Source organism: Ambystoma mexicanum, chromosome 3q, assembly GCF_040938575.1.
Source record: "Ambystoma mexicanum isolate Mex_15411 chromosome 3q, UKY_AmexF1_1, whole genome shotgun sequence".
NCBI classification, from domain to species: domain Eukaryota; kingdom Metazoa; phylum Chordata; class Amphibia; order Caudata; family Ambystomatidae; genus Ambystoma; species Ambystoma mexicanum.
This window is the reverse complement of record NC_090926.1, coordinates 240,621,693-241,198,408: the sequence shown is the minus strand read 5'-3', so window position 1 is coordinate 241,198,408 and position 576,716 is coordinate 240,621,693. Positions and strand designations below refer to the sequence as shown.

The window sequence follows — 576,716 nt, the reverse complement described above, 5'->3', positions numbered from 1 at the left end:
CTGGAAGTAGTAGCGGCCTGAATAACCAGACTTTCTGGCGTAGCGTGTCTATTCAGAGATTCTCGATCAGAAGTAGAAGTTCTGTACTTCTTTGGAAGATTGCTGTCTACTGCAGCAATGCTATCAGGTGTTTCCCAGTCCCTTTCAACTGTCCTTTGGAGCGCCCTATGGAAAGGGAGAACTGGGTCTTTCCGGGCTCCCCGGACTGGTCATATTGTCTTGTTCAAACGTAGGGGAGGCTCTTCCCCAACCCATATATTCAAACACCCTACTCATCAAATTCTTATACCCTGAGTCTACATGATCTGCAGGATCAGGGGCAGCAAAATCCAATTCAGGTGATGTGTCCACACCACTAGCAGAAGGCAGAGTTTCACATAGGTCTCTCATTTTTGTTTCAGAGTTTATAAGTTCCCCTGGAACTTGTTTAGTGCCATATTTTACTCCAAAAGGATTGACATCTTCATCCTCTGAGCCAGATTCTTCAAACATTGAAGACATGGACCTAAAAAAGTCCGATTTGGGTAAAGGTGTAAACCTTCTCTCTTCCTCCTGATTTTTCATTGAAGGAATAGGTGTTTTCTTCAAAGGAGTCGAAGAAACCTTCGACACACTCGATGAAGCCTTCGATAAAGGCGTCGAGGATAATATAGACTTCGTTGTCGAAGCTGTCGGCGCCGATGGCGTCGACGAAGTTGCACTCGACTTCGACAATTTCTGCCTTTTTTGAGGGATCTGAGAAACACTCAATCCTTGAGGATCTCTCAATGATTTGTCGACTCGAGCTTTATGGGTACTACTGGGCTTTACCGCTGTAGTTACCGACTTCCCTGCATCGTCATGTGGAGCGACAGGGGTCTGGCTTTTCTGAGGTTTCTTTGAGGGGGTTGAGGCCGCGTTCTCAAAGACCGGCATCATTTTTCTTCTAAAGCTCTCCCATTTTGAAGGGGAATCCGATCTTGTTGGACATCGAACCAATTCCGTCGATGTATCGGATGATGACGATGGAGATCTATGTCTCCTTTTTAGCTTTTTAGAAGAAGACAAAGAAGATCGTCTCAACCTACTACGAGATCAGGATCTCTTCAAATGTTTTTTATTACGTTCCAATTCTTTTAAATCGGACGATTTCTTATGTGTTTTTGACAAGGCTTTCGAAGAGCCCTTCGACACCTCCCGCCCCACCGCTAACTTACTTTTCCTCTCATGGAGGGCCTTCTCCGTCATTGACTGACAGGAGCCACAGTCGCCGGTTCAATGGTCTGAGCCCAGACACCAAAGCCAGATATGGTGAGGATCGGTGATGGACATCTTTGACCCGCAGTCGATACACTTCTTAAACCCAGTTTTGGGAGTCGAAGCGGTTGATGAAGAAGACACTTTCTTGACAGAAAATCTCGAAGCGCGCCGTTCACAAGAGCGAAGCAATCGGAAAAACGGAACTGAAGACAACGGACGCGGCTCGAGCTACTTGTACCATCAGTGATGTCAACACGGTATGGAGCCCGTCGAGGGACAGTCAACGCCACGACCTCGAGCACAGCACCCTCTGACAGAATTTTTTTTCCGAAACAGCGAAGCTGGCGATAACGAATTATCACAAGATGGGGAATACGTAGGAGGACACAATCCATTCAAAATATATATTTTTTCAGTGCACCTGAGTGCCATAGATCATATGCATAGGGAAAAAGGTGCACTAGAAAATATAACAAAATATAAATAATATAACAAATACACACAACAAAGTATTAGTTCTTAATAAATTCCATTTCCCAGAAGTACTCGCTGAAAGTTTATCCCCAGACCACCAACATGTGACCTGTGTCCTCCAATGAGTGTGTGAGTCCGCTCATAAACAGTCTTGAACATGATGCAACTTCCTCCTTCGAGGCTGCAAACTTGGCCAATAGAACATTTGCAACTGGAGCCGTCTCGTAGCTGAAGATAGAAACATGCTGTAGATTAGGCGGACTTATCTGTTGACGCTGTCACAAGAAAGATAAAGAGCTCAATTACTTCATGTATATTACAACCCTAGTTCCCTTAGAGGAGTGGGAGAGAAATTCATTGTGTTATTGAGGAAAAATACATACGTTCAAATTGATCAATTATGTTTAGCATTGTATATAATAATCAAGCGTGGTACATGCTTCATTTCTCGCCGGGTGGGATAATGATCGCCTCTGTGTCTTTAATAGAATAGAATTAAGACTTTCTAGGAAGTTATTATGGAAAATCTTTATTCTATGTCAAGACCGGAGGCTCACATCATGCTTGTTTAAAGCTTACTTACCACAATGGATGCCGGCTGTTCTACCGGTTTAGGTAGAATTGCTTGAATATAGATTCACCTGCCCAGTCCGCCATTCTCATGATATCTTCCGGTCGGACTCTGACCTGAAAGGCCTTGGAAGCCATGGCTCCTCCCAGCGTGCTAAGGTTGGAGCGGAAACTGCTTTATGGGGCTTGCGCAGAGCTATCAATAGCTGCCCATTAGGGGAGTCCCTAAGAGGGGCCGTAACCTCTTCGTAGGCCTTCAGGCATCTGACTAAGCAGAGCTTGGGCTGGTCCTTAAAAGCAGGGTAAGAAATCACCCTTGAGTTGCAGTTTGCTCTCCTACCTATATGGAACACAATGCCATCAGGGGAAAAGGTTCTGCTCGCTAAATCGAGGGCTCTGACATCAGAAACTCTTTGGCAGGATACAAGGCAGAGCAGTGTAGTTAGTTTGCCGGATAGAGCAGTGCGGGATAATTCCTCATTATCTGGCCAAGATAGGAAAAGATTTAGCACTTTGTTAACGTCCCAAACCTTATCGTAGTGGGATGGAGGAGGTACTGTAAGTCTGACACCTTTGAGCAGTCTGCAAACAAGGTGATGCTCTCCTGCTGGGATCCCTTGGATGAGGTCGTGGCCTGCGGAAATAGCAGAGCGGTAGGCGTTGACTGTCCTGTAGGCGAGACCTCTTTCCACTAAGGATGCTAGGAAATATAGAATTTCTTTTATAGGTGCTGAAACTGGATGTAATTCTTTGTCCCAGCACCAGATCCTCCAGGTGTTCCAGGAGTTGGAGTATCTTTTGAGAGCAGTGGGAGCCCAACTCTCCTCACTGAGGCTGACCGCCATGTGTGAAATGCCGGGAACTCTCCACCTCTCCACCTCGACCTGAAATCCTCCAGGCTGCTAGGATTAGGGATCCATAGAGGAGTAGGGGTTGACGCTGCCCCGATGGATCCAATAGGTGATCGGGAAATCGGGGTAGAAGGATTGGAGAATCCGAAGAAAGTTCCAGAAGAACTGGATACCAGGTCTGAGAGGTCCACACCGGGGCTATGAGGACCAATTCTGTTTGTTCCTGACGGGCCTTCGCCAGGGTCCTCGCAATCATGTTGAAGGGGGGAAAGGCATAGTGTTCCCCTTCGGTCCAATGTTGCAGGAAAGCATCCGTCGCAGTCGCTACTGGATCTGGTTTCCAGCTGAAAAACATCGGTAACTGGGTGTTGAGGCGTGAGGCAAACAGGTCTTTGGACATGGGACCCCAAACCTGCTGAAGGCGAAGGAAGATTTCTCTGTCGAGCCTCCAGTTGCTGTAATCGACTGCATGCCGGGAGTACCAATCCGCCACTACATTCATGAGGCCTGGAAGATACTCTGCTGTGACCGAAATATGGTGTTCTAGACAGAAATGCCAAAAGTCTTTGGCTAGTTACGCTAGGGGCTGAGATTTGGTGCCACCCAGATGATTGATGTATCTTACTGCTGAAATGTTGTCCATTTTCAACAAGATACAACAGCTCGCTCTGCCTCTGGCAAAGGAGCGTACTGCGAAAGAACCCGCGAGAAGCTCTAGACAGTTTATATGCATCTCGAGTTCATGAGGCGACCATGTTCCTCCTGTGGCCACTGGGCCGCATCTCGCTACCCAGCCAAAGCGGATGGCATCTGATTCTATCACTATATCTGGAGCAGATCCGAAGATTGCTCTGCCATTCCAGGCTTCCACGTGTGTGAGCCACCAGTTGAGCTCCGTCCTTGCTTCTGGAGAGAGCTTTAGTCATTGAGAGTAAGAGAGACTGAGTCTTAAATGCTGCCCCTTTAGTCTCTGCAATTCCCAGCAGTGAAGAGGCCGGGAAATATAGCTTGGATAGAAGCCTATTACCCCTGCTAGCTCTCGAAGAGATATGCAATCCTTTTGCAGGAGTCTGCAAATCTCTCATCTGGTGGAGTGAATTTTGCTCGTCGGGAGATGGAGCTGAGCAGCTTTGGTGTCTACTACAAATCCTAGAAACTCTAGGTTCATGGATGAGAGAAGGATCCCAATTTATGAGGAATCCGAGACTGTGTAGAAAGTCTATGGTCAGCCTGGTGTGTTGTTCTACCAGACCTTGAGATTGTGCCATGAAAATAATATCGTCCAGGTAAACTATCAGCCGGACGCCTTGCTCTCTTAAATGCGCTACTACTGGTCTCAGGAGCTTGGTAAAAGCCCAAGGTGCTTAGGAGAGTCCGAATGGCAAACACGTGAACTCCCAGCCTCGATCTTTCCAAGAGAACCTCAGGTAGCTTGCGTGGTCCTGATGAATGGGCACTGCGAGGTACGCATCCTTCAGATCCAGACGCATAAGCCAGTCGTTCGGTCTCAGGATATCTTGAGCATTTGAATCCCTTCCATTTTGAAATGGCGGTAAATAATGAAGTCGTTGAAAGCCCTTAGCTCTATCACCGGGTGCACTTTCTGCTTTCTGCGTACCAGAAATATGGGGCTGAAGAAACCGCCTTGACTTGGGCAGGGGTGAATCGTTTGTTTCCAAGTCAAGCTGTGTATTTCCATGTCTAACGCTTCGTTGTCCACTTCGGACATAGTAATTGGGGCAGGGCGACCTACTTGCAACGGTTGTGTGAAGATTTCTAGGCGTATACCACGCACTGTGTCTCTGACCCACACGTCTCCTAATAAGGAATCCCATGCATGCGCAAAAGGAGCTAGCCTCCCTCCTATAGGCGTTTGCGACGCTGGTGCTGCTATAAGCAGACTGACCTGTGGTTTGTTGCTGGGCTGGGTATCGAGTGGCTCTCCTCCAACCGTGACCTCTTCCTCGCCCTCTTGAAGGGAAGAAGGTATCTGAGCGACCCTGCCAGGCGTTGTGTTGATAACTGGATTGTTGAGGTCTTCGATCAAAAAAGTATCGGCCAGAAGAGCGACCTCTACCTCGTCCGGCCCGGCAGAAAATTGTAGAGGAGAAAACTCTTTTGATGGAGGCTTGAGCTTTGTCTAGGGCTGTGAAGGTGCCAACAAATTTGGACATTTCTTTCATGAAGGTATTGCCGAAGAGCAGGACCTGGGCAGCGGCCCCGGATTCGGTGTCTGCTAGTTCACTCAATTTTGCATCAATCTTGTAAAGGATACCTTTGCGGCGCTCTGCTGATATGGCGTAGCGCGCGTTACCCAGCAAACAGATGGCTCTTTGGGCCCAACCTGAGAGGATTATTGGATCGATAGGGTCGCCTAAAGCTATTGCTGCTTCGGCTAGGTCCATCATCTTAGCTAGAGGACCAGTGACGTCCAGTACCCTGTCCTGACAGGACCTCCAAGCATGATCTATGCCCTTTCGTGGGTCTTTTACATTCTTTTCTAAGAAAGTAAACATTTTTGAGGAGAAAACTCTTTTGATGTAGGCTTGAGCTTTGTCTAGGGCTGTGAAGGTGCCAACAAATTTGGACATTTCTTTCATGAAGGTATCGCCGAAGAGCAGGCCCTGGGCAGTGGCCCCGGATTTGGTGCCTGCTAGTTCACTCAGTTTTGCATCAATCTTGTAAAGGATACCTTTGCGGTGCTCTTCTGATATGGCGCAGCTGGCGTTACCCAGCAAACAGGTGGCTCTTTGAGCCCCACCTGAGAGGATTATTGGATCTAAAGGTCGCTGAAAGCTATGGCTGCTTCGGCTAGGTCCATCATCTTAGGAGACCAGTGACGTCCAGTACCCTGTCCTGACAGGACTTCCAAGCACGATCTATGCCCTGTCGTGGGTCTTTTACATTCTTTCCTAAGAAAGTAATCATTTTGGAGTCTAACTCTGGCGTCAAGGACACTTTGCCTGGAATTTCCGGGTGTGGGCATTCTGCTTTGAGACTCGCTCTAACCTCTTCGTCCAGGGGCTTGCGTAGCCTGGCTTTGATGTACTCCCTTGTTCTCGGATACGGTTTGCAGTCGGTAGATCTGGGATGTACTAAGTCTTCTGCAGTAAACATCCCCTTAGGAGAAGGTTCATTGGTTGGTTTCTTAGGCAGGGGGGCTGCCGCAATCCCTGAAGTTGAGGGTCGTGACCCTATTGTATGTGCATCCTCATCTGAGGAGGTGGGAGATTTATTGCCAAAATCGTATCCCTCTTGATCAGTGCCCTGCTGGTATCCCTCCGGGCTTGAGGGTCGAGTACCCCTGTTTTCTTCCTCAGGGTAAAAGGGTCTATCAGTGGAAGGGGTTTCCTTCCTATCCAAAAAGGCCTTTTTCAGCCTGGAGAAGGTGTCTGAAAGGGCAGCAGTGGCTGGTTCTGGCTGGCTCGGGCGGGGGGGGTCGGAGAGTTTTTACTCAATACATCCCCCATCTGAAAGGTGCTTCCTCTTTTGTGTCTTTTTTCTTTGTAGGGAGTTATCCTGTAGGTGCTCCTCCATGTCGTCCAGGCGCTGCTGGATAGGCAGGAGCATTTCCGATAAAGCTCTTTTAATACTGGTTTCCACTGAAGAACCCAGCACTTTTTCCAGGCTGTTTGCCATTGCCACTTCATCTATCAGGTAAGCATCCTCCTAATATTCAGACCAATCCTGGCCTTCGTGAGAGGAGTACTGGGCTGCCATTTTAACAATTATTCTGCACCTTTCTTACCTCCCTTTAAAAAAAATAAATATATATATATATTTTTTTTTTTTTGTGTGTGTGTGGGCACAGAACTCCTTCTCTCAAGCCCACTGTGCAGATATATTGAGCTTCAATATATGGCTCAATGCTATCTGTCTTCTTCTGAATTCTTTTTTTTTATGATATGCAAATATAAGGTAGAGTAAGTACTTTCAGGTTCTGGCGCTTGCGATGCAAAATCCGTTATGAAAACATAACGGAAATGCGCTCGTGAGCACCAGAATCCTGAGTAAGGGACCTGCAATGGGAGAGCTCCCTCTGGTGACCGCGGGTGGTGCCGCGGTCACACAGGAGTCATAGCTGCTTCCCTGGCTTCAAGAGACTTGCGCTGGGCCAGGGAAGCAAACAAGTGTAATACGCGAGGTTCTGCAGAAGCAGAGCCTCGCGTAGAATGCCTATGCGGTGTTCAAGTGAAAATAATTGCAATATCAGCGCTCATAGTCCTTTGACGCCAGCAGGAAGCAGCTGGCGTCAGAGAGATAAACAGAGAGGTCACGGAAGTCGAGAGGACGCATAATGCGTTCCTCAAGTAAACATTCAATAAAGCAATTAACGGATCGGGAGCGCGCGGCTATTAACCTTCAAGTAATAATGAAATGTAAATAACGTGACAAAATAAAAACACATAAACAGATTATAAATACAGTTCTAGAACATGATGCACTTATCTCTTGCTGTGAGCAGCAAAGAAAGAGGGAGTTTCATCATGTTCAAGACTGTTTATGAGGGAACTCACACACTCATTGGAGGACACAGGTCACAGGTTGGTGGTCTCGGGATGAACTTTCAGCAAGTCCTCTTTGGAAATGGAGTTTATTTAGGATTTATGGACATATTGTCAGATGTTAATACTTTGCTGTGTGTATTTGTTATATTTGTTATATTTTCTAGTGCACCTTTTTCCCTATGCATATGATCTATGGAACTCAGGTGTACTGAAAGAAAAAATATATCTTGCTGCTGAGCCTTTCTTTACATGTTAAACTAAAGAAAGAGAAGCATAATGTGAGCCTCCGGTCTTGCCATAGAATCCAGATTGAATTAAGTTGAGCGGAACAAACATTACAAAAGAGCAAAGAGTCGGAGGTAGAATCTGCAAGCTATATCATAAAATTAAAAGAGGATTTGGCTCGCCAAAAGCAAAATAATGCAGATCAAGAGGCCCAACTAGAAGCAGCAAAAATAGTGTCAGGAAAAGGTTGACTCAACAGTTAACCTAAAACAGGGCCTGCGCAGAGCAGATAGTTACTCTACAAAATCAGATAGATGAATTGAAAGAGGAAAATAATAAGTTAATCATGAGGGACCTCCACTCTCAAGCAGAATTTGATCAGGAGCGCCAGTAATCCAATGCCATCAAAAAACAAAGGGATGACCTGGCTGAACAGAGGGGCACCCTAAGTCAAGAGAAATACGCCCTAGGCCAGGAAATAAGCAAGTTAAAAACAGAGTTACAGGGGAGTGAATTAGCCCTCCAGGAGCTAAATGAACTGAAAATAGAGCATGGGAAGCTACTGGAGCAAGCCAGATGGGTAGGGGGTGTTCTGGAAGATAAAACTCAGACCAAAGATGCTAAAACTCAGAAGGTGAGTCTCCTGCAGCAGAAATTGTCTCAGTATTCCCAGACCATACAGGAAGCGCAGAGAGACCTATGTGAAAAGAATGATGGGCTCAATAAACAAGTGGCAGCACAAGAGCGGGTCATAGAGGCCAGAAAAGCCTTGATAGCTGAACAAAAAGCTCAGTTCATTGCTTCTCATCTAGAAGCAGGGGCTGAAAACGAGAAACTATCAAGGTTGGAGAAAAGGGTGATAGATTTAATCTTAAGTGGAGAGAACCTGAACAGGTATAGAGGGACTAGGTAACCCCGGATCATAGTATAAGGACCTCTATGCTAAGGGACTCCAACCCATTTAATACTGTGACCACTACCAGCTTTATGTCTACCGGTTCGCATGAGCCAGAAACCATGAGGCCAACAGCATTCAATAGACCCAGCATGATAGAACTGACAGGTCAGCGCCCCACAGAAATTGATGGACGGACGTCCCTATATAGATACTCAAACATTCCGGCTGATGTCTCTGACAAGGAAGTCTCCTATGAGGGGAGGGTCAGGCAATTAAATCCACCAAAATAGTACTTTCCAAGGGACCAGTTGGTCCAATTTCATGAAAAACCTGATGAAATGAGGCCCAAAAAGAGTATCCTGAAGACCTCTACCCACTTAGGGCAGTGGGGGGAATACTCTGCCAACCCTAGCAGTAAGGAGGAGTCAGAAGACTACTCTCCTTTGCCCCACAGGAGTGGAGAAACTAGGCCCCACCATTCTGTGAGTCCCTCTCAAACTAATAGAATCCCTGAGAGCCTAGATGATCATGAGGGGACCTCAACTAGTAGCGCATCGCAGTCTGAGAGCGAGTGGACTCGGGTGACCAAGCCAAAGAAGGCAAACAAACTCAAGCGTGTTATGACCAAAGACCCCATTAGGCAGATTAAAGCCCTTAGGAGTGTCATAACACCCTACTATAGAAATGCGAAATATTCTGTTTGGGAACATCTGGAGCTCTATGAGCACTTTTTTATAAGAAAGACAACCAAAACTGTATAGAGTATGTAAAATTTACATTTTCCCCTGAATACTCAAGTTTCTTTGCTGGACTGGAGGACCAGAACCATTCAAGATGGTCCGCCTATAGGGTGGCCATCTTGATACACTTTTCCGCCCACAGGAACCCCCAGGAGGCTCGCAAAGCGGCCTACTATCTGCAGTGCGGGGAATATCAGGCCCCACGAGAGTTTTGCAGTAGCTCAAACGCGCCTTTGCAGAGACAAGTAGGAAGGTGTGCACGGATAGCAGGGAGCTTGTAACCACCTTCTTTCATGCACTCCCCAAGTATATTATGACCCAGATGGTGAGGGACTTCCACGAGAAAAGAACTCTGCATTGGGTCATAGAGCAGGCGACCAGCATTTATGAGGTCCAAAAACCTGCAGAAAATTAAAATCTGAACAAAACCCCCAAATCAGCCAACACCCCTGCTGCTGCTAAGGTGGCAGAGGTGAAGGTTGCCCCCATTTTAGACCTCGAGATGGGGGAGCCTAAAAATACACCTGCACAAGGTCAGCAGAATCAAAGGCCCAGAAGGCCTTCTGGCCAGTCATAAACAGGTGGCAGTCAGGGAGGTAATCCCAATAATGGGCCCCTTAACTCCCCTGATTGTATCAGCCCCCGATACAAGGGAAACAGACCAATCCTGGGGTATGTATGGATTCCCCCGGCCCAAGGGGGGATCCACCCAGGTAAGTGCTGCCCCGGGAAACTTCCCTCCTAACTTCCCTCAGGATGGCAGGAATTCCCCAAATGCTGGGTTAAGCTTCTTTCCCTGATACCCACAAAACCCCAACCTGCAGGACAACCCTCCTTTCCTTCCCTGCTTTCAGGAACCCAGACAACCCAATCCGGGAAAGGGGAGGCCAAGGGTGGAGGGTTACCAAAATTCGCCATATCCAGGGTACTATGGGAGAGCGATAGCTATTCTTCCCGTGATCCACCTAGGGTTGACCAGAGACCCCCATCCCAGCTGGAAGGGGTATCCCAACTGGGGTGCCAGGTCCAGAACCTAACCCAGGATCTGGGTCGCATGTTGAGGGCTCAACTGAACCCTCAGACAAACATGGCGGCTCAGAACTCCACAGACCAAGGATTTGGCAACCCAGAACAATGACGGGGCGAGAACCCGGACAACTAACCGGTTCCAGAGGAGGAGGCACACGGGGAAGGGGGTGTAAAGCCCTAGCGGAAGCTTCCTTCCTCACTCGTGAAAAGCACCTGGACACCCAGAAACTAGAACCAAAATCTCCTCCTGCCCCCGAAAACTTGCCACCCAATGAACAGAGGGCGGGTAGGAGAAACAAAGAACTAAAAAAATAAACATTTTGTGGAGGAGGTTAGTGTCCTCCAATTTGAAGGGGAAGAATCCTTAGAGGATCCTGAGAAAAAGATCTTCTCCTTCAGGGAAGGGGGGATTCCTCCCAAAGAAAAATGGGTTCCCAGAGATCTAGATGCGGACTGGGTGGGAGTAGGGACTGACTCTGAATCGCCCATCCTAGAACCCCAGAATGAGCATCAAGAAGACATAATATTGAAAGAGGATTCCCAAGCTTCCCAAAACAATTCTGGTGACTGTCTCCAAAAAGGGGGCAGGGGGGCAGCCCAGAATCAGAAAAGGAGGAGCCCGAGACTCCTTGAATATCCAAGTGCAAAATTTTTCTTTCAGATTCCCAAACTACCCAACTAAGTTCTGGGGACTGCCTCCTAGAAGCGGGGGGTGGGGGCAGCCCAGAACCAGCACAAGAGGATTCCCAAACGTACCAAACCAATTCTGTTGCCTGCCTCCAGAAAGGGGAGGGAAGCCGCGAATCAGAAAAAGGGGAGCCCGAAACTCCTCCAATAGCAGAGTGTAAAAGACATCTTTCAGATCTCCAAACTCCAACACAGAATTATGCACAAACTATCCCTGTGTCGGAGTCAAAAATAAGGAAATTGACCACGCAGCTTGCCCAGAATGCCCATTACCTGGAGGAGAAAGAAGGTAGATTTATGCCTCCGTCGAGGTGCAGGGGCAATGTGCAATTCCAGCACTGGTGGACACTGGATCCCAAGCCACTCTTCTGTCAAAAAGGGTCTTTGAACAGCTAAATTCAGGAAGGGGGGAGAGATAGCAGATCCCTCTCACTCTCTTCCTGGACAACTCCAAAATTTCGACAGGAATGAAATTCCTGTCGAGGGGACTGCAGAGCTGGAAATTAAAATTGGGCGACACAAGATGAAGCAACCGGTCATAGTCGTGGCTCCAGAGGGAACCCCCTGGCTATTAGGGAATGACATCCTTCGTAGTTTGTCTCCCCTAATAGACTGTCTGAATAAGGTACTCTGGACCCAGACTCACAGGCCAATCAAATTAAAACAGAGTGTCAAACATGTTACTCTAAATGGCACATGCCACATGGTTGAACAAAAACTAGATCAAATTAAGTTTCATCTTCAAACTAATTAAATACCTGATGTTACCATAATTGCTGTGGGACATCAAACTGGTAATGGGAATTCCTCTTCATTCCTGAAAATCAACCTTCCTTCCAGTCTCAAGTGGCATTCCACACTGGAAGGGAATACTTTGCAATTCTATACCAAATCCCAATTCTATAGCCCAAATTGATAACAAACCAGCACCAAGTGCAGCTGGCATTCAGACGAAGGGCGAAAAGCTCTTCTTGCCGATTCAGTTAAATGACAGGAAGGAGTCTGCCTCGCCCGAGTTGACTTGAATAGTCAAGAAAGCTTCATCAGCAAAGTATTATTCAGGACACTCCCAAAAGACTAGACCCTGCCCGCTGTTGAGTCAGTTTATCAATGGGTATGGGGCCTGGAAATTCCCTGTTCCAAACATCTTCTGCTTAGCAGTTGTATGATAACAATTTCTAGAGGTGACAAAAGCATAGAACACAATTGTTGGGTTGTGCAAGGTGTTGCTTCTGCCTTTTACATGGGCAGTCACATCCTCAACCGACTCAAGATTAATTTGGATCCCAGTTATTGCCAAACCCGGTCCCAAATGGGGAGTAAATCTCAGGGCCCTGGAGAAAGCCTTCTTGTCAGCCCCAGTGCTACCGTATGAGATTGAAGTTCAAAAATGGAGAAGAGGTCACCATCCCAGTTCTCGCCAACAGAATCTGCATCCCCAAAGGCAAATTGACAGAAGAGAAATGGGTCCATATTAATCAACTTAAGAATATGGAAAAGAAGATCCAGAAGGGAAATGAATAGGAGTTATAAATATGATCATGTAACAGGGAGTATTTTTCTTCATTATCAAGTGTTCTCATTAAATGCCTCTGTGTCCCACTGCTGTCAACCCAATTGGTGGGCATTTAGTGGGAAATTGTCATAACCGGTTTGTGTTCTCTTTCGTAGATTCGTATTGGGTGCGCCTATCTAACAATTAAGGAGGACCTCACTGGCAACCTGCAAGAGAGAAACCAAAGGAGATCTGGAAGTGTCACTCCACACTATGAAAGGAAGAGCCAAGAGAAAGTAGGGCAGGGGGGTGTCGGTGCACTTTCCGACCAGAGGCAACAAGAGGAGCAGGACGCACCGTTCTCTGATGGAAGCAGGCCTCCTACCTGCCTGATCCTGCAGGCCCATGGAGAAATGTCACTTGCCCCACTCTCCCTCGACTTGAAAGCCCAGGAGAAGTCAGGGGGATGTGTGGGATATATTGACCCACTCAACAGCATTTCCCCACATCACCAAGCTGTATTTGCGCAAGAAACAGCAACCTGGCTGTGCTGGCTCCTGTGCGCACAAGGATCTCAAAACGGTGCTTTGGCAGCAACAAAAAGATGGCTGCACCATCCTGCCTAGCACACTTTAGGCATGGTGGAACAAGGGGACACACTGATAGAGTATGCCAGTGTGTTCTTAGACAGATAAAAGGAAGAAAGTGGACAAATCAGCATTGCTTTGCTGAAAAAGCCAAAATATCCATCAAAATGAAACATTTTCACCCTTTAAAAATGCTGCTTTGATGCTGATTCCATCTGTTCATTCTGAAACCACTGTGATTAAAAAGGCCCTGTCATGCCCAAGATATTTCACCGTGCTTCACCAAAACCAGGCATAATTCCTGAGTCACAGGACCAGTCAAACCAACTCTGCTGGAAATCAATAAGCAACTTCACTTTCACTTGCACAGGAAAATGCGTTTATTTCTTTCCAAAAAGTATCCAGGCTCAGCAGTTCAAAGAGACTTTAACTCTCTGAGCCAGGTCACTGTCAATGTATCTATGCTTTAGATAAAGCTCCTGCATTCAAGAAAATACCTATAGCTGCAAAGACAGTGTGGGCTGTGGAGGGAGCTGCCAAACTGAATTTAAAGAAAAAAATGCTAGCAGTTTTCAAACACGTGTAAAAATGGGTTTAGCTGTCTGAAGAAAAAAAATTGGCTGTTTAAAAATAAATTGTTGAATGAAAGCCTGCTTACTGTTAGGGAGAATTCTCTCTTTAGGCTGAATTTCCTAGCCTAGTGAGTCCCCCAGCAGCTTTGCTGGATTTCTGGAGTTTGTTTTTTTCTCCTGCCAAGAGTGAGACTCTTTTTCTCCCACTCTTGGACATGATTTATGGTGTTCATTTGACTGTTTATGTGTTTTATGGGCTATGGGGTCCTTTACTCCATAGGGCCTCATTTGTTTTTACTATGTGTGTTACACAGCACCCTCCGTGCAGTGACACAGGGGTGTCATAGTGACAGCCCACCACAGACTCCATACCCTGGGACTGACTACTGTCTCCCATGGCATGTAAAGTCACCATTGGATTTACTAGTCCCAAATTATTAACATAAACCGGTACAAACCATCATGTTGTGGACGTACTGGTCGGGGCAATTCGATTGCCCCGGTGTCTGTTAGTCGAGGGGGCACGTCTCCGTCCCCCCTGATCGAGTTTTGGCTGGTGGCAGTGGATACTACTTTTTATATTCGACTGCGAATATATCCCTATGGGATTTTCCCATTGTTCGAGGCTACCAACTTTAATTATTTAATTCTCATAGCCTCGAACATACCGCCAGTTTATTTATTTAATATTAATTCGCCGGTTGGTATTTTTTGCCAGAACTCGATTCTAAAATGGCGTTTGTGTTCTCTTCTGTGACTCCAACCCAAGTCGAGCCCTTTGTTCCACTTTTTGGCGGGCTTCTCCCAGAAGCCTCCAAAAGTGGTGCTACTCTGTCTGGGTACCACAGGGGGTGTGGGAGGGGGTTTAGGCACCCTGGACTGAGTTACCTTGGTAACTCAAGTCGCACTCTTGTGTGATTGGCCCAAGTGGTGAGCCGGCCGGCTCACCACTTAGCAGGCTTGATTGACAGCTAGACTGAGTGAATGGGGGTGTGCTGCATAAAAGCAGGGCCTTGGGGACTGGAACTTCAGAAGTCGCCACAGGACCTGAGAATCCGACGAGGGAGAAGCTGAGCCGACCTACCACGACGACACCACCGGTGGAGCCCTGCGGAACCGACTCACCACTTCCCGACGACAGAGAAGATCTCCCGGCTGGAGAGGCTTCTTCCCCTGACTGGTGGGCACAACCAGTTTATCTTCTTTTCCTCGCATCCCAGGACGTCTTGTGGTCGAATTGCCTGTGCCAAGCACCCCGGCAACCTGTATAGCCACTTACGACTGGACCGCGAATAAAAGGACCGCTCCTTTTACCTGAGAACTCCGTGGCTGGTTTCTTCCCTGGAAGTGCAACAGACTCCTGTCTTCCTCCCCGACGAGATCCTCTCTTCCCCGGGATGAAGCACCAACTTGCATCCGCTGCCAGGAACAACTGCCCCCGCTGGAGTATTCTCACCACTTTAAGGTACCGTGTCCGCCAGGCCTCCCTTTCTAAAGATTACTACAAGGTAATAATAATCCCTTAACCTTCTGGACTGGGCTGGCCGCCTTGTTCATCTAACTGGTCCCTTTCTTTGGTCCAACTCTTTCTGAACCTTTTCAAGACTTTTGTGCACTTCAACCGTGTGACCTTGGACACATTTCGTTCTGATCCTCTTAAAGTGGATCCGGCCTTCTGAACTCTAACTTCACGGTTTTACTTTGCCTTCCTCTCTTGTTGTGTTCTTGTGAAAGTGTTGGGATCGGTTTCAAATTATACTCTGCTTTTCTCTCCCTTTTAAAACAAATTATTAGAGTGCCATCTGCGTTAAGTGCTCACCGCTGTCTGAAAATAAGTGGGGCTTTTTCTTTAGACTTGTCTAATATTCTTTTAAGGGAGTGTATATCTTTTAGTGACCGTGTTTTTGAACTGCTTAATATTAGTGCCTGTGTGTTTTACTAGATGTGGTTTTAAATAAATAATTATATCTCTTTTACACCAAGCTCTGATCAGTGTTTAATTGTTCTAGTGTTTTCTTTCGACCTATTGTGAATACTCTGTATACTGCCTAACTCTTCTTGAAGGAAGTCTGACGGCTCAGCCACAGCTACCAAGTGAATCTGTGTGGTACAGACTGCTACCAAGTGGGTTTACTGCCAAACGCCTGTAGTCTTAAATCTTTTGCAGTGGTCCCAGAGGGAACTGCACAGGTTTCTGCCTAACACTTACTTAGCAATGTAAAGGGGCTTTGTTGCTGGTGAAAATACATGCACAGGTTATTTTCTTTCACAGATTTGTTTAATTCAGGACACAAAAACCAGGAAATGAAGTTTTTGAACCAACTGTGCTGAATTTGCAAGCTAAAAAGAAATAAGAAATAAGTTATTCCATATGGCAGGCTGAAACTTCCCCTAAGGGGAAGGGGACTATCATAAAAACTCTCAGCAGATACTGGGCCTCATTACAATCCAGGCGTTAAGGGTTTAACGGCGCCTTTGGCACCGTTAACCCTTAACGTCTGATTACCATTTTAACGCCTGCTTTTAGCAGGCGTTAAAATGCAAGGCGCTAACCCGCCTTGGTGCTAATTACGGCACCGTAATTTACGGTGCCGTAATTAGCGCCTTCCCCACTCCCATTATGCCCTATGGGGCAAAAATGGGAATGGGGAAGGGTAAATGGGGAATGGGGATTTACCGCCCCACTCACCTTGGAATGGGGCGGTAAATCCGCCATCTACCATGGTGTAAACAGAGTTTACACCATGGTGGTAAAGTAGGGAACTTACCGCCTGGGTTGTAGTGAGGCCCACTGACAAGCCCCTGATTATTACGGGGTTGAACAGACTTTTGTCTGCTGGGACCCAAACCATAAAACTTCCCCAAGGAAGGGAGGGACACCATAAACTTCCAGGACACGAAAGTGGTAATTGCCAGCTTGAAAAACTTTGAATGGACCAGGACAAAGAAAGTTCACACGCTCGTCAGACATTCGTCTGTGCGCCAGGCTGGGACAATAGAAGTCCTGGGACACTAACCTGTCAAGTGTAAGGGTCAATAAACCTTCAATTAAGATGAGAAACCCCTACCTTGCCTTGAAGGAAATGACAGTTGGTTGCAGTTGAAGTTAAAGAAAAAATAAAATAACCCAAAAAAGGAACTGCATTTGTTCACAAAGACTATTTTATAAATAAACTTTAAAGACTTTTATCTCTGCAGCAAGAATTAGTAAAATTGTAAAAAGTTTGCAGTTTTAAATATCATTTTATGGGCTTTCTTTTAAGCCTTGGTATAATTCATTGACACCTTGGGGACAGAAAGGGCAAAGTAGTGAGGATAAATTGAAAAGTATTAATGTTGCAAACATAACATTTTGTAGGTACATCCCTGGGGATAATTCACATCTGTGTATAAAATTGTACAATTTTAGGACAAATCTTTCATGTGTAAAATTACCAAAATGTATCAAAAGGCGAAACAAGGTCCCACAGACTTGAGGATTGGACTGATATATGCTGCACATAATATGTAACCTGTATGTATAATGGCGCGTGGCTTGATGGCTGCATGAAAGGATGTTCCTCTAGGGATCTCCTGCAGATCCGGTATTGATCCTGAGAAAAACAATGGGTTTTTGGTGGACATGCACATCCACAGCACACCTGGAGGAGCATGAAGTCTGGGAGCACGTAATGAGCACACATACAGCCCGTGTGATAGCAAGCTGGAGAAACCGAAGCTGAAACAAGAAACGAACGGTCTGCGACGGAGTACAATCCAAGATGGCCGATAGTGGACAAAGGGCCATAAAGGGACCGCGAGGCTGTGGAGGATCAAGCCGGCCAGCGCGGCGCACATCATGCCAATAACAGTAGCCCGACGAGTGAGGCATCCTGCTTAGGAGCAGCCGGGGGAACTTGTGAGAAGGAAGACCCTGCCGGACCAGGGAGTGAAGCAGCAGCCAGTGACACAGACGGGAGAGCCGACGGATTTCGGCCCGAAAGTGTGTCGGACCGCTGCGAAGACACATCCGAGGTGCGATCGCCTGGAACCCATCACGGCGACGCAAGATCTGTTGGCCCTCGGAGGAGCAGTGGCTCCTGCAGCCCCCATGCCAGAGGGAGGCGGGGGAGTGGACGGGGTGGGCGGCGCTGCATCGCCGCGACGGAAGCTACCGCACCGGAGCCCAATCGAGGCAGCGGAGAGCCGTGACTGGACCAGGGGTACCCGGGACCCATTGCGCTGGAGCGCTTGAGGCCCCAAGGTGCCCTGCGGGGCACTGCGACAGCCTAGCTGGGAACACACAAAGACATCTGGCCAATGGCGCGGATGTGAGCGCGAGCCCCTTCATAGTGTGTCATACACGGCGCGGTGCTGTAAAGAGTGCCACAGTGGGACAGGGGACACTTGAACAATCGGCCAGGAGAGTGGGACCTGGGTGGTCAGTGTCAGGGCCGGCGAGGGACAGCCGCTGAGAGGCCTGTGCACGGCGGATCCAGAGAGGTGCCCCAGCTGGCTGTGAGGCGAGGTAGCCCACCAGAAGAACATATAGGGCGGCCTGCGGAGACTGGAGCGGATAGCCGGAGAGCATTAAGAATTGGGCCCATTAGCAGCACACAACAGTAACAAGCGAAAACACATCCAGCCCTGAAACAAGAGCCCCCCACACAACAAGACGTCCACGGCAGTAGAGTAGCTGCAGCTGGCAACATAGGTGGGTGCAAAAAGGAAACCGAGGAGCTTGGGCCTGGATACAGGAGGAGAGGATACCGGGGCCGGTGTCAGTTATGGGGAGAGGGGTCCCCATCTCACTAACCAGGTGAAAGAAAGGAACCAATGGGCCGCTTGGACAGGGCCCCGACACTGGAAGTCACCGCAACCTACGCTGGGAGGCTGAACATTGCAGCCCACTCCGGGTCAAGCGTAGTACAAAGTGGTACACAGAGGGTAGCTTGTCACAGTACTGGATCCTGAGCAGGGGAGAAAGACACTGTTGTGAGTCAAACTGCCATGCGGCCCTGTCAGGTCCCGGTGCAGAAGTGCGTGAGACTGGCGAATGTACCAGACCACCGGTAGCTGGGGAACCACAGTGTAGGCTTGTGAAATATGACAGAGCTGGACCTGGTACGTGGGAGTTCACAGTCCATTCCGAGAGTGCAGAGGGCAGACGGCACACAAACCCGGAGTGGCCGAGATGAGCCCCACACAGCAGAAAACGTAGCGGAGAACGGCGGAATAAGACTGAGTGGGCGCAAGACACAGCCCACCCCAGGAGCGCAGTAGGTAGTGGGTGTGCACCACCAACACGGTGGAAATGGGCCCCAAACATCAGGAATAGCCTGACACCACACAGACCCGCATGCGAGACGTGGCTGGGCTGGCCCATATCTTGCTAGCACAGCACAATGTCCAACAAAGTCATAAGACCGAAGAACAAACAGCCCACGCTGGAGGCCTACACCAAGACACCCCCAGGGAAGGAGGGAGCCAGGAGCAAGGACAAAACTACCACTACAACGGAGGAGGCTCAGGGGACAATCCAGGAGGTGCTGGCAGCAATTGCGGACCTGAAAGTGGCCTGGGAGACTAAATTGGGCCTGGCCATGAACGAACTGAAAGTGGCACTTGACCTTAATGTTGGAGCGGTCCAGGAAGATGTGAACTTACTAATACAGGATGTGAGAACACTTGCGGAGCGCACCGGAAACCTGGAAAAAGAGATGGCCCCAAACACAGCGGAATGCGCCGCCCACAGATCGGAACTCCATGACCTTGTGCAGCGAGTAGGCAACCTGGAAAACAGAGCAGAAGAAGCGGAAGGACGCGCTAGATGCAACAACATCCGCATCGTTGGTTTGCCAGAAGGAATGGAAGGGTCTAACCCAACGGAATACGTGGAAACCATGTTGCTACAGGAAATAACTGGAGGGGAACTGACCCAGGGGTTTGCTGTTGAAAGGGCTCACAGGGCTTTGATGAGGAGGCCGCCCCCAGGAGCCTCCCCCAAGCCATTGATCGCAAAGATTCTAAACTACCGAGATTGGGAAAGAATACTTGAATTCTTCCGGAAAGGGGGAACGAGCAAAAGGGGGCCCGGCGAAATAACTGCATATCCTGACTATACCTTGCAGGTACAACGCTGCAGAATGAACTTCGGGGCAGTTAAAAGAAGATTGAGAGAAGCAGGTCATAGATATATGTTGCTGTATCCAGCCAAACTGAAGGTGTTCCACAAGAACAAAACTTTGTTTTTTGATACGCCAGAGGACGCCAGAGGACGCTATGGGATGGCTGGATATGCAGAGCCACCCCCAAGAATCGGTGATCCAGACAAGAGCCAGTGAAGATAAGTAACATGCGGTTGTTGCACCCATGGTGACATAGCGCGAGACACTGGGACTAGAATATAGCATTAAATAAGGCTCTCAAGGATTGTGCTGTTGGGTATGTGCTGGTTTGCAGGATCTGTTTGAACTGAACAATTCTAATTATACAAGAGGGAGCTCCTGGGGGTCAACCCTTGAAACCCCATAGCATTACGCTTAGTTAGGTCACTATTAGTTTGGTGCTGCCCCGCGGGGTCCTAGCCCTCGGTACAACGAGACCAGACGTGGGTGGGCCTGAGATCCAGGGATGGAGCTGGGCATTTGTTGGTGTAGGGTAGGGAGGGTGGAGCGGAAGAGGTGTGTGCAGTTGGGTGTAGGGGAGGAAGGCGGGAGGGGGAATTTGGGGGGGAATTGAGCCAGAAAAGAAAGCCATGGGAGAAGACATAGAAAGTGGTGGGGAGTAGGAGAACATCAAGCCAATGGAATCGGGTAACCTCAGAATCATAACATGGAATGTGTGGGGCCTCAATAGTTACCTAAAAAGGAATAAAATAATGATGTACCTAAAGAGGATGAGGATTGATATAGATCTGCTACAGGAAACCCAGCTCACCAAGGAGAAATAAGAGGTGGTAAGGACAAAATGGAAGGGTAGCGTCACGGGTGCCACATATTCGGCATATGCAAGAGGGGTGGTCACATGGGTGGCACCACATGTGCCGTTCCAGTTGCTCAGATCGACGATAGACCCGGAAGGTAGAATGGTGGTGGTGGTGGGACTCCTGGAAAACAAAGAAGTGTACATCATAAACTTATATGCCCCTAACCACGAAATACGCAACCTATTTTAGGTAATTGTATGGTAAAATTAGTCCCCTGTTGGGTGGCGTGATATTGTGGGGAGGAGATTTCAATTGCACCCAGAACCCTGAAATAGACAGGTCGGATGGCAAGCTAACAAAGCCTGCGCCAGCAGCTAGAGTGTTGGGGACACTGTTGACAGACCTCAAACTGGAGGACGTGTGGAGACGGTTGCACCCAACAGGCAGGCAATACTCGCATTACGCAGCGCCACATGACCTGCATACCAGGCTAGATTATGTGTCCGCTGCTGCTGAGATAGCGGAAGAAATGATGAGCGCAGAATATAAAGGCAGAGTGCTTTCGGATCACTCGCCCTTGGTCGTGGAGTGGCGATACCGCCCCCACAGGGCGTGAATCCTGATATGGAGGCTCAGAGTTGAGGCCGTACAGGACCCGGGATTCCAAGGGGACCTGAGGGAGGCCATTGAGGAATATGTTGACATTAATACTGGCAGTGTACGATCCCTGGGAACAGTATGGGAAGCATTTAAGGTGGTGGTGCACGGGGTGGCCATATCAAAATCTAAGGGGCTCCAGGGGGGCATAGAGCGAGATTTGCAGGAAACTGAGAGAGAGTTAGAGGACTTGATGCGAAGGGGGGAGACCTCCCGAGAGAACAGCGCTAAGATAAGAGATTTACAAAGAGCTAGCAGCGAACTTTGGGACAGACTATGTAAACTAATTAATAAGAAATACACAGAGAGGCAACATGCGGGAGGAGACAAGCCGAGCAGACTACTGGCCTGGTTATGCAAAAATTAGACACCCCGACCGGTGATCAGAGAAGTCAGGAATGTGGAAGGCCAGATCCGTAACACCCAGGAAGGAGTAAATGAGGAGTTCCTAAAATATTATAAACGCTTGTATGAGGACGCAGGCAGAGATGTGGGTCAAGAAATTCAGGATACGATAGAAGATATAGAGCTTCCCACCTTAGACAACTTAGAGCGAACGGATCTGGAGGCCCCAATCACCTCAGACGAACTGGAAGCAGTGATCCAACACCTGCCCATGTGTAAAGTGCCTGGGTCGGATGGGTTGCCCAGCAAATTCTATAAAGCATATAAGCAGGAGCTACTCCAGCCACTGCTGGCCATGTTTAATGAGGTCTACGAACAAGGGAAGCTGCCGGAATCCCTCCGTGAAGGAGTGATCATGTCGCTCCTGAAACCGGGCAAGCCGAATGTGGACTGTGGGTCCCATAGGCCCTTATCGATGCTTAATCAAGATAGCAAAATACTCACACCGGTGCTTGCCAATAGGCTTAAGCGAGTAATTGGCAAATTGATACACCCGGACCAAACGGGATACGTCCCCGGTAGAAATATTACAGATAACCATAGGAGGCTTCACCACATTATCGATCATACTGAAAAAGACCTGGGCGAACTGGCCATTGTGTCGTTGGACGCGATCAAAGCTTTCGACTCAGTGAGGTGGCCATGGTTGATGGTGACCCTGAAAGGGTACGGGATTGGACCGGGATATATTAGATGGGTCAAAATGTTATACAGCTCCCCGATTGCAAGGGTCAAAACGGGTACTATAATCTCAGACAAGTGGCAACTCAGCAGGGGGACTAGGCAGGGATGCCCCTGGTCGCCCATGTTATAAATTCTTGCGTTGGAGCCATTGGCAGTTTGCCTAAGGCAACAATACGGAGTGGTGGGGATACAAACAACAGGAAATACGCACTTGAAATCACTCTACGCAGATGACATACTCCTCTATCTGCGCTTCCCAGAAGAGAATATGCAATACGTGTTGGAAGTGATGGACCGCTATGCCATCCTCTCTGGCATTCCGGTAAACCCTGCGAAATCAAGCGCATTCCCCTTAGGGAGGAACAAAGGTGTTCCAGTGGAAAAACTGCCCATTTTGCAGATACCCTGGCAGACCGAGACGTTTAGATATTTAGGCATAAACATATGCCACCAGATAGAGGCAGAGCACAAACACAACACAGAGAAAGCTGTTGAAGACATAAAAAATAGCATGGTGTGCTGGTCCAGACTACCCCTTGCCATGATGGGAAGAGCAGCGCTGCTCAAAATGGTGGTTTTACCCAGACTGCTGCATTTTTTTGTAAATGTCCCGTTCTTGCTCCCCAGAGGCTTCTTTGCTAAACTTCATAGCCAGTGTAGGGGCTTCATTTGGCATAATTCTAGGAACGGGGTGGCCCTGTGTAAACTACGTGACTCGTGTGATAAGGGAGGCATAAACCTGCTGAATTTCGAATTATATTACTTGGCGGGACAGCTATTATATGTATCCAGATGGTTGTCCGCAGAGGACTCCGTGGAAGCCAGGCTCTTGCAGGGCGACTCTTCCCCATACTTTCTAAAAGAGACAGTGTGGCTGCATAAGACAAAAGTGGCGAAGATGGGGCGACTGTTGAGGTTGGGCTGGGAGGTCTGGCATAGGGCATGGAGAACTGTGGGGGACCCGGACCCTCTCTCTCAGCAGGTCCAGATGGTGGCGCTATGTGGGGAAGACTCCCAACTGATCAAAGGGGTCCGCAGATACTGGGAACCGGTGGGCCTGGCCACCCTTGGAGACATAGGGCAGGAGGGGGAGGCAGTGGAATTCCAGAGGTTGTTGGAGGAGACAGGGGTGAATAGGGGCCAATATATCACTTACACCAGGATTATGAAATGGGTGAGAGAAAGGTGGCCTGAAACAGTACTTGCAGAAGAACCCGATGCCACCCTAGAAATGATGTATGATGTCTCGGAGGGCGGGCACGAAATATCTTGGATATATGAGCTCTTGAGTACGAAGGCGGGGAGGGAGTTGCTCCAATTGAGGTTTGACTGGGAGTGGGAGGTGGGTGAACCCATGACAGAGGGACAATGGGATAGAGCCCAAAGGTACCATAAGAAGGTGTCCCGGAATGCCAGACTCCAGCAGATCCAGCTATAATCACCCACAGAGCGTACTTGATCCCCGGTAGAATAGCCAGGTTTGGCGGCTTGGCTATACAGAAATGCCTCAGGTGCGGAGAGGAGGAGGCTGGGCTGTTGCATATGTTCTGGGCTTGCCCAGAGGTGAAGAGATTCTGGGTAGAACTGAAGACGAGAATAGCCAGCCGGGGCTGGTGCTGGACGTGGGCTCAGCTTGAGCATGTATGACTGGGAGCTTCCCTAGGCCACGTACCCTAAAACATATTTGCAAAACGAAAGACCTGGCCTATATCTTGGCCGCGGGCAGAGTAGCAATGTGTCGGAAAGCGGCCCACAGGCCTAGAGTGGAGATGTGGTGGGCAGACCTTCTAAAATGGGCAGAAGCAGAAACAGCGGTCTGGTATGAAGCAGTCACTAGAGGAGAGGAGGAGGAGGTAGGCCCCCTGATAGCCTGGAGGCAACTGGTGACCTTGATGGCGAACCCCCACCAGGTCAATCATGATATGGAAGACCAGGATGAGATAATGAAAATTGAGTTACCTGAAGATGCTCAGGTAGATGGCACGGAAACAACGGCTCAAGGTTTTGGGGAGTGAGGGGGGAGGACGGAAGAGAGCATTAAATAATGTAATGACTTAACATTGATCATGTACGTCTGAAATGGTTGTAATGTTTGGAGTGTTGTTTGTTTAAAAGAATAAAAATTGTTAAAAAAAAACAAAACTGTATGTATAATTTGCCAAGAGATTGCAATAGTGGAAATGTATGTTTTTGGCAAAATCAGATTTTCAGTAAAGTAAATGTGGGAGTTTTTGGACATTGTAAAACTCGCCTCATAAACCTGACATCATTCCCTTGGAAATCCAACCAGTTAAGAGCATGCCGGAAATTAGCACCCCTGTCCAATCCAAGTAGTTTCGGGGCCTGCTTAGTAAACCCTGCCCAACCTATACTTTGATGATGTCATTTTGCCCTATAAATAATTGTACTTGGCAAGACTCTAGGGACACACACTCTTCCTGATTTCCTGTGCTGCGTTCCTTTACCCATCATCTTCCAGATCCAGACTCCAACTACAAGGCCAAGCATTGCTGTTCCTGCTCTAGTGCCCACTGCAGCACCCAAGCAGTGCTGATCCCATTCCCAGCAAGGCCTACAATATAACAAAAACACTACATTTCCCATTAACAAGGGGAAACTGTGGTACCTTTGGCATCCTGATCCAGCTGGCTTGCTGCCACTCACTGCATGCTGCTGCCATCCTGCTACCCTGATAACCTATATTATCCAGTGACCAGAATTGCCAGTCCAGAAGTGCTACCCGGTAACCAGAACTGCCCAGCTGATCCTGCCCCGCTGATTTTGTCCGGCTGTTCTTTGTTAGAACAGATCCGTGTGGTGACCAGAACGCTGACTGTCCAAAATCCAAAAACTAAAAAGTGGACTGTGAGTATCAATTGCCACCCCACCTAAACCCATAGCCTATCTTGGCTTTGTCCTCCTCCCACTCTAAGTCACCCTATCCTTATCCTGATACCTTGTTCAAACTGTCACAATAATTCTTGCCACCCTGCCATTGATTTCTAGTGCTAGCGCCAGCTTTTTTAGTAATTTTGTTTTGTGAAATCCTAAACCATTAATCCTATTTCGAGTGATTGGACTGGTTCCGCCAGGGTGGGCGCTGGGGTTGAATTTGAGAATCAACCCTGGAGCTTACTGTGTCCCTCTTTAGTGGCCTAGCCTGAATGCTCTAGTATAGAGTAAAACTGTTCTTGTCAAAACTTATTTCCTTTCCTTTTCACCGCTCCATTTTACTCAAAATGCACTTTCCTAGATCTTGCAAAACTCATCCAATTTACCAGCTAGAGACTTAATTTCACTTCCTTATTGTACCTATGATCTATAGCTACACCCCAACACAATATTTCACCCATTATTATTAAAAAACTTTGGGTAATTTCAAGCGGGAACTGTAAAGTTTGTAACGTGTCATTTGCTGCAATCTGTTTTAAATCTTCCACTCACTTTTCGAACTGTGTGCTCTTGCTACTCCATTGCTTGAGATTGTTAGTACCTTGACATTGTTGCTTTAGTGAAGAACTGTATTTGTTTCAAGGTTTTTGGACACATTCATTATTTTATTCATCCATTTCCGAGTGTCATTTTTAGCATTGCCAGGGTTTAAAATCAGTTTTTCTCTCTTGTTTGGGGGGGAAGGTCAGATTTCAATTCAGTTTCCTCTTTGTCATTCCTGATTACCTGCTGCTTCTGTTTATCCACTCAGAATCAATTATTTGTGGGTTGAGGGAACATTGCAGGGGGAAATTCGAACTCAAGTGCTATCTTACCTAAAATCAAAAAGTGCTCTTATTCCCTGGTGTTTTGTAGATGTGTCAATAGAAGGTTAAACTAAGTGCATTGCTTCCATTCCTATTGTTATTACCACCCCATTGGTGATTGCTGCTGCACATTAAAAATGGTATAATTTCTTTTGCATTTTAAAATAAATAAATAAATATTAAATTTGCTCACCCGCCTGGTTCATGGTCCATTGTGCCCCAGGGTATTTGAAAAGGGGGTGTGATATGAGTGGTGTACCATCTCAATATTGAATCTCATATAAAAACATAAGCATTTCAGTTGTGCGCTGCATACTGGGCCGAGACTAAGGTGTGAGTCGCCTGATTGAAATCCTTAACACATTACAATATGGCAAAATCACAAGTGAAGTGTTGTAATCTCTGCCTGGGCATAAACACCTCAGTAGATTAAAGACAGTTGGAGAAGGTTCTTGGAATCTTTGGCTGTGCATTCTCACAGTGGAGCAATAGATAGGGCAATCCTGAACATTCATGTGTGGGAAGCAACAGCCTTCCTTGTGGCTGTACAATGCAAGCACCTTTTATAACAAATGAAGTGCTACATACTGTTTACATCATTGCTATGTGTAATTGTTCAAAATACCCAACACTCCAAGAGCAAAACTGAGCAATGGATCAGGTGTTCTGGCACAATATTTCCTTTGTGGGTGTGGTTAAGGCAATGGGTCTTGCCAGCTTGCGTTTAAGGTAAATTAAAATGTTTGTTAACTCCATTGAGCTGGACTGTACAATACATAGGAACATATTGAGATTTGTGGGTATAGATATAGATGTCCTGCGCCGTTTGACGTACTGCTTCACAGTAAAAGTTCTACATTGTATTTAAATTATAATTAATGTAAATATTATGTATAAACATCACAGTTATGCACTGTGTGACATACTTTATAGTTGGTTCTCCTGGTAGTACTGTGTGTGCAGCATAATGCCATCAAAGACACATGATGAACCCAGCACAGATGCCATTTGCCAGCTTAGCACCGAGCAGCTTCTGTAAAGATGACTGAATGGATATCTTTACCAGTGTAAGGAAGGCATGGTATCAAACAGTGAAGACAGACACAAGTGATCACAGTTCAAGGGTGTTTATTGAACTTTCAATGGGTTGGTAGAACACCTATCTAACACTAAATCTAAGGATGGGAGCAAGTTATGACCATCAAATAATAATAACGCAGTCCTAGTGGAGTCTCTGTCAAAATAAAAGGGCCCATGCTAATAAACCTATTGCCAATCCTTACTTCTAAATACAAAGGGTGTGGGACAACAAGGTATGCAAAAGAAAAGTGTTCAAGAAATTAAATGGCAGGATAGTTGAGCAGTTGGCTTCCCTTTCCCACGTTTTCAGCACGGGACAAGGTGGCACACTCGAGCTTCGCACACACTCTGGCTTCTCTGACATGAGGATGCAGTTCAAAACATAAGTCTCAGGCCTTCTGAGCCAAAGTCTCTTTCCAAATAAAAGTCTGTTATGGCAGAGGGCCTGACATAACAAACAAGTACCAAAGTTCCTTTCTTATCAGGATTTTCACATTCACAAGTTCTTGGGTGGTTCACTATTCACCCGGGGGGGGGACCCGGGTATCTCCGACACACAATTCAGGATTCTTCAGTCTGGTTTCCTGGCCTTAAGCTTTCTAATCTAAAGGTTTCTGGAAAGTAACGGTTTCTCATCGAAAAGGTCAAGAGTATCTCCCTCTTTGCGCTCCCTTCTTGGTTTGCCATCTTTCTCCCCTCGTTCAGCTGCTGTCTGGAAAACGCTGTTCCTTCGTGTGCTTTGCCTTGCTCAGAGTGTGCTCTCGTGCTCCGGCTTTTATCCGTGTGGGGAAGCTTAATGGAAGTCAGGTGTGAGTTGTTACTAGTAATTGCCTGAACTTGCCTGGCCATAGTATTGGGACATGTCAGGTACAATGCTTGGGTGTGATTCTGTTTTCTCCCAGAGCAGGCTGTCTGTTTGAAAGTGTTCATGAAGAGAAGGGGGGGTAAGGTTCCTAAGTATCCTACCTGGTAGGATGGGGTAAAGGACAGGTGGAGGGATACCGCAGCTCACAATCCGGTGTCCCACTCCCCAAAGACCCCTCACCGAGGTGATCCTCCCACATTGGTCCACCGCCAGGGTCTGGATCCAAAGGCGATGGCCGTGCCCTGGCCACCTGAGAGAGATCCGCGGGCACTTACGGGTAAGACACGTTCTGGTTTCTCACACCAGACACCTTTACAGATGTGAAAAAGTGTGTACATTTGGCACACAGTTTTTATTCTCATAATTCTATGGCTTTGGGGTTCATTTCATTGGTTTCTTGATGCACTTGCACATTCAGATGTACTCTTCGCCATTTTAACTTCTCTATGATCTATTTCATGCTTGCACCTTTGGCGCCCACAGACTTCTGAAATGTGGGACCACGGAGGAAAATGAGTGCTTGCTTCTGAACATCATTTTAGTGTCATCTGTGGGGACTCTTAGCTCGACTTAACAATAGGCATGCATTTTATGTTGTAAAATGATGCATCATTTTTTAACCTTTACTTTTCTGAATGGAAAATCCTAATTTTTGCAACAATTCAAAAAATGCATCGTGAATTTGAATATGAAAGTGATTGCTTAACACAGTGTATGTGTGTATTGATTAGAAAGAACTCCAAAGATAATGTGAAGTGGCACCAATAAAACCAATGAGGTTTGGGCTGTTTTGCATATTAAAGAGGATTTCGGGAAGATATGAATGATTTAAGAGCTTTATATCTGTCATATATGTCTGTGAGAGTTGTATGACTGAATCACTAAATACCTAAAATACCTAAAGCATGCTGCGTTCGGTATGCATTTTCCTTATTTTTGCTTTTAAATCAAATTTTATTGACATTTTTGCAGTTTCAGTCCATCAACAATAACACAAACTAATTCAACATGTTAGAATTACATTTCTCCCCCTTACAGCCCACACCCCGAATGCAGTTCAACTATATTCTTCCAGTACAATTTCTTTTTAAAATAACTTCCATGTGTGAGCTATCGACGATACTTATTGAAGAAGGGCAACCAAATCACCTCTATGTCTGTCTTCATCTCATCTAGGATGTGTGTCGTGTATTCCATGTCATAAATGGACCTCAAATTTAGGACCCATTCCTTCTCCATGGGGACCGTTCCCCTCTTCCATTGTTGGGCTATACAGCATCTCGCAAGCCACAAACAGAGTATGGATCATGTGACTCTCCTCCACCCCGGCCTCCCTCCCACCCCGAGTCACCCCAAATAACAACAGGCTCGGTGCCCCATTTCTATCTATTCCGTCCACACCCTTTAGCCATCCAGGCACCACTTTCCAAAATGTCTGTATCAGGGAGCATTTCCACCACATGTGGTAATAGTCAGCATCCGCCCCACCACAGCACCAGCAACAAGTATCTATCCGAGAGTACATTTTCGCTAGGGTTGACGGTGGATAGCGCCATTGGTGCAGTAGCTTGAATGCATGCATTCTATACTGCAGGGAGAGCGTGACCCTTTTCAGCCCTCTGCACATTTTACCCCATAGCTTGTTGGTTAATTCAACCCCTAGATCTTTCTCCCGTTTTACTCTCACTGGCACCCCCTCTACATGTCCCCCCCTCCTCAGTTCCCTGTACAACCTGGATATCCTTCCTCAGGTGTTGGTTTCATGCAACAGCGCTTTTTCAAAGGGGGTCAGGTCCCTGGATAGATTGCTTCCCCATATGGATTTCGTCAGGACTCCCTTTAACAGCAAGTATTTGAAAGGTGAGAGTCCCTTCCTTCCTAACCATCCCTCCAATCTGGCTAATGGCATATATTCCCACAACTGTAAGTCTTCGGTGCTCTCCTGAAGGGAAAATAATCAACCACTGCTCTCAGGTATAGCGGAAGAGCATTCCACAAGATAGGGGCTAGGACCGAAAAAGATCAACCACCTAGGGGCTTCAATGATATTTAGGAATCTTGAGCAGCAAATGGGATTCAGAACGCATATTTCTTACTGGGCAGTACCCTTTCAGTTTCGTTTTGAGATAGTGAGGACCATCAGTGTGCATGGCTCACTGGACAATACAAAGAATCTTAAACTCAATCCGTACAGCCACCGGCAAACGATGTAAAAGAGTGAGAGAAGGAGTCAGAGGGGTACTTTAAGTGCCAATTGCGCTGACGAACTTGCAGCCGCCGAATCTGGTACTTCAGCTGTGCCAAGTAGATACCATTACAGTAATCTAGGGAGCCCACTACAGTAGATGTCACCAGTGTAATGTGGTTTTCAGGAGGAAGTAGGGGAAGAATTTGACTCAAGGCTTTCCATCTTCTAAAACCCACACTACAGATGGCCGAAATCAGGGCTTTGTGTGATCCGTTTGGGAGAAGTTTTACTCGAAGACTTTTTACTGAGGCACAGAGGGCCGGACATGTACCAAGTGACTCAGACCAGTATTGTCAATTCCAGTGGTGGTCCCTTCCATGTGGTGTGACCACCAGTAACTCTGTTTTATTTCCATTTAGTTGAAGCCAATTGGCCGACATCCAACTATTAACTTTCTCCAGTCACGCAGTTTCTTGGGAGGCGCAGCTTTAGAAGAGACCAGCCGGAATATTAGCTGTGTGTCATCAGCATAAGAATAGAAGAGTACTCTGCATTCTGTAAGGAGGTCAGCCAACATTCGAACATACAAATTAAAAAGAAGAGGGGAGAAGGCCGACCCCTGCGGGACTCCACAAAATAACTTCACAAGAGGAGAGAGACACGCTTGAAGGGAGACTGTTTGAGAGCGGCGTTCCAAAAAAGATCTAAACCATACAAGAAGGGAACCAGTAACACCTGCTTGTTCCAACCTGGTCAATACAATTTGGTGATCTACCGTGTCAAAAGCTGCGGAGAGATCGAGGAGAATAAGTACTCTGGTCTCTCAGCGGTCCTGAAGCAACGCAAGATCATCTAACAAAGATATCATTACACACTCAGTCCCCATCTTGGGACGGAAGTCCAATTGAAAAGGGTGCAGGCAGTCATTTTCTTCTGGAAATTTAGAAATCTGAGGGGTGATCACCATCTCCAACAGCTTAATCATTACTGGAAGCAAGGAAATAGGCCTATAATTTGCAGGCATTCGAAGATCCAAATTATTTTTTTTCAAGATGGGCAGGACTACTGCATGCTTAAGGGCAGGTGCTACAATGCCCATTTAAAAAGAATACTGCAGTGCGTCAGTCAGCATGCCCATAGTACTTTGAGGAAGAGCTTTCAGAATGTGAAGAGGGACCGCATCTAGGGGGGAGGCTAATTTAAGGCCCATAAGAGCTTTCCAGGTAGTTTAATCATTTATTGGATCAAGTGTAAAATAGTTTGCCAGAATTGAAGAAGCCATTGCTACACTGAGCCTGCGGGATCACCTCAACAGTTTTGGCAATCTTTAATGCCCTTGCGAATATCAAGAACTTTTCATAGAAAAATGTACGTATTTCTTCGCATCTTAACTGGGCATCTGAAGGTTTAGCTGCATTACCTGCGGGGCACACTAATACCTCCTTGGCTACTAAGAATAGTTCTGTAGAAGCGCAGGCAGCTTCAGTTATCCGGGTGGCATAGTATTTAGTTTTTCAGATTGGATTATCTGGTGATAACAAACCACAGCTTGCTTATAAAGGTTGTCTGTATTGTATTTCAGCCGCCAATTTCTCTCAAGACGCCGACACAGCTGCTTCTGAGATGTAAGTTCAGGAGTATACCAAGCCTCAGAAGGCTTCGTCATGTCAGTCAAGTCAACTTTATGCCACCGTCTACGAAGTTGCAGACCATGAGATGCCTTCGGGGGCAAAACGGGATCTGGACCAAAAAAGGAATCAGAAAATGGTCCGACCAGGCAACTGGAACCGGGGTACAGCTAGAGACCATTCCAGCCTCTGAAAAAAATAAGATCAAGCGTGTTACCACTCTCGTGGGTGGAAAGATGATTGCACAAGCCCAAAGAGAGATCCGATAAAGAGGTCACTAGGTTATTCGCAAAGCTATCAGAAGGATCATTATGATGTAAATTAAAATCACCCAACACTATCATATTAGGGTGTGTCAGACTCAGATTGGCCACCAGCTGAGCATAGTTAATTGCAAAATCAACATGGCTAGCTATATACCAATAAAAGGTGGATGGTCATGTTTACATTAACATGTGCTCTAATCAGCAACAGTTCACAGGGCAGAGAATGGGCCACTGGATATTCCCAGATAAATTGACCCATGCACTTTCTATCCGGTTTCACTGGAACTTAGTGTGTTCTTTCGAAATTATATTGAGATACAATAAGATTCCAACGAACTTCAGTTCTTGCAGATTCTGTAAAATAACAGGTGTGTTGGAGACCACCAAACATTGGGTAATAGACTGTGTTGCTTTGAGCAATTTTCACAGGATATATCTAGGAAAGTTATTTCATTTGTCGACTAGCTGGGATATTGATGCGATCTGGCACACTTGCTTGGCGGGGACGCCTACCTCGACAGTTATAGGAGTCACATGTTTTATTAGAGCACTGAATTTAGCAGAGTTTTTAGGTTGACTGAATGTATTTATGAATTGTAATGTATTTATTCTGTTTATACTTGATGAGGAATGTAATTTTGTATGTAAACATGTAAGTTAGCTTTGTCATCTTGTCAATGAAATTATTTTTAAGGAAATGTATTTTGTTCATTATGTATTATTAAAGGTTGAGTTTTCTTAAACAACAATAAACAATAAATACATACAATAAAGACATTAAAGAACAGTGGGGCCATGGTAGAGCCCTGAGGGACCCCACAATCAAGTAGGAGATCAGATGAAGAAAAGCGGCCTAACACTACTCTGGATGTTCTATCCAACATATTCCTCATCTTTAGATATCTCCTTCCTGCATAAACTGCGTCAGAAAATAAATTCAGCAGGAAACCACCAGGGGGTGCAGATGTTCTGGCTGCCTGAGCTGTCGTCCCCCTCACCAAACAGAGAGCGATGGCGAAGCGTACCATAAATAATAAAGCTTGACAGAGTCCTAACACATAAATCGGACCCGACCCTCCGCCGTGCACATAGGTCGAATGGTGGGTGAAACCGAGCTCTTATTCGATCCGAACGCAACCCGAATCGAAGTTCTGCTGCAATCGGAAAGAAAACATGGCGGACACAGCCGAATCTGTTGGTGAGCCCTGCACCGCTGGCGCCTTGCAGGATTTAAGGACGTCCTCCTGAGACCGACTGCCGGCATTATGAGAGAATTGTGTTTGTCCTATGAGCACACAACAGAATCCCGGTTTGCCGGTATGAGGGAGGAAATGAGGGACAAAATCTCGCAGCTTACTGGACGGCTGCAGCACCCAGCAAGACTTGCATGAATGCCGGTAAGAAAGGCATGCACCAGCCCCAGCCGCCATCAGTGTAAATAAGCCTCCCGTCCACACGAGAAACGTGGAGAGTGCATGCAGCCGACTATTCACAGAGTGACCATGAAGAGCAGAGACACGGCCTCGCCCAACTGGTAGACACAGTAAACTGACATTTCTTAATGCAACTAGGTTATCCTGAGCTCACAACTTAATCAAGCTTAATGTAAAAAGTCCTTCCACATTACATGGAGCACCAGTAACAGTGGGGTACCTGCAGCCATGAACTTAAACAGTAAACAGCCTTTTCATAACAAGGCAACCTGACCAGCTAAACCCCCCGTGGGCGAGTGGAGTTGGAGAGTGAACGAAAGGTGAGCACTGACCACAGAAACCCTTGCTTGGTGACAGAGGCAGAGTGAGCAGACGGGGTAGATTGCGGTCAGTGTGAGAACCATAATTGCTACCAACCAAGCAGAGAAAGGCAAACGTACACATCTTCTCTCGCCCTGGACCCACGCACTGCGCTCAAGTTGCGCAGTTTCCACTGCAATCCCCCGACCATGGAGCTGGAGCAGGGCCCGAACTTACCAGATATTCCAGAGGATGGTCGTGCAAGCTCAATCAAGGCTGACATCCGCCTCCTCCTGGGAGAAATTCGATCGATTAAATCCAGTTTGACTGAGAAAGTCACTGACCTGCAAACCAGAATGGTTAAAGTGGAGGACCGTTTAGAGGCTCTGGAGAACAATCAACTGTCAGGTGACCTCATGGCAATGAACAGCTAAGCTCGGTTCCTGGACTTAGAACAAAGAGAAAGGCATGCTGTACTGAAGCTGGATGACCAGGAGAACTGAGAACGGAGATCAAATATACAAATAATGGGCCTCAGTGAGAAGCCAGGAGAAACCCCATCCTCACTGGATGGTCGGGTGAAGGCTCTGATCACATCACTGTTTGACCCCACAGAGTTAGTTAACTTTGAGTTCGATAGGATACACAGAGCCAGAGGTCCAGCGAATAGCCCGAGATTAGTCCTCGCCAAATGTCATTACTTTAGACAGAAACAAGACATCCTGCAGAAGGCAAGGGAGAAGGAGCCTATTGACTTTGAGGGATCCAGCATCAGAATATTTCAAGTTCTGTCAGCGACTACACTCATTAAGCGGAAAGGCTCTGCCCATTAACGACCTGGCTAGGGGAGCAGGAAATTTGCTACCAATGGGGATTCCTGTTTTTGCTCAGCTCCAAGCACGAAGGATACTGTGTCACTTCAGAAGAGGAGGCCCGAGGGGTCCTGGAGAGCCTCCAATCTGGCGCACTAGGGACAGACCGAGACAAGGCTTGAATGCCCAGGTGCCCAATGCAAAAAGTCACGGCATACTCATCATGGAGATGCCAAGCTCAAGGCACCAGGAAATGCAAACGGTGCAATACGCCATGAAGGCTGAACCATTGGAAGCCGAAGATGTGTCTTCATTTTATACAAGTGTCTCATTGTTATCACCGCATTAATAAGCGGCACTATACCGAGTAGAATAGAAACATGTTTTTTTTGTTGACAAGTTGTGGTGGGTCCAGAATGTTCATTAAGCTTTGTTGGGACTGGTTTGTGACGCGTTAGAACATGGTTGTGGGGCGGTCAAGCCATTAGGTAGACAAAAATGTTTTATTTGTATTTTGCTTGGTGAGGGGTCCCTGAAGCGTGGCCCTCCTTACTTTAGGGTGTCTCAGTTAGAGAGGAGTGTCAATGGCAGCACTTTTCACTGGGGGAGTTGGGGAGGAAGGGACACACATCTGGGGGGCAACATAGCTCATGTCAGCACTCTCGCAATTAGACAGAAACAGCGTAACACATATATTAGCTATGGACACAGCATAGCATTTAGTACAGCTACTTGCTATAAGATCAACCAGCAAGGGCTAGTATGAAGCAATGGAAAAAATTACCATAGTATTACCTGATGTGATAAAGTTTGTGTCCCTCACTGTTAAAGGCCTAAATTCGCTACAAAAGCGATCCATGTTAGCGAGAGAATTTAAACTTTCCAAATTGGACGTGATGTTTGTGCAAGAAACAAAATTTGCACAGGGAAAGGAATTCAAGGTTGCAAGCAAGGAGATAGGAGGAACACTATGGGCCTCAGGTCAACACAGAAAAGGGGGGAGACAGCATCATATATGGGAAATCCTTAGGTCTCCAAATATGCAATTGCACAGAGATGTGGAGGGGAGGTATATTGTACTGAAAGGGAGAGTGACAGCACGTGTTGTTACTCTCTGCTCAGCGGATGCACCCAAAATCAGCTACACTTTAGCAGGACTCTCTTGGACTTGCTGGAAAGTTGGAAAGAGGGACTGTTAATATGTGGGGGACATTTTAATATCATATCAGACCCCGTACTGGATTGGGATTCAATGAGGCAGGGTGCACCCTCCCCAATCCTACCCATCGAGAGAGGGATTCCCCGGTCTTTTAAGGGCTAATCACCTCCTTGCCACGTGGTGCAAGGTACATCTGCAAGAGAAAGCTTTCACCTTTTATTCCCACCCACACCTCCCTCACTTATTCACAAATAGATGCTCATTGGAACTAGATTTCGGCCTGCCTCCACAAACAGAGCGCAGATGGATCTGCAATGACACCCTCTACAAGGACCCACTGTTTAGAGAAACCCTTTTGAGGAAATAAAGATTTATTTAATCACCAACGACACAGGGGAACAGACATTAAATACTGTTTGGGAAGCGGCCAAGGCGACAATCCGGGGCGTTCTGATAGCAGATGGGGCTTTTAGAAACAAAACCAGAGTAATAAGAGAAAGGGAGGTAAAAAATGAAATTAAACAGAATGAACTGTCCCTCCAAACCCACCAATAGCAGCAAGGAAATCCTGGCTCATACTAGAATGCTCCGAAAAAAATTGAATGACATTTGGGAAAACAAGGCCTTGTTACAACTGCAATATTTTAAGCAGAAATTCTATGAGAAAGGTGACAAAGCCCAAACTATGTCGGCCGTTCGCCTGCGAAAACACAGGGCAGATAGGGCAATACCCAAAATCAAAGATGAAAAAGGGAAAGACTTGTTGAATCCAAGTGAGATCACAAAGCGCTTTTCCCGATTTTATGCTACCCTATATACTGCAGAGGAGGGAGGCACAGAGGATGATATTGCAAAATATTTATTAAGATTTCCTGCGCTCCAGTACCGCATGATAGCAAGGCAATGCTGAACGACCCAATAACAATCGAGGAAGTTCAGAAAGCCATTTTCAATTTAAAAGCAGGCTCGGCAAGAGGGCAAGATGGGTTCACACAAGCCTTTTATAAAGCTTACAGTAACTCCTAAGCACCCTTTTTAGTAAAACTCTTTAATAAAATCCAAGAAACCAGCCAGTCCCCAGCCCCATTCACTGAGTGAAGAATGATAGTCTTACATACGTAAGGCAAGGACATCACGGAATGTGCTTCATACCACTCAATAGGGGTCATTACAAGGTTGGAGTTAAGGGAAAAACGATGCCGGTAAAGGATTACCGGCATCGATTACCGCTACCGGCTATTCTGACCAACCAGACCGCTATTTATGGCACTGTAAAGTACGATGCCGTAAATAGTGTTCTAGGGTCGCGCGCACGACACACCATGCCGATATTAGCGGCATGCCGTAAACCGGAGCTGATCCCAAGTAATGCAGACATGCAAATAACGGCCTTGTGAAGCCCGAAAAGTACCTTACCGGCATGGAGTAAATACTGGCATCGCGGACCACCCGTAAATGGCCATGTGCGATGTTCCCAACTGCCACAGGTGCACACAATCAGCACAGGTGGAGGCAATATAGACTGGGCCAGCACAAAAGGAGCACACCCCACCCCTTCCCACACCCAGTCACACACCAAAATGATTCCAATACTACTGGCAATGCTGGGGCTGGAGGACATGATTGCAGTGGAACTCCAGCAACAACAACAGGCAGCACAGAGGAGACGCTGGAGGAGAAGGAGGGTGAGGCAGGCCCAGCATGCCCCACCACTGCAGCCAGTGGTACCACGCAGGCAGCCCCCAATCCCTCGCATCAGAGCCAGTCCATTCAAACTAACCCCTGAGCAGATCCACACCCTGTACCGTCTGGACCGGGACACCATCACCACCATTGTGGACATATGCATGACGACATTGTCAGCCTGATTGAAATACGCACCACCATCCCGCCTCTACTGAAGGTAGTGTCTGTGCTCCACTTCCTGGCCACAGGCACCTACCAGCACACAATGGGGCACATGTATGGCATATCACAACCATTATTCTCACGTACGCTGAACCAAGTGCTCGATGCCCTCCTGAAGCACACAGGCAACCACATTATCCTACCACGGACAGCCCAGGAGATCTCCAACACCAAAGTTGGTTTCCATTCACTGGCCGGCATCCCTGGTTGCATTGGCGCCATCGACTGCACCCATGTTGAATTGGTGTTCCCAAATGCCATGGAGGCAGTGTACCGCAACCGTAAGTTATACCACTCCATCAACGTGCAAATCGTATGTGACCCAAAGAAGATCATCACACATTGTTGTGCCCGATTTCCCGGATCAACCCATGATTCAATGGTCATGTGGAACTTCACGATACCACGCGACATGGAGCGACACGCAGGGCACAGATCCTGGCTACTCGGTGAGTTGCATGTCAGGCTCATGGCAACGCGATGTGGGTAGGCGATTGGGGGGTGAGATGCATACTTCACCTGGCTGAGATGGGGGGGAGAGATGTATACTTCACCTGGCTGAGATGGGGGGGAGATTCATACTTCACCTGGCTGAAATGGGGGGGGGATGCATACTACACCTGGCTGAGATGGGGGGGAGATGCATACTTCACCTGGCTGAGAGTGGGGAGGTGGAGAGATGCATTCTTCACCTGGCTGAGATGGGGGGGGGAGAGATGCATACTTTACCTGGCTGAGATGGGGGTGGGAGAGATGCATACTTCACCTGGCTGAGATGGGAGGGGGATAGATGCATACTTCACCTGGCTGAGAGTACCTGAGAGCATGGACCATGCTCATACCCCAAAGCAGGCCAGACTTGACCCGACACCTGACCCCAAAATGCATGACGTAAGCTGCCCTACCATGAAAATGATGCAGTGCTACAACCATTCCATAGCCATCAACATGTACACTGCACATAATCAGACCATAGCCCCCTCAACACAATGCACTGACAAGCAATTAGTATGGCCAATGCACAGCACCAAATACCATCATCAAAAAGGACAGTTCTCCATTACTGCGTACAAAGGAGTCACATGAAGGCAAAATACATGAACACACCCCTACACCAACACAGAGGTCCACCAAAACAGCATGTCAACATCTGTTGTGCAGAGTGAGATCATCATGAGTCTGCCATCAACGGTGACAGGATGAAAGCATAAAATTGACTACACAGCACCCAGATCATCGGAACACCGGCATGGACTACCACATTGCATGGGCACTCACAAGGAATAGGACACCCCTGTGCCCACTAGATGATGCCACGCACACCTGTCGATCAGATGAATACTCATATTGCAGTAACGTCATGAGGCTGTATTCATGCATGGATATGTGGGTGCCAACAGGAAATAAATGCATGCTATGGTGTCATTGATACAAGTACCATATGATGTAATCACTTACACATGACCATTCTTGCACACATGCAGGTGATGCAGGCTATCCCTTGAAGAGGTGGCTCCTTACCCCAGTCCGAAACCCGCAGAACAGGCACGAAGAGGACTACAATCATGCGCATGCACGTACCTGTGTGGTGATTGAGCAGACATTTGGCCTTTTGAAGGCACGGTTTCGCTGCCTCAGCAGGTCTGGTGGGGCACTCCTGTATGGGCATGAGAAGGTGGGCAAGATCGTCATGGCATGGGTCATGCTACACAATATGTGCATCAGATGGAATGTGCCTCTGCCCCCTGACGCTGAACTGCAACCACCTGACGATGAGGATGAGGAGGGTGGAGATGGGGCTGCACTTCAGGGAGGCAGCGATGCACAGGAGGGACGACTTTGATAAACCAATGTTTCTAGCACACATGGATGGGGAGTGTGACATGGAGGTGGGACTCAGGGCACTGGGTGCGTCAGGGACATGGACTCTGTAGACTGTTCACCAATAAAGCACACGTACACAATAAACAATGTCCGCTCATTCTAATTCTGATTTCACAACATGTGTATTGAAAAATGTAACATGTTAAGTGCAGAAGCCCACCACCCCATACACCCTCTCCCCCACCCCCCTCCCCCCGCAACAACCCAACACACCCTCTCCCCTTCCGCTCCCCCCTCAACTACCCCACACACCCTCTCCCCCCTCTCCCTCCCCCCTCAACTACCCCACACACACTCTCCCCCCTCCCCCTCCACTCCCAACTACCCCACACACCCTCTCCCTCTCCCCCTCCGCCTCCCCCCGAACTTCCCCACACATGGTGTGCACTTGCATGCACCATTGTTCTTCAGGAGTTTGGATTGCCAGGCTGCACTTACACCCCTTTACCACTGGCAGCATAGGGACCCCTGACTGACTTGCGCAGATTCTGGACAGACCGACGCAGGGGGATGGTCTGTCCTGAGCTGCTATTTGAGGAGGTCTCTGGTTGTTGAACCACCTGTGTGGGACGCAGGGCCTCCAATGCTGACACCATTTCGGTGAGGACCTGCCTCACAGCCACCATTTCACTACATATGTCTTTGCCTGTAGACTCTATGGCAGATTTGAGGGATGCTGTGCATGCCCTTATTTCCTCCCTTGCCTGGCCACATTCCGTTATGTGCTGGGTCAGCAGCCCTGTCAGCTCCTCCTGCCGCTGTTGTATCGCCCTGATGCCTTCAGGCCTGTCCCAGACACTGGCGGATGTTGTTGGTGCATGCAGAATGTTTTGGCCCTCATACATGCTCCCCATGCGGCTGAAGCTCCCTGGTCAGGACTCCACTGCGGACAGCTCATGGCTGCTGGCATCCTGATTGCTGAGTGGGGAGTTTTGGGGTGACTGCTGGGGGCCTGTACCAGTAGGTGTTCCGGGTGTCGGTGTGTATAGTTCGTCATCAGACACATCTGCCGTGGCAGCTGTCTCACCAACGGTACTGCTTGCAGTTGAAACTGCGCCTTCAGCGACTGTCTCCAGTGTGGATGTGGCTGATGGGGGTGCTGTGGTGGTGTCAGTGATGGAGAGTTGTGCTTTCGGATCCTGCGTTGTGTTGGGCTTGCACAGTACTGCAGGTTGTCCTCTTCCCCTGGATGTTGAGGGACAGTTTGCTGGCGCCATGCCCCTAGACCTCTTGGCTGGTGTTGCAGTGTCTTCCCTGGTGTCCTGGTCTTCACTCTCAGAATTTGTGGCTGTGGGGGACCAAGAGAGGGAGTCCATTAGTGATGGGTCTACATGCATCAGGCATGCATTGTGTAGGTGCATTTCATGGAATGGCAGTTGATTGGCATTGGGGTGGTGACATACGGGTTGCTTGCCTTTTGGATGGGTTATGCATGGATGCGTCTGGGATGAGACATATATGGGGTGCATCATGCATGGGGACAAGATGGTACTGTGCACTGCCTGTAGGCAGTCTTGAAGAAATTTGTCTGGTGCTCCCTGCTTCCCATCATTGCACTGTGACTTCAGGGGGGCATCATTGTGTAGTTCTTTACAGTGTTTCATTTCGGACACCTACCTTTGTCAGCCGATGACGGGGCTCCACGCTCCATATCCCCCACTCCTTCGATTGCCTCCATCCCAATGGTGCTTGCACAGATCTCCTCCCAGGGTTGCATCTTTATGGGGGAGGCCGCACCACCACCTGTTGCCATCCCCAGGTTACGGTTGGCAGTGATGATGTTCTTCACGCGTAAGCGCAGGTCGTTCCAGCGCTTCCGGACATCTTTAGGAGTGCGGGAGGTGGTGCCAACAGTACTCACTTTCTGCGCCACCTCATCCCATATCACTTTCTTCCACTGCACTGCAGGTCGAGACATGTTGGTGGAGAAGACGACATCCGTATTTTCTTGCAGTGTCTCGGCCAGCATGTTCAACTCCTCTTGTGAGAAGCGCTCCTTGTGCAAGGCAAGCGCTCTGCACTTTTTTTGAGTGCCTTGGGCATTGTGATATGCTGCAGGTAGAGATAGAGGTGTGGTAGAAGTGTGGTGGTGTTATGGGTCCTAGTTGCAGAGGATGGCAATAGACTGTGTTTTTAAAGATGGCCACCGTGCTCTTTCCTGTTCCTGTGCGATGACGCTACTTCCGGTTGCGATTATTAGCGGTGACCGCTAATTGCGGTGACCGCTAAAAGCGGTCACTGCTAATGCCGATAGCTTGGATGGCGGTGAAGCTATCTGCGCTTCGTGCAATGCCGGTAAGGGCGATTTTCCGCCCTTTTACGGCAGGGCGGTAAGGCCGTTACCAGCATGGCGCAAAGCTTGTGGCTGCGTACTCGTAATCGCCCTCTAATAGCGGCCTTGTAGCAACACGGACACGGTGTTTGATCCATGACGGTAAGGGCCTTAACTTACCTCCAAACCCGTAATGAGGCCCAATATCTCTTATAAATGTTGACGCTAAGATTTATGCAAGTTTCCTCGCTGGCCGTCTCTCTCAGATATTGCCACAACTAGTACATCCAGACCAGGGTGGATATGTAAGGGGAAGGCAGGGTGCAGACAACGTCCGTAAAACCCTACATCTGATTGCTTCCATTGATGAGTGCGACGACTGTTCCACTTTAATGTCAATCGAAGCGGAAAAGGTATTTGACAGGGTCGGGTGGCCTTTTCTGCACACAGTAATGCGGTGGGCAGGCCTGGGCTGACAATGGGTGTCTGGAGCTCTAGCACTATATCGAAATGCCACAGCTAAAGTCCTTGTAAATGGTATCGCACCAGAGTCCTTTAACTTGTCACGAAGCACACGACAAGGCTGTCCCCTGTCCCCCTTTTTGTTTGTCCTGGTTTTAGAGCCAGTGGCACAAGCAATCCGAACAAACGTCTGAATACGAGGATTAGTAAGGGCAGAGCGTGAATATAAATTTGCACAATTTGCCGATGATATCTTGGCATAAATCACTCAGCCCCTGGAGTCGATTTCTGCCCTTTTTGCCACCTTGGCGCCTTATCAGGTGTTCGTGCAAATTTAAATAAAACGGTTGCACTAACACTGAAGCAATCTTCAGCCCTCCCGAGCCACTTGGTAGCAGATTGGGGGTTCCAATCAAGGGAATCAAGTATTTAGGTGTGGAGATCACAAAAGATTTAAGAAGCTTGTTTCACGCAAACTACACTCCCTTGTGGAACTCCAATTAAATCAGATCTAGAGATGTGGTCCAAAATAACACTTTCCTGGACAGCTAGATTCACATCAATTAAGATGAACATTCTCCCCAGGTTATTATTTCTCTTTCAATCACTGCCAGTGGTTATCCCAGAAGCATTTTACGTAGAAGTAAAGCGCACCCTACTTACATATTTGTGGGCTGGCCTGAAACCACGAGTATCATATACGACATTGATAACACCTAAGGAAAAGGGGGGTATGGGTTTCCTAGAGCTTTTTGAATATTATAGGGCATCGCAACTTCGTATATTTGCAGACCACTTGTGGGAAAGTACCGAAATGCAGTGGGTTGGCCTCAGAAATTGACTATTTGCGCCGGTAACCCTGAGCGAGTGGCTGTGGGTCCCCTACAGAGCCATGCTGCGTGGAATCCGTGAGCACCCAGTCTTGGCAGTATTGTGGTCTCTTTGGTGCCCCATACAAACGATGAAGGGAATGACTTTCTGGCCATACCCGCTTAGTTGCATATGGGCCCCCATCAGAGACCTGTTGGTTGACCCAAACTGCTATAAGCCACGGTATGAGGGTGGGCCATGGTTAGAGTGGGGCAGATGTGGAAAGATGGTACCTATATATCAAAATCAGAATTGGAGGAAGCACAGCAGGGCGTCACCATATCGCTGTTACGCTACTTGCAGCTAAGAAGTGTACTGCTGAATTCGCGTTGGGGCAATTCCCTCTGAAGGCCGCTTACAATCTTTGAGCGCACTTTGAGTGAACGCTGCAACTCTAGAGGGTTAATAAACAATTGTATATCCCACTGATTACTAGAGGCCATCTGCCACAACCGAGCACACAGACCAAATGGGAGACAGAGTTAGGGTTGCAAGATTTCCCAAACACCTGGGAAACTGTACACAGGGCAGTATGGACTACATCAATATCCACACAATATAAAAGGCACAATGGGAGGCTACTAATGAGATGGCACCTGACTCTGCAAAGGTTAGCGAAAATGTACCCCGGGGTCACGCTGTACTGTTGAAGAGGTTGCTCTTAAGTTACCAATTATTGGCTTCAGTGGTAGGGTGGTGCAAGAGGCTTCAGTGGTGGGGTTGTGCAAGAGTACAGACGTATTGGAAAGAGAACCTAGGCTGGATACAGGCCATAGACGGTATCCACAGGAGCGTATCCCTGTTATTAATATTGTTTGGAGTGGAAACAGATACAGAGGGAACAAGCACAGTGCTCTCACACATGCCCAGGAACCTGCTACTAGCAGCTAGTGTGTGTCTGACAGTCAGATGGAAGTCTTAGTTACTTACCTGTAACTGTATTTCTCCAGCATTGGTATCTTTCATAGATTCACATGCTTGAATATTCCCTGTCATCAGACCGGGAATCCTCTGTGATTTAAAATAATTATTAATAATTAAATATATACATTATTTCCATAGAAAAATTGAATGGGGATAGCCTAGTCTGCTCAATGAGGCATTCACTTGTGTAGTCCCTCCACCTCACTTTGGTCCTTTATTACCCTAACCAATGAGGTGACAAGGTTTAAGCTCCGCCCCAGGCAGCCATCTTCAGATTTTGAGCCGTGAGTAGACTACATGTGTGATGACTGCCGGGCCTTGTAGCAGCCTCTCTGGGGAGGCGGGTGGACGCATGTGAATCTATGAAAGATTACAATGCTGGAGAAAAACAGTTACAGGTAAGTAAATAAGACTTCTCCAGCATTGGATCTTTCATAGATTCACATGCTTGAATAGAATACTAGAATACAAGCAGTTAAGCATGGCCACCTTACTTTACATCCTGAAGGTTATTCTTCAGTATACCTCGTATACAGCAACTCAAATAGGTCACATTTACTAGGGAAAGGCGAGAACGGCTGCTCCTACCTTACACGAAGAGGTGGCAGAGGACCGCCTGTCCAACCGCTGATTCCTTGTTGGCATCTTCAGCCAAGCAGATGTGCTTGGCAAATGTGTGGCACTCCTGCGTGAAACGGGACCGAAGCTGCCCTTCCCCTGGTGGAGTGAGCTGAAGGAGGTCTGGCGAGTGGGTCGCCTTTAGACTGATGGCAGTGACTAATGCATTGAGTCACCCAGCATGCAAGACTCTGTTTAGGGATATGTTGTCCTTTTGTGTGACCAGAAAATGCTATGAAAATCCTTGTAGAGGAGCGGAACTCCTTGGTCCTATGCAGACCCTCCAGCTTATAGCGATTTTGCGATCTCCCAAAATGCTGCAAAAACGGCCGTTTTGCACAAAATGCAGCAAAAAAGGCCGTTTTGTGCAACAACAAAAACATCATACTCAGGGTGCCACGTTCTCAACTTTTTTTTTTACACAAGAAAGGAAATGCGCTAACACATCTCATCACTTGCGCCCCAAAAAAAGTGCAGCCCAATCCACAAGGGACTCATGAATGGGCACATTTTATATGCGCGCCCATTCAGATGGCCTTTTTCACCTGCTTGATCAAATAAAGTGGCGTTTCTGTCAATTTAAAAGCACATCCATCATTTCCAAGCAAGATACACTTTTAAATGTGCAAAAATTGTAGGCAACCCTACGCGCATGTGATGTGGGGCTGCCACTGCATGACAGGGTCTTTCCTGACCCTGTAATGCATTTCTTTTAAGGTATGAACCGCTGCTGTGTCGCTTGCATTTCTGTTGCTCAAACAGTATAAAAATACATTTTTTGGGTCGCATTTTATAAACAGCAGGCACCTGGAGGGCCTGTCCCTGTGAAAGGCGCTGGGAGGTTGCAGAACACTGTCAGGAGAGCGATTCTATTCAAAGTACTGCCCATTTTGATGACAAAAATATATCGAATGTTACAATTTGACCTATTTCGTCCAGTACTATTCGATCGATTTTTATAAATACTGAACTTGTGTTGCGGGGGGCTCCCCATGTTCAGTATTTTTGGTCTAGGGTGGTTGCAGAAGTGTTTTCCCCTTTTTCCTCAAAATTGAAGGCAGGAACAGAAAATAACGAAAAAGGGACCCTGCGGAGTCAGATCCGCCCCGCGTTAGAGGGACGGATCTGGCACTGCAGGGTTGCGCTACAGCTCAAGCCTGTGGAAATGCGCCGGTGACCTTTGAGAATAAGGTGACCTGCTCATTTCCAAAAATTGGTTGTCTAAAAATAGCATATCCTCCTTTCTTTTTTTAAATGCCCCATTATTTGAGGAACTGGGTCAAAATCTACATTTAAAAAAAATAAAAAAATGGTTACACTATGAGAGAGAGGGAGAGTGATGGGTGAGATGTGAAGTGATAGGCAAGAAAGCAGAGGGAGAGCAGTGTGTCAGAGGAGGAAGCGCTGCCCAAGAGAGCAGAGGAAGCAGTGATGCGGTGGGCCAGAAATCTGAGAGCGAGCAGAGGTACAGAAAGTAGAGGGAGCGTGTGGTCAGTGACCCAGAAAGCAGAGAGGAAGCGGTTGGCCAGAAAGAGGCAGTGAGCTGCAGATTGGGAAAAAGGATGAGGGAAGAATGCAATAGAATGGGAGAAAGGATGCAAGATGCAGAAGCAGCACAAAAGAATGAAGGACTGTATATTGTGGGAGGAATTGTAGAGTCTAAGGTGTGAGTTGGGAGTATGATTTGGAGTGTGGAAGGGGCTGGGCAGTGCAAATTGTGACTTGGCAGTGTGACATGGCACGTGAATATTTGTATGACAGAGTGAGAGCTTAAGGAATGTAAGTTGTGATGGAGAGTTGGTGAGATGTGTGTTTGTGAGAGAGGGGTGTAGGTGTTTGAGGGATTGGAGAACATAGGAATATTTTCAGCATTAAAATTGATAATTATCACTTTAGTTAATACTGTTAAATAGGCATGAACCTTAAACCAGAAATGTGGCCAAATCAAACACTGTTCTGCCAAGCCAGAGACATCTGGGACTTTTCCTATTAAATTAATACAAAAGATACATAATAATGATGCCCTGGCTCTCTTGTAGCCTTGCACTCTGCCTGGTTCTTGCAATGTGGCAATCTTGCACCCTCCAGTTAATACAAAATGTCCCACAAAAATGCTGCAATAAAGGTTTGTGCGGCAATATTTGCCATTTCATGCCGCAAAATTTGCCATATCATGCACAAAATCCTGGAAGGTCTGCCTATGAATGTAAAATTTGAGGACTCGCGCTACATCTAGCGAGTGCAGTGTTCTATCTGCATTTGAAGTGTGGTTCATGAAATAAGTCAGAAGCACGATACGCTCCGAGAGTGACATGTCTGATAGAACCTTGGGTAGGAATTTAGGATGCGTTTTAAGGATGACGCGGTCCCTTTGGAACATGGTGAATGGTGGTTCTGAGGAAAGGGTTTGTAGTTTGCTGATCCTCCTAGCTGACGTGATGGCTACTAGGAAGGCAGCTTTCCAGGATAGACATTTCATGTCACACCTATGGATGGGCTTGTATGGTGATTCCATGAGTGCTGCCAGGACTGTGTTCAGGCTCCAAGAAGGAACCAGCGCTGGTGTCAGCGGAAAGGTTTGCAGCAATCCTTTAAGAAATATTTTAATAGCCAGGTTGGTGAGTAAAGATGGTTGATTTAGATTTGTCGTGTAAGCAGATGTAGCAGATAAATGTACCTTAATGGAAGCGAGGGAAAGTCCTGCTCTAGCCAAGTGTAATAGGTATTGGAGCACTTGCTTCACTGACACAGTGAGTGGGTTCACCAGTGAAGTCTCACACCATTTGGTGAAACGAGTCCATTTACGGATGTATGTTGTCCGTGTGGACGGAGCTCTAAAAGCCTTGATTATGTCCCAGCATTTTGGAGGAAGAGTCAAATTAGCTAGTTTTTCGCTGCTCAGGAACCACGCCTTGAGTGACAGACTCTCTGGGTCATGTTGGAGAACCTTGCAATTCTGCTGTGTCAAGACATTCTGGTGAGCTCTGAGGCAAATTGGAGACCACTTGGAAAAGTATCGGAAGGTTGGATACCAAACTTGACATGCCCATTCCGGTGCTATGAGTATCATTGTGTATGGTTGTTCCTTCAATCTGCGGAGTACTTGCGCTATCAGAGGAATCGGCGGGAAGGCATACATAAACTTGCCTGTCCAGTTTACTGGGAAGGCATTCCCTAGGGACAGATCCTCTAGATATCTGGAGGTGAACAGGTGACATTTCTTGTTGCCCTTGGTGGCAAAGAGGTTGATCTACGGATGTCCCCACTCATGGAATATACGTTGAACTTCTGCTTTGTCCAGCTACCATTCGTGAGAGGTTGAGTAGTCTCTGCTCAGCAGGGCCGGTCTTTGCGTCAGGCAGCCCAGGCGGCTGCCTGACGTCAATCAGCCTCTACGGGGCACTGCACCAGCAGTCCACAGTGCTAGAATACACGTGTAACACGTCCGTTTCCTAACATTATAAAAATGAATGTGCCTGTTCATTTTTATAATGTTAGGAAACAAACGTGTTACATGTGTATTCTACCAATGGCACTGCTGCAGGCTGTGGCCACGGCCAGGGCAGTTTCTAGTCCATTTGGTGCCCAGGGCGAAACACTAGGAATGCACCCCCCCCGAACTCCATCCCATGTGCCACTCCCACCGCACCCCAAGCACCACTCCCACCGCACCCCAAGCACCACTCCCACTGCACCCCACGCACCACTCCCACTGCAGCCTGCGCACCATTCCCAAACTACACCGCAAGGAACTCCTACCCAAAGTCAAACAGTCCGTCACACAAGGAATGAATTGCCATTTGCTACGGTGGGCCACTTTTTCACTGGTGCCCAAGACAATTTTATGGTCCAACTTAGGCTGCAGATAATGAGGACTGGGCACACCAACCAAGAGACCATGAATATGGCACAGGAAGCAGTATATACAACCAAAAAAGAACACACGATGCTGAAGGGGGCTTGGAGGCAACCTAAGTCAAAAGGTCAAAAGGGCAATGACAAGGAGACACCTGAACCCAATAAACAATCACTTTAACATTCTTTGAATGGGAATCAAGGATTAAGCTTTGATACAGTAAAGTCTTGACTGTTGTAAGGATACATGGACCAGGATTATTTATTTATTCATGCAGTGTTTGTCGGGTACCTACATATTTATTTATTTATGCAATGTGTGTCGGATACAGGTATCCGACAAACATTGCATAAATAAATAAATTATCCGTCTCCATGTACCCAACAAACATTGCATAAATAAATAAATAAACCAGTTCGCAGTTTAAAGAATATTTACTCAGCAACACTGGTCAAAACTATTATCTGCATAGTGAACTAACTCATCACCAGTGCCAAGGAAGTGGTTTAAAGTGTAATTGATATATAGCTTGGAAAAGAAGCGGCATGAAAGAAATAGTGCTGCTTGAAACTATTATTTTGGCCATTTTCTGGGCTTGCAGGGATGCACCATGGGCCCAAACGGGTCTCCGTTTGTACCATGTCGGGGCTCACGGTGCATCCCTGCAAGGCACGCCCACTTCCCACCTCTCCTACCATCTCATTGCCAGCACAAAACCATTTAGTGACTAATGGGCCACCATTAGCAGTTTCCTGCCGGCATTGTGATGGAAGGGGCTGGTCTTAGCTGCAGGGGGACCTAAAGTGCTTTTATTGGTGTGCTTTTATTGGTGTGCGTATGCCCCCCACCCCAAGTGGCGCGAAAGTGGTCAGAGGGAGCCTCTGACTTCTGTAATGTCAAGTAGTACTTTTGTACTATATGACATTACAGTCAGAAAGGGCAGCGCCAGCACCTGACCTGCAGAACTTTCCCCAGGTCAATGCGCCACCCCACAAACTGGGGAATTCCATCCCCTCCAGAGGCTCCAGGGACCGGGGCAATTGCGCTCCGCGGGGCTAATGCGCCCCGCGCAGTTGCCTGTCTCGTCTGGGCCACAAAACGGGCCTGGCCTCAGCCCTCACGCAACATTTGTTGCTTTATTACCTTCCCCGGGCCCCGGGTGGCACTGGCACTGTTGGCGCCAGCCAGGCCCATGGGCGCACGTGCGGTGTTCCCTCCTCCAGGCTATGGGCGTGCACTGACACTGAAGTGTGGATGGTCTGGGGCTGGCTGGAATTGTCGGCCCCGGCCATTACAGAAAAGAGGAGCAAGTGGGTCACTAAATCCTGAAGTTGTTCCCATCACAAGCACACACTGCCAGGCAGCAGAAGAATCAGCAAATACAAACAGTTGCTGCATCCTGCCCTCACTGATTGTCCTTGTTCAGGAAACACGGCAGTAACTACAGCCTGTCGAGGCAAGCACACTTCTTTCCTCTTGCTCCCGTCCTCACAGGTGAGGCCTATTGCTGCATAGGCGTTTTATTTATTTTAAAATGGTATTGCAGAGATGACGGGCCCATCCAAGAACAGTCTGTGGAGGCCACAAAGCTAGACACTTTTGTCAAGGCTCAAGTAGTCATGAAAAAGGAAGCGAGTACTAGTGGTGGACTCTCCTCAGGAGATCAAAAGGCCGGTGCTCGGAAGACCTGGGCAGAGTGTCACCGTCATCAGATCTTAGACAGTTGCATTTTCCAGCGGGGTTGGATTGGTCGGTCCGTTGGCTGGGCCAAAATCACTTCAAGGGCAAGGCCCTGGGGGCCGGTACCATGCTTGGGACAGGTTTGGGGGTTACTACGCCCCCCCTCTAGTTCCCGCTCCCGACCATATTGTTCATCGTTCTCTCTTTCCTGGGCATGCACTGCTGACTTTATTTTAGTGCAAGAGTTTCATACATTTCACCGTTCGCTCAGACTTGTCTTATACTCTTCTTTGTCATTGTGCTTCTTTTGTTTGGAATAGCAATCACGCTAGTCTAATGAGATAAACAAACACCTACATGAACATGCCTTTTGAATGGTGGTGTGAAGGATGGATGCAGGCGCTGGACCAAAAGCTGAGCGAAGTCTGCACAGCAGCTGGCTTGGGAAAGCGACTCAGCACCTACAGTAGAAACCATCTCTGTGGACGGTTGGCCCGTCTTCCATATAATGCAAATACCCAGACTTGCAGGAGGCATTCTTCACTTTCTTTGTTCCATTGGGGACGAAATTCTGTAGCATCAATTCATGGCATTTAAAATACCCTGCACGGTGCAGCTTCCGATCTCCTTTAACACAAATGCTGGGAAATGGCCATGACTAGCAAACGCCACATTAATCAAAGCCAGGTCTTGTTGTTCTTGGAGGTTTGAGTAACACTGTTCAAGTCCAGTTCATCACCTTTTAAGAGTGGCTAAATGTTTGAGGTCATACGAATGACATTAGTGTAGATCTGAAATTGTCGATTCTCTGACCTGAGTCACAGCAGCAAACTGGTCATTGTTACTAAAAATGAAGAGCAAAAGCAGGCTAACATAACCAGGCCTGTTCGGGTTTGACCCTCTTATTGCTGTTTTCTGAGGTTCATGAAATTCAGCAGATGCCAGCATTGACAATTTTGTTAACTCATAGTCCCCACTCCTGCTGCTCAGCCCATGACACATGCATGAGATCACAGGTCGGCGAGAGGAGGTCGCCAACGATGCTTCCTGCCTGGGGCTCAATCTGTTGTAAGACCGGCCCTGCTGCTCAGCTTATCTGCTAAGACATTGTCCACTCCTGGCAGATGTTCTGCTTTGATCTGAACTTTGTGCGGTAATGCTTCCTTGGACAACATCTCTGATCTTGTGCCTCCTTGCTTGTTGGTATAACGAATGGAGGTTGTGTTGTGATGTCCGTCTGGATCGTTACTACCTGCCCTGCTAGCACAGGTAGGAAGGCTTTCAGTGTCCAGCGTATTGCTTTGAGTTCCAGAACATTGACATGTAGTTGGGACTCCTGGCCTGACCACATACTCTTTGTTTGCAGCTCTGCCAGGTGCGCCTCCCAGCCTGATAGTGATGATAGAGATGCATCTGTTCTGAGGAGAAGCGTTGATGTCAGAGCTTAGAAAGGCATTCCCTGTGACAGATTGTGTGATGTGCTCCACCAATGGAGTGCCTTGTGGAAGCTTGTTTGGAAGCTGGATGATATCTGCCCATGACCCAAGTGTTTCTCTCCAGTGGCAGTCCAGGGTCTCCTGTATTGGCCAGAAGTCTGCAATTTGGAATGAGAAATATACATGAGGACATCATGCCGAGGAGTGATTTGAAAGAGTGTACTGTGGATGTTAAGTTGTTGCAGAACCATGACCTCAGTTGAAGTATTGCTGATATTCTGTCCGCTGAGGGCAGTACCTTGGGTATGCAGGTGTTGAGCTCTGCTCCCAGGTAGAGCACTGTCTTGGCGGGTATCGGACAGGATTTGGCTTTGTTTATGGAGAAACCTAGCCCCATCAGAAGGTTCAGTTTTCGTGACCGCCGAGTTTGCGAATCTGAATGAACTTGACCTCATTAACCAGTCGTCCGGACATGGAAAAACCCATGTTCCTGTTCGTCTGAGTTTTGCTGCCACCGGTGCCAGGCACTTGGTGAAGACTCTTGGTGCTGACCTTAGGCCGAATCGGAGGACACAGAATTGAAAATTTGACTCCCCTTTTGCAAATCTGAGGAACCTTCTGAATTTGATGTGCTTGATTAATTTGTTTAGCGCCCTTAAATCCAATATTGGTCTCCACTGACTGTTCTTTTTTCTCTTCCTCTTTGCTTCCCTGGAACCGGTTCTATGGCCGCTTTCTGAAGCAGCTTGTGGATTTCCATTGTCATATGTTCCGTGAGGTGTACCTTGCGTGGAGTGGGCGCAAGGGAGGGGGGCTGATCCAGAAATTCGATAGTGTGACCCTTGCAAATCACTTGCAACACCCACTTGTCTGATGTTATCTTCCGCTAGTGTTGGTAATGGCGGCTTATTCTTCCTCCGACCGGGGAGTGCTGTGAGTGAGGAAGATAAGATGTGTCAGTTTTGTTTGTGTTTTGGCCTGGTTGGAGCAACGTCTCCCCTTTGGTTGTACCTGGCCGTCGACTGATGGTATCTGTTATCTTGGAAGGTATTGCCCTGTGTCTTTTGACTGCAGTATGAATGATTAAAACCTCTGTACTTGGAGGATGATCCTTGAAAGGGTCATAAAGAGCTGCGCTCCCTGTCCTTATCATTAAGTGTTTCAAAAAAGGTAGCAGTCGCTCCTCTCCATAAAGTACACGGCATGATAACCTGTTCTGAGATGAGAGTTTGCAGCACACGCCTTTTGCTCACTGTACCTTTCACTGATGGAAATATCCAGGGGCGTTGCTAGGTTTGTAAAAGATCCCGGGCTAGAGCCCATTGCAAGTTTGGACTTGACATAACTACATGACTTGAACGTACGCGTCATGTTGCGATTTCAAGCGTTAATATTGCAAACTATACCGCTCAAGTACTCCCTACAAACATTTCTTTGGGACAAGAATGGGGCAGCATACAAGTAAATTTGCCCCACCCACACAAAATCTCTGAAGGGAGTCCCCCCTCCATGCTCCCTTGCCCAAAGTTTATGCCCCTCCCAACCCCCTCTCCGGAAAACACGGCTTCACCAACAATTTCAGGTTTCCTTTAGAAGACTCAGACTACATGTACCACATGCATCGTGTGAGATGTGATACACCAGCCTTTGGTAGGGTTATCAGAAGCAGTGCCACATTGGCAGTGGTGCATGGAGAAGAGCTTTTGAGTTCTGGACTGGAACATTTTGGAGCTATAGGTTGGTTTTTTCCAAGTGAGAGTTTTTTGCATTCACTTTCATCGGAGTGCGGGAGAAAGTTAAAACTTGTTGGACAATATCAACATTTGGGGCTGAGAATTCGGGAGTCCTTTCAAAATACAGTAGGTAAAGTTGCTCGTTATGTTACACTGCTTCTGAGAAACATTGGCAGTGTTTTTACCCATGTCTCGCTGTCACTGTGCGCACTTTATGACTCCTCTGGGAGCATGACTGGGGCCTGGAGCTGCGGGTAGCAGATGAAGCCCCCGTTTAATGAGGGGAGACTGAGGCAGGTGAGGTGTGCGTGTGGCCCTCGTTCTATGACGGAGTGGGGATAGGTCGGAGATCATGGCCTGTTGGGTGTGGCAGCAGAGGTCCATCTGATAGCCTTGATTCAATTGGGGGGACAGGTGTTTGCCTCACCTGCAGTCGTTCTATGGTGCTATATAACTCACCTGCTGTAGGCTGCTGAAGGGTCTTTAATCTGTTGTTCGAGCGTTTGAGTTACTTTCTAGGTGCAGGTTGGCGTAAGTGTCTCTGGGTAGTGCTTGTGCATATTTGTTTCGTTCCACAGCAAGCAGTGATAACTGGCTGTCCGTGACTGGAATCCAGAAGAATACTAAGTTTCTGCATGCTGTTATAGCCAAAAAAAGAAAATCATTATTAACTAACTGGGCCCCTGGAACATAGGCCACAACCTGTAAGCAGCTGAGAAACATTAAAATGCCACCTGCGGACGTCTAAGCCCACTTAAAGGTCCCCTATACTTTCCTTGAAGTTCCACCCATGTATCCATGAAGCACACAGCGCGTGATGCAGTGATGCACACCTCAACAGTGCACACAGCTCCTGCCCCAAAGCATGCAACCACAACCCCAAAGCAAACCTACCACAGGCAGATGCTGACGCGGTCAGGTGGAGTAATAACTAGTCTATGGTTGACTATAAATGTGCAGGCGAATGTTCCTAACCTCAGTCACTGTTACTGCTGCGATCATCTCATGTCTATATAATCCAATGACTCTTACCTTCCAGGTGCAATCCCATGGCAGCAGGGGCTGGGGTGGTGGGAAGGTGGGGGGTGTGTTCCCATAGCTCTCAACCATTTGTGTCGCGGGCCAATAGCTCTCAACCATTTGTGTCGCAATGGTGGGTGAAAACACCCGATTTTGTTTTTGGTGGGTGAGAGCCCATTGAAATGAATGGGCGTGCAGGAGGCTTGGTGGGTGTCACCCGCCAAAAGCGTGTGAGTTGAGAGCTATTTGTGGCTGTACGGTGTAGCTCTTCACTCCTGAGAAACAAATAGGTGCCAAGGAAGGGGGGCCGGGCCCCCTCCACTCCACACAGTGCTGCAGGCACATCTTATTGCCACGGAAGCAGGTCTACACCTCAGCTCAGAGCGACACTAGGACTGCCCCTCCTGGTGCATCACTGAGACACTGACGCAGAGAGCGAAGCAGTGGCAGGCTGCAAGGCTGCCCCCGTACACCCGACAGGGGGTCAACCACCTCTCCCAGCACTGACACACCGATCACCTACACAAAAAAACGCAACCGTGCCGGCAAGGGTGGGCTGCCCCTCTGCTCACCATCTCATGTATTTAAATACACTAATGTGGCTCAGGAGACACACCTTATTTCCCAACATCCCAGAAGCTTTCACCACAGATCGGCTCGGGGGAGTTCTTAAGAGAAATGCAAACATAAACCACAAAGACTGTCACATTCCCAAGTGACGTCAAACTGTCTAATGAGCCATGAAACACATTCAGTTTTAGTGATTCAAAATAATTTGTTATAGACGTTTTTGGGCTAAAACATTTGTCATTGGTTTTCCTGTTTATGGGATTTTAGGGAAAACCCAATGAATATACTATTTAACATGTTGCCTTTATTCCCACTTTGATTGAAATTTGTAATAACGTTTAGTCCTTAACATTGGTAAGAGACATTTTCAGTGAGGATTGATAGAATTGTCTGGAATTTATTTACTATCAGCTGTTGTGTATGTGGTGATTTTGTTGAGTGATATCCAGTTGTCATTCATAGTTGAAGTCCCTCTGATACAAAGGAATGGACCAGGACCATATTACACTAAAGAAGTCGCACCTGACATCTTCAATTGGGAAGGTTTGGCCTCTAATACTAGAAAGAAAAGGATATTTTTTATGGCAAACATCTTGGAAAGGCTGCTAAGTATATGTACCTGCCGAGCAAGGCCCTGGGGCCTGGCAGTGCCAGTTTGACCAGCAGATTAATAAGCCTTCAGATGCCACACTGAACCCAAAGGCCAGGACAGCAAACAAGGACCAAAGACATCAACATTTCAAACTGTGCACAATGTATAACACGCTTACCATCAAAACTAAAGCTTTGGGCAAATGGCATGAAATCACTCACACTCGGAAGCAGGTTCCAAAGACCAATCAAACCAAAACAAGATGTCTCGCAAACATCCAGAGAGATGTGTGCATCACACACGTCAGAAACCTCAAACACCTCTTTACAGTTCAAACAGAGAAGTAGGAGGTGCCAGATAATAACAGAAAACAACATACTGATCTACAGCCTTATGTTGAGGACTGAGAACCTGGATGAATCCTCCAAGTTCTGGGGAAGCAAATCTGAACAGCTAAAAATGAACACACATTCCTGGTGGGGGCTGGCAGCGTGAACAGCTCTGCGCTCCAAGCTGACCCCTGGAGATAAGATAATTTCGGGCATTAGTGCTTAAAAGCATCAAGGTGCGCACTGCTGACAGTGGGTGCAATTATAAATTATTCTTAACTCAAACAGTCTGTCACAAAAGGAATGAATTGCCATTTGCAATTGTGGGACACATTTACATTGGTGTCCGATGCACTTTTAAGCCCCACTGCCCCAGTAGGACTCCATCGCGAGATGCAGCACTTGCAGAGCGTGGTCAGGTTGCCAAGCTAAATGCCTCAGGTATTTCCTTCAATGCCACTTGGGCAGAAGTGATCGCACTTAAAAGGATAAGCCTCAGGCTGACACAAATATCGCCATCTGCCCACAACAACACGCGCGGCACAGAACCTAGCACCACACGCCACCAAAATAGCAAAAGTTGAGCACTATAAGACTACTTTACATTACCATGCACAGCCTGTGAAATAGTCTGACTGGTTATTGGGTATTCTTCCAGTAGTCAGCCAGTTTTCCGCCAAAGTAAATACCTCTGCAATTCGCCCAAACTCATTTTAGCATCTAAGTATTTATATGGAGAACAAAGCAATTTATGGCACAAGCAACATAGCAAAAAGAGCCGTGATTTTGCTGTTAACTTTCAGATCTGTGGTGATTTAGCGCGGATGCATTATCTCGTAGAGAAAACCAAAGGAGTGCATAAAAATGGTGCGTTTTTTATAAGATTTTATGAGCAGCGACATTTAGCGAGTAGCAATATTTATAGCGGCCCATAATTTATGGCTTTTAAATGTAATGCTATCATGCTAATAACTTTTCCCCCCTCCCAGAGATCACCTCATGAATAAGTTTGAAAGGAGCAGTGGCTGGAGCGAAGGAGGGGAGGAGACGGGGAATGACACCGTGCCTGGGCCAGCCCCTTGTTCCCCCTGGAAAATGTTAGTGCCTAGTGCCTGGCCAAGGGATCAGTTCACGGCTCAGCATGGGGACTCCATTCACAGTTATGTGTGACATGATAGCGAACAATTCCCAGGCGAAGGAACAACACAGCACCGGACTGGTCCCGGATCATTCATATTGTGTGCTGAAGGCTATGACTGCGAGAAATAGGGAGACCAAGAGCTGAGAGTGGGGACAGCTAGTGTGGGATAGAGAGAAATGGCGGGAGTAAAAGTACCACGGCACGAGTGATAAAGGACAAAGAAACGAGGCGTGCGAGAGCTGGTACACAAGAGAGGCAGGCTGGCTGATCTGAGAGAAAGCAATATAGGGGGTTGAGAGCTGGCCTAGGTGAGAAATGGAGAGGGTATATAGAAGGAGTGGGTTGAGGTGACTGGTCTGTGAGAGCAAGTGTAACTGCAATTCGTTATTTATAACGTGCTTAATGCTCAGAGTTTTATAAGTGCGAACCCGTTTTGTTTCGCCTTGTTTCCAAGGCGAGTGTGTTGCCCCTGCGCCACCCTCGCTAGATTTGCACCAACTCTGTAAAGTGGTGGGGCTAGTCTAGGAAAGGGAGGGCTGGCCAAATGGAGGAGAGTTAAGGTGTGAGAGAAGGGGATACCACATGACAGACGCACACACACCTACCTTAGTTAGCAGTTAGGTGACAAAGCCACGCCGGCCACATGCCACCACCAAATGGGCTCGGTCTTGGAGTCAAGCGGCACTGTCTGCAGCTTCACAGGGGTGGGAGGGGCGTGCAGTGACACGGCTGGGGGCCGGCCGGGGGTCACGTCACACAGTGTTGGGGGCGGGTCAGAGCCCCCACGCGGTCCCGTAAGCCCCTCCACCCAAGGACTCACACGGGCACCAGTCCTTTCAGTTCGGGCTTCCCGGTCGCTCTGATGCGGCCGGGAACGCCTCCTTTATTTATACGCTCTGCGGCGGCGTGATACGTCACGCCGCCGCGTGAGCCCGTCATCGGGCAGCGCCACACGCCTCCTTTTCCGGGAGGAACAACAGAACACAATAACATTAACTTTATTAACTAGAAAACCACACATCTACTGTAAACACTACTGCACACCCAAAGAAACCCCTTTAATGTCATCCACCTAGATCCGCTCATCCCAGTTCACTAGCCAATTGTCCCACGACATATTCGCTGAGGTAGGCGGGTTTCCCTTGCCCAGTCCTCTGCGGGTACCTCCCGCCTACCTCCGGCACATGACGTCCTTCCGCCGCTTCTCCCCGGACTGGGGATTCGGGCACCTCGTCACAGAGACCTCCGTCAGCAGGCATGCCTGGTGGATCCGGTTCGGGCGGGGTGTCAGTTCGTGGATCACCCAGCTTCTTGAAGAAGCTCACGTTTCGGGTGACAGCTGATCGTCCATCCGAGGCAGTCACCATGGACCCCTTCACCGCCACTACATCCAAGGGTTCCGGTTCATAGGGGAGTGATAGCTTCCCGTGGGGGTGTCGATTGCGGATGAGGACCTCATCCCCTGGTTCAAGTCTCTGAGGGCGGAGACCCCGGCGCAGGTTTTCTTGTTCAATTCGGACTCGCCTTTGAGCCTCCACCCGCTCATTATCGATGACCCCCGGTTCTTTCTCCCCAACTTCCGGCAACAACCCCCGGGGGCATCTCTTGAATAACACCTCTGCCGGAGCCACTCCCGTGGCTGCATGTGGGGTGGTTCGGTACACCCGAAGGAACTGATAGAGGGCACGTTGTAAGGACTGACCCTGCCCCTGAGCAATTCGGAAGGTTTTGTTCAGGGTCCGCATCAGTCTCTCCGCATCCCCGTTCGCTCGGGGCCACAGGGGGGATATCTTCCGGTGTTGTATTCCGCAGCTCTCCAGCAACTTGGAGAATCGCTCACTTTGGAAGGGCGATCCGTTGTCGGAGCATAGGGTGTGGGGAAAAGCATGGGCCGCAAATATTTTCTCCATCGCTACCACCACATGCTCAAAGGCCACTGAGTCAACGAACTCGACTTCCGGGTATCTTGAGTGTTCATCGACTATCACCAGGAAATGGGTGCCCACTGATGTTGAGCCAAAGTCAGCGTGGACGATCTCCCACGGCCTCGTGCCTCGGGGCATTGCCTCAATGGCAGGTTCTCGTTGCAGAGGGGAGGCCGCCTGACACCACACGCAGGCCGCCACAAAGTTATCCACCCTTCTCTCTAACTCTGGAAACCAGACTTTCGAACGGAGCCGCGCCTTGGTTTGGCGGCGTCCTGATGTCCATGGTGGGCGAGATGGATCACATCGCTCACCTTTGACTGCGGAACAACAATCCTGTCACCCCAGAGTAGCAGCCCCGAGTCCGAGAACGACAGCTCCTCCTTCACCTTCCACAACTGCTCCAATACTGTTTTGGCTTCTTGCGTGCGCCCGGCCACTGCTTCGAGGATGGACTTCCACGACCCATTACGCATTGAGTCTTTTAGAATTCGAAAACACTCATCCTCAGCCGCCGCAGCCTCCAACTCCTCTAGGGACATCGCATTTGGTGTTGCCGCTTCCACCACCATACGAACATGACTGTCCGCTTCTTCTCCACAGGTGTCATACCCCTCTCCCCCGCCCACTCCCGGATGACGAGAGAGGTAGTCCGCGGCATTGTTGGCCCCTGGCCTGTACACCAGGGTAACAGAATATTCCAGGAGGGCGAGCATCCACCTCTCGATTCTCGCCGGTGGTTTCGAAGAGGAGCCCACCAGTATCGGAAGCAGTGGTTTATGGTCAGTAACCACCGTCACCGGGCGTCCCAAGACGTAGAGCCGGAAGTGTCTGCAGCCCCACAGCACCGCCAAGGCCTCCCGCTCGATCTGGGAGTACCTCTGTTCAGTCTCGGTGAGGGCTTTGCTAGCATATGCCACAGGTCGAACACTCCCGTTGCGGTCCACCTGCATCAGCACCGCTCCCAACCCGAAAGGACTTGCATCGACCACGATCTCCGATTCTAATGCGGGGTCGAAAAACGCCATAGTGTCCTCCGCTGTGAGGGCACCCTTAATGTCCTCGAAGGCGGCCTGTTCAAGGGGGCACCACTGCCATGGTGATTCCTTCTTGGTCAGCGCCCGGAGCGGTTCAGATCTCGATGCTAAGTTCTGGATGAACCGCCCACAGTAGGTTACCATCCCCAGGAAACTCCTCACGTCGGTCACCGACTCGGGGGCTTTCGCCGATTTGATGTCCTGGACCTTTTTCGGGTCTGGCGACACCCCCCCCCTCCTTGAGTATGAAGCCGAAGAACTCAATGGAGGAGCGCATGAATTCACACTTTTCCCGGTGAAGGGTGAGGCCCAGAGATTGAAGTCGTTCCAAAGTCTTTCCCAGCCTCTTCATGTGATCCACTTCGGTTTTGGCGAACACCAAAATGTCGTCGCTAATGTTAAGGACGCCCTCCAGATCTGCTAGGGCGCCCCTGATGATATTTTGGAACACTTCAGCGGCAGACGACACTCCGAAGCTCAACCGCTTATATCGATACAGACCCCGGTGGGTGGTGAAAGTTGTTATGTACCGGGACTCTGGATGAAGGACGACCTGGTGATAGCCGGCTCGGAGGTCCAGTTTGGAGAAAAATCGAGCCCCTTGAACATCAGCAATGATGTCATCGATCGTTGGCGTAAGATGCCGCTCCCTTCTGATCGCTTTGTTCGGGAGCCTCATGTCCACGCATATGCGTACTGAGTCAGGTTGCTTGGGCTTTCTGGCCACCACGATCGGAGACACCCAAGGGGTTGGGCCTTCCACTTTCCTGATGATATCCAGGCTCACCAAATTGTCCAGCTCCTTATCTACCAGCCCCCTTAAGTGAAAGGGTACTCAGTGGTGTTTCAGTGCGATGGGCTGTACCGACTCATCGATGTGTAGTCGAATGGGTTCCCCCGTCATCTTTCCGATGCCGCTGAAGAGGGCAGCATACTTGTCCAGGAGATCATGGATATCCTCCAGGTGGACGGAGTATGCGAAACTTACGATCCCTAATGCCTCTGCAGCCGCACAGCTGAGCAAGGTATTGCTGCTCACCGGGGTCACGTAGAATCGAGCCTTGATATGTGAGCCATCATGTTCCACATCAGCCACGAAGGCACCGTCCAGCGGTATCGGTTCCTGGCCCCCAAACGCAAATATGCGGGCCTTCGGTGTGGCCAGACCCGGGAGGGGTTTGAGAGAGTCAAAATGTCCTCTGGCCATCACGTTGACGGAGGCGCCAGTGTCCACGAGCACCGGGACCGGGGAGTGGTTGATCTCCACTACACATCTCGGCTGTCTCCTGCTTTTTTTCTTGAGTGTTTCTAAGCTGGAGACAAAAAAGACGTTCTCTTTGTCTTCCTCCTCAGCTCCCTCAGCCTGGGGCTCGGCCTCACCCTGTTCCACCTGGGCTACACTGGGCGGTTGGCTCTGGCGCGGAGTCCACATCCGTGCCTGACCCCTCGGCACCATCACTGGCATGGCCGCACGACATACCCTCGAGAAGTGATCGGCCAGTCCACACCTCCCGCAGGTTTTTCCAACCGCAGGGCACTCTGTCATGTGAGGGAGGTCGTACCCGCACTTCTGGCACGACTCCCCACCTCTTCCTGCCCTGTCTCGGGGTCCTCCACCTGGGCGTCTCACACCTCGGCCACCTCGCCACACAACACACACTTCCTCTGATCTCATCGACCGAGACCCTGCTTCCATCTTGCTGGCTCGGGCCTCCGCTACCTCGTGGCATCTGCCCAGCTCCAGTATGCGGGGCAGCGTGATGCCTGGCTCTCTCAGGACTTGCCTCCTGAGCTTGCCAGAGGAGCATGCCTGGATCAGCATCGTACGCATCATGTCGTCTGCGTCTCCCCATGCACATCCGAGGGAGAGGCGGCGTAAGCAACCGTAGAAAGTGTCCAGTGTCTCCTCTTCCTTCTGCTTAGCCGAGAGCATGACGAACCTCTCATAATCCACGTTTGCAAGGGGGAGGAAGTGTGCAAGGAGTGACGCCTTGGCCGTATCGTAAGAGTTATTAATGGGTGTAAGTGATTCAAATATTTCCTGGACTGCAGGTCCTGCCGAGTACAGCATGGTGGAAATTCTGCTGTCGTCATCCGTCACCTGTGCAGCCCTGAAATACATGTCGAGGCGACTCACCCATCTTCTCCATCGGGGCCCCATGCTCGAGGGTGGGCCCGATGCGTCGAACTCGGGAATGGGCTGCAGGGCGGCATGGGCCGCGGGTGCTCGTGCTTGGGCCATGATGGGAAGCCCGGGTTGTCCAGGTAGCAGTCCTGCAGGGGCTTGGATCACCGGAGGTAGGACAGCCTGTTGTTGAGCAGCTGCCTGGCCACGATCACGGGGAAGCGACGCAGCTGCAACACCACTGTCCGAATCATCAGAGTCACCCATGGGTTTGAGCGCACAGGCACCCCCCACCTATTGTCCTGAGGGCCGCAACTCAAACTCCTTCCTTTCCAGGCAGGGCACCAATGGAGGTACAACATGCAGCCAAACCTGATGATGAAGGAACCAACGAAGAAGCCACAGCGCTTTGATGATGAAGGAGACAAAGAGAAAATAGTGGATTCACCTTGCCGCAGTCCAGATAGACCTGGGAGTTCCAAAAATTGAGCCTAGGCACTGGATGGGCCTGGACAGGCCCTGTGATGTTGGTCCTTCTCCTGGCTTTCACACGACGTAAGAGTCCGAAAACTGGGTAGAAATGCACAAAACCGGCGTGGGCGTGCAGGTTATATTTCCCACTTCCAATTTTTCCAAAAATTAGGCCCGTGTTGTCTTCACGCTCCAAACCGGAGCCTTATGAAGTTTCACGGCCTACAAGACAAAATGGCCGCCGGCCGCGTGTGCGTCCCGCGACCCGTCATGAAGCGAAGCGACGCTTCGTTCCGCTTCCATTCAAAAATTAGGTCGAAATGATTTCACCGCCGGGCCCGGGTCTCCCTCACCACTCGTCGCCACTGTTGGGGGCGGGTCAGAGCCCCCACGCGGTCCCGTAAGCCCCTCCACCCAAGGACTCACACGGGCACCAGTCCTTTCAGTTCGGGCTTCCCGGTCGCTCTGATGCGGCCGGGAACGCCCCCTTTATTTATACGCACTGCGGCGGCGTGATACGTCACGCCGCCGCGTGAGCCCGTCATCGGGCAGCGCCACACACAGTAGATGGTGCACTGTAGGTGGCGAGCGACTGGCGTCATCGTCGGACTCCTTGCTCGTGGCAGCTCGCGTTTAGTGTGTGCTGGCACGGGGCTGGGTGTGACCTGCAGGCTTGATCTGCGGCTGCGCATGCAGGGAAAGATACAGGAGGGCATGTGCCTGGGCGGTGGCTCGTGAGTCGGCTACCTGCTGCCTGCGCAAGCGCAGACAGACGGTCATCATGAGGCAGCAGCCCGGGTCCAGGAGGCAGGCAGCAGACATGTTCGAATCGTATCTTTTGTTTATTCAAATCACGAACGATTCGAACATTGCTGCGCAGCCTCCTGGGCCCTGCTGCCTGCTGCTGCATCCCCGTCTACCTGTGTGCACACAGTGCCGCACTGCAAATGCTTGGATCGATGTTCGACCCGGGGCTAGCCTTTGTTTGTAGCCCTGTGATCTTCATCTGGGGCTACAAGCAAAGGATCCGGGGATATAGCCCCTCAAGCCCTCCCTAGCGACGACCCTAGAAATATCCAGTTGCATATCACTCTTTGTCACTCAGTCCAGCACCGAAATGCGGTTCCTTGCAAATATTTCAAAAAAGGTAGCAGGCGCTCCTCTCCAGAAAGAACGCGGCATGATAACCTGTTCTGAGGGGAGAGTTTGCAGCACACGCTTTTTGCTCACTGTACCTTTCACAGATGGGAAATACCCATTTGCATATCAGTCTTTGTCCCACCCACATGGTCAGTCCAGCACCAAAATGCTATGGCAATTCCTCTCTGAACAAGAGTACCAACAGCAACCCCATACACGTGTTTCAGCCTTGTTGGGCCTTATCAGTGAAGTGAAGATGTGCCTCTCTGAGCGCAGTGAGCAGGGAGTCCACGTCTGGGAAGCTGATGAAGATACTTTCCTGCCCATTGCTTCTAATTTTTGTCCTTCCTTGTCAGGTGGAGCTGACAAAGGGGATCATTGGTTTGCCAGTTTCTTTCTGGCTACCACTGTGATTACGGAATCTGGTTTCGTATGCCCACTTAGGCATAGTGGTGCCGTGTATGGGGCTTTGTATTTCTTTTCTGGCCTCAAGACGAGAGCAGGTGTGGACGGACAGAGGTGTACATAGTATCTTTACTCCTGAGTCACATATGGATCTAAAAGAGGCATTGTGGTGACTGTTCTTCTACGTGTATCCCTATGTTCATATAGGACTGACTTCTTTTCTTCAGACATTACTTGCAGCTTGAAAATATCTACCGCCTTGCCAATAATTGTATGGAACGACACCAAGTCGTTGGGTGGCAAAGTCTCCCCTGGAGAATCCTTGTTCCTTGGCTTCTGTATTACGTGATCGTCCCATTCACTTTACGTATCCCGGTCGTGAGTAATCTCCCCTTCTTTAAGATCTGAGAAGTCTCTGAAAGGGTCCTCCAGCCAGTCTGAGACGGAAGCAGTAGATGGCACTAGTGTAGGGTCCCTTGTAGGTGAGCGTGGTCTCGTTCTAGGCGAAGATCTCAGTGGCGAGACTCTTGTCGGTGAAGCGCTGCGTGTTGTGCTCCTACATCTGTGAGGAGGTTCCGGTGAACGCAGCCTTTTTTGAGGTCTGCTCATGGGAGGAGAGCTTCTGGGCGTGCTATGATGAGGCGACTTGTCTCTCTGAGGGGATCGTGCGTTCCTCGGGGTAGAACACAAATTCCTCTGCCTGGTGCCTGTTGGCATCAATTGTTGGAATCTCTGGCGTCTGCTGAGTTTGTCAATAATTCTTTGCATTGACTCCACATGAGCACTGGGTCATATGGATCTGTGGGCTCCTCCATTCTCCTTAGGGGTGAGAATAGGTTATTCACGTATGAATTAGTTGTCAGAAAAATCTTCCTGTAAAATGATATCTGCCAGTTCTGCCATTTCTCTTAAAGGTGACAACTGCATTATTACTGGCTCCTCCAGGACATCTGGAGTGTTTGGGGATGTGCCTATTGGTTTATCTGTGTTACCCTCATTGGACGGCGTAATTGGGATGTCTGTGGACTGCGTCTCAAGCTTGTCTTTATCTGTCGACGTGGGAGTTGCTAGTTTCGTCGATGATGCCGATTGGTGCTTCGTCAACAATGACTTCGTCGACGAGTGATGAGACCTTGGCTCAGTTGATGAGAGCTTCCTGGACGAATGGTGAGTCTCCTTCGTCGACGATTGCTTCGTGGACGTCGATTTCGACGACGAGGATTTACTCGTTGATGATGAGTTTTGAAGAGTAGTCGTAGGCAACTTCAGTTTCGTTGACGGTCTGGTCATCGACGAACTCTTATCACTAGTACCTCTTGTAGACAAAGGTTTCGGGGATGATTGCCCCCCGACAAGTTTTTTGAAAACACCTCCTTACCTTTAGAGGTTGTTTTTTCCTCAGAATTGTGTTTTTTCTGGTTCCCCAGAGTTCAAGGAATGTGTGAGGGAAGTCTTCTCCCACCTTTCTTTTGCTTTTATGAGAGGGTGAAGTGCTCCTTTCCACTGAAGAGGCCCTTCACTTAGAAGTTTGTCTCTCATATTGTTTTTGAGATAGAACAGGAACTGTCTTGACAGATTCCTCATCAGAAGAATGGCACTTACACTCTAGATGTAGTAAAAGTCTCCTGTGCCTGTCCTGCAAAGTTGTATTAGTGAAGGTCTTGTAAATCTCACACTTGTGAATGTCATGAGGGTATAAGCAGTAGATACACTCCTCATGAGGGTCCCTCATATAAACAAGTTTCTTCTTGCATCTGGTGCAGTCCCTAAACAGGGAAGGCTTTTTGGCAGTTGGGGTCTCCTCAGCCATGGTGTGAAGTGGTCCTTCACTCGATGAAATTGGATTGAAATTTAGTGTTTTCTGGTCCCAGAAACATACAACTAGTATTCCTTGACCAGGAGATCAAAATAGGATATATTTTGAAAAATAGCTTGAAACAGCTAAGGTTAGAAAAAGACGAAAAGCTCAAAGAGCTGGAGGATTCCCTCTGTCAGACTGCAGTGAAAAATCTGAAGATGGCTGCCTGGGGCGGAGCTTAAACTCTGCCACCTCATTGGTTAGGGTCATAAACGACCAAAGTGAGGTGGAGGGATTACACAAGTGAATGCCTCATTGGGCAGAATGGGCTATACCCATTCAATGTTTCTATGGAAATAATGTATATATTGAATTATTAATAATTATTTTAAATGTGACCACTGGGAATATTCAAGCATGTGAATCCATGAAAGATCCAATGCTGGAGAAAAGCAACACGCTACCAACAAAATGGGAATGGCTGAAAAAAAGCCAACACAATCTATCAAATAGAAAGCATTATGGCCGCGCTGTTAGAGAAGCATTCCCATGTAGACATGACCTGGCTTCCTAGAATGTTACGCTGCACATAGAGACGCATTAAGGAGGTTCCGGTGAACGCAGCCCTTAATGGAGCAACTTTTCCAATTTCCAATTTTGTGAGGATTATCCTAATAATGATGCCAATGCTAGTATTAGACCCTGATTGGTTGTTGTCATAAGTCTCTCCCACAGGGCAGAGTTAATGACTGAGAAGATGGAGTGCACCCTAGCAATCTGATTCTATCAGTCCTAAAATTCGGGAATTCCAGGACCAGATGTTGCACTGTTTCCAGAGGTGCCAATCCACAAACACAACATCCTAGTAATTCCTTTGGGATATTACATTTTGGCCCTTTGACCTCCAAAGTTGGAAACGTATTTAGGCGGAATTTGAGATAATAGTCCCTAAGTTTTTTGCAAGGAAACTTTGGCTAGATACTCTCTTACTTTTTCCTTCGGTGCATAGTACGCCTGTTTATCTTTAAACAATTTTGCAATGTCTATATACTTATCTCACCTCGTAAGCTTCTTTTTCTTCACAAAATCTGAGTCAGTATCTATAATCTCTATAGAACCAAACAGCACTTGTGGAAGCTTTCTAGGAAGGGTATAGTATTGGACTTGTTCCCTAGACACCCATACAAATGATAGCCTAGTCTAGGTTTTTCAGCCAGCTTTAGTTGTATAACAGAAACAGGCTACGCTTTGCAAGCTGGGCCCACCAAGATGCGATCCCCAATTCCAACCGAATGGCACTAATAGGGGTTGATCTGGGCAGGCCCAGAACAGCCTTCCAGATTTCACCTTCTAAAACATCAAGGAATTTTGTATTCTTGAATGTTATAAATTCACATCCATATAGCATCATGGCTGTAATTTTTAGCTTGGAAAGTTCAATGGGGGGAATCAAAGAATAGGCACACATTTTCCTTTTTAAGACCTCCACATTGAGATACACTGTAGCACTGTGCCCTCCATTTTCCTTTTGTGGTTAGTGAGTTGACTTTTTGAGGAAAGAGAGTACCCCAGGAAAATCTGAAATCACTTTCGGTAGAAAAGGTAGGTCTAACTCTGAAGACAACTTTGTCTTTGTAAAAGGTTGTGAAAGGAGGCTTGTAATTCACTCACCCTGTGGGGGTGTGGGGTGTTAAAGCCGCTAACAGAATTGTTTTTAGTGTAAGTAACCTCAACGTGCAAGAATAAAGAGGCTCAAAAGGAGCACACATGAGGAAATGTAATACTACATTTAAATCCCAAACAGGTACCATAAATGGGACTTGAGGGAACACATTTATGAGTCCGTTTAAAAATTGAATAATCAGCGGCATCTTTAAGTAGAACTTTCTACAGGCGTGCGCTTAAATATCGAAAGTGCCACCAAAATATCATTGATAGTGCCAATCTGGGGCCCGAGATTAGCCGGATGCAGTAGGAATGACAATGCCATAGGTGTGGCGCATTAAAAAGTATCAATTTTCTTCTCCCTGCACCAGCTGCAGAACCTTCTCCAATGGCAGCGATACAGAGACTTTGTTACTGGCCTTCTGTCTAAAAGCAAAATCCCCATCAACCACTCAGAAACCACGCGTGAAGTTTGAGCGTCTTGACCGCTGGATGGAAAACCCAACCCTCCTCTTGTGAGAGAAGGTCCTCTCTTTTTGGAAGACAAATTGGAGGGCAGATCGACATATCCAGAAGGTCCGGGTACCACGTCCTCCTGGCCCAATCCAGAGCAATTAGGATCATGGATTTCCCGAAATTTCTCAACCTCCTGATGACTTGAGGAATGACTGGGACTGGAAGTAATGCGTACAGGAGTTTGAACTCCCTGTCTACTGCGAACGCATCCCCTATAGCTCCTATCAGAGGATATTCCCTGGAGGCGAACAGTTCGCACTTCCGGTTGATACTGGACATGAACATATTCTACCTGAGGGGTTCCCCAAAGGGTGAAAATCTTCTGAAGGACTTCCTGAGCTAGTTCCCACTCGTGGGAGACTGTGCACTGACTTCTCAGAGCGTCTGCCGCTGTGTTCTCCTCACCGGCTAGGTGAACTGCCGATAGAGAGATTCCTTCTTGAGTTGCCCAGAACTAGAGCTGCATTGCGTCTCTGCACAGTGGTTGTGACCCTACACCTCTTCTCTTGTTGAGGTAGTACATGGCAACTGTATTGTCTGTCATTATCAGGACACTCTTTCCACGTACAGCGGGCAGGAAAGCCTTCAGCGCTATTTGCTTGCCCTCAGCTCCAAAAGGTTGATGTTTAGTTTGGACTCCAATGGAGAAGAACGACCGCTGACTGTCAGATTGTTGGCATGGGCTCCCCACCCAATAAGTGAGGTGTCCGTAACTGTCGTTATCTCTGGCCATGGTTGTCAAAAAGGTTCCCCCTTCAGAATGTTGTCCTTGCATGCCCACCACAGGAGATCCTGTGCGACTCTGCTCGGAACCTGATGTAGATCTGACATCTTGACTTAAAACTGTGACCATTAGGACCTAAGGGTCCACTGGAGGGATCTAATTCTCAGACGAGCCTCTGGCACTAGAAAAATGCAGGATGCCATGAGGCCGATTAGAAAATCAAAGACCGGAAGACGCTGAGCATTGTGGAATTTGGTGACCATCTACTGAATGTGTAATGCCCTCACCTCGTGTGGCGATGCTTTCCCAGAGGAAGCATCAAGGACTGCCCCGATTTACTGGAGCTTTTGGGATGGTATAATGTGCTACTGCATAAAATTGAAGGAGAAGCCCAATCTCTGGAGAGAGTGGCAGGTAATGCTGAGATGTTCCAGGACCTGTTCGGGAGAACGGGTCCTGATCAGCCAATCGTTCAGGTAGGTGTAGACAGGAATCTCCCCCCCTTTTGAGACTCGCTGCCACCATCGCCATCAATTTTTTTTATTTTATTTTTTTATTTGTTTATGACTCGATGATTCTTTACAAAACATACCATAACAATCAAGAAAACAGTTTGTATACATTTAAATATAAAATAAATCCAGCTCAGATTAATCACTCAGTTGTACCAACCAGTGATATTGCTCATTGGGAAGGGCTGAAGTTCTAGTTCCATTTTGATCCCCTGTCCTTTGACTAATATTGAGTGATCTCTGGTCGGATTAATCCCAATTTCCTATTCACCATGCAATCACTCTAAATGTCTATTTCACAGTTTATTAATACCTGGATTGCAGCAGCGGTGAGCATGATGTTTGAGCCTGAGATGATTCTGTCCCAAAGAAACTCAGAGATAATATCATTTTCTTTTCGGACGAAATTTCTGAAGAATAAGAGTCGGTATTTCCATGAACCTTCACAGTTCATTATCAAATGTTCTAGCGTTTGTTTGGGCGGATTTGCACAGATCGAACACAATCTTTTGGCCATATGACCCTGATTTCGTTTCTCCAGCACTTCCCCACAACAGACTAGATTAAGTCTCAATCTAAGAATATTTGAACAAAGTCTCCTATCTGGAGACTTCATCAAATATTTTGAGAGACTTCCAAGTTTCTTTTCTCCCCTTAAGAATGGATTTGCTACTGGAACATTTCTTACTTTTTCTATGGTCTCTATCCAATCTAAAGTTTCCAGTTCTTTTTTGACTTTGAGTGGATTCAAGACCAAAGTTTCTATATTGAGTTCAGTTTTGGCAAGTGCTTTAATTACATTTCCCCTTAGGGTCGAGAGGATATCTGATTTGGAGCTTATCATATGTTTTCTCATATCAATGTACAAACTGATGTATTTACCTGTCATTATCTCTCTATAAAGGGTCATTAGTTTCCAATTTACCATACATCATAAGGATTTGAATCCTAATTCAAATCTCAAGCTGTTGGTAGGTGTACAGTTTGGAAGACCTAAAGCTCTTTTCCATAGGCACCCCTCAAAGAGGTCCCACTTTGCAGACCACAAACTTGGCTTTGCTTCTAGTCCATATAATATTACTGGTACTACTTTAGCTAGATAGTACCTCACTAATGGTATGATGGAAAATGTGCAAAGCTTATGATTTAATTTAATCATTTGTGATGCTGCTTGAGTTACCTTAGCCATTACTTCACTCTCTACCTTGCATATGGCAGGATTAGCATGTACACTATAGCCCAAATATTTTACCCTTTCTACCACTTTAACTTGCTCTCCACCCAGTTTCCAACTAAAAGGTTTTACTTTTCTGTGCGGATGTTTAAAGATGAGAATGTTCGTTTTAGCTGGGTTGATTGAAAGTCCATTGATCTTAGCATACTCATTCATTCTTGTTAATAATCACTGGAGTCCTATTGGTGTTCTGTCTAAGAGTACAATATCATCAGCATATGCCAACCAACAGATTTTCCTCCCGTTCAAAACGGGGCTGGCCAATGCCGATGATTCTATAAAGGGTCCTATGTCTGACAGGAAAAGATTGAAAAAGAGCGGTGCTCCCAGACAACCTTGTCTTACTCCTCTGCTTACTTCTATGAGTTCAGACAAGTGACCTATTTCATCTAACCGAACTCTGAGATTTGTATTTCTATGCAGTTCCACCAATATGGATAGCAGCGTTTCTGGTATGCCCCAGCTTTGCAACTTTTGCCATAATAGAACTCTTTCAACTTGGTCAAAAGCCTTTGACAAGTCAATCCATGCTCCAAATAAAGGGGGAGAGTTAATCAATTTGGTAGAAACCCTTCGGGCGGACGTCAGCCGGAATGGCAGAACTTGAAACTGATAATGAGAACCGCCAACGACGAACCTCATGTATTTCCTGTGCTTGTGATGGATAGGCACATGAAAGTACACATCCTGAAGGCAGGGATTTCATTTCACCAAAATACCAGAGGTAGCGGAAGTGACATCACATGACCCTTGACCTGTGATGTCATCACAGGAAGTGATGCCATTTGACCCGATGCCGAAGTGACATCACGGGAAGCGATGGAACACAACATTTTACCCCTTGACAAAACAGGAAGTGGCATCACATAGCATTGTTCCTAAGTACACTATGAAAAATATGGTTACAATATCACTATAACATGTTATACATTTCATACAAGAAAGGATCACCATGGGGGAGTGACTTGGAGCCATGATGGTTGGGCTGGCATCCATCAAAAATACACCGGTGATGCGATCAATCTGAACCCCTAACTCGATGTAGGCGGTCGCCCGTGACTTATAGCGGTTCCTGGGAGACTTTCAGCCTCCCCGATACCGGAGCTGGGTGTACGATGGAGCGGAGAGATGGTGCCACGCACAGCCACTGAAGCCTTCAACATCATGGCGGCCGTGGTACGGAGCTGAACTCCCCCGAGGCACCAGGCATCCAGGGGGCCCCGCGGAGCAAGTCAGGACTCCCCCGATGAGGGGCACATAAGGACAGTGGTACTGGCTCCAGACATCTTCCCTTCACCGCAGGCAGCAGCTAGTGTGCCCTGGACACCACGAGACACTGGTACGGCACAAGGAGGTCCCCAGCTGATCGGGGGGCTGACCAGCGGTGGATCAGCAGAGAGTTGGCGCAGCGCACAGCCGCTGCAATCTCTGACAGCATGGCGGCCGCGACAAGGAGCTAAATCCCCCGAGGCACCAGGCATCCAGGGGGGCCCACTGAGCGAGTCGGCACTCTGCAGCTCATACCGGAGCCCTTGCTGAATGGCTCTCTCTCCCCTGAAGAGGGGTGCATAAAGACAGCAGCACTGGCCCCAGACACCTGCCCTACGCCGCGGGCAGCAGCTACAGCACGCAAAGAGCCACTGGGGCCACCCAAGCCACTGCAGCGCAGGCTCCGACACAGCACCTAAGAGGCCGGGTGCACTGAAATTGACCCAAGAGCGCCCTGGACCCCACGAGACACTGGCAAGGCACGAGGAGGTTCCCAGCAAGCAGCTGACTCCATACCACGTTCCTTCATCCTCGGGGGGCTGATCAGCGCCGGTGGAGCGCGTCAGGAATCACAGCTCCTGGAGGAGTTGATCTGAGCCAAGCAGGCAGCCTGCCACCGAAACACCAGTAACCAGCCCCCATTACCGACATTGCTTCAGGAGAACAGGCTCCTATGTTGCGCCAGGGGGGCAGATCTCTTGGCAAGGGTGCCGCGTGAGTGGAGGCCCCCAAACCAGCGCAACCTCCACGCCGCAGTGCCCAGTGATACACAACTCCCCAGGGACCCTGAGGGGCAGCTTAACCACCGTGGGGCCCCCGCCTGGGACCCCACGAGATTCGCAGATTCGCAGGGGGGGGCTTTTCTCACGGTGCCCACCCCCACCACAGCCCGGACCTGAAGCAACACAAAGGCAGTGACAATTTGTACTCGTGGCAACCTGGTCCCAGGCTCCGGTGCGCCACTGCAAACCCATTGGAGCCGCGAACAGCAGGAGCATCACCGCCTGTCTCGGCGAGAATCATCACAGCCTCAACTCCTGCAACCCCTGCCCCCTCATGCAGCTTGGAGGCCCTCCTACAATCCCAGACCCCCGGTCATACTGAACCTCTGAGCCGCTCCTACATCCACTGACCGGAGGTCTGTTGAAGCCACCCTCCTTCCTCCTTCTGCACTGCAACGGCCTTCAGCTCACATCCCTCGCAGGATCAGACTGTCAGAGGTAAGGCAGCACTTGAGGCGTGACCCAGCGCTCTCTCCCCACATCCCTGTCAGGGGGTATCTGACTGGAGAGCTAACAATAGAGGGTCCCCTGACCCCAAAGCTGCCAGGGGAATCTCACAACCTACAATTACAGCACTCTGCATCCCCTGGCCAATGCCACCTAACTGGGGGTTGCTCAACTATAGGCAGCCAGACACACCTGCCCAAAGTTTTTGCTGGCCACTGGATTGGGGTTGAGAACCCGCCTGACCCCAGCCGTGCACCACCACCACTTAGTACCCCAAACTAAGACACGGATCTTGTTTCATAATGGCTAAAAAGTCGACCAAACAAACAGACATATCAGCTTTACTATCCACTCCAGCACCAGATAGGCTCAGGAGAGGGGACCGCCCGGAGTCAGGGGAAACAAACGCTGAGGGCAGGTAAGTAGAGCCACACCATGGGACCTCGTCTCAAGCGGTCACAAAATCGGACCTCCAGGACCTTTTATCAGCACTGACTAAAGAGTTCCAGAGGGGCACCGAAGAGGTGAAAAGTACAATCACAGTGCTGGATGCGAGAGTGGGGGAACTAGAAACAAGGATGACGGAGGCAGAAACCACCCTTTGCGAGCACAGCTATGAGATCGAGAAGGGGGGGACAGGGTGGCCGCATTGGAGGCCTGATGTGAGGCCCTCGAGCTTAAGCAGGAGGACTCAGAGAATCGCTCCCGCCGCAATAACATACGTCTGAGAGGGATCCCCACCTCTGTCCCAGAGACGGACCTGGAGCGTTACGTGAGCGACCTCTTCCGCTTCATCCTGACACTACCGGACGACTCTCCCCTGGTGCTCGACAGGGTCCACAGAACCTGAGCCAAACCCAACTCCTCAACACCGCGGGACGTCCTTGCGAGGCTACACTACTTCAGAAATCATGTTGGAAGCTAGAAGCTCCCCCCAAATATTGTTTAGGGAAGCCTCCATCTCCTTGTACCAGGATCTCGCCTCCGCTACACAGTCACGGAATGGCAGAGGGAGAAAGGCGTCACATACCACTGGGGCTTCCCCACTTCTCTGGTATTCACATGACACGGGAGTGTCCACCATATACGGAAGGTCCACGAGGCGGAGAGGCTGCTGAACCCAGACGCCGGGGAGAGATCCCGACGATGAGGGCGCACCACCGGAACAGGAGTAACCGCAGGACTCCCATAGATCCTGGTTTCGAGTCGACAGCGAAAATTCAGGGGGCCTGCACTCAAAAGCAAACACCCCAACAACAATGGCTAAGGCAGGGCGGCACCAAACCACTGGGTCATCAGAACCGACAGGCACCACCGAGAGGACTAGACGCCTGCCACAGCTGTCGACTACGCAGCGGGACCCCTGAAGCAAGTCGACACACCATTCACTCACTGAGCTCTCACCACCTTGATGCCGAGACCAAAAGCGTCTCATCTTTAGAAGGATGCGTTGGGTCAGCTGGAGCCCCCGTTGGTCGAAGGCTGGTCCAAATGACCAAGTTTTGCTTTTTAAGGGGGGAAGAGGGGAGAACACCGGAAAGGGGCACAAACTATCAACACAGGGCTCAGCATATCCGACAGCTACCCATACAAGAGGGCGGAAAGTGGAGTAAAACAGCACCAATTACTTGCCACCCCAATAAACTGAGATGGGGGCACCCACAAAGAATTTGATCATGGTCTCCTGGCATGTCCAGGGTCTGAACTCCCCTAGGAAGCGTAAGTCTGTGGAGCACCGCCTGTCCCAACTTGAGGCGGATGTGGTCTGCCTACAAGAAACACATCTTTTGGCCCCGGACGAACAACGAGTCAAATACCAAAGATTCCCCAAAAGATACTTTGCACCTTCTGGACAGAAGAGAGGTGGGTTGGCAGTCCTGCTCAGCCAATCAGCGATCCTGTCAAAGGTTACAGCGAGGGTAGATTCTTGCTGATCAAGGGCCTCCTAGTTGAACTCCCAATAACCATTGCAGCAATTTACTGCCAAAATGACGCCCAGGAGAGCTTACTGTGTAGGATTCTCCCAGTAGTAACTACCTTTGCTGAAGGCAAACTGCTGTTCGGGGGGGGGTACTTCAACCTCACCCGAGGCCCACCATTGATAAGACCCTGCTGCCCACTGGATCAGACTTCTCGAACGCACTGGGGCTCGCGGAATTCCTGAGAGAGACGGAAATGATTGACACCTGGAGGCTGGCGAATGAAAAGGTCAGTGACTACACCTTCTTCTCACACATCCACAGGGTTCTCTCCAGGATAGACCTTCTGCTAGTCTCAAGTGTCCTGTTCCCATGCATCGTGGACATCCACATAGGTCTGAGTGTCATTTCGGACCATGCCCCAGTGATAGCGCTTCTCCAAACGGAGGGTCTACCAACACCGATGCAGAGGACCTGGAAGCTGCAGGACTATCTCCTCTCGGATATAGCAGACCGCCAGGAACTGTTGCAAGCCTTACGGAATTATTTCACGGAAAACGCAGGCAACGGATCTACGGAGGCTATGGTGTGGAACGCAATGAAGCCTGTGATCCGGGGCGTTGCCCTGAACTGTGCAGTGGCACACAGGCGCAGACATCAGCTCAAACTAATGGAACTGGAGACAGCGGTGGCAGAGAAAGAAGGAACCCACAAAAAACACCAATCAGCAAGGTCGTGGAAGGAACTACGCAAAGCTAAAGTAATCCTGGAAATGCACCTGGCAAACCGAACAGCCTGGGTCTTAACATACACAAAGCAGTATTACTACTTGAATGGCAACAAGGCCAACCGACTGCTTGTACATAAGCTTAAGAAAGTACACACCAGAAACACCATGGCAGTCCTACGTGACCGGGAAACCCCGTTGCTCAGGCCCCGAAAAGCTGACCATCATGACTAAGCACCATAGGGATGGGATGTCAGGGGGACCTACACGCGCGGAATCACACGCCGACTACCTGCAAGCGGTACCGAGGTTGCCATGCAATCCGCAGATCGACTCCCTGGAGGACCCCATATCCCTGGAGGAGGTGACCAAAATGATTCGCTCAATGAAGAACACGGCCCCTGGTCCAGACGGTCTGCCCGCACCATTCTATAAGAAATATACCCACATCCTGGCCCCCCACCTGGCCTTGCTCTTCAACACCTTTCTGTAAATGGGCTGCGTCATACCCTCCATGGAGGAATCCATCACGATCCTGATCCAGAAACCAGGGACAAACCAGAACTCTGCTCGTCATACCGCCCCATAGCCCTGATGAATGTGGACTCCAAAATCTTCTCGAAACTTTTAGCACGCAGGCCTGCCAGAATCCTCCCGGATCTCACTCATCTGGAGCAAACGGGCTTCATCCCTGGGCGCAATACCCTGGACAACATCAGACGCACATTAAATGTCATTGAAACGGCCAACAGAACTGGAGAGGAATTAGTGGTGGTATCACTCGACAGCACGATATGCTGGACTGGGGTTACATGGGGGAAAAACTGCAGCACTATGGGGTGGGCCCCAAATTCCTGAAATGGACGATGGCAAACTATCAGCACCCCACCACAACCCTGAGAATCAACGGTGCTACCTCCCCCAGAATTGAGATCACCAGAGGCACTCATTAGGGCTGCCCCCTGTCACGACTCATCTTTGCGCTGTCAATGGAACGTTCGCTTCCAGGATCCGACAGAGCCCATTGGCGCGGGGACCCAAGTTAAAAAACGACACGTATAAACAGCCATATATGCAGATGACGTGCTACTGACACTATCCCACCCAGGCACATCCCTTACGGCACTATGAGAGGAGCTGAACAGCTCAAAGCAGCTTCCGGGTTCGCAATCAACCTCACCAAGTCGGTAGCACTGGGCATTAACATTCCCAAAGCAACGCTGTACTCCCTGTCGGCTAGGCTCCCGATCCTGTGCGCCAAATCTCACCTAAGCTACCTGGGCATCCGCCTATATAAGCTAGTGGAACGCACTTATAAATTAAACTTCCCGCCCCTGCTCAAGGACCTGCAGTCGGACATGACCCGTTGGCAAAACCAGGAGATATCCTGGATGGTGAGGATTATGGCACTAAAAATGAACTTGGTTCCCAGACTGCTCTACCACTGCGAAGCCCTTCCAGTCGCAATCCCCAAAACAGACAAGCAAAAACTACAGGCAAGCATTCTAAAATTTATATGGGGAGGCAAGAAGCCACGGGTGACCAGGAGAGTCCTGCTCAGGAACCCCGGATCGGGAGGACTGGGGGTCCCCGAGGTGGAGAGATACTGCCTAGCCGCCCAGCTCTCAGCAGCATTTATGTGGCAACCGGACACTGAAAAACCCTGCTGGCTGAAGCTGAAAGAGGACTGGAGCTGCCACCCACTGGCTTCCCTTTCACACATCACATGGCCTAAGCACCCCACAAACGGGGGGCCCCTCATGATGACCAGGAACACGGTGAACAGTTGGAAGCAGGCGGCCAGGAGATGGAATTGCAGGAGCACGGTGGGTCCGCTCTCTCCGATCTGGGAGAACCCGGACTTCACCCCAGGACTTGGGCAGGAAGCATTTGCTAACTGGAAGGCAGGCGGCCTGAAGTGCGTGGCGGACTTCTACGATGGGGACACCCTACTCACTTTCGAGGACTGCAAATGGAAATTCCAGATCCCGGAAGACGAGAGGTTCCGCTACGTCCAACTCCGACATTGGCTGTCACACGACTCAATGAGAGCACAGGGGAACAGGGAACTTACAGCGTTGGAACGCACACTAACAGCAACCCCACCCAGGGTGAAGATATCAACCCTGTATAGGCTGTTGGACAAGGCAGACCCTGATTCTAAGGAGCCCTATATGAAAAGATGGGAGCGAGACATAGGTAGAGAACTACACATGGCTAGCTGGAACCACATTTGGACAAAAACTCACAAGACCTCCAAATGTGTTACAAATAAAGAGGGGGCTATCAAGGTGTGCTATAGGTGGTACATTACACCATAAATCCTACATAAATGCAATCCCACCATACCGCCACACTGCTCGAGAGGCTGCACGGACACAGGAACGCTGTTCCACCTCCTTTGGTCACGCCCGAAGGCGGAAAGGTTCTGGAGGGTGGTTCTGGAACAGATCCGACTCATCACAGGCCTGACGATCCCGCGGTATCCGGGAATCATCCTGCTGGGAGATACGGGAGAGGGACAATTCCTGATGACAGGCAGGCTGGCAGACCTCTGCACTCACTTCCTCACGGCTGCTAAAATTTCAATTGCAAGGCTGTGGAAACTCCCAGAGGGGCCAGCGATTCCTATGTGGTGGGTAAAGTGCTGGAGATCGCCGCAGCTGAGAAAATCACGGCCCTCCGCTTCGGCAACAGAAACAAGTTTTACAGCATTTGGTCCCCATTCCTAGACTATGTACAGAAATTTCCCAGAGTAGCCAGGCAGCCACCATCTCTCCGCTGGCTGACAGTAATGGACTAGTGCTCCCGCAGATGGTGATAACACCTATCTGATCCACCGCTAACATTCAACCCGTGGCCTGTAACATGGACCCAAGACTGCTGCAACCCCTTCCCCGTTCTACCCCAATGTTCTCCCCCCCTGAACTTGTTTACCTCAGTTGATGTCATGTTGGTTTTTGTTTATGTTATGCTTTAGCACTACGTCATAAAGAATGATGAAGCTATTGTTATTTACAAATGCCAAAAAAAAGTCTTATTGAAAAAAGAAAGGACCACCATATGTATCAGCAGAAAATAAACACGCTTTAACTGCAACTTGCGAAAAGCAAAATAGATAGTCTGAAATGGACGCTTATTCTACTCTAAATGCTTTTTGGAGGATTTTGTCTGCATTGTGAATTTAAGGTGTTTAAGAACAGACTAAATCAGTGACTCACCCTGAAGTGTGCCTGAAATGTGCCTGAAATAAACCTTTAATAAGTCTAGCAATTATTGTACAGAATTCCAGAAAGACACATTATATGTTATACCTATTCTTTCTTTTTTTAGGTTACATTTGTGGAACCCCTGTTTTTTTTAAGAAGCCTGAAAAAGAAAGCCAGCCACTCTAGAAGCAAAGAGCCACATGGCATTGGCCACAGCCCAGTAGCTTCAATTTGAAAAAAAAAAGAAAAACTGTTTCTAATTATTTTTCTTAGGGGTAGCAAAGGAGACCACAGGGGTAGCAAGTGCGACCCCTGGCAACCCCTAAATGGTGTCCCTGCCTGAAGGTGTAATGACACATCCAGTCCTGAAGCTGAAGAGTTTGAAGGATCTGAGAAAGCGGGACCATTTTGAACTTGTCCTTCCTGAGGAACGTGTTCAAGTATCTCAAGTCCAAAATGGGTCTCAATCCTCTGTCCTTGTTGGGGATCAAAAAGTAAGGGCATTACCACCCCTTGTTCCTCTGGTTCTATAGCGCCTTTCTCTAGCAGACTCAAAATTTCCTGCAAGAGGAGGTTTTGTAAGAGTAGCTCCACGGTGCATGATCCAGCGGCCGTCTTAAAAAGGGGAGGCAGTAACATTGGGCTACTGTTTACAATGCCCAAACATCAGAATGAATTCCCCACCATTCTTCCAGATGGTGAGTCAGCCAGCCTCCCTCTCGGGTCCTGTGGATTAAGACCTCAGGGTGGTTTTGAGGCAGCTGAAGCAGCGGTTGAGGGTAAAGAAGCCGTTGCTTGAGCAGGTTTGGCATGTCTTCTTCGTCCACCACGAGGGAATTTCTTTTGACCTGACTGGTCAGTCCTCTCGCTCTTCCAAATGAGGAGTAGTAGCAACAGGACCTACCGCTCCAAGCCTGTGCAGCAGGGCGCAACGGTTGTGGTTGTCTGATGGCAGCACAGAGTCACTTGTCAGCTGCTTTTCCGGTCTAATTTTTCTAGGCTCTTGTCAGCCTTACTGCCAAATAGTTGAGTGCAGTGAAAGGGCATATTGAGAAGACTATATTGCACATCAGGTGCAAACCCAGACTTCCTCAACAACGTAAATCTTCTTATAACAGTGCTCGCTGGCATGACTCTGCTAATACTATCGGCAGAGTACAAACCTGTTTGGAAAGACTGACACATAGGGTCTTTCCCACCCTTAACAATTTTCAGAACACCCTCTCTCTCCTCTCCTTCAGGGATATGCTCAGCTGCCATAGAGATGCAATCCCACAAGATGTGGGTACATTTTGCAAGGGTACAAATGACATTGAAAGCTACTTCAAAGCCATACTCCCGGCTGAAAATACTTTTTTGCCATAGCATCGAAACGCTTGTCATCTCTGTTCGGTGGTATTGTGGGATATACCGCCGGTCTTGAGGTGGAAGTTGCAGCTTATACCACCAGGCTTTCCGGAATACGATGTTTGGAAAGATATTCTGGGTCACTATTAGAAGGTCTATACTTCTTTATAAAGTTTTTATTTACAGCCGGGCTTGTCTCCGTTGATTCCCAATTAGCTTTTACCCTTTTTTGAAAGGGTACATGAAACGGCAACACAGGGTATTTTTGGGGATCCTTATCTTAGATGTCTGTGAGATCATCTTGCCCAAAAGGTGGAGCTTGTCTGCCCTATACCAGAAATTCTGTTACTTTGCCCATTTACTGTCTGATGCCTCAGCGTGCTCTGATGGATCAGGTTTTCCAAATTCTGGCGAAGTGTCAAGGCCACTTAATGTTTGCAAACTGTTAAATAAATCCCTCATCCTTGATTCCTCTGATATCAGAGCCTCAGGAACATTGGGTGTACCATATTTTAATCCAAAAGGTGGCGTGTCCTAATCTGAAGGCTCCTGTTCTTAGAAAATTGAAGAAAGGAACTTGAAAAAGTCATTCTCTGGAAGAGGTTTGAATGTTTTCTCAAATTCCTTCGGAGGCGTTGAGGGCTTTGATGCCTTAGACGTCGATGTAATTGGCTACGTAGGGCTCGGCCCGCGACTCAAAGGAGTCTAAGGGAATTTTTGTGGGGGCCTACCTGCCGCGAGTTTCCTCTTGCGTTCTTTGAGCACATTACCCGTCATGGATTGGCAGATTCTGTGGTCGACGCCAAGACACCATAAAAAAATACGATGTGGCTCAGTTATCGACATTTTAGATCCACAGTTTACAAATTTCTTGAACCCGGTCTTAACTTCTTCTTCGACATTTTTGAGCTGTGACATGAGAAAAAAAGCACGCTGTATCTGAAGCAAAGGCTATCGCAGAAAAAACGGAACTGAAGTAACTGGCGATTAAGTGCTATTTATACTAGCAATGACGTCAACCTCGAAGGGAGATGGTGGCCCTCAAGGGACATCGAGTCGGTGACGATGGCACACAGCGCCCTCTGCCAGAAATAAATTCCAAAGCAGCTGACGCTGGAAGGAGATATTTAAAGATGAGGAATACGTGGGAGGACAATCCATTCGAAAGGAGATCGTCCACCTTACAGCCTCAGGACTAAATCTGTCAATCTCAATCAATTTAACACCTATAATCTCGAAATTCACAAGATCAAAGGTGACTGATAAGTCATGGAACATAAATAAACCTGCCTTGCCATGATCAAGAAGCTAGACTATTGCTGATCGAAGATGGAGGATTGCTGTATCGGTTCTCTGTGACTTCCGGTAGCCAGACTGATGCAGCCCAAGAAGACCATTTTAATAAAACCTTGCATTTGTTTGTATGCAAGCTAATCAAGAAGTTTGAGAAAACATGTTGTCTTAGTGATTGGCCTATAGTTGACCGCATCTGTTGCATCCAACAAAGGCTTTTTCAGAAGTGGAGTAACACATGTTTCTTTAAGTGAAATAGGAACATGATTATTCCTAAAAGAGGGGTTGACAAAAGCACAAAGTGCAAATATAAGGAAGGAAGAGCATTCCTTGATTTTAATTGCTGGACAGAGGACAGCAGAGCAGATGGTAGGCTTCAGCATCTTCAAGAAATCCGCAACCTCATGCTCATTGACTTCGCTAAAATAAAACAAGATGGACCGTCAATGACATCGTCAGCATCTTCACCAGTGGAAGTGCGCAAAGATGACAACTCATAGGAGACGGTATGAACACTACATTGGACCCAGAGTGCCTTGATTTTGCCTCAAGTTTATTTTGAACGGAAGTACTCCACTCAGTACATATGATCTGGCAGATTGTTGTTCAGAGTGGATGTTTCAAGTTCACGTAGCACAGAGAGCAGTTCACTACAGCTATTCTTTGCGTGTGAGATGCGCTATCACAAGAAGGCCTTTTGGCATTTAAAATGCCCCTCTTATAATTAACTGCACCTACTTTGAGCAAACAAAGGTCAGACTCCTCCTTAGTGTTGGCCCATAAGCACTCAGCCTTGCACTTAACTGTCCTGAAGTTTCTCTGATTTTCAGAAAACCAAGCTTTTCGCAATACGCGTGGTTGCACGCTTCTTGTAACCAAGGGGACAAGAGAGTCAACTGCAGTAGACAACCATGTGTGTATTGTGCTAAGAATGGAATCAGGTTTTGCGTCATCTTGGAGATCCATAACAACATCTGCAAGGAGTGGGGTCATAGCAGAAGGAGTGATTTTTCTTAAATTGTGACTATTTACCATCAGCAACTTTGTCTTAGGTTTGATTACAGAGTCTAATGAGGTGTCAAATGTCAACAGGGAGTGGTCTGACAAGGAGCAGGGATGAATTTCAACATTACACCCTTCTGGGCTGCTAGACAAAGAAGAACAATTACTTACCCCTGGTAATCTTCTTTCGACTGGATGTTCCTACAGGTAAAGACACTATTGCCGCACCTTTCTCCAACAGGGTGAATGTCTCCTGTAGGAGGAGCGGATCTGGATCTTTCAAGGCTTGGCATCCTAGAGGACAATCTGGGGGTCTTCTTAAGAAAGGGAGACAGTAGCCATGGGCCACTGTTTGCACTGCCCAAGAATCAGAGGTTATGCCCCGCCAACTCTCCAAATGTTGAGTCTTTTTTTTTATTGAATTGGCTGAATTTAACCAACTTTTTCAATTTCATTTTTGCCATATAAATTACATTTATAATATATTAGTTCATAAGGTTACACAACAACATTTAGAAAATAATAACATAGAATTTACATTTAGAACACATTAAATCACAGGGTTATATAAACCATTAATAATATAATTCATAATAAAGGGAAAAAAAATCACTTTCTTCCATATACAAACTTCACAAAAATGGTAAGTGGGAACTAAAATGTAGTTCATATAACTTCTATATTAAGTTTCAAAGCATTTAAAAATGGTATCAGTACAATCTGTATCGGAACATAAACTGTAGCTATCAAATAGTCCCAACATAGTTTATTGTCTAAAGAACTCAAATAGTTACAATATTTCAAAACATGTATAGCTCTTAAATCCCTCAAAGCAAGCAATTAGCAACTAAATGTTCCACGTTCTCTGAGACCGCTCGATTTTCGCAAAATCTACAAAAATTGGCTGCCCGTGGTAGTTGCTGACGTGTACAGGCCAAATTTCTGGTGGGCCATAAGTTACAACGGAAACGCAAATTACTCTGTCTAAAGTTTTTCGGTGGGCACTTGGAAAGATATCTCTCCAACACTCCTAATGTTTTAGGCCAAAATCTTCGGGTTGATGCATTCTTGTACTGCAGTCATATTGTTCTATTATTCATCCGATCCATGTTATATATCTTTTTCTTGGCCTTATCCGGGTTATTAATCAGCATTTCTATAGATATGTCTGCATTAACAAGAATATTATAAGTAGCTTTTAACCAAACCTGAACAAATGCATGCAGGGAGCAGAAGAGATAGACCGCTAATATTTTTTAGCATCACTGGCATCTTTGTTGACACTAGACATTTCCTTAAAAATGCACACATTTTCCATTGATAAGTAGCATTCAACGACACTATACCCAGTTCATATCGCAACCATGAAATGGGAGTACACTGTGGTAGCTCTAAAATTTGTCGCCAGAGTTTAGCTTCTAATCTGTCCAAGGTTTGTGCAGGTATCGAAGCTACCGTTTCAAGGCCATATAATAAACATGGTGTTGTCTTCTGTTTCCAAAATATTAGAGCCGGTTTTATAGAGAATTTAACAAAACAATGTAATATAATTTTGGCTTGTGATATGCCTGTGTCCAGTTTGTGTTCCATTTGTATGAAATGGCCTTTCGCATTGATGTTAGCTTCAAATACCATTCCCAGGTATGTATACATGGGAACGACCACCAGCTTGATTTTATCAATCGACCACTGGAATGATTTTTGATTATTTTTCTTTGGTATATACCAAATAATTTGGGTCTTCGTAGTGTTAATTCTCAATTCATTTTGGTCTATGAAGATTTCAAAAGCATCCAATAATCTCTGCAGACCGATCGGTGTTTGCGATATGAGAACCAAATCATCGGCATACATTAACGCTTTGACTGGCATGTCGTTAATTTTATGAGAGTCAGAGACAATTGATTCAAAGGTGTTCTTAATTTCATGAATGAAATAATTAAATACCGCCAAGGCTAGAAGACAACCTTGTTTTAGGCATTGTGCAATCAGAATAGGTGTTGTAAGCCGGCCATTTAGGTCTAGTCGAACACATATGGACGTTTGAGAGTGAAAACTGTGAATTATATCAGATAGTGTAGGAGTACAATGATCTCTATAAAGTTTTGACATTAACAATACACGTGAGACTGAGTCAAAGGCGGCGTGTAATTCAACGAATGCCAGATATAAAGGTTGTTTTTTTATGACATTGCGATTTTAAGGCATTTAATGAAAACAAATTAATAGTTGTCCCCATTCATGCTACAATCCAGATTGAGATGGATCACAATGATTGTTTTGTAGAGTACAAGAATTAAAATCTCTGAGGATTAATTTTGCAAAAAGTTTTCCAGGGTGTCCAAGAGAGCTATAGGACGATAGTTCCCTGGTATCGATCTGTCTCATTTTTTAAATATGGGGACTATGATTGAAGTCTGCCATGACAATGGGAGGACTCTGGTAGATAGTATTTGTTGAAACAAATTATTCAATATATTAGCCCATACTGGGGTATTTTTCTTTAACATAGCATTATTTAAACCGTCTGGGCCTATAGCTCACGACCCACTAGCTTGTTTTATAAAATCCTCTAGGATCTCTACAGAACATTCCACTGCCCACCTCGACTCAGACTTCAATGTGTATTTGAAAGTGTCAAAAAATTTGTCCCATACAACTGTGTAAAATGTTCTATCCATTGATCTTCCTTAACACCATTTGCTTCGATTTCAACTTGAGAAAGGGATGATCGATTATTAAGCAATGTCCATATGTCTGCTTTATTTTTCGTTGCTATTGCTTTAAGCTTGGTTTGACTATCATGTTGATGTAAAAGGGATCTACGGGCTCGGATCCAGTTTTGAAACCTGCACTTCGCAGATTTAAGTGCTGTTTGTGGCATTAATATATTGGATTTCAAAATGTGTTTTCTTTCTTTAAGATATGCAATATGTCTTGCCCGGACCTCTGGGTCATACACATGTAAATGCTTTATAACCTGCTGTTTAGTAATCATGATGTTGTCTTTGAATTGATTTAATAGTGTGGTTTATTGTTTCCTAGAAACATCAGTTGAATTACACTCTATGGCTTTATTGTAAAGCATTATTCAATGCTTACAATTTAGGGATTGACCATGAAAAACGTGGTCTTGCATTATTCACTGAAAAGGAATATCTATACCAATTTGTCTTTGGTTCAACAATAGATCTCTTCCAACACAGTTGTAATGCAAGTAAATTATGATCACTAAACTGCTGAGATATAGGGGCCGATTCATGGAACAAACGTGCGCCGAAAATCTACGCGCAAGCAGGCGCAAGCAGGCGCAAGCAGGCGCAAGCGGAAAAAAAGAGGCGCACGCGCACGTGTGCGATTCATGGAAGTCCCTGCGCGTGTCTTCCTCGGGATGTGCGCCAAACCCGTGCATGGCGCACACGTCACTGCAACATCGTGAAAGGCATGCGCGACTCGCACAGTGAAAGCGCACAACCGCAGCGCACACACCAGAAAGTGGGCGGGACATGGGGCGTAACGCGCGGAATGGGGAACAACACGCGAAAATAAGGGCGTAGCTGGGGATGTACTGCAGGGAAGCAGACGGAACGCCCACACGCACTCGAACCACACGTATTCATGGAATCGAATAGGGCAAAGCCACGCACAGCCAAAGACACGCACAAGCTGAAACACGGCCGCCACACGAAGGCAGGCGGTAGAGTCCCAGCGCATCAAAAAAGTGGCGCGCGGGAAGTTAAATACGCGATTGAGCGGGTACGTGGATTTCAGGGGTGCGCGAGAAATTCTACAGGCGATTGGCCTGGGTACGTGTATTACAGGGGTGCGCGAGAAAATCTACACGCGATTGGCCTGGGTACGTGTATTACAGGGGTGCGCGAGAAAATCTACACGCGATTGGCCTGGGTATGTGGATTTCAGGGGTGCGCGAGAAATGCTACACGCGATTGGCCTGGGTACGTGTATTACAGGGGTGCGCGAGAAAATCTACACGCGATTGGCCTGGGTACGTGGATTTCAGGGGTGCGCGAGAAAATCTACACGCGATTGGCCTGGGTACGTGTATTACAGGGGTGCGCGAGAAAATCTACACACGATTGGCCTGGGTACGTGGATTTCAGGGGTGCGCGAGATATGCTACACGCGATTGGCCTGGGTACGTGGATTTCAGGGGTGCGCTAGAAAATCTACACGCGATTGGCCTGGGTACGTGGATTTCAGGGGTGCACGAGAAATGCTACACGCGATTGGCCTGGGTACGTGTATTACAGGGGTGCGCGAGAAAATCTACACGCGATTGGCCTGGGTATGTGGATTTCAGGGGTGCGCGAGAAATGCTACACGCGATTGGCCTGGGTACGTGTATTACAGGGGTGCGCGAGAAAATCTACACGCGATTGGCCTGGGTACGTGGATTTCAGGGGTGCGCGAGAAAATCTACACGCGATTGGCCTGGGTACGTGTATTACAGGGGTGCGCGAGAAAATCTACACACGATTGGCCTGGGTACGTGGATTTCAGGGGTGCGCGAGATATGCTACACGCGATTGGCCTGGGTACGTGGATTTCAGGGGTGCGCTAGAAAATCTACACGCGATTGGCCTGGGTACATGTATTACAGGGGTGCGCGAGAAATCCTACACGCGATTGGGCCTGTGCGAGTGGGGCAGTGTATTACGTGGGTGTGCGGGAAGTTGAAGAGGTGAATTGCCAGTGTGGGTCCTCCCAGGTCTCCCCTCTACCCCCTCCATGACCTCTGCAGGCAAGCCACACCACAGGGGACTACCCTGCACCCCTGGTCATGTCCCGCAGGCAGCCCATCCACCATGGGCATGCCCCCCAGCCAAGCCACATGTCCCCTTGCACCCCCACCCCCCAGCACTGTGGGGCACCTGCCAGCAGGCCCCCAACCATGCCCCACCCATGTCCCCTTGCACCCCCACCCCCCAGCACTGTGGGGCACCTGCCAGCAGGCCCCCAACCATGTCCCCTTGCACCCCCACCCCCCAGCAGGCCCCCACTCATGTCCCCTTGCACCCCCACCCCCCAGCACTGTGGGGCACCTGCCAGCAGGCCCCCAACCATGTCCCACTCATGTCCCCTTGCACCCCCACCCCCCAGCAGGCCCCCACTCATGTCCCCCTGCACCCCCACCCCCCAGAACTGTGGGGCACCTGCCAGCAGGCCCCCAACCATGTCCCCTTGCACCCCCACCCCCCAGCAGGCCCCCACTCATGTCCCCCTGCACCCCCACCCCTCCAGTCACCAGGGGCAGCCTCCACCAGGCCCCCACCCATGTCTCCCACCACCCCCACCCCTCCAGTCACCAGGGGCAGCCTCCACCAGGCCCCCAACCATGTCCCCTTGCACCCTCACACCCCAGCACTGTGGGGCACCTGCCAGCAGGCCCCCAACCATGTCCCACTCATGTCCCCTTGCACCCCCACCCCCCAGCACTGTGGGGCACCTGCCAGCAGGCCCCCAACCATGTCCCCTTGCACCCCCACCCCCCAGCAGGCCCCCAACCATGTCTCCCACCACCCCCACCCCTCCAGTCACCAGGGGCAGCCTCCACCAGGCCCCCAACCATGTCCCCTTGCACCCCCACCCCCCAGCAGGCCCCCACTCATGTCCTCCTGCACCCCCACCCCTCCAGTCACCAGGGGCAGCCTCCACCAGGCCCCCAACCATGTCCCCTTGCACCCCCACCCCCCAGCACTGTGGGGCACCTGCCAGCAGGCCCCCAACCATGTCCCACTCATATCCCCTTGCACCCCCACCCCCCAGCACTGTGGGGCACCTGCCAGCAGGCCCCCAACCATGTCCCCTTGCACCCCCACCCCCAGCAGGCCCCCACTCATGTCCCCCTGCACCCCCACCCCCCAGCACTGTGGGGCACCTGCCAGCAGGCCCCCAACCATGTCCCACTCATGTCCCCTTGCACCCCCACCCCCCAGCACTGTGGGGCACCTGCCAGCAGGCCCCCAACCATGTCCCCTTGCACCCCCACCCCCAGCAGGCCCCCACTCATGTCCCCCTGCACCCCCACACCCCAGCACTGTGGGGCACCTGCCAGCAGGCCCCCAACCATGTCCCACTCATGTCCCCTTGCACCCCCACCCCCCAGCACTGTGGGGCACCTGCCAGCAGGCCCCCAACCATGTCCCACTCATGTCCCCTTGCACCCCCACCCCCCAGCAGGCCCCCAACCATGTCTCCCACCACCCCCACCCCTCCAGTCACCAGGGGCAGCCTCCACCAGGCCCCCACCCATGTCCCCTTGCACCCCCACCCCCCAGCAGGCCCCCACTCATGTCCCCCTGCACCCCCACCCCCCAGAACTGTGGGGCACCTGCCAGCAGGCCCCCAACCATGTCCCACTCATGTCCCCTTGAACCCCCACCCCCCAGCACTGTGGGGCACCTGCCAGCAGGCCCCCAACCATGTCCCCTTGCACCCCCATCCCCCAGCACTGTGGGGCACCTGCCAGCAGGCCCCCAACCATGTCCCCTTGCACCCCCACCCCCCAGCAGGCCCCCACTCATGTCCCCTTGCACCCCCACCCCCCAGCACTGTGGGGCACCTGCCAGCAGGCCCCCAACCATGTCCCACTCATGTCCCCTTGCACCCCCACCCCCCAGCAGGCCCCCACTCATGTCCCCCTGCACCCCCACCCCCCAGAACTGTGGGGCACCTGCCAGCAGGCCCCCAACCATGTCCCCTTGCACCCCCACCCCCAGCAGGCCCCCACTCATGTCCCCCTGCACCCCCACCCCTCCAGTCACCAGGGGCAGCCTCCACCAGGCCCCCACCCATGTCTCCCACCACCCCCACCCCTCCAGTCACCAGGGGCAGCCTCCACCAGGCCCCCAACCATGTCCCCTTGCACCCCCACCCCCCAGCACTGTGGGGCACCTGCCAGCAGGCCCCCAACCATGTCCCACTCATGTCCCCTTGCACCCCCACCCCCCAGCACTGTGGGGCACCTGCCAGCAGGCCCCCAACCATGTCCCATTGCACCCCCACCCCCCAGCAGGCCCCCAACCATGTCTCCCACCACCCCCACCCCTCCAGTCACCAGGGGCAGCCTCCACCAGGCCCCCACCCATGTCCCCTTGCACCCCCACCCCCCAGCAGGCCCCCACTCATGTCCCCCTGCACCCCCACCCCTCCAGTCACCAGGGGCAGCCTCCACCAGGCCCCCAACCATGTCCCCTTGCACCCCCACCCCCCAGCACTGTGGGGCACCTGCCAGCAGGCCCCCAACCATGTCCCACTCATGTCCCCTTGCACCCCCACCCCCCAGCACTGTGGGGCACCTGCCAGCAGGCCCCCAACCATGTCCCCTTGCACCCCCACCCCCAGCAGGCCCCCACTCATGTCCCCCTGCACCCCCACCCCCCAGCACTGTGGGGCACCTGCCAGCAGGCCCCCAACCATGTCCCACTCATGTCCCCTTGCACCCCCACCCCCCAGCACTGTGGGGCACCTGCCAGCAGGCCCCCAACCATGTCCCCTTGCACCCCCACCCCCAGCAGGCCCCCACTCATGTCCCCCTGCACCCCCACCCCCCAGCACTGTGGGGCACCTGCCAGCAGGCCCCCAACCATGTCCCACTCATGTCCCCTTGCACCCCCACCCCCCAGCACTGTGGGGCACCTGCCAGCAGGCCCCCAACCATGTCCCACTCATGTCCCCTTGCACCCCCACCCCCCAGCACTGTGGGGCACCTGCCAGCAGGCCCCCAACCATGTCCCCTTGCACCCCCACCCCCCAGCAGGCCCCCAACCATGTCTCCCACCACCCCCACCCCTCCAGTCACCAGGGGCAGCCTCCACCAGGCCCCCACCCATGTCCCCTTGCACCCCCACCCCCCAGCACTGTGGGGCACCTGCCAGCAGGCCCCCAACCATGTCCCCTTGCAACCCCACCCCCCAGCAGGCCCCCACTCATGTCCCCCTGCCCCCAGGTCCTGACGAAACACAATCATGGCAGTAATGGGCAGCATACCCAGCACAAACACCCAGGCAAGGATTGCATCCACCCACATAGTAGATGCAATTACATGATACAACCCCAATGGCAAGTATGTAAATGAACACATGTCCCTCACACACACATACACAATGGGTGCAAGTGAATGTCAAAACCCATATCATGACATGCATGAAACCAATGAGAAAATACCACAAATGTAAGTAATAAATATATGAATTAAAGATGAAAATGAAGTAAAGAAATAAAACACACAACAATGGGGATGACAAAACAAATGGTCCATGTCCGAGAACAAATAGAAAAAATCAAAAAACAAAGGAATCCAAAAAATAATGTAGTCCAAAGCAAAATAATGGTGGGAAAAATAAGGAAAAACCATTGCCTCATGGTGAACACAAATATAAATCCAACAAATGTTTTCCAAACATCAAACTATGTACAAGAATATCCCAGGGTCCATGAGCCCAACACCATAAATTAAACCTACTACTACTAACTAATATTAAAAATATATACAGAAAAGTGGCCATTGTCCGAGCGGTCCAAAAAAAAGTTAAAAAATAAAGGAAACCTAACACTAACTAACTAAAGAACTATATACAATGGCAGCGGGCAAGTCCTGCGGCTCACTCTGTGATGTTGCTGGCCAGGGCATCCTCGAACTCCATGTCGATGTCCCGGAGGCGGGACTCTGTCCTGGCCCCGAGGTCTCGCAGGGACAACCCCGTGTCCACCTCAAACTCCCTGCGAGCTTCCTCGAGGCACTCAGCCCGCCTCAACGCCCGACGCATGGAGAACTCCGCCCTGACCATGGTGAGCCGCTCCTCTTCCGCCCGCTGCCGCTCCGCACCTATCCGCTGGACCAACTGTTCCCACACGGAAGACACTGCCATCCCAGGGTTCTCCTGCCCTCCGGCCGATGCCTGCCCCTCTGATCTTGATGGCCCCGAGCCATGATGCCTCCCACGTCGAGCCTGCTGCTGCCTCCGACGCCACTGCCTCTGCCAGCACGACGGCATCCAGGCTGATGGAATCCACCGATGCCGTCGTGCACGTGCCCTGCCAGATGATGCCGGCACATCCTCCATCTGCAGGGGGACAGTTGCTGGTGTGTCCATCCCTGCTGGACCTTCGACTCCCGACTGTGGCAGGGATGGGGTCCCCACCGAGCTGGCTGCGTTGGTCGGGGCAGGTCCACAGGGGGCCCTGGTGGCATCTGGGCCGGAAGACGGCATGGAGCACGACTGGCGCATAGCCTCCACAGAGGAGGAGAGGGTCGCCAGAAGGCCACATACATGTAGGAAACCCCCGACCATGGCGGCTCCCAAATGGTTCACGTACGCACGGTGCTCTTCGTGATGATGTGCATGCTCCTCCCGGGAAGCATGCACCTCATCACGAATGCCAGCCGTGCGCAACGCGACACCAATCAGGACCCTCTCCACACGGCCAGGGGTCCCCTCGTCCGCAGGTAGAGGAGTGTCAGATGACATGGACATCTCCCCTACCTGCGGACGGGCCTGGGATGGGGCATCCCTGCTGGTGCATGGTGGTGCAGTCACAGTGTCAGGGACAGTGACATGCACAGGCACCTCCACGGCGACCTGTGCTGCCTCCTGCCCCTGGCCCTGGACTGCACCACTTGCACCAGCGGGGATGCCCCCACCAGGCCCCATGTGTGGCTCAGTAGCGGCCTCCTCCCCCTCTGTGGAAACCACCAACCTGGATGTCTCCACGCCGTCTTCCGCCGGTGCAAGCCCCTGTGGGGGCTCACCCACCCCTTCCGCTGCAGCCGTGGTGGCATCCCCGCCGCTCTGCTCCACAGCGCCTTCTCCGCCCTCTTCTTCACTTGCCACTGTGTAGAGGGAGACATAGAACACAAGCATCAGGGTACTGTACAATGGTCCCCTAGACAGGAAGCAACAGCAGATGAGTGGCACTGTCATACATCACTTCCATCATGTCCCGCCACAACACATGGGTCAGTGCAGGCAAAACACATACAGTAACAGGCATGGCGCATGCCATGGACATTGGCATACATGACCAAGGGACACATGATTCATACAATGTTGGTTTTAAACTCACATGCATCATGGGTCTTGCCATCACATGCACACACCTCACTGTAGTTCCATCCATCTGGCCTCGTACACCACAGACGCAGTGGATACAAGGATGACTAGGCTGCATCAGTGAATCTGAACATTGTCACAGACATGTGTCATGCATCCATGGCAGTTACAAGTCACAGACACGCAGTTCAGACACACACACATGGGCACCATACGTGTACATGGGACCAGCACCCATCCCTCACCCCCACCCATGTCCAGGAACAGAGACTGCCATGCTTCCATGTGTCCATTCCGCACAGAGACCCCCATGTTGCAATAGAACACATGCACCAACCATGTGGTTCACACATCACTGTACTCACATGCCTGACCATGATGTCCCTGCACACACACATACGTACATGGCCTATGTCACACATACAGGCAGGTATCAGACAACCAGCACACTGCAACATGCCCTGTCTCACACAGTAATGCTTGGCCACTTACCGGCCAACTCCAGATGGGTCTGCCTCAGAAGGATCTGGGCGTGGAGCGCTGGGTCTACGCGTTCCAGGACCCTCATCTCGATGTCACTCAGGCGTGCCCGGCCCCCCTCCGGGAGGCGCCGGGCCTTATTGAGGGTCCTGGACCTCAAGTCCTCCCAGCGCTTCTTGATGTGCTTGATGTCGCGGGTTGCCACCCCCTCCGCGTTGATGGCAACCACTACATCGTCCCAGATCCTCTCCCGTCCTTCCTTGTTGGCACGTGGTCTTCCGAAGAGGGCATCATAATGCCCCAGGACATGCTCCACCAGGACACCAACTTCCTTCTCACTGAAGCTGGTGGCCCTCTGCCTCTCTGGCTGGGGGTCGCCACTGGTCTCAGATGGTGCTTGCCCCGACATGGCGACCCCCGAGGCAGGCGTGGGTGGGCAACTTGGTCCTGGGGCTGGGCTGTGGAGCGATGGTATCCCAGTCGGGAGTCTACTGTTCCAGCAGGGGTCGACACAGCAACTGGACCCCTGCAGATGGCTGATGTGCAGGCACCAAATGGCAGGGCACGGTGGCAGCAGGCAGGCAGGCAGGCAGGCAGCAGCAGATGGCACGTGGGAGGCTGCTCGGGGCACTGGGGGGCAGTGATTCGGCCTTCTGGGCAGGAGCGTGGTCTTCCGTGTGTATTCGCGTGGCCAGCTTGATACGGAGTGATTTGGCACGTGAAAAATCTGCACGTCAGCGTGTAATTCGAGGAAAGGCCCGTAGCGCGTAAGCGCGTCTGCACGCATACGCATTTTCATTGGACCAAAGGCCCTCAGCGCGTGAGCGCGTCTGTGACGTGTCGTGCGAGGGTGTATCCCTCATTGCACGTGATGACAGAACGCACGTGGATTACAATCAATCGCGTGTGAAAGTTCACGCCAGCCCGGAACACACGTACCCCGGCTAATCGCGTGTGGAACTACCCGCACACCCGGAAAAACACGTACCCAGGCTAATCGCGTGTGGAAAACTGCACGTCCGCGTGTAATGCGCATAATTGCGCGTGAAAAACTGCACGTCTGCGTGTAAAGCGCGTAATCGCGCATGAAAAACTGCACGTCCGCATGTGACGTGACGCGCGCGTGCGTTTCCCTCAGCACGGGTTAAAGGTGAGCGGGCCCAGCAGTTCGCTGTACGTGCCTTCCGTGGAGACCGACGTGTGTTGCTGCTTCCAGTTGTTTCGCGCGCCATCTACTTCACAGCTCTCAAGGACGTATCTCTTCTTTTGGCGGGGGTATTGGCTACGCGTGTTTTTCTGCATCGCGCTAGTCAGACGGTGAGTCGCAAACGCTCCTTTTCCCACTGCGGGTGCCCCTGTGTATTGCACCCATTTTCGATGTCATCGTAGCCTGCATGTCCCACGCGTACGCGTTATTCGTGTTACTGGGTGCCACCGTGTACTGCGGGAGGTCAAATCCACGCACGTAGGCTGCAGGGTTGCGTGCACGGTTTTACTGCAGTTTTGGGGTGCCTGAGCGTTGCGTGACCCGTCACCACATCACCGGGGTCACATACAGCCTTGCAGGTGCAGGGGGGCTGTTAACATCTTGCTTCCCACCCCCTTCACCCCAATTGCCCAGGACAATTGTGGTGTACACCTCCCATTGGCACCACTCCATCTGTGCCAGCACTATTACATCTGTGCCATGGTTGGGAGGCCACCAAAGGTGAGGGGCGCCTCAGCTGGGCGTACTCCTCGTGGCGGGCGTGGTCGGGGACGTGGCCGTGGTGACCAGGGAGTAGGGGGACTCCAGGGTGTCCAGGGCAGCCACAGAGGGGGAAGAGGCAGGGGTGCACCACTTGAGCACAATGTAGTGCCATGTGTCGGTGCAGCCATGCCACCACCCCCTGTGGTTCTGGGGGATGCAGCTCCTGCATCTGGCACTGGCACCCGTATGACCCAGCAGTCCGTTCCATCGACTGCCACGGGCCCAAGGGTAGCGGTAGCTGCAGGTGCAGCTGTGGACACCGCCACCCAGGCTCAGGGTCTGCCAGCGCAGGCTGCGTTGGCACTTGAAGAGCCCTTGGTAGATCTCCAACAGGCCAGGGGGGAAACCATAGGGGCACGCCGGGCTGCTCAGACCAAGACACGTGTCCCTGGGGCAGTCATGTCATCTGCTGCCCCGAACAGCCGGGTGTTGGCAAGTGCAGGGGCAGATGCACCCAACAGCACCCCGGTTGTGAGTCTGCCAACCAGGACCGTTGCGGTCAATGACCCTGCCACAGCTGATGTTGCTGCGCAGGGTCCATTAGTGGGCACCCAGCTGCCACTGACACAAGTCAGGCCTTTGGTCATCCCTCCACCTGCCACTCCCTCGGCTCAATCCACCGAACCCACTGGCCATACTGGTCAGGGCGGCATTAGCCAGCCATGGTCTGCGCCACAGTCCAAGAGGAGGAAGGTTGTACCTGCAGCACAGGCTGGGACCCCACACACAGCCACGACCTCCTGCACGTCGAGGAAGAAGCCTTTCTGTAAGCAGGAACTGGACTTCCTCGTGGACTACGTGCGGGGACACAGCCGTGACATGCTAGTGGGTGCCAATAGTCAGACTACGGCTGCCCAACGTGACACCCACTGGAAGCATGTTGCGGAACATGTCAGTTCATTCGGCCATGAGGTACGCACAGCGCAGGAGTGCAAAAAGCGCTGGAATGACATCAAGCGCAGCACTAAGGCTAAGCGTGCCTCAAATTACAACTTGACTCTGGTGACTGGCGGTGGGCCTGCACCAGAGGAGGAAGAACTCACTCCGCATGAGGCTCTCGTTGCGGAGTTCATACCACCAGAATTGGTCGAAGGTGTGGGAGAGATGCTGGACTTTGATGCCCAGTCCAGTGAGTGTTGAAGCGTAGTTGTTGAGGACGTGTGTGTTTCACTTGTGGGATGTGTTGTGCATGATTGCTGCTACATGTGACGTGTACATGGTTCTGAGGTGTAAGTAATGCAATGCTACCGTCATGCATGTCTCCTCTGCCTGCATGCGGGACTCCATGTGGGCATGCTCCCTTGCCCCTCCTCCGCCACTCTGCACCCCAGTTCCACCTTTGCACTGGTCTGCTACATTCTTGCCAATGTGTAGTTTCTTGTTCATGTGTCCTGTGTAGATGCTAACTTCCAGCTTAGAAACTGCCAGACATATGCCGTGTGGTACAGCCTTAGTACTCGATGCAGGGTATCCCACTTGTACTGTGCATGGGTCAGATGTCCCGCAGGGACATGAGTGCCCATTCATGCTCCATGTGCATTGCACGCATGCCCCTATGTGTCCTTGACTGGATGATCACTGTAATATGAGTCCTTGGTTACATACATTGCCTGCCATATTATCGGCCTCCCCATGTCAACTGTGGCTCAGTCCTGCGTTGCACACATGTTTAGGCAATGACAATCTGTGTGGCTCACAGGCCTCAGCCTGTTCAATGGCCAATGACTCTGTCCAACTCTTGTCGTGTCTTCTTCACACGTGGCTGGCCTCCGGATCTTCCATCATGTGTCCTGCCCACTGTCCCAGCATCATTAGCAGTGTTGTAATTTGATTCACATTAAGCTGTTGATGCCAGTCAACACTGCTTGTCAATACACAGGTGTATGGGCAGCCTTTTGATACCATGCTAGGCATCCCTGCTTTGGTACTGGGGTGGAGGGGTGCTTGGCTGCTAGACATGGTACACATTGAATACACAATGCACGTGATGTCTGAATTTGACATTGCACTGCCTTCACATTTCCTGGCACACACCATGGAGTCCTTGTACATGTAGGTAGTGAGTGGCGTACACATTTTCAGCACTGCATAGACCCACTTCCATGCAAACTGCCACCTTTCAACAGGTCTGATCACAGTGGCTATTCTAAGTAGACCCAGCATGCATGCCAGGTCATATGTTGTGTGTCACATGTCTGCCGGATGCCTTTGCTGTCGGTGTGTGTGTGTTGTGTGCTTCTGACATGTGTAGTGACCTTTTCCTCTCTATTTTTCAGGTGATGACGCAATGGATGCAGAGGATGGTGTTGTCACGCCAGACACAGGGTTGGTAAGACCACATCAACCCGGCACTAGTGGGGGTCGTGGGGTGGTAGGCCACGAAAACCCCCAAGTGCTGCAGTCCATCCTGTCTCTGGCTGCCTATGAGTCCAGCCTTGATGACGACTCTGACGTCCATGTTGAGTTGGATGACCATCAAGTCCATGTGTCAGGGGTGAGTGATTCTGATGTGGACACTCCTCTGTCTGCGACACCTGCACTGAGGGATCAGACAGTCTTGGTTCCTCCGCCCGTGGTGGATCGGGACGCAGGGTCACCCTCCACACCAGTCACTGATGTGCCTGGGACATCACGTCGACGGGGGCATGTAGTCGTGCAGCCGCAGGCGGTGCCCACACAGCGAGGACCTCCGGTCCTTGGGTCCCGCAGGGGTCAAGCCCGGCAACGCGGTCGCCGCGCGCAACCGCTGTATACTGAGTGGGAGCAAGACATGACTGCCAATTCCGAACGGCAGGGGGCAGCAATGGAGAACATCGCTGACAGCATGGAGCGTGTGGCCCGATCTGTGCTCCCCCCTGCTAGGCAGGTGCTTCTCCAGCAGCAGGCGGCACGGTCCACGGCCCGCTCGCTCAGGCTGGGCATGGCGGCCTCAGACAGGGCACGCCAGGCTGAAATGTCGTCTCTGCGTCAAGCAATTGCTGCTCACGCAGAGGCGCACATGGATGCCCTGAGGGAGGAGTATGCCTCCCTCAGATCCACTCTGGGTGTCCTTATGATGTCCCAGAGGCAGCAGGCAGAGGAGAGGTTTGCACAGCTTGAGCGCACCATCTCGGCTGAGCTACAGGCTTGCCGGGAGGTGCAGCGGTTGTCCAGCCAGGCCTTGCAGGAGGAACTCCGTGTTACACGTGCTACCTTGCAAGAGGAAGCACGTGTATCACGTGAGGTTCTGCATGCAGACCTATGTAACATCGCCACACAGAACCAGGCTCACCTGTCCGGCAGACTTGCTGCCGACGAGGGGCAAGCTGCGGCTAGGCGTGGCCAGGCTACTGTGCCACGTCCTCCTTTCCGGGATGAGCCAGACTCGGACGACCATCTATCTCCCACATAGGTCGTGCTGTGCAGGCGTTGAGCCCATGGAGGTATTTTTTTTTGGCTCAGCATCATCGCATGTGGATGTTGAGCAGCACCCTGTACCTCCCCCCTCCTGGGTGCCTCCCCTCCCCCCCGGGTCGTATGTGGCCATTTTTGATTTTTCGTTTAGTTTAGTTAGTTAAGTTTCTGTTTGATAGTTAGTTTAAATAGGTAATGTAGGTTTTCCATAGTTAGTGTAATTAGTTAATAGTTGAGTTAGTTTAAAATTTGTAGTCTATTGTGCTTTCATGTGACAGTGCGGTGCCTTGTGGTTTTTGAAGGCATCCACTGTCTGTTCCAGCTGGGCCCTTCATGGTTGTCTTGTGTATGTGTTTGCTGCTTGGGTTCCTTGACTCACATATGCCACTCCTGCCTCCCTTATCCATGGGCTCGCAAGGATGGTTCGGTGTTACAGAATTTTACACAAGGGCTTTGGACTGTCATATCTGTGGCATGTCTGGTGCTTTGTGACTTGTGTTGACACCCCTAGTGGGGATGATTTAGGTGTAATTGTCCACTGTTCAGCTTTTGCTAGATGGGGTGTGTCATGATTAATGTGGACATTGATTGCTATGCATTGTGTATTATGTCTCATTTCTTTCCTGTACACATGCCTGTTGCAATTAATGCTGTAGATAGTGTTCCACACTTTGGAAGTCAAAGACGGACTGATGGTGTGATTTGTGATGTGACTCTCTGACATGGTCAAGTAATGAGATGCCTGATGAGACACACACAGATCACTTTGATGCATTAATCATTTGTTTCATGCACTTTCTGCAGGGGGATGAGGCACCAGAGCACCTTTGCCAGCAGACATGGCCCATTGGACGACGGAATTCCTGACCCGTTTGTTGGTGCCCACATGCACATGTGTGCACGAGCAGAGCCACAGTGATTGCAGACCCACATCCTAGAACTGCTGACATGTTCCAAGGAACTCCAGGCAAGGTGAGCATCACAGGGGGGCCACGACACAGCAAAGCTTGCACCAGGCGAGTTGCACATGCAGGCTTAGTCACAGCACTGAGGGAGAGCTTAGACGAATATTGGTGTGGAAGCACACAATGCAGCTCAGATCTGTTTGTGGACTGATGGCTGTTGATAGTAGGGTTGTCTGGGACACATGCAGGGGCAGTGGCACATACCCTGCGGTACACCAAGGTTCATTGAGGCACTTGTATCAACCATGTAGCCTTCAGAGACATGGAAAGCGGCAGCTCACAGGGACATACAGCAAGGGACATACTTGGGTGCAGTGCATGTCTATTCCACGTACTTCATGATAAATGCACTGCCAACTTTGTTTTGGTCAAGGTGGTACGCAACTTGCTCTGTAGTCATATCTTGCCATATGGGTCTGTCTGCTTACCCAGGGAACATTGCATGTTGTGTGAATTGTGACACATTGGTGTTCCATTTGCCACGCACCCACCAGCGCCTGACTCACTGCATTGACTGTGTATGACCCGTCACAGGGGTGATGTTATATATGGGTACGAAGCATCGAGCACTGATTGTCTGTTTGTAGAGTAGTTTGTTGCTATGGGGCATGTTTTGTGTTGTGTTTTCGTGTAATTGGCACATACAGGTTGTTGACTGTGTCTCTCTTTGCAGCATTGGAGTGCTCCTGTAACCGGCCCTGAGAGTGCGCAGGCAGGAGGCCAGCACTCAAAACCAGAGCTAAGTGTCTTGTTGTTTTCCTTACAAACTGCCCTGCATAGTCTTGCTGGGGAGTGTACTGATGCACGGATGTATGTGTGGTCCTATTTGGTATGTTTTTTTCCCTATTCACCCGTGATCCTATGCAATTATGAAACCTGTACCCTCTACCCGGTGTTCCTGCTTCCCCTGCCTATCCAAGCAACGTTCCCTGACCCTCTTTCCCCACTGGGGTTGCGGATGCCTGTGTAAGCCCCGAACTTGCAGGCGCCAAAACCCTAGAGGCGGTGGTTGGTTCGTACCACTCCTGAGCCTGGACTACAGATTGTCATGACAATGATGTCCAAGTTTGTTTGGATTGTGTATGTGTTCATGCAGGTTGTACATTTTCGTGAATTCCCTAGTTTCATGTGTCATTCCTCCTCCCCTCACCTGCCACTCATTCCAGTCATCCAGTGTGTCTACACCTGTCCCGACTCCATATCCCTGAACCTCATTCCCCACCATGATCTCAGGGGCCTGTGTGAGTTTGACCTTGCAGGCACCCGGGGCATGGTGTGGGTGGTTGTTTCATGAGACTCCCGCGCCTGTACAGGGGACCTGTGACAGTACACATCCATTCATTGTGCATCATCCTATGTCATGTACCACACATGTCTCACATCCTGTCGTGACATTGTTCTGCTGTGCTACCTTGGTTGTTGCATCATTGTGGTAGTACTTGGCGTTTGTGAGGTACTGCTACGTCAAGTCATCTACTGGAGGGTGTTTGGGTTCGTTTTCATGCCTTGGATTTTGTGATTTTGTAAATGAGTGTGGATTCTGAGGGTTCAGGCATCTTTTTACACACAAGGTGGGAGATGGACACGAAGGGTAAAGGTGATCCTGTGGCCAGGTGGAAATGAGGGTTGGAGGCTCCATGACCCAGGTGCAGTTGTTCAGCGGGTCATGGTCATTTGCGCGGGAGGGGGGGGTTGTTGGTGATAGTTGCATTGCCCTGCAGTGTGATGGGAACTCTGACATTGTAATGTTGTTGTCCTATGTACATGTTGTGTTCTGCTGATCAATGCCTGTTCATGTGTTGTGTTTTCCTTTCAGGTGCGAGGGGATAGTTGTGGTTTGACATGCTGGGGTGTACACATGGTGGATGTTCACATGTGATGTGTAGGGAACACTGATGGTCACTTGAGTGCACATGCATATGTGGAGTGCATGTCCCTGCAGAACCACACACTTGCACTCGGATGCACTCCATGTACTCCCACCCTTGCATATCCAGGTGTACACTGTTTGCCTTCTGGTGCCCACTGTGTCCCGGCAGCACATGTTCTGTGACAGATTATGGTTCCAGTACATGCCAAATTTGATGTTTGATGTAGTCTGTCACTTAGATGTGATGCTCAGGGTGTGCATCACACGCAATGGCTGTTCACTGTGCTGTGCGCTGAGCAGTGTGATGCAGGAGTGGGACACTGCACACATGAGCTGCAGTGTTGATTTTGCAATGCATAATGTGCATATAGACAGGCATTCATTGTGATGTTACGTCTACGACTGTTGCAATGCATTTGGAAACGACTTATTTTGGGTGGGACATTTTGTTGGTCTGTCATTTCATCTGATTCCGGGTCAGGCATCATTGTCCGATGCCACTGTACATTTAGGACATGGCAATGTGTTCCTTATTGTTACTGCGTCAGTGTATGGGTATTGCTTGCCATGTCATGTTGATGTTTGGGAGGGTTTGAGTGACATGACAGTGATGGCCATGGCCTGTTTTGCAGGTGTGTGTGATGCACACCTTGCATGTCCAGGTCATCCGCTTCTCAGAGCAACTAGCTGGGGGTAGGTTTCTCTCCGCAGCAGGGCCCTCCCCCTGGAACAGACTTCCTGGCTGACTTGAACTTGAGGGGAACCATCTCCAGTTCTGGAAGCACCTCAAGACCTTCCTCTTTGCTTCTGCTTACTCTCTGCCTCTCCCTTGCAGAATTCTTCACTGGAACTGCACAGGAGCTGCTACTGGGACACTCTCACCAACCTCGGTCCCTGGCCCAGCCACTGTCCACTTGCACTGCCACCCTGGCAACCCCTGCACTGCAGTACTGTCTCTCTATCCCTACAGCCCTCCCTTCCCAGCACTTGTCTGCACTTATCTTTGCAGTTGCCACCAGGCGACCTATGTATTATTCTTTTGGCCTACTTCCCCTGTACTGGACTCCCCCCCACCCTTCCCCTTGCACTTTGCCCTTCCCTCTACCCCTGCACTTGCACAATCTCAATGACACCTGGCCTAGTAGTACCGTTCTCTGTGTTCCCTTGTTCCCCCCCCCTGCCTCATTGGGCCTTGGAATACTTGTGTATGGCCCATGTCATGTCACATGTCATATGTGTGCATTTTGGTTGCACAGGATAGCTTGTGTTTAAGTAGCTAGGGATGCAGACGATGTGGCACTTCCATGGCAACTATCTCAGGGTGGTGGGGTTGTGACAGTTGACTGTCACTTTGTCATCATCGATTGTCACCTGGTATGTGCCAGGCCTGTGTGCACTCCGCAGGGGTGGGAGTTTAGGTGAAAAATGTGGCCACAAGCTGGGTCCGGGCTTCCTCGCCACGTGCCCTGTCCCCTCCCATGGGCAGCGCCTGTGCCTGTGGTTGGGGATGTGGGGGCACCACCATGTCCACCGGGACGCCCTGCCGTGTTGCAACATTGTGCAGGACACATGCTGCCACAATGATCCTGCACACTACTGGTGGTGCATAGAGTAGTTGCCCACCAGAGCGGTCAAGGGAGCGGAAACGTGACTTGAGCACTCCGAATGTGCGCTCCACTATGCCCCTGGTTGCAATATGGGCGGTGTTGTATCTTACCTGGGGTGGTGTGGTGGGGTTCCGGATTGGCGTCATCATGTGGTTGCTCAGAGGGTAGGCACTGTCCCCTGGGGAGGTGATAATAATTGAGATTATTAGGGTTGGGATATTTGTCTGTGTGTGACTTGCATGCATGTGCAAGGGCATTTGTACTGACCTAGGAGCCATGTGTCGCCATGCTGCCCAGCTTCCAGGGCCCGTCTCAGGGCGGACATTCTGTATATGAAACTGTCATGGGTGGAGCCAGGGTAGTTTGCATAGACAGAGGTGATGATTCCCTTTGCATCGCATACCACCTGTACATTGATGGAATGCCAGTGCTTGCGGTTTCGGTAGATGTGCTCAGTGGCCCTAGGTGGACGTAGGGCCACATGGGTGCAATCTATGGCACCGAGCACTTTGGGGAAGTGTGCCACCCTGAAAAAATCCAGGACAACGGCCTGCCTTTCTGCGGGTGTTCTGGGCATGTATATGTGCCTGCGGACTGAGGTGCGCGCTGTCATGATTGCCAGTACCTGGTGTAGGCAGCGTGACTGCGTGGCCTGTGAGACCCCCCCACTATGGCAGTGGTCCGCTGAAACGACCCAGTGGCCAAAAAATGCAAGACATTGAGCAGCTTCTCCAAGGGGCTCAATGCTTGGGAGCAAAGGGTGGGGGATGTGAGGTCATCTTCCCACTCCCTGACCAGGTCTAGGATGATATGGGTGGAAACCTATACCTGCCGTAGACCTGGTCGTCAGGCATCCCAAAAAGGCTTGTCCGTGGTGCAAAAATGCGTGCCCTGGCTATTCTCCTCCTCCTGCGGTGTCCCACAATCAGTGCAGCAACAAATGGGGCATTCATCGTCGCTGTATATACGTGTTTGTTGTTTGCGCGCACTTTTATGCTGTGCGCGGGCGCGGGACGCCTCCGTGTGGGCAGACTCGTTGGTTTCCCGTATTCGGGTGTCATCGCGTGTGATCGGAGGGGAGCGAGCGTACACGCGATTGGCCTGGCTACGTGTGTTTCGGGGTGCGCGGGTAGTTCCACACGCCATTGGCCTGGGTACGTGTGTTTCGGGGTGCGCGGGTAGTTCCACACGCCATTGGCCTGGGTACGTGTGTTTCGGGGTGCGCGGGTAGTTCCACACGCCATTGGCCTGGGTACGTGTGTTTCGGGGTGCGCGGGTAGTTCCACACGCCATTGGCCTGGGTACGTGTGTTTCGGGGTGCGCGGGTAGTTCCACACGCCATTGGCCTGGGTACGTGTGTTTCGGGGAGCGCGGGTAGTTCCACACGCCATTGGCCTGGATACGTGTGTTTCGGGGTGCGCGGGTAGTTCCACACGCCATTGGCCTGGGTACGTGTGTTCCGGGGTGCCGTGAACTTTCACACGCGATTGGTTGAAATCCACGTGTGTTCTGTCATCACGTGCAATGAGGGATACTCCCTCGCACGTCACGTCACAGACGCGCTCACGCGCTGAGGGCCTTTGGTCCAATGAAAATGCGTATGCGTGCAGACGCGCTTACGCGCTAAGGGCCTTTCCTCGAATTACACGCTGACGTGCAGAATTTTCACGTGCCAAATCACTCCGTATCAAGCTGGCCACGCGTAAGCACACGGAAGACCACGCTCCTGCCCAGAAGGCCGAACTACTGCCCCCCAGAGCCCCGAGCACGCTCCCACCTGCCATCTGCTGCTGCCTGACTGCCTGCTGCCCACATGCCCTGCCATTTGCTGCCTGCACATCAGCCAGGGGTGCTGTTGGTGTGACCACCCCTGCTGGAACCAAAGACTCCCGACTGGGATTCCATCGCTCCACAGCCCAGCCCCAGGACCCAGTTGCCCACCCACTCCTGCCTCTGGGGTTGTCATGTCGGGGCAAACTCCAACTGTGACCACTGACAACCCCCGGCCAGAGAGGCAGAGGGGCACCAGCTTCAGTGCCACCGAAGTTGGTGTCCTGGTGGAGCAAGTCCTGGGGCAGTATGATGCCCTCTTCGGAAGTTCCCGCGCCGACAAGGAAGGACGGACTCGGATCTGGACTGACATCGTGACTGCCATCAACGCGGAGGGGGTGGCAGTCCGCGACTTCCAACATGTCAAGAAGCGCTGGGAGGACTTCAGGTCCAGGACCCTGAACAAGGCCCGGCGCCTCTTGAAGGCAGCGGATGCCAAGGGGCGCCGGGGCCACTTGTCGGAGGAACAGATGAGGGTCCTGGAACGCATATCCCCAGCGCTCCACGTCCAGGTCCTTGAGAGGCAGACCCGTCTGGAGTCGAGCGGTGAGTGTACATGCATCCTGATTGTGAGCAGTGCGTGTGGTGATTGTTCAGTAGTGTGCAGGTTGCACATCTGTTTGTATGGGGTCGAGTATGGGTGCGGGTGTTCAGGTCCGTGGGGCTGACACATGCGAGGGCTGTAATGTGTGAGACATGGATGGTGCCTGTGTGTGTGGGCTTGCATGCCAAATGCAGTTGTGTGGGCACACAAGTTTGTATGAATGTGTATGTGAGTAGACATGTCCGTGATGTCACGCATGTATGTTGTTTTCAGCTGCATGTATCAGCGCTGTGTATATGTGCATGTGTGTGTATTTGACAAGGGTGCAACAGTGATGCAACATGGATGCATGTGACAGCGGTATGTGGAAGCCTGATGGGCAGATGTGACATGGATGCCCGTCTGAACACTGCAACACTTGGCAGAGGTGTACACATGCATGCAAGTGTGGTGGTGTGTGTACATGTGTGGTGCACTTCCTGTGTTGCATGTGATGTCTGGCTCACCTTTGGCTGCTCATGCTGTTGTATGTGTATGGATGGTGTTGGCAGTTGCGATATGGCTGTGGTATGGCTCGTGTGTGCGAGTTGTAATGACATGTGTGTTGGGGATCGTGATGACATGTCTGAGGTTTGCCAATGCCACTCATGTACAACTGTCATGTGTGTATGTGTCCATTGTACATTGCCCTGATGCATGTGTTTTGTTTCTCCCTGTCTGCAGCGTCAACTGATGAAGAGGGCGGAGAAGGTGCTGTGGAGCACAGCAGCGGGGATCCCACCGCCAGCCGGAGACGCAAGGCCCGGCTCCCCTCCCATGTTGTCATCTCGTCGGGGAGTGAGGAGTCCGGTGCCGCGTCCCAGGCCGCAGCTGCCGGGGGGAGGTCCAAGAGGCGGAGGTTGCAGTTGGACTCCTCGGCAGCAGAAGAGGCAGCTGGGACCGCACAGGGCCCAACGGGGGAAGATGGCACAGAGTCATCCAGGTTGGTGGGGGGTTTGGTGGAGGAGGAGGCCGTGCAAGCACCAGAGACGGGGTCTGGGGGTGGGGATCCCACTGGTGCTAGTGGTGCAGTGCAGGACCAGGGACAGGAGGCAGCACAGGCCGCCGCAGAGGTGCCTGTGTGCAATCCTGTCCCTGATCCTGTCCCTGCATCATCTTGCACCAGCAGGGATGCCTATGTCCAGACCAGTTTTCAGGCAGGGGATGAGCTGACGTCAACTGGCCTTCCTCTGCCTGCGGACGTGGCTATCCAGGCCCGGGTTGAGCCTGTCCTGGCTGGTGTGGCGTTGCGTCAACGAGCCATGCGAGGTGACCTGCAGTCTTTTCATGAAGAGACTGCAGGTCATCTCGAATGGCTCGTTGACCACGTCAGCCTGCTGGGACAGGTCACCCAGGCCGGATTCCTCCGTCTGATGGGGCTTGCCACGACCCCCTCCTCAGCTGGACCCCCTACGCGCCAGTCGTACTCTGTGCCATCTTCCCACCCATCAGTCACCTGGGTGCCCTGTGGAGCTGCCTCTGACGGTGCGGCCAGGCTGGTGGAGGAGGCATCCCTGCCACAGTCGGGAGTCGGACGTCCAGCAGGGGTGGCCACGTCAACGACTGCACCCCAGCCGGCGGAGGATGTGCAGGCAGCAGGAGGCAGTGCAGGGGCAGAGGCACAGCAGCAGCAGCACCATGGTGGGAGCCATGAAGGCTCGGGGCCTTCGACATCGGAGGGGCAGGCATCGGCCGGAGGGCAGGAGGACCCAGGACAAAAAGTGTCTTCCGTGTGGCAGCGGTTGGGCCACGCCATAGATGCGGAGCGGCAGCGGGCGGAAGAGGCACGGCTCTCAATGGTCAGGGCGGAGAACTCCATGCAGAGGGCCCTGAGGCGGGCCGAGTGCCTCGAGGCAATCCGCAGGGGTTTGGAGGTGGACACGTCGACGGCCCTGCGGACCCTCGGGGCCATGGAGGAGGACCGCCTCCGGGACATTGAGGAGGAGTTCGATGATGCCCTGGCCCGGCACATCCAGAAGTGAGCCGTGGAACTAGCCCGCTGCCCTTGTACATAGTTATGTAGGTAGTGTTAGGTTTCATTTTTGTTTTTGTTTCATTTGGACCTTTTGGACATTGGCCACATTTTTGTATATATTTTTTTTATTAGTTAGTGTAGTTAGATAGGTTTCCTTTATTTTGTTGGGATAATGGACCCTGGGTTCTTGCATTGTACATAGTTGTAGACTTGTACATACTTTCTTTTTTAACATTCTCCATGGATCAATGGCTTTTATTTTTATTTCCCATTGGATTTTGTTTTGTGGACATTGACTTAGTACAACATTACTTTGGATTTCAATATATTTTTATTTTTTTTATTTTGAACGGACATGCTTCTTTTAATTTTTTTTCATTCACATTTCTGTTTCTTCATTTTTGATTCTATTCATGTTTCCTTTAATACATTATTTTTTTGTTGAACTTCAATGTGTGGTATCTCATTGTTTTCATGCATTTCATGTTATGTGTTTTGAGATTCACTGACACCCATTGGGTGTATGTGAGGGACATGTGTTTGTTTCGGAACTTGCAATTGGTGTTCTGTGATGTGATTGCAAATTATGAGTGGGTGGATGCAATACTCGGGTGGGTGTTTTGCATTTGGGGGCTGACCATAGAGACCAGGGTTCTGGATTGTGATGACATGTTGGGACAGGAACATGAGTTGGACATGGGTGGGGGCCTGGTGGAGGCTGCCCCTGCACTGCTGGGGGGTGGGGGTGCAAGGGGACATGAGTGGGACATGGTTGGGGGCCTGCTGGCAGGTGCCCCACAGTGCTGGGGGGTGGGGGTGCAAGGGGACATGAGTGGGACATGGTTGGGGGCCTGCTGGCAGGTGCCCCACAGTGCTGGGGGGTGGGGGTGCAGGGGGACATGAGTGGGGGCCTGCTGGGGGGTGGGGGTGCAAGGGGACATGAGTGGGACATGGTTGGGGGCCTGCTGGCAGGTGCCCCACAGTGCTGGGGGGTGGGGGTGCAAGGGGACATGAGTGGGGGCCTGCTGGGGGGTGGGGGTGCAAGGGGACATGGTTGGGGGCCTGCTGGCAGGTGCCCCACAGTGCTGGGGGGTGGGTGTGCAGGGGGACATGAGTTGGGGCCTGCTGGGGGGTGGGGGTGCAAGGGGACATGAGTGGGACATGGTTGGGGGCCTGCTGGCAGGTGCCCCACAGTGCTGGGGGGTGGGGGTGCAAGGGGACATGAGTGGGGGCCTGCTGGGGGGTGGGGGTGCAAGGGGACATGGTTGGGGGCCTGCTGGCAGGTGCCCCACAGTGCTGGGGGGTGGGGGTGCAGGGGTACATGAGTGGGGGCCTGCTGGGGGGTGGGGGTGCAAGGGGACATGAGTGGGACATGGTTGGGGGCCTGCTGGCAGGTGCCCCACAGTGCTGGGGGGTGGGGGTGCAAGGGGACATGAGTGGGGGCCTGCTGGGGGGTGGGGGTGCAAGGGGACATGGTTGGGGGCCTGCTGGCAGGTGCCCCACAGTGCTGGGGGGTGGGGGTGCAGGGGGACATGAGTGGGGGCCTGCTGGGGGGTGGGGGTGCAAGGGGACATGAGTGGGACATGGTTGGGGGCCTGCTGGCAGGTGCCCCACAGTGCTGGGGGGTGGGGGTGCAAGGGGACATGAGTGGGGGCCTGCTGGGGGGTGGGGGTGCAAGGGGACATGGTTGGGGGCCTGCTGGCAGGTGCCCCACAGTGCTGGGGGGTGGGGGTGCAGGGGGACATGAGTGGGGGCCTGCTGGGGGGTGGGGGTGCAAGGGGACATGAGTGGGACATGGTTGGGGGCCTGCTGGCAGGTGCCCCACAGTGCTGGGGGGTGGGGGTGCAAGGGGACATGAGTGGGGGCCTGCTGGGGGGTGGGGGTGCAAGGGGACATGGTTGGGGGCCTGCTGGCAGGTGCCCCACAGTGCTGGGGGGTGGGGGTGCAGGGGGACATGAGTGGGGGCCTGCTGGGGGGTGGGGGTGCAAGGGGACATGAGTGGGACATGGTTGGGGGCCTGCTGGCAGGTGCCCCACAGTGCTGGGGGGTGGGGGTGCAAGGGGACATGAGCGGGGGCCTGCTGGGGGGTGGGGGTGCAAGGGGACATGGTTGGGGGCCTGGTGGAGGCTGCCCCTGGTGACTGGAGGGGTGGGGGTGCTGGGAGACATGGGTGGGGGCCTGGTGGAGGCTGCCCCTGGTGACTGGGGGGGGTGGGGGTGGTGGGAGACATGGGTGGGGGCCTGGTGGAGGCTGCCCCTGGTGACTGGAGGGGTGGGGGTGGTGGGAGACATGGGTGGGGGCCTGGTGGAGGCTGCCCCTGGTGACTGGGGGGGTGGGGGTGCTGGGAGACATGGGTGGGGGCCTGGTGGAGGCTGCCCCTGGTGACTGGAGGGGTGGGGGTGCTGGGAGACATGGGTGGGGGCCTGGTGGAGGCTGCCCCTGGTGACTGGGGGGGGTGGGGGTGGTGGGAGACATGGGTGGGGGCCTGGTGGAGGCTGCCCCTGGTGACTGGAGGGGTGGGGGTGGTGGGAGACATGGGTGGGGGCCTGGTGGAGGCTGCCCCTGGTGACTGGAGGGGTGGGGGTGGTGGGAGACATGGGTGGGGGCCTGGTGGAGGCTGCCCCTGCACTGCTGGGGGGGTGGGGGTGGTGGGAGACATGGGTGGGGGCCTGGTGGAGGCTGCCCCTGCACTGCTGGGGGGTGGGGGTGCTGGGAGACATGGGTGGGGGCCTGGTGGAGGCTGCCCCTGGTGACTGGAGGGGTGGGGGTGGTGGGAGACATGGGTGGGGGCCTGGTGGAGGCTGCCCCTGCACTGCTGTGGGGTGGGGGTGCTGGGAGACATGGGTGGGGGCCTGCTGGGGGGTGGGGGTGCAAGGGGACATGTGGCTTGGCTGGGGGGCATGCCCATGGTGGATGGGCTGCCTGCGGGACATGACCAGGGGTGCAGGGTAGTCCCCTGTGGTGTGGGCTGCCTGCAGAGGTCGTGGAGGGGGTAGAGGGGAGACCTGGGAGGACCCACACTGGCAATTCACCTCTTCAACTTCCCGCACACCTACGTAATACACTGCCCCACTCGCACAGGCCCAGTCGCGTGTAGGATTTCTCACGCACCACTGAAATCCACGTACCCAGGCCAATCGCGTGTAGATTTTCTCGCGCACCCCTGAAATCCACGTACCCAGGCCAATCGCGTGTAGAATTTCTCGCGCACCACTGAAATCCACGTACCCAGGCCAATCGCGTGTAGAATTTCTCGCGCACCCCTGAAATCCACGTACCCTCGCGTGTAGAATTTCTCGCGCAACCCTGAAATCCACGTACCCAGGCCAATCGCGTGTAGAATTTCTCGCGCACCCCTGAAATCCACGTACCCAGCCCAATCGCGTGTAGAATTTCTCGCGCACCCCTGAAATCCACGTACCCAGGCCAATCGCGTGTGGGGACACCCGCACACCCCTGAAATACACGCTCCCCGCTCTGCGTTTGCTGCTGCCCTTTACGCTGGATTGGGGATTTTGATGGCTTTTCCCTGCGCAAGGGGCGTTCTTGGGGGCGTAACTGACGCTGCTGCAGGGTCGCTGCGCCACTCTGCGCCACGGCTTTTTGTGGATGTTGGAATCCATGAATACGCTGTGCGCCTGAATGTGTTTCGGCGCACGCGGCTGGCGCAGACTACCGCACGCGCACACTGTGCGCCAGCCGCGTGCGCCACTTGTGCGCCGAATTCTATGAATTGGCCCCATAATTACAAATGAAGAAACTTGCGCAAACAAATGAGCATCAACATATATATATAGTCAATAATGCTATTGGATCTCTCTCTGTGCCACGTGGGTTGGGCATGAATATCATCAATTACAGCACCATAGACTAGCTGAAATGTTCTTTCTGCCATAATACTAGACCATCTATGACCTTCTTGGTGAGAACATCCTTGTTCTAGGAGTAAATAATTTATATTGAAATCACCAGCAATAATCATGGCTGCAATATCCGCGGTTATGGCAATGACATCAAGTAATTTAGTCAATTCTTCATAAAAAATATCATCAGATATGCCTTCCCGGTTGCGGTATATGTTTATTATTGCAATATTCCCCGAAGGACTCACCAATTTCGTTAATTGTAAAAAGATATCATAAGACAACCAAGGTTCAATATGAAAACCAGAGGTCAATCTAACAGCCACCAAAAGCCCTGATTATGGTCTACCTTTAGTGCCCCTGGCAGCAGGGAGTAACAAAACCTCATAGTTGTCCCATACCGGAGGGATTAGAAACCACGTTTCTTGTAGTGTTAAAATGTCAAAGGGATTATCAAATCTATTTATGGAAGTTTGTAGATGTGTGTGACCTCTCGTGTTCCAACATCCCAAGGTCAGAAAGGTTTGATTTTCACTATTTATTAGTTATGCTTTCGCGAGGTATGGCCTTGGGGTCTGATGACTTTGCTCCTGGTTTAGATATTTTGTAGGGGCATTATGCTGCGAGTTTTGTGAGTGATAATCCTGTCTGTGTATTCGTTCTGGGTCTTGGGCTATTAAAAAGCCCATCTTGAACAAGGTCATTTTTGATTGCCATATAGCATTCATGATCATACCTGAGTTAATCCAAAGTCTCACTATGGTCATGTTTTTACCTGCTATGAATTCAACCAGATCTGTATTGCCAGTTGTGATATCCTCCAGTTCAATTACATCGTTAAAGATGTTCAAGATACTTTGTCTGTTCAAATCATAAGCAGAGAATGAATCATCCCTACATTTCATGATCAGTGTGTGACAAGAAGGTCTTAGTTGTTGTGGCCTAGCATCATTTGTTCGCTCTATAATCTGTTTTTCTTTCAGTGAGCGATTTGATTCAAAAGATAGGTTTCTTGTTTGGGCCTGGCCTACTTTCATACATATAGGTAGAGTTTGAGCTTCCTGTTCATAAGACTTGGGAATGGTGTCTTGTGTGTGTTCACCAACGTATGTTGTTTGTCTTTGATCATGAGAGTCTGTTGGTAAGGTAGACTGAATGTTAAGATGAATTTCACCAGTTGCTATTCTATTGGCAATATATTCATCAACCGTTTTCCTGATTTGTTCTACAGACAAATTGGAATCAGAGCGTTTAGGAACTGGTTTGTGTGGTATATTGTCAATATGATCTTTTCTATCGAAGTATACTTTTATTGCATTTTGCATCTCTTCCAAAGTACTAGCTGCATTTGGCCTGGTATTCAGAATCGGCTGATCTTTGTTCTGACCTCTATCAACTGCTTGAGAGTCCTGACTATGAACTGCCAACATCTTTTGAGAATTAGGCTGGTCTATGAGGTCCAATAATTTATTCAAAGGGGAATAGTTTAAAGTGTGCTTTGTTGTAACTGAATTAAGATCAATATGCAACGCTAATTGATCATGAGACTCACATTCTTGTATTTGCATATCAGTTTGAATATCATTTGTTTTATTGAATTGGTCAATAGCCTTAGTCGTTTTTCAAGTACTGGGAGTATGTTCGGATCTATATCTTTTGTTTTTTGATTTATGGTGGCAATATTTGCAGCTCGGCTAGAATCTGCCATTTTTGAGACCGCTGCAATGGCTTTATAAAAGGAAGACAGCGTATTTCTAGATTGTTTAGGCTGTAGCATGTTTTTAGTTTTTTTTAAATTGGCTTCCGCCAAGTAGAATTTTTTAGTTTCAGTTTCTAATTCTAAGTAAAAATTAGAGCTTTAGTTGTTGTACTTAACTTCAACTCTTCGACCGAAATCAGAATCACTGAAGTATGAGAATCATTTGAGGGGATACTACTCCATGACTCATCTTGATTTTTTGTTGTTGTTTTAGATACCTCATCTTCAACAACAATCGGTTGTATGATATGAGTAAATGTGGGTAGTATTGAGTTTGGTGCTAGCGCCAAGGCCTGTTTTGGGTTCTCAATAGTATGGATGCTGGGTTTCTTAAATGATTCACCCAGCAATCTCAGGGAAGTCACAGGCATCCACTCAACAATTGAATCTAACTGGCTAGATTGTTTGGATACTTTTTCATTCAGAGTCTCAAACAATTTAAATAAGCTCATAATTGTTGTGTTAATCACTGACAAAGTTAGTTCTACCAATGGAGCTTGCAGTGGGGTGGACCCTTGTATACTTTAACTGTCCAGTTTTTTACATTGTCTTGGTGTGGGCAATACATATCGTGACACATCGGCCTGTGAGTTGGCAAAGGAAGACTCACTCGAAAGTTCTCGTGAGCACTCATCGCGAATAGATATAGGAGATTCGGATTGGCTAGCATAGAGCAAGATATTATCTTTCGAATTGTCACTCTAAAAGCAAGAAAAAATATTGAGGCTGAGTACCACAAAAGGAAATACTCCAAACACGTGCTTATAAAGATTCACAGATCTTTATTCTACTGCGCAGTTACAAAGAAACAAATTCAGATAGCTATCTGGCCCTCAGTACATCACATTGAGTACCAGCCCTTCAGTGTGAGGAGTGAGAGGTACTGGACATCTGGACATTCTTACATTTATACAATTTCAGTAATAATGTCCAGCCCCTCTGCAAATTAATAATCAGTGGTCTAGTGTTTGTGCCGAGTTCACTCATGGCTTATACAACAATATTCACACGGATTACATTTGGTTTACATTCAAACAAGTTACAATGGCAAAGTGTATTCCAGGATTTAGCAGTAAGCCTTAGCACATATCCCTTCACAATGCAGTTCAGCCAGCAGTTCGACATTTGCTTTGTATTGTCTTCGATGTATTTTCGTGGATGAGGCCTATTGGTGCAGACAAGTCATGTATGGGACAAGGTCTCATTACCTAGTCTAAACATTCGGCCCGCAGACAGTCTAAACATTAACTTGGGTACAAAGATCGGGAAGGCTCGGTTACAAGTTGGAAACACAGTCCATCATTTTAGAACACAGAATTACATATGAACAGAAATCTAAATGGCAGATGATCCTAAATGGTGGCGAAGTCGATCTAAAATCGGAACTTTGCAATGCGGTTTTCTTCGCAGAGCGACTAGGCTTAGGCCAATATACATTAGAAAGGAGGCACAATATGATTTCCCGTTTAACTTCACTATGAATTGTTTCATTATAATGAGTGGCAGACATAGCGTTTGTTAGTACGTTAGCAGATCTTCCGTCTTCTGCCGACAGAAGAGTAGCATCAGATAATAATTGCAGCATTGGATGACTAAATACAGAGCCCATGCGCGGGCGTGAAAATGGTTACTTGTGTATCGCAATTCGCGGCCCGTGCCTTGGGTCAGATAGGGGTTGTGTTTGGCCACAAGTTGGGTTCTTTTCACACATAGCTGCGGCTTTAGAGTGCACACGTGGAATCAATACAATAGATTTGCGTGAGGAACATGTCTTTGTACCATTATTAGTCCATGACATGTTTATATTAGCAGGAATACAAGATTTCAGGGAATAACAATAATTCAACATGCACTCACCCAGTGATATACAATAATACCTTGCCTGTTAGCTCCTAAAACTGCTACATAAAAGGCAGAAAATGCCCTTTTGCCAGCACGCTGGCACGCCGGGCTAAGCGGGCCAAGCGGTACTTTGCAAGCGGTACCTAGCTTGCAAGTGCGCACACGCGGGTGCATGGGCGTGGACAGGAAATAGTAAATCCAATGAGTCCAGCCACTCCAGGGGCGTGTCGCAAGACTTTCAAAAGTTCTGGAAGGAAATAAAAAAAGGTAAAAATTCACGCAAGCTGGTTCCCACTGTATCATAGTATCAATGATTCTTTGTCCAGCTGTAGTTCACCTGCATAATTCGGCTCACAAACCTTCAAGCTCGCTGGAAAAAAATCGCAGCAGGGAAGCGGGCAAGCGGTACTTATCTTGCGAGTGCGCGTGAACGGGTGCACGGGCGTGGACAGGAAATAGTAAATCCAATGAGTCCACCCCCTCCAGGAGCGGTTTGCAGGACTTTGAAAAAGTTCTGCACAATTCGGCTCACAAACGTTCACGCTCGCGGCCTTGGATGCCTGTATTTTCTCTAGGCTCTCATCAGCCTAAAAGTTGGAAGCCATCAAAAGGCATGTCCAAGAGTCTTGCTTGAACATCGGGTGCAAAACCTGACTTCCTCAGCCATGCAAATCTCCTGGAGATAGTACTAGCTGCCATTGCTCTGCTTACAGAATCTAGTCCAGACCGGAGAGACTGGCACACGGCATCCTTTCCATCTTGTACCAGATTCAGAAAACCATCTCCCTCCTCCCCTTCAGGGATATGCTCCACAGACAAAACTATTACGTCCCACAAAGTGTCTGTGTACTTGGCCAGAGCACAAGTCGCATTAATGGCTTTCATGGCCATACTCCCTGGGGAAAACACCCTCTTCCCTATGGCACCAAACCTTTTATGTCCCTGTCCAGGGGGATATTAGTCCTTAGAAGTCGAAGTGGCTGCTTGAACCAATAAGCTTTCACGGAGTGGGGTGTTTAGATAGAAGGCTTGGATCTATTGTGGCATCCCTGTATTTTGTGGCCAGATTATTGTTAACCGCAGGTGTTGTATCTGGTTTAAACCAACTCTCCAACACCCTGGTTCTCAATGCCGTGTGGAAGGTGTGAGAAACCAGAAGGTGTCTCACCCACTAGGCCCCGGGGATCTGTCATCCGGGTGGCCAGGACACCGCCATTGCTTTTGGATCCAGTTCCTGGGCATGGACCAGTGCGGGAGGATCACCTGGGTCAGGGGTCTTCGGGCAGTAGGAGTGGTACAACGAATGGTGAAACTCGATATCTCCTTCCCTGTAACACCTTTACCCCATCCTACCTGGTAGAATATTTAGAAACTCAACCCCGACCACCTTTTACAACACAAACACTTTCTCATGGACACCCAGCGATGAGGGAAAACAGACTAAGACCTGAGCTGTATACTTGGCATGTCCTAATACAATGGTCAGGTCAGGCGAGGTCAAGCAATTACTGAACATCTCACACACACACACACACACACACACACCTTACTTCCAGTACACTTCCCCACACGAATAAAAGGCGGCGCACGTGAGCACACTCTGAGCGAAGCAAAGCACACGAGGAACAGCAGTACGAAGATGGCAGTTTCACAAGAGGAGAAAGATGGCGAAACAGAAGGGGGTCGCAAGGAGTGAAGTCCCCTTGTCCTTTTCAACAAGGAACCATCACTTTTGTGAAACTTCGAGAATAGAATGCGTAAGACCAGGAAAACCAGCTGAATAATCCTGCATGGTGTGTCAGAGGTTGCCGGGGCCCTCCCGCGTCGACAATCAAGACGAGGAGAATCTCCAACTGCCATGGTACTGTCCCTGGTTTCAAGTATAAAGAAATGCCACAACGAAATGAACACAGTGGGTGTGTTGAGGAGACTGATACAAGACTGGTATGTGTGGCAACATTGTTTGGCGAGCGCTGGAATAAACATTGTTTGAAACGTGTGTGATAATCAGCGCAAGTAAAGTTGTGCTGCAATGAGTGATTGAACTTTGAAACCAAGTTACGATACCTTTCACAGAGTGGTCCGCCACCGCGTGTGTGCTCATTGAAGGTCTCTGTAAGGTATCCAGCTGAGAGGTGGCAAAAGTGAAAGAAAGGCAAAGAATTGTGAACTGAAGTGGTCCTGCGACGTGTGAAGCAAAATCCTGCGCACAATTGAAAGTCTTCGATGTTCATACAGTAAAGAAGGTTTGTGGCAAAGAAGATACAGTTGGTCAGAGCCTGGCAGAGGGAGATGAATTGAAAGCTTTGGGTTAAAACAAGTTTGTGTTCAAATTGAAAAATAGGTGCGAGCCTGGCGGTTGGAGACTGATTGAAGATTTTTGCATCAAAGTGGATCTGAGCCTGGCGGAGGGGAATCAAAGGTGAATAGTAAAATTCCTGAGAAAATTGTGTACATGCGAAATACTAAAAGGAAAATAACTTTTTTTTTGTTGCAACAGGCCCTCTGAAAGAAGAGACTTTGAATGGCAAAAAGACTTTGGCATAGAAGGCCATGATGTTGAAGTTTTTAACTGCACCCTCTTGCTAGAGAAGCGAGAGTATGTGCTAAGCTCCAGTGTACCACCTTTTCCCGTGCTGAAAATGTGGGGAAGGGAAGCCTACGGCTAGAATATCCTGACATGATTTCTTGAACACTTTTCTATTATGTAACATGGTTTCCCCCACTATTTGTATTTAGAGGTAAGGATTGGCATTGGTATAGGCCCTTTTATATTGACAAGACACCAATAGAACTGCGTTATTATTTGATGGTCGTAGCTTGCTCCCATCTTTAGAATTAGGATTAAATAGGCGTTTTTCAAACCCGATTGAAGTTCAATAAACACCCTTGAACTGTGGTCACTTGTGTCTGTTTTACTGTTCATATGCAAAACAGGGGGATTCTGAAAGTCTCTCTACCGGCTTCAGTTGCAACCCCAGACATGTGTTTCGGCCTGGCTGGGCCTCATCAGTGAGGTGGAGCTGTGCCTCTCTAAAAACAGTAAGCAAGGGGTCCACATCCTGATTACCCTAGTAACTTAGTCTTACTGTTGATACCATGCCTTCCTTACAAAGGGCAACACAGTCTCCCTTGGGGGCCCTCTATCCAGAATGTCTGTACTATCCTCTTTTTCCATGATTGCCACTGGCTTTCCCCAACATAGATACTCAGTGACTTTGCCCATCAGTGATCTATATGAAGGCTCTGCATGACTAGCAGAGTCTGGAGTGGCAAAATCAGTTTCCGGTGAAGTGTCCAAGCCACTAGCATCCCTCAGAGTGTCCACAAGACTTTGCATCCTGTACTCCTCTGAGATCAACTCATCAGGCACATAAGGAGTGCCAAACACCAAGCCAAAAGGCAGATCTGTCTTCCTGGTCCTCATCATGGCTTTAAGAAAGTCATCCTTCTGTAAAGGCTTAAAAGTCTTCGACAAATCGATCAAGGGCTTTGAGAGCATTGAGGGCGTTGATGGCTCTGAGGGTATCGAGGGAGTCGACTGCTTCAGGTGCCCTCCCCTTTACATAAATTGAGGAGAAGACTTTGGCTTCAATTTATGTAGAGACAAAGCATCCGACAACGGGTGTCGAGGAGACTTACTGCCCGGGCTCTTTGGCACGCGACTAGTGTTCTGAGAAGACACCCTACCAGTCTTACCAGATGCAGTGGGTCTGAAGCCTTCTTGGGCTCTTTCAAAGGGGCGATTGAAGCCGCCTTCTCAGACACATCCAGCATCTGAAGACAAAATGTCTCCCAATCAGCTGAATTAGACGACTTTCTGGAAACGTGTACCCACTTGTCCGGAGAGTAGTCTGACGAAGACGACCGCGAACAAAGGCGTTGTTTCTTCGCCTTTTTGTGTGAAGAGGACAAAGCCGAAATGACGAGAACGGGAGTTCGAGCGCTTCCAGTATTTAGAAACCTCCCTGGACTCGTCCAACTACGTCCTTTTGGAAGGGGTAGTTGAAGGAGATTTAGAAAGGGCCCTATTTGCGGCGAGTTTCCCCTTCTTTTCCCTCACAGCCTTCACTGTCATCGACTGACAGGAACCCCATTCATCGTCTTTATGGTCCACACCCAAGCACCAAAGGCAGATCTGATGTGAGTCTGTAATGGATATTTTACTGCCACAATCGAAGCACTGTTTGAAACCAGTCTTCTGTGTAGACCTCATAGAATTACTTCAAAATATGCAGTGGCGATGAACCATCCAAAGCATGCAGAAAAACAGAATTGAGGCAGCGGGCGCCGCACCAGCTACCTATACCAGCATCGACGTCACGGGTGAGGATATGACGGAGATCGTGGATTGCTACAACTCAACAACGCACAGCACCAGATACTATGAAAAAAGTTTCTGAAGCTGCAAGCAGATTTACGAATATATCAAAGATGACGAATACGTGGGAGACACACAATCCATCCGAACAAGGTATTCACTAGTTTTCTCACCATAGTGACTGCTCTATTTCAAGTCCCTTGTCACAGTTCCTACATGCTTATGGGATGTGGTCCCTGGCAGGGGCGTAGGAGACCCATAAAATCTGGGGGGGACAGGGGACGCCTTGGTACTTGGCTTTATGTATTTATTTATTCTATTTTAGTGCAAGAATTCGACTTTTCACAAAATTAATATAGCAGTAGGTATTAAATAACAGAAAAGAAGAAAGAAAACAGAAGAATATTAAGAAATAGAAAAGCAGTTCAGAGTACAAAATCCTTCAATTCTGTCGTCCCTCTTAACACTACGTTTACTTTTTTCAATGTTACAGTCGTATTCACCATTTTTTTAACAACACAAACACAATAGTTTCAGGGTGTTTAAACAGCATGGGTTATTTTAACATAACACAATGGCATTTATTTGGGCAACCTCAGGAATAAAGCACCAATTCTATCCCACTCGCAATCAAACCTGTGGACCTCATGATCGATAGAACTTTTATGTCTGCCACGAAAATACCTGCTCTCAGGCTCCCTTCACTGGGGCGCAAGCTAGGGGGAAACCAGCCAATTTTGCACCATGAGGGGGGCAGGCTCTGTCTGCTGCGCTCTTCTGAGCAGTCTCTGCAGCCACAGGACTGGAGGGAGTGTCTCAGCTACCACATCTACCACGCCGGAGTAGCCACCCAGCCAAATGTGACTTGCACGGATCCGCTTACGTTATCAAGAATAGCAAGTTACTTACATCTGGTGACGACAGTAAAACGACTTGAATTCTTGTATGAAAAACTGTAAGATACGTTTGAAAAGGACAGGTTGCTTTCAACATGTATTAGTGGTCCCGGGCACAAATCTGCCTCCAATGGGCCTGCACTGATTTACAACTAAAGGTAATGCACACACCTCCCCTCAGCCACAGTCACTGTCTTTTCCTGTTATCATGATTCATTAAATGAAATGAGGCTACGCCCCTCAAGTTTCTCAATTCATGAAACAGTTTAAGAGGCCAAGATTCCTTCCCTGAAGTGCCCATCTTCCTGTAAATACCAGAACAAGCAAGTTGTTTATTGGTCTCAGTTGCATCTCACAAAAACTGTGCACTCACCTACTACTCCATGCTCACACACTAGGGTGGGGACCTCTCTACAAGTTCCACTGGAGGCACCAATGTTTAAGATTTAAAATACATATTTAATATCTCCAAATCCTTATTGGAATCATCAACCATGGGAGTGAAGCAAACAAGCAGTGGCGGCTGGTGAGTTTGAAAGTTGGTGGGGTGTAAGTTTCCCCGGTGGAATTGTCAGCGAGCAAGATTAGCACGTGAGCCCACGCCACCTGAAGGGGGGTGCGGACGGGGTTCTCCCCCCGTGAAAATATTTGGAAAAACAGCCTCCAAAATGTGCAATTTACTGTCAAAACCCACTGAAATATGACATAAAAAGCATTAGGTTTTAGCGTGCATTATTCTTACGTGTATACGTGTTATGGTGTATTTTACAGCAGCTTGTATTGGGAATAGCTGGTACTATGGTGTATGCATAAAGAAATTCATAATATAGTCATGATGGAAAAATATCAGAAGCAGTACAACTCACATTCATAGAAACAACTTCATGTTTTGGGCATTAATAAGAGGTCCGCTTTAATATCCAGCCAACCATTTCCCTGCCACTTTCTCTCATTTGCTACAGCCCAGGAACAGAGAACCAAGTACAGCATACACCAAGTTTAGAGAATCACGCCTTGAAGCACTTGTGTTTAGACACGTTATAAATGCCATATCATATCATATCAAATCCAAATTCCACAGAAGAGCCCCCCTTTTACACCGCACCACTATAATCAGCATTTTTCCCTCGCCCAGGGAGAGGCAACACGTAATGTTTTAAACTACAATTACCATGCTCCTTCACCCTGGGCTAGATTGTCTGGGGTTGGCGGAAGTTGTAGGTCAAAAGGTTTTGAGTGTTCCAGGTTACCTACTCTGGTCCTAGGACTTTCTGGCAACCCTTGGAGGTTTTGTACAGAAATTCATTGCACCCCACTCAACTCGGACAATAACCACTGGCTACTAATCATCACTAGCAATTACATCCAATTGGCACCCTACATTTGGTTAATAAAAATCCCAAAAAACAAAGGTTTCTACATCCTTGCAGATGGCAATCCCTAGGCAAGTTGTTCAGGTAAATCCTTTATTCAGTTATAAATGTAATGAAGTCCATGGCATGTGTAGGACCCTCCAGTGACCACGACCCAGGTAGGGCTTCCCAGCGGCCCTTGGTGGAGCACTGGGGGCATTCCCATACATCGTCATTCCACACATGACCTCACATTCTCTGACATCACACTCGCAGGCATCCACACCACAGTCTGTGCTGCGTGTGTGTATTGCACACATGTGGGTAGCTATGTGTGTCCATTTGTATTCTCTGTGTGTTGCTTTGGGGGGTGGTGTGAATCTATGAGGTGTGTGTGTGCTACACCCCTGTTCTGTGTTGTATCTGGGGGTCTGCTTGTGCTTTTCTCCTGTGTATGTTGCTGTCACTTTGTGAAGGAGAGAGGTTGGATGTCCTCAGACGTGCTGCGTGATGAATGTGTGTCACCTCCACTCTGTGTTTGAGTGGGGTGTTGTGCGTTGTTAGCTCCTCTCCAACTGCTGGAGCCCTCTGAGTAACAGCCCATCGGCAAGGCCACAACAAAAGCACTTAGAAGGAGAAGCGCATCCCTTACTCATAGAACACACTGACCAAGAGAAGATCAGGCCCCCTTGCCACTAAACAACTTCCGCCCCTTCTTTACTTCAAATTACACAGCTTCACAGCCAGTGGGATTCTTCTTGTAGCGCATCTGAATAGTCCAGGAAGTTAGAGGAGGAAACGCTGTGGCACGGCAGCGGTAGAGGAGAGACACGACGATGCCGAGATTCATACAGGAGTCGTGCCTAAGCTCCGCACAGGGTGCAGGTTTGTCTTCGAGGTGTGGGCGTGCAGGAGTGATGTTTCAGCCCAGAGAAACCAAACAGCTAAACAAATCCATTAAGACATAGGAAGCCAATGGGGAAAGGTCGCCTTTTCTTGACAAGACTGCACTAGAGCGTCCATGGAAGGCACTTTTCTGGGTGGGGGTTCGAGTGTGGTCGAGGGGGCCACCTGGGATGGATTTGGTTTCCCAGCACCGTCTGAGTCAGGAGAGGGCCACATGGCGTCATCGCACTGCACCGCAAAGCAGGGTCTCTCCTCGAATCTCCATTGCCCCCTCGCTATACCTCCGACCTCTCGCCGTATGGCCTTGCTTCCTCAAACCTAAACACCCTACCCTTTAATTACCTCAATATCTACAATGAACTGGTAGAACAATGGTGCACGCTCCAGGCAAACACGAATCATCTCAGTCCCAAATTAACTGCACGCCTTTTAACAACTGCAGAAAGTTGAAAGGCTGAGTCGACCCTGCGAGGACAACATCTGCTGTCGTGTGTGGGTTACACATGCTTCTATAGCGGGTGCACAACCCAATGAGGGATACATTTAGCTGGTTTTGCGTCTTAACTTTTGTAACCATTATAAACATTGGCAGAGCATGCCACTTTGCCCCCAGCTCCCCCGCCCCCTGTCTCCCCACACAGAGGCACACACTTACCGGTGACCTTGCAGCGATACCCATTGCAAGGAGGCTGAATCCCAGCCTGGCTCACTACAGGACTGGGAGACAGAGCGGCCCTGGGCTGACTGTACAGTCAGTGCTGCTCCGACTGCCAGTCCTGCCCGTGCCCACCATCCGGCCTTCACCGTCAATCTGGTGATGGTGAAGGCCGGGCAGCGGGCCATGGGCACAACATGGTCAGTGCCGGCCAGCGAACAGGGCCATGAGTCAGACACAGTAGGCCGAGTGTCCCGCGGCCGGCCGCCCGCCCGCCATTAAGCTGTTTTAGTTAAGGAAACTCTTAGTCTTCTTTGCCAATGCGGCATGGAAGACTAAGAGTTTATTAACTTAGCCAAACACAACGTCTTAGTAGCTCACTTACCCGGGGCTGCAGCAGCACACGTCCGGTCCGTGGATGGGCCTGGTTCTGGGCAGCTGGTCCTGGGTCACTCACTGCAACATCAACGACAAGTCCTTCCTAAAGTCCACCACCACCACACGCAACTAGACGGAAAGAACGAGAAGCCCATGACCCGACTCCACCCACACGGATTGTCATTGGCTGGTAAACAGCCAATGACAATCCAACACAACCTGTTGCTATGTTGCATGGCCTGCAGTGCTAGCACAGGAGGTCTCCTCTGCGCTGTTTGCGCAGAATAGCAACAGTGAAGGGCTACCCCTCCAGCGCCCCGACAGCCTCTCAAATGAGAGGATGGGATACGTAGAGTGCGTGGAGCTACGAGCTCCACGCACTCTCTACATGGAAAATGAACATAACTACGGAAGCGCCCCGCTGCTCTACAGCTCTAAAAGCTGGCCTGCCTGGCAGCCCAGCATACTACAGAGCGGCAGATTAATAAATAAATAATTAATCTGCCGTTCTGCAAAACATTGATTTCATTTGATTTTGCCGGCCCGCACAACAAAAAAGAGTTGTCTATTCTTCTCTCTGTGGTGGGGAGGCGGGGCGGCGCCCCCCGTCCTATGAAAGCGGCCGCCACTGAGTGCGAGGCCTGGCAGTGGCTCACAGCCGAGCTTGGGTGACAGTCCAGCCAGCCTTCAGCATTCAGTGTTCAGTGTTCTGGGGGTCCCAGGGCCTGTCCTGCAGGGCGGTGGAGGGGAGACAGGCAAGCACAGGCGGGACAGGGTTCATCCAAACCCTGGTCCCGGGCAGAACCCACAGGGGCATGGGCCTGTTCCAACGCCCAGTTTGGAGCTCGAGACTCATCCCATCCACAGCTGTGCCAGAAAAGATATTCAGGGTTCTACTTGCCAACCACTGCCATCTTCTCTAAAGAGGGGAGGCCGGAGGACACCTCAATGAGGGGCATCAGGGCACCCAATGCCCATAAGGAGAGCGGGGAAAAATGAAGGGGATGTGGACCATCGCCTTTCTGGCGCTGTCGAGTTTCTGTTTGGGTAAGAACGATGCAAATACCACTCTCGTCACCATCATTAGCAGCCAATAGGGGTTTCGGGATTTTTTTGGCATGGTGAACGAAAAGAAGTCCCAATGGCTGTTTAACGTGTGCCTTATTCCTTTAATGTGCAGCTCACATGAGGAATGAAGGAAGGAAAAGGGAAGGAATGAAGGAAGGAAAAGGGAAGGAATGAAGGAAGGAAGGAAAAGGAAGGAAGGAAGGTGGGGAAAGGGAAGGAAGGAAGGAAGGAAGGAAGGAAGGAAGGAAGGAAGGAAGGAAGGAAGGAAGGAAGGAAGGAAGGAAGGAAGGAAGGAAGGAAGGAAGGAAGGAAGGAAGGAAGGAAGGAAAAGGGAATGAAGGAAGGATGGAAAAGCGAATGAAGGAAGGAAAAGGGAAGGAAGGAAGGAAGGAAAAGGGAAGGAAGGAAGGAAGGAAGGAAGGAAGGAAGGAAGGAAGGAAGGAAGGAAGGAAGGAAGGAAGGAAGGAAGGAAGGAAGGAAGGAAGGAAGGAAGGAAGGAAGGAAAAGGGAAGGAATGAAGGAGGGAGAAGAAAGGAAAGGGAAGGATTGATGGAAGGAAAAGGAAACAAAGGAAGGAATCAAGGAAGGTAAAGGAAGGAAGGAAAAGGAAGGAAAAGGAATGAAAAGAAAAAAGGAATGAAGAAAAGGAAAGTGAAGGAAGGGAAAAAGGAAGGAAAAGGAAGGAAAGAAAGGGAAGGATTGATGGAAGGAAAAGGAAGGAAGGAAAAGGAAGGAAGGAAAGGGAAGGATTGATGGGAGGAAAAGGAAGGAAGGAAAAGGAAGGAATGAAGGAAGGGAAAGGAAGGAAGGAAAGGAGGGAAAAGGAAGGAAGGGAAAAAAGAAAGGACAAGGAAGGAAGGAAAAGGAAAGGGAAGGAAGGAAGGGAAAAAAAGGAAGGAAGGAAGAAAGGAAGGAAGGAAGGAAGGAAGGAAGGAAGGAAGGAAGGAAGGAAGGAAGGAAGGAAGGAAGGAAGGAAGGAAGGAAGGAAGAGGAAAGGGAAGGAATGAAGGAAAAGGAAAGGGAAGGAATGAAGGAAGGAAGGAAAGGGAAGGAATGAAAGCGAAGAATGAAGGAAGGAAGGAAGGACAAGGAAGGAAGGAATGAAGGAATGAAGGAAAAGGAAAGAAGGGGAAGGAATGAAGAAAATGGAAGGAAGGGGAAGGAAGGAAGGAAAAGCAAAGGGAAGGAATGAAGGAAGGAAAGGGAAGGAATGAAGGAAAGAAGGAAAATGAAGGAAGGAAGGAATGAAGGAAGATGAAGGAAGGAATGGGAAAGATTGAAGGAAGGAAAGGAAGGAATGAAGGAAGGGAAAGGAAGGAAGAAAAAAGGGAAGGAAGGAAAATGAAAGAAGGAAGGAAAAGGAAAGGGAAGGAATGAAGGAAGGAAGGAAAATGAAGGAAGGAAAAGGAAGAAAAAGCAAGGAAGTAAGGAAGGAAGGGAGGGAGGAATGGAGGGGGGGTGGTGAGAGGAAGGAAGGAAGGACCTTGTTTACCCGCTGAAGCTGTCTGAAGTTTGTTGCACGCATCACTTCACAGGCTGCAGAGCGACACAAACTGGGGGAAACTGGGGGAAACTGGGGGGGATAAATGCCATTGTATCCCCCATTTACAACTGTGGGGGGGATTTGTCCCCCCTTTCCTCCCCATATCCTACGCCCATGGTGGCAATGAACCTACGCCTCCTCTTTTGTTGAGGTAATGCATGGCCACTGTGTTGTCCGTCATTATCAGGACATTCTTTCCCTGTATCGATGGCAGAAAAGCTTTCAGTGCTAGTCTGATTGCTCTCAGCTCCAACAGGTTGATGTGTAGTCTGGACTTCGATGGAGACCAACGACTGCTGATGGTCAAGTCGTTGGCATGGGCTCCCCACCCCGTGAGTCTGGCATCCGTGACTACTGTTATCTCCGGCCATGGTTGCCAAAACTGCTCTCCTTTCAAGATGTTCTCCCGACAGGCCCACCACTGAAGGTCTCGAGCTACTCTGTCCAGGACTTGTAGGAGATCTGACATTCTTCCTGAGAATTGCGACCACTGGGTTCTTAGTGCCCACTGGAGGGATCTCATTCTCAGGCGAGCCTCTGGCACTAGGAAGATGCAGGATGCATTGAGGCCTAGCAACCTCAAAAAGTCGAAGGCTGGTAGACGTTGGGAATTTATAAACTTGGTGACCATCTGCAGAATATCTTGAGCCCTCACCTCTGGTGGCGTGGCTTTTCCCAGGGAAGTGTCCAGGAATGCTCCAATGAACTGGAGTCTCTGTGATGGTATCATCTGTGACTTCTTTAAGTTGAGGGAGAAGCCCAGCCTGTGAAGGAAGTGGCAGACATAATCTAAATGGATCTGAGCTTGTTCCGGAGATACTGCTCTGAACAACCAGTCGTCCAGGTAGGGGTAGACGTGGATTCCTTCCCTCCTTAGACTTGCAGCCACCACCAGGGGCGTAGGAGACCCATAAAATCTGGGGGGACAGGGGACGCCTTGGTACTTGGCGTTATTTATTTATTTATTGTATTTTAGTGCAAGAATTCGACTTTTCACAAAATTAATATAGCAGTAGGTATTAAATAACAGAAAAGAAGAAAGAAAACAGAAGAAAATTAAGAAAAAGAAAAACAGTTCAGAGTACAAAATCCTTCAATTCTGTCGTCCCTCTTAACACTACGTTTACTTTTTTCAATGTTATAGTCGTATTCACCATTTTTTTTAACAACACAAACAATGATTTCAGGGTGTTTAAACAGCATGGGTTATTATAACATAACACAATGGCATTTATTTGGGCAACCTCAGGAATAAAGCACCAATTCTATCCCACTCGCAATCAAACCTGTGGACCTCATGATCGATAGAACTTTTATGTCTGCCACGAAAACACCTAACACCTGCTGTCAGGCTCCCTTCACTGGGGTGCAAGCTAGGGGGAAACCAGCCAATTTTGCACCACGAGGGGGGCAGGCTCTGTCTGCTGCGCTCTTCTGAGCAGTCTCTGCAGCCACAGGACTGGAGGGACTGTCTCAGCTACCACATCTACCACGCCGAAGTATTCACCCAGCCAAATGTGACTTGCACGGATCCCCTTACGTTACCAAGAACAGTAAGTTACTTACATCTGGTGACGACAATAAAACGACTTGAATTCTTTAAGAGACGTTTGAAAAGGACAGGTTGCTTTCAACATGTATTAGTGGTCCCGGGAACAAATCTGCCTCCAATGGGCCTACACTGATTTACTACTAAAGGTAATGCACACACCTCCCCTCAGCCACAGTCACTGTCTTTTCCTGTTATCATGATTCATGAAATGAGGGTACGCCCCTCAAGTTTCTCAATTCATGAAGCAGTTTAAGAGGCCAGGATTCCTTCCCTGAAGTGCCCATCTTCCTCTAAATACCAGAACAAACAACTTGTTTATTGGTCTCAGTCGCATCTCACAAAAACTGTGCACTCACCTACTACTCCATGCTCACACACTAGGATGTGGACCTCTCTACAAGCTCCACTGGAGGCACCAATGTTTAAGATTTAAAATACATATTTAAGGTCTCCAAATCCTTTTTGGAATCATCAACCATGGGAGTGAAGCAAACAAGCAGTTGCGGCTGGTGAGTTTGAAAGTTGGTGGGGTGTAAGTTTCCACGGGGGAATTGTGAGTGAGCGAGCTTAGCACGTCAACCCACGCCACCCAAAGGGGGGTGCGGACAGGGTTCTCCCCCCGTGAAAATATTTGGAAAAATGGCCTCCCAAATGTGCAATTTACTGTCCAAACCCACTGAAATATGACATAAAAAGCATTAGGTTTTACCGTACATTATTCTTACGTGTACAAGTGTTATGGTGTATTTTACAGCAGCTTGTATTGGGAATAGTTGGTACTATGGTGTATGCATAAAGAAATTCATTATATAGTCATATAATGACTATATAATGAATAATATATAGTCATTATAATATCAGAAGCAGTACAACTCACATTCATAGAAACAACTTCATGTATTGGGCATTAATAAGAGGTCTGCTTTAATATCCAGCCAACCATTTCCCTGCCACTTTCTCTCATCTGGTACAGCCCAGGAACAGAGAACCAAGTACAGCATACACCAAGTTTAGAGAATCGCGCCTTGAAACACTTGTGTTTAGGCGCGTTATAAATGCCATATCGTATCATATCAAATCCAAATTCCACAGAAGAGCCCCCCCTTTGACACCGCACCACTATAAAGAGCATTTTTCCCTCGCCCAGGGAGAGACAACACGCCATGTTTGTAACTACAATTACCATGCTCCTTCACCCTAGGCTAGATTGTCTGGGGCTGGCGGAAGTTGTAGGTCAAAAGGTTTTGAGTGTTCCAGGTTACCTACCCTGGTCCCAGGACTTTCTGGCAACCCTTGGAGGTTTCGTACAGAAACTCACTGCACCCCACTCAACTCGGACAATAACCACTGGCTACTAATCATCACTAGCAATTACATCCAATTGGCACCATACATTCGGTTAATAAAAATCCCAAAAAACAAAGGTTTTTACATCCTTGCAGATGGCAATCCCTAGGCAAGTTGTTCAGGTAAATCCTTTATTCAGTAATAAATGTAATGAAGCCCATGGCATGTGTAGGACCCACCAGTGACCACGACCCAGTTAGGGCTTCCCAGCGGCCCTTGGTGGAGCACTGGGGGCATTCCCATACATCGTCATTCCACACATGACCTCACATTCTCTGACATCACACTCACAGGCATCCACACCACAGTCCAGGCTGCGTGTGTGTATTGCACACGTGTGGGTAGCTGTGTGTGTCCATTTGTATTCTCTGTGTGTTGCTTTGGGGGGTGTGTGTGTGAATCTATGAGGTGTGTGTGTGCCACACCCCTGTTCTGTGTTGCATCTGGGGGTGTGCTTGTTCTGGTCTCCTGTGTATGTTGCTGTAACTCTGTGAAGGAGGGAGGTTGGACGTCCTCAGACGTGCTGCGTGATGAATGTGTGTCACCTCCACTCTGTGTTTGAGTGGGGTGTTGTGCGTTGTTAGCTCCTCTCCAACTGCTGGAGCCCTCTGAGTAACAGCCCATTGGCAAGGCCACAACAACCGCACTTAGAAGGAGAAGCGCATCCCTTACTCATAGAACACACTGACCAAGAGAAGACCAGGCCCCCTTACCACTAAACAACTTCCGCCCCTTCTTTACTTCAAATTACACAGCTTCACAGCCAGTGGGATTCTTCTTGTAGCGCATCAGAATAGTCCAGGAAGTTAGAGGATGAAACGCTGTGGCACTGCAGCGGCAGAGGAGAGACAGGATGATGCCGAGATTCATACAGGAGTCGTGCCTAAGCTCCGCACAGGGTGCAGGTTTGTCTTCGAGGTGTGGGTGTGCAGGAGTGATGTTTCAGCCCAGAGAAACCAAACAGCTGCACAAATCCATTAAGTCATAGGAAGCCAATGGGGAAAGGTCACCTTTTCTTGACAAGACTGCACTAGAGCGTCCATGGAAGGCACTTTTCGGGGTGGGGGTTCGAGTGTGGTCGAGGGGGCCACCTGGGCTGGATTTGGTTTCCCAGCACTGTCGGAGTCGGGAGAGGGCCACATGGCGTCATCGCACTGCACCGCAAAGCAGGGTCTCTCCTCGCATCTCCATTGCCCCCTCGCTATACCTCCGACCTCTCCCCGTATGGCCTTGCTTCCTCAAACCTAAACACCCTACCCTTTAATTACCTCAATATCTACAATGAACTGGAAGAACAATGGTGCACGCGCCAGGCAAACACGAATCATCTCAGTCCCAAATTAACTGCACGCCTTTTAACAACTGCAGAAAGTTGAAAGGTTGAGTCGACCCTGCGGGGACAACATCCGCTGTCGTGTGTGGGTTACACAGGCTTCTATAGCGGGTGCACAACCCAATGAGGGATACATTTAACTGGTATTGCGTCTTAACTTTTGGAACCATTATAAACATTGGCAGAGCATGCCACTTTGCCCCCAGCTCCCCCGCCCCCTGTCTCCCCACACAGAGGCACACACTTACCAGTTACCTTGCAGCGATACCCGTTGCAAGGAGGCTGAATCCCAGCCTGGCTCACTACAGCACTGGGAGACAGAGCGGCCCTTGGCTGACTGTGCAGTCAGTGCTGCTCCGACTCCCAGTCCTGCCTGTGCCCACCGTCCAGCCTTCTCCGTCAATCTGGTGATGGTGAAGGCCGGGCAGCGGGCCATGGGCACAACATGGTCAGTGCTGGCCAGCGAACAGAGCCATGAGTCAGACACAGTAGGGCGAGTGTCCCGCGGCCGCCCGCCCGCCATTAAGCTGTTTTAGTTAAGGAAACTCTTAGTCTTCTTTGCCAATGCGGCATGGAAGACTAAGAGTTTATTAACTAAGCCAAACACAACGTCTTAGTAGCTCACTTACCTGGGGCTGCAGCAGCACACGTCCGGTCTGTGGATGGGCCTGGTTCTGGGCAGCTGGGCCTGGGTCACTCACTGCGACATCAACGACAAGTCCTTCCTAAAGTCCACCACCACCACACGCAACTAGACGGAAAGAACGAGAAGCCCATGACCCGACTCCACCCACACGGATTGTCATTGGCTGCTAAACAGCCAATGACAATCCAACACAACCTGTTGCTATGCTGCATGGCCTGCAGTGCTAGCACAGGAGGTCTCCTCTGCGCTGTTTGTGCATAATACCAACAGTGACGGGCTACCCCTCCAGTGCCCCGACAGCCTCTCAAATGAGAGGATGGGATACGTAGAGAGCTACGAGCTCCACGCACTCTCTACATGGAAAATGAACATAACTCTGGACACGCCCCGCTGCTCTACAGCTCTAGAAGCAGGCCTGCCTGGCAGCCCAGCATACTGCACAGCGGCAGATTAATAAATAAATAATTAATCTGCCGTTCTGCAAAACATTGTGATATGTGTTTAATTAGTAGACCGAACTGTCAAAAAGTGATCGCAATCATATTCGTGGTAACATGTTTTGTTCGTAACACCGGTCCATTCAAACACAGGGTACTTTCCTAGAGACTTACTGTACAAAGTGAATTGGTTAGTTGTAGTATATTTTTCATGTGGTTTTTAATCTAATAGAAATGTCGTGTTTACAACAAATGGTTTAAAAATAAATGTACTTATATTTTTCTGCCTGAAACCTTGAGTCAGTGTTTGCTTGAGTCACAGTAATTGTGGTCCCTTTGTGTAATCTCTGCTACTGCTCATATACTCTTGAGATAAGCCTGGCTGCTCCACCACTGCTACCACTCTGACATAGTAGTACAGGCTTGTACCAAAGGTAAAACTTGTATTGCCACCTGTAGTCTTAATTGTGTGCAGTGGTCCCTAAGGGCACTGCACAGGATTCTGCCTAACACCGGTGTACAGCAGTGAGGATTTGGAAGTAGAGTGATTACACTTAGAGTGCTGCTATTGCTTGGGTTCAACTAACTACAAGGCTAACACCACTAATTCTATTTAACAGAGAAATCATGTCTAATATGGAAAGCTACACTGAAGAGAATCTTTTACTCTATACTGCTGAGGTTCTGAGAACCATGTGTAGGGAGAAGAATCTCTCTGGTAAAGGAAAGAAATCTGAATTGGTTGCAAAGTTAATGGGAAAAAGTCTGGAGAGTGGTCAGAAGGGCCTATCCCTCCAGAAAATATGGATTTTGATGTTTCTGATTCTGAGAGTGTTACTTTAGAAGTAGATGAGTCCTTGTTAGGAAACCCTACAACTCCTTTGCCTGCTCAGAATGCACAACCTCTGTCCATAGGGACCCCCACAGGTCCTACACTTACTCCTGAGTTTATTGCACTGGAGAAAATGAGACATGAATTGAAAGCGAAACGTATTGATGCACATTCTGCCATGAAACATCAAGAGTTAAGGCTCAGAGAAATAGAGCTGAACCATGAACTAGAAATGAAGAAACTGTCTCTAGAAAATGCTTCTCTCCCAGAGTCTTCTAGGTCTTCCAGCCCTGAGAGACCCCGTATGCCAAAGGAAATGATTGGTATGTATGAGACTAAACTTGATGTTTTGGATTGTTTAGCAATGTTTGAGTACAATCATGGGATTCAAGGTATCTCAGGGAATCAGTTGACTCCTTGGCTTTTCTCTAGGCTCCCCTCTGTTGCAAGTGATGCTGTAATGGAGTTGGGGCAGGAGGATAAACAGGATTATGAGTGTGTGAAACTAGCATTAAGAGCTAGATTTGGGAAGACCCCTTCCCAGTATCTTAAGAGGTTTAGAACCCTCAAAAAGCATGATGGTACCCCTTGGGCTACCTGGGTGTGTGAATGTTTGAAAAACTTAGACGGTTGGGTTAAGGGTTAGTGAACACTTATGAAGGTTTGAGGAATCTTGTAATGTTGGAGTCTATTTTTGATGTCTGCTCTCCTGAGCTTAGACAGCACTTGGCTGATTCAAAGGAGATAGATCCTAAGAAACTAGATAAGGCTGCTGATTTATGGGTTGCCAACAGGGCTACTCACAAGGATTCTGGGGCTACTTAGAAGAAGGATGAGGGGAAGCAGCCAAAGAAAGACAACAAAGAGAATTCCAATAATTCCAACCCAAAAGAGGGCCACAAATATAACCAGGGTGCAGCCCCAAGGTAAATCGAATCAGGCTAGTGTACCATCTGATTCCACACCAGATGGAGGTCAGAGCAAACCCCCCATTCCAAAGAGCATTTGGGAAATGCTTTGTTTGTGGGTTACCTAGCCATGTGAAAGGAGATCCCAAGATTAAGGGTAAACCTTCAGGGATCAACACTGTCTCCTTAGCCTTCTCCCAGGTGGATGAAGTACCTATAGCCAGTGGAAACTTTCAGCTACTAGGTGATGAGCCCATGAGAGTCTCAGCTAGTGTTTCTTTAGTGTCCTTGGGTCTTTGGGAACAACAGAACTTAGATGTCTATAACTCAATCCCAGATAATACTAAAGAGTATTACAAAGATAGTGTTCTTATGGATGGTCACAAAACTCCTGCCATCAGAGACACTGGAGCCAGCATAACTGTGGTTGATGAATGTGTTTTCAAGGTAGAGGATGTTGCTAAGGCACCCAAACACCTAACCAAGTTAGCAGGAGGCCCTGTGCAAATGGTTCCCCAGTTACCAGCACTCATCCAGTGTAATGACATGACTGTCCGAATACCTGTAAGTGTGCAAAGTGACGCACTTGGGAGGGTCCTGTTGGATAATGACCTTAAAACTCTTGGAGTTGTGTCTAGTACCCCCAGGCCCCCCAGCAGAAGGAGGCAGGAGCTCACTAGGTCTGCAAGGGAGAGAACCTTGAGAGGCTCTCCTGGGGACATGATAGAGGAAACTATCACCCCAAGTCCACAAGACTTACTTACTGCTATTGCAGGTCAAAAAGAGACAAAGGGAAACCCAAGTCTACCAGCAAGAAACCAGCAAGCACTCCTGTGCCCAGAAGGACATCTCCACGACTGTCGAAAGTCACCTCTGTGACTCCTCCTCCAGCTGAGTGTGAGGTACAACCCTGTATGGTTCAACTAGTTACTGAGGAATCAGATCTAGAAGAAAATCTTATCCTGGTGGGAGATCTTGACCCTGTTGACCATCCTGAGCTGCAGTCTTTACTGGCAGAAGGTGTACCCAACAGGGAAGACTTCAGCAAAGGACAAAGAGAATGTCCTACCCTGGAAGGTCTTCACCTACAAGCAGCTTCTCAGCTCAATGGGACTGAGCCTGGGAAGTATAGGTTACACTGGGAGGATGGCCTCTTCTACAGTGAACCAACTGAGTTAACCCCTGGAGACTACAAAAGACTTGTAGTACCTCTAGTGAACCGACTCCAGTTTCTGCAGTTAGCCCATGAGGTACTTTTGGCTGGTCACTTAAGTTTTAAGAAGACCAAGGAAAGGCTCTCTCTTCACTTCTACTGGCCTGAGATGGGTACAAATTCTGCAGAAGCTGCCACACTTGCCAAACCTCTGGTAAGAGTGGAACCGGGAATGTGGCACCCTTAGTCCCTCTCCCAGTGGTGGGAGTTCCTTTTGAGAGGGTTGGGATTGACATTGTTGGTCCTCTTGACCCTCCCACATCTTCAGGCAACAGGTGCATCCTGGTTGTAGTGGACCATGCCACCAGATTTCCTGAAGCCATACCTATGAGGACTGTTACGGCTCCGGCTGTGGCTAAGGCACTACTTGGTATTTTTACCAGGGTAGGTTTTCATAAGGAGGTGATATCTGACAGGGGATCACATTTTATGTCCCACTACATGCAAACCATGTGGAAAACCTGTGGAGTCACCTACAAGTTCTCAACTGCCTACCACCCCCAAACCAATGGATTGGTAGAGAGGTTTAACAGAACTATGAAGAGCATGATAGGTGCTTTAGAAGAACCCCTTAGAAGAAAGTGGGACCTTCTACTGCCATGCTTTCTCTTTGCATATAGAGAAGTCCCTCAGGAGGGAGTAGGATTCAGTCCCTTCGAACCTCTCTATGGCCATCCAGTCAGAGGTCCATTGGCCCTGATTAAGGAGGGGTTGGAGAGTGCTCCTTACCCCAAGCCATTCAGAGTGACTGACTATGTGATAGGTCTCCAGAGGAGAATGTCACACATGATGGCAGAGGCAAGTGATAACTTGAGGGCTGGTCAAGCTCTGGTCAAACATTGGCATGACCAGAAGGCTAACATGGTTGAGTTTACTCAAGGCCAGCTTGTTCTCGTTATGGTCCCAACAAGGCAGAGGGCCTTGCAGGACAAATGGATAGGACCCTTCAAAGTCGTGGGTAAACTTGGAGAGGTGTACTATCTGGTGGACTTAGGCATTCCTAAGGAGGCTCCCAGAGTCTTTCACACCAACCGTTTAAAGGCTTATGTCTCTAGACCTGACATAGGAGCTCTGCTTCTAGCTTCAGCTCAGTAGGAGGAGGAGAGTGAACCTCTGCCTGACCTCCTCAGAGGCTTACCTTTAGATGAGCAAGTGGAAGGAGTTAATCTCTCTTCCAGTCTCACATCTGACCAGCAGGATAAGTGCAAGTTACTGTTAAATCAGTTTGCCTCCCTGTTCTCACTTTCACCAGGCTTGACGCCTTGGGCCAAGCCCCTCAGGCTGTTTGCCTGTCAAAAACAGGGGGTACAGAATGTCAGACAATGTCAGATCCCACATAAGGAATGAGGTCAACAAGATGCTTGATCTCGGGGTTATAGAGTCCATGGTCTAGCCCAGTAGTGCTTGTACCAAAGGCAGGATCCAAAGAGTTGAGATTCTGCAAGGATTATAGAGCTCTAAATGCAGTCACAAAGACTGATGCCCATCCTTTGCCTAGGACAGATGAGCTGGTGGACAAACTTGGTGCAGCCAAGTACCTCAGCACATTTGCCCTAATGTCAGGCTATTGGCAAATAGCCCTGACAGACCATGCCAAGGAGAAAATTGCATTCTCCACCCCAGCTGGCCTCTACCAATTCAAGATAATGCCTTTTGGATTAAAGAATGCACCTGCTACATTTCAGAGGATGGTCAATCAAGTTCTGAATGGGATGGAGGACTTCTGCATGGCATATTTGGATGACATGCAGTGTTCAGCCCTACATGGAAAGAACATGTTGAACACCTAGGTTATGTATTGCAGGCTCTTGAACAGGCCCATCTGACCATAAAGGCAAGCAAATGTCAAATTGGTCAGAGTTCAGTGGTCTATCTTGGACATGAGGTAGGAGGAGGTGAAATAAGGCCATTGCCTAGCAAAGTACAGGCTGTACAAAACTGGGCCACCCCTACTACTCAAACCCAAGTGAGAGCCTTCCTAGGTCTCACTGGGTATTATAGGAACTTCATAGAGAACTATGGGAGCATAGCTTCTCCCTTGAATGTCATCTCCTCTCCCAAATCTCCTAAAAAGGTCAGGTGGAATGAGGAGTGCAATGAAACCTTTGAAGGTCTAAAGAAAGCCCTTTGTCAAGCTCCAGTACTAAGAGCTCCTGACTATCACCAACCCTTCATTGTACAAACTGATGCTTCTAATGTAGGTATAGGTGCAGTCCTTAGTCAACTGGATGAGAAAGGTAGGGAGCACCCCATTTGTTTCATCAGCAGGAAGTTAAAAGATCCTGAGACAAGGTGGGCAACAATAGAAAGACAATGCTTTGCTATTGTGTGGTCACTGAAGAGGTTTATACCATACTTGTATGATCTACCTTCATTATTCAGACCGACCACCAACCCTTGAGATGGCTGATGCAAATGAAAAGGGAAAACCCAAAGTTACTCAGATGGTCAATCTGCCTGCAAGGATTTGATTTTTCCATTGAGCACAGAGCAGGACGTCACCACCAAAATGCTGATGGTGTCTCTAGGATGTTTGTAACCGACTAGAGGTATGAGGTTGATCCAGGAGTGGATTAAATCCTCCTGTCCCTTAGTCTGGGGGGGAGAGTGTTAGGGAGAATGCTCATTGATGGCTAATCTTCCTCACCTAGTGAGTCCCCAGCAGCTTTGCTGGACTTCTGGAGTTTATTTTTTCCCACTTGGTAAGAGTGGGAGCTTTTCCCCACTCTTACCTGTTTTTTGCCATGTGCATTTCTCTGTTTTTGTGATTGTGGACTCTGGAGTACACCACTTGAGTAGCCCCTTCTTTTGTGTGTCACACAGCACCTTCAGTGCAGTGGCACAGGGTTGTCTTTGAGACTTCCCACCGACTCCATTTGTGAGGCTGACTACAGTCCCCCAGAAAAGGGTAAAGTTGCCGTTAACTTTACTTAGTCAGTCTACCACAGATCCAGTACACCCCATCTTCCATGGAGTACTGGAAAGGGTTACTTCGTATCCCTTTTTATCTGTACCTTCTAGAGCACTGTTTCGCTCTTTTAACATTTAGACTTGGCTGGTGGTAGTGGTATCTACCCTAACTTTTCTACCGTGATTTTATTAGATACACGTGGTATTGTTTTAGGCTATTATATTAGCCTCGAACATAAACCCGCGTGACCAAATTGTCTTTCTTTTGGCTCCGGTTGGGTTTATTCGCCATTTCTTTTTGTTAAAGTCCTTCTTGTGTTTTACTTTGGGCGGCAAACTAGGTGCGCCTTCTTTGTTCACCGTCTTTTGGTGGGCTTCTGCCCAGAAGCCCTCCACCAGGCGCCTCGGTGTCTAGGTGGGCTGAATGTGAGGGAGGGGTGTAGACTTGGGTCCTGGGAAACCTAAGTCACACTTTTCCATGATTGGCTGAGGTGGTTGTCCAGGCTGGACAACCCCCCTGCTGGGTGATTGACAGCCAGGCTGTGTGAATGGGGGTTTTGCGCATAAAAGGCAGGTCTCTTGGGCTAGAAGTCAAAGTCGTCACTGGAACTACAAGGAACTGAAGAGAAGCGGAGAGAACGGCGACTGCTGCAACTACCCCGTCCTGGTGAAGCCCTGCTGCAGTCCTGAGCTATCTACCCTTAAATGACTAGCGAGAGAAGATCCAGTCCGGAGTCTTCTTCCCTTGAGCCTGGTGGGGATAACCAGCTCATCTTCCACAGCCAGAGGATCCTCTTCCTTGGTCGAAATTGCTGCACACTGCTGTAGTGGTCCGGATAGCCATCTGAAGAGACTCTCCTGTTTTTAAGGAGCGTACCTTTTATTCACGTCGCTGCTGCCGGCTTCATCCCTGTGTGGTGCAGACCCCCTTCGGACAGCCTCCTTCCCCTCGAAGCTCCAGGAACCGTGGGTCTGTGGAAAACTAACAGGAACAACTGCCAGGGCACCAGCTGCACCATTGGAATAAGGTACTGTGTTCTGCTTGAGGAAACAGGGTGAACCCATTTTCTTCATCTTTAAGGCTTGCCCTTGTCTTCCCTCCTTCTTATAACTTTTGCTTCTGAACATTGACAATATCAAAGTACTCTTGGCTACGTTGAATCGTGAACTGTCTGACTGTGTGATCTTCGACAACAGGTCCCCGGTGTCACTTGACCCTGGCTCCGGCCCTTTGACTCTTGAACTCCTCTCTCTGAGTGTTTCTCGATTCTGTCTGCCTAACCAAATATTGCCTGTGATTTTTGCCTCCAACTCCTTCTGGGTATCTCAGGTTTTAAGTGTTTTTGCCACGGTAGCATTTCATGTCACGGACACGCGTTTAATTAGTAGACCGAACTGTCAAAAAGTGATCGCAATTGTATTCGCGGTAACATGTTTTGTTCGTAACACTGGTCCATTCAAACACAGGGTACTTACCTTGAGACTTACTGTACAAAGTGAATTGGTTAGTTGTAGTATATTTTTCATGTGGTTTTTAATCTAATAGAAGTGTCGTGTTTACAACAAATGGTTTAAAAATAAATGTACTTATATTTTTCTGCCTGAAACCTTGAGTCAGTGTTTGCTTCAGTCACAGTAATTGTGGTCCCTTTGTGTAATCTCTGCTACTGCTCATATACTCCGCCACTGCTACCACTCTGACATAGTAGTACAGGCTTGTACCAAAGGTAAAACTTGTATTGCCACTTGTAGTCTTCATTGTGTGTAGTGGTCCCTAAGGGCACTGCACTAAATTCTGCTGAACACTGCCCCCTACTGGTGTCTTGTGAGGGGAGACCTCAGAGGGGTTTAGAAGCGGCTGACGCAGATGCCGAGGGTCAAGTAGCACCTGCTGCTGTGGTTTTTATACCTTTGACCCGTCCACCACGGTTGAATCGTTTCTGGCCCCTTTGAGCTGGCTGTCCTCTGCCTTTTCCGAATGCGGACTAAAAGCGAAAGAACCTACCCCTCCAGGAAGCTTCTGAGAGGCGATTTGGAGTCTGCTGGATTGCAGCCCCAAGTGATTTCGATGCTGCCTTGGATGTTTGTAATCTCTCCAGCCTTCTTTCCAAATAGAGAAGTGCCGTCAAAGGGCATGTTCAGAAGTCTGGCTTGTACATCTGGAGCAAAACCAGACTTCCGCAACCACGCAAATCTGCGGATTGATGCTGTCAGCAGAATCAATGCCTGTTTGGAGGGACTAGCACATTGTATCCTTTCCATCCCTGATGATGTTTAAGAATGCATTCCGTTCTTCTCCTTCAGGGAGACAGTCAGCCGCAGATGAAGCACACTCCCAAAGTGTGTGGCTGAATCTTGCTAGCGTGCAAGTGGCGTTGATAGACTTAAGCACCATGCTACATGCCGAAAAGACTTTTTTTGACATGGCATCAAATCTTTTATCCTCTCTGTCCTGTGGAATAGTAGGGTATGCCGACTTACTGTTAGATGAAGTCGCTGCCTGTAGAACTAAACTCTCTGGAGTTGGATGCTTGCTCAGATATTCAGGATTTGAAGCTGAACTCTGTATTTAGCAGAACGTTTATTATTTAATGCAGGGATACCTTCAGGAGTTTCCCAATTAGCAGATATGTTTCTTTGCAGACCAGTATGGAAAGGAACAACAGGATCCTCCTGTGCATCTTTATCTAAAATATCAGTAAGGTCATCCTGCTGAAAAGTAGGTGTAGGTGTAGTCCACCCCATTAATTCAATTATTCTGGCCATCAGAATCCTATAAGGAGTCTCAGCATGCTCTCCAGGGTCTGGTTTCGCAATCTCTACTTCTGGAGAAGTGTCTAAACCACTTGCCTCATGTAGAGACTCTTGAAGGTCTTTTAACCTGTTCTCCTCAGAAATTAACTCCTCTGGCATGGGTATTGCAGTCCTTTGCAGACCAAAGGGCCTCTCATTGTCGGAATCCTCCCCTTCCTCATATACAGAGGACAAGGATCTAAAGTAGTCAGACCTAGGATATGGTTTAAAACCCATTTCTAGAGAAGAAGGAGCAAATTCGTTGTCACTGCCTGAGAAAAGGTCGAGGTTGTCGACGTGGACGTCATAGGCTTCGACAATCCTGAAAAAGGCATCGAAAAAGTTTGAAAAGACCTGGATGCACTCGAGAGGATCGGCATCCTAATTGGCATCGTCGAGATTGTCGATGGCATCCTCGGCGTCATGGTCGGGGTTTTCGACACCTCTACTGCCTGTGATGTAGTTGCAGTTGTAGGTTTGTCTTTCATCGGGGTCGACAGTGGCGTCGAAGACGGCGTCGATGAAACTGATTTATGCGTCGAAGGGCCCTTCGACAAAGGCGTCGATGATGCAGATTTGTGAGTCGAAGGAATCTTCGACGACGGTGTCGATGACGCGGTCTTATTGCTTTTATTCGAGGGTTCATGACGCTCTCGAGTACTTTCTCTCACCGGGTTCAACGACTTGCAGCGTTTTGATTTTTCGGGTCTTTCACCCAGGGTATCACCTTCAGACGTCTCTGTGGGGGTCGAGGCCACTTTCTTAAAGACGCTAAGCATTTTTTTACAGAATTCCTCCCACTTAGCCGGAGAGCTGTGTTTCGTGGGGCAGGTGACCCTTTCTGGAGAAGTAGAGGAAGAAGAAGAGGGAGATCTACGGCGCCTCTTCTTAGAGTGTTTTGATCTCGAAGACTGATGAGAACCGCTTCGAGATCTTGAACGGGAATGTTTCTTTTGTCGATGAGGAGACGAATGTCTCGACTCAGCCGAAGAAACTTTCGAGGGAGTAGAAGTTTTAAAGCCCTTACCTCTTTCTAACTTCCCCTTACACTCTTTCAAGGCTTTCGCGGTCATGGGCATACAGTCCTCACATTCTGAACAGTGATGCTCCAATCCCAGGCACCACAAACAGATCCTGTGAGTATCCGTTAAAGACATTTTCTTCCCACAGTCACAACATTTCTTGAAACCGGACCCTGGAGTCGATGGTTCGGATGAAGAAGCCATTGTGTAATGGTAATAATCTTCGAAGAATAAGAAGGTTTTTCTGAAGAAAGGAACCCAGCATTACGTTTCCGAGGCCCATGAAGTGCGGAAAAACTGAACTGAGCAACGGACGATGCGCGAGTCGATTTATACTCATGATGACATCGCCGCCGATACGGAGGCTGTCGTGGGACACCGACTAGAGGGACGTCAACGGGCAGCGGCCTCTACTGAAAACATTTTCCGAGGCCAGCAAGCTGGAATGGATAACATCAACGATAAGGAATACGTCGGGGGACACAATCCCTTCGAATATACTATTCTAACAATGGACAAATGGAGGTCATTGTTTAGTGGGGTTTATACACCATTAACGATAGCTAAAGTAACTTTCATAGTTAGTTTAAACTTATAAGCTAGTAAGAGAGTTATGATTTTACTAAAAGATTATTTGGCAAATCATTGACTGTTTATTAACATTATTTCTCTTTTTTTAATAGGACGTTTTAGGAGGAATGTTTTGTAATTAATTTTACAGTCTTTAAAATATGTATTGGTGAATGATGAATTGATTGGAATTAATTAATCTAATTTTTGAATATTGCAATTTTTGATGTAGGTTTTTGAATGTATTGATTTTTTTGAATGTACTGATGTTTGTTTTTTAAATGTATTTATTAAGTACCTATGGTTACATTTAATAACCATTTTACACCAATATATTGATAGTACATTAATAACCAATTGAGTTAAAATATTAATGATTACAATAATCAAACCACAGTTTATTATTTATTGACATTGCATGAATAACATGATTGAACAAATATTAAAATCATGCAGTGCCTTGAGGCCTGCAGTCAAAGCCATTTGAATCTAAGTTAAGGCAATCCTATTAGCAAGACGTCAACCTCTATGGCCTATGGAGCCAGATCAAGCTTCTTTATCGCCCTCTGCCAGACATAAAAGGCTGGTGCTACAGATATCAGAGCTTCAGCTCCAAAGATTGTGGCCCAAAATCTATCAGAAGTGTGCAAGCAAATTTCATTGTAGGCCTTACTGTACTCTAGGCTCAAGGCCCCACACTGGGTCAGAATGTGGCAAATGGTCTCTATTTGTTTGCCGCATAGTCTGCATATTATTATGATTCTGGGGCACCAACACATGCTCCTGTGTTTTTGAAGACGGCGAGGGTCTGAAGAAGCATGGCTACAATAAATCTCACTAGTTTTGGGATGCGCAACTTTATGAAGTGAGATTTGGTCATTCTGACTTTAAAGGCCTGATGGGAGGAGGCCTCAAACGTTGATGTTTCTTCTTTCTTGTGTTTTGTTTTCTTATAAATTGAATTGATATGGGTAAAAGTTTGGTTCGTCGAGCTGTAAGCCTAATAAATAAATAAAGACCCAGAGAATATCGTATTAGTGATATTTGATGTCTGGAAAAGTAAGCTCCAGTCAGTGTGGCTGTAGGCTTTCTCCATGTGTCAGGAAAGTGATGCAACCTCAGTGTCTAATTTCATACTTTCAACCAGGTCATTATTGCTGCTGCAGGCCGGACCTTAGCAAAGCCCACCTGGCTTGGGTCCATCAATCTAGGAAAGATCTTTCCCAGTCTCCTCGCTATCACTTTTGTCAGTATTTTGCAATCAATGTTTTTTGTTCTTTTTCTTTATTTGTGTATGGTTTAAGCAAACAAAAACCTTTACAAACATTTAATAACAACATCACATCAAAAGTCAAAAGGGTTACATACAATATTGATTTAGAACACTCCCTTTAAAAGTACATTTAAAAGTCCTAAAACGGAACAATTGAGCTAGCCAATGCATATCATAGATTTAACTGTAAACAAATGGTAAATTCGCTAATACTTAATTCATCGGATTAGTGCAAAAATGCAAAAGTGTCAACCATGCAGTAAACATTCCTACACAAGTACTGCACAGTTTTGGAATCATAGACCGAATCAAAATGCCCCTCTCAGATTTTGATGCACATCACCTGCTAGCTGATGACAATTTTGCATAAGTGTAGCTAGAACAAATGTTCAGTGCAAAACTACTTGGTCAACTATCTTAGAATGCATTCATAAGCTATGTGCAAGGTCTCAATTTTAATAGAACAGTCAATGAATTGCCACAAACATAAGCAACAAAAAGGAAGGGGGATAATATGCTGATTTACCTCAACCACTCAACCAAAGATATGTGAAATACAAAATGAGGTATAAAGGAAAGCTTTAACTATAACGTGTACTCATACACATCTACGATTTCCTTACATGCTATTATAGAATATATGGAAGTGCAACAGCATATGTTTTTTAGAATCCCTACACACTCACTATTTGAAGTAGTTGTTCAATAATTATTGAGAGCAAACGTGTGAGTGCGAGTACTAATGAAGTATTTTCTCCCCACATACATTGCATCCAGAAAAACTCCCTAGAGAAGGTAGACTTCCCCACCATAAATTTGTCAAATTTGACCATACGATCACTTTCAAAATGTGGACAAAACATAACCAAGTGTTTTAGAGTTTCACGCTCATTAGCACGCAAACAAAAACGACACATACCCATATTAATATTGGCCTGTTTATGTTGCCAGTGATAAATACGTTCATTAGTTGATGTTTGGTTAAGTTTAAATCTGATATACAGCAGTCCAGTATTTTGCAATCAATGTTAATACGGTTTAACTAACTGGTCTAAAATGTTCAGGCATTGTGGCTTTCTTGTCCCTATTGAACATTACTGAAATGTTGGCATGGCGCACCCAACTCTGCATTGCCCCCCCCCTCTCATAAAGCCTTGTACATATCTCAAGATCAAACACACTTTCAGGCATAATGTGGTAGAATTCTCAGGGCAGGCCATCCAGTCTCTGCAGTTTCCTAGTATTGAGTCAGCGTGCTGCCTTGCTAAGTTCCTCTTTTGTGAACTCCTTTTCAAGAGTCACCTTCTCTGTCCCAGCACCTTTGGCAGAGTGACTTCATGGGAGAAGGCACCACAGTCTTCGGTGCTGAATTGCATATCAGCGGTATTCTCGTAGAAGGCAAGACATTTCAGGGTGATTATGTGCGGGTCACATGATATAACTCCAGACTCTTTCTAAAATGCACTGATCCCTTTGTCACTATTCAGAACCCTCAGCCGATGAACCAAGCAGGTTCTAAACCGTGCATACTCGGCTGTTTTTGTCATTAAACTGTTCAACTATTATTTCTTCTTTATAAGCTGCCTGTGCTTGTCTTCATCATTGCAACCTGCAAAATCATTCTCCAATTCCTTAATTTCTTTCTTTATCATTTTTGTCTCTGTTATTTCCCCTTACTGGACATGCCAATCAAGAGACTTTGCTTGCTACAGTTAAAGGTCTTGCATACCATCAGGTCACCTACCTCACAATTCCTGGTTGTTGCTGCAAAGTGTTCAGCCTCTTTTGTTATTCGTTCGATATGCGTTACCTTTGAACATGAAGTCCTTTATTGTGATTGGTGAATATTCAAATACGTCTATATTACTTATCTTGCTCCCCAAGTAGTTCTGCCCCCGCACCCAAGGGGTTAACATGTGATCTATCTGCGAGCATACTTCATGAGCCCCTGATTGGAAGCAATGATCTCTAGTGTTACAGAGCTCCAGAGCTTCATACAACTAATGGGTTAAATCCTCTCAGAAGCATCTTCAATGTCCTATGGTATATGTTCCCACCACCCAGAGTAACCTTTGCTGCTGTCAAGCATCGGGTGTAACACCTCATTAAAACTAACCCCCAACAGAATATCATCCCCAGCGCATTGCAAGTATTGTGCCATGCCCTGGAAAAATGTGGTATCTTCCACTGTGATGGCGTATGTGTTGGTTATTGTCACTACTTCCTCCTGGATTCTCAGACTTACTGGCACTGCACCTCCCCTCTTTGTCGTTCGCATGTGAGACCACTGTAATTGGAAGAATCCTTCGCGGCAGAATTACTACTTCTTTCGACATAGAGTTAAGCGAAGGAAGGGCTGAATACTTAGCCAACCCAGCCCCTACGAAACATCTGTGATTTTGCATCAGCAAAGTTGGTTTCTTGCAGCATGGCCACATCGACCCCGAGAGTCCTTGGATACATCAGGGCCTTTTCCTTTTTATTGGGTTATTCAGACCATTGACAGTCCATGATCCAAATTTCAAAAACCCTTTGGGTAGACAGTTTATGGCTGTAAAGTTTGTGCTCATCCCAGGACCAACCTATCCCAGCAATGGGTGAAGAAACAATAATACCTCTTAAGTCACACAACCAGGAAAACCATCCACACCCGTGTCAACCTCGACTGAGCACGGACAGCAAGCCTTTAACTTTTCTCGAGCCAAGTAGCCTTTTACCCACCCTCCTAATGAGCTCTCCCTTATTTCAATACACCACATTGGTTACTTGTACCTGCCCTTTTCCAGTATGGTAGCCGTTGGGCTTTAATATTGCTCGTATTTCCAAATGTGCCAAACCCAAGCCATATCAAGACTCGAATTAAAATGAGCCATACATCACATGGTGGTCTCCACCCCTCAGCGTCCCCCGAACCCTAATTTCCCCCAGTTTGCCTTGTTCCGATGCATCATTCGGGCCCCTGGACCCTGATCCGTCTCCGATTAGGCTTTGACATCATTCGGAACGCCACAGTTATGTTCTTCCACCATGAGTAGAACGTCTAAGTCACATGACTTGTTAATGGAGCCTCTCAATCCCTTCTGGATATGCAGCTGTATCAAAGACTTGCAATTTGCTGTAAACCAGGAAAAGTACCACCCGCAACTCCGGTGTGAGCAGCCATCCTCTGCTCGCTGCTCCGTCACATCAACAAGAAGGCTCTTGTGCAGGTGAGCCATTAACCTGCCAAGTGAAGATAACACCATGTTGTTCATTCAGCCATAATGACCATTGACACAAGTGTAATGAAGTTGAAAATGAAGTACAGTGCCTCCATTGTGAGGAGCGGTGGAAGAGCTAGGTGACCACCTTACGCCTGTTTTCTATCCCTGCCCCTGAGTGCCTGTCGGGGGTCAAACCGCCCATCAGCCAGGTGAGGACTAGACCAGGATCCTAGCTACCTCTTGCCCCATAAGGGAGAAAAACTTCAGTATTGCAGGTTTAGCCACTATCACATTATTGTTCCTGTCCCTTGCTAAGGCCATGGCTTCCCCAAAGGCCTTTCTGGTCTTCAATGGAAAATGGAACATGGCGTGCCTTTATGTTGTGTATTCCCTTTCTCTCTGGCTCCCTTCTGGATGCTCTCCTTGCTGCTTATTCTGGTTTACACCATTATGATCTCTCAAGGTATTCCCTGCTTGGCCTTACCTACGCTGTAGGTAAAATCTAGATCTGGTGGATTGATTATTCCCAGCCCCAACATATCTGAAACTATTTGTAGCACATAGCCATTTATGTTATTGCTTGTGCCATCTCACTCCTCTACCCCCTACTAAATGAAGATTGTGAGTTCTGCTCCGTATTTCCAAATTCACATTGCAGGCTTATTCTCTGTACACCTGTTCTTTGAGCTCATTGTATGCCCAAGAGCTGCTAGATAACTTAGTAGGTCTTCTGTATCGTTCTCCACCTTTGACACCATGCCTTCTAGGTGGTTTAACTTAGCAGTTAGGTCAGTCAGGGTTGTTTTCATGTCACCAACATGTTGTGTCACCCTCAGTAGCAGGGTATCAATGTTTTCAGTGTTGGGAGCAGGGGCGTTGCTAGGGGGGGTGGGTAAGGGGGCTATAGCCCCTGATCTTTTGGTTGTAGCCCCGGATAGAATCTCAGGAGCTAGAGCCAAAAGACTAGTTAGCCCCCAGTCCCAACAGTTCCGACATCAGCTTAGCCCCGGGTCTTTTCCAGTACTAGCAACTCCCCTGGTTGGGAGGTTCGTCTTCCATCTCAGAATGCAGTTTCAGTTGTTTCGCTTTTTTTGGAATGGGGTTTCCAGCCAACTCAATCTTCTTTGTACTGTTTTTCTAACTCATTTTATCCAAGATTTTATCTAAAGACCGAAGAGAGCAGGAGCCTTAGGCTTAAGCTGCTGCTCTATCAGCTAACATTATAATCACTTGCATTAAACCAATAGCGACACATTTGACATTATTAGAATTATTGTCAGCTTTCTTTTCCATCCCAATGTAGCTGGATAGTCAGTATCTATTCACTTTTTCATATCACGTGATTTAGTATACGTGATTGTGATCGGCATGAATGTGTCAAAATACTGGCATCAAGAAAGCACCTGTTTGACACCCCAATATACAATGCAGAATTGTTGTACTTTTTATGGGTCTTGTTACAAGGATAAGTCCTGCCAATTAGTAGTAGGGTATGCAGTATGTACGCTAGTGAGTATTGTAGATGAGGTAACTACCCAATGTCACATCAGCCCAAGTAGCAGAACTAGTAGCACTAACCAGAGACGTAAACATATTCACAAACTCTAGGTATTCCTTTGGAGTGGCATGCAATGTTGGCCCGCGTAGGAATCAAAGGCGCTTCTTGACATCATCTGGATCACCCAGTAAAAACATTCATATGTAGCAAGTCTCCTAGAGGCACTCATGCTACCCCAGAAATAGCTATAATAAAGTGTGCAGCACATCAACCCTTAAATTACAAGGTCTCTTGCAGAGATGTTTTTGCAAACTCAGCTGCTAAATGGGCAGCATATCCGGCTAAATATGTAGCACGGTTGAAAAGTGCAATGGGAACTGCGTTTCCAAATGCTAGAAGAACTGTGAAAGATTCAAGAAGCAGCACTAGAAAAAAGGCTTGTGGTTTAGGAGAGGCTGCTGCTTGCGCAAAGACTCCTTGGGGTGGGGTGAACACAATCACTCGGTCGCCTCGAAAGAAGCTGTCTCCTTCTTAGCTTGCATTCATCATGGACTTGCTCATGTAGGATAGGGGGGTATTATAGCAACACTAAATCCGGGCTATTATGCTCCAGACCTTTCTGTCATGACTAAAGCATACTGCAGACAGTGTGTCATCTGTCAGCGAAATCACATCAGGAAAGCGGTTCATACTTCACAGGAGCACAGCACCAGCCTTATGTGAACCTGCAGGTAAAGTTTGTGCTGTTGCCAAAGTTCAACAACTTTCAATATGCCCTTATTATTGTGGACACCTTCTCAGTTTGTATAGCAGCCTACCCATGCAGAAGGGAAGGCATGATTACCATTGGGAAGATACTCATTTAGGATTTTATATCCAGGTTTGAAGGGCCAGTTAGTAAAAACAATGGCAAAGGCACTCCTCTCACGGGGCAGCTCATAAAGGAACTGTCCTGCCCTGAATATTCAACACAAGCTCCACTGCCAACACCATCCGCATTCAGTGGGGGTAGTGGATAGACAAAATGGATCCTGAAAAATAAATTGACAACGCTCTGCATAGATCACAGCCTTTACGTGACCAGGTGCCTTGCCGCAAGTATTGTTCAGCATGTGCAGCACTACTAATTGAAAAATGTGACCAAGCCACCACAAGGTGCTCTTTGGAAGCCCAACACTCCTGTTTTCATTGCCACCCTTAAACAGTGCTTACAGTAACATTCCTTTGCTGGATGATTTTCTTTTAAACTACTGCAAGAAGTTAATCTCATGTGCCTTTGTGTTCATATACGAGTTCCAAGGGAAAATGCACTGGCACCAGGTGGTGCAGACCTTTCTATGTAATTTGGGCGGATGGGACTGTGAATGGGAAGGTGAAGGAAATCGCTGCCTCTATGCGTGCGTCCCATTGCTAGAGCAGCGTTGCACCTGATAATGGAGAATAAGTTGCTATGATTAGCATAGTGGTTGTGTACTGTTATTTCTTGGGGAAAGGTAAATGGCATTTGCCAATTGTAGGAACAAAACCAATCACAGAGTCTAACAAGGTTAGCAAAGAGGATGTGGGATGTACTGGCCCACTGAGCTCTGCCCTGCGACATCTCTGTGTGCTGGTGGCACCAGAACCAGCAAAATAGCTGCAAAAAGCCCTATTCGCGCTACACCTAGGAAAATTGCGCTGTGAAACCAGAAAGTTGGCTAGCAATCTACATTGCCTGTGTCAGTGGCGTAACAGGAGACCACACTGCTGAAACCTGTCATTGGGCTGCCAACAGAGTGCAAATGGAAACTTCATCAAAGGCAGTGCTTTATTGCAAGGAAACCCAAAGGTGCTCTGAAATCCTTTTTTCTTTGGCTGCTGAAATTGCAAAATGGTTAAAAATATCAGGAAATATCCAACATCCTTGCTGGGTGTTACCCATCACCTTATTTAAGGAATCCACATAAGCACACAATGTTTGTTTGTTTGTTTGTTTATTTATTTGTATAGCGCTCTTGACCCAGGGGTATATGTGCGCTTTGAGCATCAGGTTACAGGCAACAATAGGGATCAATAGTACAACAATAGTACAACAAAAGGTTGACAAGAAGGCAGTTAGTGCATAGATAGTGATAGGCAAACACAATAAGAAGCATTTGAACATTGGGTGTGCATACATACATGGTTAGTTATTTGTTGAGTAACCAGGTGATGACCTTAGTTCTGAAGGGTTGGAAGGTAGGTGTGGATTTGATATCCAGTGGAATGGTGTTCCAGAGTTGTGAGGACAGAACTGGGAAGCTGGATCCACCAGCTCTTTTGAGGGAGTATTTGGGCACCGTCAGTTGTAATGTGTTAGATGATCTAGTGGTTCTAGTGTTCTGTCTTAATGTGAATTTGTTAGAGAGATAGGGCGGGGCTAAGTGGTTAAGAGCTTTGTATGTAAGGCATATGGTTTTTAAATCTATTTTTTGTTGGATGGAGAGCCATTTACAAGCAATTCTTGTGGTGGAGATATGTTCTCTTCTGGGAAGATTTAGGGCTGCACGGAGTGCATTATTTTGTAAGACTTGCAATTTATTGATTACTGTTTTATTGGCACCTACATAGAGGCTATTACAGTAGTCCAGTTTGGATTGAATGAGTGCTCTGGCTAAATGTCAGGAGAAGCAGAACCCATCATAAAAATATCCACATTAAAAAGTGTGCTTGTCTGGGAAAATCAGTCAAAATATGGGCACAGTACTGTCAGCCGCCTGAGTGACAGCTGTCATTTAATTACACTGGAAGCTTAAACTTGTGCAGTTAAATTCAAATGGTTGGAATTAAGGGACTTGCCATCAAAAGCAATATAGATTGAAACTATTTAATCTCTATGTTTAAAAAGACTGGAATTAGAGATCTGTTTGCCTGTTGTGAAATTATAAGTTGATTTTTCAACTACGAAAAATGTAACAATTGACTTTAAAGTAAATCTGATGCAAGCCAAAGAACTTCAAAGCCAATTCCACAGTTGTTCTTTCAACAATAGGCATCTCTCCTGCTTCTCCTCAAAGCCCAGGAACTCCCAGTCAGGTGTTAATGAAGAGGGGAGGGGATTTTGCTCTGCTGCTCCTGGGAGAGACAAAGGACTCCTTTGGCTGCAAAGAATATGCAGATGCAAGTGTCAACAGAAACCCCTGCCACAGGAAAGAGGCAGGGATTGGTCTTGACCCACCAAAACTTTGGGGGCGAGACAGACAGTTTTGTTTATTCTTAAAGCACAGAAAAGTATATTTTTGAAAAGGACTGACACAGAACTGTGTGAAATTGTAAAAATTGTGAAATTACAGTATTGTTAATATGAAAATTCTGGTCACGTTTTAAAAGTACTCAGAACTCTGTGCTATGTTCAGGGACATGACTACAGAATGTGTGGTTTTGTAGCAATTGTGGTGATGTCAGAATCATGAAACTTCACATGAGTATGCCCAGATATCATGCGCACATATGTGTAAAATTGGGGATAAATCCGACATTGGGTACCAGACCAAAAGTGCAAAACATTGCCAAATCTCGACCCAAAGTCTCACCGTGACGGGGCTCGGATGAATACTTGCTCCACCAAATATGGGATATAAATATGCTAGTGCTAGCAAGTTTGTAAAATTGTAAATATGTCTTGTATGAAAAATAGATTTCCTGTGCAGAAACAAAGGGGAGGTTTTTCCCTGGATCATAAAACACAGCGTCATGATGGCATCCTTTTTTCTTCTTAAATCAAGGGAGAGGAAATACCCTAACCAATAGAATACCTAGGCGTGTGCCTAGCATAATTCAGCATACCCACCCCTTTAGGAAATACATAAATAGAGATAGTTTAGGACCTAGAAGGACACACACATTCACCCACTATCCGATTGCTGGCGGAGCACTTTGCAAGAGAAATCCATATTCCAGATTCCAGACTCCAGACTCCAGGACTTTGAAAGCAGAAAGGCCCATTTACAAAGTTGAACCATTCTCAGCTTGGCCTTTAAAGTCCAGAAACCAGATTTTACCCCGAAAATCTAAGGGGAACATAAAGAACAGCCTGGCTGTGCTGTGCTGCTTTCTTGCTCAAGATTATTGCAAGAATCCAAAATCTAACCCACTAGAGCAGTGCAGTGACCAAAAAAGTGTGAAGCAGAACTAGAACCTGTGAGATCCAGTCCAATCCCGCTGTGCAGTGTCCAGAGTGCCTTGCTGATTGCAGAACCAGAGCACCTTGAGTCCAGTCTGGTGTGCTAGCAGAAAGTATCCCTGACCAGATCTCTGACGGGTCCATTCCAAACATTGGTAGTGAGTATCCATAGCATAGGATTGTCCCTAGCATATGTGTTATCCATAAATCATCCTATCCAAACCCATTTGCTTATTTCCAGAACTGCATTGTTAAAATCCTTTGTCTTGCCTGAACTCTTTCTCTCATCCCTATAATAATAGTAGTGTTAAAAATCATCTTTGCGGTTATATGTTTTCTGAAGAAAGGCGAGCGACTCGGCAGGCCAAATCAACCAGTGATATCCTGGGCTGGTGGCTGCGCTGTCGTGTAGTTTGCGGCTTTATAGTCTACCGCTAGTATAAAGAAATCGTGTTTGTCATTTAAAAAAGCGCATCTTTCTTTTGCAAATTTCGACTCTTTCTGAAAAAAACGACCTCCACAAAAACCTTCATAACCTCGTCACCGTGTATGCTAGAAATGAAATTTAAGTGTCTAATAGAAGCTAACATCCTCAGCTTTCCAACAAACCCAAATTCCGCAATCGCGCTTACCGTGTGCAGAAAGGTTTGCTGCACATTTTTTGTTTGGCTCAAATCTATCACGTGTGAAATCGCTGTTCATTGCTGTTCATTGCATCCGACCTCAGAATTAAGTTTTCAACCTTTAGCTACTCAATAATCATTGCTAGTGTTTGTCTGATACCATACAAAGCGGCACTCACTAGTATTGAAACCATTTTAGTGAATTAAATCAATTTTAAGTGTTTTTACCATTCATGCAAAGCCAACTTTAAACCATTTTTGACAAGTTTGCAATCATTCCTGTTTTTCTCTGTGTTTGCTGGGGGGAAATTGGGATTGATATTATTTTGTTGAATTCTGTATTCCTGAAACCTGTTTTCTCTCCTTCCATCTCTTTATATTGCATATTGGGGGGATTGAGTAGTGTTCAGGGGGAAAGAGTGATCACATTGCATTTTGTTGTACCCACACAAAGTATTATTTCTATGCTGCATTATTTTTCTTATCATTACCTTGTGCGATTAAAGAGATTTATCGTGAAATCACCATTAGAATAGTGTGATATATATATATATAGTGAAATCCATAAAATAAATATTTTTAACTTTGCAAAACAGCCTGCTTCCTGGTTTAGTGTGACCGGTGGGGATTCAAAGAGAGGGGCGTGATATAAGGGTACATCATTCAGAAATAAAAGAATTTATAGACATAAATAAATAATTAAGGGTTTCAATTGTGCATCCCACGCTAGGCGTTGACTTAGGCGAAGTTCCGGGTTGAAATCACTTACAAGGATCAACCTGACTAATGTGGTAGGAATATCATGGGCTTGATTCCGCAGGATGTATGCCATGGTGGCACCTGTGATCTGGGGGTCTCTTGAGACTGCAGCATAGATGTGCTTCTAGGATTCCTCCCATCACCAGCTAATTGTCAAGAGCGATACATTTTTTACCTTTGCCATGCACCGCCTTATTGGATTCCTGGTGCAGATTATGCAAAGGCCTTATTAGCCACTGAGCTACCACCTACTGTTACCCCCTTGGCACAGCCCCCAGTGAATTGAATTGTCCCAAACGGTCCCATATTCTCATATTGTGTGTTCTAATCTGTCTTTTATAGATGTGATCAGCAAAGGAGAGGATCTTAGTCTGATAAAGTAAAGTCACCTTTCAGGTAACAATATGGGGTATGACTCCACACATTGTGTGAGACCACAGCCTAACACAGACATCTCTCACCTGGACCCCGAGTATGTGAGCCCAACCTGAATCCTCAACAGTCCTAAAATACCTGGGAAAACACATGGACAGTGGTCACACTCTGGAACTACTGGTCAATGCAATAGCAAAAAAATTAATTTAATCATGTTCAACTAATAAGAGGGATCCTACCTTACCTCAGCTTCCCTCACCAAACCATCATTATTATTTCCTTGGCATTATCAAGAATAGACTATGCAAATAGTCTCTACCTAGGAGTGCCCGAACACCTCACCAAAAAACTACAACACCTCCAAATGTCACATCAGCAAGACTACTCCTGAGACTAAATAGAAGAGACCACATCACAATAGCCCAGAGAAATCTACATTGGCTTCCAGTCAAGAAAAAAATACATCGCAAAGCCCTCTGCATTGCCCCCAGATCCCTACACAGATAAGGAGCCAAATTCCTCCAATTAGAAATCGCCCAATACATACCAGAAGAACCTTAAGATCTAGCACTTCCAAGTAGAACCAAGATACGATAAACCTAAACGGCGAGGAACTGCTTTCTCCATTCTAATAGCCAAACTATAGAACTCAATTCCAAACTAAATCAGGATGACGGAAGACCGCCTAACCTTCTGGAAATGGCTAAAACATGGTTATTCAACTCCCTGGGATAAAAAACAGATCAACAACCACTACACAATGATCATCCTTACAGGGAGGCCACTTCAATCCTATACAATGCCTAGTATAAATCAACTTAACATAACTAAATCTAGCAGGAAATTTGATTTTCCTGAAGGAGTTGATATGGTGACTGTCCCGTTAAATGCGATGTAGAAAGGGAGATACTAGAACAATTAGCACAATTACAACTACTAAGCTGGTCAAGTGGCGCAGCGAGTAGAGCACTCGCTTTGACATCCGTCCAGAGCCTGCTAACGCAGGTTTGAATCCTGGTGGGGCCAAACTCAGCCTCTCATCCTTCCGAGGTCGATAAATGAGCACCACACACTGTGGGTAATAATAAACAGTGCTCAGATACCTGAGGGTTTGTAGCGCTTTTAAGTGCCAAATTATTATTATTATTATTACTGTTACTTGGTGACTCACTTGAATTCTGAAAACAAAATGTTGTCACCAGGCAGGTCCAGGAGACTACTCCTGTTGCATAGTTCAGGCATCTGTTAGTCATGTTATGAACGTAACTGAATTCAAAGGTTTAACCATGACATTACCACGGTCCATTTGGTACTAAGCCATTAGCGAGATAGTGTTACGCTCACCTGGTATCCATGGGGATGCCACCCAGCCCTGGTTGGATGATTTGCACTCTCGAACCCTCTCCCCTTGATAAGGCCTCTGGTTAAAGATGGGTCTGCAATACAGGAGAGCTGGATTCAATACCAGATTGTCTTTATGTTTTCCCACCTCCCTTGGCCTCAACTACTTCCTCCCCCTTGGGCCTTCTCCTCACCGTAATATTGTAAAAGGTGGATTCTCCGTCCTACTCCTCGTGGCAGGGGCGCGTAGATGTGGGGGGCGAGCAGCAACCAAGTTACTTCACTGGTGCAAGCCGCCCTGTGGGAATCCAGGCCTGCTGCGACTCCGTAGGTTTGCAGCTTTACAGTCTTTATATGCAGTTCTTATGTTCCTCTTACTCCGAATAATACTGTCTTGCTTCTTTCCTTGTAGGTATGGAAAGGTATTTTGGTGTTGTCATGCAGTTTGAAGATGCGCATGGGCCGGTAGGCAAAAGCGTTGTGTGCGCGATGCTGTCCGGTGAGTAATGAGCGATGCGCGGTGCTGTTTTGCCTTTTCTGTTGCTAACCTGTGTTTTTTCTCTCCTTGCAGGTTGCAATGTTCATCGCCGAGCGCTGTAACGTTCCAGCAATGATACTGACCATGAGATGACTTCCCAGGTAAGAATTGTGTGGCTTTCTTCATTTTGGAGGAAACGTGAGTAAACGCTTACTAATGCTGTCTTTCTTTCTCCTCTTTCCAGGTTATGGTATTCCAGGATGCATGCGGTGCCGGATGATGGAGTTCGCACCTTCAGGTGAGTGGAACTGAAGTCAGCAATCGATTGAAGACAGGATACTGTTCCAGGTAAGTTTCGTAGTGTTCTTTCTCTCTCTGCAGGTCCTTGGTTTCAGGTAAGCTGGCATCAAAGAACTGAACACGGTGAGCGTTACGCTGCACACAGCAGAATAACGCAAATCATGTTCTGCTGTTTGGGTGTGGTTTAAATAGTCTCAGGTAAAGTAGTCCAGGTAAAATAGTCCCAGGCCTGCCACACCCAAGGTAGTCCAGGTAAAGTAGTCCCAGGCCTGCCACACCCAAAAGACTAGACCTCATAGCTCAGTTCCTTGTAACTGACCTATGTGTGTGTCTCCATGTTGGCTGACCCCACCCCCCAAGTTAAATACTCCCAAGTATATAGTCCCATTCTAATTTTGGTTTTCATGATGGTTAGGAGCCTGGCGCCAAAGGTGCCAGGACTGACTCCAAGAGAGTCTTGGATGAGGTTTTAAGGCCTTTGACTTGGTCCTAACTGGAAGGCTGATTTGTCAGTGAGGGCCAGGGGCAAGGGTCATGACAGCACTCCCCCCCCAAGGCCCCTCACACGGTGGCACTTCTGCCTGGTCCTGGTTTGGCTGGGTAATTCTGATGGAACTTTTTAATTAAGCGAGGTGCATGGATGTATTCACTAGGTTCCCATGATCTGTCTTGAGGGCCGTATCCCTTCCAATCAACTAAGTAGTATAGTTTGGATCTGGTGTATTTTGAGTCTAGGATATACTTTACTTCAAACTCTGGTTCTCCGTCAACTAATACTGGTTTTGGTGGTTGTTGCGGTCTGCCAATAAGTTTGGTTAAAGTTTTCACCAAAACACTGGTTAATATCAATGGATGAACACTAACCTGGTCAAACTTGCTGGTCAGAAAGCAGCAACAGCAGAATGTGAGAACCGCCCTGAGGATCCTGCTTACTCCTTCCACCCGGGACTGCACGACCAGCGGGGAAGGAGCACGAACCCCAGGGAAACCCTCTGGGGAATAAAACCCTAAAACCCTGGGATGCGAAGACGAATGGCTCCTCTGGTGTATGGGCTCCTTAACGTGTGGAATATCGGAGAGACGGAGGCTTGGATTCTACAGAGTAAAGAAATGACAGGTAAGTTAGTAGAATAAAGGTAAGTCTGGAGACAGTAGAAGTAAAGAAAAGATAAGTTCTTACGGAAAGTTCCAAGATGGGTTTGGGTTAGGTCAAAGAGGTAAGCCCTTTCGATGCTGTCAGGAGTTTGAAAGCTAACTCCGAATCCTCCGGGATGTCCTAGAATATGGGAAGGAGTAAATAACGGAACAAGGAAAGGAAGCTAAGAAACAAGAAAGAGAGATAAACTCACTGTCTTTAGAAATGCTGGGGTCCCACTATATTCCGAGCGTGTGCTTGTGGAAAACGGATCGGGGACTGTATCCGGACCCGGAAGTAAAGACGGAATTGGACGAGTCCCTGAAAGAATACACTGCAATGGAATTCTGAAGTGAAAGTAAGGAAAGAAAGGGTTAGTACAGCCAAGGTTCAACAATTCAGAAGAAAGAGGTATGTCTAGGATACGAACTTACGGAGGGTCATTCAAAGCAGTAGCGACGCATTGCAGAGACAGTCTTCGGTCCTTAAATGTGATCATGTGACTCGCCGCTGGCGTCTGTTGGAAGTGTGATGGAATCACGTGACTCGTAGCAGGCGTCAATTGGAAGCGTGAAACAACTAGACTGCAGATACTTGTATAACCTGGGTCTCCTACCCTTGGAAATGCATACGATAGTATCGTTCCACATAATCTCTTCCGATGTAACCAGGACCAACGTCTGAAAGGTGTAACAGTGGTGTTGTAACCCGAGTACCGGATTGTACCGGTTTCAGGTGTGATACGTGAAACACAGGATGATTCTGCATAGTGGGTGGTAGGGCTAATGTAACTGCCACTGGATTTATTATGAATTCAATAGAATAAGGTCCCAGATATCGGGGATGAAAGGTCCGAGCCCCTTTTATTGGCACATATTTTGATGCTAACGAGACCTTGTCTCCAATTTGATCGGGGGCTTTACTACGATGTTGGTCAGCTAATTTCTTTTGTCTGTTCTTGGCTTGGAGTAAATGTTCTGCTGCTTCTTTGAAGGCCTGGGAAATAGTCGTATGTAGGGTTTTAACCGCTGGCATTTCCAAAGGGGTTGGGAGATCCAGTTCTGAAGTACGTGGATGTCTACCATATATAGTGTACAAAGGGGTTTTTACAGTGCTGGTGTGTAATGAATTATTATAGGCATATTCAGCTATCCAAAACAAGTCCTTCCAATTTCTTTCCACTTGATGTAACATGCAACGTAAGTATTGCTCGAGGGTTTGGTTTATTCTTTCTGTTTGGCCATCTGTTGGAGGATGCTGATTTGTGGATAGTCGAATGTCAATTTGGGCCATTGAACAGCATTTCCTCCAGAAGTTGGATACAAACTGACTACCTCGATCTGAGATCAAGACTGATGGAAAGCCATGTAGCCGTACGATTTCCTTCAGGAGTACTTGTGCTAAATTGGATGCATTTGGAAGACCCTCAAAAGGAATAAAGTGTGCCATTTTAGAGAACAAGTCTACAACTACTAAGATGGTGTTGGATACTTGACTGGGAGGTAGATCTGTAATGAAATCAAGGGACAGTGTGTGCCATGGTGCGGGAGGAATTTCCAGTGGTTGGAGAAGACCAGCTGGTTTCTGCTTTTGGGACTTGTTTTGTGCACACATACCGCATTTACTTTAATGGTGTAATGTTCTCCTTGAGTACACCACTCTTGTGAGAAAGTGGGATCCATTAAGAGTTGGATCTTGTTTTGGAGTTCACCCTGTGTCATTGTTGTTGTAAGACCCAGGAGTTTGTCTTCTGGAATGATGGCTACTAGATCTGGAGTTATGTATACCTCTTCATCCACACCCATGCAGGATAAGGCGTCAGCCTTTCTGTTTCGGACTCCTGGCCAGTAGGTGATCACATAGTCATATTCAGCGACGAAAAGAGCCCACCGCAGTTGACGGGATGATTGAGCCTTTGCTGTTTTTAGATATTGCAGGTTTCAATGATCAGTTATGACCATGACAGTATGTATGTCTAGCACCAAGGAGATAGTGTCGCCATGCCTTGAAAGCTGATTTTATAGCCAAGAGTTATTTGTCTGTGATAGCATAGTTGAGTTCGGAAGGTGAGAAATTTCGTGACCACAACGCCACAGGGTGTAACTGGCCAGGTCCTGGGTCCCTTTGTGAGAGAACAGCTCCCATAGCCATGCTAGAGGCATCTGTTTCAACTATATAAGGGAGGTCTGGGCGAGGATGCCGTAGAACTGGAGCAGAGGTGAATTTTTTCTTAAGTTCTTGAAAGGCCTTCTCTGCTTCTTCGGTCCAATGGAACTTTTTATTGTTTTTTCTCAATGGTGATGTAATTGGATGCACTATTTGGGAAAAAGCTGGGATGAATTGGCGGTAAAAGTTTGCAAAGCCCAACATACTCTGGATTCCTTTAAATGAAGTTGGTGACGGCCAGTTAAGTATGGCATCTACCTTGTGCCTATCCATTCTGATACCTTTTGGTGTGAGGATAAAACCGAGGAACTCCACTTCGGTGACATTAAAAGAGCATTTTTCAAGTTTAGCATACAGTTTATGTTGGCGGAGTTTAGTAAGGACGGAGCGGACATGCGTGACATGGTCTTCTTTTGTAGCAGAATACACTAAGATGTCATCAATGTAAACCAGGGCGCAAACATCGATTAACTCCCACAAAACATCATTCATAAAGTACTGGAATGCAGCAGGAGCATTGCAAAGTCCAAAAGGCATTACATGGTATTCATACAAGCCGTATTTAGTACGAAAGGCGGTTTTCCATTTGTCTCCTTTCTTCACTCGAACAAGATGGTATGCCCCTCTAAGGTCCAGTTTGGTATAGATTTGGGCGTCTTTGACTTGATCCAATAATTTGGGAATAAGGGGGAGTGGATAACGGTTTTTTACTGTGATCTGGTTTAATGCGCGATAGTCGATGCAAGTCCTCAAATCTCCTTCCTTCTTTGGTACGAAGATAAAGGGACTGGCTGCCGGTGAATAAGATGGGCGGATAAATCCATTTGCCAGGTACTGATCAAGATAAGATTTAAAATGGAGGTTTTCTGGTTCAGTAAGTGCATAGATTCGACCACAAGGGATTTGCGCACCAGGTATGAGGTTGATCTGACAATCGTAGGGCCTGTGCGGTGGTAGAGTATTGGCTTGTTCTTTCTGGAACACGTCTTAAAAATCTTGGTATTCATTTGGTAGAGTACTAGTCACACCTAGTACAATCGCCGCCGTACTGGGAGTAGCAGATGTACATAAGTCTGTTTTCCCCTTTTCTTGGTAATAACAGGTGCAAGCAGAATCATCGGAAAAAGGCCAACTTCTTGGCACGCCAATCTATTAGAGGATTGTGAACTACCAACCATGGCATCCCTAAGATTAGTCGAAACTGAAGAGCTTTGATGAGATCTAATGCAATAGATTCTCTGTGTCCATCCTGGCACAGTAGGGTTAGTGCTGCTGTACATTGGGTTACTGGTCCGGAAGCTCTTTCTGTCCCATCAACAGTAGTAACTTTTTCAGTAGTCGACTTAGAGCATAAGGGAAGCCCCACATCTGCTGCCAGATCTTGATCTACATAATTCCCAACTGCTCCTCTGTCTATGTATGCTTCGACAGCATGCATCCGAGACGGTTGTTGGTGATTGATCAAAATTACTGGTAATGCAAAGTGTGAGGTCTGTGGCTCATCCTTCTCACTCGACAAGCGGACCTTTACGCTTGCCGGGCTTGGTAGTTTTCCGACTCCTTGTTATTATTTTCCTTCTCTGTGGCTCCAACACTTCTCCTTGGTGGTTTCACTGGACATTTTTGGAGGAAGTGGCTTGATTTTCTGCAATATAAGCATAATTGCTGTTGTCTCTTTCAGTTTTAGTTAAAGGGGGCCGTACACCTCCGATTTGCATGGGTTCTACCATGTTTTCCAATGTACATGGAACATTATCCTTTGACCGGACATACACAGCTCGAGTGTCCAACCTTATCCGGTCGTTTTTCGGTCTTGTAATCTGTGATCTAATTGCACCACAAGGTTGATGAATTCTCCACAGTCTTTAGCTGGATTAATGTTATGCTTGAACTAAAATGGGGCTGGTGCGCAGTGTATTCTGGGAGCGCTCTGAGCCATGATGGATATTTACTTCATGCCACATTGATTGGCTGAACATATTTTGTTGAGTGTTAGATTCACGGTGCTGAGGAAAACATGCTTTCCAAACCTGGTATGCGGTCAAGGACATTTCTGCTGGGAAAGCTAACTTTGTTATTGTTTGTTACTGTTCTCCGTGGAGCGTGTTTTTAGAGGAGGGAGGCACTCTGATCCTTGAGGGTGGCTCTCGATTGACCCAGCTGGCAACCGACGGCTGCTCATCAACTGCGCAAGTGCCATTTCCAGAAGGTTCGAGAACTGCCACCCCTTTGCGGAGTGTGTATATATGCGGAAACCCGGAGGTGGTCAGGTGAGACTTCAGCCGGAGGAGGACGCTTACGTCCGGCACTCCTGTGAGCTGTGGTGCTCTCGGCCTGGCTGTTCCCGGGGTCTTCCAGCCGCTTCTGGGCGAGATGAGGAATCCAGTTACGCTCACGGTGATGTATTTCCTTTTGAATTCTTTGCTTCTTCTGTGATTTATGCCTATGTTATTTCTGTGAGTTATTTCTATGTTATCCCTGGTTGCTTCTAAACTTTGAATAAATAGCCGTATAAGTGCTGATTATCTTCTAAGAGAGTGTGGTTGTGAGTTATTGAGTCTTTCTGCGTTCAAAGTATTTGCTCTATAATTGCATTGGTGATTTATGTTTTTCCATGCACTCTGGGGAGAGCAATACAGTTAACCACTTGAGCAAGGACATCCTTTAGTTCCCCTCGTAGACTCCGATGAAATAGTGTGGTCCTTTTTTCCTCAGGCCACCCAGCTTCAACGATTAGTCTGCTAAATGTTGCTATATATGTAAGCAAATCTTGACTTCCTTGATGGAGTGGCAAAAGTTTGTTGTCTAATGCTTGGCCTTGGGTATGACGAGCAAAGAGTCTTTCCATTTCCATCTGGAAACCCCCAAAGTCATGTAACAACGGGTTATCCTGACTTACCAATGGTACCGACCAATCCGCAGCACTGCCACTCAGATATGACAAGACAAAAGCAACCCGCACTTGGTCGTTAGGAAAAGCCCCAGGTCTGCAAAGGAAATGAAGACGACAATGGTTCATGGTACTTCTTGGGGTCCCCTGTAAATCGTTCAGGTGGAGCTAAAGGAACTGCCCCAGGAAGGGTTATTTGTACTGGATTGGTGGAAGAAGTTGGTACAGGTGCTGGCGGAATGTTACCAGGCAATGGGGTCTGTCCTGTCTGTGATTGGAGCAATTGTCTACTTATTTCGTCAGTACAATCCTTGGTAACAATCAAATCCCTCCTAAGAGAGTTGGTTTCTTGCCTGGCTGAATGTTCTTCGGCGCGTAATTGTCCCAACAACTGAACTAACTGGTCAGTCTCTGAAGTCTCCATGACGCCCAGGTGGATAATATTATTGAGGATTTGCGTTCTGTTACGCTCACCTGGTATCCACGGGGATGCCACCCAGCCCTGGTTGGATGATTTGCACTCTTGAACCCTCTACCGGTCCCTTGGTAAGGTCTCTGGTTAAAGATGGGTCTGCAATATAGGAGAGCTGGATTCAATACCATATTGTCTATGTTTTCTGTCCTCCCTTGACCTCAACTCCTTCCTCCCCCTTGGGCCTTCTCCTTACCTTAATATTGTAAAAGGTGGATTCTCTGTCCTGCTCCTCGTGGCAGGGACGCGTAGATGTGGGAGGCGAGCAGCGACCAAGTTACTTCACTGGTGCAAGCCCCCCTGTGGGAATCCAGGCCTGCTGCTACTCCGTAGGTTTACTGCTTTACAGTCTTTATATGCAGTTCTTATGTTCCTCTTAGTTCGAATAATAATTTCTTGCTTCTTTCCTTTTAGGTATGTAAAGGTATTTTGGTGTTGTCATGTAGTTTGAAGATGAGCATGGGCCGGTAGGCGAAAGCGCGGTGTGCGCGATGCTGTCCGGTGAGTAATGCGCGATGCGCGGCGCTGTTTTGCCTTTTACATTGCTAACCTGTGTCTTTTCTCTCCTTGCAGGTTGCAATGTTCCTCGCCGAGTGCCGTAAAGTTCCATCAATGATACTGACCAGGAGATGACTACCCAGGTAAGAATTGTGTGGCTTTCTTCATTCGGGAGTAAACGTGAGTCTTGCATGAGGTTTTAAGGCCTTTGACCTGGCCCTAACTGGAAGGCTGATTTGCCAGTGAGGGCCAGGGGCCAGGGGCAAGGGTCATGACAGATAGCTAGGTCTTGTAGGCACACTATTGTTAATGCATCTTTACGCACCATGACATTTTCTCTTCCTTTAACTGCCTTTCATGCGAATTTAGTTTCCCAATTGTTCAAGGGGAGGAGCTATACATTTGTCCCAACAGCAGTAAGCACTATTGTCCACAAGAAGTAAGAGGGTTGTGGTGGGGTCATGGTATGGGTCAAGCAAACAAACCCTTTACAGCTTGGAGTGTGTACAGTGTTCAGTCCCGTATTGACCACTTAGGTTGGCTTGAGAAAAGCACTGGCCCTATCATTGGGGCACAGTTAAGGAACACTGATGATAATTTTGGTGAACTGAAGAGGATCTCTGCCCTCAGTTCCTCTACAAAGGCAGTACTAGCCAAACTTACCTGGACTATGAAGACGTCAAGAGCTTCTGTGGAATAGGACTTTGCATGTGCAGATGTTCAAGATTTCTTGAAGGACCTGCTTGCAAGCATCTGTGTGCGGCACTATTCCTGGACACGTGAGCTTGGCAACAGTTCTGGAAGAACTCTTGCAATGGAGAAAACTGTGGAAATACAGCAGCTGGAGATGCTGAGGAATGCTGTACACCTTCTAACCCCAGGACCCAATCGATGATGTGTGTGCCCCGACAAATCAAACGATGCCAGGCACATGGGCATATGGCAACTGGGACTGGATGCCATACCGTGATGTGTGGTAAGTGAAACTGCCAGGAAACCGTGTTACCTGGCAAGTGCTCTGTGGATACATCCAGATCTCAGGATGGGTTTAAGTACTAATTGGTTATTGTGGCTTCACCATCCTCCATAGCTGGAGTTAGAAGTCAGGATTTGCTAGGGGATAACAGCACGTGTTAGGAGGGAGAGCAACAGGCCTTATGCTGCCAAGTAGCCTTTTATTTGTTGTGAATAGTAGTTGCTTCCGAATGACTGCTATGCATCAGCAGACATACACTTTTTGCTTTAGACCTTTACCAAAGTTCAGAATTTGTTTCGGCCAGAAGAAAAATCTGAGATAGATGTTAAGTCTACAACCTGAGTTAATGCAAAATTGCACACAATTGGTTAAGCACAGGTTTGATAACCTTCTAGAAGTTCTGACGCTGGTGCAGAAAATTGAGGAAGTAAAGAAACAACTAAATTACTCCTACGTCCCGTCCCCTTTCCTCCATACTTACGGGACATTCCTCCGTCCTGTGGGACGGGACCGGAGCACTTTGTAAAAAGTATCAAATTTTGCAAAAATGTGTTCTTCCTCTCTTTTTATGCGGGGTACCGCACATGGCCGTAACCCCGCCCTCCTTAGCTCTGCCCAGCACATCGCCCTTCAATCCTTTTCTCTGCTCTTGCCTCCCTAGGGAGGAAGATGTTCTCTAATTCAGCCCTGCAGTTACGTCAAGCGAATGTAGAACTGGTGTTGGCGGGGGCAAATATGAAAATGTGGAAAGGTCTGTCGAAGTTTGAGGAGTTTATTCCTGCTGAAAAGCTAGAGGATTTCAAAGCAGGATTGTCAGATGCCAGGGTCCTGGCGCAGTATTTTCTGGAGGCAGCGGCGCATCACTTCGACACCTCGGCCCGGAGCCTTATGCTTGGCATGGACACCTCTCATCAGGCTTGGCTGCATGCCACCAAGTTCTCTAAGGAGGTGCAGGATAAAGTTTTGGACCTGCCCTTTGATTGCAAGGAGCTTTTTCATTCCACAACAGACGTGGAGCTGACTAAAACTAAGGACAGCACTCAGACCGCCAAGTCCTTGTCTGTCCTGGTAACAATGCCTTTCAGGACACAGAGAACGTCGTCGCAGTCTCGACCTTCCTCTGGTTTCAGGGGTTTTCTAGACCGAAAGTCCCACAGGGTTGATACCCCTTTGGGAAATTCCTGCCGACGGCAGCAACGGAGCTGGTTTTTCTCCTGCTCCTCAGCCTCCTCCTCAGGTTCAGGTGGCATCGCCACCGAAAAACCAGCAAAATTAAGTTTCTTTGTGCTCGCACGAGACCCCGGTGGGGAGGACGCATTGCGTCTCATTGGGAGGCGTGGCAGACCATCACCGAGGACCGGTGGGTCTTGTCAATCGCTCGGATGGGCTTCCGCTTACTCCCTCCCCATACCCCACCCATCAATCTTCCCTTCCAGCAGTCGGGGTCGCCCTCCCTCAGAGCCGAAATTCAGAAATTACTGGATCTCGGAGTGGTGGAACCCGTTCGCCTAGGGGAGCGAGGGTAGGGCTTCTATTCCCGGCTGTTTACGGTGCCCAAACCCAACCAGGCTGGCCTGCGCACCATCCTAGACCTTTCCCAGTTAAATCTCTCTCTACCCCAAGAGAAATTCAAGATGATCACGCCCTGTCAAATAAAGTCCTCTTTACAGAAGGGCGATTGGCTCAGCGTGGTGGCGTATATGCATATCCTGATCTGGAATCCACATCAGAGATACCTACAGTTTTCTGTGGGGGAGGAGCACTTCCAGTTTCGAGTGCTCCATTTTGGCCTCAGCTCGGTACCGCGTGTCTTTACGAAGATGATGTCGGTTATCGCAGCTTATCTTCGGCTTCAGGGTATGCATGTGTATCCGTGTTTGGATGATTGGCTGCTGCGCAGTCCTTGTCCGCTGAGAGCCTCGGGCACCCTTCAGTCTCTCCTCCAGCTCCTGTTCCATCTTGGGCTGTCGGTGAACTGGCGGAAATCATCCATGACTGTCTCTCAGGACCTGATTTTCCTGGGTTTTCGTTGGAACAGGATCGACTGCAGAATATACCTGGCCGGGGACAGAATGGTGGATCTGTTGGCCACATGTCAGATATTTGCGCAGTCGGACAGCATGTCGGCCTGGTGGTTCCAGAATCTTCTGGGCCTCATGGCCTCGTGTGTATTGGATCTTCCTCTTGCTCAGCTCAAGATGAGGCAGACGCAGATGGCTCTTTGGAGTTCTTGGCATCAGGCAGTGGATCCGGACTCCAAGATGGTACCGATTCCAGCTTTCATGAGAGCGGACCTTGTGTGGTGGTCGTCTCTCAGCAATCTGTCGGTGGGTGCGGCTTTTCAAGACGCCGCTCTGATAGTGACAATCACAACGGACTCTTCCCTTCTGGGGTGGGGTGCATCGTTGGACCCTCTTCAGGTCTCCGACCTCTGGTCGTCCCATGACAAGCTCCTTCATATTAATCATCTGGAGCTTCTGCTGATCTTCCTGGCGCTCAAGGCGTTCAGGTCCATCAATGTCAACAAAGTGGTCTGTGTCCACACGGACAATGTGGTGTCCATGTTTTACATCAACAAGCAGGGGGGTACCAAGTCCCCTCCTCTAGTGGATCTTGCCATTCAGATTTGGGAATGGGCGGTTCAGCATGGCATCTGGCTGGTGGCAGTACATATCCCGGGCCAGCTGAATGTCACTGCAGATGCCCTCAGTCGATGGACAATGGTCAGCTACGAGTGGGAATTGAAGGTGGAGGTCCTCTTGCAGATATTCCAGTGTTGGGGCACTCCGGAAGTGGACCTCTTCGCAATGTCGGCAAACAGGAAACTTCCTCTGTATGCATCCAGGAACGGGCTGGGAACCTCCTGCTCTTGAGATTCCCTGGCACAACATGAGGGCCTATGCTTTTCCGTCTCTGCCTCTCATTCCTTGTACGATTTGCAAGCTGAGGAACATGGTGAACTGTTCTCTTCTGCTCATAGCTCTGTGGTGGCCGGCCAGGTTCTGGTTTTCAGAACTTCAACATCTGTCGGTGTGTGCTTCGATCAGGCTTCCGTTGGTTCCAGACGTACTTCACCAGAGAGATCGGCAGCTGTGGCACCTCTCCCCACAATCGTTCAGCTTGGCGGCATGGTGCCTGAGTTCAGATCTTTAGAACATCACAACCTGTCTGCTGATAACATGCACATTATTCAGGCAGCCAGGAAGCCTTCGACCAGGACTCAGTACAGGAGCAAATGGCTTCCGTTCTGCCACTGGTGCTTAGCCAAACAGCTGGACCCCAGGGGGGCTACGATTGACACGGTACTGTCCTTTGTTTCTCATCTAGCGGAGTCAGGTATTCATGTCATCTCATGCAGGACTTATCTTTCGGCTTTTGCCGCTTACTTATCCATGGACCAATGCTCATTTTCACTCTCGAATCCAGTGGTTAAAAGGCACTTTGCGGGTCTAATGCGTCTTTACCCTCCTGTTCGTAAACCGCATCTGACGTGGGATCTGAACATGGTACTTACGGCCTTGTCCCATTAGCCTTTCGAACCAATGGCTATGATAGATCTTAAGTACCTTTCATGCAAAGTGTCCTTCTTGGTTGCCGTTACTTCGGCAAGACGTGTGAGTGAGCTCCAGGCTTTGTCAGTGAAGCATCCCTTCTTGGTTTTCCACAAGGATAAGGTTGTCCTGAGGACGAATCCTTCTTTCCTGCCAAAAGTGGTCTCTGACTTTCATCTAAATCAGTCAATCTCCTTGCCTGTCTTCTTCCCAAACCCGGCTTCGGAAGCCAAAAGGGTTTTGCATTGCCTGGATGTTAGAAGAGCTCTTAAGTTCTATATGGACAGAACATCTGAATTTAGGAGTTCTTCTCAACTATTGGTGACCTTTGGTAATCCGCAGGGTAAGCAGGCCTGCAAAGCGAATATCTCCAGATGGATTTCTGCCTGTATTACGGAGTCTTACACTGTTCAGGGTCTCCAACCTCCTAAAGGGATTCATGCACATCTGGTACAGGGCAAGGCAGCTGCTGTTGCCTTTCAAAAGTATTTCCCCTGGGAGACCATCGTGAGAGCGGCTATCTGGGCCTCCCCATCGGCCTTTTGTAAACACTACTCTTTAGACCTGAGCTCCAGATCTGATGCTCAGTTTGGCCAGGCTGTGCTAAAAACCTTTTTCAGTAGGGGGTTTCCATCCACCTGTAGTTCCTGTGAGAAGTGCATGGGAATCTCCCATAAGTATGGAGGAAAGGGGACGGGACGTAGGAGTATAATAAGGTTACTCACCGTAGTGACCACCTTACTCCTAGTCCATAGTCCCCTTTCCTCCATACGCCGCCCGCCTTCCCCTCTAATAAGGTTCCTCTGTTATTGCTTAAAGATCTCTGACCTGGCGATAGAAAATGACTGATGGGCGATGCGCTGGGTGGAGCAAAGGAGGGCGGGGTTACGGCCACGTGTGGTACCCCGCGTAAAAAGAGAGGAAGGACACATTTTTGAAAAATGTGATGCTTTTTACAAAGTGCTCCGGTCCCATCCCACAGGACGGAAGAATGTCCCATAAGTATGGAGGAAAGGGGACTATGGACTAGGAGTAAGGTGGTCACTGGGGTGAGTAAGCTTATTAGTTTTAGAAGTAGTGTTTATAAGGATAACAAGTGTTTGAAATCGCACATTGGTACACAACTTGATGTACTCTTTCTGATCTTTTATGTGTTTTAGTCAAAACCATAAAATACACGCCACTCCTCATCACTGCCTTGATTTTCTTACTGTTCTTTCTTTTAGCAGGCACCTTACTGTTTTGTTGCAGATGTAGAAAATGCTTAGGGAATGCCATCACAGTGTACGCCTCCAGCTCATCCCAAAAAGCGGAATGCAGAATATTCTACTCTAGTTTTTGGAAACATAATGATATTTGCACATCAGAAAACAGATTAGATAAGGAGATTGATGCCCTGATGAAAATAGATTTTTAAATGATATTCTAGGGGAGTAAGTAAACCTCAGATCAAGTTCCCATTAATCCCTATTCTGACTGTAATAGGGCAAGGGACTAGAGGTATAGTCAAGATAAATTAATGATGATAAATCGTTCTGCTTCACTGTTGCAATTGAGTGCAGAAGGGAGGAAAGCAGAAGCACTTTCACTTTATTCGTATCTCGACTGAAGATGATGTTTGCAATGCCTTTCCTTTGTTTAGTCTAACAAATGTGTTTTTTCAGCAATCTTTATTTTTTTATTCAGTGTTATTGACTTTTGCTCTTGGCAATGTTTGTTGTTTTCTTCCAAACTCTCTCCTGGACATGCGCAGATCATATTTGCAAAACTTCCGTCTGGCACTTTTTCTTGCCAAAGTTGGTTATGAAAATAAAACTGGTTTTGTCCAGCTTATAAAATGGAATGGTTGAAGAAATAAGAGGAGCTGTCACAATAGGACGTGCCATAAAAGCTGCTCAGCAGGAAGCACACAGAGGGAGTTCACTACTTGATACCTTACCATGATATCTGCATCAACAATGGAATCGTGCTGTGGGGTTTTACAATGTATTAACGTGTGGTGGGAGGGTTCTTCTCGCCAGATGGCCTAGTGTGTGGTTCTCGAACATTCTGAAACGTTAGTTTCGAATATAAGGATAGGAGAGCTGGAGGGCAGGGTAGGGTGTTGCTGTCAGTTCCCCTTAGGGAAGATGTATCTCTTATTTTGTCTTGCAAAAGAAATAAAGCTGTCTCTGAGTAAGTTGAGGCTTGAGTGTGACTCCTCCTACAGTAGGTATACTACATTTTAACTCTCTCCTATTCTGTGCCTATGGGACCACTGCCAGCATGTCGTGGGGCTATACATGTTTTCTCAAATCTGTAGAGTGGTGCCCAATCGGGACTGCACATGCTTAAAGTATTGTGGTCTGTGGCCACACACTCTTGCCTACACAGCTACACATGCTTTCGAGTACCCTGTTTTCTGCCGTTCAGGGGGGTAAGGGGAGAGACGCTCCGTTCGTTCTCATTACTACTACTTTTGGTTTTGTATGGCTCTGCTTCTTTTTGTCTTGATTTTGGGAAGTGTTATTACTCCTATGACCCATTCCCTTTCTTCTGAGCGTGGGGGATCAGAGCATGACGCTGAGTGGAATTAAATGGAAAGCAAATAATATTGCTAGGCGCTTGCATTACAGGGGACACATCTAACACATGTACTCCCATGCATATGTACCCGTCCCCACCCGTAGGTCCTTTCATTCAGCGAGGGGTCGCGTGTTTTGCAAATTCCACAAATTATTTTTTTATTTTTGTTTACCCCACCCCTCATATCTGTGTCCCAGGGGCTTAGGGTGTAAGCACCGGGTTATATGTGGTAAAAAACACACTGAGAAAGATCTACGTTTGTTTTGTCTACAATGTTCGGGTCAGAACAGATTTGCTTGATTGCATCCTTTGTGACACCATGTCCCACAATGTGCTGCTGTAATGGCATCAACGCTAGGAAGCTATTTTCCAGCACAAGCCTCCAAAGACATTCCCTCCCTTTGACAACGGAAAGGTAAGGTTTTTTTCACAGACACCCTGGCGAGGAGATGCATTTCTGGCAACTCAGAGATGTTCTCTGGATCCTACTACATGTTGTGAGACATAAGACAACGGCCTCAAGTCTGAGCACCTGGCCGGACATTTGATCAAGAGGATTTCGGAGGTGCCCCTCACCTTGTCTTGCATTACATTTAGTGCAGCAAGGATGGGAGCCAGCAGAGAGTGCAGAAAAGCAGGTCCAGAGCAAGATATTCAAGCCCCCTTCAGTCACCCTTACTCTCCCTCTCTCCCCTTGCCCCCTCTCAACCATCACTCTCCCTTTTTCCCCTCCCTCCCTTTCTCTCCTCCTCTACCCTCTCCCCCTTCCCTCCTTTCCCCTCAACCAGTTAATAATGACTGTCCAAATTCAACAGATAATTACTACCCCTGCATTGCAGTTTTTTTCAAAGTCCTGGTGCTCCCACCATGGCCACCTTTGCCACCATCATTGAATTTCCCCAACCTACACCTCACACCCCTGCAAGAGTATAGCGAACAGCCACATTACCCACCAGGCCCTCCTTAGTCTGAAGGACCTACATAAGGGGACAAACACAGTGATAAGGAGGACCTTTCACTGTCAAAGTGTTTCACAAATGCATGTTGGGGCTGATGCAGTTTTGGACCTGCAGACGCCTGAGCCAGAACCCATTGAAATAGAGGTGCTGTCTGCAGTTCTTTCTTGGAGAGTGGGCAATACTTTCATACCCTTGCAAGTAGAAATACTAGAGGAAGGCCAGATGCTCTGGGAATCTCTCCTTTCCAAACAATGATCAGTAGAAAGCTGGACTCAAGTTCAGGACACTGGGCGAGAAGCTCTGTCTGGAATCGCACTCAGCGAAGCACTCATCATTTGTTGATGCATCATTGGCCTGGCTCAAAGTAGTGGGGATCTATCACCTTCGCCATGCCTTCTAAGGACGAGAAGATGTTTTAGTTCTTTTAAATAAGGATCTAAAGTAACCTCTCTCTTAATTTGAGGCAAGCCAATCGTGAAGACATTTTAGTTGCAATCTAATGTAATAGAGGGTCATCACTGAATTTCCCGATGAGCTCTCCACCGAGAAACAGGAGGTCGTTCTGGCAGACATCTTGATGTAAAATAAATGATGATGCACATTTTTGAGTCAGCAGCCAGGTATGTTGATGCTGCAGCCAGGGTGAGGGGAATTGGAATGGACATCCGCTGCTGTGCATGGTTAAAGTGAATGAAATTGGTACCAGTGATCAACGAGAAAGTAAAAGTACTACCTTTAGATAGCTAGCAAATGTTTCACTCATATATGCATGAGGTACTGACAAAAAAAGTCAAACACTAACTGAAAAATCACTGTCTGCTATTATGGCAAAGCCTACATTGAAACCTTCGGCTTTCTCATCTCAGAAGGGGGTTTGAGGCCAGGGTCATTTGGTATTCAAAGGCTCCCAAACCAGCTCCCGGGAATGAAGTTGGCGGGACACAATCCAGAAGGAGGCCATCCTCACAGTCAGGAAGAGGCAGAGGGTTCTTCCTTTTCTCTTCTGCCACTAACCACAAACTGAAGAACTGCCAGGGTGACTCCCAAGGAGCAAGTCCACTTACCCCGTTGGGGTCAGTGTTACCCCCTTTAATCACAATGTGAGGCAAATAACAAACAACAGGGGTTCTGAGAGTCCCTCTACCGGCACAAACACGGCCCATCGACCTGTTCTTGGGTGGATGGCCCCGGGAGAGTCTCAACCAAGTCTTCAGCTCACTGTCCCTTTCACATAGGAGAAATATCCCTGCATATTAGTCTTTGTCCTGCCCAGGGGCAGTCCAGCACCGAAATGCTAGACAATTCTCCTCTGAACAAGAGTACCAACAGCAACCCGACACAAGTGTTTTGGCCTAGTCGGGCCTCATCAGTGAGGTGGAGCTGTGCCTCTCTAAGAACAGTGAGCAAGGGGTCCACGTCTGGATTCCCCATGTAATTTAGGGTGAAACCCAAAGTTACTCAATGTGCAAAACAAGGGGGGTTCTGGGAGTCCCTCTACCAGCACACAGCCCATTGACCTGTTCTTTGGTGGATGGCCCCTGGGAGAGTCTCAACCAAGTCTTTAGCTCACTGTCCCTTTCACAGGGGAGAAATATCCCTGCATATCAGTCTTTGTCCTGCCAAGGGGCGGTGAAAGAAAGAATTGGTAGAACATTTTAAGTAACATGGAATGGGGTGAAACTGTTTACTCTATTGCTCATTACACAAGCAGCAAAACTTGTGTGGAGTGCATATGCTCCATTTTTTTAGCACCATTGCAAATCTGGCTCTTGGTATCCGTACAAGAGCAAATGGCAATGCTTCTGCCAATATATCCTAAATTAATCTATAAATCCCATTTGTTGCTGTGTTGATTAGGCCATCTCCTTTACTGCACTCTGATGATGAGGACCCATGCACACATCTGGCTATTAAGAAGACACACAAAACTAGTCCTGCATTTAGTGTTGCAGTGTCGGACCAGCTGACTGGACTGTTACACTTTTACCATGGTCTTTGACATCGTGGGACTTGAGCTTCTTTTTCAGTCTTTTGATGCAAAAACACTTTGGCTTGGTTTTCCTAATTTCTATAAATATAAAAATATAAAAAATGAGTTTGTTTGTGTCCTCAGTTTTCTTGCTTTGTTTATATTTGTAATGTAATAGGGTCCTAGCAAAATGTAAAGCAAGTCCCAGTTGCTCTATTGCTGACAGAATTAATTTTCAGAACCATTTTACTCCTTCACAAATTTATTTAATTAACAAGAAATGGTTAAAACTGTTTGCTCCCTTCCTCACTACACAGGCAGCAAACTGGTGCTGTGAGCATATCCTCAATTTTATCACTATTACAAATATGGCTCCTGGTCTTGTACTAGAGCAAACGGCAATGCTTCTGCCATTGTGCCCTAGAGAAATCTATCAATCCCATTCATTGTTGTATTAAGTCATGTCCTTTACCCATCTCTGATGACGAGGACCCCCTGCAGAGTACATCTGGTGTTTATGAAGACTCACAACACTAGTCCTGCATTTACTGTTGCACTGAAGCACCAGCTGACTGGACTGCTGCACGTTTACCTCAAAATCAGGTGCCCATTGCCATCCTGGGACCTGAATTTGTTTTTCAGTCTTTTGATGCACAGATCCGATTGGCTTCCTCTGAGCCACGGTTTATTTTCCGTAACTTAGTTTTCCTCCTTGACATTATACTGCCATGCACATGAACAAAATGTACCTTCAATGTGCCTCTCAACCATAAGCCATTTTCCATCATAAGGTTATCCTCACAAACCACCCTACCTTCACCCCAAAGCTGTTGCCTGTGTTTCACATTCATGAAGGAATGTGTCCGTTTTTCCACATCCACATCCTTGACTGAGGAATCTCTGGAGGTCACACATGTCCTCTGCTTCCATCTCAACGTGACCTTCGATCCTCACATCATCTTCCAGCCACCTTCAGGTGGCCAAATGCAGACTTAGTGGACTGCAAGGTTTTCATCATTCATTACCACCTGGGGCATGGGTGCGGGGGGGGGGGGTTGGGTGGTGCAGCCAATCATGTTCCTTGGTTTGCGGGCTGATACTCCCGAGCTCAGCCCGCATTCCATGGAATCCGTTGGCGGCCTCCCCCACACCGCTCCACCATCTTCTAAACACCCATCTTTTCCCTTTTTTTTGTTTATTTTATTAATCACAACCCTACTTACTTGTCGCCACTGCAGCTTCTCTGGATCTTGGTTTTCTTTCATTGAGCAGGATGCGCACAGCGTCCCATTGAATGAATGAAAATACTTTTTTTTTTTGCAGCCGGGTTACCGCTTTGGTGAACCGGGCTTTAGTAACCCGTTCCATGGATTACACAAGGGGTAACGTCCTGGAGCCCTTGTTAACCGCCCTTGCTTCGCTCGACTCGTTAATTCGGGCTGCCGGCAGTGCCGGGCCGTTACACCTCCCCCCGAATTAGCCAGTGGGAGGGGTTAATAATGCAACAATGGATCACTTACAACCAGTGCGCTCTAAGTGGGATGAGAAATCGATGGGGCCTCTGACAAGAGGGCATTGCCTAAGTGCTGGGGTTGGCATAAAGAGTGATGAGTGTCCATTCCTCACATTATTAATTAACCTCTCTGGTTCGGTTTGTAAATAAATCACTGTCTCACACAGTATTCTGTTTTATGGCGAGGACTGAAGGTACAAAAATCACAATAAATGACTTAGACAAATTCCTTACAGAAATATGTTAAGCAAAAAGAGTGTGATTGTAGCAATATATCCCCTCATCTTGAATGGAAAACTTAAAATACCATAATGCAATTCAGCAGGAGGCTAAAAAGTGGCATGTTTTTGTAAAGTTACTTTCAAGACTTGAAGACTCGCAACTAAACATGATCTGTAAAAAGATAACGGGAGTTTTTCACTGCCTGTCAAAGGCATGCTACATATATTCTGAGGACATACTGGAAACTTTTTTGTTTGACATTACCTTTGTCTTACAAGAAGACATGTATTTGAATAGCTAACTCGTACTTTGTGTATGATTTCAGCTTAAAAATGCCCAAGTAGCAGTTACCACCCAGACCTACGGTCTTGTAGAAAGCAATGCTTACTCGAATGTGCCATCTCTGATAAATCGTGTCCTATTTCAATTCTCTTCTTAACAAAGAGAGAGTTGAGTCTATGCTGCTCCTGTTGTGCACTGTCTGCTGGAGAGGTGGGGGAGAAGATTTATTTCCCGGCCTCTCAGGATTTGCGAGGTGATAGCACAAGCTCGGCAGGGACAAGCAGGATAAAGAGCCTCCTGTCTGGACGGTGTGCTGCCCCTCTATTAAACATAAAGTATTAGTTGTATCGATGTGGTTTCAATGAGCGCGGGCCGTATGCTCATGTCTAAAACGGTCCTTAATGTGCGAGTCTGGCTGCTTGGCATAAATCAAAGTGCATTTTGGGAACATAAGAATGACCACCGATTCAATTCAAGCATGCAAAACTTCCGAGTGTGGAATACAAACTGGAATTGGGCTCATTTTGTTTGCTACAATGCTCACCGTAATGGGGACACATCTACGAACCACACGCCATATATACTCCTTTGGACAGCATCAACGTTTAGGCAGATGCCGTCTTCCATCAGCAGAGGACAACTGTTCAGTTCCTGAAATCCACACAACGTGTAAATCGATTGCACACAGCCTCCTGACGCACACATTCAAGCTTCATATGACGCACAGCAGAAATTGTAGTGAAGTCCGTATTAATGGGGACAGAGTGAGCCCTGACAGCACTCTGGGTGGGAGCATTATTTGCAGACTGCAGTACGTGGCAGCCCCGGCCCACCTAAAGCCCAGAAAACATGTTTGCACACACTGCTAGTGCAAAACCAACATTTGAGTTTGCCAGACACGTTTCTATTCAAGAACTATCTTTGCAAGCCTGTGCTGTGAGATACTCCCTATGCATGCCCTCTATCAGTGCTAACCTCTGCACTTATATCCTAGGAAAGATACTATTTTTGGAAATGAAGTTGTAAGTACTGTTTGCCTCTGCTTCTGGTTGTCAGATTTTCTTGTTTGGAAATATATCCCATAGGAGAGAGCCCAGGTGAAGGAATAAGATAAAGTCACTTCATGTTGACTACGTTACACGTAGCCCAATGACAATCTCATATTCCTAAGACCCTCCCACATACCCATTTTTCCAGCATTGGATCTTTCATAGAGTCACATGCTCTGGATATTCCCCATCGTCAGGCTGGGAATCCCCGGTTACCTATGTTAAAATGCATTTCCTAAATTCAAAATGGACATCTTGAGTGTCCTACCCAGATCGTTGTGGGTGCTTTTGGTCCTTACCAATGGGACATCGAGTGTATAGCTCTGCCCTAGCAGCATCCCCTCAGATTTCAACAGTCTTATTTGCTGATAGCAATCCACGTGTTCATCTCTTCAAAGCGAGAAATTCTTCAACTAACACAGGTTGTTCTTTTTCAACAAAATCACAGATTTTCGATACTTACATCCTACATACACATCTGTCCAAAAAATCCCTGTTTAGGGCTGGCGGAAAATGTGGCCTAAAGCATGTCTACAAAGGGGACAGGCACATTCATATATAGCCTATAACCCAACCATTCGACAGAGGATTGCAAAATTTGCCAAGGGTTCTCACAGAAAACCCTCAGGGACAGGAAGCGTTGCCTAATTTGCTGGGTAAACAAAGGTATATATCCTGCCCCAGAAGCGGGCTCTACAAGGAGTGTTAGAACTACAACTCCCACTGAAAAGCGGCCCCGTCCGACCACAGATCCAGGTTAGAGGAAAGACCTGTCAAAAGACACGAGACACAGGACACACCATCTTCTAAAGAAGGTGAGAACTCCAAGACCCTGAAACTGAGGGGAGAGTCGACGACAGGACAGGCCCAGGCAGTCCAGGGGTCTCCTTCTTCCTCACAGCAGGGAGCAGGAGGCCCGGACGGCTCACTGGCCATGGCCAAATAGTGGGCGTCGTCGGGGGGAACAGACGACAACGGACATACGAATGGGCCTGTCAAGTCGACAGCAACGAAAAGGATGTCCAAGGCCGGGTTGTCATCAGATCGCCCACCAGTTTAGGGCTCACATAAACCAACGGAATCGTCAGCAACGCGGTCATCATCCTTGAAATTAGACCTGCCTAAGGGTGAGAAACAGAAGGAAAAATCGTTGACGACGTCCCCTTAGTCGACGAAACACAAACACTGCTCGTTGTCAGGAAAGGCATAGATCATCTTTGGAACATGAATCATCAACGGCACACTCGTCAATGACAAAAAGGCGACAACAATCATCTTCCTGCTAAAAAAGAGTGCATGGCGTGCTCAGAGCATCCAAACCTATGGATTCCATCCTATCCACACTGCAATCCACTGCTCTGGTGACGGAGGACCTTCTGCGCTCCATCACACAGCAGACCATACATAAAGGGGGCCATTCACCAATCTCTCTTTCAAGAGGAAGCCATAGATCCTCAAAGGATGACTGCACAGGTCTGAAGGAGCACCCCACAGCGGGATCACCCACCACATGCCCAGAAGTCATGCCACAGGAGATCCTCAAGCATTATATCATATCAGAGTTTAAATGCGCCATTCGACTCCCAGTAGACACAGATTCTGACTCAGAAAACTTTATTGTGGTTCACCCACCACATACCCAAGACACAGGCCCCAGTGTACCACAAACAGGAGAACAGAGGATACCAGTACTACTGCAAGCCTTTCACCCTCAGGCGCGTCCCTCAACAGCGTTTTTGGGGCAGTCAGTGGGACACCCCCGACATAGCCCTTAGTAAACCTGCAATCTTTACTGTCTCTACATGTGTTGTCCACATTACAAAACTTTCTGTTTTGGACAACTCCACTCCATACTACCCCTGCTGCATTCAGGCCCCTTACAGGGTCTCCAGCAAGCTGCAGGAGGGGGATAGAAACCACCTCTTCCACAGGCAGATAAAGGACAAACATCCCGTGCCTGAGAGCAAAATAAAAGCGTCCTCACACAACCCATAGGTCGACATCTCTGCCCGGGCCTACCTCCACGCAGAGTAAGTCCACTGCAGGGTGACCAGGAAGAAGGGGAGTTGACGGCTCCAGATCCAGAAACTGACCCTGAGGATATTGACTCCACCACCACACAGTCGCCACACAGGAACAATACCTGGGATACGGACGATACTGACCACCCAGAGCCACAAGGTAGCCCAGCACAGCCTTCACCACCAGATGACATGGGGGCTTTTCACTCCATGCTATCCAAGGTGTCAAGAATTCGGGCTGACACCAGCATCAGAAAAGAAAGACTGCTTTCTGTTTGACCACATGGGAAAGCGTAGCAAAGCCATGTTCTCCATAACCATTCTGTATCACGTTTGGCAAGAGGGGCTACGAACCCTGAAGCACCCTTTCACTGAACCAGCGGTCAAGGGTAGGCTGGACAAAACATTCAAGGCCCCGGACACTATGCCAAATGCCTCATATCCCAGCCCTCACGCAAATCAGTAGTTTCAGCAGCAGTGAGTCGAAAAGCACATTCACAGCAAAAATGTGACCCCTCCTCCATAAAGTGAAGGGAGAAAACTGGATGCCTTGGAAAGATGATGCTTACCATCGGAGCAACAACAGTTAAAGCGTGCAACTCCCTGGCCATTGTAGCCCGCTATAATCGTGAGATGTGGCACAGGCTGGTTCCTATCTTGAAGCACCTCCCAAGGATCAACAGAAAGAGCCCATGACAATTGTGCACGAAGGCGAGGAAGCTTCTAACCACAGCATCAACATTGCAGTGGATCTTGCAGAAACGGCTTCAAGCAGATTGTTAATGGGGTTGTGCTTCGCAGACAGGGATGGTTGTGCTGTCCCGACATTAGACATGAGGTACAACACAAGGTTATAGACATGCCTTTTCAGGGAGGCAATGTCTTCAGTGACCAGATAGATGAAAGCGGATTCCGATACTGCACACTCTCTTACCGCACTGATATGATATGGCATTTGTAACGCGCCTATACAGAAGTGTTTCAAGGTGCGACGAGGCAATGGAGGGGGAAACAGAGGGAGGACAGAACAACAATCTTACTAGGCCAGGTGTCATTTAGATCGCGCAAGTGCATGTGAAGGGGGAAAGGGATAAGTGCGGGGAAAAGGGGAGGGGAAAGTGCAGTACATGGGATAGTAGAATAAATAGGATAATAGAACGGCCGGATGGTGGCAAGTGCAGGTAAGAGCAGACATAAGTGCTGGTAGGGGGGACTGTAGGGATACAGAACAACAGTCCCCAGGTTCGGGGGTTGCCGGGGAGGCAGTGCAGGTGTGCAATTGGTGGGGCTAGGGCCCGAGATCAGAAGGGTGGCCAGGTAGCCAGTGCAATTACAGACAGGAATTCAACAGGGGAAAGGGGGAGAGAAAGCAGAAGCAAAGAGGAAGGTTTTGAGGTGCTTCCAGAACCAGAGATGGTTCTCCTCAAGTTCCAGGGAGGCAGAAAAGCGGTTCCAGAGGGAGGCCCCTGCCGAAGAGAGAGATCTTCCACCAACTCGTTTCTTGGAGAAGCGACTGACCCTGAGGGAGTTGGAGGCGGATGAGCGGAGAGCTCGAGTAGGAAGATATTTGAGAGGAGTGTGTTGAAGGTATTGCGGTCCCAGAAAGCCTTGTCGACAATGCAGAGGGTTTTTAACTTAATTTTCGCAACCACTGGGAGCCAGTGCAGAGATTTCAGTCTTGGAGAGATACGATCCCTGGGCTTGAGGCCAAGGACAAGTCTCGCAGTCCTGTCTGGATAGGATGCAGAGGGCAGAGAGTACAAGTAGGCAGATTTAGATAGAGGCTGTTAGAATAGTCCAGTCTAGAGAGAACCAGGGCTCTGGAGACGGTGAGCTTCTGGCGGAAGGAGAGGAAGGGAAGAATACCTCTGAGGAGGTGTAGCTGGTAGTGTGACTTCTTAGAGATGTCGGAGATGTGAGGAGAGAAGGAGAGTGTGGAGTCGAAGGTGACCCCAAGGTTTTTAGCCGAGGGTAGCCTGAAAATTAGCTCTCTGTCATCCGCATAGTACTGAAAATTGGTGAAGCAGTGGGCTAGGAATGCCAGGTATTGATTGAACAGCCAGGGAGAGAGGTTAGATACCCAGGTTATCACAGAGACGGTTGAGCAGGATGGCATGGTTGACAGTATCGAAGGCAGAAGAGAGATCAAGCAAGATGAGGACGCATGGGGTGTTAGAGTCAAGGTTGGAGAGCAGGTCTTCACGGATGTTCAGGAGAGCAGTTTCTGTGCTTCTAGCAGCTCTGAAGCCAGACTGATGGTTGTGAAGACAACCAACAGATTCAGTGTGGAGGTGAAGCTGGGAGATGGGCAGTTTCTCCAGTAGCTTGCCCAGGAAGGGAGTGATGGAGATTGGGCGATAGTTAGCCGGGCAGGAGGGGTTGGCAGAGGGTTTCTTAAGGAGGGGGTGCACAAGGGAGTGCTTCAAGGGGGATGGGAAGACTCCAGTGGCGAAGAAGTGATTGCAGAAATAAGTCAATATGGTCCTTGATAGTTTTGGTGGAACAGGGGTGAACCTGTTTCGATGAGACTTTCATAGATCAGACTTATCTAGAAACCTTGTCAGCAGAGAAAAGGAGGGAGGGGGGGTGGCTGCAGAAGGGCCAGAGGAAGAGCAAGGTATGGAGGAAAGGAGGCGATAGGAAGAGAGTGAGGACAGGATGTCCTGAGTTTTTTAAATGAAGTGAGAAGCCAGTGCCGTGCAGAGGGCCTGGGAAGATACAGGAGAGGTACAGACAGCGGCAGGATTGGCTAGTTCCTTGCAGATTTTAAGGAGTTCAGCCGAGTTGTTAGATTCTGCAGAGATGCAGGCTTGGATATACGCTCTCTTCTTGGTGAGGACGGGGAGCCAGCATTGCCTTTGTAGCAGGCGACAGGCCAGGTTGTCAGAGGATGAACATGAAGCACGCCATTTCCTCTTGGCCACCCTGCACTTGCGTTTTAGGGTGAAGAGATCTGAGTCATACCAGGAGTTACACTTGGCTTTGGGCTTCAGGTGGATTCTCATGACAGGTGCAAGCATATCAAGAGTGTCAGATATAGAAGAGTTGAGCAGGGAGAGGGCTGTGTCAGGGTGAGAGTCAGCCAAAGGGAGAGGAGGGGGTGAGAAGTTGGTGGCGAAAGCCTCAACTGACACGCGCTTCATAAGTCGAATGACTGAGAAGGTGGGTGGCAGTGATGGAGGTGGCTTGGCCTGGGGGGTAGGGAGGGTGAGGTGGGAGGATAGGAGAAAGTGACCACTCCAAGAGAGAGGAGTGGAGAGAGGTACAGAGAGGGGAAGGTCAGAGGAGATCAGAACATCAAGAGTGTGCCCTGCAGAATGAGTCGGGCCAGAGGGGTGAATTGTGAGTGAGAGAGAGTCGCAGAGGTCGCAAAAGAGTCCAGAGGGGGGACAGGAGTCATCCAGGTGGATGTTGAAGTCTCCAAGAAGGAGGAGTTGAGTGGTTGAGGCCAGGAGTGAGGAGGAAAGGTCAGCCCACTCAGAAAGGAAGGAAGAAATCTGATCAGGTGGCCGATAGATAGTAGCCACAGTAAGGGAATGGTTGGGGAGAGAGAGAGCCGGCAGACAAGGCGTTCAAAAGAGTATGTCTGCGTAGGGGTGACAGAGGCAGGAATCACTCAGGGAAGATAAGGGCAAAACCCCCACCAGATATGTTGGGCCTGGGCACAGAGAGGGTCTTGTAGCCATGAGGAAGGAGTGTGTCAAAGCTGGTGATAGAGCTGGCCAGTGAGACCAAGGACATCAAGTTCGAGTTCTTCAAGAAGGCGGCAGATATCCAAGAAATGTTTGACAGCAGAGCGAGAGTTAAGTGTGGCAATGTGAAGAAGGTTACCATCCTTGAAGGACTTCCGGGGAGGGGTACAGATCAGAGGTACGCCCTGCGGAGGTGTAGAAGGAGCCCGAGAGGGGGCAGAGTGGGAGGGGGAAGGCAATGTAGCTGAGGAAAGGGGAGGGGGGCAGCAGGAGAAGAAAGGAAGTTGATGAGGCGCGGGAAGCGTCTGTCGAAGAGGTGAAGGTTGGCCTGAGGGCCTTGGACCAAGACGGTCCCATTAGAGTAGACATTAATGATGACCTTAGAGGAGTAGAAGGAGGCCAAGAGGACATCTCAACGGGTGCCACCATTAATGGGAGAAGAGGAGAAGGGAGAGAGCACGGGTCCATAGGTCAGGTGAAGGCACGACAAAGAGGATGTCGGTGAGAGTTTCCTTGGAGGAGGCACTGGTGTAGGTGTCAGCGATAGGGAGGCCTGGGTTGGAGACCAGGATGTCCTTTTTAAACTTCTTCCTACCAGATTTAGTGAGGAGAGGAAGATAGTCGATAGAGAAGCAGTTAGAAAAGATAGGTGCGACAGATAGCACCATAGAGTGATAGAGGGGAGACACTTGCGAGAATAGGCAGGCAGATAGCGAGCGTCAATCGTCCTTGCGCAATAGGACATACTCTCAGGGTTAAGCACTCAGAAATGCTTAACTTTAGAACCCGTGGAGTAGCGATGTAAGTTTGAGAATCCTGCAAGTGGAAAAAAAACCTAGTTTTTTTACAGCGCAAACATTTTACCTACTGAACAGTACGTATTACAGCAACCTGTGGAGAGGCCACCTAAGTTTGAGAATCCTGCAAGTGGAGAAAAAGCCTAGTTTTTACAGCACAATAATTTTACATACAGAACAGTGCGTATTACAGCAACCTGTGGAGAGGCCACCTAAGTTTGAGAATCCTGCAAGTGGAAAAAAGCCTAGTATTTTTTACAGCGCAAAAATTTTACATACAGAACAGTGCGTTTTACAGCAACATGTGGAGAGGCCACCTAAGTTTGAGAATCCTGCAAGTGGAAAAAAGCCTTGTTTTTTTACAACGCAAAATGTTTACATACAGAACAGTGCATATTACAGCAACCTGTGGAGAGGCCACCTAAGTTTGAGAATCCTGCAAGTGGAGAAAAAGACTAGTTTTTTTACAGCGCAAATTTGTTGTTTACATTCAGAACAGTGCGTATTACAGCAGCACCGGGAACAGCACAGCGGTGCTTGGGTGTCTGTAGGGGAGTAGACAGGTGGGCTAGTGGGACTGACCAGGATGACTGGCTGGCAACTGGCGTCCCCTGCGGACACCTGCAGACACACAGGAGCTGCAACCGTGGGAGCCGCCCTTTGCCTTCGCAGGCCCTTAGCCGTGGGGGGGCTGCCAGGCAGGGGGCTGCCCAGGAGTGTCAGTTAAGACCAGATGTGCACCCACTAGGGGAGGTAAAGGAGGGGTGGGAGGGCAGGGAGGAGGGAGGGAGTGGGGACCAGGAAGTGGCTGCAGGGGGAGGAGGAAGGGGGAAAACAAGGTGCTCGAAGCGGTAATACACCCAAACTTATAATAACACCGAAAGGAGGCCCTGAGGACCGTGCTGGGGTCTTACCAGCAAGCTGGACTGCCGGCAAACTGCTAACACCCGCTTCACTGTTCAAAAGAAGTGAGCGGGGAGAGCAGCCGTCGGGTAGTCCAGAAGGACACCAGTATGTACCAATCAGAGGGGGGGTGGGCGGGCAGGGAGGCGGGAGGGAGTGGGGACCAGGCAAGGCAAGGAAGCCTTTTCGTCCCTTTCGGGGAGCGGCCGGCCAAGCTAGATCGTCCTCAAAGGTTACTCAAGGTCCAGCTACTACTCCCAGGGCTACAAGCGGAAATACCAGTCGTTCCAGCGCTCTAGGGATTACCGACAACAGCAGCACAAAAGAGGCTGCACCACCTCTCAACGAGGCAAAACAAATCCCAACAATGACAATCTCAGCAGCTCGCCAGTGGGGGGAAATGTTATGTATTACAACAAGTGTCTGAGCATAACAAGGGTTAGAATACAAGTGCAAACAAAAACACACAGCCCCCAAAGCACTGGCCCAACCGCACTTGCAGGTCTTACAACAAGAAATGCGTCAATTGTTCACCAAAAAAGCTATCAAAATGGTACCCACCATCTAAAAGGAAAAGGGGTGTACTCCAGGTATTTTATAGTAAAGAAACCAGACGGCAAATGGCGCCCCATCCTGGACTTAAAAAAACTAAATAAAAATATCCAAAAGAAATAAAAAATGGTGACGCTACAAGATGTGATAAAGGTGGTGCAACAACACGAATACCTGGCGACCTTAGATTTAAAGGACACCTACTTCCACGTCCCGATCCACCACAGGCACAGAAAATACCTCAGGTTTACAGTTGGTGAAAAACACTACCAATTCCAGGTCCTGCCCTTTGGCCTGAGGTCCGCCCCAGGAACCTTCACCAAATACTTGGCACCAGTAGCGGCTCACCTGCCAAGACAAGGCCACCACGTCTACCCCTATTTAGATGATTGGTTGGTCAGGGCCTCAACATTCCGGCAGGCGGAAACCCCACTGGAGCAAACAGAGACACTCCTCCTGTAGCTAGGATTTGCGATACACTACAATAAATCCTGCACCACGCCATTCCAAGGCCTTAGTGTTGTTCAGAGCGCAATTCTCCACGGTGCACAGCCTAGTAAGCCTGTCTGCTGACAGGATCCGCACATTAAAGAAGCTGGCCCGCTCCTTTCCCCCAAACAAACAGCTGTCAGGGCGCAAATGCATGGCACTGCTCGTGACCATGTCATCCTGTATGCTGCTAATCCCCCATTGCTGCTACGCATGTGACCAGTACAACAGTTCATAGTGGCCAGGTGGTCACAAACCCAGGACTCATGGGACGGCAAAGTCACAATCACTCCGGTGCTCTCACACAAACTTCAGTGGTGGACCCTGGACAGCAACATAACAGCGGGGGTCCCACTACTCAAACTAGTTCATCAGTACACTCTGGTAACAGATGCCTCCTTGGTGGGATGGGGAGCTCACCTGGGGCGGCATCAAGTCAAAGACCTTTGGACGAGACGTCCCTACACATCCACATCCTAGAACTGCGGGCAGTCCGTTGGGTCCTAAAGTCCTTTCTTCCAACGATTCGGAACTCAGTGGTACAGGTTCTTACCGACAACACCACCACAATGTATTACCTCAACAAGCAAGGAGGAACCACGTCATGGGCTGTGTCGCAAGTGGCTCAGACAATCTGGCATTGGGTCAACCGCAACAACATCTCACTGCAGGCTTTTCACCTACCAGGAATAGACAATCCCTTGACAGACAGCCTCAGCTCCTGATTATACTGAGTTTTGTCACCTGAACATTCCACCAGATGCCAGTGTATACTTGCAGTGGCTAGAGTACCTTCAACAAACAAATCATACAGCCAAAAATGGAGAAGGTTTTGTGCCTGGTGTTCACAACAGCCCAACCTAAATCCATTGAAAATACGGCCACAACATGTCCTCCCTTACCTGCTTTTGCTGGCTAAAGAGGGTCTGGGACTCTCCTCAATTAGAGTTCACCACGCAGCCACTTTCAGATTTACTAGATGCAGAGGAAAGCCACCCCTGTTCAGTGACAGACAGACTTTAACTTTTTATGAAAGGACTGTTCCTCTCTTTTCCCCCAAGAAAAAGAATACCACTGGGGTGGAGTTTGAACCTGGTTCTCGCAGGTCTTATGAAGTCAGCCTTTGAGTCGCTGGCTACAGCACACATAAAGTTTGTGACTTGGAAGTTGGCTATCCCAGTGGCAATAACTTGCTCAAGAAGGGTCTCCGAGATACAGGCTCTGGTGGTAGACCTACTATACCTAAGATTCGACTGGGACAGGGTTATTCTTTCCACAAATCCGCACTTTATAACTAAAGTACCAACTGAGTATCGCAAGAACACAACAATGATGCCCTTTTTCTCAACGCTACTACTCTGGCGGAAACAGCATTACATTCCTTTGACGTCAAGAGGGCTTTAAAGTACTACCTCGACCGCATAAAGCCCTTCAGAGCTCCAAGAAAACTTTTCGTTGCATTTGGGCCGTCAAATAAAGGCAAAGCGATCACAAAGCAAGGTATCTTGAGATGGATCTCCACTTCGATATCTTTCTGCCATCCTAAAGCCAACAAGCCACTACAAGCAACACCCAGAGCACACTCCACAAGAGCCACGGTGGCTTCAGCAGCGCTATAGGCGGGTGTACACATAAAAGATATTTGCTAGAAGGCTATGTGGCCGGTGCCTCACACCTTTACAAGGCACTATTGCCTCTAACAGCAGCGCGCGAAAGAAGCACAGAAGGGCAGCTTCAGGGGCCATCTATTGCATGTGTGTGCATAATGTCAAAGCAAACCATTATTCTGTTTTTTGCCTGACTGTCTCCTCCAGTTAGGTCTTACTGCTATACAATCTATTCACAGCATGTGAATCTATGAAAGATCCAACGCTGGAGAAGGGAGTAGTTTCTTACCAGTAACTCCATTTCTCCAGTGTTGGTATCTTTCATAGATTCACTTGCGCCCTCCATCCTTCCCCGCCAGGCAAATAACTGCTGTTTCTTTTCCTACCAGCAGTTTTGGCTAAAATCTGAGGGGAAGCTTCTGGGGCAGAGTTATATACTCGACGTCCCATTGGTAAGGACCAAAAGCACCCACAACAATGTGGGTAGGACACCCAAGGTGTCAATTTCTCATTTAGGAAATGCATTTTAACTTTACATCGGTAACCAGGGATTCCCAGCCTGACGACAGGGAATATTCACAGCATGTGAATCTATGAAAGATACCAACTCTGGAAAAATGGAGTTACTGGTAAGAAACTACTCCCTTACAATCAGTGTATTACCACAGGAACAAAGGTACATGCATGTGTCGTGTTAGCTGTTCATACCTCTAGTTTGCAAGTTTGAGGAGCAGAGGTTTCTTGGAGACACTCAAAACGTAGCTATAACCAGCTGGAAGATAAGGAAAGTCTAGTGATCTGATGGGTGAAAGGTGGGTTGGGTTGCAGGGGTGCAAAATAATGTAAACCTCTAGATGGTATTTCTTTTCAAGGAAGTATTGTGGTGTGGCTGTCATGGCCAATTCCAGGGATAATACCAACCTGGTAAGGACATTGCGCAGTGTTGCCTCTCAACACTCTGTATAGACCGTAGTTAGTATTTAAGGTTCTCCCCTTTCTTCATGGACCAGTGGAGTTCCAGCCCTCCTTCCACTTCACAGCAACTTAATATAGCTGTTCATAATAGAAGCCGTTCTCCCAGGAATTTCAACATCCAGCAATAACGTGTTTAGTTAATATTTCTGTCCATGCCATCCAGAAGCTTCATGTCATGAAAGAGACAGATCTGGTGTCATCTTCCTCTTGGGCACTCCTGCTGTAATGCAAGATGATCGCCTTATAAAAATAAAACTAATCTCTTTTGTATCAAGTCAAAATAAAAGCCTCATAAGAAGGCCTCACACACTGTTACATCCTCCTTGCATCCCATGAATTTATATCTGGCAGACCTGCCTCTGCCAATAGCCAGCACCTGATAATACGAGTTCTATGTTGACACACTATTTCTTATAGTTCTCAAAGTGTCTTGCCGAACCTTTCATCCCAGAAGGAAGTGGATGTTTTATTTCCAAATGCTTCTTTTTTAACTTCTTTTATCTTTTCTGGTGCTTTGCTTGCCTATCCTGACTTGCTTTTGTCATATTTCACAATGAAAGTATATATGGATCTGTTTTTTCTATTTCATTATTATGTTTTTTCTTTTGTCAATGAGCCTGTTACGTCATACCATATATCTGGTAATTTTGAAGTACTTGTTTTTCTATTGCTTGTTTTCAACTCTTGTCTTTTTATCAAAAAAACTTTTTGATGGGGAAAACGAGTTCAGTGCAGAAAGCAATTGTGTAGTATAAAAACCCAGTCAAACAAAGCCCTCGTTGAGTGAGCCTCTGGCTCAATGATACTCCTGAATGCTGTCTCTTGAGTGTATTGGCCAGAGGTACAAAAGCAGACTTAAGGTAGCTTCGTGCAAAGTGATAGGCTTAGGGTTGAAGCAATGTGTTAGTAGATAGATCAACACATAATACTTAACAGCTTCCTCTCGATACAAAAGCCATGAAATAAGAAATGTGCATTGGAAAACGGAGAAATGTTTATTCAAGATTGTTCAGAAAAACGGATATGCTGCCTTCATCATAAGAAAGACGGAAATGTAAACACATTATCCGAAACGAAATCAACATTTATTTTTAAAGAGCACACATAGTACGAGCCTATGAATTGTTCTCACTAATCGAAATTAAACACTTCTTGAAAATAAACAGTTACAATTCTTAATTTTAGGGAAAAGTGTATATTTTTAAATTGTACTCATGCTGAACATTACTTTTTGGAACTTATACGATCCAAACCATTATTTGTGCAGAAACAACTATGCTTTCAACTAAAACTAAAAACTGATTGAGGACAAGGACATTCCTGATGAGTTTGTACCAATTATTTGTGCATGAAACTGTAACATAAAAAAACTGAGCACCAATTTCACAAATGCAAACTAGTCCAGTAATAGAAAATAGTTGTTTGTGTCGGGAATCACAACCATGTGCAAGTACCAGATTTACTAAAGGACTCTGAGAGCGTGATTCTCAAAGATGTTCACTGGGGCAAATGAGGAGCTGGCCATAAGCATCTCAGATGTGCCCCTGCTATATGATTCTTAGTGCCTAAAACGGACGCAGATCTGCATATGTCTAGAGCATCTTTGAGATGGTCAAGTGAACAAGCTATGCACAAAGATTTGCTGAAGGAAATCTCGAAATCTTCCCAGCATCTCCTGATATGATCAAGTCTCAAGTTTCATGCCATGTGACTCAGGAAGAAGATAGCACATGCAAATCTGAGATGCTCCTTGCATCTCCTAATTTGCTCCTATGCACATCTTTTCAAATCAGGCTCTAGGGTCCTCATTCACAGAGCATTTTCCAGTGGGGGATTCCCATCACAAAACGCTTCGATGAATTAAGCCCTATGTGTGGAAAGCCATTGCGGAGCAAAGTGAAAGGTTTTGCATGCTGCAAGGGAAGTCTAAGGTTGCCATGTAAGGGACATTGGTATGCTCAAACTCTACTCTTGTGAGTTTTAAGGAAAAGGACGGAAACTGAATAGTCCACTGTTCCTTGCAACTTTCTAGGAAATGTATGAATGGTGTGTGACTGCTCATGCAGGCCCAAAGCATTGAATGGTAAACGCAAACCAGGAACAGGCTGTAAACATTCACAAAGTGGTCAATGGCATATTGTACCTCTGTTGACTGCTGCCTTAGCTGGTGAAGCCAGTACTCCTGGTGTCAGTGGCTCCACCTCCAAATGTATCAGATTGTTTTGCTTCGTAACCCTTGTTGCTTTAAGGTCATGGGTCATAGTGCAGACGCTCTGAGAATGCTATCATAGGGAAAGTATAATGATGTCACTGCCAGAAATCTTCATTCTGCATTCGCTGTTATGCTTGTAGAGGTTAACAAGCAAAAGTGTTCTCATTAATATTGATGATCCCTGCTTGCCTGCCAGGTGTGCCTCGTTTCACAGAGCACCTGTGTACTACGTACTACTTGTAAATCCTGGGTAGCGCATAACGTGTACTTATTTGGCAAACATTGCTGTATACATGCACCTCTCTGCTTCTTCTGGCAAGGTTATATATCTGACCACAGGCATTTTCAATGGAATATATTGGGAATGGGTAAAGTGAGAGAGATGTAAGGAAAAACACGTCATCTACTGTATTATTTTAGCCAGGGGTTTGTTTGTAATGATTTCATGCATGTTGAGCTACTTTCTAGAGCAGTCGTATGGTGATCAATGTTTTAGTCTCTGTATGTTAGCCTAGTTCTTTTGTGTCTTAAAGTTCTAGTTTCTTAGTTGCATTTTAATAGTATTCTAGAGTAATTCTACCATGCTTTTTGTAATTATGTGTGCAATTTACAGAGATAAGTGTTATATTGCTATTATAACTTGCAGGAGCTTTTTTAAACGTCCTTCCATGTGCACTCGTTAGGATACGGAAAACAATCTATTGTTGCCCATGATTGACTGATGGCTAATGCAATTTTAATTTGGTTGTTTAGGCAAATTGAAATATGTCCAAATCCTAGATATATTTCAGCCAATCTACTTTTTTCAGCTTTCTAAAAAACGGTTTGCTGTTCTATAGATCCTCAACTGACTCATTAAAATGTTTAGTGCCATTGTTAAAACCATTTGGAAACTTGAGACGTTGTCGAGATTATTTTAACAGCTGGGTTTCCTCCTCCTCCTAAGCTGTGCTCTCCAGATCTAGAACCACTTGGCGAGGCTGATGCTTCAGAACTGAAGTCTCCTCTATTGGTCAGTCCTCCAGAACTAAAACCTCCTCCAGAACCTTGTCCTCCAGAACTGAAAGCACCTCCAGAGGTGTATCCGCCTCCAAATCGTCCACTTGAAGTTGTAGTGAAACTGCCACCGCCCAGTCCACCTCCTCTGCTGTATCCACTTCCATACCCACTTCCACTGCTAGAGCTTATCACAGCTGCAAAAACACAATTAAGTTTAGAATTCAAGATAGTCCAAGCCAAGCAGTAATAGTATGGATATGCAACCAACACATGTGACCAGAACAAGTGACTTACAAATGCTCACAGCTCCAACTCCTTCCCCAGCCAACCTGTTTGTGTAAAAAACAGAGGTAACAGTAAATTTGCCGGTGAGGTTGCATCAATAGGATATACACTTTCATTAAAGTTAGACTGTTTATTCTTCTTCTTATATATTTTGCAAACCTAGCTCAGGATCAACGGAGCACTGTGCAGGTCATAGACCAACATTTTTGTAGTGAGAGTGTATAACAAGTCATTCATAAAATTATCCGTATTACGGCTTTTCATAGACGTCTTTTTAAAAGAGTGCACTTTTGGTCGTACACTTTGGTCGAAATTGACCAAATATATATATATTTCTGAGGCTTGTGGAATCTGCTTAGATCACATGCTGTGCATAGGCCGACATCTAGTGGAATCTGCAGAGTATTACAGTTTGTTTTTCGAAACTCAAAAATGGGCGTCGACACAGGGCGTACCAGTAATACTATCCCTAGTGTGATGTCCACTGTACCCATGATCCCTCACGTGCGCCCTCAGATTGTTTGTTTCCGCCATACTTGTCAGAAGCATTGTTGCAGAGTTCCCTGGCTTTCTGCCATTTTGCTAAAAATCATCTAAATTTCCCCGTTCTTTCAACCCCACGTCGAGATCCCGAAGATCGACGCCGGTCCGAAGAACAAACAACCGTCGCGACTGCACGACGGACTTTGGGCCTCAGAAGGCCTCGGCCCGGGCCTCGGAAGGCCTCTGGCCTCGGCCCTACAAGTAGGGAGAGTGGGGGGTGGAAACATACACTTGTTATTATTTCCTACATACACTAGCCCGCTGCCATAACGTGACATATGGAGAGTATTCCATTTAAATTTTGCCCCAAGTGCAACCGCAAATATCCTTGGGTTGACAAACACGCCACCTGTAATCTCTGTTTGCCTAGGGACCACCCCGAAGCTAACTGCAGAGTGTGTAGCCTTTTTAAGGCAAAGACACTAAAGGACCGCTCCACTAAACGTTGGGCCCATCACGCCAGGCAGCTCGAGGCTATGGAAGTGGTGGGATCCTTCAGTGATGGCAGCAACGCCGCCCTTTCAGATGGCGAGGGCACAGGGGCGTCGAAAGACACCCAAGCGCTAGTCCCCAACCTCGGAGGATTGTCCGGTGGCGCAGTTATGGGGACCACACCCGGCGACACGAGCGCTACCCAGACTACTACACCTAAACACACTGAACCCAGCCGAGACTCGACACGGGTGTCGAGTTCTCAGAGAAAGGAGGCACGTAGAGAGCGGTCCACAGAATTGGTGTCCTCTGGGCGTTCCAGGTCGAGATTGCCTCACGACACACGGCAACCGTCCATGGTTGCCAAGAGTGCCTCGCTCCCCAAAGTCACAGAGGTATGGTCGTCAGAAGACGAATCCGACCTCCACCCCCAAGCTGCACGCTTAGAGTCGGCTCCGGCAGCCCGATCGGCGTCTGCCTCCGAGAGTCGACGTTCACACTCGAAAGATTCAGAGAGTAACATACACACCCCCGAATCGCCATGCGTCGAAAAATTCAGAGAAGGTCAAACCATCAGGGAAACACTCTTCTACTCATGGTAAAAGGGAACAAACAGCAGAAAAAGTCATCATACTCAACTTCTGCACCCCAGGTACACAAGGACAAACACAGGTCTTCAGATAAGGATAGATCCAAGAACTCTGTCCCTGTCACTACTCCCAAACTTATCCCTCCCACTCCTCAGGATATGGGAATAGAAGAGGAACCTCAACAGGAGGTTGTCATCCCTAGTTCCGGAGAATGGCGCACTGGGGACATAGACAGGGTGATGAGAAGAATGTCTTCCTTGGCTAATTCCTATGAAAAAAAACTGAGTATTTTCTGAGCTATCAGAGTACCCCTGACAACGCTACTCCTTCAGGATCCAAAGACCCTCAGCCTCCTAGTAAGAGACCTCGGGTTGAGACTCCAGCTCAGGGCCTGATTTCAGACCCTTACTACATTCAACCTTACCATCAGTATGCTGAAGAACCAGACATACAGACGCTGGACGACCAAACAGGGGTCGATTATTATGGAGATGACGAGGACCAGGATGAGGAGGAGGAAGACGAGGCAGAAGTCTACAATATAGACTCTCCTGTTCGCAAAGAACCACAGGTCACTGACTCACCCGTAGATAACCAGCCCCTTCTAAATGATGTCTTAGCTAGAGCTGCAGAGCACTTCCACATAGACACTCAGGGGGTTCAAGAAGAGAGGGACTTTGCAGAGGAGATCATGGGGGACAAAAATTGCCCAAGCCATTCCAATTCTGAAGTCCATCCAACGCAGAATTGATCCTTCCCTCCTCACCCCTAATCTCACCAGGGCTGTCAACCCCAGAATTGAAAAGATGTTCAGGGCCGCCCAGTCCGACCCACTTTACAAAAGGGGTCAACTTAAGCCCGACTCACTGGTAGTCACTACCACCAGGAAAAGAACAGGTACTCCCCTAGCATCATTTGAAGCTCCCCCAGACAAGGAGAGCAAGAAAATATATAATCTAGGAAGGAAAGTGGCCTCCACTTCTGCTTACCAAGCAAGAATAGCCAATACCACCACTCTGCTGGCAAGCTATAATTGCCACCAGTGGGAGCAGGTAGCTGCTCTCATTGCCTCCGCACCGGAACCACTAAAGGGCCAGTTAGCCCAGATCGCGTCGGAAGGTAGAGCCGTGTCTGGATGCATTCTAAAAACGACCTTTGACGCTGCAGATAATGCAGGCCAGCTCATCGCAGAGAGCACTGTCATTAAGAGGCACGCCTGGCTCAGACAGTCAGGGTTTAAACCCGAGACCCAGGCTACCCTTATCGACATGCCAGTGGAACCGAATGTCTTGTTTGGCAAAGCAGTAGAGGAGGCACTCAAAACTGCCAAAGACAAGTACGATACCCTAAACTCCCTGGGACAAGTGACTAATAAGCCCACGAACCAAAGAGGGAATAGTAATTTTCGTCGCTCATGCGGCCAAAATTCCCAAAGGGGCTCCAATTACGCACAGGGGCAGGGTACTTTGTGGGGTGGCAACCAACAGACTACCCAAAGTTACGTCAGAGGTAACAAGAGGAGCTGTGGTAGAAGAAGAGGCAGCCAGGCAGAGGCGGTACGCCTCCTGGCAAACAGTGACGCTCCGCTCAGGGTCCCTTCCCACGCATCCCCAGTAGGGGGGCGCATTTCCAACTTCACCCAGGCATGGGTAGGGATCACATCGGACAGATGGGTGCTGTCTACAGTGTCCGCAGGATACTGCATCAAACTGCTGGAGCGCCCCCGCAACGACAAAAGATACACTCCCTGGACCACCAAAAGATCCTCCTCGAGGAAATCATCAATCTTCTCGCAAAGGACGTGATAGAACTCGTCCTGGGCAACCAGGTAAACAAGGGTATTTATTCAACTTGGTTCCTTGTGCCAAAAAAAGATTTGACAATGCGCCCCGTATTAGACTTACGCCCTGCAAACAAGTATGTCAAGCCCCAAATATTTCGCATGACTACTCTCCAAGAGGTAATCCCCCTCCTAAAAAGGGGGGATTACATGGCAACATTGGACATGAAAGATGCCTATTTTCATATTTCCATGTTCCCAGCGCACAGAAGATTCTTGCACTTCAAGGTGGGCAGTCAGCACTACCAGTTCAAGGTGCTGCCCTTCGGTATAGCCTCGGCTCCAAGGGTATTCACCAAGGTACTGGTGGTGGCGGCGGCACACCTACGCAGGGAGGCAATCCCAGTGTACCCTTACCTGGGCGCCTGGCTCATCACCAGTAATTTGCAGATCCAACATCCAAAGAACTATCGACGTCCTCATCGAATTGGGTTTCTCTATCAATGAGAAAAAATCAAGCCTGTTGCCAAGCACCTCCAAACAGTTCCTAGGAGCTGTCCTAAACACTCAAGAGGGGTTGGCCTTTCCATCAGAGGAAAGTATTCGGAATATACTACTGCAAATTCCTCAAATCAGTCTGGTCATCAGATAAGGGTGTGCAAAGCGATGCGTTTTTTCTAGGCATGATGGTGTCATGTATTTACCTGGTTCCCCACGCGCGCCTGCGCATGCGACCCATGCAGGAATGGTTGGCGAAACAGTGGTCTCAGGCAAGTGATCAGTGGGACGATCTAGTGGTCATTTCGCCAACACTTGCACAAAGTCTTCACTGGTGGAGAGAGAGAACTTGTCAAAGGGGAACCCTTTTTCGATCCGGAGATACAGGCTGTAGTCACTACAGATGCGTCACTATCGGGTGGGGAGCACACCTCCTTCACCACACAGCTCAGGGTCTCTGGTCTCACACAGTGGCCAAGAATCACATCAATCTGCTAGAGCTTCTGGCAGTCTTCAGAGCGCTTCGAGCATTTGAACCCCACCTGTTGAACCTGTCAGTGCAGATCTTAACAGACAGCACGACAGCTATGTTTTACATAAACAAGCAGGGAGGGACTTGTTCGCCAAATCTGTCCAGGCTTGCCCAGAAATGTGGACATGGGCACTCAGATGGAACATTTACCTGTCATCTCAACATGTTCCAGGAGATCTCAATTCACTAGCAGACGCTTTAAGCAGAGATCCCCTGCCAGAAGAACACGAATGGTGTCTGCACAGAGAAGTCGTAGAAGACCTCATCTCACAGTGGGGTTTCCCCACTATAGACCTATTCGCCACAAGCGAAAACAGACAATGCCTAGGATTCGCATCCAGGTTCCCCCAGCCAGACTCGAGGGGGAACGCCCTGTGGATGAACTGGTCAGGGATGTTTGCCTACGCTTCTCCACCAACGCCTCTCATGAGGAAGGTGGTCAACAAAATGCACAGAGAAATTGATGACGCTCATCCTAGTTGCTCCCATGTGGGCGAGACAACCCTGGTTCCCACACCTGCGCAGACTAGCAGTGTGCGAACCCATCAGACTCCCGTGCTGACACAACCTACTATCCCAGCACCAAGGTCAGACAGTGCATCCTCAACCCAGCTCAATGAACTTGGCAGCATGGCTCCTGAAGTCATAGAGTTTGGCCATCTCAATCTACCACAGAGATGTATGGATATCCAAAAAGAATCCTAAAAGAATCAAGGAAACCAAACACAAGACACTGTTACTTTGATAAATGGAAGAGATTTGTTATCTGGTGCAAGAATAAACACATCAACCCGGTTGATTGCACTCCTTCCAGTATTGTCACCTACATGCTCCACCTGCTGGATGCAGGATTGGTATTTAATTCACTCAAGGTACACCTGGCGGCGCTGTCAGCCTACACCACCTCCCATAACAAGGTGTCGTGGTGGAAAGTACCAGTGGGTAAAGCATTTATGGAAGGAGTAAAGAGACTTCACCCTCCAATTTTGAACCCACCACCAGGATGGGACCTTAATGTGGTGCTTGCTAAACTCATGGGCCCCCCCTTTGAACCCATGCATAAAGCCAGACTCAAACACCTGACCTATAAAACTGCCTTCTTAGTAGCCATTACATCCATAAGAAGGGTCAGTGAAATTCAGGCTCTGTCAGTGCAGGATCCTTTCTTTACTGGTCATAAGGATAAATTGGTTCTACAAACTCATCTTAGGTTCTCACCTAAGTTAATTTCTAAATTCCACGTTAACCAGTCCATTGAGCTACCGGCCTTCTTCCAAGAAACCAAAAGCTCTGCTGAGATGAAACTACACACTCTAGATGTGCAAAGAGCGGTCCTCTACTATGTAGACAGGACCAGACCACCAAGAAAAACAGACTAACTGTTTGTCTCCGTAGCTACAGGCAGAGAGGGAGATCGTGTCTCTAAAGATGCCATCTCGAAATGGATAGCCAAATGTATCCAGCTGTGTTACTCCCTTTCTGAAAAAAACTCTACCTTTTACGCCAAGAGCCCACTCTACAAGAGGCACTAGGGCCACTCTGGCTTTAATTGCAAATGTACCCCTTGACACCATTTGCAAAACAGCTACATGGAGCTCTATTCACACTTTTACTCAGCACTACTGCATTCCAAGACAGATACTCAAGTGGGACAAGCGGTTCTAAGACATCTGTTCGCTCATGACCCTTCTCACAACCCACCTCCTTCTTCTAACACTGCTCGCTAATCTATGCACAGCATGTGATCTAAGCAGATTCCACAAGCCTCAGAAGGGATACATTACTCATCGTAATCGTGTTTCTGATGCTTGTATCTGCTTAGATTCACATGCTTGTAGTCTTATCTATCTGCTTGGATAATCTGTACTCGCGCTACTCCTCATGCTACCTCATGTCAGAAAAAATACAATCGGAGGGTCCTACACGCGTGAGGGATCATGGGTACAGTGGACGTCACACTAGGGATAGTATTACTGGAACGCCCTGTTTCGATGCCCATTTTCGAGTTTCGAAAAACAAACTGTAATACTCTGCAGCTTCCACTAGATGTCGGCCTATGCACAGCATGTGAATCTAAGCAGATACAAGCATCAGAAATATGATTACGGTGAGTAATGTATCATATATATATATATATATATGTTAAAAATACGCAAATGCAACAGCGCCCTGTCTCTTAATATAGCCGGCGCCACAGGGCTAGAGTTGGCTAAAGTCCAAATTCATGTAAAAACAATCTCCCATGGCCGAAAGGCACGAACCTTGACTGACCAAACAGAGAAACAAATGCCCAGGCACTCGAAAACATCACTGGATTACTGGGAGGGTTTAGGGGGGATTACCCATTAAATAAAAATTAAATCCAATTCATGTTGACAAAAAGTGCATGAACAAAGTGCACATGTTTAAAAAGGTTTCTATGAGAACACGTAGAACCATAATGATCTCAGTACAATGTACGGATGGTCATGGCCGCTTTGATGTTTGCATTTCAGACATTATTTCACTTGTCGCTTAATGCATTAATAACATGGACTTGGTTAGGACTCTAACCCACCTGTTCTCCTCTCCCTCCAGCAGCTTCCTGTAGGTGGCGATCTCAATGTCCAGAGCCAGCTTCACATTCATCAGCTCCTGGTATTCACGCAACTGTCGATTCATGTCTTGCTTCACCTTCTGCATTGCAGCCTCTAGCTCAGCCAGTTTGTATTTAGCATCCATCAGGGCATTCTCTCCACGATCTTCTGCCTCACTGATGGCAGCCTGCAGCTTGGACTGCTGTGGTTGAACAAATAAAAGTTTAGGAAGATAGAAATTCCTAGTTTTCTAGCACTTGCTCTTTCATAGAAGTACATATTTGGATTAGTTATTCACTGAGATTGAGTGTGTAACCTGGAGCACATCATTGGGAAATTATTTTTTCTGCTATGCCATGTCATTTCCTACAAAAGGTTAAACTACCAGGTGCCAACTTTGGAACCTGAACATGACCAGACCTTCTTGAAATTGCCTTTGAAAATGGATACCTATATCAATATCATGGAGACTAAGGGCCTCATTACGATTCCGGCGGTAACCGAGGCGGTAAAACTGCCTGGTTACGCCGGACTCGTATTACCATTCCGCCTCCGTGACTCCCGGAAATACCAGCGCATTACGATCCTGGTGTCCCGGGAATTCCGGAGGCGGAATTCGGTTAATCCCCATTGAGTCCCATAGGACTCAAAGGGAATGGGGAAGACTCAATGGGAATGGGGAAGTCGATACACGAGATGGTGCTGGTGTTTCCACGTCCGCTTGCAGGCGTGCAGTGTTAAACCCGCCAGGTCAGACCTGGCGGGAACATCACCTCCCGCCTGCAGGAGTCGGGATCGGACGGTCCGGAATTAACAGTGGCGGCGGGTTTACCACCACTGTTATTTCTGGACCTCCCGACCTGTAATGATGCCCTAAGTCTTATATTCTCCACAATATTGTACCCTTCTCTGGTACTCGTTAAGAGTATCCAAGCTACAACCAAAAGAGTGCACAAAATAAAGCAGTTTAACGCTGTAGATGGCTTGGGTGGGCTACAGCCAACCCTTCTTAAAATGAAATATCAAAATACTGCTTTACTCCATCAAATTGTAACTTGTACAGACTTGATGCCTTTATTTTAGAAAATAGTTTTTCATCTCAAATGAATTTGTCTGCTATTGTCTTCTTTCATTCTAGTGGTTTATTTTTTTGTTTTGTTTTACTTTTTATCATTTCCTTCTTAGTGGTAATGATGTATTTGTCTCCTTCGGTGCATAGGCTGTTGTAATTTTCTTTATTGTTACTCTTTACACAATCCAACCAATCAGGTTGCTTGGAATGTAGGTTGAAACTACTGACCGAAGCCCGTGTTCCAAGCCACCTGATGGCAGCTTCCCCCACCATCTTCCCTCCACCCTCTGTTACCTTTTCTATAACCCCCCAATCCACACTTACCTGATTGCGGCGGCGGAAGATACCAGTGCCTCTGCTGCAGCTTTAGCTCCTGCTCCATTGTGGCTGCCATGGAAATGAAAGAGGGGCTCCGTACAGAGCCCCACCTTCCTGATCCATGGCAGCCATGTTGGGTGAGTATTGGCGTCCCGTTCATTGAACGAAAATACTTTCTTCCTTTTAGCACCCAGCAGCCAACAAGTGCTAATAGCGTTAATCACCCATTCCAAGGGCGGGAACGGGTGGTAATGTCTCGGAGGCCCCGGGCTGTTACCACCCATCACAGCTCTTCGACCGGATTGTTAACACTTAATTTTATAACAGATTTCAAACCAAGACCTACACAGACCCTTAGTAATATGAAATACCTAAAATAACTGAACAAAGCATATTAAAATCAAATACTAAAAGTAATCGGTCAGTAAGACCCTTTCTGTTCCCAATACACAGAGCTTGAATAATACATGTTTCTACCACCTAGTGAATCTGAATATCATTAAGTAATACAGGGCGACAAAAAGCTGGTCCGCATTGACAGAGCCTTTCCCTTTCCGGACTGCTAGCAGATATCTGGGTATTTGATATACAAATGCAAACATACAGAAAGTCCTTTGTTTTTCTCCTGGTATGATTGTCACCTTTACAGATACAATCAATGTAAGGACTTATTTACCATCAATCCTTAGTTATTTAAATTGGAAGTTGATTGAAACCAAGATATGTCAGTAGGCAGTGGCCATAGAGGTAGCTATGCTTACCAGATTTGGTTCAAGGTCCTCTGTTGCCTTGAATGGAGTGGGGCCGTGATCAGGGTCGTTTGGAACTCCCTGTCCTAGCTGTCATTCGGGGCATAATCTTTCAATTCTGGTCTGATGTTTATAAACACCAAATATGTTCACCTTTGTGCAGAATCTCTGTATACCGTGTAATAATAGAGCACAATCTCTCAAATAAATAATGAATACATTCATAATTAAAATCACAAATAATCGCATTTTCCGTGTATGGCTTACTGTTTTCCCAACTTCCCTTCAGAATAGCACATAACTGAACTCAAAATGTAGATTTCTATATGGGATACCTCACAAATAGGGATTAAAAGGGAAATGGATAGGCAACCACTACACCTAAGAAAAAAATACATTGTAACTTTAAAGCAGCAGGGTTTTGGCGCCTCCTATCATGCAAAGTAGTGACAGTTGAAGTCACTTATTTTTTCTCACCCTGTAATGAGGCTCTGGGAACACTTTTCTCTACTCCTTTTGAATGTTTCGTGTGTCTAAACACACCATGTTACAAACATGTATTTGCTTTCATTTAAAGATTCTCACATAAACAATCCCCATAGACTTTTTTGAGGGTGGAGGTAAGGTTTTTTTACCCATTTCTTTTTCTCTCCAAAGCCTGGACTTCTTTAGGCATGAGGATTTCACATTTTCTTCTTTTTTTGTAGCAATAATGTTTATTTCAGACGTTGAGTCCGCAAAACATGTACACATACATAAAACAATTTTGCTAAACCATAGACATAAAAAATAAATTGCTTAATTAGCCACCCTGACTTATTTACAATAAAACTCAGACCTTACACATATTGGATTTCCTGAATTAATTGTTTCCTTCAAACTTTGCAGACAGTACAATCAGTCTGCAAAGCTAAAATAATAGAAATAGAGCATCTAGGGCACTTCTGCTAAAAACAAAATAATGCTAAATTACAAAGTATGTTAAAATATAATACCATTCAGAGCCTAGTTTCGACACCTATAGTAGTAGATTCTTACTTGCCTTAAGAAGTACCTCCAAGCCTGTTAAGTATATACAAAATCACAGTATGAGCAGTAATAAGAACAACCACCCTGTTTAACCCAGATAGAAACTTCACTTTCCAGTTTAAACTAACATAAAAACATTATTTCTAATAAACTATGAGGAACCTGAGGGCATCCTCCCATCTACTCCCCTTGGATCCTCTTCTCAGGTGGCCAGGGAAAGGCTATCGCTCTTGGATCCCGACCCTGGGGTGGATATGTGAGGGGGATCACCTGGGTGGAGGAACCTTGGGAAGTGGCAGAGAATGTATTTAGGTGAGCAATGGTATCCCCCTTTCCCTTGTCAGAATGCACCCTCCCCCACGCCCCTCCCTCCCCTCTCTCTCTCTCTCTCTCTCTCTCGCTCTCTCTCTCTCTCTCTCACTCACTCTCTCTCTCTCTCGGCAAGTGAAGGGGGAGCAAGAGGCTGCAGGAGAAGAAACAGAAAGCACCTGGAGGAGTGTCTGTGTGTCGGTGAGTGACAGAGAGGGAACACTCATGCTGGGGTTCTTCAGAGACTGGGTTTGGGCAAAGGAAGATGCCGATCGAATGAAACCTTGTAATAAATGGGTCTGATGACCGAAGGGAAGATTATTGAATGCCAAACAAGCTGCAAACTATTTCATGAATTAATGAATACCGAACTAAGGAAATAATATGCAAAGTATCTGAAAATACAGCACGAGTGAAAAGAAAATGATGTGCATTTTCAAACACAGTGAAAACAAGGAAAAGGCATTGATGGACAATGTGAAAGTATCAGCCAAGTGAAAGCCAGAAATTAGAGCTTATGAAGCAAGTGAAAAGCAAATGATAAGCACTGTTGGATAGTGTGAAAGCAAGGCGGTGACAAGGAATACACAACACAAAGTGAATTGTGTGAAAGTCATGTTGTGGCAGAGCCAAGAGACTGCCAAGCAGAAACAGAATTGAATATGGACTAATGACACAGGTTCAGAGAGGAACCTGTGTTGGCAAGAAAGTCCAATGAGAACAAGTGAGCATCACAAAGTGCCAAGGGTTATCGGTTGCTTGACCTGACCGTGTGGTCCGACAACTGCGCCTAGACCGAGTAAGCTCTTACTTGGAGAGAACCAAGAAAAGCCAAGATACTGAAACTGTTTTGCCTAACAAGTGTTAAAGCGATTAAAGAAAGAAGCAAGCTATGTGAATTGGTGAAAAGCCTGAAAGGTTACAAAGTGGATTTTGAATCATTATTGAAAGCTCAGAAAGTTGAATTGACTGTGATTTTGAAGCTGGAAAAGCTCTCTTCTTGGAGAGAGGAACCCAGAGACTTTATGAATTGTGTTGTGCTTGGGGAAGGGAACCCTGAGGCCTTTTAAAACTGTGTTGCACTTTGGGAAGGGAACCCAAGGCCTTTTTGAACTGTGTTGAACTTGAGGAAGGGAACCCCGAGGCTTGTTGGAACTCTGTAGAACTTGGGGAAGAGAACCCTAGGTTTTTGTGTGGAACTGTTTTGAACTTAAGGAAGGGGAAGATGAAAAGCAAGCCAGGATCTCGAAGAAGCTCAGAACTTTATTTTGAAAACTGTTTCTTTGGTTGCTGACAACCCTACACATTGTTTATTTTTAGTTGTGAGGGCAAGTATAGATTTTGGGCAGATACAGACTTTTGAGTTGAACTTAATGACACAAACTATCCTTAGTTTCTTTAGGTAGGGAAAATCCCACCTTAGCTTAGGGCAAGTTAGGCCTTACTTCATCCTGACCTTTAAGAAATAAACTATTTTATTTTTAGAAAAGTGAAGCTGCTTGCTGTGTCCTGCTTCATGATGACTTCACAACACATTGTCGGATACATTATAAAGGATACACACAAAGTGTCAGGGCATAACCCATGACCACCTTACTCCTACGTCCCGTCCCCTTTCCTCCATACTTATGGGACAACTCTACGTCCTGTGGGACGGGACCGGAGCACTTTGTAAAAAGCATCCAAAAAAATGTTTTAAAAAATGTGTCCTTCCTCTCTTTCTGTGCGGGGCCCGGCACACGGCCGTAACCCCACCCACCTTGGCTCCGCCCCACGCATCGCCCATCAGTCCTTTTCTCCGCTCATTCGGGACTGGACGCACTTGCATCCTCGGAAGGTTTTCTTCCCTTTTTCCTCTCTGTCTCTCGCTAGCGATCGTGTACTAGTCTGTCTATGTCGTTCAAACTTGACTTCCCAGACTGTTCATCATGTCACCGTTGTTTCGCAAGGGCGGATCCCCATCCTCTTTGCTTAGAGTGCTTGGGTCCGGATCACCGTTGGGATTCCTGTTTTTACTGCGACTCCTTTTCGGTCCGGGCACTTCAACGTCGGTTGGAGCGGTGGGAGGAGGTGTTCCGACAAACTCCTTCACATTTTCAGGCGTTCATCGACGAGAAGAGAAAATGCCCGTTAAGTTCTTTACTTTTCAGAGCACCCCGGCCGAGGGATACCTTTCCAGGTTCCTCTTGGGCCGGGACGGGCGTTGATCGCTCTGTCACCGGGGTTCGCCCTGAGGTGCCAGTTGGGCCTAATAATTATACCAGAGTTTTCTCCGAGGGTCTCCGTAAGGGGCCTGTGGATACCGGAGCATGCTCCGAGGCCCCTCCTGTGGGGGCTGTTTGTGGACCTAGTTCTACTGAGTCGTGGGGTAGCGGAGATAGCTCTGAGGCCTCTCTATTGGCTTCCCTCAAAAATAAGACCAGGGTGCGCCCCGAGGCCTTGGGTGGGCTTGCTGTCACCGAAAGGATGTTTGAGGCCGCGCAGATTAGTCTTTTACCGGACCCGGGTCCGAGGTCCCTCGTCCAGAGGCTAAAGCTACCAACAGTTCTGAGAGGCCTGGCAAGGCCTTGTCGGTGAAAGTTGTTTCTCACCGTTCCCGCTCTTGCGGCGACACCAGACCTGTTATGGGGGCAAAGAAGAAGAGTTCTTCTTTTACCGGCAGTGCCAAGGTCCTTCCTTCGAAGGCTAATTTGGCGGTTGGTATGTCACAAAAACATTCCAGGCCTCACAGTACCGGCTCTGCCGAGGTCCCTTATGTTAAGGCTAAAGTTAAGACCCCTGATCCATCGACGGGGACCCCTGCCTCACTTCCTCACGTCCCGCAGTTCCCCTCAGATGAGGACAAAATAGCGCCCGTTCCCGCCACGACCGCGGCAGCCAATTTGGGTGCTATCCCTACAACTACGCCATCGGCCTCAGGTGTAGGGCTTGGTCCCTTGGGTGAACATAGAGTCCCTTGTGCGCATCCTTATCGACCAGTTTACGACTGGAACGCTCGGATGCCTCTTCCGCACAATGTTTCGTTGCCTGCAGGGTCGGCACCTTTGATTTATGTGGATACGTCGGTGGAGGGGCCAGTGTGGCACCCTTCCCTGTTACGTCCCTGGATTTGTCCACCTCATGAGAGGCCTCCTCAGGGTCCGAAACAGTCCCCGGAGGACGCTTTTTTTCAGTAAACTTCAGACGTTCATGCGTACCGACCCCATGAGGGAGTATTTCAAAGGGCTTTTTAGGGAGATATGTCTGCCCTCGCCTCCAGCCCCACCCGTTCCTCCGATGGTTCCGCCCGAGCCTCCCTTGCCTACGGTGCCTTCCCCAACTCTTCCGCCTTTGCCTCCATTGTCCCCTGTGGACAAGGCAGCGCCTGACACGGCTCAGCAGGATCCTGACCTCTCGGATGACGTACAATATGACCAGGACAGCGAGGACCTTCCCCACTCTATCAGAGCTTTTCATGACCGGGTACTGGACATGATGAACTTCTTAGATGTTCCAGTGCCCGAGACACCCGCCCCGCAGGAGGGCGTGCTTTCTGGGGCATTCACCCTGTCTCCCTTGGAGCGTACCAGCCTGTTCTTGCAGAAGGACGTTCTGGCCGAGGTCCGCAGAGTTTAGGAAAAGCCACACTATGGACTTTTTGTCAATAAGAAAATTGACGCGAGGTACAGGCTGCATTCTTTGGAAGAGGTGGCCCTGTCGTCTTGTCTGCCCCCCTCCTCCATAGTAGTGGCTGCGGCCACCTTGCAGTCCAGGCCTGCAGCATCCTCTTCCATGACGGCTACTCAGGTTCTGGGAAAGGAGGACAAGCTCCTCGACTCCCTCGGGAGGAAAATCTTTGCCTTCTCGGCCTTGCAGCTCCAGCAGGCCAACGCTGAATTGATATTAGCGGGAGCTAACATGCGGATGTGGAAAGGTCTGTCGGAGTTTGAGGAGTTTATCCCGGTCGAGAAGCTGGAAGATTTTAAAGGAGGCCTATCCCATGCCAGGGTCTTGGCCCAGGATCTCCTGGAGGCTGCGGCTCATCACGTAGACACCTCGCTTCGGGGCCTTATGCTGTGGGTTGATACCTCATGGCAGGCAAGGTGTTGGACCTTCCGTTCAATGGGAAGGAGCTCTTTCATTCTACAACAGATGTAGAGCTCACCAAGACGAAGGATAGCACTCAGACAGCTAAGTCCTTGTCTGTCCTGGTTAAGGCTCCTTTCAAAACCCAGAGACCGTTGTCACAAAGTCGACCTTCCTCTGGCTTTAGGGGCTTCCTAGACCGAGAATCTCGCAGAGTTGATACCCCTGCGGGGAACAACCGCCGTAGGCAACAACAGACGTGGTTTTTCTCCCGCTCCTCAGCCTCCTCCTCAGGTTCAGGTGGCACCGCCACGATAAACCTAATAAATGAGGGTTTTCCACGCTCGCACGAGACCCCGGTGGGAGGACGCATTGCGTCTCATTGGGAGGCGTGACAAACCATCACAGAAGACAGATGGGTCTTGTCAGTCGGTCGGGTGGGCTTCCGCTTACCTCTACCCCACCCCTCAACCCTCCTTTTCAGCTGTCGGGCTCGCCCTCCCTCAAAGCCGAGGTTCAGAAACTTCTGCACCTCAGAGTTGTGGAACCCATTCCCCTTGGGGAGCGAGGGGAGGGCTTCTACTCCCGGCTGTTTACGGTGCCCAAACCCAACCAGGCTGGCCTGCGCACCATCCTAGACCTTTCCCAGTTCAATCAAGATGATCACGCCCAGCCAGATACGCTCCTCCTTGCAGATGGGTGATTGGCTCAGCGTGGTGGATCTTCAGGATGTGTACATGCATATCCTGATTTGGAACCCACACAGGAGATATCTCTGCTTCTCTTTGGTAGAGGAGCACTTCCAGTTTCGAGTGCTTCCTTTTGGCCTCAGCTCGGCGCTGCGTGTCTTCACAAAGATGATGTCGGTGATTGCGGCCCATCCTCGTCTCCAGGGTATTCAGGTGTATCCATATTTGGACGACTGGCTCTTACGCAGCCCTTGTCCGCTGGCAGCAGCGGGCAATCTCCAGTCTCTCCTTCAGCTCCTGTTCCATCTTGGGCTGTCGGTGAACTAGCGGAAATCTTCCATGACGGTCTCTCAGGACCTGATTTTCCTGGGTTTTCGCTGGAACATGATCGACTGCAGAGTGTACCTGACCGAGGACAGAATGGCGGATCTGTTAGCCACGTGTCAGATGTTTGCACAGTCGGAGAGCATGTCGGCCTGGTGGTTCCAGAGGCTTCTGGGCCTCATGGCCTCGTGTGTGCTGGCTCTTCCTCTTGCTCGTCTCAAGATGAGACAGACCCAGATGGCTCTTCGGAGTTCCTGGCGTCAGGCGGTGGACCCGGATTCCAAGCTGATAATGATTCCGGATTCCATGAGAGTGGACCTGGAATGGTGGTCATCTCTCAGCAACCTGTCGGTGGGTGCGGGTTTTCAGGACCCAGCTCCTACGGTGATGATCACGACAGACTCCTCCCTCCTGGGGTGGAGTGCGACGTTGGATCTTCTACAAGTATCGGACCTCTGGTCGCCTCAGGACAAGCTCCTGCACATAAATCATTTGGAGCTTCTGGCGATTTTTCTTGCGCTCAAGGCGTTCAGACCGGTCATTGCCAACAAGGTGGTCCGCATACGCACGGACAATGTGGTGTTAATGTATTACATCAACAAGCAAGGGGGAACAAAGTCTCCCCCCTCGTGGAACTGTCCATCCAGATTTGGGAGTGGGCCGTGCTTCATGGTGTCTGGCTGCTTGCAGTACACATTCCGGGCCAGCTGAATGTCACAGCGGATGCCCTCAGCCGGCGGACAGTGGTCAGCTACGAGTGGCAGTTGAAGGCAGAGGTCCTCTCATGTATCTGCTCGCGTTGGGGCACACCGGAGGTGGATCTCTTCGCTACGGCGGTGAACAGGAAGCTTCCTCTGTATGCTTCCAGTGGGGGGCTGGGAGCCTCCTCTCTGGGGGATGCTCTCGAGATTCCATGGCACAACATGAGAGCTTATGCCTTCCTGCCGCTGCCTCTAGTCCATCGAGCAATTTGGAAGCTAAAGAACACTGTGAACTGATCCCTTCTACTCATAGCCCCCTGGTGGCCGGCCAGGTTCTGGTTCTCAGAACTTCAACACCTGTCGGTGTATCCGCCGATCAGGCTACCAGTGACCCCCGATCTTCTTCATCAGGGGGAGCAGCAGATATGGCACCCCTCCCCACAATCGCTCAGCTTGGCGGCATGGTGCCTGAGTTCAGGTCTTTAGAGCATCTTAACTTGTCTACGGATAACATGCGTATTATCCAGGCAGCCAGGAAACCCTCAACAAGATCCCAATACAGGAGTAAATGGCTCAGGTTCTGTCATTGGTGTTTGGAAAAGCAGTTGAACCCGAGGCTGGCTACGATTGACACTGTGCTGTCCTTCGTGTCCTCCCTAGCAGAGTCGGGTGTTCACGTTCTGTCCTGCAGAACCTACCTTTCAGCGGTCTCTGCTTATCTTTCTACATACCAATGTTCCTAATCTCTGAGTAACTCAGTCGTCAAGAGGCATTTTGCAGACTTGACGCGCCTCTACCCTCCGGTTCGTAGTCCGCACCTGCCGTGGGACCTAAATGTAGTCCTGACGGCGCTGTGCCATAAGCCTTTTGAATCCATGTCCATGGTGGACCTCAAGTACCTATCATGGAAAGTGTCCTTTCTGGTCGCCGTTACCTCAGCAAGGCAAGTGGGTGAGCTCCAGGCGTTGTCAGTGGAGCATCCCTTCTTGGTTTTTCACAAGGACAATGTGGTCCTATGGACAAACCCTGCCTTTCTACCGAAGGTGGTAACTGAATTCCATCTGAATCAGTCGATCTCCCTGCCAGTGTTTTTTCCAAACCCTACCTCAGAGGCGGAAAGGGTTCTGCACTGTCTTGATGTCAGAAGGGCTCTTAAGTTCTATCTTGACAGGACTTCCGAGCTTAGAAGTTCTTCTCAGCTTTTTGTGACTTTCGGTAACCCTCAGGGTAAGCAGGCGTCTAAGGCGACTCCGCCTGTATTACGGAGTCTTTCACAATCCAAGGGCTGAAACCTCCTAAGGGTATTAATGCACACCTGATGCGGGGCAAGGCAGCTGTGGTTACTTTTCAGAAGTATGTCCCCTGAGAGTCCATTGCTAGGGCAGCTACTTGGGCCTCCCCATCTGCTTTTTGTAAGCATTATTATCTTGACATGAGCTCGAGAGCTGATGCTCAGTTTGGTCAGGCTGTGCTGAAGAACCTTTTTCAATAAGGGGTATTTCCATCCACCCTTAGTGCCAGTTAGGAGTGCTTTGGAATCACCCATAAGTATGGAGGAAAGGTAACCAGGTTACTCACCGTAGTGACCACCTTACTCCTAGTCCATAGTCCCCTTTCCTCCATACGCCCGCCCGCCGTCCCCTCTAATAAGGTTCCTCTGTTATTGCTAATAGGTCTCTGACCTGGCGATAGAAAAGGACTGATGGGCGATACGCGGGGTGGAGCCAAGGTGGGCAGGGTTACGGCCGCGTGCCGGGCCCCGCGCAGAAAGAGAGGAAGGACACATTTTTTAAAACATTTTTTGGATGCTTTTTACAAAGTGCTCCGGTCCCGTCCCACAGGACGGAGAGATGTCCCATAAGTATGGAGGAAAGGGGACTATGGACTAGGAGTAAGGTGGTCACTACGGCGAGTAACCTGGTTATTCTTAAAAACAGTGTAAATATTATACTTTTAAAGTACAGTTATTTTCCTTGACACCAATCCAAAGTAATCTAGCATAAAGACGGTATTTGTAACGTAACACATAATTTTAAATTATCTTATGAACCCTAATTCAAAGTGAAAGGGTATGGTCAGAGGCTGCGTCCCTGAGCGAGCAATCATCACATTCCATTTTTAATTATCAAAATATTATTCCTGATACACATCATCAGTTACAGTATAGAGGGTGCACAGCCGACACCTGCCTATCTAATAGTGAAGTGCAAACATGATGGTGTTAAAGTGCAATTGTTTTCCTTAAGATACCAGGTCCAATATAGACTGGCATAAAGAGAGTATTTCTAACATAGCACATAAAATATCTTATAAGTATTAGTTTAATGTGCAGGTGCATGGCCAGAAACTACCACCCCTAAGAGCTGATGTAAACCATTTTAGAATCAGATGCTACACTGTTCTCTTTCTAATAGAAGAGCTTTAAAATGCGTTTCAGGGTCTGTGTCCTTTAAATCATATGGGAAACTAAATTGCACGAACCCTACTATATAGCAAAAGCTTTTCTTGCCTTACAGATGAGTCTTGGCGTAGAAATTGAGCAACCTTAATAGGGATTTCTCGATCTACAGCAATTCTTTGCCTCGGCCAAAATACCTGATGACTGCCGACAAAATAATAGGCTACAGAATATTTTTACAAATGTTATTGTACGCAGGGCAGATAAATATCAAATGTTGAAAGTTCTCCACAGTATCTGGGCAGAATGGACAATGTGGGTCCTCACTAAAGGCCCATCTGTTTAACACACTACCCAGTGTCAGTATCCCAAATATAAATTTCCGGTATAGCGGTCTAGTTTCTACTGGGTACATACTGTCTAGATAAATTACAAAATCTGTGGATTTTGTATACAAAAATGCCCGGCCACTTGGTTTTGAACTTGCTTTACTTGCATAATCATTTCAGGTTACCAACTTCAAGGCGTCCTTGGGCAGATATTTAACGTCTTTGGTCATCCGTTCTGGATTATGCCAGAGCTCCTGGAGAACGAATATATAAGGATTTACTGTACATGGTTGCCCCAGGTAAATGTACAGCCATGACCACTGTCCAGTATGTCTTTGCTGACCTGTAATGATGGGGACATACAATGGCGTATAGAATAATGTCCTACTACTAATCTTTTTGCTGATATCCATGAGGGCTAATTCAAGATAAGGGAGGGCACTTGATGCGTTTTTAGGAATACCTAGTTTTCTTTGTAAAAATATACGTTCCAATCTAGTCAGTTTATTATTATTTACGGCCCCCATACCTCAGCTCCACATGTGGCGCACATACGTCCTGTTTATTATAGACTTCCTTGGTTGCTGTAATTGATCTTTGCCCCATACCACGTCCAAATTTGGCAACCAGATGTGCAGATCTTACTAATGGAATATTTCAGTCCAAAGCCCTAGATAGTCAAACTCTTTTACTACCTCTGTCCTTAACCCTGACAAATCTAAATTTAGTGGTTTCATTTTCTTATTTTTTGGGTGATGGACTATAGCTTTAAATGTGGTAACGTTAATCTCTAGCCCCTTCTTGTCACAAAGATTCTGGAAGTGATGTAACTGTTTCTGCAACCACACTGGCGATTTAGAAATGAGAAGGGCTTTATCTGCATATAGTACAATGCCTATTTTCTTACCCTTTAAGCTCAGAGTATCAGGCTCCAAATTGATGATTGTGTCTGCTATTTCGTTAATACATAGGCAAAATAATACAGGGGCCAATGTTTAGCCTGGCTGTACGCCTCTGTCAACAGGGAAATCATTTGTAGCCTCCCCCGTTGAGCCATATCTAGCACTGAATTATTATTATTAGCACCCTGGAGCGGGGGAAGGGAGGCAACCAATCGGGTTGCTTGGAACACTGGCTAAAACTACCGATCCAATTCCGCGGCCAAAGCCACCTGATGTGCTCCCACGCCCCACCATTTTCGCTCCACCCTCCCTTCCCTTTTCATTAAATTTTCCCCCACATGTACATGATTGCGGTGGTGGCAGATGCCACCGCTGCTTCAGCTCCCGCCTTGTTGTGGCCACCATGCAAATGGAATAGGGGTTCTGTACGGAGCCCCGCCTTCCTGATCCATTGCGGCCATGTTGGATGAGTATTTTCTTTCAATGAACGGTACGTTGTGAGGTGGCCTGTTCATTTCCCGAAAATATTTTCTTCCTTTTAGCACCCACCTTTTAGCACTCGCTATGCTTGCCCCTTTAGCTCGGGCCCTGGACCGTTACCACCCATTGCAGCCCTTGGAACAGGTGGTTAATGTCTAATTATCATACAGTATTTTACTGTTGCTCAGGAGGTCTGAGGGTAAGCAGAGTGAGGACATGCATTTCCATATGTCTGATCTGCGTGCGCTATCAAAGGCAGCTTTCAGGTCTACAAATACAAAATATATGGTCTGCTTGAAATGGTAAGAAATCTGGAAAAATTGGCTTTGCCTTGTGCATTGGTTGTCTCCCTGACAGACACACTATCCAAGAGGATTCCATGAATATAAAATAATTGTATGCGAAAAGGCACAGACAAGTTCAGGCATAAAGTGCAGCTTGAGTAATCTAAGGATTGTTCAGAGTCTTCAGCTAGAAGATCCACACTCTCACAAAAGCCCAGATTTTAGAGTTCTGAGCTCTCTGGTCCAAAAGAGTCCACTCGGACACACTCAGCAGTCTCTCTGATCACCCCCAGTAGCACTGCAAGAACCTCTCAATTTCGAGGGACATGACTCTGAAGGGCCCACCAGCGATCTGCTCGCTGTGAATGGAAATTGCATTGTTAAGGCCACCACTGTTGAGTGCCTCCATATCCACCTCAAGACTCACAATCACTGTTGAGATCGTCAGAGCCCAAAGTCATACTCATGAAGCCTGTTAGATGCTTGAGAAGCCCAGAGACTCTACACCTCAGAAACCTACTACTCTGCTTATACATACACCACTGCTTTGGGATACTGTGACCTCATATGATTGGTCAGACTAGTCATTGAGATCTGTAGTTACCATCCCTCATCAGATCCCCTGATAGACAACATTTGACATATTCTGAAGTTCAGGAAAGAGCATCCCGAAACTAGAACATTCCAACTTTGTACCTGAGGAAAGAGACGTCTGTTATCTTTGAATCTGTTCAAGCTAGAGAGCCTGCTAGGCCTCTGTTCCCACTACTTCCAGGGCTACTTCAGTCAATTATGGAAAGAATGTGTAGCTCCACCCTGAACGATCCACATACAAAAGTGGGACAAAAACTACTGGGCCTACTTCCAATGTTTTGGTCCCTATGATGAGATGTTCCTCATTGCATTCTCCCTTCCCAACATCAGAAACTCGTGGCAAGGGTAGCAGGATCATGGGTTCCACAGGGACAAAGGTGTAATCTACTGTGATGGCAACCATCCGAGCTGCAAGCTCTAAAACTATTTTGGGTAGGTTTGAATTCAGTAGAAAGTGTTGTATGGGAGGATAGGTATAAGAGACCCCCCTCCCCTGCAGTCCCCCCCTTGTGGAGTCCATGGCTCGTCAGGGCCCCCCCCCCTGCCACCAGGGCCCAGGTGGCGGGTGAACCACTGGCTGACACATTGACCAAACGTGCTGTATTAAGCTAGGCCCTGGAAACCATTTTGTGAAACCAGAATGACTTGAGCCCCTGTGCGCCGCAGCACGGCCCCCACCCTTGGAGAGTTCTCACTTGTCTCTGTGGCCGCATCTCCCTGGCAGATCCGCTGAGAGCCCGTTCCCATGAACAGACGGACATGAGCTAGTGCTAGAAGCAAACACTAACATTCACCTTCCGCAGTGCATCACTGTCCGCAGTATGACCCGGCCAGCAGGGCCGGGGTGGAAAAGAATTGTAAAATGGTCGTCCGACAAAAGTAGAGACCCAAAATACCAATATGCAAACTGCCTGTAATAAATCTCTTTTCTCCATGACCTTTTGATAAAATATGTAAACTCCATAAAGATGGCAGAATGTGTGTTCATGTGGCATCCTGGTCGAAATACCATATCCCCTTAGCTATGCGCAAATGATAGAAGTGTCCCGGGTTTTATGTTATATGTTTCCCCGAGAAGAATGTACTCCAAGGCCCTATGCCATAACTAAACTAATGCTGCTAGAGTGCAACGGAACACAAGTGCAACAGCATTGGGAGCTCATGTAAATTGTGTAAGAAAGCGCATAGAATGTATTCGAATGTTCAAGCTCACCATGTGTCACTGCCGTCAGTCTTATTGGCCAGTTGTTCCCACGCACTCCACCAACCTTAATACTACCTCGCTTATCGTGCATGCATAGAGTGTAACAAAATGTCGTGGTTGCTGAATACTTAACCTATAGTTATCAATAGCAACATTGGTATAGGTAACACATTTGAAATGGCCATGTAAAGGCACTAACAATGCAGAAATGTAAGCTTTTAAAAAACTCAATGAGTATTGTACAGTATATGAATTATCATGTCTTTTTCTATAACCTGCAACACACGAGGAAAATACCATTGTGGGCATATCCAAGGCCACTTCCCCTCCCTCCCCAGTGAAGCCTGCCAGACGAAAGACAGAGGCCCAGGCTGCCCTGCCTCACCTCCCCCAATTCGGCTGGAGCCGCTTCAAGCATTCACATTCCACCGCAGCTCACAGAGCCACGGCCAGCCACCTGAATTATTTATAACCCAGCAGTAAACCCCGGCCATAAACGCAGGCCAAAGGTGCCCTTTCTTAGGCCCCACGACCCACCAGCTCACCCTAGGTTAATGGCCCCTGTAAAATGAGGACACCCAATATTATAGCAACACTGTGGGAACACATTCATAATGACTTCTAACAAGACATGAAAACTTGGACAGCTCACCCCTTGCCCTGAGACCCGACCTCGGGACCCATGGTTCCCGGCCCGCAGGATGACGATAACGATGTATTGATGTATCGCCAAAATACCCCACTCAAGGTGCATTCCTCCTGTGTTGCATTAACCTGCAGAATGACCTATTGTAGGATTTACAGGGGAAGATAATATTGCTGTATTGAATGAATGGGGTGTGCGTGGCCCTTAGGGCAGAAAGCCAAGGAAGACGTTCATCAATGACAGTGGCCACGCCTGGCACAACAGCACCTCCCGGATGAGCCCAGCTGACCTGACCACTCCACGTTGGCACCCAGCGACGTCCACCAACCACGGCGCAGCGCATCCCAGCTGCACTTATAGTTAGTCGTCGCCACCCAATCCCCACGAACATGTGCCTCCTATAGTGTGTAGGTTCTCATGACGCATTTTGTAAATATATACGCCTGTCTTTGCTAGTGTCAGACAGAGCGCTCTCGGAGTTTGCAGAGTCATTTGCATGCCCTATCTTTACTTATATAAACTCCCGTTAAGCTCACCCGCACTTTGTCTTAGCCTTATTCCCATCTTGGGAGAGTCCATTACTGCCTCTCATTGTGGGGAGGGTCGTGCTATCTGGGGACGCACGCCAACAGTGGTGACCCCGACGTGATAGCGTGATCCATTTTCTTAATATATCCCTACCGTCCCCTCTGGCACGAAAATCTCCGGTCGAAAAGGGAGGCACGGTGCGCCGTCTCCGGTAAGCTGCCTGCCAACGGCAACCGGTACACTTAGAAATGCGCACTCAACAGAGAGAGGGTATGGGATCCCGGTTGAAAAATCCCCTTTGAGTACCGCTCGCCGGAGCCGGGGCTGACCGTTGAGCGTGCGGCAGCGCTGCCTGGACGGACCCAGTTCGGAGACTCTCAGTTCAAGATGGGCACGTGAGTATTAAGTGCGAGCGACCATAAAGGGAGCAGGGGAGGAAAACAGGACAGGGAACGAGGTCATTTAAAAAGGGACACTTTGGGAATACTAAGAACTACTCTAGACTTTCTTTACTTTTTTCTTTGCATATGGCCATTAGGATCAAGAGGTGAAAAGAGATAAAGAGACGGGAACCTAGCTCCGCAAGGGGGTAGAAGGCAGCGCTGCATAGTGCTATCTTGACTAGTACTGGGAATATATGAAGAAGTGAAAAATAAGATAAAGGTGTCTGGTAAAAAAGGGAGACATGGTGAATACATTAGTAACTGCTATTCTTTCTATTATTCTCTCTGGGTTTATGGGGAAAAAACAGGGATTGTACTGACAAAAAAAAAAAAGAAAGGAGAAGTTAACCTAAGTAAAAAGACGAGTTTATATCAAACTAAGAAAGAAGGAGACAACTAGGGAGGGAGGAAAAAGATTACGAGTTGAACTGTGAATAGAGTGCTGCTTATTGGTGTATATGCATTGTGTGTGTCAGAACATATTTTGTCAAGATGAATATGGAAAAATGGTAAAATGCGCATAATTATGGTGTGGTCATGGTAAGTGTGACCAGAAGCGATTTTAAGGGGATGAGCCCAATGCAGTAAACTGACTATTTTTTTAATAAGTGTGCTGAAGATATTGAGAGTGTACAAAAGGTGGTTTGCTCTTGTATGTGCCCCCTAAACTATACAGAGTATAAGCTGTGCACACCCACTCCCATATTGCCCAGGTGGTGGAAACACACAGGTCACTACACGCAGAGATATATATATATATATAGATATATCTAGTGATATATAGGACAACTACACACCCTGGGGGCAGAAACACCCCTGGCCCATATTTTAAGAATCTACCCGGGTATGCTGAACGTATTAAGAAATATCACGATCAGTGGATTACAGAACTAAAGGGGGAAGGGTTACCCCAAATATGGCGAGAAGGAGGATCGTTTGACAAGAGTGTCCTGGATATGGTAGCAACATGCATTTGTATAAAATACAAAGGGAAGCAGGTACATAATAGGAGAGAAATATTAGATCTATGGAGATTGTTTGAAGAAGTGCCCCCTCCCAAAAAGAGAGAGCTAGGGACAGATTTGCCATCTACCACTGATAATCCATTGCTGATACCGAAAGACAACAAAGTGTTGCAAGAAGGGGGACCACCAGTAGAGGTAACTAGATTGCACCCAATATTAAATAAACCAGTGCCCGCAGAAGGATACAGTGACCCCACATATGTGCCCCCAACCACAGTCACTACGACTCAAGGGCCAACTGCAACCCCACCGTATGAGAGCCATAGACAGCGCGACCAGGTAAGTACACCCACAGTAAACATAGAGAAACTAACAGAAGACCTGGAGTCTAGGCTCTCCTTAGCAAAAGATGAGCTCTCGAGAATAAAAAGCATATGTGAACAAAGCGGGACTAACGTTGCTAGGTCAGAGCCGACAGCAAGAACACAGAGTCATGATAAAACAATTGAGGAAGGGTGGAGGAAGGGGGAGATACTGTTCAGAATACAAGAAGAACCAACTCGAATAATTGAACTAGAGGAAAGGGAGGAGCATACTGACGATGAAATAATGGCAAAAGGAGGAAGAGAGGAACTATGGTGCAATATAGAAGAGGACGCAGAGGAAAGTGCAAGGTTAAGTATGGCGATGGGAGGAGGAAATGAGGGGATGGATGGTGCATGTTCGGGAAGAACAATGGAAGAAGAGTGGACAGGAGGTTTAAGGAATAGGCTGGGGAGAATGGCTCCACTAGGGAAGAAAGGAACGAAGGTGAGTACAGGCAAAGCAACAAAGGGGAAGTTATAACTCCCATTAATACACAGGGGAGGAGGGAGGCTGAATTACATACCCTGGGCTCAGATGGATAAAGCCAATTTGTTAAAGCTATTACCACCACTATCAGGGGGGGCAAGTAAGTGGATATATGCATTCGAGAAACACACAGCTGGGGTAGCATTAGCAGTGGGTGATGTAAAAAGCCTGCTAGTATCGGCAGTTGGGGATCAAGCTGATAGAGTATGGGTAAAGGCTGGCTTCCCGGGGGTAACGTTAGACTGCGATCGCCACGATGGCGCCTCCTTTAACACAGTACGTGCAAGAGTGTGGGACGCACTAAGAGAAACATTCCCAGACACCCCAGATTTGCAGTCAGTTATGCAATGTACGATGAATGATGGAGAAGATGCTATGGATTACATTTTTCGGGTCCAGGAGATGTGGAGAGCGGAAACGGGCACGCCCTGGTATCAGTCAACCTCATTATTTTACTTCATAATAAAGAGAGGGCTCCCTAAAGAGGTACAAAAAGCACTTGACAAAATTGCAGGTATTGAAGCGAAAGGTTGGCCCGAAATACAGGGCATAATAATTCACCACCGTAAAAGAATAAAAGAGCGGGAAAAAGAAATAGCACAAAAAAGATTGGCAGACGAAGCAAAGTTGGTACAAACAAAAGTAGTGAAGGTCGCTGCAGCAGTGGCCGCGCTCCCACACAGCAGGGAGGGAGAAGAGGAGGAGGAGGGGCTGGTGCAATACAGGGGAGGATGGCAACGAATTGGGCAGGAGCAGGGCAACCACAGTGGAACGAGCAGGAGCAGAACGGAGGTCCGCAGTGGCAAGATTGGGCCCCTCGAGGAGGATGAGGTGGGTACAGGGGTTGAAGGGGGGAGGTGGACAGGGGCATTGGGGAAACGGAGGGAATGGATGGCAAGGTACAGAGGTGCGCAGGGAAGTTGTTGGAATTGCGCGAGGTGGGGACACTTTTCTCGAGAATGCAGGAGTAGACCGAACAACGGATTTCAAGAGGTGGAACAATATGGTAACCCCCACCCAGGAAGCCCATACAGTCTTCCAATGGGACGACAACAGAGGGAACAAGAACAGGGGTATGCAGAGCAAAGACAAGCACATTATAGAACACAGAATCACCCACAAAACAACGACACTATGCAATACACCCCGGGCAACCCTTTTGCAACGAGTGCCAATGGAGCACCAGCCCCAGCCCCCTATAGCGGTGTGTCAGTAGTTACAGGAAATGTCTTCAGCCAGGGGGGGGCAATGAGACAACCAGCATAGGACAGCCCACAGAGAATACTTGCGTGTCCTGTTCTATCTACCACCTACAATGCGGCAGAGGAACCATTGGTGGGGGCACAGATAGGAGACAAGCAATTCATATTTATGGTGGATTCGGGAGCCGAGAAATCATGCATCCGTGAAGGCCGGTTTCCGCTATCTAACCGGAAGTTGGAGACGCAGGGGTTCTCTGGGGCTGTAATTGAAGTTCCTTACACAGAAGATTTGGATGTGACAGTGGGGGGTAAAACGGTAAAGACACCCCTACTTTATTATGAACAATCACCAATAAACCTGCTTGGAAGGGACCTTCTCAGCAAGCTTAATATGACAATATCGTTCACAGAAAGAGGGATAGTGTGCTCAACTCCAGGAATATGCCCAGTACGCGTAATGCTGGTGGTACATGCCAGAGCAACAGCCCCAGAAATACGCGGCATGCCAGTGGAAGAAACAATGTTTATCGAAGGATTAAAAACACTAGCCCAAGTAGTGCCCAAAAAGTTAGAGTGGAGGGTACCAACAGAATTCATCTTCCGCCCAATAGTACGCCCAGACATAGCACTAGGTTCAGTGGTATCCTTAGATCTGCATGCTGTGCAACTATCAGCTAAAAGGATTGCAGTAATTGGGATGGACATAGATGGGTGTGAATGGCGCACTGTAGTGTGCATCAATGCTGATATTGCCCTACGTGACTTGTCTGATGAAGATCTCTTTTCTGATTCAGAGAGTGATGGCGAAATAATAATGCAAATAGCAACACCATGTGACATTTTAATTCAAACAAGACAAGTGCCCGTCCAGTTGATGGCAGTGGTGGGAGCACCACCACCATTTTTCGATGATGACATGAGATTGGTGCCAAACAATTTGTGGACAACAGGCCCCCACGATGTAGGGTTGTTTCATGGAGTAACACCAGTAATAATAAAACTTAAACCGGGGGCAATTGTGCCCCGAGTGAAGCAATACCCATTGTCCCGTGAAGCTGAGGAAGGGATAAAAGAGACAATAAGTGCATTGCTAGCACAGGGAATAATAGTGCCCTCAAACTCCCCATGTAACACTTGTATCTATCCGATCAAAAAAGCAAAGGGAGGGGCTTGGAGGATGATCCAAGATCTACGCCCACTATATGACGTCATACAAAAAGAATTTCCTTTGGTCCCGAACCCTGCATCCATACTGTGCAGTATCCCGAAAACGGCATCACACTTCACAGTGGTTGATTTGAAAAATGCATTTTTCTCCATCCCCTTGGCAGAAGAAAGCCGATACTTGACAGCATTCACACTAGGGGGGAAGAGATACGAGCATTGCAGGCTACCTCAGGGGTACTGTGAGAGTCCAAGCATATTCAACCGCATACTACACGAAGACCTGGGTAATTTAACAGTTGAAAGCACGATCATTCAGTACGTAGACAATTTGCTCATCTGCGCATAGAATGAGGAGATGTGCAGAAGAGACTCGGTTACTCTCTTAACACTGCTGGACAATAAAGGGTACAAAGTGGACAGAGGGAAACTACAATACTGCCAATCAGAAGTGCTGTACCTGGGGCAGCTGATATCAAAAGATGGGAATAGGATAATACCTGACAGAGTGGAAGCAATCAGGTCAGTAAGAGAACCAACCACAGTGAAGGAGATGCAAAAATTCCTAGGGATGTGTAACTATTGCAGAGCGTGGCTATTAGATTACGCAGCCTATACTAGACCTTTGCTACATGCACTCAAAGAGGCCCAGCAGGAGAACAGGAAAATAGAGTGGTCAAAAGAAATGAGTGACTCGTTTGTATCACTAAAAGAGTTGATTTCGAGTGCTCCAGTACTCGCCAATCCTGATTATGAACGCAAATTTTACCTGTTCTCACACTGCAAGGGGACTCTTATGACAGCTGTGCTGACACAAAAGACTTCCCTGGGACACAAGCCATTGGCCTATTACAGCGGCACATTGGATGCAGTAATGCAAGGCCACTTCGCGTGCGAGCAGTCTCTCGCTGCCGCCGCGTTCGCCATTGAGAAAAGTGCCACAATAGTAATGGGGTGCCATGTCACGTTGTTTGTGGAACACTCATTGTTTGCAATACTGGAAAGATCAAAAAGTACACTGACTACACAACGAGCAACTGCCTATGAGATAATATTGTCCAGCGCCAACATCCACGTAGTGAGGTGCAGGACAGTAAACCCAGCAACATTCATCACAGAACCGTGCACACTAGAGGACATGCAAGTACATAATTGTGCAATGTACACAGGAGAAACGGGGGAGGGCACGGTGGTGTGTGAGAATGCCCTGAGCGAGGGAGAAGAGGTGTACTTTGTAGATGGGTCAGCGTCAATTGACATGGACACAGGAGAGAAACATGTGGGACTAGCAGTAGTGAGGCTAGAAGAAGGTGAGTATGAAGTGTTAGTACAAACCGCCTTCAATCCCATTTCTCAGCCCAAGCAGCAGAACTTATCGCCCTAATAGAAGCATTGCATACAGCTAAGGGATGTGCAGTGACGATACATACAGATTCAGCTTACATGACGACCACTGTACATGGAGGACTAGCCCGGTGGGGGCGGAGAGGGTTTCGAAGGGCGGATGGGACCCCAGTGCAGCATGCCGAACTGTTGAAGGAATTGATTGAGGCCCTAAAAGGCCCAACAATGGTGGCAATAGTGAAATGCCAAGCACATACGTCTAACACCGATGTTGAGTCTTTGGGGAACGCGGCAGCAGACGCTGCTGCCAAGGAGGCTTCATATTTTGAAAGACATGGAGCAGGTGAGTACCTATTGCAGCACCAGACAAATGAAGAACTACCAGAAGGATACAATGCCATGCCCATATCACAAATACTAGAGCTGCAGGAAGGTGCAAGTAATGAAGAAAAAGTGTTGTGGGAAAAAAGGGGTTGCAGCCAATCAGCAACAGATCTGTTGTGGCGCCAAAATAACTCAGGGAAAGTAGTGATGCCCATTAAACTGTTAGAGATAGCGTTTCAGCAATTACACTTTCCAGCACACAATGCCAAACAACACATTGCGGCAGAGATACAGGAAAATTGGTTCGTGCCATGTCTCCAGGAGCACATATCCAGGTTGACAATGCAGTGCACGACTTGCCAAATATATACCTCCGGGATGACCCTACGGACACTCAGGGGGACAATTCCAAAACCAACAGGGCCCTTAAGAGAACTGCATATTGATTATGCAGGCATGGGAGAGAGGTGTAACGGGGCACGCTACATGATAGTGGTTGTATGTCCATTCTCCATGTGGGTGGAAGCGGGTCCATGTGCGCGCCCTGATGCTACAAACAACAAATGAGAGTTGCTATGTCTGCTCCCTTATTCCCCATGCTTCAGGTACACCCACAGTATTGCTACCAAAAGAGCTGCCTATTGTGAATGCCCAATGTCTCCTTCATCTCACGTTGTGCAGAATTAAGTACACCTTCCAGGCACACGAGGTAACATTTACAATGCTGCAGAATGAGAAGACCTGTTACCCAAAGGTGGAAGGAGTAATATGTCTGAAAGAACCATTTTTTATAATAAAAGGGACATTATTTTCGGAAAATAAGTGGAAAGATGAAGAAATAACGTGCAAAGCTGAGGCGCTGCTAGGTGTGACACCAGAAAAGCTGCAGTGGATAGAAAAAGCATTCGCACCAGTATGGAAGGAGCACATCGCAAAATTGTCCTGGGTGACTGCCATTGAAAAACCATTTAAACTACAGAAAGAAATAAAATATGAACTGTGTTTACAGGGAGAAGGGAAAACTGCCATGGGGATAAACAAAAACTGCAAGAAGACCCTCACAATCCCGGATATGAAAAAAGGGACAGCGGCCCTCATGGTTTGACAAATGTGTGTGGAATTCAGTAGAAAGTGTGGCGGAATTTCTGTGAGGTGACAAGCAACAGGACATACTGCAGATTGTTGATGAGGTAGCACGTGATTAGTGCATCTGAAGATGTGGTGGACCTGTCGTCCAACAACATCTACTATGGTCTATTCATGAGGTGTTCAGTATGGGCGCAGTTCAGTGGATTGAAAGTTGATTCGGCAGAAAATCCTTGCCCTACCACTTTCTCACTTTTTCTTTTGGAGCCCACGAGTTGCAGACTCTTTAATCTGTGGGACTGGAGTTTATGAAGAAGGATTTATGATCTTCTCACAGCTCATAGAAATATTTCTCACAGCAAGGTCATTACCCTTTTCCTCAACAGCGGCATTAACTCTTTCAGGGCCAGCACAATCTTCAGTATCACAAATGGTGCTAGGGCAATGGGGGAAAACAGCCATTTGTGGCAGCATGGAAACCATGCCCGGTACACAAAAGCAGTTAAAGTGTATTACTTGTTGCATTGGTGAGCGTCCAAGTGAGAGAAAAGGATTGAGTAATTGGTCATGTTGGCAAAAGACAACAACTCAATTGGGTTCTCATTGTACAGAATTGTTATTCCCAAAACGTTTAGAAATCTTTTCATATTCCTCCAAAGAAACAATCTCATTGACACCTGGACTGGCTAGTTCAGGAGATAAAGCTGTTCCTTCAAAAAGAGGTTATCAAAAGAATGTAATTGTCACATTGTGGAAAATTAATCCTCCCATTACTAGTGATAATGAAGGCTTCCAAGCACATTAGACCAATAACGAACCTGTGCAACGCAAACAAGTAACCAAGAATAAAATATTCAGGATGCTTGCTCTCCATCAAATCTTTCTGCATCTTGTGAAGTGTGAATGGATGTGTTCTGTAGATCTCGCTAGGGAGCATACTTCCACATTGGAGTAGCAATGAAACATTGCACGTTCCTGGGGCTTACTCTGCAAAACTAACATTGCTAGTACAGTTTCGCCCTTTCAACTTAAATTCTGCCCAACTGTATTCTTAAAGTGCATGCCAATGGTAGCTGCCCATCTGAGAAAGACAAACTATTTGTATACCCATACTTCTATGACTGGTTCCTCACGAGTTCGCCTTTGAAAGCAAGTCAAGAATTTCTGATTACCGAAGTCCTGGCACGTCTGCAGGTCAATATGATAAAGTCACTTACCTTCCCAATGCAATTCCTCCGTTTCTCTATTTAGTCAGAGCCACGTTGGGTATCGGAAAAAACAGGTGTATACTTCAGAAAGAGACTGTGTTCTGCCAGACACAAATGACAATTCATGAGAGCCTCAAACACAGCAAAGACATGGCACATGTCTTCCCTTATGTGGGTAATGACTCTTGTATTTTCATTGTTCCTCGTGCACAGCTGCACACAAAGCCAGTGTGTAGACATGAATGGGTGCAAAATATGTGTTCTGAAGGAGCCTTTCACACTGACTTATGCTGAAAGGGATCTTTTGCATGGTTGTGGAAGGACAAGAATGTTCTTCAAGGTATGCCCTTGCACACACCAATGACACAGCAATCTATAGCAACTGTTGCTTTGATAGTAGGTTGGCGTGCACAGCTCACCTATCAAAGGGGCATGGTCAGAGAAGGAAAGAATGAAAGGATGTAGAATATAAACATGCTGGCCTTAAGAGCAGGCCATCTGGCTCTGAAAGACTTCCTGTCTTCAATAAACACCACAGTGATCCCAGTCCAAACCTACTATACAACTGGCAACAATGTACTGTCTGAACAAATAGCAAGGCACACAATACAGGTACCTTTTGAGGGAACCTCAAACTATAGGGAACCAGCTGTTAGTCAGGAATCTGTAATGGACAGCATTTCCATTACTGGGGGTCCAGAATGTACCTGTAGTCCTTGAGCAGATCCTTTCAAAAAGACCACGTGTGAGCCCTCGGCAACCATGTCTTAGACAAGGTTAATCTGGAAGGGCTCATTCAATTTGACATGTTTTCCACACCAGAAAACTCAAAATACCCAGACTTTGCCTCACGATGGCCAGACTCAAAGGCAAAGGAATATCCCGTTGATCAAATGGTTGGGCATTTTCGTATGTATCTATGTATGTATGCATATATTGGATTTATAAAGCACAAATCCAGCTGGAAAGCAACTTAAGGGACACACCCCAAAAGGTTGCAGGTAGAGTGCAGGCATAGGTTAGTTGAGATGAGTACGTTGAGCAGGGGAAGGGGAGCTTTGGAGCGGAAGAAGAAGTGATAAGTGGAGCGATCAGGGATTGGTGACATGATCTTTGAAGAATTATATCTTCAGGTCTTTCCTGAAGTAAAAGATGTAGGAGGCCAGTCTGACTTGCATCAGCCACTTATTTCAGATACAGGCAACCTGTAGGGAAAAGGCTCGATTGAAAGCTTCTGGTGGTACTTTGATCTCCTGAGATGACAAGTGTATCAGCCAGGTTTTTCTATATTCCTTTCTCCGAATTCCTCTTATACAATAGGTTATCCTGAAACTAAGCAATCCAAGACAAAAGTGATCTTCACGCCAGCTTGGCCAACCCAGTGGTGGTATTCAGACCTGACCTACCTGGCAATAAAACAATGGTGGAAAACCTGCAGCCCGTATGAACTTATGGCCAACAAACCTCACAATCCCTCACCGTTGACTATGTTAGGGCTAATAAGGGTTGTAGGCCACAACATCTTAAGAGACTTCATGTTGCCCGCCTCTGCCATGGAACCACAAAGGACTCTGGTATGCAGACATGATCTCTTTTCCAAAATGAAGACACGTGTCTCCCATCACAGCCTAGCATTGGAATTAACTGCATGGCTCCTGATTACCTGCAATATGGACTCTTGAAACTCCTAGAAGATTGTGTGATGGTTCTGTAAAAAAACGAGAAGGCCTCCACAGGATTCTCTTACACATTCACGTACAATTGGATAAATAATATACATATATTATCAAAGCTATGAAAAAGTAATGTGTAAGGGACAAAAGAGACATTACTGGCTTATATGCATACGTTTGAATTGGGAAATAGACCTTATAAAACGTGAACCCTTAAAATGTGATTGTGTAGGAATTGTGAATGTGCATGCTTTTTTTGTTTGTTGTGTATCCTAGGCACTCATTTAGTACGTCTTTATCCTGTAAGATGTGAATGTATTATTTATTATATATTAGTCTAGTTTAAACAATGTTATTAGATATTACTCATGCTGTATCCTACTTGATATTTTATATTGTGATGAATTTATATTATGATGAGAGAAGCAACATTAGTATAATACAGAGCTTTTACTTTGTATATGAAACATATACATATGCACACCTGACATCTTGCCAAGTCAATAAGGTACTTCCTTCTATTCTTTGGGCCTCATTACGAGTATGGAGGTAGCTATGCCCTTAATAAGGACCTGGCTGCCTCCATACCGGGTTCCAGCTCTGGGTTCTGTGAATGAGGAATTACCGGGTCATTCCAACCTTGAAGGACCCAGTAATTACTCATTCAAAAGACCAATCCCCATTCCCATTTGAGCCCCCATGGGGCTCAATGGGAATGGAGATGGAGCTAATAACGGGCCCGCCGTTATTAGCTCCTTGGTCCCCTTGCGGGACCCGCTAAGGACGTCTGGTCTGACCAGACGTTCTGTGTGGATCCCGCTAGGGGACCTCTTAATAAGGCATCCCCTAATGAACGGTGCCAGTCCCGTACCGGCACCCTTCATTACGGAAGCGCCTGCCTCGTAATGAGTCAGTTTATCTGTCTGAATTAGGTTTTCGTTTTCTTGTCAAGGTGCATTTGTCTACTATCACAGCTTACAAATAAAGACTCAGGAATGTGTCTTTCCCTTTCTGTTAATCAAAGATTTCTTTGAATAATTGAAAAAGTTGTGACCTCCTGTCAGAAGCTGACTTTAGTTCAGTGTGAACATAACCTTGTTCTCGCAAAGCTTACATGGCCCTTCTTTTGAACTTGTGCAGAAGGCATATTTAAAACATTTGGCATGGAAAGTAGTTTTTGTAGTAGCTACAGAAAAACATCACCTAGAAGATTAGTGGGATACAGGCCTTATGTACCTATGAGCCGTAGACTGTCTTTCACAAGTATAAGGTAGCCTTGAGAACACATTCTTCATTCCTGCCAAAATTAGTTGCTGATTTTGTACTATAATCAGGCCATATCATTGGGCCTCATTACGACCCTGGCAGTGACGGTATGAATGGTGCTGGTAAGGCACCGGCACCGTTCATACCTTCCCGCCGAATTACGATTCATGCTCGTGGGTGCCTGACAGCCCACCAGGTCTTACCTGGCAGGCTTGCAGCACCCGCCAGCATAACTCGTAATTCTGCCGGCACCGTTATCAACGGTGCCGGCGCATCCATGCTCCCCACCCCATTCTGCCCTGTAGGGCAGAATGGGGATCGGGAGTCCGGCAATACAGCCACCCGCAAATGGGCAATTACCGGCCCATTCAACTCGTAATGAGCTGGTTATTGCCCAATCTCGGGAGGCGGTGCTGGTAGTGAGCATAGCGGTAGCCGTGCCTGCCATACAGGCACGGCTACTGCCATGCTCATAATGAGACCCATTGTCTTCTTACTTCTGAAACCCTTCTTCTCCATCAGAGATGTCTATAAACACCTGGGATGCAAAGTGAGCTTGCCACTGTTACCTTGACAAGACTAAGAACATCAGAAAGTCTGAGCTGCTTTTTATTACCTACAGTGCTATTTGGACTAGTTCTCTGCTTTTAAGCAGCCCATAGCAAAAGGGATAGTTTCATCCATTGAGTTGTGCTATCAAACAACAAACAACCATTTTTAGAGGAATCCCCATTGGCCACTCCACTCTTGGTATGGCTCTACAGATTTTTGCTATTAGAATATTTCTCAGAAATGCAGCCACCTGGCAATTTAAGCCTACTGTTGCACGTAATTATTGTCTGGATTCTCACTAACAAGTCAGATAGACTTATTTAGAACTGTGTTTGGCTAAGGGTGCTGTCAGGGGATACACTGGGCACCGAGGTAGGTTTCGGTGGGCTGTGCTGATATAAGATGACAGGCAGTGCATACAGCAGGATGGTAAACAAGAAGGAGGAGCTGACAAGGTAAATCAAACAACGGAACAGGAAGAAAGGGCAGACCTCGATGATAAACAAGAAGGGATAGGAACCATGCACTGGACAAACAATGAGGAATCCCACTAGGGTTGTACGCACAGGTTGTACTTGAGACTACCCACAGAAATAAGGGAAGCTCAATGCCTTTGTGCAAGTTACTCTTGCAGGCACCACACCATGCAAGCCCATGAAAGGGGGCAACAAGAGTGGCTTCTGTATCTGGACCCAAAGAAACAAACAAGGAGCATACTTACATGAGACAAGCCAGTGTGGGTGCAGCTGGGACATACAGTGGGACCAGACCGCAACACACTGTTAATTTAACTACACTATAGACTACAAGTAAAATGAGACAAAGGAAGGGGCATTGATTGCCTCTTAGGATATAGGGGCCAATCTCTGTAAAAAGAAATACACAAAGGCACGGATGCGGACACCATACAACATTTACCAGACACTAGGAGCCCCAAATGGGAAGCAAGAGTTCAGAACAGGAAAGCAGGAACTAGGAAAGCAGAACATTGCAGCAGGAACTGGTACAAGCAAACAGAGGCATTCCACAGGTAGAAGGCAACAGAGGCAAGGAGATGGTACGAAGTAACAGAGACGAGGTACTGGCACAAGGTAATTCAGTAGGGTACTGGTACAAGGTAACTGAGATGGGTACTGGTACAAGGTAGCTGAATCTAGGTAACACAAGAAGGCTGGAAAATTGGACTGGAAATAAATGAACTATACAAGGCAAGACTTTGGAGAACAGGATTAGAACAAAGGGGAAATGGCACAAACAGAAGCAAGATAAACAGAGACTGATTAATGGGGTAAAGCTTGGAAGTAAATAGAACTGAAAACAAGGAAATGGTAGAGAAGGGGGCACAAGTAACAGGGACTGAAAGCTGCAGGGACACATTATATGGGATGGGGTTGGGCACTGCAGGAAATCGGGACAAGAAACTGGTACATTGCTGTAGGGTGCTGCACAAAGGCACATAGCAAACACACTGGCAGCAGGAAGATGGTGCAGGACAGAGCCTGTAAGACAAGGCTTTAAGAATTGGAGCCAGGCAGCAGAGGAGCAGGGAAGAGTCACAGGCAAAACACAAGGCAGATATCAGCAAGGCAGAGAGAGATTTCAAATGGGTCACAGCTGCACCAGCTTGAGAATGCAAGAACAAGGACACTTGAGGGAGTGGAAGCTTCTACGAAGTGCTATAAGGGTGGAGCTACATGATTGGGCTGCACAAAAACAGTCACAGGTGTGGTTAATGGAAATCTATGGCATGGACTTTGGGAGAGGATCCAGTGCTGACAAACAGGAGTTTGTGTATTGAAACAAAAGCACAATAATTGGTGTGGCATTTTGAATGTTGCAGTCCATTGAAAGGAGTCAGTTTGCTTCCAGTCATAGTGAAAACAGTGTGCATGCAACTCAGATTCCTAAAGAGTTCCCGGATTCGGCATGCCGTGTTTTCAAGGTATCTTCCAGGTGCATTATGGAAATTGAAGCCCATGTTTTTGGAAATACAGATTTATGGAAGAAAATGTTAAATAATGATGCAGGGTCTTATCTGGAGATGATAGACAACACCCTGCATGTCTGCAGACAGTGCCACCCAGAGGCAGATATGCAGAGACGTGACAGGTACTGGTTTAGCCTGTTTGCCATTTTCCCTACTCTTGCGTCTCTGTTTTAAAAGCATTGTCTATACCCTCTATTTCACCTTGTTCTGATTTCTCCCTTGCCTTTGTAGTTGAGTTGTGTGAATCTATTCAATGAATAGCAACGAAGATCCCATGATGGAAAAGGGAAAGTTACTTACATGTCATACAAGTTATTTTTCATGGACCAGTAAAGTCAAAGCGGCTTTAAGGTACTTGGGATACTGCCTAACTCAAGAATTATGTAAAAAAAGAGCTGACTGCACTTTTAATACAGTTCATTATAGGCGACAGCAAACTCCTCTTGAAAAAACAGTAGGCCAGATAGGCAGTAATTTGAATTATGAAATGATTTAATATTAGTCAAGTAATAGAGATTCCACGTTTTATAAAAGGAAGTTCAGATATCCTGCCCATGGGTGGAGCTATTCAGTGTTTATGAATTCAATGAATAGGCTCATGATGTGGAACTGCTAGGATAACAAGTAAGTAACTTCTCCATTCTTGGAACTAAAATCATTATATCAAACCCTATACATGATAACTCAAAATAATAATATACCAACCAATGTACGTGGTGTGCCAGAAACTGTTTGGACATATAATTGATGGACTGTACTATGCATCATTTTTTTAAAACATTGATCATCACTGGTACTTTGGAGAATAGCAATAGGCTATTTGTAAACTGTCCCTCAAAATGACACCTCAAATGGGCTCTTCTGGGGAGCCATGTCAGAATCACTCCTAGCCACACTACATCAAATTTTAAAAAGTAACAAGAACACATTTATGTCTGCCAGCTTGACATTGCTCATCTAAGATTATATCCTGACTGAAAGCAACTACTTAGACACATTGGGCCTCATTACGAGTTCGGCGGCAGCCATGCCGCTATTGGCGGCATGGCTGCCGCCGAAATTGCGTCTGGGTCCGGGTCCTCGGAATGAGGAATTACCGGGCCATTCCGAGTTCGGAAGGCCCGGTAGTTCCTCCCTTCAAGGACCTGGACACGGTCCTTCCCCATTCCCATTTCAGCCCCCATAGGGCTGAATGGGAATGGGAGAGGGAGCAAACAACGGGCATTACGAGTTGGCCCGTTGTTTGCTCCCTCTTCCCCACGCGGGACCCAGTAAGCACACCTGGTTTTCCCAGGCGTGCTTACCGTGTCCCACGAGGGGAACTCGTAATGAGGCGGTACGGGGTTGATGGCGCCGGCACCTTTTACAGTGCCGTTAACCCCGTACCGCCAGGGTCGTAATGAGGCCCATTGTATATTGCAACTAACAAGCACATTTTCTAATGGCTTGTGTCCTCCCATGGGTTTCTCATCTTTGATATAGCTGATATCCTGCTTGTAGCTCAGGAAACTTTTCAACAGCAGAGGGTGTCGTGTGTCATGGACTCGAGGTCTCTCTGCGATTTCCATCCCGCTCTCTGCCGTGACAACGACGCTGGTGTAAATAGCATGCACCACACCCATTTCCTCAGTTCCCGTTTTCCGCATTAAAAACATGCTTCAAATGATTCGGTCTTCTTGGCGATTTCCTACTGCGTTTTCTCCAAATCTTCGATATGTCTACTCCGAAGACCAGATTCAAGAGGTGTATGAACTGTGGATCGCAAATGTTTATTATGGATCCACACCGACTATGCCTCGGGTGTCTAGGGGTGGGCCATATGGTCAATGACTGTGGCTCGTGCCAGTTGATGACCGTTAAGGCCTTGAAGGAGAGGAAGGGGAAACTCGCCCTAGGTAGGCTTTCATCTAAATCTCCTTCGACTACCCCATCAAAAAAGAGGTTGTCCAACGAGAAAAGCTTGAGGGATATTTCACCTTAGAGAGCTAAAAAGCGCACTAAGCATTGTAAGCATTCAAGATCAAGGAGTGTTTATCGACACTTGTCGTCATCGTCCGATCATAAGAAGTCTAGGAAGTTGCGTCATTGCTCCCGTTCAACTTCATCCGACTCCTCACCTGACAGGAAGTGTGTACGTTTTCCTAGAAAATTGGCATTTAAAGTCGATTGGGAAGAATTTCACCTCCAAATGCTAGAGGTGTTCATGAAGGCGGCTCCACCCAGCCCTTCGAAAGAACCGAAAAAGGCTTCTGACCCCATCATGCCTTGTGAGACCGACAGGGTGCCGTTAAAAACTGCTACTCGTGTACTACAGAGCCCAGGCAGTAAGTCCATGAAGCTTCCTCGAGAAGAATCAAAGGATTCCTCTGCTCAGTCAGGGGAGTAAGCGTTGAGCTCTTCGATGTCATAGCCATTGATGTCTTAGACAGAATCGTCGAAGGTTTTTAAGCCCTTATCCAAAAAATACTTTTTCGTGTATGGGCTCTATTTTTGAGGAGGAGATAGAGGAGGAGTGCAGTCCTCCGTGTGGTCTGGTGTTTGATACTCCAAATGTTCCAGAAGAATTCATTTCTGTAGAGTCAAGGTTGCAGAACCTAATTGACTCCTTGAAAGATGCGAGTGGTCTGGATACTTTGCCAGAAGTAGAGTTTGCCACACCGGATTCAGCTGGACACGCTGATTCCCCATATAGATCTGTCATGAGCAAGGTGACAGAGTATTTGGGCTGGGTTAGGACTGTCACAGAATATGAGAAGGATGATCTCACAGACATCCTGGATAAAAATCCTCCAAAGGATCCTGTACTACCGTTTCATATGCTTTGAAAAACAGGATCATAGAAAATGGGAAAAAGCCGGACACTACGCTGGCATTAAATAAGGACCTCACAAAAAATTACAGGCCTGTGGCTATAGACCCAGACCTTTTGTCTAGGCATCCCACTGAAGAAAGTCTTGCTGTTCAAGCAGCCATGTTTCCTCAAAGGCGACTGCCTACCCGACCATCCCTCCAGAAAGGGATGACAAGCGATTTGACGCCCTAGCAAAAAGGGTGGTTTTGGCAGGTAGCATGGTTATTTAAGCCATTAAAGCTATGTGTGCCCTGGCTAAGTATTCACTTAACCAATGGGAGGTTATGGCAATGCTCACGGAACAGATTCCTGAGGTAGAAGAGAGGGAAGGCTTCCTCAACAACGTTTAGGAATGCAAGGACGCACTGTGCCAGTTTCTGCAGTCACGTCTGAATGCTTCTGATTGCATTAGTCACAGTATGGCAGCAAGCACTGTTACCAAGAGATTTGCATGTGCATGTAAGCGTTTGCCCCAGATGTTCAGTCGAGGCTGCTGGATATGCCTTTTGATGGCTCACAGCTTAGGCTCCAAGGCCGATGAGCTCTTGCAATAGCTACAGGCTTCCAAGGCAGCTGCTAAGTCACTGGGAGCAGTGATTCACCAAGCACGACAAACCCAAATGGTCTTTCAGAATTGGAGGGGTCGTTGTGATGCTGGAAATGGTTTTAGAGGGACAGGGCCTCCTCGTCCTTGTCCTACCACTTCCCTGTATTTGTTTACTGTATGTTTTCTGCATAGGAGTCCAATTTGGACCATTGGCAGGGCAGCTCTTTTTCTATTCTTGGTGAACAAAGACCCATGGGATACCATTATGGTACCCATGGGTAGGGGTACCCTTTGGCACCCCTAGTGTGTGTTGTTGGGCACCTGTTTGTTATCCACAGAGCAGGGCATGGGCGGGTGGCATCTACATGCTGATTTTGCATTGGCTCTGGGTCTCCCCCATTTTGGGACTCCCAGGTCCACCCATAGGAATCAATGGATTCCTGAGCAAAGGCAAGATGGCCACCTGTTTTATTTGTCTCTGAAACTCTTGAGAAGCCTTTGCTCTGTTCCCTTCCCCTGATTGGATGTTGGGTGGAAGGACCATATGTGGCTCTGGGGCTGCCCCTGCTAGACTGGTAGGAACCCTCCTAGGACTGCTTATTTTGGGTACACCCAAGGGGTGGGAACTGAATGAATGGAGAGAGGAGTCAAAGCACATTATATGTTGTGGGTGTCACGTTTTGGTGGTATCACAATGCCTGTAGTCTACTTGGGCCAGCCCTGACTGAAACTGGAATTCATGTGGTGTGTGCTCTGAAAAGCTGGGAGTTGCCTCTAATACACATTCACTGTTGTGGGTGGCTGGGTTTGGGTGAATGGCCTGAATGTTTCAGTTTCTCGTGTATAGTGCAGTTGGACAACAAGTCTTGCTAGCTTCTTGGGCCTCTCTCACCTTCCCTTTGTTGCAGAAAACTGCTTGCTAATCTGTTCTGGGCATGTGAATGAAAGCTGGAGAAAGATCAAGTTACTGTAACAGTAGTTCTCCAGCACTGGTACCTTTCATAGATTCACTTGCAACCCACCCGCCTTCCCTGTAAGGCTATGGGTTTTAAACTATAACTCACACATACACATGTGCTACACAACTATCGCTGTGGTCAACCACAAGCGCAAGGTTCCCCAGGTTTTTCAGCCATTGCAGCGTTCTATATAAGCTTCCACCTTACATACTGACCCACAACCCAGTATGCAGCAGAGTGTCCTTTTTGGGCCAAAAAACACTCTGACCTGTGCAAACACTCTGAACATTGGTGACTGCAGAGAGGAATACAGAGGCCCATGTATGAGGAAGTCACCTTCTGAAGCCACTTTATATGATATGATTTGATAGTTTATTTATATAGCGCCTATACACAATGCATTTCAAAGCGCTTCAAGGAAAGGGAAGGAACAAGGGAAAATACAATGACATTATTACAGGCCATGAACAGTAAGGATGTGAAATTAACTATCATACTTGGCCTGATGACATTTCAGATGGTGCAAGAGCTAAGACATAGATAAGGAAGGGAGGGAGGGGGAGAGTGGGAAGGAAATGGAAACAGACATGCGACTACCGTACTAGGCCTGACGACATTTCTGGTAGAGCCGGAAAAAAAATAAAAGGTGAGGGAGAGGGGTGCAGAAAGGGAGGGGAGGAACAAAACAAGCGACTATAGTACTAGGCCTGACAACATTTCAGATAGTGCTGGAGGGAGTGGGGGGGAAGCAAGGGGATGAGGGAGCGACAGACGAGGTTGCTATCATACTAGGTTCAGGGACAATTCTGATAGAGTAAGTGCGTAGAAGAAAGTAAAGGGAGGAGGGGAGGCGATAGGAAAAGGGAGAGGGGAGGAGAGAACAGAACAGAGAGTAAGCAGTCAAAAAGAGTGGAGAAGCAAGAGGGAGAGTGAATACAACTGCAGAAGTCAGTAGTAACACATAATGTTGCAAGCCAGGATACAAGATGAAGATGGGAACAGCATGATTCAGGGTCACCATGAGTACAAGATGCAAAGGAAGTCCAGCATGAGAGTTGAGAAAGGGTAACGCACCGTGAATCAATGAAGTCCATAAAAGTAAAATCCAGCATTGGCCACAAGACGGTGATGGTGAAACCAGAATGTAACAGGACAGGCTCCTGTATGTGGGAAGGAGGTGTCATGAATACCAGGTATGTGGTTGGGGCAAGCTGGATAAAGGCTTGGCAGACCTGGCATAGACACACAAACACTCATAGTTAGTAGATTCCAGGCTCGGCTTGTACACGCACAAACACCCCTAGGTGGCAGGCTTCTTCTAGTTAGCCTTGCATGGTTGCTTCCTGTTTAGTTCAGTCACTTCCTGCTCATTGTTACCACTTCCTATTGCCAAAAAGGAAGTATGTAAGAACTCATATGCTCTCTAATGTTTGGGCGTGGCTGGCTATATAAGCCATGCCCCTAGCTTCTCTAACGCTTCATGTTGCTTTCTGTAAACTGCATCAGCAACACACTCACTGTGCTCCTTCACCGTGCATTCGTCGAGCAGCAATCTTCGGTCGGATACGAGGTTACAACTGCACCATCATCTGAAAAGAAAAGGAGAATATTACTTGGAGCTCGCGAACAGGCAACGCCGCACATACTCACTGAACCGGCGAAGTTCATTCCGTTGCCTTTGCATCCCGGCTCGTAGCAAGCGCATCCACCAGCCGACTCCTGCAAAAGAAACGAGGGACATTACTCGGTGCTCATAAATCAGTGGCCCTCATTACGACTCTGGCGGAAAGTAACTGACCTGACCGCCATAGCGTAAATAGCGTTTCCGCCATTGCACGATGGAGTAAAGTGCGGCTAATTCTGACCCATCGGGCACGAGCATTACGCCATGGCGGAAGTGCAAAGTCCGCGATGGCGGAAATGTCCCCAAAACGCCCCTCACCGCCGTCGTACGGCGCCCTAGGTGCAATTCCACCACCCATCATATCGGTCACCGTAATGAGCGGTAATCGCAAAATACGGTGACCGTAAATATACGGAAACGGAAGTAAAAACATGGGGCCGGAACGGGAAACAGCAAGCCGTACACCTACAAAATCAGAATCCCAACACAACCATTACAAATCCGACCCTGAGACACATCCCAACCCGTAAGCCACCCTAGTTAAAACAATCAAAATGGGAAAAGTTGCTAAAAAAGCGTGCGACCGCAAGCGGCAGGTCCACTTCTCCCATGAGGAACTCACCGTGCTCACAGAGACCCTCCAGGAGAATGCTGCCGTCGTCTTCTCGACGCAAATGACCAGGACGGCACTTGCGAACAAGAAGGCCATATGGGCCCTGGTGGCACAGCGGGTAAGTGCAGTGGGGACCGCACCCCGCAACCCACAGCAATGCAGAAAGCGATGGGACGACTTGCGGATACGCGTACGGAGCATACTATCAGCCAACCGTAACATTGCCACAGCTACCGGGGGAGGATCGGAATCACCCATCAAGTTGACCCCCTGGGAAGAAATCTGTGCCTCCACCATTGGAATGGAGAGCATAGAGGGAGTCGGAGGGATGGAGAAAGGAGTGCAGACATCCGAAGAATCAGGTAGGTGGGCCAAATAAAACAATGCTAAATCCACAATGTCCAATCATGTGAAGTACCATGTGTCCACATAGTGCAACAGAAACACATGTCCAGGAGAACGTCCACATACATTGGCCTGATAGCGCACTTTAAAAGTCACATTAAATACATAAATAATTAAAAATCCTAAAAACACCCTCTACACGTGCAGCATGCACACCCTAACTGCAGGCTGCAAAACAACTGCATCCTCAATCCACACAAAAATGAAACCACCTCCAAGGCCCTGACCCAAATCACCCTCAGGTACCACCCCAATGCATGTGATACATTGCCATTCCAATTTCCACAGACCCATAAATAACGCTCGCCCTCCTTTACTCCACCACAGGGTCCGATTCAAACGACGAGCTCCAGGACACCCCTACCAGCACACCTGCAAAGAGGGCCAAGACCAATGGCCAAAGACCCTCCACCTCAGCTGCACGGATCAAGACACGGCAGCAGCACAAATCAAGTGGCAGCACACAGGAGGGGACTTCAACAGGCACCCCAGCAGCCAGCATGCCCACAACAGCAGCACCACAGGTCCCCCCAATGGATGCCACAGAAGGCACTGCTTCTGGTGGCAGCAGCACCATAGGTGACACTGCATTAATGGCAGCATGCTCCGACACAGAAAACGGTGCTGTCGATGTAGGACCCATCCATGACCTGTCTCAATCCCCCTGTTTGTTTCATCCCGTACACCATGAGGATACCACGCAGGGGCACCCACAAGATGACTACTGGCCATCCCCCACAAGCCCTGTGGCAAGGCAACATGAGGTGATCAGCCCCTCTGTGACACCACCGCAAATGGCCATGGCCCAGCAGAGGCAACAGTCCCTCGACCAGGTGATCGTACAACAGCAGCAACTGGCCACGCTCCTCAAGGAGCATGCTGATGAATGTGGGGGTTCTAAGGCAGTCATAGAAACATCTACTGAGACACTTAGGGCACAAATGGAGAGAAGTACAGAGACACTAAGGGTACAAATGGAGAGAAGCTCCGAGAGCCTGAGGGGGGAACTGCATGCGACGTCCAAAGACGTATGTGGTGAACTTGCCGCTGTGCGCCGTGTGCTCACTGAGCTCTCACAAACCCTTAGGGACATGCATGGACGTGAGCAGGCAGAGACATCATCCGTTGCAAGTTCCGTCCAGGGCAGCCCCCAACGTAGATCTGGGAGGAACCTGCGCTCCACAGGCAGGGGTGCCCCTGATACCCGGAGAGGGGGCTTGCAATAGCGTCTGCCCACTGACAATGAGCATCTTTGGACACTGGTGTTCGGGGGGGAGGTAGGAGGGTGGAGAGGGGGTGTTGGGCTTTCTTGGGTGGCGGGTCGATGGGGTGTGTAATATAATTTCACATATGCTATAAACATTACATAATCATCCAATGAGAAGTGTGGACATTGATCTTTGTGTACGAGGCCTTTATTGGCGTACAGTCCACATTGTGCATGTTCCAGACACACACAGTGCCACAAGTCCCGTGTCCATGTATCAGCCACCAGGCGTGAGTGCTAGAAGCATGAATCTATGATATTCTGACGAATTTCACGGGCCTCCTGTGCCTCGGGGATTCCTTGAGGTGCTGCCACATCCCCACCCTCATCATGACCATCTTCAGGTGCTTGCAGTTCTGCGTCAGGGGGCATGGGCACATTTCTATGTACGCACATGTTGTGTAGCATGACACATGCCATGACCATCTTTGCAACCTTCTCATGGCAGTACAGGAGTGCCCCGCCAGACCTGCTGAGGCAGCGGAAACGAGCCTTCAGTAGGCCGAATGCCTGTTCAATGACTACACGGGTACGTGAGTGGGCATGGTTGTAGTCCTCCTCATGCTGGTTCTGTGGGTTCCGGAGTGGTGTAAGGAGCCATCTCTTCAGTGGATACCCGGCATCACCTGTATGTGGACAATAAAGGATGTTTGTGGAATGACATTGCTACGTACGCATCCCCCCCCCTTCCTGCCAGGTCATTGCCGCATCACATACCCCACATTATCATGCATGAAATGAGACTCACTGAGTAGCCAGGATCTGTTCCCTGCGTGTCGCTCCATGTAGCGTGGTATTGTAGAGTTCCTCAAGACCATAGAATCATGGGTTGATCCAGGAAATCGGGCACAACAATGTGTAAAGATCCTGTTGGAGTCACACACCATCTGTACATTAAGAGAATGATATTGTTTCCGGTTGCGGTACTGGGCCTCCATGGCATGTGGGACAACCAATTCCACATGGGTGCAGTCGATGGCACCATTGCAACCCGGTATGCCGGCCAGTGTGTTTGTAATCTCCTGCTCCGAGCGTGGTAAAGAGATGTAGTCGTCTGCGTGCTTCAGGAGGGCATCGAGCACTTGCGATAGTGTCCGTGACAACAGTGGCTGTGAAATGCCATGCAACTGTCCGACTGTGTGCTGGTAGCTGCCTGTGGCCAGGAAGTGGAGTACAGACACCACCTTCAGTAGGGGTGGGATGGCGGTTGGGCTATCTATCATGCTGACAAGGTCAGCGTGTGTCATGTTCACAATGGCGGTTATGGTGTCCCCGTCCAAACGGTAGAGGGTGTGGATCTGCTCAGCAGTGAGGTTGAACGGATGAGCTCGGAGGCGTGGGATTGCGGGCTGCCTGCGTGGTGGTAGTGGCTGTGCTGGTGGCCCTTGCTGGCCCTGCCTTGCCCTCCTCCTCCTCCTGCGTCTCCTCTGTGCGGCCGGTTGTTGTAGTAGTTGGTGTTCGTCTTCTTCTTGAAGTTGGAGTACTTGCAGTGCTATCAGGTCCCCCAGGGCCAACATCGCTAGTCCTGCCGGTAGCATTTTGGTGTGGGTGTGGTTGTGGGAGGGGGTTGGGTGTGCAATTTATGTGTTTTCAGGCTGTATAGCCTCCACCTGTGGTGATTCATTCCACCTGTGCCAGCTGCAATCCCCTTTGGGCGGGCACGTCCCGCACACAACGCTGCAATGTGACGCATGGCATCTTGCTATTACAATCATGTATTTAATCCCGATGGCAGTGAAATATTGGTTTATATGTTCATTCTGCTATGGTCCCATTGTTTCACATACTATCTTTGCAGTCGCGAACAAACTTGTGAAGGGTCAGTGGAATGTAGTACTCGATTAACGGTGGACCCTCATGCAGCACTGTACCGAGGTTCACCGACGGGCGGGGCGTCCCATTTGTGAGTGAAGCCAGTTGCCATTTTCACACACTGCCGCACTACATGGATGAATTTGTGATTTCAAGCGGTCACAGATGCCTTTTCGACGTGATGTTGCAAATGAGGAATTCGAAGGACAGCGCTTTCGGTTTTCAGCTAGCGGCGAGGAGACGCCCACAGGTCTGACTGCAAATATAACGTTCTATTGTTTAATGTCCTTGGGACAGGGGCCATGGCGAGAATGCAATGATTGATATGAATAGTATGGGATGCGCAATAGCGTAGTGGACGATAAGGCAGGACGTTCCCAAATACATGTTACTTCACAACACTAGAATTCCGGGCTGGAGCACAGTGGATTTTGCAGACTGCATTACGCACAGACTCAATGGAAATTTCAAATGTGATGTGAGTAAATAATCAGGCGTTTTCATACCGGGATGAGGGAATGATGTATGGATGCATGGACAGATGATTTAATTGAGAGTTTGCCATGTACATGGCTTTTCGGAATCTATCCCCTTCCCCTGCGCTATGTGATGCAGAGCTGCCATAGAGGGACCATCACCTATCTGCCCTTGTTGAACCGTCCCTGTCTCGACGCGCCTTCAAACACTTGTGTCTATGCACGTTACTAATCCCATCTAATGGATTCTGTCTTAACAGACGCATGCACACAAACACTCGTTTGTAATAGTGTTTTCACCTCGATTTATATAGTTATGATTCGCAAGTGATTTTTGGGTGGAAATAATCCTTTTGAGTGGGCTAGCATGCATATGGCTGTAGATTTAGTGTGATCATTGAAGTGAGTAATACAAATGAAGTTCTAATGCCCATACTATTCTTTTTCATTTCATTTGGGTGACAGGTATCTCCTCCCCTTTTGCCGCTGCCATCTGTATGCCACTCCTGCAGATGGCTTTTACTCCCGACACCTGCTGCTTCGAGTTAATCAGTGGAGCACCATTACGATCTTATGGGACGATCGCCAATGGGCCACATGCCCTTACGCAGTACTAGTGGCTAGGAGCTACATATCAACCTTTCAGCTGGACTAGTGCCTACCTAATGGGACGGCCCTGCGGTTCTCGGCGCTTCCATGTTGCCTTTTTGAACGTGAATGTAGCCCCTGTGTACCATGAAGGAACAGGGCGTCACACAAGAAGAAGCTGGTCATTTATTGCGGATGCAGCCCACAGTAATGAAACATATTTTGGAGTTTATGACCTAATAGCTGTATGGGCTTGGTGAATTTGATGTGCATATAAATTTGATTCTGATATCAACCGTGTAGCTTTATTCTTTGCAAGTAATGTAGCATATTCCTATTTGTGGAGCGGTGTATTGTGAGAAGATCTGCATTGGGTTCCGGCTTCTGAGTATAGTTGCGTGGTACTGTACTGGCCGCGTTTGCCTACGAAGCCCAGTAAGGTCAGGGATGGGGGCTGCCATTATGACTGTTTTAATGATGTCATGCTCAGGGGCGGGGGATTAGCTTTTGTGTAACAGATGCCGGTCAGCCAGGTGGATTGGTGGAATGATGTGATTATCAGAAAATGGCTGGTCACAGGTGCCTGTGTTTGCGTGCGTTTCTTGGAGGGAGACTGAGGTCATGTCCATTGGAATAGCTTCTGTATTCGTGCCATCTGTGCCCTGCAGCTCCCATTGGCCCCTCTTGAGATGAGCCTGGCTGCTCAGTCACTCTGCCAACTTGTGTGGTACATGCTTATGCTGATGGTTGGTTTGTTTACTGGCAAGGGTACAGGGCTGGTGCAGTCTCCCTCAGGATACTGCTTTGAATGTTGCCTTACACTGGTGTCAAGCGATGGGGGCCTGTTGTTGTTTTGTCTCATGTTTCAGTTCATATTGCTGTACTTGAACCTTCACATGCCTGTGCTGCATCAGTACGGCAATGGTGCCATGCCAAATATGGATGGCCACTCACAAGGCACTTGGAGCCCCTACATTCATTTGTTCGTTGGCATGCATGGGTGACTTGTACATTTCACTGGTTGCATTGTGTAACTTCATTGCACCTACGAGGTGTTGTGCAATGTGGGCAGGGAGTGGTGTACAGGCACTCAGTAGGGCCATTTACGGTTGGTTCACGATGCCGTAATTCTCACCATGGCGGAATGGTACTTTCCGCCATGCTTGATGGCGTTAAGTAAATGTCCGCTAGGGTCAGCATTCGCGTACCGTTGCGCCATGGTGGTAATTACGGTTTTGCATAGCGCGCGTACGCGTTCTTGGTGCAGTTAGCGTTGGCGTTCACTACGGTGTCGCTGATGGCATCGTACTTTACGGTGACGGGTCATAATCGCACCGAGCGGTATTCGATGGCGGTATTACATTTCCGCCACCGTTTTTCGATTTCCGCCAGGGTCGTAATGAGGGCCAGTGACTCTGCACCTACTCACCGGACCTTCGGAGCTCATCCCGCTGCGCATACTTACCTAAAGTATCTTTGGCATTTCAACGGTTGGCAGCATCTGAAAGACAATTAAGAACAGAATCATGAATCAGTGCTTAATCGAATCCTAGCGCTACGTCAATCGTGAGGCGCACTTACCTGAGTCCGTTTGGAACTCTCTGCTAGTGAAGCAACTGGCACTTTGAACTGTACAGTACATGCTGTGAAGCCAGAACAGTGTGGCATCTGAATGTTGGCTAAATAGACATTGGACATCAAACCTACGTGGGAAGGACCACGAATCGCTTCCAATAGAACAGTGCCCCTCCGGTGTGCAGGATGGAGTGCGCACCCAACAAAAAGCAAATGTGAGCCTTGGGGGGACATCTCAACACATTCTTAGGGAGAAGGGAGGGAGCTCAAGGGGTCAAGTTAACCCAGATCTTAGTGTGTATTTCTTTACTTGACAGGCACATCTACCAGGCTGAATCAGGGGAAGTGTGTGCCCAGGGCCGAGGGGGTGTACCATCGCTCCTGCAGAGACACATGTGAGTGTGACAGAACACAAAGCCGTTCTTAACACCTCTGCCTGAGCGATGGAGACCTCCAAGGTTGATCAGCTTTCACTATTGTTAGGCAAACTGCGGGCCGAGGCGCATGCAGCCCGCTCCGAGACTAATGCCTTAAGGCGAGAACTGGTATTCAATAGGGACAAAACTAATGAGTTGGCTAGGCAGCTTTTGCAAACTGAAGCCGGTCTAGCACCCCTACTAGGCGGAGCCACTCAAGCACAGCCCACGGTGACACTGACAGTTACACCCGGTGAAGTGGTGCTTCCGGGCAACATTCCTCTAGCTCCTCCAGAACATTTCTCCGGAGACCCTACGACATTCGACGTATTCATGAACCAATGCCGCCTGCACTTCTTATGCAAACCGGACTCATTCCCAAACGCTCCAGGCCAGAGTCGCTTTCGTTCTTTCTTATTTAGGAGGTCATGCTGCAGATTGGTCTGTCCCACTAGTGCTTAGGAACACCCCTTGTTGAGAAATTACCCCGGTTTTCAACGTGAACTGGAAAAGCTGTTTGCTCATCGAACTCAAGGTCAAGCCTTGGATGATGAACTGCTTTCCCTGCGGCAGGGCAGTCAGGAACTCATCTCATATGTAGCTACATTCAATCGTCTAATAGCCGAATCAGGCTGGCCCGAGGAGAAACATATTACATTATTTTACCGAGGATTGCGAGGAGAATTAAAGGACGTCCTGGCTCAAGTAGTAAATCCCCCTGAAGATTGTGGTGAATACAATGATCTAGCTATGCAATTAGACGACCGTTTGCAAAATCGCAAGTCCGACTGAACAAGATCAGAACACAGATCAGTATACGTCCGACCTAAGGATGCTTTGATGTTGACAAACCTCAGAAACACACCCTGAGCACATGCAATTGGGTGGCCTTAGGGGCCCACTCACTAAAGCTGAGAGAAAACGAAGACGCCAGGAACAACTTTGTTTATACTGCGGTCAATCTGGTCACTTCCTTCGAAACTGCATGGTTAAACCACCACGGAAGGCAATGGGAGTTTTGGACAACCCGAAGGAAGTCGAGGAAGCGGAAAACTCCAACGCCCGGCAGATGTAGAGGTTGGTCTGCCGAGCCAAGAATGGAGAACTCAGATCTTGCAATTTAGCATCCCAGTGATTCTGGTTGACCCTTCACAACCCACCCGAATACATGACCTCAAGGCCTTCATAGACAGTGGGGCAATCGGGAACTACTTGGATATGAACACCGCAAAGACCTTGGGCCTGTCATTCCACTGGAAGGACACCATAGAAAGGTTGACAGCTGTGGATGGTACAAAACTTCTTTCAGGACCGGTAACACATTGTACCACGGCACTCACCCTGATCTGTGAAGACGGTCATAAAGGAGGCGTCAAGAGGAAAACACTCATTTACGGACTTATTTGGATCAGTACCTGGCCAACGGTTTTATTAGACCGTCCAAGTCACCCGCCGCCTCCTTTGTACCCAAGGAAGAGGGAGACTTAAGAACATGTATCGATTATCGGGACCTAAATCAAGTCACAATAAAGAACAAGTATCCATTACCTCTGATACCAGTACTCATAGACCAGGTAAGACAAGCAAAAATCTTCACAAAAATAGACTTGCGCGGCGCCTATCACTTAGTGCACATGATAAAAGGGTGTTAGGGAGAATTCTCTGTTTAGGTTGAATTTCCTAACCTAGTGAGTCCCCCAGCAGCTTTGCTGGATTTTTGGGGTTTATTTTTTTCTCCTGCCAAGAGTGAGACTCTTTTACCCTCACTCTTGGACATGATTTGAGTGTGTTTCTTTGTATCTAGATGTGTTTAATGGGCTATGGGGTCTTTTACTCCATAGGGCTTCATGTGTTTTTGTGATGTGTGTTACACAGCACCCTCAATGCAGTGACACAGGGGTGTCATAGTGACCCCCCCAGTATAGACTCCATACCCTGGGACTGACTACTGTCTCCCAGGGCATGTAAAGTCACCATTGACTTTACTAGTCTTAAATTCTGGACAGAACCAGTACAAACCATCATATTGTGGACGTACTGGCTGGGGCAATTCGATTGCCCCAGGGTCTGTTAGTCGCCGTCCCCCCTGATCGAGTTTTGGCTGGTGGCAGTGGATACTACTTTTTATACTCAACCGCGAATATTTTCCTATGGGATTTCCCATTGTTTTAGGCTACTATCTTTATTTAATTATTTACGGTAGCCTCGAACATACCGCCGGTTTATTTAATTAATATTAATTCTCCAGTTGGTATTTTTTGCCAAAACTTGATTCTAAAATGGCATTTGTGTTCTCTTCTGTGACTCCAACCCAAGTCGAACCCTTTGTTCCACTTTTTGGCAGGCTTCTCCACAGAAGCCCTCCAAAGTGGTGCCACTCTGTCTGGGGTACTTAGGAGGGGTGGAGGGGAATTTAGGCACCCTAGACTGTGTTGTCTAGGCAACTCAAGTCACATTCCATCCTGATTGGCCCAAGTGGTGAGCCGGCCGGCTCACCACTTAGGATGTTTGAGTGACAGCTAGGCTGAGTGAATGGGGGTTTGCTGCATAAAAGCAGGGCTTTGGGGACTGGAACTTCAGAAGTCGCCACAGGACCTAAGAATCCGATGAGGGAGAAGCTGAGCCGACCTGCCACGACACCACCACCGGTGGAGCCCTGCTGGACCGTCTCACCACTTTTTTCCAACGATAGAGGAGATCTCCCGCCGGAGAGTCTTCTTCCTTTGACTGGTGGGGATAACCAGTTTCACCGTCTTTTCGCCTTCCTGACGTACCTCGTGGCCGCCTTGCCTGTGCCAAGCACCCCGGCAACCGGGATACCACATTTTACCACGACCGCGAAACAAAGGTACCACCTTTAACCGGAAAACTCCACGGCTGGTTTCTTCCCTGGTAGCTCAACAACCTTCATCTTTCCTCCAAGTCGAGATCTTCTCTTCCCCTGGATGACGACGCAACTTGCACCCACTACCAGGAACAACTGCCCCCGCTGGAGGACCTTCCCACTTAAGGTACCGTGTCCCGCCTCGCTTCCCTTGCTACCGACTGTACGGAGTAGATTTAGTCCCCGGCTTTCGAAGCTGGGTTAGCCTGGGACACCCTGGCTAAACTTTGCAAAGCCTCTCTAAACTCTTTTTGAACCCTCTGCAAGACTTTCTAAGCCTAGTGTAACTGTGTGATCTTGGGCGCATTTGTGCTCTGCTCTCTCTAAGAGTGGGCCCAGCCTTTGGACTTTGGCTCACCAGTGACTTTTGCTCTTCTGCCTTGCTAACAGTGTTCCTGAATCTTAGAGCGGTGTACCTTTCCATATTCTGTCTTTTTCCCTCCCTTTCTCACAAACTTATTGGAGTGCCATCTAGTTAAGCGCTCACCTCTGTATGAAAATAAGTGGTGTTTTACAGTGACTTATCTGATAAGGAAAAAGTGGTGTATATATTATAATAGTAACTGTGTTTAGAATATTTTACAATAAGAGTGCTGGAGTGTTTCAAACAGTGTGTTTTTAAATAAATAATTATATACTTTGATACCAAAGCTCTGGTCAGTGTTTGCTTGTATTGTTGTATCTGAGTGCCTATTGTGTATACTTTGCATACTGCCTAACTCTTCTTGAGGGAAGTCTGACTGCTCAGCCACAGCTACCAGGTAAATCTGGGTGGTACAGACTGCTACCAAGTGGGTTTACTGCCAACACCTGTAGTCTTAAATCTTTTGCAGTGTTCCCTAAGGGAACTGCACAGGTTTCTGCCTAACAAAGGGGACGAATGGAAGACGGCATTCCGTACCCGCTACGGTCTGTACAAATACCAGGTCATGCCATTTGGGCTTTGCAATTCCCCGGCGGCGTTCCAGCATTTTATGAACAATGTGTTACGGGAGCTCCTTGACGTCTGTCCAGTCGTTTATATCGATGACATCTTAATTTCTTCGACCACTCTCCAAGAACATGTGACTCACGTACAAGCTGTACTGCGCAAACTACGTGAAAACCATCTGTATGCTAAACTGAAGGTGTTCATTCCATGTCACCAAAGTGGAGTTTTGTAACGCTCACCTGATTCCCGTAGAGGCGCTGGTCTTGACTGGGCGTATACCGTATCTTCAAAGGTGATGTGTAACACACGGCTGGCTCTTTGGGCTGGACCTCTGTGCACTGTATGTCTGACTCGAAGGGTAAGATGTCTGCAGATAGAAAATATGGGATTAAGGAACTGGGTTATTGAATGTCTCTCTCTTCTTCCCTTTCTCTTCTCCTGTAGAACCCCAAAGGTTAACGCTCTCACCTTAGGTAAGTGAACGCTGTGCTCTCCATCTGCCTCGGGGCAGGGTGCTGTAACCAGTTTCTTCACTGGATAAGGGGAGCAGGCCTCTTGACTTCAGAGGACTGCTGTCCGTCGTTTACTGCACGAACGGTAAGTTTCGAGTAATTCTAATGTCTTTAAAGTCTTTAGTAATGATGTCTCTTGTTTTGCAGGGTTCCGGCGATGGCGGATGACGGGCTGAAGTGAGTTGAAGATGGAGCCCGTGTGATGAATAGAAGCGCCTGGAAGCACGTAAGTCTTGTTGCCTGCTTCACGATGCGCTCTAACTGTCTTTTTATTTTGCAGGTACAAGTTCGGAGCGGCTGCAGGGTGCCGGAATACCCACTGGGTTGGACGTGGAAAGGAGTAATGGCACGTGAGTATTAAAGTTCCCCAATGTCTTTAAACGCACCTTGTGTTTTGTCTTTCAGATGCGGGATGCAGCGCCAAAGGCCTCCGGAGCGTGCAAAGAGTTGGTAAGCTTTTGTCTTTCAGATGCCGGAATGCAGCGCGAGGCGTTGGTGACAGCCGATGGACCAGGTAAGTGAAGAGCTGTCACTGAAGACCGTAATGCTAACCCGTTCTTTCTTGTCTTTATAGGTGTTGCTGAAGACTGGATTCAGGATGGAAAGCCTTTTTCCTTAGGCCCAGGATCAGATGCAGAAGACACGATGAGCGTTCTGCTGCAGAGGATGCAGAATAACGCAAAGCAAGATTCATCCATCGGGTGTGGTTTAAATAGCCTCCTGTAGTGCTTAGGTGTCTCCTTCCACAGCCACGCCTAGGTAAGAAAAGAGTTCCTGCTTTCCAGAAGAGTTCCAGTGTTCTGAATCTAGGGAGTGGCTCCTGCCCCACCCAACAGGAAAAGTAGTTCCAAACAGAAGAGGATCAGAGGCTCAACTGGCAGGCAAGTAAGCAGCATGGTCTGCTGCAGGTAAGTCCACCCAAGCATTATGAGCCCGGCGCTTCCAGCGCTGGGACTGGGCATATTTATGAGCCTGGTGCCACTGGCGCCAGGACTGGGTCCAAAAGGTCCCAATTGGGACTGGTTGGCACTCGGAACCTGGGTTATGGATCTGCTTCCAAGGGAGTTGGGAAAACCCTGACCTTTTGGAAGCAGAGATCATGACAGTACCCCCCCTCAAGGCCCCTCCCAAACCGGGCTTCTCCGGGGGTTTTGGCTTGTCAGGAAATGTTCGGTGAAATCTTTTGATTAGGCGAGGAGCGTGGACATATTCAGCAGGTTCCCAGGATCTCTCTTGGGGGCCGTAGCCTTTCCAGTCAATTAGGTAAAATAGTTTAGATTTGGAGATCTTGGAGTCCAGAATGCTTTTGACTTCAAACTCGAGTTCTCCATCAACTAGGATAGGTTTTGGAGATTTAGTTAGTCTGGTTTGAGGTTGCACGGGTTTTAATAGAGAGACGTGGAAGACCGGATGTATCTTCATGTGCGGGGGCAAGTCCAACTTGACCGCTACTGGGTTTACTATGGTAGTGATGGAATAGGGACCAAGGTATCTTGGGTTGAATGTGCGTGGCCCTTTTAGAGGTAGATATTTGGTGGATAACCAGACTTGATCCCCTACTTGATATTGAGGGGCTTCCTTCCGATGTTGATCTGCTCCTTTCTTGTATTGTTCTTTAGCCCTTTGAAGGTGAGAAACAGCTTCCTTAAAGGCTTGGGTGATTGTAGAATGCAGGTAGTCTACTGCTGGTGTTTCAAGATCTTGGAGAGGATCCAACTCTGAGGTTCGAGGGTGACTGCCGTACAAAAGAAAAAACGGGGTTTTCCCAGTTCCCGAATGGACAGAGTTATTGTAGGCATATTCGGCTATCCAAAGGATATCTTTCCAAGTTTTTTCAGTTTGTTGCAGCATGCAGCGTAAATACTGTTCCAGAGTTTGATTGGTCCTCTCAGTTTGTCCGTCGGTCTGAGGGTGGTGACTGGTCGATAGTCTCACATCAATTTGAGCCGACCGACAGCAACTTCGCCAAAAATGAGAAATAAATTGACTACCTCGATCCGAAATTAGAACCGAAGGAAAACCGTGCAGTCGGACGATGTTTTCGAGAAATTCTCGGGCCAGAGTTGCTGCTGTTGGCAAGCCTTTGAGCGGAATGAAATGCGCCATCTTGGAGAATAAGTCCACGATTACTAGAATCGTATTGTATCCGGAGCATGGAGGTAGATCGGTGATGAAGTCCATAGAAAGCGTATGCCAAGGGCGAGGTGGGATGCCAATAGGGCGTAAGAGGCCTGCTGGTCTTTCCTTTTGACTCTTGTTTTGGGCGCATACTCCACAGGACATTATAAAGTCTCTGATATCTTTTTTCCAAGACGGCCACCAGAAGTAGCGCTTGATCTTTTCTGAGGTCTTGGCCATACCGGGATGTCCTTCCATTAAAGAATCGTGATAACAAGAGATTACTTTTTTCTGTAAATCTGTGCTGGGTAGGTATAATCGTTCTTGGAAATACAATAAGTTGTCCTTTACTGCAAAGTCCTTTCCCTGCAGATGCCAATTCTGTATGTCTGCTGGAGTTACAAGTTGCCTGGCTTTATCCTTAACTTCCTCTATGGATTCTGTGGCGATTACACCCAGAATTCTTTGTTCGGGAATGATTGGTACAGGTTTAGGGTTGATCAAGTGTTCTTCCACTCCCATCCGAGAAAGGGCATCAGCTTTACCGTTCTTTGTACCAGGTTGATAGGTAATTATGAAGTCAAACTCGGCAAAGAATAATGCCCAACGGAGTTGTCTAGAGGATTGGGCTTTTGCGGTTTTCAAATATTGCAGGTTTCGGTGATCCGTAATCACAGTAACGGTGTGTCGGGCCCCCAGCAGATAATGCCGCCAAGCCTTAAAGGCAGACTTGATAGCCAGAAGTTCCTTGTCAGTAATCGTGTAATTGATTTCAGGAGGCGAGAATTTGCGGGACCAAAATGCCACGGGATGCAACTGATTGGTTACCGGGTCCTTTTGTGATAGAACTGCCCCCATGGCAAGGCTTGAAGCATCAGTTTCCACGATGTAGGGGAGTTCGGGGCGGGGGTGTTTTAAGATTGGTGCAGAGATAAATTTAGTCTTCAAATCCTGGAAAGCTTGTTCCGCCTCGGTAGACCATTCAAAACGTTTGTTTTTCTTTAACAAGGCAGTGATGGGCTGGACTATTCGAGAGAATTCGGGGATAAACCTGCGGTAAAAGTTAGCGAAGCCTAACATGCTTTGCACCACTTTTACGGAGGATGGTGATGGCCATTTGAGAACTGCATCGACCTTCTTTGAATCCATACGCACTCCGCCAGGTGATAATATGAATCCCAAGAATTCAACTTCAGTCACGTTGAAAACACATTTTTCCAACTTAGCGAAAAGTTTGTGTTGACGCAATCTTTCGAGGACCATTTTCACGTGTTTCCGATGTTCAGATTCCGATGAAGAATAAACGAGGATGTCGTCAATGTAAACAACAACACACACATCTATGAGCTCTCTGAGGACATCGTTCATAAAATATTGAAAGGCGGCCGGGGCATTGCAAAGTCCGAAGGGCATGACCTGATATTCAAATAGCCCATACTTGGTGCGGAAGGCCGTCTTCCATTCATCGCCCTCTTTTACTAGTACCAAGTGGTAAGCTCCTCTAAGATCCAGCTTTGTATATATGCATGCTTTTCTGACTTGGTCCAGGAGTTCAGGGATCAAAGGTAACGGATATCTATTCTTAACGGTGATCTGGTTCAGGGAGCGATAATCTATACAAGTTCTAAGGTCTCCTTCCTTTTTTGGAACGAAGAACAAAGCTGAAGAAGCAGGGGACTTGGAAGGACGAATAAACCCATTTGCCAGGTATTGATCCAGGTATTGTCGAAGGTGAAGGTTCTCAGGCTCGGTGAGAGCATAAATTCTACTACAAGGAGGAGTAGATCCAGGTATCAGGTCTATCTGGCAGTCATAAGACCTATGAGGAGGTAGAGAGTTAGCCTGATCCTTCCGGAAAACATCTTGGTATTCTAGGTATTCGGGAGGTAACTGGGGAGTCTCTGAAGAAATTGCTGCCAGTGCAACACCAGGTGGAGGGTGACAAGTAGAGACACATTCTGGAAACTGGACCGTTCTTGCTCGCCAATCGATCAGAGGATTGTGTTTCTCTAACCAAGGTATTCCTAGAATAATCTGAAACTGAGGGGCCTTGATCACATCGAACACGATCTTCTCATGGTGTCCATCTTGACTTACTAGCGTCACCTCTTGAGTGGTATGCGTTACTGGCCCGGAGGCTATCTCCGTACCATCCACCGTAGTAATGACGTCCTTTACAGCCTTGGGACAAAGAGTTAGATTCATCCTCAAAACCATTTCATGATCCACATAATTGCCGATGGCACCGCTGTCGACGTAAGCTTCAATTGCATGTAATCGATCCGGATTATCAGGGCTAATGAGGACCATAGGTATCACGAAATGCGAGGTCACGGAACTGGTTTTCACGCTCGGCAAGAGGACCTCTATTCTTGTCGGGCGAGGTCGTTTCCCTGCTCAGAGTTTGTAACTTTGGTAACTGCAGCTCCTACTGCCTTCTTGGCAGGTTTCACCGGACAGTCTCGAAGAAAGTGCCCTGAGTTTCCGCAATAGAGGCATAATTGCAACTGTTTTCTCCTTTCCCGCTCCTTTTGTGTTAGAGGACCTTTCAGAGCCCCTATTTGCATGGGTTCCCCGGAGTCTACTCCTTTGGAAGGAGTTGGCGGTTTGGAAAATCCTCGAGCATCAAACTTGGAACGATCGGCCTTCCTGTTCTGCAGTCTGTGATCTATTTGAAGGACTAAGTCTATATAGTCCGAACAATCTTGTGGGGGATTCACTACTTGGGCTAACACATCTTTGAGCTCTCCACGTAGACCTCTATAAAACAGCGTAATCCTTTTGTCCTCAGGCCATTGAGTTTCCACTATCAGTCTGTTGAAAGACGCAATATAAGCCAAAAGGTCTTGATTACCTTGTCGCAACGAAAGAAGCTCATTGTCCAAGGCCTGCCCCTGTGAATATCTTGCGAACAGTTTTTCCATACTGAGCTGAAAAGCTTGAAAATCATGGAGGACCGGATCATCTTGATTTACTAGAGGGATCGACCAGTCTGCCGCATTGCCACTAAGGTACGAAAGCACGAAAGCTACTTTAGCTTGATCAGTTGGAAAGGCTGCTGGCCGGCATAAGAAATGCAACCGGCACTGATTGATAAATACTGCAAACCTCTTTGGGTCACCAGAAAATCGTTCGGGCGGAGCCAGAGGTACATTCCCAGGTAGGTTGATCTGCACTGGATTCACAGAGGAAGTAGAAGGAAGATTTCCCCCAGATGCGGGTAACGGGGTCTGTCCGGCTTGTGACTGTAGCAATTGTCTAGCGAGATCATCTGTTCGCTCCTTGGAAATAATCAGTTCCCTTCTTAGAGCGTTCGTTTCCTGACGGGCTGCATGCACTTCTGCCCTTAGTTCCCCAAGTAACTGGGCTAGCTGGTCGGTATCCGAGGTTTCCATAGCGCCTGGACGGGAGTTTTGTGGTAGGCTTTGCGTTCTGTAACGCTCACCTGATTCCCGTAGAGGCGCCGGTCTTGACTGGGCGTATACCGTATCTTCAAAGGTGATGTGTAACACACGGCTGGCTCTTTGGGCTGGACCTCTGTGCACTGTATGTCTGACTCGAAGGGTAAGATGTCTGCAGATAGAAAATATGGGATTAAGGAACTGGGTTATTGAATGTCTCTCTCTTCTTCCCTTTCTCTTCTCCTGTAGAACCCCAAAGGTTAACGCTCTCACCTTAGGTAAGTGAACGCTGTGCTCTCCATCTGCCTCGGGGCAGGGTGCTGTAACCAGTTTCTTCACTGGATAAGGGGAGCAGGCCTCTTGACTTCAGAGGACTGCTGTCCGTCGTTTACTGCACGAACGGTAAGTTTCGAGTAATTCTAATGTCTTTAAAGTCTTTAGTAATGATGTCTCTTGTTTTGCAGGGTTCCGGCGATGGCGGATGACGGGCTGAAGTGAGTTGAAGATGGAGCCCGTGTGATGAATAGAAGCGCCTGGAAGCATGTAAGTAAGCGCTTGTTGCCTGCTTCACGATGCGCTCTAACTGTCTTTTTATTTTGCAGGTACAAGTTCGGAGCGGCTGCAGGGTGCCGGAATACCCACTGGGTTAGACGTGGAAAGGAGTAATGGCACGTGAGTATTAAAGTTCCCCAATGTCTTTAAACGCACCTTGTTTTGTCTTTCAGATGCGGGATGCAGCGCCAAAGGCCTCCGGAGCGTGCGAAGAGTTGGTAAGCTTTTGTCTTTCAGATGCCGGAATGCAGTGTGAAGACCTCCGGAGTGCACGAAGAGTAGGTAAGCCTTTGTCTTTCAGATGCCGGAATGCAGCGCGAGGCGTTGGTGACAGCCGATGGACCAGGTAAGTGAAGAGCTGTCACTGAAGACCGTAATGCTAACCCGTTCTTTCTTGTCTTTATAGGTGTTGCTGAAGACTGGATTCAGGATAGAAAGCCTTTTTCCTTAGGCCCAGGATCAGATGCAGAAGACACGATGAGCGTTCTGCTGCAGAGGATGCAGAATAACGCAAAGCAAGATTCATCCATCGGGTGTGGTTTAAATAGCCTCCTGTAGTGCTTAGGTGTCTCCTTCCACAGCCACGCCTAGGTAAGAAAAGAGTTCCTGCTTTCCAGAAGAGTTCCAGTGTTCTGAATCTAGGGAGTGGCTCCTGCCCCACCCAACAGGAAAAGTAGTTCCAAACAGAAGAGGATCAGAGGCTCAACTGGCAGGCAAGTAAGCAGCATGGTCTGCTGCAGGTAAGTCCACCCAAGCATTATGAGCCCGGCGCTTCCAGCGCTGGGACTGGGCATATTTATGAGCCTGGTGCCACTGGCACCAGGACTGGGTCCAAAAGGTCCCAATTGGGACTGGTTGGCACTCGGAACCTGGGTTATGGATCTGCTTCCAAGGGAGTTGGGAAAACCCTGACCTTTTGGAAGCAGAGATCATGACAAGTTTTTAGGGTATATACTGACACCACAAGGCATCAAGATGGACAATCGGAAAGTGGAGGCAATCCTAATTTGGTCTTCGCATATGTCTGTAAAAGGAGTGCAGAGTTTTCTAGGTTTCTCGAATTTCTATCGACGCTTCATACCAGGATTCTCACATCTAGTGCACCCAATTATGTCTTTGCTGCATAAACACCGGAAATTCAAATGGACACCAGCAGCAGAAGAAGCCTTCCGGGCTCTCAAAGAAAAGTTCACCTCAGCCCCAATACTACAACACCCACACCCCGACTTGCCATACATAATGGAAACCGATGCACCAAGCATCGCCATGGGAGCCGTACTGTCACAGCAAAATCCCGAAACCGCTTGCCTTCATGCCATCGCCTTCTGGTCAAGAACGTTTTCCCCGGCAGAGCTAAACTATGCCGTTACCGACAAAGAGCTCCTGGCAATCAAGAATGCACTGACTGAAAGGTGACACCACTTACTTGGAGCAAAACATACAATCACGATAATAACTGATCATCGAAATTTGCTGTACCTGAGTTCTGCAAAAGCTCAATCATCAAGACAACTCCGATGGGTCTTATCCTTAATGGAATATGACTTTGTAATCACTTACCGCCACGGAGTAAAGAACTGGAAAGCTGATGTGCTATTCCGCATAGGCACAGGTGAGGAAGCGTATTGTGCTCCTAATCCGGTGGACATTATACCTAGCCACAAAATCCTGGGTTTCTGCATCGGCCCTTCCTCGCTAGACGCACTTCAAGAAGCAATTAGAAAAGATATGTCCAAAACAGACCTACAGGCTTGGACCAAGAGGGGAGAGCAATTCACCATTCAGGATGAACTACCGTATTATCAAAAACTGTTACGCTCACCTGGCTCCCACAGGGGTGTCAGTCGGACCCGGACAGCTGCGGTCTCCACCCACTGGTTGAACTGGTTTTAAAAGTGATACATGAAAGACAGGATGAATGCGCATATTAGAGGGTAATTCCAATTTGACGGCTACCGGGTTGATAATGGCCTTAATAGTGTAAGGTCCCAAATATCTAGGGTTAAAAGTCCGAGTTCCCTTCAGAGGTATGTGTTTTGTAGCCAGCCAAACTTGATCCCCAATCTGGTATTGTGGAGTTTCACTTCTATGTTGATCAGCATTTTTCTTATATTTCTCTTTTGCTTGTTTCAAATGTTCTGTTGCCTCTTTAAAGGCTTGTGTAATAGTAGAATGCAAATGACTAACTGCAGGCATTTCTAAATGCTGAGGCGAATCTAGATCTGAGGTTCGAGGGTGATGTCCATATATGGTATAAAAGGGGCTTTGTCCGGTTCCTGAATGTACACTCGGAAATCCATAAAATATCTTTCCAATTACTTTCGGTCTGGTGTAGCATGCAACGTAGGTACTGTTCAAGGGTCTGGTTGGTGCTCTCCGTCTGACTATCGGTCTGGGGATGGTGACTGGTTGATAACCTGACGTCAATTTGCGCGAGTTGACAACATTTCTTCCAAAAATGTGAAATGAATTGACTACCTCGGTCAGAGACCAATACGGAAGGAAGTATTCGAACAATGTTTTCGAGGAACTCCTTGGCCAGAATTGAAGCAGAAGGTAATCCCTTTAGAGGAATAAAGTGGGCCATCTTGGAAAAAAGATCCACAATAACTAGAATGGTGTTACATCCATTACATGGAGGTAGATCTGTAACAAAGTCTAACGATAAGGTGTGCCATGGTGTAGGTGAAATATCCAAAGGTTGTAAGACGCCAGCTGGTTTTTTCTTCTGACTTTTGTTTTGGGAGCAAATGCCACAAGACATTACAAATGACTTTACGTCTTTTCGCCAGGTGGGCCACCAGAATTGTCTCTTAATTCTAGCTTCAGTTTTTGCGATACCTGGGTGTCCTTCCATCAGGGTGTCATGATAATTAGAGATGACTAGTTCTTGTAGTTCCTTGTGTGGTAGAAATAGTCGCCCTTGATAATAAGGTAGGTCATTGATGACTGAGTAGTCCGGGCCTTGCTTCACCCAGTCCTGCAAGGCTGTTGGATCGAAGAGTTGTTAGATCTTTACTTGAATATCCTCTAGTGTCTGTAGAGTGGTTATGCCAAGAATTCTTTGTTCTGAAATTATAGGCACCGGTTCTGGGTTTGCATATGCTTCTCCCATCCCTATTCGGGATAAGGCATCTGCCTTGCCATTTTTACAACCTGGTCGATAAGTGATCACGAAATCGAACTCGGCAAAGAACAATGCCCATCGAAGTTGACGCGATGATTGGGCCTTGGCTGTTTTTAAATACTGCAAGTTCCGGTGATAGATGATTACCGTAATGGTATGCCTGGCACCGAGAAGATAATGCCGCGAAGCCTTGAAGGCGGATTTGATGGCTAATAATTCTTTATCGGTAACCGCATAGTTTAACTCGGGTGCCGAGAACTTTCTGGACCAAATGCTACTGGGTGAAGTTGACCGGTTTCAGGATCCTTCTGGGACAGGACAGCTCCCATGGCTAAACTGGATGCATCAGTTTCAACTATGTATGGAAGTTCGGGGGCGTGGATGCTTTAAGACAGGTGCAGACGTGAATTTCGCTTTCAGCTCTTGGAAGGCCTTTTCAGCTTCTTCGGTCCACAAGAAGCGTTTTTTTTTCTCGCAAAAGTGCTGTGATAGGATGTACAACATGTGAGAAATCCGGAATTAATCTGCGGTAGAAATTAGCAAATCTGAGCATGCTTTGTATCCCTTTAACTGAACTGGGTGATGGCCACTTGAGGATTGCGCCCACCTTTCTAGAGTCCATTCGGACTCCTTTTGGAGTCAGGATAAATCCAAGGAATTCAACTTCCGTAGCATGAAAAACGCATTTTTCCAATTTTGCATATAACTTGTGCTGGCATAGTTTCTCAAGGACTGCACAAACGTGCTTCACATGGTCTGATTCTGAAGAGTAGTACACTAGAATATCATCTATGTATACAACAACACAGACGTCAATGAGTTCACGACGGACATTGTTCATAAAATACTGGAAGGCTGCTGGTGCATTGCACAACCCGAAGGGCATCACCTGGTATTCGAATAACCCGTACTTAGTGCGAAAAGCAGTCTTCCATTCGTCGCCTTTCTTTACACATACCAGATGATATGCCACTCGGAGATCTAATTTAGTGTAGATGCAAGCGTCCTTTACTTGGTCTAGTAATTCGCGGATCAGAGGCAATGGGTATGGATTCTTAAACGTGATCTGATTTAATGCACGGTAGTCTATGCACGTTCTGGGGTCACCTTCCTTTTTAGGCATGAAGAACAAAGCTGAAGATGCAGGGGACTTGGATGGACGAATGAAGCCATTAGCAAGGTATTGGTCCAAGTATTGTCGTAGGTGAAGGTTTTCGGGTTCCGTAAGGGCGTAGATCCTACTACATGGAGGTTGTGCACCGGGTATGAGATCGATTTGACAATCGTATGATCTGTGAGGTGGTAGGGTGTTTGCCTGTTCCTTTTGGAAAACATCCTGGAATTCCTGATATTCCTGAGGTAACTGCACTACTGGAATAGTGACTGTGGCCAGGCCTTGGTTCAAGGGTTTTTTCGGGTAACAAGTATGTGCACAATCCAGGAAGGTTATTCTCTTCTCTCGCCAATCAATACAAGGATTATGTGTTTCCAACCAAGGTATCCCCAGTATTATTTGGAACTGCGGGGCTTTGATTAAATCAAACACAATAGTCTCTTGATGCCGATCCTGACCCAATAGTGTCATCTCTGCGGTGGAATGAGTTACAGGCCCAGAGGCAATTTCAGTTCCATCGACTGTGGTGATGACATCTGAAGTGGTCTTTTTGCAGAGAGATAGATTCATCCTAGAAGCCAACTCGTGGTCCATATAGTTTCCTATGGCCCCGCTATCAATGTATGCCCTCACTGCGTGCATACGTGATGGCTGCCTTGGATCTATAAGGACCATTGGTATGATGAAGTGCGAGGTCTGAGTATCCTTCTTCAAGCTCGGCAAGTGGACCTCTACGCTTGTCGGGCGTGGTCGTTTCCCGAATCAGGCTCTGTTTGATTTTTATCAGCAACTCCGACTACTTTTTTAGATGTTTTTATAGGGCAATCCTGTAGAAAATGTCCTGAGGCCCCACAGTACAGACACAATTGTATGTGCCGTCTTCTTTCTCTTTCCTTTTGAGTTAAGGGTCCCTTGACCCCCCCCGATCTGCATTGGTTCTGATACATCTGTTCCTTTGACGGTAACATTGGGTTTAACCAATCCCCGATTCTCGAACTTAGCTCGATCAGCCTTTCTATTCTGATGTCAGTGGTCTAACTGGACCACTAAGTCTATATATTCTGCACAATCCTGAGGTGGGTTCACAACTTGGGCCAAAACGTCTTTGAGTTCACCCCGAAGTCCACAATGAAATAATGTAATTCGTTTTACCTCTGGCCATCCGGTTTCCACCACTAACCTATTGAAAGTGGCGATATAGGTTAGTAGATCCTGGTTACCTTGTCGTAATGATAAAAGTTCGTTATCCAGGGCCTGTCCCTGTGAATGTCTGGCAAATAGTCTTTCCATGCTCAATTGAAAACCTTGAAAATCCTGAAGAAGAGGGTCATCCTGGTTAACTAATGGAATTGACCAATCCGCTGCGTTGAAACTAAGATATGACAGTACAAAGGCTACTTTGGTTTGGTCGTTCGGAAAAGCTCCAGGTGTGCATAAAAAGTGCAAGCAGCATTGGTTCATAAACACAGCAAACTTTTTTGGGTCCCCAGCAAAACCTTCGGGTGGAGCTAAAGGAATGCTCCCTGGTAGAACCACTTGCACAGGATTGCTCGATGAAACAGGAGTTGGATTCCGCCCAAGTCCAGGTAATGGTGTTTGCCCAGCTTGGTTTTGCAGTAATTGTCTAGCAAGATCATCAGTGCGCTCCTTTGACACAATCAGTTCTCTCCTGAGGGCATTAGTCTGTTGGCGCGCGGAGTGCACTTCTTCCCTAAGTTCCCCTAACAATAGGGCTAGCTGGTCGGTTTCTGACGTTTCCATAATGCCCGGGTAGGGATTTGTAGATAGGCTTTGCGTTCTGTTACGCTCACCTGGCTCCCACAGGGGCGTCGGTCGGACCCGGACAGCTGCGGTCTCCACCCACGTGATGCGTAGTGCAGCGATGACTGGCTGGATCTGCCCTCCTAATTTTGTCTGATTAACCCGTAGAAATATTCTCCTGCAAGTGGAGAGATGGATTTAGCCACTTGTGGATTCAAGTGATGGCACCCCCACAGTCCTCCCCAACTAATCACCTCTGAAATGCCCTCACCGCAATCTCACCTTATATTCTTGAAAGATGAGCTCTCCATCCTGCATGGATTTGCAGGGGCGCGTCGATTCCAGTTACTTCACTGGTTTGAAGACTCAGGAGAGTTCCAGAGAGTATTGACTCTGAGGTTCCTGGTGAGGACCAGTAAGTATTAAGTTCATAGAGTTCAATATGTCCGATGTTCACTCTTGTTCCCCCCTTCCTTTCTTGTCTTGCAGCTGGCTCATGAAAAGATGCTCTTGTGGCAGCTGGTGGTGCTCAGGTAAGAGTCTGTATTACCCGGCGCTGTCAGGTAAATGTTGCACGTGGAAAACGTGTTGTTTTGTCTCTCTTTACAGATGCGGCACGTGAAAATATGGAGAGTCACAAAAGGATGCCTCCGGTGGTAAATCAGGTAAGTCTATGGTGGTAAGAATTATATTTGTTGGTTCCCTCGGCTCACCTTGTGGTTTCTTTTGTCTCCTAGGTGACGAAGTTCGGCGAAGAAATGATGGAGGCAGTGCCGACCCGAAGGATGCTGTGAAGACTGGTGAGCATGGCGCGGCACTGCAGCTGGAGGTGCGGCGCGTGCAGAAATGATGTTCTTTACAGGTCCGGAGACGAGATGGATCCAGAATCAGGTGTGGAATAGAAATAAGTTCATTTTCTAACCTTGTCCCTTTCTTTCCTCTTTGTTTTAGGAGCTCCGGATTCGAGGCGGGCGTGGCAGAAGACTGGATGCAGGCTGCAGGCACTGTGAGCGTTACGCTGCTGGCTGCAGAATAACGCAAAGCGTGTGTTGCTGGTCGGGCGTGGTTTAAATAGCCTCAAAAGTAGTCCCAGGTAAGAAGTCCCTAGAACCACACCTGAGTAAAAAATAGTCCCTGTAGAAAAATAGCCCCTTTCAGGCTTCATGTTGGATATGAGTCATTTGCAGCATGGTCTGCCTGAGGTAAGTAATGACTATGAGCCTGGCGCCTTAGGCGCCAGGACTGATTTCTACTATGAGCCTGGTGCCTAAGGAGCCAGGACTGAACCCAGATAGCCCCTAACCCGGGGCTGCTGAGGTTTTACTAAATGTCTAGATGCCTGCTCCCGGGGCTAATGGGCTTGGTCCGGATGCCTGGGGGTAGGAATCATGACAAAAACACCTTTACGTCCCAACAAAGAAACTTCAACAAGCAGTCATATCCAACTATCACGACTCACCATTAGAAGCCCATCCCGGTATTGCCAAAACAATGAAGAAGGCAAAAGAATCTTATTGGTGGCCAACTTGGCAAGAAGACATTGCTACCTTCATTGACACCTGTGAAGTTTGTGCACAGTGCAAGACATCAAGACAGAAGCCGGCAGGCCTCCTTCAACCAATCGCCGTTCCGCCAGCACCTTGACACACTATCAATGGACTTTGTGACTGACTTACCTCCCAGTTCTGGTTATAATACCCTTCTCATAATAGTTGACCTTTTTTCCAAAATGGTCCATTTCATAGGATTGAAAGGGATTCCTTCAGCTCAGACCCTAGCGCAGGTTTTTTTAGACTGTGTCGTTAAGTTACACGGGTTTCCCACCGTGATCATCTCTGACAGAGGCAGCCAATTCGTGTTACATTTCTGGAAGAAATATTGCACCCTGGCAGGAGTGGAGATCCGTCTATCCACTAGTCACCATCCCCAAATAGACGGACAAACCGAGCGTACAAATCAAACCATGGAACAGTACTTGCATTGTCTGTTACATCAAACGAGCCAGAACTGGACGGAAGTTTTATGGATGGCCGAGTACGCCTATAATAATTCAACGCACTCGTCAACTCAGGCAACACCCTTCTTTACTGTTTATGGCCGAAACCCCAGGACATCCATTTACGATCCACCTGAGAGCATTGAAATGCCAGCGGTCAAGAATCTACACACCAGCATCTTCAGAGTAGCAAAAGATGCCAGCAAGAATTTACAGTTAGCTAAAGAAACACAAAAGAAAAACGCTGACCGTCACCGACAAAAAGCCCCAGATTATCAAGTGGGAGACTCAGTTTGGCTGCATCCAAACACCTAGCTTTAAAGGGCCCCAAAAAGTTTCAGCCTAGGTACATTGGCCCATATACTATTGAGGCAGTAATCAATCCACCAGCCATGAAACTAGCGTTACCTCAACACATGTGCATACATCCGGTGTTTCATGTTTCCTTACTAAAACATGTGCACCCGGGAACCCGAACCTCCACGCCTCCCACGCCTATACAAGTCGGTGAAGAGGAACCTGAATATGAAGTCAAAAACATATTGGACTCCAAAGTTGTGTGGAAGACTCTGTACTATCTAATTGATTGGAAGGGGTATGGACCACAAGAAAGATCATGGGAACCCAGCACTCATGTACATGCCCCCCCGACTGGTGCGAAAGTTCCATCGGGACAATCCCAACAAGCCAAAACCTGCACTCACGCCATTAGGAGGGGTGTTGAGGGGGAAGACTGTCATGAATACCAGGTATGTGGTTGGGGCAACCTGGGTAAAGGCTTGGCAGACCTGGAAGACCTGGCGTAGACACACAAACACCCATAGTTAGTAGATTCCAGGCTGGGCTTGTACACGCACAAACACCCCTAGGTGGCAGGCTTCCTCTAGTTAGCCTTGCATGGTTGCTTCCTGTTTAGTTCAGTCACTTCCTGCTCATTGTTACCGCTTCCTTTTGTCAAAAAGGAAGTGTGTAAGAACTCATATGCTCTCTAGTGTTTGGGCATGACTGGCTATATAAGCCACGCCCCTGGTTTCTCCAACACTTCATGTTGCTTTCTGTAAACTGCATAAGCAACACACTCACTGTGCTCCTGACCTATCCACGTGCTTCAGCTTCTGGGCTTACCAACTCCGGATCCTTCACCGTGCATTCGTCGAGCAGCAATCTTCGTTCGGATACGAGGTTACAACTGCACCGGCATCTGCAAAGAAAAGGAGAATATTACTTGGAGCTCGCGAACCAGCAACGCCGCACATACTCACCGGACAGGCGAAGTTCATCCCACTACGCTTGCATCCTGGCTCGTAGTGAGCCCATCCACCAGCTGATTCCTGCAAAAGAAACGAGGGACATTACTCGGTGCTCATAAGTTAGTGACTCTGGGCCTGCTCTCCAGACCTTTGGAGCTCATCACGCTGCGCATACTTACCTAAGGTATCTTTGGTATTTCAACACTTGGCAGCATCTGAAAGACAATTAAGAACAGAATCAAATCAGTGCTTACTCAAATCCTAGCGCTACGCCAATCACGAGGTGCACTTACCTGAGTCCGTTTGGAACTCTCTGCTAGTGAAGAAACTGGCACTTTGAACTGTACAGTACACGCTGTGAAGCCAGAACAGTGTGGCATCTGACGTTGGCTAAATAGACATTGGCCATCAAACCTACGTGGGAAGGACTACAAATCTCTTTCAATAGAAAGCTCCCCTGCGGAGAGCAGGATGGAGTGCGCACCCAACTAAAAGCAAAGGTGAGCCTTGGGGGGACATCTCAGCACATTCTTAGGGAGTAGGGAGGGAGCTCAAGGGGTCAGGTTAACCCAGATCTTAGGGTGTACCTCTTTACTTGAACCGCACATCTACCAGGCTGAATCAGGCGAAGTGTGTGCTCGGGGCCGAGCGGGTGTACCATCGCACCTGCAGAGACACACGTGAGTGTGACAGTAGGGGAGCACAAGGGAACAACATGGGGAGACCAGAGAGGGTGGGGATGACCTGTGAGTACAGAGGGTGTAAACACATGTTGGTGCATGCTTACCTGCTGTCTTAGCAGGGGTTCGGGCCCTGGATCCTGCTGGTCCTTTTCTTTGACTACCCTTCTCTTTGGACGCCCGGGCGAGAGACGCCCTTGATCTAAGAGTTAAGAGCAGGAAGGAAGAGCAGGGCTAAGAAGGTGGGTGGTGCTTAGGCCAGGTGACCTAGATCCACTTACACCTGCTCCTCAGCTGCAAAGGAACAGAGGCTGGAGGGCTCCTTAAGTAGGGATAAGAGCGGCAAGCAGGGAGGCACTAGATGGGTGGGGCTTGCTAAGGGCTCATTGGGACAAGTCTACATAACTTGGATGGTATCTTTTCCTACTCAAGGCTGTACACTGATGGTTCAGACTCATTACCTCTTAGTGCTGGGAGGATAGCTCAGGGGCAATGTGCTCATCTTGGAAGCAAGACAACGCCGAGCAGCATGAGTTTGAAACCCAATCCCGCGCTTAGAAGTTGCACTCCTGCATAAAGCGCAATATAAAAACCCATTTAAATTTTTTTGTGAACCCTGGGCCATTGGGGTCCCCGCAGAATAGAGACCACTACAGTGCTAAAGATACATTTTTCCAAACAATTATGCAGCCTGCAGTAGATTGTGCCTCACCTGTGCCAACATGCCTGGCCTTCTACCTTTGCTGGTATGTTGGCACCATACCAGACCCAGACAATGAACGAGTGCTTGACCAGAGCTTGAACCCTTCATCAAAAGACCCTTTATTTAATAAATGCAATTATTTTATGATGGGTCCAGCAATGGAATGTTTCCTCGGCTAGATAGTTCAGCAGGTGATGCCTTCTCTGCCATGTTAGGGTACCTATAGTGCCCTCACTTTCTGATAGGGCCCCAGTCACCCGATTCAACTGTACCTCTGCAACCTCTAGTCCAGTTTCTTGGTTTAGCACCTCCTCCTGATCTTTAACCTACAGCAGATGACCCTGTGGATTTGGAACAGCACTGTCCCATTTTGGGGATCATGGTGTTCATTCATCCTTAGTCTTGAGGGCATGAGAAAGTCACAACATGTGTGTTGGCTGTACTTCCGGGTTAATAAACAAGCCAGGAATACTGATACTGCAAGATGTATTTAAGGAGAATCAGAAGATCTGGGTCTACCCTTGCTTTATCACTCTTACCTACAGGAGGGTGGAAGTAAAGTTTTGCCCCCACCAGAAGAGAAGTTGTTTTAAGCTCCTTGCCTTTGTGAAATTAGCCTTAGTATCTTCCGTTTTGCAGAAGCACCGGGCACCCTCGTCCTCCACAATCTCTGCTTCTGCTTCTTCTGGCCAAAAGAAGAAAACCCTCAACGCCATTGTCAAGAAAGTGTTCCTCAACAGTTCCTTTCATTCAAGGCATACAAAGACAGATGCCAATCTCCAACTGTGGACAGATTGCTGTGGTCCCCCCATGTGGCCAAAAAAAAAACTTCCTGAAGGAGTTGAGATATACAAAAGAGGAAGCTGTGATGTGAGGGGAGGGCACAGGTGCAGCATTGAGGGGCTTATTGATAAGAAACCCACACTGCCACTATTCCCAACAGGTCGGGGAGTGTGGGAGAAGGTAGCAAAGTCAGCCTGGAGATCGGGTAGTTTAGTAGAGTCATGAGGAAAGGTCCAGGTATCTGTGATAGTAAGAAGTGAAAGGTGAGGGTGATTAGTATTGAAGTGCTTTGTGATGTAGCAAGACAAGTTGCAGATGGATTGTGCATTCCAGAGGAGACGTGAAAGAGTTACAGGAGGTTGGGGAGAGGAGCATGTGTTGTGCAGCAGACAAGGGTGATAGATGAAGTTGAAGATACCAGGATAATGGGAGCCTTGAGTTTGAGGGGTGTGGGTGCAAGGATGAGGATGGAGATGGCATCCGCAGGCACTCCTGATGCCAAGTAAGTGGCCATTAATGTGTTGGAATTCGTTGCAGGGCATGTAAAAACGTTTTAAACTGCAGACTTTAAAGGGAGTGGATTGAAAAAATCCCCCACGCCTTATTTCCAATTTTGGTACCCCAAAAACATTTGACACCATAACAGACTAGTAAAATTGGTAATGTCTACCACACTGGACCTAAAGGGATTAACATATATAACAGTAAGTAGAAATGATGTAAACCATTTTCTCTGTTTCAAATAATGTACCATTACCTGGGAATAATGATAACAATTCTGACTGCAATTAATACACATATATGGGACCTGGCAGTAAAACATTTATGTAGCAACCTGGATATAATCTCAGACATAAATACCTCAAATTATGTCAATTGATATAATGAGCCATCCCTGATAAAGGTCTTGGCATCGTAAAGAATTCTACTGATAAGCCGAAACTAGCTAGAAGGTAAGAAAACATGCAACAAATGACGGAAGTGTGGCTAAATTCTGTAGTAGATTGATGCTTGCAGAAGTACATATACTCATGAAAATTATGTATCTGGCCCTTAAGGAGCAGATTGTGTATGGCTAGGAAGTCTTAAGTAATCGAAACTTTCATAATAGCCACTTTGCTTAATTTATATGAGGGATATTTATTGCTTACATATATTGTGCAATTTACATGTATATTTTAAAATTGCAATTTGAAATAATTTGATGACATTTGTTCCCTTTTTTTATCTTCTCAAATATACCTTTCGAAAATATGAAACCATTTGATTGCATTAACAGAATTTTTAGAAACATTTTTTTCAAAAGGTTTTTGTTGTTCAGTTGGTGCATGCGCGTGTTGCTGAGTTAATTGCTAAAATGATTTTGTAATTATCACCCCTGGGATCTTATTTGATTTTGTGGGCATGTAGATGCACCACGTGGGGCATTGGCTTGGCCCTCAGTGCTGGCAGAGAACATGTGATGTGTCCCAGGTAAAGGTCTTATACCTCCAACCCCTCCATTTAATGGTTTTGCAAAGGTAGCGGGCCCCCCTCTCTCGCAAGAACAGACTTGATAACCTGTTCAGTGGTTATTAACCACTTGAGAGTTCGCAGCCACTGCTTTTACTCACTGTGCTTTTCACAGATGGGAAATATCCATTTGCATATCAGTCTTTGTCCTGCCCAGGGGCAGTCCAGCACCGAAATGCAATGGCAATTCCAACCTGAACGAGAGTACCACCAGCAACCCCATACACGTGTTTCACCCTTGTTGGGGATCATCAGTGAGGTGAAGCTGATGCCTCTCTAAGCACAGTGAGAGGGAGACCACGTCTGGTTGCCCCCAGGAGACCTAGGGTTACCAATCCCAGGTTCCTTGAAAAATAGTTTTGCAAAGGTAGCGGGCGCCCCTCTCTCGCAAGAACAGACTTGATAACCTGTTCAGTGGTTATTAACCACTTGAGAGTTCGCAGCCACTGCTTTTACTCACTGTGCTTTTCACAGATGGGAAATATCCATTTGCATATCAGTCTTTGTCCTGCCCAGGGGCAGTCCAGCACCGAAATGCAATGGCAATTCCAACCTGAACGAGAGTACCACCAGCAACCCCATACACGTGTTTCACCCTTGTTGGGGATCATCAGTGAGGTGAAGCTGATGCCTCTCTAAGCACAGTGAGAGGGAGACCACGTCTGGTTGCCCCCAGGAGACCTAGGGTTACCAATCCCAGGTTCCTTGAAAAATAGTTTTGCAAAGGTAGCGGGCGCCCCTCTCTCGCAAGAACAGACTTGATAACCTGTTCAGTGGTTATTAACCACTTGAGAGTTCGCAGCCACTGCTTTTACTCACTGTGCTTTTCACAGATGGGAAATATCCATTTGCATATCAGTCTTTGTCCTGCCCAGGGGCAGTCCAGCACCGAAATGCAATGGCAATTCCAACCTGAACGAGAGTACCACCAGCAACCCCATACACGTGTTTCACCCTTGTTGGGGATCATCAGTGAGGTGAAGCTGATGCCTCTCTAAGCACAGTGAGAGGGAGACCACGTCTGGTTGCCCCCAGGAGACCTAGGGTTACCAATCCCAGGTTCCTTGAAAAATAGTTTTGCAAAGGTAGCGGGCGCCCCTCTCTCGCAAGAACAGACTTGATAACCTGTTCAGTGGTTATTAACCACTTGAGAGTTCGCAGCCACTGCTTTTACTCACTGTGCTTTTCACAGATGGGAAATATCCATTTGCATATCAGTCTTTGTCCTGCCCAGGGGCAGTCCAGCACCGAAATGCAATGGCAATTCCAACCTGAACGAGAGTACCACCAGCAACCCCATACACGTGTTTCACCCTTGTTGGGGATCATCAGTGAGGTGAAGCTGATGCCTCTCTAAGCACAGTGAGAGGGAGACCACGTCTGGTTGCCCCCAGGAGACCTAGGGTTACCAATCCCAGGTTCCTTGAAAAATAGTTTTGCAAAGGTAGCGGGCGCCCCTCTCTCGCAAGAACAGACTTGATAACCTGTTCAGTGGTTATTAACCACTTGAGAGTTCGCAGCCACTGCTTTTACTCACTGTGCTTTTCACAGATGGGAAAAATCCATTTGCATATCAGTCTTTGTCCTGCCCAGGGGCAGTCCAGCACCGAAATGCAATGGCAATTCCAACCTGAACGAGAGTACCACCAGCAACCCCATACACGTGTTTCACCCTTGTTGGGGATCATCAGTGAGGTGAAGCTGATGCCTCTCTAAGCACAGTGAGAGGGAGACCATGTCTGGTTGCCCCCAGGAGACCTAGGGTTACCAATCCCAGGTTCCTTGAAAAATAGTTTTGCAAAGGTAGCGGGCGCCCCTCTCTCGCAAGAACAGACTTAATAACCTGTTCAGTGGTTATTAACCACTTGAGAGTTCGCAGCCACTGCTTTTACTCACTGTGCTTTTCACAGATGGGAAATATCCATTTGCATATCAGTCTTTGTCCTGCCCAGGGGCAGTCCAGCACCGAAATGCAATGGCAATTCCAACCTGAACGAGAGTACCACCAGCAACCCCATACACGTGTTTCACCCTTGTTGGGGATCATCAGTGAGGTGAAGCTGATGCCTCTCTAAGCACAGTGAGAGGGAGACCACGTCTGGTTGCCCCAAGGAGACCTAGGGTTACCAATCCCAGGTTCCTTGAAAAATAGTTTTGCAAAGGTAGCGGGCGCCCCTCTCTCGCAAGAACAGACTTGATAACCTGTTCAGTGGTTATTAACCACTTGAGAGTTCGCAGCCACTGCTTTTACTCACTGTGCTTTTCACAGATGGGAAATATCCATTTGCATATCAGTCTTTGTCCTGCCCAGGGGCAGTCCAGCACCGAAATGCAATGGCAATTCCAACCTGAACGAGAGTACCACCAGCAACCCCATACACGTGTTTCACCCTTGTTGGGGATCATCAGTGAGGTGAAGCTGATGCCTCTCTAAGCACAGTGAGAGGGAGACCACGTCTGGTTGCCCCCAGGAGACCTAGGGTTACCAATCCCAGGTTCCTTGAAAAATAGTTTTGCAAAGGTAGCGGGCGCCCCTCTCTCGCAAGAACAGACTTGATAACCTGTTCAGTGGTTATTAACCACTTGAGAGTTCGCAGCCACTGCTTTTACTCACTGTGCTTTTCACAGATGGGAAATATCCATTTGCATATCAGTCTTTGTCCTGCCCAGGGGCAGTCCAGCACCGAAATGTAATGGCAATTCCAACCTGAACGAGAGTACCACCAGCAACCCCATACACGTGTTTCACCCTTGTTGGGGATCATCAGTGAGGTGAAGCTGATGCCTCTCTAAGCACAGTGAGAGGGAGACCACGTCTGGTTGCCCCCAGGAGACCTAGGGTTACCAATCCCAGGTTCCTAGAAAAATAGTTTTGCAAAGGTAGCGGGCGCCCCTCTCTCGCAAGAACAGACTTGATAACCTGTTCAGTGGTTATTAACCACTTGAGAGTTCGCAGCCACTGCTTTTACTCACTGTGCTTTTCACAGATGGGAAATATCCATTTGCATATCAGTCTTTGTCCTGCCCAGGGGCAGTCCAGCACCGAAATGCAATGGCAATTCCAACCTGAACGAGAGTACCACCAGCAACCCCATACACGTGTTTCACCCTTGTTGGGGATCATCAGTGAGGTGAAGCTGATGCCTCTCTAAGCACAGTGAGAGGGAGACCACGTCTGGTTGCCCCCAGGAGACCTAGGGTTACCAATCCCAGGTTCCTTGAAAAATAGTTTTGCAAAGGTAGCGGGCGCCCCTCTCTCGCAAGAACAGACTTGATAACCTGTTCAGTGGTTATTAACCACTTGAGAGTTCGCAGCCACTGCTTTTACTCACTGTGCTTTTCACAGATGGGAAATATCCATTTGCATATCAGTCTTTGTCCTGCCCAGGGGCAGTCCAGCACCGAAATGCAATGGCAATTCCAACCTGAACGAGAGTACCACCAGCAACCCCATACACGTGTTTCACCCTTGTTGGGGATCATCAGTGAGGTGAAGCTGATGCCTCTCTAAGCACAGTGAGAGGGAGACCACGTCTGGTTGCCCCCAGGAGACCTAGGGTTACCAATCCCAGGTTCCTTGAAAAATAGTTTTGCAAAGGTAGCGGGCGCCCCTCTCTCGCAAGAACAGACTTGATAACCTGTTCAGTGGTTATTAACCACTTGAGAGTTCGCAGCCACTGCTTTTACTCACTGTGCTTTTCACAGATGGGAAATATCCATTTGCATATCAGTCTTTGTCCTGCCCAGGGGCAGTCCAGCACCGAAATGCAATGGCAATTCCAACCTGAACGAGAGTACCACCAGCAACCCCATACACGTGTTTCACCCTTGTTGGGGATCATCAGTGAGGTGAAGCTGATGCCTCTCTAAGCACAGTGAGAGGGAGACCACGTCTGGTTGCCCCCAGGAGACCTAGGGTTACCAATCCCAGGTTCCTTGAAAAATAGTTTTGCAAAGGTAGCGGGCGCCCCTCTCTCGCAAGAACAGACTTGATAACCTGTTCAGTGGTTATTAACCACTTGAGAGTTCGCAGCCACTGCTTTTACTCACTGTGCTTTTCACAGATGGGAAATATCCATTTGCATATCAGTCTTTGTCCTGCCCAGGGGCAGTCCAGCACCGAAATGCAATGGCAATTCCAACCTGAACGAGAGTACCACCAGCAACCCCATACACGTGTTTCACCCTTGTTGGGGATCATCAGTGAGGTGAAGCTGATGCCTCTCTAAGCACAGTGAGAGGGAGACCACGTCTGGTTGCCCCCAGGAGACCTAGGGTTACCAATCCCAGGTTCCTTGAAAAATAGTTTTGCAAAGGTAGCGGGCGCCCCTCTCTCGCAAGAACAGACTTGATAACCTGTTCAGTGGTTATTAACCACTTGAGAGTTCGCAGCCACTGCTTTTACTCACTGTGCTTTTCACAGATGGGAAATATCCATTTGCATATCAGTCTTTGTCCTGCCCAGGGGCAGTCCAGCACCGAAATGCAATGGCAATTCCAACCTGAACGAGAGTACCACCAGCAACCCCATACACGTGTTTCACCCTTGTTGGGGATCATCAGTGAGGTGAAGCTGATGCCTCTCTAAGCACAGTGAGAGGGAGACCACGTCTGGTTGCCCCCAGGAGACCTAGGGTTACCAATCCCAGGTTCCTTGAAAAATAGTTTTGCAAAGGTAGCGGGCGCCCCTCTCTCGCAAGAACAGACTTGATAACCTGTTCAGTGGTTATTAACCACTTGAGAGTTCGCAGCCACTGCTTTTACTCACTGTGCTTTTCACAGATGGGAAATATCCATTTGCATATCAGTCTTTGTCCTGCCCAGGGGCAGTCCAGCCCCGAAATGCAATGGCAATTCCAACCTGAACGAGAGTACCACCAGCAACCCCATACACGTGTTTCACCCTTGTTGGGGATCATCAGTGAGGTGAAGCTGATGCCTCTCTAAGCACAGTGAGAGGGAGACCACGTCTGGTTGCCCCCAGGAGACCTAGGGTTACCAATCCCAGGTTCCTTGAAAAATAGTTTTGCAAAGGTAGCGGGCGCCCCTCTCTCGCAAGAACAGACTTGATAACCTGTTCAGTGGTTATTAACCACTTGAGAGTTCGCAGCCACTGCTTTTACTCACTGTGCTTTTCACAGATGGGAAATATCCATTTGCATATCAGTCTTTGTCCTGCCCAGGGGCAGTCCAGCACCGAAATGCAATGGCAATTCCAACCTGAACGAGAGTACCACCAGCAACCCCATACACGTGTTTCACCCTTGTTGGGGATCATCAGTGAGGTGAAGCTGATGCCTCTCTAAGCACAGTGAGAGGGAGACCACGTCTGGTTGCCCCCAGGAGACCTAGGGTTACCGATCCCAGGTTCCTTAAAAATAGTTTTGCAAAGGTAGCGGGCGCCCCTCTCTCGCAAGAACAGACTTGATAACCTGTTCAGTGGTTATTAACCACTTGAGAGTTCGCAGCCACTGCTTTTACTCACTGTGCTTTTCACAGATGGGAAATATCCATTTGCATATCAGTCTTTGTCCTGCCCAGGGGCAGTCCAGCACCGAAATGCAATGGCAATTCCAACCTGAACGAGAGTACCACCAGCAACCCCATACACGTGTTTCACCCTTGTTGGGGATCATCAGTGAGGTGAAGCTGATGCCTCTCTAAGCACAGTGAGAGGGAGACCACGTCTGGTTGCCCCCAGGAGACCTAGGGTTACCAATCCCAGGTTCCTTGAAAAATAGTTTTGCAAAGGTAGCGGGCGCCCCTCTCTCGCAAGAACAGACTTGATAACCTGTTCAGTGGTTATTAACCACTTGAGAGTTCGCAGCCACTGCTTTTACTCACTGTGCTTTTCACAGATGGGAAATATCCATTTGCATATCAGTCTTTGTCCTGCCCAGGGGCAGTCCAGCACCGAAATGCAATGGCAATTCCAACCTGAACGAGAGTACCACCAGCAACCCCATACACGTGTTTCACCCTTGTTGGGGATCATCAGTGAGGTGAAGCTGATGCCTCTCTAAGCACAGTGAGAGGGAGACCACGTCTGGTTGCCCCCAGGAGACCTAGGGTTACCAATCCCAGGTTCCTTGAAAAATAGTTTTGCAAAGGTAGCGGGCGCCCCTCTCTCGCAAGAACAGACTTGATAACCTGTTCAGTGGTTATTAACCACTTGAGAGTTCGCAGCCACTGCTTTTACTCACTGTGCTTTTCACAGATGGGAAATATCCATTTGCATATCAGTCTTTGTCCTGCCCAGGGGCAGTCCAGCACCGAAATGCAATGGCAATTCCAACCTGAACGAGAGTACCACCAGCAACCCCATACACGTGTTTCACCCTTGTTGGGGATCATCAGTGAGGTGAAGCTGATGCCTCTCTAAGCACAGTGAGAGGGAGACCACGTCTGGTTGCCCCCAGGAGACCTAGGGTTACCAATCCCAGGTTCCTTGAAAAATAGTTTTGCAAAGGTAGTGGGCGCCCCTCTCTCGCAAGAACAGACTTGATCACCTGTTCAGTGGTTATTAACCACTTGAGAGTTCGCAGCCACTGCTTTTACTCACTGTGCTTTTCACAGATGGGAAATATCCATTTGCATATCAGTCTTTGTCCTGCCCAGGGGCAGTCCAGCACCGAAATGCAATGGCAATTCCAACCTGAACGAGAGTACCACCAGCAACCCCATACACGTGTTTCACCCTTGTTGGGGATCATCAGTGAGGTGAAGCTGATGCCTCTCTAAGCACAGTGAGAGGGAGACCACGTCTGGTTGCCCCCAGGAGACCTAGGGTTACCAATCCCAGGTTCCTTGAAAAATAGTTTTGCAAAGGTAGCGGGCGCCCCTCTCTCGCAAGAACAGACTTGATAACCTGTTCAGTGGTTATTAACCACTTGAGAGTTCGCAGCCACTGCTTTTACTCACTGTACAAGTTTAAGTACAGCATGAGTAGGCCTGTGCTTCCATCACTTTGGTATTCCCACGTACTGCAATGACTTGAACATTTCTGCTCATTCCTAGTCCAAAATTCCGGTGTAATCAGTGTTGTGTGCTCGTTGGACCACAGTATGACGGGTTGGGTTTTTTCTGAAGAGGCAAGAGTGCGTGGGAAGAACCCCTTAGGTGTACCCTTTGTTTTGCATGATTGCAATACGGATGACTAGGAGTCTCTACAACCTCTTCACTATTAGGCTCTTGCCTGGTAGGCACTGAAATCAGCCCTTTGACTAAACTGTGTACCCACCATGTGGGGCATCATTGTGATAGCTGACAGAAAATGTTTAGTCAGTGGGCTAGTTTAATCTTTAGTTAGTTTCACAACTGTTAAGTAATTAAAGATTTGCAGGCCATTAAATGGAGGGTTTTACAAAGGTAGCGGGCGCCCCTCTCTCGCAAGAACAGACACGATAACCTGTTCAGTGGTTATTAACCACTTGAGAGTTCGCAGCCACTGCTTTTACTCACTGTGCCTTTCACAGATGGGAAATATCCATTTGCATATCAGTCTTTGTCCTGCCCAGGGGCAGTCCAGCACCGAAATACAATGGCAATTCCAATCTGTTCAGTGGTTATTAACCACTTGCAGTGGTTAATAACCACTGAACAGGTTATCAAGTCTGTTCTTGCGAGAGAGGGGCGCCCGCTACCTTTGCAAAACTATTTTTCAAGGAACCTGGGATTGGTAACCCTAGGTCTCCTGGGGGCAACCAGACGTGGTCTCCCTCTCACTGTGCTTAGAGAGGCATCAGCTTCACCTCACTGATGATCCCCAACAAGGGTGAAACACGTGTATGGGGTTGCTGGTGGTACTCTCGTTCAGGTTGGAATTGCCATTGCATTTCGGTGCTGGACTGCCCCTGGGCAGGACAAAGACTGATATGCAAATGGATATTTCCCATCTGTGAAAAGCACAGTGAGTAAAAGCAGTGGCTGCGAACTCTCAAGTGGTTAATAACCACTGAACAGGTTATCAAGTCTGTTCTTGCGAGAGAGGGGCGCCCGCTACCTTTGCAAAACTATTTTTCAAGAAACCTGGGATTGGTAACCCTAGGTCTCCTGGGGGCAACCAGACGTGGTCTCCCTCTCACTGTGCTTAGAGAGGCATCAGCTTCACCTCACTGATGATCCCCAACAAGGGTGAAACACGTGTATGGGGTTGCTGGTGGTACTCTCGTTCAGGTTGGAATTGCCATTGCATTTCGGTGCTGGACTGCCCCTGGGCAGGACAAAGACTGATATGCAAATGGATATTTCCCATCTGTGAAAAGCACAGTGAGTAAAAGCAGTGGCTGCGAACTCTCAAGTGGTTAATAACCACTGAACAGGTTATCAAGTCTGTTCTTGCGAGAGAGGGGCGCCCGCTACCTTTGCAAAACTATTTTTCAAGGAACCTGGGATTGGTAACCCTAGGTCTCCTGGGGGCAACCAGACGTGGTCTCCCTCTCACTGTGCTTAGAGAGGCATCAGCTTCACCTCACTGATGATCCCCAACAAGGGTGAAACACGTGTATGGGGTTGCTGGTGGTACTCTCGTTCAGGTTGGAATTGCCATTGCATTTCGGTGCTGGACTCCCCCTGGGCAGGACAAAGACTGATATGCAAATGGATATTTCCCATCTGTGAAAAGCACAGTGAGTAAAAGCAGTGGCTGCGAACTCTCAAGTGGTTAATAACCACTGAACAGGTTATCAAGTCTGTTCTTGCGAGAGAGGGGCGCCCGCTACCTTTGCAAAACTATTTTTCAAGGAACCTGGGATTGGTAACCCTAGGTCTCCTGGGGGCAACCAGACGTGGTCTCCCTCTCACTGTGCTTAGAGAGGCATCAGCTTCACCTCACTGATGATCCCCAACAAGGGTGAAACACGTGTATGGGGTTGCTGGTGGTACTCTCGTTCAGATTGGAATTGCCATTGTATTTCGGTGCTGGACTGCCCCTGGGCAGGACAAAGACTGATATGCAAATGGATATTTCCCATCTGTGAAAGGCACAGTGAGTAAAAGCAGTGGCTGCGAACTCTCAAGTGGTTAATAACCACTGAACAGGTTATCATGTCTGTTCTTGCGAGAGAGGGGCGCCCGCTACCTTTGTAAAACTATTTTTTAAGGAACCTGGGATTGGTAACCCTAGGTCTCCTGGGGGCAACCAGACGTGGTCTCCCTCTCACTGTGCTTAGAGAGGCATCAGCTTCACCTCACTGATGATCCCCAACAAGGGTGAAACACGTGTATGGGGTTGCTGGTGGTACTCTCGTTCAGATTGGAATTGCCATTGTATTTCGGTGCTGGACTGCCCCTGGGCAGGACAAAGACTGATATGCAAATGGATATTTCCCATCTGTGAAAGGCACAGTGAGTAAAAGCAGTGGCTGCGAACTCTCAAGTGGTTAATAACCACTGAACAGGTTATCATGTCTGTTCTTGCGAGAGAGGGGCGCCCGCTACCTTTGTAAAACTATTTTTTAAGGAACCTGGGATTGGTAACCCTAGGTCTCCTGGGGGCAACCAGACGTGGTCTCCCTCTCACTGTGCTTAGAGAGGCATCAGCTTCACCTCACTGATGATCCCCAACAAGGGTGAAACACGTGTATGGGGTTGCTGGTGGTACTCTCGTTCAGATTGGAATTGCCATTGTATTTCGGTGCTGGACTGCCCCTGGGCAGGACAAAGACTGATATGCAAATGGATATTTCCCATCTGTGAAAGGCACAGTGAGTAAAAGCAGTGGCTGCGAACTCTCAAGTGGTTAATAACCACTGAACAGGTTATCATGTCTGTTCTTGCGAGAGAGGGGCGCCCGCTACCTTTGTAAAACCCTCCATTTAATGGCCTGCAAATCTTTAATTACTTAACAGTTGTGAAACTAACTAAAGATTAAACTAGCCCACTGACTAAACATTTTCTGTCAGCTATCACAATGATGCCCCACATGGTGGGTACACAGTTTAGTCAAAGGGCTGATTTCAGTGCCTACCAGGCAAGAGCCTAATAGTGAAGAGGTTGTAGAGACTCCTAGTCATCCGTATTGCAATCATGCAAAACAAAGGGTACACCTAAGGGGTTCTTCCCACGCACTCTTGCCTCTTCAGAAAAAACCCAACCCGTCATACTGTGGTCCAACGAGCACACAACACTGATTACACCGGAATTTTGGACTAGGAATGAGCAGAAATGTTCAAGTCATTGCAGTACGTGGGAATACCAAAGTGATGGAAGCACAGGCCTACTCATGCTGTACTTAAACTTTCTACCTACATGGGCACTTTATGCTTTTTGGGGCACAAGAGGTGTGCAATGAGTATGTACCTCAGGCCAAGTTCCATTTAAACGCCAATATGACACCGTCTGCTGGAATCACCTTATCGTAGAATTTAACCTGGACATAATTATCTCCTAGAGGCCAAGTGACTGGTAGGCCTAATGCTCCAGGGTTAACCTTGAACCTTCTTCTAATGCCATCTGCTAAATGTGGCACGTCTGCTTTATATGTAACCACCTGGTTGATTTAAGGGTAACAGAATAGCATAAAAAAGATAACCGATGAGTGGTAACTCGGATTGATCATGCAAATAACCTTTTCTGTTTTTGGAGATTTTTTGTTCATGTCAGCAACGAATGACTGTTCAGCTTTGGGATCAGTTTGGATTGGTGTACCCCTTGTGTCTCTTTGAAAAGTCACTTTAAGATGGGTGTCGTCTCAAAATGTGTGCCCCCACATGCAGTAATTCTTCAACAAGGTGCCATATCTTTGTGATAACATACACAAGGGTGTTCCCTGAATTGTATACTTAGTGACTGCACAATAGTAGACTCTGGTAGTTGAGCAATTCAAAGATGCAGCTAGTGCAGCCAGTATTTGTGTATCACATATGTTCTTATTTGGATACTAAGAGGACATTAGCTGCATTTGTTAATACAAGTCGTTAAGATAACTCAGCGGGATGAGCACTTGCTGTGATCTGTATGTGATCTGCAGGCAGCAGGTGCGAATTCAGGCATGACCAACTCAACCTTTCATCCTTCTGAGGTCGATAAATGAGTGCCAACTTTGGTCGGATGACAATTGTATGTAAATATGTTATGTGCAGAGCGCTTTGGTGAAAGCGCTATGTAAATAACACATCATTATCATTACAAAGAGTTCCTGGTGGCAAGAAATAATCTTCTGAAGAGAGATTTATTGGCAAAATGTTTAAAGAGGGATTTGTGTACTCTGAAACTCTAACAAACTATCCCATCCCTCCCTTGGTGAACTACACTGTGAAAAGAAATATTTTCCAATACTTGCAATTTTTTTTATTAACCGTATTGATAACTTCCTAGGTTCATCTTCTAGGTTCTGCACCCATGACCCCTGCCTCTGTATATACTTTCCTCTAGCAGCTGAGCAAAATACTCCAAAAGCTTAAAACTTAACACTCTTGGTCCAATGCAAAATGGTTTTGGTCTTCAGTCTAAAATATGTTCTAAACACCCCTTCCTCTAACACGCATGCGCTTACTGAAATGGCACAGTTTTAGTTGACAAATACCTCTTTTCTGTTCAATGTTACTTTTTAAATCCACAACATTTCCCCCTTATTCTAACAATCTTAAAATAGATGGGTCGGAGAAAATGAGATGGACCAAGCATCGAAAAATAAAATGAACACAACATAGGCTAAATAAGGCACTCTGATAACCTTCTGCAAATTAGTGAGGACATAGAGAAGTTCTTAATGGCCTAGTCGGACATTCTAATTTCAGTGATTTCAAGCCGCGAATTACAAGCATTATTGGTAAATCCAAAGGTTTCTGTCTGGATTTGGCTGTGCTATCGGGGATTACAAAGTACTCTCATCTATATAAACAAATATACAAAACGTAGACAGAATTTTTACACAGTGAGCGTGCTAATCCACAAAAATGGAAAATGTTAATTCCGTACAGGAGGTTTCTGAATGACAATCAAAACAGTTCCTCTATGTACCAGAGCATTATAAAATATGGAGTCATTTAAACAACAGGAAATATCCTGAATCCTGGGTGGAAACATGGGAGCCATCTGGAGCCCCGTGGTTGACTTCCAGAGGGTCATGTGAACAACACCCAGGAACGTGCCTTAATACTGCTAGTAAGTCTGGAAGCCATATGCTACACTATTATTGGCTCCCAGAGGGTCATATGATTAGGTGGTCGTTTAAAGTCATTTTATTTGCCACACCCTGCACCATCTGAGGGCCCCAACTGAAAAGAAAGCTCCCTGGGCCTGCAATACCCAGGAACCTGCTTGCATCTTGGCCGGAAGTCTGGACACCATCTGGATTACTATGATTAACTTCCAGAAGATCATGTGACACACTGTCTCCTATATCATTGTGTTTCCCCTGGGCATCCAGCCCGGGCGTCTGCAGCTGAGGGCCAAAAGAAATAAAGAGTAACTCCCTGTTTTGGCCGGTTATGACCACAAAGGCCAAAGGGACAGAACCCCTGCTCAGGCCAGGACTTTAGAAGCAGGAGTCAGGCAAAGGGTGAGAACAACAAACATAAGGATCCTTAATCCTTTGAGTATTCCTTCACCGCAGAGCTCCTGCTACTTAGAGGACCAAGGAACATTTCTTTTTTTGGGCCTGTTAGCTGTCTCTGGGTTGCCTACAGCCCCATTCTAGCCCAACCCAAAACATACACCTGTTTCTTCTCAACCAACCTTCCCTCCATCCCTTTATACTGACCCATGTACTGCCTCTCTCTGGCTGCACAGTTCATTCTCTTGTCTATGTCTTCTACTCTACATCATGCACCTTGACTTCACTTCATTCCTCGTTATATTAACTCTTCTTCCTTTCTCTCATAACCATCAGCCGCAACTCAGTCTTACATCTTCCTCACTCTCCACCCCTCCATCCCCCTCCTCATCCTTGCACCCACACATCTCAACCTCAAGGCTCCCGTTATCCTGGTATCTTCAATTTCATCTATCACCCTTGTCTGCTGCACAACACCTGCTCCTCTCCCCCACCTCTTATAACTCTTTCACGTCTCCTCTGGAATTCACAATCCCTCTGCAACTTGTCTTGCTACATCACTAACCACTTCAACACATATGACCCTCACCTTTCACCTCTTACTATCACAGACGCCTGGACCTTTCCTAATGACTCTATTAAACTACCCGATCTCCAGACTGACTTTGCTACCTTCTCCCACACTCCCCGACCTGTTGGGAAGAGTGGCAGTGTGGGTTTCTTATCAATAAGCCCCTCAATGCTGCACCTGTGCCCTCCCCTGACGTCACATCTTCCTCTTTTGTATATGCCACTATTCATCGCCTCTCTCCTACTCCTCTCACTGTTCTGGCTGTCTATCGACACCTAGTCCTCTCAACTCCTTACCTGATGTAAACCTTCTCAATTAGTTACTTCCTACCAACATCCCCACTGTCATGCTGTGAGACTTTAACCTTCTCAATCCCTCCGCTGCCAGGTGTTCAATTCTGAAGAGTGTTGGGACACGAAAGCGCTAGGAGGTGGAGAACAAGCTGGAGTCCGCAACGAAGGGGGATCAACAAAGGCTCCTGTCCCGAGCCTGTCGGAGCCAGGCGGGACGCAGGGACTCAGACACCTTCAAACCATTTGTTACTTCGAAATTGTGAGTTATCATTAAGATATTGATGTGTTTGAAACCCACCTAGCCCAACGTGACCCCTACTGCACGGGGGATCGGAACTCTGCCAACATTTGTAAACAGATTAAGCTGTTCGTAGCACACCAGAACTGAATATTGTATTAGCCATAACCCCCCACTCTCTCCTGCAAGAATGACTGATAGTTCGACCTAGATTCATTCATCGTGCATCTTTTCCGATACAAACTTCGCATAACCTGCCTAAACTGTTTCAATTCTATGCATGAGATATGGGACATACTGTTGCCAGTCTGCACCAGTCGCGTAGAATATGGTATGCCTTGCCCTTATTGCCCAGATTATCACTCACCCTCCTCGTCACGCATCCAGGTATACTAAAACCGTATTGCCTGTGTTGCCGTATTGTGCCCATTCTGAAAGCTGAGCCAGAAATAACATCAAGCACAGTCCTTCTCCCCAGCCTGACTTTCCCATACACCATTACAAATTATTGAAATTTCGCTAACTGTAGACTGTTCCAATTGCCATTGTAAATGATTGGGAGCACTCTGTATAAAAAAGTGCCTCTAACTGCAGTACCTATTGCACTGTATCAAATGTCTGCATAGATATCTTTGAACCAGCTTAAAGGCCAATATCGCTACTTTGCACACTGTTTACCAATTTGCTCAAATTACTGCATTTATTGTACCGTATCATATGCCAGCATAGACTTACCACACTGTATCAAATGCTAGTACTAGTCATCTGAGAACTCACCTTACAGCCATTAGTGTTTTATCTCTTGCTTCCCAACCATAATCCGGGAGTTCAGCCAACCTCCCTACGGTGCTGCTCAACCCTGACTCCATCCTATATCCGCCTTATAAGCCTAGACACCCAGGTGGTACACTGCTCACCATGAATCCCTTCAGCCTGATAGGCAATGCAATCTTTTGCTCAGGAGGCAGCTTCCAACATCATCCTCTCTCCTGCTCAACCCGCTTCCTACCCAAAACCCCCCATTCCAAACTAGTGGATCACGGAGGACCAAGCCAATCGCACCACTTAGCATAACACACCCACAATCAAAGCCATCATGACCACTACCAATTCCACCATAAAACACCTGAACTCCCACACTGACCCCACAGTCGGTCACATTATGTTAGACAAAACCAGCTCTATACCACCTGTGACCAGGATAACACACCATATCGGGCACTTCCAGGCTGAATAGGCTTAGATCACGTACCTCCTTCCCTTCTACTCCCAATCTCATCACCAAGACTATTTGCCATACAACCAAAATAAAACCACACACAACCAATACCTCCAAAAAACCTACCTCACCATCACCCCAGCCAAAAAGGCCATACCACAGACTAACTTTAAACCCGAATCCCCTATCCCTTCCAAACCTACTTTCCTGCAAACCTTAGCTACACCTCCCAACAACTGAACCCTCCCCCTGCCACAAAGGTGCACTACTAAACGTAAGTTTTCTCATTGCCCATGCCATTGATATCCACAACCTCATTGTGGACCACCAGTTGGACCTACTAGTAGTGACCGAAACCTGGTTGGACCAAGCATCAGGCCCTCTGCTAGCACTGGCAATCCCACCTGACTTTGTTATCCTTGGGGCCGACAGACTAACAGCATAGGGAGGTGGTGTAGCCATAATAGCTAAAACCAGCATCCAACTAAGAACTTGCCCACTTGACCCAGTAGAAGGATATGAACTACTCCTTGCTAAAATGACAACAGACCCAAAAACCACCACTAATATACTGGTAGTATACAGAGCCCCTAACAATATCAGCCACCCAGAATCAGACCTCCCTCTTCTCCTCACGCCTCTACTCAAACCCAACACCAAATTTATCATCTTAGGTGATATGAATCTAGGCTTCAACGACATACAAGACCATAAAGCGAAGGCCTTACATGTCTCCCTTTTAGACATGAAATTCATTCAACTAGTGAAGACACCGACTCATATCAAGGGCAAAGTATTAGATTGGATACTCACCCTAAACTCCCAATTAGTTATAGATGATAATACACTAGTCGATTGGAATGACCACCACCTCATCAGCTTCGCACTATCTCTAGAAAATAAACTCCTTCCCACTTCAACCATTCTGGACAGCATTGAAATAAGGAATGAACAGAACCTAACTGTAGACTGCCTCACCCCTCTCCTGAAGGATGCTTTATCCTCCCTTCCTATCATGAGCCCTAACCCAAATAGTCTTGCAGACCTCTACCACAATTGTCTTAAATCTACCATCGACTCGATAGCCCCACTTAGAATCAAATCTAGACCCCCTGAGAAACGCACTACATTTTGGTTCAATGAAGAACTTGTAGCTCCCAGGCGAAATAAGAGATCTCTAGAACACATCCACAAAAAACGTTATCCGCTGAGTCCTCCAAATCACTGGCTGAAGCGCACAAAATGTACAAAGCTGCCATTATTACTCATAAAGCTAATACTCTTAGCACCTGCATTAGCAACGCATCATTAAATTCAAAAGACCTTTTCACAATTCTTAGAGATTTGGAAAATCCCGATCCACCAACTACTCAAGTGAACTTCAGTAAAGTGTGGTGTACCACTATACAAAATGCCCTAGCAAGTAAAATATAACTACTCGAAGGGAAAATACTATTCAAAAGAAACCTCCTTCCAATCATAATCCAAACACTCAATTTAAGTTCACCCCAGTATCCCAAGAACAAGTGTTAGACACCTTTTCCAAGCTAAAACCATCTAATTGCAAAGGAGACAGCTTCTCAGCTCACTTAGTAAAGCCATGTGTTCCTACTCTCACCCCTATCATCGCAAATTTCGTAAATGCGTCATTTAGCACCAATCTAGTGCCACCAAGTATCAGAGAAGCTTGGGTAATCTCACTCTTTTTTTTTTTTTTTAAACTTTTATTTTTGCTGGCAGAGGCAAACAACATACAGACACATCAGAGGCTTATTATGGACAAATTTGTAGCATATACATGTACATATAGAACATATTGGCAAAGATACGGCGACAGCAGAAGGGGAGCAGCATATCACAGGGGGCCGAGACACAGAGTCACTGACTGAGGGGCTAGGAGGATTCATCCGTTGAAGAAGTGTCATTTGAGTTGATTAAGTAACTGTTGAAAGCCGACCATATGTTTCGAGGTCGAGAACGCACCGGGAGCATGCCCAGAAACTCCTCCTCGCAGTTTCGGGACCACGTAAGCAGATTTAACCATTTCTGGAATGTAGGGGGAGTAGGGCTTTTCCAGTTTTGTAAAACACATTTCTTGGCTATGACACAGCTCACATTCAAGAACCTGACAATGTCCCCAGCCCCTCCAGTCTGCCACACCCCAAACAGAACCCCCATTGGATCGGGATCAACAACAGTATCAGTGATTGCGGACAGTGTCTCTATGACTTTACTCCAGAATGTCACCAGTTCCGGGCAGTCCCAGAACATGTGCAGGTGGTCAGCACCCTCCGCTCCGCAGCGGGGGCACAGTCGCGGATCCGAACGAGCAAACTTCGAGATTCTACCTGGAGTGTAATATTGTATGGTACGGTAGCGGAAGTTTAGGGACACCGTGCCAGTGTGAGAACACATCTTCTCCCACTGTTGATCTGTGAGGTCCAGCTCCAGCTCGGAAGCCCAGTCAGCACGAGCCCTGGATGGAGGGGGAGAAGCAGCGGACAGTAGGAGCCTGTACAGTGAAGAGACTACCCCATGGGCACCACCCGAGTTAGCAATGTAAGCAATTCCAGGAGAGTCCTGGGGCTCAATAGGGAAGACAGGCCAGGCATTTCGAAAGGCAGCACGAAGTCTGTAGAACTGCAGAAGCTCCAGAACCGAGCCCGAGTGTCCCGGCCTCCACGTTTGCGGTGTCATGAACTGTCCCTCTGGATAGAAATCAGTGAGGGCACGGTAGCCCAGGGCCTCCCAGTGTCGCGCCAGGGTGGTATCGTGTGTGGGCTCCAGCCCGGGAAAGCTCCAGACGGGGAGCCATTTGTAGTACGGATGTTGCTCGTCGCAGGTTTTAAATATCTGGCCCCAAGCCTGCACCGTAGTCCGGACCGGGTCGACGGGCGAGTCAGGCACGTACTGCCGGTCTAAAATCAGGGACATTACATCGGTGCCTGCTGCCGCCAGAACCTCGAGTTTGACGTGGGGACGGGGAGGAGGCCCCGGATACCAGTAGGATGCGAACTGCGCCTGTGAAGCTGTCCAATATCGTAACAGGTCCGGGGCTGCGAATCCCCCTTTGCCATAGGGTAATGACATATCCGACCAATTTTACGCACAGCACCAGAGTGCCACAGGAATTGAGCGAGCAGTTTGTGCAGGTTCGCGAAGTATTTCCTTCCTGGCCAGACGGGGACATTACCAAATACATAAAGCAGCTTGGGGAGCAATATCATTTTTACCAGCGAAAGTCTTCCGGCCAACGACAGTGGAAGAGCACGCCAGCGTGCAACCTTGGTCTCGGCCTGCTTTACAACAGTCCGGTAATTGTCCGCCAGTAGCGAGTCTTTGGAGAGGGACACCTGAACCCCCAAGTACTTGATCCCATCCGGGGACCACCGGAGCGGATACTCGGTGGTGGGCTGTATCGTGGAGCTAGTGAGGGGGAAAATCTCAGAGTTGGTATAATTTATGGTAAACCCAGAGTACATGCCAATGCGGGTGATGTCACGCAGAATTGGGTCTAAATGGGCCGTTGGGTCTCTTACAAAGAGCAATACATCGTCCGCGTAAAGCGAGATCATCTCAGGGGAGTCTTTCAGCCGCACCCCTTTGCGTGCATGCCTTTCCCTGACATAATCGGCCATCGGCTCTATGGCCAAGGCAAATAGGATCGGGGAGAACGGGCAACCCTGTCGAGTACCTCTGAAGAGGGGGAACAGACCGGACGTCTGGGAGTTAACTCGCACTCTGGCCACCGGGGAAGTGTATAGTAAACGAATGTATGCTATCATGTTGGGCCCTATACCCATATTCTCCAAAACCAACCAAATATATTTCCAAGACACCATGTCAAACGCCTTCTGAGCATCCAGTGTGACCGCAACCGCACTCACCCCCTGGTCAATGCGTGACATTACATTAAGCAGCCTTCTTATATTGTGTGATGTTGACCTCCCGGGGACGAACCCTGACTGATCATCATGGACCATGTACGACATGACCGGGAGGAAGCGATTAGCAATCACTTTGGCAAAGAGTTTGGTGTCCAAGTTCATTAGGGAGAGGGGCCTATATGATCCGCACTCGTCAGTAGGTTTACCAGGTTTAAGCAGGACAGTGATGACAGCCTCACGCAACGATGGGGGAAGGGCACCCAGCCGAAGTGACTCGTTCCAAACCTCCAGCAGTTTGGGGGCCAGAATGGCCACGTGCTCCTGATAAAACCCGGCGTCAGCCCGTCCAGACCAGGTGCTTTTCCTTTAGGGAATTTAGATATAGCCTCAACTATTTCATCCAAACGGATGGGGGAATCCAATTGGTCTCTGGTTGCGGGAGAGACAATAGTCGTAGGGATCTGCTCGAGGAGGTTGCGCATTTGGGCCTCACTGTGCTCGGGGGGTTGGGTGTACAGTTCTGAATAGAAGTCCGTGAAGACCTCCAAAATACGTTGATCAGACCACAGTTCCGACCCCTGGGGGTCCTTGATACAAGAGATCTGAGCTTGGCCCCACTCGCCCCTAGCCAATGCCGCCAGTGTCCTGCCAGGCCTGTCTCCCTCCCCATATTTACGGGCAGCCTGTGGGCGACTAAAGTAGTGAACTTCCCTTGTAGCTTGTTCGTTAAAGAATTGGAGTTCCTCGCTGATCCGGGACAGGATGGCAGGGTCAACGGATGCAGGATGGGCACTCTCAAGTTCACGCAGCTTGGTTTCAGAGCGAGCAAGGGCAGCCCTGATGGCTTTGAGGACTCCCGCCTCCCTAGCAATAGACATTTCTCTGATGTAGACTTTGAAAGCCTCCCACCGGACCCCCGTAGAGGTAGCCTGGGGCGTATTAAGCTCAAAATAGGACTGCATATCGGACAGAATGTCAGCCCTAAAGACTATGTCCTGTAACGCCAAGGACTTGAAGCGCCATGTATTAATCGTGGGGGGGGCCCACCCAAGTCCAGAGATAATCGGATCGGTGAATGGTCCGATAGGGTACGCGCCAGTATCTGAGTTTCCACCACCCTCCCCAGCAAGGTACTGGACAGGAAGAACATGTCAATTCTAGAAGAGCTATCATGCACAGAGGAATAGTGGGTATATTCACGCGTCTGCGGGTGCGTTACCCGCCATGGGTCTTGGATGTCAAGGGTCGAGCTGTGTGCAAGGAGCTTGCGGGCCGCATTGGAAAGGAGCCTGGGGGCCGAGCCTGTTCTATCTAATGTGGTGTCTAATATGAAGTTCATGTCCCCCCCCAGATGATCTGCACCCCGATGTATCCCAGCAATATGAAGGCCACCTGGTCAATAAAGTCAGGAGAGTCCACATTAGGGCCATATGTGTTAACTAGCAGATATTCCCTATTGGCTATTGCGCAATGTAGGATGACATACCTCCCCTCTGGGTCAATGTAGCTCTTATGGAGCACGAACTTGAGTGATCTGTGGATCATCGTTAATACCCCTCTGGCGCGGGTCGAGTAAGCGGTAAAATATCTGTGGGGACCCCAAGAGGGTGCCATGCACCTGGCCAGCCGGCCTTTACAGTGTGTTTCCTGCAAAAGCAGAATCTTACAGCCGTGCCTATTGGCATAGGCCACAATTCTGCGCGTTTTAGTGTAGTTACTCAAACCCCGGACATTCCAGGACATTACCATTGTGGACATTACAGATGCTTAAGGTACATCCCACAGTCGCAGCCGGAGCCCACCTCCTAAGTGAGGAGAGCCCTCACAGGGGTAGCCCTCCCACCACTGCCGCCGCAGTTCAGAAGTGAGATTAAGCCTCCTCGGGTGTAAAGGACCCGATGTGATGCGGTCTGCCGGTCCGCCTCCGCCTTTTCCTATAACATTTCTCATAACCCCAACAGTGCCACCCCCCTCCCTCACTGCCCACCCCCAACTTGCAGTGTAAGTCCCCCACCCCCCTGTGCCGGTGTCATCAATAAACCCGACTCTCCCCAAGAAGCAGAGGTCGGAGGGCGCAATCCAACCAGTATACGCCCCATTCAAAGCCCAACAGGGGCAAATAAGCAGTGACAACCTACAAAACATAAACATTGCAATCGCAAGTAGGTGTGCTGTTGCCGTGTGGGCGGCTCTTAGAGTGACATGTAGGGCAGCATGTGCCGCCGGATGTAAGTTCTGCTACGGGCGGATCTCCAGGTAGGTCTCCATACCTAGCCGAACACTGCGGGCGAGACGAGACCAATAGGTAACCAGGGAACATGGCCGGCACAGCGCCCCGTAGGGCAGGGAGAGCGCCGTTGACCACAGTCAGGTCTAGTCTCAGCCCCATCAGACGCCAGAGGAGCTTGGATCGTTGGGTGTACAGTACGTTGTTGCCATAAACACGTTCCGAGTCTCGGATTCACTGGATCGATAAGTGGGTTCCGGGTAGTATCTCCCTGGATCACTCGACCTCGGCAGGGGCCCCCGCAGGGTTGGGAAGCGGAAGTTGTACCTCAATGAATTTCACCGCCTCCTCCGGAACAGTGAAAAAATACAGTTTGCCATTATGGGTAATCTTAAGGCGTGCCAGGAAAAGAATGGCGTAGGGAACATTCCGCTCTCTAAGTAGCTTCTTGACTCCAATGAACTGGCGCCTCTCCTGCTGCACCGCCACTGAGAAGTCTGGAAAAATCCTTATAGTATGTGAGTCAAGGCGCAGGTCTCCCTTCTCCCGCGACAGACGAAGTATAAGGTCCCTGTCCCAATAATTGAGGATTCTGGCTATTATGGGCCTGGGGATGTCACCCGGTTTGGGCCTTGGTGATAGAGCACGGTGAGCACGCTCAACAGTGAAGTACGGCGACAGGGCCGGGTTACCCAGCAGGTCCTTGAGCAGGGTTTCCACTGCATCTTCCATGCGCCCCTTAAGGGCATTTTCAGGGACTGCGATAATTCGTAGATTGTTTCTGCGAGAGCGGGATTCGAGGTCGTCACACTTCGCTCTCACACCACGCATATCACGCGACAGGGAGGCAACAGTGTTCTGCAGCACATGTATTTCATCCTCATTTGCTGATATCCGATTCTCAGCCTCAGTGATTCTGGTCCCCGCCTGATCCACCCGTGTTTTTAATGAGGCGACATTGGCGTTGATGTCGTCCAACTTCTCGTGAAAGGAAGCAAAGTTTTTGGCCATCGATTCCATGAGCGTAGTCAGATCAGGGGGGGAGGCAATGGGATGGTGGTCCGCTACCCGCTCCTCCTGCATGGGCGATTCACGATCCTCCTCTCCCCTCGGGACAGCCCTGGCGAATCTATCCATGGCTCCCCCCCTGGAAGACCCCCTGGCCTTGTTAGGCATTGTGGATTCAAGTGAAGGAGTGGCGTTGAGCAAGGATCCGGTCACCGAGGGAGAGAGCGCAGTCCCAAGGGCAATGTGGCAAGGTAGAGGCGTCAGTTTATCCCCAACAGTGGTGGAAGCAAGAGTCAGTAGGGATAAGGATTACCGTGGGGGCAGCACCACGGGGGGGGACACCCAGTGCAGATGAGGGCAGCAGCCACTCCACAGTTACTGTGCGGTATCAAAGCAGGGACCAGGCGCCCAGCGTGTGTGATGCTGCGTAGCTGAGGAGAGGGGATGTGCGACAGGGGCACGGGCCTGGTGTGTATCCTCGTGGCGTGTACCCTGGGGGGCGTAGCAGGCCCAGGGGCCTCCGGCAGTCAGCAGGCCAGCAGCGTGGTGAAAGGGTTGTGGGTATCACCGTGGCCCAGAGCGGAACTCACTCCCCGCACCTCACCTCGATATGGCAGCGAGCCAGTTTCCACAGGTCAACAGCGGGGGCCACAGTCGGGCAGAGGGCCAGCAGCGAGTCGCAGATGCGGCGTTTCGTCCAGGGGGGGCAGCCGCAGCCAGTCGCCCATCCGCACAGCCCGGATTGGGCCCAGGACAGCCCGGCAGGGCACCGGGAAAGGCAAGTGGGGCCCTCAGGCTCTCAGGTGCCGACCCACCCCGCCTCGGCGGTAATCAGCCCCCGCCCAGGGCCCGCCACGGCACCAGTTCACTCGGGCCGGCGGCGGAGGGTAACGGGCAGTCCCGGCGGCCGCCGACACAGCGCGATCCGCGCAGGGGGGCAGCCGCAGCCCGCCCCGCAGCTCCAAGCCCCGATCGGGACGCCGCCAGCCCAGCGGGGGTCACAGACAGGTGGGCGATGTCCTCAGGGGCAGCGCCCCGTCCCGCGTCGCAACACTCGGCAGGCCGCCCAGAGGAGGAAGCAGGAAACCGGTGGACACCGATGTCACAGCTTCCGCGAGGCCGCGAGCCGCCACAGCAGGGGACCCGACCAGAGGCTTCCCGACACCGAGAGAAGTCGGAATTCCGCAGGCTGCAGCACGGCGATGTAGGGCAGCAGCCCGGCCAAGATGTGGGTCGATTGTACCCCGTTGGTCGCAGATGAAGGCAGATGTCCGCCAGGCCCACACGGAGCTCGAAGGCTAAGCAGCCATCTTGGGCTGCTCCACAGCGCCACCCCTCGGGTAATCTCACTCTTAAAAAAAACCCTCATTGGCCCTACCATGCCTACTAATTACCGGCCGATAACTATGGTTCCCTTTTTATTGAAAATCATTGGTAAAACAGCTTATGCACAAATAGAATTTCATTTTGAAGAAAACAATCTCTTAGAAGCAAGACAATCGTGCTTTCTGCCTAACGATAGCACCAAATCAGTTCTCCTTGATCTTAAAATCCAGATTGACGCCATAAGAGACACTGGTAAACTCTGCATTCTCTTATTATTAGACTTATCCGCTGCGTTCGATCTAGTCAACCATGACAAAATATGCGCCAACCTGGCAAACGACTTCCAATTCTCACAAGATGCCACCCTCTGGGTAAAATCCTTTCTGGCAGTTCACACATCCTGAGTCTCCATTGGCAGGGAAGCAGCTGACCCCATAGTAGTACCACTAGGAGTCCCGCAAGAACGCGTCTATCACCCACCCTTTACAATGCTTATACCAATCTTTTATTCACTGCCTTGGATACCATGGGTGTCATTTACACAAAGTTTGCTGATGACACCCATATCCTAATACCCCTAACTGGGAATTATGATCAAGACTCGTTGCGGGCTCCTCTGCCAAAATCAATGCTCTCCACACTGATTACTCCACAATCACCATTGACGGAACACAGATTCCAATTTCCAATTTCCAAACAAGTCAAAACGCTAGGTGTCTGCTTAGACGCTAACCTAACAATGTCTAAACATGTCAACGCTCTCTCCTCAACCTAAATGTCCAAACTCATTGTCGACAATTTCTGACACCACAAAACTGCACAACACTTGCCAGGGCCCTCATCTTATCTAAGCTAGTTTATTGTAATGTGCTATTGATAGGCACCTCCAAGGCCAATTTAGCTAAACTATAACTATTACAAAAACAAAGCACTAAGAGCAGCTATTGGTCCAAAAAAATCTGATCACATCTCCGTCAGCAGAAGGGAAGTCCGCTGGCTCCCTATCAAAGCCAGAATCATCTTCAAAACACTCTATATTACGCACAAATGTCTTGCCAAAAAGGCCCCTCTATACATCAACACTGTCACCATGAACAAAACCACCAGAACTTTAAGATCTAACAACAATGCACACCTTTCTATCCCACGCTTCAAATATTCCACAGCTGGGGGTTGTAGTTTTTCAGTAATGGCTCCTAAACTCTGGAACTCGCTCCCACAGCACGTCAGATCTGAGCCCTCATTCCAACGTTTCAAGTAGACACTCAAAAAGATCTCACAAATCTGTTCTCACATGGCTAGCCTCATATTTGGAAGGTCGATCCTTTAAAATCACCTGGAACGCACAAACCTCTAAACCCAGCCCATCCCATCCCCTGCCGACGTCTTCTAAGGATAAGTCTTTGGACATCTGCTCTTCACTCTCTGTATCTCTGCCCTAGGAAGGCTTATCTTGTCTTTGGACTTTCACTATCACCTCTTTGGTGATGACACTCAAATCTTTTTCTCGTTTCCCGCCTACAACGCTGCCATCTTAGAACGGATTACCAAATGTCTCACTGCAATTCATCATTGGAAGGCTCTCTGCTGCCTCATGCTGAACTCTTCAAAAACAGAATTTATCTTTACCTCTGCTTCCTATGCCACACCTACTCGCCCCTCTTCTATTTCATTCCCGCCTGATCTTCTTGCTCTCTCACCCAAGGCTGCCAATCTTGGGGTCCTCTTTGAGAGCAACCTCGACTGTGACAATTAATCACTACCACTGCCTCTGCTGCTTGTATTAACCTTCTCAACAAAGAAAATGTGTCCATGTCTTACTAATCACTCTACGAAAGTTCTAATCTCCACCCAGATGATGAGCAAACTTGGCTATGGCTCAAGTTTTCTCTGTGGCCTTCCTCTCTACTGCTTCCTGTAGACTATGTCCTCAACGTTGCTACTTCAACTCTCTACAACCTACCCAGATTCTCCCCCACTTCTACCTACCGACAACATGCTTGCTATTCTCCTGCACTTCTACCTATTGACAACATGCTTGCTGTCCTTCACTTCTACCTACTGAACCCTTATGGTCCTTTAATTGAGGTAACACATAGTACGATGGATGGGATGCAGAATAACTCTTACACCAAATAAAAAGACTGACTCAGGAAGTTTACAAAATGTCTCGCCAGACTGTTTTATTTTCAATTGTATAAAACAGGGAGTTACAACGGACATCAACGGACGTTACACAGCTTGTTCAATGCATTTGATAAAAAAGCATTCTTATATAGCAAAGATTTGTCACCCGTGACGTCACACTACGTGGCAAACAAGAAAAACCTACGTGAGATTGTGGTTGGCTTAAGGGGAACATCTAATTATAATTTCTATACTGGGTGGGATTGTGATTGGGTGTCTACAGTGAGGTGGAAAACTTATGCCCACCCCTAGTGCAAGTCGTCAATAGTTATTAGATACATGGTACATCATTGGCTCTCAAACTATAAGCCCCATCATTATATGTCCTTCTACAATTGGTTGGCACGCTTGTATCCTTCTGGATTTACTAGCAGCATGTAAGCTGGTAACCCAGGTGTCCGTCGGTGGACTTGACCATGTCTCCCCACCCAATTAGCCTCATAGCTCTCATCGTTCATGCCTTCTACCATTCAAATTGTCTTTGAACTCGGCCTTGTTGTAGTTGCTTCTTTCTCCTAGGAATATAAGGGAATGTGAGCATGTTCTTATCAATGTTCAGGACTGCATGCCCACTTCTATTTCTTTCCTGGACTCACGTTACAGGAGACCGTGACTCAGCCCATTTCATAGCATTTAATTGTCTTACATGAAGAAATTTGGCACTCATGGTGTTTCTCTTTGAAACCTAACAAGGGATGCCTCAGCATCTCACATTCACTGTTCTTCAAGGACTGATAACCAGTTTTGGCTGATTCAGCCTTTGACACCAGGCCAGACAGCCTTCTTGGTCTTGCTTCGAGCTCCAGCTAATTCTTTGCTGCGACACACGCACAGCTATCCATCCTTCTTTCTCCATGGGTTTGAGCTTACTAAAATTGTGGCATCGAATATCTAGATTCTATATAATGGCAGCACCACCTGCAGTCTATTTGACTACATATAGCCAGCCTTATGATTACTTAGTCTACTTGCATTGCCGCATCTGTACAGTGATAAAACGATTTGCCTTTTCACACGTGCAATCTTCAATCTGCATATGAAAGTTTACTGAATTCTCTACTTCATCATCAGGTTCCATAAAGTATATGCATCTTCTTCTTCGGCCATTCTTCTCAGTGTGTCATGCTCACTTCTTGTGACATCACCAGTACCTCTTTTCTCTTATTTTCATATTCCTTGTGGACTTCCTCCAGGAGACTGTCAGGAGATTCTCAGTTCTGCGGGGATACATCAGATAGGGTTTTCTTAGTGGATACCTTGTCTCAAAGACTGTCTTCGGAATGGGCACAGTCACTGGTGTGCACGTCGCAACATCCGGTTTCCATCTTACAGCTAGCATGGGGGAGGGACTTCCTTAGGTGCTACGATGCTGGTCTCTATGCACTTTCTGATTTCTTCATCTGTCAACTCCTTGGGTCTAAACCCTGATTCAACATCTATCATGATCTTCATTCCCTTAGCTTTCTTTGCTGTCTTTTTGCACCGTGTAATTATTATCCTGATCACACATAATCCAAACATTATATTCACTAATACTGCTCCAAGAAACCTAAAGATGTTTGTCATCCATTGGGGAACCCATGAGAAGATGGATGCAAACCAACTGTTATCTGCAATATTTTCTGTCTCATCTTCCATCTTATCATGCAGTTTTGTCAGCAACGTTATGGCCTCTGTCAAGGTCCCATTCTCATCATCATGCGAAGGTATGAATGTGCAACATGATGGCCCGATTTTTGCATGCACTCCTCCATCCATTGCTGTGATCACACATATCAAGGACCTATCTGTTCTGGTGGGTCATCAACCTTATGGCCCTCAATTCTTCCTTGACAGCGTTTAAATCCCTTTATGGTAGTGTTGATCTTCTGCAGGAGCTCCCAGCTAGTGATTTGCAACCACTCCGCATTGGCCATCATCTGGATCCCTGACATAAAGATAGCCATGAATATTGCTGAAGTCCGGCTGAACAACCTGTGCTCATATGGAATAGCATCGCAAGCTTCTATTGATTTTGCTGAAAAGTAATTCTCCCTCCTTGTCCGGTGGAGGAATTCGAGTGATCTTCTCTTCCTCAAATGGGCATCTACTTTTGGAAACTCTCCAATGTTCAGGTCAATTCTAGGAATCACTAACGCTGGAACATGCATGAGTACTAAGGAACACATCCCTCCCCAGTCCTTGGGAAGCTTCATGTAGGCTCTGGACCAACAAGCCCAATATCGATCCATCAGGACGGCTGTCCCTGTTCCAATTCTAATAACGTCAACTGTAGTCTTGCAGCCTTTATTTCTTCTCACATAATTCTTCCCTTATCTTTGAAAGCATAATGTCGCATTTATCAATAGAACCACCATCATCGGGCCTGATTCATCTTCTACCGATGTCAACAGTCTGGCATGGTTAGCCCATGACTTAAAACAAGCATTGTTCACTCTCTGTACTTCTGGCAAAAATTGAGACTTTAATAGATGAGCTGTGCAGGACATCAGGATTTCACTTGTCCATAAACTAAGACTTGTGTTCGTTCCTAACATCGAGACCATCCTGCTACTTCTGTTTTATCAGGGCAATTCAGTCTCTTCATCTCCGCAACTACTACCTCTTCATGTCCTTTCTTGGATATGTAAGCATCTTGCTTTTCCATGCAGGTTTCATTTCCATTTGTGTAGTCTTGATATAATCATCCTGCAATGGAAATTACCACTACTACTAAATCAGTGCTCATATAATAATCATGAAGTATATCAAGAAGAGTTCCCTCTTTGGGGGAACCACTGGAGTTTCTACCTTAGTGGAAGCAAATAAATCAAGAGCAGTACTTGTAGTAGGAGGAATCATAGTAGTCCCTGTCTTAACAGGAGTGTTAATATAATAGGGAATGCTAAACAGAAGAAACAGAAAGACACTAAGTGTGGTGGCACATAAGTATATCATAAACCAACATATTAATCCCCAACATTTGTGACATTCTGGACTTAGTTGAACTTGCTCATTCTCAAAAAATGTCTCATGTTTGCTGTGCTCATTTAAGGAAGGAAAAACACTTTTTAAATCAGACAATTATGGTAAGTCTGGTAGTTGCAGGATTTCTTCGTCTATCGCTACAAGCAGCCTTCTTATCACGGGCAATTTTTAGGATCATATAAGAAAGTGCAAATGTCCACATCTCTTCTAACAAGAGTAGGATAAGCTTGAAGAATAAACACAAAGACAGCAAGCTAGAAGTCTATGGGATTCTCCATTGGTCACGACCGTAGGGCTAGCCAAATAAACGTTCAGTGAAAAATGAATCAGGGTACTGCTCACATTTCCAATTATCGAATCCAACCTCAAAATCCAGTTTGGGCATATTTGTGATACATCACCAACTTTCTAAAGTTCATTTTCAAAGATTCCTGTGGCTCAAGCAAAGAATTGCACTCTTGCTAAAATATCTATAAAGAGTGTCCAAGCCACAGTCCAAATTGCATTTGTTAATCAGTAACTTTATTGTCTTTTTTCTTTGTCATCGATCGAGTCTGCACATGCTGAAATTCTTCTTGTCTTGCTTCTGAATCGATCGTTGGGGGTGCTGCGGCCTCGCGGTGTGTAGCTTCACATCGTATAGGTGAATCCAAGCTTGTCTACCTTGAAATTTTACTGCAGAGGGAGTAATGTTTATTTTATGTTTTTATTTATTTGCACTTTTAAAGCGCTCACGCAGCTTGGAGGCATTGAGGCACTGTTACAGGAATATGTCTCTTAGTTGTGAATTTATAACGTGCTTAATAGCCGGAGGTTTCTAAGCACAAACCCGGGGATCGAACCTATGTTGCTTCGTGTCATCTTGTTTCCAAGGTGAGCACGTTGTCGCTGAGCTATCCTCTCGGGATGTTCTCCACTACATATGGTCCAATGATTCTTGACTCATGCCACATCCTAGTGAAGTTCTTTATCAATACAATGAAACGCATTACCAGTTGATCCAAGAAGGGATCAGTCTTATGTCAGTTTTAGATGCAACACCCGTACCTGGCTACGCCACAACGACCACTAGATCCATGACCACAAGTGTCTTCCCTCATGTCCTGCCTCTCATCCGTTAACTGTTGGAATTGTGCCTGTAAATATTCTCTGTACCTGTCTATACTGTCTATACCTGTATCTAAGCAAACTGTAACCAAGCTCTAAGTATTCTTGTCATATTGTGCGCCCAGCTACCTAAGGGTTTAGGGTGCCCTATAAATAAATAAACAAACAAACAAACAAACAAACAAACAAACAAACAAACAAACAAATAAGGTGTCACTAGCAAAGAGCTTAGGCACTGATAATAGTTCTGAAGATCCAGTTGCTGAATGGTTTTCATCTGTGTTCTGAGACTGACCCCCCTGGTGCTTGAGTTGATCTGAAATGACAGAGATAATAGCGGTCTTACATGTCAAATACACACATAGCTCATTTCCTAACATTTCTGCAGTATTCTGGGCATCACTTATACTCCTTGATGGAGGAGTCAAAGGCATTCTCATCTGCCTTCCTGTCACTAGTTCAAGGGGTGTGAGGTGGTGGTCCGAGTCAGGCTGATTGCTTTGGGCATATAGAGCTAAGGGCAGGCAATAAACAATCCCTTAAATTAACTTGAGTTTGGCAATTCTCTCTTTAAGGAGGCGGTTGAGCCTCTCACATATCCTGTTTGCTTGCCAGTGATAAGCAGAAGAAAACTTGTGTTTAATATTTAATAACAGACTTATCTGCTCAAATACTTCTTTGACAAAATGTGGCCCATTATCGGATCTCAGCACCTCCCACACACCCCATCTTGGGAAGACTTCATGTTCACTGTGCAAGTGGCGTCAGGGTGTGTACAAGGACCTGCTTCGATCCACCTGGAGAAGGGAGACACCACCCTCCTGCGAACGCATTTTCCTTTACGCGCGATATATCATCCTAAAACTTTACATAATTTGCACAGTCATGCACATGCTCACCTTCAGCTATTGGTTCAGCTGCAAATGTGGCGAGATTCACTATTTTACATCTGACAATTTTAATCGCTGGGTTTCAGATCATTACTTCATACACAGAAGCTCTCTGATACGTCAATGTCCCTTTGGGTTTCTCTAATATGGCAAATAAAGCATGTTCTACAAAAAGCATCATAGAGCAGCCCATTACAATACTTGCAAACTTCTCAATTGCGAATGTAGCAGCTGCCAATGACTGTTCACAAGGATAGTGTCCTTTCATGACTGCCTCTAATATCCCACTGTAATATACCAGAGGTTTGTACCCTAATTTTGTCCTCTGTGTAAACACTGCTGTCATAACTGTCCCATTTGTGTGTGAAAATAAGAATTCCTCAGCACAATTGGGAATTCCTAAAATAGGAGCTGTACAAATTGCCTTCTTCAATTCTTCAAACCCTTCCTCCATTTCCTCAGTCCGTTCTATTTTCTCCTTCCTGTGCTTTCTTTAGAGCCTGCAAAAGGGATCTTGTGTATGAACTATAGTCAAACACACATGCTCTTACATAATTACATAGTCCCAAAAACTGTTGAATCTGCTTTACTTTGTGCGGTTTTGCAGTTTTCATGATTACCTTAGCCCTTTCAGGTGTCACTTTCTTTCCCTCATGTGAGATCAACTGGCCTATGTATAACACCTCTTCCTGACAATACTGTAGCTTCTCTTTGCCTACCTTGTATCCCGTGTTTGCTAGGATAGCCATTAACTGAATTGGGTCTTGTCTGCACTTGCAAATTGCTGGCTGCACTACCACTGTTTGTTGCCTTTATTATTTATTTATTGTTATTTATCTGTTTCTCCTCTGCTTAGCACTTTCCACTTCTCCCCTCCTTCCATGCACTTTTCCCCTGCCCCTCTCCTATGCACTTGCGTGTTCTCAATGTCACTGGTCCTAGTAAGATCGCTGTTTTGTTCTCCCCTGTTCCCCTCCCTTGCCTTGTAGCACTCTGAAACACCTCTGTACGAGCGCAATAGGAATAAAATATCAATATCACTCATTTTCTGTCGTGCTACAAATCAAAATGTCATCTACGTACTGTATCATGGTGCCTTTCAAATCACTATTGCCTAAGTCCATCTGTAGGACTCTGTTAAAGATTGATAGGGACTCACAGTACCCTTGCGGCAGCCTAGTATGTTTCAGGCCAATTTGGCGAAACGTAAATGAAGTCAAGTCTTGTGAGTTTTTGTGCAACAGGATTGAGAAAACAGCATTTTTCAAAGCGATCACTGGAAATATCGAGCTTCTACTGGGATACTGCATAATGTTGTTGCTGGATTAGGAACTAAAGGAAACTCTGCATCTACAATCTGGCTAATCGGTGTCATATCTTGTAAAAATAGTCTTGACATTTCCCTCATCAGCCTCTCGAGTCATTGGGTACTGTCTTGCTTGAGGTAAAATTGCTCCTGGTTTCAACTTTATCTTGAATTCCCCTATTCCCTTCAATAGGCCTATGTCATAAGGGCCTGTAGTCCATAAAGCGCTTGGCACTTTCTCTGAGTCTCCATCAAAAAATGCTGGACACTGTCGTATTATTGCCATTTTCTGCGGCATATCCTTTTTCTGTAGTCCGATCCAATATGTAATGCTCATAAAGAACACTACTTCATCGTCTGTTGGGTCATCTCTAAACATGCCATTGTCAGTGACATCAGTCAATCTATACCCTTCCCCAATGGCAATCACTGTTCTCCATGGCCTACCCTTGTAATCTGTTCCTTCGAGCATTGCCATTTTCCCTCGTACTATGGCTGCATCTAACTCTAGTTGGATTGTCTGTCACCCCTCTTCGACAATAGATATCTATGATCTAAACAAATATTTGTCAGGTATCCTCATAGTTCTTCCCACTAAACCAGGTAGCCATGTTAACAGAATGCTCACCCCATAAAGAAAAACTTCTGGCTCTATCGGTACACCTCGCAGAGCCACTTGCCCTGTGAATGCGGAGTATAAAGTCACCAGGAGTGGAACACACTATGCATTCATCAGTGAAAGAAATTGTCATGTTAAGCTTTGTCATTAAGTCTTTTCCCAAAATATTAACTGGTATCTGCCGTGAATACAACAATGGAACAGACATGTCTCATTCTCCTATAGAGACTGGTGGGAACTCGACTCGGTTCACATAGAACCCTTGAGCATTCATGGCTATTCCCGACATCAGATATTTTCCCTCTCGTAGACATGAGCGTTTAGCTCCAGTGTCTACTAGAAACAAAAAAGATTTGCCTCCTATCGTCACATCGACCCTTGGTTCCTCTTGGGGGTCTGGTGTCACTGATAGTACTGAACACATCAAGTCGCCCTGTGAGCTGTCCTATTATAGATACATGCATACCCCTGTACCCGTGAAAGGATTGCCTCCTACCACAGTGACACCCCCTATTCTAGGTGTCAATAATTGTCCCATGTTTGCATTCTGCTGTATCTGCATGGGGGCATGCTGTGACTGCCCTTGTGGTGGATCAATGGTGCTTGCTGTGGTTGCTGTGCCTGTTGCATTTGCAGCGCTTGTGTCTGATACAGTGTTTGATCCTGGACGATCCCTTCCCTAGCTTGTGAGCTATATTCTCGAGAATAAGCTGTCCCCCCTCTTCAAAATTGGCCATTCTGTACATACCGTTGGCTCCCGTATGTGCATGCAATGTGCCCTGTCTTCCCACATGTCCAACATGTAGGAGGAGCACGTCTGACTAGTCCTGCTTGGTTGAACCATCTTTGCGAATTCTGATTCTCTTTCTGTGCATTCTGAAACCCACCTTGATTGTTTTGAAATCCACCTCTTCCTTTGTAACCCATGCCTCTACCTCGTGACACAAACCCATAACTTCCTTGGTCTATTGGGTGCTGGTTATTTGCCTGCGATGTACCCACTGTTTGCTGTATCCCCAATCCTTCTCTGCTTGTCAATGCCGCCCCTTATATGGCAAATGTTGACAATTTCTTTTGAACTAGCTTGGCTTCCTCAAGTTTTCTAGCATCCTCTTTCTTGTTATTTTTCGCCTGCACCAGCTGACAATGATGCACTATAGTCAACTGTACTTCTGCCCATGGCGTCACATGAGTGGCCTTTGTACCTGCTCAGGCAATCCTTGACATAAAATTTTTTTTTTTTTTTTTTAACTATATTTTTATTGTTTTTTTCCAAGAAACATACAACCAGTATCATCAACACGACAATCAATTAAATATCCGCAATAATTCCCATTCCCTCCCTCCCCAAGTGAACCCGGACCGGGGTTACGCAGTCTGCTGCAGGCATTAGGGTGAGCCCGGGCTGTCCGGGTCCTCACCTGAGGTGCTGGCTTCCTTAGGAATGAACAGGGCCGTCGTGAGGGCAATCCACTGCAGGAGGTCCTCCGAGTCATTTATTTTTTGCTGTCTTTGCGCCAGCTCCCAGGCCCCGGCTTCAGCCACAGTCCATCTGCGAAGGTCCTCCCACCATGTTACAAGTTTAGGGGCCCTGGGACACTTCCAGGCCATTGCGATGCGCCTTTTTGCGAGGATGTACATCAAATCTTTGAGCCTGTTGAGAGATTTGTTTTTTTTCCCTCGTGGGTACGAGCCCAATAGACATGCCTTGGGGGATTGCACGTCTAGCGTTATGTCCTCCTCTGCTACCTTGGTCTGAATTTGCGACCAGAAGGTTCGTATGTTCGGGCAGGCCCAAAACATGTGGGTCAGGGAGGCCGCAGGTTCTTGGCACTTGGGGCACCGCACCACACCAGCGCCATTGAATCTCGAGATGACAGCTGGGGTAAGGTAGGCCCTATGGATGATGTAAAATTGGATAAATTGGAATCGGGCATTCCTAGAAACCTTTTTGTGATAGTGTGTTATTGTTTCCCACTCCGTGTCGCCAAATAGTGTGTTCAGCTCGGCCTCCCATTTGCTCTTGCATGTGAGTTTGCTATGTGTGGTGTTGTCAATTAGGATCTCATAAAGCCTAGAGGTTTCGTGTCCCCCTTCTGCCACACCTATCAGGTTCTCTATGGCCTCGTGTCCGGCGCATTGGGATTCTGCATCCGGCCATCGCCTCCTAAGTCTGTCCAGCACCGCCCCGTATAGAAGGAACTGACCCAGTGGGACCCCAGTCAATTCGTGCAGCTCGGGAAATGTGTGGATGCCCTGGTCATCCACCAGATCGCCCAGAGTGGCGACGCCGGAGGGTTCCCATATATTCCGGATCGCCTTCCGGTCTTCCGGCCTAGTGAACATGATGGCGGCTATAGGGATCTGTGGGGAGTAAGGGTCGGACAGCTTGACCAACTTGCAGGCCCGACTCCAAATTTGAGTGCCTAGGCGGATGAGGTGCGCGTCCAGCGTTTTGGGCATTGGTCCGATCCAGAGGAGGTCCCTGAGCAGCCATGGTGCGTCTGGGGGCTGCAATAGGCGTGTATCCGTCATGGCATCATCAGCCATCCACTGAATCACGTGCTTAAGCTGGGCCGCTATGTAGTAGAGCTCAAAGTTAGGGGTGTTCAGGCCTCCCCTCTCGTACGGTCTTTGAGTAATGTCTAGGGCAACTCTGTGCCTCCCCTCCCGCCATAAGAGTTTCCTACATAGCATGGCCAGGTCTTTGAAAAAACGCTGGGGGATGTTGTAGGGGACGTTGGTGAAGAAGTGTAGGAGACGGGGGAGTGCTACCATTTTAAGGAGTCCCGCCCTACCAGCCATCGAAAGGGGCAATTTGCACCATAGGTCGATTGATTTAGCCAGTCCCTCCTTAGCCTTGCCCGTGTTCAGAACATGTTCGGTCTCAGGGTCCCGGTGGATCACGACGCCCAGATATTTGAACGTAGTGGGTTCCCATTTAAGGGCCAGAGGGGGGAGGTGTTCTTCCTTGGTTCCACTAAGTGCAGCCAGGGGGAATAAGCAAGACTTGCTGTGGTTAATCTGGACCCCTGTACATCTGTGGAACCCGTCTAGGGTTTCCAGGATGTAGGGGAGAAGGTGTTCGGGATCCCTCAGGTAGAGGAGCATGTCATCCGCATACATGGAGACAAGGTGGTTCACACCATTTATCGTTATTCCCCCGTCACCGTATTCCTGCCTAAGGTATGCTGCCACTGGTTCAATCGCTAAGATGTAAAGTAGAGGGGATAGGGGGCACCCTTGTCGAGTGCCCCTGGCCAGGCTCCATTTTTCAGAAAAGGTGTTGTTGGTACGCACTCTGGCGGTGGGGTTGGTGTAAATGAGTTTTACCCAGTTCAAAAAAGCCGTTCCGATCCCCATCTTTGCTAAGGTGGCATAAAGCCATGTCCATCGGACCGAATCAAAGGCCTTAGAGGCGTCGAGGGACACAACTGCATATTTACCGGGCATGCCGTTTGTGCTGTGTATCACGTGGTGCAGCCTTCGCAGGTTCTCGGACATAGAGCGACCCTGCATGTAGCCCGTCTGATCCTGGTGTATGAGGTATGGGACGGCTGCACGAAGCCTTCTGGCCAGTAATGCGGTGAGGATTTTGTTGTCTACATTCAACATGGATAGTGGGCGGTATGAGCCGCAGTCAGAGCTGTCCTTATCGGGCTTAAGTAGGGGGATGATGGTGGCTTCAATCATGGTGTCGGGGAGGTGGCCTATGTCATACGCCTCGTTATATACTTTGGACAACAGGGGGGCCAGTATGTCCTCATAGGCCTTATAAAATTCGCTCGGGAGACCGTCCGGTCCCGGCGTTTTACCCGAGGGCAATGACCTAATGGTGGCTGTGACCTCGTCGGGGGTGACGGGGGCTCCGAGGGGATCTGCCAAGTGGTCCTCCAGGCGTGGGAGCCAGATGGCGTCTAGGGCGTCTTCGATCGCGTGGTCAGGGGGCGGGGCTGGATCGGAGTAAAGGGTTTGGTAATATTGTTTGAACGCTGCGTTGATACCCACTTGCGTGTGGAGGGTCAGGCCGTCTGTATTACGAATGGAGCAAATGGGGTATCTGGGGGTTTCTCGTTTATAAAGCCATGCAAGAAGCTTCCCGGGTTTATCGCCCAGGGCATGATTCCTCTCCGTGAATTTTGTATAGCTCAACTTCCCCAGCGTCTCCCAGTGTGATAGGCATGTTTGTTTAAGATCAATCATCTTTTGCAAGTGGGCGGGATCAGGGGACGGGGTGGCTTCGAGATCTTGGAGTTCAGTCTCAGCGTGCGCTAGCAGGGACGTGACGGATTTTAGGGCCCCTCCAGCCGCGGCTATCATTTCCCCCCTAGTTACCACCTTGTAGGCTTCCCAGGCTGTGCCTAAGTATCTGACGCTATCAATGTTGGTCTGCCAGTAATGTGTGGAACCCTCCCTGATTTGTTCGCTGAAGGCTTTGTCCAACAGCGCTTCGCTTCTCAATTTCCACGTGGGGATGGGGGGCCTGGGCGTCGTGGTCACCCACGAGGTCATCAAAGGGGAGTGGTCTGAAAGTACCCTGGCTAGGTACTGCGTGTCCTTAAATCCCGCCACGTGCTCTTCGCTAATGAACAGGCAGTCTATCCTGGTATGGACCTTATGTGGGGGGGGAGTAAAAGGAGTAGCCTCTGGTTTCGGGGTTTTGCACTCTCCACAGGTCTTTCAGGGCATATTGCTGCGTGAGGGCGTTCAATATCTTGGCGGGTGGGGAGGGGTCCCCGTGTTTACCATCCGACCTGTCTATGCAAGGGTTCAGGGTACAGTTATTGTCACCTCCCCATATCGTTATGCATTCATCACTCGGGGTCAGCCGAGCGTACAGCGAGCGAAAGAAAACAGTGGCATCATGATTCGGGGCATAGGTGCAAATCAGGCGGACGTCCCTCCCCTCTATGGTGCCCTGAACCAGGGCCATCCTACCTTCATTGTCCGTTTTGGTGTGGGTCAGCTTGACTGGGACAGAGGGGGCGATCCATATCAAGACGCCTCTGGCGTAGGTGGAGTAGGGGGAGCCCACTAGGGTGCCCCGCCAGACCTTGGCCAACGCTGCAAGCTTAGGGCCACATAAGTGGGTCTCCTGAAGGAGGGCGATTCCGACCCTGTGGCGTTTCATGTAGGCGTGGATGCGGCGCTGTTTGATATAGCTGTTTAGCCCCCTGACGTTCCAGGACATGACTCTGATCCTCTCAGCCATGGTCTGTGTGTGGTCGTGCGGCTGTGGGAAGCGTGAGGTTGAGGGGTTTGACGAACCTGGTCGTCCTGGTTGCAATTCCGCTGCGCTTGGTCCCGGTCCGGTTTGTGTCCAATTCAAACTGCAATCCCAACTTGGGGTTCGAACCCCCACAAACAACAACGTCTAACTTAACAAAAAACACAACTTCAAACATAACACGTCTAGCGAGGTTGCCCTTGCTTTGACATCCCCGTTTCTGCCCCATCAGACCAGGGTCTTCCGGTGCCCTACGGGCGGGTGAACTCACCCAAAGTATCCTGGGGTTAGGAAAGGGGCTGCCTCCGAAGGTGTTGTCAGGAGGTGCGCCACGACCGGCGCGGCTCCGGTTCCATCAGTGTCGCCACGACTATTGTCATATGAATGTACAATCGGCGACTGCAGTCAATGAGTGGAGAAGTTCCTATGTTGCGGGCGGCTAGGGCCCGCGCTGCTTCCGTTCGATGTCCGGGATCTGTTCTCTGTCCATCCATTCGCAGGCCTCTGCTGGGTTATCAAATAAGTGGGCCTTGTTGTTGCGCAGGACCTTGAGTTTAGCCGGGTAGAGGAGTAGATAGCGCAGGCCTGCTTCCTTGAGTCTCGCCTTGGTGTGGTGGAACTGGGCCCTGCTCCTTTGAACCTGCAGGGTGTAGTCAGGGTAGATTGCTATCTTTGCGGCGTCCCTCTGTATGGATCCGCCCATCCTGGTGAAGGCCAAAATGGATTCCCTGTCCCTATAGTTGAGGACTTTGGCTATTATGGGTCTTGGTGGGGTCCCCGGTGGGGGCCTCCTGGCTAAGGAGCGATGGGCTCTTTCAATAGTGAAGCCCTGCGACAGTTTCCCGGCCCCAATTTCCTGTATGAGCAGGTTCTCGACGTAGTTGGTAGGGTCGTTGCCCTCGATGCCCTCGGGCAGGCCGATAATTCTGATATTGTTTCTGCGGGCCCTTCCTTCGGCCTCCTCAGCCCTGTCCTCTAGGTTCTTCACTTTCTGCGCCAAAATGTCTACATCCTTTAAAAGTTGAGTTTTGGCATCGGTATTGTCTCGGACTTGGATCTCGAGAGCGTCCGTTCTGCCGGTGATAGAGCGCACATCCTGCCTCAGTAAATTCAGGTCGATCGCAACCGCATCAATCTTGTCCTCCATGGTTTTCTGGAGTGTCTTGATGGCCTCTAGCAGTTGGGAGTTAGCTGGCTCGGGTCTCGCGGCGCCCGGCACCTCCACAGGGGCAGAAGCCTCCGCGGGTCCGATCGCTCCAGCGGCCGCGAAGGACTCCATGGTAGTTTGGCGGTGTCTGCTTCGGGCGCCCTTAGTGGTCATGTCCTATCTTCGTGGTCCGTCAGGCCTCGGCAGGCACTACACAGTCTGTGTCCGATGGCGCCGTGCTGGGGATACTTCGTGGGGGGGGTTGTGCGTCGGCCGCCCGCCGGGCTGCGCCAGTGGGCCGCTCAGCAGGGCCCGGTGAGGGTGTAGTTAAGGCCGCATCAGGCGCTCCCCCCTCCGTCTCCTCGCTGCTCTTCTTCGGGACACAGGAGCACAGGTCTCAGCTTAGGCAATCTCTGCCACTTCAGATCGAGTTCCATAAAGGCTGGCCCCTTGCGGGTTCCTCCCGGTCGGTCACAGGGCTCCGCTACAGCGTCAGGCTGGGCATCATCATGGCCGCCATTTTCTGTCCTCGTACGACGTTCCGTTTCTTTTCGATGGTGCGGGCCCTCAGAGGGTCGTGAGGCTCCCAAACTTCGTCAACAGGCGGAACACTCCTTCACACGACCTATATTCTGTTTTCAAGTGGCTGCAGTCAAGTTTAAGCGGTAGTTGGTGGCGGATCCATAATCGTATCGAGCGGAGCTGCGCCGAACACGTCCTTCCTACATGGCGGTTAGCCACGCCCCCTCCTTGACATAAAATTTGTTAAACTACTGCCACTGTTTTTCCCCACGGCTCACACGTTTCAAGAGTCCAGTGCTCTTGAATGTGCTGAATGTAAGCAAGAGGATCCTCGCCTTTCATTTTACGTGTCATAATTGCACCCATGTCTGGCGTGTCAGGATACTGTACCCTGAGAGCCCTCCAGACATCTACTCTACAATTAACAAAAGGTGCTCCATCATGCGCTGTGTTCTGTGCTGTCACACTCAAATAGCCTGCTCACTTCCAAAGGACGTCAGCTCTTTCCGCAAGAATTGCTGCTAGGAGAACCTTAATGTCCCTTATATATAGCGTGTTTCCTCCTGCCATTGTTTCTAATTCATACTTTCATTTTCCTGCATCCATCATTAAACTGGGGAGTTTGCACCTTAAATTATCCTTATCCATTTGTGGCCATGGAATGTACTGTTGTCTCACTCCTCCTTTTTCCAATAAGGGAAACTGCGTAAATCCCGACCCACAATCGGCTCCCATCTTGCTATACAGTCGTCCTTTGGGATGCTCCGGATATGCTATAAGGTCTGGCATCCTATGCTTAGGTTGCATACTTCCTTGTCCGCTTGCAGGCTTTGCTCGGGGGTGAATGCACCTCCTCCCTCTTCCCCATGAAAAGATTCTCTCTCTTCGCCTGACATATCTATTCCCCAACTGGTGTGACTCTCGTCCCCTCACCCTTATATAAGGTTAGTCTGCTATCATTGAGAATAAGGCTCTATGTTCGAGACTGAATGGGTTCTCTTCGCTTCGTGATTGGAAAACCAGGGATTGATCTGCCTTCCCTTGGCTTCCTGATTTGCTCTGTTCCCTTAACTCTTGGTAAACCTTATCAATCCTACTTCTGATGCTTCCTACATCAAAGTTCTCTTCTAAGGTTACTCTAGATGGTCCTGATGTTGCTCCCTGTAATGGGAAGAACTCCTCTATACTGCCCCATTGTATTGCTGGACTCGGATCCAATAGCTCCAATATCTCCTTTTGAATGAGGTTAATGTTGTGCTCCTGCTGTCTCCTCTTGCGTTCTAATTTTTCATTTAATTCTCTTTGCTTTCTTGCTTCCCATCTAACTCTTTCCTCTTCCTGTCTTACCTCCTCTCTCCTTACCCCTGCTCTCCTTCCTTCCTCTTCTTTTCATCTCTGTATTCTTTTGTCCCTTAATTTCTGCACTTCCACTTATTCTCTTTTCCTTTCTTGCCTATCCCGTTCTTCTATTGCTCTATGTCTGTTACCATACCTTCTTTGCTCCTCTGTCGGTTCCTCTTTCTTTTGCTGCTCTTCCTGATACATCTGTTCTTGCTGCTGTCCGCTCTTTTTTTTGCATTCGTCTTCCTTCAATCTTTTTTCTCGTTCCCTGTCCTTCCTATCTTGTTTGTCCCTGTCTTCTTTTTGCCTTAGTTCAATGCTTTTCCCATCTAGCTTGAGTACTATCGGTCCTCCCATCCATTTGTTCTGTACGAGCGTTACCTCGTCAGCTTTATCCTTCTCTCCCTTCCATCTCTTAATCTCTCGTTCTATTTCTGTCGATACATTTGATTGTTCACTCTTCTCTTATTCGTCTTGTGTGACCTTAACAATCTCTTCTCTTCTCTTACTCTCCTCTGGACTATCATCACTGCTATAAGCGGGTGGTTCGTATGTCATATTACTATACCCCATTGCTGCTTTTAATTCGCTTAAGGGATATAACCCTTCATCTTTTATTTCTACGCCTTTCACTTCAGGTGAGATAAGGGGAGCAGAAGGCTCAACACCTTTCTCCTTACACTGATTAAGCATCCACTCCTCTGGTTGCGGATCCTCTCTCTCTTCCTGGTACATTTTCCAGAGCTCTAAAATAGATAGCCTTTTCTCCAATTTCTTCCCCATGTACGCAGCGTGCAAGTATGTGGTCATGTGTTGCAATACTGCTTTTGATAGCGATCCCCCTTGTGGCCACGGCATGACCATCTGGTCTGCCGTGCCTTTCACCCATTCTGCACTGTACTGTTTGAGCTTGTGCATGTGCTTTGATAATTTCTTACATAAATGCATCAGAGGAGTAATATTTCCCATTGTGATGAGTCTCAATTGACTGTCAATACTTACCAGACCTTGTAAAATACCTTTACAAAAACAACAAATATGAGCACGCTCTGACAATCGCATCTCAAATCCTCTATTTCTCAATGATCACAATCTACCTCTGAGTTGGTACCAACAGTTTCCCTAGATAATTAATATAACCTCTTGACTTTTTCTCACTCTCCTTACAATCCGACACTTTGATTTCAACACAAATACACAAACAGACAAACTAGTGGAGTCTTCACATTAATCTTCAGTGATCACTCTTAATCTCTGCCCCTAATAATACCCTGATTACAGAGTTTAGATTGTTATCTTATACAGACCTGTCCTGAATGTAGCCTAGTTTACTTCGACTGATGTGTTTAAAAATATCTTCTAAAACCCCTTGGGTTAGGACTCTCGAGCCTGCTGTTCTATCTCTATTGTTACACACAAAAATATTCCTGTTACTTTCGCGTTACTTTCCAAATTACCACAATCCCATCCCCGAAATTTGCCATTCCCCTCAATCTACCCACCATTCGTTTGTTTAGCTCGAGGCCTTCAGTATCCAATCGTTCTCCAATCGACCAGGTCGCCTTCCGTCTGCAAAGCGCCTGTGGAAACCAGGTAGGGATTTCGTCAACGAGGGACCCTGCCCACCGTCTCGATTTTTCTTGCAAGCATTCTATATCGGCCGCTCTCCACAGGAAACCCTGCGATCTTCCAGCTAGATGGCAAAGGATGTTCGATTATGCGAAACTCTGGAGTCTACAGGTCGATGGGTCTTATTTCCAACCATCCGACATGCTACCAAATGAACCCTTATGGTCCTTTAATTGAGGTAACACATTGTATGATGGATGGGATGCAGAATACACCAAATAATAAGACCGACTCAGGAAGTTGTCAAAATGTCTCATCTGACTGTTTTATTTTCAATTGTCTAAAACAGGGAGTTACAATGGACAACAACGGATGTTTGATCGTGCACTCAATGCATTTCATAAAAAATCATACTTTTATGGCAAATAATCGTTACGTGTGACATCATACTACGTTGCAAACTAAGAAAACCTACGGGGAGTTGTGGTTGGCTAAAGGGGAACGTTTAAGTATACTTTCTCTACTGGGTGGGATTGTGGCGAGGTGTCTACAGTCAGGTGGACAACTTATGCCCACCCCTCGTGCAAGTCATCTTCAATAGTTATTAGATAAACGGTACATCATTGGCTCTCAAACTGTAAGGCCCTTCGTTATATGGCCTTCTACAATTGGTTGGCATGCTTGTACCTTTCTAGAACATTCAATTTACTAGTAGCACGTAAGCTGGTACCCCAGGTGTCAGTGGGTGGACTTGACTGTGTCTCCCCACCCAATTAGCCTCATATCTCTCATTGCTCGTGCCTTCTGCCATTCAAATCGTCTTTGAACTCCCCTTGTAGTGGCTTCTTGCTCCTGGCAATATAAGGGAGTGTGAGCATATTCTTATCAATGTTCAGGACTGCCTGCCCACTTGCATCCTGGACTCAGGTGACAGGAGACTGTGAATCTGCCCATTTTATAGCATTTTATTGTCTTACATGAAGAAACTTGGCACTCATGGTGTTCTCTATTTGCAACTTAACAGGGGATACCTTGGCATCTCACATTCACTGTTCATCTGTTTTGGCTGCTTCTAGACCCGCCTTCTTGGTTTTGCTTCCTGTATCTCTCCCTCAAAATGTTTGCAGCACCTGGAAACAACTCTAAAGTAGCTCTATGCTGGGGAGATAACACAAGGGGCCTTGGTTCATTGGTAATGGGCAAATCTACAAGAGTTCCTGAGTGGGGACTTCTGCCTTTTTTGGATCAAAATAATAAAAAAAGGTGAATCATCAGAAACAAAAGGACACAAAGCATAACTGTGCATATGTATATCGTGAACCAAAATATTAATGGCCACAACGTGTGCCATTCTGGAATCTCTTGAGCTTGCTCATTCTCTGAAATCGTACCAGCTTCAACTTTCCTCATTTTTAACTCCATTTTAACAAAGGAAGAAACACTTTACTCCAGCAATTGCAATAGATTGGGCATTTGTAGTAATTCCTCTACTATTGCTATGAGCAGCCTTCTGATTACTAGCCATTCTTAGGATCCTGTAGAAAAGTGTGTATGTACACGTCTCTTCTAAAAAGGGCCTGGTAAGCTTGAAGAATAAACACAAAAACAGTAAGCACAAGACGATGCACGTCACTTTCTGGGTAGATTATAAATTCAGCCAAACACATATTCAGTAATAATCCAAGTGTTGTAGTTTAGGCATAATCGTGATACATCAGCATTTCTCTAAAGTTCATTCTCAAAGATTCCTGTGGCTCAAGCAAAGAGTTGCACGCCTGCTATAATATCTGTAAGGAGTGTCCAAAAGGAGCCACAGTCCAAATGCTAATCTGCATTTATTAATCAGTTTGTAGCCTTATTGTCCTTCTTCTTTGTCATCGACTGAATCTACCCATGCTGAAATTCTTCTTATTGTTTTGCTTCTGGATAGATGTTTGGGGGTGCTGTGGTCTCGCCAGTATATAGTTTGATGTCGTTCAGGTGAATCCAGGCCCGTCTGCCTTGAACCTTTACTGCTGAGGGAGTAATATTCTCTATAACGAACGGACCAACAAATCTTGGCTCGTGTCACTTCCTAGTGAAGTTCTTAATCAGCACGGTATTGCCAGCAAAGAGTTTCGGTGCTGATAAAAGTTCAGAAGATCCAGTTGCTGAATGGCTTTCATCTGTGTTCTGAGACGGACCCCCCCCCCCCCCCGGGGCTTGAGTTGATCTGAAATGAGAGAGATACTCTTGATCATACATGTTAAATAATCATGTAATTCATTTGCTAACATTTTTGCTGTACTCTCGGCATCACTTCTACTCCTTGATGAAGGAGTCAAAGACGTTCTCATTCGTCTTCCTGTCACTAGTTCATGGGGTGTGAGGTGATGGTTCGAACCAGGCTCATTCCTTAGGGCATGTAAAGCTAAGGGCAGGCAATATAGCCATCCCTTTTTCAGCGTTAACTTGAGCTTGGCAATCCTTTCTTTAAGGATGCCATTGAGTCTCTCACATATCCCGTTCACGTGCGGTGATACGCAGAAGAAAACTTGTGGATACTACTCAACAATAATCCTATCTGTTCAAATACTTCATTGGCAAAATGTGGTCCATTATGGGATCTCAGTGCTTCACACACTCCCCATCTTGGAAAGTCTTCCCGTACTAAAAACCTTGCTGCGGAAATGGCATCAGGGTGTGTACATGGACCTGCTTCAATCCACCTAGAGAAGGGGCACACCACCACTATTGGATACCTGTATCCACTACACACTTGCAGCATATCAACATAATCAATACGTAAATGCTGAAAAGGACCATTCGGTCGAGGAATTACTCCTCTAAACTTTTGCAGTGTATGATCAGCGGTAAACCTTTGCAAAACAAAAGAGGTGATGGCTGGAAGGTTTAGAATAAATCTTAACCTCTGGCATTGCTCTGGGTAACTCTCCAGGCCATCGTTCTTTGCCTGCAAAGCCATTATGAAAGGGGAAAGACTATATGTATATCAGGCTTGTTCCCACCCCCAAAGGGGTAGTCCAGCCGGAACTGCTAGGTCACATCCCTTCTGCACGAGACCACAAGCATCCCCAGACATGTTTCAACCTTTTTGGGCATCATCAGTGAGGAGTAGCTTGGGTCTCTAGGCCCAGCAGGCACGGGACCCACGTCTGGGCATACCCATCCCACTCACCGGTGATAAGAAGAAGAAAACTTGTGTTTAATAGACTTATCTGCTCAAATATTTAATTGACAAAATGTGGCCCATTATCGTATCTCAGCACCTCCTACACACCCCATCTTGGGAAGACTTCACATGCTAAAAACTTAACTGCGCAAGTGGCGTCAGGTCTGTACAAGGACCTGCTTAGATCCACCCGGAGAAGGGACACACCACCACCATCAGATACCTGTATCCATTACATACTTGCAGCATATCAACGTAATCGATATGTAAATGCTGAAATGGACCATTCGGTCGAGGAATTGCTCCTCTAATCATTCGCAGTGCATGCCTAGCAGTAAACCTTTGACATACAATGCAGTTTACTACATAAAATTCAACGTGTTCTCACAAATTTGGAATAAACCAGTTTTTCGCAATTGTTGCAGCAAGACTTTCCCTAGTTATATGCGCAGGGTAGTGCAGCTGTTCAAGTGCTACCCTTAACAATGCTACTGGCATCACCGGCTTTCCAGTACTGTTCTGTCGCCATAATGATTCAGTGGGGGATAAAGAACACCTCCTTTGCTTCCATAATTCCTGCTCTTCCTGTGGCAGTCATGTGGTGCACTGCCTTGAATCTCCATTAATTGCGTTCTCAGTAAATGATAAAATCCTTTGTTCACTATCATAATCGTGACTACCTTCTCTTTGACATCTGGAGTATCAAAACTTGAAATATCTGGTGAATACGCAACCCTTTTGGCTTCTGCGTCTGTGTCTTTGTTCCCGCAAGAAATAAATTCAGTTAGCTTAGTAAGCGCTGCACATTTAACGATCGCTATAGCTACTGGGAGTTGTAGTGCCTCAATAAACCTGTCCAAAAATGATGGGTGCTACACTGTAGTGCTGTCTGCTCGGAGGTAGCCCCTCCTTTTCCAACGTGCTAGCCCAGCGTGCCGAGTCACTGTACACGTCACTTCCTGTCCTTCATGATTCTCGAGCATGACAATAAGCGCTACCAATTCTGCCGCTTGTGCCAAAAAGTGAGACAGTAGTCTTGCACTTAGTACTACTTTAAACTCACCATTTACTCTATGCCTCACTACAGCTGTGCCAGAATGCTTTTCTCCACTTGTTTGATCAATTTTCGAAGAACCATCAATAAAGAGAATTTCCCCTCCTGCCAACGCATTTTCCTTTACGTGCAGTATGTCATCATAAAACTACACATAGTTCGCGCAGTCATGCACATGCACGACCTCTGCCACTGGCTCAGCTATAAAGGTAGCAGGGTTCACTATGTTACATCTGACAATTTTAATCGCTGGGTTCGAAATGATCACTTCGTAAGCAGAAGCTCTCTGCGATGTCAATGTACCTTTGGGTTTCTCTAATATGGCAAACAAAGCATGTTCCAAAAAAAGCATCATAGAGCAGCCCATTACAATGCTTGTGGGTTTCACAATTGCGAACGCGGCGGCTGCCAATGACTGTTCACAAGGAAAGTGTCCCTTCATAACTGGGTCTAGAATCCCACTATAATATGCTAGGGGTGTGTACCCCAATGTAGTCCTCTGTGTAAGCAATGCAGTCATGACTGTCCCATTTAAAATAAGAAAAAGTCCTCAGCATAATTGGGAATTCCTAAAACAGGAGCTGTACAAATTGCTTTTTTCAACTCTTCAAAACCTTCTTCTATTTCCTCAGTACATTCTATTTTCTCCTTGTTTGCCTGTGCTTTCTCTAAAGCCTGCAACAGGGGTCTTGTGTACGAACTCTAGTCAAATACCCAGGCTCTTATATAATTACATAGCCCCAAAAACTGTTGCATCTGCTTTACTCTGTGCGGTTTTGCAGTCAGCTCTTTCAGGTGTCACTTTCTTTCTCTCATGTGAAATCAACTGGCCTATGTATAACACCTCTTCTTGATAGTAGGTAGCTTCTCTTTGTCTACCTTGTAACCTTTGTCTGCCTGCACTCATCTTCTGTGGTTCTACAAATTTAAATATCATCTACGTACTGTATCACAACACTCTTCAAATCAATTTTGCCTAGGTCCATCTGTAGAACCCTGTTAAAGATTGATGGGGACTCAAAATACCCTTGGGGCAAAAAAAAACTAGTGTGTTTCAGACGAGTCTTGTGAAACATAAATGAAGTTAAGTCTTGTGAGTCTTTGTGCAACGGGATTGAGAAAAACGCATTTTTCAAATCGATCACTGTGAAATATCGAGCTTCTACTGGGACACCGCATAGTATTGTCACTGTGTTAGCAACAAAAGGAAATTCTGCCTCTACAATCTGATTAATATGTCTCATATTTTGTATAAATCTCCACAACCCTCCCTTTGATATTTCACAGGGTATACTGCGGTTTTGCACGATGATTCTGACGGCACCAGTGTACCTTGTTCCATTAATGCTGAAATAGTCTTAAAAATACCCTCATCTGCCTCTCGAGACATTGGGTACTGTCTTGCTCAGGGTAAAATTGCTGCTGGTTTAAGCTTTATTTTAACTTCCCCTATCCCCTTTAATAGGCCTACGTCATAGGGGCGTGTAGTCCATAAAGCTCTTGCCACTTTCTCCAAGTCTTCGTCAAAAAATGCTCACCGCTGCCGCATTATCGCCATTTGCGGTGGGATCTCCCTTTTTTCTATTCTAATCCAATGTGTGATGCTCATAAAGAACACTACTTCATCATCTGTTGGGTCATTTTTAAACATGCCATCGTCAGTGACGTCAGTCTACCTACAGCCTTCTTCAATAGCTATCACTGTTCTCCATGGTCTACCCTGGTCATCCATTCCTTCAAGCATTGCCATTTTCCCTCGTACTATGGCTGCATCTAATTCTATAGGGATGGTTTGTCCTCCCTCTTCGTCCATGGGTATCTGTGGCCTAAACAAACATTAATCCGGTATTCTCATCTTATTTTCCACTAAGCCAGGTAGCCATGTCAACAGAATGCTCACCCCATAGAGAAAAACCTCTGGCTTTATTGGAACACCTCGCAGAGCCTTTTGCTCTGTGAATGCCAATATGAATTCGACCACATTCATGCAATTTATTCCAGGAGTGGAACACACTATCCCTTTGTTAGTAAAAGAAATAGTCATGTTGAGTTTTGTCATCAAATCTCTTCCCAAAATATTAACTGGCATCTGTCGTGAATACAACAATGGAACAGACATATCACACTCTCCCATAGAGACTGATAATTCATCAGTAAAAGGAACTCGACCCGTAGCTCCAGAGAACCCTTGAGCATTCATGGCAATTCCCGACATTGGATACTTTCCCTCTCGTATACATGACGAGTGGTCCCAGTGTCTACTAAAAACTAAAAGGATCTGCCTCCTATAGTCACAACAACCTTTGGTTCCTCTTGGGGGTCTGGTGTCACTGATAGTACTGAACACATCAAGTTGTCCTGTGAGTTGTCCTATTGTGGATACATACATATCCCTGTGCCCATGAAAGGATTTCCTCCCACCACAGTGACACCCCCTATTCTAGGTGTCAATAATTGTCCTGTGTTTGGATTCTTCTGTATCTGCATAGGGGCGTGCTGCAACTGCCCTTGCAGTGGATTCATTTGTGGTTGCTGTGCCTGTTGCATTTGCAGCGTCTGTGTCTGATACACTTTCTGGTCTTGGCCGAACTCTTCCCTAGTCTGTGAGCTATATGCTGGAGGATAAGCTGTCCCTCCTCTTGAGAATTGGCCATTCTGCACATACCAGATGGCTCCCACATACACGCGGAATGTGCCCAGTCATCCCACAAGTCCAACATACAGGAGGAGCCCTTCTAATTAGTCCCCCTTGGGTGAACCCTCCTGTGCATTCTGATTCTCATTCTGTGCGTTCTGTAACCCACCTTAATTGTTTTGGAATCCACCTCTTCCTCTGTATCCCATTCATCTATGTCATGGTATAAACCCATTCCCCCCTTGGTCCATCGGGCGCTGATTATTACCTGTGATGTACCCGCTGCTTGCTGTACTCCCAGCCCTTCTCGGCTCGTCAATATTGCCCCTCTATGGCATATTTTGACAATTTCTTCTGAACTAATTTAGGTTTCTCAAGTTTCTTAGCCTCATCTCTCTTCTTGTTTTTCTCATGCAACAGCCAACAGTGATGCACTATTGTGAAGCGTATTTCTGCCCATTGCTTTGCTTCCATTTCCACTTGCTTTTTCATTTGCCTGTGTACTTGCTTGTGCAACCCTTGACATAGAATGTGGTAAAATAATGCCACTGTTATTTCCCACAGTGCCCTCATTTCAAGAGTCCAGCGCTCTTGAATATCCTGAATGTAAGCAAGAGGATCTTCATCTTCTTTCATCTTATGTGTTATGATTGCACCCGTGTCTGATGTGTCAGGATTCTGTACCCTGAGAGCCCTCCAGACATCTGCTCTACAGCTATTAAACGGCGCTCCATCGTGCGCTGTGTTCTGTGCTCTCACACTGGAATAGCCTGCTGTCTCCCATATGTCATCAGCTCTTTCTCCAAGAATGGCTGCAAAGAGACCCTTAATCTCGCAAGCGTGTTTCCTTCTTTTTTTTTTTTCCAGTTCATAAATCCATTTTCCCACACCCGACGTCAAACTCGGGAGTTTGCATCTTAAATTGTCCTTATCCATCTGCAGCCATGGAATGTTCTGTGGTCTTGCTCCCCCTTTTTCCAATAAGGGAAACTGTGTAAACCCTAACACGCAATCGGCTCCCATCGTCTGCCTATCTATAGTAGGGACAATGGTTCCTGATCGCCTCCTCCCTGGCAACGATCTTAACCTGCTTACATATGGTTGTGATTCTCCCTTCTCACTATACGATCGTCCTTTGGTTGCTCTAGATCAGACCATCTTATTTCCTTGTCCGCCTGCAGGCTTCCCTCGGGGGCACATGCACCTCCTCCCTCTTCCCCAGAGAAGGATTCAATTTTTTCGTCTGACATATCTAGTCCTCAACTAGTGTGACTCTCGGCCCCTTCACCCTTATCTAAGGTCAGTCTGCTTAACTCTATGCTCGAAACTGAATGGATTTCCCTCTTTGCTTCATGATTGGAAGACCAGCGTGTGATCTTCCTTTCCTCGGTTTCCCGACTTACTACCTTTCCTTAATTTTTGATATGCCTTATCAATCCCATCTCTGATGCTTCCTATATCGAAGTTCTCTTCTAAGGCTACTTTAGATGTTCCTGATGTTGCTCCCTGTAATGGGAGGAACTCCTCTATACTGCCCCATTATATTGCTGGACTTGGCTCCATTAGCTCCTTTTGAATGAGGTTAATATCGTGCTCCCGCTTTCTTCTTTTTCATTCTAATTCTTCATCTAATTCCCTTTGCTTTCTTGCTTCCCATCTGATGTTCTCCTCTTTCTGTCTTATTTCTTCTTTTCTTGTCCCTGCTCTCCTTTTTTCCCTCTTCTCTTTGTCTCTGTATTCTTTTGTCCCTAATTGCTGCGCTTCCTCCTCTACTCTCTTCCTTTCTTGATTATCCTGTTCTTATATTGCTCTCTGCCTGTTCTCATTATTCCTTTTCTCCTCTGCCCTTTCTTCTTTCTTTTGTTGCTCCTCCTGATACATCTGTTCTTGCCGCTGTCTGCTTTTCCTTTTATGCTCATCTTCCCTTTATATTTTTTCATGTTCCATGTTTTTATCCTGTTCATCCTGATCTTCTCTTTGCCTTACTTCCTCAATGCTTTTCCCATCTAGCTTGAGCAATATCAGTCCTCCCATCCATTTGTTCTGTCCGAGCGTTACCTCGTCAGCTTTATCTTTCTCTCCTTTCCATCTCTTAATCTCTCGTTGTATTTCTGTCGATACATTCGATCGCTCGCTTTTCCCCTCTTTGTCCTGTAAGATCTTAAAGATCTCCTCTTTTCTCTTACTCTCCTCTGGACTATCGTCACTGCTATAAACTGGCAGTTTGTATACTGGATTACTATACCCTGTCAACACTTTCAGTTCCTTTAAAGGTTACAATCCCATTTCTTCCGTACTATCGCTGTTTATTTCCGGCGAGGTAAGGGGAGCTGAGGGCTCAACACCTTCCTCCTTACACTGATTAAGGATCCACACTTCAGGTGGCAGATCTTCCCTCTCTTCCTGGTACATCTTCCAGAGCTCTGAAATAGCTAACCTAACTTCTTTCCTGTGTATGCAGCGTGCAAATATGTGGTCATGTGTTGTAATACTGCTTTTGACAGTGATCCCTCTTGTGGACATGGCATGAACAACTTATCTGCTGTGCCTTTCACCCATTCCGCACTACACTGTTTGAGCTTGGGCATGTGCTTTGGCAATGTCTTACATAAATTCATCAGAGGAGTAATATCTCCCATTGTGACAAGTCTCAATTGACTGTCAATACTTACCAGCTTTTACAAAATACCTTTATAAAAACAACAAATATGAGCGCGCTCCAACAATCGCAGCTCAAAACCTTTATTTCTTCAATTTTTCTCTGCCTACCTCTGGATTGGTACCGCTTCCTAGATAGATAGTATAACTTCTTAACTTTATCTCAAGTTTTTTACAGCCCGTTGTCACTCTTATACACCCTAATTGAATATAAACATATAAACTGACAGCCAGACAAGTCGACTCTTTACATAAGAACCACAGTGATCACCCCTTATCCTCTTGTCCCTAATAAATACCCTGATCACAGAGTTTAGATTGACCCTTTATGCGGACCTGTCCTGCATAATTTACTCCGATTGGAGTGTGAGACAACCTCTTCTAAAACCCCTTGTGTTAGGACACTTGGGCCTTTTATCTCGATCTTCACACAAAACAAATCTCCTGTTACTCTTGTTACTCCTGTTACTTTTCGTAACTTTTTAAATTACATTAGTTACTTTTTAAATTACCACAACCCCATCCCCTCAGGGTTTATTTGCCATTATCCTTAGTCCACTCACCATTCGCTTGAATAGCTTGAAGCCTTCGGTATCGACTTCCTTCTCCAACCGACCACTTTCGCCTTCCGTCCGCAAAGCACCTTTGGAAACCAGGTAGGGATTTCGTCAAAGAGGGACCCTGCCCACATCTCGATTTTACTTGCACGTTTTCTATTCATCCGCTCTCCATAGGAAACCCTGCGATCTTCCGCCTAGATGACGAAGGATGTCCAATCGTCCGAAACTCTGGATTCGATGGGTTTTCTATAAAGCCATCCGACAATGCTACCACGTGAACCCTTGGGGGTCCTTAAATCAGTAACACGTGGTAGTCAGGATGGGATGCAGAATAACTTACACCAAATAATAAGACAGACTCAGGAAGTTGTCAAAAAGTCTCTCCCGACTGTTTTATTTTAAATTGTTCCAAACAGGGAGTTACAACGGACGTCATTGGACGTTCGATCGTGCTCTCAATGCATTTTATAAAAAAATCATACCTTTATAGCAAAAACTTGTCATGTGTGACATCATACTACGTTGCAAACTAACAAAACCAATGGGGAGATGCGGTTGGCTTAAGGGGAATATCTAAGTATACTTTCTATAAGGGGTTGGCTTGTGATTGGGTCTCTACAGTCGGGTGGACAACTTATGCCCACCCCTAATGCAAGTCATCTTCATTAGTTACTAGATACACGGTACATCATTGGCTCTCAAACTATAAGACCCTTCGTTATATGGTCCTCTACTATTGGTTGGCACGCTTGTACCCTTCTGGAACATTCGGCTCACTAGCAGCACGTAAGCTGGTACCCCAGGTGTCAGTGGGTGTACTTGACCGTGTTTCCCCACCCAATTAGCCCAATATCTCTCAACGCTCATGCCGTCTGCCATTCAGATTGTCTTTGAACTTGTCCTTGTAAAGTATCATCGCTTCTGAGAATAAAAGGGAGTATAGGCACATTCTTATCGCAGTTCAGGTCTGCATGCCCAAATCTGATTTCCATCCTTGACTCACGTGACAGGAGACCGTATTTCGGCTTGTTTTGCAGCATTTAATTGTCTTGAATTAATAATATTGGCACTCATAGTGTTCTTTCTTGCACCTTAACAAGGGCTGATTCAGCTTCTCAAGTTGACTGTTCTTCAAGGATGGAAAACCGGTTCTTGGCTGCTCCATCCTCTGACACCATGCCAGACAGCTATTTCAGGCCTTTCCTCTATCTTCAGCTGCTTTCTTGCTGCGACACAGCTTTCCAATCCTTCTATCTTCACAGGTCTGAGCTTACTAAATGTGTGACACGATGTCCATTTTATATGTAGTGGCGGCACCGCCTGCAGTTTATTCACTCCGAAACTTTGGAGTCAACAGGTCGATGGGTCTTCTATAAAGCCTTCCAACAATGCTACAACATGAACCCTTGAGGGACCTTAAATCAGTAACACGTCATTCTCAGGATGGGATGCAGAATAACTCTTAGACCAAATAATAAGACAGACTCAGGAAGTTGGCAAAAAGTCTCTCCCGCTGTTTTATTTTCAGTTGTCTAAAACAGGGAGTTACAACGGACATCAATGGACGTTCGATCGTGCCCTCAATGCATTTTATAAAAAATCATACTTTTATAGCAAAAACTCATCATGTGTGACATCATACTATGTTGTAAAGTAAGAAAACCTATGGGGAGATGTGGTTGGCTTAAGGGGAATATCTAAGTATACTTTCTATAAGGGGTTGGGTTGTGATTGGGTCTCTACAGTCAGGTGGACAATGTATGCCCACCCCTAATGCAAGTCATCTTCATCAGTACCATATTTCGGCCTGTTTTGCAGCATTTAATTGTCTTGAATTAATAATCTTGGCACACATAGTGTTCTTTCTTGCACCTTAACAAGGGCTGATTCAGCTTCTCACGTTCACTGTTCTTCAAGGATGGATAACCGGTTCTTGGCTGCTCCATCCTCTGACACCAGGCCAGACAGCTATTTCAGGCCTTTGCTCTATCTTCAGCTACTTTCTTGCTGCGACACAGCTTTCCGATCCTTCTTTCTTGACAAGTCTGAGCTTACTAAATGTGTGACACGATGTCCAGATTCTATGTAGTGGCGGCACCGCCTGCAGTCTATTCACTACGTATAGCCAGCCTTTAAGATCACTTAATCTACTTGCGTTGCTCCATGTGTACAGTTATAAAATGGCTTACAGTTTCTGCAGTGCTCTTCACATGTGCAATCTTCATTCTGCATATGAAAGTGTACTCAATTCTTCACTTCGCCATCAGATTCTATAAGGTCTATGAATCTTCTTCTCCGACCACTCTTTTCAGTGCGTCACGCTAGCTTCTTGTGAGGTCACCAGCTACTCTTTCTCTCATTTTTATATTCCTTCGGGGACTTCTTCCAGTAGATTGTCATCTCTACGGATTTACATCATATAGGGTCCTCTCAATGGATAGCTTTTCTCGAAGACTCTCTGAGGAATAGGCACGATCACTGGTGTTGTGCATGTCACGACTTCTGGTTTCCAGCATATAGTAAGAATGGGGGCGGGACTTCCTGCAAAGGCATTCAGCTGCTCCTCTACAAATAAAAGATTGATGGAGGAGGAATGGAAACCACCAAGACATAAGCTATCCTAATGGAAAACTGGATGGGGCTGAGATGGGAAAAGAATAGAAGGGGAATGAATCGGTCAAAATTTGTTTGTAGGTTTATGGCTTGGCGAAGCGTTGTTCCTTATACAATTCCACACCATTTTACCAATCTGCACCACATTTTCCACAGTTACCTGTACCTATGAGGGAATGAGTGTATTTAAGGTTACATCGCACTTTACAACTTTGCCCAAGAAAACACAAATATGTTTCTGGAACTTTTGTTCTGGTACATGAAAGGTCAAATTTAAGCACACATTTTTAAAGTGTCATCATTTTCTTCCCTAAAATTAATTCTGGAAAAAACTTTTTTGCATGGGGATTTTTGTAGAGGCTGTGAATAGCTCAGATGGCGTGTGTAACCACAGCCACAGATTATAATACTGAGATGATGAAAGTCTTGCAGAATTTTAGCCTCAAAGGAGACCATGTAGATTTGAAGTCGAGGAGGAGAGATGAATGAGGAACAACTCAGGTGTCAGACATGGTATTTACACTAATAGTCCCTCAATAAACGTGCAATAAACAATACAGTTCAAGAGTGAGAAGAAATGCTGTGCCAATTCCTGCAGAAATAAAATATTGATTGAGGAGGGATGAAACCCACAAAGACATAAACTACCCTAATGGAAAACTGGATGGTGCTGAGATGGGAAATTAATAGAAGGAGAACGAACTGATCTTCCAGTCAAATGCAGACATACCTTTTCAAATGTCAGAAGGTGATTTGGTCAATTCCTTCAGTCTGGGCAAACTCTTTGGTGCGCCTGCCCACAACAAGTCACTAATCATAAAGTAACAAAACAAGCCTCAAGCCAGGCCAGAAAGAAAATAGAATTCAGGTTTCCTGTCCTACTTTCGGCGACCGGGAGAATCAATTAGAGAAGAGTTGGCACTATAGAAGGAAAGTAAAGAGAGATAATCTTTGACAGTCATTGGAAAGACATCACAGAGGAGTCCAGAAGCCCAGAGGAAACCTAGAGAGAGAGAGGTGTTTTTGGAGCAGTGCTGGGCATTGCAGTGGGAGGAACAGGCAGGAAGAGGAGCCTAGAAGAAAAACGACCTACCTAGAGGCAATAAAGGGACTCCTACGAAGATGTCTATTTAAAATTGAACACAAGTCCTAGAATTCTTAAAGAGAGGTGGCATGGAGGGGTTAAAGATAGTCCGTAGAATATCCAGAAAAGGGAAAAGTGAACTAAAAGAGAGAACGCAACGGGCAGGGAAAGACTAACAGACAAAACCAACAAAAAGGGGGGATGAATAGAAGGGAAGGAGTTGAGGGAGGAATGGGTATGTACACACTAATCAAAGTGGGAATAGTTACATGGAAGATAATAGAGTGGGAATTGGGAATCCTGTCTAGGAAGGAGAGCACACCAGAGGAGAGAGGCTTGAGGAAGAACCCACAGAGGAGAGAGGAAAGGCAGCAATGCTAGGGATGGGATGCATGGGAAAGGACAGGAGGGGGCAAGAAAAAGAGACCCTGAGGGGGAGCAATGAGTCGACCACAGAGGCCACAAGGAAAAAGGAACCTGAAAGTTGAAAAGGAGAATACCAGAAGGCCAGAGAATTGAGATTTGAGGAAAACTCCAGACAAGGGCAAGAAGAAGAAAATCCCAGTGAAAGAGAGAAAGAAGAGAGCATGAGAAGGAAGCACGAGAAGATGACCCAAGAGGAAGGAGCAATTGGGAAAATCCCAGACAGGGTTAAGAAGAAGCAACTCCCATTAAAGGGAAATGAAGAAGAGAAGGCTGGGGAAGAGGACACACAAAGGGTGGTCCAGACTAGGGCTAAAAGGAGAAAATCTCAGAGAAGGGGGAAAGAATTGGCAAATAAACCTTTGGTAGAGAACTCTAGTTAGATGTAACAGGGAGGGGCCTGAAGAAGGGCCACAAAAAGAGAATCCCAGAAAAGGAAGAAAAGGGAAGGGCCCAAAAAGAGGAAACAGGAAATAGAATCATACTGGAAAGAAATTAAAGGAAGTGAAAAAGATTAATTAAGTGTGAGGGGAAAGTCAGGACTTTACTTAGGACCAGAAACCATCCCCAGAAAAAGTAAGTGGACTGGGAAAACCAGTTTCAATAGACTGCAGGCCCAGGTGTGAAGCCCCATTCACAACCGTGAAGACATCTTGGACATCAAGAAGAAAATACCACTACAGAAACCTTTTTATAGACTGAATATATATTCTGAAGGTCTTACATATAACACTGTGAATGAGAACACTATGTGTCAAATGTGATGCTGCATTACAAGACTTAGAAATACACTATTTAGCGGACAATATCTAAAAATGACCTGCTGCAATTTTGTAGTCATTTGGCGCGCACCAATTACTTAGCCTAAATTAGTTCATGCTGCATACGTTTTGAAAATCAGATTAGCCAAATTTGAGTTATTCACTTTTAAGGCCAGACAAATGTATCAGTATTTTTGGACATGCATAATAGGTGCATTAGGACAATCGGAATTGAAAATATTCAGCAAAACTCACAAAATCACCCACAGCCCGCAACACACACACACACATACACGCATACACACACGCACGCACACACAGACCCATAGACACACGCACACACACTCTTATTCATTCATGCACAGAAGGTTCAGAGGGACAAAACGAAATGAAAAATATACTGTGACATAAAATGTATTCTAAAATACACACAAACCATCTGCAACCCACAATACTCACACACACACACACACACATAAACACGCGTACATATGCATGCCTATTCAGGGACTCGAGGGTCAAAGGGACGAAAACAAAACCAAATGAAAAACCAAATGAAAAACGTTCCACAAACTGAAAAATATTCGGTGAAATGCATGAAACGATCTGTTCACCACCTAACACAAATGTGTGTACTTAACTCATACAAATTAGACAATAATCCCATTTAAAAAAACAAATAAATTAGGGACCTTTTAAAAAAATTGTTACGGTTAATTGTTACGGTTACTGTCACTACCTTTATAAAGTTAAGCATTTTGCCAACATTAAGGTTTAACATGTTAATAAATACTAAACATAAAATAAATTAAAAGCAGCATTTCTGAATCCTTGACTGAACCCCAAAATATGGGAAGCAAAAAAGTGACGTTGACACATATTTATATCTTCATAAAATACACCAACAAGAAACAACATAGATGGCAAGCATAAAATACATTCTAAAAACAGACGTTAACATTTAAACATTTCTAAAAGTATAAACCTTAAATGATCTCGAAACATAAACCCACAGTTTCTGAGATCACCATCTCACAGCATATAACATATACTATTGCTACCATATTCATACCACGTTTCACCTCGGACTACAAGTAACAAACACATTCTAAGTACAAATAAGCACATATACAACAGCAATATACAATCATCAAAACACTATTCGCCCATAATACATTAACCACAATCTAAAGCCTCAAGCAATGTTGGTTTTATTTCTTGTTATGTTTAATGATTATTAATATGTTAAACAACATTGCCATTCCCAATGTTTGTGCATTTTTACTTTTTAAAAGTAGTATAACCGTACCTGTATTGAAACACATACACATCCTGCCTTATCTTAATCTTTGATGTTAACAGCTTCGGCTTCTCTTTTTCCCTTACAGTGCCTTAGTGAATAAACACTTACTTTCCCCTGCTTTTTGTCTGTGCAATTCTAAATGCTTTTCTTAGACTTGTTCCTTGCGCAGCACATAGACCCTGTTTGGGTCCTGGTCTGCATAATATAAAATGCTGTTTTGTGTTTATTTTATTTTCCTCCCATACATCCTGACGGGATTTTGGTTTTCAGAGGCACACCATGATCTAATATTTGGTAGTACATGATGGAGATGTTTGCAGGTTGTGTCTGGCAGCTTTGCTTTGTTTAGGATTATTTGACACATTACCTTTGTTCTTTGGTCTGTTGCGAATACACCTAGAAAACGATATCATTTTTCAAAGCTGCTGGAAGATGTAATGAAAAATTGTACCTAACATCTGACAATATTTTATTTTATCCAGTTATATTTTATTTTATCAGATGTCTGGAATGTTGATATTATAAATAAATATTTCTACCTGCTTTTTTACATTCTCAATATCTGAGCGCAGCCTCAGGATAGCACGGTTCAACTCGGTGATCTCGGTCTTGGTGTTGTGTATATCATCACCATGTCTTCCAGCGGAGATCTGCATCTCTTCGTACTAAACAAAAATACCCCAAATTAGTCTGTTTCATTTGTAGAAGATTAATAAACAAAATGTATGTTTTCTTCACCATGTGCAACATATATCGTTTTATGGTTAGTGGTGTCAAAGGACCTTTTGAAAGGGTCTTCTTCCCACTGTCATGTAGGCATAATTAAGCATCATAACCCCATCTAGATTCCTGTAGCTAGACTGTGTAATGTCAGTATATAGTACATGGTAAGTTTATAAATATGTTAATTGGTTTAGCTAGCTCCAAAATACTTTCTGTTCAAATCATACTTGCTCTATACATTTGGATAAACTAGAAACCGCTACTCAAATTATGGAAGCTAGTTTCCTGTTTTCAATCCACCAAGATTACTTTTAAGTGCCCGCAGGAGTGCCATGGATAAGCAAAAATAACCATCTGTCTGGACCAAGAGCATACACAAAAGTTACCCAAAAGACTGAAATTGTTTTCATGCATAGTCTCTAAAGTTTAGCACAAAAACATTGCTGCCTCCAAAAATACTTTGCAAATAACTGGAAAACAAAAAAGGAATATATCAGAATGAAAGTTCTCTTATCTGTTTCATCATTAAATTATACATATCACAAAATGTACAGAGCTTGTGGAGCGAGGGTAGAACAGGTTTTCTCCACTAAGTGCATTTTACAATTGCAATATCCCTTCATTGGGGAGTTAATTGGATTCCTACTCCAAACGATGCAGTGTAGATTTGATGTTTTATTTCTCCTGTTATACTTTCCCTTTGCTAGAAACATTGGTTCGAAGTTGGAAACGTCTACCTGTCACTCTAGTAGTCTATTAACGTGCATTTTAGTCTAGATGCAGCCAATCCAAGGTCTCGTCTCAAACAAAAGGGATTCTATCAATGTTGACAATGCAAGTGACCGGAATAAAACACTCTCCTATCAAAAGGCAATCTGCACTGTTAATTGTTGAAAGAGTCAATTTCCAATTCCAGGTGTATAAAGCCGGTAACCTAATTTTAACTTGTTTGACTTTTTTTTCCACACTAAAAGGAAAGTGAAAGCAAAAACAGAATTTGTAGATTTAAATAAACTATGAAGTAGGAAGTTAATGTTATTTTACATAGGATTTATAAAGCACAGCTCTAACAAATCAGTCTACAATGCATTATTTGGACTGGGACCCCTGTGGACTCCTGGTGATTGGACATCACAGCACGTAAACGCGTTGGAGTTCATGTTAATAACATTGGTAATTGGACGGAAGGGAGCCGTTACATCAGAACTGCAATGTAAATGGCTCCTGTTGCAAGCGCCACATGTCATGCTCGTATTGCAAGCAGCACTTACAATTACAATTAAAACCTTCCTCACACTAAGCATGTCAGGGAGGGTTTAATTTCAATTGTGAACGCTTCTGTCGTGGAGGGTTTAGTTGTAATTGGATCCCTATGGGGACCGCCTGCTTTATGCTTTTGCATAAAGCAGGCCGACCCCAAAGGGATCTCATGCTTTTGCACCAGTCTTTTACAACATTAATTTACTTTATGTGCCCATAGAAGGTGAGCCCCAGTGAGTGAGGGAACCCGGTTCTACGAAAAACCCTAAATATGTTCCCACCTATGGAGAATGGATTAATAAAGTGAATAAATACACGTTCTTTTGGATATGATATTTCGTTTTTCAATTGCTTGTAAATTAGGTTTGAAGGCATCAGTTTGAATTATACAGGTCCTAATGACTGTACCCAGACGTCTTGTACTTTGGAATATTCGTGTATCTCGTCTTCTCTGTGGTTGGAGCAACCGAACCATGGATTGAAAGTTTCATAAGAACCTGTCAAAAATTATGACATCATCAATAATCAATAATCAATCCAAACATTACAAACAACTTACCTTAGTTTGGTACCAGGACTCTGCTTCAACGCGGCTTCTGTTAGCAATTTCTTCATACTGAGCCTTGACCTCAGCAATGATGCTGTCTAGGTCCAAAGTTCGGTTGTTGTCCATGGAAAGAATGACAGAGGTGTCCGAAATCTGAGAATGTATCTGTGCTAATTCCTGTAGGTTTTACAAAACCAGTTGCAAGATATATTAGCACACAAGAGTTTTTCGATTACATCATTAATCTGTTTTTTTCATACTTGACTGTTTTTGAAATCTGGAAAATATTGTGTGGCTGAGGCACTTGCATGGATTGAAGAGACATCATTCTTCAGCCTTCATACATTCACATACTTACTATTTCAATATTCCACCAATGTTGGGTGGACGGACTTTAATCATGTATTTTCAAAAGTAGATGTATCTGTTTGGCATTCCAGTGCTGTAAAAACAATGTAATATGTACGTTTCTCTCTGCTCAGTTTGTCAGTATTAAACTGGGAGCACCAAGTGACAAATTTTGGTCTGTGCAAAATGGGTGCAGGAAATAAATTATCTGATAGCGCAAATACTCAGCTATCTCTTTCCGCAAATCTGATCTATCCTCACACAGAGGCGGATAAGTGAATCACACCATTCATACACCTGGAAATCTAGGATCTGATGGTTTCTGAACCCTTCCCTGCACACATGCAGTGATTATGGTGTGTTTATCGCTGTGATGCGCAGTGCAGATCACCAATGGCAGTGTCCACTGTTGAGATGACACATTGTGCTTGTTTAGTGTGGGTGCAATGAAACCTGGCACAATTTTCAAATTTAAAGGAACTCATTCCTTCTGGAATGGGAATGAGAACTCCTGCAGAGGCCCCAGCAGCGGGATGTGAAGTCTGTTTGCACTTGAAGACCCAAGCTCTGCTGACACCTGTAGGGAAGGCATAGTATCACAAGTATGACACTCACACAATGGATACAATTGGTAAAACCTTTACTGAAAATGTTGCGGTTGGAGAAACCCCTATTTTGCTCTATAATTAAGATGGGAGTAGTTTCGACCATCAAACGATAAACAAAACAGTCCTAGTGGAGTCCGTCAAATCAAAATGGCCTATGCTAACAAAAACATGTCTGCTGTATCTCTTGTACAAAAAGTGTAAAAAGGAGAAATGTATCCAAAGGAAAAATCATTGTTCAAAAGAATAAAGGTAGTTGAACCAGCTCTCCTCCTCACGTTAAACCTCATGGAGTAAGGCTACCCTTGTAGGCAGGATGACACACTTTGGCTCGGTTTCTAACACTCTTAGCAGTTTAAACCGTGGATTGAGGGCCACCTGGCCTTCAAACTTAGTCTCTTTCTTGACTTTCTAAATTGTATTCCAACGTAAAGTTCACAAAGGTCCCCCTCTGTCGTACTCAGACCTCTCATGTCACAGTTCAACACAAACTTGCAAGGGGGCCCCCTTCCCCAAGCTTATTGGCTCTCTTTACAGAACACTGCAGGACCACTTCAACTCAAAGTTCACGTTAACTCTCGCTTAATTCACTTTTGCTGTTTGTTTGCTGTATAGCTTGAAACAATGTACCTTTCACATAGTTTTTCGAATGGGCTACTTCCTTTTGCCGGACCACTCCATTACTTAGTATTGCTGATCGCACAGCTGCCTTTTACTTCAAACTTAATTCACAGGTCTGCCTTTCTTCGCATCTCATCCACAAGTGTGACACCTTCACTTGTGATATAATGTTGCTACTTTTTTCGCTTTAATACACACTGGTCTCTCAGGTCACCTGACAACTCACCGGCTGTGCGCTATTCTTTCTGGTTTCGCTATTTCCAATTCTCGAGTCAAGGTAAGTACCACAGGCTTGGCCTCGCCTCCCCAACTCTGCTGTTCACCCGGGATCTCTGGCGTCCTTGCAACCAAACACAATGCAATCTTCACTTGTGCGATCCAGCATTCTCCACGTGTCTTTCGCAGTCTGTCGGAGGCAACAGCCTCCAATAGGGAACCGTTGGGGTTTTCGGCCCGCTGTTCTCCTCCCTTGGTGCGTTGCTCTGCTCCAGTAGGTGTGTCTTTGTCTCGGAAGTTCTGCTCGTATTCATGTTCCGCCTTGCTCAGAGTGTGTCTTTAGTGCTGTCTTTTATTCGTGTGAGGAGAGCTAACTGGTATCAGGTGTATGCACTTAGTTTAAAGTGCCTGGCTTTGCCTAACCCGATTAATGGGGCATGTCCAGTACAATGTGAGAGAGTTAGTGTGGTTACTCTCAGTCACCCTTTTCCTAAACCCAGTGTTTGTGTAAAAAGTGGGAGGGGGAGTTGGGACTTCAGAAAATCCTACAAAATAGGATGGGGTAGATGAATAAAAAAAGGTGGGGACTACCATGTCTCACTTTCGGCTGTCTCACGCCCACTCTCCAAAGACCCCTGACCCAGGTGAACCTCCTGCACTGGTCCCTGACCCCATGCCCTGGCCACCTGAGAGAGAGATCCCTGTGGACTAGTGGGTGAGACACCCCCTGGTTTCTCACACTCCGCACACCTGAGGCTGATGTGAAGAAAACTCATTGACACCCTGAGAGGCACGGTCTACCAATGAGAATTCTCTGAACACGGGCTGTATTCACTAAGGAAGGTCCGCGTTCCAAGCAGTTTCATTGGTGTCGACTGCTTCCCTTCCATTTCCTGCTCCCCATTCACCTTAGCACCCGTGTAGATACCTACACTGGTGCTAATATCGTCTTCTTTTTTTAAAATGAAAAAAAGTAAACCTACCTTTATCCTGCCACCCAATGCTTCACAGCGCTATCAGCCAGGTTGTCCCACTTCAATGTTGATGATGTCATCAACATTGTAAACAGACTTCCTGGCTGACAGCTGTGCAGCCTTGGGCCACGTAATAAAGGTACATTTTATTTGTTTTAAAAAAAACAGTAGCACCCATGTAGGGATATACACAAGTGCTAACGGCGATGTGCCCCTCAGTGGCAGGCCAAACCTGTAAGTAATGGCCCGCCACCCTTGTTAAGGGAGCCTCACTGCACTCAGGCCCTTAACTTGGGTGGTTATTCCTTACGTACAGGGTTAGCCCGCCACCTTGGGGCATATCGCCTCAGTAATGCCCTGTTCCTATCTTTTTTTGGGGCTTCCGTCCTGAACAGAATCGTGCACTTAGAAGCTTTCTTTAATGGTATTTACCATTTTACCTGATTATTTCATTCACACTCAGTAATGGGAAAGATCGTCGATATCAGTCTACACTTTTAAAAATAAAAAAACAATGTTCTCCAGCATGGGGTCTGGCATGGATTCACATGCTCATGAATATTCCCTGTTGTCAGGCTGGGAATCCGCGGTAAAAGAAAAAACAGTTTCACTTTCACTTTAAAACTGTATTTCTCCTCTAAACCAATCACTGTCCTCTGGGTCCTACTGCCCCATCCAATGACAGTCCTCTCCCTAAGCCCCGCCTCTGGCAGCCATATTCAGATTTCAACCACACGCTTCAGCATTGGGAGTCCTCGAGTTGCTCTCCGAGTTATTTTGTACTTTTTTCCAAATATGTTCACGGAAAAGTTCTATCTTTGTTTCATTGGAGCCTGTGTGCTCCTATCTCCACCGGCCAGCAACAGGAATGAAGTTGCGCACCCCTCAAGGGTGGTTGTTCGTCAAAGTGTCTGGAAAGCTGTCTTGGGCCTACTTCGCGCCGTCGGACCATGATGGAGGAGAAAAGGGAGGGAAGGACCCTCTTCAAACTTCGCACCCAATGCAGGCTACGGAACATCTTTGTCGAACACAAATATTTAAAATGTCTATACTGCCTGCACCCGGACCACAATGAGGATGGGTGCAAGATATGACTGGGCTTCTCGAAGAAGTCAAAGAAAGACAGATACAGCAGGCTGGCAATGGCTGAAGTCGAGCAAGGCCTCTGACCCATGCTCCGAACAGGGTCATGCCTCTCCCAGGACCGGACGGTCCGAAGAGCGGTCTCCCTCTCGGAGGAGGTCAAAGTCCTTTGAGGACACCACAACCATGGGGGTCCAAGATAAGGCAAAGAACCGCATGTCCCATTTCACCAGTTTGCCGCTGATGCGGGTCTCAGTTTGGATAGACCGCGATCACCATCGCCATACGCCTCCACAGCCAGCCTACCATTGAGCTCCTCCACAAAGAGGAAGTCATCCACACCGGCCAAGTTACGGGACAAATCAGAAAAGCCAAGGCCAGAGGAAGAGATGAAGGCAGCGCAGCTCAAGCAGGCTCAACCGATGCAACCAAAGAGCTTGTTGAGCACTTTGTCGACATCTTCAGTGATGACCGCAGCAGCAGTAGGTGCCGACCCGACAAGGGTGGTTCCTATAGCGCAGAGAGTATCCCTGCCTTTGAGGGACTACGTAGCTGCCGAGGCAACAGCAAAGGCTGCAGGCCCCCCTGGGTGGGAGGGGGGGAAAGACACTGGTCCATATTCTGGTTCAAACCCCTAAGGGAGGAAAAAGTGGGGGGTGAGGAGGCCCCAAAACAGCCCTCCAATGTTTGCGTTCAACCAATGGACATATCATCCATGGACGATGACAACCAAGAGTCTGTCCATACAGTCCACAAGGATTACAGCGGCGCAGTACATAGAACTCCAACATTTCCTTCACAGCCAAGGGACAAGACCATGGACATCCTATCGACTCTCCACACCCTAGTGATGGAGATTCAGCAGAGGTTGACCCCAGCACTGGCACCTGTGGTACCACAGCCCCCTGATGGGTCCCGTGTGTGAGAAGAGGAAGCATCATCTGATGCCGCTGCATCAGCCTCGTCCACCATGTCGGGACCCGACTCCACCAGTGGACCCGTATACACACATGGTCATTGGTACGAAGACAGCCACGGAAACTGACGAAGATGAGGACTTCGTCCCGGCAGCCAACAAATCACCACACCTGGATGCCCCTCATAGAGTCTCTCCACCAGACGAGATGGGATCATTCCACTCGATCTCCAGAGCCTCCGAGCTGTTCCAGCTGGTGCCCGAGGAAACCAAGAAGGAGGGCTTCCTATATCAGCGACTAGAGTCAAAGAGGAAGACGATTATGGCGGTACCCTTTTTGGATGACATTTGGGAGGAAGGCCTAACCCTCATGAAGAACCCTTGCACGGCTCCAACCAAACGAGACAGGTTGGAGAAGAAATACAGGGTGCCGGGACTCTGCATCCAAGTGTTTGAGGTCACAACAGTCGCCAGACTCTGTAATGTCAGCTGCTGCATGGAAACGTTCATTATACCAATAGTATCCACTATGCTATTATAAAGAAGAATCTAATATAGTTTGAATCAAATTTAATTGTGGTGTATCCTAACAGCGGATATCACATTTATTTTACGCCACTCTAAATACTGAAAACATTCCTTCTTTTTTGAAAAAAAGATTTATTTAATAGGATCTTTTGTTTTTTATTTTTTTTAAAAAACAACTGTCAATGACACATAAATTGGTGAAACATATTCCAGAATATTTTTCTTTCTAAGAATTGCTTAAACTCAAAATCACATGAAACAAAATATAACAGATTTAAACACAAGTGCGAGAAAAGAATTTAAAAAACAAAAGATTAAGCAACATTCAACCGGGCCCCCAAATCTGGCTTGTCTGGCTCGCAAAAGTATCCTTCTGTAGGCGAAAATAGGGGATTAACTGTCTGCGGGGTAATGCAATCGGCCTCCCACTTTCCCTTGCCATCCTATATATGTCTACCTTTGAGTCCAACCACATTCTGTGTGACAAAAATCTGTATAAAAACTGTATCTCATATTGGAAACGATATATTGATGACATTGTCTTACCAGTCCTAATACCGAGAGGCTGATTCCTGGCTGCCAGTGGGCACATGCTGCGCTCTCCTTACCAGTGGGGGGGCTCCAACCCCAACCTACATGGGCTTGCTTTAGTCCCTACCTACGATTTGGGTAAGGATTATGTTCCCATGAGGTTTTCTGCAAATACAAGAAATATATAATATAAGTTCTAGGGTATCTTCGAAACACGTACACGTTGGCAGACATGCACTTATGGAACTGCGGAACCTGGAATATTAATTTAGGTTGCAGGATCCCTCTTTCCTTCATTACTTATCTTTTTTTGTATTTATTTACTCCAAAAGACTTGGTGCTTTATTCAAATAAGGTTTTTCTGTGTTTTGTCTGTTTTTTCTGTTTGCAAATCTATTTTGAATGTATATATCCTGATGACTATTCAGACTTTATTGAATTTTGCTTAATCTTTTGTTTTTAAATTTTTTTTCTCACACTTGTGTTTAAATCTGTTATATTTTGTTTCATGTGATTTTGAGTTTAAGCAATTCTTAGAAAGAAAAATATTCTGGAATCTGTTTCACCAATTTATGTGCCATTGACAGTTGATTTTAAAAAAAAGAAAAAACAAAAGTTCCCATTAAATAAATCTTTTTTTTCAAAAAAGAAGGAATGTCTTCAGTATTTAGAGTGGCGTAAAATAAATGTGATATCCGCTGTTAGGATACACCACAATTAAATTTGATTGAAACTATACTAGATTCTTCTTTATAATAGCATAGTGGATACTATTGGTATAATAATTTTCACATGTCCCAATCCACATTATGCTTTAAGAGACTAACCCTACCTCTTCTTTATGTATGAAGCATGGAAACGTTTCTTCCAACCCGGCTTCCGCATCATTAGTTCCCCCTGACAACGAGGGGAAGAAGATGGACACGATGGGGAAGAGAGTCCTGGAATTCCTCACTGACGACAAGAAAATGGAGGCTCTCGCCCTCTTTCGGGAAGGGGAGGTGTCGTTGTACCATCACGACACAGGTTTCCGGCAGATAGGAAATGGAGTCTGCCTTCGTCGGCAGGTATCCTGAAGGCCACATTCTTTCTCCAGGACGTTCATGTGAAGGTGCTGGACATGCCCTTTGATGGTGAAAATCTGTTCAGGAAGGCGGTTGATGAATCCCTTCAAGCCATAAAGACGGACATGAAGACGGCACATTCCCTTGGTACTTTACAGCAGCATCGATTGTCGTCTTTTTGCTCCTCCAGGGGAAAATCGAGCAGATCAGCCAAGGGCTACTCCACATCATACAGACAACCTCCTCGATCCTCCAAGCAGGAAGCCTGCAGGGGTCGCTCCCAGGCCTACAGTAGCGGAGGACAGCGTTGCCGTCACCCGCAGGGCAGGGCGCTGGCACCCAAGCAAGCCTGAACCAGCCAAGATGTCGGACCCCCACTCATGCACCATGGTGGGAGACTGGCAGACGAGGTTTATCAGCAAGTGGAAGAAGATCACCAACAACAGATGGGTGTGGGACGCTCTCGCCCAGGGACAAACCTTGGAGTTCCAACATCGAAGGTGCCTTCATATTACACCGGTTCCTTGTCAGGAGTAGCACATCCCTCAGCTCCTGGAAGAAGTGCAAGCCATGTTACAGGAAGAGGCGATAGAGCTAGTTCACCAACGGCTCCAGGTCTCCGAAGTCTATTCCAGATACTTTCTGGTCAGAAAGAAGATAGGGGGTTGGAGGCCCATCCTGGAACTGCGCTGTCTAAACAAGTACTTGAAATCCCAAAAATTCAGGATGGTAATTTTGCAACACGTGCTCGCCCAATTGGAGGAAGGGGATTACTTGACGTTGTTGGACCTGGAGTATGCGTACTTCCATGTCCTCATCCACAGCAAACATCGGAATTTCTTATGGTTCATGGTACAAGGCCAGCACTACCTGTTCAATGCCTTACCTTTTGGCCTAATGCCGGCCCAAGGGTGTTTGCAAAAAAGCCTGGCCCCGGTGGCGGCCCACCTGTGGCTGTAGGGCATACACATATACCCGTACTCATTCTCTGTGAGCTATCCAAAGTCCTGCTTAATGCCATAGCAGAACACGATTTTCCTCTGCGCCTGACTCAACACAGTGGCTTGCCTGGAGCCCCCTCGGATGAGTGGCTAGCAGCCATTCAAGGGAAGGTACAGCAGCTGTCGTCAGCGAAGAAGGCCATGGTTCGGGCTCTCAAGTCTTTGCTGGGCATGATGTCGTCCTGCATCTACCTTGTCCGTCTCTGCAGGTTGCAAATGCAACCCCTACAACAATTCTTAGACGCTCGTTGAATACAAGAGTCCGGGAATTTTACGGACAAGATCTACCTCAACAAGGGGTTCCGGCAAGCGATAGAGTAGTGGGTGGAGATGCTCCCACATCACCCAGGGGATGGGATTTCAAACCCTGTCATACCAGTAGACGGTCACCACGGACACCTCTTTGGAAGGTTGGGGCGCGCACACCGGACTGTAGAGGAGCAGCCAAATGCCTCTGCAAGAAGTCTTGGCAGCCTGAAAATGCACCTAGGTTGACACCAGTAGCTGTGACCACACCGCCACGAGTGTTCGAGAAAAGGTATCCGTTAAGAAAGCCATACCAGATGTATGCCCGAAGAAATGAAGAGGTCCCAGAAGGAATATGAAAATGAGAGAAAGAGAAGCTGGTGATGTCACAAGAAGTGAAAGTGACGTACTAAGAAGATGAGAAGAAGATGGTGTATGGGCCTTATAGAAACCGATGACGAAATAAGATTCTATATATGTGTGCGACACACTGAAGAAAATACAAGCTGTTCAATGAATGTACAGATGCAGCAACGCAAGTAGAACAAGAAATCTTAGAAGCTGGCTATACGTAGTGAATAGACTGCAGGCGAAGCCGCCATTATATAGAAACTGGACATCGGTGTCACAATTTTAGTAAACCCATACCCACAGAGAAAGAAGAATCGAAAACTGTGTGTCGCATCAAAGAAGTAGCTGAAGACCGTGAACTCAAAATGAAGAAGCTGTTCAGACTGGTATCAAAGTTGGAGCAAGCCAAGGCTGGTTATCTATTCTCAAAGGCAAAGAACGTGAGAAGCCGGATCATCCCTTATTAAGGTGAAAAGAAAGAACACCATGAGTGCCAAGTTCTATTAATTTAAGACAATTAAATACTGTAAAAAGGGCTGAATTGCGGTCTCCTGTCACGTAAGCCCCAGACGAAAATAAAGTTGGCCACGCAGTACCAGAACTGTGATAAGCGTGTGCCCACACTCCCTTATATTTCCAGAGAAGAGAATATATTGCAAGGCCAAGTTCAAAGGCAATCTGCATGGCAGAAGGCATGGATGATGAGAGACGTTGGGCTAATTGGGTGGGAAAGCAAAGTCATGTCCACCTCTCGGCACATGGATATGAGCTTACGTGCGGCTAGTGAGCCGAATGTTCCAGACATTGCACGAAGGTGCCAACCAATTGTAGAGGGCCATATAATGAAGGGCCTTATAGTTTAGGAGCCAATAGTATTCTGTGTACTTAATAATTGTTCAGGATGACTTGCACTAGAGGCAGGCTTAAGTTGTCCACCTGACAGTAGATGTCCTATAACAACCCGATCCCTTATAGATAATATACTGAGATGTTCCCCTTTAGCCAACCACAACCCCCTGTAAGTTTTTCTTATTTGCCACATAGTGTGACATCACGCATGACTAATTTTTACTATATAACTGTTATTTTTTACGAAACGCTTCGAGAGAAATTACTGTGCGACATCAGTTGATGTCCGTTGTAACTCCCTGTTTTAGACAATTGATATTAAAACAGAAAATTGGACTTTGCTAGCTTCCTGAGTCGGTCTGATTATTTGGTGTAAGGGTTACTCTGCATCCCATCCTCTGCATGACATGTTACCTATTAAGTAGTAACAATGTCAGATGGTTCCGACACATCGACCTGTTAACTCCAGATTTTCGGATGATCTGCCATCGTCTGACATTTAGCCAGAAGATTGCAGGGTTTCATGTGGAGAGTGGCCAACTAGAAATGTTGCAAGAAAATCGAGACGTTGGACAGGGTCCCTCTTTGATGAAATCCCTACCTGGTTTCCACAGGCCTGTTGGGGACGGAAGGCGAAAGTGGTCGGTTGGGGGAGGAGGCGATACCAAGGGCCTTTAGTCAGACGACCGAATGGTGAGTAGATTGAGGGGAATGGCAAATTAAGGGGACGGGATAGTGGTAATTTTAAAGGAACAGGAAATATTGTGTGACGAGATAGAGATAGTGTCTAACGAGTCTTGGCTCAACGGAGTTTCAGAATAAGTTGTCTCACACTCCAGTCCGAGTCTTTGTGTAAACAGATTTACATAGGGAGACGATTTAAACTCTGTTACAGAATAATTGATTAGAGGCAAAGAGCAAAGAATTGTGATCACAGGATATTTTTAGTATATGTGTAAAGTCGACTAGTCTGTCTTGTTTGTCTGTTGAAGTAGAAATATTGAGGAGGCAGCTAGAAGCTGTGAAATTATTGTTGAGAAGAAGTGAGAAGCTATAAGTATATACCTTAGTGGAGAGGTTGGTACCAATCTGAAGGCAGAGATAGCTAATTGAGAGACTAAAGGCTTCAGCAGCGATTGTTGGGGCACGCTCATATTTATTGTTTTAAAAATATTGAAAAGTGGTGAAAGCCGTTTTATAAAATCTGTTAAGTATTGACAGTCCATTGAGACATGTCACAATGGGAGACACTCCTCTGATGCATTTATGTAAGACATTGCCAAAGCACATACCCAAGCTCAAACAGTATAGTGCGGAATGGGTGAAAGGCATGGCAGATAAGATGTTCATGCCATGGCCACAAGGGCATCACTGTCAAAAGCAGTATTGCAACACATGACCACATAATTGCACGCTGCGTACAAGGGGAAGAAATTAGAGAAAAGATTAGCTATTTTAGAGCTTTGGAAAATGTACCAGGAAGAAAGGGAAGATCTGCTACCCGAGGAGTGGATGCTTAGGTAGTGTTAGGAGGAAGGTGTGGAATCCTCGGCTCCCCTTACCTCGCCTGAAGTAAAAGGCATTGATATGGAAGGTTGTATCCATTAAAGGAACTGAAGTCGGCGGCAGGGTACAGTAATCCGATATATGAACCACCTGCATATAGCAGTGACGATAGTCCAGAGGAGAGTAAGAGAAAGGAGGAGATTTTTAGGATTATACAAGACAAAGAAGAAAAGAGTGAGTGATCGAATCTGTCAACAGAAATAAAAAGAGAGATTAAGAGATGGAAAGGAGAAAAAGATAAGGCTGATGAGATAACACTCTTGCAGAACGAATGGGGGACAGATATTACTCAAGTTAGATGGGGAAAAGCATTGAGGAAGTAAGGCAAAGAGAAGGTAAAGACGAACAGGATAGAAAAGACGGAACGAGAAAAGAGATTGAAGGAATATAATGTTAGGGAGAATTCTCTGTTTAGGTTGAATTTCCTAACCTAGTGAGTCCCCCAGCAGCTTTGCTGGATTTCTGGAGTTTGTTTTTTTCCATCCTGCCAAGAGTGAGACTCTTTTTCTCCCACTCTTGGACATGAATGTGTGTAATTCCTTGGAATGTAAATGTGTTCTATGGGCTATGGGGTCTTTTACTCCATAGGGTCTCATATGTTTTTCTATGTGTGTTACACCGCACCCTACGTGCCGTAACACTGGGGCGTCCTAGCGGACCTCCACCATAGACTCCATACCCGGGGACTGACTACTGTCTCCCCGGGCATGTAAAGTCACCATTGGCATTACTAGACCTAAATTTACTAACAGAACTAGTACAAACCATCCTATTGTGGACGTGCTAGTAGGGGTAATTCGATTACTCCTGGGTCTGTTATTCGGAGGGCACTGTCCCGTCCCCCCTCGTCGAGTTTTGGCTGGTGGCAGTGGAAACTACTTGTTATATTCGACCCCGAATATAACCCTATGGGATTCTTCCCATTGTTGGAGATTGATACTTTTTCCCGTTGATCTCTAACATACCATCGGTTTACTTATCTTAAATAAATCTATTGCATGGTATTTTCTGCCAGAACTCGGTTTTGTAAAATGGCGTCTGTGTTTGTCTCTGTGACTCCTAAACCAAAGGTTGAGCCCTTTGTTCCACTTTTGGCGGGCTTCTGTACGGAAGCCCTCCAAAGTGGTGCCATTCTGTCTGGGTTACCACAGGGGTGTGGGAGGGGGTTTAGGCACCCTGGACCGAGTTGCCTTGCCAACTCCGGTCGCACTCTGGTGTGATTGGCCCAAGTGGTGAGCCTCCCCGCTCACCACTTAGCGTGTTTTGAGTGACAGCTAGGCTGAATGAATGGGGGTTTTCTGCATAAAAGCAGGGCTTTTGGGACTGGATCTTCAGAAGTCGCCACAGGACCTAAGAATCCGACGAGGGTAAAGCTGAGCCGACCTGCAACGACGCCACCTCCGGTGGAGCCCTGCTGAACCGACACACCACTTCCCGACGACAGAGGAGATCTCCCTGCCGGAGAGTCTCTTCCCTTGGCTGGTGGGAACAACCAGTCACCTTTGCTTTTTCTTCGCTTCAGGACGCAGTGGTCGAATTGCCCGTGCAGAGCACCTCGGAAAGCAGATAGCCACTACCCCTGTACCGCGACCAAAAGGTGGTGCCTTGTGACGGAACACTCCGCGGCTGGTCTCTTCCCTGGTGGTGCACCGGACTTCACTTTTCTTCGACCACGAGATCATCTCTACTCTTGGCAAAGACCCGACGTGCATCCACCACCAGGAACAACTGCCCCCACCGGAGCTGTCTCTCCACAACAAGGTACCGTACCCGCCTGGCTTCCCTTTCTGCCGGATAGAGTGAGGTGTCTTAATCCTCGCCTTTCCATTTGGGTCGCCTCCAAGCTTTCTTTAACGTGTTGTTCTGAACTGGTCCAATCTTCCATAACAATTTACGATAAAGACTCGAAGCGCATTTCCACTGAGACACTTTTTATTTGGGACATATCACCTTGCCTCTCTCCGAGTGGGCCTGGCCTCTGAACTTTGTGATCTGCAGTAGACCCTGCCTACTTGCCTTGCATTTGTCCGTAAAGTATTGGTACCGAGTTGACTTCATAACCTGCCTTATTTTTCTCTCCCGCCCTAACGAATACTAGAGTGCCATCTAGATTAAAGCATACACCTCTGTCTGCAAATAAGTGATGCCGGTGAACCTAGACTTGTCGAACTATTGTTAGGGGGTTTGATATTTTTCTTCGTATAATAATTGTGATTGAAGTTGTTTGCCGTATTAGTGCTAGAGTGTTTTCCATAGATGTGTTGTTATAAATAAATACCTTTATATCTTTACACGAAGCCTTGTTCCGTGTTTGCTTGTTCTACTGTGAGGATTGCCCTATTTTGTATACTCCACATACTGTCTAACTCTTCTTGAGAGAAGTCTGACTGCTCAGCCAAGTGAATCTGTGTGGTACAGACTGCTACCAAGTGGGTTCATTGCCAAACACCTGTAGTCCTAAATCTTTTGCAGTGGTCCCAGAGGGAACTGCACAGGTTTCCGCCTAACACTGGTGTACAGCGGTGGGATTTGTATCGAGTATACAGTTTAGAGTGCTTTTCGACACTTTAGGATAACTAACCACAAAGCTTCGCACTAAAAAGCAACTTTCAAAAACATGTCTACGATGGAAGCTTACAGTCAAGAGTCCTTGTCGGGTGAAAATACCGAGAACTTACGAGCTCTCTGTAGGCAAGAGAATCTTTCTGTAAGAGGCAAGAATTTAGAACTGATAGCGAGATTGCTGGAAAACCAAAGTCTGGGTACTGGTTCAGAGGAACCAACGTCTCCAGCAAATGTAGATAACAGTGATGGTGTTGATCTAAATCATAATTCTGATGATAGTGATGAAGAGGCTGAAGAGGAAGGAGAGGCTAACGAAAATGTCTCCCCTGCTCCTCTACCTGCCTTACCAGCTGTACCTACGGGCCCATACCAGGTCCCACATGTAACACTGCTTATTTTTAACTTGAAAAAATGAAGCTCGAATTAGAATACAAACGGTTCTTGGCTCAATCTGAGAGAAACCAAGAGCTCGAGTTCAGACGGAGGAATGCCCAGGCTGAGCAGAAGCAAGCTGAGTTGAGGCTCAGGGAAATAGAACTTAATCACGCGTTAGAGATGAAAAAGTTGTCTATAGCAAATGCTTCTCTCTCCTCTGGTTCCTCTAGGAGCTCCAGTCCCAAAAGACCCCGGATGCCGAAGGAATTAGTGGGTATGTATGAACCTAGATTGGATGTGTTGGATTGGTTGAAACTGTTTGAGTACAATCATGGGCTCCAGGACATCACCGGGAATTACTTACTTCCCTGGTTGTTCTCTAGGCTACCCCCTGTTGCGACTGATGTGGTAATGGAGTTGGGGGAGGCGGATAAGACGGATTACGAAAGTGTGAAACTAGCTTTGATAGCTGGATTTGGGAAGATCCCTTCCCAGTATCTTAAGAGGTTTAGAACCCTCAAAAAGCATGATGGTACCCCTTGGGCTACCTGGGTGAGTGAAGGGTTGAAAAACTTAGAGGGATGGATTAAGGGTTACAAAGTGAACACTTATGAGTGTATGAAGAATCTTTTTATGTTGGAGTCGATTTATGATGCCTGTTCTCCTGAGCTCAGACAGCACTTGGCTGATTCGAAGGTATTGGATTCCCGGAAACTGGCTAAGGCTGCTGACTTGTGGGTTGCCAACAGGGCTACTCACAAGGATTCTGGGGCAACTCAGAAAAAGGATGAGGGAAAACAGCCTAAAAAAGACTCAAAAGAGAATTTGAATAACTCAAATTCCAAAGAGGGCCCCAAACAAAACTAGAAGGGTAAGCCACAAGGAAAACCACAGCAAAATAGTGTACCTTCTGGCCACAAACCAGAAGGAGGTCAGAACAAGCCACCATTCCAGAGAGCATTTGGAACATGCTATCTCTGTGGGGCCACTGACCATATCAAAGGAGATCCAAAATGTAAGGGTAAACCAACTGGGATCAGCACAGTCTCCTTGGCCTTCACTCCTGAGGAGGAAGTCCAAATGACTAGTGCTCACTTTGAAGTCTTTGCTGAAGAAACTCGTGTTCTTCAAGCAAGTGTATCAGTAGAGTCGATGGATCTGGTTTGTAATCAGAATAGGAGTGTGTATGACTCTATACCAGAAAACTCTAAATGTTATTATGTGGACAGTGTTCTTGTCAATGGCCAGGATACTCCTGCCAGGCGAGACTCTGGGGCCAGCAGAACAGTAGTGGACGAAAGCTTTTTCAGGCCTGAGGATGTTGCTAAGGCACCCAAAGGTCCCGCTAAGATGTCTGGAGGCCCTGTCCAAATGGTTCCAATTCTACAAGCCCTCATTCAGTGTAATGACATGACAGTGTTGATTCCTGTCAGTGTTCAGACTGAGGTGCCTGGGAGAGTCCTGTTGAGGAATGATCTAAAAACTCTAGGAGTAGTATCCAGTACCCCCAGGCCTCCCAGTATGGAGAAACAGAACCAAACCAAATTGGCTAGGGAGGCCACCTTAAGGAACCACTCTAAGCCTGTGGGAACCTCTACTGAGAACCCCACTACAAGCCCTGGTGTTGGTAAGTTGACCTCTGACCCAGGCAAATTTCAGGCTAACGTGTTAGGGAAATGGGAGCCCCAACCAAGCTCCATCATTGTTCCCCCAGTTATAGAGTCTGTGACTCCCCCTGCTTCTGAGGAAGAGGTGGATAGACCTACCGGAGCCCTAACTAGGCCTAAGAGAACTGGTAATTCTCAGTGCTGGTGGAAAACCAGAAAAGAAAAGTCTACGGCCAAAAACCTTCAGACTGTTGGACCTTCCACAGAAGACTCCTACCTAATTCCTAGACTTAAGGGGGAAACTCCTAAAGTAGGTAAGGTAAGATCTCAGAGGAAGGAGAAGCATGTACCTTGCTTATCTCCATCCCCTCCAGCCAAGAGGCCTAAAACTCAACCTTCTCTCAACAGAGAGGTAGGGAAGACCTCTGGAGGCCCCTCTAGATCTAAAGGAATCCTTTATAAGGACCCCTTGAAAAAGCCTAACACAGGTTCAGAAGTTGTAACAACTTCTGAGGGACTGGTCAACCAGATCCCCTATAAACTTAAAAAGACTGATGTTCCTAGGAAGGCTTGTAGGTCATATATCTTACAAAGGAAAACCTGGAAACCCATTGAACATAGGTCAAGGTGTCACCACCAAAATGCTGATGGTCTCTCTAGGATGTATGTCATCGACTAGAGGTATGAGATTCATCCAGGAGTGGATTAAATCCTCCTGTCCCTTAGTCTGGGGGGGCGAGTGTTAAGGAGAATTCCCTGTTTAGGCTGAATTTCCTAACCTAGTGAGTCCCCCAGCAGCTTTGCTGGATTTCTGGAGTTTGTTTTTTTCCATCCTGCCAAGATTCAGACTCTTTTTCTCCCACTCTTGGACATGAATGTGTGTAATTCCTTGGAATGTCAATGTGTTCTATGGGCTATGGGGTCTTTTACTCCATAGGGTCTCATATGTTTTTCTATGTGTGTTACACCGCACCCTATGTGCCGTAACACTGGGGCGTCCTAGCGGACCTCCATCATAGACTCCATACCCGGGGACTGACTACTGTCTCCCCGGGCATGTAAAGTCACCATTGGCTTTACTAGACCTAAATTTACTAACAGAACTAGTACAAAGCATCCTATTGTGGACGTGCTAGTAGGGGTAATTCGATTACTCCTGGGTCTGTTATTCGAGGGGGCACTGTCCCGTCCCCCCTCGTCGAGTTTTGTCTGGTGGCAGTGGAAACTACTTGTTATATTCGACCCCGAATATAACCCTATGGGATTCTTCCCATTGTTGGAGATTGATACTTTTTCCCGTTGATCTCTAACATACCATCGGTTTACTTATCTTAAATAAGTCTATCGCATGGTATTTTCTGCCAGAACTCTGTTTTGTAAAATGGCGTCTGTGTTCGTCTCTGTGACTCCTAAACCAAAGGTTGAGCCCTTTGTTCCACTTTTGGCGGGCTTCTGTACGGAAGCCCTCCAAAGTGGTGCCATTCTGTCTGGGTTACCACAGGGGTGTGGGAGGGGGTTTAGGCACCCTGGACAGAGTTGCCTTGCCAACTCCGGTCGCACTCTGGTGTGATTGGCCCAACTGGTGAGCCTCCCCGCTCACCACTTAGCGTGTTTTGAGTGACAGCTAGGCTGAATAAATGGGGGTTTTCTGCATAAAAGCAGGGCTTTTGGGACTGGATCTTCAGAAGTCGCCACAGAACCTAAGAATCCGACGAGGGTAAAGCTGAGCCAACCTGCAACGACGACACCTCCGGTGGAGCCCTGCTGAACCGACTCACCACTTCCCGACGACAGAGGAGATCTCCCTGGCGGAGAGTCTCTTCCCCTGGCTGGTGGGAACAACCAGTCACCTTTGCTTTTTCTTCGCTTCAGGACGCAGTGGTCGAATTGCCCGTGCAGAGCACCTCGGCAACCGGATAGCCACTACCCCTGTACCGCGACCAAAAGGTGGTGCCTTGTGACGGAGCACTCCGCGGCTGGTCTCTTCCCTGGTGGTACACCGGACTTCACTTTTCTTCGACGACGAGATCATCTCTACTCTTGGCAAAGACCCGACGTGCATCCACCACCAGGAACAACTGCCCCCGCCGGAGCTGTCTCTCCACAACAAGGTACCGTACCCGCCTGGCTTCCCTTTCTGCCGGATAGAGTGAGGTGTCTTAATCCTCGCCTTTCCATTTGGGTCGCGTCCAAGCTTTCTTTAACGTGTTGTTCTGAACTGGTCCAATCTTCCATAACAATTTGCGATAAAGACTTGAAGCGCATTTCCACTGAGACACTTTTTTTTTTGGGACATATCGCCTTGCCTCTCTCCGAGTGGGCCCGGCCTCTGAACTTTGTGATCTGCAGTAGACCCTGCCTTACTTGCCTTGCATTTGTCCGTAAAGTATTGGTACCAAGTTGACTTCATAACCTGCCTTATTTTTCTCTCCCGCCCTAACGAATACTAGAGTGCCATCTAGGTTAAAGCATACACCTCTGTCTGCAAATAAGTGATGCCGGTGAACCTAGACTTGTCGAACTATTGTTAGGGGGTTTGATATCTTTCTTCATATAATAATTGTGATTGAAGTTGTTTGCCGTATTAGTGCCAGAGTGTTTTCCATAGATGTGTTGTTATAAATAAATACCTTTATATCTTTACACCGAAGCCTTGTTCTGTGTATGCTTGTTCTACTGTGAGGATTGCCCTATTTTGTATACTCCACATACTGTCTAACTCTTCTTGAGAGAAGTCTGACTGCTCAGCCACAGCTACCAAGTGAATCTGTGTGGTACAGACTGCTACCAAGTGGGTTCATTGCCAAACACCTGTAGTCCTAAATCTTTTGCAGTGGTCCCAGAGGGAACTGCACAGGTTTCCGCCTAGCAGATAAACATGAAAGAGCAGAGTGCAACGAGAACAGATGTATCAGGAGGAGCAACAAAAGAAAGTAGAAAGGGCATAAGAGCAAAGAAAATATGATAACAGACAGAGCAATGGAAGATAAGGATCGAAGAGAAATGGAGAGAGAAGAGGAGGAAGTGCAGAAATTAAGGGACAAAAGGATACAGAGGCGAAGAGAACAGAAGGAAAGGAGGGCAGGAGTGAGAAGAGCAAAAACAAGAGGAAGATAGAGCTAAGAGGGATGTAAGATAACAAAGAGAATTAGATGAAGAGTTAGAACGAAGAAGGAGGCAGCGGGAGACCGAGTCCAGCCTTATTCGAAGAGGGCCAGTAAGGCCGACTTCACTGATACGATGGGACAGAATAGAAGAGTCTCTTCCATTAAAGGAAGCAGCGCCTGGGGTATCTAGAGTAGCATTAGAAGAGTAACACCTCGACATAGGAAGCATCGGATATAGGATTGATAAGGCCTATCAGGAACTGAAGGGAGGTAGCAGTTATGAAAGTCGAGGGATAGGGGATGCGTCCCCAGCATTTAAACCATGAAACGAAGAAGAAAATCAGTTTCGTCTTGAGAATAGAGCCTTGTCCTTAAGCAGACTGAACCTAGACCAGGGTGAAGGGGAAGGTAGTCATACTTCTTGGGGACAAGACATGTCAGACGAAGAAAGAGAATCTTTACTTGGGGCGGGGGGAGGAAAGAAGGAAGCGCATGTGCTCCCGAAGGCAGCCTGCAGACAGACAAGGATGTAAGGTGGTCTGATCTGGAACTACCTAAGGACAGGACGCCAGATCCCATACCATATCCAGAATGTCGCCGACGACAATCATATAGTGAGAAGAGAGAATTACCGCCATATGTGAGCAGATTAAGATCGTTACCAGCGAGGAAACGGTTAGGGATAGACAGACGATAGGAGTCGACTGCAGGTTAAGATTTGCGCTGTTTCCCTTACTGGAAAAAGGAGGAGCAAGACCATAGTATATTCCATGGCCGCAGATGGACAAGGATAATTTAAGGTGCAAGCTCCTGGTTTGGGCACTGGGAAATGGATATATGAGTTGGAAAAGATGACAGCAAGAAACACATTGGCCATAGGGGACATTAAGGGTCTCTTGGCAGCCATTATTAGAGAGAGAACTGATGACATATGGAGGAGAGTAGGATATGCAGGTGTGACAGCACAAAACACAGTGCATGACAGGGCACCATTTAATAACTGCAGAGCAGACGTGTGGAGGGCTCTCGGGGTGCAGTATCCTGACACATCAGATATGGGTGCAATTATGACACTTAAGATGAAGACCCTATTGCTTATATTCAGGTATTCAAGAGCGGTAGCAACTTGAAACGAAGGAGCCATGGGAAAAAACGGTGGGATTCTTTTACCACATTTTATGTCAGGGGTTGCCCGAGCCAGTACAGAGACTGTTGAAGAAACAGGTGGGAATGGAAGCCAAACCGTGGGCTGAGATACAGTTCACAATAGTGCATCACTGTCGGCTATTGCAGGAGGAAAACAAGAAGAAAGATGAGGCTAGGGTAACTGAGGAAGTCAAGTTATTTCAGAAGAAACTGTCAAAATATGCCATAGAAGGGGTGGTATTGACAAGCGGAGAAGGATTGGGGATCCAGCAAACAGTGGGTACATTGCAGGCGAATAATCATTGTCTGATGGACCAAGGAGGGAATAGGTTCATGCCATGAGACAGAGGTATGGGCTATAGAGGAAGGGGTGGATTCCAACACAATCAACATAGGTTTTAGAATGTGCAGAATGAGAATCGGAATGCACAGGGAGGATTTAACCAAGGAGGACTTGTTATACGAACACCTCCCGTATGTTGGACTGGTGGGATGACAGGACACATTGCATGCATATGTGAGAGCCAAGGGAATGTACAGAATGCACAATTCACAAGAGGGGGGGGGGCAGCTTATCCTGCACCATATAGCACACATACTAGGGAAGGGTTTGCCCAAGATCACACAGTGTATCAGACGCAAGTGAAGCAAATGCAACTGACACTGCATCCAGAGCAAGTGCAAATTAATCCACCACAAGGGCAGTCGCAACACGCCCCCATGCAGGCACAACAGTATGCAAACACGGGACAATTACTGACATCTAGAATGGGAGGTTCCACTGTAGTGGGAGGGAATCCTTTCACGGATACAGGCGTATGCATGTACCCGTAATAGGACAGCTCACAGGGTGACCTGATGTGATCAGTGACACCAGACCCCAAGAGGAACCGAGGGTCGATGTGATGATAGTAGGCACATCTTTTTCTTTTTTAGTAGGCACTGGAGCTACTTGTTCGTGTACACGAGAGGGAAAATATCCAATGTCAGAAATTGCCATGAATGCTCAAGGGTTCTCTGGAGCTACAAGTTGAGTTCCTTTTACTGATGAATAACCAGTCTCTATAGTGTGACATGTATGTTACATTGTTGTATTCACGACAGACACCAGTTAACATTTTAGGAAGAGATTTAATGACAAAACTTAACATGACGATTTCATTTACTGATGAAGGAATAGTGTGTTCCACTCCAGGAATACACTATTGTAACATGGGCAAGTTTATACTGGCGTTCACACTGCAAGTGGCTCTCCGAGTTGTACCAGTCTACCCAGAGGTTTTCTTGTATAGGGTGAGCATTCTATTGACATGACTACCTGGCTTAGTGGGAAAGACTGTGAGGATACCTGATGAATTATTGTTTAGACCACAGATGGATGAAGAGGGGGGGCAGTCTATCCCTCTAGAGTTAGAAGCAGCCATAGTACGAGAGGAAATGGCAATGTTTGAAGTAACTGATGATGAGGGTAGACCATGGAGGACAGTGATAGCTCTCAAAGAAGGGTATAGACTGGCTGACATCATGATGACATGTTTAGAGAAGACCAAACAGACAACGAAGTGGTGTTCTTTATGAGCATCACATACTGTTAAGAAAGGCATCCCGTGAACGCTGTGTACCTGTGCATCCTGTAGATGGACGTGGAGAGGCAGCCAGTCTGTCCAGTAGGTCGTCGATGTGAAGATAAGGTAACGCAAAGAACCAGTCCCACTCCTACCCGCACAAACACGAGGTCAGAGGGGAACCAGCTCCCAACGCCACGAATGGCTGCTTCCCTGATAAGCGTGGCGTCAGGACAGTGCAAGGTGGGTCCAGAATGGTAGAACAAATCCCCAAGCAGGGGACGGCTGACATGCAGAACCCAGGAGGCTTGAGTAATGAAGCAGGGAACACAGAGAAGCCAGGGAACTAAAGAAAGCAAGGACCCAGGAAGACCAGGGAACCAAGAAAAGCAAGGGCCAGGAAGGCCAGGGAACCAAGGAGGTAGAGACCCCAAAGAAGCTGGGAACCAAAGAAAAGAGGAGACTGAAGGAGACCAGTGAACCAAGGAGGGGGCCCCTGGGAGCCAGAGAACCGAGACCAAGAACCCAGAAAACCAGCAAGGCAAGGACCCAGGGACGGGGTCAGGAGCAGAGGACAGCAACAGGAATCAGGTAGGAATCGCTGGAGGCGAAGCTGAAGATTCAGAAACCAAACCGCGTTGAGACGCGGTTTGTTTCTTAATCGATCGCCCTGATAAGGGGCCGTCATAAGGACGAAGCGTGGAACGCAAGCCTGCGTACTTCACGAACCGTCGCCACAACGAGGCTTGGAACGCAAGCTTGCGCCTCTCATACATGAAAAGACAGCGCATGCGCGGAAGGCTGGACACGGCCACCCGTGCATGCGCGCGTTGGGGACAATAGTAACCAAGGAAATGGAGGGACAATGCGGCCTCCATAAGCGGAACCGAGGGTAAACCCTCCAAGATGGGGCCCGCAGCAACCGGCTACCCCGACCCACCAGCCTGGAAGGTGTCGTGACACTTTGCCCCCTTCCAGAAAGGCCAGAAGCCCCAGGCTTCCAGGGGTGTCGGAGATAGAATCACAAATCAAATGAGGGGCATGCACAAAACTCAGTGGTTCCCAGGTGCGATCACAGGCAGGGTAACCTTTCCAATCCAACAGGAATTGGAGCACCCAACATCATATACGAGAATCACTACAATCTGCAGCTCAAATTCGGGTGTACCGTCTACATCAATAGAAACAGAACGAGAATAAGAATGCCAGGATGAGGGCAATTGTAAACGAAATGCCACAGGAGATACCCGTTTGGTGATCTTAAAAGGCACAAAGTAGCAATGAGCAAGTTTGGTGGGTAAGTTACGGACAGGTAAATTCTTTGGGGATAACCAAATCAGATCCCCGGTCTGAAGTGCGGGCTCAAGGTTTGATTTCCTGACTGCCTGTGTGTTCATGTGCTCTCGTGCCTCTGCGTGGGTACCGACGGCCATGGTGTTGTAGAGAAGGAGCCAACTAACCCCACCTCAAGCATCGCTACCATGTTGCCTATATGCTGGGAACTAGAGTGTGAAATACGTGCAGTGCCAGTGAAGATACCAATACCAAGCAGAATCCTGGATTCCAATTGAGAAAACCATACCTGCATACACTACAATATGATGGCCATTTGAATGAAATCCCAGAAGAAGTGGGAAAAATTAGCAAAAGGGAAGACTGGCAAGACTGACGCACCCAGAAGAGATGCAGTGACAAGAGAACAAACATTCTATAAGTGTTGAAAAAGTATAGACGATAAGTAACATTTCGGGATCGAAATGAAGATGCCTATGCTACAGAAAAGATGAAAAGTCATTTTACACGTGTACAGATGCAAGGAAACGTAAGCAGACAAAGTATTCTTGAGGCTAGCTATGTAGTGAATAGATTGCGGCATGCGCCAATATATAAATATATAAATATATATATATATATATATATATATATATATATATATATATATATATATATATATATATATATATGAGTGAATGGACTATGGACGATTCCACTAAGCATTGTAGCAGAGCTGGACCAGAAAAAGGAAGGCTTTTTCCAGTGTGTCGCAGTTGGAAAAGAAATTGAATTACAGAGATGAATCAAAGAAGGGCACGGCTGGACCAGCGCCAAGAAGCCAAGGCCACTCTGGGCCGGAATGATCAGACAGTAGGTACAAAAGTGTGAAAGAACAAACCCTTGTTCAGAGGAGGGGCACGAGAACATTGAAGATGTCAGGGATTCATTAAGTAATAGTATTTTAAATGCACCAGAGCTCTAAAACATGGTCTACAGTCACATGGATGAGTGGAAATAGATAATCATGACATGCTACACCAATGCAAGGAGACAGAGTATGCTATACTCCCTCTTATTCTCAGGCACGAAGAACAAACTCAAGGCCAATATTCAAAGGCCTAATTGACTGGCAGACAGCAGAGTGATGATGGATAGTAGGCTAATTGGTGGGAAGCTATGGTCAAGACCAACCCACCAACACCTGGATGCCAGCTTGCGTGCTGCTGGCGTATGTGGAAAAGTTCAGACGGATGTAAGTATGCCAACCAATTATAGAGGGCTAGGTAGTAAAGAGCGATACAGTTTGTGTAACCAATGGGACGTTATGTATTTGTTGACATTCGTAGTGACCTGTACTAGGGGAGGGCTTAGTTGCCCCACCTGATGTTAGAGACCCTATCACTCTCTTAGAAAAGTATGCAACATATAACTAGATGTTCCCTCTAATCCTATCACTTTCTCCAATAGGTTTTTGTAGTTTGCCACGTAGAATGACATCAGCAATGTTGAGTTTTTACTATATAAGATGCTTTTTTATGAAAGTTGTTGAGTGAGAAGATCGAAAGAATTGTCTATGTTTGTTGAAACTCGCTCTTTTAGACAATTGCAAATAAAACAACTATGATTTGCCAACTTCCTGACTTAGTATGATTATTGATGTTTGAGTATCTTCTGCATCCCCATCCATCTCAACATATTGCTACCTCGTCTTAAAGGGCTGAGCCGACAACCCCAGTTTAGTGAGTTGCTTCTGGATGGTAGTAACCAGCTGGTCGGCAGATAGAACGGCGCTGTGCAAGATGGGACGAAAAGGTAGCAGTTTCGGATGGTCCCCAGAGGAACAATAAAAAGGGCTATATCCTGTAGCTGCATGTACCGAATTTTTGTATGCCATTTCAGCCAATCCAGATTGGTCAGCCAATTGGTCTGGCAGGCGTTTGCATAGCAGCGTGGGTATTGCTCTAACGTTTGGTTAGTCCATTCGATCTGGCCATTGGTTTGAAGATGATGGCCGAACTGAGAGCCCTGTTAATGTCGAGGTGGCTACATAGGTGGCTCCAAAAGGAGGATATGTACTGGGATCCACGGTCGGATAGTATCTTCTGAGGTAAACCATGAAGCTGATATACCTCGTGTAGAAACACTTGTGCCATCTGGATAGCAGTGGGGATCTTGGGAAACAGAATGAAGTGGGCCATTTTGGTGAAACAGTCAACAACCACCATGATACAGATATGTCCTTCGGACGGTGGAAGATCGACGATAAAGTCGGTGGCAATGGTGTGCCATGGGTAAGGCAGTGTTTCTATGGGATGAAGCAGTCCCAAGGGTTTCCTTCTTGGAGTCTCGGTTTGAGCACAGACGGGACAACTCTCCACATATTGTTTGGTCTGACTGACCCATCCTGGCCACCAAAATTGTCTAGCGATCAGCTCCTGGGTAGCTCTGATTCCACGATGCCCGCTGACCTTGGAGTCATGGAACCCATGCAGTATTGCAGTCCGGAGATGTATGGAGGGTATGTACAGCCTGTTGCCAAAGAAGAGCAATCCGTTGTTCTCACTCACTTGGGACCGATTCATCAGTCCCATCCGGCCAGGGTCAGATAAGGTGTCCTGCAAGATGGAGTGCAGATAGGGAGAAAGAGTGAGCAGGAAGTGGCAAGTCTGGTGACTTCTTCCAACATCGTCCTCCAAAGAGTGGGACAGAGCATCAGCCTTCAGGTTCTGGTTATTGGGTATATAGGTGATGAATCCTCATATCCTGTTCTGTAGCTCGCTAAGCAAATCTAGCAAATGGTCCAAGGTATGCGAGTGGTGGTTGGTGTTCAACAGCTTGTCAAGACTGCACGTGTTATTTTGGGAGTAGGGCTGCCTTTGATGGCAATATTTTCAAAGGAAGTTTGTTTGGTTGGAATAGGTGTACATTTCTTCTTCCCTGGGATGATGTTTGCTACCCCGATCACCCACTCTTTGTTGGCTGTTTTTTGTTAATATTTTATATCCCTGAGTGAGTGTGTGGGACCATTTATATTGTGCACACAGAAAACCTATTCACCTCTTGATGCTAATGATCACCACAGGAGAAGCAGCCCACCAAAATGTATGCATTGAACCGATAAGTGAGATGGCTTCGTTCAGGTCTACAATGGTAGTCTAAGGAAGTTCCAATATCGTGGAACCCAGAGAGCGAAATGGCAGCCACCACAGGTATTGCAATATACCTTAGAAACTATCAGTAGGCAAGAAGTGGAAGATCTAAGAGATCTGGTGGTTAGGGGTATGGGGGAGTATCTTGAATCTTAGCAATTTTAGCAAGGTATTTGTCGTGTCTTGTACTTCTGCTCTGTCCCTGCAGTGTGTGCATATGAGCTGTTGGAATGCCTGTGGAAGGCTTATGTGTGGAATATTGTTCTGAGACTGCTCCTGAGTGTTTCCTGAATGTCAGTTGAGAGCTGAATGCCTGAGAGAGTTGATGCCGGTGTATGTCTTCCTAAGCCTTTACCTAATATCTTACCTGTAACCTGTATCCTTATCATCTGACTTGAGTAAAGAAGATAATCACCCAAGAAATGGTCTCACAGAGTCTTCATTTAAGGTTACATCTTTTCAGTATTCCTGGCTCAGTCTTCAGAGACATTTGCGGAAAAAGGCACAATACTTTGAAACATAGTCTGTCCTTTACCTTTAGGTGGTGTAAGGATTTTAGGTCCTAGATAGACATGGATATGGCAAATTAAGAATTAATCTAAAGAGAGCCTTCTGTACTGCCTGGATCTTATCTATACTGGATTTGGGGTGTCCTGCATAAATGTCCTTGTAGTAATCTAGGTGGGAATTGATCAAGGCACTGGTAATGGTGGCCCGATATTTCAATGAGAGATCTGCCGAGATATGGAACATTGGAAGAATCACTTTTTCTTTAATTTATTTAGCTGTGGGGCAATTGACAACAGGTGTCCATCAGGATGTCAGGGTGGTGGCCATGTGAACATCAGTAAGGAATAAAATATATCTTGAAAGTAACATCAGGGTTTTGAGTGATATGATATGATATGGCATTTATAACACGCCTATACACAAGTGTTTCAAGACGCGACGAGGCAAGGGAGGGGAAGAGAGGGAAGACAGAGACAACGATCTTACTAGGCCAGGTGACATTGAGTTCACACAGGTGCAGGGGAGGGGGAAGGGGAAAGTGCGAGGGGGGAGGGCAAGTGCGGTACATAGGATAACAGTAAATAAATAAAAAAACAATAAATAAGAACAATAATAAGAAGTTTCGGCCAGCTGGTGGCAGGTGAAGGGTAGGTGCAGCCATTAGGTGTCAAGTGCTGGTAGGGGGCTATTGGGATACAGAAACAGCCCCAAGAGCAAGTGTTTCCACGGAGCAGTGCAGGTGTGCAACTGGCAGGGAGGGGACCTGGGCCCGAGAACAGAGGGTAGCCAGGTGACCAGTGCAGTTTCAGTTTCAGCCAGGAGATCAGCTGGGGAGAGGAGGAGAGAAAGCAGAAGCAAAGAGAAAGGTCTTGAGTTGCTTCCAGAACCGGAGTTGGTTCTCCTAAATTTTCAGGGAGGCAGGGAGGCTGTTCCAGAGGGAGGCCCCAGCTGAAAAAGAGATCTACTTGCTTAGAGTTGCGACTGACCCTGAGGGAGTTGGAGGCAGATGAGCATAGAGCTCGAGAAGGAAGATATTTAGGAAGGGAGAGTTGAAGATATTGAGGCCCCAGAAGGCCTTGTGAACAATGCAGAGGGTTTTGAACTTAGTCCTCGCAGCCACTGGGAGGCAGTGCAGATATTTCAGTCTTAGAGAGATATGATCCCTGGGTTTGAGGCCAAGGACAAGTCTTGCAGTCCTCATTTGGATAAGTTGCAGGGGGTGGAGAGTAGAAGCAGGCAGATTTAGAAAGAGGCTGTTGCAGTAGTCTAGCCTAGAGAGAATCAGAGATCTGGAGACAGTGAGCTTCTGGGGGAAGGAGAGGAACAGAAGAATGCCTCTGAGGAGGTGCAGCTGGTAGTGTGACTTCTTAGAGATGTCAGAGATGTGAGGAGAGAAGGAGAGTGTGGAGTCGAAGATGACCTTGATTTTTTTTGGCTCACATCTGGGAGCAGGAAGACGGCCAAGAGAGGCAGTGACAGGAAAGGAGGGAGTGGTTGTGCCGCTGAGGAGAATCTCAGTCTTACTGGCATTAAGACAAAGATCATTGGCGGCACACCACTCCTGGATAGCAGAGAGTCAGAGATGAGAGAAGGAGAAGAGGCTGCTGAAGGGATCCTGAAAATGAGCGTCATCCGCATAGGACTGAAAGTTGGGGCAGAGAGTGGCAATGCGGTGGGCAAGAAGTGCCAGGTATTGGTTGAACAGTCATGAAGATAGGTTAGACCCCTGGGTAACACCACAGATAGGGACAGAGATAGAGATAGAGGAGAGGAATGTTAGGGAGAATTCTCTCTTTAGGCTGAATTTCCTAACCTAGTGAGTCCCTCAGCAGCTTTGCTGGATTTCTGGAGTTTGTTTTTTTCTCCTGCGAAGAGTGAGACTCTTTTCCTCCCACGCTTGGACATGATTTATGGTGTTCCTTTGACTGTTAATGTGTTTTATGGGCTATGGGGTCCTTTACTCCATAGGGTCTCATGTGTTTTTACTATGTGTGTTACACAGCCACCTCCGTGCCGTAACACAGGGGTGTCATAGTGACACCCCACCATAGACTCCATACCCTGGGACTGACTACTGTCTCCCAGGGCATGTAAAGTCACCATTGGCTTTACTAGTCCCAAATTATTAACAGAAACCAGTAAAAACCATCATATTGTGGACATACTGGTCGGGGCAATTCGATTGCTCTAGGGTCTGTTAGTCGAGGGGGCACATCTCCGTCCCCCCTGATCGAGTTTTGGCTGGTGGCAGTGGATACTACTTTTTATATTCAACCGCAAATATTTTTCTATGGGATTTTCCCATTGTTCGAGGCTACCAACTTTAATTATTTAATTCTCATAGCCTCGAACATACCACCGGTTTATTTATTTAATATTAATTTGCCGGTTGGTATTTTTTGCCAAGACTCGATTCTAAAATGCGTTTGTGTTCTCTTCTGTGACTCCAACCCAAGTCGAGCCCTTTGTTCCACTTTTTGGCGGGCTTCTCCACAGAAGCCTCCAAAAGTGGTGCCACTCTGTCTGGGTACCACAGGGGGTGTGGGAGGGGGTTTAGGCACCCTGAACTGAGTTACCTTGGTAACTCAAGTCGCACTCTTGTTTGATTGGCCCAAGTGGTGAGCCGGCCGGCTCACCACTTAGCATGTTTGATTGACAGCTAGGCTGAGTGAATGGGGGTATGCTGCATAAAAGCAGGGCTTTGGGGACTGGAACTTCAGAAGTCGCCACAGGACCTGAGAATCCGATGAGGGAGAAGCTGAGCTGACCTACCACGACGACACCACCGGTGGAGCCCTGCGGAACCGACTCATCACTTCCTGACAACAGAGAAGATTTCCTGCCTGGAGAGGCTTCTTCCCTTGACTGGTGGGCACAACCAGTTTACCTTCTTTCTTCGCACCCAGACCGGTTTGTGGTCAAACTGCCCGTGCCAAGCACCCCGGCGGCCGGATAGCCACTCACCACTGAACTGTGAATCAATGGACTGCTCCTTGTACCTGAGAAACTCCGCGGCTGGTTTCTTCCCTGGCAGTTCAACGGACTCCTGTCTTCCTCCCCAACGAGATCATCTCTTCCCCCGGACGAAGCACGGACTTGCATCCGCTGCCAGGAACAACTGCCCCCGCTGGAGTGTTCTCACCACTTTAAGGTACCGTGTCCGCCAGGCCTCCCTTTCTAAAGTTTGCTACAAGGTAATAATAACCCCTTAACCTTCTGGACTGGGCTGGCCACCTTGACCCTCTAACTGGTTCCTCTCTTTGATCCAACTCCTTTTTGAACCGTTACAAGACTTTTGTGCACTGCAAACGTGTGACCTTGGACACATTTCGTTTGGATCCTCTTAAGCGGATCCGGCCTACTGACTCTGAATTCCTAGTGTTACTTTGCCTTCCTCCCTTGTTGTGTTTGTGAAAAAGTGTTGGGATCTCACCGCTGTCTGAAAATAAGTGGGGTTTTACTTAAGACTTGTCTAATATTCTTTTAAGGGAGTGTATATCTTTTAGTGACCGTGTTTTTGAATTGCTTACTATTAGTGCCTGTGTGTTTTTCTATATGTGGTTTTAAATAAATAATTATATCTCTTTTACACCAAGCCCTGGTCAGTGTTTACTTGTTCTATTGTGTTCTATTGACCTATTGTGAATACTCTGTATACTGCCTAACTCTTCTTGAGGGAAGTCTGACTGCTCAGCCACAGCTACCAAGTGAACCTGTGTGGTGCGGACTGCTACCAAGTGGGTTTACTGCCAAACACCTGTAGTCCTAAATCTTTTGCAGTGGTCCCAGAGGGAACTGCACAGGTTTCTGCCTAACACTGGTGTACAGCCGTGGGATTTGTATTGAGTATACACTTTAGAGTGCTTGTTGAACACTTTAGGACAACTAACCACAGATCTTAGCACTAAAAAGCTGATTTTCTAACTATGTCTGCTATGGAGAGTTATACCCTAGAATCATTGTCTGCCAAAACTGCTGATTGCTAAAAAGTATTATGTGTAGACATAAGAATCTCTCTGAGAAGGGCAAGAAAATGGAACTTATAGAAGGATTGTTAGAAAACCAAAGTCTGGGTGGTACAGAGGAATCTACCCCTCCCACCCCCAGCAAATGTAGAAAACTGTGATGGTATTGATCTGAATCAAAGTCTTGATAATGAGTCAGAAGAGGAAAGTGAACCTAATGAAGTTAGCCACTCTGAGCCTCTGTCTGCCTTACCTACTGTACCTACTGGGCCTATACCAGGTCCCACATGTAACCCTGCTTATTTTGAACTTGAAAAAAATGAAGCTTGAATTAGAGTACAAACATTTTATTGCTCAATCTGAAAGAAACCAAGAGCTAGAGTTCAGAAGAATGAATGCCCAGGCTGAGCAGAAGCAAGCTAAGTTAAGACTCAGAGAAATAGAGCTTAATCATGAACTAGAAATTAAAAAGTTGTCTGTGGAAAATGCTTCTCTCTCCTCTGGTTCTTCTAGGAGTTCCAGTCCCAAAAGACCCCGGATGCCTTAGGAATTAGTGGGTATGTATGAACCTAGGTTGGATGTGTTGGATTGGTTAAACATGTTTGAGTATAATCATGGGCTCCAGGACATCACAGGGAATGAGTTATTTCCCTGGTTGTTCTCTAGGCTTACCCCGGTTGCAACTGATATGGTAATGGAGTTGGGGGAGGTGGATAAGAAGTATTATGAATGTGTGAAACTAGCTTTGATAGCTAGATTTGGGAAGACCCCTTCCCAGTACCTTAAGAGGTTTAGGACCCTCAAAAAGCATCATGGTACCCCTTGGGCTACCTGGGTGAGTGAAAGTTTGAAAAACTTAGAGGGATGGATTAAGGGTTACAAGGTGAACACTTATGAGGGAATGAGAAATCTTGTTATGTTGGAGTCAATTTATGATGCCTGCTCTCCTGAGCTCAGACAGCACTTGGTTGATTCAAAGGAATTAGATTCCAGGAAGCTAGCTAGGGCTGCTGACTTGTGGGTTGCCAACAGGGCCACTCACAAGGATTCGGGGGTCACTCAGAAAAAGGATGAGGGAAAGCAGCCACAAAAGGGGAACCAAGAGATTTCTAATACCTCCCAAACCAAAGAGGGCCCCAAACAGCAAAATAACCAGGGTAAGCCCCAGGGTACACCACAACAGGCTAGTGTACCTTCTGGTCACAAACCAGAAGGAGGTCAGGCCAAGCCACCCTTCCAGAGAGCATTTGGAACATGCTATCTCTGTGGGGCAACTGACCACATCAAAGGAGATGCCAGATGTAAGGGTAAACCTACAGGGATCAGCACAGTCTCCTTAGCCTTCACTCCTGAGGAGGAAGTCCAAATGGCTAGTGCTCACTTTGAAGTCTTTGCTGAAGAACCTTTGTGTCTTCAAGCAAGTGTAACAGTAGAGTCCATGGGTCTGGTTAGTGATCAGAATAGGAGTGTGTACAACTCCATACCAGAAAACTCTAAAGTTTATTATATGGACAGTGTTCTTGTCAATGGCCAGGATACCCCTGCCAGGCGAGACTCTGGGGCCAGCAGAACAGTAGTGGATGAAAGCTTTTTCAGTCCTGGGGATGTTGCTAAGGCACCCAAAGGTCTCACTAAGATATCTGGAGGCCCTGTCCAAATGGTTCCAATTCTACCAGCCCTCATTCAGTGTAATGACATGACAGTGTTGATTCCTGTCAGTGTTCAGACTGAGGTGCTTGGGAGAGTCCTGTTGGTGAATGATCTAAGAACTCTAGGAGTAGTGTCCAGTACCCCCAGGCCTCCCAGTATGGAGACCCAGAACCAAACCAAATTGGCTAGAGAGGCCACCTTAAGTAACCACTCTAAGCCTGTGGGAACCTCTACTGAGACCCCCACTACAAGCCCTGGTGTTGGTAAGTTGACCTCTGACCCAGGCAAATTTCAGGCTAACATGTTAGGGAAATGGGAGCCCCAACCAAGCTCCATCATTGTGCCCCCAGTTATAGAGTCTGTGACTCCCCCTGCTTCTGAGGAAGAGGTGGATAGACCTACTGGAACCCTAACTAGGCCTAAGAGAACTGGTAATTCTCAGTGCTGGTGGAAAACCAGAAAAGAAAAGTCTAAGGCCAAAAACCTTCAGACTGTTGGACCTTCCACAGAAGACTCCAACCCAATTCCTAGACTTAAGGGGGAAACTCCTAAAGTAGGTAAAGGTAGATCTAAGAGGAAGGAGAAGCATGTACCTTGCTTATCTCCATCCCCTCCAACCAAGAGGCCTAAAACCCAACATTCTCCCAACAGAGAGGTGGTGAGGACCTCTGGAGGCCCCTCTAGATCTAAGGGGATCCTTTATAAGGACCCCTTGAAAAAGCCTAACACAGGTTCAGAAGTTTTACCAGCTTCTGAGGGACTGGTCAACCAGATCCCCTATAACTTTAAAAAGACTAATGTTCCTCAAAGGGTTTGTAGGTCATATAGCTTACAAAGGAAAACCGTTGACTCTACCACTGAACATAAGTTAGGGTGTCACCACCAAAATGCTGATGGTCTCTCTAGGATGTATGTCATCGACTAGAGGTATGAGATTCATCCAGGAGTGGATTAAATCCTCCTGTCCCTTAGTCTGGGAGGGGCGAGTTTTAGGGAGAATTCTCTCTTTAGGCTGAATTTCCTAATCTAGTGAGTCCCCCAGCAGCTTTGCTGGATTTCTAGAGTTTGTTTTTTTCTCCTGCCAAGAGTGAGACTCTTTTCCTCCCACTCTTGGAGATGATTTATGGTGTTCCTTTGACTGTTAATGTGTTTTATGGGTTATGGGGTCCTTTACTCCATAGGGTCTCATGTGTTTTTACTATGTGTGTTACACAGCACCCTCCGTGCCGTAACACAGGGGTGTCATAGTGACACCCCACCATAGACTCCATACCCTGGGACTGACTACTGTCTCCCAGGGCATGTAAAGTCACCATTGGCTTTACTAGTCCCAAATTATTAACAGAAACCAGTACAAACCATCATATTGTGGACGTACTGGTCGGGGCAATTCGATTGCCCCGGGGTCTGTTAGTCGAGGGGGCACGTCTCCGTCCCCCCTGATCGAGTTTTGGCTGGTGGCAGTGGATACTACTTTTTATATTCAACCGCAAATATTTCCCTATGGGATTTTCACATTGTTCGAGGCTACCAACTTTAATTATTTAATTCTCATAGCCTCGAACATACCGCCGGTTTATTTATTTAATATTAATTCGCCGGTTGGTATTTTTTGCCAAGACTCGATTCTAAAATGGCGTTTGTGTTCTCTTCTGTGACTCCAACCCAAGTCGAGCCCTTTGTTCCACTTTTTGGCGGGCTTCTCCAAAGAAGCCTCCAAAAGTGGTGCCACTCTGTCTGGGTACCACAGGGGGTGTGGGAGGGGGTTTAGGCACCCTGGACTGAGTTACCTTGGTAACTCAAGTCGCACTCTTGTGTGATTGGCCCAAGTGGTGAGCGGCCGGCTCACCACTTAGCATGTTTGATTGACAGGCTGAGTGAATGGGGGTATGCTGCATAAAAGCAGGGCTTTGGGGACTGGAACTTCAGAAGTCGCCACAGGATCTGAGAATCTGACGAGGGAGAAGCTGAGCCAACCTACCACGACGACACCACCGGTGGGGCCCTGCGGAACCGACTCACCACTTCCCGACGACAGAGAAGATCTCCCGGCTGGAGAGGCTTCTTCCCTTGACTGGTGGGCACAACCAGTTTACCTTCTTTCTTCGCACCCCAGACTGGTTTGTGGTCGAACTGCCCGTGCCAAGCACCCCGGCGGCCGGATAGCCACTCACCACTGAACCGCGAATCAACGGACTGCTCCTTGTACCTGAGAAACTCCGCAGCTGGTTTCTTCCCTGGCAGTGCAACGGACTCCTGTCTTCCTCCCCGACGAGATCCTCTCTTCCCCCGGACGAAGCACGGACTTGCATCCACTGCCAGGAACAACTGCCCCGCTGGAGTGTTCTCACCACTTTAAGGTACTGTGTCCGCCAGGCCTCCCTTTCTAAAGATTGCTGCAAGGTAATAATAACACCTTAACCTTCTGGACTGGGCTGTCCGCCTTGACCCTCTAACTGGTCCCTCTCTTTGATCCAACTCCTTTCTGAACCGTTACAAGACTTTTGTGCACTGCAACCGTGTGACCTTGGACACATTTCGTTTGGATCCTCTTAAGCGGATCCGGCCTACTGACTCTGAACTCCTAGTGTTACTTTGCCTTCCTCCCTTGTTGTGTTCGTGAAAAAGTGTTGAGATCTATTTCAATTTATTCTCTGCTTTTCTCTCCCTTTTAAAACAAATTATTAGAGTGCCATCTGCGTTAAGCACTCACCGCTGTCTGAAAATAAGTGGGGTTTTACTTAAGACTTGTCTAATATTCTTTTAAGGGAGTGTATATCTTTTAGTGACCGTGTTTTTGAATTGCTTACTATTAGTGCCTGTGTGTTTTTCTAGATGTGGTTTTAAATAAATAATGATATCTCTTTTACACCAAGCCCTGGTCAGTGTTTACTTGTTCTATTTTGTTCTCTTGACCTATTGTGAATACTCTGTATACTGCCTAACTCTTCTTGAGGAAAGTATGACTGCTCAGCCACAGCTACCAAGAGAACCTGTGTGGTGCGGATTGCTACCAAGTGGGTTTACTGCCAAACACCTGTAGTCCTAAATCTTTTGCAGTGGTCCCAGAGGGAACTGCACAGGTTTCTGCCTAAGAAGGAAGGACCCAAGTTGGACCAAGGAAGGTCGATCGAAGAGGAAAGAAGTCAGCCAAGCCAGGGCCTGATCGGTGATACCCAGGTTATCACGGAGACGGATGAGCAGGATCGCATGGTTGACCATGTCAAAGGCAGAGGAGAGATCAAGTAAGATGAGGACACAGGGGGTGTTGGAATCAAGGTTGGAGAGCAGGTCTTCACAGATGTTCAGGAGAGCAGTTTCCGTGCTTCTGGCAGTTATGAAGCCAGACTGATGGTCATGGAGACAGCCAACAGAATCAGTGTGAAAAATAAGCTGGGAGATGGCCAGCTTTTCCAGGAGTTTGCCCAGGAAATGAATGATGGAGATAGGGCGATAGTTAGCTGGGCAGGACGGGTCGGCAGAGGGTTTCTTAAGAAGGGGGTGCACAAGGGGGTGCTCAAGGGGGGAAGGGAAGACTCCAGTGGCGAAGGAGTGGTTGCAGAAGTCAGCCAGAGCAGGGGACAAGGTGTCAATGTAGTCCTTGATGGTTTTGGAGGAACAGGGGTGAACCTGTTTTGACATGACTTTCATAGATTGGACTTGTCTAGAAACCTCATCTGGGGAGAACAAGGGAAAGGCAGAGGAGGGAGGGAGGAGAGATGGCCGATGAAGGGCCAGGGGAAGAGCAGGAGGTAGAGGGGGCAGGGGGAGAGGAAGAAAGGACAGGATGTCCTGAGATTTAGAGATGAAATGAGAAGCCAGGCCCGTGCAGAGGGCCTGGGAGTGGACAGGAGATGTAGAAGCTGCAGTAGGATTGGCCAGCTCCTTTCAGATTTTAAAGCGTTTGGCCGAGTTGTTAGATGCTGCAGAGATGCGGACTTGGATGTGGGCTCTCTTCTTGGTGCGGACAGAGAGCCGGTATTGACTTTGGTGCAGGCGGCAAGCCAGTTTGTCAGAGGATGTACCGGAAGCACGTCCTTTCCTCTCAGCCACCATGCACTTGCATTTAAGGGTGGCAAGGTCTGAGTCATACCAGGAGTTGCACCTGGCTTTGGGCTTCAAGCGGATCCTCATGACAGGGGCAAGAACAGTGATAGTATCAGATATAGCAGATTGTAGCATCGAGAGGGCTGTGTCAGGTTGTGAGTCAGCCATGCGGGTAATCCGTAATGGTGTGATCCGTAATGGGGGCTCCTAGCAGAAGAATTTCAGTTTGTGCTTATTAGAGCTGCAGCCAGTTAGATCCAGGTTTGAATGCCATCAATGCATAGTCCTAATTTGGTAAGGTGCCCTGAATCTGAAAGATTGGCAAGGCTAATATCTATTTTCTATTTGTCTTTTGCTGGTGACGGCCAGTTATCTTGTCCCCATTCCCCAACCCCGACTACTTTTTCCGACCCTCCCCCTTATATCTCTGACCTTTGCCCCTTGGCATCAGCCACTCCCCCTTTGGTGGCCGCTGTCCCCCTCTCCTTCTTTCCCCCAGGTTCCGCCACCCCCAAGTTGCATTTACTATAGCCATCCTTCCCTTACTGTGCTTGCAATGGCAAGATTCTCCCTTTTCTTTGCCCCCATTGGCTGCTTACACCCCATGCCTCGCCAAGGTCTTGTGCCCCAAGGGGCATACTGCCTCTTCCGCTGCCCCTCCCCTACAACTGCTCGACCCTTTTGGCCGTTATAGCACTTTCTGTTTTGATTCACCAGGTAACTCCACTGCGGCGCCGCTGTAAGACAGTATAAAACAATGTGTCAGACATTACAAGTGATTTTCGTATTACCCCTCCACCCTCGTCCTCTTGCTGTCTGCAACTGGAAATGAAGACGGCTACTCCCCTTATCTCCTTTCCTTTCCTTTATTTGGTTTACCCCACCCGACTAACCTCACCCAGGACAGCCTCTCACGCGTGGCTGTTCTCATGCTCTGCCCTCCTCACTTGCCCTCCCCCTCCTTGCATGTCCAATGCTGTCCTCCCCTTTTCGAGTCGGGGGTCTCCCCTCCGGGGAGTGGCCCCCACTAGGTGGGGGGAGGGGCTTCCAAGGCGTTTTTGTGGGCACTGCGTTCTCCTAGCTTAGTGGGGACACCCAACCCCCTCCCGTCCGTGTCCCCCTCTGGCCCCCCGCCCCGTTCTACCCCCTAATAATTCACATCCACACCATTTGTGTGTATTGAAAGGAATGGGGACCTTTGGTGGGAGATTAAAGTAAAAAGGGGAGAAGGGGTTGGACCTAGTTGTATGTATATTTAACGTTAATTAGTTTGTTGATGATACCATTTTATTTTTATTAAGTTATCTGTTGCTTTTGTGGTATTGCAAACATTTGAAACTAATAAAACATTATTAATTTAAAATAAAAACAGTTTTCAGCAATTGCTGCTGCGCAAGACCAGGCATGCCAGCCAATCAAGGCGGCCAGCTCTCAGAACTATTAGGTTAAAGGCCCTGCCTTTCCCTAAGGTTGCACTCAGAAATGAGACAAGAAACCTCCTTCTAGGGAGGAAAAAGGAACAATAACAAAGCTTAATTAGATTGGACAGTGGTCTTGCGCTAGGGTGCCAATATAGCATTCTGATGTTTAATGTCTGTTGGGAGGGGTGTTCAGTTGCCAAATGTGGGGGGCTTACTGGGCATGCGTATTTTGCATAGGGAGGTCGAATTTGAACATGTTAGTCTGGGGAGCAGTCAGCAGAAACCTTGATGGGCCTTTGGAGAATCCTCTGTGACTTTGCTGGGGTCGTTGTAGTTCTGCACATCAGAAACATTGTAGAAGGGGAAGTCCTGAGCCACCTGCTCTGGGCTGTGGCTCACACAGTGGATAGCATGCTGCGACTGGTAATAAATCACATGGGAGAAATATGGGAGATATGGCAACAGTGGGTACTAAATCAACAGTGTAGTGAAATCAATCCAGAGGAAAATCCTTTTTGAGACATCAGGAGCAGAGTTGCAGTGGAGCACCTGAGAGCAAACTCAAAGCAGGGCACAATTACACTAGGACAACCAGGTGGAAAAATACAGTGGGACTACTAAAAGCAACGTAAGTGAGGAAACATTACAGTGGGACACATGGGAGTAGCTCTCAGTCGGAAGGATCGTCATGGGATACTTAGAAGCCTGACATCAGTGCGATAACTAGGGCGCACTTGTCATGGGACGACTTGGAGCAGTGTAGTATGAGGTAGAAAGATGAATGGTGACCACAAGAGAAAGTGCACAAACAATCAAGAAGCTAAAAATAGCACGTTTAACATGGGATATAAGGTCATGACAAAAACCTGACAAGACATAAAAGGAATAACAAACGATTAAACATTAAAGGTTCTATAGCACTACATGAAAATGGCTAGCAAGGCAAAATAACCTGCTCTCCTCCCCACACTGCTACAGCCCTGGCCTCTACAGAGCGCTTCCATTTCACTTTCTCATTTTGCCACTGTTAAACGTTCTCTCTCTTTCCATGTGTCAATTACATGCATTTTACACAAGATCAAACAAGGGCCAGAAAATTGGCAGATGAGGGGAGGAGGCTGACTGGACACGCCACTAATTTCCCAAAGGGAAGTACTAAGGGAAATTGTAGACATAAAATAAGGGCCTCATTACAAGTAAAGCGGTGCGGGTAAAATCAACACTAATGCGTCAGTAATTCCATTACCACTGCATTACCGCACCACCCTACTACAAGTGTTGGAGTGCTTACCTCCAGCAGAAAGCTGGAAGTAAATCTCCCACTTTACCGCCAATAATTGGCACAATCGGCAGAATTACTGCTTGTGGAATTACCACCGGTAATAATTTCACCAAAATCCCCATGGAGTTCTGCAGACTCCTAAAATGGGTATTTACACCGCCCTACCACCACTTTTAATCCTGCTGTGAATCTATGGGACCAAGTGTCAGTAACAGCAATTGAGTTTGGCAGTCATTTGGTGCATTTACCGCCAAATTATCTCCAAACTCGTGAACTTGTTGGTACATAAAGAGAGCTGCCTGAGAAATGAAAACCCAGATTCTCCTTTCACCTTCCTTATTATGTGAGTTGGTAGGCTGAGAGACATCTGAAACCTCACTCTAACTCGCTCAGTGGCTGCGCCCAGTGGGGCCTCTCAGACTTTTGGCCATCAGAGCAGCAGAGTATTTGTCAGACATTTGTCCAGCGATTGAGACAGGGGTGAGAATCTATTGTTGTTTATCACAGTAGTTTATTCGGTGTCCAGTCAAAGGTTCGAATCCAAAAGGATTGAATGCCATAGGGTCGAGTCAATAGGACCTAAAACCAAAGGGTAGAATTTTTTTTTTAAATATATCTTTTTTTTGGGTTTCCGTATAGGATAAAAAAGTGTTTTTTACCATAAAAAAGGGGGTTTTGGAGTGGACCCCCCCCACCCCCAAAAAAAAAAAAAAAAAAATCGACCCTTTTGTTTTCGGTCCTTTTGATTCGACCCTATTGTATTTCGATCCTTTTGATTCAATCCTTTTACCTATAACCAGTTTACTCCAGTGTTTACAGTCCTCGATCATTTCTAAATCAGCACACATAGGGGGTCATTAGGAGTATACCTGTCTGGAAATAAGGGGCCAGTAAAAACGTGTACAGGCACTTTTTCCGGACCGGCATACCCCGAGTCTCCCGGTAGGAGCATTGAACTACCGGCCGTCCTGACCTGCCAGCAGTTCCGGCCCCTACAGGCATATCATTCACTGTAGCACCGGCACCATTAACAACAGTGTTGGTGCTTCAGTGGTTCCCATCCCATGGAGTCCTATGGGATTCCATGGGAATGGGAACTTACCGTTCCTCCACCGCCTGTAATATCCTGGTAATACCGGGATATCGGGCTGTGGAAACAGTAAGCCAAGGTTGCCGGTAAGCTGCCGGTGCTACCGGTGCCTTACCGGCAACCTCGTAATGAACTCCTATTACCTGGCCAAAAAGGCCTGGCGTCTAGGCTGTTACATAACCTTGGCTTTAGAATGCTGCTGTGACTCTTGAGGGGATTCTTCACTTAGAGGTCAAATATAAGGTGTGGAAAATGTGGATTCCTACACTCGCCCACAAAGCAGGGGGAACCATCTGTTGGTTTAAAGGAGTTGTTGCAACTGCTATAAAGGGGCATGCTGAGAGTAAAGGAAAATGGTTGGTAACGCGGGAATACATTCCAACAACATTGTATTTGCCGTATCTCTGGCCCCTTACTTGGTACTTATCCAGATCACATTGGACATTTCTGCTCAAAAGCTAATGAATGAACAATGGCACCAGAGGCAGGATATGCAATTGGATTGCAGATGAGAAAACTGATTTTTTTCGTCCTTGGTCACAGATTATGGCTTGAGCTATGCTAGAAATATTTTCAGGATGGCCCACACATCCCTATTAGTTGTTCCTCGGCCTTGAGTTCTGCACTCTTCAGGAACTTGGGAGAGTTAAACCAACATCCTGCGTACACCAGAGAATGGACTGGTCATGCAGATGATAACAGTATAGTCAAAGCCTTGCAAAGAGTGAGTTAAATGTGCACACAGAGGGCCATAAGAGCGCCTGGAGACTGCCCCTGGTTGGTAGCGGTGCGCGGTATAAATCAACATAACAAAACATAACATAATATCTGAAAAAGACCCACGAGGGGCTGTATAAACGTTACGTTTCTTTCCATTGGTTGAAGCGTTCTCAGGTAGTAAATAAACTCTCCTTTTCACTCAGTTTTGGATTTATCATATCTTTCGTGAGAAAACATACCTTTCTTAGACTGGCCTGTACCAACCATGCTGTTTCAAGCAACATGTTGGAAAAAATGTCAGGAGGGAGTGCCTGGATGGTGCAGCGTCATGCTGTGTTGCTGTGTTGCTGTGGGGTGCGTTTTTTTCAGTGACAATGTGACATCACCCTTTACTAAAACGCCACGCCAGCACTGAGTGCCGTAGTGGAGTGCCTGGAGAGAGCAGTTGCACGCAGCTGAAAGCAGGAAGAAGCAAAGCCACATGTGAGGGGCTCAGCTATTGAGCTTAGTGTTAAAGGCAAAAGAAACCCTTGGGCCTCATTATAAATCAGGCCGTCTGGTATTAAAGTGGTGGTATGAACGTACAGCGGCACTTTACTGGACCAGCCGACTACAGGTTTGCCGGTGCCACACCTGAGTTACCTCCAGCTAAAGGCTGGAGGTAAAGCAGACGCCCTACTGGCAAAAATCGCTGTTATTACAGTGCCGGTTACAAAGGCAAATTCCCATGGGACTCCATGAATGGGGATTTACATCGGCACTCGTAATCCGGCGGTACTACCGCCGGACTGAGTGCCGGAGACGGTCATAGCATTTGACGGTATCCTGGTGGAAATAGTGCCAGGATACCGGCAAACTCATAATGAGGCCTAAGCTCTGCCTGAATAGGCTTGCTTGCTTAACCTAGCCTGCTCACCTGCCTCTCGACATGTATAACCTATGAAGTAAAAGTGTGGACACACACTGCTTGGACGCTATTGTGGCAGTTTATCAATCTCCTGTTCTGTGTACAAACCTGGATCTGAAAAAGTATTCTTTTACTAGCCAATGGTGCTTCTGCACGTTGTGACGAATGTCGAGATGTTGTCACTTCTCCCCGAGGGGGAGCTCCTTCTCATGACGCCAGGAAGGTGAAGCCGCTGCCCGATAGTCTCCCATGGGAGTAGTACACGGCGTGAGGATCTCACGGAAGAGACTTCCCCTCTTTGAACAGGGGAGGACATCTCGGGAGAATGCAGTATTCCAACCCTCCACCCACACCCAATACACCTCCAAAACCCACAAACCTCAGTACCATGTCCCAGACTTCCATATGTGTTTGTAGGGCTGAAATCCCCACTCCTACTGAGACGAAGAAGAGTAGGGACTACTCAGACAAGACATTTTTAATAAGTACTGGATGAGGAGGAGGTGAGGAACAATCAAGAATGCCCCGTGGAACATAGGTGAGTATTCTAGTAATCCTCAGAAAAGTATTGCAACAACCAACAAAAATTGAGGATGAACTCAGTACCAGGTCAAGCCATCCCTCGAGGAGTATTGAGCAGGGAAGCTGTGCCTCACGAGAAGAGGCTGCAGACCAGTAAGCCTGTGGGAGGACGGAGACGCTCCCGAACGGTCTGATGCTGAAGGACCTACCTGAGAGCTGGCAAAGCAGTATTCTAGTGATGCAATGGATGCGGATTGTGCGGTCAGGCGAAGACTCAAGTAGTGTGAGGGACCAGAGACTGTGCAGCCGACGCTAAGCAGAAGACCATCACAGAAGCCTCGGGAAGCGGAACCCGAGACAGGTCAGAGCCCACAAGAACAAGTATAGAAGGTACGAGGGCCCCGTAGGGTCGTGGCAAACCAGAGAGGACATCAGAGGTAAGAATCCTCAGTACAAGGGAAAGAAGAGAAGCCCACACATACCGAGTGATACTAAGGGTAATACTTGGACCCCCAACCCAAAAAGGAGAACCCAAGAGAAAGATCAAAGTCATCTTCCACATCCTAGTGGTCAAGAAGAGACAGTTAGCTATCCAAGAAGGGTCTGGGACACACACAGCTTTATAAGTCATCTTCTCCATGACAATACCTAGAAGGTTAGTGAACAAAGTTTATCAAACGAAGGAAGAAAGAATCAGAAGTACTTGGTAACTCATCTTCTTCGTGAGAGTACCTGGCAGGACAATGAACCAGTTCTCTGCAATGCATTGCAGAGAGAGTCAGCAACCCTCTTCCTTGTGGCAGTATTTGGTTGCCAGAAAACAAAATGGGCCATATTGGGGAAACCCAGGTCAAGAACATATTGGTGTATAAACTGTTGGGAAAGCAAGAACGTGAGAAACGAAGATCACCAGGGGATGGAAGTCATCCCGCTTGGGTACTGTGGAGAGTGAATTGGCTGTAAAACCAAGACTCCATGAGAAGAGAGTCATTTTCTTGGTAGTGCTAAATATGTTATAAAGGGCAGAGAAGCCTGGGGAAGGGAGTCATTCCTCCAAGTTGGGGAAAAAGGGCCAGGGTCAAGAGAAGGGAGTCATTCTCTTAACTACTTAGAAAGGTGAACACAGAAGCCTTAGGCCAGGGGAAGGAAGTCATTGCCCCAGGTTGTGTATGTAAAATAATAAAACAGAAGGATCAAAACCAAGAGACGAGGGGAAGGGAGTCATTCCTCTGGCAAAACAAGTACTGTGTTCAGAACAAATAATTCATGGGAAAGGAGTCATTCCCTCTGCAGTTAAGAAACAGTGAACTTTCTGATACATAGTGTTATAGTATTTGCAGTCCTTTGTTTGTGAAATATTGGGACCAGGTTAAGGGAGTCTTTCCCCCTGGTTAAGAACTTGCAACCAGAACTGTGTCACCCATCCAGGAGAAGGGAGTCATTCTCCTGGACCAAGAACATTGATGCAACCAACTAGTTTAGTTATAAGTGTAGGGGACACAATTAGACATTTTGACACAGGACGATAGACTCTTTAGTTTACAAAGACATTCTGACAGACCCCTTCAGTGTTTAGTTGAGGCAGGGAAAGCTCTCATAGAAGTAGGGAAAGTTAGGTTTTTTCTTTATTTTTTTTATTAATAAAAGGCTATAGCAATCACCATGCCACCACTATGTCAGTCTTCTCCTTCTGCACCCTTACAATACGTTGTAGGAAAAAGATCTCAGACTTTTTCAACCATAAATGCCCCTTTGAAGGAGAGCAAAGTCCATCTAATAGAATGCAGAATCCCACAGAACGTCTCTAGGACGTTCTGGAGGGGTCGGATAGGGTACAAACTGGGAAGAATGACCCAGAAGTGGAAAATAAGGATCTATCTATCATTGACCTTGAAGGACATGACCCTATGACAGTGGCTCCCTTGAGCTTCTCACCATCAAATACACCCGCTATCTTTATGGAATGCTTTGGTGATTCTATATTGGATTCCTATGCTGTATCCCCTCTCCCTGATACAACACTCTCCATGTCGGGAACAGTAGACACCAGTGAAATTAGTAATCTAGGTCCTACCTCGATTTTCACCCTCAACACGGTTCTCTCATCAATTATTAACTTGTATAACAACATTCGCATTGATATGAAATAGCATACCTCCCTCCTTAATAACATCCAAGTAAGCCTAGATTCCTTGCTAGATGGAATGGATTATTGGACTTCTACACTGGCTAAGCAACCTATCCAGAACCTATAGAGGTGGCAAATCTTGACTGCAGTACCATTTATATCAACGGTTGTTACTGAAGATGGTGTGAACCATTAAGAATGATCTAACTGTTGGATGCTGAGAGGAAGGGTGATACTATCGAGGACTTATGTGATATTATCACAGAAACAACAACAATGTCTACCGCTGTGAATGCTAAAGATTCCCAAAAGAGATCTAAAAATCAGGAAAAGGGGAATCCCAATCGTAAATCTTCCAGGAAGTTCCTGTGAGCTTTAGCATTGCAAGAAGAAATGAATAAACCAGCTTTCTCTTAGTCTTTAATACAGTCTAAAACTATGAGGAAGAAACGGAAATCTAAACATGAATCCAATTGAAGAAGAAAAGTGAGTTAATCACATTAAGGGAAGGTTTCACGATCAACCCCTGAGTGCTCCAAGCCTTTGCCTAGAGGAAGAGCCTGAATTTTACTACAACATGGATGCCGAGGATATTCATTAAATCATAAAAAAGCTAAATACTTGTTGAGCACCAGGCCCAGGTGGCCTTGGAAATGTGATTTTCCTGAATGGCCCTTGGTTGTGGTCTACTATCTTAGATCAATTGTTCTGGAAGGTCTGCTATTATAACCTTAGTCCCGACACATGGTGACAGTCTATATTGGTACCTGTGTTTAAAAATGGGGATCACTTAGACTATAAAATTATCGACTGTGGGCCATTATGGACTGCTCGAGCAAACATTTCTGCAGTATTTTGTTACAGGAGTTTAGCAAATGGGCTATGTGACAACATATCATACACCCACATAAAACAGGTTTTAGACAAGGCTACTATTCATGATAGAATTGAAACTCAAATGTTATCCCGCCAACAAGGTCCTGCCCCTGCCACTTTCTGCCGCTTTTGTTAATTTCATGGACAGAGACATACTCTGGGACGAGTTGACTAAATGGCAAATACCTAAGGGCCTACTAAATGCATTCAAGTGACTCTATACCAGGGTTGTCCAACTTCAGGCCTCAAGGATCAGAATCCTGACTGGTTTACAGGATTCTCCCTCATTACTATACATGAGAAAACATGTGCATACAGTTAGAATCATCACATTCACATTTATCTCATGAATATTAATGAGGTGTATCCTGAAAATTACATGTTTCCGAACCCCGAGGACTGGAGTTGGACAGCCCTGCTCTAAACTACTACATCAGTACGCATATGCTTAGGCATGAGGGGCAACTATCTAGCCCACAGACTACAACAGTGGGCTTAAAGCAGTGGTTCCAATGTTATTCAATTTAATCAACAAAAGGGTAGGACAGCCCCTAATAACTCATTCCAGGGACTAAAAAACCAAATGCTATACTGGAAAGACGGAATGAGGATAAATCTGCTGATTTCACATAACAATTCTTTATTTAATTAATCATTATATATTTAAAAGCTGCCATAGCTGGCTAATAAGAATGTTGGACAAACATATAACAAACAACACAAAGTTCAAACAATTTAATCAATTAAAATTCATCACAATGTTCATACATGTAGATTGTCATAAAGTGCAATGTGAAATGTGCAACAATCTACTCATGTATTACACCACAATCCGACCCTGCGTAAGTGTGATGGAATCCATTCAGTGCATTACTAATACATAAAGATCCTCCAACTTTGAGAACCTTGAAGACAAAATCTATACATCTAAAAATTACTCATTGATGTGAAACCACCATCATCAATAACGGAACACAACCCAAGTCTACTAGGCGAGACAGATCAACACTGTCTTGTGAAAGTGCACATTTCCAAATGGTTAGATGCTTTTCCTTCGTCCTAGTTTCAACAACAGTTTTCTTCAGGACAGCTGTATCCTGTGTGGGTGTTGCCTGTAAATTCTCAGAAATCATGAAGAGTTTCAAAATCAAAGAAGGATTGGTTTTTGAATTTTCACAGTACATGCAAAAGAACTAATGTCCTCTATATAATTCAATGCCCCTGTTTGAAGAAATATGTGGGTAAAACCTCCAGACTAATCAGAACCAGAATCACGGAACATTGCTCTAAAATTCGAAACAAAACCATGACAGCATCTGGTCAAGCACTTTGTGATAAATGTGCACAATGAAAATTATATCAAGTAGTGGGTGATCAAATAGTTGTTGGCGTGGATCAGTATAGTATAGATCACAGGTTAGCACTTTGGGAACCACATTGGCTATACACTTTCGATACATACAGATCTGGACTTAATCAGCAAGACTAATGGAGCCCTATGGGGTTAACATAAGTGGCCACCTGTTCATTTGGCCACCCCCTGCAGGAGCCCTTCTCAGATTCCGACACCCTTGATTAAATGGGTTTGATGTTGTCCAGAGGTGTGTTCCTGTATTGATGTATGTCCCTCCGCCTTCCATGACCCTAGTTGGATTTATTTCCCTCACCAGGATGCCCAGTTTTTCCATGCGTTGAGTTGAGATGCTTCTATTAGATATGATTGTGACACACTGGCTTGCAATTGATTGGCTACTTTGACATGCTATTTCCCCTTGACATTCGGCCCATTTTTGTCCTATTTCTGATCTCTCACTTTCTGTCACTTCTTTGGCTGTCTCCCTTTATCATATAGGATTACTGCAGTTCCATCTGTTCCATTTTGGTTGAGTTCATTACATTTCTGACAAGGACCAGCAGTACCATTCGCCACCACTACCATCATGCTGAACCATGAGGACATGGTATGTCAGGTGGGGTCTGCTCATCACATGATTTGGGGTTGCCTATGGTAACACCATAAAGATAGCCTTAGGACCGGGTCCACCGGACCTATTCCACCAGTTCGCTGCACCTTTCTGGAGCAGCGCTCTGAGCAATGTTTCCTTGCGCAGCAATTTGTTGTGCCTTGACGTGAGACTTGGAGAAACGAGCTGCCCACATACACGGTTGAGGGTGTGCAGGTAGAACACTTCTTTGTTATATTTATATTGTCTCTGTGATGCTGTGAGTGGGTCCTTCATTAGAACAGGCATGCTCTGCACACACATGGCTAGTATCTGGAAGACACAGGGGTCAATGACGTATGACCAGGCAGTGTGTTCCCGCATGGTTTGTTTTCCATTTCTTTTCTTTGAGGTCCACCCACCTATGTAATTGTATTCCCCGTGAAACTTGTCACACACATGATACTTCAGGCCACAGCTTATTGGCCGAGCCAGTTTGAATTTCAAAGCAAACCGCATTAACACTGCTTCATGCATTTTACCTGAAATGTGTCATGCACGTGAGACTTCAGGTCGTTGTTCATTGACCAAGCTAGTTTGAATGTCAAAGCGAACTGCACTGATATTGCTTCATGAATTGGGCGTTTCAATAGGTGGGGCTGACCGTGTGTTCTTTTTTGCTCCTGTAGAGCTGCACCACCAATGTTAAAAACATATTACAATCCTTTGCAAAAATGGCATATTTCCTTTCTGTTTAGAAATGGATACAGCTGTCCCGAAGAAAACAGTTGTTGAAACTAGCACAAAGGAAAATCATCTAACCCTTCGGAAAAGCGCACTTTTAGAAGACAGTGTTTCATCTGTCTTGCTTAGTAGACTTGGGTTGTGTTCGGTTATTGATGATGGTTGTTTCACATCAATGAGTAATTTTTAGACTTATAGATTTTGTCTTCAAGGTTCTCATAAAGTTTGATGATCTTTATGTATTAGTAATGTACTGGATGGATTCCATCCCAGATATGCAGGGTCGGATTGTGGAGTAATACATGAGTAGATTTCTGCACATTTCACATTGCACTTTATGACAATCTACATGTATGAACATTGTGATTAATTTTAATTGATGAAATTGTTTGAATTTTGTGTTGTTTGTTATATGCGTGTCCAACATTCTAATTATATATTAAACGGGTGTGATGTCCTGAGGAAAAGAAACAACCTTAGTCTTGTGTTTCTTACAGAAAAGTGAGGTATGGAGGAGAGAGTAGAGCCGCTTTCTTCAATTAATCATTATTCAATTTCATTATTTTTTACATAACTTTTTTAGAAAAATATTCCATAAGATACAATTCAATATAATTTCATTCATCATAATATATTTCAAAATGAAATATATTATGATGAATTAAATTGTATTGTATTTTATGGAATATTTTTCTAAAACATGTTTATATAAAAAATAATAAAATTGAATAATGATTAATTTAAAAATAAAATATATTATGATGAATGCAATTATATTGTATTGTATTGTATGGAATATTTTTCTAAAAAATGTCTATGTAAAAAATAATAAAATTGAATAATGATTAATTGAAGAATGAAGTCATATATATACAATTATATATAATTTATACATAATTTCATTCATCATAATATATTTAGAAATAAAATATATAATGATGAATGAAATTATATTGTATTGTATTGTATGGAATATATTTCTAAAAAAGTATGTAAAATATAATAAAATTAAATAATGATTAATTGAAGAATGCAGTTCTAGTCTCTCCTCCATACCTCACTTTTCTGTAAGCAACACAAGACTAAGGTTGTTTCTTTCCCTCAGGACATCACAAACGTTTAATATATAATACGATTGACCGTAGATGTTCTTGAAGTAGGGGTTTCCCACCTGTTGTGGTTTTTGTTCAACATTCTATTTAGCCAGCTATGGCGGCTTTTAAAGATGTAATGATTGATTAAATAAATAATTGTTATGTGAAATCATCAGATTCATCCTCATTCCGTCTTTTCAGTATAGCATAATGTTATTCAGTGTATACATGGCAGACTTTGCCCCTGTTTTGAGCAAAAGATTGGTTCCATGCACATGTTGTGGCTTAGCTGTGTGGATGATATATCATACACCAATAGGCCTCAAGAGATTGATTGCAATGCTAATGAAGTATTCTAAGAATAACAAAATCACGATTAACTTCAATCAAACAAACATTGGTAAAATATCAAACTTGGAAAGATGTTCATGGGTAGCCGAGTCGCAATCTGTAGAACAAGTGGACAACTACACTTATCTTGAAGTACATATACACGCTAAATGTCCAAAAAGCACCTTGGTGGAGGAGAAAACAAAGAAGGCCCTACCAAGATTAAATATGACCAGAATGTTTGCATGAGATTATGGTGGCTATAGCCTTGTTGGCTCGCTAAATCTATATAATCAGTGGATGTCTCCTCAGATTCTTCAAGGTCTAGAAACATACATGGATGCCAGTTTGACACCCTTGAAGTAGATTAAAGGGACGCTTTGAAGCTCGATTTTAGGACTCCTTGAATGTGTACAGATGGAGCTTATACATATAGAACTTAGGCTCATGTCTGTAGCAACATTGGTTCAATTAAGACTTCATATATACAAATATATATGGCCAGAAGGATACGCTATTAAACCCATTAACACTGGTGCTTGAGAATAAAAATTAATTTGCTCTCGGAAAATTTACAAACTCTTTATTGCGTCTTCAGAAAGAGATGGACTGGACACCAGAATGGTCCCTACCGACATCTGTTCTGTTACAATAACTCAAGAAGCAGGTTATGTCCTGAGACTGTAGGTTGAATATTGAATATGTCCCTAATTTACAGTCTTATCAAGATCATGTATATGAAAAATGACCTCTTTTGAAACCCCAGAACCATATAATGCTATATCCATCGCCAAATCTATGCAGGTTTTTTCTGCGATTGCGATTCAACCTCCTCCCTTCACTCATGGTTGAAGGTGCTAGAGCTAAGATTCCACGCTCACATAGGACCTGTAGATTATGCTAAGACTGCAAAGACTGTGAGGAATTCAACCATCCACACGGTGGGTGTGAAATGTTAAATGAATGGTGGTAAATCAATCTCTGCAAAATGTGCGGGGCTAATCCGCACACATTTTCCTATGCTCACTGCGCGACATACACATAGACCTGTGTACTCTGGGTGGACAGAGTCTACAGGCACTGTCCTCCCTGTCATATTCACTTTGAATATGATCCCCAAGAGTACATCAAGGCATTTCAGAAGGGGGGGGGGGCAAAACCTTCCTCCTGTCATGGTCAGCCTAACTAACTAACAAAGGCTCCATGGATACACCCATTCCTTTGTTAGCTGCTGGTGGCAGCCTCACAAACTTATCAGAGTTCATTCAAACAGGCCCACGGAGGCCAAGTCGCAGGACCATCAAAAGACAGGAAAAGCCCAACAACCTTTGATATTCACTGTGTCAACTTGAAGCCAGCTCCCACCACTCAGTATCAAGGGCAGTGACCTGTCATGTCTGGAACTATGTATTTACAGTAGTCATCCCTGCAGGGGGACCCCATTCAGAAGGTACAAGTACTGAATCCAGAGGACCCTCCAGAACCAGTACCCAGCAAGCACACAGCGTGCCCTGCTAGGCTCTGCAGCAAGCTTCCTTGGTGGTAAGAGCCAGAGAGTCTCTGAATCAAAACAAGGACAAGGCAGTTGATTGCAACACTCTCCTCAGCTTTGGGCCGTCCGTCAAAGGATGACACTAGCCCAGTGAAGACTCTAGGAGGAGTGCATCAACAAGCATCAACCAGCATTTGCCTTAAAGGATATTTTCGAGACAGTGGAACCCTAGAGCTACAACCGACTGCACCGCTGCCTGTTGCCACGCCGCAGTTCCTAATGTCGTCCAGTGCTTCAGACCCACTAGCCAGCACTGAGACAACAATTCCTGACCCCGAACCGCCATGTAGGTCAACCTGCAGCCACCCGTCCAGCCTCTCTCGCTTAACTGCCTCCTGCCTGATAACCGCAGCTGTCTCCCGTCTTGAACTCTGTCGCAGAAGCTGCGAATGGCCCTGACACCGGATCTACACTGCCAAATACCAAGAACCTCTACAAGCCCAAGGTGCATTGTGGGTCTGTCCCCCTGGTCCTTCTCTGAAGGTTCCTAGTGACATTTTATGACCCATTGCTCCATTTGTGCTGAAACCAAGTATCTTGAACTATTGTGTATTATTACTTTTCCGACTACCCTCTTGTCAGTATCCAGAGTGAATCCCTTTTCCTTCTTGAAACTGTCTGTCCTCTGCGTTCCTTTACAGGGTGGGTTATATTTTGTAGTGTTCTTATACTGTCTGTTGTGATGATAATAAAGTAGATATTTCGAATGGATTGAGTCCTCCCACGTATTCCTCATCTTTGACACTTGTTGTACAGCTTCAGCTGCTTTGTAAAAAAAAAAATAGGCAGAGGCCGCTTTCTGTTGATGGCGTTGAGTTGATGTCCCTCAAAGTCCTCCGTCGAGGGTGATGTCATCAAAGGAATATATAGCACCTGCATCGTCTGTTGACATCAGTTCTGTTTTTTAACAACAGCGATAGCTTCGAGCAAAATTCGGGGCGCCTCATCTTCTGACGTATTTGTTACAATCATCTCTCGGGTATGTCTTCTTCATTGACTCCATCGACTACGATGTTCGGTTTCAAGAAGTGTCGGGATTGCGGATCGAAAATGTCACTCACCGACCCGCAATGTATCTGTTTGTGGTGCCTCGGAGCGGACCACGACAGCTCCAACAGTTCAAATGCCAGTCCATGACTGGAAAAGTCTTGAGGGCACGGAAGGGGAAACTGAAGGTAAGAAAAACCCCTAAAAAATCCCCTACCCGAGCTGCTAAACCGTCGACTGACAAGTCGAGAGGCGACTCTCCTCTGAGGAAAAAGGCCAAGTGATCCAGGCCAAGGAGTGGCCCACACCACTCTTCTTCGTCCTCGGAGAAATCTAAGAGAAGGCACTGTAGGTCACCTTAGTCGACTTCGTCGTTGGACGTTTCCCCGATAGGCATGCTTGCCCTACAAAAAAGTCCAGTCCAGCCGAGTGTGAAGCCTTTAGGGCTCAAATGTTAAAGATTTTTGAGAAGCAAAGCCATGCTCCTACCAGGCCTTCGAAAGAAGCTGGAAAGGAAAGGTCTCGTCCGAAATCCTCTGCGCCCTCGAGCCTGGAAGAAAAAGCCTGATCTGCTTCGTGATTCCTCGAGGCCTCGATCCGATGATCATACGAGACACAAGGAGAAGTCGAGGTCAAGGACGCCATTGACACCTTTTATGCCGGCGGTGCCCGCCAGGCCCTCGACATCGACGTCCACGCCAAAGCCTTCGACGCCAGCCGGACTACATTTGCCAGCTCTGCTGTCTATGCCGAGCGCCCCTCCTAAGTAAGCGCCGATAAAGAAATCATCAACGACTTCGACGATGTCGAAGCCTGTTAAAAAAACAGACAAATATATGCTCCACTTCCTAAAAAGCATTTCTTTAAATCTCTTACTTTCATTTTTGAAGAAGAGGAGCTGTCTGAGGAAGATGAAGCCCCATTTGGCTTGCAGTACGGTACTCCTAATGTACCAGAGAGTTTTATCTCTGAAGAGTCCAGAATGAAGGACCTTTATGACAACTTGCAAACAGCAAGCGGGGTAGATAACTCGCCTGAACTTGAATTTGGTAAACCAGAGGCTGGGGAGCATGCAGATGCATCGTACAGGCAGTTTATGTCAAAAGTGGTCGAATACATGGGTTTGAATAGACCTCCACTGACTTATGAGCAGGATAACCTCACTGACATTCTGGACGAGGATCCACAATCTGATCCTATTTTGCCTTTTCATATGGCATTGCAATAAAGGACCGGGAGACTCTGGAGTCCAATCCAGCAGTTGATAAGAACTTGACTAAAAAATACTGCCCTTCCAGTAGTGACCCCGACTACCTGTCAAAACACCCCACTCCGGAGAGTCTGGTGGTGCAGGCAGCTACTGCTACTTCCAAACAAGCAGCGTACCCAACCATCCCTCCTGATAGGGACGACAAACATGTAGATGGATGGGCGAGGAAGGTATTTTCTGCATGAAGCATGGCACTAAACTCTGCCAACTTAACTTGTGCCCTCGCTATGTTTTCGTACACTCTATGGGATTGTATTTCCATGGCCACAGAGCACATTCCCGAAGGGGATGAAAGAGATGGCTTCTTAGCTATTATTAAGGATGGCAAAGAGGTCATGTGTGAGTCTCTTCAATCAGGTTTGGATTCTGCGAATAACATCAGAAGAACCATGGCTACAAGCACCTTTATGCACACATTTTCGTGGTTGAGAAAGTCGGGTTTTGCACCTGATGTGCAATCTAGACTGCTCACCATGCCTTTTGACGGGCCTCATCTTTTTGGCAACAAGGCTGACGAGGGCCTTGAGAGGTTGCAGACCTCAAAGGCTGTAGCAAAATCCTTAGGCGCCGCTATTAGGCAACCTCAGCCTTTTTGTCCTAGTGGGCAACCTTGGAGGGGTACATCTTTTTGCTACTAACCTCAGTTGGAAGGGCGAGAGGAATGGCCAGTCAAAGAGGCCAGAGAAGATTTCCTCATGGTGGATGAGGTAGAGGTGCAAAGCCAGCTCAAGCAGCAGCCTCCTTACCATCGGCCACTGCATCAGCCACCTCAAAACCACTCTGAGGTCTTGAGTCACAGTTCACCAGTGAGGGGCAGACTGTCTCAGCTTCTAGAAGAATGGCGAGACATTACTTCAGATGCCTGGGCTCTGGAAACAGTAGCCCACGGTTACTGCCTTCAATTCTTTTTTTTAATAAACTTTATTTGTCAGAGCAAGCCAACAGTACAAGGCCACATTATGCGACCTTACATGTTCAGTTCAAGATTACAACTTTTCAACAGACCGCTTTGTTACAGACATGCTTGTTTTTAACTTTTGTAAGTCCCCCCACCCCTCTGCCATTTAACATTCTACTGTACAGTTGAGATACAGTGCCTTCTGTAGGTGTATTTTGGGTATGCTTGTCAGATAGGCCTTGTCTCCCTGCCTTTAGACACCTTTCAAGGGACAGAGACCCTGCAAAGTATCCTTGGTTTAAAATACATTTGTTCCCTATCAACCATGAATTCATGAAAGGGCATTCAGGTGGCTAAGTATTTTTTATAAGTTCACTCCCCATAGCCTCACCCACCACATGCCCACCTCCGGGCCTTGTTTATTCTTCCATGCCTGTGCCAAATTAATTCTGGCCACACTCAGCATATGGGTCATGAGAGCGGCACTACTTCCTGTGGCAGCGTAAATTCCCTCCACTGTCGCTCCCAGCAGTAACACCACTGGATCAAAAAGCAATTGTGCTTCGGTCACCTCTTTAATGTGACTCAAGATCTCTTTCCAATACGTCTTGGCCACAGGACAAGCCCACCACATATGAATGAAGTTCCCAGTCTGCCCACAACCTTGCCAGCATGTATGGGGATAACTCGCGTTGATGGAGTGCATGAGTTGTGGCGTCATGTACCATCCTTGATGGAAACGCGCTTTGAGCTTTTCATAGCCCGGCTCCAGATTTGAGCCCATATGTCCACAGTGATAGGTTCCCCAAAGTCCTGCCCCCATTTTGACATGTATGGCAGGGTTTCCTCTGGATCTTCCCCATCCATCAGTCGATAAGCTTTGATACCCCCTTCTCCGGTGCCCCTTCCTTTACTGTGAGTTCTAGCACTATTGGTCTTCTGTTAGCACCTTCCTTCACCTTTGTGTTGGATATGCAGTGCCTAATCTGGGTGTATCTAACGCGCTCACCTTCCGTTATCTGGAACCTATTTTTACAATCCTCAAATGTCACAGGGTTCCCTCCTACGTAAAAGTCCCCTAAGACCAGGGCCCACCTATCCCCCCAATGAATCCAGAAATTGGATTGCATCCCCGGTGTAAAGTCTGGGTTTTGAACCATTGGTGCAAGTGGGCCTCCCCCTAGCTTTATTTTCCTCCCCGTAGTGCTTTATACCAGTACCACAGAGTGGCTTTTGTTGTCTCCAACAGCATGCTCCCTCTCCCTCTATGTTTTGGGGTTAAAAAACCCAAGCTCTCCAGGGGTATGTTTGTCACCCCCCTTTCCATGGAAGCCCACCATTTCTGGTTTCCCCGAGGGGTCCATTGAAGCATTGGTGCCACCTCTGCCTTCCCGGGAGAAGAGAGAGTCATAAGATACCCCTATTACACTGTTTAGGCTGCGGTAGGTTTTCAAAAGGCAGGAAGCTAGTTTGTAAATGCTAGCTATCAAAAGTCACAAAAAATGGGAGAGGATAGAAATTTTTGTTTATTCAGACATACATATAGAATATAGAATTCATAGTAAAGAATACATAGTTTGAAACGAAAGATCACATGCAAGCCTCGTTTGGCTTGTAACAAAAGAACATAAAAAATGAAAATGAGTACAAAACTGTTGTTATATCACAGTTTGGTAGGTGAGGGTTAGTAACATGTATTGTGGATTTCAAATACTACAATCAGATTGGTAGTGGTCGACACATTGTTATGGGTGTTTCTAGTTCGGCAGGTATTCAACCTTCACTGAGTAGAAATGTTCACAGATGAATGAAGGGTCTGAACTTTCATCAGGACGTGTTTGGGAACGCCTATTGGGAGGGAGAGGAGAGTATGTCAAGAGGAAGTGTGACCACACGGGGGAATCCGTAAGAAAAAAGTACTGCACTATAGGAAACCTACCTATGTTCTGTCAATGGTTGAATTGAATTCAGGAAGACAATTAAACTGGTCTGGTATCCATGGAGGTAATCTACAATAGGAAAAGATGGCAATGAATGCGCCTGGATGGTATGAAGGATCATACTTGATGGAACAAATAACGAGAGTATAGCGTGCCTTAGTTGATGGTATGCGGTCCAAAAAGGAATTGTTGTTTCGAATTGTTTTATCACACGGGTACAATTGCTGTGTACTTGGAGGCTCATTCAGGTTAGAAACTTTGCCTATACCGCTGTGTAGGAAGGAAAAGGATATATTTTATTGGCTAAAATGGTGTTTTTGCTTAGTGCTTAAATAAGATTTGGAGAGAAGTGTCCTTATGGTTTAAAAGGGCTCAAAAAGGGTGGTATCATGTTGAAATGTGATTACCGTGGGCATTATCAATAAATGGGATTTAACGGTGCAGAACCTGAGAATATCCAGTAAAGCGTGAGGAAAGTTCACGTCTTTATTGTCTATTGTTGGTTGTACGTGATTATGGTAGTTGTTAGGGCTAGGGCCTGCCATCCGATTGGGTACGTGCTCGCAGTGCGGCGATGGTTTGGGCTAGAGTATGCCAAACAAGATGGTGGAATTTAGTTTGAGCGAAATAATCGTGGTGCGGTTCTGTATTAACAATGATCTAAGTGATTGATGAGTCATGGCGGTGTAATAGGGGTAGCTTATGACTCTCTCTTCTCCCTGTAATTCACGCCTTTTTGAGTCAAGCCCCTTTTTAACAAAAAAGAAGGCAACTCGCCCCCTTTTTTCCTATAACCTCTGCCTCCCAAAAATATCAGCGGACATCTGGAACCCCCAACCCTCCAAGTGCCTGTGAGCGGAACAGAACTTTCCCAGGGACTCTAGGCTTTCCAGATTAAGGGCATGATCTCCCTTTGCAGGTTCTTTATCGCTAAGCTCTGGATCTGTATTGGAAGCGCGCCTACCACATACAAAAATCTAGGCAGCAGGGACATTTTTATAGCCATAATGCACTCAAACCAGGACAGCTCCTGAATGTCCCATCTTCCAAGATCCTCTGTCAGAGTTTTCAGTAATTCTGGGATATTGGCCCTGTATAAATTTCCATAGATAGGTGTCAAGTTAATTCCCAAATATGCCATGGGCTTCGGTACCCATTTCAAGGGGTAACATTTTCTCGACACCCGTACCTGTTCCGGGTCCTCCGTGATATTGAGTGCTCTGGATTTAGCATAGTTGGCATGAAACCCTGAGACCCTTGCAAACCCATCTAGCAGCGTGATTGCCCTGGGGAGAGATTATGCTGTGTCCCTCAGAAACAATAACACATTGTCTGCGTATAGGGCTAACTTCTGAGTAATTGGCTAAAACCATGTGAGAGAATGACAGGCTGCATCCAAATGTACCCAAGATCTGCCGTAAAAAGTTCCAGTCCAGGCTATCGAAAGTCCTGGTAGTATCTAAAGCCAGTACTGACATATGTTGTCCCTTTTTCCACCCCCATTCAATAGTGTTTATGGCTCTGCAGATGTTATCGTATGTATGCATCCTTTTACAAATCCAGCCTGGTCTGGGTGTATTATCTTCCCCAGCTAACCTCTGTGGCAAGATTGCTGTATATAGCTTTGCATCTCTGTTAAGTAAAGAGATGGGGCGATAACTCGCACAGTCCATTGGATTCCTTCCTGACTTTATCAAGAGCACTGTGGTAGACGTGCCCATATCCCCAGAAATGTGCCATTGTCCCTTATATGGTTGAAAAGCTTAGTCAAAGGGCCCACTAATATGGTCCTGAATGTCTCATAATATCCATATCCAAGCCCATCGGGGCCTGGGGATTTGTTCCTTTTCAAGGTGCTTATTGTGTTTCCTACCTCCTCTTCAGTTATCAGGGCCTCCAATAGCTGCATATCTGCCTCTGAGATCTGCGTTAGGTCCACTGTTGCCTCTCTCTCTAAATGTTCCCCCACCAGATTTTGCAAGAAGTATGAGTACATGATCTCAGTCACATCATTATCCCCCTTCCCATTTCTCCCCCGAGCATTTAAGTTGGCTAATATGATTTTGGGGCTTTTGTTTTCTTAATTTGGCTACCAACAGCCGGTTAGCCTTATCCCCTTTTATGTAGTACGTTTGCCTGGTCTATAAGAGGAGTTGCGATATTTTAACTGCGAAATGTGCCTCTAATTTCGCCCTAGCCCTCTTGAGGTTCCGCCAGGCCTTTTGCAAGCCTTTTTTCCTGTGTTCCGCCTCTGCAATTCCAAATTCTGCCTCTAACGTTCGCCTCATGTTTTCTTTGCTCTTCAGGAAATCTGCGGTCTGTGCGATAAACTTGCCCCTTACTACTGCCTTACTGGCATCCCAAATCATCCCCCAGTGTACGCCTGGAGTGACATTATATCTTTAAAATAGTTTCTTAAAGCATTTTCCACATGTGGCCTGAGGGCTTGATCCCTTAGGATCAATTCATTTAACCGCCATGGCTTGCAATTCCGCGGGAGGGGAACTATCTGGTCCACCCTAAGGGAGACGGGCCCATGATCTGACAGGTATCTTGCCCCTATTTCCAACCCTGTGACCTGGGTGATCAACTTATCCGAGATCACGACCATGGGCCTCATTACGAGGTTGGAGGTAGCCTTGCCAGTTTTACCGGCATGGCTACCCCTAAACTCTGCTCCGGCACCCGCGAAAGGGGAATCACCGGGCCATTCCGACCTCAGCGGACCCGGTAATTTCCCTTGCGCGGGTGCCTAAGCTGATACGTCCCCATTCCCATTTGAGACCCTATAGGGCTCAATGGGAATGGGGAGGGTGGTAGCACAACGGTACCGTTGCTACCATCATGTTCTGCTCGCGGGTGCCGGTACAGCCACCTGGTCAGACCAGGTGGCTGCTAGGGCATCCACGAGCAGAAGTCCTAGTATGGCGGTACAGTAGCAACGGTGCGGGTAGCGATACCAGCACTGTTGTTGCCTTACCGCCATACTCCTAATGAGGCCCCATGTCTATCTGCGATAATCCTGTGTGCAGCCGAGTAGTGGGTGTATGGCTTATACTGCAGGTAAAAAAAATGCCAGGTTTCTATTAGGTGCAATTCTCTGAGAAACCGGTCTAGAGCCTGCCTACATTTGTTGTCATTAGGAGTAGCCGGGAGAGTCTTGTTCATTGGAGCATCCATCACACAATTGAAATCCCCCCTGATTAGGACCTGTCCAACGCACCACTCTGCTACCTTAGTTAAGAGGCTCAGCAAGAAGCTATCTTGTCTTTCATTAGGGGTGTAAATTGCAATCAGGATTACCAGCTGGCCCATCAACCTCCCCCCCCCCCAATCCCTCCCCATATTCCAAATTATCAACTTCCCCATCAATCCAGCACAATAACAAAAAGTAAAGGAACAAATAATCTGTTACTGTAGCAACACAACAGTGATTCACCTGGTTTTGAAACCAAACCCGAGAACTAAAGTGTCCGATGCCCCCCTCTGTCCGCTCCCTTCTCCCGTAACTTGCGTCTCTTTGCTATCTCATATTGGGCGCTTTCATTAGGAGCAAGCTCGCCTTGCGCCGACTGCCCCACCATCCCAGCATTACTCCGTCTTATATTCCGGGCAGTTTGTTGTGTGTGGTCAAGTCTCGATCATCGATCCTTCTTTTGGCACGTAGTCCCTCAAGTAGGGTCAGTGGTTGTAGACTTTCTGTTTTGTCCTTTCGCTCAGGGGCGACCCAGCCTCCATTTCTCCCTCTCTGACCGTGTTTCTACCCCTGTAGGTCTTTTAGAAGATCCTTCTTGGTCACTTATTCTGGTGTCCTCCTCCTCTCTCATAAACTCTTCCATTTCCTTTTCCCTCGAGATTGTGTATCGTTGGCACTTCCAATCAAATCGGAGCCCGCTTGGAAACATCCACCGATATCGAACCTACTTAGCCCTCAACCAGTCTGTAGCAACCCTCAGACACTTCCTTTTTTGTAGGGTAGCTTTGGCTCAGTCCTGGTAAAGTAGGATGGATGCTGCTTGGAAGCGGACCGGCTCAATTTATCTGGCAGCCCTCATGACATCTTCTTTCAATTTGTAGAGGTGAATCCTCGTCAGCACATCGGGGGTCAGTGTATTGCTTAGCTGATACGAGGAGTATAGCCTGTGGGTGCAATCTAGAATGATTTCCTTCTCTTCTGTTGCGCTTAAAACGTGGCGGAACAGGCTCACCACATATTGCTTCAAGCCCTCGTCCATTACAGATCTTGGGATCCCCTTAGTACGGATGTTGTTCCGCCTTGATCTGTTTTCAGCTTCTTCTTGTTTGCATTGGACCCAATCCATTTGTTGTTCCAGCTCCAGCACTCTTTTTGACAATTCATCATGCTCATGCCCTTGTTCTGCCACTGTTGTTTCTACCTCTTCGACCCTTCTTTTCACGGCCAGAACATTTCTATTAAGGTCTGAAATAGACTTGGCTAATTCAGAGGCACTTTCTTTAATGTCCTTTTTGAGCTCCAGTAGCAGTGCCGTCAGGTCAGATTTCCTAATTGGTAGATCTTCTTCATCTTGAAGGCCCTGGTGGGGGGTGAGTGTATTTGGGTGGCTATTTGCTGTTGGCTGCGCTTTTGAGCTTTTGCACCCTGCATTAAGGCTTTGATGTCCCCCGTGGCGGACCCTTTTTGTTTTGTTGCTTGTTTCACCATCCTAGCTGCCCTTGGGTGGCTTTGGGTGTCCCAGGGCGCAGGTCTCTTTATTGGGCTATGTCGTCCGCCGCCGCAGTCTCGGCCGCTCTATTGATATTATGCACCAGTGCCCCGGTTCCCAGCTGGGCTCCAATGCGGCTAGCAGATGCACTTCAGCCGGCCCTGGAGGTAGCCAGCCACTCTGGCGCTGCCTTTTGTCCACTCTCCCCTAATGCTCCGGTCATGCTGTTCTCCAGCACCTCCCCCACCCCCAGATTCTCCACTCTGTCCTCCTGGATGTCTCCTTTCTTCATGCTTTGCTCTCTCTGAGCCCTGTACCCTGCTTCTTTGGACACTCCGCCTGTAACCGGGGTTATGGAGAAGGGGCCTCACAGGTCCTCTTGATCTCTGCTGCCTGGGCCTTTGGTACAGCAGAGGGGCGCCTATTCTGTCGCTTTGACCTCCTTTCCCCTTTTAAGGTTTAGGTCCCCTGCCAGGTGCTATGCCCTCTGGGCTCTCCAGACAACAGGTGAGTCCTCCTCTGTAAATTCTGCGAGCCTCTGGCATTTATATCAGTCACCAGCCTTCCCCCAACAAGTATCTCAGCTCCCTCGCACTCCTGCGCTGCCAGGTATCCTGTCCCCTCACTGCTGGCCCATCCCTGAAGTGTCTTCTTCTTCCTCCTACCGCTCCCTCTTCAGCGGCATCTAATGAGGGCAGCTGGGGTCCTCCCAAGGTCTCCTCGGTGTGCACGCTTGATTTATCCACGAGCCTCCCTCCGGTTGCCTCCTCTACTCCACCGGATTGCCATCAGCTTCCTCTCTGCAGACGTTGCAGGCTATCCCCTCTCTCCCCCAAGTTGCCGCCTGGCGGGCTCCTACTCCATCCTCACCGGGGATTCCTGTTTTCCCCCTTCCGACAGCCTCTCACGCTCCTCCGGTGATCCCCTTACCTGGAGTTGGGATGGGGAGGAGCCCCGGCTGCCTAGTCCTGCCGCCTTCGGTATGGATGATTCCCGCCGAGTGAGCTGCCTCCTCCTTTCCTCCTTAGCTGATGCCGTTTATGCCAAAGGGCGCTCGCCACACTGCAGCCCCAATTTGAACTGCTTCCACCTTTTCCTCATTGAGGTACCGCCCACACTTGGTGTGAGCCCGCCACCTCTGCTCTGGTCTTCAGGCCCGTGACCCGGCCGCCATCTTGACACAGCGCAGGGCGGACTTTGCTGGTTTCGTCGTGGTCGATCTCCGCATACAGCCTCAGGTTTTGTGTCCCATTCCATCAGGGGATGCCCAAGTCATTCCGCCGCCGGTGCAACATTTACTGACCCATTATGTTAATTTTTTATGGGGGTTTGGGCTTTAAGGCAGGGCCGGGCTCTGGAGCTCACAGAGGCTGCATCCTACAGCTTCCTCAGCTGGCCACATCCCCACTGCCTTCCATTCTTAAGGAGACCACAGAACAATCCACTGGGGAACCACTCTTTGAGGATTCCGGATCCGCCACTTTTGCAGGAAATGTTAACCCTGCTAGAGAAAGGCGCTATAGCAGATGGTACTACCCTTATTTTTTATACCCAAGATGGACGGAGGACTGAGACCCATCTTGGACTTAAGGTACTTGAACAAGTTCCGCAGGAAGGACAAGTTGAAGATGGTCACACCTTTTCAGATCCTTCAGGCCCTCCAACTCCAGGATTGGTTGCTGTCATTGGACCTTCAGGATGCTTATTTTCTTGTGCCAATTCATAGCAAGCACAGAAAATACCTGAGGTCCGCAGTTGGCGGTTTTTATTATCAATTTCAAGTTCTGCCATTCGGACTGACCCCTGATCTGAGGGTTTTCTTCAAACTGATGGCGGTTGTGTCAACAAGTTTCAGGAGAGGGGGGATTCACATCTACCCCTACCTGGACGATTGGCTGATCAGGGTGCGTTCTCCCAAACAAGTCCTGCATCATCTCAATATCACCTGCCACTCTCTTCACAGACTGGGCTTCTCCCTCAAATACAAGAAGTCCCATTTGACACCTTCTCAAAGGCTCCATTACATCAGAGCAGTGCTGGATACATCCTTGGGAAATAGCTTGCCACCCGAGGTGAGGGCTCAAGACATTCTTCAGATGGTTACCAAATTTCAGAGTGCCCAGAGTTTCGGGCCTTCGATTTTTTGAGGTTGCTCGGCCTTACGGCATCCTGCATTTTTCTGGTGCCAGAGACCCACCTGAGAATGAGATACCTTCAAAGGGGTCTAAGAATGCAATTGTCCCAATTCTCAGGAAAGATGTTGGACCGTCTTCAGATTCCAACCAGAGTCTCACAGGATCTTCTGTGGTGGGCCTGCAAGGAAAATATTGTGAAGGGAGAACCTTTTTGGCAACCGTGGCCAGAGGTTACAGCAGTGACGGATGCCTCACTCACGGGGTGGCAAGCCCATGCCAACGATCTAACTATCAGCGGTCATTGGTCTCCATCGGAGTCCAAACTACACATCAATCTTTTGGAACTGAGAGCAATCAGACTAGCGCTGAATGCTTTTCTGCCCTCTGTACGGGGAAAGAATGTCCTGATAATGACAGACAATGCAGTGGCCATTGACTACATCAACAAAGGAGGTGGTGTAGGGTTACTACCACTGTGCAGAGAGGCAATGCAGCCATGGTACTGGGCAATTCAAGAAGGAATCTCCCTACCAGCAGTTCACCCAGCCGTAGTGGAGAACATGACAGCGGACACTCTGAGCAGGCAGAGCACTATATCCCACGAGTAGGAACTAGCTAAGGAAGTCCTTCAAGAGATTGTCACCCTTTGGGGAACCCCTCAAGTATATCTGTTTGTGACCGAAATCAACCGAAAGTTCGAAAAATATAGCTCCAGGGAATATCCCCCAAGAGGAGTTCTAGGAGATGCCTTCCTAGTGGACTGGGAGTTTCCACTCATTTACACGTTTCCTCCAGCCCCCGTCATTCCTCATGTAATCAGGAGGTTGAGAAGGTTCGGGAAACACATGATCCTAATTGCCCCGGATTGGGCCAGGAGGATACCCGGACCTTCTGGACATGTCCAGCTATCCTCCGATGCGTCTTCCACAAAGAGAGGACCTTCTCTCGCGGGAGGAGGCTCGGGTTCGGTATCTAGAGGTCAAAACTCTCAACCTTCACGCTTGGTTTGTGAAAGGCTGAGATATAAGGAGTATAAGGATATCGGTTGTAAGTCCAACAGGGTTTGGGCTCCTAGGTAATTTACCAGATATGGAGTGTTTGTTAGATTTGGGTAAGGGGAATTCTTTGGATGTTAGAGAGGCAGACGTGGAACAACCTACAAAGTCCTCCGGGACTTCGTCCCCTCCGCACCCTGGTAAGGAGGAGGAAAGACTACACAGGTTAGACCCTAAAAGAGTGCTAAGCTTTTACATTTCAAGAATGTCGAAGTTACGAATTGATGACCAACTCTTCATCGAATAAACAGGACACAAACTAGGTCAGGCTGTTAGCAAACAGACCTTATCTAGGTGGATAATTCTGGCTATATCAGAATGTTACAGGCTGGCAGGAAAAGACCCTCCTGAAGGTTTAAAAGCTCATTCCACCAGGGGCATGGCTACATGTACAGCCCTTCAAAGGGTTGTACCAATTAGAAACATTTGTGAAGCGGCAACGTGGTCTTCCATCCACACATTCATTATTGTGAAATGAACAGGCAATATTTTGGGAACAGTAGTGTTTTGTCACTGTCTCTAGAGCTCTGGTTTTCTCTAGGCTTGACTACTGCAAAAGCCACTTTCTAAATCTGCCTGCTTCTACTCTCTGCCCTCTGCAGCTCATCCAGAACAGGACTGCGAGACTTGTCATTGGCCTCGAGCTCTGGGATCGTATCTCTGCAGCCCTGACATCTCTTCAATGTCTCCCAGTGGCTGCAAGGATTAAATTCAAGACCCTCTGCATTTTCCACAATGCTTTCTGGGGCCTTGGTCAATACCTTCAACTCTCCCTCCGTGAATACCTTCCTACTCAAGCTCTTCGCTCCTCCACCTCCAACTCCCTCAGGATCAGTCTCTTCTCCAAGCAACGATTTGGGGTTAGATCTCTTTCCTCTGCTGGGGCCTCCCTCTAGACCAGCCTCCCTGCCTCTCTTGAGGAGAACCATCTTCGGTTCCAGAAGCCCCTCAAGACCTTCCTCTTTGCTTCTGCCTTCGCTCTTCCTCTCCCCTGCTGATCCGTCTGCCTGGGCCTGGTTACACCTGATTACCCTCTGATTTTTTGGCCCAGGTCCCTGGCCACCCAGACACTCACACGCACTGCCTCGTGGCAACCCTTGCACTTGGGTCTATATCTGCAACCCTACAGTCCCCTTATTTGCACTTATTAGACACCCCTTGTCTGCGCTTTAGCCTTGCACTTGCCACCATGCTGGCTGCACTACCAGTCATTGTTGTTTTATCCCTTGCTCAGCATTTTCCTCTCCTCCCCTCTCCCTTGCACTTTCCCCCTTCAGTCTCCCCTGCACTTGCACATTCTCAATGTCACTGGACCTAGATCGTTGTTTTGTCCTCCCTTGTTCCCCTCCCTTGCCTCGTCACGCTCTGAAACACTTATGTATGAGCGCGGTACACATAAAATATCATATCATATCATAAAGCAGATTAGGAAGTTGGAAAATAAGAAGGAGAGGGACGGGAAGTAAAATAACTAGAAGTGTTTGGGTAGAATACAGGAAAAGATGGGTCTTGGAAGATATGGGTTATAAGTCCAACAGGGTTTGGGCTCCTAGGTAATTTACCAGATATGGAGTGTTTGTTAGATTTGGGTAAGGGGAATTCTTTGGATGTTAGAGAGGCAGACGTGGAACAACCTACAAAGTCCTCCGGGACTTCGTCCCTGGCACAGTACTGTGCTTCACCTGGGGCACTTCCCCTAGCACAACCCCAGGTTCCCCCATCCAGGTGATCCTGACTCGCTCGTCCGACCCCAGAGTTGGGATCTGAGGGCACCAGTCCTTCCCTGGCCACCTGAATAAGGGATTCTCGAGGTCTGCTCGGGAGAATACCCTCAGGTTTCTCACAGAGTCCACTGGGTCGTTCATCCGGGGCCTGTTAATAGCAGCGAGAAATTCCCTTGGGTTTAGGATTGAAAGATCATGGGTGACAAAGCAAGGCCTATTGGCTATGGGATATAGTTCTGTATTGATTGTGTTGATTTTGTCCTCTTAATTGTAAATATCTAGTTGAATCCTGTCAAGTGTAATGTGAACAGTTTTTTAGCTGAACCTCTGAATATGTTGGAAGACTGGTTATTGGAATAAAACAGAGGGCTGGTATTGCTAGCTGGGGACTTCAACTCGTCTTGCTTACATACAGAATTTGAAAATTGGATGGAGTTAGGTCAGGAAGTAATGACTAATAAACCTAGTAGCTTTACATGGTCTGCATTACTAAAGAGATGGGATCTTTAACAACTTAATTGAAATGAGGTTGGGGATGTGAAGGTGGCAGTCATTTGGCACCAGGGGCTTAATTTATCTTGCATTGATTACACTTCTATGAGTTCTTACTTGTTCCAAAATGACTTAGATTTAGTGTTATGGACTGGATGCTGTGAGAAACCAGAGGGTATCCTCACACCTACTCTCCTTGGATCCTCTTCTCAGGTGGCCAGGGAAAGGCCATCGCTTTTGGAACCTGACCCTGGAGCTGGAGATGCAAGGGAGGATCACCTGCATGGAGGGTCCTTGGGGATTGGAGAGATGACATCACAGGCAAGACATGGTATCCCCCCTTTTCTGGTGAGAACCAAACTTACCCTCCCCCTGCCTTTATAGGCTGTTACAAATCACCTTCCCACATTTTCCCCCATTCAGACCATCATAGTACTCGGATGAGGAAGAGGCGACTAGGAATAGTGCACACTAACATGTTATTTCCCCACTCTGGTACTGAGACGAGGAGGAGGCCTGAGAACTGTTGTAAGGGTCAGGCATGACCCCCTTGGCAGCCCTCTCCCTTGCGGCCCTGGAGCTACTCCTCTCATGAGAGGCCTCCGCCTGCCACAGTGTCTAAGCCTTCGGCAGAGGATGCCTTCTTCGGAAAATTTCAGAAGGTCATGCACTCCGACCCCATGAAGGAATATTTCAGAGGTCTTTTTAAGGAATTCTGCCCTCCAGGCCGAATTCTGTGCCGATGGTTCCCGTCGCAGCAACGGTTGCTCCGGCAGCTGTCCCACCTCTACCAGTGGCCCACTTCCAGCCCTTCTACCTCCGCCGCCCTGGTCTCCAATAGACAAGTCTTCGATGGTGCCAGACGTGACGCAGGTCGATCCGGACTTGTTGGATGACACGCAAGGGGCTCAGGCTGGCGATGACCAGCCCTGCTCTGTTAGGGTGTTCCATGACTGGGTACTGGACATGATGACTCTTCTAGATGTTCCAGTACCTGAGGCACCTCCTCCGCAAGAAGGGGTGCTTTTGGGGGCGTTCACCTTGTCTCTTCAGGAGCGCACCGGCTTGTTCTTCCAGAAGGACGTTTTGGCCGAGGTCTGCAAGGTTTGGGATAAGCCACACTCTGGACTGCATGTTGACGCTTGTTATAGGCTTCATACTTTGGACGAGATAGCCTTAGCACTTTGCCCACTTCCTTCCTCCACAGTGGTGGTGGCCACCAAGCTATAATCCAGACCGGCTTCAGCGTCATCTACAGCGGCGGCTCAGTTTCTGGCCAAAGTGGACAAGCTGCTTGACTCTTTGGGGAGAAAGATCTTTGCTAATTCGGCCCTGCAGATGCGCCAGGCGAACACACAGCTCATTTTAGCGGGGGTGAATATGAAAATGTGGAAAGGTCTGTCAGAATTTGATGAGTTCATTCCTGCGGACAAGTTGGACGATTTTAAGGCTGGTTTGTCAGATGCCAGAGTCCTGGCGCAGGATATGCTTGAGGCTGCGGTGCATCATTTCGACACCCTGGCTCGGGGACTCATGCTTGGGGTGGACACCTCTCATCAGGCTTGGCTTCATGCCACAAAGTTTTCCAAGGAGGGTCAGGATAAAGTTCTGGACCTGCCTTTTGACGGCTGAGAACTGTTTCATTCATCAACGGACGTAGAGCTGACTAAAACTAAGGACAGCACTCAGACGCCCAAGTCTTTGTCCATTCTGGTAAAACCACCTTTTAGGGCTCAGAGAACGCCTTTGCAGCCTCGGTCTTCCTCCGGATTTCGGGGGTTTCTAGATCAAAAGAAACAGAGTCGATCCTCCAGTGGGAAACTTCTGTCTGTGTCAGCAGTGAGGCCTTTTCTCTCGGTACTCTGCCTCGTTCCTCAGGATCTGGGGGTCTCGCCTCTGAGAAGCCCGCTAAATTAGGGTTTTCGGCGCTCGCATGAGACCCCGTTGGGAGGGTGCATTGCGTCTCACTGGGAGGCGTGGCAGACCATCACAGAGGACCGGTGGGTCTTGTCCGTCGCTCTGGCGGGCTTCCGCTTGCCCTTTCCCCGTACCCTACCCATCTATCCTCCCTTCCAGCAGTCGGGGATGCCCTCCCTCAGAGCCAAAGTCCAGAAGCTTCTGGATCTCAAGGCAGTGGAACCCATTCCCCTACGGGAGCGAGGGGAGGGCTTCTACTCCCGTCTGATCACGGTGCCCAAACCCAACCAGGCTGGCCTGCGCACGATCCTAGACCTTTCCCAGTTCAACCTTTCTCTCCCCCAAGAGAAATTCTAGATGATCACCCCCGGTCAGATAAAGTCCTCTCTACAGAAGGGCGACTGGCTCAGCGTGGTGGACCTTCAGGATGCTTATATGCATATCCTCATTTGGAGCCTGCATCGGAAATTCCTACGATTTTCCATGGGGGAGGAGCATTTCCAGTTTTGTGTGCTCCCGTTTGGTCTCAGCTCGGCACTGCGTGTCTTTACAAAGATGATGTTGGTCATCACAGCTTATCTTCGGCTACAGGGTATCCATCTGTATCCGTATTTGGATGATTGGCTGCTGCGCAGTCCTTGTCCACTGAAAGCCTCGAGCAACCTTCAGTCTCTCCTCCAGCTTCTATTCCACCTTGGGCTGTCGTTGAACTGGTGGAAATCCTCCATGACAGTCTCTCAGGACTTCATTTTCCTGGGTTTTCGTTGGAATACGATCGATTGCAGAGTGTACCTGACTGGGGACAGAATGGCAAATTAGTTTGCCACATGTCAGGTGTTTATGCAGTCGGAGAGCATGTTGGCCTGGTGGTTCCAGAGGCTTATGGGCTTTTTGGCTTCATTCGTCCTGGCTCTTCCTCTTGCTCGTCTCAAGATGAGGCAGACGCAGATGGCTCTTCGGAGCTCATGACTTCAAGCAGTGTATCCAGATTCCAAAATGATACTGGTTCCACCTTTCATGAGGGCGGACCTCTTGTGGTTGTCATCTCTCTGCAATCTGTCGGTGGGCGCTCCCTTCCAGGACCCTTTCCCACTATTGACTGTCACAACGGATTCCTCCCTTTCGGGGGTAAGGGGGTGTGACGCTGGATCATCTTCAGGTTTCAGATCTTTGGTCGCCACAGGACAGACAGCTTCATATAAATTATCTGGAGCTTCTTGCGATATTCCTGGCACTGAAAGCATTCAAACCAGGCATTGTCAATAAGGTGATCCATGTCTGCACGGACAATGCGGTGTCCATGTTCTATATCAACAAGCAGGGGGGTACCAGGTCTCGTCCTCTTGTGGATCTTGCCATACAGCATGGTATCTGGCTGGTAGCAGTACACATCCCGAGCCAGCTGAATGTCACTGCAGATGCCCTCAGCCGACGAGTAATTGTCGGCTATGAGTGGAAACTGAACACGGAGATCCTCCCAGATATTTTTCGCTGTTGAGGCACTCCAGAAGTCGACCTCTTTGCGACATCTGCAAACAGGAAGCTTCCCCTGTATGCCTCCAGGAACGGGCTTGGAGCCTCCTCATTGGGGGATGCTCTCAAAATTCCATGGCACACCATGAAGGCCTACGCTTTTCCGCCACTTCCTCTCATCCATCGGGCACTTTGCAAGCTAAGGAACATGGTGAATTACTCCATGCTGTTCATAGCCCCTTGGTGGCCGACCAGGTTTTGGTTTTCTGAGCTTCAGCATCTATCGGTGTGCCCACCGCTCAAGCTTCCCCCAGGGCAGCTGGACCCCAGGGAGGCTGCTATCAACATGGTCCTGTCTTTTGTTTCACATCTGGCAGAGTCTGGCATCCATGTCTTGTCCTGCAGGACATATTTATTGGCTGTTGCTGCTTAGTTGTCCACTGCCCAGTGCTCTTTTTCCCTATCTAATCCAGTCATTAAAAGACACTTTGCGGGCCTGATGCATCTGAGATTTGAATGTCTCATGATCTCAAGGTCAGGACTTACCCAACTCCCTTGGAAGCAGACCCATAACCCAGGTTCCGAGTGCCAACCAGTCCCAATTGGGACCTTTTGGACCCTGTCCTGGCGCCAGTGGCACCAGGCTCATAAATATGCCCAGTCCCAGCGCTGGAAGCGCCGGGCTCATAATGCTTGGGTGGACTTACCTGCAGCAGACCATGCTGCTTACTTACCTGCCAGTTGAGCCTCTAATCCTCTTCTGTTTGGGACTACTTTTCCTGTTGGGTGGGGCAGGAGCCACTCCCTAGGTTCAGAACACTGGAACTCTTCTGGAAAGCAGGAACTCTTTTCTTACCTAGGCGAGGCTGTGGAAGGAGACATCTAAGCACTACAGGAGGCTATTTAAACCACACCCGATGGATGAATCTTGCTTTGCGTTATTCTGCATCCTCTGCAGCAGAACGCTCATCGTGTCTTCTGCATCTGATCCTGGGCCTAAGGGAAAAAGGCTTACCATCCTGAATCCAGTCTTCAGCAACACCTATAAAGACAAGAAAGAACAGGTTAGCATTACGGTCTTCAGTGACAGCGCTTCTCTTACCTGGTCCATCGGCTGTCACCAACGCCTCGCGCTGCATTCCGGCATCTGAAAGACAAAGGCTTACCTACTCTTCACGTGCTCCGGAGGTCTTCGCACTGCATTCCGGCATCTGAAAGACAAAAGCTTACCAACTCTTCGCACGCTCCGGAGGCCTTCGGCGCTGCATCCCGCATCTGAAAGACAAAAGAAGGTGCGTTTAAAGACATTGGGTAACTTTATTACTCACGTGCCAGTACTCCTTCCCACGCCGAACCCAGTGGGTATTCCGGCACCCTTCAGCAGCCCCGAACTTGTACCTGCAAGATAAAAGGACAGTTAGTGCGCATCGTGAAGCAGGCAACAAGCGCTTACTTACGTGCTTCCAGGCGCTTCTTTTCCTCACACGGGTTCCATCCTCAACTCACTTCGCCCGTCATCCGCCATCGCCGGAACCCTGCAAAACAAGAGACATCATTACAAAAGACTTTTAAAGACATTTGAAATACTCGGAACTTACCGTTCGTGCAGTAAACGACGGACAGCAGTCCTCTGAGGTCAAGAGGCCTGCACCCTTATCCAGTGAAGAAACTGGTTACGGCACCCTGCCCCGAGGCAGATGGAGAGCTCGGCGTTCACTTACCTAAGGTGAGAGCGTTAACCTTTGGGGTTCTACAGGAGAAGAGAAGGGGAAGAAGAGAGAGACACCCAATAACCCCAGTTCATTAATCCCATATTTTCTATCTGCAGACATCTTACTCTTCGAGTCAGACATACAGTGCACAGAGGTCCAGCCCAAAGAGCCAACCGTGTGTTACATATCACCTTTGAAGATACGGTATTCGCCCAGTCAAGACCGGCGCCTCTGCGGGAATCAGGTGAGCGTTACAGAACGCAAAGCCTACCGCAAAACTCCCGCCCAGGCGCTATGGAAACCTCAGATACCGACCAGCTAGCCCAGTTACTTGGGGAACTAAGAGCAGAAGTGCATGCAGCCCGTCAGGAAACGAACGCTCTAAGAAGGGAACTGATTATTTCCAAGGAGCGAACAGACGATCTCGCTAGACAATTGCTACAGTCACAAGCCGGACAGACCCCATTACCCGCATCAGGGGCAAATCTTCCTTCAACATCCTCTATGAATCCAGTGCAAATCAACCTACCTGGGAATGTACCTCTGGCTCCGCCCGAACGATTTTCTGGTGACCCAAAGAGGTTTGCAGTATTTATTAATCAGTGCCGGTTGCATTTTTTATGCCGGCCAGCAGCCTTTCCATCTGATCAAGCTAATGTAGCTTTCGTGCTTTCGTACCTTAGTGGCAATGCGGCAGACTGGTCGATCCCTCTAGTTAATCAAGATGATCCGGTTCTCCATGATTTTCAAGCTTTTCAGCTCAGTATGGAAAAACTGTTCGCAAGACATTCACAGGGGCAGGCCTTGGACAATGAGCTTCTTTCGTTGCGACAGGGTAATCAAGACCTTTTGGCTTATATTGCGTCTTTCAACAGACTGATAGTGGAAACTCAATGGCCTGAGGACAAAAGGATTACACTGTTTTATAGAGGTCTACGTGGAGAGCTCAAAGATGTGTTAGCCCAAGTAGTGAATCCCCCGCAAGACTGTTTGGACTATATAGACTTAGTCGTTCAAATAGATCACAGACTGCAGAACAGGAAGGCCGATCGTTCCAAGTTTGATGCTCGAGTATTTTCCAAACCACCAACTCCTTCCAAAGGAGTAGACTCCGGGGAACCCATGCAAATAGGGGGCCTGAAAGGACCACTAACACAAAAGGAGCGGGAAAGGAGAAAACAGCTGCAATTATGCCTCTATTGCGGAAACTCGGGGCACTTTCTTCGAGACTGTCCGGTGAAACCAGCCAAGAAGGCAGTAGGAGCTGCAGTTACCAAGGTCACAAACTCTGAGCAGGGAAATGACCTCGCCCGACAAGAATAGAGGTCCTCTTGCCGAGCGTTAAAACCAGTTCCGTGACCTCGCATTTCGTGATACCTATGGTCCTCATTAACCCTGATCATCCGGATCGATTACATGCGATTGAAGCTTACGTCGACAGCGGTGCCATCGGCAATTATGTGGATCATGAAATGGTTTTGAGGATGAATCTAACTCTTTGTCCCAAGGCTGTAAAGGACGTCATTACTACGGTGGATGGTACGGAAATAGCCTCCGGACCAGTAACGCATACCACTCAAGAAGTGACGCTAGTAAGTCAAGATGGACACCATGAGAAGATCGTGTTCGATGTGATCAAGGCCCCTCAGTTCCAGATTATTCTAGGAATACCTTGGTTAGAGAAACACAATCCTCAGATCGATTGGCGAGCAAGAATGGTTCAGTTTCCAGAATGTGTCTCTACTTGTCACCCTCCACCTGGTGTTGCACTGGCAGCAATTTCTTCGGAGACTCCCCAGTTACCTCCCGAATACCTAGAATTCCAAGATGTTTTCCGGAAGGATCAGGCTAACTCTCTACCTCCTCATAGGTCTTATGACTGCCAGATAGACCTGATACCTGGATCTACTCCTCCTTGTAGTAGAATGTATGCCCTCACCGAGCCTGAGAACCTTCACCTCCGACAATACCTGGATCAATACCTAGCGAATGGGTTTATTCATCCTTCCAAGTCCCCTGCTTCTTCAGCTTTGTTCTTCGTTCCAAAAAAAGAAGGGGACCTTAGAACTTGTATAGATTATCGTGCCCTGAACCAGATCACCGTTAAGAATAGATATCCGTTACCTTTGATCCCTGAACTCCTGGACCAAGTCAGAAAAGCATGCATATATACAAAGCTGGATCTTAGAGGAGCCTCTTACTTGGTACGAGTAAAAGAGGGCGATGAATGGAAGACGGCCTTCCGCACCAAGTATGGGCTATTTGAATATCAGGTCATGCCCTTCGGACTTTGCAATGCCCCGGCCGCTTTTCAATATTTTATGAACGATGTCCTCAGAGAGCTCATAGATGTGTGTGTTGTTGTTTACATTGACGACATCCTCGTTTATTCTTCATCGGAATCTGAACATCGGAAACACGTGAAAATGGTCCTCGAGAGATTGCGTCAACACAAACTTTTCGCCAAGTTGGAAAAATGTGTTTTCAACGTGACTGAAGGATTCATATTATCACCTAGCGGAGTGCGTATGGATTCAAAGAAGGTCGATGCAATTCTCAAATGGCCATCACCATCCTCCGTAAAAGGTGTTCAAAGCATGTTAGGCTTCGCTAACTTTTACCGCAGGTTTATCCCCGAATTCTCTCGAATAGTCCAGCCCATCACTGCCTTGTTAAAGAAAAACAAACGTTTTGAATGGTCTACCGAGGCGGAGCAAGCTTTCCAGAATTTGAAGACTAAATTTATCTCTGCACCAATTTTAAAACATCCTCGCCCCGAACTTCCCTACATCGTTGAAACTGATGCTTCGAGCCTAGCCATGGGGGCGGTTCTATCACAAAAGGACCCAGTAACCAATCAGTTGCATCCCGTGGCATTTTGGTCCCGCAAATTCTCGCCTCCTGAAATCAATTACACTATTACTGATAAGGAACTTCTGGCTATCAAGTCTGCCTTTAAGGCTTGGCGGCATTATCTTCTGGGGGCCCGACACACCGTTACTGTGATTACGGATCACCGAAACCTGCAATATTTGAAAACCGCAAAAGCCCAATCCTCTAGACAACTCCGTTGGGCACTATTCTTTGCCGAGTTTGACTTCATAATTACCTATCGACCTGGTACAAAAAACGGTAAAGCCGATGCCCTTTCTCGGATGGGAGTGGAAGAACACTTGATCAACCCTAAACCTGTACCTATCATTCCCGAACAAAGAATTCTGGGTGTAATCGCCACACAATCCATAGAGGAAGTTAAGGATAAAGTCAGGCAACTTGTAACTCCAGCAGACATACAGAATTGGCATCTGCAGGGAAAGGACTTTGCAGTGAAGGACAACTTATTGTATTTCCAAGAACGATTATACCTGCCCAGCACCGATTTACAGAAAAGGGTAATCTCTTGTTATCACGATTCCTTAATGGAAGGACATCCCGGTATGGCCAAAACCTCAGAAAAGATCAAGCGCTACTTCTGGTGGCCGTCTTGGAAAAAAGATATCAGAGACTTTATAATGTCCTGTGGAGTATGCGCCCAAAACAAGAGTCAAAAGGAAAAACCAGCCGGCCTCTTACGCCCTATTGACATCCCACCTCGCCCTTGGCATACGCTTTCTATGGACTTCATCACCGATCTACCTCCATGCTCCGGATACAATACGATCCTAGTAATCGTGGACTTATTCTCCAAGATGGCGCATTTCATTCCACTCAAAGGCTTGCCAACAGCAACAACTCTGGCCCGAGAATTTCTCGAAAACATCGTCCGACTGCACGGTTTTCCTTCAGTTCTAATTTCGGATCGAGGTAGTCAATTCATTTCTCATTTTTGGCGAAGTTGCTGTCGGTCGGCTCAAATTGATGTGAGACTATCGACCAGTCACCACCCTCAAACCGACGGACAAACCGAGAGGACCAATCAAACTCTGGAACAGTATTTACGCTGCATGCTGCAACAAACTGAAAAAACTTGGAAAGATATCCTTTGGATAGCCGAATATGCCTACAATAACTCTGTCCACTCGGGAACTGGGAAAACCCCGTTTTTTCTTCTATACGGCAGTCACACTCGAACCTCAGAGTTGGATCCACTCCAAGATCTTGGAACACCAGCAGTAGACTACCTGCATTCTACAATCACCCAAGCCTTTAAGGAAGCCGTTTCTCACCTTCAAAGGGCTAAGGAACAATACAAGAAAGGAGCAGATCAACATCGGAAGGAAGCCCCCCAATATCAAGTAGGAGATCAAGTCTGGTTATCCACCAAATATCTACCTCTAAAAGGACCACGCACATTCAACCCAAGATACCTTGGTCCCTATTCCATCACTACCATAGTAAACCCAGTAGCGGTCAAGTTGGACTTGCCCCCTCACATGAAGATACATCCGGTCTTCCACGTCTCTCTATTAAAACCCGTGCAACCTCAAACCCGACTAACTAAATCTCCAAAACCTATCCTAGTTGATGGAGAACTCGAGTTTGAAGTCAAAAGCATCCTGGACTCCAAGATCTCCAAATCTAAACTATTTTACCTAATTGACTGGAAAGGCTACGGCCCCCAAGAAAGATCCTGGGAACCTGCAGAATATGTCCACGCTCCTCGTCTAATCAAAAGATTCCATCGAACATTTCCTGACAAACCCAAACCCCCGGAGAAGCCCGGTTTGGGAGGGGCCTTGAGGGGGGGTGCTGTCATGATCTCTGCTTCCAAAAGGTCAGGACTTACCCAACTCCCTTGGAAGCAGACCCATAACCCAGGTTCCGAGTGCCAACCAGTCCCAATTGGGACCTTTTGGACCCTGTCCTGGCGCCAGTGGCACCAGGCTCATAAATATGCCCAGTCCCAGCGCTGGAAGCGCCAGGCTCATAATGCTTGGGTGGACTTACCTGCAGCAGACCATGCTGCTTACTTACCTGCCAGTTGAGCCTCTAATCCTCTTCTGTTTGGGACTACTTTTCCTGTTGGGTGGGGCAGGAGCCACTCCCTAGGTTCAGAACACTGGAACTCTTCTGGAAAGCAGGAACTCTTTTCTTACCTAGGCAAGGCTGTAGAAGGAGACACCTAAGCACTACAGGAGGCTATTTAAACCACACCCGATGGATGAATCTTGCTTTGCGTTATTCTGCATCCTCTGCAGCAGAACGCTCATCGTGTCTTCTGCATCTGATCATGGGCCTAAGGGAAAAAGGCTTACCATCCTGAATCCAGTCTTCAGCAACACCTATAAAGACAAGAAAGAACAGGTTAGCATTACGGTCTTCAGTGACAGCGCTTCTCTTACCTGGTCCATCGGCTGTCACCAACGCCTCGCGCTGCATTCCGGCATCTGAAAGACAAAGGCTTACCTACTCTTCACGTGCTCCGGAGGTCTTCGCACTGCATTCCGGCAGCTGAAAGACAAAAGCTTACCAACTCTTCGCACGCTCCGGAGGCCTTCGGCGCTGCATCCCGCATCTGAAAGACAAAAGAAGGTGCGTTTAAAGACATTGGGTAACTTTATTACTCACGTGCCAGTACTCCTTCCCACGCCGAACCCAGTGGGTATTCCGGCACCCTTCAGCAGCCCCGAACTTGTACCTGCAAGATAAAAGGACAGTTAGTGCGCATCGTGAAGCAGGCAACAAGCGCTTACTTACGTGCTTCCAGGCGCTTCTTTTCCTCACACGGGTTCCATCCTCAACTCACTTCAGCCCGTCATCCGCCATCGCCGGAACCCTGCAAAACAAGAGACATCATTACAAAAGACTTTTAAAGACATTTGAAATACTCGGAACTTACCGTTCGTGCAGTAAACGACGGACAGCAGTCCTCTGAGGTCAAGAGGCCTGCACCCTTATCCAGTGAAGAAACTGGTTACGGCACCCTGCCCCGAGGCAGATGGAGAGCTCGGCGTTCACTTACCTAAGGTGAGAGCGTTAACCTTTGGGGTTCTACAGGAGAAGAGAAGGGGAAGAAGAGAGAGACACCCAATAACCCCAGTTCATTAATCCCATATTTTCTATCTGCAGACATCTTACTCTTCGAGTCAGACATACAGTGCACAGAGGTCCAGCCCAAAGAGCCAACCGTGTGTTACACATCACCTTTGAAGATACGGTATTCGCCCAGTCAAGACCGGCGCCTCTGCGGGAATCAGGTGAGCGTTACAGAATGTGGGCTTTACGGCCTTGTGTCATAAGCCTTTTGAGCCCATGGCTATTGTCGATTTTAAGTACTTTTCGTGGAAAGTGTCCTTTTTGATTGCTGTGACTTCGGCAAGGCAAGGTGAGCTTCAGGCCTTGTCGGTAGAGCATCCATTCCTTACTTTTCATAAGGATAAGATTGTCCTGTGAACAAAGCCTGCCTTTCTTCCGAAGGTGGTCTCTGATTTTCATTTGAATCAGTCAATTTAATTGCCTGTATTATTCCCAGACCCGGCCTCAGAGGCTGAAAGGGTTCTGCACTGCCTGGATTTTAGAAGAGCCCTTAAGTTCTATCTGGACAGAACATCTGAGCTTAGGAACTTTTCGCAGCTATTTGTGACCTTCGGAAATCCACAAGGAAAGCCGATCTCGAAAGCGACCATCTCCCGGTGGATCGCGGCCTGTATTTCTGAGGCATATACCATTCAGGGTCTTCGGGCCCCAAAAGGGAATTCATGCTCATCTTGTGCGGGGCAAGGCGGCTACCGTTGCCTTCCAAAAATATGTTCCCTGGAAGACCATTGCGAAAGCAGCTACGTGGGCCTCCCCATCGGCTTTTTGTAAACATTACTGTTTGGACCTGAGATCCAGGGCTGATGCTCAGTTTGGTCAAGCTGTGCTTAGGAACCTGTTTCAGTAAGGAGTTTCCATCCACCCATAATTCATGTGAGGAGTGCTTGGAAATCTCCCATAAGTATGGAGGAAAGGGGACGGGACGTAGGAGTATAATAAAGTTACTCACCGTAGTGACTACCTTACTCCTAGTCCATAGTCTCCTTTCCTCCATACGCCCCTCCCCTCTAAAAAGTTTAGCTCTGTTATTACTTAAAGGTCATAGACCTGGCGATAGAAAAGGACTGATGGGTGATATGCTGGGCAGAGGTAAGGAGGGCGGGGTTACGGTCGCATGCGCTACCCCGTGTAAAAAGAGAGGGAGGACACATTTTTGAAAAATGTGATGCTTTTTACAAAGTGCTCCGGTATGGAGGAAAGGGGACTATGGACTAGGAGTAAGGTTGTCACTACAGTGAGTAACTTTATTAGTCTACAGCATGTTTAACGCTCACGTACTGGAGTGTGTCTCAGTTGGGTTTGCCTGACTGCAAACCCAATAAAAACATTTTCAAAATGGTGTCTAGTCTTGTTGAAGGCTCGGGCCATGCACCAGTGCTGGCACCCTCAATCAAAAGAGATGCTGCTCACAGAGCTGCAGATCAGGTGTCAGACAGCCAATCGGGGAGCTTCCTTTTTCCAAAGGCCCAGGTGAAAGTAACTAAAACATTATACATGCAACAGACCACCCAGTCCTCTGTGAAAGGGAAGAGACGTTTACAGATAGTGCAGATGCAGGAAGGTGTAGTTTGTCAGAGTGGGAGAAAGGGGGAAGTGAAGATGGAGATGACCGATTAAGTAGAAGGAGCTAGAAAAGCTGAGGAGGTGGAGAAATGAAATGCAGAGTTGAGTGGAGGAGAGGAGGAGGTGCAAGAGTCGTTTAAAGGAGGAGGGTAGAAGCAGTTAGAAGCAGTGGAAAGTAGGAGGTGAACGATGAGTTGACAGGATGAGAAGAGAAGATAAAATCAACAAGAGGTAAGGAGAAGTTCAAAGTGGAGTTGAGAGGAAGAAGTGAGAGATGAGCAAAGGAGAAGAATGGAAGTGGATAAAGGAGAGTTAGAATACATCTTTGAGGAACATTGAGCGAGAAAGCAGGAGATGACTAGGAGGAAGTGGAGCGATGACTAGAGGAAAGGAAAGAAGCAAACAATACAGTGGAGGAGAGGAAGGAAGGGAAAAGGGGAGTAGGGAAAGAGGGTTCACTTGGAGCTGGTCAACACTGTCTTCATTATCCCAAGAAGGTGCATACCTAATTTAGACAGATGCCCCAAGGGACACTAGCCAGGAACTTGTCCGACAACTACCGTCCTAATGATACAGGGCAAAGAAGTGGTGGTGCCAAGGTATCTAGGAAGATTACGAGTCAAAGGACATCCTAACAGGAAGGACATCTCTCCCAAAGAAGAGGCACCCAGAACTTAAAACCACTGAGACTGAGTGACTCTGTGATCACTGCCAAGCCAGCACCTAACGGGAAGAGTCACAGACTAAGGACTGCAGTCTTGAAAGGGGGGTTAATTTGCTTGCTTTTCTGCCTCTTTACAACAGCCATCGCCTATCCCTTACTTTTCTTTTATAAAATATAGACCTTTAGAAGATGACATCTGGTTTCAATTATTTTGTTGAACCCTCGGCCTGTGACAGGAGGTGTCATGACCATGCCCAGTGAGACTTAGTGGGGAGAGTGGTGGAATTCCTCCCAGAGGATTAAAAGTAGACCATTCCTGAAATTGTGAAGGAAGGCAGCACAGCCAAGTGATTAACGTTTCCATAAATGTGACAGACCTACACACGAAAAGCTATTGCAACAACCTATCTATGACTAGGCTTCTTGGGTAAGATTTCAAGGGCCGAAGAACAGTCAGCATTAAACCGTTGGAGAACAATTCTTAGTTGAATCTCTTTTTGGAGATTGCCAGAATTAAGACATAAATAATCATGCTAACATGCTAACATTGAACATTCTGGACCCGAATTTGAAAGACCTTCTTTGCTCTCTTCTAAAAACACAAGCTGAGGGTGCGGGGGGGGGGGGGGGGTTATTTGGGCCAGCAATCGCAGTCTTTTCACCAACCTCGGAAATCCCAATAACACAAGCGATTTCAGTCCAAAAGAGAGAGAGAAAACTGCAGTCATTAGCACAAGGAGGCAGGGCTCCAGTCAGGATTTTAAGACCAGAGTATTGTACTCCTTACTTTTAGAAGTTTGGGAGTAAAAGAATGTTTAGGGGAGTAAAAACATAGCAATCGTTGACTGGGGTATTTTTCGGCAAGTAAAACTACACTGAATTTGAAATGTGTAGGTTTTTTGTAACCCATACTTTCTGTATGTCCAGTAATTACTATAAATGAAAAGATTTTACAGGCCCTGTACAGTGCAGACATCACAAAATCACAGTTGATTTGTGTGGCATGTGCTGCTGATGCCTCTGGTCTCAGCTGCATTAAGGGACAAACACCTTTTAGCTGCTCATCTGTTTTTTTTTTCTCTGTTGGCTGTGTTTTCCCGATTATAGGGTATAAAACAAACAACTACACCACAAATCTGGAGGGTGTTGGAATAATCATCATCATCAAACAACTTTATTCGGCCCGAAAGGACCATCAAAGTACATCCTGCAAGACAATTCTAAAACAAAAATACAATTCTGGTGCAAAATTACAAAAAGTCCACAGAAAGTATAAGAAAGACATCAGGGCAATTCAAACAAGCCATCCCCTTCCTGGGAGACCCTAAACAGTTCTTTGGGCCGGTAGTCAGGTCCCACCAACCCCTTGCTTCAACCAATTCCCATGGCACCTTGGGCCCAAGGTTGTCAAATTTGCCCCTGTGAGGGGACAGTTACTAGAGAGGACCCCCGAATTTACTACCGCAGATCTGGGTGGGACAAAAGAGCTGAAAAAAGGGAGCATGCTGATTGAGATCCCACTCTTGGATGATTGGCCCGCCCGCCCACAGCTTCCCAGAACCCTGTTTGCTGTGCTGCGATCCCAAAATGTCAATTTGATGCAGTCCAGGTTATTCTTGCCCAAACTGGGAATTCTACGGCACCCCGCCAGAGCTTCTCTACGGACAAACGGGCAGCCTCCAGAGGTTTTCATCCAAAATAGACATTTATTGAGTAGGGCATCCTTGGGCTCTGTCTTATTTACTGCCAGTTTGGGCACCCCCTGAAGGAAGACTGTAGGGCGTTGGAACTTTCCTTGTTTCAGTAGCTTGTGCTGGTACCCAGACTTCTGCGGACCCAGGGCTTTCGACTCAGTGCAATCGGGGCCCATGGAGGAAGAGACCGGCACCACCGATGACAAAGACATTGGGCTCGGATCAGGGACCCTGCTATCCTCTCTGATGGTGGCATGGGGGTCGCAGCGGCAGTTATTAACGGGCGATTCCCCTTGTGCCAGGTGAACAACAGACCCTTTGGCAGCAGGCAATATCAGGGGGACCAGTACCGGTGTACATTCCAGAGAATTTTCCAGGGATAAGAACTTGTGCCCTGCAACAGCTGAAGTGGTGACCTTGAGCTCCTCTACCTGGACAGTTCCACCTCCCTTCCATTGGCCCTCGAGCAAAGTTTGTAACAGAGCCTTAATGCTGGCCAGCTCCGCCAGAACTTTATTACACCCACACCCGCACCCCCTATCACGGGGCGCCTCCTCTGGAGATCGTTTGGAGGTCGAATAGCACTCAGGGTTGCTGACATCAGAAAGTTGGTTAATGGCCTCGATCATCCGAGGTGGGGTCAAACGGAGGGGGGAGGGGCTAGACCCATAACTGGTAGACGAGAGTACATCACTCCACGAGCTGTCATGGGAGCTTAAGGAGGTGCTTTGAGCACTTTGGGCACTTAGTGACAAACTGTCCCCCACAACCAGTGCGGAAGTCACAATAGCTGAAGGGGTACCATGGATAAAATTATCGAGGGTTGTGGCCAGGGCCGGAACCAAGCTTTGAATAAGGGAAGGACTTGATTCCGATTTACCGCCAGCAACTATGCTGGCAACCCGAGAGAGGTTGGACCGACCATCCTGAAGGTTATGCCGAGTACCTTGGCTCCCCAGGTGCTGCTGGGCCGGTATTGGGGGCAGGTAATGTGTCCCTGCTGATGTGACGGGCCAAGACGGAGACTGGGTGGCAGTGGACTTAGTGGCAAACAGACCGGCATGTGGCCCCATAGTAATGCCTGTAGTAGTAGTAGTGGCTATGGTGGTGGTGGGTAGAAGGGGCACCCCCTGAGGGCGCTGTCTCCTTAGCACCAGAGTCTTGCGCTGGGATTTCTGCAGGAGGGGGACAGGGCAAGGGACTGGTGGACAGAAGAGTGGCGAGGGGAACAGGGATAAAGGGTCAGAAGACGGCTGCTCCATGGTTAGATCCTGTGAGGCTTCTGTTTCCAGACGTCTTTAGGGGGGCCCACCACACACCTCACACCTCTGCCACCGTCTACCTCCCGTTGCTCACCTCCAAATTCAGTGTCCAATACCAGTCCGCGAGTCTTCCTGCTTCAACACCAGCTTCACCGCTGCGGGGTGAGGAAGGCGCTGAAATACCAGGGGGGGCGTGGCCAAACCAGGAAGCAAGAAGAGTCCCTCCGGGGACGGCGCCAAACACCGCGCCCTTGCCCCGCCGCGGGCTTCACCGCTGCGGGGTGAGGAAGGCGCTGAAATACCAGGGGGGGCGTGGCCAAACCAGGAAGCAAGAAGAGTCCCTCCGGGGACGGCGCCAAACACCGCGCCCTTGCCCCGCCGCGGGCTTCACCGCTGCGGGGTGAGGAAGGCGCTGAAATACCAGGGGGGGCGTGGCCAAACCAGGAAGCAAGAAGAGTCCCTCCGGGGACGGCGCCAAACACTGCGCCCTTGCCCCGCCGCGGGCTTCACCGCTGCGGGGTGAGGAAGGCGCTGAAATACCAGGGGGGGCGTGGCCAAACCAGGAAGCAAGAAGAGTCCCTCCGGGGACGGCGCCAAACACCGCGCCCTTGCCCCGCCGCGGGCTTCACCGCTGCGGGGTGAGGAAGGCGCTGAAATACCAGGGGGGGCGTGGCCAAACCAGGAAGCAAGAAGAGTCCCTCCGGGGACGGCGCCAAACACCGCGCCCTTGCCCCGCCGCGGGCTTCACCGCTGCGGGGTGAGGAAGGCGCTGAAATACCAGGGGGGGCGTGGCCAAACCAGGAAGCAAGAAGAGTCCCTCCGGGGACGGCGCCAAACACCGCGCCCTTGCCCCGCCGCGGGCTTCACCGCTGCGGGGTGAGGAAGGCGCTGAAATACCAGGGGGGGCGTGGCCAAACCAGGAAGCAAGAAGAGTCCCTCCGGGGACGGCGCCAAACACCGCGCCCTTGCCCCGCCGCGGGCTTCACCGCTGCGGGGTGAGGAAGGCGCTGAAATACCAGGGGGGGCGTGGCCAAACCAGGAAGCAAGAAGAGTCCCTCCGGGGACGGCGCCAAACACCGCGCCCTTGCCCCGCCGAATAATGTAAACCTCCAGTCCCCACCTCTAAACGAATGAGTCCCCAGGACAGTCCGCATTAGAAAGCAAATACACGTAAGCATCCCTTCTACCTATGATGTCTAGGATTTTCATATAAATGAAAACCTCTCATTGTCTTCTTTTTCCCTGAACCTGTCATCTTCTGTGGAGAAGTCCTTAAACACATTGATTGTGAAGAGAGAGTCCTTCGTTATTAGTTGGACAACGCTAAAGCCATTAGAATTTCCCAACAACTGTTTGCAACTTATGGGTCAATTTGCAATGGGTTTCCAGCTGCTAAATAATCAATGCCTGATGTATAGGTGCATATATCCAATGATGTTATCAGAAAACTTATAAGACTTAACTCATTCCCCTACAGGTATCGTGGTTATTTATAGACTTCTGAGAAACTCTGTCTAGAAATATTGCAAAAGCAGAGATGTGTAGGGAAGGTAACTAGGAGTCTCAGCACATCTTCGCCAGACACTGGGCCTCATCACGGGTCGGACGGAGCGGTAAAAATGCAGCCGTAACGCTTTTACCCAGCTGCATTACCACTGCACCCAATCCCGAGTTTGGGCAGAAAGTTTCAGATTTATCTTCAGCTTTAAGTTGTAGGTAAATCTTGCCACTTTCCGCCCATTTGTGGCGCTATTAGCGCCAGTGGTAATAGCACCCAACATGCCCCATAGAGTCCTACGGACTCTTAAAATAAAGGGGGACTTACTGCCTTACCGCAACTCGGCATCCATTGCTAATATCGGCAGGCTGAGGTGCGGCAATGCTATTTGCGCTGGGCGGTATCCGGGCAGATTTACCACCAGGATACCACCCAACTTGTTATGAGGCCCACTGTTGCTCCGACACAAAAGCAGATGCTTACGTTCGACAAGTGTCCTGTTATTTGGCTAGAGAGTGTTGGGAAAGGTTTTCTTTTTGTTTTTCTCTTGTAGCAATTATTGCATTTCTCTGCCTCGTTTTTCTCTTTGCCCAAATATCTCCTCTCCCTTAATTGAGGATGTGCTTTTTTCTATGCAGTGAAGATCCCATAGTGAAGAAAAAAAGTTACTTATCTGTAATCATAGTTCTCTGTCATTGGTATTGCAATTGAATTCACAAAAAACTTGCCTGCCTCCCCTCTGTAACCAGAAGTCGAATTCATGACAGAATTTTGAAGTTGAACTAACACTCTACTTCACCAAATATACTTGACTCAAGTTAAAAGTGCAATACATTCTGAAAGCCAGCAACCTTCTTCTATCTTAAAGTGTCAGTATCTCCTTTGAATGATTTTCATGCATAGTTCTCTGTTCCCTTGTTTTAAAAATTACTGCTATGCTTTTTGGAGGGAAAATTGGCCAAAAAAAATAACAGTAAACCCAACAGTCAAAATGTATTTGGCTATTTAATGATTTTTAAATAAGAGAGTTTTCTCTCTATTGTTAAGTGTTTGAGATTTCACACTTTGAGGTCCCACTCATAGGTTATGGAATACAATGAAGATATCCTGAATTTAGAACTAGGATTACAGATACGTAACATTTTTTTCAGAGATGGCTATTATGTCTCAAATGCTAAAAAACACTTTCACATTTACTAAGAAGAAACTGAATTTACAATAAGAATATTGGAGGCACATCTGAATATTTAATGACTTTTGCTGCATCAAAGCAAAACGTAACTTTGTTCGGATTCCCCAAATTTCGTATGCTATTATCATAAAACAGTTTAGGTTATTCTTGGCAGAAGGTCAAAATGAGTTACCTCCTCATAGAGTGCTCGCAGGAATTTGATCTCATCAATGAGAGCATCCACCTTTGCTTCCAGTTGTACCTTATTTGCAAAGGACACATCCACATCCTACAAAACAGAAAATATAAGTAGGACAGGAATTCTAGGCTTGCCCCACTTGAGGAGTCTGAATATGTTCTTACTGATGTCGACTGTTTGACAATAGAGGCCATCCCGCACCCTGAGAAACCTCCCCAATATTTTGTGCAGAGCATTCAGGTTTTAATACAGAGGAGCCCACATAGGACTGGCATTGCCATTTTAGATGCCCTTAGAGAGGAAATATAGAAAACGGCTGCATTTAAAAAGAGGAATGAGTTACCAGAACAATGTGTCTGTGTCCTGCGACCCTGGGTACAGGAAGAGAGTAGCAATTGCTGTGAAATATTGATTTAAAGCTTGAAGCCCTAGGCTCAGTCTGACATCCAGGAAGATCAAGAGTGAGCCACAAAGAGAAAAGCTATTCCTTCACAGAATTCAAAGAAATTAAGATATTCAAAGTGCTCATCTTAAGTGGAATTTTGCTAATCACATCTTTTAACGTTTGTGGAATCTTATTTCAATGTGAAAGCCATGTGGAGATTTTTAAGTTGTGAAAGCTACTTCATTTTTTTTTATTTGATTGTAGCAGACAGAAAGCTTTTCTAATACAATCACTTTACCATTTGATTACTCTCAAACGCTATTGGTTATGCAACTCACCTTCTTGAGCACCACAAACTCATTTTCTGCTGCAGTTCGCTTGTTTATTTCATCTTCATATCTGTTGGAAATACATATTTTTAGTTATGGCTTTGCCATTGAAAGTGATATGCTGTTGATTTCACGTCTTTTCAGAGTATTGCAAAAATCTACTATTCATTTTACACCTAACCTTGATAAACAGTCATTACAAATCTCCCGAGGATACTGCAGGGACACAAACGTTAAAATGCCTTTTCACCGAGTTCAAGAGGTCATAAGAGGGACTTTTTCAGGTTCTAATCAGATGTGTGACTCCACTTCCCGAATTATCATGCTAATGGAATATTCAAAACCAGTTCCTTTTTATGGGAAGTAGGGTAACGAGAGGGCTTCACGTTTCTGCACAACATTTTTCTAGACCTGAGCTTTCATTTTTACAAATAACTGATATGAGGTGCTGAAGTTCAGCTTGTTAAATTGATGTTAATTAAGTCTGCAACTGCTAGATATAATTTGTTAAATCAAATCCCGGTATTGGAACTTTCCACTTGCATAGTCAATTGGTCACCATAACAAGAAGGCCAGAAATGTCAGGGTGATCAAAGCAGGCAAACTCTTTACGAGTAAATAGCCTTTGGTATGGTTTCAGTCACTTTTAAACGTTCATATACATGCTAACATTCCCTTTGTCATAAATAATATGATCACTCAGACCTGTTTTTCTTTGCATTCTGGGCCTTTTCGGTTTTATTTTCCCATTGTAAATCATGTCTTCAAATCCCAGAATGCAAAGAAAAAAAACAGGTTCAGACAAACATCCCCAGAATGACATTGGGCATGTTGGCAAATATTGATTAATCATTGAGGCTTTTCGAAATTCATTGTGACTTCCCATCTCATATTAACAGTCATATTCACGGCTAGCCCTACAGATAAGGGGTGTATTTGCCACTTGCACTACCATAAAATAGGGAAATACTCCCCAAAAATTAAAATAGGGAGTAAAAGTACCCCCAACAAAAAATAGGAAACATGCTCATAGGGCCTTATGCCCCTGCTTTCATCCACACAGCTCAATGCATATATTTGGACCAGTAGTGTACGTAGCTCCAGAAAAAGGAACTACTATTATTACTGTTTGATACTGTAGTGTCTTCCAAGTGGACCACCTCACGCTGGAGTGTCAATCACCCTTCATGCATGCAAAGATGAGTAGACACAGAGCTGGGGTGCAACACTTCTTTATTCAACAAGTGCCAGCCTTGAACTGGCCGCTTTTCCCGTCCTTCTACTCCTCCCCTTCCTCCCGCCTCTCGGGCCTCAGGGGTGCAGTGACGACACCACAGATACACAGAGGTAAATTTGTATATTTTAATGTGCATTCTTTTATTTATAGTGTTATTGGTTAATTAAAACCTTAAACACTTATACAAATTCATCACATATTTAAGATCAATCTTGTACAAATACATCATAAATAACTAAATCAAACTTATACACATAGCTCAAATTTGATCAACAAAACATCATATCAATTTGCATAGCAATTATTTTACAGAAGAAGCAGAAAATCACCATACAATTTCAATTTCAATACAGTTTCCATTTCAATCACGAATGCAAATATAAAATGTAAAAAACTCCACAAGATTCAAATTGCAAATTCAAATTATTTTTTTTTCTCATATTCATCGTTTATCTAATATAAAATATCTCATAATTAAAACAAATACATAAATATTACCCATGCTTTTCCTAAGAGAGTTTTTACATATCTCGCGCGGCTGATCTAGTCAAACTTATCTCAAGTAATCAATCTAAAATACCATCCCTTTATTTACTATCAGGAATTCTTTACTCTGATATTACTGGTACTTCCGCCCAATTTTTCACAATCTCTTTCCATATAAAGTAAGTGCGCTCACATACATCAGAGGGGTACCCATGTAAATACTTGTCCAAAACTGGTCTGTTGAGATCAGCCTTACATCACTTGTCACGCCTTTGTAGCCTCTTTAGTATGACTCAGATAATTTGTCACAACTAGTTAGCAAGTGCCTTATTGTTTCCACTTCATTATGACACAGTCTACAAACTCTTTTCTCTCTGTGTATTCCTGTCCAGCCTCCCACATACTCCTAGCAGAGCAATAGGGTAAATCTCAAAAGAGTAATAAACCTAGACAGCTCTCCATTGGCTACCTTAATAAGGTGGCTACAGGGTTTAGAGACTTATTTTCCTTGTAGACAGTATTCTGTAAATTGTTTCTTATTTCCAAGTGAATCTACATTCTTACACATGTGCCCCTCAATTGCTTTTCGTTTCAAAGTTTTGAGTAGATATCCTATTTCAGCAAATTAAAGAGGTCCATTTAAATTGATTTCTTTTAAAAAGCTGAGCGAAGTATTCAATAAATCTTTCAAGAAAACATTATTATCTTTCTTAAGCATACAGCTTCGAACGAGTTTCAACAGGCTGCACCACTATGATTCTGGGATAATATTTGAATGTGCAACGTACAACAATTCATTTTCCATAATGTGGTTAATGAAGTAAGTCCCAGTTCACATCTGATAGCTTCAATCAGAGTAGATCTGGGCAATATCAGTGCGCGTCTTCATAATTTTCCTTCAATTTTTCCCAGATCCACCAAGAATTTAGATGTTAGTGATTCCAAAGCATACAGAGCACCAGGGACTATGCTACTCTTATAAATGTCCAACAGGCTTTCCACTGAGTGCCCACCCTTCCATGCTATGTATGCTCCAATCACATTCCATTTTCTGTCAACTTTATTTTCTATTATCTCATGATAGTGTTTGAGAGATGGGTTTTTGCAAATTGGCATGCCTACATATGGGTATACTCCTACTATTTCAATCACTTGAGTATCAATTTTCCATTGGAACTTTTGTTTATTACTCTTCCTATTTCTTCCCCCAAAGATCATAATTTTGGTTTTCCCAGCATAGATATTCACATTGTTTTCTTCAGTGTACCATTGTAGCTCATCCAATGACCTCTGCAGGCCAATCGGGGTCTTATCCATCAACACAGTATCGTCTGCATAAGAAAACCAACTAATGTGACACCCTCCAATCTTTGGTGGGAAATTTTTAGTATTAGCAAATCTTTCCCCCATATCCGCTACATATAGGTTATATAGCACAGGAGAGGTGACACATCCTTGTTTAAGGCCCAAATTAGTTAATATGGGTAGGGATCTAGTAATTCCTTTATCCAGGCAAATAGTGACAATTGTATCTCTATACAACTCTCTCGAGACGCAATACTAGAGGATTCATTTTCCAGTTAGCTAACTCACTCCATAGTTTGTCGTGAATAACGCAATCAAAGGCTCTGGAAAAGTCTATGAAACATACATAGAGCCCGGAGTCCTTATTTTTCTGCGTCTCCCCTATAACAGAGTTAAGATCTACCATGTTATCAAGGGTACCAATACCAGCTCTGAAACCTGTTTGGAAAGGTGAACGAAGCCCGTTATCTTTGATCCATGTGTTAATAATATGGAGTAGGAGTGAACAAAAAATCTTGCAACTAGAGTCACACATGCTCCATGGATATGTTTGGACCAGTAGTGTACGTAGTTCCAGAGAAAGGAACTACTATTATTACTGTTTGATACACAGAGGTACATTTGTATATTTTAATGTTCATGAATAACTAGGTACAAAGAAATAATTATTACAAAACATTTAGTATTCCAGTTAAAACTTCTTTCTAAAAAATCATTTTACTCCAAACTTTAAAAAATAGGGAGTAAAATACTACCACATCAAAATCTTATCTGGAGCACTGTTCACTGCTCTGGAATCAGATGCTTTAGGAGTACAATGTATGTGGCAACTGAAATCAAATGTAGACATTGAAATGAAAAAGGGGTTGCCCCACTATCCAGCCGAGCTGTCTGAGTTAAAAGTTTGGTATAAATGCCGAACATATTCCCAGAAGTAGAGTCAAGTGACCAAATGTGATGAGGATCACCTTTATCCAGTCCTGTCTTTTTGTCCACCCATGTTTTAAAGGCTGATAAATGTATGCATATCGTTAGAATTTAAAAGATTAAACTGTAAATCCATAATCCTAACTGTTGTTGGGTAATATGCCAAGAGAAAGCTTAATTTCGAGTACTGCAGTAATTACTACACAATTAGTAGTATCATTTGTTTAGTCTATATGGTCATTGTAGTGGAGCCCTAATTTTTATGTTTTTTTGCCCTTGCCTGGCAGCTACTGAGCTCTCTCACTCCCAGGTCAGGCACGGTCCACACTCATATCTCCCCTTTCCCAGAGACCTGCTACAAGAGAAGGAGCATGTTGGACAACTGTCTTTCATAAGGGTGGCCCATAATGCTACAGGATATGGTCTACCAGATGAGTTTGTATATCTGTCACTAGCACATACCACACAAGGGGAAGTTCTTAGGCCCTTGCAGACTATTATATTAAAAAATCACATACCAACAGGGCCTACAAGAAACTGTACCTCCTTTTAGCCCACCATCCCCCTTGTACCTTTGGGCTGGCTGACCCTTAAAATGTGACATAACCGCACGGGCAACCCCATCCACATGGTGGGCCTAAGGCAGAGCCCAACACACTCCTTTTGCAGGCTTCCAGACTTCTCATTAATTGGCACATTTGTCCATAAACATATAATTTACTTCCACAACCTACTAGCAGCTGCCAGTCTGCCCAAACCTTAATTGTCTTGTGTCCTAAAGGGGCCGCTTGTTATTGCCCATGTCTTTATTCTTTTCTCTTTTTGAGCGCAGTACCTCATGTCTATTGTGTCACCTCTGGGGCCTGGATCCGGCTCTGCTGTGGTGGCTGACACAGGCTCTTCTGTCACATCGCCCTTATGAGGAGGTGGAATGCTTTTCACCTTTTCTCTTTGTCATTCAGTTTTCTCTCTGGAGGTGTGATGCTGTTTTCCTCCATGTTGGTGATGCATTATAATTTCCTTCATGGTGGTGGCATGTCATCATTATTTCCAACTTGCTGGCATGTCATTATAATGTCCTCTGTGTGGATCTCCTGCTGGTCCCGCACAGGCCCCGCCTACCTGGCCTGGGACACCAATGGGGACAGCAAACCACTCCGGCGTGCCACAACCGCATTGAATATGGCTATTGGGAGGATAGCTCAGGGGCAATGTGCTTGCCTTGGAAGCAAGACGACACGGAGCAACACAGGTTTGATCCCCGGGTCCGCACGCGCAGCGCGTTATAAACAACATATATCATATCATATGTCACTGTGCCTGCACACCCACTGCCAGCATTCCAGTAGGCCTGTGCTACTGCTACACCACCCACCATGTAGGACCCAGTGTGGACAGAGGCTTCCTAGGCCACTTTGTTGGTGCTGCCTAACCCTCAAATGCAGCCTGTGCAGGCAAGGTTCTTCGATCTTCACAGCCCATCCTTTCTAACCTGGGGCATCTGACTTGGCCCATAGGCCACTAGAATGTTATGCTAGGGCTGCAGCCCATGCAGGAATGTTCATCCTCTCCAGCATTGGATCTTTCATAGATTCACATGCTGTGAATACTTCCTGGCTTCACCTTGAGTGTTCCTTGTTTAAAGCAAAAATAATGTTCCAATTGTTAGGATGTCAGCCTCATTATAGGTGCTTTTGTGCCCCTCCAGTGGGACCTCAAGTAGATAGTGCACTAGTGCCTCCTCCTCTTCCTGCCTTCATGTTCTAACCACGTGTTAAAGCTGATGGGAGTCCTTGCGTTTTCTCCTCAGGACATCTACTATACTCTTCACCATTCATCATTTTCTTGAAAGAGCTAGCGACAAAACACTTCCTTTCAAAAGGGAGACTTCAAACTTCTATCGTGTCAGCCAGCTTCTACAGATAATTGGGGATGGAAGGAAAAAGAAAACCCTTGTTTAAGGCCTGAGCCACCTTTCATCTTAAGAATGTATTCGAGGGTGACAAGCACACAGATTGTATCTACTGTCTGTACCCTCACCATACAGTACAACACTGCGAAATCTGTAAAGGGTTCAGTCTAAAACCCTTAAATACAGGAATCATCGGTTGGTGTGCTGGTTAAACCAAGGCAACGGAATTATAGCAAAATGTTGCCTCCAGAATTCCGACTGCCGAAAATTCAGACTTGTATTATTTATTTATTTTCGACCACCACATATATAGGTGGGGGTATGAGATATAATATAAGCATAGGGGTACTGCGGGGAGTCTCCCCCCCCACATATGTATGTGGTGTAATGGGGGTTGACAAGAAGAAAGTCTGCATTTTTGGCCGTCGGACTTCTGGGGGTTGCAGTACTCACATAGATCCAAGGCAATTACCCAGAGTATCCCTCTGACGTAGAGTCTACTAAAAGTATGGTCATCCCCAACGAGAAAAGACCACGCTCTAAGGAGACAGCTAGGTCTGAGGAGAGTCCACGGAAGAAGCAAAGGCACCCCGAGACTCATGGCTACAACCCAGATGTGGGGCAAGAGGTCTCCACTCAATGGGAAAAGTGGCCTTTCAGGCCCCCAGAATGGCTGTCGTCATTAGGAAAATGAGTGTCCAGCCCATTGTCGAGCACATCTGCGAAAGGCAAGACCAGCAAACACCATAAATCTATGGCCAAGTCCTCTGGCAGGGCGACGACTGACCAGGGAGCTTACGCCCTGTAGGCGGGGAAGACGCCTTTGTCGACAGCAACATCGTTAGCGGCACAGAAGTCCTTTAAGACCACAGAGCATGCCAAATCACCATCCACGCTTTAGTTGACGGCAGCATTGCCAGGGGCGGAGAAGTCCTCTAAACCCTTTAGGACATACCAAATCGTCCAAACATACCAAATCCTCGTTGCATACCAAATCTTTGTTGACGGTCTCCTCGTCGCATACCAAATCCTCGTCGATGGTCTCACCACAATCTTTGTTGATGGTGCAGTCCTCGTGAACTGTGCCCAGGCACTCGTCGACAGGGTGTAAACACTTGTCAGGTAGTACACCGACTCCGGCTGTAAAACACCCCAAGGCTACCACTGCGTCCATAGAGAGAAAATCCCTGTTGACAAGATATGTGAAGCCCCCGGATACAGGGGCTACTGTCCCACAGCCTACAGATGATGTCTCAGGGAAGGCTACACCTACGGCCCTCATTGTGAAAGCAATCTTCACGGAGGATACCATAGACAAAGCTACCACACTGCTAGAGGGGACACAGGGACAAGTTGGGCCTTCACCAAATTCACCTATTACCTACTCAGAGGTTATTCCGGAGGACATACTTCAACAAAAAATCGATAGCAACTTTGAAATGCATCACGAACAGCAGATGCAGTTCTCAGACTCTGAGGAGTCTGTAATAATGCAGTAACAGCATGCAAGAGACTGTCGCATCTCCTGAGAGGCCTACAACTCCAGTGAGACACTTCCCTCTCGGCAGGGGAGGACTGGCAACATTTAACCGTGGGAGGAGGGGCACGTTTATTTCTGTGGCTCATAGTGCAGTGGTCGAAGCCCACAATGAAGCGGCCCCGACTTCCAGAAGAAGCAAACTCAATACAAACTTCTCCCCCCACCCCACACATTGTCAAGTATACATAGTAGACATTATGGACATTGCTTTCCTTTTATGCCACATGGCTTTCATGTATGCTTGTGCTTTTACTTAGGGACCCGGATCCCAGGAAACGCTCTCACATACAAAACATAGTAAAATAATTTCACAGACAAGTATAATTTGTGAAAGCTGTGATTTGTGCCCAGGTTTCATTGTGTCCCAGTTTGAAATTTGACAGCAGGGTACATCTCCTTTCCTCTCATTCCATCCCATGAAATCCAATACCATCTTTAGTTTTAAACCAATCCAAAGGGTGACGAAGATGGAGAACTGATTGGTGGAGCCGAGCCATTGCTCAACCAGGGGATCTGGCTTTGCCTTCACAGCCAAACATAAGCTGACATGGCAAAGGTCCCATACCTGCCTTCCTGCCTTCCCAGCCCACAACACAAAACCCATACCTGGCACTCTCTCTATCAAAACCCCTCATCATAAGACCCTCACTTGGCATCATGGACCGCCCCCTCCCCCACAGGTACACATTGTATAATTGACCATTATAATTACACTATAGACTATAAACCCATACGAGTGATAGTTACTCAAACTTAAGGAACAGTGATATATAGCGATTTGTTCAGGATCACAATGTATGAAGTGTGGAAGGTGGAAATTTGATCCATGTCTTCCGTTTTCCACAGTTTCCAATTTAGAAATCAGGGGAGACTTTATCCTCTCCTATTCCATCTTCAATATTAGAAACAATGGAACACTTTCTTCAAAGTGATTATTAAAGGGACAAATAAATAATTCAATATATCTAGCTTTCAGAGCACCAATGTATCTACAAGAGGGAAGCCTATTAATCGTCTGTATCCTGAGGCAAATACATCTGAGAGTACGCACAATTGTGCAACTATATTTATAATCTTAACCTGTACAGGTGTGTGTGCTTTGAAACCTTTGAAAGCACCAAATCACATGGTGACGCAACCTGAAAAATATGAGAGAAGTCTTAAATGAAACATAACTTCATAAAGCAAGTATACACCACTTTGTCAGAAGAAAGAAAGGGGATGAGCCAGTCCCACAATTGGCTGCAGTGGTATGCAGATCAAACACATATCTCAGAAACAGTCAATCATCCTGCTGACCTTTCAAGATGTGTACCTCGGTCTCATTTACCATGTTTTACATGTCCATCATCCTCCGGTGTCCTTCCCTTGCTCCATATTCTCAACACCAACTGTTTCTTACAATTAACTTTCCGACCTCTGTTGCCCTTTTGCTCAATCCTTTGGCCTTTAACTCATGTAACCCTTTCCCAGTCACTAATTTCTTGCCAATCACCCACTTTAGTTACCCATCACACCAAGCCCATTACTTACCCCTAACCAAATCCATTGCCCTGCTCACAAGTAGACAGTAAACACCATGATTTGCCTGCAGACTCAGCAAGAAGCCATGGTGGGGATCTTGCTGTTAATTGTGGCTAATGGGCCTGCACTTGGGATAGTACAGAGCGAAAGGCGGTGAGGGGACTTGACTTTTATTATGCTCCCAAATTATACTACTTTGGAAAGTCAGCTGAATATTTAAATTCAGGGAAGCAGATTCAACTGCAAGGGGTATCTGCCTGGAACTGATAATGGAGAGGGTGCATGAGCGACCTACTATATTTATGCACAAAAAACGAACACGGACAAATAACTTGTGCGATGGAAGGTGCCCATTCGGGAGGGTCTACAACCACATTTTAGCTTACTGTACCTGTCACAGAGGAGGAATAACCATTTGCATATCAGTCTTTGTCCCACCCACAAGGGCAGTCCAACACCGAAATGCTAGGCAATTCTCCTCTGAACAAGAGTACCAGCAGCAACCCCAGACACGTGTTTCAGCCTAGTCAGGCTTTACCAGTGAGGTGAAGCTGTGCCTCTCTTAGTACAGGGCAAGGGAACCCTGCTTTCCGATAACATTGTGAACTGTGAAATAAGGCAAGTGTGACAGATGGATGCCGAAAGAAAGCTAGGAGAAGGAAAACCTTGCTTTCTTATGGAAATTAGCAATGCATGAACTGTGTTAAAGAAAGGCTGTAGTGAACCCGACGGGGGGAGGCCCAAACTACAAGGAGGATTTGAGCCCGACAGAGGGAGATACTAGGGGTGAGAGGCAATTGCCCAAGGTGCAAGATCACAGAGAGAACTTTTGTACTTTTGTATATTTGGTTAATTTACATCAAGTCATACACCCCCGTGAACATTGTGTCGACCAGAGTTAAGCCGGTCGAGGGTTGTACGCAGTGGGGAATTGTTAAAAAGAACATTTGACTCATACAGGCAAAATTTGAAAGGCTTTAGTGAAACTGATGGAAGAAGAATCTGAGCCCAGCGAAGGGAGATCTAAGAGCCGAAGACCAATCGCTCAAGGTACGAGAGTACTGAAGTAACTTTTTGTTTATCTGTTTGTTTCTTTGATTCAGCCAGCCTTTTAAGGCAAAAGACTTTTGCAAGAAGGAGACTTAGCCTCTGAAGGTTTTTGATATTGTTGAACTGAACTAGAAACCTCGAGGCCAAGGAGTGTGCTGTGCTCGAGAGTCACGTCTTGTCCTGTGCTTCCAACGTGAACAAGGGGGACCCAGCCATATCATCCTGACTTTTCATTTTGTGAACTCCTCTTTTTTTTCTGGTGAACATTATCCCACACTCTTTTTGTAATTTAGCAGTAAGCAATTGGCAATAGGTCTTTTTTAGTATAGGCCCTTTTTATTCGACAAGACGCCACTAGGGCTACCTTATTATGAGTTGATGGTCATAGCTTGCTCTCATCTTAGATTTAGGTTTAGATTAGGCATTTATATCACAGATGATGAAGTTCAATAAAGACCCTTGAACTGTGATCACTTGTGTCTGTCTTTACTGTTGCCACCATGAATTCCTTACATCACATATGGTGTCAGCAGTAGGATGTGATTCAACTGACACAAATATAAACCTCTGTTAATAATTGTGGTACCACCAGAAGGGGAAAATAAAATAGTTGATCTTCTTGACTCTGACCGCGTATCCACACTTAAATAGGTATTGTTCTCTCAATTTCATGTCCCCCCTGGTCAACAGGATCTGATCTTTAAAACTCAAGTACTGCTAGACACCCTTCCTCTCTCTTATTACAACATACAACCATGGGATCAGATAATCCTAAAAGTTCGACTTGGTTTTTCCTTCATCAGACCCAGGGCTCTGAATCCCCTCCTTCCGACCCATTTTTTTTGGTACTCAGTCATTAGCAGTTGCGGGCCCTCGGGCTGGGGGATTAATTTACTACAGCCCACTGTTTCGACTGACTCAGAGTAAAAAGAGTCAGATGATTTTGAGACCTTAGCTGACGGAGTCGAAAGATGCTTCCTTTCTGATTGAGAACCTTCTACAGAAGGGACCCTTACACCCCCGGTAGAAATGGCCTACCTAGCCAATGTCATCGCCCAGTTAGCGGGCTATCAAATACAGGCCAAGACCAGACTCCAAGAAAATTTAATCAAACTGGTTGAACTATATGCAAGACCCTTACTATCGTAGGGGTGCTTCAACCATATATTGAAGGCGAAGAGTTAGGAAACTCTTTCTTAAACTTCGAACGCCTAGCCGACCAACTAGGGTGGGAAGAAAACCTTAAAAGATGCTATTTAGCCCTTCAATTGAAAGGCGAATTACAAACCTCCTATGAGCACCTAATCTTGCACAGCGAGCTACCTTTCGATCCCTCAAAGAAGGACTATTAAAATGAGTGGGGCAAACCTGCAATGGCAATTTCTATTGGCAGAAACTATGGGCCATCAGACTGAACCTGGGAGGACCCCTTTAAAAATGAGTGAACTTGTCAAAAACACTGTGGCCCTGTGGATAAGTGACAAATCCTTAGAAGAACTGATAGAGATAATCACCCTCAAACAATTCACTAATTCCTTACCCCCTTTTTTGCAAATAGCTGTTCGGCAGTTAAATCAACCTACTCTAACCATGGCTATTGAAACTGCACACAACCATTCAGATGCAGCTAAACACTTTAACTCGGCCCATCGTTGGGAGGAACGGAAGGATCATAAACCCATTCACCGACTCCAACCTCAGGGAGTAGATAAACTAGGGGGATTATACCAAAAGCAAAGAAGGTGCAATACGAGAGAAAGTAGAAATCAGAAACGCTGACCCAAAGACCAAAGAGGAAATTAAAAGAGAGGACGTAAAAGAGAGCAGACCATCTCCTCCAATCTGTTTTTCATGTGAAGAAACAGGGCACTTAGCTTGACACTGTCCAAAGGACATTAGAAAAATACAAAATTGGGAAAACTGGCTACCCCACTCTATGTTCAACCAGGGCTGGCATGGTGGTCTACAGAGTTATTGTGACAAAAAAGGGGCTATCACCTACAACTTTGGTGAGCCACAGTTGTACGAGATATATCTCATACTTTACGCAAGGGAAAAAAGGAACCATTCCACTCAATTAATACACACTTACAACATAGCAGTTTCTTCAATAAGTCCACGTCAATTTATTAAATGTTTAAGACCAATAAGACAAATTAATTAAAACAGAGAGAGAATAAAACCACAAGGTGTACATTAATCGTAATGAATTAACATATTATTCTCGCTCATGTCTTCAAAAACAGTATGCTTCTTATGGGGTTCATTGTCTTAGTCACAACTACTATATACACTTCAGCAGTTTACAGATACAAGACTATGTTGTTTGATTAGTCTATTGTCAAGTGTCGACATGTTTCGGCCATTTTAGGGAATTAAACACTATCCCTAGTGTCTCTACAACCAATATTTTATACGGCCTTCTTCAGGACAGACAATTTATTTTTACAGATGTAGGATTCCTCCTTTCAAATCCCCCGTAACAGGATAAGCACAATCTAAAAACAAACATATATACATTTAAAACAATGGTTCCATTCCCAAAACTTTTTTATTCCTTATCTAATTTATTTTAATGCATCATATTCTCACGATGTGTCATAATTACTTCACAATTTTGTCACAATAATGTATATCCATACATCACACTAGCCTTTACTTACATCCTGGTTGGACCTGAGCTTAATGCTAGGAACAGGCCTAGTTGTTGCTGGGCTTAATTCCTGCTCCCGAGTATTCACAGATCAACTACGGGTTCAAGTTTTTCAAAAAAATTCCAAGCTGTGTGGGAAACCTGTTATACATAAGGAGACCCAATGTTTATTTCATTCGTGTTCGTATAATTCATATTTGTATAGTACAGAACACCTGAGGTAAATCCTAAAAAATACATTCTACCTCTCTTTTATATCCACATACAGTTGTGTATACCCTATTTTCTTGATATTCCTACCTGGATTAGTTAGTCTCCTATATTGGATAATTTTGCTCGTGTTTTTGTAAATTTATAAATGCATTTATTTTTGTAAATTCATTTTATTTGAATCTCCAAAAATAAATTTCATTTTCATTTGCCTCGTGTCACAAATATTCACACAATCTAATCGATTCCTTCAGAATTCAATGCATGGTACACCATTCACTTACTTAGTTTCCTTTAGAGCTAGCTGTAGACACACCCAAACAGTCTCAAAAAGTCTGTTCTATTCGAGAAAAAACCAGAGCTGCACAGGTCGGGAAACCGTCAGTGGATCAGTATGAAATTGCATATGGAGACAAAAGGATACAGGCACGCGAGTATTAGTCACTCCTTTCCCCGTGGAAAACACTGAGCGGCCCGCTAGGTGGCCGCCTGGATATCATTATGACAGTGTGAACTGTCTTCAATCACGGTAATGTTCTTGTGAGCGGCTCGGCGTAGTTAAATGCGCGAGCATGAAAAAAACCAGCTTCGCAAAGTTTACAAAATCAAAAAAGAGCAACTTAATTTCTTTCTCCGGGGAAAACCTTCGGCAACGCTACACAAGCGCGTTCAGGTCATCGTGTTCTAATCACGTGTCTCATAATCTTGATGATTTACAGCTTGTTTACGTATTCACGTGATCATCACGTGTGTTTTGAACTTCAAGGCTCTTAAAGCCATAGTATGCTCTTCTTCCTTGCCGTAGGGAGTGAGGAGTTTCCCTTACGGGCATTAGTGAGTCTATAGATATTCCATGCCTAGCCGGTGATTGGTTTTTGTCCATCACCTATATTAAGAACAGGAGATGTTTTAGGAGCAAACGGAAAAAGGCCTGTCTTGTGGGACACTACAAACGTAAAATACATATGTGTGTGTGATGATTCCACATGATTTTCTTTTATATGAGTGACTTGCACCCCAAAAAGGATAGTGCAGCATTGTATTTCAGATATGCAGCATATATTATGGGACCAGAAAAACATAGTTAGTACCAGCATCTGCATAGGCACATGTTTCTGAATATCTCAAAAATGTACTGAGATACCACGAAACAGGCAGTTATTGTGGCAATAGTCACCCATTGGTTGAGGAGATTTTTAATTTAATTTTACATTTTTTAGTTTTAGCCAATACGGATCTTGGTTATCTCAAAGCAATCAGAGCATTCCATTTGACTGCTGCATTCAAAACAGTGTTTGCTGTTTTCAGGGAATAAATCCACCTTTGTTCACTAAGGCTTAGTGACATTTCCCTACTGCCTCCTCTTTCAGTTGCTGGAATTGTTTGTAACACAAACCATAAGATGTCAGTATGTTTGTGTTTTTTTTAATTCGTAGTGTGCAACTAACGGTTTATTTGGCACTTTATTCTTCAGACAAGATTTGTGTTCGCAAATACATTGTCTTATACATCTTGTGGTTTTTCCAATGTAGATCAAGTTACAAGGGCATTTAAGTACATAAATAACCCAGGACGATCCACAATTGGAGAAAGTGCGGAATACCCAGTTCTTACCATTAAGATCAATTTCCTTCAGATTATTAGTGAAGGCACAGGCAACACATTTGCCATATTTGAAATGTCCAATCACTGGCAGCAACTGCCACAGCGTGGTCTGGGTGGTTGCTTTCTCTGTTCTAGGATATGAATGCACTACTAAATCACGGACATTCTTTTGTCGCTTAAAGGCGAACCGTGGAGTCACTGGTTCGAAATCGGATGTTTTTAAGATATGCCAATCCTTTTTAATAGTCCGTCTTAGTTGGTTGCTGATTGGGCTAAATGTAGTCACGCATGTTATTTTTTTCTTGTTGTACTTTGGGTTCCGTGTGCAGGCACCTGTCCCTATTTGATTGTTTTGCTCGCTTATATGCCGCATGCACTATTCCTTTGGGATAGCCTCTGTTTTTTAGTCTAGCTTTCAGTTCATTTCCTTCTTTCGTATAATCTGCAAGATTAGAGCAGTTTCTCCTAATTCTCAAAAATTGGCCAACGGGAAGATTTTCTCATAGGGCTAATGGATGGAAACTGTTGAATTGAAGTAGGGTGTTCTTATCTGTGGGCTTTCGGAACAGTGTCGTCGACAAATGACCACTCTCGGTTTTAAGAATCAACAAATCGAGGAAAGCAATAGATGATGGGTTCCATGTCATAGTGAATTTGATATACAAGCTCTGGTTATTGAGCCACCCAAGAAATTCTTCTAGAGAAGCTACATCAGCCTTCCAGATCATGAAAACGTCGTCTATATGCCTATACCAGTGTCCCATCTGTTCTTTAAAAGGGTTGTTGGCATGGTATATAGACGTTGTTTCATAATAGTACATGTACAAGTTTGCCAACTCAGGGGCAAACGTTGCCCCCATGCTTGTTCCATGGATTTGACGGAAAAAGACTCTGTCACAGAGAAAAAAATTCTCTGTGAGTGCCAGGCGGATGCATTCCAAAATGAACGGGGTAGGGACTGAATCGAGGGTAGATGTTCTTTTATTTAAAACACCTTCCATATTTTCAAACACTCTCCCTGAGGTATACTCGTGTATAGAGCCGTTACATCTAAAGTGACAAGTAAACTGTCCTTTTGGCATGGTAAATCGTTGATAATGTTCACCATGCTAGTAGTGTCTTTAACAAAAGACTTCATACTCCTCACAAATGGTCTCAGAAACCAGTCTGAGTACATTGAGAGGGGCTCTAAGACCGAATTGATGGCGGACACAATGGGTCTGCCCGGAGTTGTAACAGCATTTTTGTGCACTTTTGGTAATAGATAGAATGCTGGAGTGGTTGGATTGACTTTGACCAGAAAGGAATGTTCGTCTTTTTCTATCCGTCCTTCTGACATTGCATGGTCCATCAGGCTTTTAATTTCGTCCTTCAACCTGGTTGTAGGATCTCGATCGAGTTTATGATAAAACAGGGGGTTTTGGAGATGAATTGCAATCTCTTTTTCATACGGGTGTTTGTCCCACAGGACAATCCCTCCACCTTTATCAGCTGGTTTTATATGAAAGGTTTGATTTGCTTGCAAAGATAGTAGTTCTTTTCTTTCTTCTCGACTCATATTGTCCTTATGTTGGTTATTAGAAGAAATTTGTTTTTTACTATCTTCAATAATTTTATTTTCGAACGCCAAAATAGCTGGGGATACCATACTATTCAGGGGAGTGAAGGTGGAAGGTGGTTTTAGACCTGTTATACTTTATTTTTTGTTCGATGTCAGTGAATCTTTAAAAAAGTATTGCAGTCTGATCACTCGAAAGAATTTCTGTAGTTCTATTTGGGTTTCAAAATCCTTTGCTTTTGCCGTTGGCACAAAACTTAAGCCCTTTTTCAAAACTTGCATTTCGGGCTTAGTTAGTTGGTGTTTAGATAGATTAAAGACTGGGATTACCAAGTCTCAGAGACTTATGGGTCTTCCATCGTTTGTTGCAGTAGAAACTGCAGGCCCTTCTGCACCTGCACAGACTAACGACTTGGATCTCTTGTTCCAAAAAAAGAAGAAATTAATTAGGACAGAATCACATGGTCAGATGATGCTGGCGTATTTTAAGGCAGGCATCATACCAGAAGGATTACAAATCAAAAATGTACCTTGTGTATTCACAGACAACCCTAAGTTCAAAGGGAGTTTCAGTGCTGTGGGAAATAAATGTTCGAAAGATTTGATTATTCTGATAATAGACACTGCTGCAGAAGAATCTACCAAACAAAAGATTGAAATTGAGACCCTAGAAAGTAAATTAAAAGGAGATCAACTCATCAAAGACATAAAAGAGAAACTAGAGAAAATGGAGGAAGAAGTTGTAAAATGTAAAAAGTTCACGCTGGACAAAAAGATATGGAAGTATAAAAAAGATGTAGAAACATACAAGGAGACTAACACCTACCCCTACCTTGTCGAGTTACTAAGATCAGAACAAATTAGCGAGAAATAGAGGTAAAAGTACCAACCGGAAAAGGAATAAGTATGTCACTTTCTCGAATACCTCTAACACTACGAGTAGTGACTCTGACAGCACGAACTCGGGAGGCAATAATAATCCTAACAACCAGCCCCATTTTCAGCGAGGCCGTAGGAGGAAACAACGCAATTGGCAGCAGGGGCCTCCCAGAATGCAAACCCGCAACTGGAGAGGCCCCTCGATGACATGGTAATCCCAGTCTTTAATCTATCTAAACACCAACTAACTAAGCCCAAAATGCAAGTTTTGAAAAAGGGCTTAAGTTTCGTGCCGACGGCAAAAGCAAAGGATTTTGAAACCCAAATACAACTACAGAAATTCTTTTAAGTGATCAGACTGCAATACCTTTTTAAAGATTCATTGACATCAAACAAAAAACAAAGTATAACAGGTCAAAACCACCTTCAACCTTTACTCCGCTGAATATTATGGTATCCCCAGCTATTTTGGCGTTCGAAATAAAATTATTGAAGAGAGTAAAAAACTAATTTCTTCTAATGACCAACATAAGGACAATATGAATCGAGAAGAAAGAAAAGCACTACTATCTTTGCAAGCAAATGAAACCTTTCATATAAAATCAGCTGATAAAGGTGGAGGGATTGTCCTGTGGGACAAACACCTATATGAAAAAGAGATTGCAATTCATCTCCAAAAACCCCTGTTTTATCGTAAACTCGATCGAGATCCTACAACCAGGTTGAAGGACGAAATTAAAAGCCTGATGGACCATGCAATGTCAGAAGGATGGATAGAAAAAGACGAACATTCCTTTCTGGTCAAAGTCAATCCAACCACTCCAGCATTCTATCTATTACCAAAAGTGCACAAAAATGCTGTTACACCTCCGGGCAGACCCATTGTGTCTGCCATAAATTCGGTCTTAGAGCCCCTCTCAATGTACTCAGACTGGTTTCTGAGACCTTTTGTGAGGAGTATGAAGTCTTTTGTTAAAGACACTACTAGCATGGTGAACATTATCAATGATTTACCATGCCACAAGGACAGTTTACTTGTCACTTTAGATGTAACGGCTCTATACACGAGTATACCTCAGGGAGAGTGTTTGAAAATTATGGAAGGTGTTTTAAATAAAAGAACATCTACCCTCGATTCAGTCCCTACCCCGTTAATTTTGGAATGCATCCGCCTGGCACTCACAGAGAATTTTTTTCTCTGTGACTGAGTCTTTTTCCGTCAAATCCATGGAACAAGCATGGGGGCAACGTTTGCCCCTGAGTTGGCAAACTTGTACATGGACTATTATGAAACAACGTCTATATACCATGCCAACAACCCTTTTAAAGAACAGATGGGACACTGGTATAGGTATATAGACGACGTTTTCATGATCTGGAAGGCTGATGTAGCTTCTCTAGAAGAATTTCTTAGGTGGCTCAATAACCAGAGCTTGTATATCAAATTCACTATGACATGGAACCCATCGTCTATTGCTTTCCTCGATTTGTTGATTCTTAAAACCAAGAGTGTTCATTTGTCGACGACACTGTTCCGAAAGCCCACAGATAAGAACACCCTACTTCAATTCAACAGTTTTCATCCGTTAGCCCTACGAGAAAATCTTCCCGTTGGCCAATTTTTGCAAATTAGGAGAAACTGCTCTAATCTTGCAGATTATACGAACGAAGGAAATGAACTGAAAGCTAGACTAAAAAACAGAGGCTATCCCAAAGGAATAGTGCATGCGGCGTATAAGCGAGCAAAACATTCAAATAGGGACAGGTACCTGCACCCGGAACCCAAAGTATAACAAGATAAAATGACATGCGTGACTACATTTAGCCCAATCAGCAACCAACTAAGACGGACTATTAAAAAGAATTGGCATATCTTAAAAACATCCGATTTCGAACCAGTGACTCGCGGTTCGCCTTTAAGAGACAAAAGAATGTCCGTGATTTAGTAGTGCATTCATATCCTAGAAGAGCGAAAACAACCACCCAGACCACGCTGTGGCAGTTGCTGCCAGTGGTTGGACATTTCAAATGTGGCAAATGTGTTGCCTGTGCCTTCACTAATAATCTGAAGTAAATTGACCTTAATGGTAAGAACTGGGTATTCTAGACTTTCTCCAATTGTGGATCGTCCTGGGTTATTTATGCAATCAAATGCCCTTGTAACTTGATCTACATTGGAAAAACCACAAGACGTATAAGACAACGTATTTGCGAACACAAATCTTGTCTGAAGAATAAAGTGCCAAATAAACCGTTAGTTGCACACTACGAATTAAAAAAACACAAACATACTGACATTTTATGGTTTGTGTTACAAACAATTCCAGCAACTGAAAGAGGAGGCAGTAGGGAAATGTCACTAAGCCTTAGTGAACAAAGGTGGATTTATTCCCTCAATACAGCAAACACTGGTTTGAATGCAGCAGTCAAATGGAATGCTCTGATTGCTTTGAGATAACCAAGATCCGTATTGGCTAAAACTAAAAAATTATAAATTAAATTAAAAATCTCCTCAACCAATGGGTGACTATTGCCACAATAACTGCCTGTTTCGTGGTATCTCAGTACATTTTTGAGATATTCGGAAACATGTGCCTATGCAGATGCTGGTACTAACTATGTTTTTCTGGTCCCATAATATATGCTGCATGTCTGAAATACATTGCTGCACTATCCTTTTTGGGGTGCAAGTCACTCATATAAAAGAAAACAACGTGGAATCATCACACACACATATGTATTTTACGTATGTAGCGTCCCACAAGACAGGCCTATTTCCGTTTGCTCCTAAAACACCTCCTGTTCGTAATATACGTGATGGAAAAAAACCAATCACTGGCTAGGCATGGAATATCTATAGACTCACTAATGCCCGTAAGGGAAACTCCTCACTCCCTACGGCAAGGAAGAAGAGCATACTATGGCTTTAAGAGCCTTGAAGTTCAAAACACACGTGATGATCACGTGAATACGTAAACAAGCTATAAATCATGAAGATTATGAGACATGTGAGATTAGAACACGATGACCTGAACGCGTTTGTGTAGCGTTGCCGAAGGTTTTCCCTGGAGAAAGAAATTAAGTTGCTCTTTTTTGATTTTGTAAACTTTGCGAAGCTGTTTTTTTTCATGCTTGCGCATTTAACTACACCGAGCCGCTCACAAGAACATTACCATGATTGAAGACAGCTCACGCTGTCATAATGATATCCAGGCGGCCACCTAGCGGGCCGCTCAGTGTTTTCCACGGAGACAGGAGTGACTAATACTCGCGTGCCTGCATCCTTTTGTCTCCATAGGGAATTTCATACGGATCCACTGACGGTTTCCCGAACTGTGCAGCTCCGGTTTTTTCTGGAATAGAACAGACTTTTTGAGACTGTTTGGGTGTTTCTACAGCTAGCTCTAAAGGAAACTAAGTAAGTGAATGCTGTACCATGCATTGAATTCTGACGGAATCAATTAGATTGTGTGAATATTTGTGACTCGAGGTAAATGAAAATGAAATTTATTTTTGGAGATTCAAATAAAATGAATTTACAAAAATAAATGAATTTATAAATTTACAAAAACACGAGCAAAATTATCCAATATAGGAGACTAACTAATCCAGGTAGGAATATCAAGAAAATAGGGTATACACAACTGTATGTGGATATACAAGAGAGGTAGAATGTATTTTTTAGGATTTACCTCAGGTGTTCTGTACTATACAAATATGAATTATACAAACACGAATGAAATAAACATTGGGTCTCCTTATGTATAACAGGTTTCCCACACATCTTGGAATTTTTTGAAAAAATTGAACCCGAAGTTGATCTGTGATACTCGGGAGCAGGAATTAAGCCCAGCAACAACTAGGCCTGTTCCTAGCATGAAGCTCAGGTCCAACCAGGATGTACGTAAAGGCTAGTGTGATGTATGGATATACATTATTGTGACAAAATTGTGAAGTAATTATGAGACATCGTGAGAATATGATGCATTAAAATAAATTAGATAAGGAATAAAAAAGTTTTGGGAATGGAACCATTGTTTTAAATGTATATATGTTTGTTTTTAGATTGTGCTTATCCTGTTACGGGGGATTTGAAAGGAGGAATCCTACATCTGGAAAAATAAATTGTCTGTCCTGAAGAAGGCCGTATAAAATATTGTTTGTAGAGACACTAGGGATAGTGTTTAATTCCCTAAAATAGCCGAAACATGTCGACACTTGACAATAGACTAATCAAACAACATAGTCTTGTATCTGTAAACTGCTGAAGTGTATATAGTAGCTGTGACTAAGACAATGAACCCCATAAAAAGCATACTGTTTTTTAAGAAGTGAGCGAGAATAATATGTTAATTCATTACGATTAATGTACACCTTGTGGATTTATTCTCCCTCTGTTTTAATTAATTTTTCTAATTGGTCTTAAACATTTAATAAATTAACATGGACTTATTGAAGAAACTGCTATGTTGTAAGTGTGTATTAATAGAGTGGGATGGTTCCTTTTTTCCCTTGCGTAAAGTATGAGATATATCTTGTATAACTGTGGCTCACCAAAGTTGTAGGAGATAGTCCCTTTTTTGTCACAATAACTCTGTAGACCACCATGCCAGCCCTGGTTGAACATAGAGTGGGGTAGCCAGTTTTCTCAATTTTGTATTTTCTGTTATTACGTCTCCTGTTCCAAGATATTGGCCCCCCCGAAAACAAAAATTGAGGGAGATTTCCTTTGTAGAGATAACCAAAGGACATAAGAGACAAACCTATGAAAATTGGTTGTTTAAGAGCTCAAGAGTGGGAGGAGCCTGAGGAAGAGCTAGAAACATTCCACATCTGTTTATGTCATACTCCAACCGAGTTTACCTACGAAAAAGCCTGGGTAAACGGGAGATAAGTACGAGCCTATATTGACTCAGGGAGTAAGCAAACTACAATACGGCCGATTTGATTTCCACAAAAGATCTTAACTGCGCCGCCCTCGTCAGAGTTACATGTGTACATGGAGACAATGAAGTGTATCCCAAAATACATGTACACATTGAAATCCGGGGTAAAACCTGTGAGGTACCATCAGCCATAATTCTGTGACTCCCCGAAGAAGTTATCCTAGGGAGGGATTTCCTCACGTTGCCTACTCTTTTGCAAGAAACTCCACCTCCATATGGAGATTTTCTACCTTAGAGTTCTTGGCAGGCGAACTACTATGTGCAAAACTCCCCAATATGGGACTGGGAAACTTCTGAACCAGTGAAACCAACAACAGACCTTACACCCCAATTCATAGGATATTGTAAAGAGACTACGGACACCACCCCACCTCTATCTACATCTAGCCAAACCAGTCAGGGGAATAAGCGAGAGTTACTGGACATCTCTCGTCCCTGTTCTCTTCCCGGTCTTGACAACAGACAACCTGGACCAAAACAGGCATATCCTCCTCGCATAGGGGAAGTGTATGTGAGAAGCCAGAAGGTGTCTCACCCGCTGGTTCCCAGAGATCTGTTGTCCAGGTGGCCAGGACACAGTGATCGCTATTGGATCCAGTTCCTAGAGGTGGACCAGTGGGGGCGGATCACCTGGGTGAGGGGTCTTCGGGGAGTAGAAGTGGGACACTGAGGGCTGAGATGTGGTATCCCCTTTCATGTAACGCCTTTTCCCATCCTACCCTGTAGGATATTTAGAAGCTCTACCCCCCATCCCTTTTCCCACATGACACTTTCTTACACGGTAACAGACAAGGGACTAAGACCAGAGCCGTTTACCTGACATGTCCCAATACACAGGTCAGGCAGAGTCAGACAATTGACAATAATCCTGCACACCTGACAACCCTTTACCTTCCCCACAGTGATAAAAGGCGGAGAACGAAAGCACACTTCGAGCAAAGCTGTACGCACAAAGAGACAGCTACACCAAACTGGCAGTTCAAACGGAAAAGAAAGCTGGTGAGACCTGGACGGACGACAAAGAGGGAATCGCCTTTACCCTTTTCAACTCAGAACTGCAAAGCCTCCGAAAGGGAAATCAAAAGACTGGGCGCTACAGCTGGCGTGTGAAGCAGCAGATGACAATAGTACATGGGCCTCCCGCTTTGATAACGCAGGTGGAGAGGCAAGCTGGCTACCGTGGTATTATCCTTGACTACAGAGAACAAAGAGTCCATGGGTTGGGGGGCGTGGCTACCACCATGTTGTAAGGACGTGACTTCGGGAAGCTCTTGCTGGATCCTCCAAGGATTCTTAAATCAACACACGGGCGGCTAAAAGTTAGCAGAAACCAGTGCGGACGATCAAAGGAAAATCGAGCTGATCGTAAATAAAGTTTGGAGGGGGAAATATCTTCCCCGCAGAGAACGAGGAGTTTGTGGCGACTGCCCGAAGGCTGTGAGGATGGCCGTCAAGGAAGCAGTGCTGGTGTATGTGTGGTGAGATCCTTAAGGGCACCTATGGAGCCTGGGCCGGGAGGCCTCCAGCCTACGTGCGACCCTGTGATCATAGGACTGAGAGCGGCGGGAGAAGAAGCGAGAGACACCGCCTACCAGAGCAAGTGAGGTGTGCGCTGGGCTGGAGTCGCTCCACGTCTTGATCCATCCACATGACAGCCTGGGATGCGTAGGTGAAGCAGCACCAGAGTTTGGGCAAACAGAGAACAGACAGCGTGAGACAAAGAAAGAGGCCCCCAAGCCCGGACAGCAGAGACATGCGGAGGATAACAAGGTGGGAGACAGAGAGGTGGAAGGGTGGCTGGTCCTATCAGTATATAAGCACAATATGATACCCCCCCAAAGAAGAAGCAAGTGACACCACGCAGTACCCGCGAGAAGGGCTGGGGTACTGTAGCGGGGCAGATAGACATTGGGCATAGAAGAGGAGAGCTAGGCCCGACGCCATATACAAATGAGGAAGAAGGGAATACCCCATGCTGACAGGACCGGAAAACGGGTTTAAACGGTGTGTGGGGGGATGATGTCAGATTATATGGCAGAGTGGATTTCATTGGAGTGACCAGTGCAAGAAAGCGAAGAACCCACTAGCCCCCACTGCCTGAGATCATTCCGCACTAAGCCGTAGAACTGGGCCGGAAGGCCTAGGGCAGAGCCGATCACACTTAAGTTGCAGGGGGGCACCCAGAGAGCACAACAACTGTAGTGAGTGATAAACGGGAGCAACAAAGGTGCAGGAAAACTAAGGGATAGGCAGGCAGTGATAATCAGACACAGAAGGACAGCATACATGTCGAGGAAACAAAACAGAGGAAAGGGTAAATAACTAGTGTAGGTGGACTTCACAAGGAAGGAGGGGAGCCCCCCGGGTCCAACGGATGCAGTGGTATCGGCAGAGTAGAATAACGCACATGGGCCACAGCAGGACAAAGGATCAATATTGTCAGCCATTGCAGCTTTGAATGCCTTGCTGGAAAACAAGGATGATGCAGTGATCGTTGACATGGGCTTACTACGGCAAGATGTACGCTTCATAGCAGATGCACGGTGGAGTCGCAGGTGTAGGAGAACAATGCAAGTATAGGAAATAACACGTCAAATCTAGCTCAATTAACGGACAGACTGAAACTATTGGAGCGAAGAGTGGAGGATGCAGAGGGGCGAGCAAGTAGGAACAATATTCGGATACTTGGCTTGCCGTCGGGAGAGGAAAGGTGTATTGTGGCAGAGTATGTCGAGAATTCGCTAATACAGGAAATTGGACCAGAACACTGACACAAGGATTCACAGTGGAACAGGCACATAGATCCCTTGCGAGACAAAGACCAGGAACGCATATTGGCATTTTCAAGAGACAGAGGGGTTATCCAAAGAGCATCCTCGAAACTGGCAATATTCCCGGACTACACCTTGGAAGTACAGAGAAACAGAGCGCAATTTGGCCCTATCACAGAACCACTGTGTCGCTCAAACGTTAAATATATGCTCATCTGTCCCGCCAAATTGAGAGTGGTGTATAAACAACTGAGGCGCAGGACTGGACAGCAAAGGAATAACACCCATCCCCGGCATGAGAGCACGTTGAACGGTTGCAGCATTATGGGAAAGACGCAGGAACTGGAACACAGAGCAAGATGTTAGGCAAGATTGGATGCAGTAACCCTGTGGGACACTACATAAGCCTTGTCCTCTTGGTAATAGATAACCCACCTATTGGTATAGGTCTGTACTACACAAGGTGGTAGATTGACTGAGCAGCCAGATTTATCTCAAAAGGGGTAAATGTGAGCTGTAGAGAGGTAACACCGAGATTCACAGTTACAAGTATACAAATAACACTTACTCTCAAGGTTTTCTAGTAAAATAATAATTTATTTATTTATTTATTTAACTGTCAGTTTTAAATAAGCCTTCTTTAGAAAGGGCAATATACAACAATGAAAATACACTTTGTGACACTTTCTCAGAGTTAAGAACAACAAGTAGATACCCTTTTGGGATGCCTCACACACACTTGCTACACCCTGAGGTGACTTCAATTGCTAGGACAATGTTTGGCATTAATATATCACTGTTTGAAATGCTGAGATGGTGGAAAAGGAAAACGGTAGGGAAGGAAAAGGTTAACAGATTCTCAGAGCATGTGAATACTTTTCAATCTCCCAATGAAGTCTAGATCAGATCTTTCCGAGCAATGCAAGTTAAAATTATGTACCACCTGTGAGGGACAGTTAGAACCATGGTCAATGGGTTAGAAGAGTCTGCAGGGGTCCAGGGCAGCCAAAGTCAATTTGAACAATGTCTACGGAGTTGAGGCAATTCTTCAGATAACACAAAAGTCTTGCACAATGTTATTAGAGAGTTTGTAGTAAAAAGAACGACTGTTGGGCCACAAGCTGTAAAACTTGCGAGGGGCAGAGCTAGAATCAACTCTGTAAAATGCAGCTACTACAGGTCTCAAGTGAGAGCAAGCGAGCTACAGATACAAGAGGTAAGTATCCCTTTGTCAAGACAGTACCTTAGGTTGGAAGAGGATCCAGGTGGGTTCTGTTCCTGTTGCAGTACTGCAGATCCTGGGTTACTGGGCCTCAGACGTGGGGACAAGAGGGAGGACGCCTGGGGACTCCTGCACTGTGGTTTGAAGCTCGGCGGCAGCTACAGCTCTTTACAATTCAGCGGCCCTTCGCAATTTCAGCTACCGGTCAATGCAAACCACCGCGGATGTTGGACTCTTGATGGGCTCTCCTTGCTTCTGGAGTCCAGCACTCTGGTAAGGTGGCTTGGGCTTGGTTCGTCCTGCTTCAGGAGGGTCCTTAGGATGTTCCTGGAACTCCAGTCCGGCTTAAAGACGATACACTCGATTCTGGTTTTCCTGACTCCTTGCACTCGGTTCCAGGAGCAGTGAAGAAGTACAGCCATCAGGGAGAGGTTTTCCAGCAAAGTACGTCTTGGGGTTTGTTGGTCCCACCAACCCAAGGGAAGAAGTCGTCCGTTCCGGGCTTCTCTAGTCAATACAAAATTGGAGCTTCAGCACTACAGCAGGGCTTCACCGGGCAGTTCAATGGTCCAGGAGGGTACATCAAGCTTCTCTTCCAATTTTCTTCGGCGGATGTTTCTTCCAGTAGTTGACTCTGCATTCTGTTCAAGAGACCTCGCCTTTTATGCAGGTTTCTCCCATTAATGCACAGCCTTGCCTACACTCACACAGCACGGTGGCTCTCCTGCAAGGACAGCCATCCCGCCAATCACCACTAGGTGCATTCAGGTAACCAAGGAGACTAAGGACAGGGAGTTTTGGGCACCTCCCTCGCTTCCTGCCCTGCCCGACCCACTGGAGCCAGAGGCGGGTTTCTGCATTGACGCCCGCCATAGTCAAAATGAACAAAAGGGTTAAACCTGGTTTAGCACGCAGAGTACAACCCAGGAAAGACCTCATAAGCAAGAAATGCCGAAAAAAGAATACCGGGCAACCATGGGTTTAATACTGCAGCTGAGGATTCAGCCTGCGGTAAAACCACACAATGTTAGGAGAATTAAGCCACTGCCACCAGCCATTAAAAGTCATGGGGGTAACATAAAAATGTTACATGAGTAAGTAGACAAAGGGGCTACTGAGTAACCCTCTAGCACTCCACATAGGATGGTGTGTGCTGGGTCTACAGAGAGAAAAAGGTAAGTAAAGTCGATTTCACTTTACTACTCTTGGAATGGTATTTAAACCTTATGAGTTTTCTCTATGAATGCCGGCTTTCGGCACTCAGCGCTGCACGTTACTCACTCAGGAAGCGAGAGCGGGAGAAGTGGTTCAGGAGAATGTTGGCCCATTATTGTTTATGTTGGCAATGAATATGTTGCTGTTCAATAAATAGGTTCATGGGGGTGAGGGGTATTCCAGTTTCAACTTCCAGGAACAAACACAGAGGCGTACACTGGTAGAGATGAAGGTCTTTTTCTCTTCCGTTTGAGAGATCGGATGGGAGGACAAATGATTAGGGCGGAAGGGAAAGGAGAGGGAAGCCTGTGGGATGAGGGAGGTGGGGACTGAAAGTGACTATGGCGACTGGTGTTAGGATAGATAATGGCCTGGAATGTGCAGGGTTTAAACAGCTACATTAAACGACTGAGGGTGCTTACATATCTGCGGGGAAAGGGAGTGGGCATAGCATTACAACGGGAAAAGCACCTTACGAGGGAAAGACAACAAACCTTGGCAAAGAAATGGCGAGGGACGCTGGTGGGCTCTCCATAGGGGTGGTGGTCTGGGTAGTGCCCTCAGTCCCTTTTAAAGTTTTGGAGGCAAGGAACGAAGAGGAGGGCAGGATGATGTTGGTATATGGCTTCTTAGAGAGCCACGGAGATGTGTATAGTCTATACGTATGCGCCCAATCACAATGAGGGCGCCTTTTTTAGCTCCCCGTCACCATGTCTGGCCACATATCTGAGTGCAATGTGGATCTAACTTATAACTGCACAATGAATCCAGTCTAGATAGATCTGATGGGAAACATATGAAACTAAACCCCCCAGCAGAATATCTGGCGAAGTTAATGATCACCTAGAGCTGGAGGATGTCTGGAGGTTAGAACATGGACAGACACAAGGGTATTCTCATTACTCAGCACCACACAGGGTATCCTCACGCATAGATTACTTTTTCACAGGAAGGGAGACTCTGGGTGAATTTGAGCGCTCCGAGTTTTTGCCGAGGGTCCTTTCCGACTTTGCCCCCTTGATTGTAGAGTGACAGGCCTTTCATATTGACCCCCCATCATGGTCTGGAGGCTACGAGCTAAAGCGTTGCTTGATGAGGTATTCTGAGATTAGATATTGTATAGTGTGTTTCTTCGAGAAGAATGCGGGTAGTGTGGATAATGTGGGAATACAATGGGACGCCTTTAAAACTGTGATGAGAGGAGAGGCAATAGGATGAACGAGTGGAGTTAGGAAAGCCATAATAGGGAACCTTTCAAATGTAGAAAGGGGAATTGTTGAGGCAGAACTGAAGCACAGGGCGGGAAGTGACAAGGACAGAACAATGATGGAACTTAAACAGCAGTGTATAGCACACAGGGAAAGGCTAGACAAGTTTGACATTGCAAAGTACACAGAAAGACCACATGGAGAGGGGGACAAGCCAGGGAGGCTGCTAGCGTGCTCTGTAACAAAGGCGAGAAAAGGGAAATGATTTGTGCAATACAAGATAGTACTGGGGAGATGCACAGGACACAAGCAGGAGTGAACATACTGTTTGCTAGATTTCATTAAGCCTTATATGATAAGGGGCAAAAGGCAGACCGCTTGGAGTTAGAGGAGGCGTTGTCAGAAATTGCCACTACCAAGTCTGACGCTGCTGAGGGAGGCTGTATATGCCCCATAGTTAGGTTCACTTGAATAGGTAGGTTTTCAACTCTTTCCTGAAACCCTCTAGAGACTTATATGATTGTATGGCAACGGGTAGCTTGTTCCATACTTTTGGGCCAGATACAGAAAACCTATTGCCTTTCGAGGTACATTTGGTACGTTGAACATCTACCAGAAGTTTATCTCCTGACCGGAGGTCTCTAGTAGGTTGGTGATGGTGAATTCTTGTGATCAGGTATCTGGGTGCAGTTTTATAGCAGCACTTATACATGAGGCGGGCCACTTTAAATTTTACTCGATCCTCCACCATAAGCCAATGGAGTGCTCTCCGAGATGTTGAAACATTATCTCTTTTCTTTAAGTGGGCTATAAGTCTAACTGCTGCATTCTGTGCCCTCTGAAGTCTCAACATCTGTTTCGCTGGAATCCCTATCATCAGACTATTACAATAGTCAAGATGTGAGTTTACCAGTGCTCCTACAACCACAGAGTGATCTTGGGCTGCTATGAAAGGGAGTATGTTCCTGAGCATCCGTGAGGAATGGTATGCGGCTTTTACTTTGGCCCCTACCTGTGCCTCACTAGCCAGATTCTCTTGCTATATACATCCAAGGTTTTTCACTTTCTTTGCGAATGGAATCTCTTTGCCCAGAATCTGTGGTGTCATATTTAGTTCTATGTTTTTGTTCTTTTTCTCTGATTTGAACAGTATCACCTCTGTTTTTGCTGCATTAAGCTGCAACTGGTTGCATGCCATCCATTTTTTTATGTCTTGCATACATCTATTGATCCCTTCAAATGCTTCGGGCAGATTCACTGTCTCCATAAAAATCTGTGTATCGTCGGCATAAGAATGGAAACGTAGGCCATGTTTCCTCATGTCAAACAGTGGTCGAATATACAGGTTAAAAATCATAGGTGAAAGCGCTGACCCCTGGGGTACTCCACAGCTCAGCTGTATTAGTTCCAATAGGAAGGCTCCCAGGGTCACCTGTTGGGTTCTATCCTGCAAAAAGGAATCGAACCAGTCCACCACTACTTTGGCAGCTCTCCCTATTTTTCCAATCCTCTGAAGGATGGTCTTGTGGTTGATCGTATCAAAAGCCGCAGACAAGTCAAGCATCAAAAGTATGGTAGAATTTCCTCTATCTGCAGCTTCTAGTAGATCGCCCTGGACCGCCAAGAGGGCGGTCTCTGTCCCATGGTTAGGGCATAACCCTGACTGGCATTTGTCTAACAGGTCTTTGCTATCTATAAACTGCTGAAATTGGCTACAAACGACTTTTTCCAAAATTTTGGTTGGCCAACATAAATTGGCCACCGGGCGATAATTTTTCAGCACCATCGGGTCTAAATTTGGCTTCCTCAATAACGGTTTTACCAACGCTCCTTTGAGGGAGCGTGGAACTCAGCCCTCCTTCAACGATTTATTTATAAATTAAGTTATAAATGGGGCAAGGTTAGCCGCCAAACGAATGGCGGTACAAGCTGGCATAGGAAAGGCCAGATTTTTGTGGGTTTTAGTTTTAATATTAGAGCTTGTGCTATTTCCTTCTCAATGGCCTGGAAACAAACGTTCTCTTCTTCTTCCTGATTTTCCTCCACCTCTATCTCTTCTCCAGGTTTTTCCCACTTTTCTATAGTCATTACTTCAGTAATACTTTCCTGAATATCCACAATTTTTTGTTCAAAGAAGCGATTGAACTTATTAGCTTGTTCCTTTGAGTCAGCTGTGGGTAGTGCCATACATTTGGGGATCCTAAACCTTGCCACCACCTCAAATAAGGCTCTGGCTTGGTTACCTGCTTGCTTGATTTCAATTTGAAGGAAATCTTTTTTTGAAGCAAAAATAGCTGTTTTATATTCCTTTAAGCAGGCTCTTGCCTTCTCAGCGTCGCTATCTGCTTTGGAGGTCCTCCATAGTCTATTGGCCTGGTGGACCTGTTTACGCATCAACCCCAGTGCTGGGCTAAACCAAGATTTGGATTTTTTATTAGCTTTAAGTTTGAGCGGTGCGTATTCATCGCATAACTCTTTTAGGATGGCTGTTCCTTTATTGAAAAATTCTTCACAAGGGAGGCCGGGGTCTAGATTTGCCAATTGCTTCTCCACTTCCTCACCGGGGATTTTTTCCAAATCCGTTGCCCTCCGGCCTCAGACTGGAGTCGCCTCCCGCCCTTTCTCCTTATGTGATCATTTAATAGAGAATAATTGCAGTTAGTTGTCTGACCACAGAAGGGGGATAGATTTACAGAATTGTGCAACCCCTCCCCTTACTGCCAGGAGGTCTAAACAGTGACCCTTATTATGGGAGGGGTCTCTGGTAATAACGTCTAAGTCATGATTGCCTAGGAGTTCCAACAAGGCACCATGTTTGGGATGGGTATTATCCCTCTCCAACCAAATGTTCCAATCTCCCAAACATAGTACATTTTTATGTTTACTTCCCATTAAGGTGAGGTGTGCATCTAGTATTTCCAAAAAGTTAAGTAGGGGGCCAGGAGGTCTATGGCCCAACATCACTTTTATAGCTTGAGTATGGGACAGAAAAATTGAGAATTCCCCGAACTGGGCATTATTGTTCCAGTCCAGTTTCTCCATGTGTGAAATGGTCAGGGAGGATTTATAAATTATTGCAATGAGGTAGGGTTAGGGCTTGGGGTTAGGGTTGGAGTTATGTTTGGAGCTAGGGTTAGTTTAAGTGTTAAAATAGGGTTGTGGTTGGGGCTTGGGTTAGTTTAGGGGTTAAATTTGGGTTAGGGTTGGGGCTAGTGTTAGTTTAAGGGTTACATTGGGGTTAGGGTTGGGGCCAGGGCTAGGGTTTGGGGTTAGGGTTGAGGCTTGGTTTAGGGTTGGGGGGTGGGAGTAGCAGCATGGTGGGTTGGGGGTTTGGGGGGAACCCCCCCAATATACACAAAAACTTAAAACTAAAAAACATAAAACTTAACAAGGGGCTAGCCAGTGCTGAAATTTCAGTACTGGACAGCTCCATGTAACGTTTTAAAGATACAAAAAAAAACACTGAAATGCTACTTTTAACATGTAAAAGTGCATTTCTATTGAAACCAGTCCATGGGCCTCATTACGAGGTGGGCAGTAAGGGATTACCGGCACCGGTAAGGGCACTGGTGCCGGTAATCCCTTACCGCCCTACTACGAGTCCCCTTTGCGGGTCCTCCCTTAACGCCTGGTTTTACCAGGCGTTAAGACGGGACCCACAAAGGGACTTTGGAGCTAATAATGGTACCGCAAGTTGCGGTACCGTTATTAGCGCCTTCCCCATTCCCATTGAGCCCTACGGGGGCTCAAATGGGAATGAGGAAGGGCCCTGGTGAATGGGGAATTACCGCCCCTGCCCACCTTGGAATGGGGCGGTAATAGCTCCATTCACCAGGGCGGATTCGGTAAGGATTTGTAGGCAGCCATGGCGCTAATAGCGCCATGGTTACCTCCAACATTGTAATGACCCCCCCCATGTCTTTTGTCGACGGATTTGTTTAGAAAGAAATATACTTTTGCATGTTAAATATAGCTTGTCAAAGCTTTTGTTTTCGAAACTTTTGTTTCGAGGCGTTAGTGATTTGAAACTTTTGATTTGAAACAATCACTATAAACCGTGCAGCAATTAAGAAAGGGGATAGGCAAGATAGTGCATTCAGATGAGACAGGGTATATGCCGGGCAGGAACACTTCCTGGAAACTGCAGAGATTGCACCATGTAATTGACTGCACCAGTGGTATGCAGGAGGAATGCACAGTGGCTTCCCTGGACGCCATCAAGGCATTTGATTCTGTTGAGTGGGACTGGCTGTACGCTACACTACGGCGCTTTGGCATAGGCCCAGCCTTTCTGAGATGGGTACGAGTGATCTGTGCGACACCAAGGGCAAGAGTGAGGACAGGGAAACATATTTCTGGTAGCCTGGAGCTTAAAAAGGGTAGGAGAGAGGGCTGCCCCCTGCCCCCCCATGTTATTCATCCTAGGCCTTGGAGCCGCTGGCAGTGTATTTACACCTAGAATAAAGAGATGCTGGCATAGCGCTAAGAGGGGCGAGGCATGTTATATCGCTCTATGCAGACAATATACTGCTTTATTTAAGTAGGCCAAAGGACAATTTGCCCTAAATATTAGAAGTGCTGTATAGGTATGCGGAGGAATTAGGATCAGTAGGGACAAATCCAGCTTATTCCCGTTGGGGGCCCTGTGGGCCTTGGATGAAAATCAGCTCCCAGACCTGGGTATAAAATGGACGCCATGGGTTTTCAGATATTTGGGACCAGATATCTGGCATAACCTCATAGACACGCATACCCGGAAACACACAGAGGGTGTGGGGGCGTCTTGAGAAGAACATGGTATTCTGCAAAGACCTACCGTTGTCAATGGCAGCCAGGGCAGCATTGATCAAGATGGTGCCACCACCAAGGTTATTGTATCACTTGGCGAATATTCCATACAAAGTACCTGTGCCTTTTTTCTGCATGATTGATAGAGCTCTTAGAGAGTTTCTGTGGGTGGGCAAGAGATGCAGGATAGCATTGAAGAGGCTGCAAGGCAGCCAAGTTGAAGGAGGGGTACCGGTACCCCGCTTTGAGGCATACTGTTTAGCGGGGCGGCTACAGTTTACCATTGGGTGGATGGCAGATGTGCCTACAGTGGACACACAGTTATTGCAACCATGGGTTGAATCACTCTACCTAAAAGAGATATTATGGGCGGAGGAAGGGAGCTTTGTCAACATGCCACATTTGGTGTCCCACAGAAAGAGGATCTGGAAAAGTGCATGTAAATTGATAGGAGTGGGAGACTCCTATTCCCCACACATTCCACTGGTGGGGTTGTTTAAAAAGCATCTGGATTTGAGGGAAGCAGTCAGAACCCATTGGGAAGAAAGGGGGGTAGCCACGGTAGGGGATTTAATGGAGATTGGGCAGTTACAGGAGTTTGGGACTTTGAGGAAGGACAATGAAATCTTGAAGGGCCAGTTTCTAACATATATGTGTATGGTGACGAGTGGTTGCAAAGAGATGGCCCGAGGTTCAGACCGGGATACAGTCGGATGATACACTAGCAATTATGCATGATGTCACAGAGGGAGGTCATACGGTATCTAGGATATATGATTTATTGATGGGAGAGTGGGAGCAGGGGCTAACAAAGACGAGAACAGGGTGGGAAGTAGACCTGGGCAGAAGCTTTACAGATGCAGAATGGGGTAACAAACTCCTTCTCATGAAACAGGTGCCTAGGAATGCTAGCTTAAGTTGATCCAGCTGTATGTAACGTACCACACTTATATGACACCACATAGGGTATCTATTCTGGACAGTGATTGTGGATAGGGCAGAAAGGAGAGGAGTGGACATGAAAGCATGGCTGCCCGAGGCATATTTATCAGGGATGTGTTCAAGAGGGAGGAGAGGGGGTGCACGGGGCCCTAGACAGAACACATGACGAAGATGACATATTTAATGTGTATTTTGGCTAAACGGAGGATTTCCATGGCCTGGAAACAAGCTGGGGGCCCAAGCGTAGAGGCATAGGACGGAGATTTGCGAAGATGGGCGATGGCTGAGGCAGTAGTGTGGCACAGGGAGATGGAAAGTGGACAACGAGAAAGGAGCGAAGATGTACTGGGGTGGAACATGCTCACCCAGAATATGATTAAGGCTGAGAGACTGAGCAATGCCAATGGGGAAGAAGACCAGGACGGAGGTGGGAGGGAGGCCATGTTGAACCCGCCTCTGGAGGGTTAAGAGGGTGGGGGCAATGGAAACGCTGCTGATTGTAAAAAAGGACTGTATACTTTAGTAGCGGCCCATGCAAAACGTAGACCAGAAGACTGTGATGTAGCCCGGGTGGAGGGGTCTCCAGGGCACCTGAAATGTAAAGTAGTGAATTAACTGTGACTTTGCACAGGGGGGGCAGAGAAGTTGCTTAACCCAGGAGGGCCGAGAGGTTTGAATAACACAGAGACAGTATACCATGGATGTATATGAGGAGAGGGTGGACTGGGGTTAGAAGAGGTGTTTGGCACTGTTGTATGTTGGTTGTGCAATGAACAAAACAAAAGGGGTGATGGCTAGAAGGTTTGTAATCAACCTTAACCTCTGGCATTGCTCTGGGCAACCCTCCAGACCATCGTTCTTCGCCTGCCAAGCCATTACAAAGGGGGAAAGACCATATGCAAATCAGTCTTGGTCCCACCCCCAAAGGGGTAGTCCAGCCCGAACTGCTAGGTCACATCCCTTCTGCACAAGACCACAAGCATCCCCAGACATGTTTCAGCCTTGTTGGGTGTCATCAGTGAGGAGTAGCTTGGGTCTCTAGGCCCAGCAGGCACGGGACCCACGTCTGGGCATACCTGTCCCGCTCGGGGTGACAATAGCAAAACAAAAGAGGTGATGGCTGGAAGACAACAAGGCCGAAACATGTTTGGGAATGCTTGTGGTCTCGTGCAGAAGGGATGTGACCTAGCAGTTTGGGCTGGACTGCCCCTTTTGGGGTGGGACCAAGCCTGAATGCATATGGTCTTCCCCTTCAGTAATGGCTTGGCAGGTGAAGAACGATGGTCTGGATGGTTGCCCAGAGCAATGCCAGTGGTTAAGATTCATTCTAAACCTTCCAGCCATAAACTCTTTGTTTTTGCGTTGTGCAATGAAAACAATAACAACAAAGTAAAAAAAATAAAAAACAAAAAGCCCACGGGTTCAGCATAGCCGGTGAGTCGGAGGAAGCTGATAGTAAACCAAACTGTGTTGAGCCCAAGGTTGCAAGTGGCAACATTTTTTAACACAGGAAATCTGAAAGACAAAGAACTTGTGTACATGTTAAACTTTGGAGAAAGACCAGTTAGGGACAAGGTGCAGAGGGGTCCGGCACCATGTGGGCGCTCATTCGAAAGACTTTGACCGAGACCTATTCTTTGAAACTACTAGAACCAGAAGCCCTAGGAAGGGGAGGAGTTAGGCGTCCGAGTGGCCCTATAAGGTTTACGTCAAATCCCTTATACAATCAAAAGTCTCTGACCCGTTGTCAAAGGAAAGCTAGGGGAAGAGAAGCCTGCTTTCAGATAACATTGTGAACTATGAAATAAGGTAAGTGTGAACCCGACAGAGGGATGCCTAAAGGAAGCCAGGAGAAGGAAAACCTTGCTTTCTGGTGAAAATGAGCAATGCATGAACTGTGTTATGGAAAGGCCGTAATTAAAACTACAAGGAGGATTCGAGCCCGACAGAGGCAGATCTTAATGGAAAAGGCAAGAAGAGGAGGATTCAAAACCGACAGAGAGAGATCCTGGGGGCAAGAGGCAATTGCCCAAGGTGCAAGAGAACTTTTTTTTATTTGGTTAATTTACATCAAGAGTCATACATCCGTGAAAATTGTGTCGACCACAGTAAAACCGGCCGAGGGCTATCCGCAGTGGGGAATTGTTTAAAAGAACATTTGACTCATACAGGCAACATTTGAAAGGCTGTAGTGAACCCGACGGAGGGAGGCCCAAGTTGCAAGGAGGATCTTAGCCCCGTGGAGGGAGATCCAAGGGGCGAAGAGCAATGGCCCAAAGTACGAGAGTACCAAAGTAACTTTTTGTTTATCTGTTCGTTTCTTTGAATCAGCCAGCCTTCTAAGGCAAAAGGCTTGCAAGAAGGAGACTTAGCCTTTGAAGGTTTTTGATATCATTGAACTGAACTGCGAACCTAGTGATGACGAAGCCAAGGAGTGTGCTGTGCTCGAGAGTCCGCCCTTGTCCCGTGCTTCAAACGTGGGGAAGGGAGACCCAGCCATACCATCCTGACTTTTCATTTTGTGAACACTTCTATTCTTTTCTGGTGAACGTTATCCCACACTCTTTTTGTAATTTAGCAGTAAGGAATTGGCAATAGTTTTTTTTTCCGTATAGGCCCTTTTTATTTGACAAGACGCCACTAGGACTGCCTTATTATTATTTGATGGCTGTAGCTCAAAGTTCCAACATAATTATTTTATTAAATGAAATGCCAGGATAGATGAAGGCCTAACTTGCCCTGCACTAAGGTGGAATTTCCCTACCTTAAAGAAACTAAGGAAAGTCTGAGTCGGAAGGTTCAACTTAAAAATCTGTCTGTGCCCAAAACATATCCTTACCCTCACAACTAAAACTAAACAATGTGTAGGTATGTGAGCAATAACAGAAATAGTGATCGAAATAAAATTCTGAGCTCTTCAAGCTACAAGCTTACTTTTCAGCTGCCAAGTTCAAGAAAGCTCCACAAAAGTCTCAGGATTACCTTTCCCAAGTTCAAGACAGTTCCACAAATCCTTGGGGTGCCCTTCCCCAAGTTCAGGTCAGTTCCACAAATCCTTGGGGTCGCTTCCCCAAGTTCAATTTGCACCTATTCTCCATCTTTCAATGCTCAAAACAACTCCAGATCAACTTTACACTCCATCTGGATTGGATCAACAGTTCAACCAGATTACTTTTTCTTAGTTCACTTCAGCAATGTCTTTGGCTTTCACAATTGAGGGTTCCCTGGTCTAGGTGTCAGACCGCACGGTCCACCGATTATAGTTTGCACAACCAGGAACCCTATGCTTTCTAGGCCACACAGGTTCTTCTGTATCTGCCCCTGTGTGAAGGTTCACACTCACTTGACTTCTCCTTGTCACCCTCTAGGCTTTGCCACAATGGGCCTCATTCCCGAGTTTGGCAGTCCGGAAACAAGGGTGCCAGTAAGCTTACCGGCACTCTTAATTTCGGACCGCCACACTATGAGTCTGCCTGCAGGGGCGTAGCACCCGGCAGGTTGACCCATCCGGGCTCATCTGCCCCGGTAGGCAGAGTTGTCACAGAAGCATCGGCACCGTTAGCAACAGTGTCAAGTAGCAACGGTGCCGGTGCTTCTGTCTTCCCACTTCCATGGAGTCCTATGTGACTCCACGGGAATGGGGAGTTACCGAAGCTGCTGCCTGACGTCCCTCTCGGCTGGGACTTGTAATGTCCCGGTGTCACTGGGAAGTCAGACGGCGGATTTGGAGTTTCGGGGTTACCGCCAACCTCGTTATGAGGCCCAATGTGTCATATATCCTTTGCCAGTGTTTGGCCTTGCCACATTGTATTCATGCATATAGTTATTTTTCTGGTGGTTCTGTTCCTTCCACTAATACGCAGAGGAGACTTGAGTGGAGTTTTACATCCTAAAGGAATAATCCCTCTATAATATACCACAAACACAATAATATTCCATAGGTTGTGTATTGTAGACCCGAAAGGCATATCAGAGCTAATTCAGACTCTTATTACATCTGAGTGTGTATATTTTCATTAAATCATCATACACTGTTATTGCAACATACAAAAGCTTTTTTTCATCACTGTTACATTATATAAAACACATTTACATTTTTAGCACATCCAACATAATCGATGTGTTGTGGTGAAACAATAGTGTTTAACAAATGATAGCTATCGATTCTACTACCATTCCATCTCATCAGAAACTCTTAACTCACATCCTACTATACATGCACACAGTCACTCCATTTCTACTACAAGTAGAAATGGAGTGACTGTGTGCATGTATAGTAGGATGTGAGTTCAAGAAGGTTCTACTATAAAAGCACACAGTCACTCAATTTCTACAACAAGAATCCCCGGGTCCGCACTTAGAAACCTCTAGGTATTAGGCGCGTTATAAATAACCAATTACAATTACTCCTAGTCACCTCTTCCTCGCCCCAGTATTATAATAGCTTGAATAAGGGTAAATGAGGGGAGATATTTTGCAATAGCCCATAAAGGCTGGGGGAGGGTTAGGTTGGCTTTCATATGGCAATGGGGATACCATGTCTCACCTGTGGATACCCTCTTCCAAATCCCCAAGGACCCTCCACCCAGTTGATCCTCCCTCGCTTCTCTACCCCCAGGGGTCAGGATCAAAAAGCGATGGCCTTTCTCTGGCCACTTGAGAAGAGGATCCAGGGGGAGTAGACGTGAGGACACCCTCAGGTTTCTCACAATAGAAAGTGCAGTATTGTTTCAGAGCCACTACTGCACATAATACATTTTCTCCCTTCACATTGATGGTGAAAATAGCTGAAAGAAATGTTTAAAAAAAACATTACGCCACCACCAGCTTTTGCAGTATTTCTGAAATAGCCCTTGAGGTATTCCAGAAATATCACCTCCGCTGATGGTACTGGAATAGGGTTGAATTTCAAAAACACCACCGGAAGAGGTGGCAACTTTCTCCAGCGATATTTCATTTAAAATAAATCCACCCAACTCTGAATGACTCCCCCTTAGATGAACAAGTTACTCTCTTACCTGGTAACATTCTTTTGATGGGATGGTCCGACGATGTATTCCATATCTATGACAGTAATCATCACAGCTGTGCTGCTTTGGAAAATCTTTCAGCGTCTGCGTCAATGACGTCGATACGCTGTCTTCGAGGGCCTCTGTCGAGCCGACGTCACTGGATGTTATAAGTAGGATGCACGATGCCCGTAGCCTCAGTTGTAGTTTTTTCCCAGAACGTGTGGCACCAATCTTCTGCCAGTATGACCACAGAAAGCCTGGCGGAAACGTAAGCTGCAATCGCATACAAAATTCTGTAGCGGGGAAGGCAGGGAGGAAGCGATATGGAATATGTCGTTGGACCATCCCATCGAAAGAACGTTACCAGGTAAGAGAGTAACTTGTTCTTCGAGGGGATTGGGTCCTCCGACATATTCCATATCTATGACAGATTCCCAAAGCAGTACCAACGTAAGGAGGTGGGAAAAGAATTTAGAATATACAAATTTAGACTGCCCAATCAAATTGCAGAGTAAAGGACCGCCTTGCCAAAGGCCAGATCCTGCCCATGGATAGAATCTAGGGAGTAGTGACATACAAAAGTATGGACCGAAGCCCAAGTGGCTGCTTCACAGATCTTACGAATAGGAACACCCCTCTGCAGGGCAGTAGGGGCAGCCATACCCCTAGTCGAATGGGCCCGTAAGCCTGCTGGAGGGTCCTTACCCGCGAGGCGGTACCATTCAGAAATTGCCAAGATAATTCATCTAGACAAAGTCTGCTTAGTCACCGCTTGTCCCAAACGCCTTCCAGCGTAACCAATAAACAGCTGATCGTCCACTCTGACCCGGGACATGCGTGAAATGAAGAAACTTAAAGCTCTCCTAGGATCTAACCTATGGAGCCTCTCCTTACCAGGATGCGGAGGATAAAATGCCGGAAGAATGACCTTCTGGCTCAAATGAAAATCTGACACAACTTTCGGAAGAAAAGAAGGACGAACTCTAAGGACAACCCTGTCCTTATGAAACACAGTGAAGGGTGGCTTAACAGACAGTGCCTGTAACTCACTCACACTGCGAGCGGAAGCAACCGCAACTAAAAGCACAGTTTTCAGGGAAAACAGTCTCAAAGGACAAGAATGTAAAGGCTCAAACGGAGCACCCATTGGAAACTTGAGACCAAGGTTCAAATCCCACCCGGGAACCTGGAAAGGTGATGGAGGGAACACATTAGTGAGCCCTTTCAGAAATTGAGAAATTAAAGGGATTTTAAAATAAGAACACTCCTCAGACGAGCGCCTCAATATGGACAGTGCCGCCAGGTAACCTTTAATGGTACCCACTTGCAAGCCCCTGTGGGATAAAGAAAGCAAAAAAGCATGAAAAAGGATCCACATTCTGAACCCTGCACCAGTCGCAGAACTTTCTCCAACGGCAACGGTACAAGGACTTAGTTGCCGGCCGTCTGGCCAAAAGCAACACCTCCATCACGTCTTCAGGGAGGTCCCAATCCTTATACCTCAACCTTTCAGAAGCCAAGCAAGAGGGTTGAGGGATCTGACCTCTGGATGGAGAACCAGCCCCCTCCCAGATCGTCTCGGTAGTGAAGACGACGTGAAGGCAGATGGACAAGTCGAGAAGGTCCCAGTAACACGTCATCCGGGTCCATGCCGGAGCAATGAGGATCATCCGGGAACTGAACCTCCGTAACCTCTACAACACTTGCGGGATGATGGGGACTGGAGGAAATGCGTACAGCAGTGGGAAGGACCACTCCAATACGAACGCGTCTCCTAAGGCTCCTCTTGGAGGAAATTCCCGCGAGCAGAACCTTTCGCACTTCCGGTTGACACTGGAGGCGAAGAGATCCACTTGAGGGGTCCCCCAAAGGGCGAAGATCTCCAGGAGAATCTCCAGAGCCAACTCCCACTCGTGAGAGATCGCGCTCTGCCTGCTCAGAGCGTCCGCCGTCTCATTTTCGTCTCCGGCCAGATAAACTGCCGAGATCGAAATTTCCTGCTGGATGGCTCAGAACCAGAGCTGCATTGCCTCCCTGCACAGAGGAAGTGACCCCCCGGCCCCCCCTTTTTGTTGAGGTAGTGCATGGCCACTGTGTTGTCCGTCAGAATCAGGACATTCTTTCCTCGCACAGTCGGCAGAATAGCCTTCAGGGCAAGCCTGACAGCCCTCAGCTCCAACATATTGATATGGAGTGTGGACTCCGACGGAGACCAATGACCGCTGACTGTCAGCTCGTTGGCATGAGCTCCCCATCCCATGAGGGACGCATCCGGAGCCTCCCTCATCAGAAAGCCTTCGACGGGCCCCAACAGAAGGTCCTGGGCGACCGAGGGCAGCACCTGAACGGGGTCCGACATCCTGTCGGAGGACTGTGACCACTGGAGCTTGAGAGCCCATTGCAAAGATCTCATCCGCAACCTGGCCTGTGGCACCAGAAGAATGCAGGATGCCATGAGGCCGAGCAACCTCAAGAACTCAAACGCTGGGAGACTCTCGGCATGTTGAAACTTGTGCACCATCTGCTGAATCTGGTGAGCCCTCACCTGGGGAGGAAAACACTGCCCCAGGGACGTGTTGAGCACTGCTCCGATGTACTGGAGCCGCTGAGTTGGCATCAAGTGAGACTTCTTTAAGTTGAGGGAGAAGCCCAGCTTGTGAAGGGAGTGGCAGGTGATGGACAGATGATCCAGGACTTGCTCGGGAGAGCGCGCTCTGATCAACCAATTGTCCAGGTAGGGGTAGACGTGAATCCCCCCTTTCCTGAGATACGCTGCCACCACCACCATGAGCTTGGTGAAAACCCTGAGGGCGGAGGTCAATCCGAATGGCAGGACCCGAAACTGAAATTGCGAGTCACCAATCGCGAACCTCAGGTACTTCTTGTGCTTGGGATGGACCGGCACATGAAAATAAGCGTCCTTGAGGTCGAGAGACACCAACCAGTCCTGAAGTTGAAGGGCCTGGAGGACTTGAGAAAGAGTAACCATCTTGAACTTGTCCTTCCTGTGGAGCCTGTTCAAACCGCGCAAGTCCATGATGGGTCTCAATCCTCCGTCTTTCTTCGAAATCAAAAAATAAGGGGAATACCATCCCTTGTTTTCCTCTCCGCTACAGGCACCAGTTCTATGGCATCTTTCTCCAGCAGGGATTGAATTTCCTGCACAAGGTGTGGATCTGGACTCTTCAAAGAGAGATTCCCTGGTGGAGTGTCGTGAGGCCTCTGCCGAAAAGGAAGACAGTAGCTGTGGGCTATGATCTCCAGAACCAACACATCTTAAGTAATGGCACGCCATTCCACAAGATGCTGCGCCAGCCTTCCCCCAACCGGAGAAGCATGGGCCTCATGACTGAGCTGAAGCATCTGCGGCAGTGCCTGAGGGTAAAGAGGCAACTGCTTGCACGGCCTTGGCACCTCGAGTACCTTGTTTTCCACCTCTGGCACTCCTACGGATGCCACTTTGACTTGCAGCTCCTCTCGATTTACTAGAGGATGAGTAATATCGAAAGGAACTTCGCTGCAGCTTTGGAGGTCTGCAACCTCTCAAGAGTCTCTTCAGCCTTGCTGCCAAAAAGATGGTCACCATCAAAGGGCATGTTGAGGAGCCAGACTTGCACATCAGGAGCAAAATCCGACTTCCGCAACCACGCAATCAGCCATGTCCAGACCCGACTGAACGGATTCACACATTGCATCCTTGCCATCCTGCACGATAGCAAGGAAACCATCCCGTTCCTCCCCTTCGGGAATATGATCAGCCGCTAGGGAAATACAGTTCCACAGAGTGTGCGTGAAACGAGACAAGGCACAAACGGAGTTGGCAGCCTGAAGCGCCATACCCCCAGAAGAAAATTCCTTCTTCGCCCAGCCATCAAAACGTTTGTCGTCCCTATCAGGAGGGATGGTAGGGTACGACGCCTGCTTTGCCAGGGCCGTAGCCGCCTGCACCACCAAACTCTCCGGAGTAGGGTGCGTGGTCAAGTAGCAGGGGTCACAACGGGCTGGGCGATATTTCCTCGACAAGGACTTGCTCACTGCCGGGAGACTCTCCCGAGCAGTCCAAGCTGCAGCCACCCTTCACTGCAAGGCCATATGGAATGGCAGCACCGGGTCAGTTGGAGGACCTTGGTCCAGGATATCAGTCAGGTCATCCTGCTGAAAATCCCCAAGGGGGGCAGACCACCCCAGGTAGTCCGTGACCCTCAACATGAGGCGCCGGTATGAGGATCCGGCATGCGTGCCAGGCTCTGGCCTACCAAATTCCACCTCCAGAGAGGTGTCGAGACCACTGGCATCGTGCAGCGACTGAAGCAGGTCCTCAAGTTGACTATGACCAGAAACAATGTCATCAGGAACCCCTGCAGGAACCCCACCTACCTCAGACCCCTCATCCACCTCAGAAATATAATCCAGAGCTGGAAAGAGGGAACCGAAAAAGGAACAAAGATATGTTTTGCCTTAGCCAGAGCCTTTCTTGGGGGTTCCCCGTACCACGAGGCATCCCCGAAAAAGCCGCCTCGAAAGGCGTCGAGGGCATCGATGAAATCGGCGTCGACGTCGAGCACGGCGCCGACAGCTTCGATGGCTTCGACACAGGCCTCGAGGGCGGAGCCCCGAGCGTGTCTCTCGACAGCCTGGGCGCCGGTGGCATTGACGACTTCCTCGGAGGTGGGGCCTCGAGAGAGTCCGTCGACGACTCTCGGCATCGCCGGCGTCGAAGTCTTCCTCAAAGACTGCACAGGCTCTCACGGTCTCGAGGGCGTCGAGGACCGGGACCTGGAATGGGCATGCCTAGATCGACCATCCTTGTCCGACCGGGACCTCGAAGGTGCCCAGTGGTCGCGATGACTGCTCGAGCCCGAAGGCAGACGAGCAGTGTCTCTAGCACGGCCACGACCGGCGTCCTTAGACGGCGCGGACAGACCGGAGCCCTGCGATTGAAAAATCGCCAACATCTCCTTTCAGAAGGAATTCCATTCCTCAGGAGTGGAATGATTGTTGGGACCAGCAACCCGCCGATGGGCGGAGTCCTCAGAAGAGGAGTGGGAAGGCGACCTGTGACGGCGCTTCCTGGAGTGCCTCGACGAGGCAGAGGAATGGCGGGACCGACTCCCAGACCGAGAACTCCCGGACTCACGACAATGATGCAGAGAGTCTCCCCTCGAATCGTCTGTCGAAAGACCAGTGGAACGCGATTTCCGGGGCTTGGCCACCTTACCGACCAACAGCTTCTTCTTACACTCCCGCAAGGCCTTCGACGTGAGCGATTGGCAGTCGACACAGTCGTCCGTAGCATGGTCCTCCCCGAGGCACCAGAGGCAAGCGTTGTGCGTATCCGTTAGTGACATCTTGGACCCGCACACCCGACACATCTTAAACCCGGACTTTCGGGGTGGAAGAAGCCGAAGACATCATGCTTACAAGTAGCAACGAAGAAACAGGTTCGAAGAACCGAAAGAACAGGATTCAATAGAATAGAGGCGTGCCGAGATCTCTGAAGCGAACGCGTTCGTGGAAAAAACAGAACTGAGGCTACGGGTGTCGTGCGTCCTACTTATAACATCCGGTGACGTCGGCTCGATGGAGGCCCTCGAGGACAGCGTATCGACGTCATCGACGCAGACAGATTTTCCGAAGCAGCACAGCTGTGATGATTACTGTCATAGATATGGAATACGTCAGAGGACCCAATCCCCTCGAATGTAGTCTTACTAATACCTCAATGTTACATCTTTCTGTTTTTCATCTGTGCTCAAAAGAAAGTACCACTAACAAACCAACATCCATTTCTATAACCACCATGGGTGCTATTCAGGGTGCTATTAAGCTCTTTTTGTAATGAACTCAATAGACATCAAGACATTCAGCAGAACATAGGGTGAGCATTCTTACAGAATGAAACCGAAGGCAAACTCTAAAAAGATATGGGGCCTCATTACACGGTAGGCGGTGAACCATGGCGCTACTAGCGCCATGATTCATGCCGGTAAAATACCGGCACCGCCTTGGTGGAAAGGAGAATTACCACCCCATTCCAAGGTTGGCGGGGCGGTAATTCCCCCTTCCACCATTGCCCTTCCCCATTCCCATTTTTGCCCCATAGGGCTCTATGGGAATGGGGAAGGCGCTAATTACGGTACCGCAAATTGCTGTACCGTAATTAGCTCCACTGGTCCCTTTGCGGGATGGTTTTTAACGCCTGCAAAAAGCAGGCGTTAAATTCCCCAACCCGCAAAGGGACCTCGTAGTAAGGCGGTAAGGATTTACCAGTACTGGTAAAATACCGGTACCTGTAAACCCTTACTGCCTACCGTGTAATGAGGCCCATGGACATTTACTTCCTTGAAGGTAGTTGTTGTGATAAGCTGCTATGGATTGTAATAGACCAATGGTGTCTGGTGCACAGTGGTGCCAACATTGCCATCCAGGGTTACATAATCTGTCATTTAAGTGTGTACATTGTCGCTGGGCAGTCAGAACATGCACATGCAGCCTAGACTCTTCTCCCTCACTCACTGCGGTGGCCCATGTGTGGGAGCCACTCAAGCACATCTACAATGCGCAAATCAAGACAAATGCCTCAACCCATCTACACAGAAGCCACGCAGGCCTTGCAGCACTTGTTTTCTTTGAGGCAAGCTGAATTCTGAAGGATTTTTTCTTTTTACATTTTGCAGCCCGGGCCCAGAGGGCAGGAGCACAGCCAGCCTGAGGGACAATTACCACCTTACACCATTCCCAGCCTGCCCCTGCCTCTCGGTGACTGGTCAGAAAACCACCTACAGCAGAAAGATCTGGAGTCAGTGCTTCATCCTACACCAGGACCAAGTCACTTGAGTGCACACCACACTCTGATGCGAGTCCTGCTAACAAACCCACTGGCCCTGTTGTCTTTGCAAGTGCTGCTCTCCCCTTCCAGGTCTAGGTCAAGGTCCCTTGCCCAGTCTACAACACAGTCTTCCCAGGACCAATCACTGTCCAGATCACACTCGGCACCAACACCTCCGTCGGGTTTGTGGGGTAGGAGTAAGTCACCCAGACTGCTTAGGTCTCCTTGTCCACAGCAACAAAGGCTCTCTTCCCCTCATGGACAAGCACAAGAAGAGGCTGAACTTACAGATACTGATGGGACAACCCCCAGGACACATCATCAACCTCCACAAATACGCCCCAAAGGGATGATGACTGGGATACTAACTCCCTTTCAGAGGTCCCACCAGAGGAGGAGGCCCCAAAGCCCACCGATCCGGATGACATCTCGCCATTCCACACCATGGTCACAAGAGCCTGCCAGGAATTCAGCCTCATTGCTTCCGAGGACAAAAACAAGTGCTTCCTATTTCGGTTATATGGGGAATAGAAGGAAGGCGGTAGTCTCCATACCGATCCTCGATCACATATTGCAGGAAAGCCTAAAGGTCATGAAACAACCGTTTACAAAGCAGGCAGGGAAGGGAAGGTTAGATAAAAAGTGTAAGGCTCTGAAGTGTCGTACCTCACAACCACCTTCGGAATCGCTGATGTCTGCGGCAGCAGGCCGAAAAGCCAAATCAGACCAAGAAAAGGTGCAGTGCCTCCTGACAATGAGGGCTGCAAACAGGACACTTTTGGCAAAAATGTTCTCGCAATAGGAGTGACCACCATAAAGGCCGCCAATTCCCTAGCTATTCTCACCCGCTACGATCGAGAGATGTGGCATAAACTAGCGCACATACTCGAATATCTCCCTGAGGATAAGTGAAAGAAAGCCAGAGCAATCCTCAGAGAGGGCGAAGAGGCATCCTACCACAGTATAAACATGGCAGAGAACCAAACTGAAACAGGGTTCAAGCAGGTTGGCAATGGGGTGGTTTTAGGGCTGCATGCTTGGCTCACATACACAGACTTTCTGCCTGACGTCCACCTCAAAGAATTAGACGTGACATTTGAAGGGGACAAGCCCCAAAATAGATGAGGCCCTCAAGGCTGAGTGGGCAGACTTGGGTACAGTATGCTCCCTGACATCTTTACAAAACTGCCAGTCATTTCGGCCCTTCAGAGGAGCCTCAGGAAGAGTGGGATCGTCCACCTCCACCATAGGAGGCAGACAGTACACCAGGGATTTGTCGTACTACTCACAAGGGTATAAGAGGTCATACCTGGGCTATCAAAAATCGAAAGACTTTAGGCAGAAACAACACTGTAAACAACCTTCCGGCCCCCAAATGGGTGGCAAGGGAAACAACAACAGTGTCTATTACCCAAAACACAGTCAGGTGGGGGAAAAGGACTTTCAGTATGCCCACAACCGGAGACACATAACATCAGACAAATGGGTTCTAGAAGCAATAACACATGTCCACCTTCTCGAGTTCACATAGATCCCCCCTCAAATTCCCCCAAGTCACCAGGCACCAGCCCACAAAAAAGTGTTGGTAAAAGTGGCACGAAATGCTACAAAAAAGGCCATAGAAAAAGTTCCAAAAATATTCAAGGGAGTTTATTCCCGATACTTCGTAATTCGAAAACCCGACAGCAAGTGGCCATCCATTTTGGATTTATGCAAAGCAAATTAAACATCAAAAAAAGAAAGAAATTCACCATGGTAACCCTACAACAAGTCATAAAAGTTGTGCAACACCACGAATATCTGGCATCCGTAGACTTCCCGGATGCGTACTTCCACATTCCTATCCACCCACGACAAAGGAAGTACTTATGCATTGTGGTAAATGGCATCGAACACCAGTTTTGGGTGTTACTGTTCGGCCTAAAATCAGCAGCCCACACATTCATCAAGTGTCTCGCACCAATAGCGGGCACCAACCATGGCAAAAGCAGGACGCTCCACATCAGAGACAGTCCAGCGCCTCTGGGACCTGGGATTTGCCATCAATTACAATAAATCCTCTCTTCAGCAATGCATGGAGTTATTTTATTTTGGTGCTGTGTTCTCCCTTGTGGAGCCAACGGTACGCCCATCGACAGAAAGAGTAAACATCCTCATGGCATTGATCCCAACCTCCATACCCAAAAGGTAGCATGCGGCTTGTGGGGACTACAGCGTTCTGTATCCCTCTAATCCCATAATGCAGACTCCAGATAAAGCCTCTGCAAGAACTCCTCGCGGTGAATTGGTTCCAGAACTCAGGAACCTGGGCGGACAAGGTGCAAATCTCAACCAAGATATCGAAACGGTTCCAGTGCTCGGCCAATAAAGCGAACATCACCAGAGGCAACCTGTTCCAAGATCTATCCTTCGACAAAACACTCATCACGGATATGCTCATGGTAGCGTGGGGCGCAAACATTGACCAGCTCCATATGAGGTGATTGTGGACGACTCAGGAGACCTCTCTACATATCAACATCCTTGAGCTCAGGGCAGTGAGATGCGCACTGAAATCCTCCCTACCAGTGCTGAAAGGGCAGTCAGTCAGGGTCCTAATGGACAACAGTATCTACAATGTACTAACTCAGGAAGCAGGGGGAGCACAGTCCAGGACCCTGTCCACAGAAGCACAATGCATCTGGCACTGGGCAATACCAAAGGGTATATTTCTACAAGCAGCCCATTTCCCAGGAGTCCAAAATCATATGGCGGACAGCCTGAGTAGGCAGGTGTCCCAGAGCCATGAGTGGGAACTCGACCGTGGCAGCTTGCAGCAACTTTTTCAAAGGGGGGGCCACCCATCGGTGGACCTGTTTGCCAGCAGTACCAACAAAAAGTGCAAAAGGTTTGCCAGCAGTACCCTGTAACTGGGGTCGATGAAGGACGCGTTCTCTTTCGCTTGGGATGGTCTGTTCACGTATGCATTCCCCCACCTTTTCCAGTCCTAAGCTGGGCAGTGCAATGATCAGGGCACACTTGTGCCAGATAATCCTCATCACCCCAGACGGGCCTCTCCAGACCTAGTACTCTTATCTCATTCAGCTCTCAGTGGATCAACCAATTAGACTTCACCCAAACATCATCTCACAGTACCACAGGAAGGTGGGTCCTGATTTAGCAGAATTCCGAACTCTGCGATCCCTCCAGAGTGCAGTGACATTTTGTCAGCAGCCAGAGCCCCTTCCACCAACAAGTCCTATAACCTGAAGTGGAAAAGGTTCTGTGTCTGATGTGCAAAGTAGCAAAGCATCAACCCACTCTAGGTCCAACCACAACAGCTACTACCGTACCTTCTCTCCTTGGCCAATCAGGGTCTGGCACAAACGTCCATACGAGTATACCTGGCGGCCATCTCCAGGTACACCAGATGGAGTAACAGCAGGCTGCTGTATAGCAATAGAGTGGTGAAGCATTTTCTTAAAGCACTCTTCTGAACCTTTGCCCTGACAAGATGAACTTCTCCAGAATGGAGTTTGAACACAGTCATAGCATGCCTCATGAAAAAGCTGTTTGAGCCAATGGCCACGGCCCAGCTCAAGTATCTATCCTGGAAAGTGACATTGCTGGTAGCCATCACATCAGCCATGTAAGTGTCAGAAATACCAGGCTCTAGCGATCAACGAGCCATACCTAAGGTTCCAAAAGCATAAAGTGCTCCTCATGACTAATACACGTTTTATCCCAAAGGTCCCTATGGACTTTTACAAAAATACTGCTATTGCCATGCCAGTCTTTTTCCAGAAACCGACATCGCCAGTGGAGATGGCCCTACACTCGTTGGATGTCAAAAGTGCATTTAATATTATATCGACAGAACCAAGCCCTTTAGGAGTTTAATACAACTCTTCCTCGCTTATGGGCCAGCTAACAAAGGGAAAGCCCTTTCAAAACAGGGCATCTCAAGGTGGATTTCATCAGTCATTTCCTTCTGCCATCTTTCGGCAGGGAAACCTCTGAGCGCTCACCGCCATGCTCAATCTACGAGAGGCATGGTGGCATCGGAGGCCTGGTGGGCGGGCATATCCATCGCAGACATTTGCCAAACAGCTACATGGTCAGCGCAGCATACGTTTACAAGGCACTATTGATTGGAGGGGCAGCACATTGCATACGTTCAGACAGGGAGAGCAGTCCTGCAGCATCTGTTCCAATAAGGTACGTTTTTGCATTTTCAGCTCTAATGTACGCTTTTTACCATAGTGCATCCTCCAAATGCTACATACTGCTGCTGAGTGTATTCACAGCATGTGAATCTATGAAAGATCCAATGCTGGAGAAGGAGTAAGTTGCTTACCTGTAACTCCTGTTCTCAGGCATTGGCATCTTTCATAGATTCACATGCGCCCTTTGTCCTCCCCTATAAGATAAAAACCATTAATCCTCGCTGATCTATTCAGCCTCACAGGTTAGAATCTGAAGGGATGAAGAGGAAACGGGATGAGTGCACTATCTACTAGAGGTCCCATTGGTGGGGATCAAAAACACCCATAAAGAGGGTGACAGCCTACAAAATGGAACGTTTTCTTTGCTTTCAGCAATGGAAACTCCAGGTAACCCAGGATTCGCAACCTGACGCCAGGGAATATTCACAGCATGTGAATCTATGAAAGATACCAATGCTGGAGAACAGGCATTACAGGTAAGCAATGTACTCCTTCTAGGCCCACCCCTTCTGGCTCCCGGGTGGGGAGACATGCCTCTAAACCACCTCTTCATTCCATGGGCTGCATTGCTCACACAGCCTGGGGCACTCCCCTCTCCAAGCCACACCACTCACCTGGCCCAGGGCAGATGATGTTCTGGGCCTATCCCTACTGGACACTAGGGTGGGCCAACATGCCACCCTAGTGTCCAGTAGGCTGGCTGGTCTAAGCATGTGCAAACTAATAGCTCATAGTTCAGATCAAACAATTTGCATGAGATGATTCCCAAATTGGCACCCAGATATTAGCATTCTGGCTTACCTTATAAAACCATATTGAGCTGATTTCTACTATCAAAAGATGTTTTTGGAAACATTTCAGACTTCCCCAATTCTTGGATAGACCTGCATGCTTGTGACACCCATCCCCCATACCTCCATCCTTCATTCTCCTCCAAATTGGTGCTGTGGCTGCTCCACTCCCCCATCACATGCACAGCAACCTCATCTATCCTAACCATCTCCCTTGAGCTACCCCAGCACTTCCTCACCCTCTGCCCACCTTTCTGAATTCACCATAGGCTTCTGGAACAACCAATCTCTCTGTAAAAACATATTCGAGTGGATTGTGTCCTCCAACGTATTCCTCATCTTAGATAAATAGATGTATTACATCCAGCTTTGCTGCTCTTCGGAAATTTTTTCGGCAGAGGGCGCTGTGCGTCGATGTCGTCGAGTCGATGGTCCCTCGAAGGCCTCCGTCGAGGGTGACGTCATCGGGTGTATAAGTAGCACGCGCAGCGCTCGTTGGCCTCAGTTCTGTTTTCCCCCCTTTTTTTGCCTGTGATCTTGTACTGTGTAAATTGTGCCAGCAGACAGGTATCAGCGTGCGAGATTTGAGATGGCAATGACCCGGAAAAATCTACAGAGGGGTAGGTTGGGAGGGCGATGAGGAATACGTTGGAGGAACATCCAATCGAAAGAACGTTACCAGTTGGTAAGTAACTTGTTCTTCGAGTGGATTGTGTCCTCCAACGTATTCCTCATCTTAGATAGACTCCCAAAGCAGTATTTTGTTACTTTCTCTGGAGGATGGGTCCGATTTCTTTTTTTTATTATTTTTTATATCAATGCCCTTAGATGGCGGAATAAAGCACTGCTTTTCCAAAGGTCAGCTCCCTAAACTGGGAAGCATCCAGGCTATAGAATTTTGAGAAGTTGTGAAGTGAAGACCATGTTGCTGCTTCGCAAATGGACCTTATTGGGACACCTCTTTGAAGGGCCGTGGAAGAGGCGATGCCTCTGGTGGAATGAGCCCTCAACCCTTCTGGTGGGTCTTTTTGTGCTAGTCTGTAGCATTATGAAATGCAAAGTACAATCAAGCGTGACATTGTCTGTTTTGTTACCGATTGACCCAGCTTCCTTCCTGTGTAGCCTATAAACAACTGGTTGTCCACTCTAAGCCTAGAAGGTCTAGAGATGTAAAAGCTTAAAGCTCTTTTTGGATCCAGTTTGTGTAATCTTTCTTCCTCCTTAGAAGGATAAGGTGGAGGATAGAATGAGGGTAAAACAATTTTCTGACTTAAATGAAAATCAATATTACTTTTGGTAAAAATGATGGTTTAACCCTCAATACAACTCTGTCCTTATGGAACACAGTATATAGGGTGTCCCAGAAGACAGTGCCTGCAATTCGCTCACTCTTCTTGCCGATGTTAGAGCAACCAAAAAGGCTGTTTTCCATGTTAGTAATCTTAATGGACACATGTGCATAGGCTCAAAAGGGGCACACATTAAGAATCTTAGGACTAAATGTAGATCCCAAATCGGTACTTGAAATGGGTGAGGAGGAAACACATTAGTGAGACCTTTTAAGAATTGTGTTATCAAAGGAATTTTGAAGTAGGAGCATTCTTCCGATGAGCGCTTGAAAATAGAAAGCGCTGCAAGGTAACCTTTTATTGTTCCGATATTCAGACCTCTATGTGCTAGGGTCAGAAGGAAATATAGTACTTCCGGAATAGAACATAGAAAAGGATCGACATTCTTTTCTCTGCGCCAGTTGCAAAACTTTTTCCAACGGCAACGGTATAGAGACTTTGTTGCTGGCCTTCTTGCCGAAAGCAACACCTCCATAACATCATCTGGAAGGTTCCAATCCCTGTATCTCAGCCTTTCAGATACCAAGCATGAAGGTTGAGTGTTCTAACCTCTGGGTGGAGAACCTGACCTTCCATTTGAGAGAGAAGGTTCTCTCTCTGAGGAAGACGTACTGGAGGACAGATGGACATATCTAGAAGATATGGATACCACGTTCTCCTGGCCCAATCCGGAGAAATTAGGATCATGCGGTTCCCGAAGCGTCTCAGCCTCCTGATGACTTGAGGAATGACGGGAATCGGAGGGAACGCGTATAATAGTGGGAAATTCCAATCCACCATGAACGCATCCCCCAGGGCTCCTCTCGGGGGAAATTCCCTTGAGCAATGCCTTTCGCATTTTCGGTTGGTACTGGTTGCGAATAGGTCTACCTGAGGGGGTCCCCAAAGGGCAAAGATCTCTTGAATGACTTCCTGAGCCAGTTCCCATTCATGGGACACCGTGCTCTGCCTGCTCAGAGCATCTGCCATCATATTCTCTTCCCCGGCTAGATGAATTGCCGTTAAAGAGATTCCCTCCTGAATCGCCAAATACCAGAGCTGCATTGCCTCTCTGCACAGGGGTATCGACCCCACACCTCCCCTTTTGTTTAGGTAGTGCATGGCCACTGTGTTGTCTGTCATTATCAGGACATTCTTTCCCCTGACAGATGGCAAGAAGGCCTTCAGCGCTAGTCTGATTGCCCTCAGCTCTAAAATATTGATATGTAGTTTGGACTCCGATGGAGACCAAAGACCGCTGATTGTCAAATCGTTGGCATGAGCTCCCCACCCCAGGAGTGAGGCGTCCGTCACTACTGTGATCTCCGGCCATGGTTGCCAAAAAGGTTCTCCTTTTAGGATGTTCTCTGTACAGGTCCACCATAGAAGGTCTTGTTTGACCTTGTTCGGAATCTGAAGAAGATCCGTCATTTGACCCGAGAACTGGGACCACTGAGTCTTTAGGGCCCATTGAAGGGATCTCATCCTCAAGCGTGCCTCTGGCACCAGAAAGATGCAGGATGCCATGAGCCCGAGCAACCTTAAAAAGTGGTAAGCCTGGAGATTCTGGGCATTTTGGAATTTGGAAACCATCTGAAGAATGTCTTGAGCCCTCGTCTTGGGAGGCGAGCTCTTTCCCAAGGATGTGTCTAGTACAGCTCCTATGTACTGAAGCTGTTGGGAAGGTGTCATTTGAGACTTCTTGAAATTGAGGGAGAAGCCCAGTTTGTGGAGGAAGTGGCAGGTGACTTTCAGATGATCCAGTGCCTGCTCGGCAGAGCGCGCTCTGATCAACCAATCGTCCAGGTAGGGGTAGACATGAATCCCCCTTCTCCTGAGATGCGCTGCCACCACTACCATTAACTTGGTGAAGACCCTCGGGGCGGAGGTCAACCCGAATGGCAGCACTTGAAACTGATAGTGTGAGTCACCAACTACGAACCTCAGGAATTTTCTGTGTTTGAGATGAATCGGCACATGAAAATAAGCATTCTGGAGGTCCAATGATACCAACCAGTTCTGTAGTTGAAGGGCCTGAAGGATCTGAGCGCTGGAGTTCCGCCTATCTGGGTTACGGGATAGATAAGACACTGGCCCTAGCCTCTCTCAATACCTTTTCTAGCATCTAAAAATAGATGCACACTTTCAGATGTCAAATATTTCTTATTACTGTTGCTTCCTCCACGTGTGACTCATCAATTCCAAACAACCATAATTCTGTTTTTAAAATAAAGATACAATCAGAGGTGAAGATGGCCTTGTTTTGTCTTTTTGTATTTATTGTGTGTGTCTGTTCACACTCTTCTATTTGCAGAATCAATCTGCTGACCCTTCTCAGCTAACAGAGGCAATCATTGAGCCAGTAAGGGTTCGAGCACTACATGACATGTGTCACAACATTGCCAATTTTGTGTTGTAAAACACTGATACATATTAAACCTGTTTTATAAAGGACAAAGAACAACCCTAGCTATATGCTATATTAAAAAAAAAAAAAACAGGGAAATGAAATGCAGAAAGGACAGAAATAATTACTGCTGTCAAAAGTATTGAAAATTACTTTAGCTATCATTTTATTTGGTAGATGCATGGTATATTTCCTATTCAAAGATGGCTGCTAGTTAGGACTTGCTCCAGAGAGCTTCCTTAGGGACAGTCATCCAAGGTGGCTGCCTCCACGGAAGAGCTCAAAGAGCTCAACAAGTTCTGAGATAGGCAGGAATGGGTGCACTTAGCCATAGGAATTAGCATGGCTAGGGGCAGGGAAAGGGAGGAATTCAATAAACTAACTACTGTGTATCCCTTCTCAAGTGTCATCTCCATTGGAAAAACATTACATACCCTCATTCAAAGCCCATATTTGAAGCTCTTCTTATTATGTTAAAGCTCTTATTTTAATAACAATAGTTCCGTCTTAAAGGTAGCGCTTTCAGCGCCATCTAATAGCCCACAACAACAAGGCTTGTGAGGTCGGTGCTCTATACCCAAGTCTAAAGCAGAATTGTACTTAAAAGTGCAGCATTATCATTTGTTCTGTGCCCTCCAGGGACACAGAACAGGGATATTGGATAGGGGTTTCTTACCTATGCGAGTCTAGCATTGACTAGCAATACCTTGGTAATGGAGTGGTGTAGCAACAGCTGCCGCCATCTTAGAGTGGCCATCTGTCCCCAACCTATGTCTGGCGGGAAACCCTCAAGTATTTTACCTGACAGACATGAACCGTATCCTGCTGGGATAACTTGTGCACGAGACTGTGAAGCCATTCCTGGTTACAATTGGAGTTACTAGAATGTAATTGCAGAGACCAGTTGTGGGTGATGTCAATCCTGACTGCATGTAGTGTAATGTTAACCAGGTATTTTTCATATCTGCAAACCATTCGCACATATGTGCTGCGAGCACCTTCTCAATCCCCAGCGCCATCGAGGTGGTACACATCAACAACTAATATATGGCCCTGGGTTCACTAAAGTGCCCTATGTCAAGGACGGCAAAATGCCAGTCACTCCACCCTCTATATAAAGTACTCACACGAATTATGTGACTATCCAGGGACACTGCAATCTAAGATTGTTATGAATATGGGCACTTTAGTTGCATGGTCACTTTACCAAAAATAATCTTGTTAGCACAGAGGCACTTCGTTTTTAGCCTACTGTCGTAACAATGTTATATGTGATGCTTTGTGGTGTATGTATGTACCCATGGAGATAGAATAATTGAGCCATGTTGTATTTCTGAAAGAATAACCATGAAAAATGAAATGTTTTGAAAATACAAATGTAAGAAAAATAAATAATATATATCTAATCCGCACTGCCTGAGAGATTAGAATCACATTGAAATGCACATTTTCGCTGTAATGGTGATAAGAGATTTATGCCAGGGACATTTGTCGTTTTATATATCGTTGTCCTCAGTTCCTGACATTAGGGGCCTCCCTTCAGTATATTATTTCTGGTTGGATTGTAGCCTCTATCATGATACAGTCACTTTATTTCACTAGGGCAGTTTAAAGGCACATTATTGTCTGGGGTCCATCTAACTCATTCCCACTAGATGACCCAGCGTCACATATGTTGTAATAGTTCTTTGGTAACGTGTTTAATATCAGTTTCTAAACGCGAGCCGGGATTCGACCTGTGAATGTTATGTGTTGTCTTGCTTCCTAGACAACCGCGTTTCCCGTGAGCTATCCTCCCGCCCTACTGAAAGTGCGCTTTCAGTGACATTCCTGAAGTTATCACCTTTTACTGTTGGTACAATTTTGCCATGCGTACCAGCACAAGTGTACATTTTTCCAGCTTGATAATCCTGCAAATCTCTTAGGGATGTATGCTCCTTCTTGCCCTTCATTTCTTCATAGTATTGCCAGAAATGATCATCATTTTTCTTTAAAATGCTTTCACTTTCCACAATTTTCAATATGTCCTCTATATGTACCATGAGTTGCCGCAGATGATTAGATTTTGCAGCAAGTAACTCCTCCCATTCTGTGAAGAGACCTGGATCACCATCTTCATATGTTGGAAATGGCGATATCCTGTAGCCTCTAGGAGTCTAGGGATTCTCCTAACCTTTATATTGTTGTGTAATGTGGTATGATCCCATGTTCCTACCATCTCGCCAGTTCCCTACACTTTTCAAACGCCAGAATGTTTAAAGCAATTCAGTCTGGTAAGAGTATATGTTTTAGTGAACTAGTGACGATAGTAATTCTGGGTGTATTAGTGATTGTGGATGTATATGTGGAGGTACTTTAATATATGGTGAGACTGTAGGTGTGTGACTTGAGGTCATTTAATATAAGATGGGATTGTGGGTGTATGTTTGATGTGATTTAACATAAGGTGAGATCTTCAGTATATATTTTGAGGTAATTTAAATCAAGGTGTATAATGTTTCTCCAGCATTGGATCTTTCATAGATTCAGATGCTTGAATATTCCCCGACGCCAGACTGAGAATGCTTGGTGATAAAAATAATTATTAAGAATGTTTTAATATACACACATTGCTACCTAGAAATGCATGCACATCGCCCATTATGGCCTATGAGCCATTCGATTGTGTAGTCCCTCTACCTCACTTTGGTTCTTTATGACCCCAACCAATGAGGTAAGAGAAAAGTGATCAATACACTGAGCACACCTTCTTCTGAATAAAGTGGTTTAGTATTAGCCATACGGATTTATTTGGCACTTGAGATGAGTGTTATGTTAAGTACAGGTGCGGGGTAGAGGTACTCGGCCTTGGTATCTAGGCCAGAGGGGAGAGACAAAAGAGAAAATGTTTTCCTAATTAGGAAAGCTTCGTCCCTTGCACACTATCTGCAAGGCCAAGGCCTAATGGTTGCTTAAGAATTAGGTGGAAAGAAACCTATTAAGAGCTCCCTATAAATGGAAGCACACAAAACAGGTTACCACCCTTGGTTAATGGAAAAAGAAGACATTTTTTAGGCATTTTTAAACATATTTGTTCCGGGATAAAGATCTTCCCCAATAAATTCTATTTGACAACTTATAGATCAATTCAAAACAATACAGTTTATTATTCATACAAAATAATGGGAGTTGGCCCAACGCGTTTCGAGTTCAAAAAGACTCTTCATCAGGGGCATCTTTTCATTTTCAATTACATTTCTATAAAGAAAAGAAACATTTTAAATGTCAACAATATTAATGAATGTCTGTACATATATACAGTACAAAGACAATGTTCAAAACAACTCGACTGTGAACAACATCTCAAAATTACAAAGTAACGCTCAATTCCTCGGGTTTAAGGGTTTAAATGGAAAGTACATGTTTTCATCAAGAATATAGTGACCTGACTGGTTTGTTTGTATATGTTACTGGGTTCGAAAGAAGAGCCAGAAAACTATGGTTTTTGATGTGAATCTCACTGATTGAGAAGATTGATTTCAACATTAAAAAATGACTTGCTAACACATAGGTGTTATTATAGGGCTATTCTTACCCTATTGATGTAGCCAAAGAGGGTATCCTAAACGTCCAATGAAGGTAATATTCAATCAGTAGAGGATAGCTGTGGTTTAAGAAACAACGTGGCTATATAAGAGTCCAGTATGTGGGTTGAAACCCAAAGACATTTCTATTCTGTCTAAAAAAGATATTTACTTACTGCTCAAGGATCTTGGAGCTGCCCTATGGGGTTGATCAGGTCCGTAAATACCAGATAGCCTTTGCAGTTGTAGTGATCCTGTTGACAGATCTATTCATGTGGGTCTGCGTCTAAAGGTAGAAATCCTGCAGAGTCCAGAAGGGGAGAGGTAAGTCTACTATTTCCAGTCAATTAAGGTATTATAGCTAAGAGTTTCAGGGTGACTTACTTCTGTCTCTTTTTTTTAGATCCTTATGGAGTGCTGCATCTAGTCCGGCGAGGGCAGGAGGAGCGTCTGCCATCTTGGATTCAGGAGTCCCTTAAATATGCCTACAGGTGTGCACGAGTGCCATCACAGTCATCCTACCGCTCGCGATTACGCGAGCTTCTACATAATCTCGAAATCATGGCACCAGGTGTGCCACAGACAGTTAAGTATCAGGCTGAGAGCGCGCGGAGGCCCGCAAGCTGTTCTATGCTTAAACTAAATCTAGACCGTTAATCCCATAGTGAATTGGGTTGCCGGTTATGTGACGTCACTCGCGCATGCGCGAGTGACGTCACTGATGTTTGTTTATCAAAGTTGCGTCATTCGCGGAGTGCGAGATGCGAATTCTAATGGTGGCTGGCAGCTATATTGTGTTGTCAGTATGGGGCTGGATGCAATACCTGGTGCTGTCCTCAAGTACTTTATATTAAAAACAGAGGTTGTTTGGTGTTGTAACATAGACAAGTAGTAATTCCCATTAAGGTTTAAATGTATGGAAACAAATAGATAAGGTGTCTTTAAAAAAGGAAAACAGGGATCATTGCAGGGTGCATATCTGTACATACGTGTTCATAGGATCAAATGTCTTGGTACAACCATATTGTACTTTTTTAAAAAAATTATGAGAAAACGGTAACCATCAAAATGGCTAATAGCCTCAGCCTATTTGACAATTCAAAGGAACTGATACCATTGCTTTTCAGAAAAGGAAATAATATTGAAGGATATTCATTGTAAAAAGATTACTAATGTCACAACTCAAATAAATCTATTCCTGATTTTGTTTCTAACAAATGTTGATTGATCTGGGGCAGAAATATGGAGATTAAATAGGGAAGATAAAAAACAATAAGCAAAAGACCTAAAGAAATGTCTTAAAAAGGAGGATATTTGTACAATTTAGAGGAATGGTCCAAGGTAGTATTCTTCGTTCATCCCTAGGGGGGTCATTGCATCAAGTCGTTGTATCCAAAATAGTTCTCTTTGTGATAATTGTTTTGGTAGGTCACCCCCTCGTGGGAGAGGGTGTAAGACTTCCAGTATGATCATTTTCAATTGTGAGATATTGTGATTGTTATCCCTGAAGTGTCTGTACACCGGAGATTTGATGTTCTTTGTTCTGATGGACGATTTATGCTCTGTCCATCTTTCTTTGGCATTTCTGTTGGTTTTACCTACATAGTATACTCCACAAAGGCAACGAATGGCGTAGATAACATTTCTGCTGTCACATGTAGCGTAATGTGTCAGATGTATTTTTTTGCCAGTGTTCGGATGTCGTACATAATCGCCTTTAATGATATTGTTACAGCGCTGACAATGGAGACATGGGTATGTCCCTGTTTTTTGCTTCGCAAGTATCATTTGCAATGTTTTTTTTGGTCTTTCTGCTTTGATCAGTTGGTCCCGCAAGTTCTTTCCCCGTTTATAGGCCATCATTGGTGGATCTGGAAATAATTCCTGTAGAGTTTTGTCTGACTTAATCAGGTCCCAATTTTTGTGTATTATCCTTTTCACCTGAAAACTTTGACTTGAGTATTTCAGTGAGTGTATCAAGTTCTTGGGATCCGATTTGCTATAGCTTGCCAGGAGTTCCTTTCTTTCCTGAGTTTCTGTTCTTATTATAGCTTTCTGTATGGTCTCTCTTGGGTAGCCTCTTTTAGTAAATCTGTTCCGCATAGTTTCATATTCCAAATGTAATGTGGCTGCATCCGATGTAATACGTTTAACTCGCAGGAGTTGGCTGTAAGGAAGATTCTCTTTGAGATGTTTCGGGTTGAAGCTGCTATGGTGCAGGCAGCTGTTTACATCTGTAGGTTTTCTGTATATTCGTGTCTTGAGTTCTGGTCCAAAACCTTCTACCGTTACATCCAGAAAGTTGACTGTTGGTTTCCCAATTTCTATTTTGAAACCAATCCTTTCATTACAGGTGTTAAGATATTTCCAAAACTGAAGGAGTTCGCTTTCTGTGCCTAGCCATATACCAAAAATGTCGTCAATGTAGCGTTGCCAGCATTTAATTTTGCTTTTCCGTTGTGGGTTTTGAAGGACAAATTTGGTCTCGAATTGATACATGAAAATGTTCGCATATGATGGTGCCACTGATGATCCCATAGAGGTTCCAGAGATTTGTAGATAGAATTGTCCATTATATCTAAAGTAATTATTATATAATATGATGTTAATCAATTCTTTTGCTAGTACCTTGTGAATGTTCACTTTGTCGTTTTCTAATAGAAACCATTCCAATGCTTCTATCCCCTCTCTGTGTGGTATTGAGGTATACAAACTTTTGACATCCATTGTAAAAAGAATTAGACAGTCTTCTGTGAGTTTAATGGAATTGATGATATTCAAAAAAATGGGTGGTGTCTTTGAGATAAGTTTGAGTATTTTGTACAGCTGGTTGTAATGCCGTGTCCAAATATATGGCTAGTGGCTGAAAGATGCTCTCTGTCCCCGCAACGATGGGTCTGAAAGGTGGGTCAGTGGCATTTTTGTGTATCTTTGGTATCTTTGGTAATCCATAGAATACCGGAGTTACAGGAAATGTTTGTGTCAGAAATTCTGCTGTCTTATCTGTGATCCAATCCATATCAAGGGCTTTGTCTCTCACTTTCTTGATAATTTCTTTGATTTTGATTATGGGGTCACCATCCAATTGTGTATAGGTCCTGGTATCATCCAGGAATTGTTTGCATCCTGTGTTGTACAGTGTGGTATCCATTAGTACTAATGCTCCTCCTTTGTCAGCTTGTTTTAATGTTAGACTAGTGTCCTGGGCTAGCTGTTTAATGACCTCCATTTGATGTTTATGTATGTTCTTTCTATTTGGTTGTTCATATTTTAACCGTTTCAGGTCTTTGGTAGTTTTTTGTTTAAACAAATTTATCAAAGGATGATTCACTTGTGGGTGAAAGTTGCTTCTGTTTTTTCAATTCTAAGAATGTATGCTTAGATTGTGGTTGAAGGTTATCTTCAATATTGTGTAAGAACACTTTCAGCTCCATTTTGTGGATGAGTTTAAACAAATTTACTTCTTCAAAGAAGGAGGCATTGTTCATAGGAATGAATGAGACTCCTAGATTCAGTGTCTGAATCTGCGTTGTTGTAAGAGGTCTCGATGAAATGTTTATGACCAAATCTTGTTTTATTTCTTCTTCTGACGTGGTTTTCTTCTTTCCTCTTCTTGTCTTCCTACCTCTAAAAAAGGCGTGGGATTTTGGTTTTGAGAAGGTGTAGTAGGTGGTACCACTGGTGCTGCTGTTGTTGATGCACTTGCATTTGTAGTTGGAGTTTCCTCCAGATCTCCACTGGTGACCTCACTACTGTCCGTGTTATTTGTAGGCTGTGGTTGCCTAGGGGGTCTTTGTTGTTGAGGTCGAGTGTTTGTGTAAAATTCCTGCCACGAGTAGACTATGTCTCTTGCGTAATCCAAAGTGTCCCTTCTGAATTTCCTTATTTTACTTTGTTCAATGTCCTTTTTGTAACTGTCCAATTTTGCACGAGGTGCAAGAAGAAGTTAGTTTACATGGAGGACCCTCATGAACACTGCATTTACTGCTTGTAACCGCATGACATTCAGAAATGCGATATTGGCAAGTTTTTTTCCAACAAGACCCTTCAGGACAGACACAGAAGACTTCTCTTACATCTGGAAGCCAGCGATCAGTCTTCGGACGAAGAGTCTGTCAGAACAGCTCCTGTCCACTCCAGCATTCCATCTGAGAGGCAAACTTCAAAGAGAAAGGCCTCTTCAGTGGAAAGGAGTTCCTCTCCCATTGCTAAAAGTAATAGGAAGCTGGAGATAATACCTTTTCTACCTCCACTGGACTCCACGAGCCAGAAGAAGTCACATTTGGCAGCAAAATCTACCTCCAAAGGTAAGGAGGAGTTTGCAAAAAACCAAGGGGGAGGCATTCGTCTACAGGGAAACCGTCCACGAGCGATGGGAAGGATAAAGGCCTGTCGTCGGCCAGACTGTCGACGAAACCCTCATCGACGACGACTACACATAAGACATCATCTACGGAAAAGTCCTCGTAATCGCATTTATCGTCCACGAAACAGTCGTCGACGAAGGAAACACACCATTCGTCCACAAGGCACTCGTCCATGAAATGCTCGGCCACAAAGCACTCGTCGACGGTCATCCAAAACACGTTCGTCCATGAAACTACCATCAGCGGGACGCTCGTCGACGAAGGTACCGTCGACCACAACACAGTTGACTACACTGCAGGTTCCTGTATCTACAGAGGAATTAGAGCCTGACACGCCCCCCACTCACGCCAGAGTGACACCAGTCATTGAGGACAGTTTCCTTGAAGCTGCAGAAGCTGCTGAACCAATGATAGCGCAAGTATCTCCTTTGGGAGACATGGCAGAGCTTCCTGATGTAATTCTCCAGGAGGTGTTTTCAGATGCAGAAGTGGTGGAAGAACGGCCTTGACCTTCTCTTAAGCAACACAGTCCCCCTTGGCAGCCTTCTACGGAAGAGGCCGCCTATCCTCATGACCCGTTTCTGATGTTGTCCCTACAGAAGATCATGGATGAGTTCTACAGGCGTCAAAGGGAGCAGAGCAGGCTGGCTGCTTCGAGAAAGCTGGAAACTCGTCAGAAAGACATGTCTCCAATTCCAAGTACATCAAGAAGTTCACCTCACGGGAATAGACCTAAAAAAAGAGAATGATCACTTGAGTCTGCTCGAAGATCTAGGAGCAGGACTCACAGTGCTTCACCAACAAGGGTCCCATCACCAGCATCATCGCATAGACCGCGATCTACAGATAGGAATCCAACAATGGTGCCGTCCTCCGTTTCAGTCCCGGATTGGCAGAAGGATCCTTTTAGAGAATTCTCTGATCCAGAAGAAGGCAAGTTTACACAGGAGCCAGTGAGTGGGATGAATACGTCGTTGAGAAACCCAGGAAGAAAGATTCCGCAGGTGATGCTTCAACTTCGTATGATCTGGTTTCTTTCCACACCATAATGGGCAAGTCTGCAGAATTGTTCAAGATTCAAGTTACATCATAGGAAAAGAGAATCGGTGCTTTATGAGCACAGGGACAAACGCAGGAGGACTGTGACCTCCATCCTCTCCTCGACACCATTTGGGAGTCTGAATCCAAGATCTTGTCTACTCCCTCATCTACTCCGGCTCTGGTGTCCAGACCAGAGAAGAAATATAAAGCACCCGAGTCTGCACCGCTTTGTCTGAGAGGTCATACAAAACCGGACTCGGTCATCACAATTGCAGCTAGGAAGAAGCTTGCCAATCCCGCTTCGCCGCTGTCAGCACCACCGGACAAGGATGGGCGTTAGCTAGAAGCCATGGGCAGAAAGGTATCAGCTTCTGCATCGCTTACCATCAGAGTGGGCAATGCGCTGGCTGTAAGATTTGACTGTGAGCTTTGGCTTTGTATGTCCAAGTTGGCTAAGCAGTTACTGCCAGAGCTCCAGGAAGAGGCTAAAACGATAATCGCCGATGGTGAAGCAACCTCGGATCACATGATCGACGCAGCGGTTAATGTGGCGGAATCAGGTTTCAGACAGATGGCACAAGGCACAGTACTCAGGAGACAGACATGGATGAAGGCTACCAATTTCTGGCCTGAAATCCAAGCGCAGATATTGGACATGCCCTTTGATGGACAAGAGCTCTTCGGAAAGAAAGTCGACGGCCACCTGAAGGGAATTAAATCTGACACGGACACAGCCCGAGCCATCAGTTCTTTAAAGGACAAGGATAAGGACCGTCAGTCTTTTCGTCCCTTTAGAGGCTCATCTTCTGAGTACAGAGGGTACGGCCGCTCCTCTTATGGTCAGAAGGCGCAAGGTAGCACGTACTAAGAGAACAAGTATCAATCCTCTAACAGATACTCCCAGAGAGGCAGGCGTGGCTCTGCCCAGGGGAAGTTGCAAAGCAAACAAAACTGACTATCCGATTATTTCCCCTCAACGTCACACCCCGGAGGGGGAAAGGTGAGCCAGTTCTTCCAGCGCTGGCAGTCAATTACATCAGACAAATGAAATTGGTGTTGCAGGTGATCCGAGAGTGTTACACCTTAGAATTTCTGGACCAACATCCTTCCCTGCCTCCAACTTCGCGCAGGGTGCATATGTTAAAGCAGGTCATGTCCGAAGTTCAAAAACTTCTCCAGAAAGCAGCGGTAGAGACAGTGCCGTACCCCCAGAACGGAAAGGGTTTCTAGTCCTGCTTCTTCCTCATCAAAAAGAAGAACCGTCAATGGGGACCCATCTTGGATCTGAGGGCACTCAACAAATATATCAAACACATACAATTCAAGATGGTAGCATTGCAAGGAGTGCTTCCTTGGTTAAACAAGCATGACTTCTTGGCCACTTTAGACTTGGAGGACACATACTTCCATATACCGATCCATCCAGCTCACATACAGTTCCTCAGGTTTACGGTGGGAAAGCTTCATTTTCAGTTTCGAGTGCTCCCGTTCGGGCTGAAATCAGCACCGAGAGTTTTCACAAAATGCTTGGCACCAGTAACTGCAAAACAAAGGAGGACAGGAAAAAAGTCTTCCCATACTTGGACGACTGGTAGATAAAAGCATGTTCCGCCACAAGTGCTCGCTCAGCAGTTTTAAGGACTATCAACCTCCTAAAAGAGTTAGGTTTCTCCATGAACAACGCAAAGTCCCGCCCCGTTCCCAGCAAGACAGTTCTATTCCAGGGCGCCGAGTTCGATACCAGCATTCCCAGGGTGAGACCATCGGCAGAAAGGGTAGCAGCGATTCTAAGCTCAACCTCGTGCCTCCTGGAAAGAGAGACAACATCTGTATGCTCTTATAAATCCCTTCTGGGAATGATGTCCTTGTGCATATTCCTCATACCAAATTGCAGGCTTCGCATGAGACCCGTTCAGGAGGCCCTGGACCACCAACGGAAAGAAGCTCTCAGATGTTGGGAGGACGTTGTGCAGATTCCATCTACGTTACACAAGGTTCTTCGATGGTGGAATGTTCTGCGGAATCTTCTACAAGGAATGCCATTTCAAGCACTGACATCAACCCTTCTGCTGAGGACAGACGCGTCATTATCAGGCTGGGGCGCTCACCTTGCGGACCTTCAAACCAAGGGCACTTGGTCAGCACAAGAGTCCCAACTCCACATCAATGTGTTAGAGCTCAGGGCCATAAAGTGGGCGCTGAAGGCTTTCCTTCCTGTAGTAGCTGGACAGGTGCTTACAGTCCAGACAGACAACACAACCTGCATGCACTACACAAAAAAACAAGGAGGCACGAGATCAGAGATCCTGTCACAAGAAGCCCAACAGCTATGGGCATGGGCCTTGCAACACGGAGTGCAGATCAAGGCAGAGCATCTTCCAGTAGTGGACAATGTCCTAGCGGACAAACTAAGCAGAGAATACACATCGTCTCACGAGTGGGAGCTGGACGAAAAGGAAACCCAACTGATTTTTGCCTTATGGGGCCATCCGCAGACCGACTATTTTGCCACCAAGGACAACAAGAAGTGCCAAAGTTTCGCCTCATGGTACCCGGAGTATCAATCAATGGGAGACGCTTTCTCAGTGGCTTGGACGGGAAAGTTCGTCTATGCTTTTCCCCCCATTCCACTAATTGCGAGGGTACTATGCAGACTGAAGGAACAGAATTGTTCAATGATCCTAATTGTGCCAGATTGGGCGCAACAAGTCTGTTACTCGACTCTGAAGCATCTATCCCGACGGCCCCCTATTCGCCTCAAGGCGCATCAATATCTTTTGATGCAACAGAACCACAAGGTCCTCCACCATGACCCAAGGAGCCTATTTCTCAAGGCATGGTTCCTGAGCAGCGTAAACTGATGAATCTTAAGCTACCATCAGAATGTTGGGATATCATCAGGGCCGCGAGAGCCCCATTGACATGAGTCATCTACACCAGGAAGTGGACTCGTTTTTCCAAGTGGTGCGAGAGATCTGCCCTTGATCCTCTCACTGTTTCAGTTGACCAAGTTCTACCCTTCTTATTGTACCTAGCTAAAACAGGGCTTTCGTTGGCCTCCATCAAGGTCCATCTGTCAGCCATAGCGGCGTACACAACAACTCTGGAGATGCAATCCTTGCTCTCTCTGCCAGCGGTTAAAATCTTTCTGAAAGGGCTGATGCGTACTTATCCTCCTACGCCCACGCTAGTCCTGAACTGGAGCCTGAACACCATCTTGACAGCCCTCATGGAACCTCCCTTCGAACCCATATACAGATGCGACATGAAGTTCTTGTCTTGGAAAACAGCCTTTTTGATAGCCATCACATCAGCCCAGAGGATCAGTGAGTTGCAAGCTTTCCGTCCTGCATTCTTTGCAGGGGCGTGTTGTCTTTCATGGGCGAGTGCGGTCCAGTTATTTCACTGAGGCCGGCCTGTTTGATATTGTTCAGGTAGGTCTTATTGCTGTTCTTTAGTTTTGTTGCTATCCTGCATGCCTTTCCTTGTTTAAAATGTCTCTTTTTTCTCCCTTAGGTATGCAGAGCTTCAGCGCAGCAAACTGGCTTGGTTGAGCCCCGTTGGTAAATGATGGCACATTAAGAGCGCTATGATGCGGTAAGTAAGCGCTATGTACAGCGCTGCAAAGTCTTGCCTTTGCTAACCTGTGTTTTCCTTCCTTATAGGTAGCAGTGTTCAGCGCGAGTGGAATGTCCAGAGTGGTGCCAGCCGAGAGGCGACCAGCCTGGTAAGCCTTTTGAGCCGTTCGTAATTTGTAAATGTCTCTACAGCTTTCTTTAGTGTTGCCTCTATCTTCCTCTTTCAGGTCATTCTGTCCGGGAGGCGTGCAGATTCGAGGAAGCTGTTCTCAGTAGCTGCAAGTGTTTAAAGATGAAGACTGCAGGTAAGATGCTGCTGCTAATGATGTTCCTTTTGTCTCCTTGCAGGTTCTGCTTCTCCGAGGTTCGAGGGAATAGCTGGACACAGTGAGTGTCACGGTGCAAGCTGCAAAGTAACACAAAGCATGTTCTGCAGTCAGGGTGTGGTTTATATAGCCCAGGTAAAGTAGTACCAGGGAAAGTAGTTCCAGGACTGCCAAACCCAAAACACTAGACCAGATCAGGAACCAAGCTATGTGGATGCCTCCATGTTGGCTGACAATACAATAAAGTAGTTCCCAAGCCATTGTCGTTAATGGTGTCTGAGCCTGGCCCCATAAGGGCTTTTGAAGAGGATGCCAGGCTCTAGAGGCCCGAGTCCTGACTCCTCCTGGCCAATGGGTTTGCCAGAGGAGGATTTGGGTGAGGGTCATGACAGCACTGGCCCCTAAGGCCCCTCCCATGGTGTTCCTTCTGTATGGCCCAGGTTTGGTTGGGTAGTTCCGATGGAATTTCCTGATTAGACGTGGTGCATGGATATGCTCACTGGGCTCCCATGATCTATCCTGTGGTCCAAATCCTTTCCAATCGACAAGGTAATATAGCTTGGTCCTAGAGTATTTAGAGTCCAAGATATCTTTGACTTCGAATTCTGGTTCTCCGTCAACAAGTATGGGCTTAGGTGGTGTCCCAATCCGTGTGCCGGGTTTCATTAGTTTCAGGAGGGATACATGGAATACCGGGTGGATGTGTAGATTAGGTGGTAAATCCTGTTTCACGGCTGCTGGGTTGATAATTGCCTTAATGGTATAGGGTCCTAAGAATCTGGGATGAAAGGTCCGGGTTCCCTTGATGGGTACGAATTTAGCAGCTAACCAAACTTTGTCTCCTACTTGATAATCAGGGGCCTTTTCCGGTGTTGGTCGGCGAATCTCTTTTGTTTTTCTTTGGCATGAATGAGGTGTTCCTTTGCCCTTTTGGAAGCCTGAGTAATGGTTGTGTGTAGAGTCTTTACCGCTGGCATTTCCATGCTGGCTGGAAGGTCTAGTTCAGAGGTACATGGATGTCTGCCATGAAGGGTATAGAAGGGCGTTTGTCCCGTGCTTGAATGCAAAGAATTGTTATATGCATATTCGGCTATCCATAGTAGGTCTTTCCAATTCTTTTGTTCGTGGTGCAGCATGCACCGTAAATATTGCTCGAGTGTCTGATTCGTTCTCTCGGTTTGGCCGTCCATTTGGGGATGGTGACTGGTAGATAGCCGAATGTCGATCTGCACCATGGCACAGCATTTTTTCCAGAAGTTTGAAACAAACTGGCTGCCTCGATCAGAGACCAGAACCGAAGGGAAGCCATGTAGCATAACCACGCCCTCAAGGAACACTTTTGCTAAAGTGGCTGCGTCTGGGAGGCCTTTGAGAGGAATAAAATGGGCCATCTTCGAGAATAAGTCCACAACTACAAGGATGGTGTTCAACCCTTGGCTTGGAGGTAGATCAGTGATGAAGTCAAGGGAAAGAGTGTGCCATGGAACTGGAGGAATGTCCAATGGTTGTAGGAGACCAGATGGTTTTTATTTCTGTGATTTATTTTGTGCGCAGACACCGCAGGACTGAATATACTGAATGATGTCCTTACGCCAGGTAGGCCACCAAAAGTTCTCTTTCACCTTAGCTAGGGTTTTGGCGTTCCCAGGATGCCCTTCGATCAGTGAATCATGATAGTTTGAAATAATATGCTGTTGTAATTCCTTCTTGGGTACATATAGGCGATCCCTAAAAAATAGTAGGTGGTCCTTTATGGTATATTGTTCTCCTTGAGTTTGCCATGCGAGCTAGGCATCAGGATTCATTGTCCGTTGGATTTCTTTTTGTAGTTCTGCTTGTTTTAAGCCTGTAGTGATACCCAAGAGTTTGTCTTCAGGTATAATAGGTACTGGGTCTGGAGTTGTATATACTATTTCATGTTTGCCCATGCGAGATAAGGCATCCGCCTTTCCGTTTCTGACTCCTGGTCGAAATGTGATTACGTAATCATATTCGGCGAAGAAAGGGCCCACTGTAATTGGCGCGAGGACTGGCCATTGGCTGTTTTGAGATATTGCAGGTTTCGGTGGTCTGTGATGACTGTAATGGTGTGTCGGGCCCCCAGAAGGTAGTGACTCCAGGCTTTAAAGGCGGATTTGATAGCCAGGAGTTCCTTGTCCGTGATGGCATAATTCATCTCTGGAGGTGAGAACTTTTTCGACCAGAAGGCCACAGGATGTAGCTGGCCGGTTTCCGGGTCTCTCTGTGAAAGGACAGCCCCCATCGCGAGACTGGACGCATCAGTTTCAACGACATAAGGGAGGTCTGGTTGAGGATATCGCCGGATTGGAGCGGAGGTAAACCTTTGTTTAAGTTCCTGAAAGGCTTCTTCTGCTTCTTCGGTCCAAGCAAACTTTTTATTGATTTTTTGTAATAGTACTGTGATTGGGTGCACAACCTGAGAGAAGTCTGGGATGAACCGGCGGTAGAAGTTCGCAAAGCCCAGCATGCTTTGTACTCCTTTCAGAGACGTCGGTGAAGGCCATTTCAGAATGGCATCTACCTTGTGCACGTCCATTCTGATGCCTCCTGGAGTAAGGATAAAACCAAGAAATTCTACTTCGGTGACGTGAAAAAAGCATTTTTCAAGCTTTGCAAACAAGCGATGTTGACGGAGCTTGGTGAGGACTGAACGAATGTGCCTGACATGATCTTGTTCCGAGGCTGAGTATACTAAGATGGCGTCTATGTACATTAAGGCGCACACATCAATTAACTCCCTTAAGATGTCATTCATGAAATATTGGAATGCCGCAGGAGCGTTGCATAACCCGAAGGACATGACTTGATATTCAAACAAGCCGTACTCAGTATGGAAGGCAGTTTTCCATTCATCTCCTTTTCTGACTCGGACCAGGTGGTACACTCCTCGAAGGTCCAATTTGGTATAAATCTGGGCATCTTTAACTTGGTCTAGCATCTCAGGGATGAGTGGTAAGGGGTAGCGATTCTTCACGGTGATCTGGTTCAATGCGCGGTAGTCAATACAGGTTCTCAAGTCTCCTTCCTTTTTCAGTACGAAGAACAAAGGACTGGCTACAGGGGACTTCGAAGGACGGATATATCCGTTTGCAAGGTACTGGTCTAAATAGGATTTCAAATGAAGGTTTTCTGGCTCTGTGAGAGCATAGATCCTGCTGCAAGGGATTTGTGCACCAGGAACAAGGTCGATCTGACAGTCATAGGGCCTGTACGGCGGCAATGTATTGGCTTGGTCCTTTCGGAAAACATCCTAGAAATCATGGTATTCACTTGGCAAGGTATTAGTTGCTCCCAGGGTTGATACTGTCGCTCCGGGAGTCATGGGGATACAGACGTCGGGTTTCTCCTCTTGGTAATAGCAGGCAGGGGAGCATTCACCGGGGAAGGTTAATTTTCGTGCCTGTAAGTCTATCAAAGGGTTGTGAGAAACCAACCATGGCATCCCTAGTATTAGCCTGAACTGAGGTGCCTTGATGAGATCGAATGAAATAGACTCCCGATGTCCGTCCTGACACAGCAAGGTAACCCTGGCTGTGCACTGGGTTACTGGTCCGAAAGCGATTTCTGTCCCATCCACGGTGGTTACCTTGTCCATAGTTGGCTTAGAACACAAAGGAAGCCCCATCTCTGCAGCGATTTCTTGATCAATGTAATTTCCAACTGCTCCACTATCGATGTATGCTTCAACGGCATGCATTCTTGACGACTGTTGGTGGTTAATTAAGATCACTGGTATTGCAAAGTGCGAGGTCAGCAACTCTTTCTTCTCACAGGACAAACTGACCTCTACGTTTGTCGAGCTTGGTAGTTTCCCGATTCCTTAGCTTCATCCTTCTCTGTGGCCCCAACTGTTCTTCTTGGGGGTTTTACTGGACAGTCCTTCAGGAAACGTCCTGGTTTTCCACAATACAAACAAAGCTGTTGTTGTCTTCTTTTATCCCGCTCTTGTTTTGTTAATGGAGGCTGTATCCCTCCAATCTGCATGGGTTCTACAACATTTTCAGGTACACGGGGTGTGTTTTCCCTTGGTCGAACATACACGGTCCGAGGGTCTGTCTTAGACCGGTCTGCCTTTCGGTCCTGCAACCTGTGGTCTAGCTGCACAAACAGATTTATGAATTCCGCACAGTCTCTGGGTGGATCAACCACCTGGCCTAAGACGTCCTTTAATTCGCTTCGTAAACCTCGATGGAATAACGTGGTTCCTTTGTTTTCTGGCCACCTAGCTTTGGCAACCAGTCTGTTGAAGGTAGCAATGTACCTTAACAAGTCCTGATTCCCCTGTCGGAGGGACAAGAGGTCATTGTCTACTGCTTGTTCCTGGGTAAGGCGACCAAAAAGTTTTTCTATCTCTCTCTGGAACCCCCCAAAGTCATGTATTAGAGGATCGTCATGGGTTACCAACGGCACCGACCAATCTGCTGCACTACCACTCAGGTATGATAAGACAAAAGCTACCCGAGTTTGGTCGTTTGGAAATGCTCCAGGCCTACAAAGAAAATGAAGGCAGCACTGATTGATGAATGCCGCATACATCCGTGGGTCGCCAGAGAACCTTTCTGGTGGTGCCAGGGGCACTGTTACAGGTAACATGATCTGTACCGGAGAGAGTGTTATGGCGGGCTTTTGCATCGTTGGATTGCTTCCAGGCAGAGGCGTCTGTCCTGCCTGTGATTGCAAGTATTGCCTGCTAATCTCTTCAGTGCGTTCTTTGGTCACTATTAGGTCTCTCCGGAGGGCATTAGTCTCTTGTCGGGCAGAATGAACCTCAGCACGAAGCTCTCCTAGTAATTGGGCCAATTGGTCCATTTCTGATGTCTCCATGGCGCCCAGGTGGATTTGTTATGGTAGGATTCTTGTTCTGTTACGCTCACCTGGTATCCACAGGGACGCCACCCAGCTGGGTTACTCGCTGGTATGCTTCTCAACTTTGCCCTGATGTGGTCTGCGGGGAAGTTTCTGCCTGAAAATACAGGAGGAGTGTGTTCAAGACTGACCGACTGGGGTAAGTATGCTCCCTCCATCCCTGTATGCTTTCAGTCCCTCTGGCGCCCTCTCCTCACCTTGTGGTAGAATTAGGCGTGCTCTCCATCCTGTATTCTTTGCAGGGGCGCGTTGTCTTTCATGGGCGAGTGCGGTCCAGTTACTTCACTGACGCCGGCCCGTTTGATATTGTTCAGGTAGGTCTTATTGCTGTTCTTTAGTTTTGTTGCTATCCTGCATGCCTTTCTTTATTTAAAATGTCTCTTTTTTCTCCCTTAGGTATGCGGAGCTTCAGCGCAGCGAACTGGCTTGGTTGAGCCCCGCTGGTAAATGATGGCGCATTAAGAGCGCTATGATGCGGTAAGTAAGCGCTATGCGCAGCGCTGCGAAGTCTTGCCTTTGCTAACCTGTGTTTTCCTTCTTTGTAGGTCGCAGTGTTCTTAAGCGCAAGTGGAATGTCTGGAGTGGTGCCAGCCGAGAGGCGACCAGCCTGGTAAGCCTTTTGAGCAGTTCGTAATTTTTAAATGTCTCTACAGCTTTCTTTAGTGTTGCCTCTATCTTCCTCTTTCAGGTCGTTCTGTCCGGGAGGCGTGCAGATTCGAGGAAGCTGTTCTCAGTAGCTGCGAGTGTTTAAAGATGAAGACTGCAGGTAAGATGCTGCTGCTAAGGATGTTTCTTTTGTCTCCTTGCAGGTTCTGCTTCTCCGAGGTTCGAGGGAATAGCTGGACATGGTGAGCGTCACGTTGCAAGCTGCAAAGTAACACAAAGCATGTTCTGCAGTCAGGGTGTGGTTTATATAGCCCAGGTAAAGTAGTACCAGGGAAAGTAGTTCCAGGCCTGCCACACCCAAAACACTAGACTGCATAGCTTAGTTCTTCGGAACCAAGCTATGTGGATGCCTCATGTTGTCTGACAATACAATAAAGTAGTTCCCAAGCACATTGTTGTTCATGGTGTATGAGCCTGGTTTCTTAGGCGCCAGGACTGGCCCCATGAGGGCTTTTGAAGAGAATGCCAGGCTCTAGAGGCCCGAGTCCTGACTCCACCTGGCCAATGGGTTTGCCAGAGGGGGTTTTGGGCGGGGGTCGTGACAGGTGGGTGTAGTTTTGCCCCCGTGGCCCCATTTTGCCCACATTTCATTTAAGAAAGTGCCCCCAGGCCCTGCATACTGTGTGCATCGTCCCAGGCACCTTTCCTAGTCTGCTCTCCCGCCCAGCCCCACCCTTTGATTGGCAGTATTTTCTGGTGCATCGAGTCTAGCGACCCACTCGGAGGCTCCTGCTTCCCTTTACATCGGTGAAGCAGGTGAGAGTAGTTGTGCCCCTGCGGCCCCATTTTGCCCAAATTCCATTTAAATTCATGCCCCTAGACCCCGTGTACCATGTGCATCGTCCCCGGCACCCTTCCTGGTCTGCACTCCCGCCTCCCGCCCCCACCCTTTGATTGGCTGACTCACCTGTTCATAACTGACTCTATCAGGTCAGCCCTCTTCCCGGCAGCCCTGCAGCTAATGGCCCCAAGGCAAAGGGCAGCTCCCACAGAGGCGGCTCCAGGAAGTGTCAGCAGGTGTCCGAAGGAGAAGCCAGTGAAGCCAGCGACCAGCCATCGACCAGCAGCAACCAAAAAAGGTAGGTTTGACATGGGTGGGGAGTAGAGTAATTACTCTGGAAAACCCTACCACTCAACATTACCCTACCTCAGAATTGTGAACATTGGCCTTTGTCGCACTTAGATGGAATTGTAAATATTAGCATGTGCCACACATAGATGGATTTATGAATTGTAACATGTCCCACACTTAGATGGAATTGTAATGTTAGCATGTGCCACATTCAGACTGAACTGTGAATGGTAGCATGTCCCACACTTAGATGGAACTGTAATGTTAGTATGTCCCACACTTAGATGGAATTGTGAATGGAGCATGTTGTCGCATCTAGATAGGATTATGAATGTCAGCAAGTGCCACACTTAGAGATTGAATTGTGAATGGTAGCATGTCCTACAATTAGATGGAACTGTACGTGTTAGCATGTGCCTCACTTAAATTGAATTGTGAATGGTAGCATGTCCCACACTTAGATGGGACTGTAATGTTAGTATGTCCCACACTTAGATGGAATTGTGAATGGAGCATGTCTCTCACTTAGATGGAATGGTGTATAATAGCCTGCGGCACATCTAGATAGGATTATGAATGTCAGCAAGTGCCACACTTAGATTGAATTGTGAATGGTAGCATGTCCCACACTTAGATGGAACTTTAATGTTAGCATGTACCACAACTAAATAGAATTATGAATGGTAACATGTTCCACACTTAGATGGAATTGTGAATAGTAGCATGTCCCACAATTAGATGGAAGAGTAATGTTAGTATGTCCCACACTTAGAAGGAATTGTGAATGGAGCATGTCCATCACTTAGATGGAATGGTGAATAATAGCCTGCGGCACATCTAGATAGGATTATGAATGTCAGCAAGTGCCTCACTTTTATTAGATTGTGAATGGTGGAATGTCCTACACTTAGATGGAACTGTAAAGTTAGCATGTGCCACACTTAGATATACTTATGAATGGTAACATGTCCCACACTTAGATGGAATTGTGAATAGTACCATGTCTCACACTTAGATGGAACTCCAATGTTAGTATGTCCCACACTTAGATGGAATTGTGAATGGAGCATGTCCCTCACTTAGATGGAATTGTAAATAGTAGCCTGTGTCACATCTAGATAGGATTATGAATGTCAGCAAGTGCCACACATAGATTGAATTATGAATGGTAGCATGTCCCACACTTGGATGGATCTGTAATGTTAGCATGTGCCACACTTAGATATAATTGTGAATGGCAACATGTCCCACACTTAGATGGACTGTCAGCATGTGCGACACTTAGAATTGTGAATGGTAGCAATGTACCACACTTAGATAGAGTTGTGAATGGAGCATGCCCAACACTTAGACGAAATTGTGAATAGTAGCCTGCGTCGCATCTAGATAGGATTGTGAGTGTCGTCGAGTGCCACACCTGGATTGAGTTGTGAGTGTTAGCATATGCCACACTTGGACTGATTTGTGAATGTTAGCATGCGCCATACTTAGATTGAATTGTGAATGGTACCATGTCCTACACTTAGCTGGAATTGTGAATGTTGGCATGTCCCACACATGGATGGAATTGTGAGTGTCAGCATGCACCACACCTAGATGAAATCGCGAACATTAACCTGAGTCGCTTCTAGACAAGAATGCAAATGTTAGCTTGGCAGACTTGTGGATGGACTTGTGAATGGAAGCAGGTGCTCTAACTTAGATGAAATCGAGAACATTAGCCTGAGTCGATTCTAGATAGAATTGCAAATGTTAGCATGTCCCACACCTGGGTAGAGTTGCGAACATTATCCTGAATAGCATCTAGATAGAAATGTGAATGTAAATGTTAACATGCCCATGTGTATCACTGTGTACCCTGCTTTCCTGTTCCCCATGCTGTTGATATATATCCGCACCCCCTCCTGTCGCTGCAAGCCCAGCCCATGTCCCTATGTGTCTGTGTGTCGCTGTGTTCCCTGCCATCCTGTTCACATGCCTGGTCTCAGGCGCATTAAAGATAACCATCATATCACCACACTTACCCTCTACTATACACCATCATACAACTAGAACACAGCTATACCCCTGATTAATTCAGCCTAGCTGTTCACATACAAATACGACGCCATGAACACCTCATCAGCCTAATAAAACGCAGCTAGCCTTTTGCCACAAATATGCATCCGCCAGGCCTAATGCAGCCAGAGACCATTCTGGGTGTCCATCCGCCAGACTGCACACATCCAACTGATATCTTCAGCACCACACCTATCGATAGGATGCAGCTGTCATCCGACATTTACATCAGCTGCACACATATCTCTGCACCTACACGCCCTATGATTCTACCTCTCTCTACTGACCAGAACTACGGTTCCCAAAGGCGTTCAACCTACCAGCGCTTTGAGGTCATACCAATGATATATAGAGCGCTATATAAATGCCAAGTAACATAACATAACAATTGTGTTTTTTTTCAATGTATTGTAGGTTTGATATGTAAGTTGCTGTGTGCAGTGTAAAGAGAGTAATGTGTGCTGATGTTTTCTATTTACTTGTCATTTGTGAGGGTAAGTTAATGTTCCAAATGTGTTGAGTTTGTTTTATTTTTAGTGTTAATGTTGTTTTTATTGTATGTTATGTTTAGTGTCTCATTAGAAGTGAAACCTTAACATTGGCATTCCCAATATTGATAGACTTCAACTTTTTGTAGAGGGTAACCTTAACTTTTTTAAATGTTTTTTTCCCATTGATTTCCTCATTTTTGTAAAGGAGAATTATACAAATTATACAAATTGAGTATCTTGACAACTGTGCTTCCAGTCCTACGGTTATGCATACATACATGTTCTTGTTCTGTTCCTTTTCCGTATTGTTTTGTTGGTGTGCATGTATTACTTTGTGAATTAGCCAAATATATGCCGTTTATACAACATACTGTGGAATAGATTGGAGTTCGGGGGCTGCAGGTGTTATTGGTTACACTTTTAAGCACTACAAAATGCTATGGGCCAGATTCTCATAAAGTGGCGGAAGCATAAGAAACATAACATAATCTATGCCACTTTAAGAAATGTGCAGGTCATTTTATTCACAAAGTTGCCCTGCACATTTGTGGGAGTTTGTGCATCAGTGCAAAAGATATGCTGGCCATCCCTCTTGATATGCTGGCCATCCCTCTTGCATACATTGCGCCCTCCCGACACCAGTGTATGAAAGGTACCCTAGTGGGTGGGTGCAGGAAGCATATATTTTTTAAAGGCAACATTTTATTGTTTTTGGACAATCTTAACATATCCTGGCTAAATTCCAGAAAATCATAACCGTCATGGCATCACCATTAGTTAGTCCATGTAACCCCATCCCCCAACGTCCCTGCCCCAGGAGTATTCCATAAACCTGTGTACAGAACAATATCCAGGGTAATGTGGGTGGTAAATCTGTTCATTGTCTGGATAGGTTTCAGGGCATGACTATAAGGTTCAGAGCCCTCAGTCTTCTTGGACATCCATAGCTGCTGCGATGGGGCCTCTGTTTTTTTCACAGCAGAAAGATTGCCAATTTTGCTGCCAAAAAAAGGTGGGCCAACAAGTTCCTTTCAGGAGAAGTACATGAATGAGACAAGGGGTGAAGAAGGCCAATGATACACACTACCGGATCCCTTGGTATGTCCACCTTATGAATGTCCTTTAACTTAGATCTCACCTCGAGCCAGTAGACCTGAATCCTTGGGCACCACCACAGTGCATGTAGCAGCGTCCCTTCCCTCTTACAACCTCTCCAGCAGAGTTTGCAGTTGCCTGGCTGACTGTGATGAAATCGAGACAGGGTTTTGTACCATCTCGTCAATATCTCAGCCTGGGTTTCAGCTAATCGAGGGCCTAATGTAGTGATCGCCCCCTTGTAAATGTTTTTTCCATTCTTCTGTAGTTACTGGTTTTCCCAGAACTCGTTCCCAGCCCTCTCAGTAGGACCTATGGTCAGGGGTGGACAGTGAGTTAATGCATTTATAGAGTTGGGAAATAAGTCCCTTAGAGTCTGCCGCCATCTCAAACACCATTTCCATATCTGTCAGTTGCCTAGTTGCTGCCGCCACAATGGACGAATGTAAGACCCAGTGTCTAGTTTGTAGATATCTTTACCTGTCCACCTCATCTAGCGCCAGGGAAGTCTTGCTCTTCTCAAAAATACAGATCTTTCTATTGAAAAAAGGTCTCTGATCTTCTCCACCCCCTTTTCCATCCACTAGGGGAATCCCCTATCCAGTTGCCCGGGTGAGAAATCCTCATTATGAATCAGGGGGTGAATGGGGAGGGAAAGGAGGAGGACCCCTTCATCCTGCCTACGCTATTCCACGCCTCTAAAGAAACCTGTGTGATGGGGTTAATATATAAACTCTGTGCTCAGCCTTGACACAGTACCCAGGGTTGGGTCCAGATGTGGAGTCCCGCTTCAGCCTGTGACGACCCAGATCTTATGTGAGTCCCTTTGGACCCAGTCAATGATTGCCCTGATCTGCAATGCCCTATAGTAATCCCACAGTTTGGGGAACATCATGCCCCCTTTATTCTTGGTAGCATACAGCATGCGCTTGTTGACTCTGGGGCTTACCCCCTGCCACAAAAATTGCACAAAGGTAGAATCCTATGGCTGCAGGCTCTGCTTGTGGTTAGGAATGGCAAGTGCCTGGAAGAAGTACAATAAGCTGGGTAAGACGTTCATCTTTATAACTGCTATTTTACCAGGCCAGGACACGCAGAGGCCAGTCCATCAGTCTAAGTCCAACTTAATGTCTCTCATTAGTGCCAGATAATTAGCCCCAAAGAGCTCCCCTATATTGGCTGGAATGTTAACTACAAGATATTTCACTGATTTAGAAGCCCAGGAATACGAAATGGACTGCTCCAATTTTGCCTTCAAGGGTGGAGAAATATTGGGACCTAGGGGGTCATTACAACTATGGAGGTAGCCATGCCGCTATTTGCGGCATGGCTACCCCCATTCCGGGTACCGGCTCCGGGTTCCCTGAATTGGGAAATACCGGGCCAGTCCGACCTTGGAGGGCCCGGTATTTCCCCATTCAGGGAACCCAGACCCTGTGCAACCCCATTCCCATTCTAGCCCCCATAGGGCTCAATGGGAATGGGGAGCATGCTAATAACGGGCCCGTTAATGATGGGCTCGTTGTTAGCAAGCTGGACCGCTCGCGGGACCCGCTGAGGACGTCCTCAGCGGGTCCCACGAGCGGACCTCGTAATGAGGCGGTAGGGGGCTAACGGGGCCGGCAGATCTACCAGCCTCGTTAACCCCTATCGCCCTGGTTGTAATGACCCCCCTTAGTATCTCTGACTTAGTGATAAAAATGTTGAACCCGGATAACACAACATAGCATTGGATTTCCTCTGCTGTTTCTTGTAGGAAGGTCATGGGGTCTGTGACGGACAGGATGACATCATCCACAAAGAGGTTGATCTTGTGCTGGACCCCACCAAATGTTATGCCCCCTTTGCGGGCATTCGCCTGGATGCTTGTTGCAAAGTGTTCCATTGCCATTGTGAATAGTAGCAGTGACAACGGACACCCCTACCAATAACCCTGCCCAATCGTATGGGTTCAGTGAATGCCCCAATATCCTGCAAGCGGGCAGATGTTGACAAGTATTTTGACATAATCATGTGGCACATCATGTGACCAAGGTTGAATTTATGAAGTATGTTCTGCAGAAATCACTACTCAACCCGTTCAAAGGCTTTTTCAGCATCCTATGCCAGTAGGAGGAGAGAATGTGCTGCGTTCCGACAAGATTTATAAACTAAATGAAGGACCCTTCTCATTTTGTCTATGGTACCCCTTCCCCACACGAATCCCGATTGGTCTGGATTAATACGGGCAGGCAGGAGCTTCTCTAATCTAGTTGCCAGGATTTTGGTACATATCTAGGCGTCCAGGTTCAACAGAGCATTACGTCTGTGTGAGGAGCATAACGTGGATCCTTCCCCGACTTGCGTATCAGTTTCACCTGGGCTTCTCTCTTAGACTGTGGGCATTCCCCCTTTTCCCGTATGAAATTAAACAGGTTGCTCAGTGGCTTTGCCAGCAGCTGGCTTAGTGATTTATAGAATGTAGCCATCAAGCCATCCAGTCCTGTGGCTTTTTTCTGCTTAAGTGTTTTGATGGCTCAGAGTACTTCTTGGGTGTCTAATGGGACTTCCAGCAGCTTCCTGTACTTTTGGGAAATTCGCTTCAGCCCCACCCTGTTTAAATAAGCTACATGATCCTCATGTTTCGGAGAGCTCGTCGTGTTGAGGGAATTGTAAAAGTCACAAAACAATTTCCTTTTCTTTTCCTCCTCCTCCTCCCCCCAATTCCCTTCCATCCTTGTCTCTCATCGTATGAATGAATGAGCGACTTGCTTGCTGTCCAAGGAGATGGGCAAGCATCTGGCCAGGAATATTACCCTGCTTCGAGATACCTAGGCCTCTGCCCAGCAATATCTGCTCCATCCTCTGCACCCTCTACAGTTTCAGCTGCTGTTTGGGCATTGTAAGGAAGGCATGGTATCAAAGTAAGACAGATCACAGTAAAAAGGTGTTTATTAAACTGTAAAAGTGGGTGAGATAAACGCCTAATCTAAACCTAAATCTCAGTTGGGAGTAAACTGAGTCCCAATGTTCCCTCTAATTATTTTTTGCTATGTGCGGAACTGGTTGGCTGTTGTGCGCACATTATTTTCCATGTGCGCAACTGACTAATGAGGTAAGCCACTTTGTGAGCTACTGTCGCAGTTTGGAAAGGAATTTCCTCTTGCCAGCTACTGCAATTCTTTACAAATCTTACAATACTTTTTCCAAACACGTAGGCTAAAATAAAATATGTCAAATGTGATTATACAGAAAACTCATTAACCAGTCCAAGACTTCAACATCTGCCACAGTACCTTGCAAACATACTTCGGTGCAGAGAATGCCACTGGAAAATCACTCATGTGTATTACAAAACACAAATATCTCTTGTCATATCTGATGTGTCTGTCAAGAAATTCAGACAGAATACAACATTTGCTGATGAATTAATGGCAATTAAAAGCAAGGTGTCAAAAAACATGCTGATGGGAGTTCAAGTGCCACTTTAATGAAGTAATTCAAGGTCCAGGAGAACATGCTTCTAATAATGTGTGTAAGGATGGCAATTGCATCAGAATAACTGCACCTCAGAATATGATCAAAAATTCCTGTGCTTCTACTTACTATCCACATTACACATTCTCCTGTGAGTAGTGATAACACAAGCCTTTCAGCTGAGAGACATATGCACCATCCATTCTTACTCCCGAAAAAAAGTAAAAACCAGAAGAAATGAACATATGATTGCTTCATCCCACTAAGCTCCACTGATATTTTTTTTTGAATTAGTGACCAGTAGAGCAGTGGCATAGTAAGCAACTCTAATGATGTTAATGCCTGATCTCAAGAGGAATTTTAAGGGGAAAGAACATCTATTAATAAGCAGAAAGAATCCCTACCGGCAAAGCTAATTACTTTTTTACTCCCATAAAAATCATTTGACTCCAAGTAGGGAGCAAAATCCGATTAGAGCCATGCTTGCACCCCTGACATAGGAAGTGAAATGACAGGGCACATCATAAAGTGTATATTTCTGCCCACCCTTGCTCCCCACAGCCTAAATACAATTAAGCAAGTGCCTTATTGAAGTTTATTATGGAGCCCTGTTGAAGAAAATCACATATATGCCTTTTAAGTTAATAGCATCAATTCATCTGAGATACAATTGACCGAGTGCCTTCTGTAACTGTGGACCCCTATTCTGTAATTCTTTGTGATCAGTTAAATAAGATGCAAGGAGATACAAGAGACTATACACACAGAACACGTGGTTATAGTAAAAAGCCCTCAGCAGCTGAGCATAGAAAGAAAAAGAAGGTGCTGTTGTATAGACGGGTACTAGAATTTCCTATCCGTTAGCAAACAAGCAACACATTTCCTTCAGTATACTGCCGAAACATCTGACTTGGTTTTTGAAATGTGCTGCTTTGTTCTAGCCCCGCACGGAGTGATGACCTGTGCTCTTCCACCCAAACCCTTCACCAGGCCATGCGCGAGCCTACAATAATAGTTGATAGAGAACTGTACAAAGTGAGCGATTTTGGCAGTAAACACTCACAGGGATATTTGCAGACCCACAATACTTTGCAAGTAAGGCATATTTAATGCCTCAACATATTATGTGCCTTTTAAGAATGTCATGACTCTGCATGTACACAATTCTTTTGCAGTGCATACAAGATTGTTTGCAACATACCCCACCCTTATATCATTGTGCAGGATTACACAAGTGCTCAGTGAAACCGTTTTTGTATAGAAGCGAGTTACCATACAACGTGTGAAGGTCTGTTCCCAAAGGAACACTGAACACTTGGAAGCGATGCAGATTGTTTGAAAAGCATTCTCCTGTCTGAATATCCGGTGCCCTGATACGATGGGCGAGAAATCCCAGGCACAGTCCATACCATTATCCCTTGTTGGCTGAGTAAATGGTATTGCAATGTTACTCTCTTGTAGGGTAATGTTAGTAATGCTAAAGTAGGAGACAGTGAGCATCACATTTGTCTTCTCAAAATCTTTAGAGGGATAATTAATATTTGAGTTTTATAATGCGTTAACTTGCCACAGGGCCGCTTCAAAGCACTTGCGTGACATATGTACAAAGAAGAGGCAATATGGGATAAGGATGCAAATCCAAGTAGCCTACTTATTTACAGTCAGTATCCAATATTTGAGCTGGTAGTTTGATTATTTAGTGTGGGTGACGATTTTGGTAAGGCACAATCAGTAACAGAAATTCTGGCACGTGAACATTGTTTCCCACACTATTTCTATTTAGAAAGATTGGCCATAGGTTTATTGGTATAGGCCCTTTTATTTTGACAAGACACCACTAGGACTGCGTTATTATTTGATGGTCGTAGCTTGCTCCCATCTTTAGATTTAGGATTAGATACGTATTTTTCAAACCCCAGCGTCTCTTTCACCCTTCTGCTGCACACAACGTCCTTCCCGCTGGCACCTCTCCAGCCTGCTCCACGCCTGCCAGCCGCATCCTTCTCTCCAGGTGGATTTCTCTCCGTTTCCCAGGCGGTCTCCCATTTTATGCACCTGGGGCCTGTTAACTGGCTGCAGGTGCAAGTCCTTTTCTTCAATTGCCTGACCATACTTAAGCCTATTTGTTGGACATGCCTGGCTATTGCAATGGTACTCCCCCACAGTCCTCTTTCTTGTCCCAGTACCAAAGGGTTGTGAATGAATGGAAGGGTGCATAACTCCCAGTGGTTTCTTCCTCGTCTTGTTATGGATCTGATATTCCTCTGCATTAACAAGAGGAGGTTGATGAGTGATTAACCTGCCCAAATACGGAGGTGTGCTCCTAGTTGATCTCTTCCTTGTCCCAGTATAATAATGGCATTTCTGAGGGTCATTTTGAAAGTAAGGAAAGAGGAAGGGCTGATAGCAACCTATAAAGGCTTCTGGGACTGAAGGTTCATTGTGAAAATGGAATGTCTTTCCTAAGGCCATCCTCTCTCCATTCCCAAGTCTCCTCCTCCCAGGTGATCCTCCCTCGCATATCCACCCCCAGGGTCAACATCCAAAAGTGATGGTCTTTCCCTTATCACCTGAGCAGAGGATGTTGGGGAAAAGGAAGTGAGAACGCCCTCAGGTTCCTCACAGCATGCAAGTGTTTTTTGTAAGATGTTTTCTCATACTGTAGATTTATAAGTTGTCTGAGTGTGTATTCGGGAGATGCTAGTTGCCATCGAGACGTATTTCTATGGGGTTGGAAGTGTGTATGGGGTTTGTGTTATTGTTGGTCCGATGGTATATGCTTTTGCTGTTTGTGACATGCAGTGTTTTTATGATGAATGTGAAAAGGTGGGGAGGAGTGGTAGTGAGTATGTCCTTCACCAGTGGCACTTGTGGGTTCATGTATACCTGGAAGATATAACTTGATGTTATGTGTCTTATTTTTGACTTGTATGCCTTTTATTGTTTGTGACTTTTTCATTGAAATAATGAGGTTTAGTTTTCCTCGGCACGCCTTTGATCTTCAAGTTTCCTACATGCCCGGGGGTTCGACTACTCTCAGTCTGCCTTGGGCATTCAGATTCTCTATCCCGCCTTGGGGTTCAGTCTCCCGTTGCTCAGTGTTATTACTCTGGTCGGGGGTATGACTTCTCTCCGTCCACCTTGGGCTTTCAGGTGCATTACCCTGCCTTGCGGCTGAACAGCTCTCAGCCGACCTTGGGCTTTCAGTCTCCCTCTCTCAAACTCCTATAGCAACCGCATAACATTTATATGTGAGCGATTCTCAATTCCTCAGCCTCTCTTCAGGCCCTGGATGCCAGCGTCTCGATATGCTGGTTTTCTGGCTTTCCTGCAGCAGCAGCTCCCTGTTGTGTTAGGCTCCAGCAGGACTTAGAGCTCTCTGTGGGCTCTGCCGTGGACTTTCTCGACAGGCCTGGCGCATGCTCTCGCGTATCGTGCCACGTCTCCTGGGACAAGGTCCTCTCAGCCATCTGGCTCCGCGACTGCTATCCTCCTATCCAGTTTGGATTGGTCGTTTATCTCTCTCACTCTGAAAAGGGGTTCAGTGGGGAGGGGGACTCTTTCAGTCCAGGTGAATGATGTGCACGTCGAAGATTAAAAACCACATCAACCATACACACAGTGTCAGGATTGTGGGGGCATGTGGTTATTGTCATTGTGGCTGTAGCCATCAATGGTGGGCTAATAAGCCCTGGCGTAGTGGTGTTTTGGAACTCCCGACTATATTACCTATGAGTCCGGGGTCCGCTTACATTTCAGCATGCCATGTGCGATTGGCCTCTGCGCGTGCCAAGTGCTGGTGATTAACGCTTGGACGCATGGACAGACGCCATCACGGGAGGATGTGGATGTCATCAGGCAGCTTTCCCGGGCCACGGTGGTGAGCAGATGGGCAATCCTCACTAGCGCTGAATTGCGCCTGCAGACGAACGGTGCAGGCAGGCTACTCTTGCTGGGTTGCGGCAGTGAAATCTTCAACCTCGGTTGCGACAGTGAACTTGTGATGCACTGCAACTTGCAGTCGGGATGCCTTGCGGGTATCTCGTGGTCCAGATACGTACAACCAGAACGAACAGCAATATGATAGGAATCATGTGTTCAGTTAAACATGCAGCAGTTGCCAATGGGGAAACACAGATTTATGTGTTAAATTAATGGGGTGACACGCGGAGAAAACAACACAATTATGTCTAAATTCATGTGCAAAGTTAACACGTGGCGATAGACGTTCAATAGAGCTGCTCACAAGAGTTTCATTGTTTAGCTGTCTCAATGTACATGTTTTGTATCATTCATTTAATGTTAACATCCATGTTTCATCACTTCATGAGTATTATGTTATATCTGTGTTTTTCCATGAGTGTTACTTTATGGTCTATGGTTTCAGGTGCCATTTGCTTCTCATGTGTGGCAACAGGTCAGCCTGGTTGGCTGGAGTTCTAGCATCCCATGTGGTCAGGTGCTCAGGTTAGGGGGTATGCATTACAGGTTGTAGGTTGCAAGTGAATTAGGAGGAAGGTTGAACAGATTTGAGTTGGTCAGGAAGTGTGCAGGTGAGCATGAGGAGTCACATTTGAGAGGGACTGTTAAGTGTATGGTATTTCTCCCTAAACTCCCCCGTCCTATCCAATGTTGTTACCCAAGCCCTCTTTCTGGTTTTCCTAAAACCCCCTACCTATCCACAACCTCTCCCTAATCCCTCTTTCCCCCACTGGCTGTCTCCTGGTTATCTGTGAGTCTAAAATTAGGAACCCATGCCAACCAAGGTGCGAGAGGTTGTGCACATTCGGCTTCTGTGGTTTGGGAGAGGGTGTTGCTACCCCTCCCCTTGGTTGTTACACACAGGAAGCTTTAATTTTTCACATAAATTAAGTCCCGAATAACCAACAAAAATATTGGGGTCTTGGGTATAGAGAGGATTACTGATATCTCCTCCAGGGGATCTCCTGTCCTCAACGGTGGGTCTCTGTCAATGTGATCCCCCTTGCCCTGTCTCCTAGGGGTTGTTAAACTCAACTGACTCATCTCCCTAGTCCCAAATGCGGTTGCTCCATCATATTCATCACATAACACATTGTTGTGTGTTTTTAAAGTGTGTTCCTCAATGCCTTCCTTTGCTTGTGTAGGAGTCTTTGTATGTGGAGTTGTCTTGTTGTACACAGTCTACTTTCTTTCATGATTGTGTGTGTGTTCTGCGTACTGTAGATGATTTTTTGCACTGTACAGTACATTCCAGAAATTAGATTAATGCTGGATGTTGTGGTTGCTAATGTTTGTGTCTGCTGTCCAGTATAAACTTGTCACACCATCCTCATTGCACATGCGTCTGTGTATATGTCTGTTATTGGCGGTATAAACTTAATTTCTGTTAAAGAGCAGGTTCCAAGCTCTTTAGATTAACTTCATGTAAGTTTATTTCCAGTTTCATAGACACAGTTCCACATGAGGACATAAAGGAAATAAGCTTAGACAAACACTGGCTCCCATCCGCCAGGGCCAGCCAGCTGTAACTGCCAGTACACAGAACACTCACTCAGAACATTCCATCATCCACTCATAAATATTCCAATGACATCACAAGCTACCTCACCTCAGACGAGCACAATACAACACACCTCCCTCCTTTACTAAACCATACACACAGAACAAGTCACATACCAGAACAACACAACTACCACCAACCAAGACATACGCCCACAAGACACTCAGCTAGCAGATGGACACTTCCACGGCCAAAACCCAACCATCAAAACATCAGACCCTGACAAACTACATTCAATGAACCAATCGCAAAACTACTGTCATCCATCTGCCTGTTCCTGCCACAAACAGGCAACTGGGCTCTCACCCCAGGACCTAGCCAACCCTGAAACTGGGCTGTTTCACCTACATACCTGAACCTCTACAAGACTGCTTCACCTCCTACCACTTGCCCCGCCTACAACAATGCAGGTGTCCATGTTTCCACCCTGGAACCCCGGCAGGCCACTAGACTGCCACTCTAGAGAACTGAGACCTCAAAGCCTCCAAAAAGACAACCACAACCTCACTCCAACAGGGATTCACCAAGAGGAAACATACAACATCACTGAGATCACAAACATCCATGGTCTCAACACCATACACGTTACACCAGACCACGTTGAACAAACCTTCCAAACTCATTGGGAGTGGTGGCCACACACTCCCAATGCCAGCATCAAAAACTGGTAAAAACTAAACGATCTTTTTAGCAAGGATGGCATCCTCACACTAGTCAAACTGTTGAACCTATAGATAAGACGAAATCCACAACAAATGCCAAAAGTAACATAGAAAATGATTTACTCATCATTACAGAACACACCACACCCAATACCAACGGGTCATTGCCAGGCGTCCCCAGCTACCCCTTTACCACCAACTGCTTACTGTCCTATATGATGAGAAGGTTAACAAACCTTAGAGAAGGTGCTACCTTCCCTTAAAACAACCACAGCGTTGTTCAAACTTTACCCAAAATGAGGTAAACCACATAAACCAAAACCCATCTCAAACTTAAAAGAAAAATTAAACATTCTCCTGTACTGCAAAAGCATGGGTGCTACCCTGCTCTATAACTACATCCTAGCAGTTCAACTTTTACCAATAACCTAACATGAGCACAACGCTTCATGGCACAACCCAACATTGTCCAAACCATACCAAGCACACATTACCCATGGATTAACAACATGTCTAAAAACAGAACATCATGCATAACCCATGCTAACTGTGAGTTGAATCCGTTACCCAGCTCTCCCTGACTCTCTCCCCATCCACATACAGAAATTGCATTTTATATACAATATTACACGAGTCAGATTGATAACATGCATTAAAAAAAACCAATGAAATGCCACAACCATATTTCGCTATAAATGAAGCAAAACACCAAATCCACACTATAATGGACTTAAAGGTCCATAGCCATTACTAGGCTCCATCACAACCTAAATGTCCATAGCCATTTGGGCTCTAAGGAAATCCCTACCAGTCCATGTTGCTTATTGCAACTATAAATGCTGCAAATCCTAAAAGAAAACGTTAGTTTGAGCTATCACATACAAACACATACATGTGCATGCTTTGCAAAAACATAGTAAAGTTTGCGGAAGTCCATGTGCCATGAGCAATGCACCATAAACCTGAAAACCCTCAAAACATATTAAGTCTAGCCCACTCACTCAGACTGACAAACAGCACATGCACTTTCCCTATTATTTAGATAAAGCCCATCTGCAAATACACACTGCATTAACTTAAAAAAAAGTCAGTGGCATTTCACTCACTCAAGCTGACATGAAACGCATATATCATATACTTTCCATGGTGGTCGGTCAAAATCTCCCAAAAAAAATCTCGAATGTCAATAAGGTCGAAAAAAAAGTCTTGAAAAAAAAGTCGAATTACTCTTTTTGAATTATATATTTATTTTGTGGTCCGGGATTTAAAAAAATGGGTAAAAAAAAGGGGGGGTGGGGGGACGGCATAAAAACAAATGTGACTTTTTTTTTGACCTTTTTTTCTACCTTTTTTTTCGAGATTTTATTTTTCGATTTTATCACTATAAAGCACTTTCCATAGCATTTCAATAGAGTCCATCTGCAACTAAAACAAGTTAAATGCCAACATTTTTTTGACATCCCTAACTAACAACCACATTTACTATAGAGCACCTTTACTAAACATTATAAATGTGCTAACAGGCATTCCTTCCTCACTTGAATAATGCCTGCCCAGCCAGGCACAGAGAAGTGAGTGGAACCATTCCTGGCTGACCTCCTCTACCCTTCTATCAGTACATAAGTGCTCAAATGCTGTGCAAACATCAACTTTTGACATCATTAGGCCAACTTCAAAGAAGACAGCGTATCAGCCGAACTGTCCAACGCTGCACTAAAAAAAAAAATAACCACTTTAATAATGCTGGCATTTCATCTTCACTTCTTGTTAAAGCAAAACATTTTCCTTCATATAGACTTGCGAGTAGAAAGAAAAGAAAATTTACCTCAACATTACTTATCCAAAGATCCATTACTTATTGTTGCAGGTGCTGCACAAAAACAAGGAAAACGTTTCCACAGATGCCGCCTGCATCTTCTCTTCCAGCTTTTCATTTTTTTTTCACTTGACAAGCTCCTTTACTATGGTGCCGCATTTCCAGTCAGCTTCTCTCCTTACAGTAGCAACTGTCATTTCAACACGTTGCTGCAGCCGTTACACATCGCACGAAAAATATCTTTTTCACACACTTATAACTTCTTCATGCTGCGTTTCTCTGCAACATCGCTGCGCTGCCATTTCATATTATTTTTCTTGATGCCTGCCAATCGATTGAGAAGTAAATCCGACAAACATCATCATGCTCGGAAGACTCTGATCTTCCGCATTCCACACCTCGATATGGAAATACTTTCTCTCTGTCATCACGTTTTCTACGTCCATGTAGGTACTTTCGTCATCGCATTACGAAGCTGCTTACACTGTCACACACAGCTCAGAATTCGATCTGCCACCAGTGGCGTTCTGACCTTCGCCATCCCCTGGTGCTCCATTGTGACGTCATCAGTCACACACTCTGAATAGGAGCGAAACGAAGCTCCTGCTTTTAACGGCCATCCATCTACTCAGCACAGTGGCAGCTGCTTGCTCCTGACAGCGCGCATAATCTATAACCATGAGTCTCACAACGCAATAAACACTGGCATGCGCCTGCCACTCTTCACCAACAGTCACGGGCGCCCCCGGCTCCCTTTTAACAGGAATTCCAGAAATAACAGAATGTGTCCACCGCACTTCCCCTTTCACTGTGCAGTACCTTGAAGGAGACTTACTTCTGCACTTCACTCATTTCACAGTACCTTATGGGCGCTGGTCCCACCAACAATGGGGCTTTCTGCCTCCATGCGCCCAGGGTGATGGGACTTACAGTTTCTGGGGGTGGTGTTGTCCTTCTCCAGTAGCTTGTCCTTCCTGCACCGCCCTCAGCAGGGTCCTCAGTCCTTCAGCTAGTAGCACGTAGGTTACCAAAGACATCCTCGTGGCCATTGTTAAAGGGCAGGTTCCAAGCTCTTTAGATTAACTTCATGTATGTTTATTTCCAGTTTCATAGACACGATTGTTAAGGAGCAGATTCCAGGCTCTTTAAGATAACTTCATGTAAGTTTATTTCCAGCTTAATAGTTACAATGCCACATGAAGACATAAAGGACATAAACTGAGACAAATACCGGCTCCCATCACCCAGGGCCAGCCAGCTGTAACCGTCAGTACACAGAACACTCACTCAGAACATTCCATCATCCACTCAAACATTCCAATGACATCACAAGCTACCTCGCCTCAGACAGGCACAAAACAACAATTTCCTGTTACCCTCTTTTGACGGACGATGTGTACTGCATGTGTCTAGAAATATTGATACATTTGCTTGGCCTTAAGAAGTGAATGTGATTTTTGAAATTGTTGCAGCATTCACTTCTAACATAGAAAATGGAACCAGTCAGCTACTCGCTATTGTATGCTAAAGAGTACATTTTTCAGTCTCTGCAGAAAACCCATGCAAAAATATTGTTTCAACAATTTTCTCTGCATGAAAACGTTGGGGAAACTTAGCCAAATTTGTAATGTGTATTCAGATTTGGCCAGTTCAGCTGCATGATACACAAAATGTACACAGGAAAGCATTTTTGCATTTTCCTATGTAGTTGAATGTGACCTAAGCTTACTGACGCGGCAGTGTAACCCATATGTAAAGTAGTTGCACTTGGTAAGTTAAGGTTACATGAGTATATGACACTTCACATAGGAAACGAAGAACTCATTTTCCTCTGTAATGAGTGACCGTATTCATAAAAGTTCAAAGATCCAGTGCAGTCAAATTTTAAAAAGTTACTTGTAGCTACGGTTCTCCAGCAGTGGTATCTTTCATAGATTCTCATGTGAATCCTCCCGCCTATCCCACTGTGGGCTCAGCATTGGAAATGACTGAGTTACAAGAATATGAAGATGACCTCCATGGGTGGAGATGAGGGAGAGTGCGTCTTTTGGCTAAGGGGCAAATGGGCCAAAAATGTGTCATATTTAACAGTGAGTTCAGTTTTTCATTATGCACAATTGAAGCTGGTTTTTTAATGTACGATGGATTCTCAGCCTGCTGACGGGGAAAATTCAATAGCATGTGAATACATGAAAAATACCAATGCAGGAGAACTGTAGTTATAGGTAAGTAACCTTCTCCTTCACTGTTTAATAGAATGAGGTCTATCCACATTGGGTCTCATCGACTGAAGATTTCTCATGCACATGACTTTTTTACCACATGCTTGTGTGGTGTGGGCATAATTACGTAGTATTACCGTTTCTGTTGGATGTGGTCAATAATGTTGCCAAAGTTGGGACATACTAAGGACATATACTAAAGGACTTACTTCATACTTCTAATGGAGCCACATTACTTGATGAATGCCACTGTATTGACATTGGACATTTGGCTACTGTGCAAAAGCACAAATGGCTATATTATAATGTTGTAAATGGGGTAAGGAATGGTTAGGTGTCATGAAATTCCTCATGTGATCAGGAGCTTGAGAAGGTTCAGGAAACACATGATCCTAATTGCCTTGGAGTGGACCAGGAGGACGTGGTCCCATCTGTCCTCCGATGCGTCTTCCACAAAGAGAGGACCTACTCTAGCGACCGGAGGGTCAGGTTCGCCATCCAGAGGTCAAGAAGCTCAACCTTCACGCTTGGTTTCTGAAAGGCTGAAATATAGGGATTTGGATCTCCCGAATGACGTTATGGAGGTGTTGCTTTCGGCCGGAAGACAAGCAGCAAAGTCCCTGTACCGTTGCCATTGCAACAAGTTCTGAAACTAGTGCAAGGAAAGAATGTAGATCCTTTTCCATGTACAACACTGGATGTTTTATCCCTTCTTCTATCCTTAGCTAATCTGGGGCTCCAGATTGATACCATTAAAGGCTACCTGGCGGCGCTGTCCATTTGTAAGTGCTCGTCAGAGGAATGCTCCTATTTCAAAATTCCACTGGTGACTCAATTTCTAAAAGGGCTCACTAATGTGTTCCCTCCATCTCCTTTCCAGGTTCCGGTTTGGAATCTTAACCTGGTTTTAAAATTCCTAACGTGTGCACCTTTTGAACCTCTGCACACGTGTCCATTAAGGTTATTAACCTTCAAAACCGTCCTATTGGTTGCTCTGACATCAGCCCTCAGAGTGAGCGAGTTGCAGGCACTTTCAACCAAGCCACCCTTTACCATCTTCCACAAGGATAGGGTTGTTTCAAAGGTCAAACCTTCCTTTTTGCCCAAAGTCTTTTCAGATTTTTATTTACGTCTGAAAATTGTTCTACCTTCTTTACATCCACCACCTCATCCTGGTAAGGAGGAGGAAAGATTACATAGGTAAGACCCTCTGAGAGCGTTAAGCTTTTACATTTCAAGAATGTGAAAGTTACGAATTGATGACCCACTCTTCATTGGATACACAGGATGGATCTGCGTGATTTTTTTCGTCACAGAAAAGTCTGACGGAAAGGTTTGCATGGGAAATTAACGCACCACCAAAGGTTTGTACATTTCCCACGCGAACAAACACTGCAAATCACACCTACCCACAACACACCCCGCACCCACACCCTCAACACACTCCCACCCACACCCCCAACATAAACAAACCCTACTTACCTTTTCTTCACGCTGTGTCCCTGTGGCGCCGGTTCCCTTTCACTTCCGTGATCGGGAACCGGCGCTGCAAGGTCCTTTTCTTTTTTTAAACATTTTTTACGAGCAGCTGCAGGGGTTTCCACCGCAACCCCCGCTTACTATACTATAAAGTATAGTGAGCAGGGTGTTGCGGGTGACACACCCGCAGCCCCTGTTTTTTTTTCTTCTCGGGTGTGCTGCGGGGGTGTCCCCCGCAACATCCGGCTCACTATACTGTATAGCATGGTGAGCGTGGGTTTGCGGGGGACACCCCCGAAGCCACTGCAGTCTTTTTTTTTTTACTTACCTACAATGCATACCACCAAAGTTTCGAACTTTTGGTGGTATGCATTTTTCAGACTTTTTGTGCTGTCGGACCTTTTTTTCGGTCCGTTCATACAATTCCCACAGGACACAAGTTGGGTCAGGCTGCTACCAAACAGACCTTATCTAGATGGATAATTCTGGAAATATCAGAATGTTACAAACTGGCAGGAAAGGACACTCCTGAAGGTTTAATAGCACACTTCACCAGGGGCATAGCTACATCTACAGCCCTTCAGAGGGGCGTACCAATTAGAAACATTTGTGAAGCAGCAACGTGGTCTTCCATCCACACGTTTACTAAGCATTATTGCCTGGAGTCTTCCCTTGGTCAGGATGGTACTTTTGCCAAGGCAGTCCTTCACTCTGTTCATGAAAATGTGTAATTATAATTATACTCCCTCCTCCAAACCTAATACTGCTTTGGGAGTCTGTCAAAGAAGAGGAACACGTGGGAGTACACAATCCATTCAAAGAACAAGTTACTTACCCCTGGTAATGTTCTTTCGACTGGATGTTCCACGTATTCCTCATCGCCCTCCCATCCTATCCTGTGCTATTACAGCTTCCGTTCCATCAAGGCTGAGTACGGTCACTCCCGTGTTTTACGGGTATCTCTGCTGCAAGAGGAAGAAAAACATATGTGAGGCCAATTGGCGCTGCACGTGCTATATATGCCTTCAATGACGTCACCCTCAATCGAGGCCTTCGAGGGACATCGACTTAATGTCATCAACACACAGCGGCCTCTACCTAAAATAAATTCTGAAGCAGCTGAAGCTGGAGAAGAAGTGTCAAAGATGAGGAATACGTGGGAGGAACATCAAGTCGAAAGAACGTTACCAGGGGTAGTAAGTAACTTTTTCTTCTTTAGCAAAGTGCCCCTTTACACAATGCTCGCCATACTCGCTCTCTATTTTTGTCATAACAGTGTCCACTTTACTCACACAATACTCCATTCTCTCACAATACTCCCCACCATTGCATAGTCGCCACCTTGTATCAGTGGGCTCCTCCTATCACAGTGAGGTTCTGTGATTTCTCACATAACGTCCAATTTCCTCACACTCCATTGTTCTATTTCAGTTTCTTCTTTGTAAGTAGGAGTTTGAAGCACAGCTATTTTCTGTTTCTTGTGCTGCACTGTTGCTTTTCTTACATAACCTATGCTTGAATCCTGTGCTTTGAATCAAAGGCAGAGAGTAAGCAACTGAGCACAACCCCCACCCCCTGCTATCTGCAACTCTGGAATGAAGATTTGTATTCAACTACATTTGGATCACATGCACCAAATGTAGCTCATACATTTATTTATTTTATAGTCTTTAGGTGAGGAGGATAGAACGAGTACTTGCAGCAGTCCTTCTAGGCACATTGAAGGACTTCCTTATTGAACAAGAAAGAGATGGGGAAGAGAGAGGAGGCACAGGTATGGCAGAAGATGAGCCAAGTGCGAGAAGGACAGTCATGCACCATTACCTGCTCTGTGTATGCTTTTGTGGGAGGGCGTAGTAGTCAATTTCCCCTGTCCCTTCTATTCAACACAGCAGCCGCAGTGTGAACATGAAATTACACAAGCTTCCACTTCAAATGTCTTACTTGGGCTTTCATGGGCATGAATTACTATTATCCTCTTGGCTTGGATGATTATTGCTGGAGGCCACATGCTAAATTACCTTTATTGATAGGTATGATATCTAAAAGTCATTTTCTGCATTACTTTCCAATATAGTACCAAAGTGCACTGTCCACTTCACATTCTGTCTGTTTCATTTCAAGTGTGCCTGGGACTGTTACTCTCAATCTGTACATAAATAACACACAACTTTTTAAATGGGCCAGTCGACAACTGGAAACAAGCCTCTTGATGCCCAATGGGTCACCTATTTACGATGAAGCGGCTTGTGCGTTGGTTCCCAGAGCCAAGCTACACTACTATTGACTCGGCTCTGGCAGGCACTGTAAAATTCTGAGCTTGCCCACACCTCTAGTCACATTGTACTGATTTATAATCCTAAAATGTACTTGCTGAGTGAGTCTGATTTTGATAGAACATTATATTTGACTAATTAGCAATAAAAAATATGTTACATATCTACAGAGCAATTCACTACATCCCTCCAAACCAGAAAGAGTGCAGATGAAGCGCCAAAGGGAAGGCCAGCCTACCATTTAAGCTTTTTTCAAAAGATCATACTAAAACTGCATCAATTAGTTCTCCTCATGAAGAAGAAATGCACACTGAGTGTATTGATGAGCATGAATCAGAAGCCCAAGTTGAATCACAGTCACAACCAACAAACTGTGCTGGTGATGACATCGCAACAACACGTTCTTTCACACCAAATAGCACACTTTGTCAGTCTCCAGATGACCATGTAAAACGAATGTCAATCCTTACTTTGGAAGAGTCCTTTCAACCACCTTCTGAGGAAATACCTCCACAAATCTGTTGTCAAAGAAGCCTGTGATTTCAAAGTGCCTGGTACAAAGAATTTGAGTGGTTATATTTCAGCCCTGATTTGAAGCCAGTGCTGTGTTTCACTTGTTGAAATAGTGAAAACATGGGTTTGCTTGCCTTGTTAAAGAGACGTGAGCCAACATTTTCTTCACTACGATTTTCCAACTGGAAGAAGGCATGCAAAATGTTTGCAGCTTGCCAGCATGCATCTTGGAAAAGGGTACATGCCCTGCATGGACAAAGCATTGATGCTACTCTTCAAGATCAGTCAAGAAAGTCACAAGAACTTTCAAGGAAGAGCTTATATAATCTTGTCATTACTTTGCACAATCTGGTCAGACAAGGATTGCCAATACAGGGTCATCAAGTGGATGAAGGAAATGACAGTAGGTTACTAAAAATGTTCAGGTGCTGTGATGGGAATGACACTTTCCAAATATGGCTACAGCGAAAGCAAGACTACACCCGTCCAGCAATACAGAATTAAATCATCTATTCAATAAGTCATGAGATAATCTGTTCCATCATAGCCGACATTAACTGCAGCTCAAGGTATTATTCCATTATTGCAGATGGAACTCAGGACTGCTCAGGAAAGGAACAGGGAAGCATATGTCTTTGTTAGGTGGACTCTGACATGAATACGCATGAAGAGTTTATTGGCTTCTATGAGCCCACGAATACGAAGGGTGAATCTATTGACAACCTAATTCTTGATGTGCTTGTTCAACTGTGGTGCACATTGTGTGAACCTAGTAGTGAAAGAAAGCTGTGACGCAAGCCCTTTGCTACGAAATGCAGTGCTGATCTCCCTGATGAAAGCATTAAACATTTAAAGTCATATCCAGACATCAATGTTAGATTGCTGAAAGTGCAGCTGGAAATGTTCTCACACCATTACACATACACTTCCTTAAATGAGGTTGCGAGCCAGTTCCAACTACTTGGGAGTGATGTTAGGAGACTATTTGGTGGGCTGGAAAGATTTCTTAGGCTGCTGATGGTCATCCCTGTAAGCACATGTGAAGCGCAGAGGAGTTTCAGTGCTCTACGGCACCTAAAAACATGGCTGCGCTCCACAATGACACAAACTCATTTGAACAGTGTTGCTGTTTGTCATGTGCATCAAAGTCGCCTAGACTGTCTTTAGACAAGGTTATCCAGCAATTCATTCAAGGAAATAAACGCTGTCAGGCTACATTTGGACACTGACTTTTTCAGAAAATGGCCTCTTCAACCAGGGATCAGTCTTAGCTAAGCTTCTATTTTCTGTCTATACGATTCATGCATGTCTTGCTTTCGCTCCTTTTCCTTACTGGCCCTTAAACATTGGAATGCACTCCTCTCCTGATTTGGTTGTTTCATTTTTTTCCACTTGAATTGTAAAGTTTCTTTTACTTGTTAAACACTTTGGCGTTTATTGCTCTATACATAAAATAGAATGCAAATAATGACTGATGCACTTTCTTTGTGTAAACTGTTGCTACATCTAAAAAAATAAAATAAAAGATGTTGCAAGTAATTAATGAAATCAGAAAAAGCAACCTACTGTGCTGTTTTAATATCTTGCAGGCATCCATTTTGTATTATGTGTATATGCTTGTTTGAGTCAGTGCCCTGGTGGCAATAATCAAACACCTGCTCCCTTCAGCCTGCTTGCAGGCCCTCATTGGCTAGAGGGGGCTCAGTTTTGTTTACTGTTGACCAACTGTGGTGTTATACTTTTCAGAAGACTGGCGTGTCTTTAAAATTTAGTTTTATCGATACCCACCAGTCTAATGAAAGTTATAACGGAGCATCGGCATATGCCCTATGACTCCATGTCCTCCAGCTGGTTCAATTTGAAACCAGATTGTTTCTTTGTGAACACCTAGAAATATCTGAAGAATGTGTTGAAGTTGTTTGGTGGATGAGAGCACCTTCAACCTACAGGTCATGTGAACACAATGGAAGAGCTTTTGGTTCTTGTGTCTTTTGTGGGAATTTGTGCACACTGGATTTAGCCGTGCCAACTACACTTGACCAAAGCTGAACTTTCCTATAATTCACTTAAGGTGCGTCTTTCAGACATGTCCTACTATGCCTCTATGTATACATCATAGTCTTTTATTTCTACAGTCTTCACAGTGCTTATGAAAGTACCCTCTGGCATGAGCATAAGCCTCACCTAAAGTAGGTGTCCAGGAAAATGGCCTTCATAATGGCTAATACATCAACCAGAAGGGTTGAGGTGCTTCAAGTGCTAGCAGTTAAATAACCCATAACAATATAATATAATGTGGTTATAAAACTGCATGCCCATTTTTAGCCCAACGTGCCCTCAAGAGTTTGCTTTGTCATAGTCACTGAAGCCCTCTAAGTTTTTTTGCAAACTTTATGTGACATAACTGATGCTTCTCCCTTTAGAAGCTACAGGGTCACTCAGAAAGACATGACTGTTATACCCGAGATCATCTGTCTGTAAATCACGGCACATCAGTAAGGAGTCAGGCCCATTCCAAGCAGGGCCTTTCATGGTGGGTTATCACATACGGTTATGTCAGAATTTAGACACCTGGCCTCTCCAGGGGTGGATGACCACCTATTCCTCTGTGCATTATTTTCTGCTTTGTATTCTATTCACACCATGGGAATCAATACAAGATCTAGTTCTGGAAAAGACTATGTTGCTTACCAGTAACTGTAGTTCTTTTTCAATGGGATCGTTTAATAGAATCACATGTGACCCACTCTCCTGCCTGGAAAATTTGGTAATGTAGCGTTAAGCACCAGGAAGGTGGTGCAGGCTAGACCGGTAATGGCCTGCTAGCCGGAGCCATGGTGGGCCTGAGAAATAGAGCAAAGCCTGTAACCGCTGCTGGGCGCTTAATGCTATTTGTATCCTAGGAAGCTAATCGTTTTCTTTTTTCAAAACGAACGGGGTACACAATGTCAGCGGAAGCCCAATTCCCTTCGAAAAGAATGACTGCCACACAACGTAGAAAGGGACTATGCTGCTGGTGGCCATCACGTTGTGCAGGATCAGGCGGTGAGAGACTAGAGGGACTTACTCCAGATACGTGGAGTGTAGGGGTAGAGGTACTGGGCATGGAAGGGGATGAAGACAGAAAGAGTGGGCACATGGTCAGGAAAAGAAAAATGAAGGATCCTGGGAGTGACACAGGAGGATGCAAAGGAGCGCTGGTTTAAACCAGAAGTGCAAGCCCATATTCCTAGTCTGATTAGCTGGCACCACTACCCTGTGTGCTAAGGCTGTCTGTTTTGACATGTATAATAATTGTTTGGTTAGAAATCTTAAACGACTCCCATGGGTAAAGCTTAAGCCTCACACCGTCATTTATGCAGGGGATAACGGTCCAAATGACGTGGATAGGCTATAAATTAAAATATTATCATTATTGTTATGTTATTTTATGGTACCGAGGAGTACCCAGCATGACATTAGGGTATTATTTAAAGCATATGTATCTTTGAAAGGTACCAATGCTGGTGAGCGCTAGAGTTAAAGGTAAGGGACTAATTCATCACTCTGGATACTTTTTAGACATTTAGGATGCGACTAACACATTTTCAAAAAGAATTGGGGCAATTACCTCAGCTCTGTGGCATAATCCGGTCAATTGTCCATAACGTATAGTAAAACGCAGAAAATAACCCTGTGCATGCAGTACATCAATATGTATGCAGTTGTGTTTGCCATTCACACCCATATAATACACAATAGTCCTGAGGTTGCCCAGCTGGAGAATGGGTTAATGAATGTCTTATTTACACTGAAACAAGAAGGGGGACACAAGCAAAGTCTGAATATTGAGTAAATAGCCCAACTGACGATGTTTGCATCAGACATTCACGTCTTCACTAAAAACAAAGTTATTTGATGTTTGGCAAAATGTAATCTTGTCACAACATGAAACAGTACATTTCCAAAAAAGATAAGTACCAATACAAAAGCCCAGAAGTGCTGGGATCATATCAGTCACGTTCCTAAGTGTACATGGTTACCAATTTAGACTCTTATGGAAATTTGTTTGGTCGCATATGCAGTATTATTTATTCATAACCTAAAAGAGGAAGTTCCTCATAACAGGTCTGATGATAAAGGTAAAAACACGTTTTGGCAAAGCAAACCGTTTGGCCTTTTGTGGGCATCTAATAGCAGTGCCTTCAAAATGCCTATCACTTATACACATGGTCAATCAATGGGTGGACAAATAACCAAACACCTACAAGCTTTGATTCGTCTACAAAATACGGTACTCACACTATCCAAAGAGATGCAACACAATGCGTCAAAACAGAAGCACCTGCAACTTCAAGTAATCAATTCTGGCTCTGCTTGGCTGCAAGATAAGCTAGCAACCAAAAAAACGTGCTTGTCGCTACGCCTGCAACAAAAACATAGGTTTCCCCTATGCACTACTAAAAAGAAAGAAAAGACAATCTGAAACGTGATTGGCCTAGTTCAAATCAATCACAAATGGAAAAATCCTGATTCCACCTTATTGGGATTAAAACATGTGATTTATAGATTACATTCTGTGCTCAGTCAGCAGCCTTCGCTCAACCCATCCATCTATTCTAGCTAGCAAAAGTAAGTACACAAATATGAACACGAATCAACTGTGATAAGAATGAGCAAAGTGGCAAGAATACGTGTGAGTACACATATTACTTATAAATCTAGTGGCTGAAAAGAAAACTTGGTTAAGACATTATGATCACATCAACTGCTCCTCTATATGAACAACTATGCTGTTCACTCTGAGTGGTGCCTAGAAATAACCCTGACAGGCCATAAACAACACAAAGTTTGAGGTTTCTGCATGACAGATATAGCACAAAAAGATCCCAGGAGCATGTGCTTTTGGCAGGGAGGTTGTGGATGGGAATGACCATAGAGATTGTCACGACTATGGGATGTCAATGAACGGGTAAACCAAATACCTACAAGCTATGTGTGCACCTGCAATGCACTAGCATCAGTCTAAAGCTTCTACGTATATTTTGACAGATTATTATGCAAAGAAATGTATGATAAAGTAAAATCGAAGTGAGACAAAATCACTTGTCTTTCACATGGGTTATAATAGGGTTAAAACCCCAAATAAAATATTCCATTCTCTGCTTAGCGCATTTTGAAAGGAACAGCATTTGAGTGTGCGTTTTCTAGCAGCCATTGTAGGCATTCTTATTAGACAACACACACTGCAGGCACCCACACTGTTCCAGCCACACAAATTATTGAAGGGGCGATACTATCCATGCAAGCTCATACTTGGAAAAGCATTACACAGCGTTTCGCAAAATGAGGGTTTTCTGCTCACACTGCATCATATTATTAACGATTAGAACACAGAAAATCTCATCCCACATAAAACACTTCACAGGCGTGCTTTGATATTAACTTAGATCACATTTGCATCCAGATAATTGGCATTTGAGGATGCCACAAGGATGAGTGCGAACAGGGATAGAGCAGAAGGCAGGAATGGGCCATGAGGCAGAGAAGGGCAATGAAATGCAACAGGACTCAGAGTGAGGAGCAGCGATGATCATCAGGTGTCATTGGCTATTATAACCTAATAGAGAACAGTTTCTTGCCAGTAAAATGATTTCACTTTCTCCTTTCCTCCCAGCTCACGCTCTCTACCCCTCAAGCTAAGCCAACTCCAGCACTGCCACCCACCTTCGCGGTCATCTGTCCCATGAAGCCTGTGTCAGTTGAGGCTTTCTGCGCCACTTTCTCATCCCCTTCTCCCCTCTGGATGACTCACACCCTGACACAGCTCTTTCCATGCTGCACTCTGCTATATCCGATACTCTCGATGCTCTTGCCCCTGTCATGAGGATCCGCCTGAAGCCCAAAGCCAAGTACAACTCCTACTACGACTCAGACCTCGTCACCCTCAAACGCAAGTGCAGGGTGGGTGAGAGGAAATGGCGTGCTTCTGGTACATCCTCTGACAAATTCGCCTGACACCTGCTCCAAAGGCAATACCAGCTCTATGTCCTCACCATGAAGAGAGCCCACATCCAAGCCCACGTCTCTGCAGCATCTAACAACTCGGCTGAACTCTTTAAAATCTGCAAGGAACTGGCCAATCCTGCCACAGTCTCTACCTCTCCTGTCCCCTCCCAGAACCTCTGCACGGAGCTGGCCTCTCATTTCATCTCTAAAACACAGGGCATCCTGTCCTTTCTTTCCTCCTCCCCATTCCTCCCACTACTCCCTGCTCTTCATCTGGCCCTTCTTTGGCCACCTCTCCTCCCTCCTTCTCTTCCCCTGTTCTCCCCAGAAAAGGTTTCTAGACAAGTCTGATCTATGAAAGTCTCGTCAAAACAAGTAAATCCCTGTTCATCCAAAACCATCAAGGACCACATTGACTCTCTGGCTCCTGCTCTGGCCGACTTCTGCAACCACTCCTTTGCCACTGGAGTCTTCCCCTCCCCCCTGAAGTACTCCCTTGTGCACCCTCTTCTTAAGAAACCTTCTGCCGACCCGCCCTGCCCGGATAGCTATCGTCCAATATCCATCACTCCTTTCATGGGCAAACTCTTGGAAAAGTTGGCCATCTCCCAGCTTAATCTCCACACTGAAGCTGTTGGTTGCCTGGCTGGCTTTACAGCTGCCAGAAGCATGGAATCTGCTCTCCTTAACATCCATGAAGACCTGCTCTCTAACCTTGATTCCAACACCCCCTGTGTCCTCATGTTACTTGATCTGTCCTCTGCCATTGACACAGTCAACCATGCCATCCGGCTCAACCCTCTCCGTGATAACCTGGGTATCACCGGTCAGGTCCTGCCGTGGCTGACTTCTTTCCTCTCTGATTGACCCTACCAGGTTCAACTTGGGTCCTTCCTCTCCTCTATCCCTATCTCTCTACCTGTGGTGTTCCCCAGCGGTCTAACGTCTCTCCCTGGCTGTTCAACCAATACCTGGCACTTCTTGCCCACTGCATTGCTGTGTTCTGTCCCAACTTCCAGTGCTATGCGGATGACACCCAGCTTATTTTCAGGCTACCCTCAGCCACCTCTTCTCTCTCCCTCATCTCAGACTGTCTGTCTGCCGTCCAGAAGTGGTTTGCCGCCAATGACCTCTGCCTTAATGCCAGTAAGACCAAGATTCTCCTCATCGGCACACCCACTCCGTCCTTTCCTGTCACTCTCTGGCCGGCCTCTCTTGGCCCTCTCCCTGCTCCCACCTGTGAGGCTAAAAACCTCTGGGTCATCTTCGACTCCACACTCTCCTTCTCTCCTCACATCGCTGATGTCTCTAAGAAGTCACACTACCAGCTGCACTTCCTCAGAGGTATTCTTCCTTTCCTCTCCTTCCCCCAGAAGCTCACTGTCTCCAGAGCTCTGGATCTCCCTAGGCTGGACTATTGCAACAGCCTCTTTCTAAATCTGCCTGCTTCTACTCTCCGCCCTCTGCAACTCATCCAGAACAGGAATGCAAGACTTGTCTTTGGCCTCAAGCCTAGGGATCGCATCTCTCTAGGACTGAAATCTCTGCACTGGCTCCCAGTGGCTGCAGGGATAAAGTTCAAAACCCTCTGCATTGTCCACAAGGCCTTCTGGGGCCTGGGGCCTCAATGCCTTCAACTCTCGCTTCCTAAATATCTTCCTTCTCGAGCTCTTCGCTCATCCGTCTCCAACTCCCTCAGTGTCAGTCACTTCCCCAAGCAACGAGTTGGTAATAGATCTCTTTCTTCGGCTGGGGCCTCCTTCTGGAACAGCCTCCCTCCCTCCCTGAAACTTGAGGAGAATCATCTCTGGTTTCGTAAGCACCTCAAAACATTTCTCTTTCTCTGAAACTGAATCTGCACTGTTTATCTGGCCACCCTCTGTTCTCGGGCCCAGGTCCCCTCCCCCACCAGTCGCCCAACTGCACTGCCTTCTTGGCAACCCCTGCACTTTTTCTGTATCCCTACAGTCCCAAAAGCAGCACTTACACCTGATGTCTGCACTTACCCAAACCGAAGTAAATTAAATCTTACTCACCTTGCTGGTTGGGCATCCACTCTCAATAATCAAATTATCGCAATAGACAACTTTGAAGAAATGTCCACTACATTCTCGAACTCTCTCGGTTCAATCACAGAGAAGCTTGCGCCTATTAAAAACAACACACAACCTTCAGTGGCACGCAACTCGTGGTTCAATGAAGAGCTTCAAGCACTAAAATCTAAAAAAACTGAACTCCTTCATATTTTGCCTAAAAGTAGAGATCTTGTTAAAGAGCAGTCGCATACTCCGGGCCCGACACAAGCCACTATTAATAAAGATGAGGTATGGTGTACGGAAATACAATCTGCCTTATCCAATAAACTCAAGAAAATAAGAGAGGTGATCGAGGAAAGAAAACTCGGCATGCCGAAGCAAGTGTTAGAGGACAATCTACACACCAAATAAGCCTGGGGAACAAGCTGCCTTCAGCTTTCAGCCTATTTGCGAACAAGAACTGGCTAAGGTCATTTCTAAACTAAAAAGCACTAGTTGCCAAGGAGATCCCTGCTCATCCATTATAATTAAAGAATGCTCTCCAGTCCTCATCCCAGCTCTGACGAAGTTTGTTAATGCATCCTTTGCGCTCAATAGGATTCCATATAACATCAAAAATGCATGGATCACTCTGTTATTGAAAAATTTGAATCTCTGCCCCCTCACTGCATCTAATTCTAGGCCAATTACAAACACACCCTTTCTGTTGAAGATCTTGGATAGGGTGGCCTATAATCAGATTTCCATCTTTCTTGAGCAGAATCATGTCTACCACAAGTACCAGTCTGGATTTCGTATGAACCACGGCACTGGGACAGCCTTATTAGCTCTTAGGTCCCATCTCCTTCATAAGATGGACGGGGCCACTTATCGCTACTAATGATTCTAGACTTGTCAGCAGCCTTTGACCTGGTGGATCACGCCATCTTGTCCACCAGGTTAAAGATGAATGCTAACTTTTCTCAAGATACAGTACAGTGGGTTAGTTCCTTCTTAAGGGGAGGCAAGTTAGAGTAGCCAGCGATAGTGCTGAAGGCAAACCAACCACGCTTATGTACGATGTTCTTCAGGGAGCCTGTGTGTCGCCTTGCTTTTTTAATATCTTTATGATTCCATTCTTCCAGATGTTGGAAAGAGAAGGGATCATATTTGAAAATTATGCAGACGACACACAGTGCGTCATCCCCATATCAGGATCACATGTGGAGGACGAAGGCCCTATCAATGAAATTCATTTTACAAAATCAGGATTGGATGGTGGTAAATGGCTTGGCCATCAATAGCTCGAAAACCGAGCTTTTACTAATTGGTTCAGAGAATAAACTCGAGAAGCTAGGACCCAGCTATAAGTAATTCTCTATAGATAGCTGTAAAATAAATGTCATGAGCAAGGTTAAAACGCTGGGCATTTATTTAGATAAGAACTTGAACATGAAGGCACAAGTGAACAGCCTCGTTTCCTCGGCTTCTTATTTTAGCAAGCTGTTTCTCTGCCTTAGACCATTTGTGTCAGAAACAAATTCTGAAATACTGGCAAGGGCCATTATTGGATCGAAGATCGATTATTGCTGTAGTCTTCTGGTTGGTCTGCCATTATCATATGTTCATCGATTCCAGGTCCTACAGAATGGAGCGTTCAGAGTTGTGACATGCCTGACAAGAAGAGATCATGTGTCGGAGGCACGCCTACGTTTACACTAGTTACCTGTTCAAGCTAGGGTTGCTTTTAGGCTTCTCCTCATTACACACAAATGTGTACACAGAACTATGCCTATGTACCTCACAGAAATGACAATTTCTAAAACAAAAAAAACAGAACTCTCAGATCGGACGAAATGAACACTCTAATTGTCCCGCGTTTGAAAACTAAGAAATCAAGGGATGCTCCTTTTATATCTGCAGCTCCCCAGAAGTGGAATTCCCTTCCATCTATACTGAGAGTTACTGCATCCATCGAGGTCTTTAAGAAAGGGCTGAAAACTGCTCTTTTTTCATAGAGCAGCATCTTTCTTAGCATCTTACTCTGTTCCCTTCCAGGATGGGTGTTCGGCCAACCGTCTTCCTTTTTTTCTGCTCTTTGTGAGTCATTTTTGTCTGAGTTTTGTATTTAAGCGCCCTTAAGCCATAGGGCACCTGGTGCGCTATATAAATGCTAAACATAAACATAAACACCCTTGTACTTGCCACCTGATGCCTGCACTTACCCTTGCACTCGCCACTAGTTGGCTGTACCTTATTTATTCTATTATCCCATGTACTGCACTTTCCCTTCCCCCTTCCCATGCACTTGCGCGATCTGAATGACACCTGGCCTAGTCCGATCGTTGTCTGTCTTCCCTCTGTTCCCCCTCCTTTGGCTCGTCACGGCTTGAAACACTTGTGTATAGGCGCGTTATAAATGCCATATCATATCATCTCATGGGGTGCTGGTGACATTAATAGACCCTTGACCTACACTATCTGGGTTTATGATGTCCCTGGGACCCTACGATGGCATGAAATTCGAGGAGACCTGACATTATTCCTTTATTTATTGAAGTTCCAATAGACAATTTCGTTTTTCGTGGAAGTTACATAAATGATCAAATCAGGTGCCATACACTTAACCTCTCTAGCTCTTTCGTATTCTGTACGGTCTCCACAGCTATAAGCTTCCCTACTCCCCGATACCTGCATATCACTCTGTAGCGCCTAGAATCAAAACTGTTCCTCACATGTGCTAATTCACACAAGTCACACGCGCAAATATATAGTCTGGCACTGTTTAATAACTCCCCCAAAGGCCCCCAAGATTATTTGTTCTCCATGGGCTTGGTGTCCGATAATTCCTTGAGTAAAGGACATTAAAAAGTCCAGCGTTGGCCTAAAGCAGGCAGATGGACAGCAGCATATTTATTGATGTCATTGTAATTAGCTAAGAAACCCTAAAATCCAGACCGGTTTGGACATTGCAACCATTGCTTCTAAGTGTCAAGAGTTTACCTTGCGTCAGCGCACTTCCAGCTTAAACTGTGCTTGTTCTGAACAGAGCGGCAGCCTTTCCACAGAGCACACATTTTAGACTGAGCGGGAAAAGAGCAGGCGAGTACATCATTATCTAGAAAGCATCGCACAACAGAAAAGGCAGCAGAGTTCTTCCCATTGACCCGTTGCCACTACCTTGTGTGCTGTGATTTTCGTATCTATATACAAAATGTAATCAATCACATAGCAAAACAGGATACCCATACAAGAACAGTTCACAAGCTGCTGTTCCTTCAAATACCATTATCAGAAGGGCAACCTTATACAAATGCAGCCTTACTCCTTTCAAGGCTGGCATTCTAATGCATCCATCACTTTAGCAGGTTTGGCTTTGCATGATGAGGTCTCAGCTCAAGCTAGGAACCACTGGCCGGATATCATAGTATGTTACTGCATCACTTCCAGAGCATTTGATATTCATGCCAGTGCTTCCCATGAGCTGCTGAGGCCACCCGTGCTGCTGCTCACCCTCCGATCAGCAGAACACACTCACTGGACGAGCAACAGTTGGTGTCAAATGTGCGCACAAGCGCAGTGAGCCTCGACACATCTCATTGCAGAAAACAGTGTTACCGATGGCGAGTTAAATGTTGTTATCTCAATCAGGAGATTGTGCTGAAAACCATCCGGTTACGCTCTGCTGCTCGGTAATATCTTTGTACATCAGGCACCATGCTAACATCCACTTTCAGCCCTTCATCTGTCAACTGGCCATAGTTGCATCTCTCCAAGATGCACTACTAAACCATATTTGCAGAAAGACTGATCTTCTGCCAGGAATCTTAGAAGGCAGCCACATTCACTCTTTTCGGAGTTTAGCTACTCCCACTCACCCAGTTGTTAGGGAGTTAACCAATATATAAAAACGATTAGTCACTATCACTAAAAAAAGGAGTGATCAGACAGCTGAATATTAAATGGGAGGATGTGCCCTTCTGATCTGTGTGAAAGACACAGGTCAGGTGGTGGTACCTAGGGGTAACAAAAGTGCAGGCAGATGCACAGTATCTTCCCGATTCACTGCTAGTTTTGGCTTGTTTCCAAAGAACTTCCTTAGAGACAGTCATCCAAGATGGCTGCTTTCATGGAAGAACTCAAAGAGTTCAAGGATGGCCAGGAATGGGTGGGATTAGTCATAGGGATAGCATTGGCTAGGGGCAGGGAATGGGGGGGGGTTACAACTGTGTATCCCTCCTCAAATGTCATCTCCATTGGAAAAGCATTACATGCACTCATTCAAAGCCCATATTTGAAGCTCTTATGTTAATGACAATAGTTTCGGCCTAAAGTAGCACTTTCAGAACCACCTAATTGCCCAAACTAACAAGTGTTATGATAGTTTGCAGTACTTTAGTACCCTGTGGTGTACATATGAGGGTACAGTTGTTCTGCTACTTCACACCACTTGTTAATCTACTGAAAGACATCCTCACCAGTCTACTCAGCTACATTTATACAGCTGAGCCAAACTGCCTTCCCTAAGTATTGCTGAATTAGCTAGCATCAATTAGAATGTGTATTGAGTTCCTGTTCTCTCAACACACAGTCACAACTTTGGGCCTCATCTTGAGTTGGCCAGTATCCCAGCGCTAATTGCACCGGGATACTGCCCAACGCAATTTGTGTTACCGCAACTCGGTCCGGTGCAATTTGCGCTGGATCCCAAGTTGGGGGACGGGGGAAAGTCCCCATTCCCATTGGCTGCATTGCACTATTACGGCTAACCTCCAGCTCAGCTGTGGAGGTGAATGCCCCGGAACAAGGAATTGAGTGGAGAGGTAAATGCAGCGGTAATATTATCTTAAATTCATTCCATTGAAATTAAACAATGCTTAGAGAAATGTATCATAGATCCGGAAATTAATTTAGACAGGACAGTAATTACAATGTTTTGAATTGCAGTAGATGTGTACCCTGCTCAAATGGGTCAGATGAGCAATACAAACTAAAGTAATAAAGGCACAACTGTACTGACAGTTTACCAACCTAATTTCTAAACATTGTTACTGTGCCGCAAACTGCAGTGCAAGTAGGTTACTCAAACTAGCAATACCGCTAGACCCACTGCACTAATAAAGTGAACATCCCATTGTCAGTGATATCAGATAGGACGACATATATTCAGTTAACTCTCTTTTAATACGACACACCACAATGAATAACTGTCAACACTACACACAATGAGGCTGCTAAATTGGTAGAAGTACACTATACAAGACCTCCTTAAAATGCATTACAGACGGGAACAGGGAGCACAATCTGTGCTATTAGTTCCCTTGACACAGAGTTTTGTTTTATGCCTGCATGTGATTTTCATTCAAGAGCAAAACTGAAAAAATCCTTTGGAATCCGTCTCCATTAACCACCTGCTAAAATCAGGCGGATTCCAGAGGAATCCATTAGGAAATGCCATTTTCAAATTGTAATGTGCATGCAGCATTTACTTTTTAAAAGGTGGCAAGTGCAATTGAAGAGTAAAGGTGAGTTTGGCTGGGTTTTCTTGCACTTCCCCACTTCGCCTTACATGCAGGCAGTGGTCGAAGTGAGTGGGAGCAGTCGGGAGTGGTGCTCCTCTACTTTTCTAAATAATCTTTTACAGCACCTATACTTTTATTTTAAAAAGGAACCGTTCCGGAATGGTTTCGTTTTGAAATAAAAGTGTAGGAAGAAGTTGAAACTTGCACTTTCAATGCACTGCACTGAACGTTCCCTTAAACAGCAGGTGCACGTGTTTGGGGGTGTGTATTGTGCCTGGGAGGGGGCGTTGTGATGGGGCTTTTGGGGAGTGGGTGCAGGCCACCAGGGAACATAGTTTCACTACTTCTTTTCTTACACTTAGGCCACTGCATGCGCTAATCTTGCTGGTCCCTGCATGCAGTTTGCAAATATTCCAGACGAACTGCCAATAATTTGACCACGAGAATGGGTCTCGCCCTCTTCCAGTCCAGAATAAATGTATTCTTATGGTTATCCTCTAGCATCAGCTCCCTTTCGAATCAAGCTATCAATGCAGGCAGTTTTAAATGTACTGTGTAAATACCCGCATCCCAACCAGTTGTCAATTTGATGTACAAAAAAGTCAGCACGTTTGTATTCAACAGAATGCAAATTGTGCTGCATAAATGATATGTGGCATTCATGAATCGATTTGTATAAGACAGCACTTAAAACCTTTCACTGCCCACTGCCCTCCCACCCTGCCACACCCATTGAACAAGCCATCCACAGTCAAATAAAGTCTTGGGCACACAGAAATCAGAACACAGGACAGACCCACTCACATATACAATCAATTTCGGGGACAAAAAGGCCACTACAACACGCAGATTTAATCAGGGTTCCCTTCATCTTTGTTGCCTATAGTGTGAATCTAGCTCAAGAGCAGCGGGCGCTTTATGACCTCAGGCCGCCCACATTAGGCTTGCCATTTTTTACAGTAGTGCAGGAGGAAGAGATGGATTTTTATTCCGCCAGCAGGTATTTTTGGATGAGCCACATTTTTGCGAAACTGAAGAATGGTGGGGCGTTTCAAGCCAGTGCTGGGATTGCGTTGAGTTGGCCAAGTTATGGCAGGACCCACCCCTTTTTTACAGGCTAGCTGAGACTGCAACCTTTTGATAGTTTTGCTACGTTCGGTGTGAGAGCCTCCAGAGGTGTGGAGTTTAGCCGCCAAGTATGTTGGGTGTTACGTTCTGTAGCTGTTCCATGACATTCTGAGCAGGGGCAGGGGAGCCAGTGAAGCTTGCAGTGTTGGAGAGATATGGTCAAATTTGCAGGCACCTGTAATGAGGCTGGCTTCAGCAAGGTAGGCTGTTTTGAGGGGGGCCAGGTGTGCTGCTGGAGGCCCAGCAAGGAGAGTGTTTCCCCGTTGAGCTGTGAGATCATAAGGACTTGGACCACCGTGCGGAAGTCATATAGGGGGGGGGAAGGGTTTGATTTTGCAGAATTTGGAGCTCTGTAGTCATGCGTTTTGCACCTTTTCTCAACGTGCTTTTAGAAGGAAAAGCTATTGTCAAAAATGAGGCCCAGGGATTTGGCATAGTTTGACAGCTGAAAAATGAATCCTCCCATGCACATTTTTTCCAGCCAAAGCTGCATGAGTTATTGTTTTGTTTGGGGACCAATGCAAAACAAATTCCGTCTTGGTGGGGTTCATTTGTCCTGGGGACCACTGATCATAAGGTACAGTTGAGTGTAATCAGCGTATAGATGAATGGCTATGTCAGGGTCATTTAGATGAGTTCCTAAGTGCTCTATATATAGATTGAAGATCATTGGGGGGAGGAGGGATCCTTGGGGCCCTTGCATATGACTGGGGGTCAGTTAGACCTGAATGAGCCCATATGGACAGCCTAGTGACTGATGGATAGGTAAGACAAACCCATTTTAGAACAGTCCCAGAGAAGCTCATCCTATCGGTGAGGAGGGATAGTTGGGTTAGGTGGTCAAGTGTGTGAAAGGCGGCTGAGAGGGCTAAGAGTGGCATGAGTGGCCTGTGTTGGTGATTCACAGTGCATCGTGAGTCACTTGGATGGTTGCAGTCTCAGTGCTGCATTTGGGTTGGAAGCTAGACTGGTAATTGCAGAGGATGCCTTCCTGGTGGATTTTGGCAACAAGTTGGGCAGCAACTACTTACTCGATAAACTTCCGAATGAACGGGAAGCATGTGTTCAGTTTTTAGTTGACTATGTTCTCTGTTTAAGGTAAGGGTGTTTTGAGTATGGGTTGTATGAGAGATGTCTTCAACGTGTCTAGGAATGCATTTTATCTGAAGTAGGTGTTAATAGGCCAGGCGAAAGCCATCTGTGTAAGGGGTAGGTTAAAGGTGAGCAAGTGTGTCTAAGAGTTTCTTAGGGAGAGGAGGGGAAAGTCAGTTCAGGAGGTCAGTGCCCAGAGGGAGATGAATAACAGGTCTCTCTCTCTTATTGAAGCATCAATGAGACATCTGATCTTATCAATTTTGTCAATGAAGATGTTGATTTTTGTCACATTTCTCTTGTGAAGCTCCCACCTGACAGGTGTGGGCTTGGAGCAATCCTTCACTACTTCAAATAAGTGTTTGCTCCTGTTAGAATCAAATGAGACTGCCCAATAACAGCCAAAGTGTGGAGCTGACAAAAGCAGGTACATTGGAACAAAGCTAGTCGTCATGGCAATTCCCATAAAATGCTTTTCAGCTCAACTTTCTGTTAGATCCTGATTCCAAACTCCATGTAAAATAGGAAAAGTATAATTCCTGATGGAACAACACTTTTTTTATTTACTGCGTATCCTTTGCCTATTTTATAAAGATACAGAATGTGGAGCAAATATGAAAAGTGTCGTTCTATCACAGAATAACGCTTTTTTAATTTCACTTGTAGTTCAGAATCAGGCCCTGTTCTGTGTGTGAGGCGTAAAGTCTTCACCAGTGGATATTTTGCCCCTACACAAATCCTCATAATAACATAAAATAGAAAGGTTACATTCCACTACCGTATTGACAGGTGATGCTTTTTCCAAATGTGTTTCCATGCTTGATTGTCAGTAGAGAATATTAGAAAACATTTGAAAACATATGTGTTATCTAAGTTCGATATGGGGTGTATAACTAGTCACAGGAATCTAATCTGTCCTAGCTTATAGCAAAACCATTTTTTTAGGGAACTGTCTCATTTTGTGTTCTTCTATTTATGATTCAAATGTGAAATTGGGTGAAGTATAGATGCCGGATTGAACTAGGCATACAGATTGATACATTGGAAGCTTTGTGGGTATTGATGGATACCATTTCCCGAAAAATGGTGTGACCACGAGCAAGCATTGGTACAGAAAATTATCAAGTTATGATCACATAAAGTTATATTCTGATACTATCTGATAAGAAGTAGACCCTAAATCAAGACATATGAATCCATCAAATAAACATGAATGTGGCTACATTCATATATCCTGCCAATTCAAAGTCTTCATCTGATATAATGAGAGATAATGCAGTCAGGTCTTGGCACAGTGTGGGTAATTTGACATTAAATTCAAATTGCATGTAGGGGACCGGCGGGAAGTTAGCTTTTACATGCAATTTTCAACATTTCCATGGATTACACCTCACTTTTATTATCCATTTTGCGAAAACCTAATATGGCTGGCAAATTATGCTTTGCAGGCGGCATTTATTAATGGGTTCCGATGGAATCTGCCTGCTACTTAGTAAGTGATACATTGATAGGAATCCATTAATTGTATACCTGCAGAGTTAAAAGGAGGTGCACTGACAAGATGCAGAAGATCAGCACGACATAGCTCTCAACTCCACTCCATGCCCCTCCCCCACCTTGTCACTGCAGGAAAATGGCACTGCTCCATTTAAAATGCAGCTACATGTGGGATAAAAGAACCGACATGAAGCCTCATGTTATATTAAATGTAAATTGCATGCAGGGCACCACCGATATTAGCAGTGTTAAGAGTCCACTGCATGCAATTTGAACATCCACGAGGCAGAGGGGAAAAGGCAAGAGTAATCGCAATGTTCCCAAATCTCATGTTGATAATTCCCAAAAGGGTGGGGCTGTCAAACCCAACATAGTAGAATGCAAGCATTTATTCAAGCATAAGCATGTTATCAAAAATGACTAACACACTGACTTTACGTATAAGGCAATACAATCTGTAGAAAAAACATACATAATACAGACTGACTCTAGCATACACATGACAAAACATAGATCATGTACATCATAAAAAAGTGTAAACACATTCCTATACACAAAACAAATGAGTGAAATACCTTACATTGATGTGTGTACTAATATGAATTGGAATATCTCAATTTGATGCTAAGTACCCCAGACTGGATACTAACTCATTTGTATGAATGTTAACTGCTCACAACAGTATAGACAGTCCTAAGAGGATAAATGCACACCAATGTGTGAACAGGCCACATGAACAGGCCAACGAGTAGCCCCACAGGTGCTTACGATGCATACAGTGAAACACACAACCACCGAACCTCAGTGGCTCTAGAGCACTATATGAATCTAATAATTGTTTAGTTTCGACTGATGAGTCTTCTCCCTCAAGGCCAAAGGAGCCAGATGGAAGATGAATGCTGGACTGTGCGATGTAAATGCATTCTTTCCAAAGGTACTGCCAATAGCAAACAAAAATGTAAAACATATAAATGGCCACAGCGCACCAAGGGCCTCCACTGTGCAACACCAACATACTCAAGGAAACCCATACTGGTGAAACCAATTGACAGCACCATAGAAACCGAGTGCAACCCAACAGTAAACGACAAACATATGCCCAACAGCAATCTTTACTCTGAGACAGACAGCTCCGACCCTCTTGACTATTCCACACTTATGATTTTGACGAAGTCACAAAGAACCTTGATTTATGACCTACAGATTAGGCCAATACCCCTAATGGCTACAGAAAATATAACTATACCTTTCATGGCGGAGGGACGTCTCAAGGTGCGGTCTTCAATAAACTGCTTCCAAATGTGCCACAGCGTTAAATGGAGGAATACAAAGTCTCACTTTCACATCTCCATTTAATGCACCAGCCCATTTAAAATGAGGCCCCCATTTCTCTGTGTTTGATATACTGCTCCAAGACAATCTTCGAAGACCACTGAGCCATAGAGCCTGTAAAGGTGAAGCCACGGCATGAACTCTTTTAAGGGGCCTAATTGGAACAATGCTGGTGATAAGCAGTGAACCAGCTTGAAACGGAGAGTGTAGCAATGAAAAATAAGAACACAGGAAAGCCAGAGGGGACAGTACGTGTTATGCCTATCATGCTTTGTTTCCAAAGTGCACCAATGGTATGAATTTGCAAACCAAAAACACACCTGTACCAACTTCTGAATAACATATTGGGCCAGTTTTAACACGCTTATTTCAATGGGAAAATCGCATTGGAAAATACTTTGTAAATCACGCCTGTTCACTTTCATGACTGGTACGAGTAACTTGAGTGCATCTTGAGTGTACCTAGAGTGCAGTTGGAGGAACTTGCAAAGATAATTATCAACTTGCAGCAAGTGCACACCATTATACCACAAATGTATTGTGAAATGTCCATCCCCATCTTTCAACTTCATGTTGGTATGAGATGTTTGCAACAGCACTCTTCCCTCGTGGTCTGAAAGCATGGCACATGTGGGGTAGTCCATTGCAAGCCCTTTGTACTATGTAAGGCTCGAGTATAAAATTCTGCAAGCATACAAAGTGGTACGCTGGACAGTGGAAGGCTACAAACGGCTATGCATAGCTACTTGTCCATGACCAGATTAAATAATGCTGTTCAATCTCTTTATCAGTGCCCCTAAAGTTCCCTCAAAGTATATTCTGTGCTGTATATTAAAAGATTTGCTTATTCTTCACACGCAAACAGGTTATCCAACCACAAGACACTAACCATAATGCACATCTGTGTCCCAAGGGGGAGGATATCATCTCTGGAATTCTTTTACCTGACAACAGTTTTGGAAGGCACGTCAAACACAGCACACCTCATTTTAACATTTACATTTCGTGAAAAATACTCCTTTTTTTTGCTCATGATAATTATGCCTTATATTTTCTAATTCATGTATTTTCTGGCACTGCTGTTTCTTCGGCAAATAATTTGCCTATGAATATATTTGTATTTTATCAACATTGATGTTGCATAACGTTATGAAACCTTTGGGTAATGTTGGCAGGAATACTGATGTAATGTGGTAGGGATCTGGGATGAACTTTAACCAGTATACTGCAGCATAAAGCAGGTACTTTATGTTCAAGACATCAGAATGCTTACTTACTTGTTCTTGAAATCCTCAACCATATCTTGCATGTTTCTTACTTCTGCATCCAGTCTACTTCTGTCAATGTTGTGGGCATCCAACTGCTTACGTAGGTTGTTAATGTATGCTTCAAACAGAGGTCTGGTGTTGGTCATGTTAGTTCTATGGCCCTGTTCTTGAAGAAGGTTCCACTTGGTGTCTAGAACTTTGTTCTGCTGCTCAAGAAATCGAACCTGAAACCCAATTTAAAAAAAAATAAAAAACAGCCACGATTACCATGTTATGTTAATTCTGCAACATTTCTGTTGGAAGAAGCACAGAGACATGAAACATAGTTTAGTGTTGCAATCTTTCTAATAGTGTGGAAATTACTCAGTGCAGATATATGTTAATGATTTAGGAACATTCCTAATAAATGTGGTGGCTTGCCAAGGACATCTGGACAAGATCAAACATTTATATAGCATAGTAAATGTTTACATTTATGTAAAGTAAATAACTTAAAAAAACGTACCTTATCAATGAAAGAAGCAAATTTATTGTTCAATATTTTGATCTGCTCCCTTTCTTCTTTTCGAACCTGCTGGATATTTGGGTCAATCTCAAGGTTGAGTGGTGACAAAAGACTCTGGTTAACCTTAACCTCTTGAATACCTCCTGGTGGGCAAACAGGGAACCCATGACTACCACCCAAACCATGAGCACCTCCCCCCAGCACATAACCACTACTGGCACCAAACATGCCACTGGCTCCTCCACCACCTCCATATCGCAGGTTGCCACCGCTGATGGATATTCTTTTACTTTCTCCTAAGTTGAATAAGCTTCTGGTACCAAAGTTACCACCAACAATACGCCCAGGAACTTCCAAATCACCTAGTCCGTACCGAGATAGTGAGAATGAGTTGAATCTGTTTCGGTTTCCTGGAATAATATCTGAAGAAGTACTAAAGCCATGCCTACTGCCACTAGATTTAAAAGTGGACTGGCGAGAGAAAGCCATGATTAAAGAGGCACTTTTGAAATGTAAGCCAAGCTGGTGCTGCTGGAGAGGGTTGAAAGGAGTGAGGCGTTTATGCGGCAAGGCTGTCTTTTATCCCCTCATGTTAGTGGGCTTGGTCAAGTAGAGACGCACATGCACATTTCAGTCCATTAATGGGCTTTGGAAACATTTCAAACACAGAGCTCTTCAACACAATTACAATGGTGCAGACACAGTAAAAAGGCACATTCCTGGCGGCCAAACAAACTTGGAAATTAAAAGCACCCTCTAACCTTTTGTTCTAATTTGGGTTGGTAGGTAACAATGCATCTTTGTAAGTGTAATGTGCTTGCAATTTACTTGATGAAGGGGACAAGTTGCTGCAATAGTCATCACTTTTGAAGGATTATTTCTACACTTCAGAACATCAATAGATACATTGTACTACTTGCCAAATGCTTAGTCCATTATCTAGCTTCGACTGGTACGTCTTTAATAGCAGGATGGTGAACTATACGATATTTAGATATACAAAAATACACCTTTATATTTCGGGAAATTCATTCCCAATGATTGAAATCCAAGTGTTTCACGTAATTCACATAAGCTGCTCCAACACCTTCAGCTATTTCTGTGCGTTATGAAAAATATGCATGTGTGTGTTCTTTTATTGGTTAAATAATCACAATGTTTAGAACTAATAGATCCATGAGGGCTTAAACTGGAATTCTCTCCTCCTGTTGCCAATGTTATCAATCCCTCATGTCCACGTGACATCAAGGGCTATTAACAAGCATCCTGAAAGCAGGTTTTTACTGTCAAATAACCGAACAAGAAAAATGATCCTTTTCTCTTGCCAGAAGTCACCCCCTAGTTTCCAGAAATTATGCTTTCCAATAATTTACTAGCATGATTTACTGTTCATTCATATGTAGTAATCTGATCTGTTTCACTTTGCAAGTTAGCGGCAGATCCTGCGTATCCTCCAGAATTCTGGCATGTCTTGTCACAGGATTGCTTGCCAAGCACATCAACATTGAATGGAACATAGGGTCATTCCACCCTTTATTCAGGTGCTAGCTTCCGTCAATGTGTTTATTTGTTTGTGTTTCATGCAGCACATTCACTTCAGAGTGCATTGGTAAGAAGACACAGTGGGCAGGGAAGTTGCGCAAGAGAGAAAGGAGTTCTGGGCCATTTAGCACAAACGCATGTTCCAGTTGGATTGAATTCAGGCGGCCTGGTTTCCAAGAGCAGAGTCCTCTCTGGGCCATACTGGTTTAGGCTGCTGTTAAGTAGTGCAGACGTTCTTCTTTATGAGTGAAGTCAGTCTTTCTTTGAATTGGAGTCGGTGGAGGTACTGTATTGCTCTAGACCTAGAGGCATTTTTTTTCAAGTGGAAGATCAGACAAACTGCTCAATTTTCCAGCAGTTGGAGGTTCTGCATGATTTTCTTCTGTAGTCCACTCCAGTGACTATTGCAATTGTTGTGTATTGAGAGCGAGTTCACTTACTAACTTAGTCTTAAACTGAGTCAAGAAGTGTAAGCTTAATATTAACTGCTGGTCTATTATGCATGTCTATGCAAATAGGACAAGCATACTCGTCCTCAGCACTTAAGAGGTTAATAAACATATGCTGTGAGTGGTGGAAAGATTGTGTTGCTTTCTTTAGTTTAGGGAGGGAATACATGTTAGAATGCAATGTCGTCCCTGTGTTTCTAGTATTTCCACTGAAGTGCCTAACACTATGTGACAGACAAAGGGAAGTTGATTTGATGTATCATGTAAAAGGATCCACATTTTAGTACTGTTCAAACCCGGGTTTTCTGCCCTGCGTTCAGTTACAGCTTTTTAATAGGCAGTTGTCTATAGACAGGGCAGCTTTCATGCGAGAACGGCTAAGCATTTCCCGTGCAAGGAGCTTTACCGATATAGGCGAAATGCCATTCTGCTGTCCCGACCTCGCATTCTCTGCCCATTGTGTTCCTCACCATTCCATGCTCTTTCAAAATGGTGTCTCTGGTCTCTTCAAATGTATTCCAAGCCATCACGCGCCGAGCAAGCAAACTCCCCTTTCCTCCTAATTTTTAAAGCCTCTTGGTAATAACATTATAATGCTCTTAGAGACACAGGGCCTGAGTTACAAAGCATCTTTCAACCGGGGTTTCCCCATTGAAAAACGCCTTTGTAAATCAGACCCGGTGAATCTCAAACTCAGGTAAGTTTAACAATAGGGGCCGTATCACGGAGTATTAAAGCTAAAAGTGTATGGTCGAAATAGAAAATTGCAATCAATCAGAATTAACAGTAATTACCATCAAGTGTCACTACTCCCACACACACGCTCAAAGGCACACACATACTTTCACTTGTACCCAAGCACTGTACCACACACTTACCGACTATTGGTAACAGCAGCACATGCTTCCTTAGGGCACCAAACAGGTTCTGCACTGGCAGAAGCAGTGCAAACTACATCTGCACATACTGCGCAGGCAGCAAGATTACAACGTCAGTCGAATACAGGAACTGTTTTAGCATGAGAAGTAGCAGAGCAAGCTTCCCTTCACAAAAAGAGCAACACTGAAAGCTTCTATGGCACACCCTGAACAGGTATTGCATGGGGCCAGTCCCACGTACAGGACATGTCGTGCTGCTGAAAGGGTAGGTCTAGTCTAATGTTTCCTTATAAATAGAATAGGGACAACAGGGGCAGGTGTAGTGCAAGTGTCCCTTACAAATAGAATAGTTACTGCATAGGCATGCAAAGTGAAATCTTCACTTGCAAACAGAACAGGTTAAGCACAAACATGGCAGCAGTGCAAGGTACCCTTAACTCAGACGTCTTCAAACTGTGGGCCACGCCCAGCATGAAATGTAAATATATATATATACACACATTTTTTTTTTAGATTGGAGGAAATGGGCAGGGGCAGCTCGCATGGTTGGACTGGAGCACAAAACTGTCTCGGGCACTGATGAAAAAGTGGCACACAGTTGCAAATGGATATTCATTTCTTCAGTCACAGGCTGTTTGAATAGTATCCAAGCAGCTGCTTTTTGATAAAATGTTAGCAAATTGTGATATACCCGATCCAAGTTAGTGTGTAGTGAGGTCCTTTACTCGAATGCTTACTGGCTGGAGGCTTGCTGTGGCTTTCAGAGTCTCTGGGCTTGGTCCAGGTCCTGGTCACATTTGCACTGCGTTGCGGAGACCCGTAGGCACGGACGTCCTGCTGTCCAGATGTCCTGAGCGGTGTGTCTGGCTGTCTGGTGTTGGCTCGGGAGTCAAGGCAGCTTTGCAGGTTTTACTATTCTGTCTACGCTCTCCATTGTACCAGCAGAAGGAGGTGGACGTTGTATAAAATCATCACAGCGGAGGAGCGGGTGCAGCGTGCAAGCAGTGCTTTGGGAGTGGTGGGATCCCAACACGGACCCGTATTGACCGCTGCTGCTGCTGCTGTGAAATGGTGAGTGGCTTTCTCCCTCTTTTGTTCCTCCTAAAACACAGTTGGATTCTATGTACGATCTACAAAGCAGAGGAGCAGGGTTGACTATGGCTTCTGTCCCCATCTCTGATGAGGAAATGTTACTAGCAATAACCCTACCTCTGCCACCATCCCCGCCAGACAGAGGCTCGTTTGTCTGCTAATTACCACCTTCTTTCCAACACCATCAGACACTATGCCATCAACTTTAACTTTGCCTCAGGACCTAGCTACCTAATGCACGAGGGAAGGTGGGTTGCATCTATGCATTTCCACCTTTGTGGAAGGATCTGTGCTGTCGTCCATGTCACACAGGGACACAGTGTCAATAACATCACACTTAGTTCAGTCTCCAGTGCCCCCAAATATGAGGGGAGGCGGTATGCAGCCACAAAACATGGCAAACACTTTACTTGTGACTTTGTTAATGGCTCAGGAGAACCACTCCAAGGGGCACGAGGACACTGCACGTAGTGTGTCAATGGCAGATACACCTCCAGAGATGTCACCACAATTCTTCCCTACAGGACAGAGAAATCATGAGGGATCGGGAATGGATTTTTTTGCATCCTCATTGCCACCCTCTCCATCAGTACTACCGCCACTGAGACTCTCAGCTGTGATGCGCAAAATGGAGGATGGGTCCCGGGAGAACAGGAAAGGCCTCTTTAATGAAACTAATCCGGTTCTATGTATATTAGTATCCCTCTAGGAGGGAATACAGAGAGAGACTAAATCTAACACTGTTCTCCTGGAGTCCCTCATGTTCAGATTTGACCATGTAAACATCCAGGAAGCAGCAAGGAACTTCGTGGAATCCCATAAAAGTACGTCAACAGCTGCTCAACAATCGACAGCAAGGGATTCTGGAGGGCTTGCCATTAAACCGGCCAGCATCTAACTGGGGCAAAGTCACTGGGGACGAGGTTTTGGGCCGTCTGTCTCAGGAGGATGTATACGATTTGGCTGTGGCAGAATTCTTTGTGGCTGAATTGACCGTGGTCAATTCGGCTGCAAAGACAATTTTGCCTTGGCCAAATCCAGCCAAACTTTAACCCTCCACGGCCACCAATACATCCCCCCACCCAACTCCTACCTAAGGTCCGGTTTTCTTCTGACCCTGCAGTGTCAGTTCTGTCCCTCCTAGGCGGGTTGCATCCGACACTACAGGGTCCCCTTTTCTTATTTTTTGTTTTTTTCCCCATCTCCGCACCTTCAAACCTCCAGAAGCGGGAGACACCCCTGTTATCCCCAAATGCCATCATTACCAAACAGGCAGAGCGGGGGACACCCCCACAGCCCCTGCTCCCTATGTTTGGTAGTGATTACCCAATTTTATCCTTTTCGAATCAATGGTACTGGCCGAATTCAGCCAGATGTACCATACAATCAATTTGAAACAATCAAATTGAGTAATACCTCTCAGGAGGCTGCTCGTCCTCCGACTTGTAATGACCATAACGATGACCATAACAATCAGTCCGATGGGCCCTCTCAAGCAACAGGTCTACAAAACCCTGATGCTCGGCAAAATGACACTGAACCACCGGTGCTAAGTGCCACGCAGGTCAATTTTTCAGCAGTTTCAGATGTTACTATTCAGGAAGATCCCCCAGGCATCCAACTTTGTGGTTGTCATACTGAGCCGGATCTTTGTCTTTAAATCCTCTAAGGAGCAGTCTATAACACCCACAACTCTCAAGAGCTTCTCTTCAGGAATGTTGCTCACCGGACTGGGCGCAAAATAGACATCTTCACCTTCCACTTTGTGTGATAAGGCATCCGCCTTGCCATTGCGCATCCCAGGGCAGTACGTGATGACAAAGTCATATTCCGGAGCTGACGTGATGACTGTGCTTTCGCTGATCGGAGATATTGCAGATTCTGATGGTCCATAAAGAAGTGATAGTGTTCCGAGCTATTAACAAGTGATGTTGCCATTCTTTGAATGCATTCTTTTTTTTTTAGTAACATATTATTCCATTTTCGTCCTTCAATACATAGACATTCAATACACAAACATATAGCTTTGCATACAAATGGTGGAGCAGTGTGAACAGATACTATATATATATATATATATATATATATATATATATATATATATAATATATATATATATATATAAAAGATGGCGCTCACCCTCATTCAGTGGCTGGTGCTAGAAAAACAAATTTAGCCAAATCCGTATATATAAAGAAAACGCACAAGCCCCTGCACGGTTGTAACACTCCAAAAAACCGCCCAGCAGGCAAATGCAAAAAATATTCCAGCACACAGGACTTTAGCTATTCTAAAATGTAATTTTATTTAGGCATAATACAGCTCATTACAAAAACAGGGGTTAAATGATCTACCCCTGTGACAGACGCAAGGTATCACAAAGCACTCACCCCACGGGTGGATGAAAAGTCATGCGTTCCGCCTGAATGCTCAGGCTTCCTCAGACCTTCTAAAATCCAAATGCGGCTAACACATCATGGATTATAAAACCAAAAAGCAATTACAGAGCGCCTCCGTGCGTTTCACATCACGTGCGTGTTGCGGTCATGTGACTGCTACTAATGCAAGAGTTAAAGTCTCTCCAACACAATGACCTCCATATTGGAATGGTCAAGTGTCTATAGAATAGATGTACGTGAAAGCATAATCGCAAGATCATATCTTGCTAGACACACTAGGACTATTTATAGGCCACCGCAATGAGAACTACACAGAGGAAAAGCTCTAAACTGCTTGTTTTTAAAAAATGTCATAATTATTTAATGTGTAACATCTGCGCACAAGTGTGCTCATGTATCATCGAAATGACCAACAATGGCTCAAATGGTCACTGCTAGTCATCCGCCCCCCCAATTGGGGTGAGTGCTCCTAAGCCAAGAGACTACCAGCTGAGCAACAGCAACCTGATAATAGGAGGGCAAATGCCCTATTTTGTTCCAACTTAAATACATAAAAGAAGTGGATGTCCACTGATATGTGTATGTGGAAAATAGTCATAATATTCCAGGCAAGTGCCCTTTCTCAAATCAATGTATAAACAGAGTATAAACAGAGTATAAAAGGAGAATAGCTGCAAGTTCATGAAACATATAATAACTTCTTACAATGTGCAAATATCAAATAGCATTTCCTATATTAGTACCTCAGTGCCAATCAATAGCAGCTCAATTTAGATAAATAGTCATAAAGTGCAAAAAATAGAAGTTCATATTTTTGTCCATTCCAACATATAAATGACAATTTCTCTATTTAACTTCCGTTGGATAAAGTGCAGTGCAAAAAATGTATAACCATTACTCTTCACAAGGTGAAGATAACAAATCCTATGTTAATATCACAATACTTCCGCAATAAATGTAACAGGACTCAAAGATATAATAATGTATAAAGGTATAAAATATCATCTCATTCCTAACCGGCTCACGATTGCAAAAACACATACAATTCAGCGTCTATATTCAGGCCTTTAGGTTTCAAGGTGTCAAATTTATATATGAGTGTAGCTTCCAACTGTCTCAATTTCAGTTCACAGTTACCCAGTCTTTTGTTAGTTGGTACATGGGCCAACCCCGTGAAGGACAGGAATTGGACATCACCATTATGCTTTTCCTGAAAATGACTCGTCAGAGGGTATGTTAGATCACCATTTTTTATGGCTCTATAATGTTGAAGGATATGCATCTTTAGGGGACCAATTGTCGAGCCTATATAGTGGAGACCATAGGCACAGGTGATGGCATATACAACATATTTGGTGATACAAGAAATTCTATGTTTATATTTCCAACATTGGCCATTTGCACTCCTAAAGGAACCATAGATACATGCTTGCACAATTTACAATGGGCACATTTGAAAAAGCCAAAACTATTCCTTTGAATGATCCGCATATTTACTGCTGGCCTAGTCTTGACCATACTCGGAGATAACATGGTTTTGAGAGTGGGAGCCTTATGATAAGTAACCTGTGGAAAGTCATCCAACACTGACCTAAGATGAGGATTAGTGAGCAACACCTTCCAGTGCTTTTTCATAATCAATTTGATTTCTTTAGCATGATGGTTGAACCCTGTAATAAGCCTGGTTTATCTATCTTTAACTTTAGTTTTTCTAATCAACAAAGATTCTCTCGTGAGTGAAGCTGCTTTCGTAAAGCTCCTAGAGATGGCATTCTTGTCATAGCCACGTCTAACAAATCTATGACTAATGTTTCTAGCTTCACTCATATAGTCGTTGTTATTGCTACAGGCTCTTTTGGCTCGCAGAAATTCTCCATAGGGGATAGAGTCAATTAAAACTTTAGGGTGATGATTCTTGGCGTGGAGAGTGGAATTGGAACTTGTGGGTTTTCTATACAATTTAGACATCAGCTTGTCATTGACTACCTGGAATTCTTCATCTAGAAATACAAGATTCTGTTTGGCTGATGACTACCGTTAATTCTAAATTTAACGTGTTGGTATTAAGTATATCAACATATTCAGAAAGTTCCAATTCTGTCCCATCCCATATGATAAACAGGTCGTCTATAAAACGATACCAGACTATGGGTCCAATGTTCCAATTCCTCTGCCCACGCCTTGTGTATCTCCCACCAACCCATATAAAGGTTGGCGTATGTTGGGGCCATGCATGACCCCATTGCCGTTCCCCTTATTTGTTGATACAATTGATCTTCATAAAGGAAATAGTAATGTTCTAGACAAAAAAGTAGCATGTTTAATAGCATCTGATTATGCTGTCGATAACTAATTGATCTACTTTCCAGAAATGATTGGCAGGCCTTCATGCCTGCTGCATGCTGAATCGAAGTATACAGGGAAACTACATCAATTGATACAAGAAGATAGCTGGGCTCCCAGTTGATATTTTCTACCTTCGCAAGCAAATCTGCGGTGTCTCGTATATAGGAGCTCAAGCTCAACACAAAGGGCTGAAGGAAAAAGTCCAAATATTTATATGTATTTTCTAATAGACTCCCCATCGAAGAAACAATAGGACGACCTGGAGGGTTCAATAGTGTTTTATGGATCTTGGGATTAAAATAAATCAGAGGAGTCACTGGATGAGCATTTTTAAGAAAGAAATATTCATCTCGATCTATGAGCTCTAGATCACTCCATTCTTTTAATTTGCCATGATATTCTCGTTTTGTTTCCAATAGTATTTCCATAAGTATTGGTTTGTAGTTCGTATTGTCACTTAATTGTCTCCTGGCTTCCAATTCAAAGTTGGCACTGTCCATAACGACAATCCCCCCTCCTTTATCTGAAGGTCGTATGACTATAGAACAGTCATTTTTTAACGCTTGAAGAGCCTGGAATTGCAAGTAATTCAAGTTACGATGTTTCGGGGAGAGATTACTGGATAACTTTTTAAGATCTTTCATCACTAGCTCTTCAAAAATATCTATGGGTCCACAGGTGATATTCGGACAAAAAATGGACTGAGGTCGGAATTTGGTCGGACAGTTCAGATCAGTAGAGATCCCAAATGCATCTTCCAACACAGAATTATCTAACCTGATGTCATCCTCCATGTTAGTTTCACCAGATTCTTCCATGTTGGTTAAACATAAGAGGCTGGCCAGATATTTTTCTGATAGTATGGAAACTTCTTTCATTGCCTCTTTCTTCTTAGAACCTTGATTTCCCTCAAATTTAGTTGCATGAAATTTAGTCAGCTTCAACTTTCTGGTAAATTTATATAAGTCAACCCTAGTAGAGGTGTAGTCAAACATGTGAGAAGGGCTAAAAGAGAGACCCAGGGAGAGAACTGAAGTTTCATGGTATGTTAAGCTTCTTTTAGAGATATTGAAAATTTTCAATTGGAGGTCTTGTTGCCTCTGGTTTTCCCCTTCTGTTTCACTCCAGATGTGATGACAGGTAGTGGTGTTGTACTCTGGAACGGTGGCAGGATTGTGCACCAGAGTCGTTTAGTTCGTTCTGTATGTACTTTACAGCGTTTGTTCCCATTTCCTCCATATTTTATCTGCCTTGCCCGGGCAGACTCTTGCTTGGTAGACTCGACGTTCCATTAGGATGATAGCGTCTATATCTGATATCCATTGGTCATAATGTGGAGTAGTTTCCGAGCCCCACATTTCCGTAATGTTTCTTTTGGCTATTCCTGTGGATGTTGAGAGTAGTAGCTTTTCGAAGCAAGACATGTCCCCTTCCTCTTCAATTCCCAGGAGAAGGAGTTTGAGGTCTGTTGGGATTGGTCGGCTCATGACCCTTGAGAGTTTTTCACTATATTTTCACCAAAAGTGGTTTATTCATGTGCATTGCCATAGGATGTGGTAGAAGGTTCCTTCCTCTTGTTTACAGGGTAAGCATTTGGGGTTGGTCGTTTTACCCCAGTTGTACAATGCTACTTGGGGATAATATATTCTGCGGAGTATTTTCAGCTGGATGAGCCTGATTCTAGCTGAGATTGCAGTGTCTCTAGGATACATCAGGGTCAAGATCCATTCTTCGGGTAGTATTGGGCCCACGTCTCTTTCCCATTTCATCTTCAGGCTTGACAGTTCTTTCGTGGCAAACGAGGAGTTAGCATTATACATGGTGGATGTGACCTTGCTTTTCACACTGTCTATGACTATGTTCCTTTCTATGGGCGTGCACTCTGGCATGTCTGACAATTGGACCCTTTGTCCGGTGAGTGCATGTTGTAGTTGTCCATAGTGGTAGTTTTCGGTGGCCGGAAGGCCATATGTGGCGGAGTTCTCAGCAAACGGTATTATTTGGTTATTTACATATATTTGCTGAATGGTTTGTATACCGGCTGTTACCCAGTTTGGCCATTTGGGGAGTTTACTAAGACCCGTAAGGTGGGCAGTGTTCCAGATGGGCTGGACTGGGGTGATTTTATTGTCCCAACCGATGTGCTTATGTGTTTCCTTCCATATTTGGGCTGTTTGTGCTATTATCGTGCATTCGGGAGGGCAGTTCTTCCTGTTGTAGAGGCTTTCAATCGGGGACATGTCATGTTGTGCAGCTATTTCGGCTTGTATGTGGGGAGGTTTCGGGTTACCATGTAGTATGTCGTTTACCGTCACCATTTGGGTCACCCAGTAATAGATTTGGATATTCGGGAGTCCTATTCCCCCCTCCCAGACTGAGCGTTGGAGGGTTTTGAGAGCTATCCTTGGGTGTTTCGCTCCCCTTAAGAGTTTACATGTTGTTTTGTCTATTTTACGGAACTCTGCAGTAGGGATGTGGAGAGGGGCGTTTTGGAGGATGTACAAGAACCGGGGTAGGGCCAACATCTTGAAGAGCGCTGCTCTGCCTAATAGTGTTAGTGGCAGTGCTTCCCAGTGGACTACATCTTGCGCACATGTTTTAACTAATGGATGTAGGTTTTGAGTCACGTAGCTATCCAGCTTATTTGCGATTAGGATGCCTAGATATCGAAACTGTGTGAGTTCGATTTGGTATGGGGAGCCAAGTGAGGGTATGCAGTCTACTCCTTTCACCGGAAAGAGCACGGATTTGGACCAGTTCACCCTGAGGCCACTAAAGGCTCCCTAGTTTATCAGTATTTAAGTGACTATAGGGCAGGAGGCCGCCGGGTCATCTAGATATACCAGGAGGACGTCTGCGTGTAGGGATATCTTGTCTTCCCGATCTGAGTTCCACCGGAAACCTGTCCACGTGGTCGTGCCCCGCAGAATGACTGCTAGCGGTTCAATTATTAATGCGAATAGCATTGCCGAGAGCAGGCACCCTTGGCTGGCACCCTTTCCCAGTTGGATGTTGCGTGAGGGCCACCCGTTCACTCTTACCTCTGCAGGCGGGTTGTTGTAAAGGAGCTGTACCCACTTTATGAATGGTTCACCAAATTGCATCTTTCTCATGATTGCCCACAGAGCCTCCCAATAAACCGAGTCAAAGGCTTTTTCAAAATCTATGGCTAGCAGTGCCAATGATTGTTGTAGGGTGGGTGCTCTCTCCAGCGCCAAGTGCAGCCTGCGGATATTCATTCTTGTTGATCTTTGAGGCATGAAGCCGCATTGGTCCGGAGGGATCAGTGCTGTGATGACCGTTGGAGTCTGTTAGCTTGTATTTTGGCTAGTATTTTAGCTTCACTGTTGATTAGGGATATGGGCCTCTAGGAGCTGCGCTCATCTGGGGTTTTCCTTTTTTGGGGATCACTATTATTGTGGCCTTGCAGAGGTCTGGCGGGAGCCTACCCTTTGTTAGGGAGTGTTCGAACATGTTGAGGAGGTGGGTAGATATATCTAGATGGTTTAATTTTTTCCAAATGTCAAGTGGGAAACCATTGGGGCCTGGGGTCTTGTCTGCTTGGAGTTGGGTGATAGCTGCTGATATTTCATCCTCTGTTATTTTGTTATCTAACATGTTGGCTTGCTCCGTGGTGAGTGTTGGGAGATCGGTGCTAACCAGTATGGTGCTGGCTGCTGTGTCGCTGGGAGGTTTATAGAGTTCTTCATAGAAGTCAGCAAAACTTTCTGCTATCTCTGCATCGGAGGAGACTATTTCTGCATTCATCATCCTAATGCTCTTTACCTTCTGTTGCCCCTCATCACGTCTTTCCAACCATGCAAGCAGTTTGCCAGCTTTCTCCCCCGTTTCGTATAGGCGTGCGTTCATGGCGTTGTGTGCTTTTTTGGTGCAGTCAAGAGATAGATTATGCAGCTTTTTCTGTACCAACATTAGGGCTCTGTTTGTCTCGGGGTATCGCTGGCGATGTGTTTTGATTCTTTGATCACAACTTCTATTTCGGCTTCTATGATCAGTTCACGCTGTGCCTTTTTTTTGGCTGTCGTCCACGAGATGATTTCGCCTCACATGACTGGCTTGTATGCCTCCCATAGTATATTAGGGTCATCAATCGAGCCTGCGTTTAGATCAAAGTAGTTGGAGGTGGCTGCCTCCATCTACTCTTGTAGGTCCGGGAACCCTAGGTAGTAGGAGTTAAACCGCCATGTGGGAGGAGGACATGGTCTCTCCATTTCTAGTTCAAGTAATAATGGGGAGTGATCAGAGATTCCCCGTGGGAGGAAGGATGCGCTGCATGCTTTGTGAATATTCTGATTTGGTAGGAAGAAATAGTCAATTCTGGACATTGAGGCGTGCACTCCTGAGTCGAAGGAAGATTCTCGTTCATCGCTGTGTAGGTCTCGCCACGTATCTCGCAGCCCCAGTGCAGACGCAAAGGCGGCCAGTTTGGTGGTGGTGGCAGGGTTCCTGGCTCTCAAGTGCGTGAGGTCTAGGGCATTGTCCATTACTTCGTTGAAGTCCCCTCCTAATACCCATGTGTCTGCGATATTTGCTGTCAGGATGGGGGTAATGTCGGCTAGCAGAGCATTAAGGAGGGATGTGGGGAGTATATTGCCATGAACGCCAGTGTTTGGTTCCAGAGCGTTGCCTGAATTTGTACATAGCGACTACCTCTGTCCTGTGTTTATGTGCGTGATCTCCAGTGGAAGTCTTTTATGAATCGATATTAGCACCCCTCTCGCCCCCATGGAGAAACCTGCATGTATCGCTGTGCAGTAGTTGGATCTTTGGAAGAATTTGCATGTGGTTCCCGCAAGGTGCGTTTCAGTTAGGAGAACTATGTCCGGGGAGTGCCTGTTTATGTGCTGCAATACCAGTCTTCTTTTAATACTGGATCCTAGCCCATTCATGTTCCATGTCATTAGCGTTAGGCGCCTTTTGATTGAAGCAGTCTCAGGTGCCATCGGGTGTTTGGATGTTAGGGTCACGGATGTGTTTCATAGGGTGCAATTGCGACGATGTTATCAAGGTGTGATATATTACGGCGTTTGCCTTGTTCGTTGTGCTCATAGTGCCATTGTATGCTAAACATTGAATAAAAACGTTATCTCCAACTCCCCCCTCCCTATACTCCACCCCCAACTGAAGCATCTGTTGACCCAACATAAACTTCTAAACAGTTAAACTTTATCTCGCATATGCCTGCTCTGTGTTAGCCGGGCTCTGCAGTTTGGGAATAGATTTGGAGCTGGGCAGTATAGTACCCTTGTTTGGTGCTATGAGTTTGTTCCTTTGTCTGCAGGGCGGCTGCTAGGCTGGCCGCAAGCCTTAATATGCTTTGTGATTTCACATACAATGTGGAGCATGGGCTCCTTTGTGTTTCACTTGCAGTGACTTAGTTAACTTGAGTGACATTGCACCTTATTATTTGTTTCCTTGTTGCGGAATCTCTACTTGTTGTTGTTGCTGCGGTTCCAGGTCCGGTGGTCGTTCAGTGTGTGGTCTGCTGCGTCCCCCTCTCTTCTTCCCCTCGGTGCTCCAATCACCATCTATATATCTCTCAGCCCAACGCCACGTTTCCTTAGGGTCTGTGAAGTGCACCGTTGTGCCATTATGGAATATTTTGAGTTGGGCAGGGAAGATTAGCCCATATTGGACTCCCATTGATTGCAGGCATTTTTTGAGTGGGTCAAAGGATTGGTGCACTTTCTGCACCTCCCTGGTGGAGTCAGAGAAGAAGGCGATTTTTGATCCGTTATACGTGACTGTCCCTTTTGATCTTGCCAGTTGTAGTACAGTGTCTCTATCCCTGTAGTTTAGGAATCTTGCGATGACTGTGCGCGGCGGTGCACCTAGTGGGACTACCAGCTGGGATGCGGTGAGCCCGCTCAATGAGGAAGAATCTGGAAAAGGACCCTGCATCATATGTACTCGCAAGCCATTCTTCAAGTAATAATTCCATGCAAGCCCCTTCTGCCTTTTCAGGGAGGCCAAGTATACGAATTTTGTTTCACCTGGATCAGCCTTCACTGTCATCCACTCTTGATTCTAGGATTTTGATACGTGCTAGCATGCCGGACATATGGCAATTTACCCCTCGTAAGTTGTCTTCGGTTTCCGAGATTCGTGCGGCAGCCTCTCCCGTGCGTGAGGTTAGCTTTTGTAGGTCATGTCTTAATAGGGACACGTCCGCACCAATACTGTCCATCTTTCTCCATCGATGTTCTAGAGCTGGCAGTGGCACTCATTATGTCCCTGAGGGAGATATCATCTTCTATGCAGTCTGTTTCTGTTGGTGGCAGCCGCTCTGGGGAGCGAGCCATTGATGTGGTTGCATATTGCTCAATTCTGCTTTGTGTAGAGGTTTTCCTGGGCTTGTCTTTCCCCATTTTGCTTAATTGGTATGGTGGCGTTGGAGGTTAGTGCCCTGCTTGGAGGGGGAAGGTGGTGACAGAATGGATTGGCAAATGTTTCCAGGGCATTGTGAGTAATTTTCACTGGGTCTTGGTGCGGTGTGGATGGTGATCTTGTGGATCTGTGTCAGATATGTCTCCGATACTCCGTCTTGTGACTGGGGTGACCACAGGCCGCAGGGCTTCGTCTGGGGTTGTGTTAGTTGTAGACGTGCACTTTCGTGTGCTTTGATTGTTGTGGTCGCCTTGTTTTGTTCACAGGTACAGTGCAGTTCCCACTTTAGCTGCAGGGCACATGTGCTTGTTGGTTGCTTGTTATGGCGGGTTTTAGTGGGAAATCCATGTTGGTGTGCCTTCAGTGTACGTTGGGTTCCTTTGTGCACCCCACAACAGGGGGGAAGGCAGCTTCTGCTGCTGTAATGTGTTTTTGCTGTGGGCTGCAACAATCTATTTGGGGCAGTTACATGCGGTTGTATGTGCAGTCTCTTTCTGTGGCGCACTTGCCTGGTATAGGCTATTTGATGAGGCTTGTCTGGCTTTCTATGGATGACACCAGTAGGCCCTTTTAGTATGTGTACACATAATATTGCGGTGCGTTGGTTGTGCTGGGTTGTCGCCAGAGTTTCGGGCGGTGTTACCCTCCTCTTAGTGCCCAGTATCACCAGTATAGGGCCTGGGGAGGTCCCACTTCTTGCCACCCACCACCAGTGGCGTGCTTTGTTTGATTGTCTCTTGGGTCAGAAGTACGGTGCCCACCTTCAGCTGCAGGAAGGCACCGTGGAACTATTGGATCCACGTTATTATGCGGGTGCAGCAGGGCGGCAGGCAGCATCTCACGTCTTTGGCACCAGCTCCCAACTCCACGCTACCCCCCACTCCTTTCCGCTGTGCTTTTCCGTCGGGTGCAGGGAGGCAGGATCAGTATCTCAGGATTGAGGGGAACTCAGCAGGCACTCTACACTGTGCAGAGCGTCCGCGATCTTGTTGTGGGTCCTGGTGATCTTTATTGGCCCCCACTGCGCATTGTAGTAGTGCCACAGAAGCAGATTGTGGCAGTTCTTTCGCCTTACTTGGCGCAAACGGAAGAGTGCTGGCGGAAGCTGTTCGTATCTCCCCAGCCCCAGAGTCCAGTCCCTTCGGCGCTCGCCTACGGGATCCTCCCGCTCACTTATGCCGATTATCAGCAGCGGGGGGAATGAGTCTCTAGTGGTCGCCTCTGGGGGCGGGAGCGCCACCGCGGCGCTGTGCGGCTGGGCTGGTACGAGGTGGGGGAGCGGGTTATGTCTGTCCCCAGTGGCGCCGCTGTCTCTCTGCCAGCAGCAGGCCGAGGGTTGTGTATTTTCCGCTATCTGCCGTCTTGCAGGTGGTGCCTTCCTTTCTTCTCCCTTCGGCTGGCCCCCATGTTTAATGTGCCGCGCTCTTCACCTACAGCATATCCACGGTGGCCATCTTGGGAGCAGTATGCATCTTAAAGTGTGCGCCTTTCGATTGCCATGTACTCAGAGTCCTGCTCCGATTCTGCTCCGCTTCTACACAAATCGATGCAGCAGGATTTCATGCGTCGGTGAAGTGTTTTTGGGCATTTCACGATTGTATTTTAAGAAGGATGTGTGCAAAAAATTCACGTCTCCATCGTTCATCTGCTGGCCATGCCCCCGTTTGAATGCGTTCTTGATGGCCAATAATTCCTTGTCTGTGATAGCATAATTTAATTCAGCTACAGAAAACTTCTTAGGCCAAAATGCCACTGGATGCAACTGTCCGGTGTCCGGGTCTTTTGGGACACTACCGCTCTCATTTTAGCACTAGAAGCATCGGTCTCCACCACAACCAGCAGATCAGGTTGAGGATGCCGTAACACTGAGACCATAGTGAACCCACTCTTCAACGCCTGGAACGCTCCTTCTGCCTCGACTGCCCAATCAAATTTTCTGTGTTTCCGAAGTACCAATGAAGTTGGATAAACAAGTTGAGAGAAACTGGCTACAAAGCGCTGATAAAAATTGGCAAAAACAAGGAAACTTTGGACTCCTTTTTACCGGTTGGGAGATGGCCAGGTTAGGACTGCTTCCACCTTTCTGTTATCCATCTGAATGCCATGTGGTGACAAAACAAATCCCAGGAATTCCACCGCCCTGTGGCCCTGTGGCCCTGTGGTGACAAAACAAATCCCAGGAATTCCACTGCAGTCACATGCAAAGAGCACTTCTCAGGTTTGACATACAGTTGGTGGTGCCTTAACTTCGTAAGTACTGCTCGAGCATGGGACATGTGTTGCTGGACTGTGGCTGAGTAGATCAATATGTCATCAATGTGCACCACTGCACACACGTCTAACAACTCCTGTAGCACGTTGTTCATGAAATTCTGGAAGGCTGCAGGGGCATTGCACAGGCTAAAGGGCATAACTTGATACTCATACAAACCGTACCGGGTGCAGAAGGCAGTTTTCCACTCATCACCTTTCTTAACCCGCACAAGATGGTAGGCTCCCCGAAGGTCTAGCTTGGTAAAAACCTTAGTGTGCTTGACTTGGTCCAACAACACCAGGATGAGTGGAAGTGGGTATCTGTTCTTTACTATGATCTGATTGAGCGCACAGTAATCTATGCAGGTACAAAGGTCCCCCTCCTTCTTAGGCATGAAGAATAAAGAAGAAGCTGCAGGTGATTTCGAAAGTCGGATGAATCCGTTAGCGAGGTACTTATCAAGGTATGCCTTCAAATGAGCGTTTTCTTGTGCAGTCAAGGCATAGATCCGACTGCACGGGGCCTGAGATCCAGGTACAAGATCGATCTGGCAATCGTATGGCTGATGCGGTGGTAATACGTTGGTATGTTCCTTCTCAAAAACGTCCTGGAAATCTCGATATTCCGGGGGTCGGATCCCCAACAACCCTAGTTTAGGGCCCCTTCTTCGTACAGGCTGTACCAGGTTTCCCGAGTCTTCTTCCACTCTCTAACATGAGTTCTTGCAATCTTCTGCGAAAGTCAAGGTTCTGGCACGCCAATCAACGTGCAGGTTGTGTTCTTCTAAACATGGAATACCCAAAATAAGTTTGAACTGCAAAGCACTGATTAGGTCAAACGAAATATTTTCTCGATGTCCATCCTGGAAGAGTGAGATGCAATTCTACGTGCACTGTGTCACTGGTACCAATATTACCGGAGTACCGTCTACAGCCATAACGTTCTCAACCACTGGTTTAGGGCACACAGCAATACCAATCTTCCTTGCAAGTTCGTGATCCATGTATTTGGCTACCGCACCGCTGTCCATGTATGCTTTAAAAGCATGCAGTTTGGAGGGTTGATGGTGGCTAATCAGGATGACGGGTACAATGAAATGAAAGATCTGAGATTATTTGTTCTGGCTCAACAAGCCGACCTCTATGCTTGACAGGCGTTAAAGTTCTTCTGATCTTCTGATCTTCTTTCTCTGCCTTATCCAGGGCTCCTTCTGATTTACTGGGGGACTTTACTGGACACTCGCGAAGAAAATGTTGGGCCGAACCACAATAGAGGCATAAGTGCTGCTGTCTTCTTTTCTCCCTTTCCTCCTTCGAGATGGGGCCCCGAATCCCCCCCAATTGCATAGGCTCAGGATGACCCTCAGATGCATGACAGGCCATGTTTTCTTTTGGGCGGACATAGTATGACCTGTTATCTGAACGAGAGTGATCCACTCGTCGATCCTGCACGCGGTGGTCCAGCTGAATGGTAAGATCAATGTATTCTGCACATCCCGTGGGAGGATTCACAACCTGGGCAAGAATATCCTTCAGCTCCCCCCGCAGACCTCGATAAAAGAGTGTTGCCGTCTTTTCTTCCGGCCAGTTAGTTTCTGCTACTAACCGAATAAAAGTGGCCACCTAAGCCAGCAAATCTTGACTGCCTTGTCACAGGGATAGCAACCTATTGTCCAAGGCTTGCCCCCGAGTGTGACGTGCAGAGAGTTTCTCTAGTTCTCGTTGGAACCCCAGGAAAGACGTAACAGAGGATCATCCCTGTTGACCAGAGGAATGGACCAGTCCGCAGCATGTCCTCTGAAGTAGGATAGAAGAAATTCCAGTTTAGACTGGTCTGATAGAAAAAAAACCTGGTCTACACACTTTAAGTGATTTCAATCAGGCACACACCCAAGTGTCACCCAGCGTGTGGAACGCAAATGAAACCCTTATTTATGTGTATCTATATGTTCAATATTCGGAATTATATACCAGTCATTTCACACCATTCTCGCAATACCCCCAGGTTACACTGAACCAGGAATCAGGCTAGTTGTAAAGGTAATTATTTGTTTATTTACTTAGAATTTAAAATCACAATATATTTTTAATAAGTAACAACAATCACTAATGGGGTGACAGGAACAATGAATAATATCTTTAATGCATTGGGAATCAAGTAATGAACACAAAACGAATGCGGCAAAGAAAGGAATACTTTTGGGTTGGTTTAGAACAGATAGCACTATGGTTAGGGGTTCCCCCTGCAACATCCCTCAACCCACCAATTGGCATTTTAAATAGATGTGAGGAGAGGGCAGGTATTCAGGAATAATGCTTACCAAACAGAATATCACTCCCACCTCCCCCCCCACTTTCCCCCCTAAACACAAGAGAAAAACAGATTTGACTTTTCAACTGTCAGATTGGCTTTGAAATTGGCTGAGCAAAAACACTATCAGGCCGATTCATGGAATAATTAGCGCGGCGCAAGTGGGAAAAAACGTGCGAATCGCAGTGGAATAGCGAAAATCGCAGTGCAAGTGCGAAAATCGCACGAAAAGCAGCGCACGTCGATTCATGGAAGTCCGTGCGCGAGAAAACCAGCGGATGTGCGATAAAAAGTGCGCCGCGCACATTGGCGCACAGGCCATCTAACAGCATGCGCCAGGTCACAGCGAAAATCGCACAGACCACAGCGAAATTCGCACATAGCGCGGCGCACGCAACAAAAGTAGGCGGAACACGGGCATAACACTCGGAATGGGGAACAACTTGCAAAAACGTGGGCGTCACAGGGGAAGTACAGGGCACAAGTGCGCGGAACGCCCACACGCTCGCCTACAACACGTATTCATGGAATAGAATAGGGCAAAAAAGCGCACGCTCAAACCAGCGCACAGGCACAAACACGACCGCCACAAGAAAGCAGGCGGTAGCGTCTCTGCGGCTGTAAGAAATGTGCGCCAAAAGGTGCGCCAACAAATAGCACCCATATACTGCCATGATGAATGTCCTATACTGTGGCCCTCCAGGACAAATGACGTGCAAAGGGGTACCCACAAACACGGACACGCTGACAAAAAATATGTGTGCGTGTATACCGGGGTGCGCGGGAAGTCTCACACGCGATTTGGCCGGGTACGTGGATTTCAGGGGTGCGCGGGAAGTTCCACACGCGATTCCATCAGGGTAGGTGTATTTCAGGGGTGCGCGGGAAGTTCCACACGCGATTCCATCAGGGAACGTGTATTTCAGGGGTGCGCGGGAAGTTCCACACGCGAATAGCCTGGGTGCGTGTATTTCAGGGGTGCGTGGGAAGTTCCACACGCGAATAGCCTGGGCGCGTGTATTTCAGGGGTGCGCAGGAAGTTCCACACGCGAATAGCCTGGGCGCGTGTATTTCAGGGGTGCGCGGGAAGTTCCACACGCGAATAGCCTGGGCGCGTGTATTTCAGGGGTGCGCGGGAAGTCCCACACGCGATTACAGCAGGGTACGTGTATTTCAGGGGTGCGCGGGAAGTTCCACACGCGAATAGCCTGGGCGCGTGTATTTCAGGGGTGCGCGGGAAGTTCCACACGGGAATACCCTGGGCGCGTGTATTTCAGGGGTGCGCGGGAAGTTCCACACGCGAATAGCCTGGGCGCGTGTATTTCAGGGGTGCGCGGGAAGTTCCACACGCGAATAGCCTGGGCGCGTGTATTTCAGGGGTGCGCGGGAAGTCCCACACGCGATTACAGCAGGGTACGTGTATTTCAGGGGTGCGCGGGAAGTTCCACACGCGAATAGCCTGGGCGCGTGTATTTCAGGGGTGCGCGGGAAGTCCCACATGCGATTACAGCAGGGTACGTGTATTTCAGGGGTGCGCGGGAAGTTCCACACGCGAATAGCCTGGGCGCATGTATTTCAGGGGTGCGCGGGAAGTTCCACACGCGAATAGCCTGGGCGCGTGTATTTCAGGGGTGCGCGGGAAGTTCCACACGCGAATAGCCTGGGCGCGTGTATTTCAGGGGTGCGCGGGAAGTCCCACACGCGATTACAGCAGGGTACGTGTATTTCAGGGGTGCGCGGGAAGTTCCACACGCGAATAGCCTGGGCGCGTGTATTTCAGGGGTGCGCGGGAAGTCCCACACGCGATTACAGCAGGGTACGTGTATTTCAGGGGTGCGCGGGAAGTTCCACACGCGAATAGCCTGGGCGCGTGTATTTCAGGGGTGCGCGGGAAGTTCCACACGCGAATAGCCTCGGCGCGTGTATTTCAGGGGTGCGCGGGAAGTCCCACACGCGATTACAGCAGGGTACGTGTATTTCAGGGGTGCGTGGGAAGTTCCACATGCGAATAGCCTGGGCGCGTGTATTTCAGGGGTGCGCGGGAAGTCCCACACGCGATTACAGCAGGGTACGTGTATTTCAGGGGTGCGCGGGAAGTTCCACACGCGAATAGCCTGGGCGCGTGTATTTCAGGGGTGCGCGGGAAGTTCCACACGCGAATAGCCTGGGCGCGTGTATTTCAGGGGTGCGCGGGAAGTTCCACACGCGAATAGCCTGGGCGCGTGTATTTCAGGGGTGCGCTGGAATTATCACACGCGATTTGGCTTGGTACGTGTATTACAGGGGTTCGTGGGAAGTTACACACGCGATTAGGCTGGGTGGGTCCTCACAGGTGTTCCCTGTACACCCTCGACGGCCCCTGCAGGCAGCCCACAAAACAGGGGACTACCCTGCACACCTGCTCATGTCTCCCACCACCCCCACCCCCCACCATCCAAGGGCACCCTCCACCAGGCCCCCACTCATGTCTCCCACGACCCCCACCCCCCAGCAGTGCAGGGGCAGCCTCCACCAGGCCCCCACTCATGTCCCCTATCACCCCCACCCCTCCGCCACCAGGGGCACCCTCCACCAGGCCCCCACTCATGTCTCCCACCACCCCCACCCCCCCAGTCACCAGGGGCAGCCTCCACCAGGCCCCCACTCATGTCTCCCACCACCCCCACCCCCCACCATCCAGGGGCAGCCTCCACCAGGCCCCCACTCATGTCTCCCACCACCCCCACCCCCCACCATCCAGGAGCACCCTCCACCAGGCCCCCACTCATGTCTCCCACCACCCCCACCCCCCAGCAGTGCAGGGGCAGCCTCCACCAGGCCCCCACTCATGTCCCCTATCACCCCCACCCCCCCGCCACCAGGGGCACCCTCCACCAGGCCCCCACTCATGTCTCCCACCACCCCCACCCCCCCCAGTCACCAGGGGCACCCTCCACCAGGCCCCCACTCATGTCTCCCACCACCCCCACCCCCCACCATCCAGGGGCACCCTCCACCAGGCCCCCACTCATGTCTCCCACCACCCCCACCCCCCCAGTCACCAGGGGCAGCCTCCACCAGGCCCCCACTCATGTCTCCCACCACCCCTACCCCCCATCATCCAGGGGCAGCCTCCACCAGGCCCCCACTCATGTCTCCCACCACCCCCATCATCCAGGGGCACCCTCCACCAGGCCCCCACTCATGTCTCCCACCACCCCCACCCCCCAGCAGTGCAGGGCAGCTCCACCAGGCCCCCACTCATGTCCCCTATCACCCCCACCCCTTCGCCACCAGGGGCACCCTCCACCAGGCCCCCACTCATGTCTCCCACCACCCCCACCCCCCCAGTCACCAGGGGCACCCTCCACCAGGCCCCCACTCATGTCTCCCACCACCCCCACCCCCCCACCATCCAGGGGCACCCTCCACCAGGCCCCCACTCATGTCTCCCACAACCCCCACCCCCCAGTCACCAGGGGCACCCTCCACCAGGCCCCCACTCATGTCAAGCACCACCCCCACCCCCCAGCAGTGCAGGCGCAGCCTCCACCAGGCCCCCACTCATGTCTCCCACCACCCCCACCCCCCAGCAGTGCAGGGGCAGCCTCCACCAGGCCCCCACCCATGTCTCCCACCACCCCCACCCCCCAGCAGTGCAGGGGCAGCCTCCACCAGGCCCCCACCCATGTCTCCCACCACCCCACCCCCCACCATACAGGGGCAGCCTCCACCAGGCCCCCACTCATGTCTCCCACCACCCCCACCCCCCTGCCACCATGGGCACCCTCCACCAGGCCCCCACTCATGTCTCCCACCGCCCCCACCCCCCAGCAGTGCAGGGGCAGCCTCCACCAGGCCCCCACTCATGTCTCCCACCACCCCCACCCCCCAGCAGTGCAGGGGCAGCCCCCACCAGGCCTCCACTCATGTCCCCTATCACCCCCACCCCCCCCGCCACCAGGGGCACCCTCCACCAGGCCCCCACTCATGTCTCCCACCACCCCCACCCCCCCAGTCACCAGGGGCACCCTCCACCAGGCCCCCACTCATGTCAAGCACCACCCCCACCCCCCAGCAGTGCAGGTGCAGCCTCCACCAGGCCCCCACTCATGTCTCCCACCACCCCCACCCCCCAGCAGTGCAGGGGCAGCCTCCACCAGGCCCCCACCCATGTCTCCCACCACCCCCACCCCCCAGCAGTGCAGGGGCAGCCTCCACCAGGCCCCCACCCATGTCTCCCACCACCCCACCCCCCAGTCACCAGGGGCAGCCTCCACCAGGCCCCCACTCATGTCTCCCACCACCCCCACCCCCCACCATCCAGGGGCAGCCTCCACCAGGCCCCCACTCATGTCTCCCACCACCCCCACCCCCCTGCCACCATGGGCACCCTCCACCAGGCCCCCACTCATGTCTCCCACCACCCCCACCCCCCAGCAGTGCAGGGGCAGCCTCCACCAGGCCCCCACTCATGTCTCCCACCACCCCCACCCCCCAGCAGTGCAGGGGCAGCCCCCACCAGGCCCCCACTCATGTCCCCTATCACCCCCACCCCCCCGCCACCAGGGGCACCCTCCACCAGGCCCCCACCCATGTCTCCCACCACCCCCACCCCCCAGCAGTGCAGGGGCATCCTCCACCAGGCACCCACACATGTCCCCCTGCCCCCAGGTCCTGACGATACTCGATCATGGCAGTAATGGGCAGCATACCCAGCACAAACACCCAGGCAAGGATTGCATCCACCCACATAGTGAATGCAATTACATGATACAACCCCAATGGCAAGTATGTAAATGAACACATGTCCGTCACACACACATACACAACGGGTGCAAGTGAATGTCAAAACCCATATCATGACATGTATGAAACCAATGAGAAAATACCACAAGTGAAAGTTAAAAAAACATGTATTAAAGATGAAAATAAGTAAACAAATCAAACATACAACAATGGGGATAACAAAATAAATGGTCCATGTCCGAGAACAAATGTAAAAATAAAAAAAACAAAGTAATCCAAAAACAAATGTTGTCCAAAGCAATGTCATGTGGAAGGAAAATAATGAAAAACCATTTCCTCATGGTGAACACAATAATCAATAAAAAAAATGTTTCTTCAAAAAGCAAACTATATACACGAATATTCCAGGGTCCATGAGCCCAACACCATAAATGAAACCTACTACTACCTAATGAAAAAAATATCTACAAAAAAGTGGCCATTGTCCGAGCGGTCCAAAAAAATAAAAATGAATAAAGGAAACATAACACTAACTAACTAAATAACTATATACAAAGGCAGCGGGCAAGTCCTGCGGCTCACTCGGTGATGTTGCTGGCCAGGGCATCATCGAACTCCATGTCGATGTCCTGGAGGCGGGACTCTGTCCTGGCCCCGAGGTCTCGCAGGGATAACCCCATGTACAGCTCAAACTCCCTGCGAGCTTCCTCCAGGCACTCAGCCCACCTCAACGCCCGACGCATGGAGAACTCCGCCCTGACCATGGTGAGCCGCTCCTCTTCCGCCCGCTGCCGCTCCGCACCTATCCGCTGGACCAACTGCTCCCACACGGAAGACACCACCATCCCAGGGTTGCCCTGCCCTCCGGCCGATGCCTGCCCCTCTGATCTTGATGGCCCCGAGCCATGATGCCTCCCACGTCGAGCCTGCTGCTGCCTCCGACGCCACTGCCTCTGCCAGCACGACGGCATCCAGGCTGATGGAAACCACCGACGCCGTCGTGCACGTGCCCTGCCCGATGATGCTGTCACATCTTCCATCTGCTGGGGTCCAGTTGCTGTGTTGTCCACCCCTGCTGGACCTCCGACTCCCAACTGTGGCAGGGATGGGATCCCCACCGAGCTGGCTGCATTGGTCGGGGCAGGTCCACAGGGGGCCCTGGTGGCATCTGGGCCGGAAGACGGCAAGGAGAACGACTGGTGTATAGCCTGCACAGAGGAGGAGAGGGCCGCCAGATTGGCCAACACATGCAGCAAACCCCCGAACATGGCCGATCCCAATTGGGCCACGTCGGCACGGTGCACTTCGTGATGACGTGCGTGCTCCTCCCGGGAAGCATGCACGGCATCACGAATCACAGCCGTGCGCATCGCGACCCCAATCAGGACCTTCTCCACACGGCCAGGGGTTCCCACGTCCGCAGGTGGAGGGGAGTCAGGTGACATGGACATCCCCTCTACCTGCGGATGGGCCTGGGACGGGGCATCCCTGCTGGTGCATGGTGGAGCACTCACAGGGTCAGGGACAGCGACATGCACAGGCCCCTCCACGGTGACCTGTGCTGCCTCCTGCCCCTGGCCCTGGACTGCACCACTTGCACCAGCAGGGATGCCCCCACCAGGCCCCATGTGTGCCCCAGTGGCGGCCTCCTCCTCCTCTGTGCAAACCACCAACCTGGATGGCTCCTCACCGTCTCCCACCGTAGCAGGCCCCTGTGGGGGCTCACCCACCCCTTCCGCTGCAGCCGTGGGGGCATCCCCGCCGCCTTGCTCCACAGCGCCGTCTCCGCCCTCTTCTTCACTAGCCGCTGCGTAGAGGGAGACAAAGAACACAAGCATCAGGGTACTGTACAATGGTCCCCTAGACAGGAAGCAATAGCAGATGAGCACCACTGTCAAAGTACACTTCCATCATGTCCCTCCACAACACATGGGTCAGTCCAGGCAAAACACACACAGTAACAGGCATGGTGCATGCCATGGACATTTCCATGCATGTCCAATGGACTCTTGAAACATTCAATATGTAACTCACATGCATCATGCCTCATGCCTATCACATGCACACACTTCACCTCAGTCACATCCATCTGGCCCCAAACACACCAAACACAGCTGATACAAGGGTAATTTGGCTGCTTCACTGAATCTGTGCATTGTCACACACATGTGTCATGCATCCATGGCATGCACAAGTCACAGACACGCAGGTCAGGCACACAGACATGGCTACCATATATGTACCTGGCATCAGCACCCATCCCTCACCCCCACCCATGTCCAGGTACAGAGACTGGCATGCTCTCATGTTCAAAATCTGCATAGGGCTCCCCATGCGGCATTTGAACACATGCAACAACCATGTGGGTCACACATCACTGGTTGCACATGCATTACTATGATGTCCCTGCACACATACATGCATACATGGCCTATGGCACACATACAGGCAAGTATCATAGAACCAGCACACCGCAACATGCCCTGTCTCACACAGTAATGCTTGGACACTTACCGCTCAACTCCAGACGGGCCTCCCTCTCAAGGATCTGGGCGTGGAGCGCTGGGCGTAGGCGTTCCAGGACCCTCATCTGGATGGAACTCATGCGGCCCCGGCCCCCTTCCACGAGGCGCCGGGCCTTCACAAGGGTCTTGGACCTCAAGTCCTCAAGTCCTCCCAGCGCTTCTTGATCTTCAGGACGTTGCGGGTTGCCACCCCCTCCCCGTTGATGGCAACCACACAGTCGGCCCAGATCCTCTCCCGTCCTTCCTTGCTGGCGCGGGACGATCCAAAGAGGGCATCATACTGCCCCAGGACATGCTCCACCAGGACACCAACTTCGGTGGCAGTGAAGCTGGTGCCCCTCTGCCCCTCTGGCCTGGGGTTGCCACTGGTGCCAGATGTGGAAGTGCCCGACATGGCAACCTCAGAGGCAGGTGTGGGTGGGCAACTGGGTCCTGGGGCTGGGCTGTGGAGCGATGTAATCCCAGTCGGGAGTCTTCAGTTCCAGCAGGGGTGGACACAGCAACTGGACCCCTGAAGATGGCTGATGTGCAGGCACCAAATGGCAGGGCACGGTGGCAGCAGGCAGGCAGGCAGGCAGCAGCAGATGGCACGTGGGAGGCTGCTCCGGGCACTGGGGGGCAGTAACTCGGCCTTCTGGGCAGGAGCGTGGTCTTCCGTGTGTTTTCGCGTGGCCAGCTTGATACGGAGTGATTTGGCATGTGAAAATCCTGCACGTCAGCGTGAAATCCGAGGAAAGGCCCTTAGCGCGTAAGCGCGTCAGCACACATACGCGATTCTATTGGACCAGAGTCCCTCAGCGCGTAAGCGCGTCTGTGACGTGACCCGCACGGGTGTTCCCCACTCAGCACGTGATGACGGAGCACACGTGGAAATACTGCACGTCAGCGTGTAATTGGACAAAAGTGCGCGTACACGCGATTGGCCTATGTACATGTATTTCATGGGTGCGCGGGCACTTACACACGCAAGTACGTCAGCGCACCTGTATCCCGTGGTGCGTGGGAATTTCCACACGCTATTGGACTGGGAACTGGATTCCAGGGGTGCGCGGGTCACACGCTCGCCTAGAACACGCGCAAAGCATAAATTTGCGCACTTTAACAATAACAAGCTCAGATGCCAGGATGAACATACCGTTCCTAGCAGCAGTGGCACTGGGCTACCAAAGGAGGAGGAGGAGGATAGTCAGGGCCAGAATATTCACACCCAGAACCAGCCTTTTCAGGATGCCTGATGACCAGGTTTATGGGAGGTACAGGGTGTTCACCACACATAATACTGGACCTGGTGAGTGAGTGGGAGGATGACCTCACATCACCCACCCTGTGCTCCCAAGCACTCAGCCCCCTGGAGAAGGTCCTCAATGTACTGCACTTCTTAGCCACTGGATCATTTCAGCGGACAAGTGCCATAGTGGGTGGGGTGTCACAGGCCACCCAGTCACGCTGCCTACACCAGGTCTTGAACATCATCACTGCACGCCCATCAGTCCGCAGGCACATATACCTGCCCAGAACACCTGCAGAAAGGCATGCTGCCGCCCTGGATTTTTACGGTGTGGCACGATTCCCCAAAGTGCTAGGTGCCATCGACTGCACCCATGTGGCTCTACGTCCCCCCAGGGCATCTGAGCACATCTATGGGAACCGCAAGCACTGGCATTCCATCAACGTGCAGGTAGCATGTAATGCCAAGGGAATCATCACCTCAGTATATGCCAACTATCCCGGGTCCACCCACGACAGCTTCATTTACCGAATGTCCACCCTAAGCCGGGACCTAGAAGCTGGGCGGCATGGCGATACAGGGCTGCTTGGTGAGTATGTATGCCACTGCACATGCATGCATGTTGGATACTGAGCAAGGTCACAACCCCACCAATGATACCAATCACCACCTCCACAGGGGACAGTGCCTACCCTCTCAGCCCCCACATGATGACGCCAATTCGGAACCCCACCACGCCACCCGAGGTAAGATATAACACAGCCCACATTACGACCCGGGGCATAGTGGAGCGCACATTCGGAGTGCTAAAGTCACGCTTTCGCTCCCTTGACCGTTCTGGCGGCCAGCTGTTATACGCTCCCCCAGTAGTGTGCAGGATCATAGTGGCAGCATGTGTCCTGCACAACGTTGCAACACGCCGGGGCCTGGCCGTGGACATGGTGGTGGCCCCACATCCCCAACCACATGCACAGCTGCTGCGCATGGGAGGGGAAAGGGCACGGGGGGAGGCAGCCCGTACACAGCTAGTGGCTAATTACTTCACATAGAAATCACACCCCTGTGGAGTGCACACTGCCCTGGCACATTCCATCTGACAATCAATGATGACTCAACCTGACACTGATCCTGAATGTCTGGAGAATGAACCGTGAATACCATATCAGCCTGAGATTGTTCACCTGGAAGTGTCACAATGTGTGCATCCCTACCCACACAGACACCACCAATGCAGTTTTGTGGAGTTACACATTCAAGCAGCTAAAAAGAATACCCACTTGCAAAATGCAACAAGAGGACAGTGCCATGTCAGCCAACCCAACCCCAGCACCGCCACACGACACACCGTGCCATGTCATGCTATTTGCAGGTAAACAAAGTAATCCCCACAACATGACACTAGTGTCACTATGTACAGTGTCCCTATTAGAAACCTGCAACACCTGAAATGCTCACAGCAATGCCGGACCAACAACATACTTGAGCACGTACTACCATTAACATGACATCACAAATGTTACATATTAGTAGTCTCACCACCTGGAAATGCCTGCACTCCCACCACTACCAACTGTGCAGTGTTGGCGCCATGTAGAGTTGTAGGTGCACTGCTGCCAACATGGACCCCATCTCCAGACTAGAGGTCCTTGTGTAGACATGAGGAAGGGACCTGCAAATTGGGAGGTAGACACAGAAGATGAGTTACACATCAATGCAACATGCAGTGTACAACACAACAGCAATATGCACTAGGAATGTATACACAGTATTGACTACAGTCTGCCCACACAGCTCATGGGAGTCCAACGTCATTGTGTAATTCACTGTCACTTGGGCACACCCTTTGCAAGCCCATGGAAACGGGAAGCAGGAGGGGTGTGTGTGACTCAAACCCAAGCATCTGAACCAAATACATTACAAGCCTGCATGTGCCCAGCCACAATGCAGCGTATGCCCACAGGAACCACGGAAGCCAACAAATCGTCCCAAAAAAATAGGGAATAAAATAAACAAAAATAAAAATAAAAATAAGAAACAATCAAAAATGGCTATTGATGGGCCCGGAGGGGTTGGGGAGGCCACCCAGGAGGTCCGAGGACAGGATGCACACCAGAACCCACCTGCGTGGATCCTGGGAAAATAAAACACCTCCATGGGCTCATGGCCCACACGGCTACCCTATTGTGGGAGTGTCACTGCTGTCGCTATTATCACCCTGTGCAGCTGCATCCGGAGGTGGTTGCACTATGGGAGGCAGCCCACGCAAGGCCCTAGTCTGCTCCTCCATGGCTGCAAGCATGCGGGTGTGGTAGGTCTGGTTCTGGAGGATGAGTGTGCGGAGGTCCCCATGCAACAACTCACGGGATGCCCGGACCTCCGCCCTCGTTGCCTGCATCTCAGCTGAGAGCGTACGGGTGAGACGCTCCAGCTGCTGTTCTGTCCTTTGGTGTGTTGAAGCCTCAAGCTCAACAAGAGTCGTCCTGAGGTGAAGGAGCTCCTGCCTCAGGGCTTCCCTGTGGCCCTGGGACTCAATGGAGATGGCCTCCTGCAGAGTCGCCAGTGCCGCCCGCCTGTCCCTGTTGGACCCCAACATGTCCTCCCTGTGTGACTGGCAGATGGAGTCGGTTGCCTGCCCTAGTCGCTCCATCAGCCTTTCTGGGGGGACAATGAAAGTGGCCACCCTATCCATGGCCTGAGCCATCATCTCGGATGATGCAGCCTGTTGGGTTGCCATACCGTAAATGGATTGCTCCCATGCGGTATCTCCAGGTGGCGTACGGCCACCACGTCGGCGGGCACCACACCTGTCTGGGGCAAGGCAAACTGCGCCTTGCTGTGCCGGCACTGCCTGAGGCTGCAGGACTGCATTCCCCCTCTGATCTGCTGGCCCAGGAACAGGATCAGATGTCGCGGAGTGTGACCCTGCATCCGTAACCACCAAAGGCGTAGCTGCCAACACTGACATCCCCATGGAGGGTTCTGACCCTGGTGCAGGTGGGTGAGACAGAACAGAATCCCTCCCTGGAACACTCACCTGCGACGGCACGTAGGTCTCATCCGAATCAACACCTGAGTGCAGCTCGGGGGAGGTGCAGCCAGAGACACCCCTTGAGAGCACGACCTGCAGCACTTGTGGGTTCTCCCCCACCACCACACCACGTCCCTCACTGGTGGTTGGTCGGCCCTCGGACCCCTCCTGGGTCTGCACCATCTCCACAACCCCAGCAGTATCAGGTGCGTCTTCCCCTGCAAAGACATGAAAACAAAGAAATGGAAACAGGCATTAGCACCATGGCACACAATGAGGGCTGAGAAGCAAGAGAACCAGTACTTGATTGACACATGTCCCACATGACTAAAACCCTCCCATGCATGCACCCTCACTGCGTATGAAGTGCAGGCAAATGGCACACACTGATGACACCAAGATGGAAGATGAACACATTTTCTGCATGCTGCCTGGCAGTGGCATCACACATTGGCCTGTGATTGCCAGGTGAAACACACATGCCATCACACAGATGGCATGTACCATTGCTATTGAGTGAAGATGGAGAGGAGGGCAGCACCTATTCATTCAGTCCAGTTCCCGCATGTAATTGCTTTTCTAATTCCCACAGGTCAGATTTTTCACCTGGAGCTGCCAGTCTGAAATGGTCCAATTGCACAGGGACATGTGTGTACAAATGATATCCAGGTAACAAAGTCACTCCACTTTACCATAGTCATGTCAGACATGTGACTAGTGGACAGCGACATGGCTAGTAAAAGTGGGGGAATGCAAACAATCTGACTGAATGAACAGTGAAAAATAAGCAACTATGTTGTGGCAAGGTGACACTTCAAGGGCAACTGGCGTGCAGTTGGGCTAGATGTCTACTGTTGGCAGAAGGGATACTGCTATGGCCAAATGCAGCTGCGCAGGGAGTATTGCATGGAGCACATGGCTGACCCATACGACTCAGGCACACACACTCTCACCTGGCACACAAACAGAAGCCCTCACACACACACCATGCACATGGATGACACACACATGCATGTGCACTCACCGGACAATGCCTCGTAATCAGCCAGATCTCCCACGCCTTGGATCTGTTCCTCCGTGACGTAGGTCCCAGCGACTGACTCATGTGGAGTGAGTTCCATGTCTACTTCTGGAGACCCACCTCCAGTCACTAGAGTTGCGGCATGACTTGAGGCCAGCTTACTCTTTGCCCTGCGCTTTAGGTCATTCCAGCGCTTATAGCAATCATTGGCTGTGCGCCTCACGATTCCAAGGGCACTTACGATGTCCGCAACGGTCTGCCAGTGTGCCTGGCGTTGTGCAGGTGTGGTCTTGGATCCTGCAACAATGACCATCTCGTTGTCATGTCCGGACACATACTCGACAAGTGCATTCAGTTCGTCATCCGTGAAGCTGGGCTTCCTGGACGGGCCGGACTGTGTAGCCGTGTCTGGGGCATCAGCCTGTGCCGGACGAACACTCTTCCTCTTCCACTTGGAAGGTGGTGGTGATCCTGAGTGTCCTGCGCCGCTCTGGACACTAGGGGCAGGAGCCCTGGTGGACTCTGTATCAGGAGTGTGGGATTGCACACTCAGCATGGGAGTTGGTGCAGGCATTGGCTCTAGTGTGATGGTGTCAGGGGGAATGTCAGCAGCATGGACTAGGACCGACACTGTCCTGGCTGGGTGTGTGAGGGCTGGGGTGGATGGAGCCGCAGCTGCCCCTGCAGCCTCTCCGCCCTGCCTCCTTGGTGCAGCAGATGACCTTGCTGCCCCAGATCCACGTGGCATGATGGCATCAACGTGCACCAGCGCACGTGTCGTAGCCCTGCTGACCTGGAAGTCAGCCATGGAGTCAGCCAGGTCTGGTGCCACAATGGGCTGGTCCAACAAGGGCTGAGCATGGATGGTGTCAGCCACATCAGCCTCAACGGGAGGGGGGAGGAGGGGGGATTATGGGTGCCCGTGACTGGTCCTCCACACATGGGGGGACAGGCTCACCCTGCAAGTTACGACCACGTCCCCTACCGGATCCACCACGGCCACCACTTGTGGCTCTTCCACCTTTGCCACCCTTACGGAATCCTCGCCTCCCAGCCATGGCACTGATGTTAATGTGCGTATGGGAGTGGATGTAGACTATTGTCCTGGGCAATTGGGGGTCAAAGGGGTTGGGTACCAGATGGTAATTGTACCCTAGTGCTCTAGCAAGGCTGAATGTAACCCCTGGGGAAAGATGACGGGTCACGCAACGCACAGGAGGCCCAAAAAAGGGAGATGACGTGCACGCAACCCCTCCTAGACCACGTGTGCAGAAAGAAAAACCTGCACTACGCTGTGGCACCCAGTAACACAAGAATGAACGTATGCGTGTCACACGCAGCCTAGAATGACCTCTGAAGGGGTAGGCTACACACGGGGCAAGCACAGATGTTAGATACGTACGTGACTCACCGTCTGCCAGGTAAAAGAGCGTGAAAAATGAGCGCGTTTGGTTGGCAACACCCCCGCCAAAAGAAGATATGTACGCTGTCTGAGGAGACAGGACAACAGTAGAAGGGAACACTGTTTGAGGGAACAGGCCCAGGTAAACCAGTACAAGAGAAAAAATAGAAAAAGCTGTCAGAGGTAACAGGGAGTACGAACTTGAAACGCCGTGAAGTAAATCGCGTGTGAAACGACAAGAAGTACAGAATTCACCCAATCGCTCTCCACGAAAAGCAGTACAAGGAATTGGTGTTCTACACGTACCTTATATGCAGGCCCACACGTACAGCGTCACTTACGCGGCGTGTACGTGCTAGGCCCATTCCCACCAATTACACGCTTTGTCACTTCTGCGTGTAGGTCCATTTGCACCAATTACACGCTTTGTCACTTCTGCGTGTATGTCCATTTGCACCAATTACACGCTTTGACACTTCTGCGTGTAGGTCCATTTGCACCAATTACACGCTTTGACACTTCTGCGTGTAGGGCTATTTCCACCAATAACACGCTTTGACACTCGGACGTGTCACGCAACTTTTTCCTACGCGTGCACGTGACTTCATAGACGCGCAAACGCGTTTACGCGCTAAGGGCCTTTCATCGATTTACACGCAGACGTGTGGGATTTTCATGTGCAAAATCACTCACTACGTATCAATCTGTCCACGCGTTCACACACGAAAGACCACGCTCCTGCCCAGGAGGCCAAATTACTGCCCCCCAGAGCCCTGAGCACGCTCCCACCTGCCATCTGCTGCTGCCTGGCTGCCTGCTGCCCACGTGCCCTGCCATTTGCTGCCTGCACATCAGCCAGGGGTGCTGTTGCTGTGACCACCCCTGCTGGAACCAAAGGTTCCCGACTGCTTTTCCGTCGCCCCACAGCCCTGCCCCAGGACCCAGTTGCCCACCCACTCCTGCCTCTGGGGTTGCCATGTCGGGCACTACAACATCTGGCACCAGTGGCAACCCCCGGCCAAGGAGGCAGAGGGGCATCAGCTTCAGTGCCAGGGAAGTTGGTGTCCTGGTGGAGGATGCCCCTGGTGGCTGGGGGGTGGGGGTGGTGGGAGACATGGGTTGGACATGGGTGGGGGCCTGCTGGCAGGTGCCCCACAGCGCTGGGGGGTGGGGGTGGTAGGAGACATGGGTGGGGGCCTGGTGGAGGCTGCCCCTGCACTGCTGGGGGGTGGGGGTGGTGGGAGACATGGGTGGGGGCCTGGTGGTGGGTGCCCCTGGTGGCTGGGGGGTGGGGGTGGTGGGAGACATGAGTGGGGGTCTGGTGGAGGGTGCCCCTGCACTGCTGGGGGGTGGGGGTGGTGGGAGACATGAGTGGGGGCCTGGTGGAGGGTGCCCCTGGTGGCTGGGGGGGTGGGGGTGGTGGTAGACATGAGTGGGGGCCTGGTGGAGGCTGCCCCTGCACTGCTGGGGGTGGGGGTGGTGGGAGACATGGGTGGGTGCCTGGTGGAGGGTGCCCCTGCACTGCTGGGGGGTGGGGGTGGTGGGATACATGGGTGGGGGCCTGGTGGAGGGTGCCCCTGGTGGCTGGGGGGTGGTGGTGGTGGGAGACATGAGTGGGGGCCTGGTGGAGGGTGCCCCTGGTGGCTGGGGGGTGAGGGTGATAGGGGACATGAGTGGGGGCCTGGTGGAGGGTGCCCCTGCACTGCTGGGGGGTGGGGGTGATAGGGGACATGGGTGGGGGCCTGGTGGAGGGTGCCCCTGCACTGCTGGGGGTGGTGGGAGACATGGATGGGGCCTGGTGGAGGGTGCCCCTGGTGGCTGGGGGTGGGGGTGGTGGGAGACATGGATGGGGGCCTTGTGAAGGGTGCCCCTGGTGGCAGGGGGGGTGGGGGTTGATAGGGGACATGAGTGGGGGCCTGGTGGAGGGAGCCCCTGCACTGCTGGGGGGTGGGGGTGGTGGGAGACATGGATGGGGGCCTGGTGGAGGGTGCCCCTGGTGGCGGGGGGTGGGGGTGGTGGGAGACATGGATGGGGGCCTTGTGAAGGGTGCCCCTGGTGGCGGGGGGGGTGGGGGTGATAGGGGACATGAGTGGGGGCCTGGTGGAGGGAGCCCCTGCACTGCTGGGGGGTGGGGGTGGTGGGAGACATGGATGGGGGCCTGGTGGAGGGTGCCCCTGGTGGCGGGGGGGGTGGGGGTGGTGGGAGACATGGATGGGGGCCTGGTGGAGGGTGCCCCTGGTGGCGGGGGGGTGGGGGTGATAGGGGACATGAGTGGGGTCCTGGTGGAGGCTGCCCCTGCACTGCTGGGGGGTGGGGGTGGTGGGAGACATGAGTGGGGTCCTGGTGGAGGGTGCCCCTGGTGGCTGGGGGGTGGGGGTGGTGGGAGACATGGGTGGGGGCCTGGTGGAGGGTGCCCCTGGATGCTGGGGGTGGGGGTGGTGGGAGACATGAGTGGGGGCCTGGTGGAGGGTGCCCCTGGTGGCTGAGGGGTGGGGGTGGTGGGAGACATGGGTGGGAGCCTGGTGGAGGGTGCCCCTGGATGCTGGGGGGTGGGGGTGGTGGGAGACATGGGTGGGGGCCTGGTGGAGGGTGCCCCTGGATGCTGGGGGGTGGGGGTGGTGGGAGACATGAGTGGGGGCCTGGTGGAGGGTGCCCCTGGTGGCTGGGGGTTGGGGGTGGTGGGAGACATGGGTGGGGGCCTGGTAGAGGGTGCCCCTGGATGCTGGGGGTGGGGGTGGTGGGAGACATGAGTGGGGGCCTGGTGGAGGCTGCCCCTGCACTGCTGGTGGGTGGGGGTGTTGGGAGACATGGGTGGGGGCCTGGTGGAGGCTGCCCCTGCACTGCTGGGGGGTGGGGGTGCAGGGGGACATGAGCAGGTGTGCAGGGTAGTCCCCTGTTTTGTGGGCTGCCTGCAGGGGCCGTGGAGGGTGTACAGGGAACACCTGTGAGGACCCACCCAGCCTAATTGCGTGTGATAACTTCCCACGCACCCCTGTAATACACGTACCAAGCCAAATCGCGTGTGATAATTCCCGCGCACCCCTGTAATACACGTACCTGGCCAAATCGCATGTGAGAATTCCCGCGCACCCCTGTAATACACGTACCCAGCCAAATCGCGTGTGATAATTCCTGCGTACCCCTGTGATACACGTGCCCTGGCTAATCGCGTGTAAAACTTCACGCGTACCCCTGTAATACACGTACCCTGGCTAATCGCGTGTATAACTTCACGCGTACCCCTGATATGCACGTTACCCGCTTTGCGTTCCTTGTTTGGCAGCCCTGTAGACTGGTCCAGGGTTAGCGCAGCCCTTTGCGATGATTTAGCGATTTTGATGGCTTTTCCTTGCGCGAGGGCGTTCTTGGGGGCGTTACTGGCGCTGCTGCAGGGTCGCTGCGATACTCTGCGCCACGGCTGGTTTGGGAGCCTAAAATCCATGAATACGCTGTGCGCGGAAATCTGTTTTAGCGCGTGCCTGGCGCAGACAATCGCACGCGGACACACTGCGCCAGCCGCTTGCGACACTTTTCTGCGAAATTCTATGAATTACCCTGTATATATGTTAAAAAATGCTTAAATTATTATAAATTTCTACGGGAGCCGCTTTAAACAGATGCAAGCAAACAAAAGCAATGATTTAATCAAAAGAACAATTGGAATCTCAACGGCAAGGTGGGAAATAATTCAAAGGTAATTCACACGTGTAAAACTTTTCGAAATGTAAATTCATGGCAAACTTTTACTTATGCGATATTACGGGTCAACCGCACTGTTGTGAATGTAGCTGAGGATGTTAGGTACAAGTGGGAGTTGACATTTCACTTCTATCTTAAAAACTGAGGGAGTTATAGAGGTTTTAGTGAGAGGTGTTTTTCAGAAATAAAGACACAAATTTGGACAAGAACTTCAGTTTAAAATCAGAAAATATGGCTCATGCGTTTACTCAAGACTAGAGCGTTCAGGCTAGGCAACCAAGTCGGGATGAAGTAAGCTCTGAGACGGATTCATGACTTCAGTAACAGATCCCCATCACCTTCCCCGGCGGCACCAGTCCAAAGACTCAAAGTGGGATTTATGGATCAGAGTTACACAAATAGAGATGACTATGAAAATGGAGCTTTAGCAACTAGAAAGAATAAGATAGCACTAAAGATGTTGACACTGTTACTGGTTATGGAAGTAAGGATAGTTCAAAGATTAGAGTGGAACAAGATAATGCAAGGTATACAATAATTTCTAGCGTCCTATTAATTCTCACAATCCACTGGGATTTAAGATTTTCCGACAGTCACGGTTGTGGTCAATGGATTGGTGCTATCAAGGAAAGACAGCACATCAGGCGCGGGACTGGTTCAGCTAGGCCGGTCACCAGAACTGCCCAGGATCTGCCCTTCTTGTTTCTGGATATTTAAATTCAGTGGGATTGCGAGTTCATCAGGCAAGTATTTATGGTAGCCAGCCAGATAGTTTCAGGATACTAGTTTCAGGATGCTTTCCCACACCACAGCGCTACACTGGGTTGTGAGGATTTTGTTGAGGATTAATAGAGGATTGAGGCCTAGCTGAAAAGGGTTCAGCTACTGCTTGGCCTGATCCTTGGCATCTGGAAGGATGTTGAATGCTGGATGTTGAATGCTGGATCAGATTGCTTCGCTGGAATCAGACGTTTGAGTCTCTATGTGTTGTCAGCTGTCTCTATTTATCCTTTCAAATGACATCACAAAAATGGGTGTATGGGCCGGCTTAACTAAACTTGCCCCTGTGGACCAGAATTGGATCAGAGCCCCATTTCCGCCTTACGCCCGAGTGATTGGATCAAGGACAGATGATGTCACATTTATGGTTTGATTTTTACAATCCTTAGAAACCTCCCCTAGCCACTAGTATCAAAATCGAATTTTGTCCTAAATACATATTTATACATTTGTAACCTGTATGAAAATTACACACAAGGATTCCATATGTTATGGAGTATCTGTTCATCGAAATCCCACAGCTGTGAGATCTTGTTTCGCCTTTCTGCAGCATTTTGTCCATTTCACCATGAAAACATTTTCAAAATGTTCTCCACATTTCCACAATTATGTGTGTTTACCATAGGAATGTGTGTGTAAGGTTTAACAATTCTAGCATTAATACAGTTTCCATAAAACCACATATATTGCCATTCCTGTTCCGAATATGCTACACAGGTCCATCACATCTTCAAATGTAGCACCAAAAATGAGACTAACAAATCTGCCCTTTTTATGTTTTTCACCATTTCTGATACCAAGTTATGAGTCTCTAAAAATTGTTCATTATATGTTCTTAGCAGAAAATGGTCCGCCTTTTGTCTCTCTCTGGAGCTCAAGGAGTAGCCCCCCACCTTTGGGAACCTTCTGCAAGCCAAGTTTACAACCTCCTCACACGTCCATTTCCTGGCCTGGAGAATCTGCCATTGTTTAGTCTCTGGCTGCAGACAAAAGTCTGTCCTACCAATAGTCTTTACCAAGTGTCTGGCACCAGTGGTAGAAAGACTCAGACGAACAGGAACTGAGATTTACCCATACCTGGACGACTGGTTAACAAGGGCAGATTCGTTCAAACTCGCAACCTTGGCTCTAGCAAAAACAATGAACCTACTGAAGGGGCTAGGTTTCTCAATAAACAAAGACAAATCCTGTCCAATACCCGACAAGACAGTGCTCTTCCTGGGAACAGAACTCAACACCAGCATACCCAGGGTACAGCCCTCAGTGGACAATATCAGCAATGCTTCAACTAACCTCTTGGTTCCACGTCAACGTAACAGCCACGGTACGCTCTTTCAAGTCCCTCCTGGGCATGATGTCCTCATGTATATTTTTTATACCAAATTGCAGACTATGCATGAGGCCAATCCAAGAGACCCTAGACCGGCAATGGAGATAAGCACTTGAGGCATGGGAAGATACCATACAGCTTCCAGCAACATTCCACTAGGCATTCCAATGGTGGAGCACACCTCGAAATTTGTCGCAGGGAATGCCTTTCCAAGCTTCGACATCAACACTTCTACTCAGAGCAGATGCATCGCTATCAGGCTGGGGAGCACACCTGGCAGATCTGCAAACAAAGGGCAAGTGGTCAGGTCCGGAGTCCTGGCTACATATCAATGTATTGGAACTCAGAGCAATACGCTGGGCACTGAAAGCCTTCTTTCCAGTACTAGCAGGGCAAATAGTAACCATCCAGATGGACAACACAACCCTCCATGCATTATACCATGGAGCAGGGAGGCAGAGATGTTGTCCCAGGAAGCGCAGAAGCTATGGACCTGGGCACTACAGCACAAAGTTCACATCAAAGCAGAACATCTATTGGGAGTGGATAACGTCTTAGAAGACAAGCTGAGCAGAGACTACTCAGCATCCCACGAATGGGAACTGGACGAAGCAGAAGCTCAATGGATATTCCACAAGTGGGGACATCCGGAGATTGACCTCTTTGCCACCAAGAGCAACAGGAAATGTCACATGTTCACTTCCAGATATCCAGAACACCTCTCACTAGGGGATGCCTTCTCAGTTAACTGGACAGGCAAATTCCTGTATGCTTTCCCGCTGACTCCTCTGATAGCGCGAGTACTTCACAAATTGAAGGAACAGGCGTGCACAATGATACTAATAGCACCGGATTGGGCTCGTCAAGTTTGGTACCCAACACTCCAAAACTTATCCCAGGGCCCCCCATTCACCTGAAAGCTCACCAGAACCTTTTAACACAACAGAATCACAAGGTTTACCACCACGACCCAGCAAGCCTGTCACTCAAGGTGTGGTTCCTGAGCAGCGAAAACTAGCCAATTTAACTCTCCCTCCAGAATGCCGGGACATAATCAAAGCCTCTAGAGCTCCGTCCACATGGACTACATACATCTGGAAATTGACTTGTTTCACCAAATGGTGCGAGACGTCACTGCTGAACCCATTCACTGCATCAGTAGAACAAGTGCTACTATACTTATTGCACTTAGCTAAAGCGGTTCTCTCCCTGGCCTCCATCAAGGTGCATTTATCCGCCATACCCGCCTACACTACAAATCCAAATCAACCATTCGTGCTTACCAATACGGCTATCAAGATATTTCTGAAAGGATTGCTGCATACTTTCCCACCAACGCCAACGCTGGTTCCTTCTTGGAGCCTGAACATGGTCCTGGGAGCCCTAATGGAATCACCATATGAACCAATACATAGGTGTGACATAACATTTTTATCCTGGAAAACTGTTTTCCTAGTAGCCATCACATCAGCTGGAAGGATTAGTGAATTGCAAGCTCTTTCATCAGAACCTCCATTCACCATGTACCAAATGGATAGTGTCATTCTAAAAACACAAACTAAATTCCTACCTAATGTGCTATCAGAAATGTCATTCTCGGAGCGTATCATGCTCCCAACTTTCTTTGCAAACCACAAATCTAATGCAGAGGGATCATTACACTTGCTAGATCTAGCACGAGTCCTAAAATTTTAAGTACAGAGGACCAAGGAGTTTCGCTCCTCTACAAGGCTTTTCATACTTTTCGCTGGTCGCACAAAAGTACAGTATATCTCAAAACAGAGCCTAGCACGTTGGGTGACCCAATGTATTACCCACTGCCACCAGTCTAAAGGCAATCCTCTCACCAGAACTCATTCAGCTCACTCCGCCAGGGGAAGAGCAGCTTCAGTTGCATTCCACGCAGGGGTACCAATAAAGGACATCTGCAGAGCCGCAACTTGGAGCACTCTGCATACCTTTGCCAAACATTACCAGTTGGCTGAAGATGACAACAAACAATCAGGGGTTGGACAGGCGGTCCTCCGACACCTCTTTGCGTAAGGTAGGAACAGTCTTCCTTTTCCAACCTTTCCCTAGTAAATGTGACTTGTTGAGTTGCTTATGCTAGGCACACTGAAGACTACTTCAGAATGTATAGTATTGTGGGCATGCTTAACCTCTTGGTATTCTATTCAAGCATCTGAATCTATGAAAGATCCAATGCTGGAGAAGTCTTAGTTACTTACCTGTATCTGTATTTCTCCAGCATTGGTATCTTTCATAGATTCACATGCGCTCACCCGCTTCCCCTAAGAGGCTACTCCAGCGGCCGGCAGTCATCATTCATGTGGTATACTCAAGGCTCAAAATCTGAAGATGGCTGCCTATGGCAGAGCTTAAGCCCTGCCCCCTCATTGGTTAGGGCCATAAAGGACCAAAGTGAGGTGGAAGGACTACACAATTGAATGGCTCATTGCCCATAATGGACAATCTACATTCATTTTCTATGGAAATAATGTGAATATATTTAAGTTTTTAACAATTATTTAAATCACTGAGGATTCCCGGTCTGACGACTGGGAATATTCAAACATCTGAATCTATGAAAGATATCAATGCTGAAGAAATACAGTTACAGGTAAGTATCCAAGACTTCTTGAAGCCTTGATCTGGAGAAGAATCCTTCGTCTCCTCCCCTCGATGCTGCAGGCATTTATTCGGTATGAATTGGGTGTAACCTCCCTCAAAGCACGAGCACTTTGGAAATATCTATCTCTTTATGGGAAAATGCATGCAAAGAGGGGGGGTATCTGTATAGTGGTTGAAATCAAGAGCATCGTACATTTACTTTTGAAGGAATTTGAATGCACTGAAGGTGATTTGCTGGGCAATCCTGACAAAGTAAAGAAAGATCTATATGCTTTAGATTGGGCAAACATGGTGGATGAATTCCATGCTTATCCATATCTTGGTCATTTAAAACATGAGTAATAAAAAATGGGAATCTTGGCTCCTTATTTTTCAATATATGCCAGCAGATCCACATGTTCCCTTTTGATGAGGTTGCATGTGAATTTATGGTGTACAAAGGAAATTCTTTTGAGATATGGTCAGGTTGAGCTGGAAGCTGTCAGGTCAAAGAAACCAGTAGACATTTACTGTTGGAGTGTGTAGCTCTTGAAACAAAAAGCGTAAGAGCATTTTTTAAGTTTAAGAAGTTTCAGTTTTTATTAAGCAATCCATTTTGGAATTACTGTTAGGTTCAACCGCATCAATTGTGAACGCAGTGTATATATTCTTTGAATCACTTCAATGTAATGAATCTCACTAATATTTGTTGTTTTATATGTGGTAGTAAGGAAGGATATTATTTTATGTTTGTATTTTCATTTGTTAATTTTGAATTTATTGGATGTAGTTCAATTCAAGTAGTCCTTGTTGTTTACTTTTTCCTGATTGTTTTAATTGAAAAATCAATCTTGTGGATGATATTGTTTTAATATGGATTTGATAAAGGTTGGAGTAGGTTTAAATCAATAAAAAAAGATTATTTATTCAGCAACAATGGTCAAAACTAGTAGCTGCATAGTGAATTAACTCATCAAACTGGCCCACATTGGCCCAAAAACGTGACCCATTTTGACTGCCCCACACTAGCATTTTGCCAGGCAGGATGCACTTTCACCGACGCCATCAACCACGAGCCAACGCTCTGGCTCGGGGAAGAGAAAGTGGGAGAACCCGGCTCAGCTTCTGGTGAAGCACCGGTCGATCCCGCCGGAAGCAGCCAAGGGGGAGCGAGGCGGTGAGCCACCCCCCAAGGTGAAGGCCTCAAGCGTGCCAAAAGTCGTGAAGGCCCCGATTCACCCGGCTACGGCCTCTATCGAGGGAGTCGTGGTGGCCCAGGCGAAGCCTGTGGAGGCTACCCCAGTGGAGGCGACCTCGGGGCCCAGAGTTTCCCTGCCACCACAGAGGGAATCCTCTTTTCAGCCCACTGATAAGACCCCTGTGAAGACCTCGGTAGAAAAAGAGGGGTGGTGGTGGCTGTTACGGATACAGCCTCAGAGAAGGAGCTGGTTGAAGTCGTGAAGGGCCTCAACAAGAGGTTTGAGGAGGTCCGGTCCCAGGGGAGGAGTCCCAGGGAGGTGGATGAAGAGAGCGACGGTGGCGCTGACAAGGCTCCCGTGGAGGAGGAGCAATCATCGCGTCCATCTCACCCAGTGCCCGAGCCTCAGGACAACTCGGTGGCCATTTTGATGGCAATCCAAACCGTATGCACGGAGTTAAGGACGAGGTTGCCTCTACCCCCAACGGATGACCCAGCAGAACCGGGCCCATCGGGAAGCCCTCCAAACAAGGAGAGGAGAGTTCAACCCCCGCCCTTCCAGCCCTTGTGGCCCGCTCAGCCTCGATGACTTCCCCTGGTCCTAGGGATGACGCGGGAACAGATATGGCCACGATGGGGACGTAGGAGGACAGTGGTGACGACGGGATGGGCCTTCCATCACCACTCCCTCGGGCCTCCCCGCCCAATGAAATTGGCGCCTTCCACGCCATGATTGTTAGGGCATCTGAGCTTTTCCAGCTCTGCCCGGAAGAACAGAAGAAGGAAAGCTTCCTCTGTCAACGGCGCGAGGCCAAGAGGAAGACGGTCCTCGCGGTGCCGTTGCTTGACGACATCTGGGACGAGGGACTTGCTCTCCTGAAGAACCCATCCACGACGCCTGCCAAGAGGAATCGGAACGAGAAGAAGTACCGGGTCCCCAATTCTGCCCCTTTGTGCCTTAGGGCACAGCCGACCCAGGATTCGGTCGTCTCGGCGGTGGCCAAGAAGAAAGCGGCGGGGGCGACGGCTTCAACTTCAACCTCCCCACCTGATGGCAAGGGAAAGAAACTGGATGCCATGGGACAACGAGTCATCTCGTCTGCGGCGATGACAATTGAGGCGGCCAGCGCCCTAGCAATTGTGGCCCACTACGACAGGGAGTTGTGGACTTGCTGGACTTCCTACCGGACGACAAGAGGGCGCAGGTGCTGGAGATCCTACAGGAAGGTGAGGTGGCGTTGGACCACGCCATAACAGTGGCCACGGACATTGCGGACACTGGGTTTCGCCAGTTGGGCAACAGTGTTTGCCTTCGACGACGGGGATGGTTCAAGGCAACAGATTTCCGCCAGGACGTGCAAACCAAAGTTCTGGACATGCCCTTCGACGGGAACAACCTGTTTGGAAAGACAGTAGATGAGTCACTTCAGGCCATCAAGACCGACACGGACACGGCTCGGGCCTTGGGAGTTTTGCAGCAACGACGGCCGCCCTTTCGGAACTCCGGAGGCAAGCAAGGTGCCTCCAAAGGATTCGGCGGTGGCTCCTCTACGTACCGCCAGGCAGCCCGTTCTTCATCGCAAGAGGCCTACAGAGGGCGCAGCAAGTCAGGAGGATCTCGTCGCCATCGCCAAGGAGGGCAGGGCGGCAAGGCTGCCTCCAAGCAGGACTGAACCATCCGTATATCAAATATGGTTTTTCACATCTACTTTTAAGTGCAATATTAATTCCTTTTTAGTTCTTTTTTTGTTTATTCATTTTTGTATTAATCATTGATGTATACATTGATTTACAACATGAACAGTAAATGAAAATATTGCAAGTAGCAAAATACCTGAAATAAATAAGATATTAACTATCAATATAATGATAATCATGAATCAAGGTAAAATAAACAATGTAGACCAACATGGGAAACAAAATAGACAACACACAATATGGGCGGGATGAGGGGGAAGGAATTCCATAAATAATACTAGAGCAATGCAATAATTAGTCAGAACGATTGAGTGCATGAACAAATCTATCCCATTTCTTATTGAACTGTTACGCTCACTTGGTTCCAACAGGGGCGTCGATCGGACCCGGACAGCTGCGGTCTCCACCAACGTGATGCGAGGTGAAGAAATGACAGTATGGACTGGCCCGCCTAATCTTGTCTGCTGGACTCGTAGAAGTATTCTCCTGCAAGTGGAGAAAGGGATTTAGCCACCCGTGGACTTTAGTGATGCCCCCCCCAACTGTTCTAGTTCTCCTCACTAATCACCTCCGATATCCCCTCTTGATAACCTCACCTTATGTTTTTAAATGATGAGCTCTCCATCCTGCATGGCATGAAGGGGCACGTAGATACCAGTTACTTCACTGGTTTGAAGGTACCGGAGGAGTTCTGGAGGAATATTGACTCCAGTGTCTATAAAGTTCAAAGAGTTCAATATGTCCGATGTTCACTCTTGTTCCATTCCCTCGTTAGGTTGCAGCTGGTTCCAAAAGAATATTGCCTGGAGGCAGCTGATGGCGTTCAGGTAAGAGTCTGTATTGCCAAACACTGTCCGGTAAAAGTTGCATGAGTTTAACTTGCTGTTTTCTCTCCCTTTATAGGTGCGGCATAGAAAGATGTAGCAAATTAAAGGATAATACCTCTGGTGGTAAAGCAAGTAAGCCTATGGTGGCAAAGAGATTGCCTTTGTCGGTTTTCTCGGCTCACCTTGTTATTCCTTTTGTTTTCCCCCCAGGTGCTGGGTTTCGACAAAAAAAATGATGGAGGCAGCGCCGACTTGAAAGCTGCGTTGAACTGGTGAGTATAACGCAGCACTGCTGCTGGCGAAGCGACGTGTGCTGAAATAATGTCCTTTCCAGGCTCGGACATGTGCTGGGTCCGGAATCAGGTAAGGTATCAAATAATGTCCGTGATCTAACCTCTTCTCCTTTCTTTTCCTTTTGTCTAGGAGCTCCGGATTCGAGGCAAGCGTGGCAGAAGACTGGATGCTGACTTGCAGACATGGTGAGCGTTAAGCTGCTGGATGCAGAATAACACGAAGCATGAGCTGCTGTTCGGGTGTGGTTTATCTAGCCTGCAAAGTAGTCCCAGGTCAGAAGTTCCCCAGAACCACACCAGAGTATAAAATAGTCCCTGTAATAAAATAGTCCCATCCAGGCCTCACGTTGGCTTGGACTCATTTGCAGCATGGTCTGCATAAGGTAAGTAAAGTCTATGAGCCTGGCGCCTGTGGCGCCAGGACTGATTTCTATGATGAGCCTGGCGCCTATGGCGCCAGGACTGAATCCAAACAGCCCCCAGCCGGAGCTGTTGGGGTTTTAATGAGTATCTGGATGCCTGCTCCCGGGGCTGATGGACTCGATCCGGATGCCCGGGGGTAGGCATCATGACATGAACTTATGAAAGCAATTAGTAGAGAAAGCATAACATTTTTCAATACAATGAATAGAGCAAAGAAGTTCCACCAAGCATTATACAATAGCTTACTGGAGTGCTTCCAGTTGGATGTGATTATGTGAAAAGCAATTCTAATAAAAAGATTAAATAAACCTCATTGGGAGTATGAGATGACCAACATGTAATGGAAGAACTATTGGATACTACAGCAATTCTCGAAGCTGTAAGGAAAGCACGATGTAGAATGAAGAAATTGGTTGGAGTTAGGTTGGCAGCAACAGAAGTGGAATAATGCAGTTCCCAAATACTGGGCCACATATCTGGGGAGGGTTGAACATTCCAATTTAATTCCCATTGTCTGATAATAGTCGTTTTGAACAGATTCCTATTTTGAGTTTCATTTTAAAGGGAATTTAGTTTGGTGGATTTGGTGAAGGATTTATCAAGCATTGAAGCTCATAGAATGTATGGAGATTTTTGAGTAAAGGTAGATAAAGATTTGGATAAGGAGTTTATAAGAGAGCGATAAAAGAATATATCAGAGTAAAGAACATTGAATTGATGGCATAAATGTGTAAAAGAAATGTCCACAAAATCATTGAATACGTGCTTTATTTGTTTAATGCCAGAAGAGTACCATATATTAAAGATATTTGAATTTGATTTGTTAGGAAATGATTTACTAAACCAGAAGAAAATATCTCGAAGATCAGTTTGGGAAAAAGAGTTAGCAGGAAGTTTGCCCCAAATAGATAATGCAAAGAGGGGTATGTAATGATATTTGGCCAAGAATGGGTTAGAAGAAAATGAGAAAGGGTAAGTGGAGCAATTATATTAGTGTCATGATGCCTACCCCCGGAGCACCAGGCCAGGCCCAGCACCCCCGGGAGCAGGCATCATGCCCCCGGGTAAAAGCCCAGCGGCCCCTTATAGGGGCTCTTTGGACTCTGTCCTGGCGCCTTTGGCGCCAGGCTCATGTTGGACATCAGTCCTGGCGCCATAGGCGCCAGGCTCATAAAGGAAGGTGTTTTGTGCACTTACCTGATGCAGACCATGCTGCAAGATTCAGGCCTCCCTGAGAACTGAAAGGGACTATTTTTTCATTGGGACTATTTTGCCACTCGGGCGTGGCCAGGGAAGGATACTTACCTGGAACTACTTTGGGGGCTATTTAAGCCACGCCCAGACAGTAGCTCACGCTTCGCGTTGTTCTGCATCCAAGCAGCTGAACGCTCACCGTGTCTGCTCCTGCATCTGGTCTCCAGCCACGCCCGCCTCGATCCTGAAAACCTGTAAGGAAAGAAGAGAAGAGAAAGGTGAAAACCAAGAATTTTATCAAACTTCTTACCTGCATCCAGAACCTTCACGCCAACGTTCCTGAGAAAAGACTTTCATTTAAAAGCACCGCATTGCTCGCTGCAGCGCCACGCTTTACTCACCTGTCCTCGGGAGTTCTTCTGGCTCCACCGCGACTGCCTGCACCAGTCACCACATCTCTGCGCCTAGGGGAGAGAAGAAGAGAAAAGGTGAGCAGAAGGAACATATGAGGAAAGCCTAATTTTCCGCCATAACACTTACCGGTCTTCTGTTGGTGGATCATTCCTCATTTCGGGTTGGCGCCGCTTCATTGGCAGGTACCGCACCCTGACCCCTATGGGGAAAGGACAAAAGACATTACTGGAGGAATATAAAGACATTAAGAGGGATCGCCCCCATCGCTAACTCACCTGAGTTTACCATAGGCAAGTCAATCCCTCAACGCATCGCCTTCATTCTGCACCTGAAATAAAGGACAGATCACAGGTTAGGAAGGCAACAGAAAAGGAGGCTCAACACTTGAACTTTTGTAATCTTCATACTTATGGCGATCCGCTCGGAAAATTCAAGTGGATTTTGCCAGCGCCATTCTGAAAACCAGTGAAGTAACTGGACAAACACGCACCCCTGCACCAGAAGCAGGATGGAGAGTTCATCCTTTCAAACCATAAGGTAAGCTTCAACCAGGGATTTCGGAGGAAGTTAGAGAAGAACGAAGGGGGGAAAGGGGGAGCAAGCAAACTATTCTGCAGACTGTTAATCCCCTTTCTCATCTGCAGAAGGATATTCCTACGGGCCAGACAAGCAAGATTTGAGGGTCCTGTTCAGTCGGTGTTCGGAGTTCTGCGCATCACGCTCGAAGAGGCCACAGCAACCCAGACCAGACCAGCGCCTCCGTGGGAGTCAGGTGAGCGTTACAACTAGCTTCAACTTTAATCCATGTATGAGCACTTAGTAATTGATTCTCGTAATAAAGGAACAAGGTCATTTGTTTAAGAACAAAATCTCTGTGTTATAAAAAGAAGTCAGTGAACTTTATACCCCTATCATGTTTAGGGAGTTTAAGTTTATTGATGGTGATTCTTGGTGTTTTTTCTTTCCATAAATATTTAGAAAGATTAGTATAATGTTTTTAAAAAAATGTAATAGGAATAGACACAGGCATCATTGATTAAAAGATAAATGTAGGACTGAGCATCAGTTTGTTGAAATCAAGACGTCCCCACAAGACATAAATAGTGGTGACCATTTACAAATCATATCATTAGTTGTATCTAACTTAAGGTTGGTATTAAGACTAATGGTAGTGTGAACATATTTTGCAAAATGTAACCCAAGATATTTGTTAAAAGAATACTGCCAGGACATCCCAAATAATGGAGTATTCGCTAAAGTGCATGCATTAGTGAGTGGCATAATTTCAGATTTGTCAAGATTTCGTTTGTATCCAGATACGAGAGAGAATTCATCTATAGTATAGATTACATTTTGAATAGAGGAGGAATGATTAAAGTAGTATAAGATATCATATGTGTAAGCAAAAACATTGACTTTAACATTGCCTATAAGAATACCCAGTAAGTTTTCATTAGATCTGATATTCTGTAGAAGGGGTTCAAGGGCTAGGTTAAAAAGTAATTGCGAGAGAGGCAAGCATGACGTGTACCTCTAGTTATATGGAAGGAATGGGAAAGAGAATTATTAATGAGAATTCAGGTGGAATTTGTAGAGTAAAGAACACAGAAATGGTTAACAAATTAGAGAGAAAAGCCATTCCTCTTCAAAGACTCGAACATAAACATCCAGGAAACACAATCAAATGCTTTTTCAGCATCTAATGCAAGAAGAGATAGAGTCATTTGATTTCTGGGAATGGGACAGGACATTAAAGTGTAATCTAGTGCTGAAGGATGCGTAAACGATCTTTGATGAAT

At 47.2% G+C, this 576,716-nt stretch overlaps 1 protein-coding gene across 1 annotated transcript; it reads right to left on the bottom strand.

Moving 5' to 3' along the window:
- Positions 1-187,781: 187,781 nt before the first annotated feature.
- LOC138582388 (keratin, type II cytoskeletal cochleal-like) lies at positions 187,782-527,383 on the bottom strand. Its single transcript, XM_069653653.1, has 9 exons — positions 526,842-527,383; positions 526,346-526,560; positions 410,844-410,904; positions 410,115-410,210; positions 325,349-325,513; positions 323,346-323,471; positions 197,234-197,454; positions 190,311-190,345; positions 187,782-190,210 (listed from the first exon to the last, which is right to left on the bottom strand). The coding sequence occupies exons 1-9, from the start codon at positions 527,328-527,330 to the stop codon at positions 189,894-189,896; spliced, it is 1,725 nt and encodes a 574-aa protein (XP_069509754.1). The 5' UTR covers positions 527,331-527,383; the 3' UTR covers positions 187,782-189,893.
- Positions 527,384-576,716: the final 49,333 nt, after the last annotated feature.

Coding starts and splice junctions, on each gene's coding strand:
- LOC138582388 (XM_069653653.1), bottom strand. CDS start 527,330: ATGGCTTTCTCTCGCCAGTCCACTTTTAAATCTAGTGGCAGTAGGCAT. Junction 410,905..526,345: donor GTTGAGGATTTCAAGAACAA/GTAAGTAAGCAT, acceptor TATTTCCAACAG/ATATGAAGATGAAATAAACA. Junction 197,455..323,345: donor TTGAGAATGTAAAAAAGCAG/GTAGAAATATTT, acceptor GTTCAACCACAG/CAGTCCAAGCTGCAGGCTGC.